The sequence below is a fragment of the Podarcis bocagei genome (genome assembly GCF_964188305.1).
Source record: "Podarcis bocagei genome assembly, chromosome: 14".
Taxonomy (NCBI): Eukaryota; Metazoa; Chordata; class Lepidosauria; order Squamata; family Lacertidae; genus Podarcis; species Podarcis bocagei.
In genome coordinates, this window is record NC_138139.1 from 56,055,115 (window position 1) to 56,561,020 (window position 505,906).

Here is a 505,906-nt window from a genome sequence, read left to right on the forward strand (position 1 = left end):
CTCCGCCCGGCACGCCCGACCCCCCGCTCGCTCGCCCCTCCCAGCGGCGCGGCCTGGGCTCGGGCCCACGGGCGGAGGGCGGGCGCCGCGGCCCACCAGGCCCCTGACAGGCGGGCGGGCGGCGTCTCCTCAGCGGCGGCGGCGGCGTCTCTGCCCGCCTTCCCGGCGCGGCGGGGTCTCGGCGAGAGCCGGCCTCGGGCTCCGGCGGCGGCGGCGTCTCCCGCGTCGAGGTGCCCGCGCCCCTCGGCCCGCCCGCCCGGCTGGCTGTCTGGCTGGCTCGCTCCCGGCCCGGCCCGGCTCCCGCCCGCGACGCGCTCCGGCTCCGCGACAAGATGGCGGCTGTTGATTCCTCAATTAAAAAAAAAAGAGAAAAGTTTTTTCTCTTCTCTTTTCCAGAGACGGAGGGGCGGGGCGTGCGCGGTGGCGTCAGCGCGCCAGGACACGCCCCCAGCCCCGCCGACCGCCGTAAAGGCGCGAGCGGAGGCGCAGGCAGGGAGACCGGCGAGAAGGCGAAGCAGCAGCAGCGCCCGCGACGTAGCTGCCAACCTTTCCCTTTTCTTGCGAGGAATCCTATTCGGAATAAGGGAATTTCCCTTAAAAAAAGGGGAAAGGTGACAGCTATGGTTGGCGAGGCTCCTTGGCCAACAAGAGACAGCGGCCCAGTCTGGCGGAACTCTCTGCCACTGGAGGGGCATCCAGGGCCAGATTTACGTATAAGCTAAACAAGCTCCAGCTCTTGGGGGACCCCAAAAAACATTAAAGGGGGGGGGGAAACCTGGATGTACATTTGCAAAATAAAAAACAAATACCGCTTTGGATTACAACCATGTCAAACCCGAAAGTGTGTGCCCCTTTTTTTGGATTACCACCCATTTTGGGGGGGAGACCCCATTGGCGAAAGCGCGCCTTCGGTTACAACCTGTTTTGGTTTACAACTGGACCTCTGGAACAGATTATGGTTGTAAACCAAGGTACCAATGTAAAATAAAACCTACATATGGCAGGAGTGTGTTGTGTTGTGTTGTGTTGTGTTGTGTTGTGTTGTGTTGTGTAGGCTCCTGTGATGTAAGTCATGGGCCCTGCCTGCTAGCCTGCTCCCTCAAATATCCCTGGTTTGCTCATTTCTATATATATAGGGTGCCTACATTCTGCATTGACTGGTTGCAGGGCAACATGGGCAAATGGCTTGAGATACCTATTAGGTCCATAAATTACCAGATAGCATATATTCAACACAAAAAAACAGCGACAATTTGTTGTTGGCAAAGGACAGCTGGACATATAAAGGGCCCCCATTGCCTCCACCCCATTATTAATTCTCTTTGGCGATCCCTCGTAGCTGAGTGAGATGGTCTTCCGTGAACACGGTTTTAACAGTGAGACCGTAAGTGACTGGAGGCCAGTTCTGGATCCACATGTCCTTCCACAGTGGGAACGTTGGTTTCCGGGCGGGAGTTGATCCTGGTGGGGATTTGCAAACACCCTTCCTCTTGCATGTTTCTCCCTTTCCTCCTGAGTTCAAGTGTCTTCAAAGCCCATGGCACCTTTGGTCAAGGCTGTTCTCCAGCTGGAGCGCTTGCAGGCCAGTGTTTCCCAGTTGTCGGTGTTTATGCTACATTTTTTTCAGATTTGCCTTGAGAGAGTCAAGGCCCACCCAGGCAACAGGCAAAGGCTGGGGCCTCGAAGGAGGAAAGAGAGATGATGGTTGTGGTTATTGGGTGGAAGCTGTGGGGCGGCTAGAGGCATGGAGGTTAAGAACCACAGGGGAGTCTGCCATGTGGCCAGACCACTTGAGCTCCGGGTGGCTGAGCAGATTCCCAGGGGAAGCAGAAAGTAGCCAGCAAGGCCCCCTCCCCCCCCCGTGACTTTGTTGGGCAAGGTGGCAGGCAGGGACCACTTGGATGCGCTTTGATGCAGTGGGCTGCCGAAGGTCAGCAGACAAGGGGGTGAGCTCTAGGCGGAAGAAAATGCAGGTGTTTGTTTTTTTAAGGGAAGCAGTGGGCTTGAGCCTTGTGCAAACAGGGCCGTCTTTACCCAGGGGTTCAAGGGGCTGAATTCTGGGGGGCATAAAATGTATACCTACTGTATACCCTCTTGATTGGCGGCAGTGAAAAGCAAAGGAGCAGAAGTCCCCACTCCTATGTTACTCTGTAGCGTCAAATATTCCCGACAAGTCAGGAAACAAAAGCAGGTTTTTTCCGCTGCATCGTTGTTAGAGGTGAGCAATTTTCTTCCTCCCCCCAAAAAAGCTCAACAACTTTGAGTTAAACCCCCCCCCCAAATTTGGGGGCTCTGGGCGGATCTTTGCACCCTGGTGCTGCATATGCTAAAGTTGGCCCTGTGTGCAAATGGCTCAAGGACTTGCAGGAGAATCCGGCCAGTGACCTGAATTTGCAGTTTGAAGCTCTTGCTGTTCTGCAGAAGCCCCTGGTCAATTTTGTTCCTACCTGAGACCCAAATTTTCCCCTCCTTCGGTTTCTGACAACTGGGACTCAGAATCGTTGCTGCCTCCAAGCAGAACGTGGCTCTGGCTGGTAGCCCTGACAGCTTCCTCATCCTCCACGAATGTGACAAATCTTTTTCTGAAACCATCCAAATTGGTGGCTCTTATGGGAGTGTGTGACTGTCATAGTTTAGGCACTTAGTTCAGCTATGGACTGTCTTTTGTATGTCTTCCAGCTATTTTCACCCGACCATTGGGGAAGGGTGGGATAAAGTTTGTGCATTTGTAGAGCCCAAACCCCTCAGCCCCCCCCTCCAATAACAGCCAGTCCAAAGGTCTCTTTGAATCCCTGCGACGGGGTGAGCTCCTGCTGCTGTCCCAGCACCTGCCGACCTAGCAGTTCGAAAGCACGCCAGTACAAGTAGATAAATAGTCACCTTTGACTGGACTTAACTGTCCAGGGGTCCTTGATCTTGACCTCCTAACCTCACACTCCATGACTGCTCTGCCATTTATGCTTACTAGTTCTAGCCCACTCTTGGTCACAGTACCCCGGCTGTCCTGCAAGCTGCTCCACTGTCCGGCAGGCTCTTCTGCTTATTATTTCAACACAAAAGGATATCCTGTATTTTCCGCCCCATAAGACGCACCTGACCATAAGACGCACCTGACCATAAGACGCACCTAGTTTTTAGAGGAGAAAAATAAGGGAAAAAAATATTCTGAACAAAACAGTGGATGTATGATTTTTGTGGTTCATGCTGTTGCCACAGACATGATATGTGATGTGACGGTGAGTTTCTCTCCTCGTTGCTTGCTTTAGTCTTCCTGTCTCCTCTCCTTGCAAGTTCGCTGCCTTTACCTCCCCCCTCCCAGGCAGCCTCCTTTATCACTAGTGTCCCTTATCTCCCTCCCGATCGCTTGCCGATCAGCTGCTCAGCGGCTTTTTTTCAACACCCCCTTCCCTCTTTCTAAAAAGGAACAAAGAAAGAAAAGCAGGATCTGCTTTTTGCCCCTGGGCAATTCGGCTCCAGGGACCACGCATTCGCTCCATAAGATGCACAGACATTTCCCCTTACTTTTTAGGAGGAGAAAAAGTGCGTCATATGGAGCGAAAAATACGGTAAATAAGAAATAAACTACATTCCAAGAGCCGAACATTCTCTTTGCAAACCTCTCTCCAAAACAGGGCATCGGAAAGAGCCGCACTTCACTGCAGCATTTCGGGGGGCATTCAGCAATCTCTTTCTGCCCCCAGCCCCCTCCAAGCTCTGCAGAGCAATATTTCCAGCGAAATGAACAACCAAGGAGCAAATCTCATCATCCTCAAGAGAAGCAGGGAATTAAAAAATCAAACTGGTACATGGAGAATTCCACACGGAAAAGGATCACTCTGAGGACCTATTGTTTCCCCCCCTTATTGAATAACTTTTTGTCGGGGTTTATAAACAAGGATCATAGGAATAAGAAAGGACACAAATTAATAGACCAAGTCTTCTTGTGTCGTTTGTGTATCACAAAAACAGTGCGATAAATTTGCAGCAACATCTGCAACACAGGGCTCATTTCTAGCGGTCAATGTGTGAGTTCTTGGTTTGTGAATTGGTTTAAACAAAACCAAAGGGGAAACAGGATAGAACAGAAATAGCAGATAACATGCAGCATTGCATAGCTAAATGCCTAGTCAGGAACCCTTGCGGTTGTGCTTAGATTAAGTGTGAGTAATAGTCATTTTCCCTCTTAAGCTACCAATGAATCAATATGAAGGCATATTGATGAATGTGGGAGCAGGGTTCAAAGGGAAGATAATAATTTATGTTGACATTTAAATTTAGATTCACTAGATTGACCAAAGGCTGAAGGGGGATTGTTCATTTTCTGGAATATTGGCATGCTGTGAAATTTAATAATAAAATAAAGCCCTATTTCTTTATCTGTCCGTGTGTCAATCATAGGCTATTTGCTAATCTCTCAAGAAGGGCTGTTTCCCAAGTTGTTTTGTACCAATTGTCTATCATTGTCCCTGAAACGTCTTTCCAGAGTCTAGTTATGTTATTTCTCGCCGCTTGCAATGAACAGCTTATTAATGCTTTATTATATAAATCCAGATTGTTGTCTTGAAATATACTTCATAAAGCTGAATTTGGTTTGACTTCCAATGGTAGTTTTCTCATTTTATTAATTTATTGGAATATCGAATTCCAGAAAGGCTGGATTTTTGTACATTCCCACCACATGTGGAGATAAGTACCGGGTGTATGGCAGCCCTGCCAGCACTGACATAAAGCAATTAAACGTTGATAGAATTAAAACTATATACACATCTAAAATCTATTAAACCCATACCAATCATTACAATAAAAGCAGCATTAAAAGGTTAGGCTGGCCTCGACCAAAGCCAGGGCCTTTTTGGCTGTGGCCCCAGGCTGGTGGAACGCTCTGTCTCAAGAGACCAAGAGACCATTAAAAGCAGTCAGTCCCCCAAAGCCTGTTGGAACAAGAAGGTCTTTGCCATCGCAAGGACAGCAAGGAGGGAGCCAGTCTGGCTTCCCTAGGCAGGGAGTTCCAAAGTTGTCTGGGAGGAGCCACCACCGAGAAGGCCTTCTCCTGCCTCCCCACCCAGTGTGCTTTTAAGGGTGGCAGGACTGAGAGAATGGCCACTCCCCAAGATCCCCAAACCCTTGAGTTTTAATAATAATAATAATAATAATAATAATAATAATAATAATAATAATAATAATTTATTTATATCCTGCCCTCCCCAGCCAGAACCGGGCTCAGGGCGGCTAACATCAAAATATAAAATTCTGCAGTCAACTGAAATACAGCTTAAAATCAGATTAAATCAAAACAAGATCAGATGGCTACCTGCAAATTATAACTATAGGGCAGGGGTCAGCAAGGTTTATGTTGCCTGGGCCGGATTGGTCCCGCGGAGATCCCTCCTGTTAAGTTGTGGGCAAACATATCAGACGACACAGCGATTCTTCAAACAGCTCTACTTTATTCAGATGCCAGAACAGAACTAAACTGAGGGGCTCAGTCAGCCTGCTTATATAGAGCTCCAGAACAATGTAACTGTTGCCATTTTCTAAAACTATCCAATCACTGAACATCACTTTTCGATCCTTCATTTGCATACAAAACTATCCAATCACTGAACGTCACTTTTCGATCCTTCATTTGCATAACTATCTACGGTATCCCCCTGCTGGCCCAGGGTGAGAACTTCAGTACATAACACCTCCGTGGGCCGGATCGTGCACACACGCCCGTGATTTTCGGCGCCGTGGAAGCGAGCCACCACGCTGCGCTGTGCCGGTTTAGCGCAGCGAGTGAGCGAGCGAGCGGGCGACTCAGTTTGTTGGTGGCTTGGGGGCCGGTCAAACAACCTCAGTGGGCTGCTTCTGGCCCATGGGCCTTAGGTTACAGACCCCTGTTGGGAACCTTAAGTACTCACCAGGCTCAGCTATTTGTATGAGCTGGTGAGAAGAGTTAGAGAGGCCCCTTATATGCAGGGTCTTGTAACAGGAGAGGGGTCAGACTCTGCCTTGGCCAAAGACCTGGTGGAATAGCTCCGTCTTGCAGGCCCTGCAGAAAGATGCCAAGTCCAGTCTCTTTTGACAGAACGTTCCACCAGGCTGGGGCCACTGCCGAAAAGGCCCTGGCACTGGTCACGGCCAGTCTAACCTCCTTCAGGCCCCAGACCTCCAATATGTTATTGTTTGCGGACCATAAGGTCCTCCGCAGGGCATACCAGGAGAGGTGGTCCCGTAGGTACGAGGGTCCCAGGTTGTATAGGGCAGGGGTCAGCAAACTTTTTCAGCAGGGGGCCGGTCCACTGTCCCTCAAACCTTGTGGGGGGCCAGACTATATTTTAGGAGGGAAATGAATGAATTCCTATGCCCCACAAATAACCCAGAGATTCATTTCCAATAAAAGCACACATTCTGCTCATGTAAAAACACGCTGATTCCTGGACCGTCCGCGGGCCGGATTGAGAAGGCGATTGGGTCGGATCCAGCCCTTGGGCCTTAGTTTGCCTACCCTTGGTATAGGGCTTTAAAGGTTAGAACCAGCACCTTAAACCTGACCCTGTACTCCACCAGGAGCCAGTGCAGCTCATATAGCACTGGATGAATGTGATCCTGCAGCGATGACCCCATAAGGAGTCTCTGCACCCACTGGAGTTTCTGGGTCAGCTTCAAGGGCAGCCCAGCGTAGAGCAAATTACAAAAATTGAGCCTGGAGGTGACCATTGCATGGATCACAGTGGTGAAATCAGGGCAAGAATGATAAGGAACCAACTGCTTAACAGGGTGGAGATGGAAAAATGCCGCCTTTGCTGTAGCTGTAACCTGCACCTCCATAGAGAGGGAGGCGTCAAGGGTTACACCCAGACTCTTGACAGAAGGTGCTGGCACTAATTGAGCCCCTGCAAGGGATGGGAGTTTACCCCCCAAATAGAGATGGGAAGGCCTGGAGAAAACCCAGAAAAATGGGGGGGGGGACCAGGTTTTTCCCCACAGTCGTTTTTCCCCAGAAAAATTGAAAAAAAATGTTTGATATAGTTTGAATATTCCACACACTCCCCTCTCCCAATTTTTCCTGATAAAAATGGCTTTGGAAAAAAACAGGGGGAAAAATCCTGTCCCCCCCAATTTTTCCACCCCCCCAGCCTTCTAGCACCCCCACTTTGGAGCTCCCAGGCAGGTGCTCTCATTGTACTCTTTCCGGCATCTGCTCAAAACATTTTCATTAGGGCAGCCCATCTGAACAGGTAGAAGTTGCATGCGATTTACTTCCTTTTAACCATTGCTGACTTTAATCACCTTAGATACCTGCTTTTAACTGTCACCTTAGATACAGTACCTGCTTTTTAATGCTCTGTTGTATATTTTTGTAAACGGTTTAGAAGCTCTCTTACCATCATGCGGTTTATAACATGTAATAACAAATTTCAGTTTAAAACACACACACACTCCTTTTCCTTTGAGCCTTAGTGTAACATTTGTTGTTGTTGTTTAGTCATTTAGTCGTGTCCAACTCTTCGTGACCCCCTGGACCAGAACACGCCAGGCCCTCCTGTCTTCCACTGCCTCCCACAGTTTGGTCAAACTCATGCTGGCAGCTTCAAGAACACTGTCCCACCATCTCGTCCTCTATCATCCCCTTCTCCTTGTGCCCTCCATCTTTCCCAGCATCAGGGTCTTTTCCAGGGAGTCTTCTCTTTTCATGAAGTGGCCAAAGTATTGGAGCCTCAGCTTCACGATCTGTCCTTCTAGTGAGCACTCAGGGCTGATTTCCTTAAGAATGGATACGTTTTGATCTTCTTGCAGTCCATGGGACTCTCAAGAGTCTCCTCCAGCACCATAACTCAAAAGCATCAATTCTTCGGCGATCAGCCTTCTGGATGGTCCAGCTCTCACTTCCATACATCACTACTGGGAAGACCATGGCTTTAACTATACGGACCTTTGTTGGCAAGGTGATGTCTCTGCTTTTTAAGATGCTGTCTAGGTTTGTCATTGCTTCTCTCCCAAGGAGCAGGCGTCTTTTAATTACATGGCTGCTGTCACCATCTGCAGTGATCATGGAGCCCAAGAAAGTAAAATCTCTCACTGCCTCCATTTCCCCCCCTTCTATTTGCCAGGAGGTGATGGGCCCAGTGGCCATGATCTTGGTTTTTTTGATGTTGAGCTTCAGACCATATTTTGCGCTCTCCTCTTTCACCCTCATTAAAAGGTTCCTTAATTCCTCCTCACTTTCTGCCATCAAGGTTGTGTCATCTGCATATCTGAGGTTGTTGATATTTCTTCCGGCGATCTTAATTCCGGTTTGGGATTCATCCAGCCCAGCCTTTCGCATGATGAATTCTGCATATAAGCAGGGGGACAATATACAGCCTTGCCGTACTCCTTTCCCAATTTTGAACCAATCAGTTGTTCCATATCCAGTTCTAACTGTAGCTTCTTGTCCCACATAGAGATTTCTCAGGAGACAGATGAGGTGATCAGGCACTCCCATTTCTTTAAGAACTTGTCATAGTTTACTGTGGTCAACACAGTCAATGGCTTTTGCATAGTCAATGAAGCAGAAGTAGATGTCTTTCTGGAACTCTCTAGCTTTCTCTATAATCCAGCGCATGTTTGCAATTTGGTCTCTGGTTCCTCTGCCCCTTTGAAATCCAGCTTGCACTTCTGGGAGTTCTCGGTCCACATACTGCTTAAGCCTGCCTTGTAGAATTTTAAGCATAACCTTGCTAGCGTGTGAAATGAGTGCAATTGTGCGGTAGTTGGAGCATTCTTTGGCACTGCCCTTCTTTGGGATTGGGATGTAGACTGATCTTCTCCAGTCCTCTGGCCACTGCTGAGTTTTCCAAATTTGCTGGCATATTGAGTGTAAAACTACTCCACACTGAATTTTTTTTTCAATTTTTCCAAAATTTCCAATTTTCCCCAGGGGAAGACAGGGGATCGGGACCCCCCCCATGGCTTCAAAACTTCTGGAAATTTTACATCTCTACCCCCAACCCCATGTCATCTTGACCCAACCAGAGGACCTCTGTCTTTGAAGGATTTAGCTTCAACCGGCTGCCCAGCAACCATCCAGCCACAGCTTCCAAGCATCTGGTCATTTTATCTGGGGCCACATCAGGATGGCCGTCCATCAACAGATAAAGTTATGAAGGTAATCTGGAGAGGGCGAGTGGGTCAATTGTATACCCTCAAGAGTCCTTGGAGGAAAGGTGGGTTTCTAAGGTCATAATGAAATAAAGCACCACAGAAGGCCCCTGGGAGCACAAAGATGCCTAGAGGTGGTGACTGCAGGTGGAGAGAGAGAAGATGGCTCCGTAAGACAAGTCAGCCTATCCTCTGCCACTGGAATGGGAAGAATTTTCGCCAGTGGCTCCTGGGACAGAAAAGTTTTCTTTTTGCTGGGCAGGTTGAGTCCCCAAATGTTTTCTTTTTCTTTTTCCTCATGAGCTACTCTGCGCTTGCGCTCTCTCTCTCTCTCTCTCTCTCTCTCTCTCTCTCTCTCTCTCTCTCTGCCTGTGCTAACTGAATGTCAGCTGTGATTCTGGCCTTTTCTCTTTCTTTCTCTGCTTCAACTGTATGTTTTTCTTCCTCTGCAGAGCCGCCTTTCTCATAGGGGTTAGTGGTGCATCACGCCAGGGTGCCGGCCTCTCAGTTGCGCCCCAGCAAGTGGGGGAGCTGCACGGCTTTCCTGGTGGCCTCCCCTTTCCCTGCACGCCCGCCAGCTGCGCCAGTCAACCACAAGGCTGCCAGGCGTGCAGCTTTCCTCCCAAGCCTCTGCGAGGATCGCTCTCCTGCAGCGGCATAGGGGAGAGTTGCGCCACCCCGGATGGCTGGCAGTGCGCAGCTACGGCCACCCCAACACTATCTGTGGTAATTTGGGGGCGCTGGGCGGATATTTGCACCCCAGTGCTGCATCTGCTAAAGAGGGCCCTGTTTCTCTGCTTCAACTTTAGCCAGTTCCAATCTTAGCCTCACCATCTCCAATTCAAAAGGAGGATTCTCCTCAGATGTGGCAGCTCCTGGCACTGGGTCACCCCGAGTCTCTTTTGCTTGGTACTTGCTGGCCATTTTTGAACAGAAAACATTTCTTCTTTTAATAATATATCCTCAACGCTTTGTTAAACTGGTTGTTCTGTATCTCTGGGTACGTTTCTGTGTGGGTTTTAACTACGTATCCCGGTGCTACCACCAATTAATATCCGACGGCTCAATGGCTATTTTTCCCCTGGTGTCGTTGGGCCAACACTTCTCTTAAATATTGGGCACCCACCTCACAAGAACACCAATCCCACGAATTCCCACAAGATATTCTCAAAATATCTGCCTGAGACTCCAAATTACTAAGGTTTCCCTCACGCAAATCCCCCTTGGATTTGCGTGAGGGAAACCTTTGTAATTTGGAATCTCAGGCAGGATTTGTTCAAATAAACAATAAAGATTTTATTTAACAAAGGAAGTTTATGACACGAGTGGGTAAAACACAGGATACTTCAGATTATAATGTTATTTCACTTCAGTGCTTTCTCAGATGTTGCACAGTTGTTGCTACTTAATACTTTGGTTCTTAACTTAATACTTTGGTTCTTGTAGTGTGTATGGGTTGCTCGTGCGTAAGTTGCCACCTCTCTTGGCTATGTTGCCTGGTTAAATCTTTCTGTCTGGACAGCCCTTCACTTCGTGGCTGCCTCAGTCGCTAGCAGAATCCGTCAGTGGGCGTTTCTTAAATCTTTTCCAACATAAAAGTTGTTTGACACCCAGTCTCCTCCTACTCTCTCTGCGCGGATGTCTTCTGCGCAGGGAGGGCGTGGGTAGCGGAGGACCCGTGATTTCCCCGCTGGTGTCCGGTGAAGAGTCCTGGAGCCCTCTCGCCGATTCCCCCATCAGCCCCTCTATATCCCTGGTGTTGCGCTGATTTGCTTCCCCATCTGCGGAGCTGCCTCTCTCCCTGCTGGGCCCTTCTCCAGCATCATTTGAGAGCCTTCCCTCCTCCTCTAGCTCCGATGTCAGTTCCCTGACAGTTCTTAAACAAGATGGTACTTCCTGTCAGTTATACCCCCTTAGACAACCCTACTCCTGAGGTACTCCAAGTAACAGACCCAAGGAATCACTGGTTTGGGGAGTCTTCTCTTTTTGTAGAAGAATCTCTCCCCTCCTGACTGGAATGAGACCTAAATAGACTCTATTCTCACAGCTTCTACTTCTCCTGGCTCAGCCTCAGCCTCCCAGTTAATTCCTGGCCGATTACTCTCCCAGGACACCACACACTTCTCCTTTACATTAAGCTCAGAGACTCCTTTCTGTAGCTCATGGGTAGGCAAACTAAGGCCCGGGGGCCGGATCCGGCCCAATCGCCTTCTCACTCGGCCCACGGATGGTCTGGGAATCAGCGTGTTTTTACATGAGCAGAATGTGTGCTTTTATTGGAAATGCATCTCTGGGTTATTTGTGGGGCATAGGAATTTGTTCATTTATTTTTCTTTCCAAAATACAGTCCGGCCCCCACAAGGTTGGAGGGACAGTGGACCGGCCCCCTGCCTACCCTATCCTCCCACCCTCAATCCCTCCCTCCTGCTTCAACTAACTCTGTCTCTCCAAATCCTCTCCTTTTCAAGTCCCCCTCCGGGAACCTCGGCCAATCAGAGGCTGCCGTACATTAACCATTTGCAGGCAGGGAAAAAAGAAAAAGAAACACCTGGGGACTCAACCTGTCCAGCAAAAACAAGGTGGTGACTGCAGGTGGAGAGAGAAGATGGCTCCATAAGACAATCAACCCACTCTCTGCCACTGGAACGGGAAGGATTTTCAGCAGCAGCTCCTTTTGTGCGATGCCCTCAATGAAGGGAGGCATGCTTATGACACACTAATAATAATAATAATAATAATAATAATAATAATAATAATAATAATAATAATAATAATAATAATAATAATTTATTATTTATACCCTGCCCATCTGGCTGGGTTTCCCCAGCCCCTCTGGGCGGCTTCCAACAAAATATTAATATACAGTAATGCATCAAACATTAAAAGCTTCCCCAAACAGGGCTGCCTTCAGATATCTTCTAAAAGTCAGATAGTGGTTTATTTCCTTCACATCTGAAGGGAGGGTGTTCCACAGGGATGGCGCCACTACTGAGATGGCCCTCTGCCTGGCTCCCTGCTACCTCACTTCTCGCAGGGAGGGAACCACCAGAAGGCCCTCGGATCTGGACCTCAGTGTCTGGGTAGAATGATGAGTCGGGCAACTCCTGGGTGAACAGGTGAGTTTGAAGGAGGTGCTGGGAAGCAGATAACAGCTGAGGTCTGCTTTATTTCCTTTGATGCCCCAGAGGGACACAAGGCTGAGGGCGTTTGGGGGGGGGTGGCTAAAAGGGGAGCCCAGGTCCACTGGCCTGAAGGTACCAAGTGGTGACCCGGGCCGGGAGCCCAGTGTCCCTTGGGGCCAGTCCCTGGCCAGGCTCTGACCTTACAATAGGCGGCGGAACCCTGTTTCCCAGGAGACCAGGAGGGTTCCTTGAAAGGAGCCTTAGATCAGCTGACATCGCAGACACCTGTCTCCTTTGGAGAACTGCCTTCTTTGGATCCATTGAACGCCGAGGGAACGGGTTTCTGCCTCCCCTGTGGTGGCACCATGGCCGGCTGTTTCACCTGCTGCCACAGAAGGTAAAGTCAGGGGGGAGAGGGGAGACTTCCTGAAGCCTTGTCCCCCCCCCCATGGCCAGATTTTAAAGACAATCTTTGGTAGTAGTAGTAGTAATAATAATAATAATAATAATAATAATAATAATAATAATATGCCAAATTGATGGCTTGAACCTGCCACCCCCTGGCAGAGGCGTAGGAAGGTCAGGTAGTACCCGGTGCGGAAAATTTCTTGTCCCCCCCCCCACATTGATTTTTTTTTTTTTGCCTGCAAAAATGGTTTTACGTAATGGTTTTCTTACAAAGGAACATGGATTCCGAGCCTCTGATAACAAGTAGGCGACTATGGACAGATACTTACATCTACAGGATGGATTGTGTTTTGGCTTGTGTTATTTTATTTATATTGACTGCTTATTTATTTAATAAAATTTATTTTAAAAACCTGCAAAGTGGTTTACCAAAACAACAACAAAAAAACAAAACAAAAAACACCACAGCAGTAAAATCAAGAAAAATTAACAATCCTGCTTTAAAACATACAAATGCTAAAATATTAAGATTAAAATTACTTCAATTTCCTAAGCGTCTAGGTATGCTTGCCTAAAGAAGAATGCTTCTAGCAGGTGCCTGAAAAGAGTCTAGCAAAGGCACGTGCTTTGTTGAAATTTCAGCCTTCGCGACATAGGAAAACGGCCAAGTAAACAGCTATTTTCGTGGAGGAGGGTCAATATATTAACTGATATGCGTGAAATTTCATATGTAGCTATATAATCCCTAGTGTTGTAAGATAAGACCTTTGGAGCAGGCATTTTTTTAAAAAAGCTTTTTTATGAACTGCCCTGGTAGGGCAGTAATTGTTCCTTGATAATTTGTCACCTCCCTCCAAGATGGCACCTGGGCCACGCCCACGCCCACGCCCCCTCTTTCTGGGCTCAGGCAGTTTTGGTTTTGGCTCTTGACATCCGCCTGCTCTCTGGCTCACCCCCTCCTGACTGGTTCCCTGGAAGTTGCCTGATGGGGAGTCAAGCCTTTCAGATCCGTCAAGCTCAGTATTGTCAGTTATTCTGAGCGGCAGGAGTGTCAGGCGAAGGACCTTCTCAAGCGACCTGGCAATGCCTTGGCTGCAGCCGGGGGCATTCTGAACCGAGCCATGCTCCTTCCCTCAAAAGAAAGATTCCTGACCTCAGTAGTGGGGTGGAGAGGTGTGGGGGGGGGGAATTCACATCTGTGAACCAATGCCCCCCTTTGGTTTCAGATAGCACATGGGTCAACGCAGGGCCGCATTTAGGTTTGATGAGGCCCTCAGCTCCTGAAGGTAATGGGGCCCTTTATATGTCCAGCTGTCCTTTGTCAACAACAAATTGTCACTGGTTTTTGTGTTGAATATGTGATACGATAATCTTTATTGTCATTGTCCCATACAGAACAACGAAATTGAAAAAAATCTACATCAGACATTCAAAAACCAACAAGCCGGTTAACCCCCTAAAAACTCTGATACCCCATAATTAAATACAAGATACTCCCAGAGACTCCCCACACTGCATTTAAAACCAAAATCGCATTTGGATAAAAGCTGTTTCTCAGGCGGCTAGTCCTAGTCTTTATAACCCTGTACCTTCTTCCAGAAGGCAGAAACTGAAAGAGATCATTTTCGGGGAGGGGTTTTTTTACTATACTGCACTATCTCTGCAGCTTTCTTATGACACCTGGAAGCATAGATTTGTGCCAAGATGGGAAGAGAATATATGCTATACGGTAATTTATGGACCTAATAGGTATCTCAAGCCATTTGCCCATGTTGCCCTTCAACCAGTCCATGCAGAATGTAGGCACCCTATATATAGAAAGGAGCAAACCAGGGATATTTTAGGGAGCAGGCAACAGGTACATCATAGCCTACACAACACAAAACACTGTTGCTGTAGGTCGGTTTTATTTTATTTGTTTTCTATCTTATATTTTGGAAATGTACATCCAGTTTTTTTGCCCTCTAAATTTTTTGGGGCCCCCAAGAGAGTGGGGCCCTAAGCTATACCTTGTTTAGCTGATACGTAAATCTGTCACTTGTCTACCATAGATGAGTCTTCAAAAGCCCAGGACACAAATTTTCACAGCTCTCTCGTGGGTAGGGTGGCTTATTTGCCAGAAGCAGTGGCCTAGCGTGGGGGTCCCTGGGCGCACAATCGGGACGCGAACCAGGCACCCCCTTCAGAGATTGCTGTTGTGCCCACCCTGCCAGGCTCTAGTGGTGAGGGCTGGGTGAGTGCGGACATTATCTTCACCCTCTGCGCTTGGCCAGCCCTCACTGCCTCCACATCCCCCAGTCCTTGCTGCCGCTGGCGCATGAGCACCCACCTGGAGATGTGGGTGGCGAGGGCTGGGCAAGTACGCTCTGCCCCTGCCTGGTATGTGTGGGCATGCAGCCTTCCCAGGCCCTGGCAAATAGCACCACGCCCCTGGCCAGAAGGAACGGATTGGCACGAACCCTGGAAGTGTCTACTTGATTCTGGCCAAGCTAAGCATCCTGGTGCATATTGTCAGAGTCGAGTAGACACTTCCAGGGTTCATGCTAAATACTTTGGGTAAATGAGCCCCCAGAAAATCTGTGCCCTGGGCTTTTTCACCTCGTCTACCCATGTACTATCCAAAACCAAAGGGGCGCATTGGTTGCCAGACATGAAATGCATTGGAATTATTTTCTGCTCCCCCTCCATGGTTCTATATATAACTTCTGAAATTAAATTTTCTGTTTTACAATTTGAAATGCTCATTTATACAACCTTAAGATACCAATACCAATAACAATAATTTTTCTACCCTGCCCATCTGGCTGGGTTTCCCCAGCCACTCTGGGCAGCTTCCAACAAACGCTTATAAATACAATAAAACACCAGTCATTAAAAACTTCCCTAAACAGGGCTGCCTTCAGATGTCTTCTAAATGTCAGATAGTTGTTTATTTCTATGACATCTGATGGGAGGGCATTGCACAGGGCGGGCGCCACCACCGAGAAGGCCCTCCCCTCCCTGCTTCTCTTTCCATGGCTCATTTTCCTAAGTCCCAGCTTATTTTACAAAAACTATACCATTCCGTATTCCATTATTGCATCCATCAAAGCTTATTTACGCTGTTGAATTTACCTTAATGATGCCAGTGTTTCCAGCTGTACACAATTATTCCCCATATATTCCAGAAACGTTTCCCAACATAGCTTCTTCTTGTTTTCTTATTCTATATGTTAAGTCTGCAAACTGTGCATACGGTATTCTGTCAACTTCCGTTACCATTCTTCTTTGCTTGGGGCTTCCCTCCTTCCCCCCCCCCCTCCATGGTTCTGAGTACTGGCTGATGAAAACAGGACAGTGCCTCCTGGTGCAGTCAGGCTCCTTAGCTCAGCCTCCTCTTTCTTTTTTCCTTTCTTCTTTCTTTCACTTTCTTTCATTTTCAAAATTTACAAAGAACAAGAATAAATTGATCCTCAACTACGTATTCCAAGATATAAATAAATAGTACAATGTACAGTCATACCTCGGGTTACAGACGCTTCAGGTTGCGCGTTTTCGGGTTACGAACGCACCGAAACCCAGAAGTACCGGAACGGGTTACTTTTGGGTTTCGGCGCTCACGCATGTGCAGAAACACTAAATCACGCTTTGCGCATGCGCAGAAGCGCCAAATCTCAACCTGCGCTTCCTGCACTGATCACGTTCGCAACCCGAATGTCCACTGCACTTAATAAAAATGTTGAGAGATCTAGGATAAATTTGACCCTGGCTCAGCCCTCTCAAGCCAGCCTTGCAGGCGCTGTCCAGGGGCTCAGGCCAGGAGGCATCTTTCCCGGGGGGGCCCTGATCCTGGGACCTTCTGCACGCAAAGCAGACGCTCGCCCCACTGCGTGCCAGACCTTCCTCAACGTGGCAAATGGACCGACGTTACGGAGCTTTCCTCGTGATCCCTGCTACCAGCGGCGGGTCTCCGGATCTCCAATTTCAGCACCTTCGCCTCTCGCGCTGCCTTCTTCTCTAAGGCATAGTTGGGGCGCGCCCAGCAGCGCCCCCTCCCCGGCTCCCCGCCCCGTGGGACCGAGCCCCTCACACTCCCCTAAATCCACCTCGGCTGCTCCCACGTGCATTTGCAACAACCCCTGGGACTTGCGTTCAAATCCACGAGACTTGGCTCTCGCCTGAAAGCCTCTCGCCGCGGAGTTTCCTCGTTTGCCCAGCGATCCAGGCGGCGAAGCCTCTTTGGGGAATCTTCTCCGGGCGCTTGGGATTTGCTCCCCAACAATCAGACCAGCCTTTCGAGTAAGAATGGAAAGGTTTACTTACAGGGAACTTGCGCCCTTCGGTGCAGTATGGATCTAGGCAGAGGCACAGGAGATCGACTTCGAGGAAAAATACAGATATTAGCAGGAAGGTCCTTTGCGCGCGTCTGCAGCCGCCAGACATCCCTTCGGTTCCAGAGCTCAGCGAGAGAGAAAAGGCGAACAGATCCTTTTCCTCCTCCTGCTGGAGAGATGCGGGATCACGACCACGCGGAGCCCGGCAGCTTTCTCGAGGATTTAAAGACTCCGGTTGTTCTCCCGTGCTGGATTTACCTATAAGCTAAACTAGCTATAGCTTCGGGCCCCGCTCTCTTGGGGCGCCCCCCCCAATTAAAGGAAAAACAACAACTGCATGTGCATTTGCAAAATGCAAGACAAAAAGCAAATAACATAAAGCCTACTTACAGCAACAGTGTTTTGTGTTGTGTAGGCTCCTTTGATGTAAGTCAGGGGACAGCAAACTTTTTCAGCAGGGGGCCGCTCCACTGTCCCTCAGACCTGGGGGGGGGGGGGGCGGACTATATTTTGAAAAAAAAAAAAATGAACGAATTCCTCTGCCCCACAAATAACCCAGAGATGCATTTTAAATAAAAGGACACATTCTACTCAGGTAAAAACACGCTGATTCCCGGACCATCCGTGGACTGGATTGAGAAGGCGGTTGGGCCGCATCCGGCCCCCGGGCCTTAGTTTGCCTACCCATGATGTAAGTCATTGGCCCCGCCTGCTAGCCTGCTCCCTAAAATATCCCTGGTTTGCTCATTTCTATATATAGTGGCGTCTGCCCTGTGGAACACCCTACCACCAGATGTCAAAGAAATGAACTATCTGACGTTTAGAAGACATCTGAAGGCAGCCCTCTTTAGGGAAGTTTTTAATGATTGATGATTTGATGTATATTTAATCTTTTGTTGGAAGCCACCCAGAGTGGCTGGGAATAGCCAGCCAGATCGGCAGGGTATAAATAATAAATTATTATTATTATTAAGCATATATTCAACACAAAAAATAGTGACAATTTGTTGCTGACAAAGGACAGCTGGACATATAAAGTGCCTCTTTACCTTTGGTACCTGAGGGCCTCATCAAACCTCAATCCGGCCCTGGGCCAATGCACAGTTGCATTTGTCTGCATTAAATTTCCGTTGTTGTTTTTTTAGATGATATTTATTGAATTTTTAGTTACATACTCTACATACAGATACATTATATTTCACATTTGTTCTTGCTCTCCCGAGCTGACTTCCCTCCTTCCTTCTTCCAGCTTTTTTATGTCGTCTTTAACTTTTTGCATTGTCTTTCTCCATTTCATATATATTTGTTCTTCAATTTTCCCCCCATAAAATGTCTGTAAACAAATCTTTCTATATATACAGTTCTTATTGTCTGTCTATATTCATTTACAAATATTGTTCAACAATAGTCCTAATATACATTTTTAATTCATTTTGATATTATTATCCAATACATTTTTGTGTTTTCTCGTTATGAGGTTTATTTCAGTTCTACGGGTTTCCCTATTTCACATCGTCTTCTGTATATATAACATAAAATTTCCCCATTCCTTTTGATATGTTTCATCACCCTGATGTCGAATTTTTGCTGTTAGTTTGGCTATTTTGGCTAGCCTGTCGGCATTAAATTTCCTACGGTTACTTCCAAGAAATTCGCCTCCATGTTTTCCTCCTCTTTCTCCTTCCACAGGAGCAGATCTGAAAACAATACAAAGTGAGTGGCTCTTTCGTGCCCTTGAATGTCCCTTTGATGAGAAAGGATCAGCTTCCAATTTAGGAGGGTTTGACCCCGGACGGAAGTGGCGGATGTTTCTTCAGCAGAGAGATCCTGCTCATCTTGCCCACGCTTGGAAGGTCAAGGGCAGACTGACCGGCACCCGCAGCTAGCCAGGGCCGCCGGGGTCGTTTGGGGAGGGTCCTGTGTGTGTCCCACAGCCACAAGGAATTGGGAAGGGGGTGCCTCGTTCCCCCTGGCATCCTGGGGGGCATTCCCAGTGCCCTCCTGCTGCAAAGAGCATTCCTTGCGTCTCTCTCTTTCCAGGCTGCCTAAGACGAAAGAGGAGCCACAGGAAGGGGGTGAGTGGGGATCTGGGGGTGTCTAGTCCAGCAACCCAGGTCACTACCCAAATTCATACCCCACCTCACCAACAGCATGCTGGACTCTGCTTGGGGATGTTTGCCCCACGGGGGGCTGCCAAGGAAACCTGCTCCCTGTCCCTCACCAGCCTGACCCCTGCTGCAGCGGAGGCAGGTCAGGGCCTGAGCCAACTGGGCCAGCTGTCACCTGCTCTTTCTTGCCAGTCACCTTTCTTGCCTCCTGCAGAAACCCTCCCTGCTGCTCCTGCGACTCCTCCTGCCCCAGATCCAGAGCCCCAAGAGCAGGAGGTCAAGCCGCTCCTGGCCAGCCCCCCTGCGGAGGCCCTCCTGGACCCCACCAGGGGCTCCCTGTTGCTTCTGCAGAAGCATCTGCAAGTCCTCAAGGAGATGCAGAGCCAGTACCTTCAGGCAGGTAAGTCTTGGAGAGGGGCACCTCCTGGCCTCCAGCCTCCAGCCGGGGAACCCTCTTGCCAGGGGCCTGATCCCTTTCCTCTCCTTCCCGCTTCCCAATTTCAGAAGTGAAGATCCGCAGCGCTTGCCACCAGTTCCCGCGCTCCCTGCGGACCGCCAGCCTCCAGATCTGCCGCACCCGGCGGAGGCTCATTCGCACGGAGGTCCGCCTGCAGCGTCAAGCCAGCAGCCCTGGTGCGACTCTTCGGAAGTTGCTGCGGGTTCCAATTTTCTGCCAAATGGATTTTAACCATCTTGATTTATAATGTTAACATTGTAACTTCATTTTTGGGGTCTTTTTTTTTTTTGCAAATCACTTAGAAGGTGTATTACAATCCAAGTGGTGTACACATTTCTACACTCAAATAAATAGGTAAAGGTAAAGGTACCCCTGCCCCTACGGGCCAGTCTTGACAGACTCTAGGGTTGTGCGCTCATCTCACTCTAGAGGCCGGGAGCCAGCGCTGTCCGTAGACACTTCCGGGTCACGTGGCCAGCGTGACAAGCTGCATCTGGCGAGCCAGCGCAGCACACGGAACGCCATTTACCTTCCCGCTGGTAAGCGGTCCCTATTTATCTACTTGCACCCAGGGGTGCTTTCGAACTGCTAGGTTGGCAGGCGCTGGGACCGAACGATGGGAGCGCACCCCGCCGCGGGGATTTGAACCGCCGACCTTCAGATCGGCAAGTCCTAGGCGCTGAGGTTTTACCCACAGCGCCACCCGCGTCCCTCAAATAAATAGGATGAACAAAACAGACTTATTGAAATAAAAACTGTCCAGTCCCAAAAATATGGTTCCAAAGCTTTACTACCAGAACTTGTTCAAAACAGACAAAAAAGCAAATAATGTTACATCAGATAGTTGCATAATATCATGTGCTTGTCCAAGCATAGGAACAACACTTAGAAATAGGAAATCACCTGGAACTGAAAACGACGCTCTGTGTTTCCAACACACGGACTACCTTAGCAGGAGGCTGTTTTCCTGGAGAGAGATGATGCACACACTTTTTCTCCGGTGGCCTAAGAACAAAGACTAACTCACACACCTGAAATGGAGATTTGTAACTGAATACCTTTCTCAGGTGATCTATGTTAAAACACCTCATGTCAGAGCAGCAGAGATACATCAGTAGCTAACCATTAACCTGTTACGCATTCTGAGAGCTCTAGTTGACCTCAATGGAATTTTCCAATGTTAAACCTTTAGCAATACACATAAATAGCCATTTTCCATTTCAGTGTACAATTAAATAATACTTAACACATCCTTGGCCAGGCTCTGACAAAACGCCCCCATTCCTTTCTGTCTTGCTGGCCTCCAAGTTCCTCTTGTGGCGTGAAATCAGCTTAAAATGGTAAACGGGGGGAGGGGGGTCAAGCGGGTGGATGCTGGGGGCTGCTGGCCTTCCATGCCTGCCAAATTTATGCTTTCCATTGCCCCACCCTCCCGTTTCTTGCAGGTGTCTGCCAAAGCTCCCCAGGCCCAAGCCTGTCTTCTTCGAAGCCCACTTTGGAGTCGACTTCCACCTCCAGCTCTGGGGAGGTGGTCTCCATCACCCCCACCACCTCCAGCTTCTCCCTCCCGCCCCACCCGCTTTCCCTGCCTCCCCCCTCCCCGCCCCTCCTCCAGCCAGATCTCAGGGTCCTGCAAGAAGCGTTGGAGACCTTGCTGGAAATTGAGGCCCACCAGCTGCAGGAGCGTAAGTGCCAGGGAGAAGCTCCCCCCGTGGCTCTTCCTTTTGGTCCTGTGTACAAGATTCCTTATAAATAAGCCCCAGGGTCGGTGAAAGTCCTATAATATAAAGTTATAAAAGAACAGGTATAGAGTCAGAAAGGAACCCAGAGGCTCATCCAGTCCAATTCCTGCCATGCAGATAAAACTGTTCCCAGTGGAGAACAGCATACATTTCAGCCAAAGGAGTCCCACAGAAATGGCAAAGGCTAAGGTGAAAGAGATTAAACCTCCCATAACGAAGGTGCCAGGTGCGTCTCCATAGGGAGGGAGCTCCACAATGTGGGGGCTGCCACAGAGAAGGCCCTGCCTCCCCACTCTCTCTTGCCCTCTGGGCCACAGTCCCCCATACTTCTGAGGGCCAGTGGAACTACCATGGAAGACGGCCTCACCCCTGCAGAACTTTGCTCCCGAGGAGGTCCTAGTAATGGAGATGGTCTTTCAGATCATTGACACCTTCCTTGGCAAGCTATCTCACTAGACTCATAGTCCCTATAGCACATTTTTCTTTTTTCTTTACTTTGACAAAGTAATGATCATACATAAATAAGAATAAAAATGTGCACCGCACTGCCAAGACCATTCCGTTGTAACTATCCAACCTCCCAAAATTTCAACACCTCTTGCGATGGTTTGACCCCTTTCCATTTTGACAGTACAAATTCTACAAACACCCTACATATTGCCTGAAAATCATTTCTCCTGCATATTCCACGCCTTGCCTTAATGGCACATGTGAATTTATCATTAATAGCTTTGTCATACCTCGTTTTTCTAACTATCCTGTCACTGCCAATACCCCAGTTTCTGAGCAGGGCGTTTCTTGGGCTTCCTTGGGATCAGTGCCAGATTTATGTATAAGATAAACAAGCTATAGCTTAGGGCCCCACTCTCTTGGGGGCCCTAAAAACATTTAAAGGAAAAAACACCTGACTGTACATTTCCAAAATATAAGATAAAAAAGAAATAAAATAAAACCTACATACAACAACAGTGTTTTGTGTTGTGTAGGCTCCTATGATATACGTATTTTGTTATGTGCAAATGGTTTTAGATACCTATGAGGTCCATAAATTGTTCAGTCGTTTAGTCGTGTCCGACTCCTCGTGACCCCCTGGACCAGAGCATGCCAGGCACTTCTGTCTTCCACTGCCTCCCGCAGTTTGGTCAAACTCATGCTGGTAGCTTCAAGAACACTGTCCCACCATCTCGTCCTCTGTCATCCCCTTCTCCTTGCGCCCTCCATCTTTCCCAGCATCAGGGTCTTTTCCAGGGAGTCTTCTCTTCTCACGAGGTGGCCAAAGTATCTGTCCTTCCAGTGAGCACTCAGGGCTGATTTCCTTCAGGATGGAGAGGTTGGATCTTCTTGCAGTCCATGGGACTCTCAAGAGTCTCCTCCAGCACCATAATTCAAAAACATCAATTCTTCGGTGATCAGCCTTCTTTATGGTCCAGCTCTCACTTCCATACATCACTACTGGGAAAACCATGGCTTTAACTATACGGACCTTTGTTGGCAAGGTGATGTCTCTGCTTTTTAAGATGCTGTCTAGGTTTGCCATCGCCTTTCTCCCAAGAAGCAGGCGTCTTTTAATTTCGTGACTGCTGTCACCATCTGCTGTGATCATGGAGCCCAAGAAAGCAAAATCTCTCACTGCCTCCATTTCTTCCCCTTCTATTTGGCAGGAGGTGATGGGACCATAAATTACCATATAGCATATAGCATATATTCAACACAAAAAAACAGTGACAATTTGTTGTTGACCAAGGACAGTTGAACATATAAAGGGCCACATTACCTTCCGTAGCTTAGGGCCACATCAAACCTAAATCCTGCCCTGCTTGGGATGAAGTTCTACTAGAAACTGGCAGCGTGTTCTGTGGTCTAAGGCTTATTTTGCATGTATATTCAGGCTGAGAAGAAGACGGTGGGGCTCCCAGCATTAACACTCCGCAGGGGTCAGCAAACTTTTCCAGCAGGGGGCCGCTCCACTGTCCCTCAGACCTTGTGGGGGGCCGGACTATATTTTGGGAAAAAAGAACGAATTCCTATGCCCCACAAATAACCCAGAGATGCATTTTAAATAAAAGGACACATTCTACTCATGTAAAAACACGCTGATTCCTGGACTTGTCCGCGGGCCGGATTGAGAAGGCGATTGGGCTGGATCCGGCCCTGGGCCTTAGTTTGCCTACCCCTGCTCCAACAGATCCCCCTTCCTCCCTTTAGGGTTCCAGGTGCATCACCAAAACGATTCGTTTTGGATTTGCACAAAGAGCAAGTCCAGCCTCGGTGTCTTTTCCAGAGCCAGTCCCCAAACTGCCTGATTTCCTCCCTCGAGCATGCAGACACCCCTTCAGCCAGAGGTGCAGCCCCCAGAAATCCATCTCGTCCCAGACATTCCGTTATTCAAAGTTCAATGCCCACGGATTCCCTAAAACCCACTGAAATCACAGCGACCCACAGCAATTGCAACGGCACAGCAACTGGCCTCCCAACCTGGGAAGGGGCCAGGAGCACCGGGGACAAGGAGGGGCCCTCATCCACCAGCCCATCACCTTCTCTCTTCCCCTTGTAATAAAGAAAAACCTGCCCTTATTCCCTTATGGGGGACACAAGAGCCCTTAAGAGTCCTTTGTAGGTTCTCCATCGGAGAATATTGAGAAGCAAAGCAGCTGGTAAGCCTGATCTTTATTGATCTGTTGCAAGAGGGTGGCCCCCTCTCACGCAGAAAAGGAGGAGGATCCAGAACAAAGGTGTGCCTGCCCTTATATGGACATTTTAAATTCCCTGCCCTGGAGCTCAAGACCACCCCTCCATCTATCATACACACATCACAGAAGGGGTGTAACCCAAGACCCCCCCCCAAACATCATACCTACATCACAGAAAAAGGTGGTCTACAACAGAAATTTGAACGTTGTTGTTTTTCCTGTCTGCCAGGTTATCTGATAATGCCTTATCGGATTGCCTTTCCTGGTAGTCCGGCCATTCCTTTGAGATGGTGATTTCCCAATTCCTGAGACAATGGGAAGCCACCCTGACCCCCTCCCTCCTTGCAGAGAAAACACTTGGTCACTTTGGGAGTCAGAATGGTTTCAGGGCTGTTTTCCTGTGCTGCTTCAGACATGTGGTTTATATATTTACGTATGTGTTTGCTTGGTACATTTATGAACATTTCTTCTATATCTAAGACCTTATTTTTTTTTCTTTCCCCCTGCAGGGAAAAGGGACGTTCGGACATGCCAGGAGTGCCTGCGGTCCCTCCGGGAGCTGAGGGCGCAGCTGCAGAAAGTGCGGAGCAGACTCTGGCGGGTGGAGGCCATCCTGGGCATCCGGGTGCCCCCCAGGGAGCTGGAGGGGGGAGAGCAAGAGGAGGAGGAGGAGGAGGAGGAAGAATGAGCCCCTCACAGGCGCCCCCAAACATCCAAATTCCCTCCCTCCTCTGAAGATGTTGGGCGAGGGATCTGCTGTTTATTGTCGTCTTTGCACCCGTTACAAGTAACTAATCATTTCAGACAACATTTTAGACCAAGGATTAATGACTGAATGTGGGATGGTCTTTGTTGAATGTTTCCTTAGGCACTATTTAAGGATGTTTTAAATTAAATTTTCAAATAAGCACGCAATAAAGGAAACATCAGAATATTATGTGTGTACTTATTCATAGATATGGCCATGGATGCTTGAGTTGAGCTTCCTGGCTTGCAAGGGGGTCGGACTAGATGGCCTTTGGGTTCCTTCCAACGCCACCATTCTCTGATTGTTCCCACCACCAGAGGCCGCCCCCGCCCAGTAGAGCCTCCAGCGCAAGCCGCGCACACTGACCCAGCTTCTCCAGGCACTTTCTTTGGCTCCTGCCTGAAACAGGCTCCCTTGTGAGCACAATACGCACCAGGAGGCTGTGGCCAGAATGGAGTCCACACTTCCAGGGTTATCGCTAAATACATGCCTTCTGGTCAATGAGCCGCCAGAGCTGCTAGAGCAGTGGTGTCCAAAGAGGGCCAGATTTGATGAAGTGAAGGGCCATGGGGGCCGAGCAAAGTTGTGGAGCTTTTTTTAGGACTGAAGATTTTTTAAGGGGATTTTTGCCACAGGGGCCAGATTAAACTGACTGGTGGGCCGCATTAGGGACACGCCTGCGCTAGAGGACCGTGAACATTTCTGAAGCCCAAGGGGCACATGGGTTGCCAGATGTGAAGCAGAGGGGCCTTCTTTCCAGCTCCCCCCCCACTAGTGAGGCGGGTGTGTGTGCTGCTGACCCCTGTGGGACCGGGATGCTGGACTCGAGGGGCCCCCGCTGGCCAGACCCAGCAGACCAATCCCTGGCCGAGGCGAAGGCTGTAGCCGGCGAGGGGCCATCGGGATGCCTTCGGAGTTCTGATCGGGCGCTGAGTTCTAATTCGGCTCTCGGCACATCCTGGGGGCGAAGGGGCGCCCTTCCCATGGGGCGGGGGGGGCGCTCCTGCTGTGCCCGCGGCGGAGTCGGGAGCGCGCCGATCCCCGCCGGGCACGCGCATCTCGGCGAGCGGAGGAGTGGCGCCGGCGCGCTCTTGGGGCGGGAGAAGGGCTGCCGGGCTGCCTGCCGGCCATCCTCCGGCCCAGGAGGCTCGAGGCGCGCTCTGCGTATGCTCAGAGGAAGGTTGCCTACGATGCTTCCCAGGAGGGGGCTGGACTAGATGGCCCCGGGGGGACCCTGCTGGGATTCTAGGACGGGGCTTCCCTTTGCCACTCCTGTTTTTGGGCAAGGGAGGGTCGTCCCCCCCCAACCTTCTCTGGGGGGCGCGAGACACGTGACTCCGGCTGCTTGGGAGCCTCCGAGGCGCCTGGCTTGTCAAGGGTTAACAGGAGCCGGGCTGGACTCCTGGAGGGGGCGGGGAGGGGCGGGTCCTCCAGAGCCAAAGCCCCGCCCTCCTCCCCGCCCCTTTCTGCCTGGGCGGGGCGGCGCCTCCCGGGACGCAGCTGCGAGGAATCCTCTTCGGAATAAGGGGATTTCCCTGTACAAAAGGGAAACGTTGACAGCCAGGTCCCGGGATCCGGGTACCAGAGGGGAGAAGGGCGAGTCCCAGGGCTGCAGGGGGGGGGGCTGCTCGGTTTCTGCATGGGGGACCCCCAAAGCAGAACCCAGAGGGTCTCCCACCCCTTTTTCTCTGCAGGCGAGATGCAGCTCACGGCTCCAGCTGCCAACTCTCGGCCCTCCAGATGTTTTCGGAGTTCGGACTACAATTCCCATCATCCCTGACGCCTGGTCCTGTTAGCTAGGGATCAGGGGAGTTGTAGTCCCAAAAGCATCTGGAGGGCTGCGTTTGCCTAGGCCTGCCTTATGGGGAGGGGAAAGGGGCACGCAAAGAAACCCGCTTCAGATTGATGAATAAGTCCTTTTGCTATAAAATACTGTATACACAAAACCAAAGCCTGACCTAGGCAATAATGCAGTGCTGGATTTACGTATAAGCTAAACAAGCTATAGCTTAGCCCCCCTCTCTCTTGGCCCCCCCCCCCATTTTTTAAAAGAATATATATAACAAATAAAATAACACCTACATACAGAAGAGTCCCCTGGTGGCCCCCACCCCCATGAGAAGAGGAGGCTGTATTCAGTAGGGGCCCCCCTGTGGCCTGATCCTGCTGGGCTCACCTGAGGTTCTTATGTGGAGCTCCTCCCGGTGGAAGTGTTATAGTAATGTTGTTGTTGTAGTTTAGTCGTTTAGTTGTGTCCGCCTCTTCGTGACCCCCTGGACCAGAGCATGCCAGGCACTCCTGTCTTCCACTGCCTCCTGCAGTTTGGTCAGGCTCATGTTTGTAGCTTCCAGAACACTGTCCCGCCATCTCGTCCTCTGTCGTCCCCTTCTCCTTGCGCCCTCCATCTTTCCCAACATCAGGGTCTTTTCCAGGGAGTCTTCTCTTCTCATGAGGTGGCCAAAGTCTTGGAGCCTCAGCTTCACGATCTGTCCTTCCAGTGAGCACTCAGGGCTGATTTCCTTCAGAATGGAGAGGTTGGATCTTCTTGCAGTCCATGGGACTCTCAAGAGTCTCCTCCAGCACCATAATTCAAAAGCATCAATTCTTTGGCGATCAGCCTTCTTGATGGTCCAGCTCTCACTTCCATACATCACTACTGGGAGAACCATGGCTTTTACTATACGGACCTTTGTTGGCAAGGTTTATGTCTCTGCTTTTTAAGATGCTGTCTAGGTTGGTCATTGCTTTTCTCCCAAGAAGCAGGCGTCTTTTAATTTTGTGGCCGCTGTCACGAAATAGTAATAATAATAGTAATAATAATAATAATATTAATAATAATAATAATAATAATAATAATAATAATAATAATAATAATAATAATAATAATAATAATAATAATTTATTATTTATACCCCGCCCATCTAACTGGGTTTCCCCGGCCACTCTGGGTGGCTTCCAACAGAATATGAAAATACAGTAATCTATTAAACATTAAAAGCTTCCCTACTCGGAGTTGTGCGCAAAGAGACAATGAGGAGGTTTTCCCCATTTGCCTCCCTTACTGCACAGAAATATTTGAGGTCACTGAAAGACTGAAAGAGTCAAAAGGGCTTCAGGACTGCTCTCCTGTGCTATTTCATATGCATGGACAGGCAACCTAAGGCCTGAGGGCTGGATACGGCCCAATTGCCTTCTAAATCCAGCAGTCCGGGAATCAGCATGTTTTTACATGAGCACAATAAACTATCAAACATTTTAAACTTCCCCCTTCTGTGATGTATGTATGATGTTTTGGGGGGTGGTCTTGGGCTACAGGGGGGGGGGCAATTTCAAAAGTCTATGTAGGAGCTTGTGCACCAGTGTTCTGGGTTCCTCCCCTCCCTCCTGCGTGGGGTGAGTGAGGACCCTGTTGCAACAGTTTAATAAAGATCAGGCTTACTAGCAGCTTTGCTTCTCAATATTCTCTGCTTGGCAGGACACAGGTGGCGCTGTGGTCTAAACCACTGAGGCTCTTGGTTGCTCTGTCCCTGCTCCTGCCCACCTAGCAGTTCAAAAGCACGTCAAAGTGCAAGTAGATAAATAGGTACCACTCCGGCGGGAAGGTAAACGGCGTTTCCGTGCGCTGCTTTGGTTTGCCAGAAGCGGCTTAGTCCTGCTGGCCACATGACCCAAAAGAACTGTCTGCGGACAAACGTTGGCTCCCTCAGCCAGTAAAGCGAGATGAGCGCCGCAACCCCAGAGTCGTTCGTGACTGGACTTAACTGTCAGGGGTCCTTTACCATTATTCTCTGTTACAGATAGGTAGCCGTGTTGGTCTGCCATAGTCAAAATAAAAAAATTCCTTCCGGTAGCACCTTAAAGACCAACTAAGTTAGTTCTTGGTATGAGCTTTCGTGTGCATGCAGTGCATTCAGTGTATCTGAAGAAGTGTGCATGCACACGAAAGCTCATACCAAGAAGTAACTTAGTTGGTCTTTAAGGTGCTACTGGAAGGAATTTTTTTATTTTCATTATTCTCTGGTTGGCCTCTGTTATTTTCTCCTACCGACAGGGAACCTGCAACTCTATATGGGCTCTTGGATACCTCACAAGGGAAAAAGGAGCAGTTTTTTCTAATAACACCACTGTTCCTTTCCAAGTACAATTTTTTAAAATAACTGCTCTAGTTTGTCTACTACCCGGTGAACACCCAGATCTGCTCCAAAATCTATTTGGGGCGTGGAGCCAATGTTTAACTCTAGGTTTTTAAAACTTTTTTATTGCTGTGGTCTAAACCACTGAGCCTCTTGGGCTTGCCAATCAGAAGGTCGGTGGTTTGGACCTGGGGGTGAACTCCCATTGCTCTGTCCCAGCTTCTGCCAACCTAGCAGTTCGAAAGCACACCAGTGCAAGTAGATAAATACCGTATTTTTCGCCCTATAGGACGCACTTTTCCCCCTCCAAAAATGAAGGGGACATGTGTGTGCGTCCTATGGGGCGAATACAGGCTTTTGCTGAAGCCTGGCGAGCGAGAGGGGTCAGTGCGCACCGACCCCTCTCGCTCTCCAGGCTTCAGGAAGCTCTGCGCAACCCTCCGGAGCCCAGCGCCAAGCTGCGCCGGGCTCCGGAGGGTCACGCAGAGCTGCCTGCATTACAAAGCCTCTTCAGCGCGCCCGGGCTTCGCGCAGCTGTCCGCCAGCTTGGGGAGACTGGCGCGGCTCCCTAGGTTTGCGGATAGCAGGCTGTTCTGGGGGCTGGGGTCGGGGGAAGCTCAGGCTTCCCCCGCGCCAGCCCTGTGCCTGGGGAAAAAAAATAATTTCCCCCCCTTTATTCCCCCCCCCCAAAAAACTAGGTGCGTCCTATAGGGCGGTGCGTCCTATGGGGCGAAAAATACGGTAGGTACGGCTGTGGCGGGAAGGTAAACAGTGTTTCCATGCACTCTGGCACTCGCCACTGTCCTCTGAGTGCCAGTAGTGGTTTAGTCATGCTGGCCACATGACCTGGAAAGCTGTCTGTGGACAAACGCCGGCCTGAAAGCAAGATGAGCGCTGCAACCCCAGAGCCGCCTTTGACTGGACTTAACCATTCAGGGGTCCTTTACCTTTACCTGTTGCTGGGAAGGTGTGAGGAACACAGCAACTCCTTCCCTCCTTCCCCTGAGCTTGCTGCAGAGAGCAGGGAGTTCAGTCCTGCAGGAAACATCTTGCTAATGCAGACCAGCTGGACCGAACCTTCGATGCCTGGTCTCCACAGTGCTGGGGTAGTTCCTTCCCATTCTGCTCTCCCCTCTCCCACATGGTTGAACCCCCACCCCATGTCCTGGCTTGGCACAGCTTGGCCTCAGATGTTCTTGCCCCCCCCCCATGATGGCACTGTTTCTACTAGGGGAAGCAGCTGCCTGAGCCAGACCCAAAGGACTTCTGCATCAGCAGCTGCCCTCTCCGCCGGGGCCATGGCCTACGGTGGGATCCGGCTCTTCTCACTGCAATGGCCCAATGCAGAGGTGGGAGGTGGTCCTCCTCTCCCGCAACCCCCACCCTGATCCTAGGGATAGGTCTCTTCCCTTGGGACCCTGGCAGTTTCAGCCACCCCAAAGACACCAGGAAACAGAATCTAACAGCTAATTGTGGCAGTAATCATGAGGGATCAGACTGGCTTTCCAGAAACAAGACAGGCTGCAGATAACATTAGATTAAGATCAGTGGTAGATTTGGCTGACTGAAATAAAAATAAAGATCAGTTTGTAATCATATCATTAGATGCCGAAAAGGCCTTTGATAACAATTATAAAAACTATATGGAGTTAGCTTTGGATTAAATTTGGATTTCCCTTGGAGTTTATGAAATAGATCAAAGTAGTGTACGGGACACCCACATCTAGAGTCATAGAATCATAGAATCATAGAATCATAGAGTTGGAAGAGACCACAAGGGCCATCGAGTCCAACCCCCTGCCAAGCAGGAAACACCATCAGAGCACTCCTGACATATGGTTGTCAAGCCTCTGCTTAAAGACCTCCAAAGTAGGAGACTCCACCACACTCCTTGGCAGCAAATTCCACTGTCAAACAGCTCTTACTGTCAGGAAGTTCTTCCTAATGTTTAGCTGGAATCTTCTTTCTTGTAGTTTGGATCCATTGCTCTGTGTCCGCTTCTCTGGAGCAGCAGAAAACAACCTTTCTCCCTCCTCTATGTGACATCCTTTTATATATTTGAACATGGCTATCATATCACCCCTTAACCTCCTCTTCTCCAGGCTAAACATGCCCAGCTCCCTTAGCCGTTCCTCATAAGGCATCGTTTCCAGGCCTTTGACCATTTCAGTTGCCCTCCTCTGGACACGTTCCAGTTTGTCAGTGTCTTTCTTGAACTGTGGTGCCCAGAACTGGACACAGTACTCCAGGTGAGGTCTGACCAGAGCAGAATACAGTGGCACTATTACTTCCCTTGATCTAGATGCTATACTCCTATTGATGCAGCCCAGAATTGCATTGGCTTTTTTATTTTATTTTTTTATAAAATTTTTATTGGTTTTACAGAATTTTTAGAAAACAAACAAACACTTAAAAAGACAAACATACACGTATAATTTCATAACATATTTTCATAAACCTCTTTTCTGGGACTTCCCCATACCTCCCCTTTCTGCATCCCAATGTCCAAAATTTTATAGCAACTCCCAATTGTTACTTTCCAACCTCTGTCATCTTAGTCCTCTCTGTATTCTGATCTTATATCACTGTATCCCTTTGTTTCTAAGAACCACAACACTTTAACATTCGTTAAGTTTATAGTAGTCCTTAAGATAACTTTTAAATTTTCTCCATTCTTCTTCCACCGTCTCTTTTCGTTGGTCACGGATTCTGCCTGTCATCTCGGCCAATGTCATATAGTCCATCACTTTCATCTGCCATTCTTCCAGAGTAGGTAGATCTTGTGTCTTCCAATACTTTGCGATGAGTATTCTTGCTGCTGTTGTAGCATACATAAAGAAAGTTCTATCCTTCTTTGGCACCAATTGGCCGACAATGCCCAAGAGAAAGGCCTCTGGTTTTTTAGGAAAAGTACACTTAAGTACCTTTTTCATTTCATTATAGATCATTTCCCAGAAAGCCTTAATCTCCGGGCATGTCCACCAAAGGTGATAGAAGGTACCTTCAGTCTCTTTACATTTCCAACATTTGTTATCGGGCAGATGATAAATTTTTGCCAGCTTAACTGGGGTCATGTACCACCTGTAAACCATTTTCATAATGTTTTCCTTTAAGGCATTACATGCCGTAAATTTGATACCAGTGTTCCATAACCATTCCCAGTCAGCTGACATAATGTTATGACCAACATCTTGTGCCCACTTAATCATAGCCGATTTGACTATTTCGTCCTGTGTATTCCATTTCAGCAACAAGTTATACATTCTAGATAAATTCTTAGTATTGGGTTCTAACAATTCAGTTTCTAGTTTTGATTTTTCCACCTGGAAGCCAATTTTCCTGTCCTGTTTAAAAAACTCCATTATTTGGTGATATTGAAACCAATTTTGTACTTTATGTTTCAATTTCTCATGACTTTGTAATTTGAACTTATCTCCATCCTGTTCCAAAATTTCCCAATACTTCGGCCATCCGACCTCCATATTGAGTTTCTTCACTGCCTTGGCCTCCACTGGTGACACCCATCTAGGGGTTTTATTTTCCAACAGATCTTTATATCTTATCCAAACATTGAACAATGCTTTTCTAACAATGTGGTTTTTAAAGGTACTATTGACTTTGTCATACCATAGATATGCATGCCAACCAAAAGCATTATTAAAACCTTCCAGATCCAAAATGTCCGTGTTCTCGAGGAGCATCCATTCTTTCAGCCAGCAAAAAGCTGCTGCCTCATAATACAATTTTAAGTCCGGCAGGGCAAAACCCCCTCTTTCTTTAGCGTCTGTCAATATTTTAAATTTAATTCTGGGCTTTTTGCCCTGCCAGACGAATATCGAAATATCTTTCTGCCACCTCTTAAAACATTCCATCTTGTCAAGAATCTGCAAGGTCTGAAACAAAAATAGCATTCTAGGCAATACATTCATTTTAATCACAGCAATTCGGCCTAACATTGATAATTTCAAATTCGACCATATTTCTAGATCTTTTTTAATTTCTATCCAGCATTTTTCGTAATTATCCTTATACAAATTCACATTTTTAGATGTCAAGTAAACCCCTAGGTATTTCACCTTCTTGACCACTGTCAACCCTGTCTCCTCTTGAAATTTCTCCTTTTCTATATCTGTTAAGTTTTTTCCTAAAACTTTGGTTTTCTGTTTATTCAACTTAAATCCAGCTACCTGGCCAAACTGTTGTATTATTTCTAAAACCTTTTTCGTACTAGTGTTTGGCTCTTGCAAAGTCAATACTAGGTCATCTGCAAATGCTCTTAACTTGTAATGTTTAGCTCCGACATGCACACCTTTAACCTGCTGGTCATTCCTTATCATATTCAGCAACACCTCCAGAACTGAAATAAAGAGTAGTGGGGAAATTGGGCACCCCTGTCGTGTTCCTTTTTCTATCTCAAGTTCCTCAGTCACTACATTATTTACAATCAATTTAGCTTTTTGTTCAGAATATATTGCAGCCATACCATTCTCAAAACCTTGACCTACCCCCATCCCATGAAGATTCTTTATCATAAAACTCCAAGAAATATTGTCAAAGGCTTTCTCCGCATCCACAAAGATCAGTACTGCTTTAGTGTTTATATTCACCTCTAGCTTTTCCAAAATATCTATTACATTCCTTACATTGTCTGCTAGGTGTCTTTTGGGGAGAAAGCCTGCTTGGTCCTTATGAATCTTCTCCATCAACACTCTTTTAAATCTTTTTGCCAAAATGTCTGCAAAAATTTTGTAATCCACATTGAGTAGTGATATTGGGCGGTAGTTCTTAAGTTGGGTCTTTTCAGTCTCTGACTTTGGTATGAGTGAAATATATGCTTCTTTCCACGACTCAGGTGCCCTTTCTCCCTCAAGAATCTCGTTACAAACTTCTTTTAGTGGTTGAATCAACCATTCCTTCAGTGATTTGTAGTATCTAGAAGTCAGTCCATCTGGTCCTGGAGATTTGCCCAGTTGCATATTCTGAATGGCAGCCTCTATCTCTTGTTCTGTTATTCTCTGGTTCAGATCCATCTTGCTTTGATGAGAGATTTTTTGTAATCCATATTTATCAAGGAATTTGTCTATATCTTCTTCATTTTGCGGGCCTTGAGTATAAAGTTTTTTAAAATAACTCAAAAAGCAATTTCTAATTTCATTAGGTTTAGATATATTCTTTCCATCCACTTCTAGGCTTGTAACCGTATTTAATTTCTGCCTTTTCTTCAATTGCCATGCCAGAAGTTTACCACATTTATTTGCTGATTCAAACGACTTTTGTTTCATTTGCTTTATCTTCCATTCAATCTCTTGGTTCATCAATTCCATATATTGTGTTTGATATAGCTTAATCTCTCTTAAAATCTCCTGGGACTTTGGTTTTGTTCTTAATTTTTTCTCTCCTTCCTTTATCTTTTCCAAAATCTTTTCTTTTTTCTCATTTTGTTTTTTCCTCTTTATTGAGTTTTGTTGAATCAAAAAACCTCTCATTACCGCTTTGCTTGCGTCCCAGATCACTCTTTTCTCCACATCGGCCCTCAAATTTATTTCAAAATAGTCTTTTAAAGTTTTTTGGGCCTTCATAAGGATCTCTTTATCTCGAAAGAGGGAGTCATTCATTCTCCATCTAAATTGACCAGTTGTTGTAAGTTTCATCTCCATCCTCACGGCATTATGGTCGGACAGAATTGCATTGGCTTTTTTAGCTGCCGCGTCACACTGTTGGCTCATGTCAAGTTTGTGGTCAACCAAGACTCCTAGATCCTTTTCACATGTACTGCTCTCAAGCCAGGTGTCACCCATCTTGTATTTGTGCCTCTCATTTTTTTTGCCCAAGTGCAATACTTTACATTTCTCCCTGTTAAAATTCATCTTGTTTGTTTTGGCCCAGTTCTCTAATCTGTCAAGGTCGTTTTGAAGTGTGATCCTGTCCTCTGGGGTGTTGGCCAACCCTCCCAGTTTGGTGTCATCTGCAAATTTACATAATGATATAATTCCAAATTTGGGATTTTGAAACCGCCTTCTTTAATTTGTAGCTGCATTCTCTGCAAGAATATTCTTGGTGTTGCTGAGCCCCAAAGGCATTTCCTGAACAATGAGTTTTATCTTTTGAAAATATGATCCAGATATAAAAACTGGAAGCCCTTTCGGGATATAATCTGGGAATAATATTCATTCTGAGAGCATTCACCTTTCTCCAAAGGATAAGGTTTAACGGCTCCCACCTATCAATATCTGAGGAAACCTCTTTTATCAATTTATTCATATTAACTGTAACTAACTGTGTTATATATCTTGGTATTAACATGCCTACATATTTAATAGATTCAGAACAAACTCCAAATTTATATTCCATGAATGAGTGTGTACACCAATTTTGACCTATTGGCATCAATTATGGTTTGGACCAAACATCACAATAGCCTGATATTTTACCAAAAGCGCCTATCATTTGCATCAAGATGGGTATACTAGTCTGAGTTTCCAAAATAAACAAAAGTATTGTTAGGCGCGTCCTACACAGGAGTAGGACCTTGGTAAAGACACATGCCCGCCTAGCATGCTCTCTCCCTCCTGGTCAATCATTCGGGAGCTTCAAAAGCTTTCTCCAGCCCATGGAAAGAAAGCAAAACAAACTGAACTTTTGCAAACAACTTTGCCTGTGCAGCTACGTAGATCGTCTGTTCCAATTGTGACAGGTCTGCAAGAAGGACAACCTATACAGCCACCTCTTGGGGAGATGGCTGCTGGAGGGTTAGATCCTGTCTCCAAAGAAATATTGGACCAACTGGCAGCATTGAATAAGAAAGCTGATGAACAAGCAGCTAGATTTGATGAACAAGCTGCTAAATTTGACCAGGTGACAGCTTCAATCAATAAATTGACAGACCAAGTCACGAAGAATACACAGGCAATAGGCAATATTGAAAAGACTACAACAGAAAACCGAAAACTAGTCGAGGAAGTCAATACAAAAGCAGACGAAAATAAAAAGAGGATAGAGGAATTAAGAGGGGAGGTAAGACCACTGAGTAGACAGGTTACTGAACAGCAAGCGTACCTGTCCCTGGCAGAACTGAAAAACAGGGTAAGCAATCTGAGGCTTAGAAATATCCCAGAACTAGAAAAAGAGGACTTGATTAGCTTCTTGACAACAGAAATATCCAAGTTCTGGGGATTGGCAGAAGAGAAGGACTTTAAAATCGTCACCGCTTTCAGATTAGGAAGAGTGGTCAAGAAGGATAAACCAAGAGATTGCTTGATCATTTTGAGATCTAAGCAAGAAAAGGATAACATACTCGGCCTGCACTTTAAAAATTCATTGGTGATACAGGGAAAGACGGCAGAAATCTTCAGAGACATACCAAAACAACTACTGGACTTAAGAGCTACATATAAAGACCTAGCAAGCTTATTGAGAAACAACACAATCCCTTATAGGTGGGAATTCCCTCAAGGACTATCCTTTACCTTGAAAGGAAGGAAGGTAAGAATTAGAACAGCAGAAGAGCAGGAAAAGTTCCTAAACGACCACGGGGAGGACCTTCGGAAAGGAGTAGCAGGAGCCTGGCCACCTCCTTCATTTGGCCTCAACCCGGTTCCACCTCCAGATAAAGAAGACAAAGGAGACACTCCTACTGGTAAATAAATTGATCCAGGATGTCTCTGCAGCTTCTTGGTTGGAATATTCATGGCGCAAACTCTCCCGAGAAAAGGAAAAAAATCTTTCATATATTGAGAAAAGAACAATTGGACGTCATTTGCCTTCAAGAAACACATGTGACTAGGCTCCACAGGAGAGTGCTAATCAATAAGAGACTAGGCCAAGAATTTATTTCATCAGACAAGGTTAAAAAAAGAGGAGTAGTGATCTATGCAAAGGAGAGCCTAGCACCAAAATTGGTGTTTAAAGATGAACAAGGAAGAATTTTGGCGATTGAAATACAATCACAAGGAGAAAAATTTTTGATAGTTGGAATATATGCACCAAACGATGAGAAATCGGAATTCTATAAGAAGCTGCATGAGATAATGCTGGACCACATTGACTATACCAACATCATTTTGATGGGAGATATGAATGGGGTAGTCTCCACTTACATGGATAAGTCACAAAACCAAAATTTGAACAAAGATGGCAGACTCCCAAAGACTTTTTTTGAACTGACAGACAATATGGACTTGATTGATATTTGGAGGACAAAGAACCCTCTAGGTAAGGAGGGAACATTCTTTTCTGAGGCCCACCTATCTTGGACAAGAATCGACCAAATCTGGATATCTAGAGGACTGGCACCTAAGACAAGAAAAATAGAGATCTGCCCTAAAACCTGCTCCGACCATAACGCTTTGAAAATGGACTTGAGACTCACACCAGCTGGATCCTTCAGATGGAGAATGAATGACCACTTGTTTAGAGATCAGGAGATCGTGAAGAAGGCCCAAAAAACGTTGAAAGACTATTTTGAAATAAATTTGAATACTTCGGTGGAAAAGAAAATAATCTGGGACGCGAGTAAAGCTGTTATGAGAGGGTTCCTGATACAACAGAACACCACCAAGAAAAAACTATGGAATGGTAAAAAGGACAAGATCCTGGACAAAATAAGAGATGGAGAGAAAAAGCTGAGACTAAATCCAAAATCAAAAGAAGTTTTAAGAGAAATAAAATTCTACCAAACACAATATACGAAATTGATAAACCAAGAAATTGAATGGAAAATTAAACAGATGAAACAAAGATCATTTGAATCGGCAAACAAATGTGGGAAGCTGCTGGCATGGCAGCTGAAAAAGAGACAAAAATTGAACTTTGTTACCAATCTGGAGGTCGAAGGTGAATGTATTCAGAAACCAGAAGAAATTAGAAAGTGTTTCCAGAGATATTTTAAAAAACTCTATACCCAAGGACCCCAAGCAGAGATTGAAATAAATAATTTCTTAAAAAGTCATGGCCTTCAAAAGCTAACACAAGACAAACAAACAGCCCTGAACTATAAAATAACACAACAGGAAATTGAAAGTGCCATTCAGAACATGCAAACAGGCAAATCCCCAGGCCCAGATGGACTTACCTCCAAATACTATAAGACACTGAAGGGATATTTGATACAGCCACTAATGGAGGTATGTAATCAGATTTTGGAAGGGAAGGGGGCACCAGAATCGTGGAAAGAGGCATTCATCACCCTGATACCAAAATTGGAATCTGAAAAGACTCAACTTAAGAATTATCGTCCCATCTCACTCCTAAATGTGGATTACAAAATTTTTGCTGATATTTTAGCAAACAGACTGAAAAAAGTTTTGAATGAAGTAATTCATAAGGACCAAGCAGGCTTTCTCCCTGGTAGACATTTGTCTGATAACACTAGGAATATTATTGATGTTTTGGAGTTACTACAGACAAATATGAATACGAAAGCAGCTTTGATTTTTATAGATGCGGAGAAGGCCTTTGACAACATATCTTGGAAATTTATGAAGAAAAATTTGGAAGGGATGGGAGTGGGAAGGGCGTTCCAAAATGGTATCGAAGCAATTTATTCAGAACAAAAGGCTAAATTGATAGTAAACAGTGTGGTGACAGAGGAATTTAAAATTGAAAAAGGGACACGACAGGGGTGCCCCCTATCACCCTTGTTATTTATTTCTGTCCTGGAGGTGTTGCTGAATTTGATTAGGAGGGACCAGCTGGTGGAAGGAATACAGGTCGGAGAAAAACAATACAAACTGAAGGCTTTTGCAGATGATTTGGTTTTGACATTACAGGAGCCAGAAACCAGCACAAAAAGAGCTTTAGAACTAATTTCTGAGTTTGGTCGGGTGGCGGGATTCAAGTTGAACAAACAAAAAACCAAGGTTCTGGCAAAAAACTTGACACCTTCAGAAATAGATGGGTTCCAGAAGGAAACAGAATTAAATGTGGTTACAAAAGTGAAATACCTGGGGGTTAACCTGACTGGGAGAAATTTGAATTTATTTAAGGATAATTATGAAAAATGCTGGTCGGAAATCAAAAAGGACTTAGAAACTTGGTCAAGATTGAAACTTTCCTTGTCGGGAAGAATTGCAGCAGTTAAGATGAATGTATTGCCAAGAATGTTGTTTTTGTTTCAAACCCTCCAGATCGTGGACAGAGTGGAATGTTTTGGAAAGTGGCAGAGGGATATTGCGAAGTTTGTCTGGCAGGGCAAAAAGCCCCGAATAAAATTTGAGATATTAACAGATGCAAAGGAAAGAGGGGGGTTTGCCCTGCCGGACTTAAGATTGTATTATGAAGCTGCATCCTTCTGCTGGATGAAGGACTGGTTTTTGTTAGAAAACACTGATGTCCTAGATCTGGAAGGGCATAGTAATGCTTTTGGGTGGCATGCATATTTGTGGTACGACAAGGTAAAGCTTCACAAACTGTTTAAAAACCATATTGTCAGGAAAGCTCTATTCATTGTCTGGACTAAATATAAGGACTTACTTGAAAGTAAGACTCCGAGGTGGTTATCACCGATGGAGGCTAAGGCTATAAAACTACGGAACATGGAGAGTGGCTGGGTAAAATACTGTGAGATAATAGAAAGAGATGGTGATACCTGGAGGTTGCAGAGTTTTGAAAAATTGAAAGGAAAGGTGCGAGACTGGTTTCATTATGCCCAAATTTTAGAGATTTTTAAAAAAGATAAAAAAATTGGTTTCCAGGTGGAAAAATCAAAATTAGAGACAGAACTACTTGAACCTAAGACGAAAGTGCTTTCAAGAATGTATAACTTGCTGCTTAAATGGAACACTCAAGATGAGACAGTTAAATCAGCTATGATAAAATGGGCACAAGACATTGGGTACAACATTATGTCAGAAGACTGGGAAAGGTTGTGGACCACCGGTATGAAATTCACGGCATGTAGTGCCTTAAAAGAAAACATTATGAAAATGGTATACAGGTGGTACATGACCCCAGTCAAACTTGCAAAGATATATCATTTGTCTGATAATAAATGTTGGAAATGTAAGGAGGCTGAAGGAACATTCTTTCACCTCTGGTGGACATGCCCGAGGGTGAAGGCTTTTTGGGAAATGATTTATAATGAGTTGAAAAAGGTGTTTAAGTATACCTTTCATAAGAAACCAGAGGCCTTCCTCCTGGGCATTGTGGGCCAGAGAGTGTCAAAGAAAGATAGAACCTTCTTTTTATATGCAACTACAGCAGCAAGAATTCTTATAGCCAAATACTGGAAGGCACAGGAGTTACCCACGCTGGAAGAATGGCATTCGCAGCTGATGGACTACATGGAATTAGCCGAAATGACAGGCAGAATCCGAGAACTGGGAGAAGAGGCAGTGGAAGAGGACTGGAAAAAATTTAAGGACTATTTACAAAAACTCTATAAGTTATATGAATGTTGAGAATTTGCTAAGCTTTTGGGAAAAACATGCTTCAGTATTGAGATTGGTAAATGATGGAAACTAAGTATATGATTTAGAAAAGTATAAATTGCAGACTATATAATTAAATGAAAACACAAAAACATTTGAATTAAGGTATTAATTTGCTGTTTATTTTTATTGTAAAGAAAGCAGGGGATGGAGGACGTGGGGAAGTCCGGTTGATCATGAAAATTGATTTGAAAAAGTGAATTTTCTTCTATAATTTCTTCTTTTCTTTGTAAAACCGCTTTTGTTGTGTTACTGACGATGTATTCTGACCTTGGAAAAAAAGCAATAAAAAATTATTATAAAAAAACAACAACAAAAGCTTTCTCCAGCCCAAACATCACAGCGACTGATGCCAAGAAGCATCAGCACACTTACGGAACAGCAGAGTTTTAGGGGTTCACATAACAGTAGCTCAGCATTTTGGCTAATCTACTTTATCTACATATAATACACTGGGAGCATTCTGCCTAGCTCCCTCCTCTTTCTCATCAGACAGCAAAGAGAAAGAACAAAGGACAATAGTCCCACTTCATGGAACACAGTAACACAAGACATCCTGTCTCCGTCACTTCCCACACTGTGGAATGAAAACATACACTGTCATGTGATAGACAACAATCTCATAGAATCATAGAATCATAGAGTTGGAAGAGACCACAAGGGCCATCAAGTCCAACCCCCTGCCAAGCAGGAAACACCATCAGAGCACTCCTGACATATGGTTGTCAAGCCTCTGCTTAAAGACCTCCAAAGAAGGAGACTCCACCACACTCCCTGGCAGCAAATTCCACTGTCAAACAGCTCTTACTGTCAGAAAGTTCTTCCTAATGTTTAGGTGGAATCTTCTTTCTTGTAGTTTGGATCCATTGCTCCGTGTCTGCTTCTCTGGAGCAGCAGAAAACAACCTTTCTCCCTCCTCTATGTGACATCCTTTTACAGTATATGACTGCAGACAGGGAGCAGGAATCCGAACAAGTATATTGTCTGCAAATAAAACTAACTTATGTTCAACTGAATTATGAACTGTTCTGTGAATCTAGTCAGGTGCTCTTAAATATTTAAATAACAAAGGTGAAAGTAGACATCCATGTCTGGCAGCAGACATACCATTCACTTTGACTCAGACCTAGCAGGGCAGCAGTTGAAGAAGGAGCAAAAAAGGTTTTCTTGTGTGTGTGTGTTTCTTTGTGGCTGATTAGCTGTTCTCCCTGTGCAAAGGTCAGAGGGGGCAGGGTTTCTGTTGAGGCAGGGGATTAGCTGTGGGAGGAGCTTATCAGACCTAGCAGGGCAGCGGCGCGTGCAGTTTAATCCATCTTTTAGATTTAGGGGAGCTAGTCTCAAACGTTTGTGGGGGAGACCTAGGTTTTTTTCTTGTGGGGGGAGTTATTTGTCCTGTCTTCACGCTTTTTATGATGGAGGACCGCTGTAGCCACCCCCAACGACACGTTCTCAGGATGGAGGGGGAGGGAGCAGCTGCAGTCGCCTGCAGTTCCTGCGCAATGTTTGCCATCTTGCCAAAGGTTGCAGGCAGCTTTACCTGCAGCAATTGCATGTTGATTGCCCTCTTAAAAGACAAAGTCCAGCAACTGGAGGAACGTGTAGCTACGCTCCAAAGAATTAGAGAGCTGGAGCTCTTCTTGGAAGCAACAGAGCACACCGTCTCCACCAAGGAGGAGACAGGGGACTCCCCTGAGAAGGAGGCTAGTTCACCAACACAGGAGCCAGATATATGGAGAAACGTGACTCAAAGAAGTAGGAGGCCCAGGGTTCGCTCTGATTGTTTAGAAATACACAATCGCTTTGAGGTCCTCTCCCCTAGCATGGAAGACGAAGAGCAGACTCCATTTGAGGATCTCTCCCTCATTACAGTCGATCAGGTATATGAAGACGAGCAGCAAAGTCAGTCCTCAGGGAATGTGCAGGCGACCTTGGAACGGACAGCTCACGGAAGAACCCCGACCAAACCTAAGAGGAGGCGTGTAGTGGTGATAGGGGATTCCCTACTGAGGGGAACAGAAGCAGTGATCTGTGGGCCTGACAAGATGTCTTGGGAAGTGTGCTGTCTCCCCGGGGCTAAGATCCAAGATGTAACTGAACGACTGCAAGGAATCATAAAACCCACTGACAAATACCCCTTCCTCTTGGTTCATGTGGGAACCAATGACACTGCAAGCAATAGCCTCCAGAAGATCAAAAGAGACTACGAGGCTCTCGGCAGGAAATTGAAGCAACTAAATGCACAAATTGTCATCTCATCTGTCCTCCCAGTTGAACGACGTGGCCCAGGGAGAGAGGGAAAAATAGTGGAAGTGAACAGCTGGCTTCGCAAATGGTGTAAACAGGAACGGTTTGGATTCTTAGATCACGGACTGCAGTTTCTTGAAGATGGACTTCTGGCAAGCGATGGGCTGCACCTCACAACGGTTGGGAGGAATGTTTTTGCCAAAAATCTCAGAAACCTCATCAGGAGGGCTTTAAACTGACTAATGTGGGGGAGGGAGACAGTGTTCCTGAAGGTAGGAGTCTATCAATTCATGAAGATGATCATCCAAATGTCATAGACCAAATGGAGCAAACAGCACGCAGACCTAGTGGTGGGAGGAAAAAATCCTTAAATAAGAGACACGGGGGAATGATTAATGGACTTCAATGTCTGTACACTAATGCGCAAAGCATGGGAAATAAACAAGATGAGCTTGAGCTCTTGGTACAGCAAACTAAATATGACATAATAGGCATCACTGAAACCTGGTGGGATAAGTCCCACGATTGGAATGTAAAAATGGGGGGATACAATCTATTTCAGAGAAACAGACCAGACAAGAAAGGAGGAGGAGTGGCGTTATATGTCAGGGATGTGTATACCTGCGAAGAGATCCAAGATTTAGAACCTCAAAGCCAAAGTGAGAGCATTTGGGTCAAAATTAAGGGAGAGAAGAATAACAGAGATCTCATTGTGGGGGTTTACTATAGATCCCCAAGCCAAACGGAGGACATAGATGATGCCTTCCTGGAACAGATGGCCAAGCATGCAAAAGGAAGGGAGATAGTAGTAATGGGGGACTTCAATTACCCGGATATTTGTTGGATGTCAAACTCAGCCAAGAGCATAAGGTCAAACAGATTCCTCACTGGCCTTGCAGACAACTTCATTGTCCAGAAAGTGGGAGAAGCAACAAGAGGAACAGCCATTTTAGATCTGGTCCTAACCAATGTTGATGACCTGGTTAGTGGGGTAGAAGTGGAAGGATCATTAGGCGCGAGTGATCATGCTCTTCTGAAGTTTACTATACAGCGGAAAGGAGCAGCCAAGCATACTAGGACTCAATTTCTTGACTTTAATAAAGCCGACTTCATAAAACTTAGGGAAGTGCTGGGTGAGAGCCCATGGACAGTAATACTAAAAGGAAAGGGAGTTCATGATGGCTGGGAGTTTGTTAAGAGGGAGATAGTAAAAGCACAACGTCAGGCAATACCAATGAGACAGAAACATGGAAGGTGCTTAAAGAAGCCAGGGTGGCTATCTAAAGAACTTTTAACTGAGTTAAGATTAAAAAAGGATGTGTACAAATAATGGAAAAGGGGGGAAACCACCAAAGAGGAATTCAAACAAATAGCCAGCACGTGTAGACACAAAGTCAGAAAAGCTAAAGCACAGAATGAACTCAGGCTTGCTAGAGAGGTTAAAAGCAACAAAAAAGGCTTTTATGGGTATGTTCGTAGCAAAAGGAAGAACAAAGAAACAGTGGGGTCACTCAGAGGAGAAGATGGTGAAATGCAAACAGGGGACACAGAAAGGGCTGAACTCCTCAATGCCTTCTTTGCCTCAGTCTTCTCCGATAAAGAAAACAATGCCCGACCTGAAGAATTTGGAGCAAATGAGTCAGCAAAGGAAACACAGCCCAGAATAACTAAGGAGATAGTACAAGAATACTTGGCTAGTTTAGATGTATTCAAGTCTCCAGGGCCAGATGAACTGCATCCAAGAGTATTAAAAGAACTGGCAGATGTGATCTCAGAACCACTGGCAGTCATCTTTGAGAATTCCTGGAGAACAGGCGAAGTCCCGGCAGACTGGAGGAGGGCAAATGTTGTCCCTATTTTCAAAAAGGGGAAAAGAGAGGACCCAAATAATTACCGCCCAGTCAGTCTGACATCAATAGCAGGGAAGATTCTGGAGCAGATCATTAAGCAAACAGTCTGTGAGCACCTAGAAAGGAATGCTGTGATCACCAATAGTCAGCATGGATTTCTGAAAAATAAGTCATGTCAGACTAACCTGATCTCGTTTTTTGACAGAATTACAAGCCTGGTAGATGAAGGGAACGCAGTGGATGTAGCCTACCTAGATTTCAGCAAGGCATTTGACAAGGTGCCCCATGATATTCTTGTAAAGAAGCTGGTAAAATGCGGTCTTGACTATGCTACCACTCAGTGGATTTGTAACTGGCTGACTGACCGAACCCAAAGGGTGCTCATCAATGGTTCCTCTTCATCCTGGAGAAGAGTGACTAGTGGGGTGCCACAGGGTTCTGTCTTGGGCCCGGTCTTATTCAACATCTTTATCAACGACTTGGATGATGGACTCAAGGGCATCCTGATCAAATTTGCAGATGACACCAAACTGGGAGGGGTGGCTAACACCCCAGAGGACAGGATCACACTTCAAAACGACCTTGACAGATTAGAGAACTGGGCAAAAACAAACAAGATGAACTTTAACAGGGAGAAATGTAAAGTATTGCACTTGGGCAAAAAAATGAGAGGCACAAATACAAGATGGGGGACACCTGGCTTGAGAGCAGTACATGTGAAAAGGATCTAGGAGTCTTGGTTGACCACAAACTTGACATGAGCCAACAGTGTGACGCGGCAGCTAAAAAAGCCAATGCAATTCTGGGCTGCATCAATAGGAGTATAGCATCTAGATCAAGGGAAGTAATAGTGCCACTGTATTCTGCTCTGGTCAGACCTCACCTTCTGGGCACCACAGTTCAAGAAGGACACTGACAAACTGGAACGTGTCCAGAGGAGGGCAACCAAAATGGTCAAAGGCCTGGAAACGATGCCTTATGAGGAACGGCTAAGGGAGCTGGGCATGTTTAGCCTGGAGAAGAGGAGGTTAAGGGGTGATATGATAGCCATGTTCAAATATATAAAAGGATGTCATATAGAGGAGGGAGAAAGGTTGTTTTCTGCTGCTCCAGAGAAGCGGACACGGAGCAGTGGATCCAAACTACAAGAAAGAAGATTCCACCTAAACATTAGGAAGAACTTCGTGACAGTAAGAGCTGTTTGACAGTGGAATTTGCTGCCAAGGAGTGTGGTGGATTCTCCTTCTTTGGAGGTCTTTAAGCAGAGGCTTGACAACCATATGTCAGGAGTGCTCTGATGGTGTTTCCTGCTTGGCAGGGGGTTGGACTCGATGGCCCTTGTGGTCTCTTCCAACTCTTTGATTCTATGATTCTAAATTAACAATTGCATAAGCACTAGGATAATAACACTATACCTATTTATAGAAGAACGTATGGGAATATCGTATTTTTAATTTTTATTTTGCAAATTCTTGCTTTTATACGTATCTTTGTTGTTGTTTCTCTCCCTCTCACTTTTCCTTCTTTTTTTTCTGTATCACTTTATTTCATTTAACTGAAATCACCTTAATAAAATATAAATATTTCAAAAAATGATGTCTCTGCTGTGTTGGAGGGTAGCAATGCCTGAAAACACCAGTGGCTTTGCATCCACAGGAGGGGAGAGGGCTTGTGGGTTTTCCATTGCTGCATCTAGTTGATCTTGTTGTGCCGGATCCAGCAAGTTCTCCCAATGTTCTTATGTATAACTGTGTTTAGTCTTAGATCTTGTGTCAACCACTTTCAACAGAGATTGTGAAAAATGCTGTATATAAATAGACAATGACGAGAGGGGGTGAAAAAGATAAGAATGGAAATAATGTATGTATGATAAGTATGGAAAAGATAAGAATTGGGACACACAAGGGATTTCCTTGGCTGGTTTTATTCCAACAAATGTCTGCATTTTCTAATAATGCAACAATTAAATGCATCAATGAAGGTTGACTCTTATTTGCTCCTCAGAATCAAGTGGTCTTTGCTGTTCAAGTCGGGCCTCAGAAGGATTATGTACAATTTGGGGAAGAAGATGCAAGCGAGCAAGCCTGCACTGGAGGCCAAGATGCAGAAGATCTCCACAGCCACCATCTGCTTTCCTTTGGTGCTCAGATAAGAGGGAACAAAGGACAGCCAAACGCTGCAGAACACCAACATGCTGAAAGTGATGAACTTGGCTTCGTTGAAACTGTCGGGCAACTTCCTGGCCAGGAAAGCCATGGTGAAGCTGACACTGGCCAGGAATCCCAGGTAGCCCAGGACACAATAAAACATGGGGGCAGAGCCTTCGTTGCATTCCATGATGATTTCCTCCGCCAGAGAGTTCATGTCCACATCTGGGAAGGGAGGAGCCGTACAGAGCCAAAGAGCACAAATACTGGCTTGAAGGGAGCAGCAACCCAGAAGAACAGAGTTGGCCAGAGATTTCCCCACCCATTTCCTCACCCTGGATCCTGGTTTGGTGGCCATGAAGGCCAGAACCACCGTGATGGTTTTGGCCAAGACACAGGACACCGCAATGGAGAAGATGATGCCAAAGGCCGTTTGTCGTAAAGAGCAGCTCACTGGGTGAGGCTGGCCAATGAAGAGCAAGGAGCAGAGGAAGCAGAGCAGGAGGGCAAGGAGCAGAGTGTAGGTGAGGTCCCGGTTGTTGGCTTTGACAATGGGAGTGTCCCCGTTCTTAGAGAAGACGCCAAGGACCAAGGCTGTGACCAGAGCAAAGAGCAGAGCTAAGGCAGCTAATGTCAATCCCAAAGGCTCTGCGTAGGAAAGAAAATGTTGTCTCTTGGGAATGCAGTGATCTCTGTTGTGGTTTGGAAATTGACCTTCTTGGCATTTGAAACAATAATCCGCATCTAAAAAAAATCAAATGAATGATATATGAATTCCAACAAACAAGGCAACCTTTTTCTCCTGGCATGTTTCATTCTTTGTAATGAAATGGATTCCTCCATCTCCAAAGGCCTTTCAATTTTCCTTTGAAAGAAATATTGCTTCTGCTCCTAACACACAATTCTAAGCCATTAATTATTTGGAAACAAGAATTAGAGATAAGTGAAAACCAGTAAAATGCAACGGGTAGTTTTTCTTCATAAACCATATAGGTGGTATCAATAAAATCACCAGGAATCTCAGATGCAACATACTGACGACTGTTAATATAGTCATATTAATATAGACTGTTAATATGGCGCCATTGAAAGAACAAACTGTAGTCTCTTCTGAAAAGTGAGAAGCCCGCTATGATATCTTGGAGCAGCAGAATTTGATTTTGTGTTTCTGGCTCTCACGACTAAAACTATGGGGATGGAGGGTTAGGCAAGTCTGCCCTTACTACACAAGCTGTGACAGGTGGGGAGCAGGCAGAGAACATGCCAATTTCCACAGGTCTACTTTGTCAAGGTTAAAGTTGTGGCTCTAGTTTGCCCCACTTTCTGCGTCCGTCTTCTTTCTTCCAGATCTGAGTGCAACTGCTGTTCTGTTTAGGAGCACTGAACTGCTAATAAGGGGAAACTTTTGTAAGCATTTTATAAAAGAGCAGATGATGTCTCCTACCCGTTTGATTTGAAATCATCCCATCTGGACATGAAGCACAGTCATAGCAACAAAATGGCCGCCCCTCCTTCTTTTTCCGGCTGTAGCCTGGCTGGCACCGATCATTGCACAAACCAAGGGGCAGCACCTAGACAGAAAGAGAGGAGAAGAGGAAGCTCCCTTTTGCATGGTAAAGAAGACAGTTTGAACCAAAGAGAAAAGGTAACTTGTCAAATTCATGTTCTTCCAGAAAGGTGAGGTATGTGTGAATAAATTGTAATATTAATATTGGGAGTGAAGCAGAAGGGAAATAGAAAGAGGACAGTGAAAAACCACCGATTCTGAAATAACGGGAGCTGGCAGAGCAGGCAGAATAGGAAACATATACATTAGGCTCAGAGAAACACTACAAGACAAAAATTCTTCCTTCAGCACCAATGGGTAACTGATCTTCCTCCTGTCTTCTGAGAAATTGGGGTGGTGGTTTGATTTGGCTCAATGGGGTGAGCTCCCAGATTCTGCCAACTTAGCAGTTCGAAAGCATCCCAGTGCAAGTCGATAATTAGGTAAATGGTGGGATGGTAAATGGTGTTTCGTGCACTCTAGTTTCTGTTACGGTGTTCCTTTGTGCCAGTAGCAGTTTAGTCCTGTTGGCCACATGACCTGGAAAGCTGTCTGCAAATAAATGTGGCTCCCTCAGCCTGAAAAGTGAGATGAGCGCTGCACTCCATAGTCACCTTTGGCTGGACCTAACCGCCCAGGTGTACTTGACCTTCCCTTTCCCTTTACAGTGGTGCCTCACAAGACGAAAATAATCTGTTCTGTGATTCTCTTCGTCTAGCGGTTTTTCGTCTTGCGAAGCAAGCCCATTGACAGATTAGCGGATTAGCGCTATTAGCCCTATTAGCGGCTTTTAGAGGCTTTTAGCGGCTTATCTGCTGATCGGATCAGCTGATAAGCGGCTTAGCGGCATAGAAAAAAGGGGGGGGGAACCAGCAGGAACTCGCAAGACATTGTTGTCTTGCGAAGCAAGCCCATAGGAAATTCGTTTTGCGAAGCACCTCCAAAACGGAAAACTCTTTCGTCTAGCGAGTTTTCCGTCTTGCGAGGCATTCGTCTTGCGGGGCACCACTGCACTCCAACATTAATGTGACCTAGCTAAGCATGACAGGAGAACTTCATGCATTAACTGGGCTTATGAATGTTAAGAATATCAGACCTTATTCTTGTATTTTTAGTCTTAATATTAATAAAAATGCTCCCTTAAAAAAAGAACCAAGAGTGCACTCCCACCTGATTGAATGCTTTGTTCCAGGTGATGGCTTCTTCATCCATGCTGAAGTCCACATAGTGCGATTCCTGTGGTTCTGTCTTTCCTACTTTCACTCGCAGGAAGGTTTGGTTGGGGAAAGTAACCCAGTTCAGAACATCAAATCCAGCTGCCAATTCCCCATTCTCATCAAAAGACACAAAGTCCCCAGCACTGTTGTTGAAGGAGATGCTCCTCAGGAAAGAGGGAAGCTAGGCAGAAGAAAACAAGGCAAAGTTCAAAAAGTAAAGAAGGGAGACGCCTTATTGGTTTTAGAAAGGAAAAAGTATCAATCCATATATGTCACATATTGGAAAGGACTGAAAAAATGGTGTGGTCTAACACTGGAGCCCCTTCATGGATCACTGCCTTGCCGTGGCGAAGGGGCATGAAGAACTCAGAGAAGCTATGAACTACGCCGAGCAGGGCACCCAAGATGAACAGGTCATAGTGGAGAGTTTTGACCAAACATGATCCACCTGGAGCAGGAACCGGCAAGGCACTCCAGTATCCCTGCCAAGAAAACTCCATGGACAAAGACAACAGGCATATAAAAGTTATGACGCTGGAAGATGAGCCCCTCAGGTCGGAAGGTGTCCAACATGCTACTGGGGAAGAGCGGAGGACAAGTACAAGTAGATTCAGAGCTGATGAAGCGGCTGGGCCAAAGCCGAAAGGACGCTCAGTTGTGGATATGCATGGAAGCGAAAGGAAAGCCCAATGCTGTAAAGAAAAATATTGCATAGGAACCTGGAATGTAAGAACCATGAACCTGGGTAAGTTGGATGTGGTCAAAAATGAGATGGCAAGAATAAATATTGACATCCTGGGCATCAGTGAGCTAAAATGGACGGGAATGGGCGAATTCAGTTCAGATGACTATCATATCTACTACTGTGGGCAAGAAACCCGTAAGAGAAATGGAGTGGCCCTCATAGTCAACAAAAGAGTGGCGAAAGCTGTACTGGGATGCAGTCTCAAAAATGATAGAATGATCTCGATACGAATCCAAGGCAGACCTTTTAACATCACAGTAATCCAAGTTTATGCACCAACTACTGGTGCTGAAGAAACTGAAATTGACCAATTCTATGAAGACTTACAAGACCTTATAGAAGTGACACCAAAGAAGGATGTTCTGCTCATTATAGGGGATTAGAATGCTAAAGTAGGGAATCAAGAGATAAAAGGAACAACTGGCAAGTTTGGCCTTGGAGATCAAAATGAAGCAGGGCAAAGGCTAATAGAGTTCTGTCAAGAGAACAAGCTGGTCATCACAAACACGCTTTTCCAACAACACAAGAGACGACTCTACACATGGACATCCCCAGATGGGCAACATCGAAATCAGATTGATTATATTCTCTGCAGCCAAAGATGGAGAAGCTCTATACAGTCAGCAAAAACAAGACCTGGAGCTGACTGTGGCTCAGATCATCAGCTCCTTATAGCAAAATTCAAGCTTAAACTGAAGAAAGCAGGAAAAACCACTGGACAGGTAAGATACAATCTAAACCAAATCCCTTATGAATACACAGTGGAAGTGAGGAACAGGTTTAAGGATTTTGGAGAAAGCTAGAGAGTTCCAGAAAGACATCTACTTCTGCTTCATTGAATATGCAAAAGCCTTTGACTGTGTTGACCACAGCAAACTATGGCAAGTTCTTAAAGAAATGGGAGTGCCTGATCACCTCATCTGTCTCCTGCGAAATCTCTATGTGGGACAAGAAGCTACAGTTAGAACTGGATATGGAACAACTGATTGGTTCCAAATTGGGAAAGGTGTACGGCAAGGCTGTATATTGTCTCCCTGCTTATTTAACTTATATGCAGAATTCATCATGCGAAAGGCTGGGCTGGATGAATCCCAAGCCGGAATTAAGATTGCCGGAAGAAATATCAACAACCTCAGATATGCAGATGACACAACCTTGATGGCAGAAAGTGAAGAGGAATTAAAGAACCTTTTAATGAGGGTGAAAGAGGAGAGCGCAAAATATGGTCTGAAGCTCAACATCAAAAAAACGAAGATCATGGCCACTGGGCCCATCACCTCCTGGCAAATAGAAGGGGAAGAAATGGAGGCAGTGAGAGATTTTACTTTCTTGGGCTCCATGATCAGTGCAGATGGTGACAGCAGTCACGAAATTAAAAGACGCCTGCTCCTTGGGAGAAAGGCGATGGCAAACCTAGACAACATCTTAAAAAGCAGAGACATCACCTTACCAACAAAGGTCCGTATAGTCAAAGCCAAGGTTTTCCCAGTAGTGATGTATGGAAGTGAGAGCTGGACCATCAAGAAGGCTGATCGCCGAAGAATTGATGCTTTTGAATTATGGTGCTGGAGGAGACTCTTGAGAGTCCCATGGACTGCAAGAAGATCAAACCTCTCCATTCTGAAGGAAATCAGCCCTGAGCGCTCACTGGAAGGACAGATCATGAAGCTGAGGCTCCAATACTTTGGCCACCTCATGAGAAGAGAAGACTCCCTGGAAAAGACCCTGATGTTGGGAAAGATGGAGGGCACAAGGAGAAGGGGACGACAGAGGACGAGATGGTGGGACAGTGTTCTCGAAGCTACCAGCGTGAGTCTGACCAAACTGCGGGAGGCAGTGGAGGACAGAAGTGCCTGGCGTGCTCTGGTCCATGGGGTCACGAAGAGTCGGACACGACTAAACGACTAAACAACAACAACAACACTGGAGCACATATGGATTTTTTGGAAGTACAGTTGGTCTGACACTTAAGTATTTGAGGTTTCAGCTCTGGAGGTCCATGAGCAAAGGTAGAACCGTGCAAAGTCAGGAGCCCCTGGAACTTCCCTCCACAAGGCAGAAAGATGCTTCCTAGGCTCTGGGAAGCTTGCAGGAGGACCTTGGAATGCTCCCAGAGCCCTGTCATGACCTCCCCACAGCCTGGCAAGCAAGGGGGCACCTTCTTTCTTGGGCTCTGGGGTGCACCCAGTGGCCTTGTGTCTCCTTCCCTGAGGCTGGCATGGAGTGCACTGCCTTGCTCACCTGGCCTTGGGAGCGAAGCATCCTCATGCCTCCTTCCCAGAGCCCAGCAAGCAAGGGGGAGGGCTGCACACCCAGGGCCCTCCCTGGACCTTCTGAGAGCCTGGTCAGCAAGGGAGACCTTCTGGGAGGGCAGGGGGAAGGGGGGAAAGAAATAGAGAGCAGGTAATGGTGAGTTTTCCCTGTTCTCCATTCTTTATTTACTTTTCCCCACAAACATGAGGTTGCAATCCCTTATGAAAAGTGAGCGTAAATTGTGGGCCTCCTGTAAATAAGGAACATTCTCGGAGCTTGTTAATAAACTGACCAGACTTTTGAAGGTAGCATATAAGTTAATTGGTGCAGAAACAACTGCTGGCTCTAGAAGATCGTTGTTGTTGTTGGACTTAATAGTTTGGCAGTCATGGGTAGAAACAAACCTAAATGCTGCCCAAGGAAAGTACTGGAGAGGTTCTTCCTGGATAAAAACTTCCCATCTTTCTGATATTAACACATCATGAGTGCCAGTTTAACATGCCTCTTTCTTCAGCACTCCTGACATATCAGCATCACAAACACACTGACAGCAGAACATGCAGCTCCTTCCACAACATTGTTGAGTTCGACAAAGAGGTGACATTTCTGTGTGAGGAAGAGCAGGAGGAGATACTTCCACCTCTGCAACTTGAAGGGGAAGTACAGGTAACATATTGATTCTGGCTCCAACTTGAAGGCAAGGGAAACTGGCAAGCACCAAAAAGAACATTTGATTTGTGTGGGAGAGGTGAATGCTGTGAGAGGTGTATTCCTTCCTTGTGTATTCAGTCTATGGACTGTGTGTCATCATCCATTAGATTAGCCTAAGCAAAGATTTATTCCAAATATGAAATCTTACCTGCCAAGGTTGCAGTTTGGGAGGATCAAGTCCACCTCTGCCTGCCATCCTTCTGGGTTTTGATCTGGATGAGAGAACCTTGTGCAAAGTATATGCAATGGCATAAACCGCATTATAGGTACTGTAACTTTGACCAGTCATGGTCATTTCAAAAATGGGCCCAGGAAGGCTCTCCAGACTCTCTTTGCCAGTGCATGTGTCTCTGCTTTCATTGGGGTCATTGGAAACTGAAAATAAGCAGTCAAATGTCTTTCCCCAGAAAGTCTGGAGGAACCCATCTCCATTTGGATAGTTCGGGTCTAGGGTCTGAAGGAATTCTTTAAATCCCTGAACATCTTCTGTGTGAATTGCTAAAGACAGGGCACCATCAAAGAGTTGAATATCACTATACATTTGCAATATTTCTGCTGAGAAGGCCCATTGGGCTGTCAAAATCCACACTTTGCCTATAGAAATCTTTGCAATATCTTCATAAAATGAAGCAAAATAAACCATCCATCTCACAGCTGAAATGGTCTGAGGTTCTGCATATAGAACTAATATATTGACTTTTGAGACCATTTTTATAGTGGCCATAATCCGATCGACTTCCGTTGGTCTGAAATTACCCAACCCTTGAGACAAGCCTCGTAATTTTTTAATGAAGGCTGTGCAGACTCCATGCTGGGAAAGCATTGGCCCTAAGATTTGTATAAACCTCTCTCCATTTTCATCATTTGATGCAACAAGTCCGACCCACGTCCATTGGAAATGAAGAAGTAGCTTGACAATCCCTGCATATTGATATTTCTCATTGGGCACCGTCCGGAAGAAGGTTTGGAGCTGCAACTCAGTCCTCCTCATTGGAGCTAATACACAATAAGCAATCTAAGGAAGAAATCAGTCTCACAATAATGGGAGAGTTATAGCAAAGGTTTAGGATTCATCCCACATAACTGCCTGAAGTGGAACCCATGAGAATTCATTGAATGTAAAGATATATTCTTTAGTTTTATATATTGGGGGAATTAATATTAGTAATAATAATATTAATTATTTATTATTTATACCCTGCCCACTCTGGGTGTCTCCCAACAGAATATTAAGAACATGGTAAAACATCAAACATTAAAATCTTCCTCAGATGTCCTCTAAGCATCAAGTGTTAGGACATAAAACCCTGAATCCATTACTCATCAATCACAACATCTTGGTCAGGTTTATCGTTTACAATGAAGTATGTAGAAAGTGAACCATTTCTTAAGTGATATTAGATCTATGAGGATGAAATGCTCAAATCTTTAGTTCTCTAATGCCAACAATACTGTCATTTTCTTCCCTGAATTATGTTTTTGATTAACTACTTCAGTTTTGCAGTAAGGTACTAGATATTTATTTTCTTATTTTTCTTCTTCATTGGTGGATTATTTTGCATCCCCCTCCCCACAGAGTATTTTGTTTAGTTTGATTGCAACCACTTGGGAAGGGAACAAAATAAAGACTTCACATTTTCCTATAGTTTGTGGTGAAATACACCACTAAACTTGTGTAAGCTCTGGACATTTTCCTACAAGTTCTGCTTCTTTGGAAGGAAAAAAGTAAAGCTCAACAAAAGTGTGGATGGCTTGCCTGCCCAGAAACTCCTTTATACCTGGACATCATGGTTCACTTCCTGAGTGAGGAAGCTATGCCTCCCCCGAACTTCCTGGACCCCAAGTGGTCATCCTTGACCATTGACTTAAAGAGGCCGGGGCTGGTGGGCAACAGATGGACAAGCAACATCCCTTTCAGATGAGACACAACAAGCAGCAGGAGAGAATTTCAGTTGGGTTCACATTTTAATGCAAATTTACCTTACTCAGAATTCCAGAAACGAATTTGTGAACCAAAATGCAACTGTCCTTTGACCTTTGTCCTTTTCTGTATTTTGCATTTCCCTTCTCCAACCCAAAATAAATGGTTTTATTAAGCGACACTTGTCATAAAAGTGCAATTCTTACTAAAAATAAAATCCAAAAATATACTACCTTGAATAAATTGCTGGAAAATATGTGGATTAGGAAAAGATGAGAGAAATAGACACATTTTTGTGGTCATCCCTTGAGATTGGAAACAGGAGGAACGGAGGGAAACAGACATTCACAGATTAATTACACAGATTAATTAATGCCTGTATAGATCAAACCAGCTGGTGCGGAGGTACCATCACGGTCATTCCTTCAACATCCTTGTGGAATAGAAAAAGGCAAAAAGAGGGAAGAATCCATTTATGGATGCTTGTTGATCTCACCATAACCTAGTGCGTATCTCCAGCAGTAGTTGGCTAGCCTCCTTTCTCTGCCCTCTCACAACTGGAGTTGTGCAACCCTAACCCTTCCAAACATGACTACAGAGCTCCCTGCCCCAAATGGTAAAAAGTAGTACGAAGAACCAGAAGATAATTATTGTACCAGAGGCAGGAAAGCTTCACAGCTTACACACTCAGTATCTCCTGCTTGGACTACTGCAACACACTCTACGTGGGGCTACCTTTGAAGGTGGTGTAGAAACTGTAACTAATCCAGAATGCGGCAGCTAACCTGGTGACAGGGAGTGGCCGCCAAGACCATATAAAACCAGACCTCTTCACTGGCTGCTAGTACATTTCTGAGCACAATTCCAAGTGTTGTTGCTGACCTTTAAAGCCCTAAACAGCCTCGGCCCAGTAGACCTGAAGGGATGCCTCCTCCCCCATCATTCAGACCAGACATTGAGGTCCAGATCCAAGGGCCTTCTGGCAGTTCCCTCCCTGCAAAAAGTGAGGTTACAGGAAAGCAGGCAGAGGGCCTTCTCAGTGGTGGCGCCCTTCCTGTGAAACGCCCTCCCATCAGTTGTCAAGCAAATAAACAACCATCTGACTTTTAGAAGGCATCTGAAGGCAGCCCTTTATCGGGAAGTTTCTAATGTTTGATGCTTTACTGTGGTTTTTATAACTTGGTTGAAGCTACCCAGAGTGGCTGGATCAATGCAGGCAGATGGATGGCATATCATCATCATCATCATCATCATCATCATCATCATCATCATACCTGTGGAATCTTGTAGATGCCTAAGATCGTAGTCATGTGAAGGGAAATGTCAGAGTCAAGTGCTCCAATAACAGCCATCATATTTCTTTTCTTGTCACATTTGAAGTTGGGGACAATCCTTTCTGTGGCGGACAGAAGTTTCAGGGTATTCTGATAAGTCATCCTTGTATTTACGAAGCTATCAAAGAGGTTGAACCCAAAGCTCATATTCGGTACGATGTTAGGATTCTCATTGATTTCTTTCACAGCAAACACCAGGGAGAGCGTATTCTGGTAGTCCTTCAGTGTTGAACTATTAAAAGAGTTGTTGGTGATTTCCTGTCTTATTCCACAAATAAGCAAAAATACTCAAATGCGTTGTGCTTCCTAACACTTGTTAATGGAAATCTGTGGTCAGTATTAATTTAGCTTTAGAAATATAGCATCTAAAAAGCATTCAATTTTTTATGAAAATGATGTATAGATGCTGTAAATGTAAAGAGAAGGAAGGTACTTTTCACCACATGTGGTGGACTTGTATAGTGGTAAAGGCTTTCTGGGAAATGATATATAATGAGTTAAAGAAAATGTTTAAAAGTACTTTTGTTAAAAAACCAGAAGCCTTTTTATGAGGTATAGTAGGTAAAAGAAACTGAGGGAAGATAAGAGACTTTTGATGTATGCAACAACTGCAGCAAGAATTCTTTTAGCCCCCAAATGGAAACAACGAGAAGTACCGATGAAAGAAGAGTGGCAGTCAAAAATGATGGACTTTGCTGAACTGATGAAGCTGACAGGGAAAATCTGGAACCAGCAAGATCAAGTATTCCAAAAAGACTGGAGGAAATATATATGGTATTTGAAAGATCACTGTAAGCAATTAACATCACTAGAAAAAATTGTAATCATAGGAATCTACGGACCGAATGAAAGGAAAGCTGAAGTTTAGAATAAATTAGAGGAGAACAGCAAGAGAAAAGGAAAATAAAGGAGGAAGATTACTGTATACCTTCTTCCAAATGGTAGAAAATTTTAATCTAAAGGATATGTGGAGAGCTAAACACCAGAATGGGAAATAATTTTCTCATTATTTGGAGTAAAAAAAATATTCAGGGGGAGGAATTGACGCGATTTGGGCATCAATTAGTTTGTTATGAAATATAAAGAAGCAGAAATCCAACTGTGAAAGATGAATTTTACCGTAAATTAGAGGAGGAAAAGTTAGATTATAGTGTATGGGATGCTAGCAAAGCAGTCATGCGAGGTTTCCTTGCCCAACAAAATGCATTTCAAAGAGAAAGAAAGAAAAATGGAATTAATTAGGAAAGAGATAAGCATGAATGAAAAAGTTAGCCAAAAAAAATATAAAAAAAGAAATACCAAAACAAAATATAAGAATACTTCAAACCCAATTTTCCATGATTTTAAATTATGAAATTAAATAAAAGATAAAGACATTCAAACAAAAGAGCTATGAATTTGCTAACAATCCAGGAAGAATGCTAGTGTGGCAACTAAAGAAAAAACAAAAGGAAAAGGTGATAGAAAAACTAATAGAGGGAGGAAAAGTCTTAGATGACCCAAAGGAAATAAGTCAAAAATCTACAAACTACTTCAAGAATTTATATAAGGAAGAAATTGGGAACCAGAAGGAAATTTAAAATTATATTATGCAAAACAGACTCCCAAAGATCATAAAGGAAAATTTTTGAAGAACTAAATCTCCCTATAACAATGATGGAAGGACAGCAATCAATTTCCAAAGCAAAGCTAGGAAAGTCACCGGGTCCAGAGGGTTTGAGTGCGGTTTACTACAAGAAATTAGAAGAGGTGCTTTCAAACATATTGAAAACAACAATCAATGAGATATTGAATAAAGGAAAATTCCAGAAACATGGCAAGAAGAGTGGAATTAAAATTGGAAAAAAGAATACAAACTGAAAGCATATGCTGATGATCTGATGGTATCATTAGAAGAGCCACAAAAAAGTGTCCATAAGGTAATAGAATTGTTAGAAGAATTTGGAAAGTTATCGGGTTTTAAGTTAAACAAATCAAAAACTAAAATGATGACGAAGAACATGGAAGAAGTTATGAAAAACCAGCTGGAGGCTAAAATTGGAATTAAAGCGGTAAAAAAAGTAAAATACCTGGGAATTTGGCTAACTATGAAGAACATAAATTTAATGACGGACAATTATGAAACAACCTGGAAAGAAATTTAAAAAGATTTAGACATATGGAACAGAATAAAATTATCATGGTCAGGAAGAATGGCCGCAATTAAGATGAATATACTTCCAAAGTTGTTATTTCTATTTCAAAATATTCCGGTGATAAGAGGAAACAAAGTATTTAAAGATACTTGGCAGAAAATTTTATCTAAATTCATTTGGCAGGGAAAAAGGCCTAGAATTAAATTTAAATTGCTTACAGATAGAAGAGAAAGAGGAGGTTTTGCGGTACCGAATTTGAAATTGTATTATGAGGCCTCATGCCTCTGTTGGATTAAAGAATGGATTGTAATAAAAAACACTGACCTACTAGATTTAGAAGGCTTTAACACCAGATTCGGTTGGCACGCATATTTGTGGCATAATAAAGCAAAAGTACATAAAGAATTCTCCAGTCACATCATTAGAGGACCTCTGCTAGAGGTTTGGGAAAGAAATAAAAATCTTCTTGAAAGGAAAACTCCCTGGTGGTTATCACCAATAGATATCTTAACAATTAAAAAAACAAACATAGAAGGTAAGTGTCAGGGGTTTAGGAGCAGAGGCACGGGCAAGGGAGGAAACAGAGAGCGAAGGGGAGGAGGCAGAAGAAAGGATGAGTGATGACGACGACCCGAGATCTCCTAGTCTTTCCAGTGAATCAGAGGATTCACAGAAAGGAGCACCAGTGGCCAGGGCAAGGGGGGCACCCCAGGAAGATAGAGCCAGAAGGGACTCAGGGGGGAGCAGCTGGAAATCGGGACCAGCGTCACCGCCAGGAAGCAGGGAAGAGGAAGGGAGCCAGGGGGGAAGCGCTGGCAGCTCACCACAGGAGGGAGGGCATGAGTCAGGAGTGGCCACACCTCCATCGGGGAGCGAAGAAACGGTTAAGAGGAAGGTGGAAGGTTGGGCGCGCGCGCCAAGTTCAAATGCAGAGGAAGGCGGCGCAGTAAGCAGCCCCGAAAGGGAACCAGGTCCTAAAGCCCGGCGCAAGGAGGCAGGAGGGTCCGGGTCAGCGTCAGAAGAATCCCGGAAGGAGGAGGCCCCGGGGGGTAGAGGGACCCAGAGGAGGACAGTCAGGCGGAAAAGGTGGAGCAAGGCTAGGATATTAAGTTGGTGCTCACGGGGCGGAGACTCAGACGGAGCTTCGCCGATCTAGCTACTAGACGTGGAGTTTGCGCGCAGCAGCGTGAGAATGGGAACTGTAATTCAATAAAGACTTTTACTTAATGATCGCTGGCTAGCGTGATCCTCTGTGAGCTAGGATCTTCAAGCAGCTCTGACAGTAAGCTCCGTCTCACCATTGTGGGCATCTACAGCCTCGAGGAGGGGAGAGAAACAGGTGCCTACTAGCGAGCTCACGAACGGCAGACGACATGACGGCTGAGCAGCAGATAGAGGACCTCAGAAAAGCAGTGGCACAACTGAACGCCGAGGTTCTCGCATCCAGGAAGAGAGAGGAGGAGGCAGCTGCCGCCTGCAGGGATCTCCAGGTCAGGTTAGACGTGCTGACAAAGCAGACACCCCGGCAGGAGGGAATTGGGTTGGCGAGACGGACAGGCGGGCTGGTCTCTCACTTCGATGGGAACCTGCAACAGTATCCCAACTTTAGAGCCGACGTACTGTGCGCACTGCAACTGCTGCATAAAGACTTTAGAGATGAACAAGAGAGAGTGGGGTTCATCATGTCCCATCTGCATGGGGATGCGAAAGCATGGCTACGCAATTTATGGAGAGATAAGGATCCGGCGCTCCAGAATGCGGATGCCTTTATTAAAGCGATGGATGGGTGCTTTTTATCAAGTATTGACGTGGATCTTGCACGGAAGGAGGTGCATGGGCTGAGACAAGGGAGGGCCAGCGTCAGGCAGTATCATGCCCGCTTTTTCGCCTTGGTCAGTGCCCTGGAATGGGACAGAGATTCGGCTCCTGTAAGAGACCTCTTTTGGGAGGGGCTGCACAACTCGATTAAAGATGAGATCGCGAGGGGGGAGAGACCCCGAACCACCCAGGAGGTCGTTCAGAGGGCACTGGCAGTGGGGGTGAGGCTGGAAGGACGTCCGTGGAGCAAGGACGAAGGGCGTGGAGGGCGCGAACCAGCCGGGGGCCCCTCCTTCCTTCCCAGAGAAGCAGCGCGGGCGCAATCCACGCCTCCGCCAGGAGGAGGAGCCGAACCTATGGAGGTTGGAGGTGCAAGGGCTCAGTCAGCAACCAGAGCCCTAGCACCGGCAGCAGTGAAAGCGAAGCCTCCTAGAGGGAACAGGAAGTGTTACGTCTGTGAGGAACCAGGGCATATGGCGAAAGAGTGTCCCCAGAGGCCCCACAGGCTCACTGCAGCCTCAGCAATGGTGACTGCAGCAACGCAGCAAGGAGGACCACAGCAGGGAAACGACGCAGTCTGGCTGGAGGAAGAGGCACTGGGGCCCAGCCAGACGTGTTAGTGACGCAGTCCCCAGAGATTTTACAGCCCGTGAACCCCCTCCCGCCCAAACCAGTAGTGAGGCTCACAGCATCTCTCCAGCTGCCCAATGGAATCACCATAGACGTGCCAATCACCATTGACTCAGGCAGCAATGCGGACTTTATAGGGCAGGACTTTGTCGACAGGCACGCTGTGCAGTTGCTGCCGGCCACACTGCCCCTGCAGGTTGTCACGGTGGATGGCAGGGAGCTGCTCGGGGGGCAAGTGGTGAAGCAGACGCCACCAATGGTGATGCGACTTGGGAATCACAGAGAAATCATCAGCTTCAACGTCACTCAACTATCTGACACGCCCGTTGTATTGGGCATGAGTTGGCTGGACAAGCACAGCCCAACGATGGCTTGGTACCAGAGGCAGCTGACCTTCGGCTCTTCCTTTTGTGCTGAACACTGCATCGTGCCCAGGCAGGAAGGAGAGGAAGAGGAGTCACAGCTGCTGCTAGGCACGCTGCAAGCGATTCCCCACAAGTACGCTGAATTTTTGGAAGTTTTCTGCGAGAAGGAGGCAGACAGGCTACCCCCTCACAGACCATATGACTGCAAAATTGACCTGCTGCCGGGGGCGGCGCTGCCTAAAGGGAGACTGTATTCCATGTCAGAGGACGAACTGCAAGAACTCAAGGAGTTCATTGATCATAATTTGCAGCGCGGCTTCATCCGGGAGTCCAAGGCAGTGGGGGGCAGTCCCGTATTCTTTGTTAAGAAGCGGGACACGCCCCAAAAGAGACTCGTAGTGGATTACAGGATTTTGAACAGTGTGACTAGGCCATCGGACTTCCCCATGCCCCGAATTGACGACCTCCTCGCAAAGGTACGGAAGGGCAGAGTGTTCACCAAGTTGGACCTGCGGGGGGCGTACAACCTCATTCGCATGCGGGAGGGTGATGAGTGGAAGACAGCCATGTTCACGCCACTGGGGACCTACGAATATAGAGTTATGCCTTTTGGATTGCAAAATGGCTCCCACGTTTTTCAAGCATTTATGCATCACGTGTTGGCGGGACTTCTCTACAAGACGTGCGTCTGTTTCTTAGATGACATCCTGATCTTTTCGGAGTCGCAGCAGGAGCATGACAAACACGTCAAGGAAGTGCTGAGCAGGCTAAAGCAACATAGGCTCTACGCCAAGCTGGAGAAGTGCCAATTTGACGTGCCGGAGGTGGAGTTTCTGGGCTACAAGCTGTCTGACAAGGGGCTCGCCATGGACAGCGCCAAGGTTCGAGCGGTGTTGGATTGGAAGAGCCCGCGCAACCGGAAGGAGGTCCAACGGTTTGTCGGCTTTGCGAACTTCTATCGCAAGTTTATCAAGGGCTTCGCGATGCAGACGGCGGCCATCACTGACACGCTTAGCTCCAAGAAAAAGAAGTTCATTTGGACAGAGCAGGCGGAGCAGTCCTTTCAGGCACTCAAGCGTCTCTTCGCGTCGGAAGAGCAGCTGCTTCATGTCAACCCCAGCAAGCCGATGAGGGTGGAGACAGACGCTTCGGACAGAGCCGTGGGGGCGGTCCTGCTGCAGAAAGACCCGCAGGGGGTGTGGCGACCGGGAGCGTTTTACTCCAGGAAGCTCAGCAAGTCCGAGCAGAACTACACCATATGGGACAGGGAGTTGCTGGCCATTCACGCAGCGTTCAAGGCGTGGAGGCACTTTCTGATCGGCGCCAAGCACACGGTGCAGGTTTGCACGGACCACAAGAATCTAGAGCACTGGCGCACGGCACAGTTCCTGAACCAGAGGCAGATACGTTGGGCTGAGTTCTTTGCGAACTTCGACTTCCGAATAGAGTATGTCCCGGGGGACACCAACATCATGGCAGACGCTCTCTCCCGTAAGCCACAGTATCTGGAGGACGCAACACCAGCGGCCGCCATGCACATCTTCGCACCAACAGTGTGGGCGTGCGCCGCGGCGACCGTGGACCTAGAGGCGGTGCGACGAGCGTTGCAGGGGGACTCCTTCGCACGAGCAAAGATGGCAGAGGTGCAAAGGGGCAAGGCAGCGGCCGACGGTTTCCAGCTAAGAGATGGATTGCTCATCCGTAAAGGGGCCATCTACGTGCCGGGAGACGAACTTCGAGCCAAGGTGCTGCAGCAGCTGCACGACGCGCCCACGGCCGGGCACTTTGGCAAGGAGAAGACGGTGGAATTAGTAGCCAGGGATTTCTGGTGGCCTGGAATGAGAGGGGAGGTCGCAGACTACGTGGCGAGGTGTGACACCTGCCAGAGGGCCAAACCAGTGCACAAACCGCCGGCCGGACTGTTGGAACCGCTGCAAACTCCGGTCGAACCTTGGGAAAGGGTGGCCCTGGACTTTGTCACGGATCTGCCCAGCTCAAGGGGCAAGACGGCAGTGCTGGTGGTGGTGGACCTGTTTTCCAAGATGGCGCATTTCATTCCGTGTGCTAAGGTGGCCACGGCGGAGCAAACCGCCAAACTGTTCATAGACCACGTGTTCAAGGTTCACGGTCTGCCACGGTCTATTCTGTCCGACCGGGGGCGGCAGTTCATCTCGAATTTCTGGCAGAAGCTGATGGGCTTCCTGAACGTCAAGATCAACCTGGCGTCGGCGAGACACCCGCAGACCAACGGGCAAGCGGAGCGGGTCAATGCCATCATGCAGCAGTACCTGAGATGTTATGCAAATCAACAGCCTGCGACGTGGGTGGATTACCTGCCGCTTGCCGAGTTCGCCTACAACAACACGAAGCACGTGTCCACGGGGGTCACGCCGTTCTTCGCCAACAACGGGAGGCACCCCAGAACCTTCCCGGGACTGGAAAGAATGGGGGAGGGGGAGCCGCAGACAGCAGATGCGTTCGCGTCGGAGCTGCAGGAAGTCCACGATCAGCTGAGGCGCCACCTGGAGCTGGCCAAGCACGCATACAAGGTACAAGCAGACAAGCACAGAAGGGTTGGAGAAGAGCTCCACGTGGGAGACTGGGTTTGGTTAGCAGCCCACGCAGTGCCGGCCAGGTCGTTGGCCAAGAAGAAACTAGGGCATAAGCAACTGGGGCCCTACCACGTCGAAGAGCAGGTCAACCCGGTAGCTTTCAGACTGGCACTTCCGGAGGGTTCCAGGATGCATCCGGTATTCCACAGATCGGTGCTCACTCCCTACAAGGCACCGCACAGGTTCCAGGAACCCGGAACGGCGCCGAGTCCGGCCAGAGACAGAACAGGGCACGCGGGAGTGGCACAGAAGGAGCGCATCAACGAAGTCACGGAGATTTTGGACTCCAGATGGGGGGAAGAGGGGGTAGAATACTTTCTCGCCAAGGAGGGCACCCCGGCCAGTGCGAACAGCTGGGTGCCGGGCTACGCCTTAGACGAACCTCTGCTCAAAGACGAGTTTCATGCCCTCTTCCCACATAGACCTATGCCAGCAGACTTTTTCGACGACTGGCTTTTCACGCCCACGCTTTCGGCCAGCACGTTCCGGGGGTTCGACTCGGACGAGGAACCGACACGAGACGTCCGTTCCCCGGAGGGGTCACCCTCGGGATCCGCCTCAGAACCCTCGTATTGGTGGGACGATAGGCCAGAGGAGCAGTTCCGCAGAAAGTGGCTGGAATGCTCAGGACGAGCAACGCCGCCAGGAGGAAGTGAGGGAGAGACGGACATGGACATTTTCGGGGACGACCCTGGTTTCGAGCACGGCGGCACAGAGATGGAAGCGGAGGTGACCGTCGTCGACGAGAGCAGGGAGGAAGAACCGGAAGACTTCAGATGGAGGCCCGCCACGGGAAGCGACCGATATCCGACGTTCGTCCCTTTGCAACAGCAGCCCCCAGCTCCAGCACCGGAAGGAGGGGAGGGGGGAATGGGGGGCTTCGAGGGGGGGATGGATGTCAGGGGTTTAGGAGCAGAGGCACGGGCAAGGGAGGAAACAGAGAGCGAAGGGGAGGAGGCAGAAGAAAGGATGAGTGATGACGACGACCCAAGATCTCCTAGTCTTTCCAGTGAATCAGAGGATTCACAGAAAGGAGCACCAGTGGCCAGGGCAAGGGGGGCACCCCAGGAAGATAGAGCCAGAAGGGACTCAGGGGGGAGCAGCTGGAAATCGGGACCAGCGTCACCGCCAGGAAGCAGGGAAGAGGAAGGGAGCCAGGGGGGAAGCGCTGGCAGCTCACCACAGGAGGGAGGGCATGAGTCAGGAGTGGCCACACCTCCATCGGGGAGCGAAGAAACGGTTAAGAGGAAGGTGGAAGGTTGGGCGCGCGCGCCAAGTTCAAATGCAGAGGAAGGCGGCGCAGTAAGCAGCCCCGAAAGGGAACCAGGTCCTAAAGCCCGGCGCAAGGAGGCAGGAGGGTCCGGGTCAGCGTCAGAAGAATCCCGGAAGGAGGAGGCCCCGGGGGGTAGAGGGACCCAGAGGAGGACAGTCAGGCGGAAAAGGTGGAGCAAGGCTAGGATATTAAGTTGGTGCTCACGGGGCGGAGACTCAGACGGAGCTTCGCCGATCTAGCTACTAGACGTAGAGTTTGCGCGCAGCAGCGTGAGAATGGGAACTGTAATTCAATAAAGACTTTTACTTAATGATCGCTGGCTAGCGTGATCCTCTGTGAGCTAGGATCTTCAAGCAGCTCTGACAGTAAGAGATGGACATATGAAGATTTATTGGTGAGAACAGAAAAAGGTTGGCAGATCAAAACGTATGAAGAACTAGGAGATAAATTAACGAGTTGGTTACAATTCCATCCAATTAATGCACTGTGGACAGAAGATAAAAAGATAGGGATAAATGAAAAAAAATCAAGATTCCAGATAGAAATACTGGAAGGAAATTCAAAACTCTTATCAAAAATGTATAATCAACTGTTAGAATGGGATACTAAGGACGAGGAAATAAAAGAAGTTATGGTGAAATGGGCGATAGATCTGGGATATAATTTGGAATACGATAGTTGGATTAAGCTCTGGAATAAAGATATGAAGTTCACTGCTTATGTTGCCTTAAGAGAAAACATGGAAAAAATGATGTACAGATGGTACATCACCCCTGTAAAATTAGGAAAAATCTATAAGAATGGAGATAAAATGTGCTGGAGGTGTAAAAACAAGGAAGGTAGTTTTTACCACATGTGGTGGACTTGTGAAAAAATCAAGAACTTCTGGGAGCTCATTTATAATGAACTAAAAAAAATGTTTAAATATACTTTTGTTAAAAAACCTGAAAATTTTCTTCTGGGAATGATTGGCAATGAAATTAAGAAAGAGGACCAGACCTTATTCCAGTATGCAATAACAGCTGCTAGAATTTTAATCACCCAAAATTGGAAATCAATCAATATCCCAAGAGTAAGAGATTGGCAAAGTAAATTATTTGAATATTCAGAATTGGCAAAATTAACACAAAAAATTAGAGACCAGAAAGAAACAAAGTTTATTAAAGAATGGAATAAATTCATAACCTATATTGAAGTAGATTTTAAAAATCCAAAGATCACAGTAGGCTTAATATAACCCTTCAACATACAAAAGTTTTAAAGAAAAACTGCGGGGGAAAATGTATTACATAACCCAAAACTGAGGTGGAGGGAAGTCAATAATTTACATGTTTGTCTTTGTTTTGTTTTGTTTGTTTATGTTTCCTTTTCTTATAATTAAGCTATGTTGTTCTTATTATTGTTTTTTCCCCCGTGAAGAATTTATTTTCTGTACATATGTGTGTATGAAAATCAACAAAGAGAAATTTAAAAAAAGAAAAGAAAACAACAATCGATGAGATATTGAATAAAGGAAAATTCCAGAAACATGGCAAGAAGAGTTCTCAATGACACAATAAACAAAGATCAGACAGGCTTCCTAACAGGAAGACAGATGTGTAGAAACGTAAGAAATATAATTGACATCTTAGAATATTTGGACACAAGAACAGATAAGAGGACAGTTTTTATGTGTGTGGATGCAGAAAAAGCCTTTGACAACATATCATGGAGTTATATGAAAATATATATAGAAATTATGGGATTTGGAAAGCTATTCAGTCAGAGTATAGAGACAATACACCAGAATCAGAGTGCGAGATTCAGTATAAATAATGAAATAACTGAAGGCTGTAGAAGAAGTAAAGGGACAAGGCAAGGCTGCCCTCTGTCACCACTCTTGTTTATTATGGTGTTAGAACACTAGCAATCACACTAAGGAAAGATCAAGAAATAAAAGGAAAAGTAGAGGGATGTAAATCTTTTAAAATAAAGGCATTTGCCGATGATTTTATGAGAACAACAGAGAATCCGGTAGAGAGCCTAAAAGAAACCTCTGGAAAGAATATATGAATTTGCGAAAGTGGCAGGATTTAAATTGAATATAAATAAAACAAAGCTGATGACCAAAAACATGTAAATCCAAGAGAAAGAACTTCAAAAAATTTTGGGATTAACAATAGTAAATAAGATTAAATATTTAGGAATTTGGATTACAAATAATAACGCCAATTTATTTAATGCCAACTACTCTAAAACCTGGAAGGAAATTTAAAAAGACCTGGAAATATGGAACAGACTAAAATTGTCTCTCTGGGGAAGAATATCCATGGTAAAGATAAATGTTCTCCCTTCAAATGATACCGGTGGTAAGGGGAACAGAATGCTTTAAGAGGTGGCAGAAAGATTTATTGAGATTTATCTTGCAATGCGAAAAACCCAGGATAAAATAGTAAGGAAAGAGGGGGATTTGCATTGCTGGACCCGAAATGATGCTGCCTGTTTAAGTCGGTTAATGGAATGGATGGTTACTGAAGAACTCTGATTTACTAGATTTGGAGGGTTTCGACAATTGTTATGGGTGGCAGTATGCAGATGACAACGTAGTGTGTGCACACTCAGAGGATGACCTCCAAACCATTGTAAATATCTTCTCAGAAGCTTATGAAAATTGGGCCTATTGCTCAACATCCAAAAAACCAAAGTGCTACACCAACAAGTACAAAATAACCCCTCTGCAGCGCCACAAATCCAACTCAATGGTGTAACATTGGAAAATGTTGATCGCTTCTCCTACATGGGCAGTTATCTTTTCACAAGGGTCAACATAGATGCTGAAATCCAGCATCGCCTGAACTATGCGAGTGTGGCTTTCTCCCAATTGAAGTGCAGAGTGTTTGAGGACCGGGACATTGGCAGGCAAGCCAAAATGCTTCTTTACAAAGCTATTGTACTACCAACCTTACTGTATGCTTGTGAAACATGGACCACTTATAAACGCCATCTCCAACTCCTCGAAAGATTCCATCAACGGTTTCTCTGAAAATTTTTACATATGACTTGGGAAGACAAGCAAACTAATATCATTGTACTGGAAGAAGCAAAGATCACCAGCGTTGAAGCGATGATTCTTCAACATCAACTTCGTTGGACTGGTCATGTTGTTCGGATGCCAGATTATCGCCTTCCAAAGCAACTGCTCTATTCCGAACTTAAAAATGGAAAGCGTAATGCTGGTCGTCAACAAAAGAGGTTTAAAGACTCTCTCAAGGCAATTTTTTTAAAACTGTAGTATAAACACCAGCAATTCGGAATCACTTGCCTGACAGCGCTCCAATTGGAGAACAGCCTTTACCAAAGGTGTCCTGGGCTTTGAAGACACTTGAACTCAGTATGCAAGGGAGAAATGTGCTAAGAGGAAGGCACGCTTGGCAAACCCTCACCGTGATCAACTCTCGCCCGGAAACCAATGTCCCCACAGTGGAAGGATGTGTGGATCCAGAATTGGACTCCACAGACACTTACAAACTCACTGCTAAGACAGTGTTTATGGAAGAAAATCTTATGCAGCTACAAGGGATCACCAAAGATGAAGCTTACTCGGGATATGAAAAGGTTCAAGTTCATAGAGGCTTCTTAAATCATATCCTAAGGAAACCCATTTTCAAAGATCTACTACAGCCAAAAACATCATATCAGATCTCCCCCTGGAGGTTATATCAGTAAAAAGAAAGAATATGAAGACAAATTGGGCTACTTACAAAGAATTATTAAAAACGGGAGATAATCAATTAAGAATAAAAAAAATTGAGGATATCAGAAATTGAGCAATGGATTGGTTGCAATTCCATCAATGAAATGAGGTGTTTAAGGTTGATAAGAAAAAACGATTCGCAACAGAAGAATCAAAACTGGCTAAGAATCTAATACAAAGTAAGACAAAAGTAATACGTATCCAAAATGTATAGACTCCTATTAGAATGAGAAGTTAAAGACAAGGAGGTCAAGGAAGTTATGACTAAATGGGGAATCGGTTTTGGAAAAAACGGTCAAATGTCGGCATGGGAAAGACCATGGAAGAGAGAATGGAAATTTACAACCTGTTATACATTAAGGGAAAATTACATGAAAATGATCTATAGGTGTCTATAACCCCCAGCAAATTGGCAAGGATGTATAGAATGGGTTCCAAGACATGCTGGAGGCATAAATAGGCTGAAAGGACAATGATTCACATGTGGTGGGGTTGTAAGGGAGAAAAATGGGATATGATTTACAATGAAATTTTAAAAAATGTTCAAACAAACATTTACAAGAGTCAGAAGTCTTCCTCCTGGGAATACTGGGTCCATAAATTTCTAAGGAAGAAAGAATATTCTTATATGCTATGGCAGCTGCCAGAATACTGGTCGCAAGAAGATGGAAGGGAGAATCGATACCATCAAGAGAGGAATGTCAGGAGAAATTGTTTGAATACTTAGAACTAGCAAAAATGACAGAGACAATCAATGCAAAGCTACAAAAAGAATGGGGAATTTATAAGGACTATTTATAAGGAATATTTAATTAATCATTGTCCACAAGTAAAAACCTGGACTTGCTTTGATTAAACTTCGCAAAATATAAGCTAAAAAAGAATACAGGTTATAGATAATAAAGATAATGAGTTTTGAAGCAGTGGTACTAAAAGAAAAATAAAGACAAACCATCAATGAGGAGGAGGGAAGTCTAAGGGAGAAAATTAAGGTATTGCGAATTAAGAAGAAACATAACTTTCTTTTAGTTTAAGGATTTTTGTATTTTTATGTTTATTTTGGTTTCTAATTTGGGTTTTGTATTTATAATTTTTATTGTGGAAGAAAATCAATAAAAAGTATGGACGGTAAAAAGCATTTAATTTTGTGCAGAACATTCACATCCTGCAATACACACATATAAACGTTATTCGCTTATCTCTTATGATTAATAGATTAGACAAACTTAGAGGTATTAATTTCAGTTTGTTTACTCTGCATATACCTTACATACTTTGTTTAGAAAAAAAAACCCTTTGCAACACTTCCGTCATCTTTATCCAATATTTTAAAATATTGTTTAAATGGTCCAGGTGTGAATATAATCCAGAATCTATGATATTCCTCTCCCACAGCATCGGTGACTTACAGATTGAATGGTGGTGATTCTGAATGTGGGGACCAAGTTTTGCTGCAAAGTAAAACCATCCATCCTTGGTGTGGAAGGAAACACAGAGGGAGGATGAGGATCAACCATGAGATCAGGTGAGAAACATGAGATCAGGTGAGGAGAAAGCAGAAGAGACAGAAGACAGAAACCTCCAGATGAGGAATAAAGCAACATAGGAGAAGATGATATTATCACAATATAAAGAGAATAAACTGTATTTTTAACCTTCATACTTGGAAAAAAGTCAAATGTTTTCTGATCATGCCAAGGTTTGTAAAGAAAAAAGGTAAATGGTGTAATTGTAGCCTATAGTAGCAGATAGAAGTGTACACTATGAAGGAGAGAGTGATTTCCTTACAAAACTTCATCTGTGAATTGTGTGTTTGGGTGGTGCTGGAGATCGAATTTATCAGATGCATAGCCAAAAGTATTAATAATTCCTCCAATGGTTAGATCTCCTCTCTGATAATACTGGAATGGAAGCTGGAAAGGATCCGTCATGGTGCATCTCTCAGAGTCTTCCTTGCACTCAGTTGGAGGCATCTGGAGCCACAGGAAGAGAAGAATCAGCAGCAGAAATGCTCCTTTCATCTTGTCCAACACTTATGCAGAAAGCCAGATTTCTCTCTCATCCATTATAAATTGCATTACGAGAACTTTAATTTAATAGCCCTGGATTACTTTGATTAAGGGAAAGTGCCTGTGTGTTCAGAATTTCTCATTGGGGCTCTGAATATCACAGGGTTTGTTTAATATAAGCTTTTACCCTCTGACTATGTTCTTGGTCTGACATGGGATTTGGCAAGATGGATGATGAAACCCATCGGTTTGAGATAATTACAGCTTCCAAAGTTATCTCCTTTGAGCATTGTGTTCTGTGAGACAAAAGACTAAGAGCAAAATAATCATACATATTTATTGTTGAGTAGTGCACTGGGAATGGCGAGTCACAGGAAAGCAAGCAGCCCATCTGCAAACTGGTAATCTGAAGGGAGCTCAATAGTTTTTCCAAATCTTTTCCTCAATGAAACATGCACCATTTTCCTCAAGTATATGTGTGTCACCAATGGAGACGTGATTTTCAGGATTTTGGACCTCAGGGGTGTACCAACAAGAGCAGCAGCAGCAACAACAACTGGTGTATCCTTGTACACCAGTTAAGGAGAGGCAGAAAAAGTTAAAATAGTTGCAGGTGCAATACAGGGTGTTACATTTCCTCACAAAAAAGAGTAATGGTTAATATTTGCCTGACATTTGTGTTGCATGCCAAGGTCCCACATACCCCAAGGTTCCCAATGAATAATAAACACCACAACCCGAGTATGGGCTAAAACTGGCCACAACTTTATTGGTTCCAAATGTGAGTAGTTTGGCTTAGGCATTGGGTTGGACCAAGCTACATATTGACTCCTGCCTGTTGCAGGGAGTTGAACTATGGGTAAACCACCAGAAGGGGGAGCCCTAGGACTTACATCAAATAGGGGCACCCCAAGGAGTCCCTGTTGGGGTCGTGGCATGGCCCTAGCCAACGCCTGGGACAGGATCCACACGCCAGATCCCTTTAACAGGATAGCCTTATTGAGGAGGGGCATGCGGAGGCTACAGCCTCTCCTCCCTTAAACAAATGCTTGCCCAATGGCCAGCTGCCACTCAAGCCCAAAGAGCTCACCGCCAACACCCTCACATGTGCAACCAACCTCTAATGTCCCCTACGATGCTTTGCAGCCAAACATCGTTTCCCATGTCAGAAAGATGTGCACAGTTGTTACAGAACAAGACCTCCTGGTTGAAAATGATGGTGGAATGCCGTATCATACAACCATTCAATAGTTAGCCTTCTTTCTGGTTCTAGTGATGGCCACCGGGTCAGGGCCATCATGCCAGCAACGCCTCTCCATTGGCTGAGACCAAATTATGGTTAAATCCAGGTACTGGGCCAAAGACTATCAAAGTCCTCCTTGATGTTCCAGTTCAGGTCAATGCCCTTCCTTAGAACCAAGTCGTTCTCGCCCAGCTGAATGAACAACACACCAGGGGACCATGTCATAATGGGCATGGACTCATACCACTCCATACAAACAGGAGACTCTGCCATTCAGAGGAAGCCCCAAGCTGCTTCCCATGCCAGTAGCGATGGCGCGCATGCCGGCCCAGTGGGGGATGATGTGCCCAACAATCCAGATGTTAATCTCAGAAGTGCCTGAAAATGAAGGAGTGACACTGTGTTGTTATTGTGGGTTCTTATATTTCCTAAATGCATTAGAAGTCCAACGACCCACCTTTTAATCCTATCCGGAGGCAGACCCCTATCAGTGGCCATCCTGAAGGAATGGGCCACAAAATCCATGGCTGGTAGGCTCCAAGCCTGTATGGCCCTGTGCATAATGTGAGTAGATTGATGTCTGGCCAGGCAAGAACGGTCTTGGTGAATAAGGAAGGGGCCCAGGCCAGGAGGCCTGAGGTAAAGATATCTCCTGGTGTTTCACTGGACAGGGGCCCTTGTGCTCCAACGACGGGAGCCAGATGAGGGTTCCTTTACTTGACTGATCAGTTTTTGAGTGACAAATACAGACAACCAATTCATCAGGGCAAAGGTTTATGTCCTCAAGTAGAAGCCCTCTGGACAGGGCACCAGGCTCACCCTCATTGATGAATTAGCCCACCCTAAGGGTCCCAAAAAATGCAATGGAGAATGCAGCAGAGAACAAGTGGCCTTCATATTTTCACCAGCAGGTGGTTCTAATATTCTGTGGATACCACACAGGAGGTCAAATGTGACTGGCTTCCTACCGTCCATGTTTGGTGTTTGAAGTCTACACCAACCTTCAATCACCCTACACACCATGAATGCTATGCATTTGCTAAAAAAAGGCTGTTTGAATGGATAAGGTTTTGGGCATGCGACCCAACCTCCAGAGGTGTACAAGGTATTGCAACACTTGATCCTCTATGGGAGGGTGGTTAGCCAATGGAAAGAGATTTTGCATGGAAAAACAATGAAATCGGACCATGCCTTTGTGTAAGATTTAAGTGTGGATGGTGCTATCGAGGTTAATACTCTGTGCATCACATCAAGCTTCCAAATTTCCAGAGATGCTCCGGGAATGGCTCCGGTAACTGCTGGGCCTCCAGTGCCAACCATGGAAAATGATCCATCTGGAACTTGGATAATGCATCAGCAATGCTGCTGTTAACCCCAGGGATAAATCTGGCTGAAAAAACAATATTAGATTCTAGACACAAAAGGACAAAGGAGTGGAGCAGACGTAACATCCTATCAGAGTGTGAAGATTGCCTGGTAAGGACGTTGACCACAGCTTGATTGTCAGTCCAGAAGCAAACTTGCCAGTTCTTGAAGTCATAAATCTGGAAGTGAACTGCAACCACTATGGGGGGGGGGGACGGACTCCAGAAAAGTTAAATTGCGTGTGATTGAAGTTCCACGCCAGTTGATTTGCCACCGTTGTGCACACCAACGACCTTTGAAGTAGACCCTGAAGCCCAGGGATCCTGCCGCATCAGAATGAACCTGGAAATAATTAAAAACCTTCAGATTATCACGCCAAAGGGAGACCCCATTATAATTGGCTAGGAACCTGAGCCAGACAGCCAGGTCCGCTTTGACTTATTTGGAAAGGCATACCCAATGATGGGGAGACTGCAATCCTGCTGTGAGTCTGGCTAAACGGGCACAGAAGGCCCGACTGGGGGCAACCACATGGCAAGCAAAGTTCTGATGCCCTAGGAGTGATTGAACCTGCCGAAGAATAACTTTTTTCAGAAGAAGCAGCTGGTTGATGATATCCTTAAGGGGAGCTAAGGGAGGGACGACTGAGCCACCATGTCAAGCTCGATGCACAGATAAGTGATAGCTGTTAAGGGACCCTCTGTTTTATCCACAGCCAAGGGAACCCCCAGTTCTGCCGACAGAGGAACTAAGCCCTTTAAGAGTAATGCAGGAAGGGTCGTTTGCTGGCCCTACCAAAAGAAAATCATCAAGGTAATGTATGACCCATGTTAAACCAGTTCGGAAACGAAGAGCCCAGTCAATGAATGTACTAAAAGATTCAAAGGCTGCACATGCAATGGAGCAACCTATAGGCATGGCCATTTCCACATACCAACCCCATTCAAACTTGAATCCCAACCATCAGGAATCATGAACGTGAACCAGAAGTAGCAAAATGCGGATTTGATGTCACATTTTGCCAGCAAAGCCCCAGGGCCAAAGCTCCTAATGGGTTTAAAGCAGTGATCAAAGGAAGCGTATTTAATGGAGCGCAATTCTGGTGGGATGGCATCATTCACTGAACCTCCTTTGGGGTATGACAAATTGTGTATCAAATGAAATTCCTCTGGAGCTTTTTTGGGAATGGTGCCTAGCAGGAAGAGGTGCAAGTTGGGAGAGGGCGGGGAAGAAAATGGTCCCACCACATGTCCTGCCACTATCTCTTTTGCAATTTTCTTCCTAGACACTTGCGGCATTTCCCTAACTGACTTCTGATTGGGGGGATCCTTGGAATTAGAGGAATAGGAGACTGGTATCCTAAACCCCTGGGTGAAGCCCTCCCAAAGGTCCTTAGCTGCCTTCATATTTGGCTATTTATCCAGGAGGAGCTTCAGGGAAGGGAGTATAATGGGGGTAGCCAGGAAGTTACAGCTATTGCTTATGGTTGCCTGCTGCTGCCTGATTGGGGAATAATCTGGGGGTTCCACAAATTATGCTAACTGAACCCCCATCCCCCTGAAAGCATGATATTCAAGATGTGATCCCAAACACTTCTCACACTCATGTGGGAATTAGCAATTCGACCTCTGGCATTGACCCTGATTAAACTCCCAACATACCTTATGAAGTAGACCCCTTCTGGGTATTAATTAATCTCCCAGAGGGCAAGGCAATGAATTAAATTAAGATGGTAAAAAGGGGGAAGAAAGGAAAATGAGTCGGAAATAAATTGGAAACCACAACCTCTGGGAGAAGCCACGGAGCCGACCAAAAATACACCATGCCAATACCAGGTGAGCATTCTTTCTGGACACTTCAGGAAATCCTTCTTGCATGAACCAACAGCTTAATCTGACTAGTTATATGTAAAGATGTAGCGAAATGCATATAGAGAAATGTATTCTGTCATTTAAAGTAGGAGAGCAACGTGAGGGACCCAGCAGGTGACAATGAAGGCCTAAATGCAGTGGTGCAACTTGAAACATAAGAGACATGTGGTTGTGGCAGGTGAGAATGGAAAAGCCACTGAGATCAGGCAATTTAGAAAGTGAGTGACAGAGACAATCTGAAGGTTTTAGTTCTAATTATTACCTGTTCATGGGGCAAGGGCTGATAAGTGTGAGGTTCGGGTTCCATATGAGCATTGCTGGAGCAGTTCCATTCTTGCGTCGTCAAACATTCTTGGGCTTGCAGACAGTAAGATGTCCCTGGTGATGGAAGCAGCCAAGGGAAAGGCTCTACTGGGGGAAGAAAGGTTGGCAAGGTGTTAGAAGATCTCTTGAGCTCTTCTCAGTGTGGCTCCTAAGCGAGCAACCTGGGTTTTTATGAACCTTCCCAGCTCCATGAAGAACAGAAAGCCGGCTCCCAGAGGAATGGTGGGTTTTGTGTTGTGTTGTGCTGTGGTTGCAGGGACAGACCTGATGGATGTGCATGTGGTGATATCTTCAGAGAAGAAAGAAAAACCAAGGAGCCAGGTGTTCCCTGCGAGTTCCTGTAGCTGCGATAATACAGCAGACATATTTATGAATGAACTGCCAATTCTTTATGAATGGCCCGCATTGTTTTCTGAATGAACCATTCAATAAAGCAGTTGAATTGGTGGCTTTTGCTGTAGACCCAGTAGGTGGCACTGCGCATCTGTCAAATTTGTCAAAGCTGACAGATTACAATCCTATTGCAGAAAGGAGACATTCTGGTTATTGCTGTTTTTACATTTCCCAGTCTAGTTATTGCAGTTGCCCTTTCAGTAGTTTCATGCTTTATACAGTTACGCTTTACACAGTTGCGTTTTCCAATAACAGTTACATTTACCTCTAACAGTGAGTTTTGAGTTCCATTTGTATTTGCCCCTTGCCCCTACTGGCTACGAGCTGGGATGGGAGAGGGGGAAAATGTTCGGCATAGGGGTTTCATATGCTAAGATAGGGACGTTCAAATATATATTGCTGTGTGGTTACAAAAAGCACTTTGAGTTGTGATTGGTTAAACAGCCAATTCCAGTAGGTTCTCAAGTGGCTCTCGTGTGATTGGTTAAGGCGTCACATGAGAAGCACCAAGTCACAGACTCCCTTTGGTGTGAGTGAGTTCACTATGATGACACAGCGCAGGAAGATGGCTGTGCAATGGACACAGCTGGGAGAGAAGTCTTGGGATCTTCTCTGGACACCATTGAGAAAAAACACTCTTGATGCTCCTTCTCCCAATGAATAGAGAGAGAGCAGAGCAGCGGTGAGTGAAGTCTCTGAAGTGAAGCAGAGAGAAGGACAGAAATTGAAAGCGGATTTCTTCAACTACCTGCATAGCCTCTATCCTAAAGTACAGGCCAAGAGCATATCTGGAAGAGGGAGAGACACACGGTTGGGTTTAAAGCAAGAAGTTGTGTTTTTCTAAGCGAAGCTTAGCCTATGCTTGGATAAGCTTACATTTTAGGAATGTGTTTCAATATATTATTCCTTTATCATCACTTCTGCAAGTAAAGCTTCTGAACATTAAATGAACAAATGAATAATTCCTAAAAGGTGTCAGTCTTAAATAAGATTTAACTTCCAAGCTGCTCAATATCGCTTCTCTGTAACAATTAAGGCCTCCTTGTGCAAGGGGACGGCTCCTGCCTGTTAGATGAGGCAGTGATAAGACCACTTCCTAAGAAACACTCCCTTGAAAACCTTAAGGGATGACTGGCCAGTCACCAATCTCCCCTTCTTGGGCAAGGTTCCTGAGCCAGTGGTGATAGGCAGAGACATGAAAACAATTTTCTAGAGCCCTTTAAGTCTGGGTTTAGGCCCAGTTTGGGCATTTGTGGCCTTCTATGATAACCTATGGGACACGGGTGGCACTGTGGGTTAAACCACAGGGCCTAGGACTTGCCGATCAGAAGGTTGGCAGTTCGAATCCCCACGACGGGGTGAGCTCCCGTTGCTCGGTCCCAGCTCCTGCCCACCTAGCAGTTCAAAAGCACGTCAAAGTGCAAGTAGATAAATAGGTACTGCTCTGGCGGGAAGGTAAATGGTGTTTCCGTGCACTGCTCTGGTTCGCCAGAAGTGGCTTAGTCATGCTGGCCACATGACCCAGAAGCTGTACGCCGGCTCCCTCGGCCAATAAAGCAAGATGAGCGCGCAACCCCAGAGTCGGTCACGACTGGACCTAATGGTCGGGGGTCCCTTTACCTTTATGATAACCTATGGGATGCGGGGGACGCTGTGGGTTAAACCACATAGCCTATGGTTTGCCAATCAGAAGGTCGGTGGTTCAAATCCCTACGATGGGGTGAGCTCCCGTTGCTCGGTCCCTCCTCCTGCCAACCTAGCAGTTCGAAAGCACATCAAAGTCCAAGTAGATAAATAGGTACCGCTTCAGGGGGAAGGTAAGTGGCGTTTCCGTGTGCTGCTCTGGTTCGCCAGAAGCAGCTTAGTCATGCTGGCCATGTGAACCGGAAGCTGTCTCCCAAATGCCGGCTCCCTGGGTCAGTAAAGCGAGATGAGCGCCACAAACCCAGAGTTGTTTGCGACTGGACCTAATGGTCAGGGGTCCCTTTACCCTTTACCTTTATGATAACCTATGTTAGGAGAGAGATGAGGTTAATGTGTCCCTGTTAATTCTCTTTGATCTTTTGGTCCTTGTTCAGCAGTCTGAGTTGGGGGTGAGCAGCACTGCTTCCTGTTAATTCCAAGTCCTCCTTGAATGGTCATTTTCAGAGGGTGATACTTGGGGAGTGTCACTTAGCCCTAGGGAGCCTTCCATGTGGGGCTCTACAGGGTTCAATTTTATCCCTAATTTTGTTTAACATCTACATGCGACTGTTGAGGAGGGTTATCTAGAGTTTTGGAGAATGTTGTCAGCAATATGCTGATCACACACAGCTGTACTTCTTCTTTTCACCTGCAAGAGTGGCAGTTTATGTGCTGGATTGTTGCCTTGGTAATGGACAGGATGAGAGTCAATAAATTTGAATCTCAGTCCAGATAAGAGATAGGCACAGTTTGTGGGTGGTTCCTTAGACCTGGTGGATGGGAGGTTGTCTGCTCTTGATGGAGCTGAATCCCCTCTGAAGGAGCAGGTTCACATCTCTGGGGAACTTCTGGATCAACGGCTGGTACTTGAGGCTCAGGTGACCTCCATGGTGTGGAGCGTCTTCCGTCAGCTTTGGCTCATGGCCAGGCAAAGCCTAACTAATGTTGCCTTTGCTCTGGTACCCTCTGGGTTAGACTAGAAGCCAAAAACCTTCCTCTTCAACCAGGCCTTAGGCTGGTTGACCTCCAGTGCCCTTTTAAATGTGTTGTGGAAGGGGAGATAATTAGATTGTTCTTGTTCTTAACGTTATTATATAGTTTGTGGTTTTAATATTGCAACTCCATGTGGTGAACAACCCTGAGATCTATGGGTGTATACCTGAAGGAGCCTCCACTGTTCAGCCTGGACACTGAGCTCCAGCTCTCACGGCCTTCTGGCGGTTCCCTCATTGCATGTCCATCTGCTGTCAGCAACTCCCAGCTGGTTGCCCAGGAACATACAAAGACAATGTTTCTTACCATCTTCAGTATTTACAGAGAGAGGCTATAGAACTCAGCCTCTTGGATAATGGTGTTGTCCTGAGTGAATCTCCACCCCTGTCTCTCCCACTTTCTCATTTTTCATTGCTACGGGTGCTACCAGGTGCCCTCTGTCTTTTAAAGCTCTTTGCTCTCCTACTTTCAAGACTCGCCAGGTTCTGTGAGGGAAGTGGGTCTGTATCCACCAGCTGTCGCCCCCTGCTGCTTCCTCCTCATCCTCTCCCATTATTTCCCAGCTTTCTCCCTCATCTGCCTCTGAGCTGTGACTTCCCTCAAACCCCTGTTGTAAATCTACACTGTCTTCCTCTCCCCCCTCCCTGGAGGGGTCAGGATGGGGAGGCAGGCTCCACCATTCCTCCTCTGCTGAGTCCCTGGTGCTATGAGAAGTGAGATTACAGGGAACCAGGCAGAGGGCCTTCTCAGTAGTGGCACTTCCCTGTGAAATGCCCTCCTGTAAGATGTCAAGGAGAAGAATATCTATATATCCTTAGAAGACATCTGAAGGTAGCCCAGTATCAAGAAGCCTTCTAATGTGTAATGTTTGATTATATTTTTATATATGTTGGAAGCCACCAAGAATGCCTGGGACAAGCCAATCAAAGGGATGGGGAACAGTAACCATAGCCATAACTATAACCATAAATGATGGATGGTATACAAATTTTAAAAATAATAATATTAATGATAATCTGGTTGGCACCTGTGACAACAGGATGCTGGACTAAATGCATCATGGGCTGGATCCAGCAAATTATCTTTATGTTCTTATGTATTACTGTCTTTAGACTTGGATTTCTCTGCGAACCACTTTGAGCACAGATTGTGAAAAATGCTGTATATAAATGATGAGAGAGGGGTGAAAAAACTGAGTATGGAAAAGGTAATAATTGAGACACACAAGGGATTTCCTTGGCCAGTTTTCTTCCAACAAATGTCTGCATTTTCTCATAATGCAACAATTAAATGCATCAACGAAGGTTGACTCTTATTTGCTCCTCAGAATCAAGTGGTCTTTGCTGTTCAAGTCGGGCCTCAGAATGATAATGTACAATTTGGGGAAGAAGATGCAAGCAAGCAGGCCTGCACTGGAGGCCAAGATGCAGAAGATCTCCACAGCCACCATCTGCTTTCCTTTGGTGCTCAGATAAGAGGGAACAAAGGACAGCCAAACACTGCAGAACACCAACATGCTGAAAGTGATGAACTTGGCTTCGTTGAAACTGTCTGGCAACTTCCTGGCCAGGAAAGCCATGGTGAAACTGACACTGGCCAGGAATCCCAGATAACCCAGGACACAATAAAACATGGGGGCAGAGCCTTCGTTGCATTCCAGGATGATTTCCTCTGCCAGAGAGTTCATGTCCACATCTGGGAAGGGAGGAGCCGTACAGAGCCAAACAGCACAAATACTGGCTTGAAGTGAGCAGCAACCCAGAAGAACAGAGTTGGTCAGAGATTTCCCCACCCATTTCCTCATCCTGGATCCTGGTTTGGTGGCCATGAAGGCCAGAACCACCGTGATGGTTTTGGCCAAGACACAAGACACCGCAATGGAGAAGATGATGCCAAAGGCCGTTTGTCGTAAAGAGCAGCTCACTGGGTGAGGCTGGCCAATGAAGAGCAAGGAGCAGAGGAAGCAGAGCAAGAGGGCAAGGAGCAGAGTGTAGGTGAGGTCCCGGTTGTTGGCTTTGACAATGGGAGTGTCCCCATTCCTAGAGAAGACGCCAAGGACCAAGGCTGTGACTAGAGCGAAGAGCAGAGCTAAGGCAGCTAATGCAAATCCCAAAGGCTCTGAGTAGGAAAGGAAGTTGTGGCTCTTGGGAATGCATTGATCTCTGTCCTTGTTTGGAAATTGTCCTTCCTGGCATTTGAAACAATAATCCACATCTAAAAAAGTCAAATAAATGATATATGAGTTTGAATGAACAAGTCAACCTTTTTTTTGTAATGAAATAGATTCCTCCATCTCCAATGACATTTCAACTTTCCTTTGAAAGAAATATTGCTTCTGCTCCTAACACACAATTCTGAGCCACTAATTAGTTGGAAACAAGTATCAGATATAAGTGGAAACCAGTAAAATGCAACGGGTATTTTTTCTTTATAAACCATATGTTGTTGTTGAGTCGTTTAGTCGTGTCCGACTCTTTGTGACCCCCTGGACCAGAGCACGCCAGGCACTCCTGTCTTCCACTGCCTCCTGCAGTTTGGTCAGACTCATGTTTGTGGCTTTGAGAACACTGTCCAACCAATAAACCATATAGGTGGTATCAATCACATCACCAGGAATTTTGGAAGCAAAGTATTGACGACTGTTAATATGGTGCCATTAAAAAAGCAAATGGTCATCTCTGCTGAAAAGTGAGAGGCCCACCATGATATCTTGGAGGAGCAACATTTGATTTTGTGTTTCTGGCTCTCGCCCCTAAAATTTTGCGGATGGAGGGTTAGGGAAGTTTTCCCTGACTTCGCAAGCTGTGGCAGGTTGAGAGCAGGCAGAGAACATGCCAATTTCCACAGGTCTACTTTGGAAAGGTTAAAGATGTGGCTTTAGTTTGCCCAACTCTCTGTGTCTGTCTTCTTTCTTTCAGATCTGAGTGCAACTGCTGTCCTGTTCAGGAGCACTGAACTGTTATTAAGGGGAAACTGCTGAAATAGACTAGGAAGCATTGTATAAAAGAGCAGATGATGTCTCCTACCTGTTTGATTTGAAATCATCCCATCTGGACATGAAGCACAGTCATAGCAACAAAATGGCCGCCCCTCCTTCTTTTTCCGGCTGTAGCCTGGCTGGCACCGATCATTGCACAAACCAAGGGGCAGCACCTAGACAGAAAGAGAGGAGAAGAGGAAGCTCCCTTTGCATGGTAAAGAACACAGTTTGAACCAAGGAGACGAGATCATTGGGCAGATTCACCTTATTCCAGAATGGTGGCGTATGCGTGAATAAATCATAATATACCGTACTTTTCGCTGTACAGGATGCACCCGACCATAGGATGCACCTTGTTTTAGAGGGGGAGAACAACAAAAAAATAAAATTCTCCCCCTCTCTGCCCAGCGCCCCTTCAGCAAAGTGGCAGGAGGTGCATCGCAGAGAGGGGGAGAATTTTTCTTTTCTTGTTCTCTCCCTCTAAAACAAGGTGCTGTTCGAGGTAAGTTCAGTTGCCTTCAGGCGGCTACCTTGGAAGCCTGGAGAGTGAGAGGGGTCGGTGCGCACCCCATTAGCTAAAGTGGTGTTTCAGGTTAAAAACAGTTTCAGGTTAAGAATGGACCTCCGGAACGAATTAAGTTCTTAACCCAAGGTACCACTGTAAAGGGAAAGGGAAGGTCAAGGACCCCTCGATGGTCCAGCCAAAGTCCAGCCAAAGGCGACTCTGGGGCGCAGCGCTCATCTCCCTTTTCAGCCCCAGGGAGCCAGCAGTTGCCCACAGATAGTTTCCGGGTCATGTGGCCAGCAGAACTAAACCGCTACTGGTGCAACAGAACACCGTGACAGAAACCAGAGTGCACAGAAATGCTGTTTCCCTTCCCACCACAGTGATGCATATTTATCTGCTTGCACTGGTATGCTTTCAAACTGCTAAGTTGGCAGGAGCTGGGACAGAGCAACAGGAGCTCACCCTGTTGTGTAGATTTGAATTGCTGACCTTCTGATCAACAAGGGGCTCAGTGGTTTAGACCACAGCACCCCCGGAGTCCCTGTGTAAGAGTAAATCCTATGAAACCAAGCAAGGCTGATTTCTCAGAAGACATGGGGATGGTAATTTTCCCATTTGTGAAAGAACAGTTTTTGTCTTGTTGTGTTCCTCTTAGCCTAATGTCAAATGTATATGTTTCCTATTCTGCCTGCTCAGCCAACTCCCTTTATTTCAGAATTGGTGGTTTTTCACTGTTCTATTTCCATTCAGTTTCCCTTCTGCTTCACTCCCAATATTTACTGTATTTTATGCTCCATAAGGTGCACTTTCCCCCTCCTAAAAAGTAAGGGGAAATGTGTGTGCATCTTATGGAGCAAATACAGGGGGGAGGCAGGCAGGAAAAGCCCCCAAAAGCCGCACACAAGCTCCGCATGGCTCTTGCGGGCTTTTCCTCAGGAGAGGAAAATCGCCGCTGCACGATTTCTGTTCTCATCCTGAAGCAAAGTTCTTAACCTGAGGTACTATTTCTGAGTTAGTGGAGTCTGTAACCTGAGGTACTACTGTGACCTAGCTAAGCTTGGCAGGAGACCTTACTCTATTGTAGCAACCCCTTCATGTTATTAATACCAGACATTATTCTTGTATTTGTATTCTGAATATTAATAAAAATGCTCCCTTTTTTTTTAAAAAAAAACCAGAGTCCACTCCCACCTGATTGAATGCTTTGTGCCATGTGATGGCTTCTTCATCCATGCTGAAGTCCACATCGTTGGATTTCTGTGGTTCTACCTTTCCTACTTTCACTCGCAGGAAGGTTTGGTTGGGGAAAGTAACCCAGTTCAGAACATCAAATCCAGCTGCCAATTCCCCATTCTCATCAAAAGACACAAAGTCCCCAGCACTGTTGTTGAAGGAGATGCTCCTCAGGAAAGAGGGAAGCTAGACAGAATAAAACAAGGCAAAGTTCAAAAAGTAAAGAAGGGAGAAGCTTTATTGGTTTTAGAAAGGAAAAAGTATCAATCCATATATGTCACATATTGGAAAGGACTGAAAAAATTGTCTGGTCTAACACTGGAGCACATATGGATTTTTTGGAAGTACAGTTGGTCTGACACTTAAGTATTTGAGGTTTCAGCTCTGGAGGTCCATGAGCAAAGGTAGAACCGTGCAAAGTCAGGAGCCCCTGGAACTTCCCTCCACAAGGCAGAAAAATGCTTCCTAGGCTCTGGGAAGCTTGCAGGAGGACCTTGGAATGCTCCCAAAGCCCTGTCATGACCTCCCCACAGCCTGGGAAGCAAGGGGGCACCTTCTTTGCTGGTCTCTGAGATGCACCCAGTGGCGTATGTCTGCTTCCCCGAGGCTGGAATGGAATGCACTGCCTTGCTCACCTGGCTTTGGGAGGGAAGCGCCTTCATGCCTCCTTCCCCGAGCCCAGCAAGCAAGGGGGAGGGCTGCACACCCAGGGCCCTCCCTGGACCTTCTGAGAGCCTGGTCAGCAAGGAAGATCTTCTGGGAGGGCAGGAGGAAGGGGGTAAATAAATAGAGAGCAGGTAATGGTGAGTTTTCCCTGTTCTCCATTCTTTATTTACTTTTCCCCACCAACATGAGGTTGCAATCCCATATATAAAGTGAGCGTAAATTGTGAGCCTCCTGTAAAAAAGGAACATTCAAGGAGCATGTTAAGAAATTGACCAGACATTTGAAAATAGCATATAAGTTCTTCTTTGGTGCAGAAACAACTGCTGGCTCTAGAAGATCGTTGTTGTTGTTGGACTTAATAGTTTCGTAGTCATGGGTAGAAACAAACCTAAATGCTGCCCAAGGAAAGTACTGGAGAGGTTCTTCCTGGATAAAAACTTCCCATCTTTCTGATATTAACACATCATGAGTGCCAGTTTAACATGCCTCCTTCTTCACCATTCCTGACATATCAGCATCACAAACACACTGACAGCAGAACATGCAGCTCCTTCCACAACATTGTTGAGTTCTACAAAGAGGTGGCATTTCTGTGTGAGGAAGAGCAGGAGGAGATACTTCCACCTCTGCAACTTGAAGGGGAAGTACAGGTAACATATTGATTCTGGCTCCAACTTGAAGGCAAGGGAAACTGGCAAGCACTGAAAAGAACATTTGATTTGTGTGGGAGAGGTGAATGCTGTGAGAGGTGTTTTTCTTTCATGTGTATTCAGTCTATGGACTGTGTGTCATCATCCATTAGATCAGCCCCAAGCAAAGATTTATTCTGAATATGGAATCTTACCTGCCAAGGTTGCAGTTTGGGAGGATGGAGTCCACCTCTGCCTGCCATCCTTCTGGGTTTTGGTCTGGATGAGAGAATCTTGTGCAAAGTATATGCAATGGCATAAACCGCATTATAGGTGCTGTAACTTTGACCAGTCATGGTCATTTCAAAAATGTGCCCAGGAAGGCTCTCCAGTCTCTCTTTGCCAGTGCATGTGTCTCTGCTTTCATTGGGGTCATTGGAAACTGAAAATATACAGTTGAATGCCTTTTCCCAAAAAGCCTGGAGGAACCCATCTCCATTTGGATAGTTCGGGTCTAGGGTCTGAAGGAATTCTTTAAATCCCTGAACTTCTTCTGTGTGAATTGCTAAAGACAGGGCACCATCAAAGAGTTGAATATCGTAATACCTTTGCATTGTATCTGCTGAGAAGGCCCATTGGGCTGTTAAAATCCACACATTGCCTTTATAATTCTCTGCAGTATCTTTATATAATGAATAAAGATAAATCATCCATTTCACACTTCCAGTGGTCTGAGGTTCTGCACATATAACTAATATATTGACTTTTGAGAGCACCAGGAAAAAGCGAACGGGTTCCAATAAATTTAATGGTGGTATCCCTTGAGATAAGGTTGGTAGTTTTTCCTTGAAGACTGTGCAGACTCCGTGCTGGGAAAGCATTGGCCCTAAGATTTGCATAAACTTCTCTCCATTTTCATCATCTGAAGCAAAAAGTCCGACCCACGTCCATTGGAAATGAAGAAGTAGCTTGACAATCCCTGCATATTGATATTGCTCATTGGGCACCGTCCGGAAGAAGGTTTGGAGCTGCAACTCCGTCCTCCTCATTGGAGCTAATGCACAATAAGCAATCTAAGGAAGAAATCAGCCTCACAATAATGGGAGAGTTATAGCAAATGGTTAGGATTCATCCCAAATAACTGCCTGAAGTATAACCCATGAGAATTTACTGAAGGTAAAAATATATTCTTTAGTTTTTTTATATAGAGGAATTTAAATGAATGTAATAATAATACCAATATTAGTGGACCATATAAAACCAGTCCTAAAGTATTGACGTTGGCTCCCAGTATGTTTCTGAGCACAATTCCAAGTGTTGGTGCTGACCTTCAAAGCCCTAAATGGCCTCTGCCCAGTATACCTGAAGGAGCGTCTCCACCCCCATCGTCCAGCCCAGACACTGAGGTCCAGCTCCGAGGGCCTTCCAGCATTTCCCTCACTGTAAGAAGCGAAGTTACAGGGAACAAGGCAGAGGGGATTCTTGGTAGTGGCACGCACCCTGTGGAACACCCTCCCAACAGATGTCAAGGAAAGAAACAACAGCCCTGTATCAGGAAGTTTGTTTGATGCTTTACTGTGGTTTTATAACTTGGTTGAAGCTACCCAGAATGGCTGGATCAACCCAGTAAGATGGGTGGCATATTATTATTATTATTATTATTATTATTATTATTATTATTATTATTATTATTATCATACCTGTGGAATCTTGTAGATGCCTAAGATTGTAGTCATGTGAAGGGAGATGTCAGAGTCAAGTGCTCCAATAACAGCCATCATATTTCTTTTCTTGTCACATTTGAAGTTGGGGACAATCCTTTCTGTGGTGGACAGAAGTTTCAGGGTGTTCTGATAAGTCATCTTTTTATTTACGAAGCTATCATAGAGGTGGAACCCAAAGCTCATATTCGGTACGATGTTAGGATTCTCATTGATTTCTTTCACAGCAAACGCCAGGGAGAGGCTATTCTGGTAGTCCTTGAGTGTTGAGCTAATAAGAGTTGTACAATTTGTCAGAGGTATTGAGCTTTTCTACCTTTGAAGCACAAAGGTGATTTTTCTGCCTTTTTCCAGCGGATTCCAAAAAATAATAATAACACAAATAAGCAAAAAACCTTCATCTGCGTTGTGCTTTCTAACACTTGATAATGGAAATCCATGGTCAGTATTCAGTCAGCTTTAGGAATATAGCATCTAAAAAGAATTCAGGTTTTTTTTTGAAAATGATGTATAGATGGTATTGAACAAGAACTAATGAATGCTGGAAATGTAAATAGAAGGAAGGTACTTTTCACCACGTTGTGGGCTTGCTGATCAGAAGGTCAGCAGTTCGAATCCCCGCGACGGGGTGAGCTCCCGTTGCTCGGTCCCTGCTCCTGCCCACCTAGCAGTTCGAAAGCACACCAGTGCAAGTAGATAAATAGGTACCGCTCCAGCGGGAAGGTAAACGGTGTTTCCGTGCACTGCTCTGGTTCGCCAGAAGCGGCTTAGTCCTGCTGGCCACATGACCCGGAAGCTGTACGCCGGCTCCCTCGGCCAGTAAAGCGCGATGAGCGACTCAACCCCAGAGTCGTCCACGACTGGACTTAACAGTCAGGGGTCCCTTTACATTTACCTTTACTTTTCACCACATGTAAAGTGGTAAAGGCTTTCTGGGAAATGATATATAATGAATTAAAGAAAATGTTTAAAAGTACTTTTGTTAAAAAACCAGAAGCCTTTTTTATTAGGTATAGTAGGAAAAGAGATACCAAGGAAAGATAGGAGACTTTTGATGTATGCAACAACTGCAGCAAGAATTCTTTTTGATGTGTGTGGATGCAGAAAAAGCCTTTGACAACATATCATGGAGTTATATGAAAATATATATAGAAATTATGGGATTTGGAAAGCTATTCAGTCAGAGTATAGAGACAATACACCAGAATCAGAGTGCGAGATTCAGTCTAAATAATGAAATAACTGAAGGCTGTAGAAGAAGTAAAGGGACAAGGCAAGGCTGCCCTCTGTCACCACTCTTGTTTATTATGGTGTTAGAAACACTAGCAATCACAGTAAGGAAAGATCAAGAAATAAAAGGAAAAGTAATGGGATGTAAATCTTTTAAAATAAAGGCATTTGCCGATGATTTTATGAGAACAACAGAGAATCCGGTAGAGAGCCTAAAAAAAAACCTCTGGAAAGAATATATGAATTTGCGAAAGTGGCAGGATTTAAATTGAATATAAATAAAACAAAGCTGATGACCAAAAACATGTAAATCCAAGAGAAAGAACTTCAAAAAATTTCGGGATTAACAATAGTAAATAAGATTAAATATTTAGGAATTTGGATTACAAATAATAACACCAATTTATTTAATGCCAACTACTCTAAAACCTGGAAGGAAATTTAAAAAGACCTGGAAATATGGAACAGACTAAAATTGTCTCTCTGGGGAAGAATATCCATGGTAAAGATAAATGTTCTCCCAAAGATGATATTTTTGCTTCAAATGATACCGGTGGTAAGGGGAACAGAATGCTTTAAGAGGTGGCAGAAAGACCTATTGAGATTTAACTTGCAATACGAAAAACCCAGGATAAAACACAAATTATTAATAGATAGTAAGGAAAGAGGGGGATTTGCATTGCTGGACCCGAAACGATGCTACCTGTTTATGTCGGTTAATGGAATGGATGTTATTGTAGAACTCTGATTTACTAGATTTGGAGGGTTTCGACAATTGTTACGGGTGGCATGCTTACTTGGGATATGAAAAGGTTCAAGTCCATAGAGGCTTCAAATTGAGGATATCAGACATCAATTAAATGAGGTGTTTAAGGTAGAAAAAAGAAAAAAGGATTTGCAACAGTAGAATCAACAGTGGCTAAGGATCCAACACAAAGCCAGTGTGGTGTAGTGGTTAAGAGCGGTGGGCTCGTAATCTGGTGAACCGGGTTCGCGTCTCCGCTCCTCCACATGCAGCTGCTGGGTGACCTTGGGCCAGTCACACTTCTGTGAAGTCTCTCAGCCCCACTCACCTCACAGAGTGTTTTTTGTGGGGGAGGAAGGGAAAGGAGATTGTTAGCCGCTTTGAGACTCCTTAAAGGGAGTGAAAGGCGGGATATCAAATCCAAATCCAAAGTAAGACAAAAGTAATATCCAAAATGTATAGACTTCTATTAGATTGGGAAGTTAAAGACGAGGAGGTCAAAGAAGTTATGACTAAATGGGGAATTGATTTTGGAAAAAACTTTCAAATGTTGGCATGGGAAAGATTGTGGAAGAGAGAATGGAAATTTACAGCCTGTTATACATTAAGGGAAAATTACATGAAAATGTTCTATAGTTGGTCTATAAACCCCAGCAAATTGGCAATGTTTATTTTGGTTTCCGATTTGGGTTTCATATGTATAATTTTTATTGTGCAAGAAAATCAATAAAAAAGTATGAACGGTAAAAAGCATTAATTTTGTGCAGAACATTCACACACATATAAAACTTATTTGCTTATCTCTTATGATTAATAGATCAGACAAACTTAGAGGTATTAATTTCAGTTGGTCTACTTTGCAAATACCTCAGTTAGATACTTTGTCTTGTAAAAAAATATGTTTGCAATACTTCAGTTATCTTTACTCAATATTGTTTAAACGATACAGCTGGGAATATAATCCAGAATCTATGATATTCCTGTCTCACAGCATCTGTGACTGACAGATTGAATGATACTGATTGTGAATGTGGGGATCAAGCTTTGCTGCAAAGTAAAACCATCCATCCTTGGTGTGGAAGGAAACACAGAGGGAGGATGAGGATCATGCATGAGATCAGGTGAGGAGAAAGCAGAAGGGGCAGAAGACAGAAACCTCCAGATGAGGAATAAAGCAACATAGGAGAAGATGCTATTATCGGAATATAAAGAGAATAAACTGTATTTTTAACCTTCATACATGGAAAAAAGTCAAATGTTTTCTGATCATGCCAAGGTTTGTATGGTGTAAAGAAAAAAGGTAAATGGTGTAGTTGTAGCCTATAGTAGCAGATAGAAGTGTACTCTAGAACAGATAAGAGTTATTTCCTTACAAAACTTCATCTGTGAATTGTGTGTTTGGGTGGTCCTGGAAATTCTTTTCTTCAGATGCATAGCCAAAAGTATTAATAATTCCTCCAATGATCAGATCCCCTCTCTGATAATACTGGTATGGAAGCTGGAAAGGATCCGTCATGGTGCATCTCTCAGAGTCTTCCTTGCACTCAGTTGGAGGCATCTGGAGCCACAGGAAGAGAAGAATCAGCAGCAGAAATGCTCCTTTCATCTTGTCCAACACTTATGCAGAAAGGCAGATTTCTCTCTCATCCATTATAAATTGCATTACGAGAACTTTAATTTAATAGCCCTGGATTACTTTGATTAAGGGAAAGTGCCAAAGATCAGACCCATGAAAACCTGTGTGTTCAGAATTTCTCATTGGGGCTCTGAATATCACAGGATTTATTTAATATATGTTTTTACACCCTGACTGTGTTCATGGTCTGACATGGGATTTGGCAAGATGGATGATGACACCCATCAGTTTGAGATAATTACTGGTTCCAAAGTTATCTCCTTTGAGCATTGTGCTCTGTGAGACAAAAGAATAAGAGCAAAATAATCATACATATTTATTGTTGAGTAGTGCACTGGGAATGGAGAGTCACAGGAAAGCAAGCAGCCCACCTGCAAACCGGTAATCTGAAGGGAGCTCAATAGTTTTTCCAAATCTCTTCCTCAATCACAATTTTTCCTCAAGTATCACCAATGGATTTTGGACCTCAGGAGTGTACCAACAAGAGCAGCAGCAGCAGCAACAACAACAACAACTGGTGTATCCCTGTACACCTTGTACACCAGTTAAGGGAGAAAAAGTTAAAATAATGCAGACTCCAGTTGCAGGTGCAATACAGGGTGTTACATTTCCTCACAAAATAGAGTAATGGTTAATATTTGCCTGACATTTATGTTGCATGCCAAGGTAATGTTTTTTTTTTTTTTACAGGGTATTACATTTCTTTACAAAATGGAGAAATGATTAGTGTTTGCCATACATTTGTGTTTCTAAACACTTCAGAAAACCCTTCTTGTATGAACCAACAGCTTAATCTGACTAGTTATATGTAAGGATGTAGAGAAATGCATATGGAGAAATGTATTTTGTCATCTAAAGTAGGAGAGCAACGTGAGGGACCCAGCAGGCGACAATGGCGGCCTAAATGCAGGGGTGCAACTTGAAACATAAAAGACAATTTAGAAGGTGAGCGACAGAGACATTCTGAAGGTTTGAGTGCAATTAAACTGCCATTGCTGAAGGGCAATGGGACATAATATACCAGATCTTTCTTGGGCTTTCACAGTTACCCAGCAGTGTGAGGTTTGGGTTCAATGTGAGCATTCTTGGAGCAGTTCCATTATTGCGTAGTCAAACATTATTGGGGTTGCAGAGAGTAAGATGTCCCTGGTGATGGAAGCAGCCAAGGGAAAGGCTCTACTGGGGGACGAAATGTTGGCAAGGTGTTAGAAGTTCTCTTGAGCTCTTCTCAGTGTGGCTCCTAAGCAAGGGTTCCTAACCTGGGTTCTTATGAACCTTCCCAGCTCCTTGAAGAAGAGAAAGCTGGCTCCCAGAGGAATGGTGGGTTTTGTGTTGTGTTGTGGTTGCAGGGACAGACCTGATGGATGTGCATGTGGTGATTCCTTCAGAGAAGAAAGAAAAACCAACGAGCCGGGCGTAGCTGCAATAATACAGCAGACCTATTTATGAATGAACTGCACTGTTTTCTGAATGAACCATTCAATAAAGCAGTTGAATTAGTGGTTTTTGCTGTAGACCCAGTAGGTGGCACTGCGTATCTGTCAAATTTGTCAAAGCTGACAGATTGCAATCCTATTGCAGAAAGGAGACATTCTGGTTATTATTGTTTTTACATTTCTCAGCCTAGTTATCGCAGTTGCCCTTTCAGTAGTTTCATGCTTTATCCAGTTACACTTTACACAGTTGTGTTTCCAATAATAGCTACATTTACCTCTAACAGTGAGTTTTGAGTTCCATTTGTAAAGTGGTACCTTGGGTTACGCGCTTAATTTGTTCTGGAGGTCCATTCTTAACCCAAAACCATTCTTAACCTGAGGCGCACTTTCGCTAATGGGGTCTCCTGCTGCTGCTGCGCAATTGGCGTGCAATTTCCGTTCTCATCCTGGGGCAAAGTTCGCAACCCGGAGCAACTACTTCTGGGTTAGTAACCCGAAGCGTTTGTACCCCGAGGTACCCCTGTATTTTCCCATTGCCGCTACTGTCTGATAAAAATGAGCAAGGAGAGAACAGCCAACTGGGCCATTGGGGGAGGGATTAATGTTCGTTATAGGGGTTTAATATGCTAAGATAGGAATGTTGAACTATATATTGCTGTATGGTTACAGAAAGCACCTTTTGATTGGTTAAACAGCTCATTCTAGTAGGTTCTCTAGTGGCTCTTGTGTGATTGGTTAAGGTGTCACATGAGAAGCACCAAGTCACAGACTCCCTTTGGTGTGAGTGACTTCACTGTGACTGAGGCTGTGATTGGATGTCAATTGCCCCCTGCCCCCCATCACGTAAGCAGAAACAGCTATGCTGATAACGGCTCTGTAACAAAATGCATCCAGGCGAAGGCCAAAAAGGCACAGCAGAAGTAAGCAGTAAAGAAAAGTTAGATGGGGCTGTGTCAGCAAAAGTCAGTATGCCAAGTATGCAAGAGCGCAGGGGCGGCACTGGGGCAAATAGTATCCAATGAGCTTCTGTCAGCAACAGCCTGCTTGTTTTCTGATAAAAGGGGTTTGGGGAGCATGATTGGCTGAAATGGTAATGCTTTGTGTGTAAAACTTAGAAAGGACCCGTGGGAACAACGGCCAGGGTTCCAGTCTGAAGGGGCCTTCGTCGTTCAGCCTGGACACCGAGGTCCAGTTCTGAGGGTCTTCTGGCAGTTCCCTCCCGGCATGAAGTGAGGTTACTGGGAACCAGGCAGAGAGCCCTCTTGGTAGTGACGTCAGCCCCTGTGGAATGCCACCCCATCAGATGTCAAGGAGACTATATAAGCATTAGAAGACATCTGAAGGAAGCCCAGTATCAGGAAGTCTTCTTGTAGGTGATGTTTTATTATGTTTTTATATATGCTGAAAGCCACCGAGAGTGGCTGGGGCAAATCCAATCAAATGGATGGGTAATAAAAAAAAACAAAAAACAAAAAAAATATGAAGGGTGGTATAGAAATTGAATAAATAATAATATTAAAGATAATCTGGTTAGCCCCTGTTTGAACAGGATGCTGGACTAAAGGCATCATGGGCCGGATCCAGCAAGTTCTCCCAATGTTCTTATGCATTACCACAAAAGATTTTTGTGTGAACCACTTTGAGCACAAATTGTGAAAAATACTTTAAATACATATACAATGACAAGAGAGGAGTGAAAACACTTAAGTATGAAAAACATAAGAATTAGGGCACACAAGGGATTTCCTTGGCTGGTTTTATTCCAACAAATGCCTGCATTTTCTCATAATGCAACAATTAAAGGCATCAATGCAAGTTGGCTCTTATTTGCTCCTCAGAATCAAGTGGTCTTTGCTGTTCAAGTCTGGCCTCAGAAGGATTATGTACAATTTGGGGAAGAAGATGCAAGCGAGCAAGCCTGCACTGGAGGCCAAGATGCAGAAGATCTCCACAGCCACCATCTGCTTTCCTTTGGTGCTCAGATAAGAGGGAACAAAGGACAGCCAAACGCTGCAGAACACCAACATGCTGAAAGTGATGAACTTGGCTTCGTTGAAACTGTCTGGCAACTTCCTGGCCAGGAAAGCCATGGTGAAGCTGACAAGGGCCAGGACTCCCAGGTACCCCAGGACACAATAAAACATGGGGGCAGAGCCTTCGTTGCATTCCAGGATGATTTCCTCTGCCAGAGAGTTCATGTCCACATCTGGGAAGGGAGGAGCCGTACAGAGCCAAACAGCACAAATACTGGCTTGAAGTGAGCTGCAAGCAAGAAGAACAGAGTTGGCCAGAGATTTCCCCACCCATTTCCTCACCCTGGATCCTGGTTTGGTGGCCATGAAGGCCAGAACCACCGTGATGGTTTTGGCCAAGACACAAGACACCGCAATGGAGAAGATGATGCCAAAGGCCGTTTGTCGTAAAGAGCAGCTGACTGGGTGAGGCTGGCCAATGAAGAGCAAGGAGCAGAGGAAGCAGAGCAAGAGGGCAAGGAGCAGAGTGTAGGTGAGGTCCCGGTTGTTGGCTTTGACAATGGGAGTGTCCCCGTTCTTAGAGAAGACGCCAAGGACCAAGGCTGTGATCAGAGCAAAGAGCAGAGCCAAGGCAGCTAAGGTCAATCCCAAAGGCTCGGCGTAGGAAAGGAAATTTTGCCTCTTGGGAATGCATCGATCTCTGTTGTGGTTTGGAAATTGACCTTCTTGGCATTTGAAACAATAATCCGAATCTAAAAAAAATAAATCAAATTACTTTTATATGAGTTCCCACAAGCAAGGCAACCTTATTCTTCAGGCATGTTTCATTCTTTGTAATGAAATGGATTCCTCCCTCTCCAATGGCCTTTCAAATCTCCTTGAAGTAAATATTGCTTCTGTCCCCAAAACACAATTCTGAGCCATTAATTAGTTGGAAACAAGGATCAGAGATTAGTGGATACCAGTAAAATGCAACAGGATTTTTCTCTCCATAAACCATATAAGGGGTATCAATCAAATCTCCAGGAATTTAGTAGGAAGATAGGAAGATACCTTGGAGCAGCAGAATTTGAATTTGTGTTTCTAGCTCTCACCCCTAAAACTATGGGGATGGAGGGTGAGGCAAGTCTTCCCTGACTCCACAGGTGGGGAGGTGGCAGGTAGGGAGCAGGCAGAGAACGCTGGACATGATCCACACCTATTTCCACAGATCTACTTTGGAAAGGTTAAAGTTGTGGCTCTTGTTTGCCCCAGTCTCTGTGTCTGTCTTCTTTCTTCCAGATCTGAGTGCAACTGCTGTTCTGTTTTGAAATACTGAACTGTTATTATAATCATTTTATAAAATAGCAGACGATGTCTCCTACCAATTTGATTTGAAATCATCCCATCTGGACATGAAGCACAGTCATAGCAACAAAATGGCAGCCCCTCCTTCTTTTTCCGGCTGTAGCCTGGCTGGCACCGATCATTGCACAAACCAAGGGGCAGCACCTAGACAGAAAGAGAGGAGAAGAGGAAGCTCCCTTTGCATGGTAAAGAAGACAGTTTGAACCAAAGAGACGAGATGATTGGGCAGATTCTTGTTATTGCAGAAAGGTGGTGTATACAGTGGTACCTCAATTGTTGAACATTGATGTACATTTTTGGCTCAGAAACACCATAAATCCAGAAGTAAATACTTTGGTTTTTGAACATGCCTCTGACGTTAAATCTGCCACATGGCTTCCACTGAGTCCAAGATCCAATGGCAAGCCGCCCCTTAGTTTTTAAACATTTCAGAACTCGAATGGTCTTCTGGAATGGATTACTTTCAGTAACCGAGGTACTACTGTACGTGGATAAATTGTAATATAAATATTGGGAATGAAGCAGAAGGGAAATTGAATTCTTCATCTCAATAAGATGGTGGATGGGAAGAGGACAGGGAAAAACAACCGATTCTGAAATAAATGGAGTTGGTAGAGAAGGAAAAATTGGAAGCATATACATTAGAAAAATGCTACAAGACAAAAATTCTTCCTTCAGTACGAATGGGAAACTTATCCTCCCCTTGCCTTCTGAGAAATAAGTGTGGTTTGGTAACATAGGATTTACTCATACATTAGGGACACGGGTGGTGCTGTGGTCTAAACCCTGAGCCTCTTGGGCTTGTTGATTGGAAGGTCGGTGGTTTGAATCCCCCTGTTGGGTTGAGCTCCCGTTGCTCTGTCCCAGCTCCTGCCAACAGCAGTTCGAAAGCATACCAGTGATAGTAGATAACTAAGTACCATGGTGGTGGGAAGATAACCAGTGTTTCCGTTCGCTCTGGCTTGCATCACGGTGTTCTGTTGCAGCAGAGGTGGTTTAGTCCTGCTGGCCACATAACCTGGAAAGGTGTTTGAGGACAAATGCTGGCTCCCTGGGCCAGAAAAGTGAGATGAGCGCAACACCCCATAGTCGCCTTGGACTAGACTTAACCGTCCAGGGGTCCTTTACCTTCCCTTTACCTTTGTCATTGTTTAGTCATTTAGTCATGTCCTTTTTTATTATTATTAAATATTTAATTACATTTTATTGTCTTCTAGAGAACACTGAGGCTTTTATAGCAGTTGCATGCATCTCAGTAATAAAAGCATAAACATACCTAGGCAGTGGAAAGAACTATTATTGCTTATGTTTCCCCCCCCTCTAGCTTTTGTATTTCTATAATTGAAATATATGATATTGAATTGTTATAGCAACAAATACTAAACAAAAACCACGACAATATAGCACACGTGACAATGGGATAAAATTCCCTGTCAAAAATTTCCAAGGTGTCGGTTGGTTCTATCACAAACAACAAGGAGTCTTGTGACACCTTAAAGACTACCACATTTATTATATAATGCGTTTTCATGGACTAGCGTACTTTTGATGATCCAGGCTCTTGAGTTTTGTTTTGTTTTAAATCCAACTGATAAATAGTGAATAGTCATCATGCCATCACTGGGTATAATAGTAGGTACACATACCCTCTGATAATGGAACTCAGGCTCACTTCACTTATTCATGGTTACACCATGAACTTCCAGGTCAGACCCTAGATATGTATAACAGAATGTTGCAGCCCAATATATTATAATAATAATAATAATAATAATAATAATAATAATAATAATAATAATAATAATTTATTATTTATACCCCGCCCATCTGGCTGGGCCTCCCCAGCCACTCTGGGCGGCTTCCATAAAAACCAAAAATATAGTAAAATATCACACGTTAAAAACTTCCCTGAACAGGGCTGCCTTAAGATGTCTTCTGAATGTCAGGTAGTTGTTTATCGCTTTGACATCTGCTGGAAGGGCGTTCCACAGGGCGGGCGCCACTACCGAGAAGGCCCTCTGCCTGGTTCCCTGTAGCTTTGCTTCTCGCAATGAGGGAACCGCCAGAAGGCCCTCGGAGCTGGACCTCAGTGTCCGGGTAGAATGATGGGGGTGGAGACGCTCCTTCAGGTATACTGGACTGAGGCCATTTAGGGCTTTAAAGGTCAGCACCAACACTTTGAATTGTGCTCGGAAACGTACTGGGAGCCAATGTAGGTCTTTCAAGACCGGTGTTATATGGTCTCGGCGGCCGCTCCCAGTCACCAGTCTAGCTGCCGCATTCTGGATTAGTTGTAGTTTCCGAGTCGCTTTCAAAGGTAGCTCCACGTAGAGCGCATTGCAGTAGTCCAAGCAGGAGATAACCAGAGCATGCACCACTCTGGCGAGACAGTCTGCGGGCAGGGAGGGTCTCATCCTGCATACTAGATGGAGCTGGTAAACAACTGCCCTGGACACGGATTTAACCTGCGCCTCCATGGACAGCTGTGAGTCCAGAATGACTCCCAGGCTGCGCACCTGGTCCTTCAGGGGCACAGTTACCCCATTCAGGACCAGGGAATCCTCCACACCTGCCCGCCTCCTGTCCCCCAAAAACAGTACTTCTGTCTTGTCAGGATTCAACCTCAATCTGTTAGCCACCATCCATCTTCCAACCGCCTCCAGACACTCACACAGGACCTTCACCGCCTTCACTGGTTCTGATTTAAAAGAGAGGTAGAGCTGGGTATCATCGGCATATTGTGGGTAAGTACTTAGCTTCACAGTTGCCTTCCTCACAGGGTTGTGATGATGAAATATAGAGCATACCATGAAGGGCACCTTAAGCTCCTTGAGGGAGAGGCAAGATATAGATAAATATAATAGTTGTTGTTTTCTGCAAAAATCACTAATCTGTAGTGCATGCACAACACAGTCCTTTAATTCTGCATTCTCTTTTCCCTTTTCATCTGTCAAACAGTATTTTAAAGCTTTTTTTTTATGTTGAGCCACAGCCATTTTTTGGCTGAATGATAGAAATATTACAAGCAATAATGTATTTCAATTTTTTATTTTTTATTTAGAATGACAGACTATTCTTCATCTCTAATTTCAATACAGCTTGTGAAACAATACAACAGCTTTATGACATTTAGCGATGTTTCTCTTCATTTTACCACCCCTCATTTCCTGTCTTAACAGCAGCAGGAATAATAGTATGGTCACCTGTATGCAACTGCTTGGTAATTGTGAGGGCAATGGGCAATGATGACTTTAACACTTGCAGTGTTAAAGTCATGTCCAACTCTTCGTGACCCCATGGACCAGAGCACGCCAGACACTCCTGTCTTCTACTGCGTCCCACAGTTTGGTCAAACTCATGTTGGTAGCTTCGAGAACACTGTCCAACCATCTTGTCCTCCGTCATCTTCTTCTCCTTGTGCCCTCCATCTTTCCCAACATAAGGGTCTTTTCCAGGGAGTCTTCTCTTCTCATGAGGTGGCCAAAGTCTTGGAGCCTCAGCTTCACGATCTGTCCTTCCAGTGAGCACTCAGGGCTGATTTCCTTCAGAATGGAGAGGTTTGATCTTCTTGCAGTCCATGGGATTCTCAAGAGTCTCCTCCAGCGCCATAATTCAAAAGAATCAATTCTTCGGCGATCAGCCTTCTTTATGGTCCAGCTCTCACTTCCATACATCACTACTGGGAAAACCATAGCTTTAGCTATATGGACCTTTGTCGGCAAGGGGATGTCTCTGCTTTTTAAGATGCTGTCTAGGTTTGTCATTGCTTTTCTCCCAAGAAGCAGGTGTCTTTTAATTTTGTGACCTTTCCCTTTACTCTGACATTAATGTGACCTAGCTAAGCCTGGCAGGAGAGCTTACTCTACTGTAGCAAGCCCTTAATGCATTAACTGGACAAAAGAATGTTATTAATACCAGACCTTCTTCTTGTATTTGTATTCTGAATATTAATAAAAATGTTCCCGTTTTTTAAAAACCAAGAGTGCACTCCCACCTGATTGAATGCTTTGCGCCATGTGATGGCTTCTTCATCCATGCTGAAGTCCACATAGTGTGATTCCTGTGGTTCTACCTTTCCTACTTTCACTCGCAGGAAGGTTTGGTTGGGGAAAGTAACCCAGTTCAGAACATCAAATCCAGCTGCCAATTCCCCATTCTCACCAAAAGACACAAAGTCCCCAGCACTGTTGTTGAAGGAGATGCTCCTCAGGAAAGAGGGAAGCTGGACAGAAGAAAACAAGGCAAAGTTCAAAAAGTAAAGAAAGGGAGATGCTTGATTGGTTTTAGAAAGGAAAAAGTATCAATCAATTTATGTCACACAATGGAAAGGAGTAAAAAATGGTGTGGTCCACCTTTGGAGCACGTATGGTTTTCTATCAAATCCACTTAGCCTGATATTTAAGCATTTGAGGGTTCAGTTCTGGGGTCCATGTGCAAAGGCAAAATTGTGCAAAGACAGGAACCCCTGGAACTGCCCTTCACAAGGCAGAGAGGGGGCATCCTAGGCTCTGGGAAGGTTGCAGGAGGGATGCTCCCAGATCCCTGTCATGACCTCCCCACAGCCTGGGAAGCAAGGGGGCACCTTCATTCTTGGGCTCTGGGGCGCATCGAGTGGCCTTGTGTCTCCTTCCCCGAGGCTGGTATGGAGTGCACTGCCTTGCTCACCTGGCCTTGGGAGGGAAGCACTTCATGCCTCCTTCCCAGAGTCCAGCAAATAACGTGGATGGCTGCACACCCAGGGCCCTCCCTGGACCTTCTTGAGAGCCTGGTAAGAAAGGAAGACCTTCTGGTAGGGCAAGGGGAAGGGGGGAAAGAAATAGAGAGCAGGTAAAGGTAAATTTTATAATAGGTGCTGAGAGACAAACATCATTCGTTTGTGCAATGTCAAATGGTGAGATGTTGCCCAAGAGAAGTACTGGAGTGGTTCCTCAAGGTTAAAAACATACTATCTTTAACACACCATGTAGCCCAATTTAACCTGCCTCCTTCTCCACCACTCCTAACATTTCAGCATCACAAACACATAGGACAGCAGAACATGCAGCTCCTTCCACAACATTGTTGAGTTTGACAAAGAGATGACATTTCTGTGACAGGAAGTGCAGCAGGAGATACTTCCACCTCTGCAACTTGAAGGAGAAGTACAGGGAATATATTGATTCTGGCTCCAATTTGAAGGCAAGGGAAAGCACCGAAAAGAACTGAAAAGAACATTTATTTTGTGCAGGAAAGCTAAATGCTGTGAGAGGTGTTTTCTTCCAAGTGTATTCAGTCTATGGACTGTGTGTCATCACCCATCATATTAGCCCCAAGCGAAGGTTTATTCCAAATATGAAGTCTTACCTGCCATGGTTGCGGATTTGAAGGATTGAGTCCACCTCTGCCTGATGTCATTCTGTGTTTTGGTCTGGATGAGAGAATCTTGTGCAAAGTATATGCAATGGCATAAACCGCATTATAGGTACTGTAACTTTGACCAGTCATGGTCATTTCAAAAATGTGCCCAGGAAGGCTCTCCAGACTCTCTTTTCCAGTGCATGTGTCTCTGCTTTCATTGGGGTCATTGGAAACAGAAAAGAAGCAGTTGAATGCCTTTTCCCAAAAAGTCTGGAGGAACCCATCTCCATTTGGAGAGTTGGGGTTTAGGGTCTGAAGGAATTCTGTAAATCCCTGAACTTCTTCTGTGTGAATTGCTAAAGACAGAGAACCATCAAAGACTTGAATATCATGATACCTTTGCATTGTTAATGATGAGAAGGCCCATTGGGCTGTCAAAATCCACACTTTGCCTGCTGAATTCTCTGCAATATTTTCAGCTAATGAAGAAAAAAAAATAATCCATTTTAAAATGGTAATGGTAGGAGGTTCTGCACATAGAACCAATATATTGACTTCTGAGATCATCAGGAAAGAGGACTTTGCCCGGATGAGTTCCAATGAACTGAAATGGTCTACCCCTTGAGATACGGCTGGTATTTTTTCATTGAAGGCTGTGCAGACTCCATGCTGGGGAAGCATTGGCTCCAAGATTTCCATAAACATCTCTCCATTTTCATCATCTGATGCAACAAGTCCGACCCACGTCCATTGGAAATGAAGAAGTAGCTTGACAATCCCTGCATATTGATATTTCTCATTGGGCACCGTCCGGAAGAAGGTTTGGAGCTGCAACTCGGTCCTCCTCATTGGAGCTAATACACAATAAGCAATCTAAGGAAGAAATCAATCTCACAAAAATGGGAGAGTTATAGCAAAGGGTTAGGATGTTGATGGATTTCAACCATAACTCTTGCTACCAGCTGTCGAATCAGTGAATTCCAGAACGACGAAAACAGGAACAGAAATTGCTGACTAGTAACTTGATTTTTATTTAGCTTTATTATATACAGCAGAGTAAAGCACAGCTTTGTACAAGTTACTATCTACACAGACGAGATTCAAACTCCTATTCCAAACTCAACACTCCAACAACAAAACTGCTGTGTCATACTTGCTTATAAGGAAGAACTTCACCAATCACCACCTGTTGCTAGGCTTCCCTGTCTCCAAGCAGACTTCTCACATACTCTGTTCAACCTAGCTTGTTGCCAACCCACTAATTGTCTACTTCTAAAGCTGCTCGTACTGAAAGTCTCAACATAGGATTCATCCCACGTAACTGCTTGAAGTGGAAATATATTTTTTAGTTTTGTATATCAGAGGAATTTGAATGAATGGAGCACAAGTGCCTTGTTTCAGAGGTGTTATATAGAACACCGAATCCATTCCTCATCAATGAAGTACTGTAAATATTTCAGCTTGTGTTGAGGGGCCATCACGGCCATTCCTTCAACATCCTTGTGCAACAGAAAAAGGCAATAAGAGGGAAGAATCCATTTATGGATGCATTTTTTATTTCACCATAACCTAGTGCGTATCTCCATCAGTAGTTGGCTAGCATCGTTTCTCTGCCCTCTCGCAACTGGAGCTGTGCATCTTCCTGGGACGAGGATTCCTACTGGTGCCTTTGCACTGCACCAACCTCCCTCTCTCTCCCTTTCCCTCCCTCCTTCCAGACAAGGTGCAGTGACACCTGTGACAGGAAGTCAGGTGAGCACCAAAGCCCTTCCAACCATGACTGCAAAGCTCCCTGCACCAAATGGAGACCATCAATATCAGTGAGTGAATTTTTTAGTTTTCCAGGTACAATTTTTTACTGAAAAAATGAGCAAAGCTAAACAGTTTTGTATCAGTTATATATTTTTCTTTCTCACTTTCATTTTCAGAAAAATGAACAAAGGTAAAAGGAAGTATGGAGAACCAGAAGATAATTATTGTACCAGAGGCAGGAAAGCTTCACAGCTCACACACTCAGTATCTCCCGCTTGGACTACTGCCATGCACTCTACGTGGGGCTACCTTTGAAGATGACTTGGAAACGACAACTAATCCAGAATGCGGCAGCCAGACTGGGGACTGGGAGTGGCCACCGGGACTATATAACACTGACGTTGGCTCCCAGTCTGTTTCTGAGCACAATTCAAAGTGTTGGTGCTGACCTTGAAAGCCCTAAACGGCCTCAAAGGCCCAGTAGACCTGAAGGAGCGTCTCCTTCCCCATCCTTCAACCCGGACACTGAGGTCCAGCTCCAAGGATCTTCTGTTGGCTCCCTTCCTGCAAGAAGTGAAGCTACAGAGAACCAGGCAGAACGCCTAGAGTCAGTGGTGGTGCCCTCCCTGTGGAACGCCTTCCCTTCAGATGTCAAGGAAATAAACAACTATCTGACTTTTAGAAAACATCTGAAAGCAGCCCTGTTTAAGGAAGTTTTTAATGTTTGATGCTTTACTCTGGTTTTATAATTTGGTGAAGCTACCCAGAGTGGCTGGGTCAATCCATTTAGATTGCTGGCATATTATTATTATTATACCTGTGGAATCTTGTAGATGCCTAAGATTGTAGTCATGTGAAGGGAGATGTTAGAGTCAAGTGCTCCAATAACAGCTATCATATTTCTTTTCTTGTCACATTTGAAGTTGGGGACAATCCTTTCTGTGATGGACAGAAGTTTCAGGGTGTTCTGATAAGTCATCCTTGTATTCACGAAGCTATCAAAGAGGTGGAACCCAAAGCTCATATTCGGTACGATGTTGGGGTTCTCATTGATTTCTTTCACAGCAAACACCAGGGAGAGGGTATTCTGGTAGTACTTCAGCATTGAACTAATAAAAGAGTTGTACAATGTGTCAGAGGCATTCATCTTTTCTGGCTTTTCCCCAGCAAATTCCAAAAGATTAAATAAAAGAAGCAAAAAATTCATATGCATTGTAACTCCTAACACTTGTTAGTGGAAACCCATGGTCAGTATTTAATCAGCTTTAGGAATATAGAGTCTAAAAAGCATTTAATTTTGTGCAGAACATTCACATCCTACAACACACACAAATATAAGAGTTATTCTCTTATCTCTTATGATCAGGTAAACTTAGAGGTAGTAATTTCAGTTGGTCTACTCTGCACAATATCTCAGCTAGATTCTTTGCTTTGAAAAAAATAAGTTTGCAACACTTCAGTTATTTTAAACCAATATTGTTTAAACAGTACAGATGGAAATATAACCCAGAATCTATGATATTCCTGCCTCACAGCATCTGTGACTGTCAGATTAATTTATAGTGATTCTGAATGTGGGGATCAAGCTTTGCTGTAAAGTTAAACCATCCATCCTTGGTGTGAAAGGAAACACAGAGGGAGGAAGAGGATCAAGCATGATATCAGGTGAAAAACATGAAATCAGGTGAGGAGAAAGCAGAAGAGGCAGAAGATAGAAACCTCCAGGTGAGGAATAAAGCAAAGCAGAAGATGTCATTATCGCAATATAAAGAGAAGAAAATGTATTTTTGACCTTCCTGCATGGGGGAAAAAATGCCATGATTTGTTTGGTGTAGTTGTAGCCTATAGTATGATATAGAAGTGTACACTTTGACAGACAGAGCTATTTCCTTACAAAGGTTCATCTGTAAACTTTGTGTTTGGGTGATCATGGAAATCTATTTCTTCAGATACATAACCCAAATAAGTAACAATTCCTCCAATGATTAGATCTCCTCTCTGATAATATTGGAATGGAAGCTGGAATGGATCTGTCATGGCGCATCTCTCAGAGTCTTCCTTGCACTCAGTTGGAGGCATCTGGAGCCACAGGAAGAGAAGGAGCAGCAGCAGAAATGTTCCTGCCATCCTGACCAACAGTTATGCAGAAAGACAGATTTCTCTCTTGTCCACCATAAATTGCATCACCAGAACTTTCATTTAATAGCTCTGGATTATTTTGAAAAAGTTGATGTGCCAAAGATTTGACCCCTGAGATCATCCTTGTTTAGAATTTCTCACTGGAGCTCTGAATGACACAGGGTTTATTCCTGGCAGTTGCTGCATTTAATATACACTTTTACACTCTGATACTGACTGTTTTCATGGTCTGACATGGGATTTGGCAAGATGGATGATGAAATCCAGCAGTTTGAGAAAATTACTGGTTCCAAAGTTATCTCCGCAGAGCATTGTAATTGCTGAGACAAAATAATAAGAACAACATAATCATACATATTTCTTGTTCAGCCGTGCACTGGGAACGGCAAGTCACAGGAAAGCAAGCAGCCCACCTGCAAACCGGTAATCTGAAGGGAGCTCCCTAGTTTTCCCAAATCTCTTCTTCAATCACACATGCAGCATTTTCCTCAAGTGTACATGTGTCACCAACAGAGACCTGATTTTTAGGATTTTGAGCCTTAGGGATGTAACAGCAGCAGCAGCAGCAGCAGCAGCAACAAGTGGTGTATCCTTGTACACCAGTTAAGCGGAGGGAGGAAACAATTCATATAATGCAGACTCCAGTTGCTGGTGCAATACAGGGTATTACAAAATAGAAAAATGGTTAGTGTTAGCCAGACATTTGTGTTTCTAAACACTTCAGGAAACTCTTCTTGCATGAACCAACAACTTAATCTGACTGTTGTTGTTGTTGTTGTTTAGTTGTTTAGTTGTGTCCGACTCTTTGTGACCCCCTGGACCAGAGCATGCCAGGCCCTCCTGTCTTCCACTGCCTCCCGCAGTTTGGTCAGACTCATGTTTGTAGCTTCGAGAACACTTAATCTGACTAGTTATATGTAAAGATGCAGAGAAATGCATATGGAGAAATGTAGGAGAGCAACGTGAGGGACCCAGGAGGTGACGATGAAGGCCTAAATGCAGTGGTGCAACTTGAAACATAAGAGACATGTGGTTGTGGCAGATGAGAATGGAAAAGCCAGTGAGCTCCTGCAATTTAGAAAGTGAGCGACAGAAACAATCTGAAGGTTTAAGTTCTAATAATTACTTGTTTATGGGGCAAGGGGACATAATATACCAGATCTTTCTTGGGCTTTCACGGTTACCCAGCAGTGTGAGGTTCGGGTTCCATGTCAGCATTCTTGGAGCAGTTCCATTCTAGCGTGGTCAAACATTCTTGGGCTTGCAGACAGTAAGATGTCCCTGGTGATGGAAGCAGCCAAGTGAAAGTCTCTACTGGTGGATGAAAGGTTGGCAAGGTGTTAGAAGTTCTCTTGAGCTCTTCTCAGTGGGTTTCCTAAGCAAGGGTTCCTAACCTGGGTTCTTATGAACCTTCCCAGCTCCATGAAGAACAGAAAGCTGGCTTCCAGAGGAATGGTGGGTTTCGTGTTCCATTTGTATTTGACCCTTGCCCCTACTGGCTGATAAAAAGAGCCAGAAGAGGACAGCCAGTACAGGCTGAGTGCAAATCTGGAAGAGTGTTAGAAGTGGGTCTGAAACCCTCAAAACAAAAACAAACAAACAAACAAACAAACAAACAAAACCTGAACAGAATTGGTGAAGCAGCAAAGAGTTCATTGATCACAAAATGCTCTTCCAAGAGCGTGTGACCCAAAGTAGCACACCGAAAATTAACAAAGCATAAACCTATATTCACTATTACTCCAAGCACAGGTTCCCTCCATTGTTTTCCCATTGGCTGGAGTACCACGAGGTGTACAGCCTATCACGACCTCCTAATTAACCTACCCTAATTTGGTCTATATCCCTATGCTATAATTGCTAAGTCAAAAATACCTGGAGATAAGTGTGAATTGATCTCTATACTTGCTCACGCTTAATAATCTAAACTGTCTAAAGTTATCCAGTGCTTCGGCCTTGTGAAAATCAACATTTATGTCTGAGGCTGCCTAGCGCAACTGCAGCCTTGTATCTTTACGTGAATGAGAACACATTTTGTCTGAGGTTGTTATTAGTAGCTGTAGCCTTGAATGAAAAAGCAACATTATCAGTTCTCAGAAAAAGGGAGAGACACAGAGTTGAGTTTAAAGCAAGAAGCTCTGTTTTTCTAAATGAAGCTGAGCTTATGCTTGGATAAGCTTACATTTTGGGAATGTGGTGAAGAACCCCGAGATCTATGGACATATACCTGAAGGAGCCCCCATTGTTCAGCCTGGACACTGAGGTCCAGCGCTGATCTTCTTCTGGTGGTTCTCTCACTGCGAGAAGTGAGAACAAGGCAGAGGGCCTTCTCAGTAGCGCAGCCCGCCCTGTGGAACGCCCTCCCGTCAGATGTCAAGGAGATTTATAGCGATACAACCTTTAGAAGACATCTGAAGGCAGCCCTGTATTGTGTGTAAGGTGTGTAAGGTTTTTATATATGTTGGAAGCCACCAAGAGTGGCTGGGACAACACAATCAGATGGGCGGGATACAATACTAATGTTAATTATACATTCATACCTCGTGTTGCGTTTGCTTCAGGTTAAGTGTTTTCAGGTTGCGTTTCATGGTGACCCGGAAGTACTGGAAAGGGTTAATTCCGGGTTTCGCCGTTCGCGCAGACGCTCAAAATGACTTCACGTGCATGCACAGAAGCGGCGAATCATGACCCGTGCATACGCAGATGGGTGTGCGTTCGGCTCAGGTTGTGAACGGAGCTCCGGAACGGATCCCGTTCACAGCCAGAGGAACCACTGCAATGTTAATAATAATTAACATTCCCTGTTCAGGGAAGTTTTTAATCTGTGATATTTTACTGTATTTTTGGTTTCTGTGGAAGCCGCCCAGAGTGGCTGGGGAAACCCAACCAGATGGGCGGGGTACAAATAATAAATTATTATTATTATTATTAATTGAAAGGTGGTATACAAATTGAATAAATAATGATATTAATGATAATCTGCTTGGCCCCTGTGAGAAGAGGCTTCTGGACCAGATGCGCCATGGACCGGATCCAGCAAGTTCTCCCAATGTTCGTAGGTATTACTGTGTTTAAACTTAGATTTGTGTGGGAAACACTTTAAGCATAGACAACAGACAGTGACAAGAGAGGGGTTAAAACATGGAGTAGGAAAAATATAAGAACTGGGACGCACAAGGGATTTCCTTGGGCCGTTTTATTCCAATAAATGTCTGCATGTTCTAATAATGCAACGATTAAAGGTACCAACACAAGTTGACTCCTATTTGCTCCTCAGAATCAAGTGGCCTTTGCTGTTCAAGTCGGGCCTCAGAATGATAATGTACAATTTGGGGAAGAAGATGCAAGCGAGCAAGCCTGCACTGGAGGCCAAGATGCAGAAGATCTCCACAGCCACCATCTGCTTTCCTTTGGTGCTCAGATAAGAGGGAACAAAGGACAGCCAAACGCTGCAGAACACCAACATGCTGAAAGTGATGAACTTGGCTTCATTGAAACTGTCGGGCAACTTCCTGGCCAGGAAAGCCATGGTGAAGCTGACACTGGCCAGGAATCCCAGGTAGCCCAGGACACAATAAAACATGGGGGCAGAGCCTTCGTTGCATTCCACAATGATTTCCTCCGCCAGAGAGTTCATGTCCACATCTGGGAAGGGAGGAGCTGTACAGAGCCAAACAGCACAAATACTGGCTTGAAGTGAGCAGCAACCCAGAAGAACAGAGTTGGCCAGAGATTTCCCCACCCATTTCCTCACCCTGGATCCTGGTTTGGTGGCCATGAAGGCCAGAACCACCGTGATGGTTTTGGCCAAGACACAAGACACCACAATGGAGAAGATGATGCCAAAGGCCATTTGTCGTAAAGAGCAGCTGACTGGGTGAGGCTGGCCAATGAAGAGCAAGGAGCAGAGGAAGCAGAGCAAGAGGGCAAGGAGCAGAGTGTAGGTGAGGTCCCGGTTGTTGGCTTTGACAATGGGAGTGTCCCCATTCTTAGAGAAGACGCCAAGGACCAAGGCTGTGACCAGAGCAAAGAGCAGAGCTAAGGCAGCTAATGTGATTCCCAAAGGCTCTGAGTAGGAAAGGAAATTTTGGGTCTTAGGAATGCATTGATCTCTCTCCTGGTTTGGAAATTGACCTTCTTGGCATTTGAAACAGTAATCCGAATCTAAAAAAATCAAATGAATGATATATGAGTTCCATCAGACAAAGCAACCTTTTTCTTCTGGCATGTTTCTTTGCAATGAAATGGATTCCTCCATCTTCAATGGCCTTTCAATTTTCCTTTGAAAGAAATATTGCTCCTGCCCCCAAAACACAATTCTGAGCCATTAATGATTTGGAAACAAGAATTAGAGATACGTGAAAACCAGTAAAATGCAACGGGCATTTTTTCTTCATAAACCATATAGGTGGTATCAATCAAATCACCAGGAATTTAGGAAGCAAAGTATTGACAACTGTTAATATGGGGCCATTGAAACAGCAAACGGTCATCTCTGCTGAAAAGTGAGAAGCCCAATATGATTTTGTGTTTCTTGCTCTCAGCCCTAAAACTATGGGGATGGACGGTTAGGAAAGTCTTCACTGATTCCACAAATTGTGGCAGGTGGGGAGCAGGCAGAGAACACTGGACATGATCCACACCTATTTCCACAGGTCTACTTTGTCAAGGTTAAAGTTGTGGCTCTAGTTTGCCCAGCTCTCTGTGTCCATCTTTCTTCCAGATCTGAGTGCAACTGCTGTTCTGTTTAGGAGTACTGAACTGTTATTAAGGGGAAGCTGTTTAAATAGACTAGGAAGCATTGTATAAAAGAGCAGATGATGTCTCCTACCCGTTTGATTTGAAATCATCCCACCTGGACATGAAGCACAGTCATAGCAACAAAATGGCCGCCCCTCCTTCTTTTTCCGGCTGTAGCCTGGCTGGCACCGATCATTGCACAAACCAAGGGGCAGCACCTAGCCAGAAAGAGAGGAGAAGAGGAAGCCCCCTTTTGCATGGTAAAGAACACAGTTTGAACCAAAGAGAAAAGGTAACTTGTCAAATTCATGTTCTTCCGGAAAGGTGAGATATGTGTGAATAAATTGTATTCAGTAAATAGTTATCGCTGCAGCGGGCAGGTAAATGGCATTTCTGTGTGTTCTAGTTTCCATCATGGTGTCCCGTTGCACCTGAAGTGGTTTAGTCCTGCTGGCCACATGACCCGTAAAGCTGTCGGTGGATAAACGTGGCTCCCTCAGCCTGAAAACGAGATGAGCACCACAACCCAGAGTCGCCTTTGACTGGACTTAACTGCCCAGGAGCCCTTGACCTCCCTTGACCTTTACTCCTACATTAAGGTGATGTAAGCCTGGAAAGAGAGCTTACTCTATTGTAGCAACCCCTTCATGCATTAACTGGGCTTATGAATGTTAAGAATATTGGACCTTATTCTTGCATTTGTATTCTTAATATTAATAAAATGCTCCCTTAAAAAAAGAACCAAGAGTCCACTCCCACCTGACTGAATGCTTTGTGCCAGGTGATGGCTTCTTCATCCATGCTGAAGTCGACATAGTCTTGTGATTCCTGTGGTTCTACCTTTCCTACTTTCACTCGCAGGAAGGTTTGGTTGGGGAAAGTAACCCAGTTAATAATGTCAAATCCAGCTGCCAATTCCCCATTCTCATCAAAAGACACAAAGTCCCCAGCACTGTTGTTGAAGGAGATGCTCCTCAGGAAAGAGGGAAGCTGGACAGAAGAAAACAAGGAAAAGTTCAATAAGTAAATAAGGGAGAGCCTTTATTAGCTTTAGAAAGGAAAAAGTGTCAATCAATATATGTCACACAATGGGAAGAAGCCAAAAATGGTGTGGTCCACCTTTGCAGCACAAATGGATTTCTAGGAAGTACAGCTGGTCTGGCACTTAAGTATTTGGGTTTCAGCTCTGGGGGTCCATGTGCAAAGGCAAAATTGTGGAAAGTCAGGAGCCCCTGGAACTGCCCTTCACAAGGCGGAGAGGGGGCATCCTAGGATCTGGGAAGGTTGCATGAGGACCCAGGGATGCTCCCAGAGCCCTGTCATGACCTCCCCACAGCCTGGGAAGCAAGGGGGCACCTTCTTTCCTGGGCTCTGGGGTGCACCCAGTGGCCTTGTGTCTCCTTCCCTGAGGCTGGAATGGAATGCACTGCCTTGCTCACCTGGCCTTGGGAGGGAAGCGCCCTCATGCCTCCTTCCCAGAGCCCAGCAAGCAAGGGGGAGGGCTGCACACCCAGGGCCCTCCCTGGACCTTCTGAGAGCCTGGTCAGAAAGGAAGACCTTCTGGGAGGGCAGGGGGAAGGGGGGGAAGAAATGGAGAGCAGGTAATGGTGAGTTGTATTATAGTGTGCTGAGAGACAAAAACCAGTGGTTTGTGCAATGTCAAATGATGAGATATCCGAAGAAACTACAGTGGTACCTCAGGTTAAGTACTTAATTCGTTCCAGAGGTCCGTTCTTAACCTGAAACTGTTCTTAACCTGAGGTACCACTTTAGCTAATGGGGCCTCCCGCTGCCGCCGTGGCACGATTTCTGTTCTCATCCTGAAGCAAAGTTCTTAACCCGAGGTATTATTTCTGGGTTAGCGGAGTTTGTAACCTGAAGCGTCTGTAACCTGAATCATATGTAACTGGAGGTAGCAGTGTACTAGAGAGGTTTATCCTGGATAAAATCATACCATCTTTTTGATATTAACACATCATGAGTCTCAGTTTAACATGCCTCCTTCTTCACCACTCCTGACATATCAGCATCACAAACATCTAGGACAACAGAACATGCAGCTCCTTCCACAACATTGTTGAGTTCGACAAAGAGGTGACATTTCTGTCTGAGGAAGTGCAGGAGGAGATACTTCCATCTCTGTAACTTGAAGGGAAGGTACAGGTAACATATTAATTTTGGCTCCAACTTTAAGGCAAGGGAAGCACTGAAAAGAACATTTGTTTTGTGCAGGAGAGGTAAATGTTGTAAGAGGTGTTTTCCTTCCCTGTGTATTCATTCTATGGACCGTGTGTTGACACTCATTAGATTAGCCCTAAGCAAAGATTTATTCTGAATATGAAATCTTACCTCCCAAGGTTGCAGTTTGGGAGGATGGAGTCCACCTCTGCCTGCCATCCTTCTGTCTTTTGGTCTGGATGAGAGAATCTTGTGCAAAGTAAATGCAATGGCATAAACTGCATTATAGGTACTGTAACTTTGACCAGTCATGGTCATTTCAAAAATGTGCCCAGGAAGGCGCTCCAGACTCTCTTTGCCAGTGCATGTGTCTCTGCTTTCATTGGGCTCATTGGAAACAGAAAATAAGCAGTTGAATGCCTGTTCCCAAAAAGCCTGGAGGAACCCATCTCCATTTGGAGAGTTAGGATTTAGTGTCTGAAGGAATTCTGTAAATCCCTGGACTTTTTCCGTGTGAATTGCAAAAGACAGGGAACCATCAAAGAGTTGAATATCATAATACCTTTGCATTGTTTCTGATGAGAATGTCCATTGGGCTGTCAAAATCCACACTGTGCCTGCAGAATTCTCTGCAATATCTTCAGCGACTGAAAATAAATATTTCAACCATTTCACAGCTGCAGTGGTCTGAGATTCTGCACATAGAACCAATATGTTGACTTCTGAGAACATAAGTGAAGAGAACTTAGCCTGAATGAGTTCCCATGAAGTGAAATGATCTACCCCTTGAGATAAAGCTGGTATTTTTTCGTTGAAGGCTGTGCAGACTCCATGCTGGGAAAGCATTGGCTCTAAGATTTCCATAAACTTCTCTCCATTTTCATCATCTGAAGCAACAAGTCCGACCCACGTCCATTGGAAATGAAGAAGTAGCTTGACAATCCCTGCATATTGATATTTCTCATTGGGCACCGTCCGGAAGAAGGTTTGGAGCTGCAACTCGCTCCTCCTCACTGGAGCTAATGCACAATAAGCAATCTAAGGAAGAAATCAACCTCACAATAATGGGAGAGTTATAGCAAAGGGTTAGGATTCATCCCACATAGCTGCCTGAAGTGGAACCCATGAGAATTTATTGAAGGTAAAAATATATTCTTTAGTTTTGTATATCGGAGGAATATGAATGAATATAAGCACAAGTTCCTTGTTTTAGAAGGAACTTTACTCATCAATGACAACATCATGGTCAGGTTTATCATTTACAATGAAGTATGTAGAAAGTGAAATAGTTCTTAAGTGATATTAGATCTATGAGGATGAAATCCTCAAATCTTTTGTTCGCTAATGCCAACAATATTGTCATTTTCTTCCCAGAATCACCCTTTTGATTAACTACTTCAGTTTTGCAGTAAGGTACTAGATAATGTCAACTCATTTCATGGAAGACATCAGACATTTGAAGAATATTCATATTCTTTTCTTCTTCTTCTTCATTGGTTGATTTTTTTGCATCCCACCTCCCCATAGAGTATTTTGTTTACCTGGATTGCAACCACTTGGGAAGGGAACAAAATAAAGCCTTCACACTTCCTATACTTTTTGGTGAAATACCCCACTAAACTAGTGGAAACTCTGGACGTTTCCTACAAGTTCTGCTACTTTGGAAGGAAGGAAGTAAAGCTCAATGAAAGTGTGAATGGATTGTCTGTCCAGAAACTGCTTTTTACTTGGAAATCATGCTTCATTTCCTGAGTGAGGAATTTATGGCCCTTCAGAACTTCCTGGACTCCAAGTGATCATCCTTGACCATTGACTTATAGAGGATGGGGCTAGTGGGCAACACATGGACAAGGGACATCCCTGGTGTGCAGCTTCCTGGGAGGAGGATTCCTACTGGTGCATTTGCGCTGTACCAACCTCCCCCTCTCTCCCTTTTCCCTTCCTCCTTCCAGACGAGCTGCAGTGACACCTGTGACAGGAAGTCGGGTGAGCACCAAAGCTCTTCCAACCACGACTGAATATCAGTGAGTGAACTCTTTATTTTCCAGGTATGATTTTTTTACCAAAAAATGAGTAAAGCCAGACACTTTTGTATCAGTTAGATTTTTTTCTTTTTCAGTTCCTTTTTCAGAAAAATGAACCCACATCAAAGGAAGTATGGAGAACCAGAAGATAACTGTCAGGGAACTGACATCGGAGCTAGAGGCAGAGGGAAGGCTCTCAAATGATGCTGGAGAAGGGCCCAGCAGGGAGAGAGGCAGCTCCGCAGATGGGGAAGCAAATCAGCGCAACACCAGGGATATGGAGGGGCTGATGGGGGAATCGGCGAGAGGGCTCCAGGACTCTTCACCGGACACCAGCGGGGAGAGCATGGGTCCTCCGCTACCCACGCCCACTCTGCGCAGAAGACTTCCACACAGAGAGAGTAGGAGGAGACTGGGTGTCAAACAACTTTTATGTTGGAAAAGATTTAAGAAACGCCCACTGACGGATTCTGCTAGTGACTAAGGCAGCCGCGAAGTGAAGGGCTGCCCAGACTGAAAGGTTTAGCAAGGCAACAAAGCCTGGAGAGGCGGCAACTTACGCACGAGCAACCCATACACATTACAAGAACTATTGTTCCAGAGGCAGAAAAGATTCACAGCTCATTTACTCACTATCTCCCACTTGAACTACTGCCATGCGCTCTACCTGGGGCTGCCTTGAAAGGTGACCTAGAAACTGCAACTAATCCAGAATGCGGCAGCCAGACTGGTGACTGGGAGTGGCCACTGAGACCATATAACATTCAAAGTGTTGGTGCTGACCTTGAAAGCCCTAAATGGCCTCAAAGGCCCAGTAGACCCGAAGGAGTGTCTCCATCCCTGTTGTCCTGCCCGGACACTGAGGTCCTCCTCCAAGGATCTTCTGTTGGTTCCTTCACTGCGAGAAGTGAGGTTACAGGGAAGCAGGCAGAGGGCCTTCTTGGTAGTGGCTCCTTCACTGTGGAACGCCTTCCCTTCAGATGTCAACGAAATAAACAACGACCTGACTTTTAGAAGACATCTAAAGGCAGCCCTTTATCGGGCTTTACTGTGGTTTTATTACTTGGTCAATTCTACCCAGGCTCCAATACTTTGAGGCTCCAATACTTTGGCCACCTCATGAGAAGAGAAGACTCCCTGGAAAAGACCCTGATCTTGGGAAAGATGGAGGGCACAAGGAGAAGGGGACGACAGCGGACGAGATGGTGGGGCAGTGTTCTCGAAGCTACCAGCATGGGTTTGACCAAACTGCGGGAGGCAGTGGAAGACAGGAGTGCCTGGTGTGCTCTGGTCCGTGGGGTCACAAAGAGTTGGACGTGACTAAACGATTAAACAACAACAACAACACAGAGTGGCTGGATCAACACAGTCATATGGATGGCATAGAAATATTATTTATTTATTATTATTATATTATTATTATTATTATTATTATTATTATTATTATTATTATTACCTGTGGAATCTTGTAGATGTTTAAGATCATAGTCATATGAAGGGAGATGTTAGAGTCAAGTGCTCCAATAACAGCTATCATATTTCTTTTCTTGTCACATTTGAAGTTGGGGACAATCCTTTCTGCGATGGACAGAAGTTTCAGGGTGTTCTGATAAGTCATCCTTGTATTTCCAAAGCTATCATAGAGGTGGAACCCAAAGCTCATATTTGGTACGATGTTGGGGTTCTCATTGATTTCTTTCACAGCAAACACCAGGGAGAGGGTATTCTGGTAGTTCTTAAGTGTTGAACTAAAAAAAGTGTTGTACAATTTGTCAGAGGTATTGAACTCTTCTACCTTTTAAGCACATAGCTGATTTTCTGGCTTTCCCCAGCAAATTCCAAAAGATTAAATAACACAAAATAAGCCCAAAACCTCATATGCATTGTGCTTCCTAACACTTCATAATGGAAATCTATGGTCAGTATTCAGTCTGCTTTAGGAATATCGCATCTAAAAAGCATTTAATTATGTGTAGAACATTCACATCCTACAACACACATACATATAAGAGTTATCCCTTATGATTAATAGATTAGACAAACTTAGAGGTATTGATTTTAGTTGGTCTACTCCGCACATGCTTCAGTAAGATGTTTTGTTTTGAAAAAAAAAGTTTGCAAAACGTCAGTTATTTTTACCCAATATTGTTTAAATGGTACAGCTGGGAATATAATCCAGAATATATGATATTCCTGCCTCACAGCATCTGTGGTGATTGTGAATGTGGGGATCAAGTTTGCTGCAAAGTAAAACCATCCATCCTTGGTGTGAAAGGAAACACAGAGGGAGGATGAGGATCAAGCATGAGATCAGGTGAGAAACATGAGATCAGGTGATGAGAAAGCAGAAGAGGCAGAAGACAGAAACCTCCAGATGAGGAATAAAGCAACACAGAAGAAGATGTCATTATCACAATATAAAGAGGTGGAAGCATATTTTTTACCTTTATACATGGGAAAAAAGTCAAATGTTTTCTGAGCATTGCATGGTTTGTATGGTGTAGTTTAGCATATAGCAGCATACAGAAGTGTATTCTAGAACAGATAGAGTCATTTCCTTACAAAAGTTCATCTGTAAACTTTGTGTTTGGATGGGCATGGAAATCTATTTCTTCAGATACATAACCCAAATAAGTAACAATTCCTCCAATGATCACGTCCCCCCTCTGATAATACTGGAATGGAAGCTGGAATGGATCCGTCATGGTGCATCTCTCAGAGTCTTCCTTGCACTCTGTTGGAGGCATCTGGAGCCACAGGAAGAGAAGAATCAGCAGCAGAAATGTTCCTGCCATCCTGACCAACAGTTATGCAGAAAGACAGATTTCTCTCCCATCCACCATAAATTGAATTAGGTTTAATGGCTCTTGATAATATTCTATGCTATGGATGTTTGTATGTGATGCCAATAAAAGGTTTTATGATGATGATATTGTAAAGGGGATGTGCCAAAGATCTGACCCATGAGATCCTGTGTATTCACAATTTCTCACTGGGGCTTGGAATATCACAGGGTTTATTTAATATACTCTTTTACACTCTGATACTGACTGTGTTCATGGTCTGACATGGGATTTGACAAGATGGATGATGAAACCCATCAGTTTGAGATAATTACTGGTTCCAAAGTTATCTCCTTTGAGCATTGTGCTCTGTGAGACAAAATAATAAGAGCAAAATAATCATACATATTTCTTGTTCAGCTATGCACTGGGAATGGCGAGTCACAGGAAAGCAAGCAGCCCACCTGCAAACTGGTAATCTGAAGGGAGCTCCCTAGTTTTTCCAAATCTGTTCCTCAATCACACATGCACCATTTTTCTCAAGTGTACATGTGTCACCAACAGAGACATGATTTTTAGGATTTTGGACCTCAGGAGTGTACCAACAAGGGCAGCAGCAGCAACAACAACAACAACTGGTGTATCCTTGTACACCTTGTACACCAGTTAAGGGGAGGAGAAAAAGTTAAAATAATGCAGACTTCAGTTGCAGGTGCAATACAGGGTGCTACATTTCCTCACAAAATAGAGAAATGGTTAGTGTTTGCCAGATATTTCTGTTTCTAAACACTTCAGAAAACCCTTCTTGCATGAATCAACAGCTTAATCTGACTAGTTATATGTAAAGATGTAGAGAAATGCATATGGAGAAATGTATTTTTTCAAGAATGCAGCAGCTAGACTGGTGACTGGGAGCGGCCCCCGAGACCACAGAACACTGATCCTGAAAGACCTACATTGGCTCCCAGTACCTTTTCGAGCACAATTCAAAGTGTTGGTGCTGACCTTGAAAGCCCTAAATGGCCTCAAAGGCCCAGTATATCTGAAGGAGCGTCTCCACCCCCAGCTCCAAGGGCCTTCTGGCGGTTCCCTCACTGTGAGATGTGAGGTTACAGGGAACCAGGCAGAGGGCCTTCTCGGTAGTGGCACCCGCCCTGTGGAACACCCTCCCATCAGATGACAAAGAGAAAAACAACTACCAGACTTTTAGAAGACTTCTGAAGGCAGACCTCTTTAGGGAAGTTTTAATGTCTGGTGTTTGTTGTTGTTGTTGTAATTCTGTTGGGAGCTGCCTAGAGTTGCTGGGGATACCCAGCCAGATGGGTGGGGTATGTATGTATGTATGTATGTATGTATGTATAAATAAATAAATACTACTATTGCTACTACTAATTTTTACCATTTCCGAAAACAAGATTCTAACCATCCAGTTAGAGATGTGTCTATTCCTGAATTTTCTTCGAATTCCACTGCTAAAATAGTAAGGCCCTGTAAGGCTTTCATGATGGTTCCATTGGGTGCTGTGTTGTTAGGAATAAAGGTACAACATCTTTCACCTAACATTACACATACCCCTCCTTTTCCTGCCAATACCATATCTAAGGCCACCCTATTTTCCCAGGCCATCCTCCGTGTAGCATCCAATTGGTCAGCCATACCCTTTCATTGCATCTCTGGTATAATTCAGAAACCTCTATTGGTTATAATATATAATTGATCCAGTCTACATTATTGTTGATTGTGACCCACCAAAACAAGAAAGATTCCCACCCTGCTGCTGTCTAATTTGGGGCATTAAATTCATCAGGGTCCTCCCTAGGAACCCCTATGGAATCTATATAGATTCCATAATCAAAAGAATTAGCCAGAACATTTCATTTCCCCCCTCTTTTTGTTTCCTCATGTTCAAATGCCAGGGTGAATGGGATAGCCAATGGCACCATCGATCCACTCTGGGAACACTTAAGGCAGAATAGTTTCCTGTTTCGTCTTCATTCACATTTAGGAACTCTACACCATAGGTAGACAAACCAAGGCCCGGGGGCTGGATCCAGCCCAATCGCCTTCTCAGTCCGGCCTGCGGAAGGTTCAGGAATCAGCGTGTTTTTGTTGTTGTTGTTTAGTCGTTTAGTCGTTTAGTCGTGTCCGACTCTTCGTGACCCCCTGGACCAGAGCACGCCAGGCACTTCTGTCTTCCACTGCCTCCCGCAATTTGGGCAAACTCATGCTGGTAGCTTCGAGAACACTGTCCAACCATCTAGTCCTCTGGCCTCCCCTTCTCCTTGTGCCCTCCATCTTTCCCAGCATCAGGGTCTTTTCCAGGGAATTTTCTCTTCTCATGAGGTGGCCAAAGTATTGGAGCCTCAGCTTCACGACCTGTCCTTCCAGTGAGCACTCAGGGCTAATTTCCTTAAGAATGGATGCGTTTGATCTTCTTGCAGTCCATGGGACTCTCAAGAGTCTCCTCCAGCACCAGAATTCAAAGGCATCAATTCTTCGGCGATCAGCCTTCTTGATGGTCCAGCTCTTACTTCCATACATCACTACTGGGAAAACCATGGCTTTAACTATACGGACCTTTGTTGGCAAGCGTGTTTTTACATGAGCAGAATGTGTGCTTTTATTTAAAATACATCCCTGGGTTATTTGTGGGCCATAGGAATTCATTCATTCCCCCCAAAAAAAACATAGTCCGCCCCCCCACAAGGTCTGAGGGGTAGTGAACCGGCCCCCTGCTGAAAAAGTTTGCTGATCCCTGGTCTACACACTGACTCAGTTCTCCCAGATCTCTGATATATTTCTCCCCCTGCCTTGAGAGGCAAGCAGTGTGATTACCATTCACTGTGGAGAAGGCAGGTGCAATCCTTGATAGCGCTAAAGGCAAACATCTAATCCAGGGCATTTTAGTTTCCAACACTAATTTAGATAACTGTTTTTTTAAAGGTTTGATTCATACCTTCTATTTTACCTGATGATGGCAGATGCCAAAGGGGTGTGCCATTTAGGGGTCATTTTTATTATAATTTGGAAGAACGAATTTCATGGCAATATTCAGTTGTGCACATTGTTTTTTCTAAGAAATATGCAAATAATTTATTTACAACCAACATAGCACCCAGGCCTCCCAAATGCCTTGTCCTGGTGCCGGTGCTGTGTGTGGAATATAGCACAGATGGCGGCTGTTGGTGACAGGGCCTTGAAAAAATATTGTGACACAGCTTACAGGAGCACTTCACTACTGCAAAACAACAGTTGCATACCATTATATGAACTCATATTGTTTTTTCTCCCAACTAATTGTTCCCTGATATTCATTTTGGGTTTAAATAAGGCAGCATTTGGGGAAAAGATGTAACCCATTAAAAAGATGTAACCCACTGGAGGATACAATGGAAAATATCTCCACAGCAACTATGTATTTTCCTTGGGTCCTCAGGCACTCAGAAACAAAGGACACTCAAACAGATAGTTTTCTGCTTCAACCCTTTCTCTCTCAAACTCTGGCCATGTTCCAGTCAGCTTGGATTCATTTCTTGATGAGGGAGATGGAGTGGTCATGCATATTTGGAGAGCCAAGGCTAGGGATGGATTCATAGGATCGGCCAGTTCATGGACTGCTTTCTTGAGACCCATTGTTAATAGCAAGATTCAACTCAGATATGTGAGAATCTTTCCTGAATTATACCCAATATACCTCATAATCCGGGGAACACAACTGATGCACAACTCTAGTGAAGTTCCGTAAGACAGCTTTCAGGAGCCAGTGTGGTGTAGTGGTTAAGAGCGGTAGACTCGTAATATGGTGAACCGGGTTCGCTTCCCCGCTCCTCCACATGCAGCTGCCGGGTGACCTTGGGCCAGTCACACTTCTCTGAAGTCTCTCAGCCTCACTCGCCTCACAGAGTGTTTGTTGTGGGGGAGGAAGGGAAAGGAGAATATTAGCCGCTTTGAGACTCCTTCGGGTAGTGATAAAGCGGGATATCAAATCCAAACTCCTCCTCCTCCTCCTCCTCCTCCTCCTCCTCCTCCTCCTCTTCCAATAACCCCTGCACTAGGTGGGACATAATCAGTTCTAAAATGTGGCTTAGTTGGCCCCAACATAGATAAAAAGCAAGAGGGCACCAAAATGTTTAAATTCTCCCAAAGAATCTTCAAAAGGGTTGGTTGGGAATACAACCAGGTCTCCTGCCAGTGAGCTAGCTGTAAATTCTTGCATGCGTGTGATGGATGCCTTGAGTTGCACCCCTGCACCACTTGGAACAGGTGCCATGCCTGCCCCTCTTAAGGACAGGGTATCCAGTTAAAGGGATCCAGGAGGAGTTGCTACTGTCCAGACCCCCAGGCGGGATCAAGATGAGGATCCCATGGGGGTGTTCCTATTTGATGTATGTCCTAGGATTCCCTCACTGACAGCTTGAACCTAAAGGAATGCCTCCAGCAGGCAGGCTGGAAGCCAACCATTGTATCCAATGCCTATACCAAACTTCTTACATCTGTAATCAATAAAAGTTGTTGTCCTGTCTGGTTATTTCATTTAAGACAAAGGTGATGAGTAGCACGGAGTCTGGGCACACAAAGGAAGGAAGGAAGGAAGGAAGGAAGGAAGGAAGGAAGGAAGGAAGGAAGGAAGGAAGGAATTATTACTGCTTTTCTCAAAAAGTCGAAGCTCGGAAAACATATGTTATAAAAAAGGGTGGGATGGAGACTCTTTTTTTCCATATAATTTTTATTAACAAACCAATCAAATCACATTAATTCCAAATTACAAAGCCAGATTTTTAAATTTTTGTTGGGGGTACCCATACTTCGAGCTCAGAAAGGGATCCAAACATCTCTCTTGCTGCTGCTTTAATATTCCAGTTCCGTCCAAATATTATTCACAGTTCTGTCCAATCTTCTCTCTATTATTTTCTTCATCTTCTTGTTGTTATCGTATATTCCTTTCTTTGTGACCTCTGATAATCTCCACAAGCGGGTTAAAAACAAATGTTGTTATATCCTGTGTGGATTTTCCGTTCCTCCAAGAGCCATATTCAAACAAACAGACACCATTTCAACACTTCCAGACAAAGCATTCTTAAAGTCTGCCCATTAATCCTTGCAGGCCTGTCACACTCTCCTCAAAACTTCTTAGGTCAAACTCACATTCTGATATAATAACAATTCTGTGGTCTCCTCCCCCTTGATCGTAAATCCACCAGGCCTGCTTTCTAACAAGTCTCTTTTTATAACTGTGTCATTCCAAAGGCTTTTCATTCCTTTCCAAATATTTCCCAAACCATGTCTTTGATTAGTAATTCATTTCCACACAGTTCTTAATCATTCCGCTTATATTCAGTAATTGCAACGATTCTTCCGGGGGGGGGGGAAGGATTGTTAGGTAATCACATAAGGTAAAAAAAGAAAAGTCCCCCCCCATTCCGCCCGTTCCGACATACCGACTCTTTGATGTTTCTTCTTGATATCTTTTCCTGTTAAATCCATCCGTCGCTCCACTTGACTGGGGTCACTTCAATTAGCAGTCTTAACTCCTGTTCTTCACTCGAAATATGTGCATTTGCTTCTCTCTCCAATTGTTTATTTTGAGCTGCTGCAACCAGGCCGCACGATCAGAGACAGTGTCCGGGAGAGCCGTCCCACACGAGTGCTGTGCGCCTAGTGCCCTCACCCCCTTCTTTCAAACTTGGGGGTGATTTATGGCAACCGCAGGCGAGGAAGTGTTCCCCATTCCCTTGGGGTAACAAGGGAGGCTGCATACTCCCATATCAGCCTATTAATTACCTTGTGTGGGTCGGAGAGATGGTATTGTCGGCCATCTTCCAATGCGCCCCTAGCGCCCCCCCGGTGGGATGGAGACTCTTGTTATGACTTTATCGTTTTCTTATCTGATCATTATCCATGTAACTAAAGTTGATAGCACTGTACGTAGTACCTGTCTTGAACTGGGTACTGGCAGTCCCTGGCAGGTTATGTGCCACTTAAAAACAACAACAACACCGACCTGTTTTTATTTATTTTCATGGTATGTCTAGGTTCATTTCCATGGCATTTTTGTGTACAATAGATTGCCACATTCTAGTGTTCCTAGAGCTTTATAAACTGAGGAAGCTATGCCCTTGGAGAGTGGAGAGAAGTTAACAAAGATGTGCTCTATTGCAGTTAGTTTCCTGTTTGCTTGAGTAGAAATGTCTGGGTTTAACAGGAATCTTAACAGCTGGTTGAAATGGTACCATGACCATTTAAGGTTTTGTATGGCAGCTATGAATTCTTCTTTTTGTAGGGGGATACGGTTTGCATGAAGACAGGAGTGCCTGGCGTGCTCTGGTCCATGGGGTCAAGAAGAGTTGGACACGACTAAACGACTAAACAACAACACTGTTTGCATAGAAATCTTTTAATCTATAAAGATGCACTTGTTCTCAACCATTCCAATCTATTGTCCTGCTTCTTTACTAGATAGGTGAAAGCGAAGAGGGATAAGGGGAGATATTGGGGAAACTGGTTTTTAAAACTTTGATTTCCACACATTTAGAGTGGTGTGGAAAAATCGTTCACCTTTTTGTATGGGTTTTAGTGAGTGAGGAGGGTAGAAAGGGATATGCTCTATGTACATGATCTGAAAAACTTGTTTTATGCATTTCTTTTTTTTAATTTCTGCTCCTTTTATCTCCAAATTGTTTCCAATGGAGATGGCTAGTGGTTCAACTGAGAGGGCTAACAAGAGGGGTGACAGAGGGCATCTCTTTCACACCCCTCTTGCAACAGAGAAAGCTTTAGAATCTATACCATTTACCCTAACCTGAGCATATGAGTTTTTGTATAGTCTCACAATAGAATTCATAAAATGTTGTCCCATATTCATTTTTGACAAGAACCCTTTTAGGAACTGCCAGTTCAGTCTATCAAAGGCTTTACACACATCTAGTGATATGACTGCTAGTGGTAAATTTTGGCTTTTCCTATGATGGATAGCATTACTTTCATCCTGATCACCTTCAAAAGAGAGGATTATAATTAATAAACATTTGATAAAAGAAAACAATTCCACTCATCATATTCTCATGTGTGACGCCATCTCACAGGCCAAGACACCAGGGAGGTGATTATCTTCCCAGCCATTTTTAAATAATATGTTATCTTCTTGTCATTCAATGGATAGCCTTGCAAGATCAACCATAAGAAAAAACAGATGTTTAAAAACACAAACATGTAGGTCATTGCTGGGGATCTCAGGACAGGCAGGGCATATTTCAGGTTACCTTCAAAGAACACCTATGATAATATAGTCCTCCACTTCCATATTTCAAAGTGTGAAAAACTGGATTCCATAACATGGGCAGAAGGAAATAAATCTGCTTCACTGCAATATCTGTTTGTGAGCTTTCAGGGTCAAGATTTTACAGCGCATGTCATGTTGTCAATGATTCTGTCTGGTTTAGTACCATAGGATCCCCCCCCCCATATGTGAAATTGTCTATTTACAAACTTTAAGGTTCCATTCATTTTCACCCTCAAGCTGTACAGCTGCCTCTGAGTCTTTTTAAAAGAAAACCACCTTGAGTTTAGCTTCTTCCCTTTCTCAGCGAGAGGAGAAAGTGAGGATTCAGACAGAAGATGCTGTGGAAAGAACAGACTGAGGTCCACAGGATCATGCTGCCAGTCCTGCTCTCCCTTCTGCTGCTGCTGTACTCTGTATGCCAAACCCATTCCATTAATTGCAGTATATCTGACGATCTTCTTCCTATACCTCATCAATTTTATCAGCCAGGCGACTTTGTAATCGGAGAGATTGCTTCCCAGGTCTTTGTCTTTCACCGCAGTCCCTCTTTCATGGAACGGCCCACCCAGACACTGATTGGCAAACCAGTGTATGGAAGACTCTTTCCCTTTCAGTATTATGACAAGTTCAGATCATTCAGCAGAGCAACAGCAGAGGAAGGTGGAATTCCAGCAGTCATGGGAGCTTGCTCATAGCTCTGCTCAGGAAAAGCAGGGTTCTCCTGTGAAGGGGGTTGCTAACAGGGAAAGCATTCATGAATACAGACGGTTCTAACTCAAGGTGCAGTTGAGGGCATGGAGGGAAGTGGAGCCAACACATTTGCTCCTGCAAGTGCCCTCGTAAGCTCCAAAAGGAGCACATGCACCCATTTCTTATTCTGTTTTTGTTTTAAGTTCTGCCATAATCATCCATGTAGGCCATGAAAGGAGAAATCCTTTTTTGCTTGTTTGATTAAATAGCCAGTAACTCTCTTTACAATTAATTGAGAAATAAATGCCGGCACTATTTTCTTTGGTTAATAGTCAACCATTCCCATTGCAGTTCCGTGCCAAAGAACTACCAGCATATTCTGGCCTTGGTTTTTGCCATCAGAGAGATTAATGAGAACCCCCAAATCCTTCCAAATATATCCTTGGGATTCCACATTCTCAACAGCTACTATGTAGCAAGAATGACTTATAAGGCCACCTTGAACCTGCTTACCAGACAGTATAGGCTTGTTCCCAACTTCCAGTGTGATGCCCGGAGCAACCTCATTGCTCTCATTGGGGCGCTGGCTTCTGAAACTTCTGCCAATGTGGCCACCATTTCCGCCATCTACAAGATGCCACAGGTGAGACCCAAGCATGGAGATATGGAAATTTTAGAAGGATGACTGATATTGTAATGCTCTATAGTCCATGTGATGAATTGTTATATATTTCTTTTCAGCTTACCTATGGGTCAATTTCCCCAGTGCAGGATGACAAAGTCCTGTTCTCTTCCTTGTACAAGATGGTTCCACATGAAGCCCATCAGTACAAGGGGGTTGTCCGATTACTTCACCATTTCAGATGGACATGGATTGGGCTTGTTGCTGTGGATGATGACAATGGGGATCAGTTTTTGCAAACAATGGAGTCAATGTTATCCCAAAACGGCATCTGTTGTGCCTTCACATTTAGAACAGCAAAGAGGACTTATATGGAAGAGTTGATAGACATGGTTTTAAAACAGCTGGACAAATATCAAGTTTTAATGGATGGAAAAACAAATGCATGTGTTGTATATGGAGAAAATCCCTCCCTCCAAGTTTTAAGAATGTTACTGTTTTTTGCAACAATGTATACATTGCCACCTGTGGGTAAAGTCTGGATTGTTACATCCCAATGGGATTTCCCTTCAATATCAATTCAAAGACTTTGGGATATAGAAAGCTTTCATGGTGCCCTATCCTTCACAGTTCATTCAAAGGAGCCCCCTGGATTCCAAACATTTGTTGGGAGCATAAAACCCTTTTGGGCAAAAGGAGACGGTTTCATTCAGAATTTCTGGGAGCAGGCATTCAGCTGCTCATTAAGAGATTCCACTGGGAATGTGGAAAGCATGGAGACCTGCACAGGCCAAGAGAAGTTGGAGAGCCTTCTTCATACTTTCTTTGAAATGCGTATGACCGGCCACAGCTACAATATCTACAATGCTGCTTATGCTGTGGCGCATGCTTTGCATGCCACGTATATGTTCGCATCCAAATATGATATATTAGTAAAAGGAGAGAGGGTGGCATTTCACAATATACAGCCATGGCAGGTAATTCCACCTCTTTGCTGAGATGTAGTGACTGTGTCATAAAACAAAACATATTTCACTCAGGCTGTACTAAAGTGATGAATGCAATTGCTCATGTGTTTCACTCAAATGGAATCTGGGTGTTTCCTTTTGGTGGTTGGAGTGGGGGTGGAGAAATGACTATATTTGTAGAAGATAATTGGAATGAACAACAACCGATTCCCCCCAGTTCCCAGGTACCTGTGGTTTTCTGAATCTATGTGCCCATTAAAAAGAGAGATTCCTTCTTAGGCCCTGACTGGGGGCCACCATTATATTAGGCAACAGTTGAGTATCTACAGAAAATAATCCACATGTACAGAGTCGGCAGATCGTTCCTTCAGCAGGTTAGGATGCAATACAGTCAAATAATCCTCCTATAAGGGAACAGTGAGCTAAACATCTAAGGTAAAAATAATAATACCTTATCAAACAACAACAACAACAGCAACCGAAACCCAAATATACTTAATTTTAAAGTAGATGCAAAGATTTAAGGGCACCCATCCCAGTGTTTTATTTTGCTTTTTGAGGGGAGTCCTATGTGCGTCTCATCAGAAATTCATGGAATGAGACTTACTGCCATATAAACTTGACCAGGAGCTTGTAAAGAGGAGGGTGAGACTGTTTCTTTAGGATTCAGGCTGGTTTCTTGTCTGAGCTGCTTGGAGGCTCTATTGTGAACTGGTTTGTGGCTCTTGGTGTGCTTGGCTGCATGCTCTGCTAAAGCACACAATCTGAGAGGAAGACGGGCTGCATGAAGAAGTGGGCTGGGCAAGGAGTTCTCTGCCGGCAGCAGTTCTCCTTAGCTGCTTGCAGACTCTGGGAGTTTGTGAATTTGTAACCAGGGGCATTTGTGAGGGCATTTAGCAAGAGAGTTTGAGGGGAGGCTTGTCTCACCATGTGCTTAGAACCAAGAGACATGGAGGTTGCAATGACCTGCAGTCCCTGTGCCATGTTTGCCTTCCTGCCTGAAAATGTGCAAAACTACACCTGAAGCAAGTGCAGGCTGCTTTCCTTCCTGTAAGGGAAGGTACGATAGCTTGAGGCTCACATATCCACACTTCAAGTCATCAGGCAAAATGAGGAATTCATTGATAAAACAGAGTGGACTGTCCTGGGGGTGCCCCTCGGGAGGAGAAAGATCACCCAGTGCAGGAGGCGAATCCCTGGAAGAATGTGAGGTCATGTCAGTGTGACAAAGGTAGCATCCCAGCAGCCACGGGAGGTTGCCAATAGCTCTACTCAGGAAAAGCAGGGGTCTCCAATGTCGGGGAAGCAGAAGGTTCCCCACTTGTAGGGTGTCCTGCCTCTTGCATTAGAGTTGGCTCCTATGGTGTACAGAGGAGAAAGAGACATGGGACCCCCTACTGACGGGGACAAAAGCAGCAGTATAGAGAGATAACAGGAAGTCCCACAAAGTGCGCTGTCTCTTAGGTGCAAAGATGCATGACGTGACAGAGAAGTTGCCACACCTTACAAAGACAGACCACACTCCCCTTCCTTCTGATTAACGGGGGTAAAAACCAGGGGTGCAACTTGAATACACTATTAGTGTATTCACTAATAATTCACAGGTAAGCCCAGCCCCACATAACTGATCACAAGATGTGGCACATGCACACCATTTGACTAGCAATGCCCATCAACTTTGAGAGGTCTGACCCCCTCAAATATTTTATTGCAGGGACTGAAGGGACCTCGGCCCCTAGGAGTTGGCCCCTATGGTACAAGCAGTACTGCCAGAGACAGCCTTCAATATATAGCAAGGAACTAGGAGACTCAGGGTAAGAAGTTGAAGGGCTTAGAGGCACAGGAGGTTTTTTCGTCATTCCTTCCTGTTGAAGGTTGTGGCCCAGGAAAAGAGGGGGAAATACTGGAAATAAACCACTGGCTGGACAGGTGGTATTATCAGGAAAGATTTGGCTTCTTGGACCTGGCCTCCACTTCCTTGAGGAAGGACATCTGGCAAGAGATTGATTGCACCTCACAGCAGTTGGCCAGAATGTGTTTGCTAAGAGTCTCATGAACTTGATGAGGAGAGCTTTAAATTAAATATTGAGGGGGAAAGAGACAATATTACAGACTGCGGGGGAATACCTAGTACTGTGGAGAATAGCTTCATCTGATACCATCTGACACAAGTCCGCTCCATCTTTAGAGAAGCATAGAACTCAGTAACTCACATTCTCACCGTGTTTCATTGTCTCTTTCACCAAAGCTCCATGGCTTTCTAAAGAACACCATGTTCAACAACAGTGTTGGAGAGAGTGTATATTTTGATACAAATCAAGAACTAATTGTAGATTTTGATGTTACCAATTGGGTTACTCTCCCTAATGGATCATTTGACAGAGTCAAAGTTGGAAGACTGGATCCTCAGGCTCCGGCAGGCAAAGAGTTAACGATTAATGATGACCAACTTGTGTGGCATAGAAGCTTCAACCAGGTGAGACAAAACTTCAGCTGCAGGAATGAATAAAATGAATGGAAATAGTTCCTATTTTGCCAGTGCAGAGTTCTGCCTGTTCAATTCTCCTGGGTAGCATTACGTTTGCAGACATTTGATTGCATACATTCATCCTTGAAACATGCCATCCTTTTTAACTCTTAAGAGATCACTTCTGAAATAAGCTGGATTAAATGCCACAATGTGCCAATTATTCCATGAACTGATTTGGGAAACCAAGTCAGGGACTCCTTCCTGAACCCACTTTGTCCCCTAAGAAAATGTTTCCAAGCTCAGGGCATGAGTGAGGGAAATTATGCTTATCTTACTGGTCACATTTCTGGACAGGTTGTGCCTCTTTCTGTGTGCAATGACAACTGCTATCCTGGTTACAGCAGGAAAAAGAAGGAGGGAGAGAAATTTTGCTGCTATAATTGCGCTCCATGTCCAGAAGGGATGATCTCTAACCAGAAAGGTAGGAGCCACAGTCAGTCAACAACTAGCTCTGGTCTAAGCACCTGCCTCTGGGAGTTTTCTGATTGGCAGAATGAGCAGGTGAGAGCTTTTGCACCATTTGGAGGCTGACATCATTGTGTAGACATTTTCTGAAGAGTAAGTAGTTGCTAAAGGGTTTAAAGAGAGAGAGACTGCAAAACTGGGCAAAAAGTAACAAAATGAATTTCAGTAGGAACAAATGTAATCTTCGACTTTAGATACAGTAAGCAATGCTAAGGATCTGACACGGTATAGCACAGGTTCCTATGTTCCTAGTCCCCATCTAGTATTTTCATAACATACAAAATTAAAATGTTGTTGTTGTTTAGTCGTTTAGTCGTTTAGTCATGTCCGACTCTTCGTGACCCCATGGACCAGAACACGCCAAGCACTTTTGTCTTCCACTGCCTCCCGCAGTTTGGTCAAACTCATGCTGGTAGCTTCGAGAGCACTGTCCAACCATCTTGTCCTCTGTCGTCCCCTTCTCCTTGTGCCCTCCATCTTTCCCAACATAAGGGACTTTTCTAGGGAATCTTCTCTTCTCATGAGGTGGCCAAAGTCTTGGAGCCTCAGCTTCACGATCTGTCCTTCCAGTGAGCACTCAGGGCTGATTTCCTTAAGAATGGATACATTTGATCTTCTTCCAGTCCATGGGACTCAAGAGTCTCCTCCAGCACCAGAATTCAAAAGCATCAATTCTTCGACGATCAGCCTTCTTGATGGTCCAGCTCTCACTTCCATACATCATAACTGGAAAAACCATAGCTTTTACTATATGGACCTTTGTTGGCAAGGTGATGTCTTTACTTTTTAAGATGTGAAAATAATAAAACAAAATAATAATAAAACAAAATAATAATACCTATCATTTATAGAAAAGCTTTTGGTTACAGATAGGTAGCCGTGTTGGTCTGCCATAGTCAAAATAAAAAAATTCCTTCCAGTAGCACCTTAAAGACCAACTAAGTTAGTTCATATCTGAAGAAGTGTGCATGCACACAAAAGCTCATACCAAGAACTAACTTAGTTGGTCTTTAAGGTGCTACAGGAAGGAATTTTTTTATTTTGAGAAAAGCTTTTGGTTTTTCATTGCAGCACGCACATTATTCTAGACCTTTAATACAAGTGGCCAGTAGCCTAAGTTCAGGCGGGTGGGTGGAGTCTGAAAGGAGAGAAGACAGGAATAAGTGGAGAGGAGGAAAGTCAAAGCTGGTGGAGGGGCAGAAATAGGGGGCTGATGGACAAAAACTTTCCACTGAAGAGACTGGTTAGCATGAATATAAAACTCTAAAGGCTGAATTTTCTAATTTTGCATACCAGGCAATTGTAATGGACAAACACATGGTGCTCTTTCTCCTTTTAATATTATTACCGCATTTCCCCACATAATGGTCACCACTGCATAATAGTCGCACCCGCTTTCTTTGCTCCCTAAAATCAGTTCCAGAGCATTAACTGCATAATAGTGGCAGGACATCCTCAGCGCGCTTTCTCTGTGCCAGCCAAAGGCACAAGGGGGGTGGGCGGGGGGTGGTGGTGAAGCTGCCATGAGCAACATAAACAGAAGTCTGTTCATGAATAAAAAATGTTTCCTCGCATAATGGTCGTGCCTCAGGTTCTTCCTCACACAATTTTCGCACCCCCTTTTTTGTAAAGAAAAATCAGCATGAAAAATGTGACCATTATGTGGTGAAATACTGTCTTCCCACAGCACTCCTTTGGGAGGGAGGGAGAATCCTAAAGTGGAGACTTCCGGGTTAGCGCCATCGTCAATGGCGGAGTTCCTCTGACTGAGAGGAACCCGCTCCATGAAAATCGGGTCTTGCCGCCGCGGCGAAGGCGGAGACCCCTCAAAAATCCCAGGCGGAGGAAGCCTGGGAACGTGGGATTTGGCTGACACCAAGAGCACCTCCCCTACTCGCAGGGAAACCCCTTTTCAGGGAGCCGAAGCGACGTGGGGTGAGCGGTGCGGTGTTTTGAATCGACCGCTACTTTTACGGAGTGAAGCGGCACAGCCATTGCCGGAGAGTGCTGACTTTTTTCCTGTGGACAATTGGACTCTAAACAAGTACCCGTGAGTAGAACGGAAAATTGGACTACGAAACATTTTAATTTGGCACCGAAGTGGGAAGGTTCTAAACAGGAAGTCTGCCTTCCGCTTTTGTAAATAGACTGAAGCAAAACTTTGCAAGCTAAAGTCAGGAAAGTCATATATAAAGGACTAAGTTTCCTTCAGTTATAACCATTTAAACCCCTCTTGGAAGCAGGAGAAGAGGGGGGAAATCTTAGATTGTTCAAGCCTGCAGGAAAGAGAGTAAAGAAAGAGAAATTTCCACCGTCTCAAACCTGGGAACGGGGTGTCAGAGACAGAAATTTCTGGGGAAGTTCATTGACTGTGAATGGAACGTCTTTTGACAGATAGTTAAAAAAGAGAAACATATTGATTCCAATGTTGCCTTTTGCATTCAAAAGAAACAAAACATTTGAAAAATGAAAGTCACTTTCTTTTGTTGGACCTGCTTTCAAAAGATGGATACAAATAGAAATTGTCTCCTCTAGAGGGAGCTTGTTAAACTGTTGCTGGAGTCGATCTGGGGATTTCACAGCTGTGGAGATTAAGGATCTTGAGACCAGACTCTGACCTTGGATAAAAATGTGTTTAGAAGAAGTTTTGGTGCTTGCTTTTTGCAAGACAAGCGCTTTGTTGGAGCAGCTGCATGAGAAGATGGATTTGATGACTGTTGCAGTCAAAAACTTTGGACAAACAGTGAATACTCATATAGAAACCATTCAGGAACCAACCCAGGAATCTGTTTTGACAGGGCAAGTGCAAGGGCAGAAGATAATGGAGGAGGTTGCTGTTGAACCTCAAGTAACACAAATGGAGAAACCCGAGGCCCTGCAGGAGCATAAGGTGCTGGTTTTGAAGACTGAACCTGGAGAAAGTCAGATATGGAGAGAGGGAGTATCATTTGGTTGGGAGATGGGAAGTTGGATGGATCCTCCTAGGCAGGGATGTTTTGGTTTTTGGGATTTGGTTTTGGGCCGGGGGGGGGTCTGGAGTTGTGGGGGCTCTTAACTTTGGAGGGACTTTGAAACATGCTTTTAAATACTTTCTGGATTACAGTGCTGACTGTGGAGAATGGGCTGATCTGTTGAGGGGAGACAGAGATATTGTTGGGTTGGAGTCTCCCCAAGACCTACTCCTCAATGAGAAAGGAAAGAAATTAAGAAAAAGATCAACAAAAGACAAAGTAAAGTGCAGGTATAAACAAGAAGATCTGCAGAAGGGACATGGAAAAGACTTAAGAGCCTCGGACACAAGATCACCAGGTTGATGGACTAGATGGAATGGACAGTAAGGACTGACTTAACCCGAGACCAGGAAGAAGAGACGTTGGATGACGATTGGAAGAAAGTTTTTTAAAAAATTATTTTGAGAATTAGTGTAAAATTAATGAGTATTAGGAAAAATGTTGGAATGAAACTATTTGGCTTTAGTAGAAATGATATAAGGAGTTATGTATAAATAGGTATTAAGTTTTAAGATATTTTATGGTAAGATAAGGTTAAAATAAACTAAGGTAAATTGAATGACAGAATATAGTGAAAGATGGAAAGGATTTGCTGAGTTAATTAATAGGTTAGACCGTTAAGATAAATTATTTAACAAAAATTGAGAAAGATGGAAAGAATTTGCTGAAATAATTAATTAAACTAGAATACAAAAAGGGAGGTGTGAGGAGGTCGATGAAACAAGTAAATGAAAGATAAAGATATGGAATATTGGATGTGTGTTTTAATGTTATTGTTCTTTTTTGCTGTATTGTTGTATTGGTTTTTATGTTTTTTTCTTCTTTTTTATGTATTGTAATGTATGTCTTGTTAAATTTTTTTTGTTGTTTTCTTTTCTTCTTTTTTCTGTAATTTTTAAACTTCTAATAAATATCATTTAAAAAAAAGAGAATCCTAAAGCTGGGTGAAATTTTTGCCAAAACACACATAGAAAATAAATGAGAGTTGTCAGTTCTGAATCAAATATTTCCTGGCTTATAGGTGCTTCTAATCTGCTCAAATTCAGTTACTCCCTGAATCAGCTGAAACATTTCTATGTGCCATCCTTTTTTCAGACATGGATGTTTGTTTCATATGTCCAGAAGACCAATATCCCAACCAGGATAAAAACCAATGCATTCCCCGGATTCTAAGCTACCTCTCTTACAAAGAACCTTTAGGAATCTTCCTCACCGTGTCGGCGGTTTCGTTCTCTGTGATCACAGTTTTAATACTTGCAGTCTTTAGGAAGCACCAAGACACTCCCATGGTCAAAGCCAACAATCGGACCCTCACCTACGTTCTCCTCATCTCCCTCCTTCTTTGCTTCCTCTGCTCTTTGCTCTTCATTGGGCAGCCTGGAAAGGCAACCTGTCTTCTCCGACAAATGGCTTTTGGCATTGTTTTCTCCTTGTCCGTTTCCACTGTTTTGGCAAAAACCATCACTGTAGTTCTAGCATTCATAGCAACCAAACCAGGATCCAGGATGAGAAAATGGGTGGGGAAAAGACTGGGTTATGGTATTGTTCTTTCTGGCTCATTGATTGAAGTGGCCATTTGCATGGTTTGGCTGGCTCATTTTCCTCCATTCCCTGATGCAGACATGCACTCTGTGAATGGGGAGATCATCATGGAATGCAATGAGGGCTCCGCTTCCATGTTCTACTCTGTCCTGGGATACATGGGCTTCCTGGGCATTGCCAGTTTCACCGTGGCTTTCTTTTCCAGGAAGTTACCTGACAGTTTCAATGAAGCCAAATTCATCACCTTCAGCATGTTGGTGTTTTGCAGTGTGTGGCTGTCCTTTGTTCCAGCATACCTGAGCTCGAAAGGAAAATACATGGTGGCTGTGGAGATCTTCTCCATCTTGTCCTCCAGTGCTGGGTTACTGGGTTCTATTTTCTTCCCCAAATGCTATATCATTATTCTGAGGCCTGAGCTGAACAGCAAAGAACATTTAATCAGGAGATCATAGTTGTTGTTGTTTAAGTGGCATGTCTCTGTACATAGGTACCTTGGGTTAAGAACTTAATTCATTCCGGAGGTCCGTTCTTAACCTGAAACTGTTCTTAACCTGAAGCACCACTTTAGCTAATGGGGCCTCCCGCTGCCGTCGTGCTGCCAGAACACAATTTCTGTTCTCATCCTGAAGCAAAGTTCTTAACCTGAGGTACTATTTCTGGGTTAGCGGAGTCTGTAACCCGAAGCGTCTGTAACCTGAAGCGTCTGTAACCCGAGGTACCACTGTATTCTTCATTAATACATAGTTCACCAGACATGGCAAATTGGCCATGGAGATCATTACATCTTTGATTGACACCAGTTCTTCAAGCACTTAAAAAATAATAATATTGTTATTATATTAATGTAGAAAAGATTCAAATTTGTATGAGAGTTTCTTTCATCTGTAAAATAAAGCTTTAACACATTAACCTTTGCAAAATAATATTTCTCAAAAGCACATTCTAGAGTTAAGACATTTGCTCACAGAATCTAAGATAGATTCTGAGCCAATTGCAGACATGGGCAAAATTTGGTCCCATGAGGGACAGGCATCCATATCAGATGAGGGCAAGGCTGATATCTCAGACTTAAGAGCTTAACTTGAGTTTCATTTGAACCAGCAATGAGGACTAAATTGTGCATATCGATGCCTATCTGAATGTGCCATTGTATCCCATGAAATTCACAAGTAGAAGGCTGCTTCTCCTTTACTGGATTGGGAGAGAAATAGCCTTTGCTGGTTTAAATACTTCATACTGTGCTGAAACCTGTTCCCAAATTTCCTGGTTTTATGAGTCATCTGTGAAAAAGACTCCTGTCTTCTTCTCATTACTGTTTATAGTTTTCTCCTTGTAATTTACCTTTTTAATTCGGAGCGTTTCCACATACTTCATGTGAACAAACTTGGGTTTGGTTCTGAAAGTATGCCAAAGAGGGGATCACAAGGATCTTGGCTCATAACAAGGCTTTGCAAATTCTGGTTTGTAGTCCCTTACCGATAATGATAACAGTAATTTATTTCTTGTACCCAGCCCATCTGGCTGGGTTACCCAAGCCACTCTGGGTGGCTTCCAACAGAATATAAGAGAATACACAATACATCAAACATGAAAAGCTTCCTGATCCAGAGTTGCCTTCGGATGTTTATGGGAGGTCATATAAATGCTTATCTCTTTGACTTCTGATGGGAGGGCACCACTGCGCATAAGGCCCCATGCCAGGTTCCCTAATGTCATTTCTTGCAGTGAGGGAACCGCCAGAAGGCTCACAGAGCTGGACCTCAGTGTCCAGGCTGAATGAAGGAGACACTCCTTCAGGTATCCAGGGCTGAGGCCATTTAGGGCTTTAAAGGTCAGCACCAACACTTTGAATTGTGCTTGATCTTTCAGGACCAATGTTATATGGTCCCAGTCACCAGTCTGGCTACCACATTCTGGATTAGTTGCAGTTTCAAAGGTAGTGTAGTGGTGTTAGGAAATCTGAGCAAGGAAAACTTTGGTTCAAGTTAAAGGGCATTGTGGGGGAACCAAACACTAGAGAATTCTGGGGAATGTGTATCTGTTTCTTTAAATGCAGACTTCTTGTCTTCGGAAGTGTGAATAAGTTATCTTCTCCATCTGCCGGAAGGGAGGCTCATAGTTGACACCTGGCTATCTAAGATACCGTTTCTGTGTGAACAAGCCTTATTACAACAAGAAGGGGGATGTGGTGTGTGTCTGAGAATAAGGGAGGATGCCCTTTCATCTTCAAGCTCTTGGGATAAACAGGATTCAGCTGCCAATTTCTCTAACAAGCTGAGTTATCGCCTTTCTGTGTAACCATTGGAGATTTCTTAATTAAACTAAAGAATTGATTGGTCTTTGAGCTGGGATACACGTGGGTCCCCAGGGGATAAAACCTTAGGGAACCGATTTGCACTTCGCAGCAGCCCGCCTCACCTATTCTACGTTACTATGTGTCAGAGCTGCTTCCAGATCCTAGCTCACAGAGGATCACGCTAGCCAGCGTTCACTTTATAAAAGTCTTTATTGAGTTACAGTTTCCATTCTCAAGCTGCTGTGTGCAGCTCTACGTCTTATGGGTTAGACCGGCGAAGCTCCGTCTGAGTCTCCGCCCCCTGTGCACCAGCTTACTAACCTAGTCTTACTCCACCTTTTCCGCCTGACCGTTCTTCTCTGGGTCCCTCTGCCCCCCGTGGTCTCTTCCTTCCGGGATTCTTCTGACGCGGACCCCCCGGACCCTCCTGTCTCCTTGCGCCGGGCTTTAGGACCTGGCTCCCTTTCCGGGCTGCTTACTGCGCCACCTTCCTGTGTATTTGAACTTGGCGCGCGCGCCCAACCTTCCACTTTCCTCCTGACCGTTTCTTCGCTCCCTGATGGAGGTGTGGCTACTCCTGACTCGTGCCCTCCCTCCTGTTGCGAGCTGCCAGCGCTTGATCCCTGGCGCCCTTCTTCTCCCCTGCTCTCTGTTGGTGACGCTGGTCCCGATTTCCAACTGCTCTCCTCTGAGCCCCCTCTGGGCCCTTCTTCCTGGGGTGTCCCCCTAGGTTCCCCCCCTTGTCCTGGCCACTGGTGCTCCTTTCTGTGAATCTTCTGATTCACTGGAAAGACTCGGAGATCTCGGGTCGTCGTCATCACTCATCTTTTCCTCTGCCTCCTCCCCCTCGCTCTCTGTTTCCTCCCTTGCCCTCGCCTCTGCTCCTGAACTCCTGACACTATGCGAGACCTTTGTTATGTAGAGAGGGCCTGTCCTGATGCCCAGGGATGCGGAATCAGTCGAGAGCCTTACGAACTGCTCTAAGTCTTCTTTTGTTCTCGTTGTGAGTATGTTTTGTAGCAAGTGATATTATACAATGTTTTTGTTTTCTGTTTGAAACTTGTAAAAGATGTGCCAACTTTTATGTTTAAATAATCTTGCTTTTTAATAAATTCTGGAAAAAGGACTTTTCCCTGCTTCTGTCTTTTGTGCCTTCTGCTAGGGAAGCTGAACCAGCACCTGACCACTTAGTCACCTACCAGACTTGTTGGAATTCTGTCTGTCTCATGGTAAAGTGACGCAGGGTGAGGCAGCCTGGTAGCGCTGAAGAGTAATCTCCTTCCTTAGGTTACTTTTCTGGGCTGTTCTAAGAGAAGGAAGTGGTGGCAGCAACTACTGTTTTTGTTTGTTTCCTGTTCTGAAAAAGAGCTTCTGCGTACCCCTCTCTCTTAGCTGGGTCTTGCCGGACTTGGGCAGGGGGAAGTGGGGGAGTGCGCATGAATGCTACAGGTAGCCACGGGTAGAGAGCATTGCATTAGTCCAAGAGGCAGATAAACAAAGCATGTACCACTCTGGCAAGACAGTGCACAGATGAGAGGGTCTCAGCTGGTGTACCAGATGGAGTTAGGTAGACAGCCACCCTGGGCAGAGAATCCACCTGTGTCTCCATGACACTTCTTTTGTTCTACTAGAACTTAGTATCAGATCACCCATGTCCACAAAGACAAACGCCAGATCTAAGGCATGTCCATGGCCATGAGCAGGGCCAGGTGTGTTCAGGGACAGACCCATGGAGGCCATGCTTTCAATGAAGACCTGAGTTGCCCCTTGTAAGGTTGTGTCAAAATGGACATTAAAATCCCCTAGGACCACCAGGGTAGGTGTCTCTGGGAGAACATCTGGCACAACCTGAAGCACTTGCACAGTGTATCCTTGGTGCAGTGGTGAGGGTGGTACACAAGCAGCAATCCAGTACTGCCCCTATTATCCAGCTTCCATAACATGCACTAAGAAAACTGGGTCTCCCTAATAGGATGCCTGGTGAAAACTAAAGACGTATTAAATGTAACTACAACCCCTGCTTCCCATCTACATGACCTAGGTTGCTGTGCATAGGCAGGGTTATCCAACTTCCAAGTAAAAACCAGAACACCCCAAAATTGTTGAGCTTTTTTCTACGAAAACGCCAAAAAAGATCCCCCTGGAGGTCACTTCTGCCTTTGAAATCCCGGTAATATCCAGGAAAATCTGGACCTATGGTAAAAAAGTAGTGGACCCCTGACAGTTAAATCCAGTCGCAGATGACTCTGGGGTTGCAGCATTCATCTTGCTTTACAGGCCGAGGGAGCTGGCGTTTGTCCGGAGAGTTTTTCTGTGTCATGTGGCCAGCATGACTAAGCCGCTTCTGGCACAACGGAAAATGAAACCAGAGCAGCGCACAGAAATGTCGTTTACCTTCATGCCTATTTATCTACTTGCATTTTTTTTGCATGCTTTTGAAGGAGCTGGGTTGGCAGGAGCTGGGACTGAGCAACGGGAGCTCACCCCGTCACGGGGATTCGAACCACCAAGAGGCTCAGTGGTTTAGACCACAGCACCACCCAGCCATATGCATAGGAGAAACCTCTTGGACAAGCAGTAGCATCGACAGGCCCAGCTGCCATGTCCAACCACATTCATGTTACAGATGAAAGGTCAATTTCCTCCTCTATGATCAAGTCATGGGTGACACTTTAAGGAACACCCTTGTTGAGATGTGCATCCTTCTCACCAGGATCAGACTCAGAGGCAGGAGTAGTCTTCAGACATCAACTGAGCCTCCCTCCTCAGAAATGACATAGTCTGGTCCTCAAGCAGGTCCTCCCCCTGCCCATGATCACTGATATCAGGTGTCCCAATGCATCCCCCATAGTGGAACCTGATCATATTGATAAGTTCAATCCTCCGCTTCCCCTGCCGAGCGCAGCCGCATGCCATTCGACGGAGAGCGCTGGCTTCTTCCATTGGAAATTCGGATATTTAACAACAACCCGTGAGTAATTGGGTAACCGGGTATAAAAGGAGAAAAAAAGAATTTTTTTTCGGATTCGGCACGAGCGGGGGGGGGGGGGATCTAAAAAGGAAGTCAGTCCCCCCCCCCCCTGATTGTAAACATGCTAAAACAAGGACTGGGAAACCAAGATCGATCCAGAAGTTTATTGCTGACAAAAATTACTAATTCCACGATGGGAAACTACAAGAATTGTGCTGGAGGAGAAAAGTGGAGGGTGAGAGGGAAAAGGCAACCCCCCCCCTGGGAACTGGGGCGATTCGGAGAACCTGGCGAAGAGAGACGGAGAATTTGACAGCTGTCAAAGTAGCTGTCAAATCTTGAGAATATAAAGAGGACTTTGTTACAAGTATTTTGCTGGTTAATTCTGTTACAATTTGATATAATATGGATATAAACTGTCGGGGGGAAAAAGAAACAACAATTTGACTTTTGGATTAGAGGATACAAAGTTACTGCAATCCCCCTAGAGGGGTTTCGGGACATTACAAGTGGCGTATGTGGAAAACTACTCTGGGATGTGTACAGGTCTTATCTTCTGGGAAAGCTGCAAAACTGAAATACTATTTTGTCTACAGAGGTGTTTACATTACAATAGAATTTTCTATTGAAGCAAGGAAAGAACTGGACGTAAGTTTTTGTTCCTGAATAACAAACCTCTGTAGAGATACTAGATCTCGGAATAAGAACGTTTTAGCAGCTGAACAAGACAAGAAACCTGAGAAAGTAAGGAATAAAAAGAACAAAGGACCAACTACAACACTGAAAGAACAATGGGAGGAGCAACAATGACCAAGGAAAATTAAAGGCCTCTATTAGACTGGATTTTTGAAGTTAAACATCATCAAAACAAACAAATTTAAAGAAAACCGGCAAGATGGATTGAGAAAAATTTCGCTGTGGACTTGAGACCTCCAGGCCGACAACATACAGACTGATGGACATGGGGAATCCAAACCGGGGAAGGGAGGGGGAATCTTAGAATCCAAAGGCTATGTAACCAACTTTCTGAATCTTCTTATATCTTTTATCTTTTATTTCTTTATATAACTTTGGTATTTTGATCCAACATGTTTTTTTTTTTAAAAAAGGGGGAATTCGTGGAAGGAAATGGGGGCAGATCTTGGGGGGAAAATCTTTTTTCTATTTTGTTAAAGATGAGGAATGATGCTAAGATTGTATAAATTTAAATTGGCTAATGGGTACAACATATTAGGTTTAAATTGGGAATGAGAGCTTGTGGAACCAACTTAGGGAAAGGGGAATACAGTCGGGAGGGGAAGGAGGGAGTCCTAGAAAGAAGGTTACGAAAATAAGGGTTTAAATTTGTCTTTCTTTTTCTTTCTTTTCTTTATCTTTTCTATTTTTCTTATTCTGTTACTATTGGAAATTTTAATAAATATGATTTTAAAAAAATTAGAAACCCTTAATTGTACACCTGATTATGTAATGTGGATATCAAGTTCAGCACAAGGACACAGTCTGTATTGAGCTAACAAAGGACAATAAGGACATTTCTCATTGCTGTTCCATTTCAAAGATGCACCAGCACATTCTGGCCTTGGCAATTGCTGTAAAGGAGATCGAGAAGAATCCCAAACATCACTATAGGATTCCACATTATCAATGGCTGTTACATTGCGAAGATAAAGCCATCCTGACCCGGCTTTGTAGATTGCAAAGGGTTGTCCCCAATTTCATCTGTGTTTCTCAGAAACAATTAATTGCTGCCTTGGGAGGATATGTGACTGAAGCCTGTGCCTTTATGGCCAATATTATTGCCATCTCCAAGATTCCACAGGTAGGTCATTATCAAGAGCATACAAAAACTTCATGACACATAATTTGAAATGTTTTTTTTAAAAAATGTTTTGATTAATTTTCATTTTTCACATCACACATAAAACAGCATAACTCACATCACATCAACCACATTGCTTACATAATTTTAAATGTTGTCTATTTCTAATCCACTGGAATTGTTATGTTCCATTTCATTCCATTATAAGTATACCCCCCCTTCCTCCCAAGGGAGCCCAAGGTGGCAAAGAACCAGTGATAAAATAATAAAACTTCATATGAGACCAAACCTACAACCTTTCCTTTATCAGCACCATGCTCTAATCATCTAATTGATATTTAGTTGAAATATTTTCTTTTATAAAGGAATAAAATGATAAAAGAAAAGAAATGTGGAGAGAGAAAAAAGAGACCAAGAGAGAGAGGGACACATTTAATAAATGCAATATAATACATTAAGTAAAGTCAATTTCACTGCTATAGGTTTTAGATGGTAGCAGTGTATTACCATTGCCCCATGTTTTCTGCTTGACCCACACTTTCTAGGCACACGTCCAAGTGTCTTTCCACGTTCCTGAATCCTTCCTCAGAGAAAACCCACTCTTTAGTGCTAAATCAGAGCAAATGTCAATCCAGAAAAAAACCCAAATTGCTGTTTGCTCTGATTGACTGCTAAAGCACATTTATATCCATCTGATAAATATTGTGTGGCAAATATCTAAATTTGTGTTAAAAAATATATTATATATGAACAAAACACTCATAACAACATCAGAATTAATTCTGGATCGCTTAAACCAAAATGCCTTCAAAGAAGAAATTTAGAAATTTGACTTGTCTAAGAATGTACTTATGTTCCTGATAAATTGAATTTTATTACAGCAGAATACAGGGACCAGCTTATATTGTTTACTTTTCTTTCTTTATTAAACATTCCTTATTGTTCAGCTCAGGCCTCAGGATAATGATGTAGCAATTAGGGAAAAAAATGCAACCCAGCAATCCAGCACTGGAGCATAGGATGGAGAAGATCTCCACAGCCACCATGTATTTCCCTTTTGTGCTCAGGTAGGATGGAATAAAGGACAGCCACACACTGCAAAACACCAACATGCTGAAAGTGATGAACTTGGCTTCATTGAAAGTGCCAGGCAACTTCCTGGCAAAGTAAGCTACAGTTAAGCTGGCAATAGCCAGGAAGCCCATGTATCCCAAGACACAGTAAAACATGGAAGCTGATCCCTCATTACATTGCACGATGATTTCCTCTTTCAGGGAGTTCATGTCCTCATCTGGGAACGGAGGAGAAGTAATCACCCAAACCACGCAAATGACTGCTTGAATAAATGAGCCAGAAAGGACAATGGAATTGGCCAGTCCTTTCCCCAGCCACTGTCTCATTCTGGATCCTGGTTTTGTGGCCATGAATGCCAGAACCACTGTGATGGTTTTTGCCAAAACAGAAGAAAGGGACAGAGAGAAGATGATACCAAAAGCCATTTGTCGGAGAAGGCAGGTTGCCTTTCCAGGCTGCCCAATGAAGAGGAAGGAGCAGAGGAAGCAAAGCAGGAGGGAAATGAGGAGAACGTAGGTGAGGGTCCGGTTGTTGGCTTTGACTATGGGAGTGTCCTTGTACTTCATGAAAGTTCCAAGTACTAAAGTTGTGATCGAAGAGAAAGAAAAAGCCAGCAGAGTCAGGGTGATTCCTAAAGGTTCTTTGTAGGAGAGGAATGTGTAAAACTTGGGAATGCAATGATTTTGGTTGTAGTTTGGATACTGATCTTCTTTACATTTGATACAGGTATCCATGTCTGAAAAATAAAGGAAAGGTGCTTAAATATTTCAAGACTTTGATTCATGTACAGTCGTATCTCTGGTTGCGGATGGGATCCGTTCCGGAGGTCCGGTCAGATCTAGAGGTTTTTGCAACCTGAGGACTGCTTCTGTGCATGCGCTTGTGGCGAAACCCGGTCAAATACCTCTGGGTTTGCCGCTTTCACATCCAGAAGTTTATGTAACCAGAGGGTTACATAACCAGAGGCACTACTGTATTCTATAGTGATCAACCCAACCCCTCATGGACAGGATTTGACCACTGGGTGGGAGGACACAAGAAAGCACAGGAAACTTTTCCAACAAGAAGACATAGGTACTTCATCTGCCATTTATTTTCCTTCCAGCAAAGCTCCATTCACCAAATACAAAGCAATTGTAACAGAACTAAATAAAACTGACTAGCACTTTCTTTGTGAGCCAATCCAGTGTGTGAGCCAATCCAGTGCATCCTTGCTCCAAAGATCCCTCACTGGTCAAATGAGTAACAACAAGGGGGGGCAGTTAAAAAGGAAGCTAGCTGGCAACCCCCCCCCCGGCCTTCTTGGCAGCTGAGTAGGTGGCTTTCCAAAGAAACATATCTGGACATGCTCAGAACTGAAGAATGAGTCTGATTTGTCTTACTAGGACTTCAGATTCAATGCCCATTCTCCTTGGGTAATGTTATTTTGTGTTGGATGCCAATTCTGAACTGCAGGACCTGGTCTATTGAAGTAAGTGGCAGAACTGAGAATTCCCTCAAAGCAGTGTAGAAAAGGAAGGTATCATGGCATGTCCAGTGCTCTGTCTAGCTGTGGCACTAACTACTTTTTTTTTTTTTTTTGCGGAAATGGGTAGGTAATAACTTCTTCTCCCCATTCTGTAAAAAGCTTCAGCTGTTCATTCTGCATCTCACGCAACTTCATAAGACAGAGACTCAACAAGGCCTGATCTCCACCCCCAACAAGTTGGCATCTATTGCATTTCCTACCCATCTGCATGGAGACCATCCCTTCTGGACATGGAGCACAATCATAGCAGCAGAATTTCTCTCCCTCCTTCTTTTTCCTGCTGTAACCAGGATAGCAGTTGTCATTGCACACAGAAAGAGGCACAACCTGTCCAGAAATGCAACAAACGAGATTAGCATCAAGAAGCTTACATTTATCCTCCTGCCCTAAACGTGGGAATATTTTTCTTAGGTGAAAATTTGCTTCAGAGAGGAAACCCTGACTTAATTGTTTCCAGAAATTAATTCATGAAGAAGACACTGAATTGTTGGCGAGGTCAGGACTTTTTTTAATGTGTTGTGGAGGTTGTTTACTCAGATCTACCCAGGAAATGTGGTGTACTTCAAGTGAAAATACAGAGCAACATTTTTCCCCAGTTTGTTTTGCCAAGAATGGGGAGAAATGCGGCTTGAAAACGCAATCCTTCTCAGGAGAATTAACCACTTGAGGGCAGGTAGAAAACTGAACTCACAAATATGCAACTGTTTTCCATTCTCGCACATGTTCTAGCATCTCACCTGGTTAAAGCTTCTATGCCACACTATTTGGTCCTCATTAATGGTTAACTCTTTCCCCTGTGGAGCCAGCGGGTCCAGTCTTCCAACTTTGAGCCTAACAAAAGAACCGTTGGAGAAGGTGACCCAGTTTGTGACATCAAAATCTGCAAGTAGTTCTCTATGCTTATCAAAATGTACGCTCTCTCCAACACTGTTGTTGAACACAATCTTCCTTATAAAACGATGGAGCTTAAGTGAAAGAGAAGATGAAGCCTAGTAAGGATAAAATGGTGTTAAAGATCAGGGGAGGGGGTTCCCCCTAAACCCTAGGAATGAATAAATGCTAGGATTTTGATTAATTGGGATATGTATTAAGGCACCAACTGCAGAGCTGTGCTAGACAGGGAATTCCTGGGCTGCCTGGCCAAGGGAACCATAGAGAGCCATTGAGGGCCCATTGAGGGTCATTGCCAGTGCAAGAGGACTTCTCCTCTGCCGTGGGGTGTGAAGAGAGACAGGGGTTTCTGGAAGGAAGAAGGAGGGAGAAAAAGGGCTGAGATCCATCTTTGGAGGGTCTGACTGCAGGCAGGTTTGCTGCTCCCTCTTGGAATGACTATGCCTTAAGATCTGGACTCCCTCCAGGCAGACTTAAGGTGTAAAGAGGTGAATATAGCATTTTCTCAAAGCATGACAGTCTCTGCTGTGTCTTCTGTTCTCCAAAGGGACACAGACCCCATGGGCTCTTGCCACTGTTTGGCAGAGAGAGGGGCAGGCACCCAGCTTTTGTAGCCATATGGAAACCTCTACAGTCACCCTTTTAAAAGGTCTATGTTTCCAGGACTGGATTGTTCTTGCTCAAGAATGTATTTGAATCCATGACTAATTTCACTGATTCAGCATATTTGCTTGGAATTAAATCTGATTGAACTCCATGGGGTTGACTTCTGATCAGATATGCAGAGGATTGTACTTTTAAAATCTGATATACACCAACACCAAATGGCATGCAACACTATGTAAAGTTTTGCTCCACTTTTCAATAAAGCATCTTTGAGGCTTTGGAAGGCATTATATAAAAGTTAATAAAATCCAAACATAAAATTCATTATTTTTGTAGTGGTTCGGGTTTAGTAATAGAGTTGCATAGATCAGCACATTGTGGCATCATAGTAATAATGAAGGAGTTTGAATTCACCTCGGGAGACACACTTCATTCTCTCTCAAGACACACGGATGCCAGCAGCAAAAGGAATGTGGATACCCCCCCTATATTGTAGCTAAAGCTAAACAGTTTATCTCAGTGGTTTTCAACCCGTGTGCCGTGGCACCCTGGGGTGCGTTGAATGATGGTCGGGGTGCCATGGGCAACACTGGACTTCCTTCCTTCCTTCCTTCCTCCCTCCCTCCCTCCCTCCCTCCCTCCCTCCTCTCATGTCTCTGCCTCCCAAAGGTTGGGAAGCACCTCTCTTTGGGGTGGGGGGCAGCTCAGAGACCAGGGATGGCAGCACCAGCTGCCCGGAGGACTCCCAAGGAGAGGGGAGAGGTGGCTGAGGAAACACTGCACAAGGGAGGGTGTTGGGAAAAGGGCGAGAGGCTGCCAGCTTTGCAGGCAAGGGGGGACCCAAGGGGGCTTCAGAGCCCCACAGGGGAGCCACAGAAAGAAGGCAATTGGTTAAGGGAGCCGTGGATTTGATACAGCTGTTGATGAGTTTGTTATATTATTTATCTGTTATTTTTTTAATGTGATACTCGGCCAAAACAAATTGGACCCAGAGGAGAAAATCATGGCCTTCAGACTTCCAATTTAAAAAAGACATGGAACATCATGAAAGTGGATAGGAAAGGAGAAGGGAATAAGCAAAGTTAGTTTCAGGTTACAAGTCAAAGTTGTTCTAAAGAGGAACTGTGGGGGAAAAGACATATTTAAGCATATTTTAGGGCATACCTTCCTGCTTTGAATATATTTCTCTCTCTGTGTGTTGTATTAAAGGTGTAACTACCTGCCAAGACTGCACATTACAGTCTGTTGGTCTCACTCCCTCTAGCAGTCTGCTATGTTTCCATCTCGATTCACGTAGGACATGCAAAGCATGTGCCACAGCATAAGCAGCATTGTAGACATTGTAGCTGTGGCCAGTCATGCCCATTTCAAAAAGAGTACTAGGAAGACTCTCCAACTTCTCCCGGCCAGTGCAGGCTTTCTTTCCCTCCACATTCCCACCAGATTTTTTTAATGAGCAGCTGAATGATTGCTCCCAGAAATTCTGAATGAAACCATCTCCTTTTGCCCAAGAAGGTTCAATGATCTCAAGAAGACTATGGAATCCAAGTGGCTCCCTTGAGCGAACCGTGATGGATAGGGTACCATGGAAGCTTTCTATATCCCAAAGCTTTTGAATGGAGAAGGCACAGAAATCCCATTGGGATGTAACAATCCAGACTTTTCCCACAGGTGGCAATTCATAAAATGTTGCGAAAAACAGCAACATTCTCAAAACTGGCATGGCTGGATCCTCTCCATATACAAAACATGCACTGACTTTTCTATCTTGAAGAAGTGGGTATTTTCCCAGTTGTGCTAATACCATGTTTATCAGCTCTTCCATAAATGTCCTCTTTGCTGTTCTTAGTATGAAGGCATAGCAGATGCCATTCTGATCAAGCAATGGAAGCACTGTGTGCAAAAACCTGTCCCCATTGTCATCTTCCACAGCAAAGAGCCCAATCCATGTCCATCTGAAATGGTGAAGGAGCCGGACTACCCCAATGTACTGGTGGGCTTCCTTTGGGACCATCTGATATAGGGAAGAAAACAATGTTTTGTCATCCTGCACTGGGGTAAATGAGCCATATGTGAGCTGAAAGGAAGGAGGGTGTGTTGTATGGATTAAAAGAATGTAAAGATATGAGCCATTGTTGTAAAATGCCCATGCATCAATGAATATGTCTCACCTGTGGGATCTTGTAGGTGGCAAAAATGCTAGCCATGTTGGCAGAGGTTTCAGTAGCAAGTCCGCCAATGACAGCTATCAGTTTACTCTGAGTATCACACTTGTAGTTGGGAACAAACCTGTGTTGTGTGGAAAGGAGGCTCAGGCTGGCTTTGTATGTCGTCCTTGCCACATAGTAGCTGTTGAGGATGTGGAAGCCCAAAGAGATGTTGGGTAGGATTTGGGGGTTCTCATTGATCTCTTTGACAGCAAGCAGCAAAGCCAGGATGTGCTGGTAGTTCTTAGGAACGGACCTGGAATGAGATTTACAGTCTGTTTCATGAGGCAAAGGAAAGGGCATTTCTTGCTTTCATCGTTACACCTCTGGCTACTCTCGTGGTTGAGCTGGAACTTTAAAAAGTCTGAAAATGCTGGGATATAGAATACAGTTATTGCAGGATATAATCCATTAGCAGGTCCTTTTAGATGAAATATTTAGAATAGATTTCTTAAAACATTTATTCCGCTGTATGAAAAGACTCTGAGTAAAGAACCTAATAGATCTAGATCAGGGGTGGCTAGCCTGTATCATGGTGCCAGGATCTAGCCCAGCATACTATGGGATGTTGTCTGACTGGCCCCACAGATTAATCTTCCTTGCAAAGTGTGCTGTCCACATCAGATCAGTGTCTCCACCTGTGTTTTGTGTGAAGAGACATGCACTCAATCAGGAAATTTTACTGGGAAGAAAACAGTAAGAATAAAGCACAATTATAAAACCTTTCATATCATACAATATAATAATATGAAGTGAAACAATATTTTTAAAATATGCAAACAGATGTGATCAGAAGAGAGAGAATAAGCAGAAGGTGAGAGACAATGAAGTACTGAAAGCCTGGGAATGACATGTCCAAGACTCACTAAGGGAGCAAACCCTGTGACATTGTTCTGTAAAATCCCCACAAAGTCCAAGTTTTGTGCCACTGAACATTCCAGTGGATTGTCCCCAACAGCCACCAACATAAAGAACACAAAATAGCTGGCAACTTCCAGTGACTGCTGGAATAATATTTTCATCATACTGAAACGCAAATCTTATTACTGAAGTATCCTGTCACATAATGATAGGATATCCTTATAATCTGAAGGAACAGCAGAAAGGGGGGGAAATGAAGTGTTCCTTACGCAGGTTCGCCAATGGACATCTGTGTGGGCACGTCTGTGAATGAGGGACTGTCATGAAAGAGGAAGACCTGAGAAACCATCTCTCCAATGACAAAGTCACCCGGCTGATAAAATTTGTGAGGTATAGGCAGAGGATCATCATCTAGGATGCAACCGATGGGCTGATTCTTGCAGACAGTGTAGGGAAACATTACAAACAGCAGCACTATTGCGACTAGGATCCTGATGACCAAACAGCCCCTCAAGTTGGATCTTGCCATGTTTCCATTGGATACAGTCTCAGTTTTGTTTCAGTCTTTTGTGAATGGCAGATGAACCTGATGGTACATCATTTCGAAGCTTGGCCTGTGAGATTCCCAAATGTGTGTGTCCATTTCAAACTGGCAGAAATGTTTCCTCCTTACACATCCCCCTCCCACCCCAAATGGAAGCGGCAGGATGATGGAAATAATTGGAAAAGAGCACAGGATAAGGATGCATTTATAGGGTCAGGCAAGTATCAGTCAATACCTCCTTTTTATACCCAGGAACAAGGAACTGGAGATGGAAGAAATGAGGAAATAACTGAGTTTCTCACTATATAATTCTTTTGTTTTAAATCATGAAAGAATGAAATGGTGAAACACCCCGAAATATTAAAAGGCTGACAGAAAATAAAATACAATACAAAGTTGAAATGATCAAAGCTGAAATGGTTTTCTAACCTGGTTTTGAACAACATGTGTGGTTTTATAACACCTTTTAGAAGCTGTTATTCCAGCAATGTTTACAGTTGTTGGAGAGATAATCATCTCCCCAATGCATTGTTGGTCTATCTGGCTTTGCCACAACATGATGAAGCAGCCAGGATATTTCCCCAACGCCTGCTCCTGCTCTAGGCTACTTCTGGCCACCAGCCAGGTCTGACAAAATCAATTTTGTTTCACATAACAAATATGGCAAGATCTGCCCTAGTTACATGAAGAATGGGCCACTGCAGCACACTCCATGTGGGGCTGCCACTGAAGAGTATTTGGAAGAAAATGCAACTGCTAGAATATTGTGGGGCCAGATATTAGATTCTGTGGCCTGATATTTGCTTCAGTTTCACTGGCTTCTAACCGCCTTCAAAGCCGTAAATTGCTGGGGTTCAGATTAGATTAACATTCTTACTATTTTGGGAAACATTATGTCCCCTATGAAAATATATTCAGCAATTTTAGGTGTTGTGTTGGAAAAACATGTTAACAGTAGTTTGAGGAATACTTTTAAAGAGAGATGGCAGAATTGCAGAGAGGAACTCACTCCTGTTCCTCATTTGCCATGCAATAGTCCATAGGAAATGATGTTACAATAGGACTGTCATGTCCCCGGACATTACTGGGATTTCAAAAGTGGAATTGATGTCTGGGGGGAATTTCCAAAAAACAGTGCTTTGTCCTGGATCCTAGAGAAGTCAATTGAAAAGCTCAACAATTTTGGGGGTTTCCTAAAAAAAAGCTCAATTTTTTTTTGGTGTCCTGGTTTTTACTTTTTGAAATATGGCAATTATTATTATTATTATTATTATTATTATTATTATTATTATTATTTATACTCCGCCCATCTGGCTGAGTTTCCCCAGCCACTCTGGGCAGCTCCCAATCAAGTGTTAAAAATAGTACAGCATTAAATATTAAAAACTTCCCTGAACAGGGCTGCCTTCAGATGTCTTTTGAAGATAGGATAGCTGCTTATTTCCTTCACATCTGAAGAGAGGGTGTTCCACAGGGCGGGCGCCACTACCGAGAAGGCCCTCTGCCTGGTTCCCTGTAACCTCACTTCTTGCAGGGAGGGAACTGCCAGAAGGCCCTCGGCGCTAGATCTCAGTGTCCAGGCTGAATGATGGGGGTGGAGACGCTCCTTCAGGTATACTGGGCCGAGGCCGTTTAGGGCTTTAAAGGTCAGCACCAACACTTTGAATTGTGCTCGGAAACGTACTGGGAGCCAATGCAGATCTCTCAGGACTGGTGTTATGTGGTCCTGGTGGCCAGTCCCAGTCACCAGTCTAGCTGCCGCATTCTGGATTAATTGCAGTTTCCGGGTCACCTTCAAAGGTAGCCCCACGTAGAGCGCGTTGCAGTAGTCCAAGCGGGAGATAACTAGAGCATGCACCACTCCGGCGAGACAGTCCGCGGGCAGGTAGGGTCTTAGCCTGCATCCCAGGTTGAGCTGGTAGACAGCCGCCCTGGACACAGAATTGACCTGTGTTTTGATGGACAGCTGTGAGTCCAAAATGACTCCCAGGCTGCACACCTAGTCCTTCAGGGGCACAGTTACCCCATCCAGGACCCACCCGCTCCCTGTCCCCCCAAAACAGTACTTCTGTATTGTCAGGATTCAACCTCAATGCCTCCAGGCACTCACACAGGACCTTCACTGGTTCTGATTTAAAGGAGAGGTAGAGCTGGGTGTCATCTGCATACTGATGAACACCCAACCCAACCCCCCTGATGATCTCTCCCAGCGGCTTCATATAGATATTAAAAAGCATGGGGGAGAGGACAGAACCCTGAGGCACCCCACAAGTGAGAGCCCAGGGGTCTGAACACTCATCCCCCATCACCACTTTCTGGACACGGCCCAGGAGAAAGGAGCGGAACCACCGTATGACAGTGCCCCCCGCTCCCAGCCCATCTAGACAGTCCAGAAGGATGTTATGCTATACTATGGATGCTGGGAATTGGAGTTTCCCATGTTCTCAAGGTCTCCACAAAGTGATGATTTGTGCCCATGGATACTTTTAAGCCCGAGGACCAGGTGGTCAGTGGTAGATCGAACAATAGGCAAATCCAATTGGTTTTGGTTTTGATTACATAAAATCAAAGAATTTTAGATTTGGAAACAAGACTGAGGACCATTGAGCCCAAATCCCAGCAATGCAGGAATATCAACTAAAGCATCCATGACAGATGGCCATCCAACCTCTGCTTTAAAAGCTCCAAAGAAGGAGAGGAAGTCTGTTCCACTGTCAAACAGAGCTTACTGTCAAATTTTCTTCCTGATATTTGGTCAGAATCTCCTTTCTTGCAGCTTGAGTCCGTTGGTTTGGGTTCTAGCCCCCGGAGAAAACAAGGTTGCTTCATCTTCCATGTGAGAGCCCTGTAGATAGTTGAAATTGGCTATCATGTTTTCTCTCAGTCTCCTCTCTTCTAAGCTAAACTTCCATTCCTCATCAGGCTTGGTTTCCAGACCCTTGGTCATTTTATTTTATTTTTTTATATAAATTTTTTATTGGTTTTATAAAATTTTAAAGAACAAACAAACACTTAAAAAGACAAACATACACGTATAATTTCATAACATATTTTCATAAACCTCTTTTCTGGGACTTCCCCATACCCCCCCTTTCTGCATCCCAATGTCCATAATTTTATAGCAACTCCCAATTGTTGCTTTCCAACCTCTGTCATCTTAGTCATCTCTGTATTCTGACCTTATATCACTGTATCCCTTTGTTCCTAAAAACCACAACACTCTAACATTCATTAAGTTTATAATAGTCCTTAAGATAACTTTTGAATTTTCTCCATTCTTCTTCCGCCGTCTCTTTTCCTTGGTCACGGATTCTGCTTGTCATCTCGGCCAATGTCATATAGTCCATCACTTTCATCTGCCATTCTTCCAGAGTGGGTAGATCTTGTGTCTTCCAATACTTTGCGATGAGTATTCTTGCTGCTGTTGTAGCGTACATAAAAAAAGTTCTATCCCTCTTTGACACCAATTGGCCGACAATGCCCAAGAGAAAGGCCTCTGGTTTTTTAGGAAAAGTACATTTAAGTACCTTTTTCATTTCATTGTATATCATTTCCCAGAAAGCCTTAATCTTCGGGCATGTCCACCAAAGGTGATAGAAGGTACCTTCAGTCTCTTTACATTTCCAACATTTGTTATCGGGCAAATGATAAATTTTTGCCAGCTTGACTGGGGTCATGTACCACCTATAGACCATTTTCATAATGTTTTCCTTTAAGGCATTACATGCCGTGAATTTAATACTGGTGTTCCATAACCATTCCCAATCAGCTGACATAATGTTGTGTCCAACATCCTGTGCCCACTTAATCATAACCGATTTAACTGTTTCGTCCTGTGTATTCCATTTCAGCAGCAAGTTATACATTCTTGATAAATTCTTAGTATTGGGTTCTAACAGTTCAGTCTCTAGTTTTGATTTTTCCACCTGAAAGCCAATTTTCCTGTCCTGTTTAAAACACTCCATTATTTGATGATATTGGAGCCAATATTGTATTTTATGCTTCATTTTCTCATAACTTTGTAATTTCCATTTATCTCCCTCCTGTTCCAAGATTTCCCAATACTTCGGCCATCCGACCTCCATATTGAGTTTCTTCACTGCCTTAGCCTCCACTGGTGACACCCATCTAGGGGTTTTGTTTTCCAACAGATCTTTATATCTTATCCAAACATTAAACAATGCTTTTCTAACAATGTGATTTTTAAAGGCGCTATGCAGCTTGATTTTATCATACCATAGATATGCATGCCAACCGAAAGCATTATTAAAACCTTCCAGATCCAAAATGTCTGTGTTCTCGAGGAGCATCCATTCTTTCAGCCAGCAAAACGCTGCTGCCTCATAGTACAATTTTAAGTCCGGCAGGGCAAAACCCCCTCTTTCTTTAGCATCTGTCAATATTTTAAATTTGATTCTGGGCTTTTTGCCCTGCCAGACAAATTTCGAGATATCTTTCTGCCACCTCTTAAAACATTCCATCTTGTCAAGAATCTGCAAGGTCTGAAACAAGAATAACATTCTAGGCAATACATTCATTTTAATCACTGCAATTCGGCCTAACATTGACAATTTCAGATTTGACCATATTTCTAGATCTTTTTTAATCTCTGACCAACATTTTTCATAATTATCCTTATACAGATTCACATTTTTAGATGTCAAATAAACCCCTAGGTATTTCACCTTCTTGACCACCGTCAGCCCTGTCTCCTCTTGGAATTTCTCCTTTTCCGTATCTGTTAGAGACCCTTGGTCATTTTAGTTGCCCTCCTGTGCACACCTTCCAGCTTGTCAACATCCTTCTTCAACTGTGGTGCCCAGAAATGGACACAGTATTCCAGGTATGGTCTGACCAAGGCAGAAGAGAGTGGGACTATGACTTCCCTTGGTCAGGATGGTGTGCTTCTGTTGATGCAACCTAGAAAAGCATTATCTCTTTTTTTGCTGCCACCTCACACTGTGGAATCATGTTAAGTTTTTCAGACCAAGACTCCTGGATCATTTTCACATGTACTAGTGAGCACTCTTTGGGTTTGGTCAGTCATCATCTAATCCACATTTTACCAGCTTATCTGAAAGAATATTATGGGGGACTTTGTCAAGATACATTACGTCCACAGCATTCCCCGATCCACCAAGCTTGTAACTCTATTTAAAAAAAGAAAAAAAGAAATGAGATTCGTCTGGCATGACTAGTTTTTGAGAAAGCCCTGCTGGGTCTTAGTAATCACAGCATCCTTTTCTAAGTGCTCTCAGATCAGCTGACCACCTCTTTCCCTGTCTTGGCCTACAGCACCCTCCTTACATCATTAATAATAATAGCAATAATAATAATAATAGCAATAATAATAATAATAGCAATAATAATAATGGCAACAACAACAACAACAACAACAACAACAACAACAACAACAACAACAACAACAACAACAACAACAATTTATTTGCACCCCGCCCATCTGGCTGGGTTTCCCCAGCCACTCTGGGCGGCTTCCAACAAAGATTTAAAATACATTAAATGGTGTTATCATGAGGTTGGGCACTGCTTTCCTTTTGGGTGAAGAGAGAGACAAAGTAAAGGTCAAGCACTTCTGCCTTCTCTCCGTCACCCAGTAGAATTTCTTCATCTTCCCCACCCAGAGACCTCCCACTTGCTTGTTCTTCCTCTTGCTTCAGGCATAACCGAAGACACATTTTGTCAGGGGCTGCCTCAGGTCTCAGCTCACAAAAGACCAACGCCAAGCTCTTCTTATATACAAGGATGTTTATTGCAGTTCATTATTGGTTCCACAACCGAGGCGCGCAGCCCCGCGTCTCTTAGCCTAGACGTTTGAAGTCCCCTCTGAATCGGTCCCGCCCCTACACCAGCTTAAGAGGCTTGTGCTAGACCACCTCTTCCTGTCCTTTCTTTTCCGCAGGGTCTTTCTGCCCCCCTGGGTTCCTTCCCTCCTGCTCTCTCCTGAAGCGGATTCCTGAGATGCCTGTTCCCCCCTCCTTCATGCTTTGGGGCCAGGCTCCTCCTCCGGGCTCTCTCCATTTCCGCGCGCCTCCACATTTGAACTTGGCGCGCGCTTGCTACCCCTGACCTTCCTTTTGACACTTACACTACTCCCTGTACTACTCTCCGCCCCTTCCGGCAGGACGTCCTGCCCCGATCTCCTTCCCCTGTCTCTTTCCTGCTCCGCTCCGTGTGTCACACTGGGAACTCCACCCTCTTCACTCCATTCCTGCTGGGAAGCCGGCCCCGATCTCCCACTCCCACTCGGGGTTTCCCTGCTGCTTCCCTGCTCCTGGCAAGTCCCCCCTGTGACCCCCCTTGGCTTGACCAGGGGCGCCCCCTTCTGGGAATCCTCCGATTCACTTGAGAGACTCATGGAAGACCTCAAGTCATTGTCATCCTCTTCCTCACTGTCCTGGGATTCTTCCCCATCGCTCTCCGTCTCCCCCCTTACCTGTGCCTCTGTCCCTGAACCCCTGACATCCATCCCCCCCTCGAAGCCCCCCCTTCCCCCTCCCGCTGCTCGGGTGCAGGTTCTGGGAGCTCCGTTGTTGCGGAGGTCGCTGCCGGACACAGGTCGTCGACGTCGATCTCCTCTGCTTCCAGTTCAGTGTATGTGTGCTCGAACCCATGGTCCTCTCCCAACATGTTCACGTCCTCCTCTCCCCCTGTTGCCTGGGTGGGGTCTGCTTGCCAAGGCCCCATCCGCCACCTCGTGCGCCAGTCCTCTTCTGGTTGGTCGTCCCACCAGTAAGAAGGGTCGGTGTCCACCCCCGAACACGATCCCCTTGGAGGGCTCGACTCTGGCGTCGTCTCCTCTGCTGAGGAGAACCCTCGGAAGGTGCTGGCGGAAAGTGTGGGCGTAAAAAGCCAATCGTCAAAAAACTGTGCTGGCATGGGCCTGTGTGGGAAAAGGGCATGGAACTCGTCCTTGAGGAGGGGCTCGTCCAAAGCGTAGTCCGGCACCCAACTGTTGGCGCTGGCTGGGGCACCTTCTCTGGCGAGAAAATATTCTACTCCCTCTTCCCCCCATCTCGAGTCCAGAATCTCTGTGACCTCGTTGATTGGTTCGGCCCTAGGTGACCTCCCTCTCTTGGGTGACTCTCTGCTTGCTTCTGGTGCCGTCCCTGACTCCTGAAATCTGTGTGGGGCCTTGTAGGGGGTGAGCACCGACCTATGAAAGACCGGGTGCATTCTGGAACCCTCGGGGAGGGCCAGTCGAAACGCTACGGGATTGATCCTGGCCTCAACTTGGTACGGCCCTAGTTGCTTGTGTCCTAGCTTCTTCTTTTTTTTGCGAATAATTTTTATTCAGTTTTCTTTTTGCTTATATTGATTACAACCATAATTACATATTTACAGTTTTTGAACCTCCACCAACACCTCCCGCAGTCATCCATTTTTCTTATTTTCCCGCATTTTCTATATAATATTGCTAATCTGTCATTATCTTACGTCTCTCTGATTCTGTCATGCAATATAGCTTACTGTCAGAGCTGCTTCAAGATCCTAGCTCACAGAGGATCACGCTAGCCAGCGGTCATTAAGTAAAAGTCTTTATTGAGTTACAGTTTCCATTCCCAAGCTGCTGCGTGCAACTCTACGTCTAATGGCTAGATCGGCGAAGTTCCGTCTGAGTCTCCGCCCCTTGTGCACCAACTTAATATCCTAGCCCTGCTCCACCTTTTCCGCCTGACTGCTCTCCTCTGGGTCCCTCTGCCCCCGGGGTCTCTTCCTTCCGGGATTCTTCTGACGCCGACCCCCCGGAACTCCCTGTCTCCTTGCGCCGGGCTTTAGGACCTGGCTCCCTTTCCTGGCTGCCTACTGCGTCACTTTCCTGTGCATTTGAACTTGGCGCGCGCGCCCAACCTTCCACTTTCCGTCTGACCGTTTCTTCGCTCCCCGATGGAGGTGTGGCCACTCCTGACTCGTGCCCTCCCCCCTGTTGCGAGCTGCCAGCGCTTGATCTCTGGCGCTCTTCCTCTTCCCTGCTCTCTGGCTGTGACGCTGGTCCCGATTTCCAACTGCTCTCCTCGGAGTCCCCTCTGGCCCTATCTTCCTGGGGTGTCCCCCTAGGCTCCCCCCTTGCCCTGACCACTGGTGCTCCTTTCTGTGAATCTTCTGATTCACTGGAAAGGCTCGGAGATCTCGGGTCGTCGTCATCACTCATCTTTTCTTCTGCCTCCTCCCCCTCGCTCTCTGTTTCCTCCCTTGCCCTTGCCTCTGCTCCTGAACCCCTGACACTTACAATATTACAAAGTCTCTTTAAACCCCACTAGCGTTGTTTGTTGATCACATGTAGTTTCCAGATATGCCGCAAACTTTCCCCAGTCCTCGATGAATTTTTGATCTTTTTGATATCTTATTCTCCCAGTCATTTTGTCCTAGCTTCTTTTTAGCTAACGACTTGGCCGGCACCGCTTGGGCCGCTAACCATACCCAGTCTCCCACCTGGATGTCTTCCCCCTCCCTCCTGTGTTTGTCCGCCTGCATCTTATAGGCTTGTTTAGCTAGCTCTAAATGTCTCCGTAGCTCGTAGTGCACCTCTTGCAATTCTGCTGCGAAATGGTCGGCCCCGTGCGGCGCCCCCTCCCCCGTCGTTACGAGCCCCGGGAAGGTTCTGGGATGCCGTCCATTGTTAGCGAAGAACGGCATCACCCCCGTCGACGCGTGCTTCGTGTTGTTGTAGGCAAACTCAGCCATCGGCAGGTAATCCACCCAAGCTGCGGGTCGCTGATTGGCGTAACATCTCAGGTACTGCTGCATGATCGCGTTGACCCTCTCTGCTTGGCCGTTGGTCTGCGGATGTCTCGCCGGCGACAGGTTGATTTTGACGTGCAGGATCCCTAGGAGCTTCTGCCAGAAACTAGAAACAAACTGGCGCCCCCTGTCGGATAGAATGGACCGTGGCAACCCATGCACCTTGAACACGTGGTCGATGAAGAGTTTGGCGGTCTGTTCCGCTGTCGCCACCCTCGCGCAAGGAATGAAATGCGCCATCTTGGTGAACAGGTCTACAACCACAAGCACCGCCGTCTTGCCTCGCGAACTGGGCAGATCAGTGACAAAGTCCAGCGCCACCCTCTCCCACGGTTGCAGTGGCGTTTCCAACGGTTCCAGCAGTCCCGCTGGCTTCTGGTGCACTGGCTTGGACCTTTGGCAAGTGTCACACCTGGCGACGTAATCCGCGACCTCCCCTCACATCTGGGGCCACCAAAAGTCTCTGGCCACTAATTCCGTCGTCTTTTCCTTGCCGAAGTGGCCAGCGCTGGGTGCGTCGTGCAACTGCTGCAGAACCTTCGCGCGGAGATCGTCTCCCGGAACGTAGAGAGCACCTTTACGGGTCAGCAGGCCGTCGCGTATCTGGAACTCGTCGTCCTTCGCTGTGCCTTTCCGCACCTCTTCCATCTTGGACTGTGCGAACGGATCCGTCTGCAACGCGCGATGCACCGCCTCCAGGTCCACGGCGGCTGAAGCGCACGCCCACGCCTGCGGTGCCAAAATGTGCTTGGCTGCCACCAGTGCCGCTTCCTCGAGATACTGCGGTTTCCTGGAGAGCGCATCTGCTATGACATTGTTGTCGCCTGGGATGTACTCTATCCTGAAATCGAAATCCGCAAAGAACTCTGCCCAGCGTATGTGCCTCTGGCTCTGTAGCTTCGCCGTGCGCCAGTACTCTAGGTTCTTGTGGTCCGTGCGGACCTGCACGGTGTGCTTGGCTCCGATGAGGAAGTGCCTCCACGCCTTGAAAGCTGCATGGATGGCCAACAACTCCCTGTCCCAGATGGTGTAGTTCTGTTCCGACTTGCTGAGCTTCTGGGAGTAGAAAGCGCAGGGCCTCCAGTTCCCCTGCGGGTCTTCCTGTAAGAGGACGGCCCCCACCGCTCTGTCAGATGCGTCAGTCTCAACCCTCATGGGCCTGCCGGGATTCACGTGTAGCAGCTGTTCTTCGGACGCGAAGAGACTCTTAAGTCTCCTGAAGGACTGCTCCGCCTGGTCCGTCCAGGTGAACTTCTTCTTCTTGGAGCTGAGAGTGTCCATGATAGCTGCCGTCTCCCTGGCGAAACCCCTGATGAACTTGCGGTAAAAGTTGGCGAAGCCGACGAACCTCTGGACCTCCTTCCGATTTCGCGGGCTCTTCCAGTCCAACACCGCGCGGACCTTGGCGCTGTCCATGGCTAGTCCCCTGTCGGACAGCCTATAGCCCAGAAAATCCACCTCCGTCACGTCGAATTGGCACTTCTCCAGCTTGGCGTAGAGCCTGTGCTCCCGTAGCCTCTGCAGGACCTCCTTAACGTCGCTCTCGTGAGCCTCCGGCGATTCCGAGAAGATCAGAATGTCGTCGAGGAAACATACGCACTTCTTGTAGAGGAGTCCCGCTAGCACGTGGTGCATAAAAGCTTGGAAATAGTGGGAGTCATTTTGGAGACCAAACGGCATAACTCTGTATTCGTAGGTGCCCAACGGCGTGAACATGGCCGTCTTCCACTCATCACCCTCTCGCACGCGTATGAGATTGTAAGCTCCGCGGAGATCCAACTTGGTGAAGATCTTCCCTTTCCGCACCGTCGCGAGCAGGTCGTCAATCTTGGGCATGGGAAAGGCTGCGGGCTTTGTCTTCGAGTTTATGAATCTGAAGTCTACGATCAGCCTCTTTTGGGGCGTGTCCTTCTTCTTCACAAAAAACACAGGACTGCCCCCTACAGCCTTTGATTCTCGGATGAATCCCCGCTGCAGGTTGTGATCTATGAACTCCCTGAGCTCCTGCAGCTCCTCCTCGGACATGGAATACAGCTTCACAGGCGGCAGCGTTGTCCCTGGCAAGAGGTCAATAGCGCAATCGTAGGGCCGGTGAGGTGGCAACTGGTCTGCCTCCTTTTCGCAGAAGACCTCCAAAAACCCATTGTACTTGAGGGGTACAGCTTGCGCCATGCTGAGCCTCAGCTGCTGCCCTTCCTCTGGGCCCTCCTCCTCTTGACCGGTCTGGATGCAATGCTGCGGGCAGTAGGACGAGCCGAAGGTGAGCTGCCGCTGGTACCACGCCATGGTTGGGCTGTGCCTATCCAGCCAACTCATGCCTAACACTATAGGCGTGTCTGACAGGCGGGTGACGTTGAAACTGATGATTTCTCGGTGATTGCCAATCTGCATCACCATGGGTGGCGTCTGTTGCACCACCTGCCCACCCAGCAACTTCCTGCCATCCACCGTGACGACGTTCAAAGGCAGCGTGGCTGGCAGGAGCTCTATGCGATGCTGCTTGACGAAGTGCACCCCCACGAAGTCTGCGTTGCTCCCACTGTCAATTGTAATGGGGACTTCCAGGGTGCGTCCATTAGGTAGCTGGAGAGTTGCAGTGAGCTGCACCACTGGCTTGGGTGGCAGGGGGTCTGTAGGCTGCAAAAGCGCTGGGGACTGCCCTACTGACTCGCCTGGCTGTGCCCCAGCATTTCTGCTTCCAGCCAGGCATTGCCGTTTCCCTGAAACTGCTCTTCATGTTGTGCTGCTGCAGTTACTGTTGCTAAGGCTGCAGTGTGCTTCTGGAGCCTCTGGGGACACTCTTTGGCCATGTGCGTCGCACTGTCACAGATGTAACACTTCCTGTTCCCTCTAGGAGGCTTCGCCTTGACTGTTCCGGACGCTGGGGCTCCGGCAGCTGACTGAGCCTTTGCACCACCCAGTTCCATTGGCTCCTCCCCTGCCTGCAGCTGAGGTGAGGGACGCGTACGTCCTAGATCTCTGGGAAGGAAAGGAGGCGCTCTAGACTACTTCTAGCGAAGCTGGCTACCCTCCTCATTGCGCCAAGGGCGTTCTTCGTGGCGTACTCCAATGGCGAGCGCCCGCTGCACCACTTCTGCCAGGGTTTGAGGTCTGTCCCCCCTTGCCAGTTCATCTTTTACAGGGCCAGAGAGCCCCTCCCAAAACAAGTCTCTTACTGCCAGGGAGTCCTTCTGCCATCTCAGTACATTCAGCAAGGCGAAAAAGCGAGCATGGTACTGACGTACTGAAGCCTTGCCTTTCCTTAAACCATGCATCTCCTGGCGTGCGACATCCACATCCACGTGAGACTGGAAGCAAGCGTCCATGCATTTGATAAATTCATCGGAGTCCCTTCGAGCAGGACAATCCTCGCGCCACAGATTGCGCAGCCAAGCCCTCGCTTCCCCATGCAAGTGGGACACAATGAAGCCCACTTTCTCTTCCTCATCTTTAAAGTCGTCGCGAAGCAAATGCAATGCATATTCTACGTCTGCTCGAAAACTGGGGTACTGCTTCAGGTTCCCATCGAAGTGGGCTACCAAGTTGCCTCCCCTTCTGCCCAGTGCTACTCCAGCAGATTTGGCCCCCGGGAACCCCACTTGGCTTGCATGATCCCACCTGGCTTGCAGATCTTGGCACCGCTTTTCCGCCTCTTCCCCCTTCTTCTGGGAGACCACTACCTCAGTGGTAAGCTGGGAGACTGCGTTGCGTAGCTCAGCTATCTGCTCCTCCATACTCATGGCTGCCAAACTTCGTGAGCTTCGCAAAAAATTTTTTTGCGTACTTTTGGGAGGGGACTTACTGTCAGGGGCTGCCTCAGGTCTCTTCCTCACTGTCCTGGGATTCTTCCCCATCGCTCTCCGTCTCCCCCCTTACCTGTGCCTCTGTCCCTGAACCCCTGACACATTTATTATTATTTCATTTATTATCATTTTTAACTTCTCTTCATCTAGTTATGAGAGTTTGTTGTTTTCTAATTGGCATTTTATGGAGCCTTTCACTCCAGTGAATTGATGCCAAACCGCAAGAGGTCTCTGGCAGAGCTTTTTGAAGATGTGGTGATCACTCCACAGGGGTGCAATTGCATTGGAGGCAGACTAAGGCCGAGCAAAGGGGCTTGGGAGCTACTGTTGAGTTGGCCAGTTGCCTCCACCCCTGTATTTGTAGTGACCATTAAGGGATATGTTGACTCAGCCCGCGGGCAATGGGCCCTTCTTAATTCACGTGGATTGGTCCCCACTTACACAGCACTGTCTTGTCTGTACTTAGGAGGGCCCGGTTGGCCGTGGACAGCAACCCGAGATCTTACAGCAGGCACTCATTCTGAACTGGGGCAGCAACAGTTGCAGCTCAGGCCAGGTTTTCTGGCCAAGGTATTCAAGCCATTGCCTTTGGCAGTCAGCAGCCTTCAAGAGTTATGCTTGCTTATATGATCTATGGCTCTTAACGGTTTTCTTCACTTCAGCTGATCTGCTGGGGCTGCAGAACCTTGCCATTATCCTATTCTTTGGCCATTCAGTTTTGTTTTGGGCCCACAAGTAAGCTTCCATGTCTGAGTTTGGGACGCAGTTGTAGTTCCCTGTCCCAGAAGTGGTAGTAGTGATTATTATTATCTATATGTCACCCATCTGACTGGGTTTCTCCAGCCGCTCTGGGTGGCTTCCAGCAAGTGAAAGCATCAAATGATGCTTTTTTGGTCAGAGCTTTTGGAAAAGTGGGTCTGCCAGGGGCCCCATCGCCCTAATAAGGCTGAGGGAAGGCAGATCATACATAGGATTAAAACTTGTCTTCCAGGAGATGGGAGTGCATACATTCCCCAAAGCTGCATTAAGTTTGGGGTTATATTATGTTGTTCACCTGTCTGTAGAGGATAAGATTATTTTTCTGGAGGCTCTGCAAAGAGCTCTTTTTGAGCTTTTGTCCCTTTGTGGGTGGAGGAGAAGAAGCAGAAGCTGACTGCCTCCTGTGGCGTTTGGTCCAGGTGGGTGAGTTTGGGATATTTTGGGAAATATCTAACATCAGGCTGCCCAGGCTGGTGTTTGTGCCTGTCAGGGACATCGGGGTGAATGTTCCCCAATGGGGCCACGGTGCACATGTCAGGTTCATCCACCCCAGGAGCACACAGTGGGGGGAGGAGTTTCCTCAGGCCTTGCTGCAGGATCACAGCTGGCGCAGGAGATGGGAGAGTTGGGATCCTCTTCGGTTAATTTGGTTGAATGATTATGATTGCACATTCTATAGTTGTTTTATTTTAATCAATGTAACCTGGAACCCATCCTTCTTGTCTTGAGTCTTCTTGGGTATGTTGGCAATTTTTATAAATATAGTTTATATTGGTGGCAGGGGGCGTGAGAGATGTACCACTCAAGCACACCACTTTGGTTTCTCTTAAGCTTGCTGTGATTTATTTATTTGGCCAAGCCTTTGGTATGTACCGTATTTTTCATCCTATAGGGCGCACCGGCCCATAGGACGCACCTTGGTTTTTTTTGGGAAAATGAATACAAAAAAATTATTCCCCCCCCCAGCCATGGCTGCAGCCCCAAGCCTTGCGCACACCTGCCCGAAGCACGGGGCGCCCTCCAGAGGGCTCCCCGTGCTTCGGGGTGCAGGCTGCCGCCCCAAGCCTCGCGTGCCCGGCTTGCGGATACCCGCCCAAAGCAGGGGGCGCCCTCCGGAGGGTGCCCCCTGCTTCGGGCTGCAGCCCGCAAGCCTTGTGAGCCCGCGGGAACTTCCGCCGGTCTCCCGAGGGTTGCGCAGAGCTTCCTGAAGCCTGGAGAGCTAGAGGCATCGGTGCGCACCGACCCCTCTCACTCTCCAGGCTTCAGCAAAAGCCTGCATTTGCCCCATAGGACGCACACACATTTCCCCTTCATTTTTGGAGGGGAAAAAGTGCATCCTATGGGGCGAAAAATACGGTAAGTAATCATGATCACCATCATCATTAAAATTTGCATGCCACCTTTCATTTGTAGCTCTCAGGGCAGTTCACAACATAAAAATGCAATATAAAAAACACAGAATACACAATAAAACCAAGAACAAAAGCAAACCCATAAGGCCCTTCTCCTCACCCCCTCCCATGACACACTATTTTATTGTATTGTATTTAAGTGTTACATGCTTCAGTGGTTAATGCTCAGACTGTTAACGTGAACGAAGGCTGTGGGTGTGGTTGCATGTGTGGGCAAAGGGGCATCCATTGAGAACCTTGTTGAGGAACCCCAACTATTTTAATGTAGATTAAATGGAATGAAGAGAGGCAAGTGTCAGGGATGAGAGGCTCAGGCACAGAGAGCCAGTTTTTGATGGGAAGAGACTCTCCTTTCTCTTTTCACTTGAGCCAAACTAAATATGGAAATCAGCAAAGCCCATTGCTATCTCAGTTCAGCAAGTGAGCACCACAACTGGAAAGAGTTTTCACTTGCACAGTTAGTATCCCTTTGAGGCAGATTATACACTGTATGTTAAAGGGATAAAGCTTTATTTCATACATGAAAACATATGAAAAGGGGGGGGGGAGGAAGACCCAGGTAACTACTGACCAGTGAGCTTGACATTGAAGCCAGGGAAAGTCCTGGAACAGGTAAGTCAACAGTCGGTCTGTGAGCATTTAGAAAAGGATGCTGTGATTACTAAGACCCAGCATGGGTTTCTCAAAAATAAGTCATGCCAGACCAATCTCATTTCTTTTTTTGAAGGAATTACAAACTTGGTGAACCAGGGAAATGCTGTGGACATAGCACATCTTGATTTCAGTAAGGTTCTTGATGAAGTCCCCATGATATTCTCGTGAGGAAGCTGGTAAAATGTGGGTTGAATGAGGTAACTATTAGGTGGATTTGTAGCTGGTTGACTGACCGAACCCAAACCCAACTCATTAATGGTTCCTCATCATCCTAGAAAAAACGTGATAAGTGGGTTGCCACAGGGTTCTGTCCTGGGCCTGTTGTTGTTCAACGCCTTTATGAATGACTTGGATGAAGGAATTGAAGGGAGGCTCATCAAATTTGCAGATGACACCAAGCTGGGAGGGGTAGCTAATGCCGCAGAGGACAGAACCAGAATTCAAAATAACCTGAACAGATTGGAGAACTCAGCACAAGATAACAAGATGAATTTCAATATTGACAAATGCCAGGTTCTGCATTTAGGCAGGAAGAATCAGATGCACCAATATAGGATGGGGAACACCTGGCTTACTAGCAGTACATGTGAAAAGGATCTGGGGGTCTTGGTGGACCACAAGCTTCACATGAAGCAGCAACAATTTATAAGCTTAACTTCTTTACTTTTCTCTCCTTGTCAAATGTTCCTTGTTGTTCAGCTCAGGTCTTAAGATAATGATGTAGCATTTGGGGAAAAAAATGCAACCCAGCAATCCAGCACTGGAGCATAAGATGGAGAAGATCTCCACAGCCACCATGTATTTCCCTTTGGTGCTCAGGTACGTTGGAATAAAGGACAGCCACACACTGCAAAACACCAACATGCTGAAAGTGATGAACTTGGCTTCATTGAAACTGTCAGGCAACTTCCTGGCAAAGTAAGCCACTGTGAAACTGGCAATGCCCAGGAAGCCCATGTATGCCAAGACACAGTAAAACATGGAGGCTGATCCCTCATTACATTGCATGATGATTTCCTCTTTCAGGGAGTTCATGTCCACATCTGGGAACGGAGGAGAAGTAATCAGCCAAATTATGCAAATGTTTGCTTGAATAAATAAACCAGAAAGGACAATGGAATTGGCCAGTCCTTTCCCCACCCATTGTCTCATTCTGGATCCTGGTTTTGTGGCCATGAATGCCAGAACCACCGTGATGGTTTTTGCCAAAACAGAGGAAAGGGACAGAGAGAAGATCATGCCAAAAGCCGTTTGTTGGAGAAGGCAGGTTGCCTTTCCAGGCTGCCCAATGAAGAGGAAGGAGCAGAGGAAGCAAAGCAGGAGGGAAATGAGGAGAACGTAGGTGAGGGTCCGGTTGTTGGCTTTGACTATGGGAGTGTCCCTGTGCTTCATGAAAATCCCAAGTACTGAGGTTGTAATCAAAGAGAAAGAAACAACCAAGATGGCCAGAGTGATTCCTAGAGGTTCTTTATAGGAGAGGTAGCTGGACACCTTGGGAATGCACTGATTTTGGTCATTATTTGGGTACTCCTCTTCCGGACATTTGACACAGGCAGCCATGTCTGAAAAGAAGAAAGCGCTATTAAAACATTTCAAGACTTAACTGAATTTGAACACCGTAAAATGGTCACATGTTGGACTGAGACTAATGTATTCAGATCTGAATACATCCATGAATGTTCCAGACCAGATCTGACAAGACATTGCCTAAGATTCTCCCCATCTGATGTGGGAAGAATAAAATTCCCATAAGCAGAAATAGAAGCAGTAACACAATCACAAAAGGAGGAAGTTTTGTTGTTGTTTCTATTCGAAAGCTACTTCTTCCCCAGCAGGGGATGGTCCTGCAAAATTTATATTAATAGTTGCTCCCAGACTTTGAAGGTTCCTTCCTAGAGAAGTTAGAATGGCTCCCTCCTAGTTGCTCTGCCGTGTGTGAGAGAGAGAAAACTTTTCTATTCTTACAAGCCTTTGGTAAATGACAGGGGTTTTTTTTCTTTTTAACAAGTTGCTTTTAATAGTGCTGTGCTGTTTTGTTTTTATTATCTGTATTTTAATAGAATTGCAGTTCACTTATTTGCAATGATTTTTTAAAAATATGTTTTTAGCTCTTTGCATTTTATCTGTCTTATTTTCATTTGTGTAAAATGCCTTGAGTACTGATCTGGGAAAGAGGCGGGATATAAATAATAAATAATTAAAATAATAATAAATCAAAGGAAAACAGCAAAGAGCCTGTTTACTCCTCCAAATGGCTAAAGTTGAAATATATAAATAGAACTACCTAATGAATCTATGAAGAATTTGAAGAGTTTCCCTTCTGTATTTCATAATAGCTGCCATGGTTCCTGATGTTCTGATTCCAAAGGTTGTGGATGAAACTAAAATATGCATTTGTCTCATACGACTTTGGCCTGATCCATGAAGAGCGCATGGTCACCCCTCCTGCTCAGTCCATTGCTCTAAGGAATTTTTTTAATGCCTACCCATACAGATTAGCAGTTACAATTCTGATTTCATAGTCCTATCCATTGAAGTGCTTGGGAGAATTAAGAATTCCCCATTGTAGAAAAGGAACATCTCAGAGGCAGTTTAGCTGTGCCACCAACAACAGTTTGCAGAAACTGGCAGCTAAAGACATCTAACTCCCCATGCTGCATAAAAATCTTTGTTTTCTCATTCTGCATACCAAAGTGTTTTAAAAATGGACACTCAACAAGGCTAGATTATTCTTTTTCTGCCCATTTCCCCAGTTACTATACATTATTCTCTTACCCATCTGGTGAGAGATCAACCCTTCAGGACATGGAGCACAATCATAGCAACAAAATTTCTCCCCTTCCTTCTTTTTCCTGCTGTAGCCAGGATAGCAGTAGTCATTGCACACAGAAAGGGGCACCACCTGTCCAAAAACATAAAACTGAGATCAACATCATTTGCCAACACACCTGGAAGAAGACTCAAGAGACTCCATCATGGTGGAAATGTCTATATTAGATATAAGGGCTGGCAATCCGATGAGCAAGTTATTTAAGTATAGGCAGCTGTTTTGAAGTAACATCTAGGAGCGAAGCACCTTCCAGCCCTAGGCATGTAACAGACACATTCTGCCACACAAGAATTATCTCCCTTCTTGCTAAGTGAGTCTTACATCTGTGAACCCAACATACACACACAGCCCCCACTATTCAGCATTCACAATCCAGGACTTGGGAGTAGCCCCAAGGGACCTCCAAAGGCTGCAAAAGGTGACTCTAGAGTAGCCTTAGACAAATATTGCCTCAGGGTGCCTATCGATTAAGCACTTAAATTCCCTACCTGAATGTCAAAACAAAAAAGTAAATACAGTGGTACCTTGGGTTACATACGCTTCAGGTTACATATACTTCAGGTTACAGACTCCGCTAACCCAGAAATAGTACCTCGGGTTTAGAACTTTGCTTCAGGATGAAAACAGAAATCGCGAAGCAGTGGGAGGCCCCATTAGTTAAAGTGGTACCTCAGGTTAAGAACAGTTTCAGGTTAAGAACAGACCTCCGGAACGAATTAGGTACTTAACCCAAGGTACTACTGTACAACCAAAGAAACTTACAGTGTAGAGCAGGCAAAAGGGAGGGATCCCCATGGCCAATGGCAGCATCTCTTGACAATTCCCACTCTGCCCCCATAAAGGGAGACCAGTAAGAAAAACCCACCCTGGAGAGAGAGGTTGGATGGGCACTGGAAATGCTCAGGAACAGATCGAGAGGACAGAGCTGCCCACCAAGATCCCCAGACACACACACAACACACACACACACAGGCCCGCTGGTGTCTTCTCACAAGAGTGGGGTGTGTTTGTGGGTGGGGGGCAAATTTGCCCCCACTAGGAGCAGAGGAGCATTTTTAATTTTTATCTTCATGACCAAAATGTCTAACTTTTTATTAAAGTTTATTCAGAAAGAAAGCAGAATTTGTTTTTGCTTTTTGCTTTGTTTTCAATAATCAGTTCATGAAATAGCAGGTATTTTGAGCAGCCTCAGTTCAGGAGTGGTCTCCTAAGCATTGCTATTGGTCACAAAAGAAAATATTCACTTTTTGGAGAAAAATTGACCAGGACTGCTCAGATGAATTTGTTGCATTGTTTACTGAGACTTATTCTGGGAATGTAGTATATGTTGCACGAGGTTGGGTTATAGTCCGGGCTTTTTATCAGCCAGAACTCACCAGAACTCGGTTCTGGCACTGCCCAGGTAGGCCCCATTGCCCTTCAAATAGAACAGGGAGGGCGTTCAGGGTGAATTCCAGCGCCACTTTTTCTAGAAAAACAGCACTGGTTTACCAAGAAGGAAAGAAACTGTCGTTTAAAAACACAATGCTACTCAGAACAATTCAGCACCTGAAGGCAATAAGAAACCTAGATGCTAAAAATGGAACAATTACTGGTTATTTCCTACATTCCAGCATCTGCAGCTTCATCTCACCTGGTTAAAACTTCTATGCCACTCGATTTGCTCATCATTAATTGTTAACTCTTTGCCTGAAGGATCCCGAGGAGCCAATCTTCCAACTTTTACTCTAACGAAAGAGCCGTTGGGGAACGTGACCCAGTTTGTAACATCAAAATCTGCAATCAGTTCTCCATTTTCATCAAAAGCTACACTCTCGCCGACGCTGTTGTTGAACAAGATGCTCCCTATATAGTTATGCAGCTTGAGTGAATGAGAAAAGGAAACACAATGGGAATAAAAGGTTAAAAGCTCTGCAATGAAATGGGCAAATGTCTAGCTCCCCTAACTCTGGATTGTTCCTGATCAAGGTTGTATCTGGAGCCGTCTTCTGAGGCTTCTTCTCCCACCCTGACCCCCTCCACACCCACTGGAACAGTAAGGAGTGGAGTATGAAAACCCCCTCCCCTTGTTCCGTGGCTGATCATGAATTTGTACTATATTACCAAAGTCATAGTGAGTAACCACAATGCAGGGCTAGGAAGAAGCAGTGATTCAGCCAAAGAACTGTGAAACTGATGCAGTAATTTGAGGAGAAATGGCCCTGTGAAGTTGTCTTAAAAATAAATAAAATAAAGCATCATTGAGGTGTTGTTGTTTTTGCAAGACATTATCTGAAGAAAGTTAATAGATGAAATCCAAGCATAAAACAATGCTTTCATATTATGTCAGATTTAGCAACAGAGTTACATTTGATGGCACCCTGTGACTTGATATTAACAGGTATATTGGTTCTTAGTACTGCCATTCTAAGGAGAGATCTTTTAACTGCCCTGTCCATTTAGTCCAGTGTTCTGCTTCCCACAATGGCATCTGGGTGCATCACAGCATGTTTTGAGGTCAATAAACTTTTTCTGATTTTTGTCTCTGCACCTTCAGGATATCCAGAAATCCCAAAATGTTTGGTGCCACTCTGTGATGGACCCAGAAGACCATGCTTGCTCACAGATAGGTATTCCCCATCCATCTCCACTGCCTGTATCTACTCCTCTTGGATTTTCAGAGGAGAAAATGTAGAAGCTGCCAGGCTCTGGAACAAAGACATGCCAAGCTGCCCAGAGTCAAGCCACAAGGAACTTTGCTACAACAGTCCAGAGTTTATATTTTGCCATCCTGATGGCAGAATACAGGGTGTTTCTAAAGTCCTTGTGCAACTTTAAATGTTAACAGAGTGGCAAGGTGTGCCACCTTGCTGACAGAAGGTGCTACTATGATGCTGGTTGCTTAGTTTCAACAATTATTTCTTTAGAAATATAATATCCCAATGTTCTTCCAAAGTGGCTTTTTCAGCAGCTTACCAAAAGACAGCTGTGGTCTTTAGGCTTACAGTGTAAAAGAGATATGATGGAAAAGGAAAGTAGATTTGGAAGAAGGAGGAAATAAGAAAACTCAGATTCAAGTTAAAGGTTTCCTATGGTTAGGCAAGATCAGGAAAGTTTGAGGATATACTCAAATATATTTTATGGCATGCTTGAAAGTTTTGCAAAATAGACTTTTGCTTTCAATGTGCAATTACCTGCCATGGCTGCAGACTTTGAAATGTCAGCCTCCCTCCTTCCACTATATGACTAGGCTTGGGACTGGATTCACGTAGGACATGCAAAGCATGTGCCACAGCATAAGCAGCATTGTAGACATTGTAGCTGTGGCCAGTCATGCCCATTTCAAAAAGAGTACTAGGAAGACTCGCCAACTTCTCCCGGCCAGTGCAGGCTTTCTTTCCCTCCACATTCCCACCAGATTTTTTTAATGAGCAGCTAAATGACTGCTCCCAGAAATTCTGAATGAAACCATCTCCTTTTGCCCGAGAAGGTTCAATGATCTCAAGAAGAGTTTGCAATCCAAGTGGCTCCCTTGAGCGAATCGTGATGGATAGGGCACCGTGGAAGGTTTCCATTTCCCAAAGCTTTTGAAGGGAGAAGGCACAGAAATCCCATTGGGATGTAACAATCCAGACTTTACCCACTGGTGGCAATGATTTTATTACTGCAAAAAAGAAAAACATTCTCAAAACACCCATGGATGGAGGTTCTCCATATACAAAACATGCACTGACTTTTCTATCTTGAAGAATTGAGTATTTTTCCAGTTGTGCAAATATAATGTTCATCAACTCTTCCATAAATGTCCTCTTTGCTGTTCTTAGTATGAAGGCATAGCAGATGCCATTCTGATCAAGCAATGGAAGCACTGTGTGCAAAAACCTGTCCCCATTGTCATCTTCCACAGCAAAGAGCCCAATCCATGTCCATCTGAAATGGTGAAGGAGCCGGACTACCCCAATGTACTGGTGGGCTTCCTTTGGGACCATCTGATATAAGGAAGAAAACAATGTTTTGTCATCCTGCACTGGGGTAAATGATCCATATGTGAGCTGAAAGGAAGGAGGGTGTGTTGTATGGATTAAAAGAATGTAAAGATATGAGCCATTGTTGTAAAATGCCCATGCATCAATGAATATGTCTCACCTGTGGGATCTTGTAGGTGGCAAAAATGCTAGCCATGTTGGCAGAGGTTTCAGTAGCAAGTCCGCCAATGACAGCTATCAGTTTACTCTGAGTATCACACTTGTAGTTGGGAACAAACCTGTGTTGTGTGGAAAGGAGGCTCAGGCTGGCTTTGTATGTCGTCCTTGCCACATAGTAGCTGTTGAGGATGTGGAAGCCCAAAGAGATGTTGGGTAGGATTTGGGGGTTCTCATTGATCTCTTTGACAGCAAGCAGCAAAGCCAGGATGTGCTGGTAGTTCTTAGGAACGGACCTGGAATGAGATTTACAGTCTGTTTCATGAGGCAAAGGAAAGGGCATTTCTTGCTTTCATCGTTACACCTCTGACTACTCTCGTGGTTGAGCTGGAACTTTAAAAAGTCTAAAAATGCTGGGATATAGAATACAGTTATTGGAAGATATAATCCATTAGCAGGTCCTTTTAGATGAAATATTTAGAATAGATTTCTTAAAACATTTATTCCGCTGTATGAAAAGACTCTGAGTAAAGAACCTAATAGATCTAGATCAGGGGTGGCTAGCCTGTATCATGGTGCCAGGATCTAGCCCACCATACTATGGGATGCTTTCTGAAAGGAAACAGCATTTATGGATTTCAGCCTCACACCACCCACTGCTTTCATGATTGAGCTGAAGTTTAAAACATTATGAAGACATGAAGATAAGGGTTAGATAGGGGAAGGGTTAACGAAATATGGAAATAAGTGTCTGAAAATGGTTGTAGCTCCATGGTAGAGAATATGCTCTGCAACGTAGAATTTGCTTTCCATATCAGGCCAGCGTTTCTGCCTCCATTCTGTGTGACTGGACCTGCACTTAGTCAGGGAACATTGCTGGGGTGAAAACTATAAAATAATAGCTGAGAGTAGCTGAGATTCCTGCCTTGCAGGGAGGTTGGACTAGATGACCATTGGGTCCCTTCCAGCTGTAAGATTCTATGATTCTCATACATTACAGAATTGTACAATATAATCTTATGAAATGAATCATTTCTTTTTTAAAAAAACACCCATATGGACGGATGTGAATGGAAGAGATAGCTGAAGCTAAAGGCAAGAGTCAACTAATGGTTGGCTGGTGCCTCAAAGACTCACTAAGGTCACGATTCACTGTTGTCTTGTTCTAGAGACGTCCCATAAGTTCCATTCATGTCCATCAGGCTTGGGTACGAAATATTCTCATAATGTAAATAAGAGGCAGGCAGAATAATTGTTCAGCACTCATAACTGCTGGAATAGAGCTTTCCTCACACTGAAAAGTGAATCTTACTAATGAAGCATCAAACCACATTATAATCTAAGGTAATAGAAGACATGGGAGAAATAAAGGGTTCCTTACACAGGTTCACCAATGGACATCTGCGTGGGCACTTCTGTGAACGAGGGACTGTCTTGAAAGAGGAAGACCTGAGAAACAATCTCTCCAATGACAAAATCACCCGGCTGATAATATTTGTGAGGTATAGGCAGAGGATCGTCATATATGCTGCAATTAATAGAATGCACCTTGCCCACACTATAAGGGAGCATTACAAGAAGTAGCACTATTGCTGCTGTGATCCTGGAGAGCAAATGTGTCCTCAGGACGGAGACGACCACAGTTTGCATTCTCCCCTTGATGCATTCTCTGGAAGCATGAGTTTCCTTGCAGGCTTTCATGAATGGCGGAGGACTCAGCATGTACAGATTGAAAGCCTGGTCTCCACACTTAGGCCCCTTTCAAATGGGCAAAAAAGTTCCAATCCCCGCCCTGCAAAATATGGAAGTAGCAGAAGAATGACCAGTATGAAAAGTATTACAAAACACTAGTCCAAAATAACATGGGGGGGGGGCACAAAGGTGTATGTGCCTGGATTTGAGATGTGTTATCTCCAAACTGGATGTTTAGCTGCAAAAAAAGAAGGAATGGGGCACATAATTACTCACTGTGCAGTCTTTTTGTTTTAGATCATAGCAGAATCAACTGGCCAAAGCACACCCTAACATATAAGGGAGAAATGATCGGGCAAAAGACTGAGCACTTTGCAACCCCAGCCTCATTTATGAACAACATGCAGAGTTTATAATATTTCCACATGCTGTTATTGTTGATCTTGTTAGTGGACTCTGGAAATCTATTGAGATTCAGGAAGGAAAGCAGTAATTTTGTCAGTGATTTGTGAGATAATCGCATCCCCAGGGGATTGGTAACTTTTGAGGTGTCACAATAACACGACAAAACAGTTTATATGCCCATTAACAAAAAACCACAACCCTACAAGTGTTGTTTTCTCCTTTGAAGAGGACGTGGCATGGCCTGGTAGATGCAGCCTACCTCTGGCCAAGGAGAGAGCGGAATCAGTCACAGGCAAAATCATGTATATTTCATATACAAATATAGTCCTGGTAAAACATGACTTGGTTACATCAGGACTGATCTGTTGCAATACAGGCTGTGTGGGCTGCCAGTTAATTATGTTTGGGAAGTCAACTGGTATAATAATATTACAGAGGCTATAATTTTGAATAAAACCAGAAATTGAGGTTGGGTGACTCAGTCTTTGCAACAGTTCCCATAACTTCTGACCTTAAGTGGTTTAGAATCACTTACCGTATTTTCCGGACCATTACACGCAGTTTTTCCTCCCTAAAAGACAAAGGGAAATGTGTGTGCGTGTTATGGAGCGAATGCAGGCGGAGGAGCGCAGCGTGTCTGCCTGCTTGCCTGCTCTATGGCTTTCCAGCAGCCTGTCCTCCCCTCCCCCGTCGCTGGGAAGCCGGCAAGGCAGCCTGTCCTCCTCTCCTCCCTCGCTGGGACGCCCGCAAAACAGCTGAGCGCAGCGTGTCTGCCTGCTTGCCCCTCTAGGCTTTCCAGCAGCCTGTCCTCCTCTCCTCCCTCGCTGGGACGCCCGCAAAACAGCTGAGCGCAGCGTGTCTGCCTGCTTGCCCCTCTAGGCTTTCCAGCAGCCTGTCCTCCTCTCCTCCCTCGCTGGGACGCCCGCAAAACAGCTGAGGGCAGCGTGTCTGCCTGCTTGCCTGCTCTATGGCTTTTCAGGGAGGTGGGAGAAGAGAGGCAGCTTGGAAGCCGGCAACAGCTGAGCGCTTGCAAAAGCCAATGTCGGAAAAGGAAGACAGCCTCTCTTTCTCGGTGTCTGCCTGCTCTATGGCTCTCCCTTACACACATGTAAGCAGCTCTTACTCTGCTTTCTTTACAATGAGCCGGAAGGAGGGACAAAGAGGGCATCCCCTTCCGTCCATCCCCCAGCACCTCACCGGTAAATTCAAACAAAGCAGCTTACAAGGCTCGTGTCCCTGCGTCTCCTCCTCTTTCTGCTCTCATTCGAGGCAAGGCAGCTGCACAAATGTGAGTTCCCCCTCTCTCTTCCTTCCCTCCCTCCCTCTTCCAACTTCAAACAATATTGGGGGGCAGCCAGGTAAGCCCCACCTCACATACCACAATGGGGAGTGGGGGATGACTCCCTCAAATATTTAATGGGGGGGAGGCACCTAGGCCCATAGGAATTGGCTGCTTTGCCTAGGACAAATGTGAGCTCTCCCTCCCTCTTCCAACTTCAATAAAATATGGGGGGGGCAGGTACAGGTAAGCCCCATCTCACAGACTGCAATGATCTCAAGACAAAGTGCATGCACACTGGTACCTTATATGAATGGCAATGCCCATCAGCATGGGGGGAGGATGACTCCCTCAAATATTAATGGGGGGGGGGGAAGGCACCTAGGCCTATAGGAGTTGGCTGCTTTGCCTAGGAGAAATGTGAGCTCCCCTCCCCTCTTCCTTCATCACTGTATTGGAGATACCATACATTACTGACAGTTCCTTCATCATTTTCTTGCAGAGAACTGTATTTTCTTGCAGAAAACCTCCCCCGTTCTGATAAGGATGATAAAGCAAAGAAGACTAGCATATAAGATTCCTTTTAAACTAGAGGTAGTGAAATATGCTAAGGAGCATGGAAACAGAGCAGCAGAGAGACATTTTTGGCCACCTCCAACAGAAAGAATGATTAGAGATTGGAGGAAACAGGAGGATCAGCTGCAAAAAGCAGATAAAAATAAGCACACTTTTCGTGGACATGCTGCAAAGTGGCCACAGTTGGACGTGGCCATGAAAGAATGGATCACACATCACCGGAATAATGGCATCACAGTCTCCACAAAAATGATAATATATGAAGCCAAACGCATTGCTTTAGAGAAAGGCATTCATGATTTTACTGGCTCAACATCATGGTGCTACAGATTTATGAAGCGATGTGGCCTTGCTATGCGCACGAAAACTAGAATTGCACAAAAAATGCCAGAAGAATATGAATCAAAGATTCTGTCTTTTCATAAATTTGTAATTGATGCTAGGAAGAGAAATGGATTTGAAATTGGCCAGATTGGGAATATGGATGAAGTCCCGCTAACCTTTGATGTGCCATCTAATAGGACTGTGGATCTGAAAGGTGCCAAAACTATTGCTGTGAAAACCTCCGGACATGAGAAAACCCATTACACGGTTGTGTTGTCTTGCTGTGCAGACGGCACCAAATTGCCACCCATGTTAATTTTCAAAAGGAAAACATTTCCAAAAGAAGTGATTCCACGAGGAATTGTTGTACATGTTCATGAGAAAGGATGGATGGACGAAAATGGAATGAGAGTATGGGTTGAAAAAGTGTGGTCCAAACGTCCTGGAGGGCTTTTGAAAAAACCTGCCTTATTAGTTCTGGACCAGTTTAGAGCACATATTAGCGAAAGTACAAAAAAGTGTTTTAAAGAAGCGAAGACTCATCTAGCTGTAATTCCTGGAGGTCTTACCAGCCAGTTGCAACCTCTCGACGTTTCCATCAACAAGCCATTTAAGGTTTTTATGCGAGAAGAGTGGAACAAATGGATGGCTGCTGGTAATCATGATCTGACACCTACTGGACGAATGAAGAGGCCCACTATCACTCAAGTTTGTGAATGGGTGAAAACATCATGGCACTCGGTGAAGGAGGAAATCGTTGCACAGTCATTCAAGAAATGTGGCATTAGCAATGGTTTGGATTCAAAAGAAGATGACATTTTATATGAAGATGGCGAAGAAAGTGATGCCAGTGATTGTGAGGAGCTGAACTTCATAAATTCTGACTCTGACACTGATGAGTTCTTGGGGTTCACAGAAGACTAGAAGAGTACTCGAACTGTTAATGACAGTGATGATGGTTCTTAATGCCACTGTTGACTGCTGTTCACTTTACATGGTTGTAATATGATTCTGATATACCGGTTGTTTAATAAATAGTTTAGTACAACATTTGATTCAGAATATTTTTTTTCTTGTTTTCCTCCTCTAAAAACTATGTGCGTGTTATGGTCAGGTGCGTGTTATAGAGCGAAAAATACGGTAAATTGTGGCCAGTCTTCAAGCAGACTGATACGTCAATGTGAGCTTCTTCCATCTAGTATGGTGAAACCAGCATTAAAACGAATAATCTCCTTGTACTCTACATTCACTACTATCCTTTGGGAGGTTAGATTGCAATACATAGAGCATGCCCCAATTTCCAGGTGGCCATACAAAATAAAATCCAGCATTTATAAAATAATATGCCAGTGAAAAGTTAGTCTATAAATGTGCCCTTGATATGTGAATTTATCTGTGGATTATCCCCCATCCAGTGGGCGATGAGCATAAAACAGCCTCTATGGAGTTTGAAATGTTATAAACCAAAACTCTGGCCTGCTAACCCTGTCATGGTCTGTTATAATTTATTTCCCTCCGAATTATTTTTATTAATTATTACAAATCAAACCAATTTAATTTAATTTAATACAATTTCTTAAGATCAGGTTTCCCACTCCTATTCCAAACGTATGATCATCATTTCCTCACATTGCCGCATCATTTCTTACTTAGGTCCAGTTGACACCCTTCACTTGCTGTTAAACCATTCTTCCAGCTGGCCGCTTTTTTCACCTTGCAAACAGCACTTCCATTACATTTTATAAAAAAGCAATCCTTTTGACGTATGTGTAGTCTTTCATATACTTTGTGGTTCCAGGCCAGAGTTAATGACTATCTTCCACTATTCAATTATTTGCAGTGTTTATATGGATATGTTCACCGATCAGAGTACAAGCTGCAGCCATAAATAACTCACAGAATGCAAACGTCATTAAAATTCTGCTCTGGAGTTCTTCCTCAGCACACAGTTAAAAACAGACTCTTTCCTCAAATTCAGCCTCTTTGCCACATCTGGTTGGCAGCTGTTCACCCCCCCCCCCGCATTCAACAGCAGTCCAGGAATAATTTTAAATAAAGTCGGTTCAGCTTTGGTCGAGGGGGCGGGGCATAGCAAAACCTTGTTAAATTCCTTGTTGAGCATAAATCAAAGGCCTCCCCCCTCTTTTCTGAAGTAACCAACAGAATAACATAGCAGCGGCTACACACGTCCTTTTCCTTATACGGGGAAGACAGGAAAAAAGGAGACCATTTGAAAAGCATAAGAAAGCAGCAAGCCCCTTGTTCTCCCCTTCCTTTCCTGGCTCTTGTGAGGATTCTCAGGCTTCAAAGAAAACATTCAGATACCTTCAAAGAGCCAAGCCCAGTCCTTTCGGCAGCTGACTGATTGCAGTCCATTAGAATATGTAGGTCTAGGAGCGCCTCTTGCTTAATGCCAATTGTCCGAATTATGCAGGAACCAATCACAAATCATGTCGGAGATGGAGGGACACATTCCCAGGTTGCACCCGCCCTGCCTTTTAGGTTGGAAGACATGGGCTTGAGCGGCACAGCGGGATGCAGTGAGTTCCCCAGGCCCCACTGGGGAACATTGCCAGGATTTTTGCCTCATAAATCCTGGCTTTCCCCTGCCTGAACCTCCTCGCTGCCCACCATTGAGTTTGTGACATGGCCGGAAACCCATGGTCTGTTTCCCCACACCACTCTTTCTTCTAGGAAGATGAACAGGGCAGCGCATGTGAACCTCACTTCTCTACCTTCACATTATTTAATGCTCCTTAAATTAGGGCTGCCATGTGTCCGGAATTGATGTCCGGGGGGAATAAAAAATGACCTTTTTTTGTGTAACTTTCAGGTTTGTCTCAAAAAAGCTCAACAAGACGGTAGTGGAGACAGAGTGTCAGGTGGCGCATCCACAGCAGTGACCAGGGAAGGAACAGCTGCTGCTGCTGGGAGGAGCGCAGAGAGAAGAACGCTGTGGTTTTTACTTTTTGAAATTCATCCTCACAGTGGCCACACACTATTTCCCTATTTTTTTAATTAGTTTTCCAAATTTATAACACATAAATCCACAAACATGAAAAGAAAACATTAAACAAACAAACAAACAAACAAACAAACAAACAAACATTCATCTTAACTGTAATAATTCCACTTTTGTTAACATTGTTGGGTGACTTCCTCGAATCCCCCTGGCTAAGTTTCCATATAAATCATTGTAGTAGTTTCCCAAAACTATTTTCACATAAAATTTACTTGGTTGATTAACATCTTTCTTTCTTTTCATTTTAACAACATAGTATTCTACAACATCACATGTTTAAATCCTAGGCCTATCTGATACTCGCAAGTAATTCTATTTAAGTTATCTTAACATATTATGCTAAATATTCTTTGAATTTCTTCCATTCCTCTTGGTACTCCTTCTCCTTCTGGTCGCGGACTCTTCCGGTCAGGTCGGCTAGCTCCCAAAAGTCCACCATCTTCATCTGCCATTCCTCCACTGTTGGTACTTCTTGTAAAGACTCTCCTCCCTGAAAGAGAGGGGAGGGGTTGTGGTCGGGAGCCCGAGCTCCGCCTAGCAGGGGGCGTGGCCCCCTGCCTCCAGCTTACCTGGCTGGCGCTCACGCCCCCTCGGTGGCCACCCAACCAGGTGCCGTTGAGGGGGCGTGTTCGGCAGCCTTTTGCTGCAGCGACAGCCTTTCCCCGGCCTCATTCTTCGTCGTCGCCTCCACGGGAAGTCAAGGATAGGAGCTCTCCGCTACCTGAAGCCAGGGAAGTATTTTGGAGTTGTGTCTTTTATCTGAGGCTTGGCTGAGTCTTTGAGGCTGTTATTCTCTACTGCGGCTTAGGCTAGGGCTGAGTGTTTGGAGTGTTTTTTTTCCCTGTGCGATTACTGGCGCGACCGCTTCCCCTTGTTTACCCTGGGCTTCACAGCGGCTCCTGAATTCGTTTTCTTTGTGCCTACTCCCCCCCCCCCACCTTTCGGTTGGTGTGCTTGGTATTTTGGAACATATCTCTGCTTGTGGTAATTTTGGAACATATCTCTGCTTGTTGCGAGTCCGGGCTACAGCCCACGTGGGCGCTACCTCGGCAGCCGCCGGTTCCGCTCCCGGCCGCTAAACAGCTGACGCGCGCACCTAGTTCACCCCCCGTGCTTCTGCCGACCGCGCCGCAGCCGCCAGGCAGCTTTGGGGCCGCCCAACAGCTGACACGCGGTATTAATTTTTCTCTTGATTCTCGTCGTTGTTCGGTTGCCGCCAGGCCGCTTTGGGCCAACAATTGACGCGCGCATTTACTGTTTCCATCGGGAATATCCCCAAATTTCTGCTGCCGCTAAGCCGCCCTGGGCCGCCCAGCACCTGACGCGCGCATCCGCTTTCTTGCTTCTTCGCATTTAGTTTAGCCCCCGTGCTCATCCCTAGGGAGGTAACGGAGGCGCTTTGCCCTCTGGGTAGCAGCTCGAAGAGGCACTGAGATTGGAAGACATAGCCGGCCTTACTGCCTGGGTCCTGGGGTGCTTGCCGCCGGCCAGGTTCAGCCGCCCAACAGCTGACGGGCGCATATAGCCTATTTTGCTTGCTTCCACCTCCCCCATTATCTTCCCTTCCCCCCAGAGCCATAGAGGGGGGTGAGTGTGTGCCCGCTATTTATTCCGCTTGAGCAGTTTAACATTGGGAAACACAGCGTTGTTCGGAGGTTTTTGGAGTTTAAAAAAGACGTTTCCGGCGCTTCCCCTCCAGCCCTGTGTTGCAGCTTCTGCTTTTGTTTGCGGGGCTTTGAGGGACCCATTTTCATTCGCTAGCAATTGGTGCAGCCCACGTGCGTTGCTCTACGTGTTGCTGCCGCGGCTATTGTTTGAGATTATTACAGCTTCACCTCACCTGGCTTGTGGGTGAGTGTGTTCTCAGTTGTGCCTGGCTATTTATAGTTCCGCTTCTGCCCCCCCCAGCTGGCTGGGGTGTTCTTTTTCCCGTCTTCTCCTAGCTGGCCGGTATTTGTTTTTACCCAGTACCTTCTCCTCTTGCTGCTGAACTTTAACGTGCTGGGAGAGGGTTATTTCCTATTTGGTTCAAAACAGCAGGACTGAGTGTGCAAGTTTCCTGCTTTCCCCCCTCATTTCTCTAGTTTGTGATCCTTTGTGTTTAGTATAAAGGGGATAAGTTGTTTCTGGGTTGCTGGGTGTCTTCTAGTTCGCTTAGTTCCAATCATTCGGCTGCAGTTTGAATGGTGACGTGGGGAGGGTGAGCTATTTCTATCTCTATTTTGTCTCAAACAGCAGGGCACAGTGTGCCCCCCACGTGCTTGCCTACCTTATAATTTCACTTCCCTCTTTTGGGTCTCTGATTCTCAGTGTGTGGTTTAAAGGGGAATAGTTTTTTCCAGGTTGCTTGAGGTTCAGGTTTTTTGCTTTTGTGCCCACATGGGTTATTTCATGTAAGAGATTCTTTCCCACATCTGCCCTTGTTTTTAGCTTTCTTTGCTGCCCCTCCCTGGTCCTTCCCTCCCCAGAGGATTAGAGGGTGTTGGTGAATTTGTTATTGTCTTATTGTCTGCCTCTCACGGTTGCCGGAGGAACGCTGGTTGAAGCTCACCGGCTAACGAGCGGTACTTGGGGGGCTTTGTTATTCAGCATTTGCATTTGGAAAGAGGCACCGAGTCACCTCCAGCTGTGTTCCTGGGCTTGGCAGCTGAGTTATTGTTCCATTGTTTCCTTACCAGTACTTTTAGTGTCACCTTTTGTTCTGGCAGTCGTAGGATCCTTTTGTTGTTTGGTTGCTTAGCAATTGATTACCCTGCAGTTTCTTGTTGGCTGGTCAGGAGTAGCTCAGCTTTGGGAAGCCTGAACTAATTGCATTCTCGAATAACTGGGTGGAGCTTGGTAGCTTTTGGGGGAGTTTTATCTCTGGCCTGCCCTGGGTTACTCCCATAGGGCGGTGGCTCCACACATACAGCTGCGATTCACAGGCTGATTTGTAAAGCATTTTTGTTGTAGTAACAGGAACAATAGTAACAGGAACAATTATCCGTCAAATACATTAATAATAATAATAATAATTGTACAAATAAATTAAAAACAAAACAAAACAAAACAAAACAAAACAAAACAATAATAATAAATAAATATATTAGAATAAATAAATAATAATATTGTATATACTAAAAAAAATTAATAAAAATTAATAAATAAATTTAAAATAATAATAATAATAAATAGATAGAAACAGAAACATACATACATTAGGAAAGCATTAGTCATATATATACATACACATACATAAACCCACCCACCCACCCACCCACCCACCCACACACTATCAGGCACTGTTGCGGTAATAGTGCACAAGGCGGACTCATGGCTCCTAAGAGAAAACACGCGTCCGAAGCCGCACGCAATACGGAGGGGGGCACATCAAGGGGTCAGCAGGGCAAGGGCAATAAAGCAAAGCCCGTTTCCCACTTTCTTAACGCTTTTAGATCATTTATTGACGAATATGAACAACGCTACCCTGATGCGAATCCTAGCCCCCCCTCTTCGCCCGATGTCATCCCTGAGACCCAGGTGATTCCTGGGGGTTCAAGATCCGCCCGGTGGGACGAATTACCTTGTACGTCCGCCGCACTGTTTGATGATGCTCAGGGAGCTGGGGCAGCGGTGAATTCCAGCCCTGGTTCGGTACGGACCAGGTCCCAGTCGCAGGTCATGGCTTCTGCGCCTCGCGCTCGGGGGGGGGGGAAGCGCGCTCTAAGTCTACTCGTAATAACGATCTTGCTGCCCCCAGCTCTTCTACCCGCACGCAGGACAAGCGGCCCAGGGCGCAGTCGCCGGATTCAGGGTCGTCAGCACGCGAGGAAGACGAGCCGCGGGAAGTGGAGGACGCCACCAATGCGGCATCGGTGGAGAGACCCTCGGGTAAGAGGCGCGAGAAGAAAAAGCACGTTTGTAGAAAAAGCAAGTCAAGAAAGGACGACACGGATGATGACACAGGTACCTCTTCTTCTGAATACGATAGTGACGCGTCCCTGGGGTCCTACTGGGGGAAGGGCGAGGAAGTGTCCGGTCTCCCTGACTGGGCTCTTTCAAGGAGGGCCAATAGCCACCGGAAAAGGTTTGGGGGGACCCAAGAGTGGAAGGATGGGGCTCTGGTAAAAGACACCTCCATATCCACCTACTCAACCTCAGATGTTATACCAGGTGATCATCTATCCCCCAAGCTACGGGCGAAAATCTTAAATGGAGAGTTTGTCGACATGTTTAAGTTAGTGCCCCCGGCTGAAGAGTTGGGTAGGGGGGGAAAGAGGCCTTCCCATGGTAAGAAAAGGAGCAGGTATCCTTCCGTGCCTAGAACATTCGAAAAGTGGCTCGATGGTTTTCAGGCCTTTATGGGGACTATTGTTGCTGCCTACCCCAAGAGGGCCGTTCACCTTGTCGCTTACCTTTCACATATCCGCACGGCCTGCGCCCTGTCCGGTGAGGCAGCAGCCATAAGCTATGACAAGAAATTTCGGAGAAAAGCTTCCAGGATCCCGTTGGCACGCTGGGATCAGATTGAGAGCGGCATCTGGTCAGTGGCGGTTGGCCCTTATGTGGAGAAGAAACCAGTTGACCCATATCGGTCGGCTAGGAATGAGCAGAGAAAGGAGTACAGGCGTCGCGTATGCTGGGAGTACAATAAAGGGTTATGCCAAAGGCCATCTTGTAGATACCCGCATGAATGTGAGAGATGCGCTGGGGCTCACCCCGTTACCTCTTGCTTTAAGGGAGGGAAGCAGCCCTTTCGTGGTGGCCGGGGGTTCCATCATCCCAGTCCCAGGGGAGCCCCCGCAGCTGGGAACAGGAGATGAGGTGAATCTGGAATTGGCCTTCTCCCCTATCAAGCTCACCCCCCTATGTAACCTTTTGGCCTTTTACCCAGATAAAAATGCTGCATCCTATCTACGAGAAGGGTTTTCCAGCGGGTTCCGAATTCCTATTGCAGATTCTTTGATTGCGAAAGATTCACCAAACCAAAAATCAGTTAGGGAAAGGCCGGAAGTTGCCGAACGTAAGATAGCCAAAGAGGTTAGCGCAGGCAGGGTGGCAGGCCCGTTTGACAGCCCTCCCATCCCAAACCTGCACATATCTCCACTAGGTATTGTGCCCAAGAAAACCCCCGGGGAATTTAGACTCATTCACAACCTCTCTTACCCAAAAGGCGGATCAGTTAACGACGCCATCCCACCTGAGCTATGCACAGTTAAGTACGCCTCCTTTGACCAGGCAGTTAAGCTAATCCGTAGTTTTGGACGCGGGGCGCTGTTGGCAAAGTGCGATATCGAATCGGCCTTCCGCCTTCTCCCAGTCCACCCTAGCGACTTTAGGTTGCTGGGTTTCAAATTTCAGGGAAAATATTACGTTGACAGGGCCATGCCAATGGGCTGCGCAGTGGCCTGTTCGGCCTTTGAGACCTTCAGCACGTTCTTGGACTGGGCCCTTCGTTTCAGGACAAATTCCTCTGGGGTCACGCATTACCTGGATGATTTTCTTTTCGTGGGTCGCCCCGACACGGGGGAATGCGCATCCTTACTTAAGGCCTTCGCAGCCCTCGCGCAGGACCTGGGGGTTCCACTTGCAGCCGAGAAAACGGAGGGACCCGCCACGCGACTCACTTACCTAGGCATTGAATTAGATACTGTGGCTCAGTCGTCACGCCTTCCTGTTGAAAAGATTGAAGCCCTTAGGGAACTAATTCAGGACACTCTTAGGCTTAAGAAGATTACCCTTAGGCAGATTCAGTCATTATTAGGACACTTTAATTTCGCGTGCAGAGTGGTGTCCCCCGGACGCCCCTTCTGTGCCCGCCTTACTAGATTGTCAGTCGGTCTGAGACACCCGCTCCATAGGGTTCGCCTCCCAAGGTCGGTCAAGTTAGATCTCAAGGTGTGGTTGGCCTTCTTAGAGAATTACAACGGGGTATCTCTATGGCAGGACGTTCTGAACTTGTCGTCAGACTTCCAGGTACAATCGGACGCGGCAGGATCCATAGGCTTCGGCCTGTACTTCAAGGGGCGTTGGTGTGCTCAGCACTGGCCGACGGCTTGGTTAGGCCAGGCCATCACACGGGATCTCACCTTTCTCGAGTTCTTTCCTATAGTGGTGGCTGTTCACATTTGGACGGAGGAGTTCCGGGACCATCGTGTGTGCTTCAGGACTGACAATCTGGCGGTGGTGAACATTCTCGCCAGGCAGTCATCCCGGTCTGAGAGGGTTTCCTCCCTTCTGCGGGCCTTCGTCCTCCGTTGCCTTGAGTACAACATAATATTTTCAGCCAAATTTGTACCTGGAGCCAATAATGATATAGCCGATGCCTTGTCTCGATTCCAGATTCCTCGCTTCCGGTCACTTGCACCTGGAGCACAACAGTTGCCCGAACCCTTTCCGGAGTACCTGTGGAACGTTGGAGACGCAAAGTGATACAGGGAGTATTAGCGTCCGTAGCACCTTCCACGCTCAGGTCCTACAAGAAGGCCTGGAGTGATTTCATGGGTTTCAGGTTTAGGTTATCCGGGCTCTCATATAACGTGCCTCCCACCACAGACGACGTTTTGCAGTATCTTTCGCATCTCGACGACCTGGGACGTGCCCCAAAAACATTAAAAATTCATGTAGCAGCTATCAGTTTCTTTTCAAAAGCTACATTTGCTCATGACCCGTGTAGCGACTTCATGATACGTAGGGCAATCGAGGGTTGGAGCAGGTTACAGCCTCCCAGGGACGAAGGCCGTAAGCCGATTTCGTACAGGTTGCTGTCTCAAATTCGCAAAAAACTCAGGTTGATTTGCTGGTCCAGGTTCGAAGCACGCCTTTTTTCTGCAGCATATTCTATCGCCTTTTTCGGCGCACTAAGGGTTGGGGAGGTTGTGTTTGAAGTTAGTGCACGGGGTTCAAACCGCGGACTCCTGTACGAGGATGTGCAGCTGTCTAGCTCTTCCGTGTCAGTGCTCATACGTCAGTCCAAGACCGATCAGGCTGGCAAGGGTGTCCTGGTCAAACTCTCAGCGTCAACACAACAGGGCCCATGTCCGGTAAAGGACACTAGGCGGTATCTCGACCTTAGGCCACCTGGCCCAGGTCCGTTTTTGATTCACGAGGATGGGTCGCCCATGTCGAGATACCAATTCACCAGGGTGCTGCGCAAGGCGATCGAGGCCTGCGGACTATCTGCCCAGGAGTACGCTGCGCACTCTTTTAGGATTGGTGCCGCAACCACGGCTGCGCACTTAGGGCTACCGGCGGATAGGATCAAAGAAATGGGCCGGTGGAGATCCAATGCTTATAAGTCTTACATTCGCTAGTACGCGTCCAGTCGCTGGGCTCCACTTACCTGCCGTCTTTTCTGTCTTTACCCCTAGCTTTGCTCAGAAGAAGCGTGTGGATCTGCGGCCACAGTATTGTTCATTGGGCCCGCGTACGTGCAGCAAGTTGCGGCCTGGCACCTAATCTTGGCCTCCCAAATGATGTCCGAGTTTCCTGGTTTGCGAGAAGAGGCATGCGATGGGAGGAGCTGATGCCTTTGCTCCGGGAGAAAGTAGCCAGCTTTGGCCCTCCTGACGCCATTGTGATACAATTGGGAGAGAATGACCTAACCAGCAGAAAGAGTGTGGACTTATTGGGGAACATAAAAAGAGACTTGAATGCATTGGCAGCCTTGTGCCCCAGAACGACGGTGTTCTGGTCCTCCTTCCTGAAAAGAATCGAGTGGCGCGGAGCGCAAAATTGTTTGGCCATTGAAAGAACCAGGAAACTCGTAAATCGGGCGGTAGCCCGTTGGGTGCGCTTTATGTGTGGCCGTGTCATCCGGCATGATCGTATCCGTATTAGCGACCAAGCTCTATACCGAAATGATGGCGTCCACTTATCGGACTTGGGGAGTGACATTTGGCTAGCTAGTGTCAGCAAAAGCATCTGGGATTGGTTGCAGCAGTGAGGGTATTGGCGGCGAGCCTTTGGCTCGGGTGGCGGTTAGGCATTGGAATAATGTGTTGTGGTGTGTCGAAGTGCTAGGTGTGGCCATCGCCTATGCCTTCAATGTTTTAGGGGTATTCCGTTAAAGGAATCTGGGGGTCGTGTATCCGTCCGATGCCTGCTTGGCGGGAGGCCTTGGCACGACCCTCGGTGACAACAGGGGTGAGCCTAGAGTCGGATTAGCATCGACAGGCTCCACCTACTGGTGAATAACCCATCGTCCAATGCCTAAGCCAATACCTTTTCATTGCTGTAACCAATAAAGTTGTGGCCTTTTCTTGCCCATTAACCATATATCACGTGTCCTTGTGTCTTTATTTCACCACACGGGGGTCGGGTCCTCGAACCACAAAGACTCTCCTCCCTGAAAGAGAGGGGAGGGGTTGTGGTTGGGAGCCCGAGCTCCGCCTAGCAGGGGGCGTGGCCCCCTGCCTCCAGCTTACCTGGCTGGCGCTCACGCCCCCTCGGTGGCCACCCAACCAGGTGCCGTTGAGGGGGCGTGTTCGGCAGCCTTTTGCTGCAGCGACAGCCTTTCCCCGGCCTCATTCTTCGTCGTCGCCTCCACGGGAAGTCACCCACCCTCCACTCCCTTTAGTTAGGGCTTAGGTCATTGGCCTTGCTATGGACCTTAGGTTGGTCGCCCCGGTTGCCTGGGGGGCCTGGTAGGAGTTTTTCCACTTGGCACTAGGCTATTTGGTTTTTTCGCCTACCTCGTAGCAATCGTCACAACTTTTGCGGTATTGGTGGGTAGGTTAGGCATTGGAATAATGTGTTGTGGTGTGTCGAAGTGCTTGGTGTGGCCATCGCCTATGCCTTCAATGTTTTAGGGGTATTCCGTTAAAGGAATCTGGGGGTCGTGTATCCGTCCGATGCCTGCTTGGCGGGAGGCCTTGGCACGACCCTCGGTGACAACAGGGGTGAGCCTAGAGTCGGATTAGCATCGACAGGCTCCACCTACTGGTGAATAACCCATCGTCCAATGCCTAAGCCAATACCTTTTCATTGCTGTAACCAATAAAGTTGTGGCCTTTTCTTGCCCATTAACCATATATCACGTGTCCTTGTGTCTTTATTTCACCACACGGGGGTCGGGTCCTCGAACCACAATTTCCAATTTTTGGCCAACAAAATTCTAGCTGTAGTTATGGCATACAAAAACAATTTGACATCTTTCTTGGGCAGTTCTAAATCTGTTATTCCAAGTAGAAAGTCTTCTGGTTTCTTAATAAATGTGTATTTCAACATTTTTTTCCAATTCATTATAAATCTTTCCCCAGAAGTCTTTCACCTTGGGACAGGTCCACCACATATGGTAAAAGGTTCCTTCTTTTTCTTTACATTTCCAACATAGGTTGTCACTGTTGTGGTAGATCTTTGCTAATTTTACAGGGGTTAAGTACCATCTATACATCATTTTCTTAACATTTTCCTTTAACATCGTACATGCAATGAACCTGACCCCTTTCCTCCACAGCCTTTCCCAGTCTTCAAACATTATGTTATGTCCCACATCTCTTGCCCAATCTATCATCACAGATTTAACTTGTTCATCCTTTGTATGCCACTCCAACAATAAATTATACATTTTAGATAAAGTTTTAACATTGGTATCTAACAACTCCGTTTCCAGTTTGGTTTTTTCCAGTGCAAACCTGTTTTTCCTATCTAACTTATACAATTCATAGATCTGGTGATAATGTAACCAATTTATTTTATCTTTGATTTGATCAAATGGTCTTATTTTAAATCCTTCTTTATCTTCCTTATCTTTATCAACAATAAGTCTGAATATCTCAACCATTTAATCTCCATATTTAACTTTTTCTGGGCCTTTGCCTCCACTGGTGAAAGCCACTTGGATGTCTTCCTTTCTAAGAGATCTTTATATTTTATCCAAACATTATATACAGATTTTCTAATTACATGATTTTTGAAACCATTATGGGCCTTTATCTTGTCATACCATAGATAAGCATGCCAGCCAAATACACTGTCAAATCCCTTCAAGAACATCAGCCTTATCTATTTGTATCCATTCCTTAACCCAACCAAGGGCTGCGGCTTTAAAATATATCTTCAAATCTGGCAGGGAAAATCCCCCTCTTTCTTTTGAATCTGTTAATAATTTATATTTAATTCTGGGTTTCCCCCCCTGCCAAATAAATCTAGATAAGGCTTTCTGCCATTCTTTAAAACATTTCACATCATCAATGATAGTGAGGGCTTGAAACAAAAACAGCATCTTTGGCAATACATTCATCTTAACCACTGATATCCGGCCCATTAATGACAATTTTAGGTTTGACCAGCTCTCAAGATCTCTCTTAATTTCATTCCATAATTTCTCATAATTAGCTTTATATAAATTCAAGTTTTTCACCGACAAATTAACACCCAGATATTTAACTTTTTTCACTAAAACTAGGCCACAATGGCCACACACTATGGCTCATAGCATGGATCAGATATTTCCCCCCTAGAACTCCTGAACATGTTTGTGCTGATATGCTTGGAGACAGCTGGTATGCAGGATACGTTGAAACGGGTCAGAGAACCTTTTCATCCTGGGGGGGGGGGCAGATCTTTATCTCCTCTGCATTTGCAAGCCAACTTTGGCAGAGGGAGGTGCCACCCACCTGCCAATCATCTGACATCATAAAGATGCCACATGATTGCCAAATGGACTCTCTAGGCCACCAATTAATGCTGGCCCAGGATGGTGGGGGAACATATTGCCAAAGCAGGATTAAACTCCCCCCCCCCCACATCAGCTGATGTGCACTTCCATCCTCCATTCTGTAGGGTTAGGGTAAAAGGTAAAGGTAAAGGGACCCCATACTCTGAACTTAGGGCACATGAGATACTTGGCCGTCACTGCACCACTAAATGAGAAGCACCATCAACTTCATCATTATTTGGGGCAGGGGTAAAAGGGCGACAGGGTGTGTTCTGCATCCTCACTGCAGCTTTTCAACCCCCCTTCCATTCCCAGCCACTCTATCCAATGCAAGAGTCTGCAACCCAAAGGGAAAACTCAGCCCTCCATGTACTCAGCCAATAAATCTAGGTGGCTTGCAAGAAGCCAGGGTAGAATAAGGAGGGATTGAACTCCTTCACATCAGCTGTGGCACGGTGTGTGTGTGTCCCACTTTCTGCAGGATTTGGAAGAGCCAGCCAGTTCCCAAGTGGCACTCACTGGCACACCCAAACCAAGCAGGATTGAAAGTTTCATCTTGCTTTCTGCAGGGTTTGGCCATGCCAGCCAGTTCCCAGCAGGAATAGCGGGCATGACATAACCAAGTACAATTGAGCTCCCTGCAAGTCAGTCAATCTTGGGGTGTGAAGGAGAGGTCCCCCCGCCACCTCTAATCCAGTTTATGACAATTCACCCCCTGTCTGCTCCAACTGAGGCTGCCAGTCCAAGAGGAGCCCGGACAGCTCTGAAACCGTCCAGCCAGAAACACTCAGGATTGTATCTAATGCTAGTAGGTCTGCTTAGACTCACTGAAAATAATGCTCATTTTTGGGACTGGGTCTACTCTGAGTATTGAATATAGCCTGTGAATCAGGGCCCATGAGGGTTGTGGCCTGGGGAGAGTTTCAAGGACCAGACAGAGTCCAGTTCAGTCCCTGGGGCTACTTCCCCAGCCTTGGCCTAATGCATTAAAGCAACAGAATCCAACATTTTATGGAAGGTGATTTTGGTCTTTTGCACATACATAAAGCACTTTTGTCATTGTAGGAATGGCCTAGCTGGATTAGAAGAGACCATGATCTAGGTTGGCAATCCTTCATAAAAGGATTTTCTGATCTACATTAAATCAAAGTTCCTCTCTGCCTTGGTAAGTGCCCTAGTGTCAAACTCTCTAACTGAATGCTGCTCTTGCCACCTGGAGCACTCTCTCCTAGGGGCATCTCCCCAGAGCAAAAGCCACGTCAAGACCCTGTAATTAGACATAATTGATGGAGAGCCCTCGTTGTCGTCACATATGCCGTGTGCAGTTGCAATTAGGAGCAATTGTCACAGATCCAGCGATCATAATTGTACTTGACATTCAGTATTGCAACTAGTTAGTTTATTTTAAACTTTGCTGTGCAATTTTCTGTCCGGCATTGTAAACAGCGTTTAGATTTTGCATGGTATTAACGGCAACCTGTGTTTATCTGGACGCGGTACTTTCCACCTTGTGCCAAATCCCAAAGGGGCAACTCCCCAAAGCACAAGGCAAGGCAAAGCTGTGATTGTCAGGGAGCCAGCAGAAAGCGCAATTAAAGCCAGCAGCCAGCTTTCTAATTATGAAATAAACTTTGGCAAGGTGCTAATAATCAAGTTCCTGCAGAGAAGGAAACCTGCTCTTCTCTCTCTGGGACGCATCTGCTGTCTCTGACATGTCATATCAACATCTCACTGGGGCCAGAAGCACCCTGGCAGAGCTGATCAACAACACAAAAAGTTTCTCACTCAGCCAGGCAAATATCCTATGTGTATCAAATCACACTGAAATGCTTAAAATTTGAACACTAAGTTTGGACTTGTCCATTAAAGTGGGGCTGTCTCTGAAAAATATTTGGAAACTGCATCTAGCCTGGGATGTTGTGGTCGGGCTGTGGACCAGGGCCAGTTTCCTGGAGAAGGGGACTCCACTGCTCAAACTATCTCATTGGCTGCCAGTACATTTGCAGGCACAATTCAAAGTACCCATAATGATACTTAATGTTCTAAGCAGCATAGGACCAGGATTTTGGAAAGACCATCTCCTCCTAGATCAACCTAGTTGCACAATCACCCCCCCCTTTTACTTCCATGATTACAAGGTGGTTTTAAAAGGTTAATATTCCGTATTAGGTGATCTTGAGTACAGTGGTACCTCAGGTTACAGGCGCTTCAGGTTACAGACTCCGCTAACCCAGAAATAGTACCTCGGGTTAAGAACTTTGCTTCAAGATGAGAACAGAAATCGTGCAGTGGTGGTGTAGCGGCAGTGGGAGGCCCCATTAGCTAAAGTGGTACCTCAGGTTAAGAACAGTTTCAGGTTAAGAACGGACCTCCAGAACAAATGAAGCTCTTAACCGGGGTATCACTGTACACATAAAATCTCACTCTTTTAGCTATGACACCATCACTGAACATCTGTGTTCTTTGCAAGACAGCTCTTCAGGATAAAGTACAGATTTACACACCATCACTAAGTAGAATTGCCATCTTTTTACCTGTGGGCCATGTTCTCCGCTTTTCAAAAATCTTCAAATATTGCAGGTGAAAAACATCACCTGCTGATTTATACAGAGCACACAATAATAATAATAATAATAATAATAATAATAATAATAATAATAATAATAATAATAATAATAATAATAATATATTATTTATACCCCGCCCATCTGGCTGAGTTTCCCCAGCCACTCTCGGCGGCTCCCAATCAGTGTTAAAAACAGTACAGCGTTACATATTAAAAACTTCCCTGAACAGGGCTGCCTTCAGATGTCTTCTGAATGTCAGGTAATTATTTATCTCTTTGACATCTGCTGGAAGGGCATTCCACAGGGCGGGCGCCACTACCGAGAAGGCCCTCTGCCTGGTTCCCTGTAACTTGGCTTCTCGCAATGAGGGAACCACCAGAAGGCCCCCGGAGCTGGATCTCAGTGTCCGGGCAGAACGATGGAGGTGGAGACGCTCCTTCAGGTATACTGGGCCGAGGCCGTTTAGGGCTTTAAAGGTCAGCACCAACACTTTGAATTGTGCTCGGAAACGTACTGGGAGCCAATGCAGATCTCTCAGAACCGGTGTTATGTGGTCCCGGCGGCCACTCCCAGTCACCAGTCTAGCTGCCTCATTCTGGATTAATTGCAGTTTCCGGGTCACCTTCAAAGGTAGTCCCACGTAGAGCGCGTTGCAGTAGTCCAAGCGAGAGATAACCAGAGCATGCACCACTCTGGCGAGACAGTTCGCGGGCAGGTAGGGTCTTAGCCTGCGTACCAGGTGGAGCTGATAAACAGCTGCCCTGAACACAGAGTTAACCTGCGCCTCCATGGACAGCTGTGAGTCCAAAATGACTCCCAGGCTGCGCACCTGGTTCTTCAGGGGCACAGTTACCCCATTCAGGACCAGGGAATCCTGCACACCTGCCCGCCTCCTGTCCCCCCAGAACAGTACTTCTGTCTTGTCAGGATTCAACCTCAATCTGTTAGCCGCCATCCAACCTCCAACCGCCTCCAGGCACTCACACAGGACCTTCACTGCCTTCACTGGTTCTGATTTAAAGGAGAGGTAGAGCTGGGTGTCATCTGCATACTGATGAACACCCAGTCCAAACCCCCTGATGATCTCTCCCAGCGGCTTCATATAGATATTAAAAAGCATGGGGGAGAGGACAGAACCCTGAGGCACCCCACAAGTGAGAGCCCAGGGGTCTGAACACTCATCCCCCACCACCACTTGGTAGGCTCGACGTTGAGCTCTAGCCCGTGTCCAGTCTGATTCGGAATGAGTTATCCGCCACCGGCGCTCTAGCCGTCTCAACGATTGTTTCATTGCCCTCAGATCCGTGGAAAACCACAGGGCTGTCCGGGCTCCATGCAGTCGGAGAGGGCGCTTTGGAGCCAGACAGTCAATAGCCCTGGTTAACTCAGCTTTCCAGCGGGCCACCAGGGAATCAGCTGAAAGGCCATCAACATGGGATAAAGCATCCCCTACCACTCTCTTGGAGCCAATTGGATCCATTAAGTGGCGGGGGACTCTGAATGTCGCAGGAGCATGTTAGTACTCTCCTGAGTTGTGAGTAATATAATCTAGGTCTGTGCATGGATTCCAGTCAAATCTCATATTCCAGACAAAAATGGGGCCAACTTGTGTTGAGCTGGGATTTGGCCTGAGTGTTGAGGCAGCCCTGTATTGTGCCCACCCAGAGAGATCGAGCGCTGCCCTGAGGTTGGCAGTTGAGTGACAAACTGGCCAACTGTATTCTTCTTGGCTGCTCCTTCATACCAGTCATTCTTTCTGCTACATGGCTCTTTATTGCTCCTCCACTTCCAAGCTTTGCCATGAGCAGCTGAGCAGAAGAAATAAGAGTGGAATGCAATGAATGGTGTCTTATAATGATTTATTGGGTCTAGGGGGCTTGGGACTCCTGACCATTGCCAGATCTATTGAGGCTTTCCTTACCAGGAATATTTAGCCCCAACATATTATAAAACCACAGTAAAACATTAAACATTAAAAACTAATGATAATAATAAGGAGTTGTCAGGCAGTTTCAATGAAGCTCTGCTCTTCACTCTTGTCACAGCCTTGGTCCTTGGCGTCTTCTCTAAGAACGGGGACACTCCCATTGTCTTTTTTTTGGGGGGGGGGGAAATAATATTTATTACTTTTTCAACAATTTAAACACTACAAAAAAAGATGAACAATACAATACAATACAATACAATACAAAAACACTACATGACACTAACACATTAAACTAACAAAACAAAACAAAAACAGTTTAAAACACATCAAACAATTTCAGTAACTTATCTTTCATTCACTTATTTCAACGACCTCCTCACACCTCCCTTTTTGTATTCCACTTCTATTAATTGTTTCAGCAATTCCTTTTTTTAAAAAAATGATATTTATTAAAGGTTTAACAAATTACAAAGAAAAAAGAAAAAAAAGAAAAAAAGAGAAGTGAAGACAATAAAGGGTTACAATACTTCAAAAATAGTAAAAAAAGGGAAAAAACAATAAAAAAGTTTATAACAAAACAATAAGAGGAACAAAAAGTAACATTTAAAAGCAAAAACATTTAAAAACACATCCAATTTCCATATCTTCGTTTTTCATTTACTTGTTTCATTGACCTCCTCACACCTCCCTTTTTTGTATTCTAATTCAATTAGCTATTTCAGCAAATCCTTTCCATCTTTCTCAATTTTTGTTCTATAATTTATCTTAACACAATTTGACTTTAAATTTACATTTTCTATCCTTTTGTTATCTTAATTTACTTTAACCTTATCTTACCATAAAAACCCTAAAACTTAAAAAACATATTTATACATAGAGCATTTCTACTAAAGCCGAGTAGTTTCATTCCAAGATTTTTCTAATACTCATTTGTCAGGGGTTCAGGAGCAGAGGCAAGGGCAAGGGAGGAAACAGAGAGCGAGGGGGAGGAGGCAGAAGAAAAGATGAGTGATGACGACGACCCGAGATCTCCGAGTCTTTCCAGTGAATCAGAAGATTCACAGAAAGGAGCACCAGTGGTCAGGGCAAGGGGGGAGCCTAGGGGGACACCCCAGGAGATAGAGCCAGAGGGGACTCAGAGGGGAGCAGTTGGAAATCGGGACCAGCGTCACCGCCAGAGAGCAGGGAAGAGGAAGGGCGCCAGGGATCAAGCGCTGGCAGCTCACAACAGGGGGGAGGGCACGAGTCAGGAGTGGCCACACCTCCATCGGGGAGCGAAGAAACGGTCAGACGGAAAGTGGAAGGTTGGGCGCGCGCGCCAAGTTCAAATGCACAGGAAAGTGACGCAGTAGGCAGCCAGGAAAGGGAGCCAGGTCCTAAAGCCCGGCGCAAGGAGACAGGGAGTTCCGGGGGGTCGGCGTCAGAAGAATCCCGGAAGGAAGAGACCCCGGGGGGCAGAGGGACCCAGAGGAGAGCAGTCAGGCGGAAAAGGTGGAGCAGGGCTAGGATATTAAGTTGGTGCACAAGGGGCGGAGACTCAGACGGAGCTTCGCCGATCTAGCCATTAGACGTAGAGTTGCACGCAGCAGCTTGGGAATGGAAACTGTAACTCAATAAAGACTTTTACTTAATGACCGCTGGCTAGCGTGATCCTCTGTGAGCTAGGATCTTGAAGCAGCTCTGACATCATTAATTTTGCAATATTACTCTAAATAAATTTTTAGAATTCTTCCAATCTTCATCCACTGTCTCTTCTTCCTGGTCTCGGGTTCTGTCAGTCCTTTCTGCCTATTCCATCTAGTCCATCAACCTGGTAATCTTATGTCCGAGGCTCTTAACTCTTTTCCATGTCCCTTCTGCAGATCTTCTTCATATTTGTACCTGGACTTTACTTTATCTTCAACTGGTCTTGTTCTTGGTTTCCTTCCTTTATCACTGAGGAGTGGCTCTCGGGGAAACAATCTAAAAATGTCTTTATCCCTTCTCGACAGGTCAGCCCATTCTCCATAATCAGCACCAAAATCCAAAAAATATTCCGAAGCATACTTCAATATCCCTCCAAGGTCAAGGGCCTCAACCACTCCAGACTCCCCCTGGCCCAAAACCAGTTCCCAAAAGCCAGAACATCCCTGCATAGGGGGGGGGGGTCCTGACCAACTTGCCATCTCCAATCCCAAGAGGGCTCCATCTCTCCAAGTCTGGCCCACTCCAGATTCAGTCATCAGAGGCAATAACTTATGTTCCTGCAGGGCCACAGCTCTCTCAACTTGTATTACTTGAGGTTCATCAACAACCTCCTCCTTTGTCTTCTCTACAGCTTGCCCTGCATATTCTTGAGTCAGTCCCTGAACAGGTTCAGCATAAGTATTCACTGTTTGTCCAAAATTATCAATTGCTGTGGTCATCAAATCCATCTTCTCATGAAGCTGTTCCAGTAGGGCACTTGTTTTGCAAAAAGCAATCACTAAAACTTCCTCTGCCCACCTTGTTATTCAAGGTCAAATGTCTAATTCTCATGATCCTTCAATTCCACAGCTGCACTGTTCCCCAGGTCCACTCCAGCAACAGTTCAAAAGCTCCCTCTAGAGGAAACAATTTCTATTTGTATACATCCTTTTACAAGCAGATCCAGCAACAAAATTTCTTTCATTTTTCAAGTATTTGTTCCTTTTTAGTACAAAATGAAACATTAGAATCAAAATGTTTCTCTTATATGGCTATCTGTCAACATATATTCCATCCACAGTCAATGAACTTTCCCAAAATGTCCATCTTTGACAGCCCGTTCCCAGGTTCAAGACGATAGAAATTTATCTTTCTTTACTCTCTCTCCTGCAGGCTTGAACAATTTAAAATTCCACCCCCCCTTCTCCTGCTTCCAAGGGGGGTTTTACAGTTGTAATCAATGGAAATTTAACCCTTTACAAAAGACTTTCCAGACTTTAGCTTGCGATGTCTTTGCTTCAAACTGTTTACAAAAGCGGGAGGCGGACTTCCTGTTTAGACCTTTCCGCTCCGAAACCAAATTATGAAGTTTTATAATCCAATTTTCCGTTCTACTCACGGATACTTGTTTAAAGTCCAATTGTCCACAGGAAAAAGTCAGCGCTCTCCGGCAACGGCTGTGTGGCTTCACTCCGTATAAGTAGCGGTTGATTCAAAACACCGCGCTGCTCCCCCCACTTCGCTTCGGGACCCCCGAAAAAGGGTTTCCCCGCGAGTAGGCGAGGCGCTCCTGGTGTCATCCGAATCCCACGTTCCCAGGCTTCCTCCACCTGGGATTTTTAAAGGGTCTCTGCCTTCACCGCGGCGGCAAGACCCAATTTTCGTGGAGCGGGTTCCTCTCGGTCAGAGGAACACCGCCATTGCCGACGGCGCTAACCCAGAAGTCCTAATTGTTTCAGCAATTCCTTTCCATCTTCCTCTGTTTTCTATCCTATAATCATCTTAACACATTCTAACCTTATTTTTTCCTTTAATACTCTATTAATCTATTTATACTTAATTCCTTAAAGCATTTCTACTAAAGCCATATAGCTTCATTCCAACATTTTTCTAACATTCATTAATTTTACAGTATTTCTGTAAATAGTCTTTAAACTTTTTCCAGTCTTCTTCCACCAATTCTTCTCCCTGGTCTCGGATTCTGCCAGTCATTTCCACCAGTTCCATATAGTCAATCACCTTCATCTGCCATTCTTCCAGAGTGGGTAGATCTTGTGTCTTCCAATACTTTGCAATGAGTATTCTTGCTGCTGTTGTGGCATACATAAAAAAGTTCTATCCTTTTTTGACACCAATTGGTGCCTATGCCCAGGAGAAAGGCCTCTGGTTTCTTCAGGAAGGTATATTTGAATACCTTTTTCATTTCGTTATAAATCATCTCCCAGAATGTCTTAATCCTTGGGCATGTCCACCAAAGGTGAAAGAATGTACCTTCAGTCTCATTACATTTCCAACATTTATTGTCGGGCAAATGGTAAATTTTTGCAAGCTTGACTGGTGTCATGTACCACCTATAAATAATTTTCATTAGATTTTCTCTTAGGGCATTACATGCCATGAATTTCATACCTGTGGTCCATAACTGTTCCCAGTCAGCCATCATTATGTTATGTCCAACATCTTGTGCCCATTTAATCATGGCTGATTTCACCATTTCATCCTGAGTGTTCCATTTCAACAGCAAATTATACATTCTTGACAAATTCTTGATTTTTGGATCTAACAATTCTGTTTCCAATTTTGATTTTTCCACCTGGAAACCAACATTTTTGTCCAAATGGTATGCCTCCATTATTTGGTAATAATGGAGCCAATCTCGCACTTTGTTTTTCAATTTTTCAAAGCTCGGCAATTTTACTCTGTCTCCAACTTGTTCCAGGATTTCCCAATATTTCAGCCATTTGGCCTCCATATTGAGTTTTTTCTGTGCCTTCGCTTCCATTGGTGACAACCATCTTGGGGTTTTCTTTTCTAACAAATCCTTATATCTTATCCAAACATTAAACAATGCTTTTCTAACAATATGATTTTTAAACGCTTTATGTGCTTTTACCTTATCGTACCACAAATATGCATGCCAGCCAAATGCATTATTGAAGCCTTCTAGATCCAACACGTCAGTGTTTTCAACAAGCAGCCATTCTCTCAGCCAGCAAAAAGCAGCTGATTCATAATAAAGTTTAAGGTCTGGCAGGGCAAATCCACCTCTTTCTTTAGCATCAGTTAATATCTTAAATTTTATTTGAGGCTTCTTGCCCTGCCAAACAAATCTGGAAATATCTTTCTGCCACTTCTTGAAACAATCCATCTTATCCAAAATTTGCAATGTTTGAAACAAAAACAACATCCTTGGCAACACATTCAGACACTCCCATTGTCAAAGCCAACAACCGGGACCTCACCTACACTCTGCTCCTTGCCTTCTTGCTCTGCTTCCTCTGCTCCTTGCTCTTCATTGGCCAGCCTCACCCAGTGAGCTGCTCTTTACGACAAACGGCCATTGGCATCATCTTCTCCATTGCGGTGTCTTGTGTCTTGGCCAAAACCATCACGGTGGTTCTGGCCTTCATGGCCACCAAACCATGATCCAGGGTGAGGAAATGGGTGGGGAAATCTCTGGCCAACTCTGTTCTTCTGGGTTGCTGCTCACTTCAAGCCAGTATTCGTGCTGTTTGGCTCTGTACGGCTCCTCCCTTCCCAGATGTGGACATGAACTCTCTGGCGGAGGAAATCATCATGGAATGCAACGAAGGCTCTGCTCCCATGTTTTATTGTGTCCTGGGGTACCTGGGATTCCTGTCCACTGTCAGCTTCACGGTGGCTTTCCTGGCCAGGAAGCTGCCAGACATGAATGTCTTGGCCAAAACATTCATAGCCACAAAACCAGGATCCAGGATGAGGAAATGGGTGGGTGTCGGGGACTGGGTAAAAGAAGTGGTGGAGACCGCCTGCCCATCCTGACCGTTCCAGGTAGAAAGGAAGAGGAAAAAGTATAGGTTTGCAACAGGGGTTTGTGGGAGGTCACAGTTCAGAGGCAGATGAGGGGAAAAGTTGGGAAATAATGGGAGAGCCAGAGCAGCAGCTGGTTTGGTGGTGAAGGAAGGCCCAGGGGTGAGCGGGTGATTGCACAGAAGAAGCTCAACAACATTGGAGCTCAACAACTGTCCGTATTTTTACTTCTTGAAATATGGCAACCCTAGACTGAGGTTATATACCTGCCAGTTGCCACCAACTTCTGGTTTAAGAAGAAATTATAATTAAAATGCTGAAATCAAAACAAAAAGCATGTTTTAATCATTTGTGCCTAATAAAGATTTTAAACAGCCAAGAGGTGGTCCAAATGGTGGAAATGTATGTTTGTTTATAGTTTTACATAACAAATTTCCATTTAAACATATCCATCACCTTTACATTTAGGACTCTCAGAATCCCTTGACTTTCCCCACCCTTCTCTGGTTTCCATTGTCCATCCTTTTTTATCCCCCCCCCATTTGTTATATCTATTTTTATTTTTATTATTATATATTACATATATTATTTTATTTATTATATCTATTATTAACTTTTCCATTATATTTTGTCTTTTACAAGTATTATTCTAATCCTGCCAAAGTTTTTAACTGTTTACAATGTTCTCTTAAGTAAACTATAATCCCCCCCCCATTCTCTCCTAAACTTCTTCTTGTCCTGGTCTCTGATTCTACTGGTCAATTTCGCCATTTCGCCATACTCCAACATCTTCTTTAGCCATTCTTCTCTGGCTGGAACTTTGTCCTTTCCATTTCTGGGCCAGTAGTATTCTTGCTGCTGTCATTGCAAACATAAATAGTATTTTCTGCTCTTTCAGAATCTCCGTACCTATAATGCCTAACAAAACAAAAAAAAATCTCCCCCCCAATGTTATTTTAATCCCCCCTCAACTCATTATATATCATTTCCCAGAATTCTTTTGTTACCTTGCACATCCACTGCTTGTGGTAGAACATGCTTTCTTACATTTCCTACATACATTAGTGTCAGGGCTGCCACTCAGTCCCAGCTCACATAGGACCACGCTAGCCAGCGTTCAGGTTAAAAGAGTCTTTATTGGATTACAGGTTCCATTTCCAAACTGCAATGTGCAGCCCTACTTCTTCTAGGTCAGACCGGCGAAGACCCGTCTGAGTCTCCGCCTCTAGCACACCAGCTTAATACCCTAGCCTTGCTCCACCTCCTGCGCCTTTCCTTCCGTCTCTGGGTCCTTCTGCCCCCCGGGGTCTCTTCTTTCCTACTCTCTTCTGACGCGGACCCCCCTGACCCTTCCGCCTCCTTGCGGCGGGCTTTGGGACCTGGCTCACTCTCTGGGCTGCTTACTGCGCCAGCTTCCGCTACATTTGAACTTGGCGCGCGCGCCCAACTCTCCACCTTCCTCTTGATCGTTTCGTCGCTCCCCGAGGTGGGCGTGACTACTCCTGACTCATGCCCTCCCTCCTTCTGAAAGCCTCCGGAACCCGATATCTGGTCCCCTTCCTCCCCGCTGCTCCCGGCTGGGTACGTGGGTCCCGATCTCCAACTGCTGCTCTCTGATCCCTCTCTGGACCCTTCTTCCTGGGGTGTCCCCCTGTTTTCCCCCCTTGCTCTGACCGCTGGCGCTCCCTTCTGGGAATCCTCGGACTCACTGGATAAGCTCGGCGATCTCGGTTCGTCATCCCCACTCATCTTTCCTTCGTATTCCTCCCCCTCGCTCTCTGTCTCCTCCCTTCTCTGCGTCTCTGCTCCTGAACCCCTGACATCCATCCCCCCCTCGAAGCCCCCCCTTCCCCCCTCCCCGCTTTCAAGGGTGGTTGCTGGGTGCTCCATCATCACAGGAGTGAATGCCGGATACAGTTCGCTCCTCGTCGCTGGCCGCCAACTGAAGATCTCCGAGTCTTCCTCCTCGCGTTCGTCAACGTTGAGCTGCTCCGCCTCCATTTCAGTGCCGCCGTGCTCGAAACCGAGATCCTCCCCGCACACGTCCATGTCAGTCTCTGCGTCGGTCGCTTGACCTGGCATCTCCAGCCACCTCCGGCGCCACTGCTCCTCTGGCCGATCGTCCCACCAATACGAGGTGTCGGACGCCGAACCCTCCGGCGACCCCTCTGGGGAATGTGTGCGCTGTGCGGGCTCCCCGTCCGAGTCGAAGCCATGGAACGTGCTGGAGGAAAGTGTGGGCGTGAACAACCAGTCGTCGAAGAAGCCTGCTGGCATGGGTCTGTGTGGGAAAAGGGCATGAAACTCGTCCTTGAGCAGGGGTTCCTCCAAAGCGTAGTCCGGCACCCAGCTATTAGCACTGGCCCGGGTGCCCTCTCTGGCTAGGAGGTATTCCACTCCGTCTTCCCCCCATCTGGAGTCCAAAATCTCCGTGACTTCGTTGATGGGGTCCTGCTGTGGCAATCTCCCCGCCTCCGTCCGCTCCTGAGACGGACTCGGTGCTGTTCCTGGTTCCTGGAACCTGTGAGGTGTCCTGTAGGGAGTGAGCACCGACCTGTGGAACACCGGATGCATCCTGGAACCCTCCGGTAGCACCAGCCTGAAAGCTACTGGGTTGATCTGCGCTTCGACTTGGTATGGACCGAGTTGCTTGTGCCCCAACTTCTTTTTGGCTAACGATCTGGTCGGCACTGCGTGGGCTGCCAACCAGACCCAGTCTCCCACTCGGATCTCTTCGCCAACCCGCCTGTGCTTGTCCGCTTGCACCTTGTAAGCGTGCTTCGCTAGCTCCAGCTGCCGTCGGAGTTGATCGTGGACCTCCTGCAACTCAGACGCGAAAGCGTCCGCCGTCTGCGGTTCCCCTTCCCCCACTCTGTCCAGTCCCGGGAAGGTTCTGGGATTCCTCCCATTGTTGGCGAAGAACGGTGTCACCCCTGTGGACACGTGCTTCGTGTTGTTGTAGGCGAACTCGGCGAGCGGCAGGTAATCCACCCACGTCGCAGGCTGTTGATTGGCATAGCATCTCAGGTACTGCTGCATGATGGCATTGACCCTCTCCGCTTGCCCGTTGGTCTGCGGGTGTCTCGCTGATGTCAGGTTGATCTTGACGTTCAGGAAGCCCATCAGCTTCTGCCAGAAATTCGAGATGAACTGGCGACCGCGGTCGGACAGTATAGACCGCGGCAGCCCGTGCACTTTGAACACGTGATCTATGAACAGTTTGGCTGTTTGTTCTGCCGTGGCCACCTTCGCACACGGTATGAAGTGTGCCATCTTGGTGAACAAGTCCACCACCACTAGTACCGCTGTCTTGCCTCTCGAGCTGGGGAGATCCGTGACAAAGTCCAGGGCCACCCTCTCCCACGGTTCAAACGGCGTTTGCAGCGGTTCCAGCAGTCCCGCCGGTGGTTTGTGCACCGGTTTGGCCCTCTGGCAGGTGTCGCACCTCGCGACGTAGTCCGCGACTTCCCCTCTCAGTCTGGGCCACCAAAAGTCCCTTGCGACTAATTCCACCGTTTTTTCCGTGCCAAAGTGCCCGGCCGTGGGTGCGTCGTGCAACTGCTGCAGTACCTTGGCGCGAAGTTCATCTCCCGGCACGTAGATGGCCCCTTTACGTAAGAGCAAGCCGTCCCGTATCTGGAACTCGTCGCTCTTCGCTGTGCCCTTGTGCACCTCGGCCATCTTCGCCTGCGCGAATGAGTCGTCCTGCAACGCCCGCCGCACCGCATCCAGGTCTACTGTGGCTGAAGCGCACGCCCACGCAGCTGGCGCGAAGATGTGCATGGCTGCCGCTGGCGTCGCCTCTTCGAGGTATTGCGGTTTTCGGGACAGTGCATCCGCCATGATGTTGGTGTCGCCTGGGACGTACTCTATTCGGAAATCGAAGTCAGCAAAGAACTCCGCCCAACGTATCTGCCTCTGGTTCAGGAACTTCGCCGTGCGCCAGTGCTCCAGATTCTTGTGGTCCGTGCAGACCTGCACCGTGTGCTTGGCGCCGATCAGGAAGTGTCTCCACGCCTTGAAGGCTGCATGAATGGCAAGCAACTCCCTGTCCCAGATGGTGTAGTTCTGCTCCGACTTGGTGAGCTTTCTGGAGTAGAACGCTCCCGGCCTCCAGACCCCCTGTGGGTCCCTCTGCAGCAGGACAGCTCCCACTGCTCTATCGGATGCGTCTGTCTCTACCCGCATCGGTCTGCTGGGGTCGATATGCAGCAGTTGCTCTTCCGACGCGAAGAGACGCTTGAGTGCCTGAAAGGACTGCTCCGCCTGCTCCGTCCAGATGAATTTCTTTTTCTTGGAGCTTAGCGTGTCCGTAATAGCCGCCGTCTGCATCGCGAACCCTTTGATAAACTTGCGATAGAAGTTGGCGAAGCCGACAAACCGCTGGACCTCCTTCCGGTTGCGCGGGCTCTTCCAATCCAACACCGCTCGAACCTTGGCGCTGTCCATGGCTAGCCCCTTGTCCGACAACTTGTAACCCAAGAAATCCACCTCCGTCGTGTCGAACTGGCACTTCTCCAGTTTGGCGTACAGTCTATGCTGCTGCAACCTCTCCAGCACCTCCCGAACATCCTGGTCATGCGCTTGCTGCGACTCGGAGAATATCAGGATGTCATCCAGAAAGCAGACGCACTTCTTGTAGAGGAGTCCCGCCAACACATGATGCATGAAAGCTTGAAAACAGTGAGAACCGTTTTGCAATCCAAACGGCATCACTCTGTACTCGTAGGTTCCCAGAGGCGTGAACATGGCCGTCTTCCACTCATCGCCCTCCCTCATGCGGATGAGATTGTACGCCCCTCGCAGGTCCAACTTGGTAAACACGCGTCCCTTGCGCACCGTCGCCAGTAGGTCGTCAATCCTGGGCATGGGGAAATCAGAGGGCTTGGTCATCTTGTTCAAGAGGCGAAAATCCACCACCAGCCTTTTTTGGGGCGTGTCCTTCTTCTTCACAAAGAAAACAGGACTGCCCCCTACTGCCCTGGACTCCCGGATGAAACCGCGCTCCAAATTGTGATCTATGAACTGTTTGAGTTCCTGTAGTTCATCCTCCGACATGGAATACAGCTTCCCCTTCGGTAGCGTCGCCCCTGGTAGGAGGTCAATCTTGCAGTCATATTGCCTGTGCGGTGGTAACTTGTCTGCCTCCTTTTCGCAGAAGACCTCCAGAAAGTCTGCGTATTTGTGGGGGACTGCTTGCAACGTTCCCAACTGCAGTTGTGATTCCTCCTCCTCTCCCTCCTGTTCGGGCAGGATGCAGTGTTCTGCGCAGTAAGAGGAGCCGAAGATCAGCTGTCGCTGGTACCAAGCCAGTGTCGGACTGTGCCTGTCCAGCCAACTCATGCCCAACACAATGGGTGTGTCCGACAGGCGGGTGACGTTAAAACTGATGACTTCCCTGTGGTTGCCAAGGCGCATCACCATTGGCGGCGTTTGCTTCACCACCTGCCCCCCCAGCAACTCTCTACCATCCACTGTGACGACTTGCAGGGGCAGAGTGGCCGGTAATAGCTGTATAGCGTGCTGCTCCACAAAATCCTGTGATATAAAGTCTGCGTTGCTTCCAGAATCCACAGAAAGCGGGACTTCGATAGTGACGCCATCGGGCAGCTGGAGAGATGCTGTGAGTTGCACTACTGGTTTGGGTGGGAGGGGGTCCGTGGGTTGCAAGATTGCTGGGGACTGCTTCAGTGATGCGTCTGGCTGGGCCCCAGTGCCTCTGTCTCCAGCCAGACATCGTCGTTTCCCTGCTGTTGTTCGCTGTGTTGCGTGGCCGCTTTCACCGTTGCGGAGGCTGCAGTGTGCTTGGATCTCCTCTGGGGACACTCTTTCGCCAAGTGTTGAGAGCTGTCGCATATATAACACTTCCTGGTCCCTCTAGGAGGTTTAGTCTTGACTGCCGCCGGTGCAGGGGCTCTGGTAGCTGACTGAGCCCTGGCGCCTCCCACCTCCATAGGTTCCACTCCCCCTCCTGGCGGAGGTGTGGATTGCGCACGCGCAGCTTCCCTGGGAACGAAAGAGAAACTTCTCGCTGCTTCGCGCCCTCCACGTCCTTCGTCTCTGCACCATGGACGTTCTTCCAGCCTCACCCCCACAGTCAGCGCCCTTTGGACCACCTCCTGCGTGCTCCGGGGCCTCTCCCCCCTCGCAATTTCGTCTTTAACAGCACTGCTCAAACCTTCCCAGAAGAGGTCTCTGACTGGGGGCGAATCCCGGTCCCATTCTAAGGCACTGACCAGCGCAAAAAAGCGGGCGTGATACTGGCGTACGCTCGCCCTCCCTTGTTTCAGTCCATGAATCTCCCGTCGGGCAAGATCCACGTCAATGGTAGATAAAAAGCACGCATCCATCGCTTTGATAAAGGCATCTGCATTCTGAAGCGCCGGATCTTTATCCCTCCACAAATTGCGTAGCCACGCTTTCGCATCCCCATGCAAATGGGATAGTATAAACCCCACTTTCTCTTCCTCATCCCTAAAGTCTTTCGCCAGCAGTTGCAGTGCGCACATTACGTCTGCTCGAAAATTGGGGTACTGTTGTAAATTCCCATCGAAGTGAGCCACAAGCCCTCCTGCTCTCCGTGCCAACCCAACCCCCTCCGGTCTGGGTCCTGGCTGCCCATGCTTAACCAATGCTTCAAACCTGGCGTGGAGATCTCTGTAGGCGGCTGCCGCATCCTCCTCCCTTTTCTTGGATGCCTGTACCTCCGCGTTCAATTGGGTCACTGCCTGTTGCAGTGCTGAAATTTTCTCTGCTTCCGTCATCTCTGCCAACCGTTGTGAGCTCGCTCCCAAACACCAATTTCCTCCTCTCGCTGCTTCTGCCTCCGCTGCGAGGTATCAGGTGTCCGAAGCTTTAAAGAGACGGGTCTTACTGTCAGGGCTGCCACTCAGTCCCAGCTCACATAGGACCACGCTAGCCAGCGTTCAGGTTAAAAGAGTCTTTATTGGATTACAGGTTCCATTTCCAAACTGCAATGTGCAGCCCTACTTCTTCTAGGTCAGACCGGCGAAGACCCGTCTGAGTCTCCGCCTCTAGCACACCAGCTTAATACCCTAGCCTTGCTCCACCTCCTGCGCCTTTCCTTCCGTCTCTGGGTCCTTCTGCCCCCCGGGGTCTCTTCTTTCCTACTCTCTTCTGACGCGGACCCCCCTGACCCTTCCGCCTCCTTGCGGCGGGCTTTGGGACCTGGCTCACTCTCTGGGCTGCTTACTGCGCCAGCTTCCGCTACATTTGAACTTGGCGCGCGCGCCCAACTCTCCACCTTCCTCTTGATCGTTTCGTCGCTCCCCGAGGTGGGCGTGACTACTCCTGACTCATGCCCTCCCTCCTTCTGAAAGCCTCCGGAACCCGATATCTGGTCCCCTTCCTCCCCGCTGCTCCCGGCTGGGTACGTGGGTCCCGATCTCCAACTGCTGCTCTCTGATCCCTCTCTGGACCCTTCTTCCTGGGGTGTCCCCCTGTTTTCCCCCCTTGCTCTGACCGCTGGCGCTCCCTTCTGGGAATCCTCGGACTCACTGGATAAGCTCGGCGATCTCGGTTCGTCATCCCCACTCATCTTTCCTTCGTATTCCTCCCCCTCGCTCTCTGTCTCCTCCCTTCTCTGCGTCTCTGCTCCTGAACCCCTGACAATTAGTAACAGTTCTATACATCTTTGCCAATTTTACTGGTGTGAAATACCGTCTATACATCATTTTTATATAATTTTCTTTCAACGAACAGCATGCTGTAAATTTTAAATTTTCCTTTCATAATTTTCTCCAAGACTCAAGCTGAATATTATGCCCTATGTCATTAGTGATTTGACTTTTTCATCTTTTGTATGCCATTCTAGCAGCAATTCATACATTCTAGATAAAAAATTCACATAATTTTCCAATTATTCTTTTTCAAACCTTGAGAATTCTGTACTGAATCCTCTTTTCTTATCTACTTTAAGCACATCATTTATTTGGTGATATTGCAGCCAATCTGTGACTGTCTTATGTTTTCCATATTTTATAATTTCATTTGCTGTTCTCTCTCAATGAGCAACTCTTTATAATTTACCCATTCTGATTTTGCGTTGACTTTTTTTAAAAAAAGGATATCACTTCTATTGGGAAAATCTACCATGGAGTTTTCTGTTCCAACAGGTTTTTATATTTTTCCCATATACCATAAATTGCATTTCTTATTACATGATTTAAAAAACCTTTATGCACTTCTCATACCACAAATACGCATGCCATCCAAATCTGTTATCATGACCTTCAAGGTCTAAAATATCTGTATTTTTCAAAATTATCCACCTCATAATACAATTTTAAATCTGGCAGCAAGAAGCCCCCTCTTTCTTTATCATCTGTTAGTAATTTATATTTAATCCTTAGTTTCTTCCCCTGTCAGATAAATTTAGTTATATCTTTTTGCCATTGCTGGAAGTGTCCCTCCCCACTGGCAACAGGTATCGTCTGGAATAGAAACAACATTATTGGCAATACATTCATCTTTATGACAGAAATTATTCCCCAAAGTGATAAATTCATTCTTCCCCAAATCTCCATATTTCTCTTTAGCTCTTTCCAAGTTGTTACATAATTATCCTTAAATATATTTATATTCTGAACAGCCATACACCAAAATATTTCACTAAACATTTTTTCCAAATGTTAATTGCATTGCCAGTTGTAATTCATTTTTACTTTTTTCCATCATATTTTTTAACCAATACTTTTGTTTTGTTTTTATTTAGCTTGAATCCTGCTACCTGTCCAAACTCGTACATTTTGTCCAATACCCTTGGTAGACTCACCAATGAGTTTTCTATTGTTATTACAAGGTCATCTGCAAATGCTCTCAATTTATACTCTTTGCATCCAACTGATATACCTTTTATTTCTTTTTCTGATCTTATATTTCTTGCCAGTATCTCCAATACTAAAATAAACAATAATGGCAACAGGGGGCAACCCTGTCTTGTCCCTTTTGTAATTTTGCATCTTTCTGATATTACATTGTTCACTAATAACCTTTCCTGTTGGTCTGACTATATTGCATCAATTATCCGAAATTCATCAACCCTACAGCTTTTTCATAAAACTCCATGACACATTATCAAAGGCCTTCTCTGCACCCACAAACATCAGTGTTGCCTCCTTTTCATTCCTGATCTCCAGATATTCTGTTATATCACTTATATTCCTTGTATTACCCTTCATCTGTTGGCCAGGAAGAAAGCTGGCTTTATCGTGATGAATTAACTGTTTAAGCACACATTTCAAACGGTTCGCCATAATATTGGCAAATATTTTATTACCATTATTCAGCAGAGATATCGGCCTGTAATTTTTTACCAAAAGTAAATTTGTGTCTTGTTTCGGGAGTAATGTTATATATGCCTCTTTCCATGATTCAGGAATTTTGACTGTTATCTTATTTATTACTTCCACCAATGGTTGTATCAGAAAGTCCTGTAATTTTTTGTAGTATTTGGCTGATAGGCCATCTGGTCCTGCAGATTTGCCTATTTTAGAGTATTTGATCACTTGTTGTATCTCTTGAAGCGTTATAGGTACATTTAAGTCAATCATTTTTTCTTTTGGAATTTTAGGTAAATTACTTTTCATTAAATTTTCTTCAATAATGTCTTAATTTTCTTTGCTGGCTCGATATAATTCTGTATAATATTTCTCAAATTGTCTTTTAATATCTTTAGGATTATCTATTATTCTACTTTCTACCTCCAATTTATTTATCACATTTTGGCCTTTCTTCTTTTTTAGTTACCAAGCAAGCAATTTCCCTGGTTTATTTGCAAAATCTTTTTTTTTGTCTTAACCTTTTCAATTTCCATTCAATTTCTTAATTCTCTTACACTGAAATTTGTGTCTGTAACAGTTTTATGCTTTGTTTTATCAAATCTTTCCCAGGTTTCTTAATCAACTCTTTTTTAACAACTCCACCAGAATTTTTTTTTCTTTCTTTCTCGGATTCTTTTTTGATATGCACTTTGCTGAATAAAAAAACTTCTCATTACCACTTTGCTTGTGTCCTATACAATGTTTAGATCTGTCCCTTTATCCAAGTTCAATTCAAAATAATCCTTCAGAACCCCCTCCCCCCCGCTTTTTGCATGGTTTCTAGATTATCTAGAAGGCTGTCATTTAGTCTCCACCTAAATATGGAGTTTCATTCTCCTTTTAACTCTAATAACACTGGATTATGATCTGATAAAGTTTTTTTTTGTATTTCAGTTCTTTTTATTCTCTATTCTCTATTTTATTCTCTATGTTAACTCATTTGAAACCCATATTGAGTCGATTCTCTCGGCAGACTAATTTATTTTATTTTTAATCCTCTGTCCCCCTGGTGAAAGTGCTGTTTGTAAAGTGGAACTAGCAGAATTATGCTAGTGTAAGAAAGAAATGCAATGAATGTACTCTGATAAGGAGCCTCAGCTTAAAGCAAGAGGTGTAAGAGGGGAAAGTGAGTTGTTAATAAGACTAAGGACTCAGCTAGATTGGTAAAGGAAAAGCGTTCTATACACATGTTATATGCGATATAACACAGTGACACCATATGGTGCTGTGGAGTCCCGTCTTTCCGTGCATGAATTTAAAATGCATTTATCTGAATTGCTTCTTTGACACTTCTAGATCCAGCCTAAGATCACTCAGTTGGGGGCTGCATGCTTGCCTATGACACTCACAATTACCAGGGCACTGTTAAATAACAAATACGTATTATTGTTTTCTCTCACAGGGCACAATGCTCTAAGGAGATCACTTTGGAACAAGTAATTATTTCAAATTGCTGGGTTTCATCATCTTGTCAAATCCCACATACATTCTATCAGGCCATAAACACAAAGTGTATATAAAATAAATCCTGTGTTATTCAGAGACCCAGTTATAAATTCTGAACACAAAGGATCTCATGGGTCAGATCTTTGGCACATCCACTTTATCAAATTAATCCAGAGCCATTAAACCTAATGCAATTCATGGTGGATGAGAGAGAAATCTGCCTTTCTGCATAACTGTTGGTCAAGATGGCAGGAACATTTCTGCTGGTGATTCTTCTCTTCCTGTGGCTGCAGGTGCCTCCCACAGAGTGCAAGGAAGACTCTGGAAGATGCACCATGACGGATCCTTTCCAGCTTCCATACCAGTATTATCAGAGAGGGGACCTAATCATTGGAGGAATTGTTACTTATTTGGGCTATGCATTTGACAAAATAGATTTCCAGAACCACCCAAACACCAAATTTACAGATGAACTTTTGTAAGGAAATAACTCTCTCCTTCATAGTGTACACTTCTATATGCTTCTATATGAACGGCTACACCATGCAAACAATGGCTTGCTCAGAAAACATTTGCATATGCCTTTTTCCAAGTATGAAGGTTAAATTTTTCTTCTCTTTATATTTTCTTCTCTTTATATTGTGATCTTGGCAACTTCTTCTGTGTTGCTTTATTCCTCATTTTAAGGTTTCAGTCGTCTGCCTCTTCTGCTTTCTCCTCACCTGATCTCATGGTTTTCACCTGATCTCGTGTTTTATTCCCATTCTTCCTCTGTCTGTCCTTTCACACCATGAATTGATGGTTGAACTTTGCAGCAAAGCTTGATCCCCACATTCACAATCATAATCATCTAATCTGACAGTCACAGATGCTGAGACATCATGGATTTTGGATTATATTCCTTGCTGCACAATCTAAATAATATTGTGCAATTAAAGCAGCAGTGTTGCAATCTTCTTCTTCGCAAAATAAAGGGTTATATCTAATGGAGTTGTATGAAGACTAGAAATTAATACAACCATCCTCCTGTCCAGTAGCACACAAGGAAGCAACTGCTGTTTCCTTTAGCAACCTGTGAGGGGCCATGATTTAAAGCTCCAGTGGTCCACCTCCACATAAGAGAATAACTTAAGTACATGTGTATCTTGCAGGATGTGAATGTTCTGCTCAAAATTAAACACCTGTTAGACGCTCTATTCCTAAGGCTGACAGAATACCGTCCATGAGTTTCAATTATCAACTGTTAGGAGACACAATGTATATGTGCGTTTGCGTATTTGTTTTATTTAATCTTTTGGAATCTGTCTGAAAAAGCCAGAAAATAGCCTGTGTACTTAAAAAGTAGAGGAGAAGAATATATCTGACACATGGCACAACTCTTTTAATAGTGGAGCACCAAAGTACTACCAGAATATTCCCTCCCTGGTGTTTGCTGTGAAAGAAATCAATGAGAACCCAAGCATTGTCCCGAATATGAGCTTTGGGTTCCACCTCTATGAGAGCTACTTAAATGCAAGGATGACTTATCAGAACACTCTGAAACTTCTGTCCACCACAGAAAGGATTGTCTCCAACTTCAAATGTGACAAGAAAAGAAATATGATAGCTGTTATTGGGGCAGTTAACTCTGACGTCTCCCTTCACATGACTACTATCTTAGGCATCTACAAGATCCCACAGGTATAGTGAGTATGTGGGCGGTGGAGCTTTTTTGTCTCTGGTACAATAATTCTCTTCTGGGTTCTCCATACTTTCTTTTACTTTGGTTCCCTTTTCTGAAAAAGAAGAAAGAGAGAAAAATATATAACTGAAAGTAAATAGTCAGGCTTTGCTCTTTTTGGGGGGTAGAACGTCCTACACGTGTGGTGTAGTGGTTAAGTGTGGTGGACTCATAATCTGGTGAACTGGGTTCGCTTCCCCGCTCCTCCACATGCAGCTGCTGGGTGACCTTGGGCCAGTCACACTTCTTTGAAGTCTCTCAGCCCCACTCACCTCACAGAGTGTTTGTTGTGGGGGAGGAAGGGAAAGGAGAATGTTAGCCGCTTTGAGACTCCTTCGGGTAGTGATAAAGTGGGATATCAAATCCAAACTCTTCTTCTTCTTCTACCTGGAAAGCTAAAGAGTTCTCACTGTTACTCATGGTGTCCATATGCAGTCGTGGCTGTAGGAGAAGGGCTTGGATGACTGCCTGGCCTCCTGTCACTTGTGTCCCTGCAGCTTGTCTGGAAGTAGAGGGGGATTGGGAAGCGGGAGGGAGGTTAGTACAGTGCCAGTGCACCAGTAGGAGTTCTCCTCCTCCCAGTAAGCTGCATTTTGGTTCACAAATGCTGCCCATCTGATTGGCTCCCAACAAAATAAAACAGATAAATTTGTATTACAATGAGAAGTGAATTCCTCTCCTGTCCCTGGATGTTTCTCATCAGAAAGGGATGTTTCTTGTCCATTTGTTGCCCACCAGCCTCAGCCACTATAGCTCAATGGCCAAGGATGACCACTTGGACTTGGAGTTCAGGAAGTTCTGGGGGGCCATAGGTTCCTCACTCATGAAATAAAACATGATGTCCAAGTGCAAAAGGGTTTCTGGACAGACAATCCATCCGCAGTTCCGTTGAGCTGTCCTTCCTTCCAAAGTTGCAGAACTTGCAGGAAGATGTCAAGATCTTCTGCTCCTTTAGTGGGGTTCTTCACCTTCCCAAGTAGTTGCAGTCAAGATAGGCAAAATACCCCATGGAGCGAGGGGATGCAAAATAATCTGAATATCATCAGGCCTGTTGCAACACTTTGTTTTATGGCAATAAGGATAAGACAGGCTGCAGTTACAGGGATGACTGCCGAATGAATACATATTTTAATCTCCAGAATACAGATTTTATCTGAAGAAATGTTACCTAATATAAATAAGTTTATAGGGAATTTTTTTATTACATCAGCTTCTTCATGAGGATGTGGCATATGTTGCTGTTGTTAACTTTACTGTCTGGTCTTTGACCACAGTAAAGACTGATTGATCGATCGTTCTTCCTTAGATTGCTTATTGTGCATTAGCTCCAGTGAGGAGGACCGAGTTGCAGCTCCAAACCTTCTTCCGGACGGTGCCCAATGAGAAATATCAATATGCAGGGATTGTCAAGCTACTTCTTCATTTCCAATGGACGTGGGTTGGACTTCTTGCTTCAGATGATGAGAATGGAGAGAAGTTTATGCAAATCTTGGTGCCCATGCTTTCCCAGCATGGAGTTTGCACAGCCTTCAAGGAAAAACTACCAGGCTTGTCTCAAGGGATGGATAATTTCATTTCACTGGATCTCATGCGCGCTAAGTTCTCTTTCCTGATGGCCTCAGAAGTCAACATATTGATTCTATGTGCAGAATCTCAGACCATTACAGTTGTGAAGTGGCTGAAATATTTCTTTTCATTAACTGAAGATGTTGCAGAGACTTCTGCAGGAACCGTGTGGATTTTGACAGCCCAATGGGCCTTCTCAGCAGAAAAATTGCAAAGGTATTATGATATTCAAGTCTTTGATGGTGCCCTGTCTTTTGCAATTCACACAGAAAAAGTCCAAGGATTTACAGAATTCCTTCAGACCCTAAACCCCAACTCTCCAAATGGAGATGGGTTCCTCCAAGCTTTTTGGGAACAGGCATTCAACTGTTTATTTTCTGTTTCCAATGACCCCAATGAAAGCAGAGACACATGCACTGGCAAAGAGAGACTGGAGAGCCTTCCTGGGCATATTTTTGAAATGACCATGACTGGTCAAAGTTACAGTATCTATAATGCGGTTTATGCCATTGCATATACTTTGCACACGATTCTCTCATCTAGACCAAAAAACAGAATGACTTCAGGCAGAAGTGGAGTCGATCCTCCCAAACTGCAACCTTGGCAGGTAAGATTTCATATTCAGAGTAATCTTTGCTTGGGGCTGATCTAATGGGTGATGACACACAGTCCATAGAATGAATACACACAAACACATAACCTTTTACAGAATTAAAAAAAACTTATTTATTGATTTTTCACACACACAATAACCCTTTACAGATTTTTACAGAACGTAAATTACTTTATCCCAGCCCCTGCTTCCATGGTTTCCATATTTTACCCTTAAATGCTGCATATTTTACGTATAATAGTCCATGTATCCATTTTAACCTATTTATGTTAAAAATTAATGCGGATGTTCATATTTCAAGTCATGCTCACATTCTCATCCCAATAGAATAGTTCTTTAAATACTCAATAAAAGGTCTCCATGAATGATATTTTCATCATTTTGGTCTCTAAACTTTGCTGTTTATCTTGCTCTGACTCATACTCCATCATATTCAAAAGCCATTTTTAATGGAATGTCTTGTTCTTTCCTTTTTTGGGCATATAATATACTTGCTCCTGTTGCAATATATGTAAATGAATTAACCAACTCTTTTGGCACATAATTATCTATAATTCCTAAGAGAAAAGCTTCAGGTTGACACACAGTCCATAGATTGAATTCTCTCTCTCTCTCTCTCTCTCTCTCTCTCTCTCTCTCTCTCTCTCTCACACACACACACACACACACACACACACACACACACACACACACACAACCTCTTACAGCATTTACTGAACATGCAGAATATGGCTATTTTCAAATGTAATTATCTGGTCATTTTTCTAACTTGCAGCTGGCAATGTTCATTGATTGCAGTGTTCTTACAAGTTATGCTCACATTACATATGTGATTGCAACCTTACATTGGTGGAGAAAAGTAAATAAATAAATGGAGAACAGGGAAAACTCACCATTACCTGCTCTCTATTTCTTTCCCCCCTTTCCCCTGCCCTCCCAGAAGGTCTTCCGTTCTTACCAGGCTCTCAGAAGGTCCAGGGAGGGCCCTGGGTGTGCAGCCCTCCCCCTCGCTTGCTGGGCTCTGGGAAGGAGGCATGAGGGCGCTTCCCTCCCAAGGCCAGGTGAGCAAGGCAGTGCATTCCATTCCAGCCTCAGGGAAGGAGACACAAGGCCAAAGGGTGCCTCCATGGGGCCAGGAAAGAAGGTGCCCCCTTGCTTCCCAGGCAGTGGGGAGGTCATGACAGGGCTCTAGGAGCATCCCTGGGTCCTCCTGCAACCTTCCTAGAGCCTAGGACCCCCTTCTCCATCTTGTGAACTGCAGTTCCAGGGGTTCCTGTGTGCCTTTGCACATGGACCCCCAGAGCTGAACCCCCAAATACTTAACCGCCAGATCAGCTGTACTTCCTAGAAATCCCTATGTGCTCCAATGGTGGACCACACCATTTTTGACTGCTTGCCATTGTGTGACATAAATTGATTGATACTTTTTCCTTTCCAAAACCAATAAGGCGTCTCCCTTCTTTACCTTTTGAACTTTGCCTTGTTTTCTTCTGTCTAGCTTCCCTCTTTCCTGAGGAGCATCTCCTTCAACAACAGTGCTGGGGACTTTGTGTCTTTTGATGAGAATGGGGAATTGGCAGCTGGATTTGACGTTCTGAACTGGGTTACTTTCCCCAACCAAACCTTCTTGCGGGTGAAAGTAGGAAAAGTAGAACCAAAGGAATCACACTATGTGGACTTCAGCATGGATGAAGAAGCCATCACATGGCACAAAGCATTCAGTCAGGTGGGAGTGGCCTCTTGGGTTTTTTCAAAAAATGGAACATTTTAAAATTTATATCACTAATATAAATAAAAAGAGTAATGTATTCTTCATCATTATTAAGCAAAATGATTCTGTAGAACCCATATGCAGCAAATTCTTTTCCCATCATTTATGATGTGAGAAGTAAATCTTACACAGATGAAAAATTTAATTTCCTTTCTGCTTTGCTCCCAATATTTATATTATAATTTATTCATGCATACACCACCTTTCTGGAATAACATGAATCTGCCAAGTGATCTCGTCTTCTTGGTTCAAACTGTGTTGTCTATAATGCAAAAGGGAGCTTCCTCTTCTCCTCTCTTTCTGTCTAGGTGCTGCCCCTTGGTTTGTGCAATGATCGGTGCCAGCCAGGCTACAGCCGGAAAAAGAAGGAGGGGCTGCCATTTTGTTGCTATGACTGTGCTTCATGTCCAGATGGGATGATTTCAAATCAAACGGGTAGGAGACATCAACTGCTCTTATATATATATATATATTTTAAACATGATTTTTATTAATTTACACCAACACAAGACAAACATACAATTCTACATCTTATTTTCACAAATTTGTGGAGAAGTTGGAGGAAGTCCAAAAGAAAGTAATTTGTCAACTGCTCTTTTATAAAATGCTTACTAAACTATTTCAGCAGTTTCCCCTTATTAATAGTTCAGTGCTCCTAAACAGAACAGCAGTTGCACTCAGATCTGGAAGAAAGAAGACAGACACAGAGAGTGGGGCAAACTAGAGCCACAACTTTAACCTTGACAAAGTAGACCTGTGAAAATAGGTGTGGATCATGTCCAGTGTTCTCTGCCTGCTCCCCACCTGCCACAGCTAGTGGAATCAGTGAAGACTTGCCTAACCCTCCATCCCCATAGTTTCAGGGCTGAGAGCCAGAAAAAGGAGCAAATGTCTATAGGTCAGCCCCTGAGCTGCTGAATACTATTCAGTGAATATCATCTTACTATTTTGCACAGTGTATCACTAAGAATGATGTTTATAGATGCTGAAAAAGCTTTTGATAATGTTTCTTGGGATTTCATCGCTGATACTTGTTTGCAATTAATTAATGGCTCAGAATTGTGTTTTGGGGGCAGGAGCAATATTTATTTCAAAGAAAATTTGAGAGGCCTTTGGAGATGAAGGAATCCATTATAATACAAAGAATGAAATATGACAGTAGAAAAACGTTGCCTTGTTTGTGGGAACTCATATATCATTCATTTGATTTTTTTTAGATCTGGATTATTGTTTCAAATGCCAAGAAGGTCAATTTCCAAACAAGGACAGAGATCAATGCATTCCCAAGAGGCAACATTTCCTTTCCTACGCCGAGCCTTTGGGATTCACATTAGCAGCCTTAGCTCTGGTCTGTTCTCTGGTCACAGCCTTGGTCCTTGGCGTCTTCTCTAAGAACGGGGACACTCCCATTGTCAAAGCCAACAACCGGGACCTCACCTACACTCTGCTCCTTGCCCTCTTGCTCTGCTTCCTCTGCTCCTTGCTCTTCATTGGCCAGCCTCACCCAGTCAGCTGCTCTTTACGACAAACGGCCTTTGGCATCATCTTCTCCATTGCGGTGTCTTGTGTCTTGGCCAAAACCATCACGGTGGTTCTGGCCTTCATGGCCACCAAACCAGGATCCAGGGTGAGGAAATGGGTGGGGAAATCTCTGGCCAACTCTGTTCTTCTTGCTTGCAGCTCACTTCAAGCCAGTATTTGTGTTCTTTGGCTCTGTACAGCTCCTCCCTTCCCAGATGTGGACATGAACTCTCTGGCGGAGGAAATCATCCTGGAATGCAACGAAAGCTCTGCCCCCATGTTTTATTGTGTCCTGGGGTACCTGGGATTCCTGGCCAGTGTCAGCTTCACCATGGCTTTCCTGGCCAGGAAGTTGCCCGACAGTTTCAACGAAGCCAAGTTCATCACTTTCAGCATGTTGGTGTTCTGCAGCGTTTGGCTGTCCTTTGTTCCCTCTTATCTAAGCACCAAAGGAAAGCAGATGGTGGCTGTGGAGATCTTCTGCATCTTGGCCTCCAGTGCAGGCTTGCTCGCTTGCATCTTCTTCCCCAAATTGTACATAATCATTCTGAGGCCCGACTTGAACAGCAAAGACCACTTGATTCTAAGGAGCAAATAAGAGTCAACTTGCTTTGATGCCTTTAATTGGTGTATTATGAGAAATTCCTCCATTTATTGGAAGAAAACCCACCAAGGACAGCATGCGCCAAAACTATAGTTAACCCCCCTCAGAAGTCGCATATAGATGTGAAACAAGATTGCACAGAATGAACTCAGGCTTGCTAGAGAGGTTAAAAGCAACAAAAAAAAGGATTTTATGGGTATGTTCGTAGCAAAAGGAAGAACAAAGAAACAGTGGGGTCACTCAGAGGAGAAGATGGTGAAATGCAAACAGGGGACACAGAAAGGGCTGAACTCCTCAATGCCTTCTTTGCCTCAGTCTTCTCCGATAAAGAAAACAATGCCCGACCTGAAGAATTTGGAGCAAATGATTCAGCAAAGGAGAAACAGCCCAGAATAACTAAGGAGATAGTACAAGAATACTTGGCTAGTTTAGATGTATTCAAGTCTCCAGGGCCAGATGAACTGCATCCAAGAGTATTAAAAGAACTGGCAGATGTGATCTCAGAACCACTGGCAGTCATCTTTGAGAATTCCTGGAGAACAGGCGAAGTCCCGGCAGACTGGAGGAGGGCAAATGTTGTCCCTATTTTCAAAAAGGGGGAAAGAGAGGACCCAAATAATTACCGCCCAGTCAGTCTGACATCAATACCAGGGAAGATTCTGGAGCAGATCATTAAGCAAACAGTCTGTGAGCACCTAGAAAGGAATGCTGTGATCACCAATAGTCAGCATGGATTTCTGAAAAATAAGTCATGTCAGACTAACCTGATCTCGTTTTTTGACAGAATTACAAGCCTGGTAGATGAAGGGAACGCAGTGGATGTAGCCTACCTTGATTTCAGCAAGGCATTTGACAAGGTGCCCCATGATATTCTTGTAAAGAAGCTGGTAAAATGCGGTCTTGACTATGCTACCACTCAGTGGATTTGTAACTGGCTGACTGACCGAACCCAAAGGGTGCTCATCAATGGTTCCTCTTCATCCTGGAGAAGAGTGACTAGTGGGGTGCCACAGGGTTCTGTCTTGGGCCCGGTCTTATTCAACATCTTGATCAACGACTTGGATGATGGACTCAAGGGCATCCTGATCAAATTTGCAGATGACACCAAACTGGGAGGGGTGGCTAACACCCCAGAGGACAGGATCACACTTCAAAACGACCTTGACAGATTAGGGAACTGGGCCAAAACAAACAAGATGAATTTTAACAGGGAGAAATGTAAAGTATTGCACTTGGACAAAAAAATGAGAGGCACAAATACAAGATGGGTGACACCTGGCTTGAGAGCAGTACATGTGAAAAGGATCTAGGAGTCTTGGTTGAGCACACACTTGACATGAGCCAAGAGTGTGACGCGGCAGCTAAAAAAGCCAATGCAATTCTGGGCTGCATCAATAGGAGTATAGCATCTAGATCAAGGGAAGTAATAGTGCCACTGTATTCTGCTCTGGTCACACCTCACCTGGAGTACTGTGTCCAGTTCTGGGCACCACAATTCAAGAAGGACACTGACAAACTGGAACATGTCCAGAGGAGGGCAACCAAAATGTTCAAAGGCCTGGAAACGATGCCTTATGAGGAACGGCTAAGGGAGCTGGGCATGTTTAGCCTGGAGAAGAGGAGGTTAAGGGGTGATATGATAGCCATGTTCAAATATATAAAAGGATGTCACATAGAGGAGGGAGAAAGGTTGTTTTCTGCTGCTCCAGAGAAACGGACACGGAGCAATGGATCCAAACTACAAGAAAGAAGATTCCACCTAAACATTAGGAAGAACTTCCTGACAGTAAGAGCTGTTTGACAGTGGAATTTGCTGCCAAGGAGTGTGGTGGAGTCTCCTACTTTGGAGGTCTTTAAGCAGAGGCTTGACAACCATATGTCGGGAGTGCTCTGATGGTGTTTCCTGCTTGGCAGGGGGTTGGACTCGATGGCCCTTGTGGTCTCTTCCAACTCTATGATTCTATGATTCTAAGATTGGGGATAGATTTGAACTCTACAGAGCCCCACATGGAAGGCTCCCTAGGGCCAGGTGACACTTTTTAGTTTCTGTTTGCCACTGTGCAGCTGCTTAGAGTCGCAAGAATCTGTTTACATTCCAGAGACATTCCAGGTTGTTGGAAGTCTCCCGGGAGATGTTTACTAGTTTCCTGTTCCTTTGTATTTTCAGTTGCTCTCTGCTATCACAGAGAGAGGATGTATTTTTTTCCTGTCTGCGTAGCTAGAGAATAAAGAATAGCGATGTAGCCATAAATATCATCACTTCCATGTGCTGCTTTGATTCTCTGCTGAATGGGAATGTGCCTGGAGCCTCATCAAAGGCTCAGGTTGTTAATCACGTTGGAGGGCGATTCCAGAAGATGCGCTTTATCAGCTAAGTCGAACGCAGATTCCGACAACACTCCCCAAGCATCACCCTCTGAAAACGACCATCCAAGGAGGACTTGGAACTAGTAGGAAGCAATGCTGTTCCCCCCGAACTGAGTCTGCTGAACAAGGACCCCATAGTTGACAGTACTGAAAAGATCAAAGGGATATAACTGGGACACATTAACCCCATCTCTTTCCTAACGTAGCTTATCATAGAAAGCCACAAAAGCAGTTTCCATGCCTAAATTGGGCCTGAACCCAGACTTAAAGGGCCTAGAAAATTGTTTTCATGGCTCTGCCTATCACCACTGGCTCAGGAACCTTGCCCAAGAAGGGCAGATGAGTGACTGGCCAGTCAACGCTTAAGCTTTTCAAGGGAGTGTTTCTTAGGAAGTGGTCTTATCACTGCCTCATCTAAGCAGGCAGGAGCCGTCCCCTTGCATAAGGAGGCCTGAATTGTTGCAGAGAAGCGATATTGAGCAGCTTGGAAGTTAAATCTTATGTAAGACTGACACCCTTTTAGGAATTGTTCATATGTTCCTTTAATGTTCAGAAGCATCACTTGCAGAAGGGATGATAGAGGAATAATATATTGAAACACATTCTCAAAATGTAAGCTTATCCAAGCATAGGCTCAGCTGTACTTAGAAAAACACAACTTCTTGCTTTAAACCCAACTGTGTGTCTCTCCCTCTTCCAGATATGCTCTCAGCCTGTACTTTAGGATAGAGGCCATGCAGCTATTTGAAGAAATCCACTTTCAATTTCCGTCCTTTTCTCTCTGTCACTTCAGAGACTTCACTCACCGCTGCTCTGCTCTCTCTCTATTCATTTTGAGAAGGAGCATCAAGAGTGTTTCTTCTCAATGGTGTCCAGAGAAGATCCCAAGACTCCTCTCCCAGCTGTGTCCATTGCTCAGCCATCTTCCTGCGCTGTGACATCACAGTGAACTCACTCACACCAAAGGGAGTCTGTGACTTGGTGCTTCTCATGTAACCCTTAACCAACCACACAAGAGCCACTAGAGAACCTACTAGAATTGGCTGTTTAACCAATCACAACTCAAAGTGCTTTCTGCAACCACACAGCAACACATATTTGAAAATTCCTATCTTAGCATATTAAACCCCTATACTGAACACTATTCCACTCTCCCGTCACAGCTGGCTGTTCTCTCCTTGCTCGTTTCATCAGCCAGTAGGGGCAAGGGGCAAATACAAACAGAACACAAAACTCACTGTTATAGGTAAATGTAACTGTTATTGCAAAACACAACTGTGTAAAATGTAACTGGATAAAGCATGAAACTACTGAAAGGGCAACTGTAATAACTAGACTGGGAAATGTAAAAACAGTAATAACCAGAATGTATCCTTTCTGCAAAATGATTTCAATCTGTCAGCTTTGTCAAATTTGACAGATATGCAGTGCCACCTACTGGTTCTACAGCAATTCAACTGCTTTATTGAATGGTTTACTCAGAAAACGGTGCAGGCCATTCAGAAAGTATCGGCAGTTCATGCATATACCTGTATTTTTCACTCTATAAGACGCACCAGACCATAAGACGTACCTAGTTTTTGGAGGAGGAAAATAAGAAAAAAAATATTCTGAATCCCAGAAGCCAGAACAGCAAGAGGGATCACTATACAGCGAAAGCAGCGATCCCTCTTGCTGTTCCTGCTTCTGGGATAGCTGTGCAGTGTGCATTCGCTCCATAAGACGCACACACATTTCCCCTTACTTTTTAGAAGAGAAAAAGTGAGTCTTATAGAGCAAAAAATACGGTATATGTCTGCTGTTTTTTTTTATTAAATTTTTTTAAATCATTTTTTCGATACAAACAACAACCGCAAAAGACAGATACAACCAAAACCATAATGACAATAATAACACAATATGACAATTCAGATTTGAATACACTGATATACCCATGACTACACCTTTTTTAACAATGTCTGCTGTATTATCACAACTACAGGAACTAACAGGGAACCGCTGGCTCCTTGGTTTTTCTTTCTTCTCTGAAGGAGTCACCACAGGCACGTCCATCAGGTCTGTCCCTGAAATCACAACACAACACGAAACCCACCATTCCTCTGGGAGCCAGCTTTCTGTTCTTAGTGGAGCTGGGAAGGTTCATGAGAACCCAGGTTACTCGCTTAGGAGTGGGTGTCTCTCAGTGGGGGTTTCTGGTTCTGACTCTTGTTCTGGGAATGCCGGCTGGGACAGGGCTGTTTAGCAGGTGCCACTGGGCTGCTCAGTCACGGTTCTGGCTCCTGTGGCTGCTCGGCCTCGGGGGTCACCGCTGGGCTTACCTGTTCTGCCTCCCTTGCCTGCTCCTCCTGCTCTACTGTCATGGTATTGACGGAGAATGAAGGGGAGGAGGAGAGACAGGCAGAAGAAGGGAGGCAGGACGTGGCGGTGGAGGAAAGAAGGGAAAGCCAGGAGGAGGGACAGCTCACAGATGTTGGAACAGAGCCCCAACACCGCACAGGAAGTTCTGGCACAGACAGTGGAGCAATGCCTGTACCGTCTGCCCAGGAAAGGAGAGTGTTAAAGAGGAGGGGGCAGAGACTTCACATGAAAATTCCACGTCTTTTCTGTTGGAGAAGGGGCGGGCGTAAGGCACTCCAAGAATCTGAGCCGGAGGATTCGGATGCGTGATTGTAACGTGCTGCTTGTACATATGTAAAATAAAGACTGTATATATGTATCTCTGAGTGAGCAGAGGCATTTCTTGCGAAGAGCATTCACAGGCCATCACATCTACAGGCTACATCACATCTATTGCCCTCTCTCTGTCAGCACCTTGTAAGACACAGGGCCTGCCACCCTGGTGCCTTAAATTGTTGCATCATTACAAAATGCAGACATTTGTTGGGGGAAAAACTGGCCAAGGAAATTCCTTGTGTGTCCCAATTCTTATCTTTTTCATACTCTGTGTTTTCACCCCTCTCTTGTCATTGTCTATTTATTTACAGCATTTTATAAAATCTGTGCTCAAAGTGGTTCACACAAAAATCTAAATTTAAACACAGCAATGCATAGGAACATTGGGGGAAGTTGCTGAATCCGGCCCATGGCGCATTTCGCCCATCATCCTGTTCTCACAGGGGCCAACCAGATTATCTTTAATATCATTATTTATTCAATTTGTATACCACTATTTATTTATTTATTTATTTATTTATTTATTACTTACTTACTTACCCATCCATTTAATTGGGTTGCCCCGGGCACTCTTGGTGGCTGCCAGCATTTTTAAAACCATAATAAAGCATTGCATACTAGAAGGCTTCCCAATGCTGAGCTGCCTTCAGATGTCTTCTAAAGGTTATATTGTTATTCATCTCCTTGACATGTCACAGAATTGCCTTCCCCAGGGAAGGTGCCACTACTGAGAAGGCCCTCTGCCTGCTTCCCTTTAACCTCACTTCTCGTAGCATCAGGATCTGGTCCTTCCAGGGCGAAGGAAGAGGAAGAGAGTTTAGAGTTACAACAGGGGTTTGAGGGAGGCCTCAGAGGACGGTACAAAGAGGACTGTAAGAAACATTCCTTTGTCTTTGTACATTTCTTGGGCAACCAGTCCGGAGTTGCCGAGAGCTGCCTGACATGCAGTGAGGGAACCACCAGAAGGCTCTCAGAGCTAGACCTCAGTGTTCAGGCTGAACGATGGGGGCTCCTTCAGGTATATACCCATAGATCTCAGGGTTCTTCACTTGCAATGTTAAAACCACAACCTACATAATAAAATTAAGAACAACAACAAACCAGGAATCCACAACACATTTAAAAGGGTGCTGGAGGTCAACCAGCAAAAGACCTGGCTGAAGACGTAGGTTTTTGCCTTCTGGTCTAACCTAGAGGTTACCAGAGCAAAGGCAACATTAGTTAGGCTTTACTTGGCCAGCAGCTGAAGCTCATGGAAGACTCTCTGCACCAAGGAGGCCAACTGAGCCTCAAGCAGAAGTACCCCAAAGCTGTGAACCTGCTCCTTCAGAGGGGGTTCAGCCCCATCAAGAGCAGACAATCTCCCATCCATCAGGTCTAAGGAACCACCCACAAACTATGCCTCACTTAGATTTATTGACTCTCATCCTGTCCATTACCAAGGCAACAATCCAGCACATAAACTGCCACTCTTGCAGGTAAAAAGGAGAAGTACAGCTGTGTGTGATCAGCATATTACTGACAACATACTCCAAAACTCTAGATAACCCTCCTCAACAGTCGCATGTAGATGTTAAACAAAATTAGGGATAAAATTGAACCCCGCAGAGCCCCACATGGAAGGCTCCCTGGGCCAAGTGACACTCCCCAAGCATCACCCTCTGATAAAGACCATCCAAGGAGGACTTGGAACTACTAGGAAGCAATGCTGCTCACCCCCAACTCAGTCTGCTTAACAAGAACACCATAGTTGATAGTATTGAAAAGATCAAGGAGAATTAACTGGGACACATTCACCACATCTCTCTCCCAACGTAGTTATCATGGAAGACCACAAAAGCAGTTTCCATGCCTAAACTGGATCTAAACCCAGACTTTTGTGAGTGGGTGGCTCTATGGTCTAAACCACTGAGCTTCATGGGCTTGCTGATCAGACAGTCAGTGGTTTGAATCCCCATGATGGGGTGAGCTCATGATTTACTTTGGAACTTTAAAACCCAGTGGTACGCAGGAGAACACTTACAACTGGCTATGTGGAAAATATTTACAGAGCCTAGGACTTGCCAATCAGAAGGTTGGCAGTTCGAATCCCCACGATGGTGTGAGCTCCCATTGCTCGGTCCCTGCTCCTGCCCACCTAGCAGTTCGAAAGCATGTCAAAGTGCAAGTAGATAAATAGGTACCGCTCCTGCGGGAAGGTAAACAGCATTGCCGTGTGCTGCTCTGGTTCGCCAGAAGTGGCTTAGTCATGCTGGCCACATGACCCGGAAGCTGTACACCGGTTCCCTCGGCCAATAAAGCGAGATGAGCGCCGCAACCCAAGAGTTGGCCATGACTGGACCTAATGGTCAGGGGTCCCTTTACCTTTAAGGTGCTACTGAATATTTATTTTTATTTTTTTATAAATATCAGAAATGTCATAAGGGTGATAGAATACCTGGAAATCAGAAATGAAAAGTAAGCGGCGTTGATGTTGAATGATGCCGTAAAATGATGCGTTTGATAATATTTCATGGGAATTTATGAAAAGGTCCTGGAAGTGATGAATTTTGGAGAAAAAATTAGGAAAGGTATATGTCAGAGGCTGCCTCAGGTCTCAGCTCACAAAAGACCAACGCCAAGCTCTTCTTATATACAAGGATGTTTATTGCAGTTCATTATTGATTCCACAACCGAGGCGCGCAGCCCCAAGTCTCTAACGTTAGACATTTGAAGTCCCCTCTGAATCGGTCCCGCCCCTGCACCAACTTAAGAGGCTTGTGCTAGACCACCTCTTCCTGTCTTTCCTTTTCCGCAGGGTCTTTCTGCCCCCCTGGGTTCCTTCCCTCCTGCTCTCTCCTGAAGCGGATTCCTGAGATGCCTGTTCCCCCCTCCTTCGTGCTTTGGGGCTGGGCTCCTCCTCTGGGCTTTCTCCATTTCCGCGCGCCTCCACATTTGAACTTGGCGCGCGCTCGCTACCCCTGACCTTCCTTTTGACACTTACACTACTCCCTGTACTACTCTCCGCCTCTTCCGCCAGGACGTTCTCCCCAGATCTCCTTCCCCTGTCTCTTTCCTGCTCCGCTCCGTGTGTCACACTGGGAACCCCCCTCTCTTCCCTTCATTCCTGCTGGGAAGCCGGCCCCGATCTCCCACTCCCGCTCGGGGCTTCCCTGCTGCTTCCCTGCTCCTGGCAGGTCCCCCCTGTGACCCCCCTTGTCCTGACTAGGGGCGCCCCCTCCTGAGAATCCTCCGATTCACTTGAGAGACTCATGGAAGATCTCAAGTCATTGTCATCCTCTTCCTCACTGTCCTGGGATTCTTCCTCGTCGCTCTCCGTCTCCTCCCTCACCTGTGCCTCTGTCTCTGAACCCCTGACATCCATCCCCCCCTCGAAGCCCCCCCTCCCCCCTCCCGCTGCTCGGGCGCAGGTTCCGGGGGCTCCGTCGTTGCGGAGGTCGCTGCCGGACACAGGTCGTCGACGTCGATCTCCTCTGCTTCCAGTTCATTGTTTGTGTACTCGAACCCATTGTCCTCTCCCAACATGTTCACGTCCTCCCCTCCCCCTGTTGCCTGGGTGGGGTCTGCTTGCCAAGGACCCACCCGCCACCTCATGCGCCAGTCCTCTTCTGGTTGGTCGTCCCACCAGTAAGAAGGGTCGGTGTCCACCCCCGAACACGATCCCCTTGGAGGGCTCGACACTGGCGTCGTCTCCTCTGCGGAGGAGAACCCTCGGAAGGTGCTGGCGGAAAGTGTGGGCGTAAAAAGCCAATCGTCGAAAAACTGTGCTGGCATGGGCCTGTGTGGGAAAAGGGCATGGAACTCGTCCTTGAGGAGGGGTTCGTCCAAAGCGTAGTCCGGCACCCAACTGTTGGTGCTGGCCGGGGCGCCCTCCCTGGCGAGAAAATATTCTACTCCCTCTTCCCCCCATCTCGAGTCCAGAATCTCTGTGACCTCGTTGACTGGTTCGTCCTTAGGTGACCTCCCCCTCTTGGGCGACTCCCTGCTTGGTTCCGGTGCCGTCCCTGACTCCTGAAATCTGTGTGGGGCCTTGTAGGGGGTGAGCATTGACCTATGAAAGACCGGGTGCATTCTGGAACCCTCGGGGAGGGCCAATCGAAACGCTACGGGATTGATCCTGGCCTCAACTTGGTACGGCCCTAGTTGCTTGTGTCCTAGCTTCTTTTTAGCTAACGACTTGGCCGGCACCGCTTGGGCCGCTAACCATACCCAGTCTCCCACCTGGATGTCTTCCCCCTCCCTCCTGTGTTTGTCCGCCTGCACCTTATAGGCTTGTTTAGCTAGCTCTAAATGTCTCCGTAGCTCGTCGTGCACCTCTTGCAATTCTGCTGCGAAATGGTCGGCTTCCTGTGGCTCCCCCTCCCCCGTCGTTACGAGCCCCGGGAAGGTTCTGGGATGCCTTCCATTGTTAGCGAAGAACGGCGTCACCCCCGTAGACGCATGCTTCGTGTTGTTGTAGGCAAACTCAGCCATCGGCAGGTAATCCACCCAAGCCGCGGGTCGCTGATTGGCGTAACATCTCAGGTACTGCTGCATGATCTCGTTGACCCTCTCTGCTTGGCCGTTGGTCTGCGGATGTCTCGCCGACGACGGGTTGATTTTGACGTGCAGGATTCCTAGGAGCTTCCGCCAGAAACTGGACACAAACTGGCGCCCCCTGTCGGACAGAATGGACCGTGGCAACCCATGCACCTTGAACACGTGGTCGATGAACAGTTTGGCTGTCTGCTCCGCTGTCGCCACCTTCGCGCAAGGAATGAAATGCGCCATCTTGGTGAACAGGTCTACAACCACAAGCACCGCCGTCTTGCCTCGCGAACTGGGCAGATCAGTGACAAAGTCCAGCGCCACCCTCTCCCACGGTTGCAGTGGCATTTCCAGCGGTTCCAGCAGTCCCGCTGGCTTCTGGTGCACTGGCTTGGACCTTTGGCACGTGTCACACCTGGCGACATACTCCGCGACCTCCCCTCGCATCTGGGGCCACCAAAAGTCTCTGGCCACTAATTCCGTTGTCTTTTCCTTGCCGAAGTGGCCAGCGCTGGGTGCGTCGTGCAACTGCTGCAGAACCTTCGCGCGGAGATCGTCTCCCGGAACGTAGAGAGCACCTTTACGGGTCAGCAGGCCGTCGCGTATCTGGAACTCGTCGTCCTTCGCTGTGCCCCTCCGCACCTCTTCCATCTTGGACTGTGCGAACGGATCCGCCTGCAACGCGTGACGCACCGCCTCCAGGTCCACGGCGGCTGAAGCGCACGCCCACGCCTGCGGTGCAAAAATGTGCTTGGCTGCCACCGGTGCCGCTGCCTCGAGATACTGCGGTTTCCTGGAGAGCGCATCTGCTATGACATTGTTGTCGCCTGGGATGTACTCTATCCTGAAATCGAAATCCGCAAAGAACTCCGCCCAGCGTATGTGCCTCTGGCTCTGTAGCTTCGCCGTGCGCCAGTACTCTAGGTTCTTGTGGTCCGTGCGGACCTGCACGGTGTGCTTGGCTCCGATGAGAAAGTGCCTCCACGCCTTGAAAGCTGCGTGGATGGCCAGCAACTCCCTGTCCCAAATGGTGTAGTTCTGCTCCGACTTGCTGAGCTTTCTGGAGTAGAAAGCACAGGGCCTCCAGTTTCCCTGCGGGTCTTCCTGTAAGAGGACGGCCCCCACCGCTCTGTCAGATGCGTCAGTCTCCACCCTCATGGGCCTGCCAGGATTCACGTGTAGCAGCTGTTCTTCGGACGCGAAGAGACTCTTAAGTCTCCTGAAGGACTGCTCCGCTTGGTCCGTCCAGGTGAACTTCTTCTTCTTGGAGCTGAGAGTGTCCGTGATAGCTGCCGTCTCCTTGGCGAAACCCCTGATGAACTTGCGGTAAAAGTTGGCGAAGCCGACTGTCAGGGGTTTAGGAGCAGAGGCACGGGCAAGGGAGGAAACAGAGAGCGAAGGGGAGGAGGCAGAAGAAAAGATGAGTGATGACGACGACCCGAGATCTCCTAGTCTTTCCAGTGAATCAGAGGATTCACAGAAAGGAGCACCAGTGGCCAGGGCAAGGGGGGAGTCAAGGGGGGCACCCCAGGAAGATAGAGCCAGAAGGGACTCAGGGGGGAGCAGCTGGAAATCGGGACCAGCGTCACCGCCAGGAAGCAGGGAAGAGGAAGGGAGCCAGGGGGGAAGCGCTGGCAGCTCACCACAGGAGGGAGGGCATGAGTCAGGAGTGGCCACACCTCCATCGGGGAGCGAAGAAACGGTTAAGAGGAAGGTGGAAGGTTGGGCGCGCGCGCCAAGTTCAAATGCAGAGGAAGGCGGCGCAGTAAGCAGCCCCGAAAGGGAACCAGGTCCTAAAGCCCGGCGCAAGGAGGCAGGAGGGTCCGGGTCAGCGTCAGAAGAATCCCGGAAGGAAGAAGCCCCGGGGGGTAGAGGGACCCAGAGGAGGACAGTCAGGCGGAAAAGGTGGAGCAAGGCTAGGATATTAAGTTGGTGCACAAGGGGCGGAGATTCAGACGGAGCTTCGCCGATCTAGCTACTAGACGTAGAGTTTGCGCGCAGCAGCGTGAGAATGGAAACTGTAATTCAATAAAGACTTTTACTTAATGATCGCTGGCTAGCGTGATCCTCTGTGAGCTAGGATCTTCAAGCAGCTCTGACAGTAAGCTCCGTCTCTCCATTGTGGGCATCTACAGCCTCGAGGAGGGGAGAGAAACAGGTGCCTACTAGCGAGCTCACGAACGGCGGACGACATGACGGCTGAGCAGCAGATAGAGGACCTCAGAAGAGCAGTGGCACAACTGAACGCCGAGGTTCTCGCATCCAGGAAGAGAGAGGAGGAGGCAGCTGCCGCCTGCAGGGATCTCCAGGTCAGGTTAGACGTGCTGACAAAGCAGACCCCCCGGCAGGAGGGAATTGGGTTGGCGAGACGGACAGGCGGGCTGGTCTCTCACTTCGATGGGAACCTGCAACAGTATCCCAACTTTAGAGCCGACGTACTGTGCGCACTGCAACTGCTGCATAAAGACTTTAGAGATGAACAAGAGAGAGTGGGGTTCATCATGTCCCATCTGCATGGGGATGCGAAAGCATGGCTACGTAATTTATGGAGAGATAAGGATCCGGCGCTCCAGAATGCGGATGCCTTTATTAAAGCGATGGATGGGTGCTTTTTATCAAGTATTGACGTGGATCTTGCACGGAAGGAGGTGCATGGGCTGAGACAAGGGAGGGCCAGCGTCAGGCAGTATCATGCCCGCTTTTTCGCCTTGGTCAGTGCCCTGGAATGGGACAGAGATTCGGCTCCTGTAAGAGACCTCTTTTGGGAGGGGCTGCACAACTCGATTAAAGATGAGATCGCGAGGGGGGAGAGACCCCGAACCACCCAGGAGGTCGTTCAGAGGGCACTGGCAGTGGGGGTGAGGCTGGAAGGACGTCCGTGGAGCAAGGACGAAGGGCGTGGAGGGCGCGAACCAGCCGGGGGCCCCTCCTTCCTTCCCAGAGAAGCAGCGCGGGCGCAATCCACGCCTCCGCCAGGAGGAGGAGCCGAACCTATGGAGGTTGGAGGTGCAAGGGCTCAGTCAGCAACCAGAGCCCTAGCACCGGCAGCAGTGAAAGCGAAGCCTCCTAGAGGGAACAGGAAGTGTTACGTCTGTGAGGAACCAGGACATATGGCAAAAGAGTGTCCCCAGAGGCCCCACAAGCTCACTGCAGCCTCAGCAATGGTGACTGCAGCAACGCAGCAAGGAGGACCACAGCAGGGAAACGACGCAGTCTGGCTGGAGGAAGAGGCACTGGGGCCCAGCCAGACGTGTTAGTGACGCAGTCCCCAGAGATTTTACAGCCCGTGAACCCCCTCCCGCCCAAACCAGTAGTGAGGCTCACAGCATCTCTCCAGCTGCCCACTGGAATCACCATAGACGTGCCAATCACCATTGACTCAGGCAGCAATGCGGACTTTATAGGGCAGGACTTTGTCGACAGGCACGCTGTGCAGTTGCTGCCGGCCACACTGCCCCTGCAGGTTGTCACGGTGGATGGCAGGGAGCTGCTCGGGGGGCAAGTGGTGAAGCAGACGCCACCAATGGTGATGCGACTTGGGAATCACAGGGAAATCATCAGCTTCAACGTCACTCAACTATCTGACACGCCCGTTGTATTGGGCATGAGTTGGCTGGACAAGCACAGCCCAACGATGGCTTGGTACCAGAGGCAGCTGACCTTCGGCTCTTCCTTTTGTGCTGAACACTGCATCGTGCCCAGGCAGGAAGGAGAGGAAGAGGAGTCACAGCTGCTGCTAGGCACGCTGCAAGCGATTCCCCACAAGTACGCTGAATTTTTGGAAGTTTTCTGCGAGAAGGAGGCAGACAGGCTACCCCCTCACAGACCATATGACTGCAAAATTGACCTGCTGCCGGGGGCGGCGCTGCCTAAAGGGAGACTGTATTCCATGTCAGAGGACGAACTGCAAGAACTCAAGGAGTTCATTGATCATAATTTGCAGCGCGGCTTCATCCGGGAGTCCAGGGCAGTGGGGGGCAGTCCCGTATTCTTTGTTAAGAAGCGGGACACGCCCCAAAAGAGACTCGTAGTGGATTACAGGATTTTGAACAGTGTGACGAGGCCATCGGACTTCCCCATGCCCCGAATTGACGACCTCCTCGCAAAGGTACGGAAGGGCAGAGTATTCACCAAGTTGGACCTGCGGGGGGCGTACAACCTCATTCGCATGCGGGAGGGTGATGAGTGGAAGACAGCCATGTTCACGCCACTGGGGACCTACGAATATAGAGTTATGCCTTTTGGATTGCAAAATGGCTCCCACGTTTTTCAAGCATTTAGGCATCACGTGTTGGCGGGACTTCTCTACAAGACGTGCGTCTGTTTCTTAGATGACATCCTGATCTTTTCGGAGTCGCAGCAGGAGCATGACAAACACGTCAAGGAAGTGCTGAGCAGGCTAAAGCAACATAGGCTCTACGCCAAGCTGGAGAAGTGCCAATTTGACGTGCCGGAGGTGGATTTTCTGGGCTACAAGCTGTCTGACAAGGGGCTCGCCATGGACAGCGCCAAGGTTCGAGCGGTGTTGGATTGGAAGAGCCCGCACAACCGGAAGGAGGTCCAACGGTTTGTCGGCTTTGCGAACTTCTATCGCAAGTTTATCAAGGGCTTCGCGATGCAGACGGCGGCCATCACTGACACGCTTAGCTCCAAGAAAAAGAAGTTCATTTGGACAGAGCAGGCGGAGCAGTCCTTCCAGGCACTCAAGCGTCTCTTCGCGTCGGAAGAGCAGCTGCTTCATGTCAACCCCAGCAAGCCGATGAGGGTGGAGACAGACGCTTCGGACAGAGCCGTGGGGGCGGTCCTGCTGCAAAAAGACCCGCAGGGGGTGTGGCGACCGGGAGCGTTTTACTCCAGGAAGCTCAGCAAGTCCGAGCAGAACTACACCATATGGGACAGGGAGTTGCTGGCCATTCACGCAGCGTTCAAGGCGTGGAGGCACTTTCTGATCGGCGCCAAGCACACGGTGCAGGTCTGCACGGACCACAAGAATCTAGAGCACTGGCGCACGGCACAGTTCCTGAACCAGAGGCAGATACGTTGGGCTGAGTTCTTTGCGAACTTCGACTTCCGAATAGAGTATGTCCCGGGGGACACCAACATCATGGCAGACGCTCTCTCCCGTAAGCCACAGTATCTGGAGGACGCAACACCAGCGGCCGCCATGCACATCTTCGCACCGACAGTGTGGGCGTGCGCCGCGGCGACCGTGGACCTAGAGGCGGTGCGACGAGCGTTGCAGGGGGACTCCTTCGCACAAGCAAAGATGGCAGAGGTGCAAAGGGGCAAGGCAGCGGCCGACGGTTTCCAGCTAAGAGATGGATTGCTCATCCGTAAAGGGGCCATCTACGTGCCGGGAGACGAACTTCGAGCCAAGGTGCTGCAGCAGCTGCACGACGCGCCCACGGCCGGGCACTTTGGCAAGGAGAAGACGGTGGAATTAGTAGCCAGGGATTTCTGGGGGCCTGGAATGAGAGGGGAGGTCGCAGACTACGTGGCGAGGTGTGACACCTGCCAGAGGGCCAAGCCAGTGCACAAACCGCCGGCCGGACTGTTGGAACCGCTGCAAACTCCGGTCGAACCTTGGGAAAGGGTGGCCCTGGACTTTGTCACGGATCTGCCCAGCTCAAGGGGCAAGACGGCAGTGCTGGTGGTGGTGGACCTGTTTTCCAAGATGGCCCATTTCATTCCGTGTGCTAAGGTGGCCACGGCGGAGCAAACCGCCAAACTGTTCATAGACCACGTGTTCAAGGTTCACGGTCTGCCACGGTCTATTCTGTCCGACCGGGGGCGGCAGTTCATCTCGAATTTCTGGCAGAAGCTGATGGGCTTCCTGAACGTCAAGATCAACCTGGCGTCGGCTAGACACCCGCAGACCAACGGGCAAGCGGAGCGGGTCAATGCCATCATGCAGCAGTACCTGAGATGTTATGCAAATCAACAGCCTGCGACGTGGGTGGATTACCTGCCGCTTGCCGAGTTCGCCTACAACAACACGAAGCACGTGTCCACGGGGGTCACGCCGTTCTTCGCCAACAACGGGAGGCACCCCAGAACCTTCCCGGGACTGGAAAGAATGGGGGAGGGGGAGCCGCAGACAGCAGATGCGTTCGCGTCGGAGCTGCAGGAAGTCCACGATCAGCTGAGGCGCCACCTGGAGCTGGCCAAGCACGCATACAAGGTACAAGCAGACAAGCACAGAAGGGTTGGAGAAGAGCTCCACGTGGGAGACTGGGTTTGGTTAGCAGCCCACGCAGTGCCGGCCAGGTCGTTGGCCAAGAAGAAACTAGGGCACAAGCAACTGGGGCCCTACCAAGTCGAAGAGCAGGTCAACCCGGTAGCTTTCAGACTGGCACTTCCGGAGGGTTCCAGAATGCATCCGGTATTCCACAGATCGGTGCTCACTCCCTACAAGGCACCGCACAGGTTCCAGGAACCCGGAACGGCGCCGAGTCCGGCCAGAGACAGAACAGGGCACGCGGGAGTGGCACAGAAGGAGCGCATCAACGAAGTCACGGAGATTTTGGACTCCAGATGGGGGGAAGAGGGGGTAGAATACTTTCTCGCCAAGGAGGGCACCCCGGCCAGTGCGAACAGCTGGGTGCCGGGCTACGCCTTAGACGAACCTCTGCTCAAAGACGAGTTTCATGCCCTCTTCCCACATAGACCTATGCCAGCAGACTTTTTCGACGACTGGCTTTTCACGCCCACGCTTTCGACCAGCACGTTCCGGGGGTTCGACTCGGACGAGGAACCGACACGAGACGTCCGTTCCCCGGAGGGGTCACCCTCGGGATCCGCCTCAGAACCCTCGTATTGGTGGGACGATAGGCCAGAGGAGCAGTTCCGCAGAAAGTGGCTGGAATGCTCAGGACGAGCAACGCCGCCAGGAGGAAGTGAGGGAGAGACGGACATGGACATTTTCGGGGACGACCCTGGTTTCGAGCACGGCGGCACAGAGATGGAAGCGGAGGTGACCGTCGTCGACGAGAGCAGGGAGGAAGAACCGGAAGACTTCAGATGGAGGCCCGCCACGGGAAGCGACCGATATCCGACGTTCGTCCCTTTGCAACAGCAGCCCCCAGCTCCAGCACCGGAAGGAGGGGAGGGGGGAATGGGGGGCTTCGAGGGGGGGATGGATGTCAGGGGTTTAGGAGCAGAGGCACGGGCAAGGGAGGAAACAGAGAGCGAAGGGGAGGAGGCAGAAGAAAAGATGAGTGATGACGACGACCCGAGATCTCCTAGTCTTTCCAGTGAATCAGAGGATTCACAGAAAGGAGCACCAGTGGCCAGGGCAAGGGGGGAGTCAAGGGGGGCACCCCAGGAAGATAGAGCCAGAAGGGACTCAGGGGGGAGCAGCTGGAAATCGGGACCAGCGTCACCGCCAGGAAGCAGGGAAGAGGAAGGGAGCCAGGGGGGAAGCGCTGGCAGCTCACCACAGGAGGGAGGGCATGAGTCAGGAGTGGCCACACCTCCATCGGGGAGCGAAGAAACGGTTAAGAGGAAGGTGGAAGGTTGGGCGCGCGCGCCAAGTTCAAATGCAGAGGAAGGCGGCGCAGTAAGCAGCCCCGAAAGGGAACCAGGTCCTAAAGCCCGGCGCAAGGAGGCAGGAGGGTCCGGGTCAGCGTCAGAAGAATCCCGGAAGGAAGAAGCCCCGGGGGGTAGAGGGACCCAGAGGAGGACAGTCAGGCGGAAAAGGTGGAGCAAGGCTAGGATATTAAGTTGGTGCACAAGGGGCGGAGATTCAGACGGAGCTTCGCCGATCTAGCTACTAGACGTAGAGTTTGCGCGCAGCAGCGTGAGAATGGAAACTGTAATTCAATAAAGACTTTTACTTAATGATCGCTGGCTAGCGTGATCCTCTGTGAGCTAGGATCTTCAAGCAGCTCTGACACCGACGAACCTCTGGACCTCTTTCCGATTTCGCGGGCTCTTCCAGTCCAACACCGCGCGGACCTTGGCGCTGTCCATGGCTAGTCCCCTGTCGGACAGCCTATAGCCCAGAAAATCCACCTCCGTCACGTCGAATTGGCACTTCTCCAGCTTGGCGTAGAGCCTGTGCTCCCGTAGCCTCTGCAGGACCTCCTTCACGTCGCTCTCGTGAGCCTCCGGCGATTCTGAGAAGATCAGAATGTCGTCGAGGAAACATACGCACTTCTTGTAGAGGAGTCCCGCTAGCACATGATGCATAAAAGCTTGGAAAAAGTGGGAGCCATTTTGGAGACCAAACGGCATAACTCTGTATTCGTAGGTGCCCAACGGCGTGAACATGGCCGTCTTCCACTCATCACCCTCTCGCACGCGTATGAGATTGTAAGCTCCGCGGAGATCCAACTTGGTGAAGATCTTCCCTTTCCGCACCGTCACGAGCAGGTCGTCGATCTTGGGCATGGGCTTTGTCTTTGAGTTTATGAATCTGAAGTTTATGAATCTGAAGTCTACGATCAGCCTCTTTTGGGGCGTGTCTTTCTTCTTCACAAAAAACACAGGACTGCCCCCTACAGCCTTCGATTCTCGGATGAATCCCCGCTGCAGATTGTGATCTATGAATTCCCGGAGCTCCTGCAGCTCCTCCTCGGACATGGAATACAGCTTCACAGGCGGCAGCGTTGTCCCTGGCAAGAGGTCAATAGCGCAATCGTAGGGCCGGTGAGGTGGCAACTGGTCAGCCTCCTTCTCGCAGAAAACCTCCAAAAACCCCTTGTACTTGAGGGGTACTGCTTGCGCCATGCTGAGACGTAGCTGCTGCCCCTCCTCTTGGCCCTCCTCCTCCTGACCGGTCTGGATGCAATGCTGCGCGCAATAGGACGAGCCGAAGGTGAGCTGCCGCTGGTACCACGCCATGGTCGGGCTGTGCCTATCCAGCCAACTCATGCCTAACACTATAGGCGTGTCTGACAGGCGGGTGACATTGAAACTGATGACTTCTCGGTGATTGCCAATTTGCATCACCATGGGCGGCGTCTGTTGTACCACTTGCCCCCCCAGCAGCTTCCTGCCATCCACTGTGACGACGTTCAATGGCAGCGTGGCTGGCAGAAGCTCTATGCGATGCTGCTTGACGAACTGCACCCCCACGAAGTCTGCGTTGCTCCCACTGTCAATTGTGATGGGGACCTCCAGGGTGCGTCCATTAGGTAGCTGGAGGGTTGCAGTGAGCTGCACTACAGGTTTGGGTGGCAGGGGGTCTGTAGGCTGCAAAGGCGCTGGGGACTGCTCTATTGACTTGCCTGGCTGTGCCCCAACATTGCTGATTCCAGCCAGGCATTGTCGTTTCCCTGACACAGCGCTTCATGTTGTGCTGCTGCATTTACTGTCGCCAAGGCTGCAGTGTGCTGCCGGAGCCTCTGGGGACACTCTTTCGCCTTGTGCGTTGCACTGTCACAGACGTAACACTTCCTGTTCCCTCTAGGAGGCTTCTTCTTGACTGTTCCGGACGCTGGGGCTCCGGCCACTGACTGAGCCTTTGCACTCCCCAGTTCCATAGGCTCCTCCCCTGGCTGCAGCTGAGGGGAGAGACGCAGACGTCCTGGATCTCTGGGAAACAAAGGAGGCACTCTAGACGGTGCGTGAAGCTGGCTACCCCCCTCATTGCGCCAAGGGCGTTCTTCCTGGCGCACTCCAATGGCAAGCGCACGCTGCACCACGTCTGCCAGGGTTTTAGGTCTGTCCCCCCTAGCCAGCTCGTCCTTCACCGGGCCAGAGAGCCCCTCCCAAAATAAGTCTCTGACAGCCAGAGAATCTTTCTCCCATCGCAGCACATTCAGCAAGGCGAAAAAGCGAGCATGGTACTGACGTACGGAAGCCTTGCCTTGCCTTAAACCATGGATCTGCTGGCGTGCCACATCCACATCCACGCTAGACTGAAAGCAAGCGTCCATGCATTTGATAAATTCATCAGAGTCCCTTCGAGCAGGGCAATCCTCGCGCCACAGATTGCGCAGTCAAGCCCTCGCTTCCCCATGCAAGTGGGACACAATGAAACCCACTTTCTCCTCTTCATCTTTAAAGTCGTCGCGAAGCAAATGCAACGCATATTCTACGTCTGCTCTAAAACTGGGGTACTGCTTCAGGTTCCCATCGAAGTGGGCTACCAAGTTGCCTCCTCTTCTGCCCAGTGCTACTCCAGCAGCTTTGGCCCCCGGGAACCCCACCTGGCATGCATGATCCCACCTGGCTTGCAGATCTTGGCACCGCTTTTCCGCCTCTTCCCCCCTCTTCTGGGAGATCGCTACCTCAGTGGTAAGCTGGGAGACTGCGTTGCGTAGCTCAGCTATCTGCTGCTCCATACTCATGGCTGCCAAACTTCGTGAGCTTTGCAAAAAAAAATTTTGCGTATCTTTGGGAGGGGACTTACTGTCAGAGGCTGCCTCAGGTCTCAGCTCACAAAAGACCAACGCCAAGCTCTTCTTATATACAAGGATGTTTATTGCAGTTCATTATTGATTCCACAACCGAGGCGCGCAGCCCCGAGTCTCTAACGTTAGACATTTGAAGTCCCCTCTGAATCGGTCCCACCCCTGCACCAACTTAAGAGGCTTGTGCTAGACCACCTCTTCCTGTCTTTCCTTTTCCACAGGGTCTTTCTGCCCCCCTGGGTTCCTTCCCTCCTGCTCTCTCCTGAAGCGGATTCCTGAGATGCCTGTTCCCCCCTCCTTCGTGCTTTGGGGCTGGGCTCCTCCTCCGGGCTTTCTCCATTTCCGCGCGCCTCCACATTTGAACTTGGCGCGCGCTCGCTACCCCTGACCTTCCTTTTGACACTTACACTACTCCCTGTACTACTCTCCGCCTCTTCCGCCAGGACGTTCTCCCCAGATCTCCTTCCCCTGTCTCTTTCCTGCTCCGCTCCGTGTGTCACACTGGGAACCCCCCTCTCTTCCCTTCGTTCCTGCTGGGAAGCCGGCCCCGATCTCCCACTCCCGCTCGGGGCTTCCCTGCTGCTTCCCTGCTCCTGGCAGGTCCCCCCTGTGACCCCCCTTGTCCTGACTAGGGGCGCCCCCTCCTGAGAATCCTCCGATTCACTTGAGAGACTCATGGAAGATCTCAAGTCATTGTCATCCTCTTCCTCACTGTCCTGGGATTCTTCCTCGTCGCTCTCCGTCTCCTCCCTCACCTGTGCCTCTGTCTCTGAACCCCTGACAGTATATGTCAGGGCTGCCTCAGGTCTCAGCTCACAAAAGACCAACGCCAAGCTCTTCTTATATACAAGGATGTTTATTGCAGTTCATTATTGGTTCCACAACCGAGGCGCGCAGCCCCGCGTCTCTTAGCCTAGACGTTTGAAGTCCCCTCTGAATCGGTCCCGCCCCTACACCAGCTTAAGAGGCTTGTGCTAGTCCACCTCTTCCTGTCTTTCCTTTTCCGCAGGGTCTTTCTGCCCCCCTGGGTTCCTTCCCTCCTGCTCTCTCCTGAAGCGGATTCCTCAGATGCCTGTTCCCCCCTCCTTCGTGCTTTGGGGCCAGGCTCCTCCTCCCGGCTTTCTCCATTTCCGCGCGCCTCCACATTTGAACTTGGCGCGCGCTCGCTACCCCTGACCTTCCTCTTGACACTTACACTACTCCCTGTACTACTCTCCGCCTCTTCCGGCAGGACGTCCTGCCCCGATCTCCTTCCCCTGTCTCCTTCCTGCTCCGCTCCATGTGTCACACTGGGAACTCCACTCTCTTCACTTCGTTCCTGCTGGGAAGCCGGCCCCGATCTCCCACTCCCACTTGGGGTTTCCCTGCTGCTTCCCTGCTCCTGGCAGGTCCCCCCTGTGACCCCCCTTGGCCTGACTAGGGGCGCCCCCTTCTGGAAATCCTCCGATTCACTTGAGAGACTCATGGAAGACCTCAAGTCATTGTCATCCTCTTCCTCACTGTCCTGTGATTCTTCCCCATCGCTCTCCGTCTCCCCCCTCACCTGTACCTCTGTCTCTGAACCCCTGACAGTATAGAAACAATTCATTCAGAACAAAAAGCAAGATTAATTGTAAACAATGTCATAACAGAGATTTGTAAAATACTAAAAGGGACAAGGCAAGGTTGTCCACTGTCTCCACGATTATTTATTTTGGTCCTGGAGGTCCTGGCAAACAATATAATGGCGGATGAAACCATTAGAGGAATAATGGTAGGAAATAAAGCATATAAATTAAAGGCCTATGCGGATGATCTGGTAATTACAATAAGAGATCCAAAAAAACTCCCTTCCCAAAGTCTTAGACAAGATACAAGAATTTAGACAGGTGGCAGGGTTCAAGCTGAATAAAAATAAAAATAAACTGATAATAAAAATATGACAGAGAAAGATGAAAAGGAAATACAGCAAAATATTGAAAAATTGTCCACTGGCACCTTAGAGACCAATTAAGTTTGTTCTGGGTATAAGCTTTCGTGTGCAAATATTAATCATTTCTCTATTTTGTAAGGAAATGTAACATCCTGTATTGCACCTGCAACTGAAGTCTGCATTATTTTAACTGTTTCCTCCCTCCCATTAACTAGTGTACAAGAAGACACCAGTTGTTCTTGCTGCTGCTCTTGTTGTTACACCCCTGAGGTCCAACATCCTAAAAATCATGTCTCCATTGGTGACACACGTACACTTGAGGAAAATGGGGCATGTGGGATTGAGGAAGAGATTTGGAAAAACTAGGGAGCTCCCTTCAGATTACTGGTTTGCAGGTGGGCTGCTTGCTTTCCTGTGACTCACCATTCCCAGTGCACTGCTTAACAAGAAATATGTATGATTATTTTGCTCTTATCATTTTCTCTCTACAGAGATAAGTGTGGAACCAGTAATTATGTCAAACTGCTGAGTTTCATCATCCATCTTGCCAAATCCCATGTCAGACCATGAACACAGTCAATATCAGAGTGTAAAAGCATAGGTAAAATAAACCTTGTGTCATTCAGAGCTCCAATGAGAAATTCTGAGCACACAGGATCTCATGGGTCAAATCATTGGCACATCAACTTTATCAAATTATTCCAGAGCCATTAAACCTAATGCAATTCATGGTGGATGAGAGAGAAATCTGTCTTTCTGCATAACTGTTGGTCAAGATGGCAGGAACATTTCTGCTGCTGCTCCTTCTCTTCCTGTGGCTCCAGATGCCTCCAACTGAGTGCAAGGAAGACTCTGAGAGATGCACCATGACGGATCCTTTCCAGCTTCCATACGAGTATTATCAGAGAGGAGACCTAACCATTGGAGGAATTGTTAATAATTATGGCTATTTATCTGAAGAAATAGATTTCCAGGACCATCCAAACATGAAGTTTACAGATGAACTTTTGTAAGGAAAAGTTCTCCTTCATAGTGTACACTTCTATATACCATGGCATGCTCAGAAAACATTTGACTTCTTGACTTTTTTCCATGTATGAAGGTTAAAATTACATTTTCTTCTCTTTATATTGTGATCATGTCATTTTCTACTGTGTTGCTTTATTCCTCATCTGGAGGTTTCTGTCGTCTGCCTCTTCTGCTTTCTCCTCACCTGATCTCATATTTTTCACCTGATCTCATGCTTTATCCTCATCCTCCCTCTGTCTATCCTTCCACACCATGCAGGGATGGTTGAACTTTGCAACAAAGCTTCATCCCCACATTCACAATAACCACAATTTCTTTTGACAGTTACAGATGCTGTAAGTCAGGAATATAATAGATTCTGGATTATATTTCCAGCTGCACCATTTAAACAATATTGGGTAAAAATAACTGAAGTGTTGCAAACTTTTTTCCTCAAAACAAAGTATCTAACTGAGGTATGTGCAGTGTAGATCAATTGAAACTAATGCCTCTATGTTTGTCTGAGCTATTAATCATATGAAAATAAGTGTGTGTGTGTGTGTGTGTGTGTGTGTGTGTGTTGCAGGATTTGAATATTCTGCACAAAACTAAATGTGTTAGATGAGATATTCCTAAAGGTGATGAATACTGAGCATGGATTTCCATTATTAGGTGTTAGGAAGCACAATGCATATTAGGTTTCTGCTTATTTGTGTTATTTAATCTTTCAGAATTTGCTGGAAAAAAGCCAGAAAAGATGAATGCCTCTGACACATTTCCAACTCTTTTTTTTAGTTCAACACTGAAGTACTACCAAAATACTCTCTCCCTGGTGTTTGCTGTGAAAGAAATCAATGAGAACCCCAACATCGTACCGAATATGAGCTTTGGGTTCCACCTCCATGATAGCTTTGGAAATACAAGGATGACTTATCAGAACACCCTGAAACTTCTGTCCACCACAGAAAGGATTGTCCCCAACTTCAAATGTGACAAGAAAAGAAATATGATGGCTGTTATTGGAGCACTTGACTCTGACATCTCCCTTCACATGACCACAATCTTAGGCATCTACAAGATCCCACAGGTATGATAATAAAAACAAAACAAAACAAAACAAAACAAAACAAAACAAAACAAAACAATGACAATGACAATGACAATGACAATGACAATAACAATATGCAAGAAATGTACTCTGATAAGCAGCCTCAGCTTATAGCAAGGGCTGTAAGATTTAGGGAAAGTGAGTTGTTAGTAAGACTAAGGACTCAGCTAGATTGGTAAAGGAAAAGCGTTCTACACTGGTACCTCAGGTTACATACGCTTCAGGTTACACACTCCGCTAACCCAGAAATATTACCTTGGGTTAAGAACTATGCTTCAGGATGAGAACAGAAATCGTGCTCCGGCGGTGCGGTGGCAGCAGGAGGCCCCATTAGCTAAAGTGGTGCTTCAGGTTAAGAACAGTTTCAGGTTAAGAACAGACCTCTGGAAAGAATTAAGCACTTAACCTGAGGTACCACTGTATACCCATTGTATATGCAGTATAAAACTGTGACACCAGATGGCGCTGTGGAGTCCCGTCTTTCCCTACTGGATTTCCCTGTATGAGTTTACAATGCGTTTAATTGAATCGCTTCTTTGATGTGTCTAGATCCAGCCTAGATCCAGTCAGTTGGGGGCAGCATGCTTGCCTGTGACACTCACAACTACCAGGGCACAGTTCAATAACAAATATGTATTATTATTTTGCACTTACTGTGAAGAAATCTCTTTCTCAATCACACATCTTATAACACTTCTATTTTTTTAAAAAATCATATTTATTAGCATTTCCAATAATGACAGAATAAGAAAAATAAAGACAAAGAAAAGAAAGAAAAAGAGAGACAAATTTACATTCTTGCTTTCATAACCTTCTTTCCAGGACTCCCTCCTTCCCCTCCCGACTGTATTCCCCTTTCCCTAAGTTGGTTCCACAAGCTCTCAGTCCCAATTAAAACCTAGTATGTTTAACCCTTTAGCCAATTTAAATTTATAGAATCTTACCATCACTCCTCATCTTTAACAGAAATAGAAAAAAGATTTTCCCCCCAAGATCTGCCCCAATTTCCCTCTTTTTTTTAAAGGAAACATGTTAAATCAAAATACCAAAGTTATATAAAGAAATAGCAGATAAAAGATATAAAAAGATTCAAAAAGTTGGTTACATAGCCTTCGGATTCCAAAATTCCCCCTCCCTTCCCCGGTTTGAATTCCCCATGTCCGTCAATCTGTGTGTTATCAGCCTGGAGGTCTCAAGTCCACAGCCAAATTTTTCTCATTCCACCTTGCCGGTTTTCTTTAAATTTATTTGTTTTATTGATGTTTAACTTCAAAAATCCAGTCTAATAGAGGCCTTTAGTTTCCTTGGTCTTTGTTGCTCCTCCCATTGTTCTTTCTGTGTCGTAGTTAGTCCTTTGTTCTTTTTATTCCTTATTTTCTCAGGTTTCTTATCTTGTTCAGCTGCTAAAACGTTCTTATTCCGAAATCTGGTATCTCTACAGAGGTTTGTTATTCAGGAACAAAAACTTACGTCCAGTCCCTTCCTTTCTTCAATAGAAAATTCTATTGTCTCCTTTTAGTGTAAACACCTCTGTAGACAAAATACTGTTTCCGTTTAGCCGCTTTCCCAGAGAATAAGTCCTGTGCACAGCCCAGAGTAATTTTCCACATACGACCACTTGTAATGTCCCGAAACCCCTCTAGGGGGATTGCAGTAACTTTGTATCCTCTAATCCAAAAGTCAAGTTGTTGTTTCTTTTTTTCGACAATTTATATCCATATAATGTCAATTTGTAACCAAAATTAGCCAGCAAAATACTTGTAACAAAGTCCTCTTTATATTCTCAAGCTTTGACAGCTACTTTGACAGCTGTCAAAGTCTCCGTCTCTCTTCGCCAGGTTCTACGAATCGCCCCGGTTCCCAGGGGGGGGTTGCCTTTTCCCTCTCACCCTCCACTCTTCTCCTCCAGCACAATTCTTGTAATTTCGCATCGTGGAATTTATGCTTTTTATCAGCGGTAAACTTCTAAATCGATCTTGGTTACCCAGTCCTTGTTTTGGAATGTTTACAATCAGGAGGGGATTGACTTCCTTTTTATATCGCCCCCGCTCGTGCCGAATCGGAAAAAAAAATTTCTTTTTTCCCCTCCTTTTATACCCGATTTCCCAATTACTCACGGGGTGTTGTTGATAGTCTGAATTTCAAATGGAAGAAGCCAGCGCTCTCCGTTGAATGGCATGCGGCTGTGCTCGGCAGGGGAAGCGGAGGACTCACAGCACCACGCCACTCCCCGGCACCCGATCCGAAGCCTTTAAAAAGGCTCCTTCACGAGTCGGGAGGGCGCTAGCGGTGCCAGCCGGGTCCCCATGTCCACGGGCTCCGTGCCCGTGGTTTTTGAGGGTCCCCGCGTTGCCGGCGCGGTAGGACCCAACCCCTGCCGAGCAGACTCCCTCCGGAGCTCGGAGGGAGTCCGCCATTCGGCGATGGCGCCAACCCGGAAGTCCTTATAACACTTCTAAAACAAGGAACTTGTCCTTACATTCATTCAAATTCCTCTGCTATACAAAACTAAAGAATATATTTTTACCTTCAAAAAAACCCCATGGGTTCCACTTCAGGCAGTTATGTGGGATGAATCCTAAGCCTTTGCTATAACTCTCCGATTATTGTGAGATTGATTTCTTTCTTAGATTGCTTACTGTGTATTAGCTCCAGTGAGGAGGACTGAGTTGCAGCTCCAAACCTTCTTCCGGACGGTGCCCAATGAGAAATATCAATATGCAGGGATTGTCAAGCTACTTCTTCATTTCCAATGGACGTGGGTCGGACTTGTTGCTTCGGATGATGAAAATGGAGAGAAGTTTATGCAAATCTTGGTGCCAATGCTTTCCCAGCATGGAGTCTGCACAGCCTTCAACGAAAAAGTGCAATCCTTATCTCAAGGGATGGATCATTTCAGTTCATTGCAACTCATTCGCGCTAAGTTCTCTTCCCTGATGGTATCAGAAGTCAATATATTGGTTCTATGTGCAGAACCTCAGACCATTACAGTTGTGAAGTGGTTGCAATATTTCTATTCATTAGATGAAGATATTGAAGAGAATTCTGCAGGTAAAGTGTGGATTTTGACAGCTCAATGGGCCTTCTCATCAGAAGCAATGCAAAGGTATTATGACATTCAAGCCTTTGATGGAGCCCTGTCTTTTGCAATTCACACAGAAAAAGTCCAGGGATTTACAGAATTCCTTCAGACCCTAAACCCCAACTCTCCAAATGGAGATGGGTTCCTCCAGACTTTTTGGCAACAGGCATTCAATTGTTTATTTTCTGTTTCCAATGACCCCAATGAAGGCAGAGACACATGCACTGGAAAAGAGAGTCTGGAGAGCCTTCCTGGGCACATTTTTGAAATGACCATGACTGGTCAAAGTTACAGTACCTATAATGCGGTTTATGCCATTGCATTTACTTTGCATAAGATTCTCTCATCCAGACCAAAACACAGAAGGATGGCAGGCAGAGGTGGACTCGATCCTCCCAAACTGCAACCTTGGCAGGTAAGATTTCATATTTGGAATAAATCTTTGCTTGGGGCTAATCTGATGGGTGAAGACACAGAGTCCATAGAAGGAATACACATGGAAGAAAAACACCTCTCACAGCATTTACCTTTCCCCCACAAAACAAATGTTCTTTTCGGTGCTTGCCAGTTTCCCTTGCCTTCAAGTTGGAGCCAGAATCAATATGTTACCTGTACTTCCCCTTCAAGTTGCAGAGGTGGAAGTATCTCCTCCTGCTCTTCCTCACACAGAAATGCCCCCTCTTTGTAGAACTCAACAATGTTGTGGAAGGAGCTGCATGTTCTGCTGTCCTAGGTGTTTGTGATGCTGATATGTCAGGAGTGGTGAAGAAAGAGGCATGCTAAACTGGGAGTCTTGATGTGTTAAAGATTGTATGTTTTTACCCTTGAGGAACCACTCCAGTACTTCTCTTGGGCAACATCTCACCATTTGACATTGCACAAACGCATGATGTTTGTCTCTCTGTACCTATTATAAAATTTACCATTACCTGCTCTCTATTTCTTTCCCCCCTTCCTCCTGCCCTCCCAGAAGGTCTTCCTTTCTTACCAGGCTCTCAGAAGGTCCATGGAGGGCCCTGGGTGTGCAGCCCTCCCCCTTGTTTGCTGGGCTCTGGGAAGGAGGCATGAGGGCGCTTCCCTCCCAAGGCCAGGTGAGCAAGGCAGTGCATTCCATTCCAGCCTCAGGGAAGGAGACACAAGGCCAAAGGGTGCGTCCCAAAGGCCAGCCAAAAAGGTGCCCCCTAGCTTCCCAGGCTGTGGGGAGGTCATGACAGGGCTCTGGGAGCATCCCTGGGTCCTCCTGCAACCTAAAGTGCAGTTCCAGGGGTTGCTGAATTTGCATGATTTTGCCTTTGCACATGGACCCCCAGAAAGGAAGCCACACATACATTGAATGTGAACTGTACTTCCTAGAAATTCTTATGTTCTCCAAAGGTGGACCACACCATTTTTCACTCCTTTCCACTGTGTGACATATATGTTTGATACTTTTTCCTTTCTAAAACCAATCAAGCGTCTCCCTTTCTTTACTTTTAAACTTTGCCTTGTTTTCTTCTGTCTAGCTTCCCTCTTTCCTGAGGAGCATCTCCTTCAACAACAGTGCTGGGGACTTTGTGTCTTTTGATGAGAATGGGGAATTGGCAGCAGGATTTGAAGTTATTAACTGGGTTACTTTCCCCAACCAAACCTTCCTGCGAGTGAAAGTAGGAAAGGTAGAACCAAAGGAATCGCACTATGTGGACTTCAGCATGGATGAAGAAGCCATCACATGGCACAAAGCATTCAGTCAAGTGGGAGCATTTCTTTAACATTAAGAATACAAATACAAGAAATATTCAATTTTCCTTCTCCTTGACTCCCAATATTTACATTACAATTTATTCACGCATACACCAGTTTTCTGGAATAACATAAATCTGCCAAAAGCTTGTCCTACATGAAACAGCTTTATTCTGCACTGCATCATAACCACTAAGTAGGGAGGGTCTCTTTTGTCATGGAAACTTTGCTGTTTACCCTATAAGAAGAAAAGCAATAAAAAGAAATATTGATTCTAACGGGGGGGGGGGGGCGGCGACGACGACTTTTCTTTAAAAAACTGGGAAAATAGAGGCATCAGTGAAACGTGGAATGTTGGATCTGGTTGTCAGGGAGGAAACCAAACCATAGCTGTCAACTTTTCCCTTTTCTTCTGAGGAATCCCATTCGGAATAAGGGAATTTCCCTTAAAAAAGGGGAAACGTTGGCAGCTATGAAGCAAATGTTCATTGTGTGCTTCCCAACTTAAGAAATGTGTCATCTAAAGGGGGACCTTGTGAGACCACTAAGTCCAAGGTCTAAAATTATCAAGAGGCTGCCCTGAGTTATATCTTAGACCCAGCATTTAGGCAACTGCCGTTGCATTTGTGCTAACAGAGCAAGCGATGTCAGCATTTCACTCTCCCACTGCTGGAAGTGTGATTTGAATATCACATCTCTGTGTTTACTTTCCAGCCTTGGAAAGTATCAGAACAGAAGTCAGTCTTTTCTCTTCTGCTCTATTGTACTTTTGTACTTAGTTTCTCGCATTCTCTTGGAGAAGATGTGAGAGGACTCCATGATTGCTTTGTCCTGTATATATTGCTGAATAAATTACTTAGAATGCACACAACTAACCTCCACATCGTTTCTGCTATACTCTGCTGATTGAGTGTGCACATATCTTCTGATATGAGTCGCTGGTGTGCGCCAGGACTGAAGATTTATGGACGTCCCAGGGTGCGTTTCATCAGGAAGGCACCTCGATCTGGGGGCTGCCTGTGCTCCCCCTCCCCAGGCATGTTCCGCCAATGCTCTTGTCTCTTTGGTTCAAACTGTGTTGTCTACAATGCAAAAGGGAGTTTCCTCTTCTCCTCTCTTTCTGGCTAGGTGCTGCCCCTTGGTTTGTGTAATGATCGGTGCCAGCCAGGCTACAGCCGGAAAAAGAAGGAGGGGCTGCCATTTTGTTGCTATGACTGTGCTTCATGTCCAGATGGGATGATTTCAAATCAAACGGGTAGGAGAATCATCTGCTGTATAATATAAAATGCTTCGTCGTCTATTTCAACAGTTTCCCTCTGTTAACAGTTCAGTGCTCCTAAACAGAACAGCAGTTCACCCAGATCTGGAAGAAAGAAGACAGACACAGAGAGTTGGGCAAACTAAAGCCACAACTTTACCCTTTCCAAAGTAGATCTGTCGAAATAGGTGCGGATCATGTCCAGTGTACTCTGCCTGCTCCCTACCTGCCACCTCCCCACCTGTGGAGTCAGGGAAGACTTGCCTAACCCTCCATCCCCATAGTTTTAGGGCTGAGAGCCAGAAACACAAAATCAAATGTTGCTGCTCCAAGATATCATATTGATATCATATGATATCAAATATCATAGTGGCCTTCTCACTTTTCAGCAGAGATGACCATTTGCTCTTTCAATGGCACCATATTAACAATCGTCAATACTTTGCTTCCTAAATTCCTGGTGATGTGATTGATAGCACCTATATGGTTTATAAAGAAAAAATACCCGTTGCATTTTACTGGTTTCCACTTATCTTTGATACTTGTTTCTAACTAATTAATGGCTCAGAATTGTGTTTTGGGAGAAGAAGCAGTATTTCTTTCAGAGGAAATTTGAAAGACCATTGGAGATGGAGGAATCCATCTCATTACAAAGAAACATGCCAGAAGAAAAAGGTTGCCTTGTTTGATGGAACTCATATATCAATCATTTGATTTTTTTTAGATGCGGATTATTGTTTCAAATGCCAAGAAGGTCAATTTCCAAACCACAAGAGAGATCACTGCATTCCCAAGAGGCAACATTTCCTTTCCTACGCCGAGCCTTTGGGAGTCACATTAGCGGCCTTAGCTCTGCTCTTCGCTCTGGTCACAGCCTTGGTCCTTGGCGTCTTCTCTAAGAACGGGGACACTCCCATTGTCAAAGCCAACAACCGGGACCTCACCTACACTCTGCTCCTTGCCCTCTTGCTCTGCTTCCTCTGCTCCTTGCTCTTCATTGGCCAGCCTCACCCAGTGAGCTGCTCTTTACGACAAACGGCCTTTGGCATCATCTTCTCCATTGCGGTGTCTTGTGTCTTGGCCAAAACCATCACGGTGGTTCTGGCCTTCATGGCCACCAAACCAGGATCCAGGGTGAGGAAATGGGTGGGGAAATCTCTGGCCAACTCTGTTTTTCTGGGTTGCTGCTCCCTTCAAGCCAGTATTTGTGCTCTTTGGCTCTGTACGGCTCCTCCCTTCCCAGATGTGGACATGAACTCTCTGGCGGAGGAAATCATCCTGGAATGCAACGAAGGCTCTGTCCCCATGTTTTATTGTGTCCTGGGGTACCTGGGATTCCTGGCCAGTGTCAGCTTCACCATGGCTTTCCTGGCCAGGAAGTTGCCCGACAGTTTCAACGAAGCCAAGTTCATCACTTTCAGCATGTTGGTGTTCTGCAGTGTTTGGCTGTCCTTTGTTCCCTCTTATCTGAGCACCAAAGGAAAGCAGATGGTGGCTGTGGAGATCTTCTGCATCTTGGCCTCCAGTGCAGGCTTGCTCGCTTGCATCTTCTTCCCCAAATTGTACATAATCCTTCTGAGGCCCGACTTGAACAGCAAAGACCACTTGATTCTGAGGACCAAATAGGAGTCAACTTGTGTTGATGTCTTTAATTGTAGCATTATTAGAAAATGCAGACATTTATTGGAATAAAACTGACCAAGTAAATCCCTTGTGTGTCCCAATTCTTTTCTTTTTCATACTCAGTGTTTTCACCCCTCTCTTGTCATTGTCGATTTATATATAGCATTTTTCACAATCTGTGCCCAAAGTGTTTCACACAAAAATCTAAGTCTAAACACAGTGATAAATAAGAACATAAGGATAATTTGCTGGATCTGGCCCATGACTCATTTAGTCCAGCATCCTGTTCTCACAGGGGCCAACCAGATTATCATTAATATTATTTTTTCAATTTGTATACCATACATCATTTATGGTTATGGTTATGGTTATGGTTATGGTTATGGTTATGGTTATGGTTATGGTTATGGTTACTGTTCCCCATCCCTTTGATTGGCTTGTCCCAGGCACTCTTGGTGGCTTTCAACATATATAAAAATATAATAAAACATTACACAGTAGAAGGCTTCTTGATACTGGGCTACCTTCAGATGTCTTCTAAGGATATATAGATATTCTTCTCCTTGACATCTTACAGGAGGGCATTTCACAGGGAAGTGCCACTACTGAGAAGGCCCTCTGCCTGGTTCCCTTTAATCTTACTTGCTTGGCGAGTTCCAACCTCCCACCAGAAGAAATAAAGACACAAGACACCATACTTAAGGTTAATGAGCGTAATTGGCCACAACAAGGAAATTATCTGTATTGGCCTAGGCATTGGTCCTAATCAACTATCCGGCTTCAGGCTGTATGCCTGAGAGGCTGGGAAGGGTTAACACCAGCAGGGGGAGCCCTGCTGATGCACATCGACTAGGCACTCCCCTGGCGTCACCGCTCAGGGGTGTGCCTTGGGCCCTGGACTCCCTAGGCTTCGGACGGGGCCATGCCCCAGGTGTCCTTTACCGGACTACCCTTCACAACCGGGGGAGGTGATGGCGCTCCCCCCATTCATCTACATAACAATACCCCACCACATGAGCAAAAGCTCGCCGTCAATACCCTCAAACCTGCAACCAATCCTTAACCCCCACAGAAATGTCAGCCAGCCCGACATCGTTCCCCTCGCCAGAAAGATGTACGCCATCCCCATGGTAGAGGGTCACACTGCTGAATCGGATGTTGGGGTGGTCAATGACCCATCCCCCCAGCGACACCACTCTACGAGCCACCGAGCGTTCCAGTATTTTCCTGGACTTGTTAATAGGGATAGGGCATCTGCAATCCCTCCATTTGCGCCTTTCTAATAGTAGGACCAAATTATGACTAGCTCTGGGTAAGTATTTCTCAACTCCTCAAAATCATTGTAAATGTTCCACATTATGTCTACACCCTTCCTGTAAGCCTAATCGTTTTCACCCAACTGAATGACAAGGGCATCCGGTGGACCATCTTTGGCAACTCTAGCCTTCACTGTGGGCAGAAAATCCACCCAGCGCATTCCACGGCGAGAAATCCAGGAAAGTTCTACATTCTCTGGCAATTCTAGCGCTCCTCCTTGACCCTGGTTAACAGCATGAATTCTGGCCCAATGCATAATGCTATGGCCAATGATCCAGACACGCACAGCCCCACCACCTAAAAGAAAAAGAGCATAACAAGGAGGGGTCAGGAGGGTGTTGAATATCATCGAAAGGATCACCGAACATACCTCTTAAAGGTGTCTGATTTCCACCGCCCCAAATCCTCTATCCTTTCGGCCAGGAGGCCTAAGTGTACGCCGGTCGTGGCTGCCCCGATCCAAAATGAATGAGCCGCGAATTCCGCAGGGGGAAAACCGCATGCAGCAATTGCCTTGCGCATAACACATGTAAATTGAAGCCTTGTAAGGCGGGAGCCATCCTCATGTATGAAGAAAGGGCCAGGGGTATTTGGCCTCAAATATAAGAATTGCCTTGTATCCTTTACTGGGCATGGCACCTTCTTTTGAGTTGCTATAAGGTGAATTAGGGCCCCTATTCCTAGCTGACCAGTTTTGGAGCTTCGGATATGGAGAACTAGGTCTGAGTGAGATAATGTCATGTCCTTTAGCAGAATCCCCCGGGAAATAAGACTGGGCTGATCGTCACACACCACCTCACCAATGCGCAAGGCGGCGAAAAAGGTGACAGAGTACGCTGCCGAAAATAGGCGAGCTTCGTACTTAGACCAACAAACAGACCTTAGTCTTTTATGAATTTGACCCAGGATGTCGAAGGTTATGGGTCTCCTACCATCTGTGCTGGGAGGCTGGAGCCAGACTAGAGAGTCGGCACAACGATCCACCGAGTAAAGGGCCTCAAAAAAGAAAGAAATCACTGAAGACTGAATGTTAAAGGTCTTAGGTGCCCGGCCCAATCCCTGCAAATGCACTAAATATTTCAGCAACTCTGCTTTTTCCGGGGGGGGGGGGAGCCTTTGCCGCTGTTTGATCTGCCGCGCTTGCCTTAAGAGCGGCAAGCCATGCCCCCTGAGCCAGCCGATAGGCTGGCAAGGGGATGACGCGGCAGAGGATTCCCTGTGCGTGCGGGGCTGAGAGCCAGCCTCCACGCGGGAGATGGGGGCGGGAAGCCCGCAACCCCACCTCCTCCCTAGGGTCGGAAGTGGCTTTCTCATAGCATCAGGGACTCAGCAGAGGAGGAATGGTGGAGCCTGCCTCCCCAGCCTGACCCCTCCAGGGAGGGGGGAGAGGAAGACAGTGTAGATTTACAACAGGGGTTTGAGGGAAGTCACAGCTCAGAGGCAGATGAGGGAGAAAGCTGGTAAATAATAGGAGAGGATGAGGAGGAAGCAGCAGGGGGCAACAGCTGACGGATACAGTATCTTTAGAAAGTATTCCAGACCCACTTCTCTCACAGAACCTGGCGAGTCTTGAAAGTAGGAGAGCAAAGAGCTTTAAAAGATAGCGGGCACCTGGTAGCACCCGTAGGAGTGAAAAATGAGAAAGTGGGAGAGACAGGGGTGGAGATTCACTCAGGACAACACCATTATCCAAGAGGCTGGGTTCTATAGCCTCTCTCTGTATACACTGAAAATGGTGAGAAACGTTCCCTTGTCTTTGTACGTTCCTAGGCAACCAGCTGAGAGTTGCTGACAGCAGATGGACATGCAATGTGGGAACTGCCAGAAGGCCGTCTGAGCTGGAGCTCAGTGTCCAGCCTGAACAGTGGAGGCTATATAATAACATTAAGAACAACAACAATCCAATTATCTCCCCTTCCACAACACATTTAAAAGGGCTCTGGAGGTCAGCCAGCCTAAGGTCTGGTTGAAGAGGAAGGTTTTTGCCTTCTAGTCTAACCTAGAGGTTACCAGAGCAAAGACAACATTAGTGAGGCTTTGCCTGGCCATGAGCCGAAGCTGATGGAAGACGCTCTGCACCATGGAGGTCACCTGAGCCTCAAGTACCAGCCGTTGATCCAGAAGTTCCCCGGAGATGTGAACCTGCTCCTTCAGAGGGGATTCAACTCCATCAAGAGCAGACAACCTCCCATCCATCAGGTCTAAGGAACCACCCACAAACTGTGCCTCACTCTTGTCTGGATTGAGTTTCAGATTTATTGACTCTCATCCTGTCCATTACCAAGACAACAATCCAGCACATAAACTGTCACTCTTGCGGGTGAAAAGGAGAAGAAGAGCTTTGTGTGATTATTGTATTTCTGACAACATAATCCAAAACCCTAGATAACCCTCCTCAGAAGTCGCATGTAGATGTTAAACAACATTGGGGATAAAATTGAACCCTGCAGAGCCCCACATGGAAGGCTCCCTGGGGCCAAGTGACATTCCCCAAGCATCACCCTCTGAAAATGACCATCCAAGTCAGACTTGGAATTTCTAGGAAGCAGTGCTGCTCAACGCCAACTCAGACTGCTGCTGAAGGACCCCGTAGTTGATAGTATTGAAAAAATCAAAGAGAATTAACTGGGACACATTAACCCCATCTCTCTCCTAACAGAAGTTGTCATAGTATGCCACAAAAGCAGTTTTCATGCCCAAGCTGGGCCTAAACCCAGACTTAAAGGGCTCTAGAAAATTGTTTTCATGGCTCTGCCCATCACCACTCGCTCAGAAACCTTGCCCAAGAAGGGGAGATTAGTGACCATCATTCCTTAAATTTATCAAGGGAGGGTTTCGTGGTCTTATCACTGCCTCATCTAAGCAGGCAGGGGCCGTCCCCTTGCACAAAGAGGCCTTAATTGTTGCAGAGAAGCGGTATTGAGCTGCTTGGAAACTTAATCCCACGTAAGACTGACACCCTTTTAGGAATTGTCCATATGTTGCTTTAATATTCAGAAGCTTTACTTGAAGAATGGAGGATAAAAGAATAATATAAGGAAGCACATTCTCAAAACATAAGCTTATCCAAGCATGGGCTCAGCTTCACTTAGCAAAACACCGCTTCTTGCTTTAAACCCAATTCTGTGTCTCTCCCTCTTCTAGATATGCTCTCAGACTTTACTTTAAGATAGAGGCCAGGCAGCTACTTGAAGAAATCCACTTTCAATTTCCACCCTTCTCTCTGTTTCACTTCAGAGACCTCATTCACTGCTGCTCTGCTCTCTCTATTCATTTGGAGAAGGAGCATCAACAGTTGTCAGGAACGAGCCAGCTCCTAGTGACACTTTACAGCAAGCTGCAAAATACAGGCAGGACAGAGAGGTTTATATTGGTTGCAGGCTGAGCAGAGGCCAGAGCTGCAATGGCCAACTCTCTTTGACCTTGGACAGCCAGTTGCCAAAGGAACCACTGGAACACAGCCAAAGCTCTCAGGGAGCTCAAACAGGGGTGAACAGACACAGAGACAGTCTTTTGGAACAGGAAGAGTTTGGAGCTGGTCCAATAACTCCGAATAGTCAGTGAATGGGAGGGCTGCTGAAAAGGATGCAAAACAAGAGACCTAAGGGGCGAAGGTTCAGTATCTTCTGTAGGAACCAGAAGGAGTCTTCAGAAGAGTCATCTTGAGTGATAATGTTGGCGGCTTTGTTAGAGCTGTCCAGAGCTATCTGTTTGTTTTTGCAATAAATTCTCCTTTTTAATAACCCACACTTGATGTGTTATCAAACCAGGAACCTGGACTCCTTACAACAGTGTTTCTTCTCAATGGTGTCCAGAGAAGATCCCAAGACATCTCTCCCAGCTGTGTTCACCACACAGCCATCCTCCTGCACTGTGTCATCACAGTGAACTCACTCACACCAAAGGGAGTCTGTGACTTGGTGCTTCTCATGTGACAAGTTAACCGACCACACGAGAGCCACTAGAGAACCTACTAGAATGAGCTGTTTAACCAATCAAAAATCGAAGTGCTTTGGGTAACCACACAGCAATATGAACATTCCTATTTCAGCCAATCAAATCCCCATACCGAACATTAATTCCCCCTCCTGACCAATATGGCTGTTTTCTCTTTGCTTGTTTTTATCAGCCAGTAGGGGAAGGGACAAATACAAATGGAACACAAAACTCACTGTTATAGATAAATGTAACTGTTATTGGAAAACACAGCTGTGTACAGCAAAGTGTAACTTTATAAAGTATGAAACTACTGAAAGGGCAACTGTAATAACTAGACAGGTAAATGTAAAAGCAGTACAGTGGTACCTTGGTTCTCAAACTTAATCCATTCTGAAAGTCTGTTCGAAAACCAAACATTCCAAAACCAAGGTGCACTTTCCCATTGAAAGTAATGCAAAACAGATTAATCCATTCCAGACTTTTAAAACCACCTAAAACAGCAATTTAACATGAATGTTACTATCTAGTGAGACCACTGATCCATCAAACGAAAGCAACAATCAATGTACTGTACTATAAATTAAATAAGACAGTATTGTAGATGATAAAAATGTAAATGAATTATTTTTCTCATCGTGCACTGATGATAGTCATTGTTTGGATGGGGGGGGGGGACTTTTATCCATTTCCTCAGTCACACAATCAATCAATTAGTAGCTGAAATGGGTTCCACACAGTCACAAAAACAAATTAGCTGAAAAAGCCTCAGAAACAAAAACGCAAAATAAATAGCAAAAACAAAAGCACCAGACTTAATCTATCCTGGAAGTCCATTTGACTTCTGAAATGTTTGAAAATCAAGGCACATCTTATAATTGGTGCAGGCGCCCTGGAAACAATAGCCGACAGCCGCATTGGACGTTTCGCTTCTGCAAAATTTTTGGAAACTGGAAAACTGACTTCTGGGTTTTCGGCATTTGGGAACCACGGCTTTTGAGTACCAAGGTACCACTGTAATAACCAGAACGTATCCTTTCTGCAAAACAATTGCAATCTGTCAGCTTTGACAGATATGCAATGCCACTTAGAATCATAGAATCATAGAATCATAGAATCCTAGAGTTGGAAGAGACCCCAAGGGCCATCGAGTCCAACCCCCTGCCAAGCAGGAAACACCATCAGAGCACTCCTGACATATGGTTGTCAAGCCTCTGCTTAAAGACCTCCAAAGAAGGAGACTCCACCACACTCCTTGGCAGCAAATTCCACTGTCAAACAGCTCTTACTGTCAGGAAGTTCTTCCTAATGTTTAGGTGGAATCTTCTTTCTTGTAGTTTGGATCCATTGCTCCGTGTCCGCTTCTCTGGAGCACTTACTGGGTCTACAGCTAAAGTCACCCATTCACAAGTTTCAACTGCTTTATTGAATGGTTCATTCAGAAAACAGTGCAAGTCATTCATAAAGAATCAGCAGTTCATTCATATATATGTCTGCTGTATTTTTGCAGCTACAGGAACTAACAGGGAACGCCCGGCTCCTTGGATTTCCTTTCTTCTCTGAAGGAATCTCCACAGCCACGTCCATCAGGTCTGTCCCTGCAACCACAACACAATACAAAACCCACCATTCCTCTGGGAGCCAGCTTTCTGTTCTTCATGGAGTTGGGAAGGTTCATAAGAACCCAGGTTAGGGACCCTTGTTTGGGAGCCACACTGAGAAGAGCTCAAGAGAACTTCTAACACCTTGCCAACATTTCGTCCCCCAGTAGAGCCTTTCCCTTGGCTGCTTCCATCACCAGGGACATCTTACTGTCTTCAACCCCAATAATGTTTGACCACGCAAGAATGGAACTGCTCCAAGAATGCTCATATGGAACCCGAACCTCACACTGCTGGGTAACCGTGAAAGCCCCCAAAATATCTTGTGTATTATTTCCCCTTGCCCCATAAACAAGTAATTATTAGAACTTAAACCTTCAGATTGTTTCTGTCGCTCACTTTTTAAATTGCAGGATCTCACTGGCTTTTCCATTCTCATCTGCCACAACCACGTGTCTCTTATGTTTCAAGTTGCACCCCTGCATTTAGGCCTTCATTGTCACCTGCTGGGCCCCTCATGTTGTTCTCCTACTTTAGATGACAAAATACATTTCTCCATATGCATTTCTCTACAACCTTACATATAATTGGTAGATTAAGCTGCTGGTTTATGCAATAAGGGTTTCCTGAAGTGTTTAGAAACAGAAATGTCTGGCAAACACTAACCATTTTTCTATTTTGTGAAGAAATGTAATACCCTGTATTGCACCTGCAACTGGAGTTTGCATTATTCTATCTGTATCCTCCCTCCCCTGAACTGGTGTACAAGGACACACCAGTTGTTGCTGTTGTTGCTGCTGCTCTTGTTGTTACACTCCTAAGGTCCAAAATCTTAAAAATCAGGTCTATGTTGGTGACACACGTACACTTGATGAAAATGGGGCATGTGGGATAGAGGAACAGATTTGGAAAAACTATTGAGCTCCCTTCAGATTACCAGTTTGCAGGTGGGCTGCTTGCTTTCCTGTGACTCGCCATTCCCAGCGCACTGCTTAACAAGAAATATGTATGATTATTTTGCTCTTATCATTTTCTCACAGAGCACAATGCTTTAGGGAGATAACGGTGTAACCAGCAATTATTTCAAACTGATGCGTTACATCATCCATCTTGCCAATCTCATGTCAGACCATGAACGCAGTCAGGGTGTAAAAGGTTATATTAAATAAACCCTGTGAAATTCAGAGCCCCAGTGAGAAATTCTGAACACACAGGATCTCATGGGTCAGATCTTCGGCACTTTCCCTTAATCAAAATTAATCCAGAGCCATTAAACCTAATTCAATTTATGGTGGATGAGAGAGAAATCTGTCTTTCTGCATAACTGTTGGTCAGGATGGCAGGAACATTTCTGCTGCTGATTCTTCTCTTCCTGTGGCTGCAGGTGCCTCCAACTGAGTGCAAGGAAGACTCTGGAAGATGCACCATGACGGATCCTTTCCAGTTTCCATACCAGTATTATCAGAGAGGGGATCTGATCATTGGAGGAATTGTTAATGCTTTTGGCTGTACATCTGAAGAAATAGATCTCCATGACCACCCAAACACAAAGTTTACAGATGAACTTTTGTAAGGAAATCACTGTCTCCTTCATAGTGTACACTTCTATATGTTTCTATAGACTATAACTACACCACACAAACCATGGCATGCTCATAACACATTTGACTTTTTCCATGTATGAAGGTTAAAATTACATTTTCTTCTCTTTATATTGTGATCTCGGCATCTTCTTCTGTGTTGCTTTATTCCTTATCTTGAGTTTTCTGTCTTCTGCCTCTTCTGCTTTCTTCTCACCTGATCTCATGTTTCTCACCTGATCTCATGCTTGATCCTCATCCTCTCTCTATGTTTCCTTTCACACCAAGGATAGATGATTTTACTTTGCAGCAAAGCTTGATCCCCACATTCACAATCACCACCATTTAATCTGACAGTCACAGATGTTGTGAGAAAAGAATATAATAGATTCTGGATTACCGGTATATTCCCCCTGTACCATTTAAACAATATTGGGTAAAAATTACTGAAGTGTTGCAAAGTATCTAACTGAGGTCTATGCAAAGTAGACGAACTTTGTCTGATCTATTAATCATAAGAGATAAGAGAATAACTCAAGACAGAGCTGTTCTGCCTGACCTTTTGGTTTGGACTCAGTCTGACCCTTATGTTTCCCTCCCCTTATGGTTTTGATCTGTGGGTTACTTTTAAAATGAGGCTACATTTTAAATCGGTTTTTTAACCTGTATTTTAAATTGTTTTCCCCCTGTTATGTTTTTACTGTAATTTTATTGGTGTTAGACGCCCTGAGCCCGGCTCTGGTCAGGGAGGGCGGGGTATAAATGATTTTATTATTATTATTATTATTAATAATAATATTAATATTATTCGTGTGTGTGTGTTGCAGTATGTAAATGTTCTGCACAAATGCTTTTTAGATGCTATATTCCTGAAGCTGACTGAATACTGACCGTTGATTTCCATTATCAAATGTTAGGATGTACAATGCGTATGAGGGTTTTTTTTTTTTTGCTTATTTGTGTTATTTAATCTTTTGTAATTTGCTGGAAAATGTCATAAAAAATGAATATCTCTGACACACTGTACAACTCTTTTATTAGTTCAACACTGAAGTACTACCAGAATACCCTCTCCCTGGTGTTTGCTGTGAAAGAAATCAATGAGAATCCTAACATTGTACCAAATATGAGCTTTGGGTTCCACCTCCATGATAGCTTTGGAAATACAAGGATGACTTATCAGAACACCCTGAAACTTCTGTCCATCACAGAAAGGATTGTCCCCAACTTCAAATGTGACAAGAAAAAAAATATGATTGCTGTTATTGGAGCACTTGACTCTGACATCTCCCTTTACATGAGGACGATCTTAGGCATCTACAAGATTCCACAGGTATAATAATAATAATAATAATAATAATAATAATAATAATAATAATAATAATAATAAATATATCATCTTTTTGCCATCCATCTCACTGGGTTGACCCAGCCAATCTGGGTAGCTTCAACCAGGTTATAAAACCACAGTAAAGCATCAAACATTAAAAACTCCCCAATAAAGGGCTGCCTTCAAATTTCTTCTAAAAGTCAGATAGCTCCTTATTTACTTGACCTCTGAAAAGATGGCGTTCCACAGGGCAGATGCCACCACCAAGAAGGCCCTCTGCCTGGTTCCCTGTAACTTCACATCTCGCAGTGAGGGAACTGCCAGAAGGCCCTCAGAGCTGGATCTCAGTGTCCAGGCTGAACAATGGGGTTGGAGACGCTCCTTCAGGTCTACTGGGCCTTTGAGGCCATTTAGGGCTTTCAAGGTCAGCACCAACACTTTGAATTGTGCTAAGAAACATACTGAGAGCCAATGTAGGTCTTTCAGGACCAGTGTTATGTGGTCTCGGCGGCCACTCCCAGTCACCAGCCTAGCTGTTGCATTCAGGATTAGTTGCAGTTCCTGAGTCACCTTCCAAGGTAGCCCCACGTAGAGTGCATGGCAGTAGTGATTCAGTGAGTGTATGAGCTGTGAAGCTTTTCTGCCTCTGGTAAAATAATTATCTTCTGGTTCTTCATAATTCCTTTTTACCTTTGTTCATTTTTCGGAAAAAAGAAGTGAGAAAGAAAAATACAAAACTTACACAAAAGTGTCTGGCTTTTCTCATGTTTTTAGTAAAAAATCATACCTGGAAAAATAAATAGTTCACTCACTGATATTTAGGCAGCAATAGGAATCCTCCTCCCAGGAAGCTGCAGAAGACCAGTTGTGAGAGGGCAGAGAAACAATGCTACCCAACTACTGCTGGAGAGACGCACTAGGTTATGGTGAGATCAACAAGCATCCAAAATGGAATATTTGCTCTTTCTACCTTTTTCTGTTTCACAGGGCTGTTGAAGGAATGACTGTGATGGCCCCTCCCAACCAGCTGGTTTGATCTATGCAGGCATTAATTTAGCTATGAATGTAGGTTTCTCTTAGGGCTGCCTTCAGATGTCTTCTAAAATTCAGATAGCTGTTTATTTCCTTGACAGCTGATGGGAGGGCGTTAAACAGGGCAGCCTCATAGACCTGATATCACTTAAGAAATATTTCATTTTCTACATACTTCATTGTGAATGATAAACCTGACCAAGATGCTGTCATTGGTGAAAAATGGATACAGTGGTTTTATGTTATAACACTTCTAAAACAAGGAATTTGTACTTCCATTCATTCAAATTCCTGCATTATACAAAACTATAGAATAAATTCAATAAATTCCCATGGTATCTACTTCAGGCAGTTAAGTGGGATGAATCCTAACCCTTTGCTATAACTCTCCGATTATTGTGAGATCGATTTCTTCCTTAGATTGCTTACTGTGTATTAGCTCCAGTGAGGAGGACCGAGTTGCAGCTCCAAACCTTCTTCCGGACGGTGCCCAATGAGAAATATCAATATGCAGGGATTGTCAAGCTACTTCTTCATTTCCAATGGACGTGGGTTGGACTTCTTGCTTCAGATGATGAAAATGGAGAGAAGTTTGTGCAAAATTTGGTGCCAATGCTTTCCCAGCATGGAGTCTGCACAGCCTTCAATGAAAAAATACCAGCCTTTTCTCAAGGGATAGATTATTTCAGTTCATTGGATCTCTTTAAGACTAAGTCCTCTTTCCTGATGAACTCAGAAGTCAATATATTAGTTCTATGTGCAGAACCTCCAACCATTACCAATGTGAAATGGATGATTTATTTTTCTTCATTAGCTGAAGATACTGCAGAGAATTCTGCAGGCAAAGTGTGGATTTTGACAGCCCAATGGGCCTTCTCAGCAGATACAATGCAAAGGTATTACGATATTCAAGTCTTTGATGGTGCCCTGTCTTTTGCAATTCACACAGAAAAAGTCCAGAGATTTACAGAATTCCTTCAGACACTAAATCCCAACTCTCCAAGTGGAGATGGATTCATCCAGACTTTTTGGGAAAAGGCATTCAACTGCTTATTTTCTGTTTCCAATGACCCCAATGAAGGCAGAGACACATGCACTGGCAAAGAGAGACTGGAGAGCCTTCCTGGGCACATTTTTGAAATGACCATGACTGGTCAAAGTTACAGTATCTATAATGCGGTTTATGCCATTGCACATACTTTGCATAAGATTCTCTCATCCAGACCAAAACACAGAAGGATGGCAGGCAGAGGTGGACTCGATCCTCCCAAACTTCAACCTTGGCAGGTAAGATTTCATATTTGGAATAAATCTTTGCTTGGGGCTAATCTGATGGGTGATGACACAGAGTCCATACAATGACTGCACCTCTAACAGCATTTAACTCTACCACCATAACAAATGTTCTTTTTGGTGCTTGCCAGTTTCCCTTGCCTTCAAGTTGGAGCTAGAATCAATATATTCTCTGTACTTCCCCTTCAAGTTGCAGAGGTGGAAGTATCTCCTCCTGCTCTTCCTCACACAGAAATGTCACCTCTTTGTAGAACTCAACAATGTGGTGGAAGGAGCTGCATGTTCTGCTGCCCCATGTGTTTGTGATGCTGATATGTCAGGAGTGGTGAAGAAGGAGGCATGTTAAACTGGGACTCATGATGTGTTAATATCAGAAAGATGGTATGTTTCTGTTCAGGAAGAACCTCTCCAGAACATCCCTTTTGCAACATCTCACCATTTGACATTCCACAAACCACTGGTGTTTGTTTCGCTGCACCCTATATTAATATTTTTCTATAAAACCACTGAAGAACCTCCAACATAACAAACTTCCCTGCAATATGAGTACTTAAATAAACTGAATAGATGGCAAACATCATAATGCATTCCCTATAAAAATGATTCTGAAACTAGACTTGTTTCATTATCTATGTGATAATGCACAAAGTCAGGAAGAGAAAGGAGAAATATGAAGAATGAAGAATGCATGTGAAATTATATAGCTTTGTTTCTACCACTGTCTGCGAAAGCATTCTGTCCACCAATAACTATTTTTTACAGCCTGCAGTTGTTTCCGCACCAAAAACGAACTTCTATGGCTGTTTTAAATGTAATTGCACTTCCCTCCCAAAGCCAGGTGAGCAAGGCAGTGCACTCCATGCCAGCCTCAGGGAAGGAGACAGAAGGCCACTGGGTGCATCCCAGAGGCCAAGAAAGAAGGTGCCCCCTTGCTTCCCAGGCTGTGGGGAGGTCATGACAGGGCTCTGGGAGCACCCCTGGGTCCTCCTGCAACCTTCCCAGAGCCTGGGATGCCCCTCCCCACCTTGTGGAGGGCAGTTGCAGGGGTTGCTGATTTTGCATGATTTTGCCTTTGCTCATGGACCCCCAGAGCTGAATCCTCAAATACTTAAGTGCCTGGCCAAGTGTACTTCCCAGAAATCCATATGTGCTCCAGTGTTGGACCACACCATTTTTGACTCCTTTCCATTGTGTGACATGTATTGATTGATACTTCTTCCTTTATAAAACCAATTAAGCTTCTCCCTTCTTTACTTTTTGAACTTTGCCTTGTTTTCTTCTGTCTAGCTTCCCTCTTTCCTGAGGAGCATCTCCTTCAACAACAGTGCTGGGGACTTTGTGTCTTTTGATGAGAATGGGGAATTGGCAGCTGGATTTGATGTTCTGAACTGGGTTACTTTCCCCAACCAAACCTTCTTGCGAGTGAAAGTAGGAAAGACAGAACCACAGGAATCACAAGACTATGTGGACTTCAGCATGGATGAAGAAGCCATCACCTGGCACAAAGCATTCAGTCAGGTGGGAGTGGACTCTTGGTTTTTAAAAAACGGGAACATTTTTATTATTATTCAGAATACAGTGGTACCTTGGGGTAAGAACTTAATTCATTCTAGAGGTCCGTTCTTAACCTGAAAGTGTTCTTAACCTGAAGCACCACTTTCGCTAATGGGGCCTCCCGTTGCCACCGCGCTGCCGGAGCACAATTTCTGTTCCCATCCTGAAGCAAAGTTCTTAACCCGAGGTACTATTTCTGGGTTAGTGGAGTCTGCAACCTGACGTGTCTGTAACATGAAGTGTCAGTAACCCAAGGTACCACTGTACAAATACAAGAATAAGGTCCGGTGTTAATAACATTCTTAGGTTCCGTTATTGAATGAAGGGAATAGTACAAGAGAGTAAGCTCTCCTGCCGGTCTTAGCCAGGTCACATTAATGTAGGACTAAAGGTAAAAGGGAAGGCAATTGACCCCTTAATTGTTAAGTCCATTGTAGCGCTCATCTCACTTTTCAGGCCATGTATGTAGGCGATGTCTGCAGTTTTTCTGCAGACACTTTTCCAGAACATGTGGCCATCATGACTAAACCGCTTCTGGCACAAGAGAACAGCGTGATGAATGTCAGAGGGCACGAAAACTTTGTTTACCTTCCCACCACAGCGGTACCTATATATCAGCTTGAAATGCTAGGTTGGCAGGAGCTGGGACAGAGCACCGGGAGCTCACCCTGTTGTGTGGATTTGAATCGCTGACCTTCTGATCAACAAGGGGCTCAGTGGTTTAGACCACAGCACCACCGGAGTCCCTAATGTAGGAGTAAATCCTATGCTACCAAACAACACATATTTTTCAGAAGACAAGGGGAGGATAAGTTATTAATTTGTGCTGAAGGAAGAGTACTTGTCTTGTAGTGTTTCTCTGAACCTAATGTATATACTTCCCATTTTGCCTTCTCTGCCAACTCCCTGAATTTCAGAATCAGTTGTCTTTCCCTGTCCTCTTTCCATCCATCGTCTTATAAAGATGAAAAATTCAGTTTCCCTTCTGTTTCACTTCCAATATTTATATTACAATTTATTCATGCATACACACAACACTCTTCTGGAATAACATGAATCAGCCAAGTTATCTTGTCTCAAACTGTGTTCTTTACCATGCAAAAGGGAGCTTCCTCTTCTCCTCTCTCTCTGGCTAGGTGCTGCCCCTTGGTTTGTGTAATGATCGGTGCCAGCCAGGCTACAGCCGGAAAAAGAAGGAGGGGCGGCCATTTTGTTGCTATGACTGTGCTTCATGTCCAGATGGGATGATTTCAAATCAAACAGGTAGGAGACATCAGCTGCTGTTTTATTAATGCTTCCTAGTCTATTTCAATAGTTTCCCCTTATTAACAGTTCGGTACTCCTAAACAGAACAGCAGTTGCACTCAGATCTGGAAGAAAGAAGACGGACACAGAGAGTGGGGCAAACTAGAGCCACAACTTTAACATTGACAAAGTAGACCTGTGGAAATAGGTGTGGATCATATCCAGTGTTCTCTGCCTGCTCCCCACCTGCCACAGCTTGTGGAATCAGTGAAGACTTGCCTAACCCTCCATCCCCATAGTTTTAGGGCTGAGAGCAAGAAACACAAAATCATATTGGGCTTCTCACTTTTCAGCAGAGATGACCGTTTGCTCTTTCAATGGCACCATATTAACAGTCGTCAATACTTTGCTTCCTAAATATGGTTATGTGATTGATAGCACCTACAGTCATACCTCGGGTTAAAGCCACTTCAGTTTGCATTTTTTTTGGGTTGCTGACTGCAAAAAACCCGGAAGTACCAGAATGGGTTACTTACGGGTTTTATCAGTCGCTCATACTCAGAAGCGCCGAATTGCAACCCTCGCGTGCATAGACGGGCAGACGTGGGTTGCAAATGCTCCGGGTTGCAAACATGCATCCCACAAGGATCATGTTCACAACCCGAGCATCCACTGTATATGATTTATGAAGAAAAAGAAAAGCCAGAAACACAAAATCAAATTCTGCTGCTCCAAGGTATCAATACTTTGCTTCCTAAATTCCTGGTGATTTGATTGATACCACCTCTATCGTTTTTGAAGAAGAAAATACCCGTTGCTTTTTACTAGTTTCCACTTATCTCTGATACTTGTTTAGAACTAACTGATGGCTTAGAATTGTGTTTTGGGGGCAGAACAATATTTCTTTTAAAGGAAATTTGAGATACCATTGGGGATAGAGGAATACATTACAAAGAATGAAACATGCCTGAAGAATAGGGTTGCCTTGTTTGTTGGAACTCATATATCATTCATTTGATTTGTTTAGACATGGATAATTGTTTCGAATGCCAAGAAGGTCAATTTCCAAACCACAACAGAGATCAATGTATTCCCAAGAGCCAACATTTTCTTTCCTTCACAGAGCCTTTGGGATTCACATTAGCTTCCTTAGCTCTGCTCTTTGCTCTGGTCACAGCCTTGGTCCTTGGCGTCTTCTCTAAGAACAGGGACACTCCCATTGTCAAAGCCAACAACCGGGACCTCACCTACACTCTGCTCCTTGCCCTCTTGCTCTGCTTCCTCTGCTCCTTGCTCTTCATTGGCCAGCCTCACCCAGTCAGCTGCTCTTTACGACAAACGGCCTTTGGCATCATCTTCTCCATTGCGGTGTCTTGTGTCTTGGCCAAAACCATCATGGTGGTTCTGGCCTTCATGGCCACCAAACCAGGATCCAGGGTGAGGAAATGGGTGGGGAAATCTCTGGCCAACTCTGTTCTTCTGGGTTGCTGCTCCCTTCAAGCCAGTATTTGTGCTCTTTGGCTCTGTACGGCTCCTCCCTTCCCAGATGTGGACATGAACTCTCTGGCGGAGGAAATCATCCTGGAATGCAACGAAGGCTCTGCCCCCATGTTTTATTGTGTCCTGGGGTACCTGGGATTCCTGGCCAGTGTCAGCTTCACGGTGGCTTTCCTGGCCAGGAAGTTGCCAAACAGTTTCAACGAAGCCAAGTTCATCACTTTCAGCATGTTGGTGTTCTGCAGCGTTTGGCTGTCCTTTGTTCCCTCTTATCTGAGCACCAAAGGAAAGCAGATGGTGGCTGTGGAGATCTTCTGCATCTTGGCCTCCAGTGCAGGCTTGCTCGCTTGCATCTTCTTCCCCAAATTGTACATAATCCTTCTGAGGCCCGACTTGAACAGCAAAGACCACTTGATTCTGAGGAGCAAATAAGAGTCAATTTGTGTTGATGTCTTTAATTGTTGCATTATTAGAAAATGTAGACATTTGTTGGAATAAAACTGGCCAAGGAAACCCCTTGTGTGTCCCAATTCTTTTCTTTTTCATAATCAGTTTTTTCTTCCTCTCTTGTCACTGACTATTTACATACAGCATTTTTCACAATCTGTGCTCAAAGTGGTTCACACAAAGTGGTTCATATTCTTATTAGCGTTAATACCAAAACCACTTATTTTCAGTCCAACATCATTTTAACATTCATTAATTTTACAGTATTTCTGCAGATAGTCTTTAAATTTCTTCCAGTCTTCTTCCACCATTTCTTCTCCCTGGTCTCGGATTCTGCCAGTCATTTCTGCCAAAGATGTTTTTTATATTGGTATTCATCTCCTTGACATCTCATGGGATGGTGATCCCCAGGGAAGGCCCCACTACCCAGAAGGCCCTCTGCCTGGTTCCCTGTAACCTCCCTTCTCGCAGTGTCAAGGACTGGGCAGAGGAGGAATGGTGGAGACTGCCTCTCCAGCCTAATCCTTCCAGGGAAGAGGAAGAAGAAGACAGTTTAGATTTACAATAGGGCTTTGAGAGAGGTCACAGCTCAGAGGCAAATGAGGGGGAAAGTTGGGAAATAATTATTTGGGAAATAATGGGAGAGGAAGAGGAGGAGGAAGCAGCGGGGGGAGACAGTTGATGGACAAAATTTATTGTTAAGATGACATGTAGAACAATTAAGTAGTGCAATAAATCATCAAAATACGGAACTTGGAAGACTGGGGGCCAAATCACAGAGGCGTTCAGTGAGACACCCCAATGACCCCCCCCCCGAAGTTCAATGGAGAGACATATGAGTTCCTTGGGTTTAAAGCGAATGTGAACATGTTTTTCAAGGTCAGGGAAGATGATTTTCAGACAGACCAGCAATGCTTTTTTGTATGATTAATCTTCTGGAAGGAGTTGCCAGGTGATTTATTGATTAATCAGCATCCTTGTTTCCTGAGATTGGACAGCTTTATGACTCACCTCAAGTCCATGTTCCAGGACCCGCAGCAGAAATCTGCAGGTACACAAAAGCTATTGAAACTAAAGCAGGGGTCTAACTCAGTAATGGGGCGCAGTACAGAGTTCAGTTTGCTGTTGCAGGAGCTAGTGTGGAATCAGGAAGCCTTGATGGCTATTTACCATACAGGGCTGAGTGAAACCCTGTTGGGTGAGTTGGCAAGAATGGACCCCCCAGTTCCCTGGAGGCAGTGATGCAAGTGGCCTTGAGGCTCGATCAGAGGAAGCAGCAGAGTTGTGAGCCCTCATCGACTCAGGTTCCTCAGCAGATTTTCTTGATGTTGAATTTGCTAAGGAAGAGGGCATACCCATGCAGAAACTGTCGAATCCTTTGGAAGTACAGACCATTGATGGAAGACCCCTGGTGTCTGGGGTGGTTTCTCACACTACTGTGCTGTTGTCCCTGGAGCTACCAGCTCATCGAGAGCAAGCTACCTTCCACTTGGCAAAGTTGGCCATGTTTTCTCCCTCCCCTTAACCGGTGTACAAGGATACACCAGTTGTTGTTGTTGTTGCTGCTGCTCTTGGTGTTACACCCCTGAGGTCCAAAACCCTAAAAATCATGCCTCTGTTGGTGACATACATACATGTGAGGAAAATGGGGCATGTGTGATTGAGCAAAAGATTTGGAAAAACTAGAGAGCTCCCTTCAGATTACCGGTTTTCAGGTGGGCTGCTTGCTTTCCTGTGACTCGCCATTCCCAGTGCACCACTCAACAAGAAATAAGTATGATTACTTTGCTCTTATTATTTTGTCTCACAGAGCACAATGCTCCACGGAGATAACATTGGAACTAGTAATTATCTCAGACTGCTGGGTTTCATTATCCATCTTGCCAAATCTCATCTAAGACCATGAACGCAGTCAGAGTGAAAAGCTTATATCAAATAAACGCTGTGAAATTCAGAGCCCCAGTGAGAAATTCTGAACACACAGGATCTCATGGGTCAGATCTTTGGCACATCCCATTTATCAAAATAATCCAGAGCCAATAAACCTAATGCAATTTATGGTGGATGGGAGAGGAATCTGTCTTTTTGCATAACTGTTGGTCAAGATGAGAGGAACATTTCTGCTGCTGCTCCTTCTCTTCCTGTGGCTCCAGATGCCTCCAACTGAGTGCAAGGAAGACTCTGAGAGATGCGCCATGACGGATCCTTTCCAGCTTCCATTCCAGTATTATCAGAGAGGAGACCTAACCATTGGAGGAATTATTAATACTTTTGGCTATGCATCTGAAGAAAAAGATTTCCAGGACCATCCAAACACAGAATTTACAGATCAACTTTTGTAAGGAAATAACTATATCCTTTATAGTATACACTTCTATATGCTGCTATAGGCTACAACTACACCATACAAACCATGGCATGTTCAGAAAATGTTTGACTTCTTTTCCATGTAAGAAGGTTAAAAATACAGTTTATTCTCTTTATATTGTGATAATAGCATCTTCTCCTATGTTGCTTTATTCCTCATCTGGAGGTTTCTGTCTTCTGCCTCTTCTGCTTTCTCCACACCTGATCTCGTGCTTGATCCTCTTCCTCCCTCTATGTTTCATTTCACACCAAGGATGGATGGTTTTACTTTGCAGCAAAGCTTGATCCCCTTATTCACAATCAGCATCATTTAATCTGACTGTCTCAGATGCTGTTATATCATAGATTCTGGATTACATTCCCTGTTGTACCATTTAAACAGTCTTGGGTAAAAAAAAACCCTGAAGTGTTGCAAACTTCTCCCCCCCCACCCCCCAAGTATCTAACTGAGGTTTATGCAAAGCAGACCAACTGAAATTCATACCTTTAGATTTGTCTGATCTATTAAACACAAGAGATAAGAGAAAAATTATTTGTGTGTGTGTGTTACAAGAATGTTCTGCACAAAATGCTTTTTAGATGTTGTTGTTGTGTAGTCGTTGTGACCCCATGGACCAGAGCACGCCAGGCACTCCTGTCTTCTACAGCCTCCCACAGTTTGGTCAAACTCATGCTGGTAGCTTCAAGAACACTGTCCAACCATCTCGTCCTCTGTTGTCGCTGTCTCCTTGCGCCCTCCATCTTTCACAACACCAGGGTCGTTTCCAGGGAGTCTTCTCTTCTCATGAGGTGGCCAAAGTATTGGAGCCTCAGCTTCAGGATCAGTCCTTCCAGTGAGCACTCAGGGCTGATTTTCTTCACAATGGATAGGTTGGATCCTCTTGCAGTCCATGGGACTCTCCAGAGTCTCCTCCAGCATCATAATTCAAAAGCATCAATTCTTCAGCGATCAGCCTTCTTTATGGTCCAGCTCTCACTTCCATACATCACTACTGGGGTAACCATAGCTTTAACTATACAGACCTTTGTTGGCAAGGTGATCTCTCTCCTTTTCAAGATGCAGTCTAGGTTTGTCATTGCTTTTCTCCCAAGAAGCAGGTGTCTTTTAATTTTGGGACTGCTGTCACCATCTGCAGTGATCATGGAGCCCAAGAAAGTAAAATCTCTCACTGCCTCCATTTCTTCCCCTTCTATTTGCCAGGAGGTGATGGGACCAGTGGCCATGATCTTAGTTTTTTTGATGTTGAGCTTCAGACCATATTTTGCGCTCTCCTCTTTCACCCTCAATAAAGAGGTTCTTTAATTCCTCCTCACTTTAGATCCTATATTCCTAAAGCTGACTGAATACTGATCATGGATTATCAAGTGTTAGCAGCCACAATGCATATGAGATTTTTTGCTTATTTGTGTTATTTAATCTTTTGGAATTTGCTGGAAAAAGCAAAAATAAAAATAAAAATGAATACCTCTGACACATTGTACAACTCTTTTAATAGTTCAACACTGAAGTACTACCAGAATACTCTCTCCCTGGTGTTTGCTGTGAAAGAAATCAATGAGAATCCCAACATCGTACCAAATATGAGCTTTGGGTTCCACCTCTATGATAGCTTCGTGAATACAAGGATGACTTATCAGAACACCCTGAAACTTCTGTCCATCACAGAAAGGATTGTCCCCAACTTCAAATGTGACAAGAAAAGAAATATGATAGCTGTTATTGGAGCACTTGACTCTGACATCTCCCTTCACATGACTACCATCTTAGGCATCTACAAGATTCCACAGGTATAACAATGGTAATAGTAATATAGTAATAGTCATATGGCACCATCTGACTGGGTTGAGCCAGCCACTCTGGATAGTTTCAACTAAGTTATAAAACTACAGTATAGCATCAAACATTAAAAAACTCCCCAATACAGGGCTGCCTTCAGATGCCTTCTAAAAGTCAGTTGTTTATTTCCTTGAAATCAGATAGGAGAGTGTTCCACAGGGTGGGTGCTAGCACTGAAAAGGCCCTCTGCCTGGTTCCCTGTAACTTCATTTCTCACAATGAGGGAACCACCAGAAGGCCCTCAGAGTTGGACCTCAGTGTCTGGGATGGATGATGGGGTGAAGGTGCTCCTTCACTTATACTGTGCTGAGGCCGTTTAGGGCTTTCAAGGTCAGCACCAACATTTTGAATTGTTCTCAGAAACGTACTGGGAACCAATGTAGATACTTTCTCACTGGTTTTATAAGGGTCTCGGCAGCCACTCCCAGTCACCAGTCTAGCTGCCGCATTCTGGATTGATTGCAGTTTCCAAACCACCTTCCAAGGCAGCCCCACGTAGAATGTATTCCAGTATTCATAGCGGTAAATAGTGAGTATGTGAGCTGTGAAGCTTTTCTGCCTCTGGTACAATAATTATCTTCTGGTATTCCATAATTTCTTTTTACCTTGGTTCATTTTTCTGAAAAAAGAAGTGAGAAAGAAAAATACAAAACTTGTTCAAAAGTGTCTGGTTTTCTCATGTTTCTGATAAAAAAATCGTACCTGGAAAAATAAAAAGTTCACTCACTGATATTCATGCACCAGTAGGAATCCTCCTCCCAGGAAGCTGCACAACACCAGTTGCGAGAGGGCAGAGAAACAATGCTACCCAACTACTGCTGGAGATACGCACTAGGTTATGGTGAAATAAAAAATGCATTCATAAATGGATTCTTCCCTCTTATTGCCTTTTTCTGTTGTACAAGGATGTTGAAGGAATGACTGTGATGGCCCCTCCCAACCAGCTGGTTTGATGTCTTCAAGCACTAGTTGATCTGTCAACGTCCGTTTCTCTCTGTGTCTTATGTTTCCAATCTCAAGGAATGACCACAAAATTGGTGGTGCCCCGCCCCCCATTCTAAAAGGCCTTGCAAGAATAAATCAGCATTTCAGTGTTCATTTCTCCTATTTTTGTAAGCATTTTTGCCTAATCCACAAATTTTCCAGCAATTTCTCCATGGTAGTATATTTTTGAATTTTATTTTGACTAAGAATGGCACTTTTATGACCAGTGTCTCTTAATATATGCATTTATTTTTGGTTGGAGAAGGGAAGTGCAAAATTCAGAAGAGAAGAAATGTCAACAGATAGTTGCATTTTGGTTCACAAATTGTTTCTGGAATTCTGCGTTAGGTAAATTTTCATTCAAATGTGAACCCAACTGAATTTCTCTCCTGTTGCTTGTTGTGTCTCATCTGAAAGGGATGTTGCTTATCCATATGTTGCCCAATAGCCCAAGCCTCTATAACTCAATGGTCAAGCATGACCACTTGGAGCCCAGGAAGTTCTGGAGGGCCATGAAGTGAACCATGATATCCAGGTACAAAGAGTTTCTGGACAGACACTCCATCCACAGTTTCGTTGAGCTTTACTTTCTTCCTTCCAAAGATGCAGAACTTGAAGGGAAATGTCCATAGCTTGCACTAGTTTAGTGGTGTATTTCAGGACAAAGTATAGGAAAATGTGAAGGCCTTATTTGTTACCTTCTATGGGGAGGGGGGATGAATAATAATAAACTGAAGAAGAAGAAGAAGAAGAAGAAGAAGAAGAAGAGGAGGAGGAGGAGGAGGAGGAGGAGGAGGAAGAAGAAGAAGAAGAAGAAGAAGAAGAAGAAGAAGAAGAAGAAGAAGAAGAAGAAGAAGATGATCCCTCAATTGTCTGGGGCTTTCCATGGAATTAAATGACATTATCTAGTACTTTTAAGGGACGCGAGTGGCGCTGTGGGTAAAACCTCAGTGCCTAGGACTTGCCGATCGTATGGTCGGTGGTTTGAATCCCCGCGGTGGGGTGAGCTCCCGTCTTTCGGTCCCAGCTCCTGCCCACCTAGCAGTTTGAAAGCACCCTTAAAGTGCAAGTAGATAAATAGGTACCGCTTTATAAGCGGGAAGGTAAACAGCGTTTCTGTGTGCTGCGCTGGTGCTGGCTCGCCAGAGCAGCGATGTCACACTGGCCATGTGACCCGGAAGTGTCTGCGGACAGCGCTGGCTCCCGGCCTCTAGAGTGAGATGAGCGCACAACCCTAGAGTCTGACAAGACTGGCCCGTATGGGCAGGGGTACCTTTACCTTTACCTTATCTAGTACTTTACTGCAGAACCGAAGTAGTTAATCAAAAGGGTAAGTCTCTGAAGAAAAAGACAGTATTGTTGGCATAAGAGAACTAAAGATTTGAGCCACAACAACAACAACAACAACAACAACAACAACAATAATAATAATAATGGCTCCCAACAAAATATTAAAAATACAATTAAACATCAAACATTAAAAACTTCCCTAAACAGGGGTTCCTTCAAGAAGTCTTTTAAAAGTCAGGTAGTTGACTTGACATCTGATGGAAGGGTGTTCCACAGGGTGGCCTCATAGATCTAATATCACTTAAGAACTATTTCATTTTCTACATACTTCATTATAAATGATAAACCTGACCAAGATGTTGTCAGTGATGAATACTGGATTCAGTGGTTTTATGTTATAACACTTCTAAAACAAGGAATTTGTACTTCCATTCATTCAAATTCCTCCGATATACAAAACTATAGAATAAATTCAATAAATTCTCATGGTATCCACTTCAGGCAGTTATGTGGGGTGAATCCTAACCCTTTGCTATAACTCTCCCATTTTTGTGAGACTGATTTCTTCCTTAGATTGCTTATTGTGCATTAGCTCCAATGAGGAGGACTGAGTTGCAGCTCCAAACCTTCTTCCGGACGGTGCCCAATGAGCAATATCAATATGCAGGGATTGTCAAGCTACTTCTTCATTTCCAATGGACGTGGGTTGGACTTGTTGCTTCAGATGATGAAAATGGAGAGAAGTTTGTGCAAATCTTAGGGCCAATGCTTTCCCAGCATGGAATCTGCACAGCCTTCAAGGAAAAAGTACCATCCTTATCCCAAGGGGTAGATCATTTCATCTCACTGGATCTCATTCAAGCTAAGTTCTCTTTCCTGATGGACTCAGACGTCAATATATTAGTGCTATGTGCAGAACCTCAAACTACTGCAGCTGTGAAATGGATGATTTATTTTTGTTCATTATCTGAAGATATTGCAGAGAATTCTGCAGGCAAAGTGTGGATTTTGACAGCTCAATGGGCCTTCTCAGCAGATACAATGCAAAGGTATTACGATATTCAAGTATTTGATGGTGCCCTGTCTTTTGCAATCCACACAGAAAAAGTCCAGGGATTTACAGAATTCCTGCAGACCCTGAATCCTAACTCTCCAAATGGAGATGGGTTCCTCCAGACTTTTTGGGAAAAGGCATTCAGCTGCTTCTTTTCTGTTTCCAATGACCCCAATGAAGGCAGAGACACATGCACTGGCAAAGAGAGTCTGGAGAACCTTCCTGGGCCCATTTTTAAATGACCATGACTGGTCAAAGTTACAGTACCTATAATGCGGTTTATGCCATTGCATATACTTTGCATAAGATTCTCTCATCCAGACCAAAACCCAGAAGGATGGCAGGCAGAGGTGGACTCGATCCTTCAAACCTGCAACCTTGGCAGGTGAGACTTCATATTCAGAATAAATCTTTGCTTGGGACTAATATATTGAATGATGACAGACGTGTAAAACAAATGTTCTTTTCAGTGCTTCCCTGTTTTCCCTTGCCTTCAATTTGGAGCCAGAATCAATATATTCCCTGTTCTTCCCCTTCAAGTTGCAGAGGTGGAAGTATCTCCTCCTACTCTTCCTCACACAGAAATGCCACCTCTTTGTAGAACTCAACAATGTTGTGGAAGGAGTTGCATGTTCTGCTGCCCTATGTGTTTGTGATGCTGATGTGTCAGGAGTGGTGAAGAAGGAGGCATGTTAAACTGGGACTCATGATGTGTTAATATCAGAAAGATGGTATGATTTTATACAGGATAAACCACTCCAGTACTGTACTTTCTTCAGGCAGTTCTTCTCACCTGTTGACATTGCACATACCACTGTTGTTTGTCTCTCAGCACCCTATAATAATATTTTTCTATAAAACCACGGAAAAACCTCCAACATTAAATATTTCCTCCAATATGAGTACTTTAAAGAGTGAATAGATGCCAATATTCATTATGCATTCTGTATAAAATGGTTCTGAATCTAGACATGTTTCATTATCCATGTGATAATGTGCAGAGTCAGGGAAGAGAAAGGACAAATATCAAGAATGAAGAATGCATTTGAAATTATTTAGCTATGTTTCTACCCCTGACAGCCAAAGCATTCCGTCTATATTCTAGAGCCTGCAATTCTTTCTGAACCAAAGAGGAACTTATATGGCTATTTTAAATGCAATTGTGCTTCTCTCCCAAAGCCAGGTGAGTGTTGGGAGTTTCCATTCCACTTTTAGTTGCAGACATGGGATTGTTACATGGCACATGTCTGTTTACATTCCAGCACAGTTTGCTAGCATTAGCAGAACTTCTGAAGTATTGCTTTTGTTTTGACTCTCTCTCTGAGAAGTTGGCAAGTAGAGAAAACAGGTTTCTTTGTCTTGATTTATGATTAATAAATCCATAGTTCATAGTATCAGCCTCTTCTGTTTGTGCGGTTTACACTGCTGAATATAGTGTGCTCAAGTCCGGGAGGCTTGAGTCACTGATTCATGTTGGAGCCATATGAAGTCGACGTATCCTTGCAGTGGCACGGCTGGAAGGAGACAATCCAGCTGGGGGCTAGCCAGCTGGCCTTTCGACCCCCAGATGCTGACAGTGAGCAAGGCAGTGCATTCCATGCCACCTTGGGGAAGGAGACACAAGGCCTCAGGAAGTCCAGGAAAAAAGGTGCCCCCTTGCTTATCAGGCTGTGAGGAGGTCATGGCAAGTCTCTGGGGGCTTCCCAAGGCCTTCCTGCAACCTTCCCAGAGCCTCGGATGCCCTTCTCCGCCTTGTGCAGGGCACTTCCAGGGGTTCCTAATTTTGCACGATTTTGCCTTTGCACATGGACCCCCAGAAAGGAAGCTGTATATAAGTGCCTGGCCAAGTACTTCCTAGAAATCCATATGTGCTCCAAAGGTGGACTACACCATTTTTGACTCCTTTCCATTGTGTGACATATATTGATTGATACTTTTCATATGTGTCAGGGGTTTAGGAGCAGAGGCACGGGCAAGGGAGGAAACAGAGAGCGAAGGGGAGGAGGCAGAGGAAAGGATGAGTGATGACGACTACCCGAGATCTCCCAGTCTTTCCAGTGAATCAGAGGATTCACAGAAAGGAGCACCAGTGGCCAGGGCAAGGGGGGAGTCTAGGGGGGCACCCCAGGAAGATAGAGCCAGAGGAGACTCAGGGGGGAGCAGCTGGAAATCGGGACCAGCGTCACCGCCAGGAAGCAGGGAAGAGGAAGGGAGCCAGGGGGGAAGCGCTGGCAGCTCACCACAGGAGGGAGGGCATGAGTCAGGAGTGGCCACACCTCCATCGGGGAGCGAAGAAACGGTTAAGAGGAAAGTGGAAGGTTGGGCGCGCGCGCCAAGTTCAAATGCAGAGGAAGGCGGCGCAGTAAGCAGCCCCGAAAGGGAACCAGGTCCTAAAGCCCGGCGCAAGGAGGCAGGAGGGTCCGGGTCAGCGTCAGAAGAATCCCGGAAGGAAGAAGCCCCGGGGGGTAGAGGGACCCAGAGGAGGACAGTCAGGCGGAAAAGGTGGAGCAAGGCTAGGATATTAAGTTGGTGCGCACGGGGCGGAGATTCAGACGGAGCTTCGCCGATCTAGCTACTAGACGTAGAGTTGCGGACAGCAGCGTGAGAATGGAAACTGTAATTCAATAAAGACTTTTACTTAATGACTGCTGGCTAGCGTGATCCTCTGTGAGCTAGGATCTTCAAGCAGCTCTGACAGTAAGCTCCGTCTCGCCATTGTGGGCATCTACAGCCTCGAGGAGGGGAGAGAAACAGGTGCCTACTAGCGAGCTCACGAACGGCAGACGACATGACGGCTGAGCAGCAGATAGAGGACCTCAGAAAAGCAGTGGCACAACTGAACGCCGAGGTTCTAGCATCCAGGAAGAGAGAGGAGGAGGCAGCTGCCGCCTGCAGGGATCTCCAGGTCAGGTTAGACGTGCTGGCAAAGCAGACACCCCGGCAGGAGGGAATTGGGTTGGCGAGACGGACAGGCGGGCTGCTCTCTCACTTCGATGGGAACCTGCAACAGTATCCCAACTTTAGAGCAGACGTACTGTGCGCACTGCAACTGCTGCATAAAGACTTCAGAGATGAACAAGAGAGAGTGGGGTTCATCATGTCCCATCTGCATGGGGATGCGAAAGCATGGTTGCGCAATTTATGGAGAGATAAGGATCCGGCGCTCCAGAATGCGGATGCCTTTATTAAAGCGATGGATGGGTGTTTTTTATCAAGTATTGACGTGGATCTTGCACGGAAGGAGGTGCATGGGCTGAGACAAGGAAGGGCCAGCGTCAGACAGTATCATGCCCGCTTTTTCGCCTTGGTCAGCGCCCTGGAATGGGACAGAGATTCGGCTCCTGTAAGAGACCTCTTTTGGGAGGGGCTGCACAACTCGATTAAAGATGAGATAGCCAGGGGGGAGAGACCCCGAACCACCCAGGAGGTCGTTCAGCGGGCACTGGCAGTGGGGGTGCGGCTGGAAGGACGTCCGTGGAGCAAGGACGAAGGGCGTGGAGGGCGCGAACCAGCCGGGGGCCCCTCCTTCCTTCCCAGAGAAGCAGCGCGGGCGCAATCCACGCCTCCGCCAGGAGGAGGAGCCGAACCTATGGAGGTTGGAGGTGCAAGGGCTCAGTCAGCAACCAGAGCCCTAGCACCAACAACAGTGAAAGCGAAGCCTCCTAGAGGGAACAGGAAGTGTTACGTCTGTGAGCAGCCAGGGCATATGGCGAAAGAGTGTCCCCAGAGGCCCCACAAGCTCACTGCAGCCTCAGCAATGGTGACTGCAGCAACGCAGCAAGGAGGAACACAGCAGGGAAACGACGATGTCTGGCTGGAGGAAGAGGCACTGGGGCCCAGCCAGACGTGTTAGTGACGCAGTCCCCAGAGATTTTACAGCCAGTGAACCCCCTCCCGCCCAAACCAGTAGTGAGGCTCACAGCATCTCTCCAGCTGCCCAATGGAATCACCATGGACGTGCCAATCGCCATCGACTCAGGCAGCAATGCAGACTTTATAGGGCAGAACTTTGTCGACAGGCACGCTGTGCAGTTGCTGCCGGCCACACTGCCCCTGCAGGTTGTCACTGTGGATGGCAGGGAGCTGCTCGGGGGGCAAGTGGTGAAGCAGACGCCACCAATGGTGATGCGACTTGGGAATCACAGGGAAATCATCAGCTTCAACGTCACTCAACTATCTGACACGCCCATTGTATTGGGCATGAGTTGGCTGGACAAGCACAGCCCAACGATGGCTTGGTACCAGAGGCAGCTGGTCTTCGGCTCTTCCTTTTGTGCTGAACACTGCATCGTGCCCAGGCAGGAAGGAGAGGAAGAGGAGTCACAGCTGCTGCTAGGCACGCTGCAAGCGATTCCCCACAAGTACGCAGAATTTTTGGAAGTTTTCTGCGAGAAGGAGGCGGACAGGCTACCCCCTCACAGACCATATGACTGCAAAATTGACCTGCTGCCGGGGGCGGCGCTGCCTAAAGGGAAGCTGTATTCCATGTCGGAGGACGAGCTGCAGGACCTCAAAGACTTCATCGATCATAATTTGGAGCGCGGTTTCATCCGAGAGTCCAAGGCAGCGGGGGGCAGTCCTGTATTCTTTGTTAAGAAGCGAGACACGCCCCAAAAAAGACTCGTGGTGGATTACAGGATTTTGAACAGTGTGACCAAGCCGTCAGACTTCCCCATGCCCCGAATCGACGACCTCCTGGCGAAGGTGCGGAAGGGAAAAGTGTTCACCAAGTTGGACCTGCGGGGGGCGTACAACCTCATTCGCATGCGGGAGGGTGATGAGTGGAAGACAGCCATGTTCACGCCACTGGGTACCTACGAATACAGAGTTATGCCTTTTGGACTGCAAAATGGCTCCCACGTTTTTCAAGCATTTATGCATCACGTGTTGGCGGGACTTCTCTACAAGACGTGCGTCTGTTTCTTAGATGACATCCTGATCTTTTCGGAGTCGCAGCAGGAGCATGACAAGCACGTCAAGGAAGTGCTGAGCAGGCTAAAGCAACATAGGCTCTACGCCAAGCTGGAGAAGTGCCAATTTGACGTGCCGGAGGTGGATTTTCTGGGCTACAAGCTGTCTGACAAGGGGCTCGCCATGGACAGCGCCAAGGTTCGAGCAGTGTTGGATTGGAAGAGCCCGCGCAACCGGAAGGAGGTCCAACGGTTTGTCGGCTTTGCGAACTTCTATCGCAAGTTTATCAAGGGCTTCGCGATGCAGACGGCGGCCATCACTGACACGCTTAGCTCCAAGAAAAAGAAGTTCATCTGGACAGAGCAGGCGGAGCAGTCCTTTCAGGCACTCAAGCGTCTCTTCGCGTCGGAAGAGCAGCTGCTTCATGTCAACCCCAGCAAGCCGATGAGGGTGGAGACAGACGCTTCGGACAGAGCCGTGGGGGCGGTCCTGCTGCAGAAAGACCCGCAGGGGGTGTGGCGACCGGGAGCGTTTTACTCCAGGAAGCTCAGCAAGTCCGAGCAGAACTACACCATCTGGGACAGGGAGTTGCTGGCCATTCATGCAGCGTTCAAGGCGTGGAGGCACTTTCTGGTCGGCGCCAAGCACACGGTGCAGGTTTGCACGGACCACAAGAATCTAGAGCACTGGCGCACGGCACAGTTCCTGAACCAGAGGCAGATACGTTGGGCTGAGTTCTTTGCGAACTTCGACTTCCGAATAGAGTATGTCCCGGGGGACACCAACATCATGGCAGACGCTCTCTCCCGTAAGCCACAGTATCTGGAGGACGCAACACCAGCGGCCGCCATGCACATCTTCGCACCGACAGTGTGGGCGTGCGCCGCAGCGACCGTGGACCTAGAGGCGGTGCGGCGAGCGTTGCAGGGGGACTCCTTCGCACAAACAAAGATGGCAGAGGTGCAAAGGGGCAAAGCAGCGGCCGACGGTTTCCAGCTAAGAGATGGATTGCTCATCCGTAAAGGGGCCATCTACGTGCCGGGAGACGACCTTCGAGCCAAGGTGCTGCAGCAGCTGCACGACGCGCCCACGGCCGGGCACTTTGGCAAGGAGAAGACGGTGGAATTAGTAGCCAGGGATTTCTGGTGGCCTGGAATGAGAGGGGAGGTCGCAGACTACGTGGCGAGGTGTGACACCTGCCAGAGGGCCAAGCCAGTGCACAAACCGCCGGCCGGACTGTTGGAGCCGCTGCAAACTCCGATCGAACCTTGGGAAAGGGTGGCTCTGGACTTTGTCACGGATCTGCCCAGCTCAAGGGGCAAGACGGCAGTGCTGGTGGTGGTGGACCTGTTCTCCAAGATGGCGCATTTCATTCCGTGTGCTAAGGTGGCCACGGCGGAGCAAACCGCCAAACTGTTCATAGACCACGTGTTCAAGGTTCACGGTCTGCCACGGTCTATTCTGTCCGACCGCGGGCGGCAGTTCATCTCGAACTTCTGGCAGAAGCTGATGGGCTTCCTGAACGTCAAGATCAACCTGGCGTCGGCGAGACACCCGCAGACCAACGGGCAAGCGGAGCGGGTCAATGCCATCATGCAGCAGTACCTGAGATGTTATGCAAATCAACAGCCTGCGACGTGGGTGGATTACCTGCCGCTTGCAGAGTTCGCCTACAACAACACGAAGCACGTATCCACGGGGGTCACGCCGTTCTTCGCCAACAACGGGAGGCACCCCAGAACCTTCCCGGGACTGGAAAGAATGGGGGAAGGGGAGCCGCAGACAGCAGATGCATTCGCGTCGGAGCTGCAGGAAGTCCACGATCAGCTGAGGCGCCACCTGGAGCTGGCCAAACACGCATACAAGGTACAAGCGGACAGGCACAGAAGGGTTGGCGAAGAGCTCCACGTGGGAGACTGGGTCTGGTTAGCAGCCCACGCAGTGCCGGCCAGGTCGTTGGCCAAGAAGAAACTAGGGCATAAACAACTGGGGCCCTACCAAGTCGAAGAGCAGGTCAACCCGGTAGCTTTCAGACTGGCACTTCCGGAGGGTTCCAGAATGCATCCGGTATTCCACAGATCGGTGCTCACTCCCTACAAGGCACCGCACAGGTTCCAGGAACCCGGAACGGCGCCGAGTCCGGCCAAAGACAGAACAGGGCACGCGGGAGCGGCACAGAAGGAGCGCATCAACGAAGTCACGGAGATTTTGGACTCCAGATGGGGGGAAGAGGGGGTAGAATACTTTCTCGCCAGGGAGGGCACCCCGGCCAGTGCGAACAGCTGGGTGCCGGGCTACGCTTTAGACGAACCTCTGCTCAAAGACGAGTTTCATGCCCTCTTCCCACATAGACCTATGCCAGCAGACTTTTTCGACGACTGGCTTTTCACGCCCACGCTTTCGGCCAGCACGTTCCGGGGGTTCGACTCGGACGAGGAACCAACACGAGACGTCCGTTCCCCGGAGGGGTCACCCTCGGGATCTGTCTCAGAACCCTCGTATTGGTGGGACGATAGGCCAGAGGAGCAGTTCCGCAGAAAGTGGCTGGACTGCTCAGGACGAGCAACGCCGCCAGGAGGAAGTGAGGGAGAGACGGACATGGACATTTTCGGGGATGACCCTGGTTTCGAGCACGGCGGCACAGAGATGGAAGCGGAGGTGACCGTCGTCAACGAGAGCAGGGGGGAAGACCCGGAAGAGTTCCGATGGAGGCCTGCCACGGGAAGCGACCGATATCCGACGTTCGTCCCTTTGCAACAGCAGCCCCCAGCTCCAGCACCGGAAGGAGGGGAAGGGGGACTGGGGGGCTTCGAGGGGGGGATGGATGTCAGGGGTTTAGGAGCAGAGGCACGGGCAAGGGAGGAAACAGAGAGCGAAGGGGAGGAGGCAGAGGAAAGGATGAGTGATGACGACTACCCGAGATCTCCCAGTCTTTCCAGTGAATCAGAGGATTCACAGAAAGGAGCACCAGTGGCCAGGGCAAGGGGGGAGTCTAGGGGGGCACCCCAGGAAGATAGAGCCAGAGGAGACTCAGGGGGGAGCAGCTGGAAATCGGGACCAGCGTCACCGCCAGGAAGCAGGGAAGAGGAAGGGAGCCAGGGGGGAAGCGCTGGCAGCTCACCACAGGAGGGAGGGCATGAGTCAGGAGTGGCCACACCTCCATCGGGGAGCGAAGAAACGGTTAAGAGGAAAGTGGAAGGTTGGGCGCGCGCGCCAAGTTCAAATGCAGAGGAAGGCGGCGCAGTAAGCAGCCCCGAAAGGGAACCAGGTCCTAAAGCCCGGCGCAAGGAGGCAGGAGGGTCCGGGTCAGCGTCAGAAGAATCCCGGAAGGAAGAAGCCCCGGGGGGTAGAGGGACCCAGAGGAGGACAGTCAGGCGGAAAAGGTGGAGCAAGGCTAGGATATTAAGTTGGTGCGCACGGGGCGGAGATTCAGACGGAGCTTCGCCGATCTAGCTACTAGACGTAGAGTTGCGGACAGCAGCGTGAGAATGGAAACTGTAATTCAATAAAGACTTTTACTTAATGACTGCTGGCTAGCGTGATCCTCTGTGAGCTAGGATCTTCAAGCAGCTCTGACAATATGCCTTGTTTTATTCTGTCCAGCTTCCCTCTTTCCTGAGGAGCATCTCCTTCAACAACAGTGCTGGGGACTTTGTGTCTTTTGATGAGAATGGGGAATTGGCAGCTGGATTTGATGTTCTGAACTGGGTTACTTTCCCCAACCGAACCTTCCTGCGAGTGAAAGTAGGAAAGATAGAACTACAGGAATCGCACTATGTCGACTTCAGCATGGATGAAGAAGCCATCACATGGCACAAAGCATTCAATCAGGTGGGAGTGGACTCTTGGTTCCTTTTTAAGGGAGAAGTTTTTTTTTAACATTATGAATACAAATTCAAGAATAAGGTCCGGTGTTAATAACATTCTTAAGTTCCGTTATTGCATGCAGGGGTTACTACAAGGGAGTAAGCTCTCCTGCCGGTCTTAGCCAGGTCACATTAATGTAGGACTGGAGGTAAAAGGGAAGGCAAATGACCCCTTAATGGTTAATTCTAGTCAAAAGGGACTATGGGGTTGTAGCGCTCATCTCCCTTTTCAGGCCGACGGAGCCAGCCTTTGTCTGCAAACAGCTTTCCAGGACATGTGGCCAGCATGACTAAACCGCTTCTGGCACAACAGAACACTGTGACGAATGCCAGAGTGCACGGAAACGTTGTTTACCTTCCCACCACAGTGGTACCTATTTATTGACTTGCACTGGTATGCTTTCAAACTGCTAGGTTGGCAAGAGCTGGGACAGAGCAACAGGAGTTCACCCTGTTGTGTGGATTTGAATCTTTGACCTTCTGATCAACAAGGAGCTCAGTTGTTTAGACTACAGGACCACCTGAGTCCCTGTGTAGGAGTAAATCCTGTGTTACCAAACAACACACATATCTCAGAAGTATAAGTTACCCACTTGCATAGAAGAAGAAGAAGAGGAGGAGGAGGAGGAGGAGGAGGAGTAGGAGGAGTTTGAATTTGATATCCTGCTTTATCACTACCCTGTGGAGTCTCAAAGTGGCTAACATTCTCCTTTCCCTTCCTCCCTCACAACAAACACTCTGTGAGGTGAGACACTTCAAAGAAGTGTGAATAGCTCAAGGTCACCCAGCAGCTGCATGTGGAGGAGCGGGGAAGTGAACCCGGTTCACCAGATTACGAGTCCTCTGCTCTTAACCACTACACCACACTGGCTCTCAATGAAGGAAGAGTACTTGTCTTGTGGTGTTTCTCTGAGCCTAATGTATATGCTTTCTATTTTGCCATCTCTGCCAACTCCCTGTAATTCATAATCTGTTGTCTTTCCTACTCTCCTTTCCACCCACCATCTCATACAGATGAAATATTCAATTTCTCTTCTACTTGACTCCCAATATTTATAAAGCAATTTATTCACACATACACAACCATTCTGGAATAAGATGAATCTGCCAAATGATCTCGTCTCCTTGGTTCAAACTGTGTTCTTTACCATGCAAAAGGGGGCTTTCTCTTCTCCTCTCTTTCTGTCTAGGTGCTGCCCCTTGGTTTGTGCAATGATCGGTGCCAGCCAGGCTACAGCCGGAAAAAGAAGGAGGGGCTGCCATTTTGTTGCTATGACTGTGCTTCATGTCCAGATGGGATGATTTCAAATCAAACGGGTAGGAGACATCATCTACTCTTTTTAAAAATGCTTCCTAGTCTATTTCAACAGTTTCCCCTTAATAACAGTTCAGTACTCAGTCCTAAACAGAACAGCAGTTGCACTCAGATCTGGAAGAAAGAAGACAGACACAGAGAGTGGGGCAAACTAGAGCCACAACTTTAACCTTGACAAAGTAGATTTGTGGAAATAGGTGTGAATCATGTCCAGTGTTCTCTGCCTGCTCCCCACCTGCCACAATTTGTGGAGTCTTGGAAGACTTGCCTCTCCCTCCATCCCCAGAGTTTTAGGGGTGAGAGCCAGAAACAACTAATCAAATTCTGCTGCTCCAAGATATCCTAGTGGGCTTCTCACTTTTCAACAGAGATAACCGTTTTCTGGACAATATGAGAACTATGTAAAATAACTAAGCAAGTATTAGACATCAGCCCAGAATTGGCCCTGCTAAACATCTTCCAAGACAACAGTGCCCATTTACACCACAAAGAACTCATAACCCACCTGCTCTCAGCAGCCAGAAACACCATAACCAGACACTGGAGAGACCTGTCAGGAGTAAACATGGACCAATGGTACCAATTAGTATGGGAAACAACCCTACTAGAAAAATTAACCAATAAACTGAAACTGACACGGGGACAAACAGAAGAAGACGCCTTCACCCCGGTATGGCTCCCCTTTATTACATACACAGCCCCTTTATCACATACACAGCCCAACAAGACAATGACAATAATCCACCAACAGCATACAAATCAATATGGCTAACCTGATCCAAAACACCCACCCACCTCACTCACACACGAAAACAAAGATCACCACAGCCAATCACAAACAAACAACCACACCCTAGGCCAACCCCCACCTCTCTCACCACCAAAGGAACACAAGTGAACAACACAGGCAACGCTGACACCAAACTCTACATACATTAAGCATAATAGAAACACCGCCACCCGACCCCACTCCCATCCATCTTCCCTCCCTCCACCCCCCTTTCTCCCCCCCAATTTTTTTCTTTCTTCTCCCCCTAATGTCTCAACAAATGAAACGGATTTGTAAAAATGTTACATGGGGGGAAAAATGTTACTTCTGTAAAACAAGAAAATCTTTAATAAAATATATATTAAAAAACAACAACAACAGAGATGACCGTTTGCTCTTTCATATTAACAATCGTCAATACTTTGCTTCCTAAATTCATGGTGATTTGATTGATACCACCTATATGGTTTATGAATAAAAAATACCCATTGCATTTTACTGGTTTCCACTTATCTCTGATACTTGTTTCCAAATAATTAATGGCTCAGAATTGTGTTTTGGGAGCAGAAGCAATATTTATTTCAAAGGAAATTTGAAAGGCCATTGGAGATGGAGGAATCCATTTCATTACAAAAAATGAAACAAGCCAGAAGAAAAAGGTTGCCTTGTTTGTTGGAACTCATATATCATTCATTTGACTTTTTTTTAGATATAGATAATTGTTTCAAATGCCAAGAAGGTCAATTTCCAAACCACAACAGAGATCAATGCATTCCCAAGACCCACAATTTCCTTTCCTACACAGAGCCTTTGGGATTCACATTAGCTGCATTGGCTCTGCTCTTTGCTCTGGTCACAGCCTTGGTCCTTGGCGTCTTCTCTAAGAACGGGGACACTCCCATTGTCAAAGCCAACAACCGGGACCTCACCTACACTCTGCTCCTTGCCCTCTTGCTCTGCTTCCTCTGCTCCTTGCTCTTCATTGGCCAGCCTCACCCAGTGAGCTGCTCTTTACGACAAACAGCCTTTGGCATCATCTTCTCCATTGCGGTGTCTTGTGTCTTGGCCAAAACCATCACGGTGGTTCTGGCCTTCATGGCCACCAAACCAGGATCCAGGGTGAGGAAATGGGTGGGGAAATCTCTGGCCAACTCTGTTCTTCTGGGTTGCTGCTCCCTTCAAACCAGTATTTGTGCTGTTTGGCTCTGTACGGCTCCTCCCTTCCCAGATGTGGACATGAACTCTCTGGCAGAGGAAATCATCCTGGAATGCAACGAAGGCTCTGCCCCAATGTTTTATTGTGTCCTGGGGTACCTGGGATTCCTGGCCAGTGTCAGCTTCACTGTGGCTTTCCTGGCCAGGAAGTTGCCCGACAGTTTCAACGAAGCCAAGTTCATCACTTTCAGTATGCTGGTGTTCTGCAGCGTTTGGCTGTCCTTTGTTCCCTCTTATCTGAGCACCAAAGGAAAGCAGATGGTGGCTGTGGAGATCTTCTGCATCTTGGCCTCCAGTGCAGGCTTGCTCGCTTGCATCTTCTTCCCCAAATTGTACATAATCCTTCTGAGGCCAGACTTGAACAGCAAAGACCACTTGATTCTGAGGAGCAAATAGGAGTCAACTTGTGTTGATGCCTTTAATTGTTGCATTATTAGAAAATGCAGGCATTTGTTGGAATAAAACTGGCCAAGGAAATCCCTTGTGTGTCCCAATTCTTATCTTTTTCATACTCAGTTTCTTCACTCCTCTTTTGTCACTGCGTTTTTCACAATCTGTGCTTAAAGTGGTTCAAACAAAAGTCTAAGTCTAAACTCTGATTTTCCAGGGACAGTTCCCTAATTCCAAAAGCTATCATGGCTTCTGATTTGATCCTGGATTGTCCCTATTTCCCAAGCCAGTTCTGCCAGCACCAACTCAGGGAAGAGGATGAGCCAGGGCTTGTCCTGAGTGGTGGCAACAGTGGAGGTGGCCAGGAAGCCTCCTCTTGCCTCTCCATGGCTGCCGCTGCTGACCTCCTCCCTGGGGCAGCTCATAGAAGCTGCCAGGGAGCAGGTGGGGAGGAGAGGCTGTCTCTGTCCAGGCCAACCCCACAAGACGCTGACTTTGAGGGGCAAGTAGAAGGCAGGACTCCCCTGGGTGGGGAGAAAGGGGAAGGGGAGCAGAGGGGAGCACAAGGAGTCTTGATTTTTTTAAAATAACAAAAATGCCTTGTTCATCTGCATCTAATCTTGTCCCTTTGTAACATTTATTTTTGGGTGTGTGCTTTGCTTTTTAAGGGTGCCCAAGTACCTTGATTCTAAATCTCCATTTTGTCCAGGAAAGCATAGAAAGTGATAAATCTGGAGACCAGGAAATTTGTATTCTATACCAGCTGACTTCATTTTACATTGATCAATCAGAGGGACTCTTGCTCCGTATATAAAAAGTGTAAGAACCCCAGATCCTGCAAATGTCTCTCTCACATCATGATCCACTGTCCGATTTAGCCAACCACAGTTACAACCTCAATTTGACTTATTTAGAACCCTGCACTGTGTACCGAAGCAATGGCCACTACTTAGGGCTGCCATACATCCGGGTTTCCCCAAACACATCCGGGAATTGGGCAGCAAAATGGCGTCCGGACTGATTTCTACTGAATTGGCAAAAATACCTAATTGACTTCAACTGACAATTCAGAATATGTATAGTTAATGACTTCACTGTGACTGTGATTTTACTGCATGTAATTGATGTTCATGAAACCAAGGCTTTATGTCTTTATGTCTTAAGATTTTATAATTTTATGGCAGGATGCGTGGTTGGTTTGAGATGAGAAAGCCTGAGTAACAGAATGCAGGCCTGGCCTCTGACGCTGCCTTCAGGATTTGAGATGCCTTTCACTCCTAATTTATTCCCAACATGAATTGAGCATTATGAGGATGAGGAAAACCCTGAATAGAAGAATCAGCTTTGGGTCCTATTCCAATCTCTCTGGAAAGCGCCAAAATAGAAGTAGGAATGGGGGTATTTGTGGCACATTGACTGAAGTCAAGAACCACGCTGACAGGAGTTTCCCTAAGCAAATACACATAGCCAAATCCTCTCGAGATCTCCACCATCAGCATTTGTCTAGATGCACAATGAAGAGATGGCCATACTCTTTCATTTTGCTTTTCTTATGAGCTGCTCCCTGTCGTTCAGCTCAGGCCTCAGCAGAATGATGTAGCATTTTGGAGAAAAGATGCAACCCAGTAATCCAGCACCAGATGATAAGATGGAGAAGATCTCCACAGCCACCATGTATTTCCCTTTGGTGCTTAGGTAAGTTGGGACAAATGATGACCAAACACTGCAAAATGCCAACATGCTGAAGGTGATGAACTTGGCTTCATTGAAACTATCTGGCAACCTCCTGGCTAGAAAAGCCACAAAGAAGCTGACAAAGGCTAGCCAGCTCATATAGCCCAAGACACAGTGAAACATGGTGACTGAACCCTCATTACATTCCAGGATGATTTTCCCTTTCAGTGAATGTGTGTCCCTATCTGGGAATGGAGGGGAAGTGCTTAACCACAGAGCACAAATTCCGGTTTGAATGGAGGTGCAGGAAAGGACAAGAGCATTGGCCGGCCCTTTCCCTACCCATCTTCTCACCCTGAATCTTGGATGCTGTAATTGCTGTTGTCATTCTCTTACATCCAACACCAGTTATCAGTCCTTAGTATACGTGAAAATGTGTGTTAGGGTTATATCAAACATTAACATTTTTAGTTTAAATGCTTTCAAATCAATAGCCACGATTCATTAGGTTAATTAATTTCAGTGAGTCTAACTTAATGGATACATCTTGGTGTGTGTATTGGATTAGGATGACTCCTGTATCCCAGGCCAAATCATGCTGATTTCATGAGATTCAGAATGCTCTGGGACTCAGAAGGATGCAATTAAACACTAATTACAGTTTTTACCAAACAGAAATACTGAAAATTTAGAGCAAATTGTTTTGGCAGATGCCTTTTCCAACTGGTTGGATGTGAATAAAAAAATTACCTTGCTGTTTCTTAATTTTTTAGTTGTTGCAATAGAAATGCAACATATTGGAAACATAAGTGAATTTTGGGAAATACAGACGTGACACCTTAACAACATGTAGCTTCAACCTGGCATCCTTAGTTACCGCAAATAAAACACTTCTTAGTATTATATTATCAGTGTTCTGCATCTATGACCTCAGATACAGCTAGAGATGGGAGAGAAATTCATTTCAGTTTGCATTTAAAGGGAACCCACATAATTTGCACTTCGCAAAACAATGAACAAGCGGAAGAACAAGCAGCCTTTGAAATCTGCCTTTGAGGAGATAGCTATATATCGTATATATAAGGGCAAACTATATGGAATCATAGAATCATATAATTTTTGCATTGGGAGGTACCCCAGGGGCCATTTAGAGCAAGATGGTCAAGCAGCTCTTAATGCCAGAAAGGACTTCTGAATGTTTATTTGGAATCTGCTTTCTTGTAATTTGAATCTATCAGTTTGGATCCTACCTACTGAAGCAGTAGGTTAGATATTTGAAGATGGTTATCTTTACTTTTCTCAAGGAAAACATACCTAAGTGCCTCAAATATTCCTCATCAGGTTTGGTTTCCGGAGCAGGAGAAAACAAGCTTGCTCCATCCTCCATGTGACAGCCTTTCAGATATTTGAAGATGGCTATCACATCTCCTTTCAGTCTCCTCTTTACTAGGCTAAACATACCCAGCTCCCTCAACTGTCCCTTGTCAGCCTTGGTTTCCAGAACCTTTATCATCTTGGTTGCCCTCCTCTGCACACCTTCCAGTTTGCCAATATCCTTCTTCAAGTGTGACACCCAGAACTGGACACAGGACTCTTGGTGGGGTCTGACCAAGGCAGAAGAGAGCGGGACTATCACTTCCCTTGAATGGGACACTAGACTTCTCTTGATGCAGCCTAGAATTGCACTAGGTGGTGGCGTTGCTGTTATTTTTGCTGCTGCATCACACTGTTGACTCATGCTAAGCTTGTGGTCTACTAAGAAACTGTACGTAACCAAATGGGGCAAATGTGCTGGACAATTGTATTTCTTCATAAAGTTCCCAGGTGAGTTGTACACATACACTGTCAAAAGTCTAGGCTTAAAGCAATGGGCACCCAAGTGGTGGCTGCTGACACCCAGGGTGTCACTAGTGTCAACCATGGAGCCCATAAGGGATATTGTTTTTCCAATTCTGATGGTTTATATTGCTATGACATTTGTTTGCATAATGCACAAGAATATCTAAACTAGTAATTTTGGCAATGATTGGTGTTATTATAATTTTCCTTGTGTACTGTGTATTTTCTTCTTTGAGATATATGTAGTCAGTGGCACTTGATGAGGAAGTTGAAGGCTGCTTTTGTCCAAGAGAGAGATTGTTGTTATTACTAAATTTGTTCCCTGCATCACACCCTAAATTCCTGGGGTGCCGACTTGAATAAAATATGGGGGGCAGGTAAGCCCCACCCCACATAATTGGTCACAAGAAGTGGCGCATTCACAGCATTTGAATGGCAATGCCCATTGACCTGGGTGGGGGCCTGGACCCCACAAATATTTTTTGCTCAATCTAAGTTCTTGGCAGAGCTATGCACAGTTTCTGGTCCTGATTTATAAATCTGGATCAGACTCTATAGGATCCAAACCGAACCAAACCTGATTTGCCCTCCCCTGCATCCACATCCAGATCATAATAATGATCCAGAAAATATAGTTCCCCAGTCTGGAGCTGGTCAAGAATAAGAAAACAACACAGAGGAAACTGATGAGACACAAATTTATTCAAAGATCAAGATCAGAGGTCAGAGTGAATGATATCCCAGGACTACTCAAGGTCTAAGATATGGACACACACACACACACACACACACACACTATTTTCTTCCCCTTATTAGGCTTTCCTTGTTGTTCAGGTCAGACCTCAGCACAATGATGTAGCATTTAGGAAAAAAGATGCAACCCAGTAACCCAGCACTGGAGGACAAGATGGAGAAGACCTCCACGGCTACCATGTATTTCCCTTTGGTGCTCAGGTAGGTTGGAACAAAGGTCAGCCAAACACTGCAGAAAACCAACATGCTAAACGTGATAAATTTGGCCTCGTTAAAACTGTCAGGTAACTTTCTGGCCAGGAAAGCCACAAGGAAACTCACAATGGCCAGAAAACCCATATAGCCCAAAGCACAATAGAACATGGCAGCTGAACCCTCATTGCACTCCAGGATGATCTCACTCTTCAGTGACTGCGCGTCTGTATCTGGGAATGGAGGGGAAGCACTTAGCCAAAGGGTGCAAATGCCAGCTTGAAGGAAAGAGCAGGAAAAGACCACGCAATTGGCCAGCCCCTTCCCCACCCATCTCCTCATTCTGGATCCGGGCTTGGTTGCCATGAATGCTAGAACCACGGTGATGGTTTTGGCCAGAATACTGGAAAGGGCCACCGAGAAGACGATGCTGAAAGTCATTTGTCGGAAGAGGCAGGTCCCTTTTCCAGGCTGACCAATGAAGAGCAAGGAGCAGAGGAAGCAGAGAAGGAGGGAGAGGAGGAGGAGGTAGGTGAGGCTGCGGTTGTTGGCTTTGACGATGGGCGTGTCCTTGTGCTTCACAAAAGTCGCCAGCACGAAGGTGGTGATCAGGGAGAAAGCCAGAGCGGAGACAGCTAAGCTGAGCCCTAACTTTTCTTGGTAGGAGAGGTAGCTCAGCCCCCTTGGAACACACCCTGTTTGGGCCTGGTTTGGGTAGTTTTCTTCTGCACACTTGACACAGGCATCCATATCTGGAGGGTGGAGGAACAATTAAAAATGTCAAGATGATGACCTACATCTACATGAAAGAATCAGTTACGGCAGGCAGTGAAAGTGTTCTTGAAATTGTTTGACAAACTCCAAGAGATTGGACACCCATAATTTCAGGGAGAGAGTTTGAATGTTGCTGAGCTTGGTCTAGTACATGCATATCCTCTAACATTCCTCTGGTGAAAATAGGGATGTCCAGTTACATAAACATATTTTTATTATTTATACTTTGCCCTGCTGCTCTGGGTAGCTTCCAACAGATATAAAAACATAATAGAACATTAAGCATTCAGAAAACATTAAACATACAGGGTTGCCTTCAGATGGCTCAGGGGTCAGATTATTTTATAGCCGCTAACCTTTCCCCAATCAAACTAGGGAATTCCTAAGGAAAAGCAAGGCATTCTGGGATCAAATCAGAAACCAGGATGGCTTCTGTAAAACCAGGAATGTCCCTGGAAAATAAGGACACTTGGAGGGTCTAGTAGATGCAGATCTCATCTAAAACCAAGAATGCACTAGGAAGTTCCCTTATTCCCATAGTATATTCGTATCTGCTTGTTGTTATTGAAAATCTTCATAAATTAATTACAAAATAAAATGTATTCCAAAAGGGAAAAGAAAAGTTTGGTGACAATTTTGTGCTTGCTGTGCAGGGCTTCTTTTATTATTAGTTGTAGTAGCAGCAGCAGCAATAATCATAATAATAACAACAATAATTTTATTCTTCTACCGCCCATCTGGCTGGGTTTCCACAGTCACTCTGGGTGGCTTAGACCCTATATAAAAACACAACAAAACATCAAACATTAAAAAAGAGAATATCCTATACACACAACAAACAAACCAATAATAACTATAATAACAGTTTAGTTATACCCACATTAAAATGACAACCAACCCCAACTAAAGATCTAACCAACCCCAACCCCAACTCGACAAAAGCAAAACAGAGGAACCAAAATTAGAACCGTTTAAAACACTGTAAAACTAGGCTTGCCCTATTCTTTTTTGTTGAAGCTGTTGAGCCTCTGAGGAGTCTTTCAGGGCTCCCTAGGATAGCTGGACATGGACCTTTTAGAAGGGAGCGCTTTTCCTTCCAGCCTCTTGGCAGCAGCAAGGTCCCTTCTGCACTGACTTCCCTCTCTTCTTTATGGGAGCTTTGATGTTTGCCTTCCTTCTACATCCCTTCCCACGCAGCCATGCTTCCGGAAAACATCATGACACCCTCAGATGGGTTTGTTGGAGATAGCCTTTCATTCGCCAGGCAACTGTTCCTTTTGTTCAAATGTTTTTTGCATTCATAGAATCATAGAATCATAGAATCATAGAGTTGGAAGAGACCACAAGGGCCATCGAGTCCAACCCCCTGCCAAGCAGGAAACACCATCAGAGCACTCCTGACATATGGTTGTCAAGCCTCTGCTTAAAGACCTCCAAAGAAGGAGACTCCACCACACTCCTTGGCAGCAAATTCCACTGTCCAACAGCTCTTACTGTCAGGAAGTTCTTCCTAAGGTTTAGGTGGAATCTTCTTTCTTGTAGTTTGGATCCATTGCTCCGTGTCCGCTTCTCTGGAGCAGCAGAAAACAACCTTTCTCCCTCCTCTATGTGACATCCTTTTATATATTTGAACATGGCTATCATATCACCCCTTAACCTCCTCTTCTCCAGGCTAAACATGCCCAGCTCCCTTAGCTGTTCCTCATTAGGCATCGTTTCCAGGCCTTTGACCATTTTGGTTGCCCTCCTCTGGACACGTTCCAGTTTGTCAGTGTCCTTCTTGAACTGTGGTGCCCAGAACTGGACACAGTACTCCAGGTGAGGTCTGACCAGAGCAGAATACAGTGGCACTATTACTTCCCTTGAGCTAGATGCTATACTCCTATTGATGCAGCCCAGAATTGCATTGGCTTTTTTAGCTGCTGCGTCACACTGTTGGCTCATGTCAAGTTTGTGGTCAACCAAGACTCCTAGATCCTTTTCACATGTACGGCTCTCAAGCCAGGTGTCCCCCATCTTGTATTTGTGCCTCTCATTTTTTTGGCCCAAGTGCAATACTTTACATTTCTCCCTGTTAAAGTTCATCTTGTCTGTTTTGGCCCAGTTCTCTAATCTGTCAAGGTCATTTTGAAGTGTGATCCTTTCCTCTGGGGTGTTAGCCACCCCTCCCAGTTTGGTGTCATCTGCAAATTTGATCAGGATGCCCTTGAGTCCATCATCCAAGTCGTTGATAAAGATGTTGAATAAGACTGGGCCCAAGACAGAACCCTGTGGCACCCCACTAGTCACTCTTCTCCAGGATGAAGAGGAACCATTGATGAGCACTCTTTGGGTTCGGTCAGTCATCCAGTTACAAATCCACTGAGTGGAAGAAAGCAGAGGTGAAATATATATCTGAAGGAAATGGGAAGAAGGGGGCTGTGATGTATTTGGTTCTCTGTGTTTGCCTGAGCTTGAGCCCCTGTGTTCTGATTCGATACTTGATGTCCAATCGCAGAATGTTTCAGGATTTGGGCTACTGCCATTGGCCCTTAAACTCAAAGTTATGATGCGCAGCTTGGGAGTTTAGACAGCCAATTACATTGAGAGTGGGAGTGGCCTAGCTCTTCAGAAATGTATACAAGCAGTTGCTTTGCCCTTGTTGGCCAGTTCTGTTAGTTCAATAAAGGTTCTTGCTGCTATCACTGTGTCTCACTTCGTGGGAACCCAGCTACACTTCAAGGGCCTCCTAGCCACCTGAATCTATTTATGGCCTGAGGTCTCTGAATACGGAGACTGACAAAGGTTCAGTAAAGGGCTTTTCTTTAGGTGCGGAACTCCCAGAGAATGGATCCCACTTTTCCATTTTTAAAATATTCATCTGATTGATCACATGGCTGATGTGTGTGATTTAAATACCCCTTAATAGTCTGTTTTAAATTAAAAATATATTGTTATTTAATCCTGCCTTTCTTCCAATTATCTCAATGCAGCATATATCATTCCCCTCATTAGATCTTCACAATAATCCTGTTTGGTAAAATAGTGACTGGCATAAGGTCAAAATGTCCTTGTTTTTTTAAAAACAAAATTTTAAAAATAAAGTTGCTTGTTTAGTTTTCTTTAACATATGTATTGCAGAATGCACTCAAGGGGACATACATTTTCCAAAGAAAGGAGGAGCGAGTATATTACGCTAAGTGAGTGTCTTGATATCTCTGTCCATGTTGCCTCTTACCCTTCTGATTTGAGATCGTCCCTTCTGGACATGGAAAACAATCATAGCAGCAGAATTTCTCTCCCTCCTTCTTTTTCCTGCTGGAGCCAGGATAGCAGTTGTCATTGCACACAGAAACTGGCAGTCCCTGCACAGAAACACGGACAGGAGATTAGTAGGAATATATGAACCCTCATGATGAAGAGAGTGTGCATGGGCCACCTGGGTCTGTGGACATTTGTTAGATCCTAGATCAGCGTTTCTCAACCAGGGGCCATATAGCCCCCTGGAGGCCCCCAGGATATTCCAAAGGGGCCACAGGTGAAAACCGCATAAATAGGGGGCCTTGACAAGAAACTAGGGGGCCAAGTTTCAGTTGTGTAAATTATTTACTCTGCCTAACATGGAGTGGATTACTGTCATTATGCCCAGAATATGGAAATATCAAGCAGAGATAAAGTAATTAAACAAGAAAAGAGATAATGCGGGATTTGACCAAAACAAATTCTGGAAAAAGGAAGAAACTTTCAAAAGTGTTGAAACTTGTTTGCCTCTCTGTCATTCAGTCTCCATTCTCCAGATGTTGGCAGATTATACTACGCCTCCCATCATCCTTGATCATTGGCTATCCTGCCTGATAATGATGGGAGACATAGTCCAACAACATTAGGGGACTCAGCATTGATTTTATTTTTTTTACAATATCTGGGATGGATCTACACTCATGATTTATAAGATTAAGAAAGGGTTAATGAAAGATTTTCAAAACGTAAGAGCCACATTACGTTTAGCTTAGAACGTTGATCATGCATTATTAAAATGGGACACCAGATGGTGCTGCAGAGCAACCAGTAACCAGGCAGTGAGGGGAACTGCTGTTTTGGAAGTAATTAACTTTTTTTAAGCAATTATGTTTTAGAACGATATAGTCAAAATCATTCTAATGACATTAAAAAGGTCAGTGTACATCCAGGTCTGGTCTCAGACTGCTACATCTCACCTGATTAAAGCTTTTATGCCACACAATCTGATCATCATGAATGGTTAACTCTTTGCCGAAAGGAGCCTGAGGGTTCAGTTTTCCAACTTTGGCTCTAATCACTGAACCATTGGGGTAAATCCTCCAGTTTGTAACATCGAAACCTACAACTAATTCTGCATTTTCATTAAAGTATACAGTATCTCCAGCACTGTTGTTGAATACAATGCTCCGTAGAAATTGATGGACCTGGATTGAAGAAAAAACAGTCTATGGTAGAAAATCTTAAATTAACTGGAGATTTAAACACCCATTGGATAGAGAATTTACTTTTATCTCAGAGCCAAATTGATCTGGGGGAAGAATCAACTCGGTATGGATATCTAATCAGTATGGATATCTAATGAACTAACATTAAGAACTAAAAAAGTGGAACTACAACCTAGGACACTCTTGGAGTATAATTCATTACTGTTGGAATTAAGAAGAGAAGAAAACTCACCTTTCAGATGGAGACTAAACGAAAGCTTATTAGACAATAAAAATTACCTTGCAGAAAGCAGGGAAAAACCCTGAGAGATTATTTTGAACTAAATTTGAAGCAATGTATGGATATAAATTGTTTGGGGCACAATTAAAGCAGTAATGAGAGGTTTTTTTATACAACAAAATACTCTGCAAAAAAAAGAGAGAGAAGAGAGAAGAAAAAGAAAGAGTTACTCGATGAACTGATTAAACACGAAAAACAAATAATTAAAAAACCAGGAAATGAATCAACAAAACAGAATATAAAGATGTTACAAACCTAATTTTCAATGTTGGTAAATCAAGAAATTGAATGGAAAATAAAATTGATAAAACACAAATTTTGAGTTTGCAAACAAATGAGGAAAATTGCTAGCATAGCAGTTTTTTTTAAAAAAGCAAGGAAGTTGGATTGGAAAATGAAGATAAAATTGATCCATATTTAAAGTAGAATGTCCTAAAAAGATTCCAAAAGAAAAGATAAATCTTTTAAATGCACCAATAATGATGATGGAACTGCAACAAGCAACAGGGCAAGCTAAAACAGAGAAATTGCCACAACCAGATGGACTTTCAGCTAAACATTACAAAAAACTGCAAAATCAGTTGGCACAACCATTGAAAGATGTAATGAATAAGATAATGAATTTGAGTCAATTGTCAGATTCTTGCTTATATTACATTAATTCCAAAACAGGTTTCAGATTTACTTTTAGTTAAAAATTACAGGCCGATCTCACTATTGAATAATGACTACAAATTATTTGCCAATATTTTGGCAAACCATTTGAAAACAGTATTAAAAGAAACAGTCCACCAAGATCAAGCTGGCTTTCTACCTGGCTGCCAGATGAAAGATAATACAAGGAATATAATAGACATAAAAGAATATCTGGAGGCCAGGAATGAAAAGCAAGTGGCTTTGATGTTTATTGATGCAGAGAAGGCCTTTGATAATTTTTCTTGGATTATTATGAAAAAGACAATAGAAATGATGGAATTTGGAGAGCCATTCCTTAGAGGAATTGATGCCATATATTCTGAGCAGAAAGCCATTCTGATTGTGAATAATGTAGTAACTGAAAAATGTGGAATTACAAAGGGAACAAGACAGAGTTGTCCCATGTCACCATATTGCTTATACTAGTCTAAGAGATCCTGGCGAGAAATTATGGTGGGGAGTAAAGCATATAAACTGAAAGCTTTTGTGGACAACCTTGTGATAACAGTTGAAGAAGCCCTGGTCAACATACCAAGGCTGTTAGATAAGATTCAGAAAATTGGGCAAGTAGCTAGTTTTATGAATTCAGTTTGTTTGTTTGTTTGTCTGTCTGTCTGTCTGTTTATCATTCTTTCTTTCATCTAACTATCATCTATCTCTCTATCTATCATCTATATCAATCAATCAATCAATCAATCATCTATCTATCATCTATCTATCATCTATCTATCTATCTATCTATCTATCTATCATCTATCATCTATCATCTATCATCTATCATCTATCATCTATCATCTATCATCTATCATCTATCATCTATCATCTATCATCTATCTATCTCTATCTATCTATCTATCTATCTATCTATCTATCTATCTATCTATCTATCTATCTCTATCATCTATCTATCATCTATCTATCTATCTATCTATCTATCTATCTATCTATCTATCTATCTATCATCTATCTATCATCTATCTATATATCATCTATCATCATCTATCATCATCTATCTAGTAAAAAAAAGGCAAAGGAAATTGAAAAACTGCAACAGTTGGTAATGATAAGCATCCTAGCTGACCTCAAAGGACACATCATTGTTCCTTAAAATCCTATTCCCTTTGTTTCTGTTTTGTCCTCTAGATAGATGGCAAGAGAGTTCCCCCTGCGATGCAAGAATCTCAGCTCAAGCTTCCATGACAGCTCTTCATGTTGGAAAGTTCTTCCTGACAAGTATAATACAGTGATACAGTGATTAAGGATAAGAATAAAAACAACAACATGGGAGTGTTGGGAAGTGAATATATATATATATATATATATATATATATATATATATATATATTTGCTTTCGTAGATTTTCACGGGTACAGGAATGCAGGTTTTGGTGTCTTCGGGTGTCTTCCCGTGTAAGAGTTGGGGTGTCTAGGCGACGTTTCGACGAGGTCTCACTCGTCATCTTCAGGCTGGTGCTTTCGGCTTCTTGTTACTAGAACAGAGCAGGATCTCAGTGTTTGAGTTCCTATAAATACTGTTGAGGGGGTGTGGTGTATAGCCTCCAACGTTCTGGGCAGAGAGGAAGTTCCCAGGTTAGTGTGCCTTTTCTTCTTTTGTTCATTAATTACTTGAGGGAAATCACTCAAGATATCCCTCAAGTAATTAATGAACAAAAGAAGAAAAGGCACACTAACCTGGGAACTTCCTCTCTGCCCAGAACGTTGGAGGCTATACACCACACCCCCTCAACAGTATTTATAGGAACTCAAACACTGAGATCCTGCTCTGTTCTAGTAACAAGAAGCCGAAAGCACCAGCCTGAAGATGACGAGTGAGACCTCGTCGAAACGTCGCCTAGACACCCCAACTCTTACACGGGAAGACACCCGAAGACACCAAAACCTGCATATATATATATATATATATATATATATGAAGTAAATTGATTTAACATTTTTGAAAAACCCAATAAATACTACTACTACTACTATGTTCTGCTGTTCATTCAGAATCTCCTTTCTTGTAACTTGACACCTTTGGTTTCAGTCCTACTCTCCAGAGCAGGAGAACACAAATCTACTCCATCTTCCATGGGACAGCCCTTGAGATACCTGAAGATAGCTATCACATCTCCTCTCACTCTTCTCTTATCCAGGCTAAACATACGCAACTCCCTCGACTGTTCCTTGTCAGGCTTCATTTCCAGAGCCTTGATCATCTTGGGCTCCCTCCTCTGCAGGCAACCCACTATCTGCTGACAGGAATGGCAAAGAGCCAAATCTGAAAACCAGCCCTCTTTACTCCACTTCTTCTCTCCACCGTAGCACCTCTCCTCTCCTCCTTCCACCCAATACACAGATCTGGACTGTGGGGTGCCCCACAAGACGAATGCCTCGCAAGACGAAAAACTTGCTAGATGAAAGGGTTTTGCGTTTTTTGAGTCGTTCCGCAAGACGGATTTCCCTATGGGCTTGTTTCGCAAGACGAAACGTCTTGCGAGTTCTTACGAGTTTGTTTCCTTTTTCTTAAAGCCGCTAAGCCGTTAATAGCCGCTAAGCCGCTAAGCCATTAATAGCCACTAAGCCGCTAAGCCGTTAATAGCCACTAAGCCGCTAAGCCGCTAATAGCCGTGCTTTGCAAGAAGAAAAAACCGCAAGATGAAGAGACTCACGGAACGCATTAATTTCGTCTTGCGAGGCACCACTGTACCTAAAAAATTATCTGATTTTATTACCTGCCATGGTTCCACATTCTGAAATACTGTTTTTCGTCCATCTTCCAATCTTCTATGCATGGATTTGAACTGGAATATAGCATTCAGAGCATGTGCCACAGCATAGATAGCATTGTAGACATTGTAGCTGTGGCCAGTCATTTTCATTTCAAACAAACCTCCAGGAAGACTCTCCAGATTCTCTTCCCCAGTGCAGGTTTTATTCTCCTCTCCTTCCCACTCCTTGGACGTTGTTAGCAAACAGTCAAAAGCCTGTTCCCAGAAGTCTTGAATAAAGCCATCTCTTTTGAACCACGAAGGTCTTACCATCTGAAGGAACTTTTGGAAACCCTCAGGCTGATTTGAGTGAACTGTGAAAGATATGGAGCCATGGAAGGTTTGTAAATCCCAATTCTTTTGAATAGAGTGTGATGCAAAATCCCAGTGAGATGTAACAATCCAGACTTTGCCCCGAAATGGCAATTCCAAGAATGGTGCTACAAAAATGAGCATTCTCAAAACCTGAAAGGATGGAGGTTCTCCATATACAAAAAACACACTGGCTTTTTCCTTGAAGACAGTTGAATAGTATTCTACACGTTGTAAAACATATTTTATCATCTCATCCACATAATTCCATTTTGGTATTCTTATGATGAAGGCATAACAGATGCCGTTTTCATCAAGCATTGGGGCCATTGTCTGCAAAAACCGGTCCCCTTTGTCATCATCCACAGCCCAGAGCCCAATCCATGTCCATCCAAAATGTTTGAGTAACTGCACAACCCCGATGTGCTGTTGGGCTTCATTTGGGACCATCTGGTACAAAAAGGGGAATAAAGTGTTGGCATGTTGTATTGGCAAAAATGATCCATAAGTGAGCTGAAATAAAATGCACAAGTATTCTTCACGTGGTCTTCTCTGTTTTGCCACCAAACCATTTAGCCACTGGCATGTCGCCCCCAGAAGTTTATATGCAATAGAACAAATGTTCCAGAGCATGACCAGACCCAACTCCGGCAGTCAGAGCAGAAACAGGGAATTGGTGAGCTGAGCCAGAGGGTTGGAAATGAAAGATCTCAGTACAGAGCTGTTAACTTAGGTAGTGTCCAGAGCAGACCGAGGAGATCACATCTACAATAAGAGCAAAGTCCCCACCCACCATCTCTTGAGACACTTTTTTTGTCATGCTCCGGGGTAGACACTTCCCTGCCTTCCTCGCTTGATACTACCTTCTGGTAGCAAGGAGATTTGGCTTCCCACAGATTTGGCTACAGTAGGAATAGGGCTCCCTGCTATGTCTCTGCTCATTTAGTGCCCAGGGTTTTCATTATGCTGGTTTGCTTCATGTAGATACTTCAGCTTGGCCCTTAGTGGGTACGATGGCCATGGATGTTGTTGAGCTATATGTCACCTATCATAGCTACAGGGGTGGTATGGGCTTTAAAATGGAAAGTTACTTTTCTCATTTCCTGGAAAGAATGGTTTGAAGAAATTTTGGGATTTGATAAGAATGGTTAAAAAAAACACAACATTTTATTTTATCTCAAAAGTGGCAATTAATATAGAAATAGATGCTGGCAAAACTGGAGGTCCTTTATACAATATTGCCATGAAAATAATTATCTCCTGAAAGAGTACATTTTTAATTTTTTTCTGAATAAATATTATACTTACATTTACTTATGTAACATTGTGATACAAAGTTATTTTGGGGGTAGTTTTGTTGATTATTGATAATAATTCTTAAATAAATAAGCTTTTTTTAAAAAAAATGTTTTAAAAGTTCTTCTCTAACTTTGTTTTTTAATGCCAGTGCAGGGCACAGAATAATAATAATAAACCCCCATCACTTAAATATGCTAGAAAGGGCACAGATAGTTCCAATATACAACAATCATCTTGGATAGGATGGGAACTGCAAACACGGAGAGAGTGAGCTGAGCAGAGCTATGAGGTTCACGTCAAAGATTGAAAAACCTGAAGAGAACTCTGGAGTGAGAAGTTTATTGAAAGATCAGTATTGAAGACTGTTCACAAGCTCTTGCCTGTGAGGCATGAGATCGGCTTCTGCAAAAAAAAGTGTGCAACTTCCTCAAACCTCCCTCTTCTGATTGATTTTAAGAAGTTTTCCATCTCTAGCTGCCACTATCCAACTTTAGGTCCATGAGACAAAGGGGGAAATTGGGGGATAAGACAAGGCTTTAATATTGGGAAGGAGGTGATTAGTGGGCCAAGTGAGTCATTGATGTGAAGAGGGACTTGAGGTGGTCTTAGGACCATTGCTGATTCCTCCAGATATTTGGTTGTCCTGCGTTTCTCTACAGGGGCCCACATCTTTCCCTCAGGAGACTTCTCCCCAGCCTTTGTGTCCCACAGCATCCTGAGTGTTCCCAGCTCTGGAGTAAATCATGGATAAAAATGTTGATCTGAGAAATGACAAAGCCCTGTGCCACTTCACTCCAAATTTATCTCAAGTCTGATTTATCTCCAGGATCAGCCCTGTTTACAAAGAGCTGTGAATAAACCTGATAAGATTATCACTTGGACTGCATTTAACCAGTTGGCTATCCAAAATATCGCAGGCCATGTTTTCGAAATCATGATATTGTGCCACAACTCTGAACTATCTGTACTTGCATGCACGCAGCTTACCTGTGGAGTCTTGTAGATGGCTGAAATGACGGCCACGTTGGCAGAGATTTCAGAGATGCATCCTCCAATGAGAGCTATCAGGTTGTTGTGGTTGTGACACTTGAAGTTGGGGACAAAGCGACGTTGTGCAGAAAAGAGGCTGAGGGTGGCCTTATAGGTCGTCTTTGCAGTGTAGTAGCTATTGAGGGTGTGAAATCCCAGAGAGAAATTTGAGAAAATGTTGGTATTTTCATTTATCTCTTTGATAGCAAATGCTAAGGCCAGGATGTGCTGGTAGTTCTTTGGCACTGAACTGTAATAAAAGTAGTAGATGACACAACTACTGAGAGAAGCAAGAAAAATATGTGTGTCCTCTTCATCTCTCAGCTCATCTTTCAGTTATTACAATAAAACAATAAATAAGATGAAATTGCATCAAGTAAGTAAGAAGGGATTATTTATTATCTGGATATAGCAAGGTAACGGAAGAGTGTCTCCCACTTAGTGATGAAATCAGAGAAGACAGCAAGTGAGAGGTACAACTGGAAGCCTCTTCTTAGTCTATATATTTGCAAACAGTGTAATACAATATGACCAATTTTCTTATGACCAGTTTAAAAATTACACGCACCCCCCCCAATATATTACCTCTACCTATTTAAATGCACCAGAAGAGGCATCCGGAGAATATTTCCAAATACTCCTCTCATACATATACTCTCATCAGATTTGATTGTGGGTCCAATGTATTTACGGTTGCAGCAATCAAGTGGAACTGGTCATATGTAATCTGGAGTGGGATGAAGGAAGGGCAGGATGAAATCAAGAGGAAGGATGGAATAGGGTGGTATGCCTAGACCAAAATAATATGAAATGATACAATGGGATGGGATACAGATGAAGGCCAAGGATGGTAGGGAACAAAGAGTAAGAAGAAGTAGTGTGGAGAAAAACAAATACATGCAAATTCCTCCACCTAGAGTCTGCGAAAGCCCAATGGAAGTACTGAAGAACCTTACACTTCAATGACACTTGTGTGAGAAAACTTACTAATGCTTTATGCTAACAGTATAATGCGGAAGGCTAAATAGATATGAACAAGCTTCTGACACGACACTTTTCTCACTCCAAAAATGAACCTTTTCCTTAAAGACGTATTCCCAGTAATTATATTCTGAACATACGTTGCAACAAGTGTGTGTGTGTGTGTGTGTGTGTGTGTGTGTTTATGAGAGGGAGAGAGAGAGAGAGAGAGAGAGAGAGAGAGAGAGAGAGAGAGACTTACATTGGCTCATCAATCACAATCTGTGTTGGCTGTTCCATGAAAGAGAGGAGATTGTAGAGCAAGAAGACCTGAGAAACAATTTCACTGATGACCAGGTCTCCCGGCAGGTAAAACTCATGAGGAATAGGGAGGGGATCGTCACGTATGCTGCAATTCATGGAATATGCCTGGCAAACACTATGACACAGCAGCATAAGAAGCAACATCACAACCAGCAGGATCCTTCTGTGGAAAGGGTCTTCCCACGAAAAGCAGCTTCCCATGTTTCCCTCTGCAGAATTGCATGTGGCTTTGACCAGGACTGATTTCAGCAGGAGCTAGCTTTCATGAAAATAATCTGGATCAAATCATTTTTCTGTTGACTTTATTCTTTAGGGGTGAGTGGTAATTACTTTAAAAAAGGGGAAATACCTCATACACAGCTAAAGTTATCAATGCCCTGATGTGAAAGCAGGCAGAAAGGGTGAAACTTTGCAAATCAGTTTGTGCAAAGGAACAGAAATAATGCCAAAACAGGATTTCAAATAAAATCTGGGAAGTGGAAGATACACAGCCAAAGAGAAATATGAAGCGGGAATGATGATTAATGAATTATACAGACTCTTGCCTATCTCTTGTTCTAAAAAATATGAGGCTTTTGTAACTTCTTTCAGAAACTGATGGTTGATGTGCTAAAGATCCCTGAAAGCACTTTTTGTTGTCAGTCGGATGGAAACCAGCAATTCTGGTAATGATAGGGGTGACTATCTATTCCCCAGGGTGCCCCTTGTTTTTGAAGTTGCTTTTTTTTTTTTTTTTGAACCTGTGAGGAGTCCACCCTGGAGTCTTACAACTCTTATTCTCTCTTTTGAAGGGTAGTTGGGAATATGTGATACGTAGCTCAGAAGGTCCAAGCTGCCTATGCTCAAGTTAGAGTAAATTTAACTACACATCCCTGATATTAGGCATTGCCCAACAATTCTTTGTTTTTGCTATAATGTGAAAGCCCAGATTTTAAGGTAGAATCACAATCTGGGGAAATTTGAGGTTCAGTTCAATGGGGAAATTTGAGGCCCAGTTTCATCATGAGGATGGGAACATCTCCTTTAACAAATCTGTTCTAATATTGTTTGCCTATAATATCATATGGTCAAAAGAATTCATTTATGTAGTACTAGTAATATTAATGAAGTAATAAAAATGGGGGTCAAAAAGTCTGGGGCCTAAGCATCTTTGAATCTATATTTTGACCATATTCAGGTGTCTGGAAAGGGGTTTATCAGCTGGATTTTCAAAACCCATTAAAAAATATCTTCAGGACCTACAAAACTCAATATAGTGATATGTGATGACTCTATTAGTTTTTCAGTCTAGATTCCTTCTCAACTTTGCTACTCCAAATCCCCTGGGATGTCATAGGAGAGCCCACATATGCTGAGGGAACAAGAAAACTCTTTCTCTGAAGTCATCTGTGGAGACACCATCATCCAGCCTGGACATTGAGGTCCACCTCCAACGGCCTTCTGATGGGTCCCAGACTGCAAGAAGTGAGGTTACAGGGAGCCAGGCCTTCTTGGCAGTGGTGCCCTCTCTGTGGAATGCCCTCCCATCGGATGTCAACGAGATCAACAACTATTTGACTTTTAGAAGACATTTGAAGGCTGCCATGTTCAGGGAAGTTTTTTATGGCTGATGTTTCATTGTATTCTTAAAAATTTCATGGGAGCTCCCCAGTATGGCTGGGGCAGCCTAGTCAGATGGAAGGCATATATGATGATGATGATGATGATGATGATGATGATGATGAAAAAAGGAAGCCATCCAGATTGGTGTTTTATTGTAGGGGTATTTTGTAACACATTCTGTAATAGTGCATTATTTGTATCTCTATTCTGCTTCAGTGTGTTCTGGGATACTTTGCCTGTGCAACCTAATTATTGCAGTAACGCAAGCAAAACAGGACACAAATATACCAAAACATTTATGGAATAATAGGTTGCAGGAAATTATGTGATATGCACTGATTGGAAGTGAAGCTATGACCACCTGAAATATTTTGTGGACATGATGAGCATAAATCATCAAGATGTCTGGGTGGGCCAAGAAATATGAATACAACACAGAGGAAAAGAGACGAGACACAAATTTATCAAAGATCATGATATTTCCCCATTTAATGGCAGTGAAGGATATGATATGCCCATTATTTATTTTCTTCCCCTTATTAGGCTTTCCTTGTTGTTCAGGTCAGACCTCAGCACAATGATGTAGCATTTAGGGAAAAAGATGCAACCCAGTAACCCAGCACTGGAGGACAAGATGGAGAAGACCTCCACGGCTACCATGTATTTCCCTTTGGTGCTCAGGTAGGTTGGAACAAAGGTTAGCCAAACACTGCAGAAAACCAACATGCTAAACGTGATAAATTTGGCCTCGTTAAAACTGTCAGGTAACTTTCTGGCCAGGAAAGCCACAAGGAAACTCACAATGGCCAGAAAACCCATATAGCCCAAAGCACAATAGAACATGGCAGCTGAACCCTCATTGCACTCAAGGATGATCTCACTCTTCAGTGACTGCATGTCTGTATCTGGGAATGGAGGGGAAGCACTTAGCCAAAGGGTGCAAATGCCAGCTTGAAGGAAAGAGCAGGAAAAGACCACGCAATTGGCCAGCCCCTTCCCCACCCATCTCCTCATTCTGGATCCGGGCTTGGTTGCCATGAATGCTAGAACCACGGTGATGGTTTTGGCCAGAATACTGGAAAGGGCCACCGAGAAGACGATGCTGAAAGTCATTTGTCGGAAGAGGCAGGTCCCTTTTCCAGGCTGACCAATGAAGAGCAAGGAGCAGAGGAAGCAGAGAAGGAGGGAGAGGAGGAGGAGGTAGGTGAGGCTGCGGTTGTTGGCTTTGACGATGGGCGTGTCCTTGTGCTTCACAAAAGTCGCCAGCACGAAGGTGGTGATCAGGGAGAAAGCCAGAGCGGAGACAGCTAAGCTGAGCCCTAACTTTTCTTGGTAGGAGAGGTAGCTCAGCCCCCTTGGAACACACCCTGTTTGGGCCTGGTTTGGGTAGTTTTCTTCTGCGCACTTGACACAGGCATCCATATCTGGAGGGTGGAGGAACAATTAAAAATGTCAAGATGATGACCTATGTACATCTCCTGTAAGAAGCAGTTACGGCAGGCAGTGAAATTCCTCTCCTCCCTCTCCCTTTCTCCTTTCTTTTGCTTTCTGTTATGTATTGGGTTTAACACATTTTATGTTAGAAGGCGCGTTCTAACCAATCGTATAAGCCTTGGTAGACGAACGGTCTAATGGCATGTAAACGCATGCACTGTCAACTGTCAACTGTCAAAAGTCAGTTCATGCTCGGCACTATTTTTGTGTTGTCCAGTCAGTTCGGTTCTTGTTTTCCTATGAGTGAGCTGTTGTCATTGACAAATGTTAAATAAACATAGTTGAGGAACTTATACTGCCTTGGGCTTCTGACTTTTTCCAAACATTTAACACTTTCTTTGGGTTTCCTTTGCTCTGGGCTGTTGTTGGGGGATTGTGCACACATGTGGGGCAAATGGTTGGTGGGAGGACCCTGAGTGAGAGGCAGGGAAGGGAAAACCTCCCAAGGTGAGGGACTGGGAAAACCAAAGCTCTCAGGTGAGAGCTAGAAGGGCCCCCCCCACTTCCTGAGAGAGACCAGAGTCAAGAGCAGCTTTGGAGGGAGGACTCGGCATTCTAGTTCTAGCTCTGTTTTTATGTAGAGTGGCTTCTTTTGACTTGTTGTATTGTGAAAAAGCCTTGATAAAATCTTATTTTAAAAAGAAATGAAAGTGCTTTTTGTGTTCATGCCGTTCTTTGACCAACCAAAGGACACTCATGATTTCAGTGAGAAAGTCTGGATGATGCTGATCTGGTGTACTAGATAGTTTTTCCATGAAATAGTAAATTCTGCTCTCGTTGAAAACCATGGATGCACTAGGCTGTTGTCTTATTCCAATACTCTATTATGATTATGATTTTGTTGTGACTGTTCCTGTTGTTGTTGAAAGTTTCCATAAATTGAACTTTATTCCAAAGGGGAAAGGAAAGTTTGGTGAAATTTCACTGAGTGTTGTGCAGGACTTTTGTTGCACATATTTATTTTTCTGGTTGCTGGGGTTTTTAGATGTGCTTTCCTTTATTCTACAACCCTTCCCACATACCAATGCTTCCTGAATACCCATGAGACCCTCAGCTGAGCTTTATTTGAGATACCCCATGATTCACCTGGCAGCTGTTCATTTGATTGAAATATTTTTACTTCCAAAGAAACCAGAAATACATTTCTTAAGGTAAAAGGAAGAACTTGTTTTTAACATACAGCCTGTTAACATTTTCAAGCACTTAGCATTCAAAGCCAGGAGAAGATGTCATGACAAAAGATCTTTTCAAATAAGGAATTGAGAGCAACCAGGGAGACTGAAGGAAATGGTAGAAATATTTAATGGGCTTAAAAGAAGACCTACACACCCCAGACCCATGACCATGGAAGGTGGGAACTAGCATCATAATTTCTCTTCCTGGATTTTCCTATGATTTATTGGGGTAAACAATACTTGCCAAGTATAATTTGTTAAATGTGTTCATGTTGAGTAGCGTCACTTATTTTTCTAGGAAAAAAGTATTGCTCCTACCATTCTGGTTAGAGATGGTCCCTTCTGGACATGGAACACAATCATAGCAGCAGAATTTCTCTCCCTCCTTCTTTTTCCTGCTGTAGCCAGGATAGCAGTTGTCATTGCATAGAGAAACAGGCAGCATCTGCACCAAAACAAGAAAGAAAGATTGTTGTTGTTTAGTCGTTTAGTCGTGTCCGACTCTTCGTGACCCCCTGGACCAGAACACGCCAGGCCCTCCTGTCTTCCACTGCCTCCCACAGTTTGGTCAGACTCATGTTTGTAGCTTTAGGAACACTGTCCCACCATCTTGTCCTCTGTCGTCCCCTTCTCCTTGTGCCCTCCATCTTTCCCAACATCAGGGTCTTTTCCAGGGAGTCTTCTCTTCTCATGAGGTAGCCAAAGTATTGCAGTCTCAGTTTCACGATCTGTCCTTCCAGTGAGTACTCAGGGCTGATTTCCTTAAGAATGGATACGTATGATCTTCTTGCAGTCCATGGGACTCTCCAGAGTCTCCTCCAGCACCATAATTCAAAAGCATCAATTCTTTGGCGATCAGCCTTCTTGATGGTCCAGCTCTCACTTCCATACATCACTACTGGGAAAACCATGGCTTTAACTATACGGACCTTTGTTGGTAAGGTGATGAATGAAAGGACGATTAGCAAGAGCATATTATCCGTCATTCGAATGTCGCATGATTAGGATTATATGCTGAGGAAAGTGAGCATGGAGCAGTCAGCTGTTCCAGCTTTCCTCCACATGTTGAGGGCTGGATATCTGTAGCAGGGAGTGTCCTCTACATTTATCCATTTTCAGAACAGTTTTAGGACCCTGCATTCAGAGCTCAACACCTGGAGGGAGACAGGGATGGTCCTGATGGAGAGGCGACAGTCAACAGCTCCCCCTGTCAGATCACCCCACTTGTGTGAGGAGGGAACGCCTGAAGAGGGCTGGACTACCCTAAGAATGAAAGATAGTGGCATGCTGAGTCCCAAGGATGTGGAATCCTAGCTGGGTTCAGAAGGAAGCCTGGGCTGATCTGAATAAAGCATTGCAGAATGGTTTATGGAGGCGAATCATATTCTCTGCCTCTTTCCAATGTCGTAGCTCAGCTGCCACCTGTGCACTGAACAAATGCCACCCCAGAGTGAGATGTGAAGGACTGCGAGCCTCTCTCCATCACATTATTCTCCAGTATTCCTGCCCTTGTCTTCATAGCCGGTTAAGGAGCCAATGGCCTATAGATAGCAGATGCTCATGGAGCCTGGCAGCTGTGAGCCCAGAACCATGAGGGACAACCAGGAAGTCATGGGCCCTCACATCATCTGGGCTGTGGACAGATATAGCCTTTCTGACCACCCCTCAGCATCCCTGAACAGAATCCCTTGGTGGCTCTGTGGGGCTCAGATGCTTTGGCACCCAGAGGCCCCTTGATCTGATGGAGATGGTGCAGAGGACCAATCCTACCTGCCAAAGCAGTCAGTCCACTTTTTGCATCTATACTAGGGGAAACTGAGGAAGGGGGTAGGGTTTTCTTTTTTTACAATAATAAAAATATTTTTGTTTTTTTAAATATATCTTTATTAGCATTTTCTATAATGAAACAAAAACAAAAATAAACAACCACAAAAAAGGAAAAATATAACAAACATACAAAAATGTAAAACTTAAAAACAATTAAAAACACATAAAGTTTCAATTGCTTATTTCTTTTAACTTATTTCTCAGACCTCCTCACACCTTCCCTTCTTGTATTCCAATTCAAATTATTAGCTCAGCATAAAAAACAAAGTGAGAGACTGGCTTCATTATTATCAGATAATGAAGACATATAATTTGGATAAGAAAATTGGCTTCCAGGTGGAAAAGTCAAAATTAGAAACAGAACTGTTAGAACCCAAAACTAAGAATTTGTCAAGAATGTATAATTTGCTGTTGAAATGGAATACTCAGGATGAAATGGTGAAATCTGTTATGATTAAATGGGCACAAGATGTTAGACATAACATAATGGTGGCTGACTGGGAACAGTTATGGACCACAGGTATGAAGTTTACGGCATGTAATGCCTTAAGAGAGAATATTATGAAAATGATTGCCCGATAACAAATGTTGGAAATGTAAAGAAACGGAAGGTACATTCTTTCACCTTTGGTGGACGTGCCCAAAGATTAAGGCTTTCTGGGAAATGATATATAATGAACTGAAAAAGGTATTTAAATATACCTTCCTGAAGAAACCAGAGGCCTTTCTCCTGGGCATGGTCGGCCAATTGGTGCCAAAGAAGGACAGAACTTTTTTTATGTATGCTACAACAGCAGCAAGAATACTTATTGCAAAGTATTGGAAGACACAAGATCTACCCACCCTGGAAGAATGGCAGATGAAGGTGATTGACTACATGGAATTGGCAGAAATGACTGACAGAATTCGAGATCAGGGAGAAGAGTCGGTGAAAGTAGACTGGAAGAAATTCAAAGACTACTTACAGAAATATTGTAAAATTAATGAATGTTAGAAGGATGCTGGATAGAAACTAAGCGGTTTCCAGCTGTAATGTTTTAAGAGATGTGTGTGGGGGGGAGAGGTTTTACAAATGGGTAAAAGTTTAATGGTAAGGATTTGCTGAACTAACAAATCGAACTGGAATACAAAGAAGGGAGGTATGAGGAGGTCCGAGGAAATAAGTGTATGGAAGTTATGTTATTGAAAATTAATGTGTGTTTTTAACTGTTTTTTATTTTGTATGTTTATTTTTCTTTTTTCTTGTCATATCTTAAAAACTTTTAATAAATATCTTTTAAAAAAACAAACAAATTATTAGCTCAGCAAATCCTTATTACTTATTTCTCAACTTTAACTTAATAATTTAATTTAACATATTATTATTTTACTTTTTCTCTTTCATCCATTTCCTCAATTTATTTTTGCTAACCTTATTTTCATTTAATTTAGTTCATTTTAAAAAAACCAATATTACCTTATCCAAACTTAAACATCAATACTTATACATCAATACTCATTCTTAAAACATTTTTTCTAAAGTCGATCCAAATTTCCTTCCATGAATTTCCCAATTTTCATACAAATAACAAAACAAAATAAAAACAAAACAAATTATAATTATGTACCCTTTGGATTCCCAAACTCCACCCACCCTTTCCTGGTTTCAGTCCCCAATAAATGTCTATCAGTCTTAATCTACTATCAGCCTGGAGATCTCACATCCGAGGCTCTTAATTCTCTCTCTATTCCTCTCTGCCGGTTTTTTTGATAGTCCTTAATATTGAACACCAAATCTCGGAGAAGCTCTGGCCCAGCGGGATCCATGTTTCTTCCAGCCAGACCTCCATACTTAAAAGTGGAGCCCAAATCTTGTTTCTTACTCCTTTCAAGTCCAAATGTCCCCAAAGCTCCAACTTCCACCTTAAGCAAGTTTGTAATCCTTAGGTCTTCGGATCTCCACATAAGGAGATCTCTCCAGTTTTCAATCTCCAGTTCAGGCCAGATTTTCCACATCAAGTTTTTATTTTCCTTTGTAGCCATCATGTCTGGCCTCAAGCTCTCCTTTGTCATCTGCAAAATTACAGCTCTTCCATCCTTTTCTTCAGGGACAACATATATCTCCTTCTCCAAATTCTCAAAGCTCTCAAGTTTCTCTTTTTGTCCTGTTGAATAGACTTCCTGATTCAAATCCTTATCAAATTCAATAATGTTATTTACTGTTAAGTCCAGAGTTGTAACATTTGTAGCCAAAACATCAATTTGGCCTTGTAACTTTCCCAAGAGAACAAAAAAATCTGTCCAGTTCAGCCTGAATTTTCCCTCCTCCAGCCATTCTTGTAATGTGCCAAAAACCCCTCTAGAGGGTTTTTGGTTCCTTGATAATCCTTCCAGTTCGAATCCAAAAATCAAGTTAGTTTGTATCAGCTCTTCCTTGTTTTCAACAAATTGTAAGAAAATTGTAACAATTATAGCCAGCAGGAGCAACAGAAACAAAGTTCTCTTTTTCCGTCTTGACAGCCAGTTTGACAGCTGTCAAACTCTTCAGTACCTCATCAACAGGCTTTCTCACAGAGCACTCCCGGGTCCGGGGTGGTGGCACATAAGCTCCCAAAATTAGCTCTTTATCCTCCAGTAAAATTTCTTAAACTGCCAAACCGTGAAATTAAAATCTTTTACCAAAAAAGGGGGGGGAGGTTCACTCGACCTTAGTAAGCAGGTCCTTGCTTTAAATTATTTACAAGGAGGGGAGGCGGACTTCCTGATTACACCTTCCCCGATCGTGCCTAATTCATAAAAATTTTCTGTACAATTCCAATTTCCGTACTACTCACGGGTTGTTACTTTAAAGTCCAATTGCTCACAAGAAGAAGTCAGCGCTCTCCGACAACGGCAGTGCGGCTTCACTCCACAGGAGAAGCAGTCGACTCTCAGCACCGTGCCACTCACCCCGTCCCCGTTCCAAAGCCTTTAAAAGGGCTTTTTCGCAGCTCGGGGGTCGAAAATGGTGCCCACCGAGTCACCACGCTCACAGGCTTCACCGCCTGTGATTTTTGAGGGTCCCCGCGTCGCCGCAGCGGCAAGACCCGATCCTGCGGAGCCGATTCCCTCCGGAGCTCAGAGGGAATCCGCCATTAGTCGATCGCGCTAACCCGGAAGTCCAATAATAGAAATATTTTTGGTAGCAGGGAAATATTCTTCATTGAACCATGTTGCTTCTGTCCAGAGAGAGTTTAAATAGAACAAATGCATCTGAATTGATAAGTCCCAAAGCTTAGCAAATATCTTTTTATTGACACCTAGTGAGAATTTAAGATGGGCAGATTAAGGTTGTGCTTCCTCTGTATCTTACTCACTTTGGGTTGGGTTGGGCCAGGGGGGTAATGTTTTTGCTTGTTACTTTGGTATTTCCAAGGAAGGGCATTATAGAAATGTAACAAATAATAATAATCATTCCTGGGGAGAAAATGCCAGGATGGGGGGTGGGGGTGGGGGATGTGGCCATGAAGGTGCTTCTCTTCATGCCTCAGGTTTCATCCCAAGTCATGCTTTCCATGTTCCCCCCACCAGCCCTGCTCTGCACCTCCTCAAGCTCTTCTGCTTGGCTAGAATGTGCCCCTGAACAGCGATCATCCATCTTGCTTGCCTCTGTGGAGAACAGAGAGAACTACTGGGATGTATCCAGAAGCCTCTGTGTTTGGAATTGCTGGAATGTAGCCTATTCACCACAGGCCAGAGTCATGCCTGCTATTTCACCCTCTTTGGGCGCAGTCACTTCCCTCTTCCCCACCCACCACTGGCATATGATCTCTGGATGGTGTCCCCTAAGATAATGTGGGCAAAGGACTGAAAAAGATTCTGAGCTCCTGGTTTAACTGGCTTTCTTAATAAGGAGATAGACTTCAGCATGACCATGAGTGAATATGGAAAATGGATTACTAGCATCATGCCCAGAATATGGAAATATCCAGCGAATGGACATTCTCTCTGGATACCCCACACCAGAAATCAAGCAACTGAAAAAAAAGACTATGTGGGATTTTACCAAAATTAAATCTGGAACACAATAAGGAATTTTCAAAAATTTTCAAGCCGATCTCAATACCTGTCCTTCAGGCTTCAGCTCCCAGATACTGGTGCATTTTATTACACTTCCCATCCTCCTTGATTATTGGCTAACCCGCCTGATGATGATGGGAGTTGTAGTCCAACAACCTTTGGGACCCAAGGTTGATTTTCATGGCAGTATCTGGTCTCACACACAGCTATGTCTCACCTGATTAAAGCTTTTATGCCACGCAATCTGATCATCATGAATGGTTAACTCCTTGCCGAAAGGAGCCTGAGGGTTCAGTTTTCCCACTTTGGCTCTAATCACTGAACCATTGGGGTAAATCCTCCAGTTTGTTACATCGAAACCTACAACTAATTCTGCATTTTCATTAAAGTATACAGTATCTCCAGCACTGTTGTTGAAAACGATGCTCCGTAGAAAACGATGGACCTGGATTGAAGGAGAAGAAAAAAGGACAACCATTTCACAAAGGGACATATGTTGCTGCACTAGAACTTCTAGTGCAGGACAGGATCACACTTCAAAACGACCTTGACAGATTAGAGAACTGGGCCAAAACAAACAAGATGAACTTTAACAGGGAGAAATGTAAAGTATTGCACTTGGGCAAAAAAATTGAGAGGCACAAATACAAGATGGGGGACACCTGGCTTGAGAGCAGTACATGTGAAAAGGATCTAGGAGTCTTGGTTGACCACAAACTTGACGTGAGCCAACAGTGTGACGCGGCAGCTAACAAAGCCAATGCAATTCTGGGCCTCATCAATAGGAGTATAGCATCTAGATCAAGGGAAGTAATAGTGCCACTGTATTCTGCTCTGGTCAGACCTCACCTGGAGTACTGTGTCCAGTTCTGGGCACCACAGTTCAAGAAGGACACTGACAAACTGGAACGTGTCCAGAGGAGGGCAACCAAAATGGTCAAAGGCCCGGAAACGATGCCTTATGAGGAACGGCTAAGGGAGCTGGGCATGTTTAGCCTGGAGAAGAGGAGGTTAAGGGGTGATATGATAGCCATGTTCAAAGATATAAAAGGATGTCACATAGAGGAGGGAGAAAGGTTGTTTTCTGCTGCTCCAGAGAAGCAGACACGGAGCAATGGATCCAAACTACAAGAAAGAAGATTCCACCTAAACATTAGGAAGAACTTCCTGACAGTAAGAGCTGTTCGACAGTGGAATTTGCTGCCCAGGAGTGTGGTTGAGTCTCCTACTTTGGAGGTCTTTAAGCAGAGGCTTGACAACCATATGTCGGGAGTGCTCTGATGGTGTTTCCTGCTTGGCAGGCAGGGGGTTGGACTCGATAGCCCTTGTGGTCTCTTCCAACTCTATGATTCTATGATTCTATAAGCCGCAATTGATTGAGTTGCAATTCAGCAACACATGGAGAGCTGGGCGTTCCCCACACCTGGCATAGGTGGGGGCTTCATCCATCGGCCTACTCTTGAATTGTACATGATATGGGATCATTTGATTTTTCTTTTCCTTTCCCTGCCTCCACATGGGTGGCAGATTATGAATTACAAACAATTCACTAGATTGCCATTGCTTATCCAAGTGGATTTGCAAAAAGAAACAGAAAGAAAACTGCTCCCACATGCCTCATCGATAGCACCCCCAGGGTCCTGTTCCTAGGTCAACGTAAAACTCAATTTGCTACCAACTTTGTGTTCAACAAGCTTTCTATAGATTTGTGAGACCATGCCTCTAGCACACTCTGCACTTAAGATTATAAATGGTTCCCACATTGATCACACTGGCCTTTATAACTTGCTTTCCAATTCCGCGCATCATCCCATCTTTTACAACAAGAACAGGCTGCATGAGATCATGAAGGGAACTGGAGGGGTGATGGCTCTGGGGCTAACAGTACCGCTCTGGGTATCCACACCTTAAACATAGTTATAGTAAATCTCAACTTAAGTTTCTTTAATTTTATTACCTGCCATGGTTCCACATTCTGAAATGCCATTTTTCGTCCTTCTTTCAATCGTCTATGCATGGATTTGAACTGGAATATAGCATTCAGAGCATGTGCCACAGCATAGATAGCATTGTAGACATTGTAGCTGTGGCCAGTCATTTTCATTTCAAACAAACCTCCAGGAAGACTCTCCAGATTCTCTTCCCCAGTGCAGGTTTTATTCTCCTCTCCTTCCCACTCCTTGGATGTTGTTAGCAAACAGTCAAAAGCCTGTTCCCAGAAGTCTTGAATAAAGCCATCTCTTTTGAACCACGAAGGTCTTACCATCTGAAGGAACTTTTGGAAACCCTCAGGCTGATTTGAGTGAACTGTGAAAGATATGGTACCATGGAAGGTTTGTAAATCCCAAATCTTTTGCATAGAGTGTGATGCAAAATCCCAGTGAGATGTAACAATCCAGACTTTTCCAAGAGGTGGCAATTCCATAAATGGTGCTGCAAAGAACAACATTCTCAAAGCCTGAAAGGATGGAGGTTCTCCATATACAAAAAACACATTGGCTTTCTCCTTGAAGACAGTTAAATAGTATTCTATACGTTGTGAAACATATTCTATAATCTCATCCACATAATTCCATTTTGGTATTCTTATGATGAAGGCATAACAGATGCCATTTTCATCAAGCATTGGGGCCATTGTCTGCAAAAACTGGTCCCCTTTGTCATCATCCACAGCACCAAGCCCAATCCATGTCCATCCAAAATGTTTGAGTAACTGCACAACCCCGATGTGCTGTTGGGCTTCATTTGGTACCATCTGGTACAAAAAGGGGAATAAAGTGTTGGCATGTTGTATTGGCAAAAATGATCCATAAGTGAGCTGAAATAAAATGCATAAATATTACTCAAATGAGAATGTTCAATGAATCTATTCCAGTTGACTTGTATGCCATTTTATCTGTGGAATATCAGAATAACACCATCTGCAAGTAATTGCATTGCTAGGTTTAAGTACTCTTACTCCCAATACTAGTGCTTATTTCTGGGAGTGTAGAAAAGGGGGTCTCTGCTATGAAGTATTTAAATGTGTTGCTTCAGGTCGGTCATATGCTGCCTTCATCTGTAACAGAGGATCTTACAGGAATCCAGAATCATGTCAAAGGGGTGGATCCAGGGCTGGATTTAGGGTTTTGTGAGCAGTGGGTGCTGAGAAAAGGTAGCACCATTTTAAATATTTTGTCAGGGTCCTAGAGTCCCCATCCTCCTTCCCTGCTTTCCCTGCTTTGGGGAGAGGTGGGCGGGCTCCAGGACTCTCCCAGAGCCCTTATTCCTCCTTCCTAAAGCTTGACTTCTCCTTACCAACCTGGGGTGGGGGGACACACACCAAATTACCCAAGTCCGCCACTGCTCGCAGCTGGTATATCAACAGTGATCTTGACTCTACTGCCAACCTTCAGCCTATTAAGCTGAAAATGTTGAGCACTAACTCAAAAATGCTGTCACTGAGTTGGACTTTAATGCGAATCACCCAGAAAACATAAGGAATTTACATCCTAATTGTTAAAAGCTACAAGAATGTTATTGGCTCAAAATGGAAATATTACTTTGTTCTGTCCCTAGAAAGAATGCTTAATAAAGATTCAGATTTGACTAAAATGCAAACGGCAACATTTTATTTAAGAGTGCAAATGGCAAGTAAATATATAAATGAATTGTAGGGAAACTAGTGGCTAACAACAACAACAACAATTTTATTATTTATACCCTGCCCATCCAACTTGCCAAGAAAATAATTATCTCTTGCTAAGCAAATTCGATTAACTTTTCCATTTTTATAGGGTATGGGTTAATTTTATGTTAATCTTCATTTACTTGCATGATATTATGATGTGAAGTAAATCTTTGGGAGTTTTGTTGATTATAGATAATAATTGTGAAACAAAAAAAGAAAAGGGGGCTTTTTGTGCGCATTCTGTAAAGCCGTTGTTTAATGCCAATGAAGGACACAGGATATTAACAAATCATCACCTACATATGCCAGGTAGACCACAGAGAGCTGGTACACATTCAGGCTCATGCAAGTAAGGTGTCAGATTGCAAACATGCAAGCTTGCAAGCTTGATCCCAGCTCCCTCTTCTTCTCACTTTTAACACATTTTGTCACCATCCGGGATGAAAGCAGGACTTTCAGTTTGTGAGAGAGGCTATGAGGGAGATCAGGAGAGTCCTATATGTTAAAAGGCACTTCAGGTGGCCTTGGGACAGGACTGGTTCCTCCAGATCCTTGGTGCTTCTGATCTCCTCTACAGGCTCCATATCTTTCCCTCTGAGGATGTCGCCCCATTGTCTATGTCAGACAATGTTCACAGCATACAGCTCCCAACTAGAGATCAAAGTCATGGATGAAAAGGTTGAACAGGATCCAGGAAAGAACAAAGCCCTGCTTAAAACTTGTTGATCCGCACAGTTTGCCAAGGAACTGTCGATAAACCTGATAGCAGTATCATTAAACCTGCATTTATCCAAAGGATGACAGGAAATCTTTCTGAAATCATGATGATCCCACCATGATGTGTTCTCTCTATACTCTCAGAAACAGGCTTACCTGTGGAGTCTTGTACATTGCTGAAATGACGGCCACATTCGCAGAGATTTCGGAGATGCATCCTCCGATCAGAGCTATCACTTTCTTCTGGTTGTGACTCTGGAAGTTGGGGACAAACCTCCCTTGTGCAGAAAAGAGGCTGAGGCTGGCCTTATAGGTCATCCTGGCAGTGTAGTAGCTGTTGAGGATGTGAAATCCCAGAGAGACGTTGGATAAAATGTCGGGGTTTTCATTGATCTCTTGGACAGCAAATGCCAAGGCCAGGATGTGCTGGTAGTTCTTTGGCACCGAACTGTCATGGAAATTACAGATGTTATAGCTGTTGACAAACAACAGTAACAGAAGCAACCAAAGGACATCCATACTCTTCTTCTCTCATCTGCTTGTTTCCAAGATTGACTTGCAGTTTGAACCTCAGTTGAGTCATTCCCTTTGCCAATCAACTGAGTATAAAAGTAAGATTTTCTTTGCATGTTTTCATAAGGTACATAAAATATTTTGTTTTGTTTTAATCTTATTTCTTCTGGATCAGTATATTTATTCATTATTAGTTATTAAATGTATAACCTCCCTTTTCTCCCTGAGTTTTATATACCTAACCTTTCTCCCAGTTTCTTTCATTATTCATCTTGCAAATCAGCCACATGATTACAATTTTCATCCTTTTACTGGCATTTCCCAAAATCACTTTAATTCCTATTTATTCTATTTATTATTGTTTTAATTCATTGCACCATTAACTTAGCACAATTTCCCCTTAAATTTGTGCATAGAGAGAACCTATGTGATTCCTCTATCCTAACTTTTCTCATGGCACTATGGGCACACACTTTCCCAGGCCCCCCCCCATTTGATCATTATTTCCTTCCTCAGTTCCAGTTTAGGACTGTGTTTCAGGGATGATGTGTTTCCTAGTATTTTAAAAGGGAACTATAAGAAAAGAAGTAATATAGAATATAGAATCAGACCCTTTTGCCAACTCTCTGCTGACAATCTCGTTACTTCATTCTATACAGAGGGGTCCAGACTATATTTCCAAATGCATCTAGCCAAGACATTCTCTCATCATATTTGCTTGCTGGTTCATCTCCAGTGTACTTAAAGCAATAAAATATTTGACAGTGGGAGGGAATAACTAGCTTTAATATCACCCAGATTTAGTCATGCTTCCTCACTCCTGTCTTCATTGAAGGAGCTTGCCGGAGCAAAACCCTCCATGTAGATATTCTGTGCAAGGCTGGTGGAAGTGCTCTTGTGGGACTCGGCCACATTGAGATTTGTTGTGTGGCAGAGACTATCACAGGCAATGGGTAGCAAAGCAAAAACCCTTTATTCTTATGCAAGAATGGTGGCTCATCCATCTCATGGCGCAGACAAGAGACTACGGGGGCTGCAGGTTACACATATGGTTTTATACTGTCACATATGCAGCTTGATAACCTGTTTGCTCCCAGCTTGACTCACCTTTATGTAGGAGCTAACCATAACCTTTGATAAGCAACCTTCATTATGCATTTTTTTTGGGGGGGGGATTTCCACTGCCCCTTTGTTCCCTCTATTATTTCTGGTTTTGCTCATTTCTCTTGAGCAGAGTGCCTCAATTTCCCAGCCCAATCACCAACCTAATTCCAATACAGTGCACAACTTCCATACATTTCAAGAACACTTTTGAGAAAAAACTATGAATGCTTTCTGCCACCAATATGCTATAGAAGCCACTTTTCTCACTCCAGAAATGAACAAACACAATTGTCCCTTAAATATAAGTTCTCAGTAACTATACTTGGAACTTATTAAATAAGCAGCATGAGTGAGAGGGAGAGATGGTGCCTTACATGGGCTCATTAATCACAGTCTGTGTTGGCTGTTTCAGGAAAGAGAGGAGATTATGGAGGAAGACGACCTGAGAAACAATCTCTCCAATGACCAGATCTCCAGGATGGTAAAATTCATGAGGGATCGGGAGGGGATCATCTTGTATGCTACAGTTAATGGAATGTTTCTGGCCCACAACATGACACAGCAATACAAGCAGAAGCACTGCAACCAGCACGATTCTGTTGGAAGAACAGAGCCATGAATCGCAGCCTCCCATCTTTGCCTCTGCAGCATCACATACCACGTTCATCAGGATTAACCTCAACAACATCTAAAATAATTCTTTTTGTTTTAAAAATCCTCATACAGAGCAACAGTTATCACAGCACTGGTGTATAAAGAGGGGGAAATGGTGCAACCTTGCAAATCAGTTTGTCCAAAAGAAAGTGAGGTCAATTGCGATGAAGCAGTTAGCTTGGATATGTGTGTTAATTAAGAGCCATAGAATGAGGTCCAATTTTCCAGTGGCCAAAGACGAATGCCCTAACAAACAGAGGGGAAATGATCATAACAGGAATGAGACAGAGTCCTGCCTAGACCCAAATCTAGTTCTAAATAATGTGAGATCTTTATAACTTCAGATGGTGATTGTTGATGTAGCTGAAGAGCTCTGGAAGCACTTTGTGTTTTTCAGGATGGAAACTAGCAATTCTACTAATGATGGGGAGGATTATCTGTTCTCCAGGGTGTTCCTTGCTGTGGAAGTTGCATTATGCACGATGAACCTGTGAGGAGTCTTCCTCCCAACTTGGAATCCTATGAATCTTATTATTTCTTTTGATGAGTAATTAACAGGAGGAGGCACTTAGCTCAGTAGGTCCAAACTTCACCTGCCCAGAACTAGAGGAAATAATAATAAAAATTTATTATTTATACCCCGTCCATCTGGCTGGGCCCCCCCAGCCACTCTGGGCAGCTTCCAACAAAATATTAAAATACAATAGTCTGCCAAACATTAAAACCTTCCCTAAACAGGGCTGCCTTTAGATGTCTTCTAAAAGTTTGGTAGTTATTTTTCTCTTTGACATCTGGTGGGAGGGCGTTCCACAGGGCGGGTGCCACTACCAAGAAGGCCCTCTGCCTGGTTCCCTGTAACTTTGCTTCTCGCAGTGAGGGAACTGCCAGAAGGCCTTCAGAGCTGGACCTCAGTGTCCGGGCAGAACGATGGAACACATCCCTGATATTGGGCATAATCCAGCAAGCCTTCATTTCCCCCCAAAATGTGAAGGCCTAGAGCTAAAGGTACAATCACAGCCTAGGGAAATTCCAGGTTCAGACGCATCGTGATTATGGGTTCATCTCTTTAAATTATTTGCCCCATTAAATTTTATTTGTGTATTGTGTTATTATCAAACGTATTTGTTTATGCAGTATTATCAACATGAATGTCATCAAATAACATCTATACATCATTTTCATATAGTTTTCCCTCAAGCCATAACTTCCTGTAGACCTCAGATCTCTATTGCACAACCGCTTCCATGTCAACATGAGAGAAAGGAAGAAAGGACTGTTTCGCTGTAGCTGCAGCAGCATCTTTTTACTGCCCTCTCTCCAATGTGAAGGAGAAGCAAAATTACCTCCCTGCAAGCAGGAAACTGGGGCAACGGCTTGGCCAGCAGACAAGTGGGATCCAAACTGGGAGGAGGTCAATTGATACAACAAGACAGAAGGCAGAGGAAGGAAGTTTCGTGCGTGTCATCGCAGGCTCAGAAGGGCCATGTCCCCCCCCGGGAAACCAGAGCCCCCCTTTCTTCGATTTCAAGGGGGAATAACTGTCTGCTGAGGTCGGGGCTCCCCCCCCTTCGCCCACCAACCTGCATCCCGAGGAGGCCTGGCAGCCCCCTAATAAGGAGACCCCCACCCCCCAAATAAAAGCCCCCTCCAGCCCCCAGCTCCCCTTTGCAAGAAACATCCCTGGTGCTGGTGTCTGAGGAGCCCCATGCACAAACACACGGGGGGGAGACAGAGAGGAGCCCCCGCAGCCCATTCCCTGGAGGAGACCCCTCCCCTCTTGGGCAGATCAAGCGCCCCCTCCCATTAGCTCCCCCTTTCCTGCTTTTTTCGCTCCGTCTCCGGCTGAGGCTCCTACCTGGGGATGGTCTACCTGGAGACAGGCTGGTCATCGCCAGGGCGCTTGTTCATTGGCCGAGCTGGCAGGGATTTTCTGCTCCGCCCCCCCCCACAGCCCCTTGGAGGGCGAGCATCCAGGAGGAAGGGGCAAATCGCCCCTCGCCCGCCTCGGCCCAGGAAGAGGAGGAAGAGCCCTTTGCTGCCTCCGGGCGACCCCCCTCCTGGCCCCGCCAAGGGGGACCGGAGCCCTGAAGGGTCAGGGGGCGCAGGAGGGAGGGGGAGATGCCTGGGGAGGGGTCCCCACAAAGAAGCCTGGGGGGAGAAAGATCGCGCCCCCGGGCGTTGCTTGTGGGCAAAGGTCTCTCTGGCTGCAGGGAGGAGAAGCCCCCTGCCCTGGCAGGTGCCGACGCTGCACCCGGGAAGACGGAGGGGTTGGGGGGAGGAAGGAAATTGGATGCCCCCAAAACACGAAAGGGAGGGGAGGGAGGATCTGAAGTTGGAAGGAGGGAAAGGGAGTTGTTCTTTCCCCTTTATGGGCTCTGCTGCCACAGAGACCTGCTTGGTTCAGAAGCCCCCAAAAGGCACACCCAAAAGGCACCAGCCCCCCCCCCGTCCCTAATGCCCCCAGAAGACACAGTGGCCTCTCTCCTCCCCAACAGCACAAAAGGCTGAACCTATTTACCCACTCTGGAAGAATGGCAGATGAAGCTGATGGACTATATGGAACTGGCAGAAATGACTGGCAGAATTCAGGACCAGGGAGAAGAGTCGGCGGAAGAAGATTGGAAGAAATTTAAAGACTATCTACAGAAATATTGTAAAATTAATGAATGTTAGAATGATGTTGGATAGGAATTAAGTGGTTTCCAGGTGTAATGCTTTAAGGGAATATGAAAAATGGGTTGTTAATAGGGAAAAATCTAATGTTACTATTTTAAGACCAAAGATTAGGATAAACAAAGAGGGGAAGGATTTGCTGAGCCAACAAATTGAACTGGAATACAAAAAAGGGAGGTATGAAGAGGTCCGGGAAACAAGCTAAGGAAAATAAGTAATAGAAAAATGGAGTGGTTTTTAATCATTTTTATTTTGTATTTTTTTTCTTTTTCATTTTGTATTGTAATATCTTAAAAAAAATCTTAATAAATATCTTATAAAAACAAAAAAACAAAAGGCGGAACCTAAAAATATCGCGGAGCAGAACCCTTGAAGACTCGGAGGAAATCCTTGTATTCTTGGCTTCACTTTGCGGCAAGGAGCTCAGGGCAGAGTTACATCCTTGCTACAGTATTCACAACAATCCTTTGAGGAGACGTGGGTTGGCCTATTGAAGGATTGCTCTGCCAGAGTCACCCCAAATGCAAATCCACCCCAGGATCCCCTTTTGGGGCTGTTACGGCTGTGAAATGAGGGGATTTTAAAGTGTGTGTGTTTGGGAGCAGAGAAAGTCCTTCAGCATCGCCTGAAGTCTCGCCCCCCCCTCTGCCCCTCTCCCCCCCCCCCGCAGTAGAGGACACCCTGGTGGAGCTGGACTTCTTCCAGGAGAGCTTCCCTTCGGAGAAGAAGTCCGGGGAGTTCCTGTTCAGTTTCTGTTAATTGGTTCTCGTGAGAAACTTGCAGATTCTGGCTTCTCACAATTAACTCAAGCTGGTGTCAATTTACTCTTGGCAGAAAGCCCAGGTCTGCTTGACCTAGAAACTACTCACTCTGATTGGTTAACGAGCAGCACTCAACTCTGTTATCTAGGGATTGCTAGCACAGTTTGATGTGAGGTGTGTTAGGAGTTAGAAGTGCTGTGTATGGTTATGAGAGAGAGAGAGAAAGAGAGGATTTATTTTGCTTTGTTTTGTATGCAGAAACTCTGCTGGTTTTCTTTTTTCTTTTTAATAAATCCTGTAAATAGTCATTCTGAGTCTAGCTGACTAGTCATTACCGCCGCAACTAGCTTCCTCGCTGTGCAGGAAAACTCTGCTACGTTTGGGCTAAAGCCAATAGGGCTATGCCTGACACTTCAAAGTTCCATGAGGTTATGGGCATTGTGCTGCCAGCCTGAGTTGTGGTGGTGTCAGCATCAACGGCGTTGGTTCCAGTAGTTCCAGAAGTTGTTGTTCTCTGGCTGGTTCCTGACCGTGGTGAGCTGGTGACGCAGCGGACACAAGGACAACAGCTGCAGCGTGTGAGTGCTGGGTGCTGTGGTTCCTGTTTTCTCTCTCGGTGGTCGTGAGTAGCTGGTTCCGGGTTCCAGGGACATCGCTCTCAAGATGGCCTCACAACCAGTTCAGATGGCTTTTGAGCGTCTGAATGACTCCAATTACTTGCTGTGGTCGGAACGCATGCAGGCAGTGCTGCAGAGGGATCGTCTCTGGCAAGTGGTGAGTAAGTTTCCTACGAAGCCTGATGATGAAGACCTCGATAAAGACCAAAGAGCAAGGGCCACAATTGTCTTGGGGCTGGAAGATTCCCAGTTGCCATATGTGAGGGGAATCAAGACAGCTAGAGGTGTGTGGCAAGCACTTAAAGAACTCCATGTGCGTGAGACAGCGGTTTCCAAGCTGTTCATTCGCAAGGCATTGTACAAGGCAATGTTACAGCCTGGGGTTACAATGCAGGAACACCTACACAGTTTACAGCTAAAGTTTGCTGCGCTACAGGAAAGAGACTGTGCGTTAGACCAGCAGGAGAAGGTGGCTATTATTTTGAGTTCTCTCCCGGAAAGCTGGGATAATTTAGTTTTGTCTCTAGAAGGCATACAGGAGCGTGATTTATCAGTCAGTTACGTTACTGGGCGTTTGATTGAAGAATGGCAGAAGAGGCAAGAAAGGTCGGTGGCTGCAGAGACTTCTACTGGCGGGCGGTTTGGAAGGAGTTCTTATGCCGTGCCAGAGGTGAAGCAAAAGCAGCGTACTGGTGAGGAGTCAGCGTTTGCTGTTAGGCGTTGTTTCCGATGTGGGTCTTCAGCGCATCTAAAACGACAATGTCCGGAGTTGGTCAAGTCTCAGTTGCCGGTGCAGGAGCAGAGACGAGATCAGCAGCAGCAGCAGCAGCGTAAAAAGAAATTCTTCAAACAAAAACAGTCGGCTCAGCTGGTGACCGCCAAGGTCAAGAGTGCTGATGAGAAACAAGCGGTCTGGGTGGTCGATTCGGGAGCATCTCGCCACATCGTGAATTCAGATGAATTGTTTGTTTCCAAGAACTCAGCACAGCGCAGCCAGGTGGCTCTAGCAGACGGAAGTACTTCCGAAGTGATTTCGGGGGGTGCAGTTTTTGTTCCTTGTCTTCGAGAATGCCTGCAAAATGTACTTTGTGTGCCTTCATTAAGGAGCAATCTGATGTCTGTAGATTGTTTGCTAAAGGCTGGGTTTAAAGTGTATTTTGAAGGAGACAGTTGCATTATTAAGAAGGCTGGTGAGATTTTAGGCACTGCTAAGTCAGAGGGAGGCTTGTTTTGGCTTAAAGCAGGATCTCAAGTTGCAGCAGTAGTCAGTAAATCTCAGCCTGCAGTGAATAACAAAGCTATACATGACAACTGTGTGCACTTATTGCATAGGAAAATGGGGCATGCTTGCTGGAAAAGTGTACTAAAAATGTCTGAATTGGCTGATGGGGGTAATTTAAAGAGTTGTAACAAGTACCTTGATTGTAATGTGTGTAAAAAGGTTAAAACCCACAGAGTCTCTTACCCCAGAAGTGACAGAGTTAGTGAGTCACCGCTACAGCTGGTTCACATGGACGTAATTGGTCCATTTGCTGTAAGCAGGGGTGGATCGCGCTTTTCACTAACAATTGTGGATGACGCCACGCGTTATTCTTGGGTTTTTCCCATGAAGAATAAGGGTGATGTGTTCACTAAGTTTAAAGGCTGGGTGGCATCTGTGGAAAGATTTCTGTCCATTAAACTCAAAAGGATACAGACGGACAGAGGTGGCGAATTTATGTCAAATGCCTTTAGAGATTGGTTACAAAAGCGTGGCATTGGGCATAGAAAAACGAACGTTTTTTCCCCAGAGGAGAATGGCGTTGCAGAACGAAAAAACAGATCTTTACAAGATATGATGTTTGCCATGCTTGCTGATGCTGATTTGCCCATGTCTTATTGGGGGGAGAGCATGCTCACCGCGTGTTATCTCCAAAATAGGCTCTTTCATCAAACAATAGGTACAACCCCGTACTTTAAATTGTTTCAGAAAAAACCTAAAATTGACCACTTGCATGTGTTTGGATCAAAAGCCTGGGTATTGATTCCGAAACAAATGAGAAAGAAAGGAGATCCTAAGACCAAACAGTTAGTGTTTGTGGGTTACCAGGAGCTGGGAAAAGGTTTCCGCTTTGCTGAAGGGACAAATGGCATTGTGATCTCCAGGAATGCCAGTTTTTGTGAACATAGTGGCTGGGAGAGACTACATGCCAATACTGAGGTTTGGTTTGAACCTTCCCAGGAGCTTCATGACTCTGAAGGTAGACACAGGGAGTCAGAGTCTGAGGGGGAGGAAAGTTCAGATAAGAGCTCTCAGGAAAGTGAAGTTAGCCAAAGACCAGTTGCTAAGCAACAAAAGAGAGGTCATAGTTCTGAGGAGGAAAGTGGGTCAGAAGAAAAATTTTCTCCCAGAAGATCTAAAAGACAAAACAAAGGAGTGCCTCCGGTGCGTTTTTCTCCTGATACTGCAAATGTGTTTAGTGTAATTGCAGAACCCAAGAGTTTTCAGGAGGTGTTAAAGTTACCAAAAGAGGAGGCAGAGCTCTGGAAACAGGCAATGGAGGAAGAGATGTCCTCTCTGAATGAGCACAAGGTCTTTACACCAGTAGCAGCGCCTGAGGGGGCAAAGATTGTAGGCTGCAGGTGGGTGTACAAAAGACTTAGGCCCGGTTAGGACATATCTAGGGTTGGAAGTGTGCTGGGCCCAAGATGGCAGCTGCCTAATTAGTCAGCAGAACAAAGTTAAACAACTACTGACTACATACAGGATGCAGGATTGCAAAGGGGCAGCGGTGCCTATGGATCCAGGTTTCATAAAAACACTTCATATAGATGAGAGTCCTGAATTTGAACATCCTGATGTATATCACTCTGTAATTGGAAGTTTATTGTATATAGCACAGTGGTCCAGACCTGATATTAGCTATGCAGTAGGCATATTAAGTAGATTGGTCTCAAAACCCACACTAAATGCCTGGAAAGGGGTAAAACAAGTTCTGAGGTATCTCAAACAGACAATTGGCTATATGTTACAATTAAATTCTTCCGAGGACGAAATGTTGAGTTGCTACTGTGATAGTGACTGGGGAAATTTGCCAGATAGAAAATCTGTCACAGGACTAGTCATAATGGTCGGTGGAGCTTTAAGCAGCTGGCGGTCGCGCAAGCAAGACGTTGTAAGTGTGTCATCAACAGAATCAGAGTATGCCGCATTGAGTGAATTGTGCAACGAGGTGATTTATTTCAAGCATTTGTTGGCAGATTTAAATGTAAATTGTGGAGAACCAGTACAAGTTTACATTGATAATCAAGCTTGTATAACCTTAAGTAAAACAGAGGGTTTCAAATCGCGTTCCAAACATATCTCTGTAAAATACCAAAATGTACGTTGCTGTGTACAAGACAATGTAATCACCTGTACTTATGTATCAAGTGAAGAAAATGTAGCAGATGTGTTAACTAAACCATTGGCAAAGATAAAGAACAAGCGAATGTGCAAGGGTTTAGGTTTGCTGGAAAAATAATCTCCTACATAGGTGTATTTGGAGTTAATTGTTCAGCAGAATCTGTGAGGGGGTGTTCAGTTTCTGTTAATTGGTTCTCGTGAGAAACTTGCAGATTCTGGCTTCTCACAATTAACTCAAGCTGGTGTCAATTTACTCTTGGCAGAAAGCCCAGGTCTGCTTGACCTAGAAACTACTCACTCTGATTGGTTAACGAGCAGCACTCAACTCTGTTATCTAGGGATTGCTAGCACAGTTTGATGTGAGGTGTGTTAGGAGTTAGAAGTGCTGTGTATGGTTATGAGAGAGAGAGAGAAAGAGAGGATTTATTTTGCTTTGTTTTGTATGCAGAAACTCTGCTGGTTTTCTTTTTTCTTTTTAATAAATCCTGTAAATAGTCATTCTGAGTCTAGCTGACTAGTCATTACCGCCGCAACTAGCTTCCTCGCTGTGCAGGAAAACTCTGCTACGTTTGGGCTAAAGCCAATAGGGCTATGCCTGACACTTCAAAGTTCCATGAGTTCCTGCAGGAGTTTGACCACGAGGAGATCCTGCACGTGGACTGGGAGAAGAAGCAGAAGGTCTGGAGGCTGCCCGACTTCCAGCGCTTCTACAGCTTCGAGATGAGGGCGCCCTGGCCAACATCGCCCTCGTGAAGAACAACATGGAGCGAAGCAACCACACCCGTGCCCTGAATGGTAGGGCACTCGAGGGGGGCAGGGGAGAGAGCTGGGGGGCAGGCAGGGGGTGGTCTCTTGGCTTCTGACAAGGAAGACCTTTCAGGACCCCTTTCTGCCTACCCAGAAGGAACTCTGCTCGAGGGAGCCAGTCCTTGGCTGACTGAGACAGGCTAAAAGGGAAGGAAAACCAAACGGGAGGGGCACCATTGCACTTTGTACAAGCTCAGAGCCATTCCCAAACCTGAACACCCGGTGCAAATATACTCACAGCAGCTAATGGTGTGGGAGATTTTGCAGTCAAATCTAACAATGCATATTCTTGCTAGTTAGCATGTGAAGGGGTCAAGTCCAGAGAGCTGTACTAGTGATACAGGGACCATAGAAAGGTAGTTGCTAGAGAGGAATTTGTGTGATGGGGGGAAGGAGAAAATAATATTTTCTCTCTCTCTCTCTTCCTTTGAACAATGATGGAAGCAGACTGGCCGTCACTTGCTCCAAGTTCAGACACATGCCTGAAGTTGTTTTTTGCTGTAAATGCAAATATTTTGTCCGTGTTGTTTTAATGCTGTTGGTGCTGAGGATGAATGCTTGACTGTGAGCAAATATATGTTTTAAACTTACTTTTCAGCCTGTAGCAGGTTTCTTTGATAAACTGGGGGGAACAAAGGGAGAGATCAGCCTAATAGCTAATTGCTATGCTTTCAATTTATAGACTGCTTAAAATGGGTTTTAATCCCATTTCTTTCTCCATCTCCTTCCTCAGTTGCTCCTTCAGCCCTTGTGTACCCAGAAAATGCTGTGGAACTGGGGGACCCCAACGTCCTCATCTGCTTTGTTGACAGGTACTCCCCCCAGTCCTGAACATCACCTGGCTGAAGAACAATGAGGTGGTCTCTGAGGGCGTGGAGGAGATAGACTTCTAGCGTGGACAACACTTTCTGCAAGTTCTCCTACCTCCCCTTTGTCCCACAGCAGGAAGACATCTACATCTGCCAAGTGGAGCACTGGGGCATCCCAGAGGGAAAGATGGAGAAGATCTGGCGTAAGTACCGGACAGGATTGGGGCTTTTCTCTGGGACTTGAACTCACAAACCCAGATTTTTAGCTCATAAGAAGCAAGTTCAGATTATCAGAGCAATTTATTCAATTGAAGTATATTTGCACTTTTGCATAATTCATTCTGCTCTTTCTAGCCATAGGACAAAATAAGGTGCTCAGCTCCCTTCAAGGTATTGTCCCTCAATTTAACTTAAAAGTGTATATTAAAGGGTGTAGGGTGAGTGTGTCAGGACTCTTGGGTTCTTTCTTCTGCTGAACACACACAGAGAAACAGAGTCCCTCCTTAGCCCTGTCCTCTCTCTCTCTCTCCATCCCAGTTTCCAAGGTGCACTCTCCCATCCCAGAGACGATGAAGAATGTGCTGGGTGCCCTGGGCTTGGCCTTTGATATCCTGAGCATCATCTCTGGCACCATCATTTTCTTCAAGGCCATGAGGATTAATGGTCACAGGGGCCTCTTGTGAGTTGAACCCGTTTCACTTCATGGGCTCAGAGACAAATTCAAGGGAAGCCAAAATAGGGGACAGCGGCTTTGTCATAGCAATGGAGTAGGGTGGGCCTCATCCTGCCCAGAAGCTGCTCAACCTCAATACTCCCAGCTCACAAGCTCCCTTCTCCTTTCTTTTCAGATAATGGAGGATTTGTTTCCTGACAGCCTCTTCTGCAAGGCCCTCTCAGCTCAGCTCCTTTGGCAAGAGTCTCTTCTGCTATAAATAAGCTGGAAGGAGTTGCTACCTCTATGTGAAGCTTATTCTTAGAAGCTTTTCTGATAATGTGTTTAACTTATGAGAACAATAATGATAGCCAAAGATCTTAGGCAGACTTACTGTACATTACTTTTCTCCCTTTTATGTTTCCCTCTTAACAAAGAAATTGCTCTCAGACTGTTGACAGCTATATTCCGATTTTTTTTTTACAAGGGGAGGCCATCAACCATAAAGGTTTTTAATGCAAAATCTGTTTCCCAACATCTCTATGCTTCAAACATCTGGTACAATGGCTCATTTCCTAAGTTGGACGGGTTCCAGGCAAAGTTTCTTTGATCCCTATTACAGGTCCCAAACTGTGTCCCAAATTCAATTCTATTTTTGGAAACAGGTGAATGCTTGGTGGGCTGCCTTGAGATATGGCTCAAGATCTCAGTATTCAGCCTGGGGAAGGGATTATTAGTACATGTAACCAACGAGAAGTTTGTGAGCCCATGGCTGAAAACCATGGCCAGTAAAGCTACCTTGGTTGGACTGCCATCATCCCCCTTATATCATCTGGGTTACAACACTCCCCTTGAATCCCTGAGGCAAAGGCTTTGAGACATATCACATAGCGACCTGCAATCCTGATCTTATGTAATTTGTAGCCCAGTTGCAGCTGGAACCCAATACAGGTACGACTTTCAGATATCCTCATACCTTAGGAATTTGTCTGTACCTACCTATCTGCATTTATTTACCAAAGCCAGACTAAATGTATTTCCCTCGGAAGTTCTAAATGGCAGACTGAGAGGCATCCCCTATCAGAATAGGCTTTGTTTACCTTCCCAGGACGTCAATTGTATGAAGCATCTCCTACTGCATTGTGGGCAACATGAGCAAGCAAGGGGCCAACTGATCAAACCCTTACTGGCAAATTTTCAGGGAAAATCAGAAGCCTCCCATATTAAATATATTTTGGAAGACAGGTCAAATGATATTACACTGGCCGTGGCAAAGGTTCTATCAGAGGTTATAAGAAACAAAGATCATTATGCCCTAGATGAAACAAAATGACTGCCTTGGTTCTACCATCTGCCTGTCTGGTTGTTTTAACTGTATCTAGTTTTGAAATTGTTTTATGGTTTATGTTTTATGGGACTTTGGACCACAATAAAGTATTGATTACAGTGGTACCTCTGCTTAAGTACTTAATTCATTCCGGAGGTCCGTACTTGACCTGAAACTGTTCTTAACCTGAAGCACCACTTTAGCAGCCTCCTGCTGCTGCCATGCCGCCGGAACCCAATTTCTGATCTCATCCTGAAGCAAAATTCTTAACCTGAAGCACTATTTTTGGGTTAGTGGAGTATATAATCTGAAGCGTATGTAACCTGAAGCGTATGTAACCCGAGGTACCACTGTATTATGTTTTTATATATGTTGGAAGCACCAAGAGTGGTTGGGGCAACCCAATCAGATGGGGAAGAAGAAGAAGAAGAAGAAGAAGAAGAAGAAGAAGAAGAAGAAGAAGAAGAAATAATAATAATAAATGGAGGGTGGTATACAAATTGAATAAATAATTATATTATTGATAGTCTGGTTGGCTTTTTGAGAACAGGATGCTGGACTAGATGCGTAATGGGTTGGATCCAGCAAATTCTCCCAATGTTCTTATGTATTATTGTGTTTAGACTTAGATTTCTGTGCAAACAACTTTGAGATGGATTGTGAAAAACGCTGTAAATAAATAGACAATGACAAGAGAGGGGTGAAAACACTGAGTATGAAAAAGATTAGAATTGGGACACACAAGGGGATTCCTTGGCCAGTTTTATTCCAACAAATGTCTGCATTTTCTCATAATGCAACAATTAAAGGCATCAACACAAGTTGACTCTTATTTGCTCCTCAGAATCAAGTGGTCTTTGCTGTTCAAGTTGGGCCTCAGAATGATAATGTACAATTTGGGTAAGAAGATGCAAGCGAGCAAGCCTGCACTGGAGGCCAAGATGCAGAAGATCTCCACAGCCACCATCTGCTTTCCTTTGGTGCTCAGATAAGAGGGAACAAAGGACAGCCAAACACTGCAGAACACCAACATGCTGAAAGTGATGAACTTGGCTTCGTTGAAACTGTCGGGCAACTTCCTGGCCAGGAAAGCCATGGTGAAGCTGACACTGGCCAGGAATCCCAGGTACCCCAGGACACAATAAAACATTGGGGCAGAGCCTTCGTTGCATTCCAGGATGATTTCCTCTGCCAGAGAGTTCATGTCCACATCTGGGAAGGGAGGAGCCGTACAGAGCCAAACAGCACAAATACTGGCTTGAAGGGAGCAGCAACCCAGAAGAACAGAGTTGGCCAGAGATTTCCCCACCCATTTCCTCACCCTGGATCCTGGTTTGGTGGCCATGAAGGCCAGAACCACCATGATGGTTTTGGCCAAGACACAAGACACCGCAATGGAGAAGATGATGCCAAAGGCCGTTTGTCGTAAAGAGCAGCTCACTGGGTGAGGCTGGCCAATGAAGAGCAAGGAGCAGAGGAAGCAGAGCAAGAGGGCAAGGAGCAGAGTGTAGGTGAGGTCCCGGTTGTTGGCTTTGACAATGGGAGTGTCCCCGTTCTTAGAGAAGACGCCAAGGACCAAGGCTGTGACCAGAGCGAAGAGCAGAGCCAAGGCAGCTAATGCGAATCCCAAAGGCTCTGCGTAGGAAAGGAAATTGTGGGTCTTGGGAATGCATTGATCTCTGTCCTTGTTTGGAAATTGACCTTCTTGGCATTTGAAACAATAATTCGAATCTAAAAAAAGTCAAATGAATGATATATGAGTTCACACAAACAAGGCAACCTTTTTCTTCTGGCATGTTTCATTCTTTGTAATGAAATGGATTCCTCCATCTCCAATGGCCTTTCAAATTTCCTTTGAAACAAATACTACTTCTGCCCCCGAAACACAATTCTGAGACATTAATTCGTTGGAAACAAGTATCAGAGATAAGTGGAAACCACAAAAATGCAACGGGTATTATTTCTTCATAAACCATAGAGGTGGTATCAATCAAATCACCAGGAATTTCGGATGCAACGTATTGATGACTGTTAATGTGGTGCCATTGAAAGAGCAAACTGTAGTCTCTTCTGAAAAGTGAGAAGCCGCTATGATATCTTGGAGCAGCAGAATTTGATTTTGTGTTTCTGGCTCTCAGCCCTAAAACTATGGGGATGGAGGGTTAGGCAAGTCTTCCCTGACTCCGCAAGCTGTGGCAGGTGGAGAGCAGGCAGAGTATACTGGACATGATCCACACCTATTTCCACAGGTCTACTTTGCAAAGGTTAAAGATGTGGCTTTAGTTTGCCCAACTCTCTGTGTCTGTCTTCTTTCTTCCAGATCAGAGTGCAACTGCTGTCCTGTTCAGGAGCACTGAACTGCTAATAAGGGAAAACTGTTGAAATAGACTAGGAAGCATTGTTTAAAATAATAGATGATGTCTCCTACCCATTTGATTCGAAATCATCCCATCTGGACATGAAGCACAGTCATAGCAACAAAATGGCCGCCCCTCCTTCTTTTTCCGGCTGTAGCCTGGCTGGCACCGATCATTGCACAAACCAAGGGGCAGCACCTAGCCAGAAAGAGAGGAGAAGAGGAAACTCCCTTTTGCATGGTAAAGAACACAGTTTGAACCAAAGAGACGAGATCATTGGGCAGATCCATGTTATTGCAGAAAGGTGGTGTAAGTGTGAATAAATTGTAATATTAATATTGGGAGTGAAGCAGAAGGGAAATAGAAAGAGGACAGTGAAAAACCACCGATTCTGAAATAACGGGAGTTGGCAGAGCAGGCAGAATAGGAAACATATACATTAAGCTCAGAGAGACACTACAAGACAAATACTCTTCCTTCAACACAAATGGGTAATTTACCCTCCCCTTGTCTTCTGAGAAATAAATCTTGCTTGGATCCATAGGATTTACTCCTACATTAGGGCATAGCTGTCAACTTACAATTTGAAAATAAGGGACCAGCAGCCTCACCTTTCCCAGGCACTCCTGTCTTCCACTGCCTCCCCTCCCCAGCGTTCAAAACCCCCCTCAGCTTGCATTAACTAGCCACACACACACAGCCTCCCCCCCATCACCACGAGATCGCCACCCACTATTTTAGTCAACCAGCTCCTTTCCTTTTCCCCATAACAGTCAATCGAAGGAGCCTCCAAAACAAATCCAAAAGCCCCCCCTCCCACGAGATCGCCTTTCCTTTCCCCCCACCATGTGCCCATACCCCAGACAGACCTTTTCCCCGGCAAGGGTGAGTGGGCCGTCGATGACATATCCATCCCATTCTGAGCACAGGTATGTTCAACTTCTGAGCCCCACCGAGCCAAAGGCTGAAAGCACAGCATGCAGCCAAACGAAGCCTCAAGCGGTGGTTCCTACAGCGCAGCAACCCGGCAAAGGGGATGCAGCAAGGGAAACCACCATCACCTCTCTGCTAGGAAGCGCTGAGCCAAGGCGAGTCCCCAGGCAATGCGGCCGGGCACAAGGCATGCAAGCTCCACCCCACAGTCATTCTTAGACTTCTTATTGGGTGAGCAACGCAGCCAAGCAACAAAGTTGGAGCCTCCCTCCTTCCTGGCCAGCAGGGAAGGAGGGAGAGGAGCTGCTTCCTTTGAAACCCGGGAAAATTAAGGGACATCATCAATCAGGGACAGCAGTGGGAAACGGCACTGGGATAAGGGAGTTTCCCGCCAAATAAGGGGCGGTTGACAGATATGCATTAGGTGATGCTGTGGTCAAAACCCCTGAGCCTCTTGGGCTTGTTGATCAGAAAGTAGGTGGTTTGAATCCCCCTATTTGGTTGAGCTCCCATTGCTTTGTCCCAGCTCCTGTCAACCTCGCAGTTCAAAAGCACACCAGTGCAAGTTTATAGGCACCACTGTGGTGGGAAGGTAAACGGTGTTTCTGTGCGCTCTGATGTCACAGTGTTCCATTTTGCCAGAAGCAGTTTAGTCATGCTGACCACGTGACACGGAACGATGTCTGAGGACAAATGCCAGCTCCCTCTGCCTGAAAAGCGAGATAAGCGCTGCACCCCATAGTCGCCTTTGGCTGGACCTTCCAGGGGTCCTTGACCTTCCCTTTCCCTTTACTCTGACATCAATGAGACCTAGCTAAGCCTGGCAGGAAACCTCACTCTCTTGTAAGAACCCCTTCATGCATTTACTGGACTTAAGTATGTTATTAATATCAGACCTTATTCTTGCATTTGTATTCTTAATATTAATAAAATGCTCCTTTTTTACAAAACCAAGAGTCCACTCCCACCTGATTGAATGCTTTGTGCCATGTGATGGCTTCTTCATCCATGCTGAAGTCGACATACTGTGGTTCCTGTGGTTCTACCTTTCCTACTTTCACTCGCAGGAAGGTTTGGTTGGGGAAAGTAACCCAGTTCAGAACATCAAATCCAGCTGCCAATTCCCCATTCTCATCAAAAGACACAAAGTCCCCAGCACTGTTGTTGAAGGAGATGCTCCTCAGGAAAGAGGGAAGCTAGACAGAAGAAAACAAGGCATAGATCAAAAAGTAAAAAGGGAGAAGCTTAATTGGTTTTATAAAGGAAAAAGTATCAATCAATGTATGTCACACAATGGAAAGGAGTCACCTTTGGAGCAGATATAAAGGACCCTGGGATGCTTCCAGAGCCCTGTTAGGACCTCCCCACAGCCTGATAAACAAGGGGGCACCTTCTTTGCTGGTCTGTCAGATGCACCCAGTAGCCTTGTGTTTCCTTCCCTGAGGCTGGAATGGAATGCACTGCCTTGCTCACCTGGCTTTGGAAGGGAAGCGCCCTCATGCCTCCATCCCAGAGCCCAGAAACAAGGGGGAGGGCTGCACACCCAGGGCCCTCCATGGACCTTCTGAGAGCCTGGTCAGCAAGGAAGATCTTCTGGGAGGGCAGGAGGAAGGGGGTAAATAAATAGAGAGCAGGTCTCCTGAGAAATCTCTATGTGGGACAAGAAGCTACAGTTAGAACTGGATATGGAACAACTGATTGGTTCAAAATTGGGAAAGGAGTACGGCAAGGCTGTATATTGTCTCCCTGCTTATTTAACTTATATGCAGAATTCATCATGCGAAAGGCTGGGCTGGATGAATCCCAAGACGGAATTAAGATTGCCGGAAGAAATATCAACAACCTCAGATATGCAGATGACACAACCTCGATGGCAGAAAGTGAGGAGGAATTAAAGAACCTTTTATTGAGGGTGAAAGAGGAGAGCGCAAAATATGGTCTGAAGCTCAACATCAAAAAAACAAAGATCATGGCCACTGGTCCCATCACCTCCTGGCAAATAGAAGGGGAAGAAATGGAGGCAGTGAGAGATTTTTCTTTCTTGGGCTCCATGATCACTGTAGATGGTGACAGTAGTCACGAAATTAAAAGATGGCTGCTTCTTGAGAGAAAAGCAATGACAAACCTAGACAGGATCTTAAAAAGTAGAGACATCCCCTTGCCAACAAAGGTCCGTATAGTAAAAGCTATGGTTTTCCCAGTAGTGATGTATGGAAGTGAGGGCTGGACCATAAAGAAGGCTGATCACCGACAAATTGATGCTTTTGAATTCTGGTGCTGGAGGAGACTCTTGAGAGTCCCATGGACTGCAAGAAGATCAAACCTCTCCATTCTGAAGGAAATCAGCTCTGAGTGCTCACTGGAAGGACAGATCGTGAAGGTGAGGCTCTAGTACTTTGACCACCTCATGAGAAGAGAAGAGAAGAGAAGACTCCCTGGAAAAGACCCTGATGTTGGGAAAGATGGAGGGCACAAGGAGAAGGGGATGACAGAGGACGAGATGGTGGGACAGTGTTCTCGAAGCTACCAGCATGAGTTTGACCAAACTGCGGGAGGCAGTAGAAGACAAGAGTGCCTGGTGTGCTCTGGTCCATGGTCACGAAGAGTCGGACACGACTAAACAACTAAACAACAGCAATGGTGAGTTTTCCCTGCTGTCTATTCTTTATTTACTTTTCCCCACCATCATGAGGTTGCAATCCCATATGTAAAGTGAATGTAACTTGTGGGCCCCCTGTAAATAAGGAACATTCTAGCAGCATATTACAAAATTGACCAGGCAATTACACTTGAAAATAGCCATATATGTTCCTCTTTTGTGCAGAAACAACTGCAGGCTCTAGAAGATAGTTGTTGTTGGTGAACAGAATGTTTTGGCAGTCAGGGGTAGAAACAAACCTAAATAATTTCAAATGCATTCTTCATTCTTCATATTTCTCCTTCTCTTGCCTGACTTTGTGCATTATCACACTGATAATGAAGCAAGTCTAGTTTCAGAACCATTTTTATATAGAATGCATTATGATGTTTGGCATCTATATTGCAGGGAAGTTTTTAATGTTGGAGTTTTAATATTATTATGGAGTGCTGAGAGACAAACATCAGTGGTTTGTGCAATGTCAAAGGGTGAGATTCTGCCTGAGGAAAGTACTGGAGAGGTTCTTCCTGGATAAAAACATACCATCTTTCTGATATTAACACATCATGACTCCCAGTTTAACATGCCTCTTTTTTCTTCCCTGTGTATTCATTCTATGGACTGTGTGTCTTCACCCATTAGATTAGCCTAAGCAAAGATTTATCCTGAATGTGAAATCTTACCTGCCAAGGTTGCAGTTTGGGAGGATCAAGTCCACCTCTGCCTGCCATCCTTCTGTATTTTGGTCTGGATGAAAGAATCTTATGCAAAGTATATGCAATGGCATAAACCGCATTATAGGTGCTGTAACTTTGACCAGTCATGGTCATTTCAAAAATGTGCCCAGGAAGGCTCTCCAGACTCTCTTTGCCAGTGCATGTGTGTCTGCTTTCATTGGAGTCATTGGAAACAGAAAATAAGCAGTTGAATGCCTGTTCCCAAAAAGCCTGGAGGAACCCATCTCCATTTGGAGAGTTGGGGTTTAGGGTCTGAAGGAATTCTGTAAATCCCTGGACTTTTTCTGTGTGAATTGCAAAAGACAGGACACCATCAAAGAGTTGAATATCGTAATACCTTTGCATTGTTTCTGCTGAGAAGGCCCATTGGGCTGTCAAAATCCACACTGTGCCTGCTGAATTCTCTGCAATTTCTTCATCTAATGAATAAAAATATGTCAACCACTTCACAGCTGCAGTAGTTTGAGGTTCTGCACATAGCACTAATATATTGACGTCTGAGTCCATCAGGAAAGAGAACTTAGCTTGAATGAGATCCAGTGAGATAAAATGATCTACCCCTTGAGATAAGGATGGTAGTTTTTCCTTGAAGGCTGTGCAGACTCCATGCTGGGAAAGCATTGGCTCCAAGATTTCCATAAACTTCTCTCCATTCTCATCATCTGAAGCAACAAGTCCGACCCACGTCCATTGGAAATGAAGAAGTAGCTTGACAATCCCTGCATATTGATATTTCTCATTGGGCACCGTCCGGAAGAAGGTTTGGAGCTGCAACTCAGTCCTCCTCACTGGAGCTAATACACAATAAGCAATCTAAGGAAGAAATCAACCTCACAATTGATTGCAGTGATAGAGTTACAGCAAACTGTTAGGATTCATCCCACAAAACTGGCTGAAGTGGAACCCATGATAATTTATTGAAGGTAAAAATATATTCTTTAGTTGGTATATTGGACAAATTTGAATGAATGTAAGCACAAGTTCCCTGTTTTAGAGGTGTTATAACATAAAACACTGAATCCATTACCCATCAATGACAACATCTTGGTCAGCTTTATCATTTACCATGAAGTATGTAGAAAGTGAAATATTTCTTAAGAGATATTAGATTTACCTGAAGTGGAACTCATGATAATTTTTTTTGTTGGTAGCCAACCAGAGTGGCGGATGGCACCCAGTCAGATGGGCAGCATATAAAATTATTATTATTATTATTATTATTATTATTATTATTATTATTATTATTCCTAGTTCACAATTCCTGAAACAATTTCTGAACCAAAATGCATCTTACTGGGAGGAGGAGAACTCCTACTGGTGCACTGGCACTGTACTAACCTCCCTCCCTCTGCCTCAGGGTGTTCTGATACGTCATCCTTGCATTTAAGTAGCTCTCATAGAGGTGGAACCCAAAGCTCATATTCGGTACGATATTAGGATTCTCATTGATTTCTTTCACAGCAAATACCAGGGAGGGAATATTCCGGTAGTACTTTGGTGCGCCACTAATAAAAGAGCCGTGCTATGTGGCAGAGATATTCTCCTCTACTTTTTAAGTACACAGGTTATTTTCTGGCTTTTTCAGGCAAATTCCAAAAGATTAAATAAAACAAATAAGCAAACAACACATATGCATTTGTTGATTTTTGAAACCCATGGACAGTGAGGCAGGGTTTCTTCCAAGCTGACAAATGAAGGACAATATCAGAAATATTATAGATTTTATAGAATACCTGGAAGTAAGAAATGAAAAACAGGCAGCGTTGATGTTTTTAGATGCTGAGAAAGCATTTGATAATGTCTCATGGAAATTCATTAAAAATGTTCTAGAGAAAATGAACTTTGGTGAAAATTTTAGGAAAGGGATTCAAGCAATATATTCAGTTCAAAAAGCCTACTTAATTGTAAATCATATGCATTGTGTCTCCTAACAGTTGATAATTGAAACCCATGGAAAATATTCAGTCAGCTTTAGGAACAGAGCATCTAATTTTGTGCAGAACATTCGCATCCTGCAAGATACACATGTACATAAGTTATTCTCTTATGTGGAGGTGGACCACTGGAGCTTTAATTCATGGCCCCTCACAGGTTGCTAAAGGAAACAGCAGTTGCTTCCTTGTGTGCTACTGGACAGGAGGATGATTGTATTGATTTCAGTGAGCCTACTCAAGATATGGCTTAGATATAATCCTTTGTTGTGCAAAGGGGGGGGAAGGGTTGCAACACTGCTGTTTTTATTGCACAATATTGTTTACATTTTATAGTAGTAAATATTATCCAAAATCTATGATCTCACAGCATCTGTGACTGTCAGATTAAATGATGCTGATTGTGAATGTGGGAATCAAGCTTTGCTGCAAAGTAAAAGCATCCATGGACGCAGGTGGCACTTTGGGTTAAACCACAGAGCCTAGGACTTGCCAATCAGAAGGTCGGTGGTTCGAATCCCCGCGACGGGGTGAGCTCCTGTTGCTCGGTCCCAACTCCTGCCAACCTAGCAGTTCGAAAGCACGTCAAAGTGCAAGTAGATAAATAGGTACCACTCCGGCGGGAAGGTAAACAGCATTTCCGTGTGCTGCTCTGGTTCACCAGAAGCGGCTTAGTCCTGCTGGCCACATGACCCGGAAGCTGTACGCCAGCTCCCTCGGCCAATAAAGCGAGATGAGTGCCACAACCCCAGAGTCGGTCATGACTGGACCTAATGGTCAGGGGTCCCTTTACCTTTACCTTTACCTTTACCTTAAAAGCATCCATCATTGATGTGAAAGGAAACACAATGGGAGTATGAGGATAAAGCATGAGATCAAGAGAAAAACATGGGATCATGTGATGAGAAAGAAGAGGCAGAAGACAGAAACCTCCAGATGAGGAATAAGGCAACACAGAAGAAGATGCCGAGATCACAATATAAAGAGAAGAAAAAATATTTTCCAATTCCTTCAATGGGTAAGTCCCATATGTGATAATACTGGTATGGAAACTGGAAAGGATCCGTCATGGTGCATCTTTCAGAGTCTTCCTTGCACTCTGTTGGAGGCATCTGGAGCCACAGGAAGAGAAGGAGTAGTAGCAGAAATGTTACCATCTTGACCAACAGTTATGCAGAAAGGTATATTTATCTCTCATCCACCATGAATTGCATTAGGTTAAATGGCTCTGGATTATTTTGATAAAGGGAAGTGCCAAAGATGTAATCCAAGAAAACCTGCATGTTCAGAATTTCTCATTGGAGTCAGATTCACACAGGGTTTATTTTTGAAACACTTTGTTTTTAAGGCCTGATAGAATGTATGTGGGCTTCGTCAAGATGGATGGTGAAACCCAGCAATTTGAAATAATTACTTGTTCCAAACTGATCTCCTTAGAGCATTGTGCTCTGTGAGAGAAAACAGTAAGAGCAAAATAATCATATGCATTTGTTATTGAACTGTGCCCTGGTAATTGTGAGTGTCACAGGCAAGCATGCTGCCCCCAACTGAGTGATCTTGGCTGGATCTAGAAGCGTCAAAGAAGCAATTCAGTTAAACGCATTGTAAACTCATACAGGGAAATCCAGTAGGGAAAGACGGGACTCCACAGCGCCATCTGGTGTCACAGTTTTATATTGCATATACAATGAATATAGAATGCTTTTCCTTTACCAATCTAGCTGAGTCCTTAGTCATACTAACAACTCACTTTCCCCTAGATCTTACAGCCATTGCTTTAAGCTGAGGCTGTTTATCAGACTACATTCCTTGCATATTATTATTATTATTATTATTATTATTATTATTATTATTATACCTGTGGAATCTTGTAGATGCCTAAGATTGTGGTCATGTGAAGGGAGATGTCAGACTCAAATGCTCCAATAACAGCCATCATATTTCTTTTCTTGTCACATTTGAAGTTGGGGACAATCCTATCTGTGGTGGACAGAAGTTTCAGGGTGTTCTGATAAGTCATCCTTGCATTTAAGAAGCTATTATAGAGGTGGAACCCAAAGCTCATATTCGGTACGATATTAGGATTCTCATTTATTTCTTTCACAGCAAACACCAGGGAGAGGGTATTCTGGTAAGCCTTCAGTGTTGAACTAATAAAAGAGTTGTAAAATGTGTCAGAGGCATTCATCTTTTCTGGCTTTTTTCCAGCAAATTCCAAAAGATTAAATAACACAAATAAGCAAAAAAACCCATATGCATTGTAACTCCTAACACTTTTTAGTGGAAATCTATGGTTTGTAGTCAGTCAGCTTTTGGAAAACAGCATCTAAAAAGCATTTAATTTTGTGCAGAACATTCACATCCTGCAACACACAAAAATATAAGTTATTCTCTTAGCACTTATGATTAATAGATCAGACAAACTGAGAGGTATTAATTTCACTTGGTCTACTTCGCATATATCTCAGTTAGATACTTTGGTTTTTAAAAAAAGTTTGCAGCACTTCAGTGATTTTTACCCAAAGTTGTTTAAATGGTACAGCTGGGAGTATAAATCAAAATATATAATATTCCTGTCTCACAGCATCTGTGACTTTCAGATTTAATGATGGTGATTGTGAATGTGGGGATGAAGCTTTGTTGCAAAGCTCAACCATCCCTGCATGGTGTGGAAGGACAGACAGAGGGAGGAAGAGGATCATGCAAGAGATCAGGTGAGAAACATGAGATCAGGTGAGGAGAAAGCAGAAGAGGCGGAAGATAGAAACCTCCAGATGAGGAATAAAGAAACACAGAAGAAGATGCCAGGATCACAATATAAAGAGAAGAAAATGTAATTTTAACCTTCATACATGGAAAAAAGTCAAGAAGTCAAATGTTTTCTGAGCATGCCGTGGTTTGTGTGGTGTAGTTGTAGCCTATAGCAGCATATAGAAGTGTACACTATGAAGGACAGAGTTATTTCCTTACAAAAGTTCATCTGTAAACTTCGTGTTTGGGTGGTCCTGGAATTTTTCTTCTTCAGATGCATATGCAAAAGTATTAACAATTCCTCCAACGATCAGATCCCCTCTCTGATAATACTGGAATGGAAGCTGGAAAGGATCCGTCATGGTGCATCTCTCAGAGTCTTCCTTGCACTCAGTTGGAGGCATCTGGAGCCACAGGAAGAGAAGGAGCAGCAGCAGAAATGCTCCTCTCATCTTAGCCAACAGTTATGCAGAAAGGCAGATTTCTCTCTCATCCACCAAAAATTGCATTAGGTTTAATAGATCTGGATTAATCTGATAAAGGGATGTGCCAAATATCTGACCCATGAGATCCTCTTTGTTTAGAATTTCTGACTGAAGCTCTGAATGATACAGGGTTTACATAATATATGCTTTTGGACTCTGAAAGTACTGTGTTCATGGCCTGACATGGGATTTGGCAAGATGGATGATGAAACCCATCAGTTTAAGATAATTACTCATTCCACAGTTATTTCCGTTGAGCATTGTGCTCTGTGAGACAAAATAATATGAGCAAAAAAATCATACATATTTCTCATTGAGACGTGCACTGGGAATGGCGAGTCACAGGAAAGCAAGCAGCCCACCTGCAAACCAGTAATCTGAAGGGAGCTCAATAGTTTTTCCAAATCTCTTCCTCAATCCCACATGCCCCATTTTCCTTAAGTGTACATGCGTCACCAACATGGACCTGATTTTTAAGATTTTGGACCTTAGGGGTGTAACAACAAGAGCAGCAGCAGCAGCAACAACAACAACAACAACTGGTGTATCCTTGTACAGCAATTAAGGGGAGGGAGGATACAGATAGAATAATGCAGACTCCAGTTACAAGTGCAGTACAAGGTATTACATTTATTCACAAAATAGAAAAATGGTTAGTGTTGCCAGATATTTGTGTTGCTAAACACGTCAGAAAACCCTTCTCGCATGATGTAGAGAAATGTATATGGAGAAATGTATTCTGTCATATAAAATAGGAGAGCAACGTGAGGGACCCAGCAGGTGACAATGACAGCGTAAATGCAGGGGTGCAACTTGAAACGTAAGAGACATGTGATTGTGGCAGGTGAGAATGGAAAAGCCAGTGAGATCCTTCAATTTAGAAAGTGAGCGAAAGAGACAACCTGAAGGTTTAAGTTCTGATTATGACCTGTTCATGGGGCAAGGGGAAATAATATACCAGATCTTTCTTGGGCTTTCACTGTTACCTGGCAGTGTGAGGTTCAGATTCCATATGAGCATTCTTGGAGCAGTTCCATTCTTGCGTGGTCAAACACTAAAATATAATAATAATTTATTATTCATACACTGCCCATCTGGCTGGGTTGCACCACCCACTCTGGGCGGCTTCCAGCAGAATATTAAAATACAATGATTCATCAAATATTAAAAACTTCCCTAAACAGGGCTGACTTTAGATGTCTTCTAAAAGTCTGGTACTTGTTTATTTCTTTGACATCTGATGGGAGGGTGTTCCACATGGCGGGTGTCACCACCAAGAAGGTCCTCTGCCTGGTTCCCTGTAACTTCACTTCTCACAGTGAGGGAACCCCCAGAAGGCCCTCGGCGCTGGACCTCAGTGTCTGGGCTGAACGATGGGAGTGGTGATGCTACTTCAGGTATACTGGACTGAGGCCATTTAGGGCTTTCAAGGTCAGCACCAACACTTTGAATTGTGCTCAGAAACGTACTGGGAGCCAATGTAGGTCTTTCAAGACCGGTGTTATGTGGCCTCAGCGGCCGCTCCCAGTCACCTGTCTAGCTGCCACATTTTGGATTAATTGTACTTTCTGGGTCACCGTCAAAGGTAGCCCCACATAGAGAGCATTGCAGTAGTCCAAGCGGGAGATAACTAGAGCATGCACCACTCTGGCAAGACAGTACGCAGGCAGATAGGGTCTCATCCTGCATACCAGATGGAGCTGGTACACAGCTGCCCTGGACACAGAATTGACCTGCACCTCAATGAACAGCAGTGAGTCCAAAATGACTCCCAGGCTGCACACCTGGTCGTTCAGGGGCACAGTTACCCCATTCAGGACCAGGGAGCCCTCCACACCATCCTTCCCCCTGTCCCCCAAGAACAGTTCTCCTGTCTTGTCAGGATTCAACCTCAATCCATCCTGCCGCCATCCATCCTGCAACCACTTCCAGACACTCACACAGGACCTTCACTGCCTTTAATGAATCCAATTTAAAAGAGAGGTAGATCTGGACTTGCATTCTTGGACTTGCAGACTGTAAGATGTCCCTGGTGATGGAAGCACCCAAGGGAAAGGCTCTAATGGTGAACAAAATGTTGGCAAGGTGTTAGAAGTTCACTCAAGCTCTTCTCAGTGTGGCTCCTAAGCAAGCAACCTGGGTTCTTAGTGGCTCTTGTGTGATTGCTTAACTTGTCACATAAGAAGCACCAAGTCACAGACTCCCTTTGGTGTGAGTGACTTCACTATGATGACAGAGCGCAGGAAGATGGCTGTGCAATGAACATAGCTGGGAGAGAAGTCTTGGGATCTTCTCTGGACACTATTGAGAAGAAACACTCTTGATGCTCCTTCTCCCAATGAATAGAGAGAGAGCAGAGCAGCGGTGAGCAAAGTCTCTGAAGTGAAGCAGAGAGAAGGACAGAAATTGAAAGCAGATTTCTTCAACTAGCTGCATGGCCTCTATCCTAAAGTACAGGCCGAGAGCATATCTGGAGGAGGGAGAGACACACGGTTGGGTTTAAAGCAAGAAGCTGTGTTTTTCTAAGTGAAGCTGAGCCCATGCTTGGATAAACTTACATTTTTAGAATGTGTTTCAATATATTATTCCTTTATCATCCCTTCTGCAAGTAAAGATTCTGAATATTAAACGAACGTATGAATAATTTTTAAAAGGGTGTCAGTTTTACGTGGGATTAAGCTTCCAAGTGAAGTAAATTACCAAATACTCTGACCAATCACACGGTGTTCCCTTTGTCTAAGCTGTTGACCAATCACACGATGCCCTCTTTATTTAAGTTGATAGTTAGTATGCATGCTCTCCAGTGTAGTAACTTTAGAGTTAAGTGCCTTATAAGGAAATGGGGTGAGGGGAACTAAGTTTCGATTGGATATGAAATTTAAACTTAATGGAATGTATAGAATGTATATTATCTATGTATAAAATGATATGGAATTCTTTGTCCTGAGTCCAGTTACTTTGGGTGTTATTCCTGTTGGACCTTTCTGCACAGAAATAAAATACAGAAGGACTCCTTCTCCGCTCACTGTCTCATGTGGTTTTTAGTTTATCCATGAGAAAGGGCAGGCTTTATGTGCAACACAAGGAGCTCAGTATTGCTACTCTACAACAGTTAAGGCCTCCTTGTGCAAGGGGACGGCCTCTGCTTGCTTACATGAGGTAGTGATAAGACCACTTCTCAAGAAACCCACCCTTGAAAAACCTAAGGAATGACTGGCCAGTCACTAATCTCCTCTTCTTGGGCAGAGCCAGGCTCTCTTGCATGAAAACCATTTTCTAGAGCCCTTTAAGTCGAGGTTTAGGCCCAGTTTGGGCATGAAAACTGCTTTTGTGGCCTTCTATGATAACTTCTGTTAGGACAGAGATGGAGTGAATGTGTCCCTGTGTATTCTCCTTGATCTTTTCAGTGCTATCAACTATGGGGTCCTTGTGCAGACTGAGTTGGGTTGAGCAGCATTGCTTCCTACTAGTTCCAAGTCTGACTTGGATGGTCGTTTTCAGAGGGTGATGCTTGGGGAATGTCACTTGGCCCAGGGAGCCTTCCACGTGGGACTCTGCAGAGTTCAATTTTATCCCCAATGTTGTTTAACATCTACATGCGACTTCTGAGGAGGGTTATCTAGAGTTTTGGAGCATCTTGTCAGTAATATGCTGATCACACACAGCTCTACTTCTCCTTTTCACCTGAAAGAGTGGCAGTTTGTGTGCTGGATTGTTGTCTTGGTGATGGACAGGGTAAGAGTCAATAAATCTGAAGCTCAATCCAGACTAGAGTGAGGCACAGTTTGTGGGTGGTTCATTAGACCTGATGGATGGAAGGTTGTCTGCTCTTGATGAGGCTTTAGCCCCTCTGAAGGAGCAGGTTCACAGCTTCTGCTTGAGGCTCAGGTGACCTCCATGGTGCAGAGCGTCTTCCATCAGCTTCAGCTCATGGCCAGGCAAAGCCAAAGTAATGTTGTCTTTGCTCTGGTAACCTCTAGGTTAGGCTAGAAGGCAAAAACTTTCTTCTTCAACTAGGGCTTTGGCTGGTTGACCTCCAGTGCCCTTTTAAATGGGAAGATTATTGGTTTGTTGTTGTTCTTAATGTTATTGTGTAGATTGCGGTTTTAACATTGGAATTCCACGTGGTGAAGAACCCTGAGATCTATGGGTGTATACTTGAAGGGGCCTCCATCGTTCAGCCTGGACACTGAGGTCTAGCTCTGAGAGCCTCCTGGCAGTTCCCTCACTGCATGTCAGGCAGCTGTCGGCAACTCTGGGCTGGCTGCCCAAGAATGTACAAAGACAAGGGAATGTTTATTACCGTCCTCTTTTTACCACCCTCTGTGGCCTCCCTCAAACCCCTGTTGTAACTCTAAACTGTCACCCGCTTCCCCCTCCCTGGAAGGGTCAGGCTCCTGTGGCCAGTCCCTAACACTGCAAGAAGTGAGATTACAGGGAAGCAGGCAGAGGTCCTTCTCGATAGTGGCTCCTTCACTATGGAACGCCCTCCCTTCAGATGTCAAGGAGATGAATAACTATATAACCTTTAGAAGACATCTGAAGGCAGCCCAGTATCGGGAAGCCTTCTAGTATGTGATGTTTTATTATGTTTTTATATATACTGGAAGCCGGTACCTTTTATCACCTTTGGTGGACATGCCCGAAGATTAAGGCCTTCTGGGAAATGATTTATAATGAAATGAAAAAGGTACTTAAATGTACTTTCCTTAAAAAACCAGAGGCCTTTCTCTTGGGCATTGTCGGCCAATTGGTGTCAAAGAGGGATAGAACTTTCTTTATGTATGCTACAACAGCAGCAAGAATACTCATCGCAAAGTATTGGAAGACACAAGATCTACCCACTCTGGAAGAATGGCAGATGAAGGTGATGGACTATATGACATTGGCTGAGATGACAGGCAGAATCCGTGACCAGGGAAAAGAGACGGCGGAAGAAGAATGGAGAAAATTTAAGAGATACCTTAAGGACTATTATAAACTTGATGAATGCTAGAATGTTGTGGTTTTCAGGAATAAAGGGATACAGTGATATAAGGTCAGAATACAGAGAAGACTAAGATGACAGAGGTTGGAAAGGAACAATTGGGAGTTGCTATAAAATTATGGACATTGGGATGCAGAAAGGGGGGGTATGGGGGAGTCTCGGAAAAGAGGTTTATGAAAAAATGTTATGAAATTATACGTGTTTGTATGTCTTTTTAAGTGTTTGTTTGTTTCTTAAAAATTTTGTAAAACCAATAAAAATTATATACATATACATATATATATATATATATATATATATATATATATATATATATGCAGGTTTTGGTGTCTTCGGGTGTCTTCCCGTGTAAGAGTTGGGGTGTCTAGGCGACGTTTCGACGAGGTCTCACTCGTCATCTTCAGGCTGGTGCTTTCGGCTTCTTGTTACTAGAACAGAGCAGGATCTCAGTGTTTGAGTTCCTATAAATACTGTTGAGGGGGTGTGGTGTATAGCCTCCAACGTTCTGGGCAGAGAGGAAGTTCCCAGGTTAGTGTGCCTTTTCTTCTTTTGTTCATTAATTACTTGAGGGATATATATATTCACTTCCCAACACTCCCATGTTGTTGTTTTTATTCTTATCCTTAATCACTGTATCACTGTATTATACTTGTCAGGAAGAACTTTCCAACATGAAGAGCTGTCATGGAAGCTTGAGCTGAGATTCTTGCATCGCAGGGGGAACTCTCTTGCCATCTATCTAGAGGACAAAACAGAAACAAAGGGAATAGGATTTTAAGGAACAATGATGTGTCCTTTGAGGTCAGCTAGGATGCTTATCATTACCAACTGTTGCAGTTTTTCAATTTCCTTTGCCTTTTTTTTACTAGATAGATGATGATAGATGATGATAGATGATATATAGATAGATGATAGATAGATGATAGATAGATAGATAGATAGATAGATAGATAGATAGATAGATGATAGATAGATGATAGAGATAGATAGATAGATAGATAGATAGATAGATAGATAGATAGATAGATAGAGATAGATAGATGATAGATGATAGATGATAGATGATAGATGATAGATGATAGATGATAGATGATAGATGATAGATGATAGATGATAGATGATAGATAGATAGATAGATAGATAGATAGATGATAGATAGATGATAGATAGATGATTGATTGATTGATTGATTGATTGATATAGATGATAGATAGAGAGATAGATGATAGTTAGATGAAAGAAAGAATGATAAACAGACAGACAGACAGACAAACAAACAAACAAACTGAATTCATAAAACTAGCTACTTGCCCAATTTTCTGAATCTTATCTAACAGCCTTGGTATGTTGACCAGGGCTTCTTCAACTGTTATCACAAGGTTGTCCACAAAAGCTTTCAGTTTATATGCTTTACTCCCCACCATAATTTCTCGCCAGGATCTCTTAGACTAGTATAAGCAATATGGTGACATGGGACAACTCTGTCTTGTTCCCTTTGTAATTCCACATTTTTCAGTTACTACATTATTCACAATCAGAATGGCTTTCTGCTCAGAATATATGGCATCAATTCCTCTAAGGAATGGCTCTCCAAATTCCATCATTTCTATTGTCTTTTTCATAATAATCCAAGAAAAATTATCAAAGGCCTTCTCTGCATCAATAAACATCAAAGCCACTTGCTTTTCATTCCTGGCCTCCAGATATTCTTTTATGTCTATTATATTCCTTGTATTATCTTTCATCTGGCAGCCAGGTAGAAAGCCAGCTTGATCTTGGTGGACTGTTTCTTTTAATACTGTTTTCAAATGGTTTGCCAAAATATTGGCAAATAATTTGTAGTCATTATTCAATAGTGAGATCGGCCTGTAATTTTTAACTAAAAGTAAATCTGAAACCTGTTTTGGAATTAATGTAATATAAGCAAGAATCTGACAATTGACTCAAATTCATTATCTTATTCATTACATCTTTCAATGGTTGTGCCAACTGATTTTGCAGTTTTTTGTAATGTTTAGCTGAAAGTCCATCTGGTTGTGGCAATTTCTCTGTTTTAGCTTGCCCTGTTGCTTGTTGCAGTTCCATCATCATTATTGGTGCATTTAAAAGATTTATCTTTTCTTTTGGAATCTTTTTAGGACATTCTACTTTAAATATGGATCAATTTTATCTTCATTTTCCAATCCAACTTCCTTGCTTTTTTAAAAAAAACTGCTATGCTAGCAATTTTCCTCATTTGTTTGCAAACTCAAAATTTGTGTTTTATCAATTTTATTTTCCATTCAATTTCTTGATTTACCAACATTGAAAATTAGGTTTGTAACATCTTTATATTCTGTTTTGTTGATTCATTTCCTGGTTTTTTAATTATTTGTTTTTCGTGTTTAATCAGTTCATCGAGTAACTCTTTCTTTTTCTTCTCTCTTCTCTCTCTTTTTTTTGCAGAGTATTTTGTTGTATAAAAAAACCTCTCATTACTGCTTTAATTGTGCCCCAAACAATTTATATCCATACATTGCTTCAAATTTAGTTCAAAATAATCTCTCAGGGTTTTTCCCTGCTTTCTGCAAGGTAATTTTTATTGTCTAATAAGCTTTCGTTTAGTCTCCATCTGAAAGGTGAGTTTTCTTCTCTTCTTAATTCCAACAGTAATGAATTATACTCCAAGAGTGTCCTAGGTTGTAGTTCCACTTTTTTAGTTCTTAATGTTAGTTCATTAGATATCTTGAGTGATTTCCCTCAAGTAATTAATGAACAAAAGAAGAAAAGGCACACTAACCTGGGAACTTCCTCTCTGCCCAGAACGTTGGAGGCTATACACCACACCCCCTCAACAGTATTTATAGGAACTCAAACACTGAGATCCTGCTCTGTTCTAGTAACAAGAAGCCGAAAGCACCAGCCTGAAGATGACGAGTGAGACCTCGTCGAAACGTCGCCTAGACACCCCAACTCTTACACGGGAAGACACCCGAAGACACCAAAACCTGCATTCCTGTACCCGTGAAAACCTACGAAAGCATATATATATATATATATATATATATATACTGGAAGCCACCAAGAGTAGCTGGGGCAACCCAATCAGATGGGCAGGGAATACTACTACTACTACTACTACAGAGAGCCAGTGTGGTGTAGTGGTTAAGAGCGGTGGACTTGTAATCTGGTGAACCAGGGTTCGATTCCCCGCTCCTCCACATGCAGCTGCTGGGTGACCTTGGGCCAGTCACACTTCTCTGAAATCTCTCAGCCTCACTCACCTCACAGAGTGTTTGTTGTGGGGGAGGAAGGGAAAGGAGAATGTTAGCCGCTTTGAGACTCCTTCGGGTAGTGATAAAGCGGGATATCAAATCCAAACTCTTCTTCTTTGAGAGCCAGTGTGGTGTAGTGGTTAAGAGCGGTAGTCTCGTAATCTGGGGCACCGGGTTCGCGTCTCCGCTCCTCCACATGCAGCTGCTGGGTGACCTTGGGCCAGTCACACTTCTCTGAAGTCTCTCAGCCCCACTCACCTCACATGGTTTTTTTTGTGGGGGAGGAAGGGAAAGGAGAATGTTAGCCGCTTTGAGACTCCTTAAAGGGAGTGAAAGGCGGGATATCAAATCCAAACTCTTCTTCTTCTTCTTCTACTACTACTAAATGAAGGGTGGTATACAAATTGATAATAATAATAATAATAATAATAATAATAATAATAATAATAATAATAATAATAATAGATAATCTGGTTGGTCCCTGTGAGAACAGGATGCTGGACTAAATGCACCATGGGCTGGATCCAGCGAGTTCTCCCTATGTTCTTAAGTATTAGTGTGTTTAGGCTTAGATTTTTGTGTGAACAACTTTGAGAACAGAATGTGAACAATGTTGTAAAGAAATGCACAGTGACAAGAGAGGAGTGAAAACACCGAGTATGAAAAAGATAAGAATACACAAGGGATTTCCTTGGCCTGTTTACTTTCCATAAATATAATGATAATATATAATAATATGTTATTTATATCCTGCCAGTTTGGCTAGGTTGCGGCTTCCAACACATAACAGCAAACATTAATAGTAACAATCTGATACAATATAAAAAATCACAACTTTTTTAAAAAAACTTATATCGAACAAAGAAAAATTCAACAATCCACCAGACTCTAATAGTAAACAATAAGATTAAACATTGGCAAATAAAAATTAAGCAGTTCACATGTACCACATTAAAGAATTACCAATCTATAATCAATAAAAATAACAGCAAATCACAATCCATAAAATACCACAAAACATACAAAACCATGTAAAAGGATCAAATTGGGAAACAAAGACACACCACTTATAAAACTATTCTTATAACATATTCCTGAATTCCCCTCTTCCCAGCTGCTGCTGCTGCTGCTGTTCTCAAAGTCACAGTCTGGGAAAGGCTGGGTGGTGCAGATGGAAACACCATTGCCTGATGAGGAACAGAAAGTCTCTCTCTCTCCTCACGTTTGTCAGGGATTGTTAGTGACTCCTGCACTGCAGGGGGTTTGAGTAGATGACGTTGGGTGTCAGGAACGTGGCCCCCCAGGGAGCAGCAGAAGGGTCAGCCTTGGAAACTGAACAAGAGGCTGACTCTGCAGATGAGAGAACAGTTAGAGTCCAGGCAAGGCAGCCTGCGGCTCCTCCTTCCCAGGGGAGAAGCTGTTAGCTCCTAGGAGAGGAAGAGTTGGAAGCCGGCCAAAGCGTGGCCAGGGAACCATCAGATAAGCCGGAGTCTGAGACAGTGTCTTCAGGGGAAGAGACAGGTCAATCTTTCAGTCCCCGTAGCAGGAGATGGGAGAAGATCCAGGGACTGTGGAAGGGGAGGAGAAGAAAGGCAGGCTTCCAGCGTCATTCCTGTTGGAATGATTCAGATTAAGCAAATAACATTACTGAGCGGGAGCGGGAATGTGTTTTTTCAGTAAATAAACCTACATAAAACTGATGGAGTCTCATTATTGCTTACTGGACTGGTTGCATACCATGGGATCATTACATTGGGGTACCTTCCAATTCTTTGATGCTATGACCTCCCCCCACTTAGGACACAAGCTGCCCAATAAATGCTGTCCCTTTAGGGATCACTCAAGCCCTCTGTCAGCCTAGTAGCTCTCTGGTGGCCACCACATAAATGTCTGCTTGTTCTAATAATGCAACAATTAAAGGCATCAACACAGGTTGGCTCTTATTTGCTCCTCAGAATCAAGTGGTCTTTGCTGTTCAAGTTGGGCCTCAGAATGATTATATACAATTTGGGGAAGAAGATGCAAGCGAGCAAGCCTGCACTGGAGGCCAAGATGCAGAAGATCTCCACAGCCACCATCTGCTTCCCTTTGCTGCTCAGATAAGAGGGAACAAAGGACAGCCAAACACTGCAGAACACCAACATGCTGAAAGTGATGAACTTGGCTTCGTTGAAACTGTCGGGCAACTTCCTGGCCAGGAAAGCCACTGTGAAGCTGACAAGGGCCAGGAATCCCAGGTACCCCAGGACACAATAAAACATGGGGGCAGAGCCTTCGTTGCATTCCAGGATGATTTCCTCCACCAGGGAGTTCATGTCCACATCTGGGAAGGGAGGAGCCGTACAGAGCCAAACAGCACAAATACTGGCTTGAAGTGAGCAGCAACCCAGAAGAACAGAGTTGGCCAGAGATTTCCCCACCCATTTCCTCATCCTGGATCCTGGTTTGGTGGCCATGAAGGCCAGAACCACCGTGATGGTTTTGGCCAAGACACAAGACACCGCAATGGAGAAGATGATGCCAAAGGCCGTTTGTCGTAAAGAGCAGCTGACTGGGTGAGGCTGGCCAATGAAGAGCAAGGAGCAGAGGAAGCAGAGCAAGAGGGCAAGGAGCAGAGTGTAGGTGAGGTCCCGGTTGTTGGCTTTGACAATGGGAGTGTCCCCGTTCTTAGAGAAGATGCCAAGGACCAAGGCTGTGACCAGAGCAAAGAGCAGAGCTAAGGCCGCTAATGTGATTCCCAAAGGCTCGGCGTAGGAAAGGAAATGTTGCCTCTTGGGAATGCATTGATCTCTGTTGTGGTTTGGAAATTGTCCTTCTTGGCATTCAAAACAATAATCCATATCTAAAAAAACACAAATAAATGATATATGAGTTTAAATAAACAAGTCACCCTTTTTTGTGTGTAATGAAATGGATTCCTTCATCTCTAATGAACTTTCAATTTTCCTTTGAAAGAAATATTGCTTCTGCTCCCAAAACACAATTCTGAGCCACTAATTAATTGGAAACAAGGATCAGAGATAAGTAGAAACCAGTAAAATCAACGGGTAAATTATCTTCATAAACCATAGAGGTGGTATCAATCACATCACCAGGAGTTTCAGATGCAACCTATTGACGACTGTTAATATGGTGTCATTGAAAGAGCAAAGACTCGTCTCTGCTGAAAAGTGAGAAACCAACTATGATATCTTGGAGCAGCAGAATTTGATTTTGTGTTTCTGGCTCTCAGCCCTAAAACTATGAGGATGGAGGGTTAGGAAAGTCTTCCCTGACTACACAAGCTGTGGCAGGTAGGGAGCAGGCAGAGAACACTGGACATGATCCACACCTATTTCCACAGGTCTACTTTGGAAAGGTTAAAGTTGTGGCTTTAGTTTGCCCCACTCTCTGTTTCTGTCTCCTTTTTTCCAGATCTGAGTGCAACTGCTGTCCTGTTTAGGAGTGAGTACTGAACTGTTAATAAGGGGAAAATGTTGAAATAGACTAGAAAGCAAATGATAAAAGAGCAGATGATGTCTCCTACCCGTTTGATTTGAAATCATCCTATCTGGACATGAAGCACAGTCATAGCAACAAAATGGCAGCCCCTCCTTCTTTTTCCGGCTGTAGCCTGGCTGGCACCGATCATTGCACAAACCAAGGGGCATCACCTAGCCAGAAAGAGAGGAGAAGAAGAAGCTCCCTTTTGCATGGTAAAGAACACAGTTTGAACCAAAGAGATGAGATCATTTGGCAGATTCATCTTATTACAGAATGGTGGTGTATGCGTGAATAAATTGTAATATAAATATTGGGGTAGAAGCAGAAGGGAAACTTAATTTTTCATCTGTATAAGATGGTGGATGGAAAGAGGACAGGGAAAGATCACTGATTTACTCCTACATTAGGGATGTGGGTGATGCTGTGGTCAAAACCCCTGAGCCTCCTGGGCTTGTTGATCGGAAGGTTGGTAGTTTGAATCCCCCTATCGGGTTGAGCTCCTGTTGCTCTGTCCCAGCTCCTGCCAATCTAGCAGTTCAAAAGCACACCAGTGCAAGTTTATAAATAGGTACCACTGTGGTGGGAAGGTAAACGGTGTTTCTGTGCGCTCTGAGGTCACGGTGTTCCATAGCACCAGAAGCAGTTTAGTCATGCTGGCCACATGACCCAGAAAGATGTCTACGGACAAATGTCAGGCCCCTGTGCCTGAAAAGCGAGATGAGTGCTGCGCCCCATAGTCGCCTTTGACTGAGCTTAACCTTCAAGGGTCCTTGACCTTCCCTTCCCCTTTACTCTGACATTAACGTGACCTAGCTAAGCCTGGCAGGAGAGCTTACTCTATTGTAAGAACCCCTTCATGCATTTACTGGACTTAAGTATGTTATTAATATCGGCCCTTATTCTTGCATTTGTATTCTGAATATTAATAAAAATGTTCCCGTTTTTTAAAAACCAAGAGTCTACTCCCACCTGATTGAAAGCTTTGTGCCATGTGATGGCTTCTTCATCCATGCTGAAGTCCACATAGTCTTGTGATTCCTTTGGTTCTGTCTTTCCTACTTTCACTCGCAAGAAGGTTTGGTTGGGGAAAGTAACCCAGTTCAGAACATCAAATCCAGCTGCCAATTCCCCATTCTCATCAAAAGACACAAAGTCCCCAGCACTGTTGTTGAAGGAGATGCTCCTCAGGAAAGAGGGAAGCTAGGCAGAATAAAACAAAGCAAAGGAAAAGTATCAATCAATACAATGTCACACAATGGAAAGGAGTCCAGAATTGTGTGGTCCACCTTCGGAGGACCTTGGGATGCTCCTGGAGCCTTGTAATGACCTCCCCACAGCATGGGAAGCAAGGGGTCACCTTCCTTCCTGGCCAGTGGGACGCAGCCAGTGGTCTTGTGTCTCCTTCCCTGAGGCTGGCATGGAATGCACTGCCATGCTCACCTGGCTTTGGGAGGGAAGCACCTTCATGCCTCCTTCCCAGAGCCCAGCAAACAACGTGGATGGCTGCACACCCAGGGCCCTCCCTGGACCTTCTGAGAGCCTGGTAAGAAAGGAAGACCTTCTGGTAGGGCAAGGGGAAGGGGATGAGATGCTGCCAAAGGAATGTTCTGGAGAGGTTCTTCCTGGATAAAAACATACCATCTTTCTGATATTAACACATCAAGACTCCCAGTTTAGCATGCCTCTTTCTTCACCACTCCTGACATATCAGCATCACAAACACACTGACAGCAGAACATGCAGCTCCTTCCACAACATTGTTGAGTTCTACAAAGAGGTGACATTTCTGTGTGAGGAAGAGCAGGAGGAGATACTTCCACCTCTGCAACTTGAAGGGGAAGAACAGGAAATATATTGATTCTGGCTCCAACTTGAAGGCAAGAGAAAACAGGGAAGCACCGAAAAGAACATTTGTTTTGTGTGGGAAAGGTAAATGCTGTAAGAGGTGTTTTTCTTCCATGTGTATTCCTTCTATGGACTCCGTGTCTTCACCCATCAGATCAGCCCCAAGCAAAGATTTATTCCAAATATGAAATCTTACCTGCCAAGGTTGCAGATTTGAAGGATCAAGTCCACCTCTGCCTGCCATCCTTCTGGGTTTTGGTCTGGATGAGAGAATATTGTGCAAAGTATATGCAATGGCATAAACCGCATTATAGGTACTGTAACTTTGACCAGTCATGGTCATTTCAAAAATATGCCCAGGAAGGCTCTCCAGTCTCTCTTTGCCAGTGCATGTGTCTCTGCTTTCATTGGGGTCATTGGAAACAGAAAATAAGCAGTTGAATGCCTTTTCCCAGAAAGTCTGGAGGAACCCATCTCCATTTGGAGAGTTGGCGTTTAGGGTCTGCAGGAATTCTGTAAATCCCTGGACTTTTTCTGTGTGAATTGCAAAAGACAGGGCACCATCAAAGGCTTGAATGTCATAATACCTTTGCATTGTTTCTGAGGAGAAGGCCCATTGGGCTGTCAAAATCCACACTCTGCCTTTAGAATTCTCTGCAATATCTTCAGCTAATGAAGAAAAATAAATCATCCATTTCACAGCTGCAGTAGTTTGAGGTTCTGCACATAGCACTAATATATTGACATCTGAGTCCATCAGAAAAGAGAATTTAGTCTGAATGAGATCCAGTGAGATGAAATATTCTATCCCTTGAGATAAGGATGGTACTTTTTCCTTGAAGGCTGTGCAGACTCCATGCTGGGAAAGCATTGGCTCCAAGATTTCCATAAACTTCTCTCCATTCTCATCATCTGAAGCAACAAGTCCGACCCACGTCCATTGGAAATGAAGAAGTAGCTTGACAATCCCTGCATATTGATATTTCTCATTGGGCACCGTCCGGAAGAAGGTTTGGAGCTGCAACTCGGTCCTCCTCACTGGAGCTAATACACAATAAGCAATCTAAGGAAGAAATCAACCTCACAATAATGGGAGAGTTATAGCAGACGATTAGAATTCATCCCACATAACTGCCTGAAGTGGAACCCATGAGGATTTATCGAAAGTAAAAATATATTCTTTAGTTTTGTATATTGGACAAATGAATGTAAGCACAAGTTCCCTATTTTAGAGGTGTTATAACATAAAACACTGAATCCATTACCCATCAATGACAACATCTTGGTCAGCTTTATCATTTACCATGAAGTATGTAGAAAGTGAAATATTTCTTAAGAGATATTAGATTTACCTGAAGTGGAACTCATGATGATTTTTTTGTTGTTGGTAGCCAACCAGAGCTGCTGATGGCACCCAGTCAGATGGGCAGCATATAAAATTATTATTATTATTATTATTATTATTATTATTATTATTATTATTATTATTATTCCTAGTTCACAATTCCTGAAACAATTTGTGAACCAAAATGCATCTTACTGGGAGGAGGAGAACTCCTACTGGTGCACTGGCACTGTACTAACCTCCCTCCCTCTGCCTGATTCCCCTCTACTTCCAGACAAGCTGCAGGGACACATGTGACAGGAGGTCAGGCAGTCATCCAAGCCAGGGTGTTCTGATAAGTCGTCCTTGCATTTAAGTGGCTCTCATAGAGGTAGAACCCAAAGCTCATATTCGTTACGGTATTAGGGTTCTCGTTGATTTCTTTCACAGCAAATACCAGGGAGGGAATATTCTGGTAGTACTTTGGTGTGCCACTAATAAAAGAGCCGTGCTATGTGGCAGAGATATTCTCCTCTACTTTTTAAGTACACAGGTTATTTTCTGGCTTTTTCAGGCAAATTCCAAAAGATTAAATAAAACAAATAAGCAAACAACACATATGCGCTGTGTCTCCTAACAGTTGATATTTGAAACCCATAGACAGTGAGGCAGGGTTTCTTCCAAGTAGACAAATGAAGGACAATATCAGAAATATTATAGATGTTATAGAATACATGGAAGCAAGAAATGAAAAACAGGCAGCGTTGATGTTTTTAGATGCTGAGAAAGCGTTTGATAATGTCTCATGGAAATTCATGAAAAATGTTCTAGAGAAAATGAACTTTGGTGAAAATTTTAGGAAAGGGATTCAAGCAATATATTCAGTTCAAAAAGCCTACTTAATTGTAAATCATTTGCATTATGTCTCCTAACAGCTGATAATTGAAACACATGGAAAGTATTACGTCAGCTTTAGGAACAGAGCATCTAACAGGTGTTAATTTTGCAGAACATGCACATCCTGCAAGATACTCATGCACATAAGTTACTCTCTTATCTGGAGGTGGACCACTAGAGCTTTAAATCATGGCCCCTCACAGGTTGCTAAAGGAAACAACAATTCCTTCCTTGTGTGCTACTGGACAGGAGGATGATTGTATTAATTTCAGTGAGCCTTCTCGCGATATGGTTTATATATAACCCTTTGTTGTGCAAAGAAAAAAAAAGGGTTGCAACACTGCTATTTTTATTGCACAATATTGTTTACATTTTATAGCAGGGAATATTATCCAAAATCTATGATCTCTTTTTAAAAAAAAAAAAAAATTATTGAGTTTCCAAAAATTTAAATTTAAACACTACAAACAAAAAAGGAAAAAAGGAAAAAACAAACAAACGAAAAACAACACAATACAATACAAAAACACTACAAAACTAACACATAAGACAAATAAAACAAAACAAAGACCATTTAAAACATATTAAACAATTTCAATGTCATATCTTTCGTTCGCTTATTTCCACGACTTCCTCACACCTCCCTTTTTGTATTCCACATCAATTAATTATTTCAGCAATTCCTTTCCATCCTCCCCTATTTTCTATCCTATAATTATCTTAACACATTCTAACCTTATTTTGTTCCCTTTAATACTCTATTGATCTATTTATACTTAATTCCTTATAACATTTCTGCTAAAGCCATATAACTTCATTCCAACTGTGTTCTAACATTCATTAATTTTGCAATATTTCTGTAAATAGTCTTTAAACTTCCAGTCTTCTTCCACCAGCTCTTCTCCCTGGTCTCGGATTCTGCCGATTCTCTCAGCCAGCAAAAAGCAGAAGATTCACAACAAAACTTAGGGGTCTGGCAGGGCAAGTCCACCTCCTTCTTTAGCATCCGTTAATATTTTAAGTTTTACTCGGGGCTTCCTGCCCTGCCAAACAAATCTAGAGACGTCCCTCTGCCACCTCCTGAAACAATCCCTCCCATCCAAAGCTTGCAGTGTTTGAAACAAAAACAGCATCCCCAACCTCACAGCGACCCTCATCCCCACCACAACAACTCGGCCCAACAATAACCACTTCCAATTTAACCCTGTTTCCAAATCCCCCTTCTCTTCAAGCCAACGTCCTTCACAATTGCCCTTGAATACATTCACATTTTCCTCGGGTAGGGCTCTGATCCTCAATTTCATCTGTTTCTCTTCAGTCATAACCAGTGTCAGCTTGAATTCATAAAGTTGTCCTTGAATGGATGGGACTCTCTCCAGTTGAATTACTTTAACTTCAGCAGCAAGGGTTGTCTCCTTAACTTCATCCACAGTTTGCCGTATCAGGATAGATTCCTGTATCAATTTCTGGGTGGTTTCTATATTAGTATTCACCTTTTGTCCCAGGTTATTTAAACTTTCTACCATTAAGTCAGTTTTAATATTTGCAGCATCCACTTTCATATTTATCACATCCATTTTCTTGTGAAGTTGTTCCAGCGAGTCATTTATTTTCACTAGTACAACCGCTAAGGCCTCTTCTGGCGACATTCCGTCTTTCCCATCTGCCATAACACTCAATAGATTCAAGGTCAATCTCACAGTCTCACGGGTGTTATCTTACCGCTGGAAATTTCCCAGCCCAGATCTTATGTAGCCGCCAGTTTCAAGAACTTCCACTAGAGGGAAACAGTTTCTATTTGTATTGATACATAATATCCTCTTATAGGCACAGTTGAAACGACCCAAAACTAATTTCAAAGATACTTTCACTGCTGGAGACAGTAGAAACAATGTATCTTCTCTTATGCTAGCTGTCAATGAACGATCCAAACACTGTCAATAAACATCCACCAAACGTCGGACCTACTAGCAGCCCGTTTCCAGGGACCGAGCGGCGGTATTTTGCCTCTCTTGGTCTCTTCTGCAGGCAGACTCAGTCCACAACTCCCCCCCCCTCTTCTCCTGCCTCCAAGGGGGGGGGGAAATTATATTCTTTACTTATGGAAATTTAGTCTTTACAAAAGGCTTTCCAAGACTTCAGCTTGCAGCCTCAATTACTTCAGTCTATTTACAAAAGGGGAAGGCGGACTTCCTGTATTGAACCTTCCCCGTTTCGATGCCAAATTAGACGTTTTTTAAAAATCCAATTCTCCCAATTAAGCTCTACTCACGGGTAGTTACTTTAGAGTCAAATTGTCCACAGGAAAAAGTCATCGCTCTCCGACAACAGCTATGCGGCTTCGCTCCATGGAAGAAGCAGATGATTCGAAGCACCGCGCCGCTCAACCCACGTCGCTCCGGATCCCCGAAATCGGGTTTCCCCGCGAGTGGGGGAGGCGCAAAAGGTGCCCGCCGAATCCCACGCTCACAAGCTTCTCCCGCCTGTGATTTTTAATGGGTCTCTGCCTTCGCCGTGGGGGCCAGACCCAGATTTCCACGGGCTGATTCCTCCCGATCAGAGGAATCCAGCCATTGCTGGAGGTGCCTCTCTGGAAGCCCCCAAAATCTATGATCTCACAGCATCTGTGACTGTCAGATTAAATGATGCTGATTGTGAATGTGGGAATCAAGCTTTGCTGCAAAGTAAAACCATACATCCCTGATGTGAAAAAAACCACAATGGAAGGATGTGGATAAAGCATGAGATCAGGTGAAAAACATGGGATCATATGATGAGAAAGCAGAAGAGGCAGAAGACAAAACCGTCCAATTGAGGAATAAGGCAACACAGAAGAAGATGCCAAGATCACAATATAAAGAGAAGAAAAAATATTTTCCAATTCCTTCAATGGGTAAGTCCCATATCTGATAATACTGGTATGGAATCTGGAAAGGATCCGTCATGGTGCATCTTTCAGAGTCTTCCTAGAGCATCTGGAGCCACAGGAAGAGAAGGAGTAGTAGCAAAAGTGTTCCTCTCATCTTGCCCAACAGTTTTGCAGAAAAGCAGATGTTTCTCTCATCCACCATGAATTGCATTAGGTTAAATGGCTCTGGATTATTTTGATAAAGGGAAGTGCCAAAGATGTGATCCAAGAAAACCTGCATGTTCAGAATTTCTCACTGGGAGTCTGATTCACACAGGGTTTATTTTTTAAACACTTTGTGTTTAAGGCCTGATGGAATGTATGTGGGCTTCGTCAAGATGGATGGTGAAACCCAGCAATTTGAAATAATTACTTGTTCCAAAGATGGGACTCCACAGCGCCATCTGGTGTCACAGTTTTATATTGCATATACAATGAATATAGAATGCTTTTCCTTTACCAATCTAGCTGAGTCCTTAGTCATACTAACAACTCACTTTCCCCTAGATCTTACAGCCATTGCTTTAAGCTGAGGCTGTTTATCAGACTACATTCCTTGCATATTATTATTATTATTATTATTATTATTATTATTATTATTATTTGTTATTATACCTGTGGAATCTTGTAGATGCCTAAGATTGTGGTCATGTGAAGGGAGATGTCAGACTCAAATGCTCCAATAACAGCCATCATATTTCTTTTCTTGTCACATTTGAAGTTGGGGACAATCCTATCTGTGGTGGACAGAAGTTTCAGGGTGTTCTGATAAGTCATTCTTGCATTTAAGAAGCTATTATAGAGGTGGAACCCAAAGCTCATATTTGGTACGATGTTGGGATTCTCATTGATTTCTTTCACAGCAAACACCAGGGAGAGAGTATTCTGGTAGTACTTCAGCATTGAACTAATAAAAGAGTTGTACAATGTGTCAGAGGCATTCATCTTTTCTGGCATTTCCCCCAGCAAATTCCGAAAGATAAAATAACACAAATAAGCAAAAAAAAACCCATATGCATTGTAATACCTAATACTTTTTAGTGGAAATCTATGGTTTGTATTCGGTCAGCTTTTGGAAAACAGCAGCTAAAAAGCATTTAATTTTGTGCAGAACATTCACATCCTGCAACACAAACACATATAAAAGTTATTCTCTTATCACTTACAATTAACAGATCAGACAAAATTAGAGGTATTAATTTCACTTGATCTACTCTGCCTATACCTCAGTTAGATACTTTGTTTCAGGGAGAAAAAGTTTGCAGCACTTCAGTGATTTTTACCCAATATTGTTTAATTGTTACACCTCTGAATATAATCCAGAATCTATGATATTCCTGTCTCACAGCATCTGTGTCTGTCAAATTGAATGGTGGTGATTTTGAATGTGGGGACCAAGTTTTGTTGCAAAGTAAAACCATCCATCCTTGGTGTGAAAGGAATCACAGAGTGAGGATTAGGATCAAGCATGAGATCAGGTGAGGAGAAAGCAGAAGGGGCAGGAGACAGAAACCTCCATATGAGGAATAAAGCAACACAGAAGAAGATGCCAAGATAACAATATAAAGATAAGAAAGTGTATTTTTAACCTTCACACTGGGAAAAAGTGATATGGAAATGTTTTCTGAGTATGCCATGGTTTGTATGGTGTAGTTGTAGCCTATAGTATCATATGAGGGACGCGGGTGGCGCTGTGGTCTAAACCACAGAGTCTAGGGCTTGCCGATCAGAAGGTCGGCGGTTCGAATCCCTGCGATGGGGTGAGCTCCCATTGCTCGGTCCCTGCTCTTGCCCACCTAGCAGTTCAAAAGCACATCAAAGTGCAAGTAGATAAAAAGGTACCACTTCAGCAGGAAGGTAAATGTCGTTTCCATGCACTGCACTGGTTCACCAGAAGCGGCTTAGTCATGCCGGCCACATGACCTGGAAGCTGTATGCCGGCTCCCTCGGCCAGTAAAGCGAGATTGTCCATAACTGGACCTAACAGTCAGGGGTCCCTTTACGTATAGCAGCATATAGAAGTGTATTCTTAGATAGATAGAGTTATTTCCTTACAAAAGATCACCTGTAAACTTTTTGTTTGGGTGGTCCTGAAAATCTATTTCTTCAGATACACAGCCAAATGTATTAACAATTCCTCCAATGATCAGATCCCCTCTCTGATAATACTGGTATGCAAGCTGGAAAGGGTCCGTCATGGTGCATCTCTCAGAGTCTTCCTTGCACTCAGTTGGAGGCATCTGGAGCCACAGGAAGAGAAGGAGCAGCAGCAGAAATGCTCCTCTCATCTTGATCAACAGTTATGCAGAAAGCCAGATTTCTCTCTCATCCACCATGAATTGCATTAGGTTTAATGGATCTGGAATAATTTGATAAAATGCCGAATATCTGACCCATGAGATTCTCTTTGTTTAGAATTTCCCACCAAAGCTCTGAATGATACAGGGTTTACTTTATATATGCTTTTACACTCTGATACTGACTGTGTTCATGGTCTGACATGGGATTTGGCAAGATGGATGATGAAACCCAGCAGTTTGAGATAATTACTGATTCCACAGTTATCTCTGTAGAGCCTTGTGCTCTGTGAGACAAAATAATAAGAGCAAAATAATCATACATATTTCTTGTTGAGTAGTGCACTGGGAATGGAGAGTCACAGGAAAGCAAGCAGCCCACCTGCAAACTGGTAATCTGAAGGGAGCTCCCTAGTTTCACCAACATATACCAGATTTTTAGGAATTTGGACCTCAGGGGTGTAACAACAAGAGGAGCAGCAACATCAACAGCAGCATCAACTGGTGTATCCTTGTACACCAGTTCAGGGGAGGGAGGAAACAGTTAGAATAATGCAAAGTTCAGTTGCAGGTGCAATACAGGGTATTACATTTCCTTACGAAATAGAGAAATGATTATTTTTTGCCAGACATTTGTGTTTCTAAACACTTCAGGAAACCCTTCTTGCATGAACCAACAGCTTAATCTGACTAGTTATATGTAAAGATGTAGAGAAATGCATATGGAGAAATATATTTTGTCATCTAAAGTAGGAGAGCAACGTGAGGGTCCCAGTAGGTGACAATGAAGGCCTAAATGCAGTGGTGCAACTTGAAACATGAAAAACATGTGGTTGTGGCAGATGAGAATGGAAAAGCCAATGAGATCATGCAATTTAGAAAGTGAGGGACAGAGACAACCTGAAGGTTTAAGTTCTAATTATTACCTGTTTATGGGGCAAGGGGACATAATATACCAGATCTTTATTGGGCTTTCACAGTTACCCAGCAGTGTGAGGTTCGGGTTCAATGTCAACATTCTTGGAGCAGAACCCTAACCTGGGTTCTTATGAACCTTCCCAGCCCCATGAAGAACAGAAAGCCAATTCCAAGAGGAATGGAGAGTTTTGTGCTGTGTTGTGGTTGCAGGGACAGACTGATGGACATGCATGTGATGATTCCTTCAGAGAAGAAAGAAAAACAAAGGAGCTGGGCATTCCTGTTATCATCATCATTATTTTATTTATATGCTGCCTTTCCATAGTTAAAACAATGCTCAAGGCAGCTTACAACATGACAAGATTTACATAATTACCAACATAACAAAAATTATAAGCAATAAATGAAACACATCAAAAGGTACACAACCAAATGGAAATCAATTTCCACATAAATCTAGAATCTAAAACTAAAAACACGTCATTAATATCAATAACAATTTAAAATGACATAAATAAAAAATAAAAACAATTTGAAAAGGAGCCCTCTCTGTTGAGCAGCAGCAGCCACAGTAGCAGTCCTTTATGGAGCCTGTCAGGCCCTGCCCCAAGGCAGGTGGAGAGGGGCAGGGCACGGCCCTTCCAGCTCCCAGCAGGTCGGGGACCCCTCCTAAGAGCTATCAGTACCATTCACAGTTTGTCTGAGGCCTAGGACGGCTGGGAGGCACAGGGATTGGCATGACAGTGTAAGTCCAGCAGGCGCCCGGCCAGCTTAGCCCTCCAAGGTCTGGAGCAAGTATACTGGGCTGCCCCCAATCGTGTGCATAGCTCTGGGTCCTATAGCTCAGAGACATTCAGAGAATTCCCTGTTGGTAATCCCTCATTGCTACACACCCTCATCACAGAACTCCCAATTTCCAAGCTTTCTGGAGATGGAAGAATTAAGGAGCTATGTTGATTTGAGCACAGGGCTTAAGAGAACCAGATCCAAAAGTTTTGATGTAGTTACTTTTTGTTTGATTAGTACACAGCAAACAGCAGTATGCAACAGTCACAGCATTTATGCCTGAAAGCAATTTGAAACAGTTAGTTCTTGTAGTTGTGATAATACAGCGGACATATTTATGAATGAACTGCCAATTCTTTATGAATGGACTGCACTGTTTTCTGAATGAACCATTCAATAAAGCAGTTGAATTGCTGTAGACCCAGTAGGTGGCACTGCGCATCTGTCAAATTTGTCAAAGCTGACAGATTGAAATCCTATCGCAGAAAGGATACATTCTGGTTATTACTGTTTTTACATTTCCCAGTCTAGTTATTGCAGTTGCCCTTTCAGCAGTTTCATGCTTTATACAGTTGCACTTTACACAGTTGTGTTTTGCAATAACAGTTACATTTACCTCTAACAGTGAGTTTTGTGTTCTGTTTGTATTTGCCCCTTGCCCCTACTGGCTGATGAAACGAGCAAGGAGAGCACAGCCAGCTGTGACGGGAGAGTGGAACAGTGTTCAGTATAGGGGTTTAATATGCTAAGATAGGAATTTTCAAATATGTGTTGCTATGTGGTTGCTGAAAGCACTTTGAGTTGTGATTGGTTAAACAGCCAATTCTAGTAGGTCCTCTGGTGGCTCTCGTGTGGTCGGTTAAGGCCTCACATGAGAAGCACCAAGTCACAGACTCCCTTTGGTGTGAGTGACTTCACTGTGATGACAGAGCGCAGGAAGATGGCTGTGCGATGAACACAGCTGGGAGAGAAGTCTTGGGATCTTCTCTGGAAACCATTGAGAAGAAACACTCTTGATGCTCCTACTCAAAATGAATAGAGAGAGAGCAGAGCAGGGGTGAATGAGGTCTCTGAAGTGACAGAGAGAAAAGGACGGAAATTGAAAGTGGATTTCTTCAAATAGCTGATTGGCCTCTATCCTAAAGTACAGGCTGAGAGCATATCTGGAAGAGGGAGCGACACACGGTTGGGTTTAAAGCAAAAAGTTGTGGGATTAAGCTTCCAAGAAAAGTAGAATTACCAAATGCTCTGACCAATCACATGATGTTCCCTTTATCTAAGCTGTTGACCAGTCACACGATGCCCTCTTTATTTAAGTTGATAGTTAGTACGCATGCTCTCCAGTGTAGGAACTTTAGAGCAAAAAAAGGTTAAGTGCCTTATAAGGAAATGGGGTGAGGGGAACTAAGTTTCAATTGGATATGAAATTTAAACTTAATGGAATGTATAGAATGTATACTATCTATGAATAAAATGGTATGGAATTATTTGTCCTGCGTCCAGTTACTTTGGGAGTTATCCCTGTTGGACCTTTCTGCACAGAAATAAAATACAGAAGGACTCCTTTTCTACTCACAGTCTCATGTGGTTTTTGGTTTATCCATGAGATAGGGCAGGCTTTCCCTGCAACACAAGCCGCTCAATATCACTGCTGTGCAACAATTAAGGCCTCCTTGTGCAAGGGAATGGCCTCTGCTTGCTTAGATGAGGCAGTGATAAGACCACTTCCTAGGAAACACTCCCTTGAAAACCTTAAGGAATGACTGGCCAGTCACTAATCTCCTCTTCTTGGGCAGAGCCAGGCTCTCTCGCATGAAAACCATTTTCTAGAGCCCTTTAAGTCTGGGTTTAGGCCCAGTTTAGGCATGGAAACTGCTTTTGTGGCCTTCTATGTTAACTTCTGTTAGGAGAGAGATGGGCTGAATGTGTCCCTGTGTATTCTCCTTGATCTTTTCAGTGCTATCAACTATGGGGTCCTTGTGCAGACTGAGTTGGGTTGAGCAGCATTGCTTCCTACTAGTTCCAAGTCTGACTTGGATGGTCGTTTTCAGAGGGTGATGCTTGGGGAATGTCACTTGGCCCAGGGAGCCTTCCACGTGGGACTCTGCAGAGTTCAATTTTATCCCCAATGTTGTTTAACATCTACATGCGACTTCTGAGGAGGGTTATCTAGAGTTTTGGAGCATCTTGTCAGAAATATGCTTATCACACACATCTCTACTCCTTTTCACCTGCAAGTGTGGCAGTTTGTGTGCTGGATTGTTGTCTTAGTGATGGACAGGGTAAGAGTCAATAAATCTGAAGCTCAATCCAGACTAGAGTGAGGCACAGTTTGTGGGTGGTTCATTAGACCTGATGGATGGAAGGTTGTCTGCTCTTGATGAGGCTTTAGCCCCTCTGAAGGAGCAGGTTCACAGCTTCTGCTTGAGGCTCAGGTGACCTCCATGGTGCAGAGCGTCTTCCATCAGCTTCAGCTCATGGCCAGGCAAAGCCAAAGTAATGTTGTCTTTGCTCTGGTAACCTCTAGGTTAGGCTAGAAGGCAAAAACTTTCTTCTTCAACTAGGGCTTTGGCTGGTTGACCTCCAGTGCCCTTTTAAATGGGAAGATTATTGGTTTGTTGTTGTTCTTAATGTTATTGTCAGGGAACTGACATCAGAGCAATGGGAGAAGGAGAGTGTCAGGGGTTCAGGAGCAGAGGCAAGAGCAAGGGAGGAAACAGAGAGCGAAGGGGAGGAGGCAGAAGAAAAGATGAGTGATGACGACGGCCCGAGATCTCCGAGCCTTTCCAGTGAATCAGAAGATTCACAGAAAGGAGCACCAGTGGCCAGGGCAAGGGGGGAGTCTAGGGGGGCACCCCAGGAAGATAGAGCCAGAGGGGACTCAGAGGGGAGCAGTTGGAAATCGGGACCAGCGTCACCGCCAGAGAGCAGGGAAGAGGAAGAGCGCCAGAGATCAAGCGCTGGCAGCTCGCAACAGGGGGGAGGGCACGAGTCAGGAGTGGCCACACCTCCATCGGGGAGCGAAGAAACGGTCAGACGGAAAGTGGAAGGTTGGGTGCGCGCGCCAAGTTCAAATGCACAGGAAAGTGACGCAGTAGGCAGCCCGGAAAGAGAGCCAGGTCCTAAAGCCCGGCGCAAGGAGACAAGGGGGTCCGGGGGGTCGGCGTCAGAAGAATCCAGGAAGGAAGAGACCCCGGGGGGCAGAGGGACCCAGAGGAGAACAGTCAGGCGGAAAAGGTGGAGCAGGGCTAGGATATTAAGTTGGTGCACAAGGGGCGGAGACTCAGACGGAGCTTCGCCGATCTAGCCACTAGACGTAGAGTTGCACGCAGCAGCTTGAGAATGGAAACTGTAATTCAATAAAGACTTTTACTTAATGATCACTGGCTAGCGTGATCCTCTGTGAGCTAGGATCTGGAAGCAGCTCTGACAGAGAGGCTCTCCGATTCTGCAGGGGAAGGTACCAGCACAAGGGGGAGACGTAGCTTGATAGAGGGGGAAGGAAATCAGCATAACACCAAGGATCCAGGAGAGCAAATGGGAGAAGCGGTGGAAGGGCTCCGGGATTCTTCCTTGGAAGTCAGTGAGGAGAGCACTGGTCCTCCACTACCCACACCCTCCCTGCGCAGAAGACTTCCGCGCAATGAGAGGCAGAGACGATTGGGTGTCAAACAGCTTTTATGCTGGCAAAGGTTTAAGAAACGCCCACAAACAGATTCTGCTAGCGACTGAGGCAGCCACGCTGAGATGGGCTGTGCAGTCAAAACAGTTTAAACTATGCAACCAAGCTTCAAAGTGGGAAAATTTACGCACGAGTAACTCCCAACCACTACAGTTATTGTGTAGGTTGTGGTTTTAACATTGGAATTCCACGTGGTGAAGAACCCTGAGATCTATGGGTGTATACTTGAAGGGGCCTCCATCGTTCAGCCTGGACACTGAGGTCTAGCTCTGAGAGCCTCCTGGCAGTTCCCTCACTGCATGTCAGGCAGCTGTCGGCAACTCTGGGCTGGCTGCCCAAGAATGTACAAAGACAAGGGAATGTTTATTACCGTCCTCTTTTTACCACCCTCTGTGGCCTCCCTCAAACCCCTGTTGTAACTCTAAACTGTCACCCGCTTCCCCCTCCCTGGAAGGGTCAGGCTCCTGTGGCCAGTCCCTAACACTGCAAGAAGTGAGATTACAGGGAAGCAGGCAGAGGTCCTTCTCGATAGTGGCTCCTTCACTATGGAACGCCCTCCCTTCAGATGTCAAGGAGATGAATAACTATATAACCTTTAGAAGACATCTGAAGGCAGCCCAGTATCGGGAAGCCTTCTAGTATGTGATGTTTTATTATGTTTTTATATATACTGGAAGCCACCAAGAGTAGCTGGGGCAACCCAATCAGATGGGCAAGGAATACTACTACTACTACTACTACTACTAAATGAAGGGTGGTATACAAATTGATAATAATAATAATAATAATAATAATAATAATAATAATAATAATAATAATAGATAATCTGGTTGGTCCCTGTGAGAACAGGATGCTGGACTAAATGCACCATGGGCTGGATCCAGCGAGTTCTCCCTATGTTCTTAAGTATTAGTGTGTTTAGGCTTAGATTTTTGTGTGAACAACTTTGAGAACAGAATGTGAACAATGTTGTAAAGAAATGCACAGTGACAAGAGAGGAGTGAAAACACCGAGTATGAAAAAGATAAGAATACACAAGGGATTTCCTTGGCCTGTTTACTTTCCATAAATATAATGATAATATATAATAATATGTTATTTATATCCTGCCAGTTTGGCTAGGTTGCGGCTTCCAACACATAACAGCAAACATTAATAGTAACAATCTGATACAATATAAAAAATCACAACTTTTTTAAAAAAACTTATATCGAACAAAGAAAAATTCAACAATCCACCAGACTCTAATAGTAAACAATAAGATTAAACATTGGCAAATAAAAATTAAGCAGTTCACATGTACCACATTAAAGAATTACCAATCTATAATCAATAAAAATAACAGCAAATCACAATCCATAAAATACCACAAAACATACAAAACCATGTAAAAGGATCAAATTGGGAAACAAAGACACACCACTTATAAAACTATTCTTATAACATATTCCTGAATTCCCCTCTTCCCAGCTGCTGCTGCTGCTGCTGTTCTCAAAGTCACAGTCTGGGAAAGGCTGGGTGGTGCAGATGGAAACACCATTGCCTGATGAGGAACAGAAAGTCTCTCTCTCTCCTCACGTTTGTCAGGGATTGTTAGTGACTCCTGCACTGCAGGGGGTTTGAGTAGATGACGTTGGGTGTCAGGAACGTGGCCCCCCAGGGAGCAGCAGAAGGGTCAGCCTTGGAAACTGAACAAGAGGCTGACTCTGCAGATGAGAGAACAGTTAGAGTCCAGGCAAGGCAGCCTGCGGCTCCTCCTTCCCAGGGGAGAAGCTGTTAGCTCCTAGGAGAGGAAGAGTTGGAAGCCGGCCAAAGCGTGGCCAGGGAACCATCAGATAAGCCGGAGTCTGAGACAGTGTCTTCAGGGGAAGAGACAGGTCAATCTTTCAGTCCCCGTAGCAGGAGATGGGAGAAGATCCAGGGACTGTGGAAGGGGAGGAGAAGAAAGGCAGGCTTCCAGCGTCATTCCTGTTGGAATGATTCAGATTAAGCAAATAACGTTACTGAGCGGGAGCGGGAATGTGTTTTTTCAGTAAATAAACCTACATAAAACTGATGGAGTCTCATTATTGCTTACTGGACTGGTTGCATACCATGGGATCATTGCATTGGGGTACCTTCCAATTCTTTGATGCTATGACCTTCCCCCACTTAGGACACAAGCTGCCCAATAAATGCTGTCCCTTTAGGGATCACTCAAGCCCTCTGTCAGCCTAGTACCTGTCTGGTGGCCACCACATAAATGTCTGCTTGTTCTAATAATGCAACAATTAAAGGCATCAACAACAGGTTGGCTCTTATTTGCTCCTCAGAATCAAGTGGTCTTTGCTGTTTAAGTCGGGCCTCAGAATGATTATGTACAATTTGGGGAAGAAGATACAAGCAAGCAAGCCTGCACTGGAGGCCAGGATGCAGAAGATCTCCACAGCCACCATCTGCTTTCCTTTGGTGCTCAGATAAGAGGGAACAAAGGACAGCCAAACGCTGCAGAACACCAACATGCTGAAAGTGATGAACTTGGCTTCATTGAAACTGTCTGGCAACTTCCTGGCCAGGAAAGCCATGGTGAAGCTGACAAGGGCCAGGAATCCCAGGTACCCCAGGACACAATAAAACATGGGGGCAGAGCCTTCGTTGCATTCCACGATGATTTCCTCCGCCAGAGAGTTCATATCCACATCTGGGAAGGGAGGAGCCGTACAGAGCCAAACAGCACAAATACTGGCTTGAAGTGAGCAGCAACCCAGAAGAACAGAGTTGGCCAGCGATTTCCCCACCCATTTCCTCACCCTGGATCCTGGTTTGGTGGCCATGAAGGCCAGAACCACCGTGATGGTTTTGGCCAAGACACAAGACACCGCAATGGAGAAGATGATGCCAAAGGCCGTTTGTCGTAAAGAGCAGCTGACTGGGTGAGGCTGGCCAACGAAGAGCAAGGAGCAGAGGAAGCAGAGCAAGAGGGCAAGGAGCAGAGTGTAGGTGAGGTCCCGGTTGTTGGCTTTGACAATGGGAGTGTCCCCGTTCTTAGAGAAGACGCCAAGGACCAAGGCTGTGATCAGAGCAAAGAGCAGAGCTAAGGCAGCTAATGTGAATCCCAAAGGCTCTGTGTAGGAAAGGAAATGTTGGCTCTTGGGAATGCATTGATCTCTGTTGTGGTTTGGAAATTGACCTTCTTGGCATTTGAAACAATAATCCATATCTAAAAAAATCAAATGAATGATATATGAGTTTAAATAAACAAGGCAACCTTTTTTGTAGTGAAATGGATTCCTTCATCTCCAATGACCTTTCAATTTTCCTTTGAAAGATATATTGCTTCTGCTCCCAAAACACAATTCTAAGCCACTAATTAACTGGAAACAAGGATCAGAGATAAGTAGAAACCAGTAAAATCAACGGGTAAATTATCTTCATAAACCATATAGGTGGTATCAATCACATCACCAGGAGTTTCAGATGCAACGTATTGACGACTGTTAATATGGTGTCATTGAAAGAGCAAAGACTCGTCTCTGCTGAAAAGTGAGAAACCAACTATGATATCTTGGAGCAGCAGAATTTGATTTTGTGTTTCTGGCTCTCAGCCCTAAAACTATGAGGATGGAGGGTTAGGAAAGTCTTCCCTGACTACACAAGCTGTGACAGGTGGGGAGCAGGCAGAGAACACTGGACATGATCCACACCTATTTCCACAGGTCTACTTTGTAAAGGTTAAAGTTGTGGCTTTAGTTTGCCCCACTCTCTGTTTCTGTCTCCTTTTTTCCAGATCTGAGTGCAACTGCTGTCCTGTTTAGGAGTGAGTACTGAACTGTTAATAAGGGGAAAATGTTGAAATAGACTAGAAAGCAAATGATAAAAGAGCAGATGATGTCTCCTACCCGTTTGATTTGAAATCATCCTATCTGGACATGAAGCACAGTCATAGCAACAAAATGGCAGCCCCTCCTTCTTTTTCCGGCTGTAGCCTGGCTGGCACCGATCATTACACAAACCAAGGGGCATCACCTAGACAGAAAGAGAGGAGAAGAAGAAGCTCCCTTTTGCATGGTAAAGAACACAGTTTGAACCAAAGAGATGAGATCATTTGGCAGATTCATCTTATTACAGAATGGTGGTGTATGCGTGAATAAATTGTAATATAAATATTGGGGTAGAAGCAGAAGGGAAACTTAATTTTTCATCTGTATAAGAGGGTGGATGGAAAGAGGACAGGGAAAGATCACTGATTTACTCCTACATTAGGGATGTGGGTGATGCTGTGGTCAAAACCCCTGAGCCTCCTGGGCTTGTTGATCGGAAGGTTGGTGGTTTGAATCCCCCTATCGGGTTGAGCTCCTGTTGCTCTGTCCCAGCTCCTGCCAATCTAGCAGTTCAAAAGCACACCAGTGCAAGTTTATAAATAGGTACCACTGTGGTGGGAAGGTAAACGGTGTTTCTGTGCGCTCTGAGGTCACGGTGTTCCATAGCACCAGAAGCAGTTTAGTCATGCTGGCCACATGACCCAGGAAGATGTCTACGGACAAATGTCAGGCCCCTGTGCCTGAAAAGCGAGATGAGTGCTGCGCCCCATAGTCGCCTTTGACTGAGCTTAACCTTCAAGGGTCCTTGACCTTCCCTTCCCCTTTACTCTGACATTAACGTGACCTAGCTAAGCCTGGCAGGAGAGCTTACTCTATTGTAAGAACCCCTTCATGCATTTACTGGACTTAAGTATGTTATTAATATCGGACCTTATTCTTGTATTTGTATTCATAATGTTATAAAACTGATCCCCTTTTTGAACACCAAGAGTCCACTCCCACCTGATTGAATGCTTTGTGCCATGTGATGGCTTCTTCATCCATGCTGAAGTCCACATAGTGTGATTCCTTTGGTTCTACCTTGCCTACTTTCACTCGCGAGAAGCTTTGGTTGGGGAAAGTAACCCAGTTCAGAACATCAAATCCAGCTGCCAATTCCCCATTCTCATCAAAAGACACAAAGTCCCCAGCACTGTTGTTAAAGGAAATACTCCTCAGATAAGAGGGAAGCTAGGCAGAATAAGATGCTTTATTGGTGTTAGAAAGGAAAAAGTATCAATCAATATATGTCACACAATGGAAAGCAGTCAAAAATGGAATGGTACACCTTTGTAACACATATGGATTTCTCGGAAATACAGTTGACTGCCACTTATGTGTGGCTTCAGGTCTGGAGTCCATGTGCAAAGGCAAAATCGTGTAAAACTCCTCAAACTGTTCTCCACAAGGTGGAGAGATGATTCCTAGGCTCTGGGAAGCTTGCAGGAGGACCCAGGGATGCTCCCAGAGCCCTATCATGACCTCCCCACAGCCTGGGAAGCAAGGGGGAACCGTCTTTGCTGGTCTCTGAGATGCACCCAGTGGCATATGTCTCCTTCCCCGAGGCTGGAATGGAATGCACTGGCTTGCTCACCTGGCTTTGGGAGGGAAGCGCCCTCATGCCTCCTTCCCCGAGCCCAGCAAGCAAGGGGGAGGGCTGCACACCCAGGGCCCTCCCTGGACCTTCTGAGAGCCTGGTAAGAAAGGAAGACCTTCTGGGAGGGCAGGGGAAAGGGGATGAGATGCTGCCTGAGGAAAGTACTGGAGAGGTTCTTCCTGGATAAAAACTTCCCATATTTCTGATATTAACACACCATGTAGCCCAATTTAACCTGCCTCCTTCTTCACCACTCCTGACATATCAGCATCACAAATACATAAGACAGCAGAACATGCAGCTCCTCCTACAACATTGTTGAGTTCTACAAAGAGGTGGCATTTCTGTGTGAGGAAGAGTAGGAGGAGATACTTCCACCTCTGCAACTTGAAGGGGAAATGCAGGAAATATATTGATTCTGGCTCCAACTTGAAGGCAAGCAAAGCAGGAAAGCACTGAAAAGAACATTTGTTTTGTGCGGGAAAGGTAAATGATGTAAGAGGTGTTTTTCTTCCATGTGTATTCATTGTATGGACTGTGTGTCTTCACCCATCAGATTAGCCCGAAGCAAAGATTTATTCCAAAACTGAAATCTTACCTGCCAAGGTTGCAGTTTGGGAGGATCAAGTCCACCTCTGCCTGCCATCCTTCTATGTTTTGTTCTGGATGAGAGAATATTGTGCAAAGTATATGCAATGGCATAAACCGCATTATAGGTACTGTAACTTTGACCAGTCATGGTCATTTCAAAAATGTGCCTGGGAAGGCTCTCCAGACTCTCTTTTCCAGTGCATGTGTCTCTGCTTTCATTGGGGTCATTGGAAACAGAAAATAAGCAGTTGAATGCCTTTTCCCAGAAAGTCTGGAGGAACCCATCTCCATTTGGAGAGTTGGCGTTTAGGGTCTGAAGGAATTCTGTAAATCCCTGGACTTTTTCTGTGTGAATTGCAAAAGACAGGGAGCCATCAAAGACTTGAATGTCATAATACCTTTGCATTGTTAATGATGAGAAGGCCCATTGGGCTGTCAAAATCCACACTCTGCCTTTAGAATTCTCTGAAATATCTTCAGTTAATGAAGAAAAGAAAACCATCCATTTCACAATGGTAATCGTCGGAGGTTCTGCACATAGAACTAAAATAGTGACTTCTGAGATCTCCAGGAAAGAGGACTTAGCCCGAATGAGTTCCAGAGAACTGAAATGATCCACCCCTTGAGATATGGCTGGTATTTTTTCATTGAAGGCTGGGCAGACTCCATGCTGGGAAAGCATTGGCACCAAGATTTCCATAAACATCTCTCCATTTTCATCATCTGAAGCAACAAGTCCCACCCACGTCCATTGGAAATGAAGAAGTAGCTTGACAATCCCTGCATATTGATATTTCTCATGGGGCACCATCCGGAAGAAGGTTTGGAGCTGCAACTCGGTCCTCCTCACTGGAGCTAATGCACAATAAGCAATCTAAGGAAGAAATCAGCCTCACAATAATGGGAGAGTTATAGCAAAAGGTTAGGATTCATCCCACATAACTGTCTGAAGTGGAATCCATGAGAATTTATTGAAGGTTAATAATATATTCTTTAGTTTTGTATATCAGAGGCATTTGAATGAATGGAAGCAGAAGTTCCTTTTTTTTAGAAGTGTTATAACATAAAACCACTGAATCCATTACTCATCAATGAAGTAATATAAATACTTCAGCTTGTGGGAAGGGGCCATCACGGCCATTCTTTTAACATCCTTGTACAACAGAAAAAGGCAATAAGAGGGAAGAATCAATTTATGGATGCATGTCAATCTCACCATAACCTAGTGCGTATCTCCAGCAGTAGTTGGGTAGCATCGTTTCTCTGCCCTCTCGCAACTGGAGTTGTGCAGCTTCCTGGGAGGAGGATTCCTACGAGTGCATTTACACTGCACTAACCTCCCTCTCTCTCCCTTCCCTCCCTCCTTCCAGACGAGCTGCAGTGACACCTGTGACAGGAAGTCAGGTGAGCACCAAAGCCCTTCCAAGCACGACTGAATATCAGTGAGTGAACTCTTTATTTTCCAGGTATGATTTTATTACCAAAAAAAAATTATTTTTTTTTTTTGTAAAGCCAGACACTTGTGTATCAGTTATGTATTTTTCTTTCTCACTTTTATTTTCTGAAAAATGAACCAAGGTAGAAAGAAGTATGGAGAACCAGAAGATAATTATTGCTCCAGAGGCAGAAAAGCTTCAACGGCTCACACACTCACTATCTCCCACTGTGACTATTGCAATACACACTACATGGGGCTGCCTTGAAAGGTGACCTGAAAACTGCAACTACTCCAGAATGCAGCAGCTAGACTGGGGGCTAAGAGTGGCTGCCAGGACCATAGAAAACAGGTCAGAAAGTATCGACATTGGTTCCCAGTACATTTCTGAGCACAATTCAGTGTTGGTGCTGACCTTTAAAGCCCCGGCCCAGTATACCTGAAGAAGCGTCTCCACCCCCATCGTTCAGCCTGGACACTGAGGTCCTTCTCCGAAAGTCTTCTAATGGTTCCCTCACTGCAAGAAGTGAAGCGACAGGGAACCAGGCAGAAGGCCATCTCGATAGTGGTGCCCTCCGTGTGAAACGGCTTCCTTTCAGTTGTCAAGGAAATAAAAAACCATCTGACTTTTAGAAGACATCTGAAGGCAGCCCTTTATCGGGAAGTTTCTAATATTTAATGCTTTACTGTGGTTTCATTACTTCATCGAAGCTACCCAGAATGGCAGGGTCAGATGGGTGGCATATTATTATTATTATTATTATTATTATTATTATTATTATTATTACTATACTTGTGGAATCTTGTAGATGCCTAAGATTGTAGTCATGTGAAGGGAAATGTCAGAGTCAAGTGCTCCAATAACAGCTATCATATTTCTTTTCTTGTCACATTTGAAGTTGGGGACAATCCTTTCTGTGATGGACAGAAGTTTCATGGTGTTCTGATAAGTCATCCTTGTATTCACGAAGCTATCAAAGAGGTGGAACCCAAAGCTCATATTCGGTACGATGTTGGGGTTCTCATTGATTTCTTTCACAGCAAACTCCAGGGAGAGGATATTCTGGTAGTACTTCAGTGTTGAACTAATAAAAAGGTTGTACAATGTGTCAGAGGCATTCATCTTTTCTGGCTTTTCCCCAGCAAATTCCAAAAGATTGAATAAAACAAAAACAAAACACCTCATATGTCTTGTGCCTCCTAACTCTTGATAATGGAAATCCATGGTCAGTAATCAGTCAGCTTTAGTAAAATAGCTTATAAATAACATTTAATTTTGTGCAGAATATTCACATCCTGCAACTAATAAACATATAAGAATTATTCTCTTATCGCTTATGGTCAATAAATCAGACAAACTTAGCGGTATCAATTTCAGTTGGTCTACTCCACATATACCTCAGTTAGAGTCTTTGTTTTGGAACAAAAAAGTTTGCAGCACTTCAGTTATTTTTATCCAATTTTGTTTAATTGGTACAGTAGGGAATATAATCCAGAATCCATGATTTTACAGCATCTGAGACAGTTAGATTAAATTATGATGATTGTGAATGTGGGGATCAAGCTTTGCTGCAAAGTAAAACCATCCATCCTTGGTGTGGAAGGAAACACAGAGGGAGGATGAGGATAAAGTATTAGTTCAGGTGAGAAATATGAGATCAGGTGAGAAGAAAGCAGAAGAGGCAGAACACAGAAACCTCAAGATGAGGAATAAAGCAACACAGAAGAAGAATGTCATGTTATATTGTGATAAAGAGTAGAAAATGTATATTTAACCTTTGTACTTGGGAAAAGGTCACATGTTTTCTGAGCATGCCATTGTTTGTATGGTGTAGTTGTAGCCTATAGCAGCATATAGAAGTGTACCCAAGACAGAGTTGTTTCCTTACAAAAGATCATCTGTAAACTTTGTGTTTGGATGGTCCTGGAAATCTATTTCTTCAGATACATAACCCAAATAAGTAACAATTCCTCCAATGATCACGTCCCCCCTCTGATAATACTGGAATGGAAGCTGGAATGGATCCGTCATGGTGCATCTCTCAGAGTCTTCCTTGCACGCAGTTGGAGGCACCTGGAGCCACAGGAAGAGAAGAATCAGCAGCAGAAATGTTCCTCTCATCTTGACCAACAGTGATGCAGAAAGCCAGATTTCTCTCTCATCCACCATAATTTCTTACTAGAGCTCTGAATGACACAAGATTTATTTAATATACACTTTTACACTCTGATACTGACTGTGTTCATGGTCTGACATGGGATTTGGCAAGATGGATAATGAAACCCAGCAGTTTGAGATAATTACTGATTCCACAGTTATCTCCGGGGAGCATTGTGCTCTGTGAGACAAAATAATAAGAGCAAAATAATCATACATATTTCTCGTTGAGTAGTGCACTGGGAATGGCGAGTCACAGGAAAGCAAGCAGCCCACCTGCAAACTGGTAATCTGAAGGGAGCTCCCTAGTTTTTCCAAATCTCTTCCTCAATCCCACATGCACCATTTTCCTCAAGTGTATGTGTGTCACCAATGGAGACATGATTTTTTAGGATTGTGAGCCTTAGTGGTGTAACAACAAAAGCAGCAGCAGCCCCAGCAGCAGCAACAACAGCAGCTCATGTGTCCTTGTACACCAGTTAAGGGGGGGGGGAGGATACAGATAGAATAATGCAGACTTCAGTTACTGGTGCAATACAGGGTATAACATTTCCTCACAAAATAGAAAAATGGTTATTGTTTGTGTGATGGCCTGGGATTCAGACTCGGAGGCTGAACCGGAGGAATCCCAGCCTGCACAGGAGTCCCCGCCTCCAGAACCAGCTGAGCTGGGGCTGGGGCTTGAGCCTGAAGGGTCCTCACCTGTGCTGGGTCCTCAGGTGAGTCTGCTCTGGCTCCAGAGGTGATGGAGGACCCATTGCCTGCAGGTGCTCCACTCCCAGCCCCGTCAGGGGAAGCTGAGGCGGCCTCTGGGTCCAGGAACCCTCCAGCCTCTCCTGAGCTGCAGAGGCTCAGGGCAGAGAGGAGGAGGGAACTAAGTTCCCACAGGAGGAGTGCTCGCCTCCAGGCAGAAGCGGCGAGTCACCAGAGGATCAGGGCCGCCCTATGCCTCAGGGCAGATAAAAGCCGGCCAGCCCCAGTCCCAAGTTGCGAGAACAACATTGTTGGTTGCCTAGTTCCTGCCTGAACCCTGTCCTGCTTTTCTGCTAGAGCTCCTGACCTGCCCTGGCTCCCTGCTTACTTGCCTGTTCCTGACTTCACCCAGCTCCCTGCCCTGCACCCAGCTTCAGCTACTAAGGACTGCCTCCACGTTGCACCTTTGACCACGGATCGGACTTGGACCTCGCCTCTCGGGTAACCCACGGGACCAGCACAGTTTGCCAGACATTTGTGTTTCTAAACACTTCAATCTGACTAGTTATATGTAAAGATGTAGAGAAATGCATATGGAGAAATGTATTTTGTCATCTAAAGTAGGAGAGCAACGCGAGGGACCCAGCAGGTGACAATGACGGCCTAGATGCAGTGGTGCAACTTGAAACATGAAAAACATGTGGTTGTGGCAGATGAGAATGGAAAAGCCAGTGAGCTCCTGCAATTTAGAAAGTGAGCGACAGAAACAATCATAGAATCATAGAATCATAGAGTTGGAAGAGACCACAAGGGCCATCGAGTCCAACCCCCTGCCAAGCAGGAAACACCATCAGAGCACTCCTGACATATGGTTGTCAAGCCTCTGCTTAAAGACCTCCAAAGTAGGAGACTCCACCACACTCCTTGGCAGCAAATCCCACTGTCGAACAGCTCTTACTGTCAGGAAGTTCTTCCGAATGTTTAGGTGGAATCTTCTTTCTTGTAGTTTGAATCCATTGCTCCGTGTCCGCTTCTCTGGAGCAGCAGAAAACAACCTTTCTCCCTCCTCTATGTGACATCCTTTTATATATTTGAACATGGCTATCATATCACCCCTTAACCTCCTCTTCTCCAGGCTAAACATGCCCAGCTCCCTTAGCCGTTCCTCATAAGGCATCGTTTCCAGGCCTTTGACCATTTTGGTTGCCCTCCTCTGGACACGTTCCAGTTTGTCAGTGTCCTTCTTGAACTGTGGTGCCCAGAACTGGACACAGTACTCCAGGTGAGGTCTGACCAGAGCAGAATACAGTGGCACTATTACTTCCTTCGATCTAGATGCTATACTCCTATTGATGCAGCCCAGAATTGCATTGGCTTTTTTAGCTGTCGCGTCACACTGTTGGCTCATGTCAAGTTTGTGGTCAACCAAGACTCCTAGATCCTTTTCACATGTACTGCTCTCAAGCCAGGTGTCCCCCATCTTGTATTTGTGCCTCTCATTTTTTTTGCCCAAGTGCAATACTTTACATTTCTCCCTGTTAAAATTCACCTTGTTTGTTTTGGCCCAGTTCTCTAATCTGTCAAGGTCGTTTTGAAGTGTGATCCTGTCCTCTGGGGTGTTAGCCACCCCTCCCAGTTTGGTGTCATCTGCAAATTTGATCAGGATGCCCTTGAGTCCATCATCCAAGTCGTTGATAAAGATGTTGAATAAGACCTGGCCCAAGACAGAACCCTGTGGCACCCCACTAGTCACTCTTCTCCAGGATGAAGAGGAACCATTGATGAGCACTCTTTGGGATCGGTCAGTCAGCCAGTTACAAATCCACTGAGTGGTAGCATAGTCAAGACCGCATTTTACCAGCTTCTTTACAAGAATATCATGGGGCACCTTGTCAAATGCCTTGCTGAAATCAAGGTAGGCTACATCCACTGCGTTCCCTTCATCTACCAGGCTTGTAATTCTGTCAAAAAACGAGATCAGGTTAGTCTGACATGACTTATTTTTCAGAAATCCATGCTGACTATTGGTGATCACAGCATTCCTTTCTAGGTGCGCACAGACTGTTTGCTTAATGATCTGCTCCAGAATCTTCCCTGGTATTGATGTCAGACTGACTGGGCGGTAATTATTTGGGTCCTCTCTTTTCCCCTTTTTGAAAATAGGGACAACATTTGCCCTCCTCCAGTCTGCCGGGACTTCGCCTGTTCTCCAGGAATTCTCAAAGATGACTGCCAGTGGTTCTGAGATCACATCTGCCAGTTCTTTTAATACTCTTGGATGCAGTTCATCTGGCTCAGGAGACTTGAATACATCTAAACTGGCCAAGTATTCTTGTACTATCTCCTTAGTTATTCTGGGCTGTGTTTCCTTTGCTGAATCATTTGCTCCAAATTCTTCAGGTCGGGCATTGTTTTCTTTATCGGAGAAGACTGAGGCAAAGAAGGCATTGAGAAGTTCAGCCCTTTCTGTGTCCCCTGTTTGCATTTCACCATCTTCTCCTCTGAGTGACCCCACTGTTTCTTTGTTCTTCCTTTTGCTACGAACATACCCATAAAAGCCTTTTTTGTTGCTTTTAACCTCTCTAGCAAGCCTGAGTTCATTCTGTGCTTTAGCTTTTCTGACTTTGTGTCTACACGTGCTGGCTATTTGTTTGAATTCCTCTTTGGTGGTTTCCCCCCTTTTCCATTTTTTGTACACATCCTTTTTTAATCTTAACTCAGTTAAAAGTTCTTTAGATAGCCACCCTGGCTTCTTTAGGCACCTTCCATGTTTCCGTCTCATTGGTATTGCCTGAAGTTGTGCTTTTACTATCTCCCTCTTAACAAACTCCCAGCCATCATGAACTCCCTCTCCTTTTAGTATTACTGTCCATGGGATCTCACCCAGCACTTCCCTAAGTTTTATGAAGTCAGCTTTCTTAAAGTCAAGAAATTGAGTCCTAGTATGCTTGGCTGCTCCTTTCCGCTGTATAGTAAACTTCAGAAGAGCATGATCACTCGCGCCTAATGATCCTTCCACTTCTACCCCACTAACCAGATCATCAACATTGGTTAGGACCAGATCTAAAATGGCTGTTCCTCTTGTTGCTTCTCCCACTTTCTGGACAATGAAGTTGTCTGCAAGGCCAGTGAGGAATCTGTTTGACCTTATGCTCTTGGCTGAGTTTGACATCCAACAAATATCCGGGTAATTGAAGTCCCCCATTACTACTATCTCCCTTCCTTTTGCATGCTTGGCCATCTGTTCCAGGAAGGCATCATCTATGTCCTCCGTTTGGTTTGGGGATCTATAGTAAACTCCCACAATGAGGTCTCTGTTATTCTTCTCTCCCTTAATTTTGACCCAAATGCTCTCACTTTGGCTTTGAGGTTCTGAATCTTGGATCTCTTCACAGGTATACACATCCCTGACATATAACGCCACTCCTCCTCCTTTCTTGTCTGGTCTGTTTCTCTGAAATAGATTGTATCCCCCCATTATTACATTCCAGTCGTGGGACTTATCCCACCAGGTTTCAGTGATGCCTATTATGTCATATTTAGTTTGTCTGAAGGTTTAAGTTCTAATAATTACTTGTTTATGGGGCAAGGGGAAATAATACACAAGCAATGGATCCAAACTACAAGAAAGAAGATTCCACCTAAACATTAGGAAGAACTTCCTGACAGTAAGAGCTGTTCGACAGTGGAATTTGCTGCCAAGGAGTGTGGTGGAGTCTCCTACTTTGGAGGTCTTTAAGCAGAGGCTTGACAACCATATGTCAGGAGTGCTCTGATGGTGTTTCCTGCTTGGCAGGGGGTTGGACTCGATGGCCCTTGTGGTCTCTTCCAACTCTATGATTCTATGATTCTATGATTCTATGATTCTATGATCTTTATTGGGCTTTCATGGTTACCCAGCAGTGTGAGGTTCGGGTTCCATATGAGCATTCTTGGAGCAGTTCCATTCTAGCGTGGTCAAACATTCTTGGGCTTGCAGACAGTAAGATGTCCCTGGTGATGGGAGCAGCCAAGGGAAAGGCTCTACTGGGAAACGAAAGGTTGGCAAGGTGTTAGAAGTTCTCTTGAGCTCTTCTCAGTGGGTTTCCTAAGCAAGGGTTCCTAACCTGGGTTCTTATGAACCTTCCCAGCTCCATGAAGAACAGAAAGCTGGCTCCCAGAGGAATGGTGGGTTTTGTGCTCCATTTGTATTTGACCCTTGCCCCTACTGGCTGATAAAAAGAGCCAGAAGAGGACTTCCAGTACAGGCTGAGTGCAAATCTGGAAGAGTGTTAGAAGTGGGTTTGAAACCCTCAAAATAAAAATAAAAGCTGAACAAAATTGGTGAAGCAGCAAAGAGTTTATTGATCACAAAATGCTCTTACAAAGTAGGCACACTGAAAATTAACAAAGCATAAACTTATATTCCCTGTTACTCGAAGCATAGGTTCCCTCCCTTGTCTCCCCCATGGCTGAGGTACCACAAGGTTTACATCATATTAAAGGTAAAGGTAAAGGTACCCCTGCCCGAACGGGCCAGTCTTGACAGACTCTGGGGTTTGTGCGCCCATCTCACATCTATAGGCCGGGGGCCAGCGCTGTCCGCAGACACTTCCGGGTCACGTGGCCAGCGTGACAAAGCTGCATCTGGCGAGCCAGCGCAGCACACGGAACGCCGTTTACCTTCCCGCTGGTAAGCGGTACTTATTTATCTACTTGCACCCGGGGGTGCTTTCGAACTGCTAGGTTGGCAGGCGCTGGGACCGAGCAGCGGGAGCGCACCCCGCCGCGGGGATTCGAACCGCCGACCTTTCGATCGGCAAGCCCTAGGCGCTGAGGCTTTTACCCACAGCGCCACCCGCGTCCCTTACATCATATTACTTCCTCCTAATTACCTGTCAACTACGTTCCTTTGCTGAGAGGGAATGAGAACCCTGGCATGGAGAAAGAGCAGATTAGACTAGAATGCAGAGGGGAGGGAGAAGCGGCAGGGAGCAGCCGTAATTTGATCTCTGGGCACAGGGATAATGGAAGGGAGAGCCCGAGTGAAAGAATGCAGCTTGTCAAACCAGGCAGTGACTCAGACCTAGCAATACCGGCAGTGTCCTCTCCAAAATCTCGTAGGATCACAAGACTTTACGAGAAGCACGAAAATGAAAGGAAGAGAAGCTGGGGGTTTTCCTGTGGGGGAAAAGGGGGCTGAGCTTAGTTTCGGCAACTGTGCTATCTGAGGATGATGAAGATTAGCTGAACTCCGACCTGGGGCTTGTTATTTGGCTAATAAATCTGAAATAATTAACTGCCGGAGTCGTCTTGCGTGTGTGGGAGAGACCCAAGCCATTACATTAACCTACCCTTATTTGGTTTATATCCCTATGCTATTAATTGCTAAGCCAAGCATAAATACCTGGAGATAAGTGTGAATTGATCTCTATACTTGCTGACGCCTAATAATCTAAACTGTCTAAAGTTATCTAGCGCTTCGGCCTCGTGAAAATCAAAATTTATGTCTGAGGCTGCCTAGCGCAACTGCAGCCTTGTATCTTTACATGAATGAGAACACATTTTCATAGAATCATAGAGTTGAAATAGACCACAAGGGCCATCGAGTCCAACCCCCTGCCAAGCAGGAAACACCATCAGAGCACTCCTGACATATGGTTGTCAAGCCTCTGCTTAAAGACCTCCAAAGTAGGAGACTCCACCACACTCCTTGGCAGCAAATTCCACTGTCGAACAGCTCTTACTGTCAGGAAGTTCTTCCTAATGTTTAGGTGGAATCTTCTTTCTTGTAGTTTGGATCCATTGCTCCGTGTCCGCTTCTCTTGAGCAGCAGAAAACAACCTTTCTCCCTCCTCTATATGACATCCTTTTATATATTTGAACATGGCTATCATATCACCCCTTAACCTCCTCTTCTCCAGGCTAAACATGCCCAGCTCCCTTAGCCGTTCCTCATAAGGCATCATTTCCAGGCCTTTGACCATTTTGGTTGCCCTCCTCTGGACACGTTCCAGTTTGTCAGTGTCCTTCTTGAACTGTGGTGCCCAGAACTGGACACAGTACTCCAGGTGACGTCTGACCAGAGCAGAATACAGTGGCACTATTACTTCCCTTGATCTAGATGCTCTACTCCTATTGATGCAGCCCAGAATTGCATTGGCTTTTTTAGCTGCCGCGTCACACTGTTGGCTCATGTCAAGTTTGTGGTCAACCAAGACTCCTAGATCCTTTTCACATGTACTGCTCTCAAGCCAGGTGTCACCCATCTTGTATTTGTGCCTCTCATTTTTTTTGCCCAAGTGCAATACTTTACATTTCTCCCTGTTAAAGTTCATCTTGTTTGTTTTTGCCCAGTTCTCCAATCTGTCAAGGTCGTCTTGAAGTGTGATCCTGTCCTCTGGGGTGTTAGCCACCCCTCCCAGTTTGGTGTCATCTGCAAATTTGATCAGGATGTCCTTGAGACCATCATCCAAGTCGTTGATAAAGATGTTGAATAAGACCGGGCCCAAGACAGAACCCTGTGGCACCCCACTAGTCACTCTTCTCCAGGATGAAGAGGAACCATTGATGAGCACTCTTTGGGATCGGTCAGTCAGCCAGTTACAAATCCACTGAGTGGTAGCATAGTCAAGACCGCATTTTACCAGCTTCTTTACAAGAATATCATGGGGCACCTTGTCAAATGCCTTGCTGATATCAAGGTAGGCTACATCCACTGCGTTCCCTTCATCTACCAGGCTTGTAATTCTGTCAAAAAACGAGATCAGGTTAGTCTGACATGACTTATTTTTCAGAAATCCATGCTGACTATTGGTGATCACAGCATTCCTTTCTAGGTGCGCACAGACTGTTTGCTTAATGATCTGCTCCAGAATCTTCCCTGGTATTGATGTCAGACTGACTGGGCGGTAATTATTTGGGTCCTCTCTTTTCCCCTTTTTGAAAATAGGGACAACATTTGCCCTCCTCCAGTCTGCCGGGACTTCGCCTGTTCTCCAGGAATTCTCAAAGATGACTGCCAGTGGTTCTGAGATCACATCTGCCAGTTCTTTTAATACTCTTGGATGCAGTTCATCTGGCTCAGGAGACTTGAATACATCTAAACTGGCCAAGTATTCTTGTACTATCTCCTTAGTTATTCTGGGCTGTGTTTCCTTTGCTGAATCATTTGCTCCAAATTCTTCAGGTCGGGCATTGTTTTCTTTATCGGAGAAGACTGAGGCAAAGAAGGCATTGAGAAGTTCAGCCCTTTCTGTGTCCCCTGTTTGCATTTCACCATCTTCTCCTCTGAGTGACCCCACTGTTTCTTTGTTCTTCCTTTTGCTACGAACATACCCATAAAAGCCTTTTTTGTTGCTTTTAACCTCTCTAGCAAGCCTGAGTTCATTCTGTGCTTTAGCTTTTCTGACTTTGTGTCTACACGTGCTGGCTATTTGTTTGAATTCCTCTTTGGTGGTTTCCCCCCTTTTCCATTTTTTGTACACATCCTTTTTTAATCTTAACTCAGTTAAAAGTTCTTTAGATAGCCACCCTGGCTTCTTTAGGCACCTTCCATGTTTCCGTCTCATTGGTATTGCCTGAAGTTGTGCTTTTACTATCTCCCTCTTAACAAACTCCCAGCCATCATGAACTCCCTCTCCTTTTAGTATTACTGTCCATGGGATCTCACCCAGCACTTCCCTAAGTTTTATGAAGTCAGCTTTCTTAAAGTCAAGAAATTGAGTCCTAGTATGCTTGGCTGCTCCTTTCCGCTGTATAGTAAACTTCAGAAGAGCATGATCACTCACGCCTAATGATCCTTCCACTTCTACCCCACTAACCAGGTCATCAACATTGGTTAGGACCAGATCTAAAATGGCTGTTCCTCTTGTTGCTTCTCCCACTTTCTGGACAATGAAGTTGTCTGCAAGGCCAGTGAGGAATCTGTTTGACCTTACGCTCTTGGCTGAGTTTGACATCCAACAAATGTTCTGGTAATTGAAGTCCCCCATTACTACTATCTCCCTTCCTTTTGCATGCTTGGCCATCTGTTCCAGGAAGGCATCATCTATGTCCTCCGTTTGGCTTGGGGATCTATAGTAAACTCCCACAATGAGGTCTCTGTTATTCTTCTCTCCCTTAATTTTGACCCAAATGCTCTCACTTTGGCTTTGAGGTTCTAAATCTTGGATCTCTTCACAGGTATACACATCCCTGACATATAACGCCACTCCTCCTCCTTTCTTGTCTGGTCTGTTTCTCTGAAATAGATTGTATCCCTCCATTATTACATTCCAATCGTGGGACTTATCCCACCAGGTTTCAGTGATGCCTATTATGTCATATTTAGTTTGCTGTACCAAGAGCTCAAGCTCATCTTGTTTATTTCCCATACTTTGCGCATTAGTGTACAGACATTGAAGTCCATTAATCATTCCCCCGTGTCTCTTATTTAATGATTTTTTCCTCCCACCACTAGGTCTGCGTGCTGTTTGCTCCATTTGGTCTATGACATTTGGATGATCATCTTCATCAATTGATAGACTCCTACCTTCAGGAGCACTGTCTCCCTCCCCCACATTAGTCAGTTTAAAGCCCTCCTGATGAGGTTTCTGAGATTTTTGGCAAAAACATTCCTCCCAACCGTTGTGAGGTGCAGCCCATCGCTTGCCAGATGTCCATCTTCAAGAAACTGCAGTCCGTGATCTAAGAATCCACTATTTTTCCCTCTCTCCCTGGGCCACGTCGTTCAACTGGGAGGACAGATGAGATGACAATTTGTGCATTTAATTGCTTCAATTTCCTGCCCAGAGCCTCGTAGTCTCTTTTGATCTTCTGGAGGCTATTGCTTGCAGTGTCATTGGCTCCCACATGAACCAAGAGGAAGGGGTATTTGTCAGTGGGTTTTATGATTCCTTGCAGTCGTTCAGTTACATCTTGGATCTTAGCCCTGGGGAGACAGCACACCTCCCGAGACATCTTGTCAGGCCCACAGATCACTGCTTCTGTTCCCCTCAGTAGGGAATCCCCTATCACCACTACACGCCTCCTCTTAGGTTTGGTTGGGGTTCTTCCGTGAGCTGTCCGTTCCAAGGTCACCTGCACATTCCCTGAGGACTGACTTTGCTGCTCGTCTTCATATACCTGATTGACTGTAATGAGGGAGAGATCCTCAAATGGAGTCTGTTCTTCGTCTTCCATGCTAGGGGAGAGGACTTCAAAGCGATTGTGTATTTCTAAACAATCAGAGCGAACCCTGGGCCTCCTACTTCTTTGAGTCACGTTTCTCCATATATCTGGCACCTGTGTTGGTGAACTAGCCTCCTTCTCAGGGGAGTCCCCTGTCTCCTCCTTGGTGGAGACGGTGTGCTCTGTTGCTTCCAAGAAGAGCTCCAGCTCTCTAATTCTTTGGAGCGTAGCTACACGTTACTCCAGTTGCTGGACTTTGTCTTTTAAGAGGGCAATCAACATGCAATTGCTGCAGGTAAAGCTGCCTGCAACCTTTGGCAAGATGGCAAACATTGCGCAGGAACCGCAGGTCACTGCAGCTGTTTCCTCCCCCTCCATCTTGAGAACGTGTCGTTGGGGGTGGCTACAGTGGTCCTCCATCTTAAAAAGAGTGAAGACAGGACAAATAAACCCCCCCAAAAAACCTAGGTCTCCCCCAACAAACGTTTGAGACTACCTCCCCTAAATCTAAAAGATGGATCAAACTGTGCATGCCGCTGCCCTGCTACCTCTGATAAGCTCCTCCCACAGCTAATCACCTGACTCAACAGAAACCCTGGCCCCTCTGACCTTTGCACAGGGAGAACAGCTAATCAGCCACAAAGAAACACACACAAAAAAAACCCCTTTTGCTCCTCCTTCAGCTGCTGCCCTGCAAGCTTTGTCTGAGGTTGTTATTAGTAACTGCAGCCTTGAATGAAACTGCAGCCTTGAATGAAAAAGCAACATTATCAGTTCTCACAAAACAAGCAACATTATCAGTTCTCACAAAAACGGAGAGACATAGAATTGAGTTTAAAGCAAGAAGCTATGTTTTTCTAAATGAAGCTGAGCTTATGCTTGGATAAGCTTACATTTTGGGAATGTGGTGAAGAACCCTGAGATCTATGGACGTATACCTGAAGGAGCCCCCATTGTTCAGCCTGGACACTGAGGTCCAGCGCTGATGTTCTTCTGGTGGTGCTCTCACTGCGAGAAGTGAGGTTACAGAGAACAAGGCAGAGGGCCTTCTCAGTAGCGCAGCCTGCCCTGTGGAATGCCCTCCCGTCAGATGTCAAGGAGATTTATAACGATATAACCTTTAGAAGACATCTGAAGGCAGCCCTGTATCGGGAAGCCCTTTAGTGTGTAAGGTTTTTATATATGTTGGAAGCCACCAAGAGTGGCTGGAGCAACCCAGTCAAATGGGTGGGGAATAATAATGATGATGATGATGTTAATAATAATAATAATAATAATAATAATAATAATAATAATAATAGAGGGGTGGTATTAAAAATGAATAAATAATGATATTAATGATAATCTGGTTGCCCCTTGTGAGAACAGGATGCTGGACTAAATGAATTAAGGACAGGTTCTCCCTATGTTCTTATGTATTACTGTCTTTAGATGTGGATTTTTGTGTGAACCACTTTGAGCAATGATTGTGAAAAATGTTGTAAATAAATAGATAAAGACAAGAGAGGGGTGAAAACACTGAGTATGAAAAAGATAAGAATTGGGACACACAAGGGATTTCCTTCACCAGTTCTATTCCAACAAATGTCTGCATTTACTAATAATGCAACAATTAAAGGCATCAACACAAGTTGACTCCTATTTGCTCCTCAGAATCAAGTGGTCTTTGCTGTTCAAGTCGGGCCTCAGAAGGATTATATACAATTTGGGGAAGAAGATGCAAGCAAGCAACCCTGCACTGGAGGCCAGGATGCAGAAGATCTCCACAGCCACCATCTGCTTCCCTTTGCTGCTCAGATAAGAGGGAACAAAGGACAGCCAAACACTGCAGAACACCAACATGCTGAAAGTGATGAACTTGGCTTCGTTGAAACTGTCTGGCAACTTCCTGGCCAGGAAAGCCATGGTGAAGCTGACACTGGCCAGGAATCCCAGGTACCCCAGGACACAATAAAACATGGGGACAGAGCCTTCGTTGCATTCCAGGATGATTTCCTCTGCCAGAGAGTTCATGTCCACATCTGGGAAGGGAGGAGCTGTACAGAGCCAAACAGCACAAATACTGGCTTGAAGTGAGCTGCAAGCAAGAAGAACAGAGTTGGCCAGAGATTTCCCCACCCATTTCCTCACCCTGGATCCTGGTTTGGTGGCCATGAAGGCCAGAACCACCGTGATGGTTTTGGCCAAGACACAAGACACCGCAATGGAGAAGATGATGCCAAAGGCCGTTTGTCGTAAAGAGCAGCTCACTGGGTGAGGCTGGCCAATGAAGAGCAAGGAGCAGAGGAAGCAGAGCAAGAGGGCAAGGAGCAGAGTGTAGGTGAGGTCCCGGTTGTTGGCTTTGACAATGGGAGTGTCCCCGTTCTTAGAGAAGACGCCAAGGACCAAGGCTGTGATCAGAGCAAAGAGCAGAGCTAAGGCAGCTAATGTCAATCCCAAAGGCTCTGTGTTGGAAAGGAAATTTTGTCTCTTGGGAATGCATTGATCTCTGTTGTGGTTTGGAAATTGACCTTCTTCACATTTGAAACAATAATCCAGATCTAAAAAAATCAAATGAATGATATATGAGTTTGCACAAACAAGGCAACCTTTTTCTTCAGGCATGTTTCATTCTTTGTAATGAAATGGATTCCTCCATCTCCAATGGCAGTTCAAATTTCCTTTGAAAGAAATATTGCTTCGGCTCCAAAACACAATTTTGAGCCACGAATTAGTTGGAAACAAGTATCAGAGACAAGTAGAAATCAATAAAATGCATTGGGTATTATTTCTTCATAAACCATATAGGTGGTATCAATCAAGTCACCAGGAATTTAGGAAGCAAAGTATTGACAACTGTTAATATGGGGCCCCCCTTCATGGATCACTGCCTTGCCGTGGCGAAGGGGCTTGAAGAACTCAGAGAAGCTATGAACTACGCCGAGCAGGGCACCCAAGATGAACAGGTCATAGTGGAGAGTTTTGACCAAACATGATCCACCTGGAGTAGGAACCGGCAAGCCACTCCAGTATCCCTGCCAAGAAAACTCCATGGACAAAGACAACAGGCATATAAAAGTTATGACGCTGGAAGATGAGCCCCTCAGGTCGGAAGGTGTCCAACATGCTACTGGGGAAGAGCGGAGGACAAGTACAAGTAGATCCAGAGCTGATGAAGCGGCTGGGCCAAAGCTGAAAGGACGCTCAGTTGTGGATATGCATGGAAGCGAAAGGAAAGTCCAATGCTGTAAAGAAAAATATTGCATAGGAACCTGGAATGTAAGAACCATGAACCTGGGTAAGTTGGATGTGGTCAAAAATGAGATGGCAAGAATAAATATTGACATCCTGGGCATCAGTGAGCTAAAATGGACGGGAATAGGCGAATTCAGTTCAGATGACTATCATATCTACTACTGTGGGCAAGAAACCCGTAAGAGAAATGGAGTGGCCCTCATAGTCAACAAAAGAGTGGCGAAAGCTGTACTGGGATGCAGTCTCAAAAATGATAGAATGATCTCGATACGAATCCAAGGCAGACCTTTTAACATCACAGTAATCCAAGTTTATGCACCAACTACTGGTGCTGAAGAAACTGAAATTGACCAATTCTATGAAGACTTACAAGACCTTATAGAAGTGACACCAAAGAAGGATGTCCTGCTCATTATAGGGGATTGGAATGCTAAAGTAGGGAATCAAGAGATAAAAGGAACAACTGGCAAGTTTGGCCTTGGAGATCAAAACGAAGCAGGGCAAAGGCTAATAGAGTTCTGTCAAGAGAACAAGCTGGTCATCACAAACACGCTTTTCCAACAACACAAGAGACGACTCTACACATGGACATCCCCAGATGGGCAACATCGAAATCAGATTGATTATATTCTCTGCAGCCAAAGATGGAGAAGCTCTATACAATCAGCAAAAACAAGACCTGGAGCTGACTGTGGCTCAGATCATCAGCTCCTTATAGCAAAATTCAAGCTTAAACTGAAGAAAGTAGGAAAAACCACTGGACAGGTAAGATACAATCTAAACCAAATCCCTTATGAATACACAGTGGAAGTGAGGAACAGGTTTAAGGATTTAGATTTGCTGGACAGAGTGCCTGAAGAACTATGGGTGGAGGCTCGCAACATTATACAGGAGGCAGCAACTAAAACCATCCCAATGAAAGAGAAATGCAAGAAAGCAAAATGGCTGTCCAACGAGGCCTTACAAATAGCGGGGTAGAGAAGGCAAGCAAAATGCGAGGGAGATAGTGAAAGATACAGGAAATTGAATGCAGATTTCCAAAGAATAGCAAGGAGAGACAAGAAGGCCTTCTTAAACGAGCAATGCAAAGAAATAGAGGAAAGCAACAGAATGGGAAGAACCAGAGATCTGTTCAAGAAAATCGGAAATATGAAAGGAACATTTCGTACAAAGATTACCATAATAAAGGACAAAAGTGGTAAAGACCTAACTGAAGCAGAAGACATCAAGAAGAGGTGGCAAGAATACACAGAGGAACTATACCAGAAAGAAATGGATGTCTCGTATACCCCAGGGAGTGTGGTTGCTGACCTTGAGCCAGACATCCTGGAGAGTGAAGTCAAATGGGCCTTAGAAAGCACTGCAAATAACAAGGCCAGTGGAAGTGATGGTATTCCAGCTGAACTGTTTAAAATTTTAAAAGATGATGCTGTTAAGGTGCTACACTCAATATGCCAGCAAGTTTGGAAAACTCAGCAGTGGCCAGAGGATTGGAGAAGATCAGTCTACATCCCAATCCCAAAGAAAGGCAGTGCCAAAGAATGCTCCAACTACCGCACAATTGCACTCATTTCACACGCTAGCAAGGTTATGCTTAAAATTCTACAAGGAAGGCTCAAGCAGTATGTGGACCGAGAACTCCCAGAAGTGCAAGCTGGATTTAGAAGAGGCAGAGGAACCAGAGACCAAATTGCAAACATGCGCTGGATTATGGAGAAAGCTAGAGAGTTCCAGAAAGACATCTACTTCTGCTTCATTGACTATGCAAAAGCCTTTGACTGTGTTGACCACAGTAAACTATGACAAGTTCTTAAAGAAATGGGAGTGCCTGATCACCTCATCTGTCTCGTGAGAAATCTCTATGTGGGACAAGAAGCTACAGTTAGAACTGGATATGGAATTTGGATTGGTTCCAAATTGGGAAAGGAGTACGGCAAGGCTGTATATTGTCTCCCTGCTTATTTAACTTATATGCAGAATTCATCATGCGAAAGGCTGGGCTGGATGAATCCCAAGCCGGAATTAAGATTGCCGGAAGAAATATCAACAACCTCAGATATGCAGATGACACAACATTGATGGCAGAAAGTGAAGAGGAATTAAAGAACCTTTTAATGAGGGTGAAAGAGGAGAGCGCAAAATATGGTCTGAAGCTCAACATCAAAAAAACAAAGATCATGGCCACTGGGCCCATCACCTCCTGGCAAATAGAAGGGGAAGAAATGGAGGCAGTGAGAGATTTTACTTTCTTGGGCTCCATGATCACTACAGATGGTGACAGCAGCCATGAAATTAAAAGACGCCTGCTCCTTGGGAGAAAGGCAATGGCAAACCTAGACAACATCTTAAAAAGCAGAGACATCACCTTGCCAACAAAGGTCCGTATAGTAAAAGCCATGGTTTTCCCAGTAGTGATGTATGGAAGTGAGAGCTGGACCATAAAGAAGGCTGATCGCTGAAGAATTGATGCTTTTGAATTATGGTGCTGGAGGAGACTCTTGAGAGTCCCATCGACTGCAAGAAGATCAAACCTCTCCATTCTGAAGGAAATCAGCCCTGAGTGCTCACTGGAAGGACAGATCGTGAAGCTGAGGCTCCAATACTTTGGCCACCTCATGAGAAGAGAAGACTCCCTGGAAAAGACCCTGATGTTGGGAAAGATGGAGGGCACAAGGAGAAGGGGACGACAGAGAATGAGATGGTTGGATGGTGTTCTTGAAGCTACTAGCATGAGTTTGATCAAACTGCGGGAGGCAGTGGAGGACAGAAGTGCCTGGCGTGCTCTGGTCCATGGGGTCACGAAGAGTCGGACACGACTAAACGACTAAACAACAACAATATGGGGCCATTGAAAAAGCCAAAATATGGGGATGGAGGGTTAGGCAAGTCTTCACTGACTCTGCAAGCTGTGGCAGGTGGGGAGCAGGCAGAGAACCCTGGACATGATCCATAGCTCAGTGGCGTAGCGTGGGGGGTGCCAGGGGGGCCAGCCGCACCGGGCGCAACATCAGGGGGGGCGCGCTCGCTGCCTCCGGAGTCCCCGAAGAGCCTCCGGCGCAGGCTGTAGCAGAGCCCCATGTCTCGTGGAGCCGGCGAGCTGTGCGCGCGCCCGGGCTGAAGGCGCCCGGCAGGCAGCGGCTCTCAGCCCCGTGCGTCAGGGCCGCGGAGGACGCGCCAGGCAGCCCCTTCTCACAGCCCTGCCTCCGCTGCTGCTGCTGCTGCTGCTGCTGGGCCATGTTGCATTTTCCTCGCCTCTCTGCCCCCCTCCTCCTCCGGGCAAGCGGCGTGGTTTGGGCGGCAGCGCCAGCGGCAACTCACCTCAGATCAGCAGGTTAGGGGTTGGGGGGGCGCAAATTACTTGCCTTGCCCCGGGTTAGGGGGCGCAAATTACTTGCCTTGCCCCGGGTGCTGACAACTCACGCTACGCCGCTGCCATAGCTATTTTAACAGATCTACTTTGGAAAGGTTAAAGATGTGGCTTTAGTTTGCCCAACTCTCTGTGTCCGTCTTCTTTCTTCCAGATCTGAGTGCAACTGCTGTTCTGTTTAGGAGCACTGAACTGCTAATACAGGGAAACTGTTGAAATAGACTAGGAAGTATTTTATCATAGAGCAGATGATGTCTCCTACCCGTTTGATTTGAAATCATCCCATCTGGACATGAAGCACAGTCATAGCAACAAAATGGCCGCCCCTCCTTCTTTTTCCGGCTGTAGCCTGGCTGGCACCGATCATTGCACAAACCAAGGGGCATCACCTAGACAGAAAGAGAGGAGAAGAAGAAGCTCCCTTTTGCATGGTAAAGAACACAGTTTGAACCAAAGAGACGAGATCACAAAGAGACGAGTCATGTTATTCCAGAAAAGTGGTTTATGTGTGAATAAATTGTAATATAAATATTGGGAGTGAAGCAGAAGGGAAATTGAATATTTTCACCTGTATTGAATATTTTCATCTGTATAAGATGAAAGGGCTGGAAAGAGGACAGGGAAAGACAACCAATTCTGAAGTTGGCAGAGAAGGCAAAATAGGAAGCATATACATAAGGCTCCAGTTGGCTCCAATACCATCAATTGTATGAGACATTTAAAGTAGATAAAAGAAATCGATTCACAATAGAAGCATCTAGATTAGAGGATGATCAGATCATTTCAAAAGCTAAAACACTTTCCAAAATGTACTGAGTCCTCCTTGACTGGGAAATCAAGGAGGAGGAGGTAAAATCTGCTATGATAAAATGGGCACAGGAGTTTGGCAATAATATCTTAATGAAGACTGGGGAAACCTCTGGAAAACCAATATGAAATTCCCTGCTTGCTACACACTGAGAGACAACTTTTAGAAAATGTAGTATCATTGGTACATCACTCCTTTAAAACTATCAAAAATGTATAAAAACGTATCAAACGAATGTTGGAGATGTGGAGCAGCAGTGAGATCGATGCTGCATATGTGGTGGACATGCAGGAAAATTTGGGAATTCTGGGACGAAATATATATGGAACTCAAAAAAATGCTGAAGGTTGTGTTTATCAAAAAGCCAGAGGCCTTCCTCCTCAGAATATTAGGTCCTGGTGTTCCAAAAAGTGTAATGGAACTATTTTTATTTTCAACAGTGGCCACGAGAATTTTAATAGCCTCAAACCTGAAAGGAATAAAAGTACCATCAAAATCAGAGGGGTAACAAAAATTAACGGAATACACAGAATTGGCTAAGCTATCAGGGAAAAGAAGAGACCATGCAGACCAAGTGTTTTTCAATAAATGGTTTTTTCCAATAGTTTCATAAAAGATTGTAATAACATGAAGTCTGTGGCAGCCTTTAAATAGCTTCTGTTACTCACCGAATAAGTTTAAGAAAGCACAATATCTTGGATAAGTAATTATTTAAAAAAAAAGATAGTGTGCTAGATAAATACATTTTTAAAATTAGTTGAACTAAAAGAAGACTGTGATAAAATGTAATAGATACTGATTTTTTGTTGTTTATTTGTTATGGAGAACTTTGATTTGTATTATTATTATTATTATTTTAAGTACAATAAAGCATTTTCTTTTTTTAAAAAAAGAGAAGGCAAAATAGGAAACATATACATTAGGTTCATAGAAACACTACAAGACAAGTACTCTTCTTTCAACACAAGTGGATAACTTATCCTCCCCTTGTCTTCTGAGAAATAAGTCTTGCTTGGTTCCATAGGATTTACTCCTACAGTAGGAACTCAGGTGGTGTTGTGGGCTAAACCCCTGAGCCTCTTGGGCTTGTTGATCAGAAGGTTGGTGGTTTGGATCCATGTGAAGGGGTGAGCTCCCCTTGCTCTGTCCCAGACCCTTCCAACCTAGCAGTTGGAAAGCAAAGGATTGCAAGTCGATAAATAGGTAGTGCTGTAGTGGGCAGGGAAATGGCATTTCCATGCACTCTGATATTTGTCATGGCATTTGACTGGACCCTTTACTCTGCCATCAATAAGGCCTAGCTAAGCCTGGCAGGAGACACTCTATGGTAGAAACCCCTTCATGCAATAACTGGAGTTAAGAATGTTATTAACACCAGACCTTATTCTTGTATTTGTATTCTGAATATTAATAAAAATGTTCCCGTTTTTTAAAAACCAAGAGTCCACTCCCACCTGATTGAATGCTTTGTGCCATGTGATGGCTTCTTCATCCATGCTGAAGTCCACATAGTCTTGTGATTCCTTTGGTTCTGTCTTTCCTACTTTCACTCGCAGGAAGGTTTGGTTGGGGAAAGTAACCCAGTTCAGAACGTCAAATCCAGCTGCCAATTCCCCATTCTCATCAAAAGACACAAAGTCCCCAGCACTGTTGTTAAAGGAAATACTCTTCAGGAAAGACAGAAGCTAGACAGAATAAAACAAGGCAAAGGAAATAGTATCAATCAATACATGTCACACAATGGAAAGGAGCCAACAATGGTGTGGTCCACCTTTGGAGCACATATGGATTTCGAGGAAGTACAGTTGGCCTGACATTTAAGCATTTGAGGGTTCAGCTCTGGGGTCCATGTGCAAAGGCAAAATTGTGTCAGGAGCCCCTGGAATTGCCCTCCACAAGGCAGAGGGGGGCTTCCTAGGCTCTGGGAAGGTTGTAGGAGGACCCTGGAATGCTCCCAGAGCCCTATCATGACCTCCCCACAGCCTGGGAAGCAAGGGGGCACCGTCTTTGCTGGTCTCTGAGATGCACCCAGTGGCGTATGTCTCCTTCACCTGGCCTTGGGAGGGAAGCACCTTCATGCCTCCTTCCCAGAGCCCAGCAAGCAAGGGGGAGGGCTGCACACCCAGGGCCCTCCCTGGACCTTCTGAGAGCCTGGTAAGAAAGGAAGACCTTCTGGGAGGGCAAGGGGAAGGGGATGAGATGCTGCCGAAGGAATGTTCTGGGGAGGTTCTTCCTGGATAAAAACATACCATCTTTCTGATATTAACACATCATGAGTCCCAGTTTAACATGCCTCCTTCTTCACCATTCCTGACATATCAGCATCACAAACACACTGACAGCAGAACATGCAGCTCCTTCCACAACATTGTTCAGTTCTACAAAGAGGTGGCATTTCTGTGTGAGGAAGAGTAGGAGGAGATCCTTCCAACTCTGCAACTTGAAGGGGAAGTAAAGGGAATATATTGATTCTGGCTCCAACTTGAAGGCAAGGGAAAACAGGGAAGCACCGAAAAGAACATTTGTTTTGTGTGGGAAAGGTAAATGCTGTAAGAGGTGTTTTTCTTCCATGTGTATTCATTGTATGGACTGTGTGTCTTCACCCATCAGATTAGCCCCAAGCAAAGATTTATTCCGAATATGAAATCTTACCTGCCAAGGTTGCAGTTTGGGAGGATGGAGTCCACCTCTGCCTGCCATCCTTCTGGGTTTTGGTCTGGATGAGAGAACCTTGTGCAAAGTATATGCAATGGCATAAACCGCATTATAGGTGCTGTAACTTTGTCCAGTCATGGTCATTTCAAAAATGTGCCCAGGAAGGCTCTCCAGACTCTCTTTGCCAGTGCATGTGTCTCTGCTTTCATTGGGCTCATTGGAAACAGAAAATAAGCAGTTGAATGCCTGTTCCCAAAAAATCTGGAGGAACCCATCTCCATTTGGAGAGTTAGGATTTAGTGTCTGAAGGAATTCTTTAAATCCCTGGACTTTTTCTGTGTGAATTGCTAAAGATAGCGAACCATCAAAGACTTGAATATTGTAATACCTTTGAATTATATCTGATGTGAAGGCCCATTGGGCTGTCAAAATCCACACTCTGCCTTTAGAATTCTCTGCAATATCTTCAGATAATGAAAAAAAATAAATCATCAATTTCACAACTGCAGTGGTCTGAGATTCTGCACATAGAACTAATATATTGACTTCTGAGTCCATCAGGAAAGAGGACTTAGCCCGAATGGGATCCAGTGACACGAAATTATTCATCCCTTGAGATATGGCTGGTATTTTTTCTTTGAAGGCTGTGCAGACTCCATGCTGGGAAAGCATTGGCACTAAGATTTGTATAAATTTTTCTCCATTTTCATCATCTGAAGCAACAAGTCCGACCCACGTCCATTGGAAATGAAGAAGTAGCTTGACAATCCCTGCATATTGATATTTCTCATTGGGCACCGTCCGGAAGAAGGTTTGGAGCTGCAACTCAGTCCTCCTCACTGGAGCTAATACACAATAAGCAATCTAAGGAAGAAATCAACCTCACAATAATGGGAGAGTTATAGCAAATGGTTAGGATTCATCCCACATAACTGCCTGAAGTGGAACCCATGAGGTAAAAATAGATTTTTTAGTTTTTATATCAGAGGAATTAGAATGAATGTAAGCACAAGTTCCTTGTTTTTGAGGTGTTATAACATAAAACACTGAATCCGTTATTCATCAATGACAACATCTAGGTCAGGTTAATTATTTACAATGAAGTATGTAGAAAATGAAATATTTCTTAAGTGATATTAGATCTATGAGGATGAAATGCTCAAATCTTTTGTACCCTAATGCCAACAATAATGTCATTTTCCTCCCAGAATCACTCTTTTGATTAACTACTTCAGTTTTGCAATTTTAATCCTTTTGATTAACAACATCGGTTTTATAGATAAGGTCAACTAATTTCATGGAAAGCATCAGACATTTGAGGAATATTTGTTTTGTTGTTTTTCTTTTTCAGTGGCTGATTATTTTGCAACCCTCCCAATAGATCAATCAATCAATCAATCAATCTTTATTGTAGTCAAAGACAGCAAAGTTAAGAACATCTACATATGTCGCATCCACATGAAGAAGCTGATGTAATAAAAAATTCCCAATTTGGTCTCCCAGATATGGAGTTATATCACGATGCGGTGGGTCTGACCTGGCTAAAGGAATGGATCAAATTAGGTGACTCGGATGTATTGGATTTAGAGGGAATAGAGATGAGATTTGGATGACATGCCTATTTAATAGATGAAAAAGTGAGAGTACATAAAGGCTTCCTAGGGCATATAATCAGAAAATCTATATATAAAATATGGGAGAAATATAAAAGACTCTTAGAACCGAAAACTCCCTGGTGGGCATCGCCAGCAGAAATTGTCGCAGAGAAAAAATTAAATATGAAAGAAAATTGGGCTGCCTATAAAACTGTATTAAAGGAAGAAAACGGGGAATTGGAATTAAAGGACTACACAGAAATTAAAGCTCATATTAGTGATTGGTTCCAATATATTCAAATTAAGTATAGATTAGCAAAAGACAAAAAGTTAGGATTTGAAAAAGAAATATCAAAATTCGATAAATATTTAATACAAGAAAAATAAAAAAATATCTAAATTGTATAATCTGATTTTAGAGTGGGAAACAAAGGATGAATTGGTTAAAGCATCAATGATTAAATGGGCACAAGACATTGGGAAAAATATTATGTTTGAACAATGGGAAAAATTGTGGAAAGAAGATATGAAATTCACCATGTGTTATATACTGAAAGAAAATTACCTTAAAATGCAACATAGATGGTATTTAACACCTGAAAGAATAGCAAAAATGAATAAAAACTGTAGCGATATCTGCTGGCGATGCAACACGGGAAAAGGTACTATGATACATATATGGTGGAATTGTTTAAACATCAAACAATTTTGGGAAATAATATATAATGAAATGAAAAAAATGTTTAGATACTCATTTAGGAAAACACCAGAAGGTTTTCTATTGGGAATAGTACCAGGAAGCCTAAAGGAACAAGATAAGACCTTATATTTATTCGCAACAGTAGCAGCAAGGCTATTGATTGCGAAAAACTGGAAAAGTGGTATAATACTGACAAAAACAGAGTGGCTTGCCAAATTATTGGAGTATTACAATATATCCAAAACAATGGAAGAAATTGGAAGGATTTCAAAAGAAAAGATAGATAGGGACTGGAAGGACTTCCGGTCGGTGCCAGCGCTTAATGGCGGTCCTCTCTCCGAGCTCCGGAGAAGGACTGCTCCGCAAGTTCGGGTCTTACCCGCTACGGCGAGCGGGGGACCCCTAAAATCTCAGGCGCGGAAGCCTGAGAGCAAGGAGATTTGGTGGGCACCTTTGCGCCCCCCGGTACTGTGAAAGAGCCTTTTTAAAGGCTCCGGAGCGGCATCGGGAGTGAGCGCGGTGCTGAGAGTCGTTACCCAGCCTGCGGAGTGAAGCCGCGTCGCCATAAGCGGAGAGCGCCGATTTCTTCCTGAAAGGAAAATCTGGACTGAATTCCCGTGAGTAAGAGCAGAAAAAGAATCGGGACCTTTTAAACTTGAAAATTTGGCTGAAAACGGGAGGGAATAAAATAAGGAAGTCTGCCCCCCCCGGACTGCAGAAATTTAAAGCAACGAAAGACCTCGCTGCAGTTACAAGAAACTTAGTTGCGAACTGTTAACCCTGAGCTGTCAAAAGTATCTCCTTCCCCCTGATCGGAGGAGAAGGGGGGGAAAAAAGACAATTTGGTGAAGATACTTTTAACTTAAAGGAAATAAAGCTTTCTACTGCCCTGATCCCTTGGTGACGATCTGCCAGGAATTAACACCGGGAAAATTGTCCTTTAAAATAGGTATGAAGTGGAAATAGATTATACCTTAAATGGTGAACGAATTTTAAGACTTAATGGGACTTTGTTACAGATATTTTGATATTTTGATTGTACCTGGAGAAAAAGTTTTAAAGAACTTTAATGGCGGACTTTTGATTCTTCACATCCGGCTTTCTGTTTCTTTGTCTCCTTTAATCTGGACATTATTAATTGCTCCCTCTGGAGGACCAAGAGGGAAAAACTGTGAAGTAACTGGCTGACAGTGGAATTTTCCATTAGAAGCTTTTCCTGTGAGAACGGCCTTGGGATATGAGTGGCATGGCAGAGGAGATAAGAACTAGATCTAAGGCCAAAGTGACACAAAAGAAAAGAGGCTCAATCTCTGGCAGTACAGTGCCTGCGCCGGAAAGTGTGACAACAGCATCAATGGAATCTATGACACAGGCACTGCTTAAAATAAATCAATCCCTAGAGGCCTTAACAAAGCAATCTACAGAAAATTCAAAGAAATTGACAGAACTCACAGCAAGACTGGACTTGAACACCACGTCAGTGGCAACTAACACAGAATCTATAAATAGACTGATTCAGGAATCTACAGAAACTAAGAAAATTGCAGAGAGTGCAAGATCCATTGCCGAGGAGACACAGGGAAAATTTGCACCGATAGAGAAAAAGGTGAATGAGCATGAAGCGGCCCTCTCCTTACTGGAGCTACAACGGAAAGAACGGAATTTGAAATTAAGACAGGTTCCAGAGAATGAAAAGGACAACCTGAAGGAATTTCTCACAGAGGCGATTTTAGAAAATTGGCAAGGAGATCTCGAGGAGGATGAACTAGAGATAACAACTGCTTTCAGAATTGGTAGGAAGCAAAGTGTGAAGCCAAGGGATTGCCTGATCACCTTTAGAACCAAAGAGGAAAGAGACAAGATATTGGACCTTCACTATCAAAAAGCCTTGGTAATTGGAAATACTCAAGTCCAAATCTTTAAGGACATACCTAAATATATCTTGGAAGTGAGGACTTTTTACAGAGACTTAGCCAATTTGTTGAGGAAGAATTTTATACCTTTCAGGTGGGAATTTCCACAGGGGTTGTCCTTTAACTACAAAGGGAAGAAAAGAAGAATAAGATCGGTACAGGAAAAAGAAAACTTCTTGGAAAGGAATTTAGAGGATCTACAGAAAGGTACGGTGGGCCTAGTAAGAGGAGGACAAGAATCAACACCAGAAGGAGGAGGGCTAACAGACATTGCAAATCTATCATTTGGATTACCACAACCGCCAACTGAAGAGGAAGAAAAGCTTGGAGCAGTCGGAGGGTCAAATATCTAATAAACAAAATGTCGCTGCAACTTCTTAGTTGGAACTGCAACGGTTTGAACCATCCCAGGAAAAAACAACAAGTTTTTCATATTTTGAAAAGGGAACAATTGGACCTGATATGCCTACAAGAAACTCATATAACCAGAGCACACAGGAAACTGTTGGTGAACAAAAGATTAGGACAAGAATTTATATCTTCCGATAAAGTAAAAAAGAGAGGAGTAGTGATTTATGCAAAAGAAAAATTGGACCCAAAAATGAAATTTAAGGATGAAGAAGGAAGATACGTGGCAATCGAAGTACAGATTCAGGGAGAAAAGTATTTGATAATTGGAATATATGCACCTAATGATGGGAAGGCCGAATTCTTTAAGAAGTTGCATGAAACTCTACTGGACTACCTCGACTGCAAAATAATATTGATGGGGGACATGAACGGAGTGGTCTCCACAAACATGGACAAGGCACAAAGACAGATAATTTCTAAAGAAGGAAGATTACCAAAAACTTTCTTTGAGATGACGGAAAACATGGACTTGATTGACATCTGGAGGACAAAGAACCCTCTTGAGAGAGAGGGAACCTTTTTCTCAGAATCTAAAATGACATGGACAAGAATCGACCAAATCTGGGTATCTAGTGTGATGGCTACGAAGATAAAGAAAGTAGAAATCTGCCCAAAAACCTGCTCCGACCACAATGCAGTAAAGATGGAAATGAAAATGACAACAACTGGATCCTTTAGATGGAGAATGAATGACTCCCTATTCAGAGACGAACAATTTTGCAAAAAGGCCCTAAAAACATTGAAAGATTACTTTGAGATAAACCTCAGAACAGAAGTGGAAAAAAGAATAATTTGGGACGCGAGTAAAGCCGTGATGCGAGGCTTCCTGATACAACAGAACTCAATCAAGAGGAAAAAGCAAAATGAAAGGAAAGGAAAAATTTTAGAGAAAATGAAGGAAGGAGAAAAGAAATTGAGAGCTAACCCAAAGTCTCAAGAAATTTTGAGAGAAATAAAGTACTACCAGACGCAATATATGGAATTGACAAATCAAGAGATAGAATGGAAAATTAAACAAATGAGACAAAGGACCTTCGAGTCAGCAGACAAATGTGGGAAGCTTCTTGCATGGCAATTGAAAAAGAGGCAAAAATTGAATACAGTCACTTGCTTGGAGGTAGAGGGAAAGAATATCCATAAGCCAAATGAGATAAGTAATTGTTTCCAAAGCTTTTTTAGGAAGCTATATACACGAGGGCCAGTGAATGAACAAGAAATAGATGAATTTCTTAAAAATCATGGACTACCTAAAATTTCAGAACAAAGTAAATTGACTTTAAATGAGAAAATAACAGAACAAGAAATAGAGGAGGCCATTCAAAAAGCGCAATTGGGAAAGTCTCCAGGACCAGATGGTCTGACGGCCAGATACTATAAAGCTTTGAAAGAATGTTTAGTGCAACCATTGAAAGAAGTTTGCAATGAAATACTGGAGGGGAAAAAGGCACCTGAAACGTGGAAAGAGGCTTTTATTTCGCTTATACCAAAGACTGAGACTGAAAAGAACCAGGTAAAGAACTACCGCCCGATATCATTATTAAATGTGGATTACAAAATATTCGCAGACATTTTAGCAAAAAGATTGAAGAAAGTACTGATAGGTGAGATTCATAAGGACCAAGCTGGCTTTCTCCCGGGAAGACATATGTCTGACAATGTGAGAAACATAATAGACATTGTGGAATTGCTGGAAATAAATATCAACAAAAAGGCGGTTTTGATTTTTGTGGACGCGGAGAAAGCCTTTGACAATATTTGCTGGAGTTTTATGAAAAAGAATCTCCAAGGGATGGGGGTAGGTCAAGGTTTTGAAAATGGTATAGGGGCAATATACTTTGAGCAGAAGGCAAAGCTAATTGTGAATAATGTGGTAACGGAAGAGATAGCTATAGAGAAAGGAACACGACAGGGATGCCCTATCTCCCCCCTACTTTTTATACTGGTCCTGGAGGTCTTGTTAAATATGATTAGAAAGGACCAGTTGGTTAAAGGAATCCAGCTCGGAGTGAAAGAGTACAAACTGAGGGCATTTGCAGATGACCTAGTTTTGACCTTACAGCAGCCAAGCACCAGTACAAAAAGAGTTTTAGAACTGATTGAGATATTTGGTCAAGTTGCAGGATTTAAATTGAATAAACAAAAAACTAAAGTGCTGGAGAAAAACTTAACAAATGAGGAAAAAGAGACATTCCAGAAGGAAACAGGTTTGGAGATAGTAAAAAAAGTGAAGTACTTGGGGGTGAACTTGACAGCTAAAAATATGAACTTATTTAAAGACAATTACGATAAATGTTGGACAGAAGTTAAGAAAGATCTAGACATATGGTCAAGGCTGAAACTTTCCTTGTTAGGCAGAATTGCTGTTATCAAAATGAATGTATTGCCTAGAATGTTATTCCTGTTTCAGACACTGCAAATAATAGACAAGATGGGCTGTTTCAAAAGGTGGCAGAAAGATATATCGAAATTTGTTTGGCAGGGCAAAAAGCCAAGAATAAAATTTAAGACATTAACAGATGCAAAAGATAGAGGAGGGTTTGCCCTGCCGGACTTAAGACTTTACTATGAATCAGCAGCATTTTGCTGGCTGAAAGACTGGCTGCTCCTTGAGAATACAGACATTTTGGATCTTGAAGGGTTTGATAATAGACATGGTTGGCATGCATATATATGGTATGACAAGGTAAAAGCGCATAAAGGCTTTAAGAACCATATAGTAAGGAAAGCTTTGTATAATGTCTGGATAAGGTATAAAGACTTGCTTGAAAGTAGAACCCCCAGGTGGCTGTCACCAATGGAGGCAAAAGAGGTGAAAAAATTGAATATGGATTCAATTTGGCCTAAATATTTTGAAATGATAGAACAAGATGGCGAAAAAGTAAAATTGCAGAGTTTCGAGAAATTGAAGTTTAAGGTGAGAGATTGGTTACATTATTGTCAGATAAATGAGCTATTCAAACAGGACAGAAAGAAAGGCTTCCAATTGGAGAAGTCGAAATTAGAAACAGAACTGTTAGAACCCAATACTAAAAATTTGTCAAGAATGTACAATTTGCTGTTGAAATGGAACACGCAAGATGAAATGATGAAATCTAGTATGATTAAATGGGCACAGGATATAGGGCATGACATTGAGTTTGCTGACTGGGAGCAGTTATGGACCACTGGTGTTAAATTTACGGCATGTAATGCTTTAAGAGAAAACATTATGAAAATGATCTACAGGTGGTACATGACTCCGGCCAAGTTAGCAAAGATTTATCATTTGCCCAATAACAAATGTTGGAAGTGTAATGAAACGGAGGGAACCTTCTATCACCTTTGGTGGACCTGCCCGAGGATTAAGGCTTTCTGGGAAATGATCTATAATGAAATTAAAAAAGTTCTGAAGAGAACCTTTAATAAAAAGCCAGAAGCCTTTCTCCTGGGTATGGTGGGCCAAATGGTGCCAAAGAAGGACAGGACATTCTTTATGTATGCCACAACAGCAGCAAGAATTCTTCTAGCAAAGTATTGGAAGACACAAGATCTACCCACGTTGGAAGAATGGCAGACGAAGGTGATTGACTATATGGGACTGGCAGAGATGACTGGCAGAATACGAGACCGAGGGAGAGAGGCGGTGGATGAAGACTGGAACAAGTTTAAAGTTTACCTTAAGAATTGTTGTAATTTGGAAAATTAGAGGATCAGGGTTATAAGAGATAAAGAACTACAGTTGTTTTAAATATATTTTGGAAGTTAAATTTAAGAAATAGAAATAAGTGTATTACAAAAGGGTTGCTGGAAAATCTCGAAACAAGAATGCAGAAAAGGGGTGGTATGGGGAAGTCATTTTTGTGTTTATTTATGTTTTTGTTTTGTTTTATTCTTTATTTATGGAAAATGAATAAAAATTTATAATAAAAAAAAATAAAAAAAAAGATAGGGACTGGAAGGTGTTTAAAAGATACTTGCAAAATCATATCGAAAAATCAGAACTCCTATTAGAATAAACAAGTTCCGTTTCAAATACTGAAATATCAAATAAGATGGAAAACAATGTGTAATAGAAAAAGAAGTATGAAATTAGGGTAAATGTGTGTGAAAGAAAGTAATAGAAGTGGAAAGAAATTGTAATTGAGTAGATTGGAAGTCAAACACAAAGGTGGGGTGAAGGGTTGGTGGATGGTGATGGGGAAAGGAACTATTTGTGGGATTGAGTGTAAGTATGTTTGAACATTTTTAAAGTTTGTATGAAACGTATGTTTATTTAATAATAATTAATTTTTTTAAAAAAATTCCCAATAAACTTATTACGTTAGGTAACATTCCTTTGGATTAAATCTGTATTCTGGAGATTAAAATCCATACTGGTTCGCCAGCCAGCACCGCAGCCTATCTTGTCCTTGTTGCCATAAAACAGAGTTTTGCAACAGGCCTGATGATATTCAGATTATTTTGCATCCCCCTCTCCATGGGGTATTTTGCTTATTTTGACTGCATTGACACTGTACAAACCTTCCTCCCGCTTCCCAATCCCCCTCTACTTCCAGACAAGCTGCAGGGACACAAGTGACAGGAGGTCAGGCAGTCATCCAAGCCCTTCCCCTACAGCCACGACTGCAGAGCTCCCTGCCCAACATGGACACCATGAATATCAGTGAGAACTTTCCAGGTAGGGCATTTTACCTTAAAAAGGACCTAAGTCAGATGCTGTTCTATCAGTACTATTTTTTTTCTCTCTTTCTTCTTTTTCAGAAAAGGGAACCAAAGTAAAAGAAAGTCTGGAGAACCCAGAAGAGAATTATTGTACCAGAGGCAGAAAAGCTCCACTGCCCACACAGTCACTTACCTGTGGGATCTTGTAGATTCCTAAGATCCTGGTCATGTGAAGGGAGACGTCAGAGTCAATTGCCCCAATAACAGCTATCATATTTCTTTTCTTGTCACATTTGAAGTTGGGGACAATCCTTTCTGTGGTGGACAGAAGTTTCAGGGTGTTCTGATAAGTCATCCTTGCATTTATGAAGCTATCATAGAGGTGGAACCCGAAGCTCATATTCGGGACGATATTAGGGTTCTCATTGATTTCTATCACAGCAAAAACCAGGGAGAGGGTATTCTGGTAGTACTTTGGTGCTCCACTAATAAAAGAGGTGTACTATGTGTCAGAGATATTTTCCTCCTCTACTTTTTAAGCATGTAGATTACTTTCTGGGTTTTTCAGGCAATTTTTAAAAAAATAAATAAAACAAATAAGCAAACAACAGATATGCATTGTGTGGCCTAACAGTTGATTGCTGAAACCCATGGACAGTATTCAGTCAGCTTTAGAAATAGAGCATCTAACAGGTGTTTAATTTTGAGCAGAACATTCACATCCTGCAAGATACACATGTACTTAAGTTATTCTCTTATCTGGAGGTGGACCACTGGAGCTTCAAATCATGGCCCCTCATAGGTTGCTAAAGGAAACAGCAATTGCTTCTTGTATGATGCTGCTGGGCAGGAGGACGGTTGTATTAATTTCAGTGGGCCTACTCTGCATTCAAGTCCATTAGATATAACCCTTTATTTTGCAAAGAAAAAGAAGAAGATTGCAACACTGCTGTTTTAATTGCACAGTATTGTTTACATTGTATAGCAAGGAATATAATCCAAAATCTATGATATCACAGCATCTATGGCTGTCAGATTAAATGATGGTGACTGTGAATGTGGGGATCAAGCTTTCCTGTAAAGTAAAACCATCCATCCATGGTGGGAAAGGAAACAGAGAGGGAGGGTGAGGATCAAGCATGAGATCAGGTGAGAAACATGAGATCAGGTGAGGAGAAAGCAGAAGAGGTAGAAGACAGAAAACTCAAGATGAGGAATAAGGCAACACAGAAGATGATGCCATTATCACAATATAAAGAAAATAAACTGTATTTTTAATCTTCATACAAGGAAAAAGTCAAATGTTTTCTGAGCATGCCATGGTTTGTGTAGTGTAGCTACACTATGTACACTATGAAGGAGAGAGTGATATCCTTACTAAAGTTCATCTGTAAACTTTGTCTTTGGGTGGTCCTGGAAATCTATTTCTTCAGATAAATAGCCAAAAGTATTAACAATTCCTCCAATGATCAGATCCCCTCTCTGATAATAGTGGTATGGAAGCTGGAAAGGATCCGTCATGGCGCATCTCTCAGAGTCTTCCTTGCACTCAGTTGGAGGCACCTGCAGCCACAGGAAGAGAAGAATCACCAGCAGAAATGTTCCTCTCATCTTGACCAACAGTTATGCAGAAAGACAGATTTCTGTCTCATCCACCATGAATTGCATTAGGTTTAATGGTACTGGATTATTTTGATAAAGGGGATGTGCCAAAGATTTGATCCATGAAAACCTGTGTGTTCAGAATTTCTCACTGGGGCTCTGAATAACACAGGGTTTATTTTATATACACCTTGTGTTTATGGCCTGATAGAATGTATGTGGGATTTGGCAAGATGATGAAACCCGCTTTTCGAAATAATTAGCACTTGTTCCAAAGTGCTTTCCTTAGAGTATTGTGCTCTGTAAGGGAAAACAGTAAGAGCAAAATAATCATATGTTTTTGTTATTGAATGGTGACCTGGTAATTGTGAATGTCACAGGCAAGCATGCTGCCCCCAACTGAATGACCTCAGGCTGGTTCTAGAAGTGTCAAAGAAGCAATTCAGTTAAATGCACTGGAAACTCATACAGTGGTACCTCGGGTTAAGAACTTAATTCGTTCTGGAGGTCCGTTCTTAACCTGAAACTGTTCTTAACCTGAGGTACTACTTTAGCTAATGGGGTCTCCCGCTGCTGCTATGCCACTACTGTACGATTTCTGTTGTCATCCTGAAGCAAAATTCATAAACCGAGGTAATATTTCTGGGTTAGCAGAGTCTGCAACCTGAAGCGTCTGTAACCCGAGGTACCACTGTACAGGGAAATCGGATAGGGGAAGGTGGGCCTCCACATGCTTTTTGTTTGGCTTTCAGCCATTTAATTATCATTTTTTCTTAAATTAGAAGTTGGGTTGCAACTGGCCAATATATAGCCTAGGGTTGCCACATTTCAAGAAGTAAAAATCTGGACATTTGTTGAGCCCCCAAATTGTTGAGCTTCTTTTCAGCGGTCACCCACTCGCCCCCGCCCCCGCCAAACCCAAACCACCCACAGCTGTGCCAGAACCCGGGGCCCAAACCTGGACCCAAGTCACGCCTTCCCCCAAACCCAAACTTTTGGTTTAAAATTGCTGCCCAAAAGAGAACATGTTTGGGAGGAGTGGTGCACAGCCAGACAGCACAAATACTGGTTTGAACTGAGCAGCAACCAGGAAGAACAGAGCTTGCGAGATATTTCCCCACTGTCTGGATGCTGTCAGCAGCTCCGGGCTGGTTATGCAGGAAAGTATAAAGACAAGGGAAAGTTTCTTACAGTCTTTTTTTAATTATTATTTCAAACTTTACAGAGAGAGACTATAGAACCTAGCCTCTTGGATAATGGCGTTGTCCCAAGTGAATCTCCACCCCCCCGTCTCTCCCACTGCCTCATTGGTCATCATCACCTCCTCTAGGGCTGCTGCTACGTGCCCTCTGTCTTTGAGCTCCTCGATTTCCTACTTTCAAGGTTTGTCAGGTTCTGGGAGGGGTGAGGTTTGGTGGGGTCAGCTGTTTCCCCCCTGTTGCTTTCTCCCCCTCCTCTCCCATTATTTCCAAACTCATTATTTCCCAACTTTCCCCCTCATCTGCCTCTGAGCTGTGACCTATCTCAAACCCCTGTTGTAAATCTAAACAGTCTTCCTCTTCCTCCTCCCTGGAGGGGTCAGGCTGGGGAGGCAGTCTTCACCATTCCTCCTCTGCCCAGTCCCTGTGGCACCTTCCCTGGGGAAGGCCCTCTCTATGTTCTTATGTTTTACTGTGTTTAGACTTAGATCTTTGTGCCCTGAGGCCCCCAAGCCCTTCCCCAGAAAATAACTACACACTAACACATAATTTTGGTTTAAGTTAATGGGTAAAATTCAGGCCACAACTTTATTGATTACAGCAAAATGAATGTTATTGGCTTAGGCATTGGCAACAGACTATAATTGACTCCTGCCTCTCTGGCTGGTAGTCTGAAATGGTAAACACCAAACGGGGGAGCAACATCGATGAAGATCAACTGAAGCTCACCCCAGGGTTCCTGTGGTGCTGGCATGGCCCTAGCCCCTCAAGCAGACTTCGGACGAGATCCGGGACCCCCAGATTCCTTTACTGGAAGACCCTATTCCTGGAGGGGCAGGTGATGGCCATACCTCCCCTCCCACACACTTCAATAAGCCAATGCCTAACCGCCACATGAGCCTAGCGCTCGCTGCCAATACCCTCACTCCACAGTCAGTCCTTCAAGCCATCATGGACTTTAGCCAACCACATATCATTACCTTCATCAGAAAAATGCACTCCATCTGCCCTAAACAGGGCTGCAATAGAGAAGGTAATACCTAGGTGGGGGATCACCCTGCCACCCAAGGACAACACTTTCCACACCACCTTGCGGTCAACCCACATCCAGGTATTATCAATTGCAGTTGGGTTAACACTGTTGCGCCATGTGCGTCTCACCAGGAAATGTGACCAAAAAATCATTGTGTTGGGGCAAGACGCGGCTAGCTCCTGCAAATCCCTTTTAATGCAGGACCGTAAGTCCATGCCTCTCAAAGATGGCAAGTCATTTTCACCCAGCTGCATGATCATAGTGGATGGCGGGCCCAAACTGGCCACTCTAGCCATCACCAATGGCAACAGTTCTCTCCACAGCATCCCACGCCTGGCGAACCATGAGACTTTAACTTGAGCAGGTAAAGCAAGGTCGCGCCCCATGGTAGTCTCTACTGCTCACACGCCGGCCCAATGCACGATACTATGGCCAAGGATCCAAATGTGCAATGCCGGCAGCACTAAAAGAAAAGAAATGACAAGCAGGTAAGTAAACTGATAAATTGCCAAGGGATATTACCTAACTTAGCCCTTGTATGCATCCGACTTCCAGCGACCTAGCTTCTTAATCTTTTTGGCGACAGACCCCAATGAGCTACAGTCGAGGCAGCACCAGTTCGAAAAGAATGTGCTGCGTACTGTCCAGGTGAGAGCCCACAGGTCTGAATAGCTTTGCACAGGACTCTTGTGAATTGGTTTCTGGACAAAGGGGTCCCATCTTCATGAATTAAGAACGGGCCCATGCCACAAGGTCTAATTTGCAAAAAACTTATTATATCCTTAACAGGGCAAGGGCTCCTATGAACTGATGCTGGAAGCCACAGCTGTGCTCCCAAAGCTCTCTGGTTTGTCTTAGACCTGCAAATGAAAACCAACAATTCCACCTCCCCGAAGGCAACGTCCTCCAAATGGAGACCCTGAGGAGGCCCACCTGGGACCATTTCAAGCACTGCTTCACCTACTCTAAGGGCACCAAAAAATGATATTGAGTATGCGGCTGAAAATAATCGCACCTCATAACGAGACCGGCACACCAATCTTAACTTCTTATGGATTCTGCACAGAAGATCAAAAGTGATTGGCCTCCTGGCAATGCCCTTTGAAGACTGCAGGCGACATCAACCTTCCAATGCCTTACGCAGTAGAAAATCTGCGCACAGGACATAAGCAAAAAGGGACTTGCTAAAAAATGAAATCGCTGCCGATTGAGTGTCTTAGGCATGCGACCCCGCTGAAAGAGGCGCGCCGGGTACTGTGGCACCTGAGAGGTAGAGGGGGGCTGATCTGGAGCACTGGCCAGAGAGCGCGCCCTAAAAACCAGGAAGTCCTGCCAAACTTTCTAATAGGATTTAAGTGTAGAGGGGGCAAAGGCAGCTACTACTCTCCGCATCACTATATGCTTCAATGTCTCCAAAGTGCATCCGGAAAAAGTTCTGGCAACGTCTGTGCCCCCGGTGCCGGGGATCTGAAGTGGTCCATCTGAAAGCGAGACAATGCATCAGCAATGTCATTTGACATGCCAGGGATAAATTTAGCAGAAAAAACAATGTTATACCTCAAACACTGTAAAACAAACACATGCAAAAGGGATGACACCTGTGGAGAGCGTGCTGATTATTTAGCTAACACACTAACAACCGACTGGTTGTCAGTCCAGAGTAAACTCTGTGGTCCCTAAACTCAGCTGACCAAATATGGATGGCCATTACAATAGGAAAAAACTCAAGGAAGGTTAGATCACACATGATGGACTTGCTACACCAAGCCTTGGACCAATGCTGAGCACACCAACAACCTCTGAAATAAAGTCCAATGCCCAAAGATCCTGCAGCATCAGAATGGACCTGAAAATCGGCTTGGAAGTTTAAAGTGTCCTGCCAAAGAGAAACACCATTATATTCATCCATAAATTGGAGCCAAACACAGTGGTGGAGCTTCAAGCACAGGCAGGGTGGCGGAGAGCAAACGGGGGGATGGCTGGTGCACGTCCTGGGTGTGTGGCGCGCATCCTGGGGGCGTGGTGCACTGCCTGCAGGGGTGTGGTGCACAACATGGGGGGGCAGCCGTGATGGCACCCCACTGGGATTGTGCCACTGGGGGCGGTGCACTCCCCCTGCACCCCTGTTCCTCTGCCAGTGGCCAAACACCCAGGTCAGACTTGACTTCCTTAGACAGGCAGACATGGTGATGTGGGAGTTTTAAACCGGCGGATAACCTAGCTAAATGTGAGCAAAAGGGACGGCCTGGTGCACCTACTTGACAAGCAAAATTCAAATGCCCTAATAAAGATTGAATTTGCTTAAGTGTCAGCTTCCTAAGGGGTAGCAGCTGAGTAATAAGGGTCTTAAGGGCCAGCAATTTGGTGTCTGGCTACCTAGATGGCTGTAGGATCGTGTCAAGCTCTATTCCTAGATAAATAAATTTGGTAGAAGGTCCTTCAGTCTTTTTGTCTCCTAGCGGGAGTCCCAACTCCTGTGCCAACGCGGTGAACACCACAAGTATAGTTGCACAGTCAGAAGTACTTGCGGATCTGGCCAATAAAAAAATTCATCTAAGTAATGGGTCACCCCCATTAGACCAGATCTAAAATGAAGGGTCGAATGTACTAAACGCCTCGAAGGCGGCACAGGCAACTGAGCATTCTATAGGCATTGATTTATCGACATAGTAAGGTGAAGGTAAAGGGACCCCTGACCATTAGGTCCAGTTGTGACCAACTCTGGGGTTGCGGCGCTCATCTCGCTTTATTGGCCGAGGGAGCAGACGCACAGCTTCCGGGTCATGTGGCCAGCAGGACTAAGCCGCTTCTGGCGAACCAGAGCAGCACACGGAAATGCCGTTTAGCTTCCCGCTGGAGCGGTACCTATTTATCTACTTGCACTTTGATGTGCTTTCGAACCGCTAGGTTGGCAGGAGCAGGGACAGAGCAATGGGAGCTCACCCCGTCATGGGGATTTGAATGCCGACCTTCTGATCGGCAAGTCCTAGGCTCTGTGGTTTAACCCACAGCGCCACCCGTGTCCCATTATCGACATAGTAGGCCCCTTCAAATTTGAATCCCAGCCAGTGAAAATCTGAAGGATGAACTGGGAGCAAGCGAAAGGCAGGTTCCACATCACACTTTGCCAACAATGCTCCCTTGCCGGAACACATAATAAGTTTAACTGCCTGATCAAATGTTGCATACTTAATGGAACAGAGCTCCCCTGGAGTGGCATCATTCAATGATGTTCCTCTAGGATAAGACAAATTGTGAATGAGGCCATATTCCCCTGAGACATTTTTAGGAATAATCCCTAAAGGGGATAAATACAAATTGGGAATAGGAGGAGCATCAAAGGGGCCAGCCAGCCACCCCAAAGAAAACTCCTTTGCCACTTTCCTCCTGGCCACCTCAGGCATTTCCTTAACTAACTTCTGATTGACCAGGTTATTAGACAAAGGAAACCGGAATTCTAAAACCTGCACAATCAAGCCACTTGCTACGATTGGCTCAAAGGCCTGGTGCGATTGAGGGGGCCAAAGTACAAGGGCTGCAACACCCCCAGGAACCCTAACCTGGTGGGGGTGTCTCAGGGGCCCGTACACAACCAGGACCCTCCCTAAAGAGTATCCCAATTGTGTAAACTACTTTGAGCACTGTTTTTGAGAAATGCTGTAAATAAATAGACAGTCACAAGAGAGGGGTGAAAACACTGAGTATTAAAAAGATAAGATTTTAAAAATAATTTTATTTATACTTTTCAGATATATACATTTCACTGATTTTACGATCATTTCGACATTTTAAAACTTGACTTCCCCCGCTATCTGCAGTTTCTTAATTTATTTTTAATATCTTCTGCATATACAAACTAACTTATTTATTTATCTTCTTTATATACATATTGTCAGGGGTTCAGGGACAGAGGCACAGGTGAGGGGGGAGACGGAGAGCGATGGGGAAGAATCCCAGGACTGTGAGGAAGAGGATGACAATGACTTGAGGTCTTCCATGAGTCTCTCAAGTGAATCGGAGGATTCCCAGAAGGGGGCGCCCCTGGTCAAGCCAAGGGGGGTCACAGGGGGGACTTGCCAGGAGCAGGGAAGCAGCAGGGAAACCCCGAGTGGGAGTGGGAGATCGGGGTCGGCTTCCCAGGAGGAACGGAGTGAGAAGTGTGGAGTTTCCAGTGTGACACACGGAGCAGAGCAGGAAGGAGACAGGGGAAGGAGATCGGGGCAGGACGTCCTGCCGGAAGGGGCGGAGAGTAGTACAGGGAGTAGTGTAACTGTCAAAAGGAAGGTCAGGGGTAGCGAACGCGCGCCAAGTTCAAATGTGGAGGCGCGCGGAAATGCAGAGAGCCCGGAGGAGGAGCCTGGCCCCAAAGCACGAAGGAGGGGGGAACAGGCATCTGAGGGATCCGCGTCAGGGGAAAGCAGGAGGGAAGGAACCCAGGGGGGCAGAAAGACCCTGCGGAAAAGAAAGGACAGGAAGAGGTGGTCTAGCACAAGCCTCTTAAACTGGTGTAGAGGCGGGACCGATTCAGAGGGGACTTCAAACGTCTAGGCTAAGAGATGCGGGGCTGCGCGCCTCGGTTGTGGAACCAATTATGAACTGCAATAAACATCCTTGTATATAAGAAGAGCTTGGTGTTGGTCTTTTGTGAGCTGAGACCTGAGGCAGCCCCTGACAGTAAGTCCCCTCCCAAAAGTACACAAATTTTTTTTTTGCAAAGCTCACGAAGTTTGGCAGCCATGAGTATGGAGCAGCAGATAGCTGAGCTACGCAACGCAGTCTCCCAGCTTACCACTGAGGTAGTGGTCTCCCAGAAGAAGGGGGAAGAGGCGGAAAAGCGGTGCCAAGATCTGCAAGCCAGGTGGGATCATGCATGCCAGGTGGGGTTCCCGGGGGCCAAAGCTGCTGGAGTAGCACTGGGCAGAAGAGGAGGCAACTTGGTAGCCCACTTCGATGGGAACCTGAAGCAGTACCCCAGTTTTCGAGCAGACGTAGAATATGCGTTGCATTTGCTTCGCGACGACTTTAAAGATGAGGAGGAGAAAGTGGGTTTCATTGTGTCCCACTTGCATGGGGAAGCGAGGGCTTGGCTGCGCAATCTGTGGCGCGAGGATTGCCCTGCTCGAAGGGATTCCGATGAATTTATCAAATGCATGGACGCTTGCTTCCAGTCTCACGTGGATGTGGATGTCGCACGCCAGGAGATGCATGGTTTAAGGCAAGGCAAGGCTTCAGTACGTCAGTACCATGCTCGCTTTTTCGCCTTGCTGAATGTGCTGAGATGGCAGAAAGACTCCCTGGCAGTAAGAGACTTGTTTTGGGAGGGGTTGTCTGGCCCTGTAAAAGATGAACTGGCAAGGGGGGACAGACCTCAAACCCTAGCAGAAGTGGTGCAGCGGGTGCTCGCCATTGGAGTACGCCACGAAGAACGCCCTTGGCGCAATGAGGAGGGTAGCCAGCTTCGCGCACCGTCTAGAGTGCCTCCTTTCCTTCCCAGAGATCTAGGATGTACGCGTCCCTCACCTCAGTTGCAGGCAGGGGAGGAGCCAATGGAACTGGGTGGTGCAAAGGCTCAGTCAGCTGCTGGAGCCCCAGCGTCCGGAGCAGTCAAGGCGAAGCCTCCTAGAGGGAACAGGAAGTGTTACATCTGTGACAGTGGGACGCACATGGCCAAAGAGTGTCCCCAGAGGCTCCGGCAGCACACTGCAGCCTTAGCAACAGTAACTGCAGCAGCACAACATGAAGAGCAATTTCAGGGAAACGGCAATGCCTGGCTGGAAGCAGCTATGCTGGGGCACAGCCAGGCGAGTCAGTAGGGCAGTCCCCAGCGCTTTTGCAGCCTACAGACCCCCTGCCACCCAAGCCAGTGGTGCAGCTCACTGCAACTCTCCAGCTACCTAATGGACGCACCCTGGAAGTCCCCATTACAATTGACAGTGGGAGCAACGCAGACTTCGTGGGGGTGCAGTTCATCAAGCAGCATCGCATAGAGCTCCTGCCAGCCACGCTGCCATTGAACGTCGTCACAGTGGATGGCAGGAAGCTGCTGGGTGGGCAGGTGGTACAACAGACACCACCCATGGTGATGCAGATTGGCAATCACCGAGAAGTCATCAGTTTCAACGTCACCCGCCTGTCAGACACGCCTATAGTGTTAGGCATGAGTTGGCTGGATAGGCACAGCCCGACCATGGCGTGCTACCAGCGGCAGCTCACCTTCGGCTCGTCCTATTGCGCACAGCATTGCATCCAGACCGGTCAGGAGGAGGAGGGCCAAGAGGAGGGGCAGCAGCTACGTCTCAGCATGGTGCAAGCAGTACCCCTCAAGTACAAGGGGTTTTTGGAGGTTTTCTGCGAAAAGGAGGCAGACCAGTTGCCACCTCACCGGCCCTACGATTGCGCTATTGACCTCTTGCCAGGGACAACGCTACCGACTGCGAAGCTGTATTCCATGTCCGAGGATGAGCTGCAGGAGCTCAGGGAGTTCATAGATCACAACCTGCAGCGGGGATTCATCCGAGAATCAAAGGCTGTAGGGGGCAGTCCTGTGTTTTTTGTGAAGAAGAAGGACACGCCCCAAAAAAGGCTGATCGTAGATGTCAGAGCTGCTTCAAGATCCTAGCTCACAGAGGATCACGCTAGCCAGCGATCATTAAGTAAAAGTCTTTATTGAATCACAGTTTCCATTCTCACGCTGCTGCGTGCAACTCTACGTCTAGTGGCTAGATCGGCGAAGCTCCGTCTGAGTCTCCGCCCCTTGTGCACCAACTTAATATCCTAGCCCTGCTCCACCTTTTCCGCCTGACTGCTCTCCTCTGGGTCCCTCTGCCCCCCGGGGTCTCTTCCTTCCGGGATTCTTCTGACGCCGACCCACCGGAACTCCCTGTCTCCTTGCGCCGGGCTTTAGGACCTGGCTCCCTTTCCTTGCTGCCTACTGCGTCACTTTCCTGTGCATTTGAACTTGGCGCGCGCGCCCAACCTTCCACTTTCCGTCTGACCGTTTCTTCGCTCCCCGATGGAGGTGTGGCCACTCCTGACTCGTGCCCTCCCCCCTGTTGTGAGCTGCCAGCGCTTGATCTCTGGCGCTCTTCCTCTTCCCTGCTCTCTGGCTGTGACGCTGGTCCCGATTTCCAACTGCTCTCCTCGGAGTCCCCTCTGGCTCTATCTTCCTGGGGTGTCCCCCTAGGCTCCCCCCTTGCCCTGGCCACTGGTGCTCCTTTCTGTGAATCTTCTGATTCACTGGAAAGACTCGGAGATCTCGGGTCGTCGTCATCACTCATCTTTTCTTCTGCCTCCTCCCCCTCGCTCTCTGTTTCCTCCCTTGCCCTTGCCTCTGCTCCTGAACCCCTGACATCCATCCCCCCTCGAAGCCCCCCGTTCCCCCCTCCCCTCCTTCCGGTGCGGGAACTGGGTGCTGCTGTGTCAGAGGGACGAACGTCGGATACAGTTCGCTTCCCGTGGCGGGCCTCCATCTGAAGTCTCCCGGTTCTGCCTCCCTGCTCTCGTCGACGACGGTCACCTCCGCTTCCATCTCTGTGCCGCCGTGCTCGAAGCCCAGGTCGTCCCCGAACACGTCCATGTCCGTCTCTCCCTCGTTTCCTTCTGGGGACGTTGCTCGTCCTGGACCCTCCAGCCACTTCCTGCGCCACTGCTCCTCTGGTCTATCGTCCCACCAATACGAGGGTTCTGAGGCAGATCCCGAGGGTGACCCCTCCAGGGAACGGGCGTCTCGTATCGGGTCCTCGTCCGAGTCGAACCCCCGGAATGTACTGGCAGAAAGCGTTGGCGTGAAAAGCCAGTCGTCGAAAAAGTCTGCTGGCATTGGTCTATGTGGGAAGAGGGCATGAAACTCGTCTTTGAGCAGAGGTTCGTCCAAGGCGTAGCCCGGCACCCAGCTGTTCGCACTGGCCGGGGTGCCCTCCTTGGCGAGAAGGTATTCTACCCCTTCTTCCCCCCATCTGGAGTCCAAAATCTCCGTGACTTCGTTGATGCGTTCCTTCTGTGCCACTCCCGCGTGCCCGGTTCCTTCTCTGAGCGGACTCGGTGCCGTTCCGGGTTCCTGAAACCTGTGCGGTGCCTTGTAGGGAGTGAGCACCGATCTGTGGAACACCGGATGCATTCTGGAACCCTCCGGAAGCGCCAGTCTGAAAGCCACCGGGTTGACCTGCTCTTCGACTTGGTAGGGCCCCAGTTGCTTATGCCCCAGCTTCTTCTTGGCCAACGACCTGGCCGGCACTGCGTGGGCTGCTAACCAGACCCAGTCTCCCACATGGATCTCTTCGCCAACCCTTCTGTGTTTGTCCGCTTGCACCTTGTATGCGTGCTTGGCCAGCTCCAGGTGCCGCCGCAGCTGATCGTGGACCTCCTGCAACTCCGACGCGAACGCATCTGCTGTCTGCGGCTCCCCCTCCCACATCCTTTCCAGTCCCGGGAAGGTTCTGGGGTGCCTCCCGTTGTTAGCGAAGAACGGCGTGACCCCCGTGGACACGTGCTTCGTGTTGTTGTAGGCAAACTCGGCGAGCGGCAGGTAATCCACCCACGTCGCAGGCTGTTGATTCGCATAACATCTCAGGTACTGCTGCATGATGGCATTGACCCGCTCCGCTTGCCCGTTGGTCTGTGGGTGTCTCGCCGACGCCAGGTTGATCTTGACGTTCAGGAAGCCCATCAGCTTCTGCCAGAAATTCGAGATGAACTGTCGCCCCCGGTTGGACAGAATAGACCGTGGCAGACCGTGAACCTTGAACACGTGGTCTATGAACAGTTTGGCGGTTTGCTCCACCGTGGCCACCTTGGCACACGGAATGAAATGTGCCATCTTGGAGAACAAGTCCACCACCACCAGAACGGCCGTCTTGCCCCTCGAGCTGGGCAGATCCGTGACAAAGTCCAGGGCCACTCTCTCCCATGGTTCGACCGGAGTTTGCAGCGGTTCCAACAGTCCGGCCGGCGGTTTGTGCACCGGTTTGGCCCTCTGGCAGGTGTCACACCTCACCACGTAGTCCGCGACCTCCCCTCTCATTCCGGGCCACCAGAAGTCCCTGGCGACCAATTCCACCGTCTTCTCCTTGCCAAAGTGCCCGGCAGTGGGCGCGTCGTGCAGCTGCTGCAGTACCTTGGCGCGAAGTTCGTCTCCCGGCACGTAAATGGCCCCTTTACGAATGAGCAATCCATCTCTCAGCTGGAACTCGTCGGTCGCTGCCGTGCCCCTGTGCACCTCTGCCATCTTCGCTTGCGCGAAGGAGTCATCCTGCAACGCTCGCCGCACCGCCTCCAGGTCCACTGTTGCCGCAGCGCACGCCCACACTGTTGGTGCGAAGATGTGCATGGCGGCCGCTGGCTTGGTGTCCTCCAGATATTGTGGCTTACGAGAGAGAGCGTCAGCCATAATGTTGGTGTCCCCCGGGACATACTCTATTCGGAAGTTAAAGTTCGCAAAGAACTCAGCCCAACGTATCTGCCTTTGGTTCAGGAACTGTGCCGTGCGCCAGTGCTCCAGATTCTTGTGGTCCGTGCAGACCTGCACCGTGTGCTTGGCGCCGATCAGGAAGTGCCTCCATGCTTTGAATGCTGCATGAATGGCCAGCAACTCCCTGTCCCAGATGGTGTAGTTCTGTTCGGACTTGCTGAGCTTCCTGGAGTAAAACGCTCCCGGCCGCCAAACCCCCTGCGGGTCTTTCTGCAGCAGGACTGCTCCCACGGCTCTGTCCGAGGCGTCTGTCTCCACCCTCATCGGCCTGCTGGGGTCGACATGCAGCAGCTGCTCTTCCAACGCGAAGAGACGCTTGAGTGCCTGAAAGGACTGCTCCGCCTGCTCTGTCCAGATGAACTTCTTTTTCTTGGAGCTAAGCGTGTCCGTGATGGCCGCTGTCTGCATAGCGAAGCCTTTGATAAACTTGCGATAGAAGTTCGCGAAGCCGACAAACCGTTGGACCTCCTTCCGGTTGCGTGGGCTCTTCCAGTCCAACACCGCTCGAACCTTGGCGCTGTCCATGGCGAGCCCCTTGTCAGACAACTTGTAGCCCAGAACATCCACCTCCGTCACGTCGAATTGGCACTTCTCCAGCTTGGCGTAGAGCCTATGCTGCTGTAGCCTGCTTAGCACTTCCTTGACGTGTCTGTCATGCTCCTGCTGCGATTCCGAAAAGATCAGGATGTCATCTAAGAAACAGACGCACGTCTTGTAGAGGAGCCCCGCCAACACGTGATGCATGAACGCTTGAAAAACGTGGGAGCCATTTTGCAATCCAAAAGGCATAACTCTATATTCGTAGGTGCCCAGAGGCGTGAACATGGCCGTCTTCCACTCATCCCCTTCCCGCATGCGAATGAGGTTGTACGCCCCTCGCAGGTCTAACTTGGTGAACACGCTGCCCTTCCGTACCTTTGCGAGGAGGTCGTCGATTCGGGGCATGGGGAAGTCCGATGGCTTGGTCACACTGTTTAAGATGCGATAGTCCACCACCAGTCTTTTTTGGGGCGTGTCCCGCTTCTTAACAAAGAATACAGGACTGCCCCCCGCTGCCTTGGACTCCCGGATGAAACCGCGCTCCAAATTATGATCTATGAACTCTTTGAGTTCCTGCAGTTCGTCCTCAGACATGGAATACAGCTTCCCTTTAGGCAGCGCCGCCCCCGGCAGCAGGTCAATTTTGCAGTCATATGGTCTGGGGGGGGTTAGCCTGTCTGCCTCCTTCTCACAGAAAACCTCCAAAAATTCTGCGTACTTGTGGGGAATCGCTTGCAGCGTGCCTAGCAACAGCTGTGACTCCTCTTCCTCTCCTTCCTGCCGGGGGACGATGCAGTGTTCAGCACAAAAGGAAGAGCCGAAGGTCAGCTGCCTCTGGTACCAAGCCAGCGTTGGGCTGTGCTTGTCCAGCCAACTCATGCCCAATACAATGGGCGTGTCCGATAGTTGAGTGACGTTGAAGCTGATGATTTCCTTGTGATTCCCAAGGCGCATCACCATTGGTGGCGTCTGCTTCACCACTTGCCCCCCTAGCAGCTCCCTGCCATCCACCGTGACCACCTGCAGGGGCAGCGTGGCCGGCAGCAACTGTATAGTGTGCTGGTCTACAAAGTCCTGCCCTATAAAGTCCGCATTGCTTCCCGAGTCAATGGTGAGCGGCACGTCCATGGTGATTCCATTGGGCAGCTGGAGCGATGCGGTGAGCCTCACTACTGGTTTGGGCGGGAGGGGGTCCATGGGCTGTGAAATCTCCGGGGACTTCTTCACTGACACGTCTGGCTGGGCCCCATTGCCTCTTCCTCCAGCCAGACACCGTCGTTTCCCTGCTGTGGTCCTCCTTGTTGCGTTGCTGCAGTTACCATTGCTGAGGCTGCAGTGTGCTTGTGGAGCCTCCGGGGACACTCTTTCGCCATATGCCCTGGATCCTCGCAGATGTAACACTTCCTGTTCCCTCTAGGAGGCTTCGCTTTCACTGTTGTCGGTGCTAGGGCTCTGGCTGCTGATTGAGCCCTTGCACTTCCAACCTCCATAGGTTCCACCCCTCCTCCTTGTGGAAGCGTGGATTGCGCACGCGCTGCTTCTCTGGGAAGGAAGGAGGAGCCCCTGGCTGGTTCGCGCCCTCCACGCCCTTCGTCCCTGCTCCACGGACGTTCTTCCAGCCGCACCCCCACGGCTAGCGCCCTCTGAACGATCTCCTGCGTGGTCCGGGGTCTCTCCCCCCTCGCAATTTGATCTTTAACAGAGCCGTGCAATCCCTCCCAAAACAGGTCTCTTACAGGAGCCGAATCCCTGTCCCATTCCAGAGCACTGACCAAAGCGAAAAAGCGGGCATGATACTGCCTTACGCTGGCCCTCCCTTGTTTCAGTCCATGTATCTGCTGCCGAGCAAGATCCACGTCAATGCTTGATAAGAAACACCCATCCATCGCTTTAATAAAGGCATCCGCATTTTGGAGCGCCGGATCCTTATCCCTCCACAAATTGCGCAGCCATGCTTTAGCTTCCCCATGCAAATGGGACATGATGAACCCCACTTTCTCTTGCTCATCTCTAAAGTCTTTTTTCAGCAGTTCCAGTGCGCACATTACATCTGCTCTAAAGTTGGGGTACTGCTGCAGGTTCCCATCGAAGTGAGAGACCAGACCGCCTGTTCGTCTCGCCAACCCAATTCCCTCCTGTTTGGGTGTCAGTTGCCCGTGCTTCGTAAGCATGTCCAACCTGACCTGGAGATCCCTGCAGGCGGCAGCTGCCTCCTCCTCTCTCTTCCTGGATGCGAGAGCCTCGGCATTCAGTTGTGACACTGCTTTTCTGAGTTCCTCTATCTGCTGCTCAGCCGTCATGTTGTCTGCCATTCGTGAGCTAGCTAGTAGGCACCTGCTTCTCTCCTCTCCTCGAGGCTGTAGATGCCCACAATTTAGGGACGGAGCTTACTGTCAGAGCTGCTTCAAGATCCTAGCTCACAGAGGATCACGCTAGCCAGCGATCATTAAGTAAAAGTCTTTATTGAGTTACAGTTTCCATTCTCAAGCTGCTGCGTGCAACTCTACGTCTAGTGGCTAGATCGGCGAAGCTCCGTCTGAGTCTCCGCCCCTTGTGCACCAACTTAATATCCTAGCCCTGCTCCACCTTTTCCGCCTGACTGCTCTCCTCTGGGTCCCTCTGCCCCCCGGGGTCTCTTCCTTCCGGGATTCTTCTGACGCCGACCCCCCGGAACTCCCTGTCTCCTTGTGCCGGGCTTTAGGACCTGGCTCCCTTTCCTGGCTGCCTACTGCGTCACTTTCCTGTGCATTTGAACTTGGCGCGCGCGCCCAACCTTCCACTTTCCGTCTGACCGTTTCTTCGCTCCCCGATGGAGGTGTGGCCACTCCTGACTCGTGCCCTCCCCCCTGTTGCGAGCTGCCAGCGCTTGATCTCTGGCGCTCTTCCTCTTCCCTGCTCTCTGGCTGTGACGCTGGTCCCGATTTCCAACTGCTCCCCTCGGAGTCCCCTCTGGCTCTATCTTCCTGGGGTGTCCCCCTAGGCTCCCCCCTTGCCCTGACCACTGGTGCTCCTTTCTGTGAATCTTCTGATTCACTGGAAAGACTCGGAGATCTCGTGTCGTCGTCATCACTCATCTTTTCTTCTGCCTCCTCCCCCTCGCTCTCTGTTTCCTCCCTTGCCCTTGCCTCTGCTCCTGAACCCCTGACAGCGTGCGAGAGGGTGATGAGTGGAAGACGGCCATGTTCACGCCGTTGGGCACCTACAAATACAGAGTTATGCCGTTTGGTCTCCAAAATGGCTCCCACTATTTCCAAGCTTTTATGCACCACGTGCTTGCGGGACTCCTCTACAAGAAGTGCGTATGTTTCCTCGACGACATTCTGATCTTCTCGGAATCGCCGGAGGCTCACAAGAGCGACGTGAAGGAGGTTCTGCAGAGGCTACGGGAGCACAGGCTCTACGCCAAGCTGGAGAAGTGCCAATTCGACGTGACGGAGGTGGATTTTCTGGGCTATAGGCTGTCCGACAGGGGACTAGCCATGGACAGCGCCAAGGTCCGGATGGTGTTGGACTGGAAGAGCCCGCGAAATCGGAAAGAGGTCCAGAGGTTCGTCGGCTTCGCCAACTTTTACCGCAAGTTCATCAGGGGTTTCGCCAGGGAGACGGCAGCTATCACGGACACTCTCAGCTCCAAGAAGAAGAAGTTCACCTGGACGGACCAGGCGGAGCAGTCCTTCAGGAGACTTAAGAGTCTCTTCGCATCCGAAGAACAGCTGCTACACGTGAATCCCGGCAGGCCCATGAGGGTTGAGACTGACGCATCTGAAAGAGCGGTGGGGGCCGTCCTCTTACAGGAAGACCCGCAGAGGAACTGGAGGCCCTGCGCTTTCTACTCCCGGAAGCTCAGCAAGTCGGAACAGAACTACACCATCTGGGACAGGGAGTTGTTGGCCATCCACGCAGCTTTCAAGGCGTGGAGGCACTTCCTCATCGGAGCCAAGCACACCGTGCAGGTCCGCACGGACCACAAGAACCTAGAGTACTGGCGCACGGCGAAGCTACAGAGCCAGAGGCACATACGCTGGGCGGAGTTCTTTGCGGATTTCGATTTCAGGATAGAGTACATCCCAGGTGACAACAATGTCATAGCAGATGCGCTCTCCAGGAAACTGCAGTATCTCGAGGAAGCGGCATCGGTGGCAGCCAAGCACATTTTTGCACCGCAGGCGTGGGCGTGCGCTTCAGCCGCCGTGGACCTGGAGGCGGTGCGTCGCGCATTGCAGATGGATCCGTTCGCACAGTCCAAGATGGAAGAGGTGCGGAAAGGCACAGCGAAGGACGGCGAGTTCCAGATACGCGACGGTCTGCTGACCCGTAAAGGTGTTCTCTACGTTCCGGGAGACGATCTCCGCGCAAAGGTTCTGCAGCAGTTGCACGACGCACCCAGCGCTGGCCACTTCGGCAAGGAAAAGACGACGGAATTAGTGGCCAGAGACTTTTGGTGGCCCCAGATGCGAGGGGAGGTCGCGGAGTACGTCGCCAGGTGTGACACGTGCCAAAGGTCCAAGCCAGTGCACCAGAAGCCAGCGGGACTGCTGGAACCGTTGGAGACGCCACTGCAACCGTGGGAGAGGGTGGCGCTGGACTTTGTCACTGATCTGCCCAGTTCGCGAGGCAAGACGGCGGTGCTTGTGGTTGTGGACCTGTTCACCAAGATGGCGCATTTCATTCCTTGCGCGAGGGTGGTGACAGCGGAACAGACCGCCAAACTCTTCATCGACCACGTGTTCAAGGTGCATGGGTTGCCACGGTCCATTCTGTCCGACAGGGGGCGCCAGTTTTTTTCTAGTTTCTGACAGAAGCTCCTAGGGATCCTGCACGTCAAACTCAACCTGTCGTCGGCGAGACATCCGCAGACCAACGGCCAAGCAGAGAGGGTCAACGCGATCATGCAGCAGTACCTGAGATGTTACGCCAATCAGCGACCTGCAGCTTGGGTGGATTACCTGCTGATGGCTGAGTTTGCCAACAACAACACGAAGCACACGTCGACGGGGGTGACGCCGTTCTTTGCTAACAATGGACGGCATCCCAGAACCTTCCCGGGGCTCGTAACGACGGGGGAGGGGGCACCACAGGAAGCCGACCATTTCGCAGCAGAATTGCAAGAGGTGCACGACGAGCTACGGAGACATTTAGAGCTAGCTAAACAAGCCTATAAGGTGCAGGCGGACAAACACAGGAGGGAGGGGGAAGACATCCAGGTGGGAGACTGGGTATGGTTAGCGGCCCAAGCGGTGCCGGCCAAGTCGTTAGCTAAAAAGAAGCTAGGACACAGGCAACTAGGGCCGTACCAAGTTGAGGCCAGGATCAATCCCGTAGCGTTTCGACTGGCCCTCCCCGAGGGTTCCAGAATGCACCCGGTCTTTCATAGGTCGGTGCTCACCCCTTACAGGGCCCCACACAGGTTTCAGGAGTCAGGGACGGCACCAGAACCAAGCAGAGAGTCGCCCAAGAGGGGGAGGTCACCTAGGGCCGAACCAATCAACGAGGTCACAGAGATGCTGGACTCGAGATGGGGGGAAGAGGGAGTAGAATATTTTCTCGCCAGAGAAGGTGCCCCAGCCAGCGCCAACAGTTGGGTGCCGGACTACGCTTTGGACGAGCCCCTCCTCAAGGACAAGTTCCATGCCCTTTTCCCACACAGGCCCATGCCAGCACAGTTTTTCGACGATTGGCTTTTTACGCCCACACTTTCCGCCAGCACCTTCCGAGGGTTCTCCTGCGCAGAGGAGACGATGCCAGAGTCGAGCCCTCCAAGGGGATCGTGTTCGGGGGTGGACACCGACCCTTCTTACTGGTGGGACGACCAACCGGAAGAGGACTGGCGCACGAGGTGGCGGGTGGGTCCTTGGCAAGCAGACCCCTCCCAGGCAACAGGGGGAGGGGAGGACGTGAACATGTTGGGAGAGGACCATGGGTTCGAGCACACATACACTGAACTGGAAGCAGAGGAGATCGACGTCGACGACCTGTGTCCGGCAGTGACCTCCGCAACGACGGAGCTCCCGGAACCTGCGCCCGAGCAGCGGGAGGGGGGAAGGGGGGGCTTCGAGGGGGGGATGGATGTCAGGGGTTCAGGGACAGAGGCACAGGTGAGGGCGGAGATGGAGAGCGATGGGGAAGAATCCCAGGACAGTGAGGAAGAGGATGACAATGACTTGAGGTCTTCCATGAGTCTCTCAAGTGAATCGGAGGATTCCCAGAAGGGGGCGCCCCTGGTCAAGCCAAGGGGGGTCACAGGGGGGACTTGCCAGGAGAAGGGAAGCAGCAGGGAAACCCCGAATGGGAGTGGGAGATCAGGGTCGGCTTCCCAGGAGGAACGGAGTGAGAAGGGTGGAGTTCCCAGTGTGACACACGGAGCAGAGCAGGAAGGAGACAGGGGAAGGAGATCGGGCAGGACGTCCTGCCGGAAGGGGCGGAGAGTAGTACAGGGAGTAGTGTAACTGTCAAAAGGAAGGTCAGGGGTAGCGAACGCGCGCCAAGTTCAAATGTGGAGGCGCGCGGAAATGCAGAGAGCCCGGAGGAGGAGCCTGGCCCCAAAGCACGAAGGAGGGGGGAGCAGGCATCTGAGGGATCCGCGTCAGGGGAAAGCAGGAGGGAAGGAACCCAGGGGGGCAGAAAGACCCTGCGGAAAAGAAAGGACAGGAAGAGGTGGTCTAGCACAAGCCTCTTAAACTGGTGTAGAGGCGGGACCGATTCAGAGGGGACTTCAAACGTCTAGGCTAAGAGACGCGGGGCTGTGCGCCTCGGTTGTGGAACCAATAATGAACTGCAATAAACATCCTTGTATATAAGAAGAGCTTGGCGTTGGTCTTTTGTGAGCTGAGACCTGAGGCAGCCCCTGACACATATACTCTTATGTAACTGCAGGTTATTACAATAATCCTGCCAGTGTTTTTAACGGTTTACAATTTATCAGTAAATATTCAATAAACCGTTTCCATTATTTTATAAAAAGTTTGTTATCTTGATTTCTTCTGGTAAGTTTTGCCATTTCTGCATAGTTCTTTGTATCCATTCTTCTTTCGTCGGGACATCTTCTTTCCATTTTTGGACAAGTAATATTCTTGCCACTACAGTCGCATACATGCATAAATTTCTATACAATTTAGGTAGTTCTATCCCTATAAGACAAAGGCTTCTAGTTTCTTCTTACAAATGTTATTTTACCCAGCTAGATGGGTGAGGTATAAATAAATTATTACTATTACTATTACTATTACTATTACTATTACTCATTTTTATGTATTATATTTGCTGGTTTTCACATATTACATTACAATACATGAATAAATTTCTATACAATGTAGGTAGTTCTGTCCCTGTAATTACCAAGAGAAAGGCTTCTGGTTTTTTCTTACAAATGTTATTTTAAACATAGTTTTCAATTCATTGTATAACATTTCCCAGTAAGCCTGAATGTTACCCAGTAAGACCACCACATATGATAAAAAGAAACTACTTTCTTTTTACATTTCCAACACTTATTTGATATAGCTTTAAACATTTTTGAAAGTTTACTTGGTGTTAGATACCACTTGTCAGGGGTTCAGGAGCAGAGACGCAGAGAAGGGAGGAGACAGAGAGCGAGGGGGAGGAATACGAAGGAAAGATGAGTGGGGATGACGAACCGAGATCGCCGAGCTTATCCAGTGAGTCCGAGGATTCCCAGAAGGGAGCGCCAGCGGTCAGAGCAAGGGGGGAAAACAGGGGGACACCCCAGGAAGAAGGGTCCAGAGAGGGATCAGAGAGCAGCAGTTGGAGATCGGGACCCACGTACCCAGCCGGGAGCAGCGGGGAGAAAGGGGACCAGATATCGGGTTCCGGAGGCTTTCAGAAGGAGGGAGGGCATGAGTCAGGAGTAGTCACGCCCACCTCGGGGAGCGACGAAACGATCAAGAGGAAGGTTGAGAGTTGGGCGCGCGCGCCAAGTTCAAATGTAGCGGAAGCTGGCGCAGTAAGCAGCCCAGAGAGTGAGCCAGGTCCCAAAGCCCGCCGCAAGGAGGCGGAAGGGTCAGGGGGGTCCGCGTCAGAAGAGAGTAGGAAAGAAGAGACCCCGGGGGGCAGAAGGACCCAGAGACGGAAGGAAAGGCGCAGGAGGTGGAGCAAGGCTAGGGTATTAAGCTGGTGTGCTAGAGGCGGAGACTCAGACGGGTCTTCGCCGGTCTGACCTAGAAGAAGTAGGGCTGCACATTGCAGTTTGGAAATGGAACCTGTAATCCAATAAAGACTCTTTTAACCTGAACGCTGGCTAACGTGGTCCTATGTGAGCTGGGACTGAGTGGCAGCCCTGACAGTAAGACCCGTCTCATTAAAGCTTCGGACACCTGATACCTCGCAGCGGAGGCAGAAGCAGCGAGAGGAGGAAATTGGTGTTTGGGAGCGAGCTCACAACGGTTGGCAGAGATGACGGAAGCAGAGAAAATTTCAGCGCTGCAACAGGCAGTGACCCAATTGAACGCGGAGGTACAGGCATCCAAGAAAAGGGAGGAGGATGCGGCAGCCGCCTACAGAGATCTCCACGCCAGGTTTGAAGCATTGGTTAAGCATGGGCAGCCAGGACCCAGACCGGAGGGGGTTGGGTTGGCACGGAGAGCAGGAGGGCTTGTGGCTCACTTCGATGGGAATTTACAACAGTACCCCAATTTTTGAGCAGACGTAATGTGCGCACTGCAACTGCTGGCGAAAGACTTTAGGGATGAGGAAGAGAAAGTGGGGTTTATACTATCCCATTTGCATGGGGATGCGAAAGCGTGGCTACGCAATTTGTGGAGGGATAAAGATCCGGCGCTTCAGAATGCAGATGCCTTTATCAAAGCGATGGATGCGTGCTTTTTATCTACCATTGACGTGGATCTTGCCCGACGGGAGATTCATGGACTGAAACAAGGGAGGGCGAGCGTACGGCAGTATCACGCCCGCTTTTTTGCGCTGGTCAGTGCCTTGGAATGGGACCGGGATTCGCCCCCAGTCAGAGACCTCTTCTGGGAGGGTTTGAGCAGTGCTGTTAAAGACGAAATTGCGAGGGGGGAGAGGCCCCGGAGCACGCAGGAGGTGGTCCAAAGGGCGCTGACTGTGGGGGTGAGGCTGGAAGAACGTCCATGGTGCAGAGACGAAGGACGTGGAGGGCGCGAAGCAGCGAGAAGTTTCTCTTTCGTTCCCAGGGAAGCTGCGCGTGCGCAATCCACACCTCCGCCAGGAGGGGGAGTGGAACCTATGGAGGTGGGAGGCGCCAGGGCTCAGTCAGCTACCAGAGCCCCTGCACCGGCGGCAGTCAAGACTAAACCTCCTAGAGGGACCAGGAAGTGTTATATATGCGACAGCTCTCAACACTTGGCGAAAGAGTGTCCCCAGAGGAGCTCCAAGCACACTGCAGCCTCCGCAACGGTGAAAGCGGCCACGCAACACAGCGAACAACAGCAGGGAAACGACGATGTCTGGCTGGAGACAGAGGCACTGGGGCCCAGCCAGACGCATCACTGAAGCAGTCCCCAGCGATCTTGCAACCCACGGATCCCCTCCCACCCAAACCAGTAGTGCAACTCACAGCATCTCTCCAGCTGCCCGATGGCGTCACTATCGAAGTGCCGCTTTCTGTGGATTCTGGAAGCAACGCAGACTTTATAGCACAGGATTTTGTGGAGCAGCACGCTATACAGCTATTACCGGCCACTCTGCCCCTGCAAGTCGTCACAGTGGATGGTAGAGAGTTGCTGGGGGGGCAGGTGGTGAAGCAAACGCCGCCAATGGTGATGCGCCTTGGCAACCACAGGGAAGTCATCAGTTTTAACGTCACCCGCCTGTCGGACACACCCATTGTGTTGGGCATGAGTTGGCTGGACAGGCACAGTCCGACACTGGCTTGGTACCAGCGACAGCTGATCTTCGGCTCCTCTTACTGCGCAGAACACTGCATCCTGCCCGAACAGGAGGGAGAGGAGGAGGAATCACGACTGCAGTTGGGAACGTTGCAAGCAGTCCCCCACAAATACGCAGACTTTCTGGAGGTCTTCTGCGAGAAGGAGGCAGACAAGTTACCACCGCACAGGCAATATGACTGCAAGATTGACCTCCTACCAGGGGCGACGCTACCGAAGGGGAAGCTGTATTCCATGTCGGAGGATGAACTACAGGAACTCAAACAGTTCATAGATCACAATTTGGAGCGCGGTTTCATCCGGGAGTCCAGGGCAGTAGGGGGCAGTCCTGTTTTCTTTGTGAAGAAGAAGGACACGCCCCAAAAGAGGCTGGTGGTGGATTTTCGCCTCTTGAACAAGATGACCAAGCCCTCTGATTTCCCCATGCCCAGGATTGACGACCTACTGGCGACGGTGCGCAAGGGACGCGTGTTTACCAAGTTGGACCTGCGAGGGGCGTACAATCTCATCCGCATGAGGGAGGGCGATGAGTGGAAGACAGCCATGTTCACGCCTCTGGGCACCTACGAGTACAGAGTGATGCCGTTTGGATTGCAAAACGGTTCTCACTGTTTTCAAGCTTTCATGCATCATGTGTTGGCGGGACTCCTCTACAAGAAGTGCGTCTGCTTTCTGGATGACATCCTGATATTCTCCGAGTCGCAGCAAGCGCATGACCAAGATGTTCGGGAGGTGCTGGAGAGGTTGCAGCAGCATAGACTGTACGCCAAACTGGAGAAGTGCCAGTTCGACACGAAGGAGGTGGATTTCTTGGGTTACAAGTTGTCGGACAAGGGGCTAGCCATGGACAGCACCAAGGTTCGAGCGTGTTGGATTGGAAGAGCCCGCGCAACCGGAAGGAGGTCCAGCGGTTTGTCGGCTTCGCCAACTTCTATCGCAAGTTTATCAAAGGGTTCGCGATGCAGACGGCGGCTATTACGGACACGCTAAGCTCCAAGAAAAAGAAATTCATCTGGACGGAGCAGGCGGAGCAGTCCTTTCAGGCACTCAAGCGTCTCTTCGCGTCGGAAGAGCAACTGCTGCATATCGACCCCAGCAGACCGATGCGGGTAGAGACAGACGCGTCCGATAGAGCAGTGGGAGCTGTCCTGCTGCAGAGGGACCCACAGGGGGTCTGGAGGCCAGGAGCGTTCTACTCCAGAAAGCTCAGCAAGTCGGAGCAGAACTACACCATCTGGGACAGGGAGTTGCTTGCCATTCATGCAGCCTTCAAGGCGTGGAGACACTTCCTGATCGGCGCCAAGCACACGGTGCAGGTCTGCACGGACCACAAGAATCTGGAGCACTGGCGCACGGCAAAGTTCCTGAACCAGAGGCAGATACGTTGGGCGGAGTTCTTTGCTGACTTCGATTTCCGAATAGAGTACGTCCCAGGCGACACCAACATCATGGCGGATGCACTGTCCCGAAAACCGCAATACCTCGAAGAGGCGACGCCAGCGGCAGCCATGCACATCTTCGCGCCAGCGGCGTGGGCGTGCGCTTCAGCCACAGTAGACCTGGATGCGGTGCGGCGGGCGTTGCAGGACGACTCATTCGCGCAGGCGAAGATGGCCGAGGTGCACAAGGGCACGGCGAAGAGCGACGAGTTCCAGATACGGGACGGCTTGCTCTTACGTAAAGGGGCCATCTACGTGCCGGGAGATGAACTTCGCGCCAAGGTACTGCAGCAGTTGCACGACGCACCCACGGCCGGGCACTTTGGCACGGAAAAAACGGTGGAATTAGTCGCAAGGGACTTTTGGTGGCCCAGACTGAGAGGGGAAGTCGCGGACTACGTCGCGAGGTGCGACACCTGCCAGAGGGCCAAACCGGTGCACAAGCCACCGGCGGGACTGCTGGAACCGCTGCAAACGCCGTTTGAACCGTGGGAGAGGGTGGCCCTGGACTTTGTCACGGATCTACCCAGCTCGAGAGGCAAGACAGCTGTACTAGTGGTGGTGGACTTGTTCACCAAGATGGCACACTTCGTACCGTGTGCGAAGGTGGCCACGGCAGAACAAACAGCCAAACTGTTCATAGATCACGTGTTCAAAGTGCACGGGCTGCCGCGGTCTATACTGTCCGACCGCGGTCGCCAGTTCATCTTGAATTTCTGGCAGAAGCTGATGGGCTTCCTGAACGTCAAGATCAACCTGACATCAGCGAGACACCCGCAGACCAACGGGCAAGCGGAGAGGGTCAATGCCATCATGCAGCAGTACCTGAGATGCTATGCCAATCAACAGCCTGCGACGTGGGTGGATTACCTGCCGCTCGCCGAGTTCGCCTACAACAACACGAAGCACGTGTCCACAGGGGTGACGCCGTTCTTCGCCAACAATGGGAGGAATCCCAGAACCTTCCCGGGACTGGACAGAGTGGGGGAAGGGGAACCGCAGACGGCGGACGCTTTCGCGTCTGAGTTGCAGGAGGTCCACGATCAACTCCGACGGCAGCTGGAGCTAGCGAAGCACGCTTACAAGGTGCAAGCGGACAAGCACAGGCGGGTTGGCGAAGAGATCCGAGTGGGAGACTGGGTCTGGTTGGCAGCCCACGCAGTGCCGACCAGATCGTTAGCCAAAAAGAAGTTGGGGCACAAGCAACTCGGTCCATACCAAGTCGAAGCGCAGATCAACCCAGTAGCTTTCAGGCTGGTGCTACCGGAGGGTTCCAGGATGCATCCGGTGTTCCACAGGTCGGTGCTCACTCCCTACAGGACACCTCACAGGTTCCAGGAACCAGGAACAGCACCGAGTCCGTCTCAGGAGCGGACGGAGGCGGGGAGATTGCCACAGCAGGACCCCATCAACGAAGTCACGGAGATTTTGGACTCCAGATGGGGGGAAGACGGAGTGGAATACCTCCTAGCCAGAGAGGGCACCCGGGCCAGTGCTAATAGCTGGGTGCCAGACTACGCTTTGGAGGAACCCCTGCTCAATGACGAGTTTCATGCCCTTTTCCCACACAGACCCATGCCAGCAGGCTTCTTCGACGACTGGTTGTTCACACCCACACTTTCCTCCAGCACGTTCCATGGCTTCGACTCGGACGGGGAGCCCGCACAGCGCACACGTTCCCCAGAGGGGTCACCGGAGGGTTCGGCGTCCGACACCTCGTATTGGTGGGACGATCGGCCAGAGGAGCAGTGGCGCCGGAGGTGGCTGGAGATGCCAGGTCAAGCGACCGACGCAGAGACTGACATGGACGTGTGCGGGGAGGATCTCGGTTTTGAGCACGGCGGCACTGAAATGGAGGCGGAGCTGCTCAACGTTGACGAACGCGAGGAGGAAGACTCGGAGGTCTTCAGTTGGCGGCCAGCGACGAGGAGCGAACTGTATCCGGCATTCACTCCTGTGATGATGGAGCACCCAGCAACCACCCTTGAAAGCGGGGAGGGGGGAAGGGGGGGCTTCGAGGGGGGGATGGATGTCAGGGGTTCAGGAGCAGAGACGCAGAGAAGGGAGGAGACAGAGAGCGAGGGGGAGGAATACGAAGGAAAGATGAGTGGGGATGACGAACCGAGATCGCCGAGCTTATCCAGTGAGTCCGAGGATTCCCAGAAGGGAGCGCCAGCGGTCAGAGCGAGGGGGGAAAGCAGGGGGACACCCCAGGAAGAAGGGTCCAGAGAGGGATCAGAGAGCAGCAGTTGGAGATCGGGACCCACGTACCCAGCAGGGAGCAGCGGGGAGAAAGGGGACCAGATATCGGGTTCCGGAGGCTTTCAGAAGGAGGGAGGGCATGAGTCAGGAGTAGTCACGCCCACCTCGGGGAGCGACGAAACGATCAAGAGGAAGGTTGAGAGTTGGGCGCGCGCGCCAAGTTCAAATGTAGCGGAAGCTGGCGCAGTAAGCAGCCCAGAGAGTGAACCAGGTCCCAAAGCCCGCCACAAGGAGGCGGAAGGGTCAGGGGGGTCCGCGTCAGAAGAGAGTAGGAAAGAAGAGACCCCGGGGGCAGAAGGACCCAGAGACGGAAGGAAAGGCGCAGGAGGTGGAGCAAGGCTAGGGTATTAAGCTGGTGTGCTAGAGGCGGAGACTCAGACGGGTCTTCGCCGATCTGACCTAGAAGAAGTAGGGCTGCACTTTGCAGTTTGGAAATGGAACCTGTAATCCAATAAAGACTCTTTTAACCTGAACGCTGGCTAACGTGGTCCTATGTGAGCTGGGACTGAGTGGCAGCCCTGACAATTATGAACACATGAAGATAAGGGTTAAATAGGGGAAGGGTTAACGAAATATGGAAATAAATGTCTGAAAATGGTTGTAGCTCCATGGTAGAGAATATGCTCTGCAACGTAGAATTTGCTTTCCATAATCAGGCCAGCGTTTCTGCCTCCATTCTGTGTGACTGGACATACACTTAGTCAGGGAACATTGCTGGGGTGAAAACTATAAAATAATAGCTGAGAGTAGCTGAGATTCCTGCCTTGCAGGGAGGTTGGACTAGATGACCATTGGGACCATTGGGTCCAGCTGTAAGATTCTATGATTCTCATACATTACAGTATTGTACAATATAATCTTTTGAAATAAATCATTTCTTTTTTAAAAAAACACCCATATGGACGGATGTGAATGGAAGAGATAGCTGAAGCTAAAGGCAAGAGTCAACTAATGGTTGGCTGGTGCCTCAAAGATTCACTAAGGTCACGATTCACTGTTGTCTTGTTCTAGGGACTTCCCATAAGTTCCATTCATGTCCATCAGGCTTGGGTACGAAATATTCTCATAATGTAAATAAGAGTCAGGCAAAATAATTGTTTGGCTCCAGTTATTGCTGGAATAGAGCTTTCCTCACACTGAAAAGTGAATCTTACTAATGAAGCATCAAACCACATTATAATCTAAGGTAATAGAAGAAATGGGAGAAGTAAAGGGTTCCTTACACAGGTTCACCAATGGACATCTGCGTGGGCACTTCTGTGAACGAGGGACTGTCTTGAAAGAGGAAGACCTGAGAAACAATCTCTCCGATGACAAAATCACCCGGCTGATAATATTTGTGAGGTATAGGCAGAGGATCGTCATATATGCTGCAATTAATAGAACGCACCTTGCCCACACTATAAGGGAGCATTACAAGAAGCAGCACTATTGCTGCTGTGATCCTGGAGAGCAAATGTGTCCTCAGGACGGAGACGACCACAGTTTGCATTCTCCCCTTGATGCATTCTCTGGAAGCATGAGTTTCGTAGCAGGCTTTCATGAATGGCGGAGGACTCAGCATGTACAGATTCAAAGCCTGGTCTCCACACTTAAGCCCCTTTCAAATGGGGAAAAATGTTCCAATCCCCGCCTTGCAAAATATGGAAGTTGCAGAAGAATGACCAGTATGAAAAGTATTACAAAACACTAGTCCAAAATAACATGGGGGGCACTAAGGTGTACGTGGCTGGATTTGAGATGTGTTATTTAAGACTAAGAAACTCTGAATTGGATGGTTAACTGCAGAAAAAGAAAGAACGGGGCACATAATTACTCATTGTGCAGTCTTTTTGTTTTAGATTATAGCAGAATCAGCTGGCCAAAGCACACCTTAACATACAAGGAGGCAAAAGACAGAACACTTTGTAACCCCAGACCATTTATGAACAACATGTGGCGTTTATAGGATTTCCACATGTTGTTATTGTTGATCTTGTTAGTGGACTCTGGAAATCTACTGAGATTCAGGAAGGAAAGCAGTAATTTTGACAATGATTTTTGAGATAATCACATCCTCAGTGGATTGGTAACTTTTGACCAACCAGTGTGGTGTAGTGGTTAAGAGCGGTAGTCTCGTAATCTGGGTAACCGGGTTCGCCTCTCCGCTCCTCCACATGCAACTGCTGGGTGACCTTGGGCTAGTCTCACTTCTCTGAAGTCTCTCAGCCTCACTCACCTCACAGAGTGTTTGTTGTGGGGGAGGAAGGGAAAGGAGATTGTTAGCCGCTTTGAGACTCCTTAAAGGGAGTGAAAGGCGGGATATCAAATCCAAACTCTTCTTCTTCTTCTTCTTCTTCTTCTTCTTCTTTTGAGATGTCACAATAAGGCGACAGAAGAACCAGAGACCAAATTGCAAACATGCGCTGGATTATGGAGAAAGCTTGAGAGTTCCAGAAAGATGTCTGCTTCTGCTTCATTGACTATGCAAAAGCCTTTGACTGTGTCAACCACAGCAAACTATGGCAAGTTCTTAAAGAAATGGGAGTGCCTGATCACCTCATCTGTCTCCTGAGAAATCTCTATGTGGGACAAGAAGCTACAGTTAGAACTGGATATGGAACAACTGATTGGTTCAAAATTGGGAAAGGAGTACCACTGTATATTGGCTGTATTTTGTCTCCCTGTTTATTTAACTTACATGCAGAATTCAGCATGCAAAAGGCTGGGCTGGATGAACCCTAACCGCAATTAAGATTGCTGAAAGAAATATCAACAACCTCAGATATGCACATGACACAACCTTGATGGCAGAAAGTGAGGAGGAATTAAAGAACCTTTTAATGAGGGTGAAAGAGGAGAGCGCAAAATATGATCTGAAGCTCAACATCAAAAAAACTAAGATCATGGCCACTGGTCCCATCACCTCCTGGCAAATAGAAGGTGAAGAAATGGAGGCAGTGAGAGATTTTACTTTCTTGGGCTACATGATCACTGCAGATAGTGACAGTAGTCACAAAATTAAAAGATGACTGCTTCTTGGGAGAAAAGCAATGACAAACCTAGACAGCATCTTAAAAAGGAGAGACATCACCTTGCCGACAAAGGTCCGTATAGTTAAAGCCATGGTCTTCCCAGTAGTGATGTAAAGAAGTAAGAGCTGGACCATAAAGAAGGCTGATTGCCGAAGAATTGATGCTTTTGAATTCTGGTGCTGAAGGAGACTCTTGAGAGTCCCATGGACTGCAAGAAGAACAAACCTATCCATTCTTAAGGAAATCAGCCCTGGGTGCTCACTGGAAGGACAGATCCTGAAGCTGAGGCTCCAATCCTTTGGCCACCTCATGAGAAGAGAAGATTCCCTAGAAAAGACCCTGATGTTGGGAAAGTTGGAGGGCGCAAGGAGAAGGGGACGACAGAGGACAAGATGGCTGGACAGTGTTCTCAAAGTGACTAACATGAGCTTGACCAAAGTGTGGGAGGCAGTAGAAGACAGGAGGGCCTGGCGTGCTCTGGTCCATGGGGTCACGAAGAGGCCGACACAACTGAACAACAACAAATAACGCGACAAAACAGTTTATATGCCCATTAACAAAAACCCTACAAGTGTTATTTTCTCCTTTGTTTTTTTTAAATAGTTTTTATTACATTTTTTCAGACATAAACAGAAGAAAGAGAAACAAAAAGATAAAAGACAAAAGAAGAAAAAGAAAAAAGTATGTGTCAGGGGTTCAGGAGCAGAGACGCAGAGAAGGGAGGAGACAGAGAGCGAGGGGGAGGAATACGAAGGAAAGATGAGTGGGGATGACGAACCGAGATCGCCGAGCTTATCCAGTGAGTCCGAGGATTCCCAGAAGGGAGCGCCAGCGGTCAGAGCAAGGGGGGAAAGCAGGGGGACACCCCAGGAAGAAGGGTCCAGAGAGGGATCAGAGAGCAGCAGTTGGAGATCGGGACCCACGTACCCAGCCGGGAGCAGCGGGGAGAAAGGGGACCAGATATCGGGTTCCGGAGGCTGTCAGAAGGAGGGAGGGCATGAGTCAGGAGTAGTCACGCCCACCTCGGGGAGCGACGAAACGATCAAGAGGAAGGTGGAGAGTTGGGCGCGCGCGCCAAGTTCAAATGTAGCGGAAGCTGGCGCAGTAAGCAGCCCAGAGAGTGAGCCAGGTCCCAAAGCCCGCCGCAAGGAGGCGGAAGGGTCAGGGGGGTCCGCGTCAGAAGAGAGTAGGAAAGAAGAGACCCCGGGGGGCAGAAGGACCCAGAGACGGAAGGAAAGGCGCAGGAGGTGGAGCAAGGCTAGGGTATTAAGCTGGTGTGCTAGAGGCGGAGACTCAGACGGGTCTTCGCCGATCTGACCTAGAAGAAGTAGGGCTGCACTTTGCAGTTTGGAAATGGAACCTGTAATCCAATAAAGACTCTTTTAACCTGAACGCTGGCTAACGTGGTCCTATGTGAGCTGGGACTGAGTGGCAGCCCTGACAGTATGACTTTTCAACAGCTTACTTCGTCTTTCTATCGAACTTCCCCACATCTCCCGCACAATGCATTCTTAACAATAAATTTGTCAGCAAATTATAATCTTGTTTCATGTGTTTCTTTATACTTTCAATTGCAATTTAAGTTTAAATCCCTTATTATCCATTTACTCTAAAAATAAAACATATTGTTGTATTTAACATTTAAACTTTGGTTCTTTCAATATTGTTATCCAATTTCATATTTATTACGCTCTCATTGCTGGGGCTGGCATTTCAAATTATGCGTCTTTTTATAGTTCATATAACTTGTAAAATTTTTGCAAATAGTTCTTAAATTTTTTCCAGTCCTCCTCCATTGCTTCTTCTCCCAGGTCTCGGATTCTGGCAGTCATTTTGGCCAACTCCATATAGTCCATCAGTTGCGTTTGCCACTCTTCCAGTGTGGGCAAATCTTGAGTCTTCCAATATTTGGCGATCAAAATTCTTGCTGCTGTGGTAGCATACATAAAAAACGTTCTATCCTTCTTTAGCACCTTTTGGCCGACAATACCCAAGAGGAAGGCTTCCGGTTTTTTAGGAAAGGTGTACTTAAACACCTTTTTTAATTCGTTGTTGTCAGAGCTGCTTCAAGATCCTAGCTCACAGAGGATCACGCTAGCCAGCGGTCATTAAGTAAAAGTCTTTATTGAGTTACAGTTTCCATTCTCAAGCTGCTACGTGCAACTCTACGTCTAATGGCTAGATCGGCGAAGCTCCGTCTGAGTCTCCGCCCCTTGTGCACCAACTTAATATCCTAGCCCTGCTCCACCTTTTCCGCCTGACTGCTCTCCTCTGGGTCCCTCTGCCCCCCGGGGTCTCTTCCTTCCGGGATTCTTCTGACGCCGACCCCCCGGAACTCCCTGTCTCCTTGCGCCGGGCTTTAGGACCTGGCTCCCTCTCCTGGCTGCCTACTGCGTCACTTTCCTGTGCATTTGAACTTGGCGCGCGCGCCCAACCTTCCACTTTCCGTCTGACCGTTTCTTCGCTCCCCGATGGAGGTGTGGCCACTCCTGACTCGTGCCCTCCCCCCTGTTGCGAGCTGCCAGCGCTTGATCTCTGGCGCTCTTCCTCTTCCCTGCTCTCTGGCTGTGACGCTGGTCCCGATTTCCAACTGCTCCCCTCGGAGTCCCCTCTGGCTCTATCTTCCTGGGGTGTCCCCCTAGGCTCCCCCCTTGCCCTGGCCACTGGTGCTCCTTTCTGTGAATCTTCTGATTCACTGGAAAGACTCGGAGATCTCGGGTCATCGTCATCACTCATCTTTTCTTCTGCCTCCTCCCCCTCGCTCTCTGTTTCCTCCCTTGCCCTTGCCTCTGCTCCTGAACCCCTGACATCCATCCCCCCCTCGAAGCCCCCCGTTCCCCCCTCCCCTCCTTCCGGTGCGGGAACTGGGTGCTGCTGTGTCAGAGGGACGAACGTCGGATACAGTTCGCTTCCCGTGGCGGGCCTCCATCTGAAGTCTCCCGGTTCTGCCTCCCTGCTCTCATCGACGACGGTCACCTCCGCTTCCATCTCTGTGCCGCCGTGCTCGAAACCAGGGTCGTCCCCGAAAACGTCCATGTCTGTCTCTCCCTCACTTCCTCCTGGCGGCGTTGCTCGTCTTGGACCTTCCTGCCACTTCCTGCGCCACTGCTCCTCTGGTCTATCGTCCCACCAATACGAGGGTTCTGAGGCAGATCCCGAGGGTGACCCCTCCGGGGAACGGGCGTCTCGTATCGGGTCCTCGTCCGAGTCGAACCCCCGGAACGTGCTGGCAGAAAGCGTTGGCGTGAAAAGCCAGTCGTCGAAAAAGTCTGCTGGCATTGGTCTATGTGGGAAGAGGACATGAAACTCGTCTTTGAGCAGAGGTTCGTCCAAGGCGTAGCCCGGCACCCAGCTGTTCGCACTGGCCGGGGTGCCCTCCTTGGCGAGAAGGTATTCTACCCCTTCTTCCCCCCATCTGGAGTCCAAAATCTCCGTGACTTCGTTGATGCGTTCCTTCTGTGCCACTCCAGCGTGCCCGGTTCCTTCTCTGAGCGGACTCGGTGCCGTTCCGGGTTCCTGAAACCTGTGCGGTGCCTTGTAGGGAGTGAGCACCGATCTGTGGAACACCGGATGCATTCTGGAACCCTCCGGAAGCGCCAGCCTGAAAGCCACCGGGTTGACCTGCTCTTCGACTTGGTAGGGCCCCAGTTGCTTATGCCCCAGCTTCTTCTTGGCCAACGACCTGGCCGGCACTGCGTGGGCTGCTAACCAGACCCAGTCTCCCACATGGATCTCTTCGCCAACCCTTCTGTGTTTGTCCGCTTGCACCTTGTATGCATGTTTGGCCAGCTCCAGGTGTCGCCGCAGCTGATCGTGGACCTCTTGCAACTCCGACGCGAACGCATCTGCTGTCTGCGGCTCCCCCTCCCCCATCCTTTCCAGTCCCGGGAAGGTTCTGGGGTGCCTCCCGTTGTTAGCGAAGAACGGCGTGACCCCCGTGGACACGTGCTTCGTGTTGTTGTAGGCAAACTCGGCGAGCGGCAGGTAATCCACCCACGTCGCAGGCTGTTGATTCGCATAACATCTCAGGTACTGCTGCATGATGGCATTGACCCGCTCCGCCTGCCCGTTGGTCTGCGGGTGTCTCGCCGACGCCAGGTTGATCTTGACGTTCAGGAAGCCCATCAGCTTCTGCCAGAAATTCGAGATGAACTGTCGCCCCCGGTCGGACAGAATAGACCGTGGCAGACCGTGAACCTTGAACACGTGGTCTATGAACAGTTTGGCGGTTTGCTCCGCCGTGGCCACCTTGGCACACGGAATGAAATGTGCCATCTTGGAGAACAAGTCCACCACCACCAGCACGGCCGTCTTGCCCCTCGAGCTGGGCAGATCCGTGACAAAGTCCAGGGCCACTCTCTCCCATGGTTCGACCGGAGTTTGCAGCGGTTCCAACAGTCCGGCCGGCGGTTTGTGCACCGGTTTGGCCCTCTGGCAGGTGTCACACCGCGCCACGTAGTCCGCGACCTCCCCTCTCATTCCGGGCCACCAGAAGTCCCTGGCGACTAATTCCACCGTCTTCTCCTTGCCAAAGTGCCCGGCAGTGGGCGCGTCGTGCAGCTGCTGCAGTACCTTGGCGCGAAGTTCGTCTCCCGGCACGTAGATGGCCCCTTTACGAATGAGCAATCCATCTCTCAGCTGGAACTCGTCGGTCGCTGCCGTGCCCCTGTGCACCTCTGCCATCTTCGCTTGCGTGAAGGAGTCATCCTGCAACGCTCGCCGCACCGCCTCCAGGTCCACTGTTGCCGCAGCACACGCCCACACTGTTGGTGCGAAGATGTGCATGGCGGCCGCTGGCTTGGCGTCCTCCAGATATTGTGGCTTACGAGAGAGAGCGTCCGCCATGATGTTGGTGTCCCCCGGGACATACTCTATTCGGAAGTTAAAGTTCGCAAAGAACTCAGCCCAACGTATCTGCCTTTGGTTCAGGAACTGTGCCGTGCGCCAGTGCTCCAGATTCTTGTGGTCCGTGCAGACCTGCACCGTGTGCTTGGCGCTGATCAGGAAGTGCCTCCATGCTTTGAATGCTGCATGAATGGCCAGCAACTCCCTGTCCCAGATGGTGTAATTCTGTTCGGACTTGCTGAGCTTCCTGGAGTAAAACGCTCCCGGCCGCCAAACCCCCTGCGGGTCTTTCTGCAGCAGGACTGCTCCCACGGCTCTGTCCGAGGCGTCTGTCTCCACCCTCATCGGCCTGCTGGGGTCGACATGCAGCAGCTGCTCTTCCGACGCGAAGAGACGCTTGAGTGCCTGAAAGGACTGCTCCGCCTGCTCTGTCCAGATGAACTTCTTTTTCTTGGAGCTAAGCGTGTCCGTGATGGCCGCTGTCTGCAAAGCGAAGCCTTTGATAAACTTGCGATAGAAGTTCGCGAAGCCGACAAACCGTTGGACCTCCTTCCGGTTGCGTGGGCTCTTCCAGTCCAACACCGCTCGAACCTTGGCGCTGTCCATGGCGAGCCCCTTGTCAGACAACTTGTAGCCCAGAAAATCCACCTCCGTCACGTCGAATTGGCACTTCTCCAGCTTGGCGTAGAGCCTATGCTGCTGTAGCCTGCTTAGCACTTCTCTGACGTGTCTGTCATGCTCCTGCTGCGATTCCGAAAAGATCAGGATGTCATCTAAGAAACAGACGCACGTCTTGTAGAGGAGCCCCGCCAACACGTGATGCATGAACGCTTGAAAAACGTGGGAGCCATTTTGCAATCCAAAAGGCATAACTCTATATTCGTAGGTGCCCAGAGGCGTGAACATGGCCGTCTTCCACTCATCCCCTTCCCGCATGCGAATGAGGTTGTACGCCCCTCGCAGGTCTAACTTGGTGAACACGCTGCCCTTCTGTACCTTTGCGAGGAGGTCGTCGATCCGGGGCATGGGGAAGTCCGATGGCTTGGTCACACTGTTTAAGATGCGATAGTCCACCACCAGTCTTTTTTGGGGCGTGTCCCGCTTCTTAACAAAGAATACCGGACTGCCCCCCGCTGCCTTGGACTCCCGGATGAAACCGCGCTCCAAATTATGATCTATGAACTCTTTGAGTTCCTGTAGTTCGTCCTCAGACATGGAATACAGCTTCCCTTTGGGCAGCGCCGCCCCCGGCAGCAGGTCAATTTTGCAGTCATATGGTCTGTGGGGGGGTAGCCTGTCTGCCTCCTTCTCGCAGAAAACCTCCAAAAATTCTGCGTACTTGTGGGGAATCGCTTGCAGCGTGCCTAGCAGCAGCTGTGACTCCTCTTCCTCTCCTTCCTGCCGGGGGACGATGCAGTGTTCAGCACAAAAGGAAGAGCCGAAGGTCAGCTGCCTCTGGTACCAAGCCAGCGTTGGGCTGTGCTTGTCCAGCCAACTCATGCCCAATACAATGGGCGTGTCCGATAGTTGAGTGACGTTGAAGCTGATGATTTCCTTGTGATTCCCAAGGCGCATCACCATTGGTGGCGTCTGCTTCACCACTTGCCCCCCTAGCAGCTCCCTGCCATCCACCGTGACCACCTGCAGGGGCAGCGTGGCCGGCAGCAACTGTATAGCGTGCCGGTCTACAAAGTCCTGCCCTATAAAGTCCGCATTGCTTCCCGAGTCAATGGTGAGCGGCACGTCCATGGTGATTCCATTGGGCAGCTGGAGCGATGCGGTGAGCCTCACTACTGGTTTGGGCGGGAGGGGGTCCATGGGCTGTGAAATCTCCGGGGACTTCTTTAGTGACACGTCTGGCTGGGCCCCATTGCCTCTTCCTCCAGCCAGACACCGTCGTTTCCCTGCTGTGGTCCTCCTTGTTGCGTTGCTGCAGTTACCATTGCTGAGGCTGCAGTGTGCTTGTGGAGCCTCCGGGGACACTCTTTCGCCATATGCCCTGGCTCCTCGCAGATGTAACACTTCCTGTTCCCTCTAGGAGGCTTCGCTTTCACTGTTGTCGGTGCTAGGGCTCTGGCTGCTGATTGAGCCCTTGCACTTCCAACCTCCATAGGTTCCCCACCTCCTCCTTGTGGAGGCGTGGATTGCGCACGCGCTGCTTCTCTGGGAAGGAAGGAGGAGCCCCTGGCTGGTTCGCGCCCTCCACGCCCTTCGTCCCTGCTCCACGGACGTTCTTCCAGCCGCACCCCCACGGCTAGCGCCCTCTGAACGATCTCCTGCGTGGTCCGGGGTCTCTCCCCCCTCGCAATTTGATCTTTAACAGAGCCGTGCAATCCCTCCCAAAACAGGTCTCTTACAGGAGCCGAATCCCTGTCCCATTCCAGAGCACTGACCAAAGCGAAAAAGCGGGCATGATACTGCCTTACGCTGGCCCTTCCTTGTTTCAGTCCATGTATCTGCTGCCGAGCAAGATCCACGTCAATGCTTGATAAAAAACACCCATCCATCGCTTTAATAAAGGCATCCGCATTTTGGAGCGCCGGATCCTTATCCCTCCACAAATTGCGCAGCCATGCTTTAGCTTCCCCATGCAAATGGGACATGATGAACCCCACTTTCTCTTGCTCATCTCTAAAGTCTTTATTCAGCAGTTCCAGTGCGCACATTACATCTGCTCTAAAGTTGGGGTACTGCTGCAGGTTCCCATCGAAGTGAGAGACCAGACCGCCTGTTCGTCTCGCCAACCCAATTCCCTCCTGTTTGGGTGTCAGTTGCCCGTGCTTCGTAAGCATGTCCAACCTGACCTGGAGATCCCTGCAGGCGGCAGCTGCCTCCTCCTCTCTCTTCCTGGATGCGAGAGCCTCGGCATTCAGTTGTGACACTGCTTTTCTGAGTTCCTCTATCTGCTGCTCAGCCGTCATGTTGTCTGCCGTTTGTGAGCTAGCTAGTAGGCACCTGCTTCTCTCCTCTCCTCGAGGCTGTAGATGCCCACAATTTTCTGAGACGGAGCTTACTGTCAGAGCTGCTTCAAGATCCTAGCTCACAGAGGATCACGCTAGTCAGCGGTCATTAAGTAAAAGTCTTTATTGAGTTACAGTTTCCATTCTCAAGCTGCTACGTGCAACTCTACGTCTAATGGCTAGATCGGCGAAGCTCCGTCTGAGTCTCCGCCCCTTGTGCACCAACTTAATATCCTAGCCCTGCTCCACCTTTTCCGCCTGACTGCTCTCCTCTGGGTCCCTCTGCCCCCGGGGTCTCCTCCCTCCGGGATTCCTCTGACGCCGACCCCCCGGAACTCCCTGTCTACTTGCGCCGGGCTTTAGGACCTGGCTCCCTCTCCTGGCTGCCTACTGCGTCACTTTCCTGTGCATTTGAACTTGGCGTGCGCGCCCAACCTTCCACTTTCCGTCTGACCGTTTCTTCGCTCCCCGATGGAGGTGTGGCCACTCCTGACTCGTGCCCTCCCCCCTGTTGCGAGCTGCCAGCGCTTGATCTCTGGCGCTCTTCCTCTTCCCTGCTCTCTGGCTGTGACGCTGGTCCCGATTTCCAACTGCTCCCCTCGGAGTCCCCTCTGGCTCTATCTTCCTGGGGTGTCCCCCTAGGCTCCCCCCTTGCCCTGACCACTGGTGCTCCTTTCTGTGAATCTTCTGATTCACTGGAAACGCTCGGAGATCTCGGGTCGTCGTCATCACTCATCTTTTCTTCTGCCTCCTCCCCCTCGCTCTCTGTTTCCTCCCTTGCCCTTGCCTCTGCTCCTGAACCCCTGACAGTTGTAGATCATTTCCCAGAAAGCCTTCACTCTTGGGCAGGTCCACCAAAGGTGAAAGAATGTTCCTTCAGCCTCCTTGCACTTCCAGCATTTATTATCAGACAAATGATATATCTTAGCAAGCTTGACTGGGGTCATGTACCACCTGTATACCATTTTCATAATGTTTTCTTTCAAGGCATTACATGCCGTAAACTTCATACCGGTGGTCCATAACCTTTCCCAGTCCTCAGACATGATATTATAGCCAATGTCTTGAGCCCATTTTTTCATGGCTGATTTAACTGTCTCATCCTGAGTGTTCCATTTAAGCAACAAGTTATACATTCTCGATAATACCTTAGTCTTTGGTTCTAACAGCTCTGTCTCAAGTTTCGATTTTTCCACCTGGAATCCTGTTTTTTTATCCAATTTAACAACCTCGTTAATTTGGGCATAGTGAAACCAATCTTGCACCTTATCCTTTAAATTTTCAAAGCTCCGCAACCTCCAATTGTCACCAATTTTTTCTACTAGTTCCCAATATTTCGGCCAGCCGGCCTCCATATTGGGTTTTTTCCGCGCCTTAGCCTCCACTGGTGATAACCACCTCGGAGTCTTACTTTCAAGTAAGTCTTTGTATTTCATCCAGACCATAAAGATTGCTTTCCTAACAATATGGTTTTTGAACATTCCATGTGTTTTTGCCTTGCCGTACCACAAATACGCATGCCATCCTAACGAATTGTTAAAACCTTCCAGGTCTAGGACATCTGTATTCTCTAATAAAATCCAATCTTTCAACCAGCAGAAGGCTGCCGCCTCATAGTATAACCTTAAGTCCGGCAGGGCAAACCCCCCTCTTTCTTTTGCATCAGTTAGTATTTTAAACTTTATTCGGGGCTTTTTGCCCTGCCAGACAAATTTTGAGATATCCCTCTGCCACTTTCCAAAACATTCCATTCTGTCCACGACCTGCAAGGTTTGAAATAGAAACAACATTTTTGGCAAAACATTCATCTTAACAGCAGCAATTCGGCCCAGCAAGGAAAGCTTCAGTCTCGACCAAGTTTCCAAGTCTTTCTTAACTTCTGACCAGCATTTCTCATAATTATCCTTAAACAAATTCAAATTTTTAGGCGTCAAGTTTACCCCCAGGTATTTCACTTTCTTAACCACAGTTAACTCTGTTTCCTTCTGAAACCCCTCTATTTCTAAGGGCGTCAAGTTTTTCCCCAAAACTTTAGTTTTTTGTTTGTTCAACTTAAATCCTGCCACCCGACCAAATTCTTGTATCAGTTCCAGAACTCTTTTTGTACTAGATTCTGGCTCCTGTAATGTTATTACTAAGTCATCTGCAAATGCTTTCAATTTATATTGTTTCACTCCGACCGTGATCCCCTGTATTTGCCGGTCCCTCCTAATCATGTTCAGCAAAACCTCCAGGACTGATATAAATAATAGGGGGGATAGGGGGCACCCCTGTCGTGTTCCTTTTTCAATGTGAAACTCCTCTGTCACCACATTGTTCACTATCAACTTAGCTTTTTGTTCTGAATAAATTGCTTCTATGCTATTTTCAAACCCTCGTCCCACTCCCATCCCTTCCAAATTTTTCTTCATAAATTTCCAAGAAATATTTTCAAAGGCCTTCTCAGCATCAATAAAAATTAACACTGCTTTAGTGTTAATATTTGTTTGTAAAAGTTCCAGGATATCGATAATATTCCTAGTATTGTCAAACAAATGCCTACCAGGAAGAAAGCCTGCTTGGTCCTTATGAATTACTTCATTTAAAACCTTTTTCAATCTATTTGCCAAAATGTCTGCAAATATTTTGTAATCCACATTCAGGAGTGAGATGGGACGGTAGTTCCTAAGTTGAGTCTTTTCAGTTTCCACTTTGGGTATCAATGTGATGAAAGCTTCTTTCCACGTTTCCGGTGCCCTTCCTCCCCCCATGATCTGATTGCAAACCTCCATTAGTGGTAGAGTCAAGTAGTCTTTTAGTATCTTATAGTACTTGGAGGTAAGCCCATCTGGGCCTGGAGATTTGCCCAGCTGCATATTCTGAATGGCATCCTCAATTTCCTGTTGTGTTATTTTACAGTTCAGGATTGATCTCTTATCCTGAGATAGTTCTGGTAAGCCGTTGAGTTTCAAAAATCGTTCCATCTCAGACACTTCCTCGGGCCCTTGTGTATACAACTTTTTGAAGTATTTCTGGAAACACTTTCTAATTTCACCTGGTTTCTGAATATTTTTCCCTTCCACCTCTAGATTGGTAACATAGTTAAGTTTCTGTCTTTTTTTCAACTGCCATGCCAGCAGTTTCCCACATTTATTTGCTGACTCAAAGGATCTTTGTCTCATTTGTTTAATTTTCCATTCCACTTCTTGATTTATCAATTTCAAATATTGTGCCTGGTGGTATTTAATTTCTCGCAAGATCTCTTTGGATTTTGGTTTAGATCTCAATCTTTTCTCTCCATCTCTTATCTTCTCTAATATTTTATCCTTTTTCCCATTCCAGAGTTTTTTCTTAATTGTGTTTTGTTGTATCAGAAACCCCCTCATTACAGCTTTACTGGCGTCCCAGATTGTTCTTTTTTCCACCGAAGTATTCAAGTTGATTTCAAAGTAGTCCTTTAAAGTTTTTTGGGCCTTCTTTACCACCTCTTGATCTCTAAAGAGGGTGTCATTCATTTTCCATCTGAAGGAGCCGGCTGGAGTAAGTCTCAATTCCATTTTCAGGGCGTTATGGTCGGAGCAAGTCTTTGGGCAGATTTCCACTCTTATAGTCTTCGGTGCCAGCCCTCTAGTTGTCCAAATTTGGTCGATTCTCGTCCATGACGAGTGGGCCTCAGAAAAGAAAGTTCCCTCTCTACCTAGAGGGTTCCTTGTCCGCCAAATGTCAATCAAATCCATATTGTCTGTCAATTCAAAAAAAGTTTTCGGTAGTCTGCCATCCTTGGTTAAATTTTGGCTTTGTGACTTATCCATCAAAGTAGAGACCACCCCATTCATGTCTCCCATCATAATGATGTTCGAATAGTCCAGATAGTCCAGTAGTGTCTCATGTAGCTTCTTGTAAAATTCTGCTTTCCCCTCATTTGGTGCATAAATTCCTAATATCAAAACTTTTTCTCCTTGAGATTGTATTTCAATTGCCAAGATTCTCCCTTGCTCATCTTTAAACAAAAATTTCGGTGCTAGGTTTTCCTTTACGTAAATCACCAGGCCTCTCTTTTTTACTTTGTCTGATGAAATAAATTCTTGGCCTAGTCTTTTGTTAATTAGTACTTTCCTGTGGAGCCTAGTCACGTGCGTTTCTTGCAAGCAAATTATATCCAAATTTTCCTTTTTCAAAATATGAAAAATCCTTTTTCGTTTTTCCGGGGAATTTGCGCCATTAATGTTCCAACTGTACAGCTGCAGAGACATCCTGTATCAATCTGTTGTTGCTCTTTATGGGGTGTCCTCCTTTTTGTCTAGATCCGAGGGAGATGGTGTTGGTTCCAATCCAGGCTGTGGCAGAGGCCAAGGTACTGCTGTTCCCTTCTGAAGATCCTCTCCGTGGTCGTGCAGGAACTTCTGGTTGTCCTCTTTTGTCTTAATTCTAACCTTCTTTCCTTTGTATTTAAATGATAGGCCTTGTGGAAACTCCCACCTATAGGGTATCCCGTTACCTCTCAAAAGTCTTGCTAGGTCAGTATAGATGGCTCTGAGATCCAGTAGTTGTTTTGGTATATCCTTATAAATTTCCGCTCTTCTGTCCTGGATCTCAAGTGCTTTATTAAAATGAAGGTCAAGTATTTTGTCTCTCTCCTGTTTGGTCCTTAGGATAATCAGGCAGTCTCTGGGTCTGTCCTTCCTGGCGACACTTCCCAATCTAAATGCCGTTGTTATTTTAAAGTCTTCGTCTTCCTTTATACCCCAGAATTTGGAAAATTCTGCTGTCAAGAAACCAGTCAAATCTTCTTTTTCAACCTCTGGGATAGAGCGTAATCTCAAATTATTTTCCCGGTTTCTCAGTTCCACCATAGACAGGTAGGCCTGCTGGTCGCCAATGTGCTTATGTAGTGGCCTTACCTCTCCTTTCAGTTCATCCACTTTTTGAATTGCTTGGTCAGCTTTTTCGTTCGCAGCTTCGGCCAGTTTCCGGTTCTCAGAAGTAACGTCTTTTAGGTTCCCAATTGTTTGAGAGTGCTGTGCCACTTGTTCAGATAGCTTTGTGATGGAGGATGTGGCTAAGTCAATTTTTGCTGTTTGGTCGTCAACCTTCTTATTTAAAATTGCAAATTGTTGTAGCATTTCCTTCAGAAGTGCATCAGATCCACCTGCAGCCATATCCTCTGTTGCTGGTTTTTCAGCTTCCTTTAGTTCAGCTGTTGTTGAAGGTTCAGTTCCCTTCAATTCAGCTGCTGTTGGAGGTTCAATTCCCTGCAGTACAGCAGGAACTGATGATCTACGTGACTGAGAGGTCAAAGTTGTTTGCACAAGCTGGCCTTTCGTTGCTTTCGCTTTTGCAGATCTTGTTTTCGGTTGGCCACTCATTCCCCACCTGTCTATGAGTCAAGGTCAAGCTGTCAAATGTTCCATGAGAAGGACAGACCTCAATGTAGATAACAACAGCAGAGAGACAAAACAAAGTTGGTTCCCAGGAAATTGTAAATCCCAGTCTCCACTAGAGGGAGTACAGTTAGAGGGAGTACAGTTAAAGTTTAGGAGAGAAGGAAAAAAGTTTTGGTCGCCATTAAAGTTCCTGCAGCTAGATAGTTTAACAATAGTCCTTAAAACTTTTTTCCACTGGCAGAGCCCTTCCAAAGTTGCCACAAATGTCACCTCCCAAGGCGCAGGATACAGTTACTTAGTTATGTAGTCCAAAGTTGCCTCTATGTATCTATTTCAGTTTTATAGATTGTATCCGCAAAAGGCATTCTTTTCCCCCGCCATTCCGAGGCTGGGTTTTAAACTTTAAAGTCCACCAAAGGAGAAGGTTCCCAAATTACTTCAACACTGTAGAGTAGATTAAAAAGAAAACTTGCCTTTCATTTCAAACCCCAGTTCTGTCAGACGCATAATGCTTCCACTTTTAAAATCTTTTTCCACTGCTTCCAGCCTGTCCGTTCCTTTGCCTTTGATCTGTAAGCATTGCCGGAGGATGGACTTCCTGTTTATCGTCACTCCGCTTTCAGCCAAATTCTAAATCTTGAGAGTCTTAAAGGTCTTAAAGTTGTAAAGTCCAAATTACTCACGGGTTGTAGCTTCCAAATTTGAAGGTTTCAGGAAGAAAGTCAGCGCTGACCGGCAACAGCAGCGCGGCTTCGCTCCGTTGACTGCGAAACGACCCACAGCGCCGCTACCCCCTCCGCGATCCGGAGCCCCGTTACGGGGTCCCTTCAATGTTTTAGGGGCTGCTTCTGGCGCCCGCCGGGTCTCGGGACCACAGGCTTCTACCACCTGTGGTTTTCCTAAGTGGGTCTCCGCTTCGCCGTAGCGGACGACCCGTTTTCAGCGGAGCTTCCCTCTCCTTACAAGGAGCAGGCAGCCATTGCCGAACGCGCCGCCTCCGGAAGTTATTTTCTCCTTTGAAGAGGAAGAGACATGCGCTGATAGATGCAGGCTACCTTTGGCCAAGGAAAGAGCAGAATCAGTCACAGACAAAATCATGTACAGTGGTACCTCGGGTTACAGATGCTTCAGGTTACAGACTCTGCTAACCCAGAAATAGTACCTCGGGTTAAGAACTTTGCTTCAGGATGAGAACAGAAATTGCACGGTGGCAGCAGGAGGCCCCATTAGCAAAAGTGGTACCTCAGATTAAGAACAGTTTCAGCTTAAGAATGGACCTCCAGAATGAATTAAGTTCTTAACCCGAGTTACCACTGTATATTTCATATACAAATATGGTCCTGGTGAGACATGACTTGGTTACATCAGGACTGATCTGTTGCAATACAGTCTGTGTGGGCTGCCAGTTAATTATGTTTGGGAAGTCAACTGGTATAATATTACAGAGGCTAGAATTTTGAATAAAACCAGAAATTGAGGTTAGGTGACTCAGTCTTTGCAACAGTTTCCCTAACTTGGGAAGTGGTTTAGAATCACTAAAACTACTTAATATTGAGTGTGGCCAGTCTTCAAGCAGACTGATACGTCAATGTGAGCTTCTTCCATCTAGTATGGTGAAACCAGCATTAAAACGGATAATCTCCTTGTACTCCACTTTCACTACTATCCCTTGGGAGGTTAGATTGCAATACATAGAGCATGCCCCAATTTCCAGGTGGCCATACAAAATAAAATCCAGCATTTATAAAATAATATGGCAGTGAAAAGTTAGTCTAGAATTTTGTCCTTGATATGTGAATTTATCTGTGGATTATCCCCCATCCAGTGGGCAATGAGCATAAAACAGCCTCTATGGAGTTTGAAATGTTATAAACCAAAACTCTGGCCTGCTAACCCTGTCATGGTCTGTTATAATTTATTTCCCTCCGAATTATTTTTATTAATTATTACAAATCAAATCAAACCAAATTAATTTGATTTAATACAATTTCTTAAGATCAGGTTTCCCACTCCTGTTACAGACGTATCATCACCACCATTTCCTCACATTGCCGCATCATTTCTTACTTAGAGTCCAGTTGACACCCTTCACTTGCTGTTAAACCATTCTTCCAGCTGGCCGCTTTTTTCACCTTGCAAACAGCACCTCCATTACATCTTATAAAAAAGCAACCCCTTTGACGTATGTGTAGTCTTTCATATACATTGTGGTTCCAGGCCAGAGTTAATGACTATCTTCCACTATTCAATTATTTGCAGTGTTTATATGGTTGGTATAATGTTTACCGATCAGCGTACGAGCTGCAGCCATAAATAACTCACAGAATGCATATGCAAACGCTATTAAAATTCTGCTCTGGAGTTCTTCTGGTTGACAGCAGTTCATTCTCCCCCTGCATTCAACAGCAGTCCAGGGGAGGTCCCACCCATCTGCCAATCATCTGACATCTTAAAGATGCCGCATGATTGCCAAATGGGCTCTCCAGCCCACCAATTAATGCTGGCCCAGGATGGTGGGGGAACATACTGCCAAAGCAGGATTAAAAACCACACACACACACACACACACACACACACACACACACACACACTGGCCGATGTGCACTTCCATCCTCCATTCTGTGGGGTTAGGGTACATCAGCCAATTTTCCATGGGGACTCACTGGCACCTCAAGGCTAAGGGAGCTGTCCAGAGTTTGGTGCTGAAATTTTCCCAAGAACAGCACTTTCTCATACTCTGAACTTAGGGCACATGAGCTACTTGGCCGTCACTGCACCACCCAAATGAGAAGCACCATCAACTTCATCATTATTTGGGGCAGGGATAAAAGGGCGACAGGGTGTGTTCTGCATCCTCACTGCAGCTTTTCAAAACCTCCCCCCTTTCCATTCCCAGCCACTCTATCCAATGCAAGAGTCTGCAACCCAAAGGGAAAACTCAGCCCTCCACGTACTCAGAATAAGGAGGGATTGAACTCCTTCACATCAGCTGTGGCACGGTGTGTGTGTGTGTGTGTGTGTGTCTGTCCCACTTTCTGCAGGATTTGGAAGAGCCAGCCAGTTCCCAAGTGGCACTCACTGGCACACCCAAACCAAGCAGGATTGAAAGTTTCATCTTGCTTTCTGCAGGGTTTGGCCATGCCAGCCAGTTCCCAGCAGGAATAGCGGGCATGACATAACCAAGTACAATTGAGCTCCCTGCAAGTCAGTCAATGTTGGGGTGTGAAGGAGAGGTCCCCCCGCCACCTCTAATCCAGTTTATGACAATTCACCCCCTGTCTGCTCCAACTGAGGCTGCCAGTCCAAGAGGAGCCCGGACAGCTCTGAAACCGTCCAGCCAGAAACACTCAGGATTGTATCTAATGCTAGTAGGTCTGCTTAGACTCACTGAAAATAATGCTCATTTTGGGGACTGGGTCTACTCTGAGTATAACTAGCATTGAATACAGCCTGTGAATCAGGGCCCATGAGGGTTGTGGCCTGGGGAGAGTTTCAAGGACCAGACAGAGTCCAGTTCAGTCCCTGGGGCTACTTCCCCAGCCTTGGCCTAATGCATTAAAGCAAGAGAATCCAACATTTTATAGAAGATGATTTTGGTCTTTTGCACATACATAAAGCACTTTTGTCATTGTAGGAATGGCCTAGCTGGATTAGAAGAGACCATCATCTAGGTTGGCAATCCTTCATAAAAGGATTTTCTGATCTACATTAAATCAAAGTTCCTTTCTGCCTTGGTAAGTGCCCTAGTGTCAAACTGTCTAACTGAATGCTGCTCTTGCCACCTGGAGCACTCTCTCCTAGGGGCATCTCCCCAGAGCAAAAGCCACGTCAAGACCCTGTAATTAGACATAATTGATGGAGAGCCCTCATTGTCGTCACATATGCCGTGTGCAGTTGCAATTAGGAGCAATTGTCACAGATCCAGCAATCATAATTGTACTTGACATTCAGTATTGCAACTAGTTAGTTTATTTTAAACTTTGCTGTGCAATTTTCTGTCCGGCATTGTAAACAGCGTTTAGATTTTACATGGTATTAACGGCAACCTGTGTTTATCTGGACGTGGTACTTTCCACCTTGTGCCAAATCCCAAAGGGGCAACTCCCCAAAGCACAAGGCAAGGCAAAGCTGTGATTGTCAGGGAGCCAGCAGAAAGCGCAATTCAAGCCGGCAGCCAGCTTTCTAATTATGAAATAAACTTTGGCAAGCAGCTAATAATCAAGTTCCTGCAGAGAAGGAAACCTGCTCTTCTCTCTCTGGGACGCATCTGCTGTCTCTGACATGTCATATCAACATCTCACTGGGGCCAGAAGCACCCTGGCAGAGCTGATCAACAACACAAAAAGTTTCTCACTCAGCCAGGCAAATATCCTATGTGTATCAAATCACACTGAAATGCTTAAAACTTGAACACTAAGTTTGGACTTGTCCATTAAAGTGGGGCTGTCTCTGAAAAGTATTTGGAAACTGCATCTAGCCTGGGATGCTGTGGTCGGGCTGTGGACCAGGGCCAGTTTCCTGGAGAAGAGGACTCCACTGCTCGAACTATCTCATTGGCTGCCAGTACATTTGCAGGCACAATTCAAAGTACCCATAATGATACTTAATGTTCTAAGCAGCATAGGACCAGGATTTTGGAAAGACCATCTCCTCCTAGATCAACCTAGTTGCACAATCACCCACCCCCCTTTTACTACCATGATTACAAGGTGGTTTTAAAAGGTTACTATTCCGTATTAGGTGATCTTGAGTACACATAAAATCTCACTCTTTTAGCTATGACATCATCACTGAACATCTGTGTTCCTTGCAAGACAGCTCTTCAGCATAAAGTACAGATTTACACAGCATCACCTAGTAGGATTGCCATCTTTTTACCTGTGTGCCATGTTCTCTGCTTTTCGAGAATCTTCAAATATTGCAGGTGACAATGTTTGTGAAAAACATCACCTGGTGATTTATACAGAGCACACAACTCTGAATGTCACAGGAGCATGTTACGACTCTCCTGAGTTAATTGTGGGATGTATAATCTAGGTCTGTGCATGGATTCTGGTCAAATCTCATATTCCAGACAAAATGGGGCCAACTTGTGTTGAGCCAGGATTTGGTCTGAGTGTGTTGAGGCAGCCCTGTATTGTGCCCACCCAGAGAGATCTAGGGCTGCCCTGAGGTTGGCAGGTGGGTGGCAAGGAGGGAGTGAAGACACAGGTGGGCAGCCTGACCCTGGCTTCTTTCTCCCTCCTGACTGCAGGTTTAACTAATTAAAGACTGTGCAAGTCCCCTGACTTGGTTTGGGGCCCAGATCCAGGTTGATCTTGGGTTGGGTAGAGGCCACTCTCAAGTGCGGGATTGGGACTTAGATAAGGTCAGCGACTGATTCTGAGATATGGCACACAACGTGGACTGTTGTTTTGCTGAACTGCTGCAAGTGATTACTTGCATAGCATAATCCTCTGAGTTCACTCAGAGCCCTGTAATCATTGCAAATTCCTAGGTTTCATGATCAATATTGCCAAATCCCAAGTGGATTTTCCCCCCAGGTCATAAACACAATTAATAATACAGTCAGGAAAAATATATATTTAATGAAACTGTGCCACTCAAAGTTAGTGAAAAACTTCTTTTTTAATAAACAACAACTACTGCTGGTGGTGGTCATGTCAAATATGTCATCAAAATGGAAGCACCTCTGTAGGAATCTGCCTGGAAGCACCCCAAACTTTGTTACTAAACTGTAACTGCAAAAACAAAACTGCCCATAAACCCAGTGGCGTAGCGTGGGGGGTGCAGGGGGGGCCGGCCGCACCGGGCGCAACATCTGGGGGTTAGGGTTAGGGGGCGCAAATCCACGGGTTAGGGGGCGCAAATTACTTGCCTTGCCCCGGGTGCTGACAACCCACGCTACGCCACTGCATAAACCTTATTCCACACCCAGTAAGTGTGGGACGCCTTTGCCTGGCAGTGCTGGGACCATAGATTGCAGTAAAATGCTGGGCAAGGCTTTGCCCAATATCTTGTCCATGTGATGGGCTGATGGGATAAAAGCTGTCCCATGAGCCCTTGGAAAGGGGTGAGGAAAGTGGGATCGAGTCTTCATCCTCCACCAGGCAGCAGCGGAGTGGCGCACATACCGTGCACCCAGGGGCGGGGTGACCCACCCATGGGGCCAATTGTGGTGCGGCAATGATCCGCCAGGGGGGATTTTGTCACACCCCTCTGGGGTGACACCCAGGGCGGCCTGCCCCCACTGCACCCTCCTTCCTATGCCCCTGCCACCAGATGCTGCTGCTGTGCCATCAGACTCTGGCACTGATGGAAGTTCAAGTGAGTCTTCTTCCTAAGAGGAGGAAGCCATGAAGAAGAATTTGAGCTGTTGGCACACAAAGGCCACTATCCCAAGATTATCAGGGAATGCTTGGCATAGGGGTTTGGGGCTTACCTCAGCCCTGGCATTCATACTGGCCTTTGTTTGGCACCCTGAGGAAGAGTGACTATGCTGCCACTTCAAAACTGATGCTTCTGATGCAGCCTTATGCCTCTGTGGTGTCAGCTGTACAGATTCACAGATTCACAGAATCATAGAATTAAGAGTTGGAAGAGGCCTCATTGGCCATCTGGTCCAACCCCCTGCAATGCCAGAATATGACTCAGAGTTATCAGGGTTCCTAAATGTTCAAAGACTGATCAATGGGGCAGGGCCACTAGCATCTTGCTCTGACTCTGTCCTGTTGTGGCCCATGTCCTCTCTGGGACATGCGTGGGATTTTGAACTTGCAGCCCACTGTTGGCAGCCAGCTGTTCAATCACCAGAATGGATCAGGGTTAACCAGGTTTCAGGTGGCTGGGGTAATTGGAGTAGTCCTGGGGCCTTGGGGCAGCCCCCTAAGGAGTGTGGGACTCACTCTTTTCAAATTGGCACTGCTACTTCTGCTGCTTCCTGGGGGCTTATTGATGAGCAGATAGTGGCCATGGCCCATTGGCAATTGGGTGCATTCCAAAGCCAGGTCCTACCCTCCCTAGGGGCACCAGGCTGCCAGTAATTCCACTTCTTTTTCAGGCTGTAAACAGGTGTGGATCATTGGTCACAGTGTAGTGTACTGGGCAGAACAACATGCAGGGTTGAAGCTGTGGTCTCACCAGCTCTGCATCCAGCTCTTTGGGTTAAGCTGCTAGTCACTCAGCTTAGCAAGTTCTATCTGTGTACATGGAAGACTATTGACTTAGAGTTGGCCATTTATAAAGACGTTGTTTGATTGTCTGGCAGCCTCATGAAAGTGAGCGTCACATGGTCATATTGGTTGCAACAATGCCTTTGGAGGGGACCTTGGACCTCGCAGAAGGTGGATATGGGACAATGGCGACTCACCAAGGCAGTGGCACGTGTTGTAATGGCACAGGGGGCCTGGTCATCTGTCACCCCCTGATCAAGTTGGGCTTGCAGACTTGTTTCACCTGGCTGGAGTTCACCTGTTAGAAAGTGACATTTGTTGGAAGATTTTTGTTCAGGCCTTTTGGATTGGTTGTGGGGGCAGGTTGGCGAGAGTCGGACCACAGTAGGTCCTTCCTTGTTGCAGAATTGGCAATGGATTAACTTAGTATGGGGGGATCAATATAGTATAGGGTGATCTATAAGGGGCTTGGGGGGGGTTGACCACAGCACTCCCAAACTTGGGTTGGGGTCTCCGCCTGGTTGGAATCTGCACCCTGGTTGCCCAGTGAGACCTTGTTTGCTTGGCTTGAACCATGGGAAGGTTCAACACTGGCTGACTCCCATGGAACAGGTTTGGGGTGGTTCAAACCCGGCGGATCCATTCCATCAACATGACGTTTGTGGAATGAGGGACTGATCCTAGGACTCAATGCCATGCCAACCCTTAACCTGCCTGCTGCTGTCAGTCAAGATTTGGCCTGATTCTATCCCATCACAGTTGTACAGTATGGTTATTTTGCTGCTCTCATGGGTCTCATGTATACATCTGTGGTATTTCACTATATATTTCTATTAGTTCCTCCTCATCTAATGGATCAGATTTATGCATCTGAACAAAATGAATATTTCAATGACATAATATTAATACATTCACCTCATTATGCCCAGGATAATAAATATTCAAAGAAATCTGGAAGTTAATGTATCATTTCATTTTTTTCAGACATGGACCTTTGCTTCAAATGCCCAGATCAATTTCCAAACAAGGTTTGAGTTCAATGCATTCCCAAGAACCCAATATTCTCTCATTCTCAGAACCTATGGGGATCACTTGATATTTTTTGGCTCTGCCTTTTTCTCCGAGTTTGTCTTTGGTGCTGGAGTCTTCCCTAAGCACTGGAATGCTCCCATTGTCAAAGCCAGAATTTGGACCTCACCTACATTCTGCTCTTCCTCCCTGATGCTCTGCTTTCTCTGCTCCTTGCTGTTCCTTGGCTGGCCTTACATAGTAATCTACTAAACAGGACAAACTGCATTTGGAATAACCCTCTTGGTGGTGGTTTCATGGATACGAGCAAAAACGATAGTGGTGGTTCTGGTTTTCATGGCCACGAAACCAGGATCCAGGATGAGGAAATGGGTGGGGGAAAGACTGACCAACTCTATTCTTCTTGGCTGCTCCTTCATACCAGTCATTTTTTGTGCTATATGGCTCTTTATTGCTCCTCCACTTCCAAGCTTTGCCATGCGCACTTCAGCAGAAGAAATAATAGTGGAATGCAATGAATGGTGTCTTATAATGATTTATTGGGTCTAGGGGGCTTGGGACTTCTGACCATTGCCAGATCTATTGCGGCTTTCCTTACCAGGAATATTTAGCCTCAACATATTATAAAACCACAGTAAAACATTAAACATTAAAAACTAATGATAATAATAAGGAGTTGTCAGGCAGTTTCAATGAAGCTCTGCTTTTCACTCTGGTCACAGCCTTGGTCCTTGGTGTCTTCTCTAAGAACGGGGACACTCCCATTGTCAAAGCCAACAACCGGGACCTCACCTACACTCTGCTCCTTGCCCTCTCGCTCTGCTTCCTCTGCTCCTTGCTCTTCATTGGCCAGCCTCACCCAGTGAGCTGCTCTTTACGACAACCAGCCTTTGACATCATCTTCTCTATTGTGGTGTCTTGTGTCTTGGCCAAAACCATCACATGGGTTCTGGCCTTCATGGCCACCAAACCAGGATCCAGGATGAGGAAATGGGTGGGTGTCGGGGACTGGGCAAAAGAGGAGAAGCGGTGGAGACCGCCTGCCCATCCTGACTGTTCCAGGGTGAAAGGAAGAGGAAACAGTATAGCTTTACAACAGGAGTTTGTGGAAGGTCACAGCTCAGAGGCAGATGAGGGGAAAAGTTGGGAAATAATGAGAGAGCCAGAGCAGCAGCTGGCTGACATGTTGTCACTAGAAAGCATCCCAGACTCTCCAACTCCCAGAACCTGACAATCTTTAAAAGTAGGGGAGCAAAGAGCTCAAAGACAGAGGGCACGTAGAAGCACCTGTAGAGGAGGTGATGATGATGACCAATGAGGAAGTGGGAGAGCCTCTCTCTGTAAAGTTTGAAATAAAAAAGGCTTTAAGAAACTTTTCCTTGTCTTTATACTTTCCTGGGCAACCAGCGCGGAGCTGCTGACAGCATCCAGACAGTGGGGAAATACCTCGCAAGCTCTGTTCTTCCTGGTTGCTGCTCAGTTCAAACCAGTATTTGTGCTGTCTGGCTGTGCACCGCTCCTCCCAAACATGTTCTCTTTTGGGCAGCGGGGAAGGCGTGACTTGGGTTCAGGTTTGGGCCCCGGGTTCTGGCACAGCTGTGGGTGGTTTGGGTTTGGGGGGGGGGTGAGTGGACAACCGCTGAAAAGAAGCTCAACAATTTTGGGGCTCAACAAATGTCAGGATTTTTACTTTGTGAAATGCGGCAACCCTAGGCTATATATCGGCCAGTTGCAACCCAACTTCTGATTTAAGAAAAAATGATAATTAAAAGGCTGAAAGCCAAACAAAAAACATGTGGAGACCCACCTTTCCCTACTGGATTTCCCTGTATGAGTTTACAGCGCATTTATCTGAATTGCTTCTTTGACGCTTGTAGATCCAGCCTAAGAGCCCTCAGTTGGGGGCAGCATGCTTGCATGTGACACTCACAATTACCAGCGCACCGTTCAATAACAAATACATATGATTATTTTGCTGTTACTGTTTTCCCTTACAGAGCACAATACTCTAAGGAAAGCACTTTGGAACAAGTAATTATTTTGAAATGTGGGTTTCATCATATTGCCAAATCCCACATACATTATCATAAACACAAGGTGTATATAAAATAAACCTTGTGTCATTCAGAGCTCCAGTGATAAATCCTGAACACAAAGGATCTCATGGGTCAGATCTTTGGCACATCCCCTTTATCAAAATAATCCAGTACCATTAAACCTAATGCAATTCATGGTGGATGAGAGAGAAATCTGTCTTTCTGCATAACTGTTGGTCAAGATGAGAGGAACATTTCTGCTGGTGATTCTTCTCTTCCTGTGGCTGCAGGTGCCTCCAACTGAGTGCAAGGAAGACTCTGAGAGATGCGCCATGACGGATCCATTCCAGCTTCCATACCAGTATTATCAGAGAGGGGATCTGATCATTGGAGGAATTGTTAATACTTTTGGCTATTTTTCTGAAGATATAGATTTCCAGGACCACCCAAACACAAAGTTCACAGATGAACTTTAGTAAGGAAATCACTCTCTCCTTCATAGTGTACATTTCTCTATGCTACAACTACACTACACAAACCATGGCATGCTCAGAAAATATTTGCATATGACTTTTTCCAAGTATAAAGGTTAAAAATACATTTTCTTCTATTGTGATCTTGGCATCATCTTCTGTGTTGCCTTATTCCTCATCTAGAAGTTTCTGTCTTCTGCCTCTTCTGCTTTCTCCTCACCTGATCTCATGTTTCTCACCTGATCTCATGCTTGATCCTCACCCTCCCTCTCTGTTTCCTTTCCCACCATGGATGGATGGTTTTACTTTACAGGAAAGCTTGATCCCCACATTCACAGTCACCATCATTTAATCTGACAGCCATAGATGCTGTGATATCATAGATTTTGGATTATATTCCTTGCTATACAATGTAAACAATACTGTGCAATTAAAACAGCAGTGTTGCAATCTTCTTCTTTTTCTTTGCAAAATAAAGGGTTATATCTAATGGACTTGAATGCAGAGTAGGCCCACTGAAATTAATACAACCGTCCTCCTGCCCAGCAGCATCATACAAGAAGCAATTGCTGTTTCCTTTAGCAACCTATGAGGGGCCATGATTTGAAGCTCCAGTGGTCCACCTCCAGATAAGAGAATAACTTAAGTACATGTGTATCTTGCAGGATGTGAATGTTCTGCTCAAAATTAAACACCTGTTAGACGCTCTATTCCTAAAGCTGACTGAATACTGTCCATGGGTTTCAATTATCAACTGTTAGGAGACACAATGCATATGATATACAATTAAATTTCCTTTTTGATCTGAATATATTGCTTGAATCCCTTTCCTAAAATTTTCACCAAAGTTCATTTTCTCTAGAACTTTTTTCATGAATTTCCATGAGATATCATCAAACGCTTTCTCAGCATCTAAAAACATCAACGCTGCCTGTTTTTCATTTCTTACTTCCAGGTATTCTATAATATATATAATATTTCTGATATTGTTCCTCATTTGTCTGCCTGGAAGAAACCCTGCCTCACTGTCCATGGGTTTCAATTATCAACTGTTAGGAGACACAATGCATATGTGTTGTTTGCTTATTTGTTTTATTTATTTTTTTGGAATTTGGCTAAAAAAGCCAGAAAGTAAGCTACATGCTTAAAAAGTAGAGGAGGAGAATATCTCTGACACATAGTATAACTCTTTTATTAGTGGAGCACCAAAGTACTACCAGAATACCCTCTCCCTGGTGTTTGCTGTGAAAGAAATCAACGAGAACCCTAATATCGTCCCGAATATGAGCTTTGGGTTCCACCTCTATGATAGCTATTTAAATGCAAGAATGACTTATCAGAACACCCTGAAACTTCTGTCCACCACAGAAAGTATTGTCCCCAACTTCAAATGTGACAAGAAAAGAAATATGATAGCTGTTATTGGAGCACTTGACTCTGACATTTCCCTTCACATGACTACGATCTTAGGCATCTACAAGATCCCACAGGTAAGTGAGTGTGTGGGCAGTGGAGCTTTTCTGTCTTTGGTACAATAATTCTCTTCTGGGTTCTCCATACTTTCTTTTGCTTTGGTTCCCTTTTCTGAAAAAGAAGAAAGATAGAAAAATATATTACTGATAGAACAGCATCTGATTTGCTCATTTTTTCTCGGTAAAACATCCTACCTGGAAAGATAAAGAGTTGTCATTACTTGTTTACTGTTACTCATAGTGACCATATACAGTTGTGGCTGTAGGGAAAGGGCTTGGATGACTGCCTGACCTTCTGTCACATGTGTCCCTGAAGCTTGTCTGGCGGATTGGGAAGCGGGAGGAAGGTTAGTACAGTGCCAATGCACCAGTAGGAATTCTCCTCCTCCCAGTGAGCTGCATTTTGGTTCACAAATGCTGCCCATCTGACTGAGTTTCCCCAGCCACTCTGGCCAGCTTCCAACAAAATAAAACAGGTAAATTTGTTCAACAATTTGAAGCGAATTTCTCTCCTGTTCCCGGAATTGTCTCATCAGAAATGGCTGTTGCTTGTCCATATGTTGCCCACTAGCCTCAGCCAGTATAGCTCAATAGTCAAAGATGAGCACTTGGACTTGAAGTTCAGGAAGTTCTGGGGGGGGGGGCATAGGTTCCTCACTCATGAAATAAAACATGATGTCCAAGCGCAAAATAGTTTCTTGACAGACAATCCATGCATATCAATTTCTTGACAGACAATCCATGCATAGACAATCCATGCATAGTTCCCTTGAGGTGTCCTTCCTTCCAAGGTTGCAGAACTTGTAGGAAGATGTCAAGATCTTGTGCTCCTTTAGTGGGGTTCTTCATCTTTCCAAGTAGTTGCAGTCAAGATAAGCAAAATACCCCATGGAGAGGGGGGATGCTAAATAATTTGAATATCATCAGGCCTGTTGCAAAACTCTGTTTTATGGCAACAAGGACAAGAAAGGCTGTGGTGCTGGCTGGTGAATGAGTACAGATTTTAACCTCCAGAATACAGATTTAATCAAAAGGAATGTTACCTAATTTAAATAAATTTATAGGGATTTTTTTTATTACATCAGCTTCTTCATGTGGATGTGGCATATGTTGCTGTTGTTAACTTTGCTGTCTAGTCTTTGACGACAATAAAGATTGATTGATCTATGGGGGGGGGTGTTTGCAAAATAATCAACCACTGAAGAATAAAATGAATAAAATGAATATTCCTCAAATGTCTGCTGCTTTCCATGAAATTAGTTGACATTATCTATGAACCCGAATTAGTTAATCAAAAGGATGATTCTGGGAGGAAATTGACATTATTGTTGGTGTCAGGGGTTCAGGAGCAGAGACGCAGAGAAGGGAGGAGACAGAGAGCGAGGGGGAGGAATACGAAGGAAAGATGAGTGGGGATGACGAACCGAGATCGCCGAGCTTATCCAGTGAGTCCGAGGATTCCCAGAAGGGAGCGCCAGCGGTCAGAGCAAGGGGGGAAAACAGGGGGACACCCCAGGAAGAAGGGTCCAGAGAGGGATCAGAGAGCAGCAGTTGGAGATCGGGACCCACGTACCCAGCCGGGAGCAGCGGGGAGAAAGGGGACCAGATATCGGGTTCCGGAGGCTTTCAGAAGGAGGGAGGGCATGAGTCAGGAGTAGTCACGCCCACCTCGGGGAGCGACGAAACGATCAAGAGGAAGGTTGAGAGTTGGGCGCGCGCGCCAAGTTCAAATGTAGCGGAAGCTGGCGCAGTAAGCAGCCCAGAGAGTGAGCCAGGTCCCAAAGCCCGCCGCAAGGAGGCGGAAGGGTCAGGGGGGTCCGCGTCAGAAGAGAGTAGGAAAGAAGAGACCCCGGGGGGCAGAAGGACCCAGAGACGGAAGGAAAGGCGCAGGAGGTGGAGCAAGGCTAGGGTATTAAGCTGGTGTGCTAGAGGCGGAGACTCAGACGGGTCTTCGCCGGTCTGACCTAGAAGAAGTAGGGCTGCACATTGCAGTTTGGAAATGGAACCTGTAATCCAATAAAGACTCTTTTAACCTGAACGCTGGCTAACGTGGTCCTATGTGAGCTGGGACTGAGTGGCAGCCCTGACAGTTGGCATTAGGGAACAAAAGATTTGAGCATTTAATCCTCATAGATCTAATATAACTTAAGAAATATTTCACTTTCTACATAATTCATTGTAAATGATAAAACTGACCAAGATGTCATTGATGCATAATGGATTCAGTGTTTTATGTTATAACACCTCCAAAACAAGGAACTTGTCCTTACAGCCAGTGTGGTGTAGTGGTTAAGAGCGGTGGACTTGTAATCTGGTGAACCAGGTTCGCATCTCCACTCCTCCACATGCAGCTGCTGGGTGACCTTGGGCTAGTCACACTTCTTTGAAGTCTCTGAGCCCCACTCACCTCACAGAGTGTTTGTTGTGGGGGAGTTACAAATAGGTAGCCGTGTTGGTCTGCCATAGTCAAAATTAAAAAATTCCTTCCAGTAGCACCTTAAAGACCAACTAAGTTAGTTCTTAGTATGAGCTTTCGTGTGCATGCACACTTCGTGCATGCACACGAAAGCTCATACCAAGAACTAACTTAGTTGGTCTTTAAGGTGCTACTGGAAGGATTTTTTTTATTTTGTTGTGGGGGAGGAAGGAAAAGGAGAATGTTAGCCGCTTTGAGACTCCTTTGGGTAGTGATATAGAGGGGTATCAAATCCAAACTTCTCTTACATTCATTCAAATTCCTCCGATATGCAAAAACTAAAGAATATATTTTTACCTTCAATGAATTCACTTGGGTTCCACTTCAGGCAGTTGATTGGGTTAAATCCTAACCGTTTGCTATAACCCTCCCATAATTGTGAGGTTGATTTCTTCCTTAGATTGCTTATTGTGCATTAGCTCCAGTGAGGAGGACCGAGTTGCAGCTACAAACCTTCTTCCGGATGGTGCCCAATGAGAAATATCAATATGCAGGGATTGTCAAGCTACTTCTTCATTTCCAATGGACGTGGGTTGGACTGGTTGCTTCAGATGATGAAAACGGAGAGAAGTTTATGCAAATCTTAGGGCCAATGCTTTCCCAGCATGGAGTCTGCACAGCCTTCAAGGAAAAAATACCAGCCATATCACAAGGGATGGATCATTTTATTTCACTGGATCCCATTCGGGCTAAGTCCTTTTCCCTGGTGGTCTCAGAAGTCAATATATTGGTTGTATGTGCAGAATCTCAGACCATCATAGCTGTGAAGTGGTTGAAATATTTCTTTTCATTAGCTGAAGATATTGCAGAGAATTCAGCGAGCACAGTGTGGATTTTGACAGCCCAATGGGCCTTCTCATCAGATACATTGCAAAGGTATTATGATATTCAAGTCTTTGATGGTGCCCTGTCTTTTGCAATTCACACAGAAAAAGTCCAGGGATTTAAAGAATTCCTTCAGACCCTAAACCCCAAATCTCCAAATGGAGATGGGTTCCTCCAAGCTTTTTGGGAACAGGCATTCAACTGCTTACTTTCAGTTTCCAATGAGCCCAATGAAAGCACAGACACATGCACTGGAAAAGAGAGTCTGGAGAGCCTTCCTGGGCATACTTTTGAAATGATCATGACTGGACAAAGTTACAGTACCTATAATGTGGTTTATGCCATTGCATATACTTTGCACAAGATTCTCTCATCCAGACCAAAACCCAGAAGGATGGCAGGCAGAGGTGGACTCCATCCTCCCAAACTGCAACCTTGGCAGGTAAGATTTCATGTTCAGAATAAATCTTTGCTTTAGGCTAAACTAATGAGTGTCAACACACAGTCCATAGACTTAATACACAAGGAAGGAATACACCTCTTACAGCATTCACCTCTCCCACACAAAACAAATGTTCTTTTCAGTGCTTCCCTGTTTTCCCTTGCCTTCAATTTGGAGCCAGAATCAATATATTCCCTGTTCTTCCCCTTCAAGTTGCAGAGGTGGAAGTATCTCTTCCTGCACTTCCTCACAGAGAAATGTCACCTCCTTGTAAAACTCAACAATGTTGTGGAAGGAGCTGCATGTTCTGCTGTCCTATGTGTTTGTGATGCTGATATGTCAGGAGTGGTGAAGGAGACATGTTAAACTGGAACTCATGATGCATTACTCTCAGGGGTTCAGGAGCAGAGGCAAGGGCAAGGGAGGAAACAGAGAGCGAGGGGGAGGAGGCAGAAGAAAAGATGAGTGATGACGACGACCCGAGATCTCCGAGTCTTTCCAGTGAATCAGAAGATTCACAGAAAGGAGCACCAGTGGCCAGGGCAAGGGGGGAGCCTAGGGGGACACCCCAGGAAGATAGAGCCAGAGGGGACTCAGAGGGGAGCAGTTGGAAATCGGGACCAGCGTCACCGCCAGAGAGCAGGGAAGAGGAAGGGCGCCAGGGATCAAGCGCTGGCAGCTCACAACAGGAGGGAGGGCACGAGTCAGGAGTGGCCACACCTCCATCGGGGAGCGAAGAAACGGTCAGACGGAAGGTGGAAGGTTGGGCGCGCGCGCCAAGTTCAAATGCACAGGAAAGTGACGCAATAGGCAGCCCGGAGAGGGAGCCAGGTCCTAAAGCCCGGCGCAAGGAGACAGGAGGGTCCGGGGGGTCGGCGTCAGAGGAATCCCGGAGGGAAGAGACCCCGGGGGCAGAGGGACCCAGAGGAGAACAGTCAGGCGGAAAAGGTGGAGCAGGGCTAGGATATTAAGTTGGTGCACAAGGGGCGGAGACTCAGACGGAGCTTCGCCGATCTAACCATAAGACGTAGAGTTGCACGCAGCAGCTTGAGAATGGAAACTGTAACTCAATAAAGACTTTTACTTAATGGTCGCTGGCTAGCGTGATCCTCTGTGAGCTAGGATCTTGGAGCAACTCTGACAGTTACTATCAGAAAGATGGTATGTTTTTATCCAGGAAGAACCTCTCCAGAACATTCCTTTGGCAACATCTCATCCCCTTCCCCTTGCCCTACCAGAAGGTCTTCCTTTCTTACCAGGCTCTCAGCAGGTCCAGGGAGGGCCCTTGGTGTTCAGCCCTCCCCCTTGTTTGCTGGGCTCTGGGAAGGAGGCATGAAGGTGCTTCCCTTCCAAAGCCAGGTGAGCAAGGCAGTGCACTCCATACCAGCCTCGGGGAAGGAGACACAAGGCCACTGAGTGCGTCTCAGAAACAAGCAATGAAGGTGCCCCCTTTCTTCCCAGGCAGTGGGAAGGTTATGACAGGGCTCTGGGAGCATCCCTTGGTCCTCCTGCAACCTTCCCAGAGCCCAGGAAGCCCCTCTCCACCTTGTGGAGGGCAGTTGCAGCGGTTGCTGACCTTGCACAACTTTGTCTTTGCACATGGATCCTCTGAGCTGAATGCTTAAATACTTAAGTTCCAGGTAAACTGGAACTTTCCCAGAAATCTATATGTGCTCCAAAGGTGGACCACTCCATTGTTTACTGCTTTCCATTGTGTGGCATATATTGATTGATACTTTTCATATGCCTTGTTTTCTTTTGCCTAGCTTCCCTCTTTCCTGAGGAGTATCTCCTTCAACAACAGTGCTGGAGACTTTGTGTCTTTTGATGAGAATGGGGAATTGGCAACTGGATTTGACGTTATTAACTGGGTTACTTTCCCCAACCAAACCTTCTTGCGAGTTAAAGTAGGAAAAGTAGAACCACAAGAACGACAAGACTATGTGGACTTCAGCATGGATGAAGAAGCCATCACATGGCACAAAGCATTCAATCAGGTGGGAGTGGACTCTTGGTTCCTTTTTAAGGGAGAAGTTTTTTTTTAACATTATGAATACAAATTCAAGAATAAAGTCTGATATTAATAACATTCTTAAGTTTAGTTATTGCATGAAGGGGTTACTACAAGAGAGTAAGGTCTCCTGCTAGGCTTAGCTAGGTTACATTAATGTAAGAGGGAAAGTAAAGGGAAGGTCAAAGACCTCTGGACGGTCACGTGCAGTCAACAGCTTTGCAGGTCATGTAGGCAGCATGACTAAATTGTTTCTGGCACAACGGAACACCATTTACCTTCCCGATGCAGTGCTACCTATTTATCCAACGATATTGCATTTTCAAAAGGTTTTCTCTCAGTATGTAGCAAGTAGTGAATTTCATATTGGTTTTCCAGAGGTTTCCCCAATCCTTCATTAAGATATTATAGCCTAACTCCTATGACCATTTTATCATTGACCTCCTCCTCCTAGACTTCCCAGTCAATGTACATTTTGGAAAGTATTTTAGCTTTTGAATTGATCAGATCATTCTCTAATCTAGATGGTTCTATTGCAAATTCTTTTCTTTTATCTACTTTAAATGTCTCATACAATTGATGGTATTGGAGCCAATTGGAGCCTAATGTATATGCTTCCTATTTTTCCTTCTCTGCCAACACCCTGTATTTGAGAATTGGTTGTCTTTCCCTGCCCTCTTTCCAGCCACCATCTAATACAGGTGAAAATATTCAATACAGGTGAAAATATTCAATTTCCCTTCTGCTTCACTCCCAATATTTATATTACAATGTATTCACACATACACCACCTTTCTGGAAGAACATGAATTTGACAAGTTAGCTTGTCTCTTTGGTTCAAACTGTGTTCTTTACCATGCAAAAGGGAGTTTCCTCTTCTCCTCTCTTTCTGTCTAGGTGCTGCCCCTTGGTTTGTGCAATGATCGGTGCCAGCCAGGCTACAGCCGGAAAAAGAAGGAGGGGCGGCCATTTTGTTGCTATGACTGTGCTTCATGTCCAGATGGGATGATTTCAAATCAAACGGGTAGGAGACATCATCTGCTCTATGATAAAATACTTCCTAGTCTATTTCAACAGTTTCCCTGTATTAGCAGTTCAGTGCTCCTGAACAGAACAGCAGTTGCACTCAGATCTGGAAGAAAGAAGACAGACACAGAGAGTGGGGCAAACTAGAGCCACATCTTTAACCTTTCCAAAGTAGACCTCTGGAAATAGGTGTGGATCATGTCCAGTGTTCTCTGCCTGCTCCCCACCTGCCACAACTTGTGGAGTCAGTGAACACTTGCCTAACCCTCCATCCCCATTATTTTGCTCTTTCAATGGCCCCATATTAACAGTTGTCAATACTTTGCTTCCTAAATTACTGGTGACTTGATTGAAACCACCTATCGAGAGCCAGTGTGGTGTAGTGGTTAAGAGTGGTTAAGAGCGGTAGTCTCCTAATCTGGGGAACCGGGTTCGCTTCCCCGCTCCTCCACATGCAGCTGCTGGGTGACCTTGGGCCAATCACACTTCTCTGAAGTCTCTCAGCCCCACTCACCTCACAGAGTGTTTGTTGTGGGGGAGGAAGGGAAAAGGAGATTGTTAGCCGCTTTGAGACTCCTGAAGGGGAGTAAAGGCGGGATATCAAATCCAAACTCCTCTTCTTCTTCTTCTTCTTCTTCTTCTTCTTCTTCTTCTTCTTCTGAAGAAAGAATATCCGTTGCATTTTACTGGTTTTGACTTATCTCTGATACTTGTTTCCAACTAATTAATGGCTCAGTATTGTGTTTTGGGAGCAGAAGCAATATTTCTTTCAAAGGAAAATTGAAATGCCATTGGAAATGGAAGCATCCATTTCATTACAAAAAAAAGGTTGCCTTGTTTGTTCAAACTCATATATCATTCATTTGATTTTTTTAGATACGGATTATTGTTTTGAATGCCAAGAAGGTCAATTTCCAAACCAGAACAGTGATCAATGCATCCCCAAGAGCCAACATTTTCTTTCCTACACAGAGCCTTTGGGATTCACATTAGCTGTCTTAGCTCTGCTCTTTGCTCTGGTCACAGCCTTGGTCCTTGGCGTCTTCTCTAAGAACGGGGACACTCCCATTGTCAAAGCCAACAACCGGGACCTCACCTACACTCTGCTCCTTGCCCTCTTGCTCTGCTTCCTCTGCTCCTTGCTCTTCATTGGCCAGCCTCACCCAGTGAGCTGCTCTTTACGACAAACGGCCTTTGGCATCATCTTCGCCATTGCGGTGTCTTGTGTCTTGGCCAAAACCATCACGGTGGTTCTGGCCTTCATGGCCACCAAACCAGGATCCAGGATGAGGAAATGGGTGGGGAAATCTCTGGCCAACTCTGTTCTTCTGGGTTGCTGCTCACTTCAAGCCAGTATTTGTGCTGTTTGGCTCTGTATGGCTCCTCCCTTCCCAGATGTGGACATGAACTCTCTGGCGGAGGAAATCATCATGGAATGCAACGAAGGCTCTGCCCCCATGTTTTATTGTGTCCTGGGGTACCTGGGATTCCTGGCCAGTGTCAGCTTCACCATGGCTTTCCTGGCCAGGAAGTTGCCAGACAGTTTCAACGAAGCCAAGTTCATCACTTTCAGCATGTTGGTGTTCTGCAGTGTTTGGCTGTCCTTTGTTCCCTCTTATCTGAGCACCAAAGGAAAGCAGATGGTGGCTGTGGAGATCTTCTGCATCTTGGCCTCCAGTGCAGGCTTGCTCGCTTGCATCTTCTTCCCCAAATTGTACATAATCATTCTGAGGCCCGACTTGAACAGCAAAGACCACTTGATTCTGAGAAGCAAATAAGAGTCAACTTGTGTTGATGCCTTTAATTGTTGCATCATTAAAAATGCAGACATTTGTTGGAATAAAACCAGCCAAGAAAATCCCTTGTGTGTTCCAATTTTTATCTTTTTCCATGCTGTGCTTTAAGAGTAAATCAGTGGTGTCAGGGCTGCCACTCAGTCCCAGCTCACATAGGACCACGTTAGCCAGCGTTCAGGTTAAAAGAGTCTTTATTGGATTACAGGTTCCATTTCCAAACTGCAATGTGCAGCCCTACTTCTTCTAGGTCAGACCGGCGAAGACCCGTCTGAGTCTCCGCCTCTAGCACACCAGCTTAATACCCTAGCCTTGCTCCACCTCCTGCGCCTTTCCTTCCGTCTCTGGGTCCTTCTGCCCCCCGGGGTCTCTTCTTTCCTACTCTCTTCTGACGCGGACCCCCCTGACCCTTCCGCCTCCTTGCGGCGGGCTTTGGGACCTGGCTCACTCTCTGGGCTGCTTACTGCGCCAGCTTCCGCTACATTTGAACTTGGCGCGCGCGCCCAACTCTCAACCTTCCTCTTGATCGTTTCGTCGCTCCCCGAGGTGGGCGTGACTACTCCTGACTCATGCCCTCCCTCCTTCTGAAAGCCTCCGGAACCTGATATCTGGTCCCCTTTCTCCCCGCTGCTCCCGGCTGGGTACGTGGGTCCCGATCTCCAACTGCTGCTCTCTGATCCCTCTCTGGACCCTTCTTCCTGGGGTGTCCCCCTGTTTTCCCCCCTTGCTCTGACCGCTGGCGCTCCCTTCTGGGAATCCTCGGACTCACTGGATAAGCTCGGCGATCTCGGTTCGTCATCCCCACTCATCTTTCCTTCGTATTCCTCCCCCTCGCTCTCTGTCTCCTCCCTTCTCTGCGTCTCTGCTCCTGAACCCCTGACATCCATCCCCCCCTCGAAGCCCCCCCTTCCCCCCTCCCCGCTTTCAAGGGTGGTTGCTGGGTGCTCCATCATCACAGGAGTGAATGCCGGATACAGTTCGCTCCTCGTCGCTGGCCGCCAACTGAAGATCTCCGAGTCTTCCTCCTCGCGTTTGTCAACGTTGAGCTGCTCCGCCTCCATCTCAGTGCCGCCATGCTCGAAACCGAGATCCTCCCCGCACATGTCCATGTCAGTCTCTGCGTCGGTCGCTTGACCTGGCATCTCCAGCCACCTCCGGCGCCACTGCTCCTCTGGCCGATCGTCCCACCAATACGAGGTGTCGGACGCCGAACCCTCCAGTGACCCCTCTGGGGAACGTGTGCGCTGTGCGGGCTCCCCGTCCGAGTCGAAGCCATGGAACGTGCTGGAGGAAAGTGTGGGTGTGAACAACCAGTCGTCGAAGAAGCCTGCTGGCATGGGTCTGTGTGGGAACAGGGCATGAAACTCGTCCTTGAGCAGGGGTTCCTCCAAAGCGTAGTCTGGCACCCAGCTATTAGCACTGGCCCGGGTGCCCTCTCTGGCTAGGAGGTATTCCACTCCGTCTTCCCCCCATCTGGAGTCCAAAATCTCCGTGACTTCGTTGATGGGGTCCTGCTGTGGCAATCTCCCCGCCTCCGTCCGCTCCTGAGACGGACTCGGTGCTGTTCCTGGTTCCTGGAACCTGTGAGGTGTCCTGTAGGGAGTGAGCACCGACCTGTGGAACACCGGATGCATCCTGGAACCCTCCGGTAGCACCAGCCTGAAAGCAACTGGGTTGATCTGCGCTTCGACTTGGTATGGACCGAGTTGCTTGTGCCCCAACTTCTTTTTGGCTAACGATCTGGTCGGCACTGCGTGGGCTGCCAACCAGACCCAGTCTCCCACTCGGATCTCTTCGCCAACCCGCCTGTGCTTGTCCGCTTGCACCTTGTATGCGTGCTTCGCTAGCTCCAGCTGCCGTCGGAGTTGATCGTGGACCTCCTGCAACTCAGACGCGAAAGCGTCCGCCGTCTGCGGTTCCCCATCCCCCACTCTGTCCAGTCCCGGGAAGGTTCTGGGATTCCTCCCATTGTTGGCGAAGAACGGCGTCACCCCTGTGGACACGTGCTTCGTGTTGTTGTAGGCGAACTCGGCGAGCGGCAGGTAATCCACCCACGTCACAGGCTGTTGATTGGCATAGCATCTCAAGTACTGCTGCATGATGGCATTGACCCTCTCCGCTTGCCCGTTGGTCTGCGGGTGTCTCGCTGATGTCAGGTTGATCTTGACGTTCAGGAAGCCCATCAGCTTCTGCCAGAAATTCAAGATGAACTGGCGACCGCGGTCGGACAGTATAGACCGCGGCAGCCCGTGCACTTTGAACACGTGATCTATGAACAGTTTGGCTGTTTGTTCTGCCGTGGCCACCTTCGCACACGGTATGAAGTGTGCCATCTTGGTGAACAAGTCCACCACCACTAGTACAGCTGTCTTGCCTCTCGAGCTGGGTAGATCCGTGACAAAGTCCAGGGCTACCCTCTCCCACGGTTCAAACGGCGTTTGCAGCGGTTCCAGCAGTCCCGCCGGTGGTTTGTGCACCGGTTTGGCCCTCTGGCAGGTGTCGCACCTCGCGACGTAGTCCGCGACTTCCCCTCTCAGTCTGGGCCACCAAAAGTCCCTTGCGACTAATTCCACCGTTTTTTCCGTGCCAAAGTGCCCGGCCGTGGGTGCATCGTGCAACTGCTGCAGTACCTTGGCGCGAAGTTCATCTCCCGGCACGTAGATGGCCCCTTTACGTAAGAGCAAGCCGTCCCGTATCTGGAACTCGTCGCTCTTCGCGGTGCCCTTGTGCACCTCGGCCATCTTCGCCTGCGCGAATGAGTCGTCCTGCAACGCCCGCCGCACCGCATCCAGGTCTACTGTGGCTGAAGCGCACGCCCACGCCGCTGGCGCGAAGATGTGTATGGCTGCCGCTGGCGTCGCCTCTTCAAGGTATTGCGGTTTTCGGGACAGTGCATCCGCCATGATGTTGGTGTCGCCTGGGACGTACTCTATTCGGAAATCGAAGTCAGCAAAGAACTCCGCCCAACGTATCTGCCTCTGGTTCAGGAACTTTGCCGTGCGCCAGTGCTCCAGATTCTTGTGGTCCGTGCAGACCTGCACCGTGTGCTTGGCGCCGATCAGGAAGTGTCTCCACGCCTTGAAGGCTGCATGAATGGCAAGCAACTCCCTGTCCCAGATGGTGTAGTTCTGCTCCGACTTGCTGAGCTTTCTGGAGTAGAACGCTCCCGGCCTCCAGATCCCCTGTGGATCCCTCTGTAGCAGGACAGCTCCCACTGCTCTATCGGACGCGTCTGTCTCTACCCGCATCGGTCTGCTGGGGTCGATATGCAGCAGTTGCTCTTCCGACGCGAAGAGACGCTTGAGTGCCTGAAAGGACTGCTCCGCCTGCTCCGTCCAGATGAATTTCTTTTTCTTGGAGCTTAGCGTGTCCGTAATAGCCGCCGTCTGCATCGCAAACCCTTTGATAAACTTGCGATAGAAGTTGGCGAAGCCGACAAACCGCTGGACCTCCTTCCGGTTGCGCGGGCTCTTCCAATCCAACACCGCTCGAACCTTGGCGCTGTCCATGGCTAGCCCCTTGTCCGACAACTTGTAACCCAAGAAATCCACCTCCTTCGTGTCGAACTGGCACTTCTCCAGTTTGGCGTACAGTCTATGCTGCTGCAACCTCTCCAGCACCTCCCGAACATCTTGGTCATGCGCTTGCTGCGACTCGGAGAATATCAGGATGTCATCCAGAAAGCAGACGCACTTCTTGTAGAGGAGTCCCGCCAACACATGATGCATGAAAGCTTGAAAACAGTGAGAACCGTTTTGCAATCCAAACGGCATCACTCTGTACTCGTAGGTGCCCAGAGGCGTGAACATGGCTGTCTTCCACTCATCGCCCTCCCTCATGCGGATGAGATTGTACGCCCCTCGCAGGTCCAACTTGGTAAACACGCGTCCCTTGCGCACCGTCGCTAGTAGGTCGTCAATCCTGGGCATGGGGAAATCAGAGGGCTTGGTCATCTTGTTCAAGAGGCGAAAATCCACCACCAGCCTTTTTTGGGGCGTGTCCTTCTTCTTCACAAAGAAAACCGGACTGCCCCCTACTGCCCTGGACTCCCGGATGAAACCGCGCTCCAAATTGTGATCTATGAACTGTTTGAGTTCCTGTAGTTCATCCTCCGACATGGAATACAGCTTCCCCTTCGGTAGCGTCGCCCCTGGTAGGAGGTCAATCTTGCAGTCATATTGCCTGTGCGGTGGTAACTTGTCCGCCTCCTTCTCGCAGAAGACCTCCAGAAAGTCTGCGTATTTGTGGGGGACTGCTTGCAACGTTCCCAACTGCAGTTGTGATTCCTCCCCCTCTCCCTCCTGTTCGGGCAGGATGCAGTGTTCTGCGCAGTAAGAGGAGCCGAAGATCAGCTGTCTCTGGTACCAAGCCAGAGTCGGACTGTGCCTGTCCAGCCAACTCATGCCCAACACAATGGGTGTGTCCGACAGGCGGGTGACGTTAAAACTGATGACTTCCCTGTGGTTGCCAAGGCGCATCACCATTGGCGGCGTTTGCTTCACCACCTGCCCCCCCAGCAACTCTCTACCATCTACTGTGACGACTTGCAGGGGCAGAGTGGCTGGTAATAGCTGTATAGCGTGCTGCTCCACAAAATCCTGTGCTATAAAGTCTGCGTTGCTTCCAGAATCCACAGAAAGCGGCACTTCGATAGTGACGCCATTGGGCAGCTGGAGAGATGCTGTGAGTTGCACTACTGGTTTGGGTGGGAGGGGGTCCGTGGGTTGCAAGATCGCTGGGGACTGCTGCAGTGATGCGTCTGGCTGGGCCCCAGTGCCTCTGTCTCCAGCCAGACATCGTCGTTTCCCTGCTGTTGTTCGCTGTGTTGCGTGGCCGCTTTCACCGTTGCGGAGGCTGCAGTGTGCTTGGAGCTCCTCTGGGGACACTCTTTCGCCAAGTGTTGAGAGCTGTCGCATATATAACACTTCCTGGTCCCTCTAGGAGGTTTAGTCTTGACTGCCGCCGGTGCAGGGGCTCTGGTAGCTGACTGAGCCCTGGCGCCTCCCACCTCCATAGGTTCCACTCCCCCTCCTGGCGGAGGTGTGGATTGCGCACGCGCAGCTTCCCTGGGAACGAAAGAGAAACTTCTCGCTGCTTCGCGCCCTCCACGTCCTTCGTCTCTGCACCATGGACCTTCTTCCAGCCTCACCCCCACAGTCAGCGCCCTTTGGACCACCTCCTGCGTGCTCCGGGGCCTCTCCCCCCTCGCAATTTCGTCTTTAACAGCACTGCTCAAACCCTCCCAGAAGAGATCTCTGACTGGGGGCGAATCCCGGTCCCATTCCAAGGCACTGACCAGCGCAAAAAAGCGGGCGTGATACTGGCGTACGCTCGCCCTCCCTTGTTTCAGTCCATGAATCTCCCGTCGGGCAAGATCCACGTCAATGGTAGATAAAAAGCACGCATCCATCGCTTTGATAAAGGCATCTGCATTCTGAAGCGCCGGATCTTTATCCCTCCACAAATTGCGTAGCCACGCTTTCGCATCCCCATGCAAATGGGATAGTATAAACCCCACTTTCTCTTCCTCATCCCTAAAGTCTTTCGCCAGCAGTTGCAGTGCGCACATTACGTCTGCTCGAAAATTGGGGTACTGTTGTAAATTCCCATCGAAGTGAGCCACAAGCCCTCCTGCTCTCCGTGCCAACCCAACCCCCTCCGGTCTGGGTCCTGGCTGCCCATGCTTAACCAATGCTTCAAACCTGGCGTGGAGATCTCTGTAGGCGGCTGCCGCATCCTCCTCCCTTTTCTTGGATGCCTGTACCTCCGCGTTCAATTGGGTCACTGCCTGTTGCAGCGCTGAAATTTTCTCGGCTTCCGTCATTTCTGCCAACCGTTGTGAGCTCGCTCCCAAACACCAATTTCCTCCTCTCGCTGCTTCTGCCTCTGCTGCGAGGTATTAGGTGTCCGAAGCTTTAAAGAGACGGGTCTTACTGTCAGGGCTGCCACTCAGTCCCAGCTCACATAGGACCACGTTAGCCAGCGTTCAGGTTAAAAGAGTCTTTATTGGATTACAGGTTCCATTTCCAAACTGCAATGTGCAGCCCTACTTCTTCTAGGTCAGACCGGCGAAGACCCGTCTGAGTCTCCGCCTCTAGCACACCAGCTTAATACCCTAGCCTTGCTCCACCTCCTGCGCCTTTCCTTCCGTCTCTGGGTCCTTCTGCCCCCCGGGGTCTCTTCTTTCCTACTCTCTTCTGACGCGGACCCCCCTGACCCTTCCGCCTCCTTGCGGCGGGCTTTGGGACCTGGCTCACTCTCTGGGCTGCTTACTGCGCCAGCTTCCGCTACATTTGAACTTGGCGCGCGCGCCCAACTCTCAACCTTCCTCTTGATCGTTTCGTCGCTCCCCGAGGTGGGCGTGACTACTCCTGACTCATGCCCTCCCTCCTTCTGAAAGCCTCCGGAACCCGATATCTGGTCCCCTTTCTCCCCGCTGCTCCCGGCTGGGTACGTGGGTCCCGATCTCCAACTGCTGCTCTCTGATCCCTCTCTGGACCCTTCTTCCTGGGGTGTCCCCCTGTTTTCCCCCCTTGCTCTGACCGCTGGCGCTCCCTTCTGGGAATCCTCGGACTCACTGGATAAGCTCGGCGATCTCGGTTCGTCATCCCCACTCATCTTTCCTTCGTATTCCTCCCCCTCGCTCTCTGTCTCCTCCCTTCTCTGCGTCTCTGCTCCTGAACCCCTGACAATAATGTTTTAAACTTCAGCTCAATCATGAAAGTAGTTGGTGGTGTGATGCTGAAATCAAGATATGCCTTTGTCTTTCAGACAACATCCCACAGTATGATGGGCTAGATACTGGCAACATGATGCAGGATAGCCACCCCTGGTCTAGATATACTGTACTAGTTCCCCGTAATGTAGCAGGCAATGGCTCTTTACTCAGAATCTTTTCATATAGAGGAAAAAGTGTTTTAAGAAATCTTCCTTATATATTTCATCTAAAAGGATCTGCTAATAATTATATCCTGAGAATAACTGTATTCTATATCCTATATATGCTGACCTTTAAAGCCATAAATGGCCTCAGCCCTGGATACCTAGGGCCCTGCGGGACCTGACATCTTTCCGCAGGGCCTGCAAGACAGAGTTGTTCCGCCAGGCCTTTGGTCAGGGCGCAGCCTGACTCCCTCCGCTGGCAACCTGCACAGAATTTTGTTTAATCGGTTGCCATCAATTTGATTTTAACTAATTTTTATAATGAAATATTTTTAGAATGTGTTATTATTTGATTGTTTATCTGATTGTTGTTAGCCGCCCTGAGCCCGGCTTAGCTGGGGAGGGCGGGATATAAATAAAATTTATTATTATTATTATTATTATTATTATTATTATTATTATTATTATTACCTGAAGGAGTGTCTCCTTCATTCAGCCTGGACACTGAGGTCCAGCTCTGTGAGCCTTCTGGCGGTTCCCTCACTGCAAGAAATGACATTAGGGAACCTGGCATGGGGCCTTATGCGTAGTGGTGCCCTCCCATCAGAAGTCAAAGAGATAAGCATTTATATGACCTCCCATAAACATCTGAAGGCAACCCTGGATCAGGAAGCTTTTCATGTTTGATGTATTGTGTATTCTCTTATATTCTGTTGGAAGCCACCCAGAGTGGCTTGGGTAACCCACCCAGATGGGCTGGGTACAAGTAATAAATTACTGTTATCATTATCGGTAAGGGACTACAAACCAGAATTTGCAAAGGGTCCTGATGAGCCAAGATCCTTGTGATCCCCTCTTTGGCATACTTTCAGAACCAAACCCAAGTTTGTTCACATGAAGTATGTGGAAATGCTCTGAATTAAAAAAGCAAATTACAAGGAGAAAACTATAAACAGTAATGAGAAGAAGACAGGAGTCTTTTTCACAGATGACTCATAAAACCAGGAAATTTGGGAACAGGTTTCAGCACAGTATGAAGTATTTAAACCAGCAAAGGCTATTTCTCTCCCAATCCAGTAAAGGAGAAGCAGCCTTCCACTTGTGAATTTCATGGGATACAATGGCACATTCAGATAGGCATCAATATGCACAATTTAGTCCTCATTGCTGGTTCAAATGAAACTCAAGTTAAGCTCTTAAGTCTGAGATATCAGCCTTGCCCTCATCTGATATGGATGCCTGTCCCTCATGGGACCAAATTTTGCCCATGTCTGCAATTGGCTCAGAATCTATCTTAAATTCTGTGAGCAAATGTCTTAACTCTAGAATGTGCTTTTGAGAAATATTATTTTGCAAAGGTTAATGTGTTAAAGCTTTATTTTACAGATGAAAGAAACTCTCATACAAATTTGAACCTTTTCTACATTAATATAATAACAATCTTATTATTTTTTATGTGCTTGAAGAACTGGTGTCAATCAAAGATGTAATGATCTCCATGGCCAATTTGCCATGTCTGGTGAACTATGTATTAATGAAGAATACAGAGACAATGCGACTTAAACAACAACAACTATGATCTCCTTATTAAATGTTCTTTGATGTTCAGCTCAGGCCTCAGAATAATGATATAGCATTTGGGGAAGAAAATAGAACCCAGTAACCCAGCACTGGAGGACAAGATGGAGAAGATCTCCACAGCTACCATGTATTTTCCTTTCGAGCTCAGGTATGCTGGAACAAAGGACAGCCACACACTGCAAAACACCAACATGCTGAAGGTGATGAGTTTGGCTTCATTGAAACTGTCAGGTAACTTCCTGGCAAAGAAAGCCACGGTGAAACTGGCAATGCCCAGGAAGCCCATGTATCCCAGTACAGAGTAGAACATGGAAGCGGAGCCCTCATTGCATTCCATGATGATCTCCCCATTCACAGAGTGCATGTCTGCATCGGGGAATGGAGGAAAATGAGCCAGCCAAACCATGCAAATGGCCACTTCAATCAATGAGCCAGAAAGAACAATACCATACGCCAGTCTTTTCCCCACCCATTTTCTCATCCTGGATCCTGGTTTGGTTGCTATGAATGCTAGAACTACAGTGATGGTTTTTGCCAAAACAGTGGAAATGGAAAAGGAGAAAACAATGCCAAAAGCCATTTGTCGGAGAAGACAGGTTGCCTTTCCAGGCTGCCCAATGAAGAGCAAAGAGCAGAGGAAGCAAAGAAGGAGGGAGATGAGGAGAACGTAGGTGAGGGTCCGGTTGTTGGCTTTGACCATGGGAGTGTCTTGGTGCTTCCTAAAGACTGCAAGTATTAAAACTGTGATCACAGAGAACGAAACCGCCGACACGGTGAGGAAGATTCCTAAAGGTTCTTTGTAAGAGAGGTAGCTTAGAATCCGGGGAATACATTGGCTTTTATCCTGGTTGGGATATTGGTCTTCTGGACATATGAAACAAACATCCATGTCTGAAAAAAGGATGGCACATAGAAATGTTTCAGCTGATTCAGGGAGTAACTGAATTTGAGCAGATTAGAAGCACCTATAAGCCAGGAAATATTTGATTCAGAACTGACAACTCTCATTTATTTTCTATGTGTGTTTTGGCAAAATTTTCACCCAGCTTTAGGATTCTCTTTTTTAAAAAAAATGATATTTATTAGAAGTTTAAAAATTACAGAAAAAAGAAGAAAAGAAAACAACAAAAAAATTTAACAAGACATACATTACAATACATAAAAAATAAAAAAATAAAAACCAATACAACAATACAGCAAAAAAGAACAATAACATTAAAACACACATCCAATATTCCATATCTTTATCTTTCATTTACTTGTTTAATCGACCTCCTCACACCTCCCTTTTTGTATTCTAGTTTAATTAATTATTTCAGCAAATTCTTTCCATCTTTCTCAATTTTTGTTAAATAATTTATCTTAACGGTCTAACCCAGGGCTCTGCAACCTTTAAGACAAAAAGAGCCACTTGGACCCGTTTCCGAAGGAAAAAAAACTGGGAGCCACAAAACCGGGAAGGTGATGTCAGGACGGTGCGTGACTAACGCACGCACCGCCCCCATGCGACATCACAGCCAGTACAGTGCCCGCCACAGTGGGGAGTGTCGAGGCGCACAATGCGCCTCCTCCCCTCACTAGTATCCGCCCCGGAGCCGTGGCAAAGGTGTAAAAGAGCCACATGTGGCTCTGGAGCCGCGGGTTGCAGACCCCTGGTCTAACCTATTAATTAACTCAGCAAATCCTTTCCATCTTTCACTATATTCTGTCATTCAATTTACCTTAGTTTATTTTAACCTTATCTTACCATAAAATACCTTAAAACTTAAAACTTAATACCTATTTATACATAACTCCTTATATCATTTCTACTAAAGCCAAATAGTTTCATTCCAACATTTTTCCTAATACTCATTAATTTTACACTAATTCTCAAAATAATTTTTTAAAAAAACTTTCTTCCAATCCTCATCCAACGTCTCTTCTTCCTGGTCTCGGGTTAAGTCAGTCCTTACTGTCCATTCCATCTAGTCCATCAACCTGGTGATCTTATGTCCGAGGCTCTTAAGTCTTTTCCATGTCCCTTCTGCAGATCTTCTTCTTGTTTATACCTGCACTTTACCTTGTCTTTTGTTGATCTTTTTCTTAATTTCTTTCCTTTCTCATTGAGGAGTAGGTCTCAGGGAGACTCCAACCCAACAATATCTCTGTCTCCCCTCAACAGATCAGCCCATTCTCCACAGTCAGCACTGTAGTCCAGAAAATATTTAAAAGTATGTGTCAGGGGTTCAGGAGCAGAGGCAAGGGCAAGGGAGGAAACAGAGAGCGAGGGGGAGGAGGCAGAAGAAAAGATGAGTGATGACGACGGCCCGAGATCTCCGAGCCTTTCCAGTGAATCAGAAAATTCACAGAAAGGGGCACCAGTGGTCAGGGCAAGGGGGGAGCCTAGGGGGACACCCCAGGAAGATAGAGCCAGAGGGGACTCCGAGGGGAGCAGTTGGAAATCGGGACCAGCGTCACAGCCAGAGAGCAGGGAAGAGGAAGAGCGCCAGAGATCAAGCGCTGGCAGCTCGCAACAGGGGGGAGGGCACGAGTCAGGAGTGGCCACACCTCCATCGGGGAGCGAAGAAACGGTCAGACGGAAAGTGGAAGGTTGGGCGCGCGCGCCAAGTTCAAATGCACAGGGAAGTGACGCAGTAGGCAGCCAGGAAAGGGAGCCAGATCCTAAAGCCCGGCGCAAGGAGACAGGGAGTTCCGGGGGGTCGGCGTCAGAGGAATCCCGGAGGGAGGAGACCCCGGGGGGCAGAGGGACCCAGAGGAGAGCAGTCAGGCGGAAAAGGTGGAGCAGGGCTAGGATATTAAGTTGGTGCACAAGGGGCGGAGACTCAGACGGAGCTTCGCCGATCTAGCCATTAGACGTAGAGTTGCACGTAGCAGCTTGAGAATGGAAACTGTAACTCAATAAAGACTTTTACTTAATGACCGCTGGCTAGCGTGATCCTCTGTGAGCTAGGATCTTGAAGCAGCTCTGACAGTATGTTTCAAAGTCCCTCCAAAGTTAAGAGCCCCCGCAACTCCAGACCCCCCCGGCCCAAAACCCCATCCCAAAAACCAAAACGTCCCTGCCTAGGGGGATCCATCCAGCTTCCCATCTCCCAACCAAACGATACTCCCTCTCTCCATATCTGACTTACTCCAGATTCAGTCTTCAAAAACAGCAGCTTATGCTCCTGCAGGGCCTCGGGTTTCTCCATTTGTGTTACTTGAGGTTCAACAGCAACCTCCTCCATTATCTTCTGCCCTTGCACTTGCCCTGTCAAAACAGATTCCTGGGTTGGTTCCTGGATGGTTTCTATATGAGTATTCACTGTTTGTCCAAAGTTTTTGACTGCAACAGTCATCAAATCCATCTTCTCATGCAGCTGCTCCAACAAAGCGCTTGTCTTGCAAAAAGCAAGCACCAAAACTTATTCTAAACACATTTTTATCCAAGGTCAGAGTCTGGTCTCACGATCCTTAATCTCCACAGCTGTGAAATCTCCAGATCGACTCCAGCAACAGTTTAACAAGCTCCCTCTAGAGGAGACAATTTCTATTTGTATCCATCTTTTGAAAGCAGGTCCAACAAAAGAAAGTTACTTTCATTTTTCAAATATTTTGTTTCTTTTGAATGCAAAAGGCAACATTGGAATCAATATGTTTCTCTTTTTTAACTATCTGTCAAAAGACGTTCCATTCACAGTCAATGAACTTCCCCAGAAATTTCTGTCTCTGACACCCCGTTCCCAGGTTTGAGACGGTGGAAATTTATCTTTCTTTACTCTCTCTCCTGCAGGCTTGAACAATCTAAGATTTCCCCCCTCTTCTCCTGCTTCCAAGAGGGGTTTAAATGGTTATAACTGAAGGAAATTTAGTCCTTTATATACGACTTTCCTGACTTTAGCTTGCAAAGTTTTGCTTCAGTCTATTTACAAAAGCGGAAGGCAGACTTCCTGTTTAGAACCTTCCCGCTTTGGTGCCAAATTAAAATGTTTCGTAGTCCAATTTTCCGTTCTACTCACGGGTACTTGTTTAGAGTCCAATTGTCCACCGGAAAAAAGTCAGCACTCTCCGGCAACGGCTGTGCCGCTTCACTCCGTAAAAGTAGCAGTGGATTCAAAACACCGCGCCGCTCACCCCACGTCGCTTTGGATCCCCGAAAAGGGGTTTCCCTGCGAGTAGGGGAGGCGCTCTTGGTGTCAGCCAAATCCCACGTTCCCAGGTTTCCTCCGCCTGGGATTTTTGAGGGGTCTCCGCCTTCGCCACGGCAGCAAGACCCGATTTTCAGGGAGCGGGTTCCTCTTGGTCAGAGGAACTCCGCCATTGCCGATGGCGCTTGTCAGGGGTTCAGGAGCAGAGGCAAGGGCAAGGGAGGAAACAGAGAGCGAGGGGGAGGAGGCAGAAGAAAAGATGAGTGATGACGACGACCCGAGATCTCCGAGTCTTTCCAGTGAATCAGAAGATTCACAGAAAGGAGCACCAGTGGCCAGGGCAAGGGGGGAGCCTAGGGGGACACCCCAGGAAGATAGAGCCAGAGGGGACTCAGAGGAGAGCAGTTGGAAATCGGGACCAGCGTCACCGCCAGAGAGCAGGGAAGAGGAAGAGCGCCAGAGATCAAGCGCTGGCAGCTCGCAACAGGGGGGAGGGCACGAGTCAGGAGTGGCCACACCTCCATCGGGGAGCGAAGAAACGGTCAGACGGAAAGTGGAAGGTTGGGCGCGCGCGCCAAGTTCAAATGCACAGGAAAGTGACGCAGTAGGCAGCCAGGAAAGGGAGCCAGGTCCTAAAGCCCGGCGCAAGGAGACAGGGAGTTCCGGGGGGTCGGCGTCAGAAGAATCCCGGAGGGAAGAGACCCCGGGGGGCAGAGGGACCCAGAGGAGAACAGTCAGGCGGAAAAGGTGGAGCAGGGCTAGGATATTAAGTTGGTGCACAAGGGGCGGAGACTCAGACGGAGCTTCGCCGATCTAGCCATTAGACGTAGAGTTGCACGCAGCAGCTTGAGAATGGAAACTGTAACTCAATAAAGACTTTTACTTAATGACCGTTGGCTAGCGTGATCCTCTGTGAGCTAGGATCTTGAAGCAGCTCTGACAGTAAGCTCCGTCCCTAAAATTGTGGGCATCCACAGCCTCGAGGAGAGGAGAGAAGCAGGTGCCTACTAGCTAGCTCACGAACGGCAGACAACATGACGGCTGAGCAGCAGATAGAGGAACTCAGAAAAGCAGTGTCACAACTGAATGCCGAGGCTCTCGCATCCAGGAAGAGAGAGGAGGAGGCAGCTGCCGCCTGCAGGGATCTCCAGGTCAGGTTGGACATGCTTACGAAGCAAGGGCAACTGACACCCAAACAGGAGGGAATTGGATTGGCGAGACGAACAGGCGGTCTGGTCTCCCACTTCGATGGGAACCTGCAGCAGTACCCCAACTTTAGAGCAGATGTAATGTGCGCACTGGAACTGCTGAAAAAAGACTTTAGAGATGAGCAAGAGAAAGTGGGGTTCATCATGTCCCATTTGCATGGGGATGCTAAAGCATGGCTGCGCAATTTGTGGAGGGATAAGGATCCGGCGCTCCAAAATGCGGATGCCTTTATTAAAGCGATGGATGGGTGTTTTTTATCAAGCATTGACGTGGATCTTGCTCGGCAGCAGATACATGGACTGAAACAAGGGAGGGCCAGCGTAAGGCAGTATCATGCCCGCTTTTTCGCTTTGGTCAGTGCTCTGGAATGGGACAGGGATTCGGCTCCTGTAAGAGACCTGTTTTGGGAGGGATTGCACGGCTCTGTTAAAGATGAAATTGCGAGGGGGGAGAGACCCCGAACCACGCAGGAGATCGTTCAGAGGGCGCTAGCCGTGGGGGTGCGGCTGGAAGAACGTCCGTGGAGCAGGGACGAAGGGCGTGGAGGGCGCGAACCAGCCAGGGGCTCCTCCTTCCTTCCCAGAGAAGCAGCGCGTGCGCAATCCACGCCTCCGCCAGGAGGAGGGGTGGAACCTATGGAGGTTGGAAGTGCAAGGGCTCAGTCAGCAGCCAGAGCCCTAGCACCGACAACAGTGAAAGCGAAGCCTCCTAGAGGGAACAGGAAGTGTTACATCTGCGAGGATCCAGGGCATATGGCGAAAGAGTGTCCCCGGAGGCTCCACAAGCACACTGCAGCCTCAGCAATGGTAACTGCAGCAACGCAACAAGGAGGACCACAGCAGGGAAACGACGATGTCTGGCTGGAGGAAGAGGCACTGGGGCCCAGCCAGACGTGTCAGTGAAGAAGTCCCCGGAGATTTCACAGCCCATGGACCCCCTCCCGCCCAAACCAGTAGTGAGGCTCACCACATCACTCCAGCTGCCCAATGGAATCACCATGGACGTGCCGCTCACCATTGACTCGGGAAGCAATGCGGACTTTATAGGGCAGGACTTTGTAGACCGGCACGCTATACAGTTGCTGCCGGCCACGCTGCCCCTGCAGGTGGTCACGGTGGATGGCAGGGAGCTGCTAGGGGGGCAAGTGGTGAAGCAGACGCCACCAATGGTGATGCGCCTTGGGAATCACAGGGAAATCATCAGCTTCAACGTCACTCAACTATCGGACACGCCCATTGTATTGGGCATGAGTTGGCTGGACAAGCACAGCCCAACGCTGGCTTGGTACCAGAGGCAGCTGACCTTCGGCTCTTCCTTTTGTGCTGAACACTGCATCGTGCCCCGGCAGGAAGGAGAGGAAGAGGAGTCACAGCTGCTGCTAGGCATGCTGCAAGCGATTCCCCACAAGTACGCAGAATTTTTGGAGGTTTTCTGCGAGAAGGAGGCAGACAGGCTACCCCCCCACAGACCACATGACTGCAAAATTGACCTGCTGCCGGGGGCGGCGCTGCCTAAAGGGAGGCTGTATTCCATGTCTGAGGACGAACTGCAGGAACTCAAAGAGTTCATAGATCATAATTTGGAGCGCGGTTTCATCCGGGAGTCCAAGGCAGTCGGGGGCAGTCCTGTATTCTTTGTTAAGAAGCGGGACACGCCCCAAAAAAGACTTGTGGTGGACTATCGCATCTTAAACAGTGTGACCAAGCCATCGGACTTCCCCATGCCCCGAATCGACGACCTCCTCGCAAAGGTACGGAAGGGCAGCGTGTTCACCAAGTTAGACCTGCGAGGGGCGTACAACCTCATTCGCATGCGGGAAGGAGATGAGTGGAAGACAGCCATGTTCACGCCTCTGGGCACCTACGAATATAGAGTTATGCCTTTTGGATTGCAAAATGGCTCCCACGTTTTTCAAGCGTTCATGCATCACGTGTTGGCGGGGCTCCTCTACAAGACGTGCGTCTGTTTCTTAGATGACATCCTGATCTTTTCGGAATCGCAGCAGGAGCATGACAGACACATCAAAGAAGTGCTAAGCAGGCTACAGCAGCATAGGCTCTACGCCAAGCTGGAGAAGTGCCAATTCGACGTGACGGAGGTGGATTTTCTGGGCTACAAGTTGTCTGACAAGGGGCTCGCCATGGACAGCGCCAAGGTGCGAGCGGTGTTGGACTGGAAGAGCCCACGCAACCGGAAGGAGGTCCAACGGTTTGTCGGCTTCGCGAACTTCTATCGCAAGTGTCAGGGCTGCCACTCAGTCCCAGCTCACATAGGACCACGTTAGCCAGCGTTCAGGTTAAAAGAGTCTTTATTGGATTACAGGTTCCATTTCCAAACTGCAATGTGCAGCCCTACTTCTTCTAGGTCAGACCGGCGAAGACCCGTCTGAGTCTCCGCCTCTAGCACACCAGCTTAATACCCTAGCCTTGCTCCACCTCCTGCGCCTTTCCTTCCGTCTCTGGGTCCTTCTGCCCCCCGGGGTCTCTTCTTTCCTACTCTCTTCTGACGCGGACCCCCCTGACCCTTCCGCCTCCTTGCGGCGGGCTTTGGGACCTGGCTCACTCTCGGGGCTGCTTACTGCGCCAGCTTCCGCTACATTTGAACTTGGCGCGCGCGCCCAACTCTCAACCTTCCTCTTGATCGTTTCGTCGCTCCCCGAGGTGGGCGTGACTACTCCTGACTCATGCCCTCCCTCCTTCTGAAAGCCTCCGGAACCCGATATCTGGTCCCCTTTCTCCCCGCTGCTCCCGGCTGGGTACGTGGGTCCCGACCTCCAACTGCTGCTCTCTGATTCCTCTCTGGACCCTTCTTCCTGGGGTGTCCCCCTGCTTTCCCCCCTCGCTCTGACCGCTGGCGCTCCCTTCTGGGAATCCTCGGACTCACTGGATAAGCTCGCGATCTTGGTTCGTCATCCCCACTCATCTTTCCTTCGTATTCCTCCCCCTCGCTCTCTGTCTCCTCCCTTCTCTGCGTCTCTGCTCCTGAACCCCTGACATCCATCCCCCCTCGAAGCCCCCCCTTCCCCCCTCCCCACTGTCAAGGGTGGTTGCAGGGTGCTCCATCATCACAGGAGTGAATGCCGGATACAGTTCGCTCCTCGTCGCTGGCCGCCAACTGAAGACCTCCGAGTCTTCCTCCTCGCGTTCGTCAACGTTGAGCTGCTCCGCCTCCATTTCAGTGCCGCCGTGCTCGAAACCGAGATCCTCCCCGCACACGTCCATGTCAGTCTCTGCGTCGGTCGCTTGACCTGGCATCTGCAGCCACCTCCGGCGCCACTGCTCCTCTGTCCGATCGTCCCACCAATACGAGGTGTCGGACGCCGAACCCTCCGGTGACCCCTCTGGGGAATGTGTGCGCTGTGCGGGCTCCCCGTCCGAGTCGAAGCCATGGAACATGCTGGAGGAAAGTGTGGGCGTGACTACTCCTGATTCATGCCCTCCCTCCTTCTGAAAGCCTCCGGAACCCGATATCTGGTCCCCTTTCTCCCCGCTGCTCCCGGCTGGGTACGTGGGTCCCGACCTCCAACTGCTGCTCTCTGATTCCTCTCTGGACCCTTCTTCCTGGGGTGTCCCCCTGCTTTCCCCCCTCGCTCTGACCGCTGGCGCTCCCTTCTGGGAATCCTCGGACTCACTGGATAAGCTCGGCGATCTCGGTTCATCATCCCCACTCATCTTTCCTTCGTATTCCTCCCCCTCGCTCTCTGTCTCCTCCCTTCTCTGCGTCTCTGCTCCTGAACCCCTGACAGCAAGTTTATCAAAGGCTTCGCTATGCAGACAGCGGCCATCACGGACACGCTTAGCTTCAAGCAAAAGAAGTTCATCTGGACGGAGCAGGCGGAGCAGTCCTTTCAGGCACTCAAGCGTCTCTTCGCGTCGGAAGAGCAGCTGCTGCATGTCGACCCCAGCAGGCCGATGAGGGTGGAGACAGACGCCTCGGACAGAGCTGTGGGAGCAGTCCTGCTGCAGAAAGACCCGCAGGGGGTTTGGCGGCCGGGAGCGTTTTACTCCAGGAAGCTCAGCAAGTCCGAACAGAACTACACCATCTGGGACAGGGAGTTGCTGGCCATTCATGCAGCATTCAAAGCATGGAGGCACTTCCTGATCGGCGCCAAGCACACGGTGCAGGTCTGCACGGACCACAAGAATCTGAAGCACTGGCGCACGGCACAGTTCCTGAACCAAAGGCAGATACGTTGGGCTGAGTTCTTTGCGAACTTCAACTTCCGAATAGAGTATGTCCCGGGGGACACCAACATCATGGCGGACGCTCTCTCCCGTAAGCCACAGTATCTGGAGGACGCAACGCCAGCGGCCGCCATGCACATCTTCGCACCAACAGTGTGGGCGTGCGCTGCGGCAACAGTGGACCTGGAGGCGGTGCGACGAGCGTTGCAGGATGACTCCTTCGCGCAAGCAAAGATGGCAGAGGTGCACAGGGGCACGGCAGCGACCGACGAGTTCCAGCTGAGAGATGGATTGCTCATTCGTAAAGGGGCTATCTACGTGCCGGGAGACGAACTTCGCGCCAAGGTACTGCAGCAGCTGCACGACGTGCCCACTGCCGGGCACTTTGGCAAGGAGAAGACGGTGGAATTAGTCGCCAGGGACTTCTGGTGGCCCGGAATGAGAGGGGAGGTCGCGGACTACGTGGCGAGGTGTGACACCAGCCAGAGGGCCAAACCGGTGCACAAACCGCCGGCCGGACTGTTGGAACCGCTGCAAACTCCGGTCGAACCATGGGAGAGAGTGGCCCTAGACTTTGTCACGGATCTGCCCAGCTCGAGGGGCAAGACGGCCGTGCTGGTGGTGGTGGACTGGCACATTTCATTCCGTGTGCCAAGGTGGCCACGGCGGAGCAAACCGCCAAACTGTTCATAGACCACGTGTTCAAGGTTCACGGTCTGCCACGGTCTATTCTGTCCGACCGGGGGCGACAGTTCATCTCGAATTTCTGGCAGAAGCTGATGGGCTTCCTGAACGTCAAGATCAACCTGGCGTCGGCGAGACACCCGCAGACCAACGGGCAAGCGGAGCAGGTCAATGCCATCATGCAGCAGTACCTGAGATGTTATGCGAATCAACAGCCTGCGACGTGGGTGGATTACCTGCCGCTCGCCGAGTTTGCCTACAACAACACGAAGCACGTGTCCACGGGGGTCACGCCGTTCTTCGCCAACAACGGGAGGCACCCCAGAACCTTCCCGGGACTGGAAAGACTGGGGGAGGGGCAGCCACAGACAGCAGATGCGTTCGCGTCGGAGTTGCAGGAGGTCCACGATCAGCTGCGGCGGCACCTGGAGCTGGCCAAACATGCATACAAGGTGCAAGCAGACAAACACAGAAGGGTTGGCGAAGAGATCCATGTGGGAGACTGGGTCTGGTTAGCAGCCCACGCAGTGCCGGCCAGGTCGTTGGCCAAGAAGAAGCTGGGGCATAAGCAACTGGGGCCCTACCAAGTCGAAGAGCAGGTCAACCCGGTGGCTTTCAGGCTGGCGCTTCCGGAGGGTTCCAGAATGCATCCGGTGTTCCACAGATCGGTGCTCACTCCCTACAAGGCACCGCACAGGTTTCAGGAACCCGGAACGGCACCGAGTCCGCTCAGAGAAGGAACCGGGCACGCGGGAGTGGCACAGGAGGAACGCATCAACGAAGTCACGGAGATTTTGGACTCCAGATGGGGGGAAGAAGGGGTAGAATACCTTCTCGCCAAGGAGGGCACCCCGGCCAGTGCGAACAGCTGGGTGCCGGGCTACGCCTTGGACGAACCTCTGCTCAAAGACGAGTTTCATGCCCTCTTCCCACATAGACCAATGCCAGCAGACTTTTTCGACGACTGGCTTTTCACGCCCACGCTTTCTGCCAGCACGTTCCGGGGGTTCGACTCGGACGAGGACCCGATACGAGACGCCCGTTCCAAGGAGGGGTCACCCTCGGGATCTGCCTCAGAACCCTCGTATTGGTGGGACGATAGACCAGAGGAGCAGTGGCGCAGGAAGTGGCAGGAAGGTCCAGGACGAGCAACGCCGCCGGGAGGAAGTGAGGGAGAGACGGACATGGACGTTTTCGGGGACGACCCTGATTTCGAGCACGGCGGCACAGAGATGGAAGCGGAGGTGACCGTCGTCGACGAGAGCAGGGAGGAAGAACCGGGAGACTTCAGATGGAGGCCCGCCACGGGAAGCGAACTGTATCCGACGTTCGTCCCTCTGACACAGCAGCACCCAGTTCCCGCACCGGAAGGAGGGGAAGGGGGAACGGGGGGCTTCGAGGGGGGATGGATGTCAGGGGTTCAGGAGCAGAGGCAAGGGCAAGGGAGGAAACAGAGAGCGAGGGGGAGGAGGCAGAAGAAAAGATGAGTGATGACGACGACCCGAGATCTCCGAGTCTTTCCAGTGAATCAGAAGATTCACAGAAAGGAGCACCAGTGGTCAGGGCAAGGGGGGAGCCTAGGGGGACACCCCAGGAAGATAGAGCCAGAGGGGACTCAGAGGAGAGCAGTTGGAAATCGGGACCAGCGTCACAGCCAGAGAGCAGGGAAGAGGAAGAGCACCAGAGATCAAGCGCTGGCAGCTCGCAACAGGGGGGAGGGCACGAGTCAGGAGTGGCCACACCTCCATCGGGGAGCGAAGAAACGGTCAGACGGAAAGTGGAAGGTTGGGCGCGCGCGCCAAGTTCAAATGCACAGGAAAGTGACGCAGTAGGCAGCCAGGAAAGGGAGCCAGGTCCTAAAGCCCGGCGCAAGGAGACAGGGAGTTCCGGGGGGTTGGCGTCAGAAGAATCCCGGAGGGAGGAGACCCCGGGGGGGCAGAGGGACCCAGAGGAGAACAGTCAGGCGGAAAAGGTGGAGCAGGGCTAGGATATTAAGTTGGTGCACAAGGGGCGGAGACTCAGACGGAGCTTCGCCGATCTAGCCATTAGACGTAGAGTTGCACGCAGCAGCTTGAGAATGGAAACTGTAACTCAATAAAGACTTTTACTTAATGACCGTTGGCTAGCGTGATCCTCTGTGAGCTAGGATCTTGAAGCAGCTCTGACAGCGCTAACCCGGAAGTCTCCGCTTTAGGATTCTCCCTCCCTCCCAAAAGAGTGCTGTGGGAAGACAGCATTTCACCACATAATGGTCACATTTTTCACGCTGATTTTTCTTTACAAAAAAGGGGGGTGCGACAATTGCGTGAGGAAGAACCTGAGGCACGACCATTATGCGAGGAAACATTTTTTATTCATGAACAGACTTCTGTTTATGTTGCTCATGGCAGCTTCACCCCCCCGCCCACCCCCCCTTGTGCCTTTGGCTGGCACAGAGAAAGCATGCTGAGGATGTCCTGCCACTATTATGCAGTTAATGCTCTGGAACTGATTTTAGGGAGCAAAGAAAGGGGGTGCGACGATTATGCAGTGGCGACCATTATGTGGTGAAATGCGGTAATAATATTAAAAGGAGAAAGAGCACCATGTGTTTGTCCATTACAATTGCCTGGTATGCAAAATTAGAAAATTCAGCCTTTAGAGTTTTATATTCATGCTAACCAGTCTCTTCAGTGGAAAGTTTTTGTCCATCAGCCCCCTATTTCTGCCCCTCCACCAGCTTTGACTTTTCCTCCTCTCCACTTATTCCTGTCTTCTCTCCTTTCAGACTCTACCCACCCGCCTGAACTTAGGCTACTGGCCACTTGTATTAAAGGTCTAGAATAATGTGTGTGCTGCAATGAAAAACCAAAAGCTTTTCTATAAATGATAGGTATTATTTTTTTGTTTTATTATTTTTTTGTTTTATTATTTTCACATCTTAAAAAGTAAAGACATCACCTTGCCAACAAAGGTCCATATAGTAAAAGCTATGGTTTTTCCAGTTATGATGTATGGAAGTGAGAGCTGGACCATCAAGAAGGCTGATCGCCGAAGAATTGATGCTTTTGAATTCTGGTGCTGGAGGAGACTCTTGAGAGTCCCATGGACTGGAAGAAGATCAAATGTATCCATTCTTAAGGAAATCAGCCCTGAGTGCTCACTGGAAGGACAGATCATGAAGTTGAGGCTCCAATACTTTGGCCACTTCATGACAAGAGAAGACTCCCTGGAAAAGACCCTGATGTTGGGAAAGATGGAGGGCACAAGGAGAAGGGGACGACAGAGGACGAGATGGTTGGACAGTGCTCTCGAAGCTACCAGCACAAGTTTGACCAAACTGCGGGAGGCAGAGGAAGACAGGAGTGCCTGGCGTGCTCTGGTCCATGGGGTCACGAAGAGTCGGACACAACTAAATGACTAAACAACAACAACAACATTTTTATTTTGTATGTTATGAAAATACTAGATGGGGACTAGGAACATAGGAACCTGTGCTATACCGTGTCAGATCCTTAGCATTGCTTACTGTATCTAAAGTCGAAGATTACATTTGTTCCTACTCAAATTCATTTTGTTACTTTTTGCCCAGTTTTGCAGTCTCTCTCTCTTTAAACCCTTTAGTAACTAGTTACTCTTCAGAAAATGTCTACGCAATGATGTCAGCCTCCAGATGGTGCAAAAGCTCTCACCTGCTCATTCTGCCAGTCAGAAAACTCCCAGAGACAGGTGCTTAGACCAGAGCTAGTTGTTGACTGACTGTGGCTCCTACCTTTCTGGTTAGAGATCATCCCTTCTGGACATGGAGCACAATTATAGCAGCAAAATTTCTCTCCCTCCTTCTTTTTCCTGCTGTAACCAGGATAGCAGTTGTCATTGCACACAGAAAGAGGCACAACCTGTCCAGAAATGTGACCAGTAAGATAAGCATAATTTCCCTCACTCATGCCCTGAGCTTGGAAACATTTTTTTAGGGGACAAAGTGGGTTCAGGAAGGAGTCCCTGACTTGGTTTCCCAAATCAGTTCATGGAATAATTGGCACATTGTGGCATTTAATCCAGCTTATTTCAGAAGTGATCTCTTAAGAGTTAAAAAGGATGGCATGTTTCAAGAATGAATGTATGAAATCAAATGTCTGCAAACGTAATGCTACCCAGGAGAATTGAACAGGCAGAACTCTGCACTGGCAAACTAGGAACTATTTCCATTCATTTTATTCATTCCTGCAGTTGAAGTTTTGTCTCACCTGGTTAAAGCTTCTATGCCACACAAGTTGCTCATCATTAATCGTGAACTCTTTGCCTGCCGGAGCCTGAGGATCCAGTCTTCCAACTTTGACTCTGTCAAATGATCCATTAGGGAGAGTAACCCAATTGGTAACATCAAAATCTACAATTAGTTCTTGATTTGTATCAAAATATACACTCTCTCCAACACTGTTGTTGAACATGGTGTTCTTTAGAAAGCCATGGAGCTTTGGTGAAAGAGACAATGAAACACAGTGAGAATGTGAGTTACTGAGTTCTATGCTTCTCTAAAGATGGAGCAGACTGGTGTCAGATGGTATCAGATGAAGCTATTCTCCCCAGTACTAGGTATTCCCCCGCAGTCTGTAATATTGTCTCTTTCCCCCTCAATATTTAATTTAAAGCTCTTCTCATCAAGTTCATGAGACTCTTAGCAAACACATTCTGGCCAACTGCTGTGAGGTGCAATCAATCTCTTGCCAGATGTCCTTCCTCAAGGAAGTGGAGGCCAGGTCCAAGAAGCCAAATCTTTCCTGATCACACCACCTGTCCAGCCAGTGGTTTATTTCCAGTATTTCCCCCTCTTTTCCTGGGCCACAACCTTCAACAGGAAGGAATGATGAAAAAACCTCCTGTGCCTCTAAGCCCTTCAACTTCTTACCCTGAGTCTCCTAGTTCCTTGCTATATATTGAAGGCTGTCTCTGGCAGTACTGCTTGTACCATAGGGGCCAACTCCTAGGGGCCGAGGTGCCTTCAGTCCCCGCAATAAAATATTTGAGGGGGTCAGACCTCTCAAAGTTGATGGGCATTGCTAGTCAAATGGTGTGCATGTGCCACATCTTGTGATCAGTTATGTGGGGCTGGGCTTACCTGCCCCCCTAATAGTGTATTCAAGTTGCACCCCTGGTTTTTACCCCCGTGAATCAGAAGGAAGGGGAGTGCGGTCTGTCTTTGTAAGGTGTGGCAACTTCTCTGTCACGTCATGCATCTTTGCACCTAAGAGACAGCGCACTTTGTGGGACTTCCTGTTATCTCTCTCTACTGCTGCTTTTGTCCCCGTCAGTAGGGGGTCCCCTGCTACCCCCCCCCCCATGTCTCTTTCTCCTCTGTACACCATAGGAGCCAACTCTAATGCAAGAGGCAGGACACCCTACAAGTGGGGAACCTTCTGCTTCCCCGACATTGGAGACCCCTGCTTTTCCTGAGTAGAGCTATTGGCAACCTCCCATGGCTGCTGGGATGCTACCTTTGTCACACTGACATGACCTCACATTCTTCCAGGGATTCGCCTCCTGCACTGGGTGACCTTTCTCCTCCCGAGGGGCACCCCCAGGACAGTCCACTCTGTTTTATCAATGAATTCCTCATTTTGCCTGATGACTTGAAGTGTTGATATGTGAGCCTCAAGCTATCGCACCTTCCCTTACAGGAAGGAAAGCAGCCTGCACTTGCTTCAGGTGTAGTTTTGCACATTTTCAGGCAGGAAGGCAAACATGGCACAGGGACTGCAGGTCATTGCAACCTCCATGTCTCTTGGTTCTAAGCACATGGTGAGACAAGCCTCCCCTCAAACTCTCTTGCTAAATGCCCTCACAAATGCCCCTGGTTACAAGTTCACGAACTCCCAGAGTCTGCAAGCAGCTAAGGAGAACTGCTGCCAGCAGAGAACTCCTTGCCCAGCCCACTTCTTCATGCAGCCCGGCTTCCTCAGATCATGTGCTTTAGCAGCCAAGCACACCAAGAGCCACAAACCAGTTCACAATAGAGCCTCCAAGCAGCTCAGACAAGAAACCAGCCTGAATCCTAAAGAAACAGTCTCACCCTCCTCTTTACAAGCTCCTGGTCAAGTTTATATGGCAGTAAGTCTCATTCCATGAACTTCTGATGAGACGCACATAGGACTCCCCTCAAAAAGCAAAATAAAACACTGGAATGGGTGCCCTTAAATCTTTGCATCTACTTTAAAATTAATCACATTTGGGTTTGGGTTGTTGTTGTTTGATAAGGTATTATAATTTTTACCTTAGATGTTTAGCTCACTGTTCCCTTATAGGACGATTATTTGACTGTATTGCATCCTTCCTAACCTGCTGAAGGAACGATCTGCTGACTCTGTACATGTGGATTATTTTCTCAACTGTTGCCTAATATAATGGTGGCCCCCAGTCAGGGCCTAAGGAGGAATCCATCTGTCAGAGCTGCTTCCAGATCCTAGCTCACAGAGGATCACGCTAGCCAGCGATCATTAAGTAAAAGTCTTTATTGAGTTACAGTTTCCATTCTCAAGCTGCTGCGTGCAACTCTCTGTGCCGCCGTGCTCGAAACCAGGGTCGTCCCCGAAAACGTCCATGTCCGTCTCTCCCTCACTTCCTCCTGGCGGCGTTGCTCGTCCTGGACCCTCCAGCCACTTCCTGCGCCACTGCTCCTCTGGTCTATCGTCCCACCAATACGAGGGTTCTGAGGCAGATCCCGAGGGTGACCCCTCCGGGGAACGGGCGTCTCGTATCGGGTCCTCGTCCGAGTCGAACCCCCGGAACGTGCTGGCAGAAAGCGTGGGCGTGAAAAGCCAGTCGTCGAAAAAGTCTTCTGGCATTGGTCTATGTGGGAAGAGGGCATGAAACTCGTCTTTGAGCAGAGGTTCGTCCAAGGCGTAGCCCGGCACCCAGCTGTTCGCACTGGCCGGGGTGCCCTCCTTGGCGAGAAGGTATTCTACCCCCTCTTCCCCCCATCTGGAGTCCAAAATCTCCGTGACTTCGTTGATGCGCTCCTCCTGTGCCACTCCCGCGTGCCCAGTTCTTTCTCTGAGCGGACTCGGTGCCGTTCCGGGTTCCTGAAACCTGTGCGGTGCCTTGTAGGGAGTGAGCACCGATCTGTGGAACACCGGATGCATTCTGGAACCCTCCGGAAGCGCCAGCCTGAAAGCTACCGGGTTGACCTGCTCTTCGACTTGGTAGGGCCCCAGTTGCTTATGCCCTAGTTTCTTCTTGGCCAACGACCTGGCCGGCACTGCGTGGGCTGCTAACCAGACCCAGTCTCCCACATGGATCTCTTCGCCAACCCTTCTGTGTTTGTCCGCTTGTACCTTGTATGCGTGTTTGGCCAGCTCCAGGTGCCGCCGCAGCTGATCGTGGACCTCCTGCAACTCCGACGCGAACGCATCTGCTGTCTGTGGCTGCCCCTCCCCCAGTCTTTCCAGTCCCGGGAAGGTTCTGGGGTGCCTCCCGTTGTTAGCGAAGAACGGCGTGACCCCCGTGGACACGTGCTTCGTGTTGTTGTAGGCGAACTCGGCGAGCGGCAGGTAATCCACCCACGTCGCAGGCTGTTGATTCGCATAACATCTCAGGTACTGCTGCATGATGGCATTGACCCGCTCCGCTTGCCCGTTGGTCTGCGGGTGTCTCGCCGACGCCAGGTTGATCTTGACGTTCAGGAAGCCCATCAGCTTCTGCCAGAAATTCGAGATGAACTGCCGCCCCCGGTCGGACAGAATAGACCGTGGCAGACCGTGAACCTTGAACACGTGGTCTATGAACAGTTTGGCGGTTTGCTCCGCCGTGGCCACCTTAGCACACGGAATGAAATGTGCCATCTTGGAGAACAAGTCCACCACCACCAGCACGGCCGTCTTGCCCCTCGAGCTGGGCAGATCCGTGACAAAGTCCAGGGCCACTCTCTCCCATGGTTCGACCGGAGTTTGCAGCGGTTCCAACAGTCCGGCCGGCGGTCTGTGCACTGGTTTGGCCCTCTGGCAGGTGTCACACCTCGCCACGTAGTCCGCGACCTCCCCTCTCATTCCGGGCCACCAGAAGTCCCTGGCGACTAATTCCACCGTCTTCTCCTTGCCAAAGTGCCCGGCAGTGGGCGCGTCGTGCAGCTGCTGCAGTACTTTGGCGCGAAGTTCGTCTCCCGGCACGTAGATGGCCCCTTTACGGATGAGCAATCCATCTCTCAGCTGGAACCCGTCGGTCGCTGCCGTGCCCCTTTGCACCTCTGCCATCTTTGCTCGCGCGAAGGAGTCATCCTGCAACGCTCATCGCACCGCCTCCAGGTCCACGGTTGCCGCGGCGCACGCCCACACTGTTGGCGCGAAGATGTGCATGGTGGCCGCTGGCGTGGCGTCCTCCAGATACTGTGGCTTACGGGAGAGAGCGTCCGCCATGATGTTGGTGTCCCCCGGGACATACTCTATTCGGAAGTCGAAGTTCTCAAAGAACTCAACGTATCTGCCTCTGGTTCAGGAACTGTGCCGTGCGCCAGTGCTCCAGATTCTTGTGGTCCGTGCAGACCTGCACCGTGTGCTTGGCGCCGATCAGGAAGTGCCTCCACGCTTTGAACGCTGCATGAATGGCCAGCAACTCCCTGTCCCAGATGGTGTAGTTCTGTTCGGACTTGCTGAGCTTCCTGGAGTAAAACGCTCCCGGCCTCCAAACCCCCTGCGGGTCTTTCTGCAGCAGGACTGCTCCCACGGCTCTGTCCGAGGCGTCTGTCTCGACCCTCATCGGCCTGCTGGGGTCGACATGCAGCAGCTGCTCTTCCGACGCGAAGAGACGCTTGAGTGCCTGAAAGGACTGCTCCGCCTGCTCTGTCCAGATGAACTTCTTTTTCTTGGAGCTAAGCGTGTCCGTGATGGCCGCTGTCTGCATAGCGAAGCCTTTGATAAACTTGCGATAGAAGTTCGCGAAGCCGACAAACCGTTGGACCTCCTTCCGGTTGCGTGGGCTTTTCCAATCCAACACCGCTCGAACCTTGGCGCTGTCCATGGCGAGCCCCTTGTCAGACAACTTGTAGCCCAGAAAATCCACCTCCGTCACGTCGAATTGGCACTTCTCCAGCTTGGCGTAGAGCCTATTCTGCTGTAGCCTGCTCAGCACTTCCTTGACGTGTCTGTCATGCTCCTGCTGCGATTCCGAAAAGATCAGGATGTCATCTAAGAAACAGACGCACGTCTTGTAGAGAAGCCCCGCCAACACGTGATGCATGAACGCTTGAAAAACGTGGGAGCCATTTTGCAATCCAAAAGGCATAACTCTATATTCGTAGGTGCCCAGTGGCGTGAACATGGCTGTCTTCCACTCATCTCCTTCCCGCATGCGAATGAGGTTGTACGCCCCTCACAGGTCTAACTTGGTGAACACGCTGCCCTTCCGTACCTTTGCGAGGAGGTCGTCGATTCGGGGCATGGGGAAGTCCGATGGCTTGGTCACACTGTTTAAGATGCGATAGTCCACTACAAGTCTTTTTTGGGGCGTGTCCCGCTTCTTAACAAAGAATACAGGACTGCCCCCGACTGCCTTGGACTCCCGGATGAAACCGCGCTCCAAATTATGATCTATGAACTCTTTGAGTTCCTGCAGTTCGTCCTCAGACATGGAATACAGCCTCCCTTTAGGCAGCGCCGCCCCCGGCAGCAGGTCAATTTTGCAGTCATATGGTCTGTGGGGGGGTAGCCTGTCTGCCTCCTTCTCGCAGAAAACCTCCAAAAATTCTGCGTACTTGTGGGGAACCGCTTGCAGCGTGCCTAGCTGCAGCTGTGACTCCTCTTCCTCTCCTTCCTGCCGGGGCACGATGCAGTGTTCAGCACAAAAGGAAGAGCCGAAGGTCAGCTGCCTCTGGTACCAAGCCAGCGTTGGGCTGTGCTTGTCCAGCCAACTCATGCCCAATACAATGGGCGTGTCCGATAGTTGAGTGACGTTGAAGCTGATGATTTCCCTGTGATTCCCAAGTCGCATCACCATTGGTGGTGTCTGCTTCACCACTTGCCCCCCGAGCAGCTCCCTGCCATCCACCGTGACCACCTGCAGGGGCAGCGTGGCAGGCAGCAACTGTATAGCGTGCCGGTCGACAAAGTCCTGCCCTATAAAGTCCGCATTGCTTCCCGAGTCAATGGTGAGCGGCACGTCCATGGTGATTCCATTGGGCAGCTGGAGCGATGCGGTGAGCCTCACTGCTGGTTTGGGCGGGAGGGGGTCCATGGGCTGTAAAATCTCCGGGGACTTCTTCACTGACACGTCTGGCTGGGCCCCAGTGCCTCTTCCTCCAGCCAGACATCGTCGTTTCCCTGCTGTGGTTCTCCTTGCTGCGTTGCTGCAGTTACCATTGCTGAGGCTGCAGTGTGCTTGTGGAGCCTCCGGGGACACTCTTTCGCCATATGCCCTGGATCCTCGCAGATGTAACACTTCCTGTTCTCTCTAGGAGGCTTCGCTTTCACTGTTGTCGGTGCTAGGGCTCTGGCTGCTGACTAAGCCCTTGCACTTCCAACCTCCATAGGTTCCGTCCCTCCTCCTGGCGGAGGCGTGGATTGTGCACGCGCTGCTTCTCTGGGAAGGAAGGAGGAGCCCCTGGCTGTTTCGCGCCCTCCACGCCTTTCGTCCCTGCTCCACGGACGTTCTTCCAGCCGCACCCCCACCGCCAGCGCCCTCTGAACGATCTCCTGCGTGGTCCGGGGTCTCTCCCCCCTCGGAATTTCATCTTTAACAGAGCCGTGCAATCCCTCCCAAAACAGGTCTCTTACAGGAGCCGAATCTCTGTCCCATTCCAGGGCACTGACCAAAGCGAAAAAGCGGGCATGGTACTGCCTTACGCTGGCCCTCCCTTGCTTCAGTCCATGTATCTGCTGCCGAGCAAGATCCACGTCAATGCTTGATAAAAAGCACCCATCCATCGCTTTAATAAAGGCATCCGCATTTTGGAGCGCCGGATCCTTATCCCTCCACAAATTGCGCAGCCATGCTTTAGCATCCCCATGCAAATGGGACATGATGAATCCCACTTTCTCTTGCTCATCTCTAAAGTCTTTATTCAGCAGTTGCAGTGCGCACATTACATCTGCTCTAAAGTTGGGGTACTGTTGCAGGTTCCCATCGAAGTGAGAGACCAGACCGCCTGTTCGTCTTGCCAACCCAATTCCCTCCTGTCTGGGTGTCAGTTGCCCTTGCTTCGTAAGCATGTCCAACCTGACCTGGAGATCCCTGCAGGCGGCAGCTGCCTCCTCCTCTCTCTTCCTGGATGCGAGAGCCTCGGCATTCAGTTGTGACACTGCTTCTCTGAGTTCCGCTATCTGCTGCTCAGCCGTCATGTCGTCTGCCGTTCGTGAGCTCGCTAGTAGGCACCTGCTTCTCTCCTCTCCTCGAGGCTGTAGATGCCCACAATTAGTGAGACGGAGCTTACTGTCAGAGCTGCTTCCAGATCCTAGCTCACAGAGGATCACGCTAGCCAGCGATCATTAAGTAAAAGTCTTTATTGAGTTACAGTTTCCATTCTCAAGCTGCTGCGTGCTACTCTACGTCTAGTGGCTAGATCGGCGAAGCTCCGTCTGAGTCTCCGCCCCTTGTGCACCAACTTAATATCCTAGCCCTGCTCCACCTTTTCCGCCTGACTGTTCTCCTCTGGGTCCCTCTGCCCCCCGGGGTCTCTTCCTTCCTGGATTCTTCTGACGCCGACCCCCCGGACCCTCCTGTCTCCTTGCGCCGGGCTTTAGGACCTGGCTCTCTTTCAGGGCTGCCTACTGCGTCACTTTCCTGTGCATTTGAACTTGGCACGCGCGCCCAACCTTCCACTTTCCGTCTGACCGTTTCTTCGCTCCCCGATGGAGGTGTGGCCACTCCTGACTCATGCCCTCCCCCCTGTTGTGAGCTGCCAGCGCTTGATCCCTGGCTCCCTTCCTCTTCCCTGCTCTCTGGCGGTGACGCTGGTCCCGATTTCCAACTGCTCTCCTCTGAGTCCCCTCTGGCTCTATCTTCCTGGGGTGTCCCCCTTGCCCTGGCCACTGGTGCTCCTTTCTGTGAATCTTCTGATTCACTGGAAAGACTCGGAGATCTTGGGTCGTCATCATCACTCATCTTTTCTTCCGCCTCCTCCCCCTCGCTCTCTGTTTCCTCCCTTGCCCTTGCCTCTGCTCCTGAACCCCTGACAGCAGCGCTTTAAGAAACGCCCACAGACAGATTCTACGAGTGACTAAGGGCAGCCACGCTGAGATGGGCTGTGCAGTCCAGAGGGTTTAACCAGGCAGCGGCGTAGCGTGAGTTGTCAGCACCCGGGGCAACGCAAGTAATTTGCGCCCCCTAACCCGGGGCAAGGCAAGTAATTTGCCCCCCCCCCAACCCCTAACCTACGAGTTGCCGCTGGCGCTGCCGCGCAAACAACGCTGCTTGCCCGGAGGAGGATGGAGGCAGAAGCAGCCGCCGCCTGTGGCTGGGCCGAGGGGATGGCGGCGGCGGCAGGGTGCAGAGGCTGCCCGTGCCTGGCCAGGCGTCGGTGGCGGCGTCGGCGCTGCTGCAGCGGCTGCTCCTCCTGCGAGCAGTGAGCGGAGCGCAGCCACAGCGACGGCGGGGGGCGCGCGCGCTAGGGCGCAAGGCTGGCGGTGGCGGCGGGGAGCCCGGCGGAGGAAGGAACTTGTCCCTTCCCTCTGGACTCGCGCCCCCGCAGATGTTGCGCCCGGTGCGGTCGGCACCCCTGGCACCCCCCACGCTACGCCACTGTAACCAGGCAATCTAATGCTCAAACGGAGCAGGATTACGCACGAGTAACTCCCAACCACTACAGGCAGGTTCCCCTCTCTTCCTCCGGAAGTCCAACAGCATCTCCTTTGACTTACTAATATTTAGGTGCAAGTTATTCTCTGAGCACCTAACCAATATTTGTTTGTTCATTAATAGGCTGCCACTGGAGTGGATATTGGGATTGGTCCTAGGTTTCCTCTGCTGGCTGTATCCATACCTGTGCCAGAATGTTCCTGCACTTCACGTGGATCTGGAGCTTGGCGGTCATGAATTCTCACCGGGGCAGCAGAAGTGTCTGCCATGATTGGACTTATTGTTTGGCAGCAAACAGTGACCCATATAATGTTGGATCTGCACGCAGATAACCAGAACATGGACATGGAGGCTTTCTGATATTTCAAGCTGTTAAATAAAAATGATTTGTGTATTAGAATATATAATTCAGATAAGTCTAGTTAATTAAGTTTGTGCATGCTTTGTATCAAGATTGTGTGCCAAGGTAGCCTGATCGGAACATGAATCATGGAGGACCAGAGGTGGTTCCAAGGACTTGCAGGGGGTGGCACCACTTACTGGTGTTTTTTGTTATAATTGTAACTATCAGATTGCTTCATTGCATATTTTTGCCTTGCTGTTGTGCGTTTTTTTGTAAGCTGAGTAACAGATTCACCGCATAACTCCACTCCTTCTAGACCCCGAGGAACTTGCGGAAGATTGGGCGTGTAGATTGTTAGGGTTATCTGGAAGAGGTGGGTTGTGTTGAACCAAAGGTGAACTGTTCTGGAAGCTCTGCAAGCACCATTTTGGTAGTCAAGATAACCCCACAATTAATAAAAAAATTCCTTCCAGTAGCACCTTAAAGACCAACTAAGTTAGTTCTTGGTATGAGCTTTTGTGTGCATGCACACTTCTTCAGAAGTATCTGAAGAACACTCTTGAGTTTGACTTCCTTCTGTGGTATGCCTCCACCCAACCGCTCCCACAAGACCTCCTTTGGGTCTGCAGTTCAGAACACCATAGCAGGGTTTTCTTCTCTTCTTCCCCTGAGCTGAAGGAGAAAGTAATAATTTCATAACCTACAGAGTCTCAGGAACTTGGCTGATGGGGGAGGGGAGACTGGGAGTGGCAGAGGCTCCTCAGAAACAACCAGAGTGGTAAGAGATCCACTCTGAGTGAACTGTCCTGAGACCTGTGGGTATAGGGCAGTATATAAATTCAATTAATAACTCCATCTCTGCCTGTCCTGCTCACTGCCATGCCCAGCAGACTGGGCAGCCCCTACAGCTGGGAGATGGCCCTCAGCCCACAGTTGGTAGACTGGGGCACCTTGGGACCTCTGCTCAGTTGACTGGGTGGTAGCCCCACTCCTCAGCTGGGTACACCAGGCAGCCTTTGGCTCTGGGTAGACTGGGTTTTTGATCCCCTATGGGTAGACCTTCTACCAACTAGACCACAAAGCTGTTCAGTCTACCCACTGGAGAATTGAAGGCTGTCAGCTGTCATGTCTACCAGCTGGAGTGAGAAAGCACCCAGTCTACCTGCTGTAGGGGTTGGGGCTGTTCAGGCTATTTGGGGGGGTGTTGATAGCCAGAACCACCTGTTGGAGGTCTGAAGGCACCTGGGTCTACCCTCTGGAGTGCTCCCCAGTATACAAAGGGTGAGACATGACCCAGCCTACCACTACGGAGAAGAATGAGGCTACCTGGTCTACCTGGACAGGGGTGTGATTAGGAAGAATCCTGGGGTGATGATTTACTCCACTGCCACTCCCCGCGGGTCTCTCTGGTCAGCAAAAGGAGTCTCCAGCCAAGTTAAAGAAGCAAACAGCGGCCAGTAGACCTAATCTTTATTTGTTGCAACAAGGTTCAAACACAGAGTAATAATAATAATAATAATAATTTATTATTTATACCCCGCCCATCTGGCTGGGCCTCCCCAGCCACTCTAGGAACCCCGAGCATGGGGTTGCGCACAGGGCAGTAGCTAGGGGGTGGTGAGGTAACCCCTGCCAGGGGCACAGGCGAGGGTGGGGGGACAAAATCGGCTGCCGAGAACTTCTGCCCACTGGCGGAGGAACGGGGTGCAGAGGGAGCGCACCGCCCCCGGCACCCCTATTCCGGTAGCGTGTCATCGCGGCTCTCCCCCCACCCACGCGCCACACCCTCCCCCGCGTGCTCCGGGTGCGTGTCATCACGGCTCCTCCTCTTTTGCCCTGCCCGCCTCATCTCAGCTCGGCTCCCTCTGCCCTAAGCACCGCCCCCTCCACTCCCGTCCTTGGCGCCGGAGTTTGGCGAGAGTGGGAGCGCTGGGCGACGGAGCTCCATCCTGCGTGCGACGAGGAGAAGGAAGAACAGGAGCCGGGCTTCTTTCATTTTATTATCATCGTCACCATTATTATTGTTATTCTACGCCGACCCCACTCCCTGGCCGCCGCCGCCGCCGCGCTCCTCACAGAAGAGGTCGCCTTGTACGCGGCGGGGGGGGGGGGAGCAGGCCCCGTCGCCGCGAGATCTGGTGAGTGGGCTTCTTCCCCCGCAAACCCCGCCAGATCCACGAGGGAATGGAGAGAAAGGCGGCCCTTCTCCCTCTCACCCCCCAATTGTTGGCTAGTGCCGAGGCGACAACCGGAGCGGGTTTGTGAGGGGAGAGAGGGAAGCAGCGGTCAAGGAGGCGCATGACGGCTTCTCGGGAGACGGACGGAGAGGGGGTGGAGAGAAGGGCGCTCGGTGGGTCTCCTCAGAGCGGCCGCCGGACTCAACGCCCGCCGTCGCTGCCCTTGCCCTGGGCTCTCTCCATCCGTCCCTGCCGGCTCTCCTCCTCCGCCAGCTGCCCGGGAGAGACTCGAGATGAGGAGGGCGGCGGGAGGGGTCGGGTGTGTAGATCGAGAGTAGTTTGAGGTGCCTCTGCCCCCCTTGTTTCCCCCTCAGCTGTGAATGGGGCGGAGGGAGTAGGCGCTGCGCTTTCCGAGGCCTCTTCAAAAGTAATCCTAAAATACCTGAGGAAGAGGAGGAGAAAGAAGCAAGGCTCTCCCTTCCCGTGAGCGTGAAAAGAGCCTTTAAAAT

At 46.2% G+C, this 505,906-nt stretch overlaps 6 protein-coding genes, 2 long non-coding RNA genes and 1 pseudogene across 9 annotated transcripts; 4 read left to right on the forward strand and 5 right to left on the reverse strand.

The window, feature by feature from the left end:
* The first annotated feature begins 12,493 nt into the window (after positions 1–12,493).
* LOC308573381 (uncharacterized protein) lies at positions 12,494–24,898 on the forward strand. The gene is made up of 7 exons (XM_081170251.1): positions 12,494–12,645; positions 18,659–18,682; positions 19,010–19,044; positions 19,292–19,477; positions 19,582–19,710; positions 20,980–21,219; positions 24,476–24,898. The coding sequence occupies exons 1-7, from the start codon at positions 12,614–12,616 to the stop codon at positions 24,652–24,654; spliced, it is 825 nt and encodes a 274-aa protein (XP_081026377.1). The 5' UTR covers positions 12,494–12,613; the 3' UTR covers positions 24,655–24,898.
* LOC308573955 lies at positions 19,817–20,510 on the forward strand. Its single transcript, XR_014002277.1, has 2 exons — positions 19,817–19,888; positions 20,259–20,510. It is a non-coding gene; the product is annotated as an uncharacterized lncRNA (long non-coding RNA).
* A 115,507-nt stretch (positions 24,899–140,405) lies between the features above and the next one.
* On the reverse strand, positions 140,406–146,229 carry LOC308573382 (vomeronasal type-2 receptor 26-like). The gene is made up of 4 exons (XM_081170252.1): positions 146,209–146,229; positions 143,278–143,371; positions 142,741–142,867; positions 140,406–141,748 (listed from the first exon to the last, which is right to left on the reverse strand). Exons 3-4 carry the CDS (start codon positions 142,757–142,759, stop codon positions 140,847–140,849), a joined length of 921 nt encoding a protein of 306 aa, XP_081026378.1. The 5' UTR covers positions 142,760–142,867; positions 143,278–143,371; positions 146,209–146,229; the 3' UTR covers positions 140,406–140,846.
* A 16,717-nt stretch (positions 146,230–162,946) lies between these two features.
* On the reverse strand, positions 162,947–459,701 carry LOC308573380 (vomeronasal type-2 receptor 116-like). The gene is made up of 6 exons (XM_081170250.1): positions 459,687–459,701; positions 192,237–192,300; positions 169,993–170,284; positions 167,501–167,728; positions 165,813–165,939; positions 162,947–164,599 (listed from the first exon to the last, which is right to left on the reverse strand). The coding sequence occupies exons 3-6, from the start codon at positions 170,026–170,028 to the stop codon at positions 163,698–163,700; spliced, it is 1,293 nt and encodes a 430-aa protein (XP_081026376.1). The 5' UTR covers positions 170,029–170,284; positions 192,237–192,300; positions 459,687–459,701; the 3' UTR covers positions 162,947–163,697.
* Positions 172,620–175,314, forward strand: LOC308573384. The gene is made up of 2 exons (XR_014002067.1): positions 172,620–172,942; positions 174,388–175,314. It is a non-coding gene; the product is annotated as an uncharacterized lncRNA (long non-coding RNA).
* Positions 289,113–302,360, reverse strand: LOC308572858 (vomeronasal type-2 receptor 26-like; the record flags this gene model as incomplete). The annotated part of the gene is made up of 4 exons (XM_081169288.1): positions 289,113–290,130; positions 293,370–293,496; positions 300,939–301,257; positions 302,203–302,360. 4 exons carry the CDS (start codon positions 302,358–302,360, stop codon positions 289,229–289,231), a joined length of 1,506 nt encoding a protein of 501 aa, XP_081025414.1. The 3' UTR covers positions 289,113–289,228.
* On the reverse strand, positions 304,389–317,211 carry LOC308572859 (vomeronasal type-2 receptor 26-like; the record flags this gene model as incomplete). Its single annotated transcript, XM_081169289.1, has 5 exons — positions 316,944–317,211; positions 314,358–315,218; positions 312,618–312,845; positions 306,854–306,980; positions 304,389–305,290 (listed from the first exon to the last, which is right to left on the reverse strand). The coding sequence occupies exons 1-5, from the start codon at positions 317,103–317,105 to the stop codon at positions 304,389–304,391; spliced, it is 2,280 nt and encodes a 759-aa protein (XP_081025415.1). The 5' UTR covers positions 317,106–317,211.
* LOC308572860 (HLA class II histocompatibility antigen, DR alpha chain-like) lies at positions 327,086–330,154 on the forward strand (annotated as a pseudogene). The gene is made up of 4 exons (XR_014013421.1): positions 327,086–327,289; positions 328,035–328,313; positions 328,648–328,789; positions 328,959–330,154. The product of XR_014013421.1 is annotated as an HLA class II histocompatibility antigen, DR alpha chain-like (transcript).
* On the reverse strand, positions 330,915–332,317 carry LOC308572861 (vomeronasal type-2 receptor 26-like; the record flags this gene model as incomplete). Its single annotated transcript, XM_081169290.1, has 2 exons — positions 330,915–331,820; positions 332,311–332,317. The coding sequence occupies 2 exons, from the start codon at positions 332,315–332,317 to the stop codon at positions 330,919–330,921; spliced, it is 909 nt and encodes a 302-aa protein (XP_081025416.1). The 3' UTR covers positions 330,915–330,918.
* Positions 459,702–505,906: the final 46,205 nt, after the last annotated feature.

Excerpts from the sequence above, each read along its gene's own strand:
- LOC308573381 (XM_081170251.1), top strand. The coding sequence starts at position 12,614 with ATGGCCGGCTGTTTCACCTGCTGCCACAGAAG. Across the intron at positions 19,478-19,581 it reads GAGCCAGTACCTTCAGGCAG|AAGTGAAGATCCGCAGCGCT; the intron begins GTAAGTCTTGGA and ends TCCCAATTTCAG. Across the intron at positions 19,711-20,979 it reads GCGTCAAGCCAGCAGCCCTG|GTGTCTGCCAAAGCTCCCCA; the intron begins GTGCGACTCTTC and ends CGTTTCTTGCAG.
- LOC308573380 (XM_081170250.1), bottom strand. The coding sequence starts at position 170,028 with ATGGCTAGCATTTTTGCCACCTACAAGATCCCACAG. Across the intron at positions 165,940-167,500 it reads GGCATAGAAGTTTTAACCAG|GTGGTGCCCCTTTCTGTGTG; the intron begins GTGAGATGAAGC and ends GTTTTTGGACAG. Across the intron at positions 164,600-165,812 it reads GTTGATCTCTCACCAGATGG|ACATGGCTGCCTGTGTCAAA; the intron begins GTAAGAGAATAA and ends TCTTCTTTTCAG.